General features: G+C 38.1%; 31 protein-coding genes across 47 annotated transcripts; 12 read left to right on the forward strand and 19 right to left on the reverse strand.

Annotated features, from left to right (window-relative positions):
- Positions 1-279: 279 nt before the first annotated feature.
- Positions 280-52,740, reverse strand: itsn2a (intersectin 2a). Of its 2 annotated transcripts, XM_056259871.1 has the most exons (40): positions 52,563-52,740; positions 37,453-37,513; positions 33,819-33,911; positions 33,182-33,245; positions 32,447-32,610; positions 31,426-31,617; positions 31,200-31,260; positions 28,906-29,048; positions 28,725-28,788; positions 27,949-28,086; positions 27,765-27,859; positions 26,333-26,632; positions 25,746-25,879; positions 25,474-25,614; positions 19,426-19,510; positions 19,170-19,309; positions 18,601-18,681; positions 17,542-17,678; positions 17,093-17,370; positions 14,104-14,225; positions 13,855-14,018; positions 12,219-12,291; positions 11,915-12,093; positions 11,154-11,209; positions 10,865-11,031; positions 10,534-10,567; positions 10,311-10,432; positions 9,552-9,648; positions 9,213-9,404; positions 7,380-7,501; positions 7,188-7,294; positions 5,616-5,799; positions 5,155-5,253; positions 4,822-4,989; positions 4,484-4,693; positions 4,259-4,380; positions 3,672-3,754; positions 3,509-3,592; positions 1,611-1,784; positions 280-1,529 (listed from the first exon to the last, which is right to left on the reverse strand). In XM_056259871.1, the coding sequence occupies exons 2-40, from the start codon at positions 37,457-37,459 to the stop codon at positions 1,372-1,374; spliced, it is 5,034 nt and encodes a 1,677-aa protein (XP_056115846.1). In that variant the 5' UTR covers positions 37,460-37,513; positions 52,563-52,740; the 3' UTR covers positions 280-1,371. The 2 variants fall into 2 exon arrangements, with proteins under 2 accessions (XP_056115846.1, XP_056115847.1); XM_056259872.1 differs by lacking the exon at positions 18,601-18,681 and having other exon boundaries at positions 52,563-52,739.
- Positions 52,741-53,709: 969 nt separating this feature from the next.
- On the reverse strand, positions 53,710-58,698 carry mrpl19 (mitochondrial ribosomal protein L19). The gene is made up of 6 exons (XM_056259875.1): positions 58,578-58,698; positions 58,225-58,342; positions 55,994-56,112; positions 55,773-55,907; positions 54,530-54,711; positions 53,710-54,407 (listed from the first exon to the last, which is right to left on the reverse strand). Exons 1-6 carry the CDS (start codon positions 58,651-58,653, stop codon positions 54,186-54,188), a joined length of 852 nt encoding a protein of 283 aa, XP_056115850.1. The 5' UTR covers positions 58,654-58,698; the 3' UTR covers positions 53,710-54,185.
- A 682-nt stretch (positions 58,699-59,380) lies between these two features.
- Positions 59,381-78,108, forward strand: pfas (phosphoribosylformylglycinamidine synthase). Its single transcript, XM_056259876.1, has 29 exons — positions 59,381-59,512; positions 60,387-60,514; positions 61,281-61,413; positions 61,508-61,613; positions 61,704-61,902; positions 63,354-63,459; positions 63,558-63,698; positions 63,775-63,899; positions 66,091-66,219; positions 66,368-66,499; positions 66,591-66,719; positions 68,363-68,436; positions 68,590-68,746; positions 68,832-68,893; positions 68,981-69,142; positions 69,233-69,337; positions 70,198-70,329; positions 70,670-70,900; positions 71,007-71,187; positions 72,004-72,087; positions 72,169-72,324; positions 72,549-72,668; positions 73,394-73,539; positions 73,680-73,887; positions 73,975-74,066; positions 74,651-74,765; positions 74,993-75,139; positions 75,442-75,582; positions 77,504-78,108. The coding sequence occupies exons 2-29, from the start codon at positions 60,391-60,393 to the stop codon at positions 77,809-77,811; spliced, it is 3,945 nt and encodes a 1,314-aa protein (XP_056115851.1). The 5' UTR covers positions 59,381-59,512; positions 60,387-60,390; the 3' UTR covers positions 77,812-78,108.
- Positions 78,109-78,286: 178 nt separating this feature from the next.
- si:dkey-183n20.15 (RING-HC_RNF170 domain-containing protein) lies at positions 78,287-83,687 on the reverse strand. The gene is made up of 6 exons (XM_056259877.1): positions 83,579-83,687; positions 82,454-82,520; positions 82,155-82,263; positions 79,498-79,571; positions 79,243-79,353; positions 78,287-78,808 (listed from the first exon to the last, which is right to left on the reverse strand). The coding sequence occupies exons 1-6, from the start codon at positions 83,605-83,607 to the stop codon at positions 78,503-78,505; spliced, it is 696 nt and encodes a 231-aa protein (XP_056115852.1). The 5' UTR covers positions 83,608-83,687; the 3' UTR covers positions 78,287-78,502.
- A 1,990-nt stretch (positions 83,688-85,677) lies between these two features.
- Positions 85,678-101,728, forward strand: hook1 (hook microtubule-tethering protein 1). The gene is made up of 22 exons (XM_056259879.1): positions 85,678-85,861; positions 87,959-88,044; positions 88,651-88,723; positions 88,823-88,873; positions 89,190-89,322; positions 90,217-90,284; positions 90,400-90,462; positions 90,569-90,652; positions 92,145-92,308; positions 92,533-92,673; positions 92,771-92,972; positions 93,545-93,655; positions 93,792-93,879; positions 94,247-94,313; positions 96,498-96,638; positions 96,881-96,968; positions 97,239-97,270; positions 97,371-97,453; positions 97,656-97,756; positions 98,076-98,177; positions 98,305-98,373; positions 100,231-101,728. Exons 1-22 carry the CDS (start codon positions 85,820-85,822, stop codon positions 100,384-100,386), a joined length of 2,145 nt encoding a protein of 714 aa, XP_056115854.1. The 5' UTR covers positions 85,678-85,819; the 3' UTR covers positions 100,387-101,728.
- Positions 101,729-103,693: 1,965 nt separating this feature from the next.
- On the reverse strand, positions 103,694-108,615 carry LOC130091791 (cytochrome P450 2J2). The gene is made up of 9 exons (XM_056259880.1): positions 108,287-108,615; positions 107,709-107,871; positions 106,948-107,100; positions 106,650-106,810; positions 105,769-105,945; positions 105,521-105,662; positions 105,248-105,435; positions 104,943-105,084; positions 103,694-103,931 (listed from the first exon to the last, which is right to left on the reverse strand). Exons 1-9 carry the CDS (start codon positions 108,476-108,478, stop codon positions 103,756-103,758), a joined length of 1,494 nt encoding a protein of 497 aa, XP_056115855.1. The 5' UTR covers positions 108,479-108,615; the 3' UTR covers positions 103,694-103,755.
- Positions 108,616-109,417: 802 nt separating this feature from the next.
- Positions 109,418-114,421, reverse strand: LOC130091792 (cytochrome P450 2J2). Its single transcript, XM_056259881.1, has 9 exons — positions 114,165-114,421; positions 113,797-113,959; positions 111,785-111,934; positions 111,167-111,327; positions 110,776-110,952; positions 110,528-110,669; positions 110,230-110,414; positions 110,009-110,150; positions 109,418-109,856 (listed from the first exon to the last, which is right to left on the reverse strand). The coding sequence occupies exons 1-9, from the start codon at positions 114,357-114,359 to the stop codon at positions 109,681-109,683; spliced, it is 1,491 nt and encodes a 496-aa protein (XP_056115856.1). The 5' UTR covers positions 114,360-114,421; the 3' UTR covers positions 109,418-109,680.
- Positions 114,422-116,009: 1,588 nt separating this feature from the next.
- LOC130091793 (cytochrome P450 2J2-like) lies at positions 116,010-120,391 on the reverse strand. Its single transcript, XM_056259882.1, has 9 exons — positions 120,137-120,391; positions 119,553-119,715; positions 119,294-119,443; positions 119,034-119,191; positions 118,750-118,926; positions 118,509-118,650; positions 118,234-118,421; positions 117,929-118,070; positions 116,010-116,192 (listed from the first exon to the last, which is right to left on the reverse strand). The coding sequence occupies exons 1-9, from the start codon at positions 120,317-120,319 to the stop codon at positions 116,017-116,019; spliced, it is 1,479 nt and encodes a 492-aa protein (XP_056115857.1). The 5' UTR covers positions 120,320-120,391; the 3' UTR covers positions 116,010-116,016.
- A 1,670-nt stretch (positions 120,392-122,061) lies between these two features.
- LOC130091795 (cytochrome P450 2J2) lies at positions 122,062-124,730 on the reverse strand. Its single transcript, XM_056259884.1, has 9 exons — positions 124,446-124,730; positions 124,081-124,243; positions 123,799-123,948; positions 123,546-123,703; positions 123,268-123,444; positions 122,919-123,060; positions 122,609-122,796; positions 122,391-122,532; positions 122,062-122,238 (listed from the first exon to the last, which is right to left on the reverse strand). The coding sequence occupies exons 1-9, from the start codon at positions 124,626-124,628 to the stop codon at positions 122,063-122,065; spliced, it is 1,479 nt and encodes a 492-aa protein (XP_056115859.1). The 5' UTR covers positions 124,629-124,730; the 3' UTR covers position 122,062.
- An 808-nt stretch (positions 124,731-125,538) lies between these two features.
- LOC130091796 (cytochrome P450 2J2) lies at positions 125,539-128,829 on the forward strand. The gene is made up of 9 exons (XM_056259885.1): positions 125,539-125,748; positions 125,901-126,063; positions 126,151-126,300; positions 126,934-127,094; positions 127,268-127,444; positions 127,586-127,727; positions 127,925-128,112; positions 128,339-128,480; positions 128,654-128,829. Exons 1-9 carry the CDS (start codon positions 125,539-125,541, stop codon positions 128,827-128,829), a joined length of 1,509 nt encoding a protein of 502 aa, XP_056115860.1.
- A 17,543-nt stretch (positions 128,830-146,372) lies between these two features.
- On the forward strand, positions 146,373-151,639 carry LOC130091794 (cytochrome P450 2J4-like). Its single transcript, XM_056259883.1, has 9 exons — positions 146,373-146,579; positions 149,639-149,801; positions 149,898-150,047; positions 150,135-150,295; positions 150,373-150,549; positions 150,657-150,798; positions 150,877-151,064; positions 151,180-151,321; positions 151,447-151,639. Exons 1-9 carry the CDS (start codon positions 146,388-146,390, stop codon positions 151,620-151,622), a joined length of 1,491 nt encoding a protein of 496 aa, XP_056115858.1. The 5' UTR covers positions 146,373-146,387; the 3' UTR covers positions 151,623-151,639.
- A 2,982-nt stretch (positions 151,640-154,621) lies between these two features.
- On the reverse strand, positions 154,622-164,904 carry paics (phosphoribosylaminoimidazole carboxylase, phosphoribosylaminoimidazole succinocarboxamide synthetase). The gene is made up of 15 exons (XM_056259886.1): positions 164,455-164,904; positions 163,373-163,762; positions 163,216-163,284; positions 162,395-163,135; positions 161,696-161,773; positions 161,178-161,353; positions 159,718-159,754; positions 158,943-159,140; positions 158,220-158,398; positions 157,911-158,090; positions 157,024-157,137; positions 156,697-156,780; positions 155,987-156,167; positions 155,578-155,736; positions 154,622-154,955 (listed from the first exon to the last, which is right to left on the reverse strand). The coding sequence occupies exons 1-15, from the start codon at positions 164,831-164,833 to the stop codon at positions 154,789-154,791; spliced, it is 3,132 nt and encodes a 1,043-aa protein (XP_056115861.1). The 5' UTR covers positions 164,834-164,904; the 3' UTR covers positions 154,622-154,788.
- Positions 160,118-171,619, forward strand: ppat (phosphoribosyl pyrophosphate amidotransferase). The gene is made up of 11 exons (XM_056259887.1): positions 160,118-160,512; positions 167,463-167,529; positions 167,706-167,912; positions 168,356-168,468; positions 168,618-168,763; positions 169,670-169,742; positions 169,962-170,113; positions 170,612-170,739; positions 170,829-171,050; positions 171,141-171,261; positions 171,375-171,619. Exons 1-11 carry the CDS (start codon positions 160,385-160,387, stop codon positions 171,542-171,544), a joined length of 1,527 nt encoding a protein of 508 aa, XP_056115862.1. The 5' UTR covers positions 160,118-160,384; the 3' UTR covers positions 171,545-171,619.
- Positions 171,620-172,136: 517 nt separating this feature from the next.
- si:dkeyp-117h8.4 (uncharacterized protein LOC572032 homolog) lies at positions 172,137-176,629 on the reverse strand. 2 transcript variants are annotated; one of them, XM_056259890.1, is made up of 10 exons: positions 176,438-176,629; positions 176,205-176,271; positions 176,021-176,073; positions 175,878-175,908; positions 175,761-175,786; positions 175,098-175,167; positions 173,335-174,902; positions 172,943-172,976; positions 172,750-172,801; positions 172,137-172,415 (listed from the first exon to the last, which is right to left on the reverse strand). In XM_056259890.1, exons 1-10 carry the CDS (start codon positions 176,519-176,521, stop codon positions 172,376-172,378), a joined length of 2,025 nt encoding a protein of 674 aa, XP_056115865.1. In that variant the 5' UTR covers positions 176,522-176,629; the 3' UTR covers positions 172,137-172,375. The 2 variants fall into 2 exon arrangements, with proteins under 2 accessions (XP_056115865.1, XP_056115863.1); XM_056259888.1 differs by having other exon boundaries at positions 172,750-172,804.
- A 301-nt stretch (positions 176,630-176,930) lies between these two features.
- aasdh (aminoadipate-semialdehyde dehydrogenase) lies at positions 176,931-187,096 on the forward strand. Its single transcript, XM_056259891.1, has 14 exons — positions 176,931-177,309; positions 177,421-177,541; positions 177,635-177,897; positions 178,239-178,431; positions 179,468-179,709; positions 181,025-181,131; positions 181,807-181,979; positions 182,098-182,419; positions 183,851-183,969; positions 184,119-184,986; positions 185,189-185,352; positions 185,833-185,958; positions 186,145-186,276; positions 186,589-187,096. Exons 1-14 carry the CDS (start codon positions 177,077-177,079, stop codon positions 187,030-187,032), a joined length of 3,507 nt encoding a protein of 1,168 aa, XP_056115866.1. The 5' UTR covers positions 176,931-177,076; the 3' UTR covers positions 187,033-187,096.
- Positions 187,097-188,685: 1,589 nt separating this feature from the next.
- cracd (capping protein inhibiting regulator of actin dynamics) lies at positions 188,686-211,626 on the reverse strand. 3 transcript variants are annotated; one of them, XM_056259892.1, is made up of 10 exons: positions 211,448-211,625; positions 201,913-202,026; positions 194,957-195,125; positions 194,622-194,751; positions 194,228-194,389; positions 193,288-193,494; positions 190,557-192,846; positions 189,980-190,170; positions 189,395-189,554; positions 188,686-189,051 (listed from the first exon to the last, which is right to left on the reverse strand). In XM_056259892.1, the coding sequence occupies exons 2-10, from the start codon at positions 201,971-201,973 to the stop codon at positions 188,891-188,893; spliced, it is 3,531 nt and encodes a 1,176-aa protein (XP_056115867.1). In that variant the 5' UTR covers positions 201,974-202,026; positions 211,448-211,625; the 3' UTR covers positions 188,686-188,890. The 3 variants fall into 3 exon arrangements, with proteins under 3 accessions (XP_056115867.1, XP_056115869.1, XP_056115868.1); XM_056259893.1 differs by having other exon boundaries at positions 188,928-189,051; positions 189,395-189,580; positions 211,448-211,626; XM_056259894.1 differs by lacking the exon at positions 201,913-202,026.
- Positions 211,627-217,006: 5,380 nt separating this feature from the next.
- cep135 (centrosomal protein 135) lies at positions 217,007-238,369 on the forward strand. 2 transcript variants are annotated; one of them, XM_056259896.1, is made up of 26 exons: positions 217,007-217,313; positions 217,798-217,939; positions 218,222-218,412; positions 218,498-218,665; positions 218,759-218,903; positions 219,251-219,335; positions 219,677-219,805; positions 220,661-220,876; positions 221,420-221,485; positions 222,120-222,270; positions 222,367-222,599; positions 223,020-223,172; positions 223,782-223,922; positions 224,149-224,226; positions 224,910-225,061; positions 225,166-225,281; positions 225,932-226,086; positions 226,215-226,270; positions 226,394-226,562; positions 227,236-227,346; positions 227,910-228,095; positions 228,489-228,698; positions 228,800-229,002; positions 230,351-230,455; positions 237,524-237,679; positions 237,783-238,369. In XM_056259896.1, exons 2-26 carry the CDS (start codon positions 217,821-217,823, stop codon positions 237,802-237,804), a joined length of 3,516 nt encoding a protein of 1,171 aa, XP_056115871.1. In that variant the 5' UTR covers positions 217,007-217,313; positions 217,798-217,820; the 3' UTR covers positions 237,805-238,369. The 2 variants fall into 2 exon arrangements, with proteins under 2 accessions (XP_056115871.1, XP_056115870.1); XM_056259895.1 differs by having other exon boundaries at positions 217,007-217,309.
- A 2,126-nt stretch (positions 238,370-240,495) lies between these two features.
- On the reverse strand, positions 240,496-249,387 carry chst14 (carbohydrate (N-acetylgalactosamine 4-0) sulfotransferase 14). The gene is made up of 2 exons (XM_056259897.1): positions 248,918-249,387; positions 240,496-241,399 (listed from the first exon to the last, which is right to left on the reverse strand). Exons 1-2 carry the CDS (start codon positions 249,188-249,190, stop codon positions 240,572-240,574), a joined length of 1,101 nt encoding a protein of 366 aa, XP_056115872.1. The 5' UTR covers positions 249,191-249,387; the 3' UTR covers positions 240,496-240,571.
- Positions 249,388-250,251: 864 nt separating this feature from the next.
- On the reverse strand, positions 250,252-267,256 carry exoc1 (exocyst complex component 1). Of its 7 annotated transcripts, none has more exons than XM_056259899.1 (21): positions 267,104-267,256; positions 266,356-266,487; positions 266,119-266,249; positions 265,223-265,382; positions 264,908-264,925; positions 263,963-264,150; positions 263,499-263,726; positions 262,783-262,915; positions 262,581-262,690; positions 262,288-262,356; positions 260,586-260,735; positions 259,109-259,217; positions 257,194-257,238; positions 256,519-256,682; positions 254,997-255,098; positions 252,958-253,031; positions 252,591-252,819; positions 252,316-252,499; positions 251,262-251,461; positions 250,874-251,068; positions 250,252-250,756 (listed from the first exon to the last, which is right to left on the reverse strand). In XM_056259899.1, exons 2-21 carry the CDS (start codon positions 266,477-266,479, stop codon positions 250,604-250,606), a joined length of 2,766 nt encoding a protein of 921 aa, XP_056115874.1. In that variant the 5' UTR covers positions 266,480-266,487; positions 267,104-267,256; the 3' UTR covers positions 250,252-250,603. The 7 variants fall into 7 exon arrangements, with proteins under 7 accessions (XP_056115874.1, XP_056115875.1, XP_056115876.1 ...); XM_056259900.1 differs by having other exon boundaries at positions 267,113-267,251; XM_056259901.1 differs by lacking the exon at positions 264,908-264,925.
- A 4,743-nt stretch (positions 267,257-271,999) lies between these two features.
- zgc:153896 (uncharacterized protein LOC569930 homolog) lies at positions 272,000-276,456 on the forward strand. Its single transcript, XM_056259910.1, has 5 exons — positions 272,000-272,276; positions 273,299-273,444; positions 273,990-274,616; positions 275,915-276,146; positions 276,277-276,456. Exons 1-5 carry the CDS (start codon positions 272,036-272,038, stop codon positions 276,348-276,350), a joined length of 1,320 nt encoding a protein of 439 aa, XP_056115885.1. The 5' UTR covers positions 272,000-272,035; the 3' UTR covers positions 276,351-276,456.
- Positions 276,457-276,649: 193 nt separating this feature from the next.
- Positions 276,650-290,117, reverse strand: mideasa (mitotic deacetylase associated SANT domain protein a). 4 transcript variants are annotated; one of them, XM_056259907.1, is made up of 14 exons: positions 290,105-290,117; positions 288,901-288,982; positions 287,392-288,756; positions 285,641-285,877; positions 284,601-284,913; positions 283,677-283,743; positions 283,454-283,596; positions 283,249-283,352; positions 282,908-282,983; positions 281,705-281,793; positions 281,453-281,575; positions 281,097-281,204; positions 280,723-280,934; positions 276,650-277,461 (listed from the first exon to the last, which is right to left on the reverse strand). In XM_056259907.1, the coding sequence occupies exons 3-14, from the start codon at positions 288,739-288,741 to the stop codon at positions 277,227-277,229; spliced, it is 3,057 nt and encodes a 1,018-aa protein (XP_056115882.1). In that variant the 5' UTR covers positions 288,742-288,756; positions 288,901-288,982; positions 290,105-290,117; the 3' UTR covers positions 276,650-277,226. The 4 variants fall into 4 exon arrangements, with proteins under 4 accessions (XP_056115882.1, XP_056115883.1, XP_056115881.1 ...); XM_056259908.1 differs by lacking the exon at positions 290,105-290,117 and adding an exon at positions 289,613-289,963 and having other exon boundaries at positions 280,723-280,931; XM_056259906.1 differs by lacking the exon at positions 290,105-290,117 and adding an exon at positions 289,613-289,961.
- Positions 290,118-292,198: 2,081 nt separating this feature from the next.
- slc35f6 (solute carrier family 35 member F6) lies at positions 292,199-296,317 on the forward strand. The gene is made up of 6 exons (XM_056259911.1): positions 292,199-292,386; positions 293,706-293,778; positions 294,034-294,205; positions 294,354-294,569; positions 294,750-294,860; positions 295,721-296,317. Exons 1-6 carry the CDS (start codon positions 292,310-292,312, stop codon positions 296,197-296,199), a joined length of 1,128 nt encoding a protein of 375 aa, XP_056115886.1. The 5' UTR covers positions 292,199-292,309; the 3' UTR covers positions 296,200-296,317.
- Positions 296,318-297,639: 1,322 nt separating this feature from the next.
- ttbk2b (tau tubulin kinase 2b) lies at positions 297,640-307,599 on the forward strand. Its single transcript, XM_056259913.1, has 15 exons — positions 297,640-297,838; positions 299,832-299,972; positions 300,942-301,089; positions 301,241-301,314; positions 301,436-301,576; positions 301,695-301,799; positions 302,526-302,591; positions 302,715-302,807; positions 302,882-303,007; positions 303,078-303,235; positions 303,324-303,519; positions 304,060-304,271; positions 304,363-304,816; positions 306,038-306,657; positions 306,952-307,599. Exons 2-15 carry the CDS (start codon positions 299,904-299,906, stop codon positions 307,268-307,270), a joined length of 2,781 nt encoding a protein of 926 aa, XP_056115888.1. The 5' UTR covers positions 297,640-297,838; positions 299,832-299,903; the 3' UTR covers positions 307,271-307,599.
- Positions 307,600-309,279: 1,680 nt separating this feature from the next.
- On the reverse strand, positions 309,280-317,346 carry churc1 (churchill domain containing 1). The gene is made up of 4 exons (XM_056259914.1): positions 317,266-317,346; positions 316,738-316,873; positions 315,377-315,447; positions 309,280-309,632 (listed from the first exon to the last, which is right to left on the reverse strand). The coding sequence occupies exons 1-4, from the start codon at positions 317,302-317,304 to the stop codon at positions 309,540-309,542; spliced, it is 339 nt and encodes a 112-aa protein (XP_056115889.1). The 5' UTR covers positions 317,305-317,346; the 3' UTR covers positions 309,280-309,539.
- An 805-nt stretch (positions 317,347-318,151) lies between these two features.
- Positions 318,152-326,329, forward strand: znf106b (zinc finger protein 106b). The gene is made up of 13 exons (XM_056259915.1): positions 318,152-318,228; positions 318,404-318,512; positions 320,550-320,611; positions 320,695-320,892; positions 321,047-321,104; positions 321,422-321,483; positions 321,875-322,072; positions 322,485-323,078; positions 323,291-323,543; positions 323,622-323,676; positions 323,977-324,125; positions 325,788-325,848; positions 326,003-326,329. Exons 2-13 carry the CDS (start codon positions 318,420-318,422, stop codon positions 326,044-326,046), a joined length of 1,827 nt encoding a protein of 608 aa, XP_056115890.1. The 5' UTR covers positions 318,152-318,228; positions 318,404-318,419; the 3' UTR covers positions 326,047-326,329.
- A 666-nt stretch (positions 326,330-326,995) lies between these two features.
- On the reverse strand, positions 326,996-340,979 carry capn3b (calpain 3b). The gene is made up of 21 exons (XM_056259916.1): positions 340,525-340,979; positions 339,140-339,209; positions 336,191-336,309; positions 335,935-336,068; positions 335,624-335,792; positions 334,138-334,221; positions 333,851-334,014; positions 333,545-333,705; positions 332,893-333,050; positions 332,752-332,763; positions 332,198-332,406; positions 331,544-331,577; positions 330,813-330,839; positions 330,263-330,334; positions 330,126-330,183; positions 329,968-330,032; positions 327,985-328,053; positions 327,793-327,871; positions 327,578-327,694; positions 327,392-327,450; positions 326,996-327,272 (listed from the first exon to the last, which is right to left on the reverse strand). Exons 1-21 carry the CDS (start codon positions 340,801-340,803, stop codon positions 327,246-327,248), a joined length of 2,166 nt encoding a protein of 721 aa, XP_056115891.1. The 5' UTR covers positions 340,804-340,979; the 3' UTR covers positions 326,996-327,245.
- Positions 340,980-344,539: 3,560 nt separating this feature from the next.
- On the forward strand, positions 344,540-361,086 carry nrbp1 (nuclear receptor binding protein 1). The gene is made up of 18 exons (XM_056259917.1): positions 344,540-345,191; positions 346,412-346,736; positions 346,960-347,082; positions 348,423-348,524; positions 348,617-348,706; positions 349,221-349,261; positions 350,455-350,549; positions 350,644-350,727; positions 350,835-350,893; positions 350,984-351,082; positions 353,512-353,644; positions 353,751-353,838; positions 353,970-354,020; positions 354,150-354,285; positions 354,490-354,543; positions 354,631-354,694; positions 356,834-356,889; positions 359,492-361,086. The coding sequence occupies exons 2-18, from the start codon at positions 346,497-346,499 to the stop codon at positions 359,585-359,587; spliced, it is 1,611 nt and encodes a 536-aa protein (XP_056115892.1). The 5' UTR covers positions 344,540-345,191; positions 346,412-346,496; the 3' UTR covers positions 359,588-361,086.
- A 662-nt stretch (positions 361,087-361,748) lies between these two features.
- On the reverse strand, positions 361,749-371,908 carry si:dkey-12h9.6 (macoilin). 2 transcript variants are annotated; one of them, XM_056259918.1, is made up of 11 exons: positions 371,654-371,908; positions 370,231-370,372; positions 369,906-370,032; positions 369,439-369,562; positions 369,164-369,333; positions 367,815-368,244; positions 367,535-367,693; positions 366,263-366,433; positions 365,910-366,048; positions 363,857-364,031; positions 361,749-362,529 (listed from the first exon to the last, which is right to left on the reverse strand). In XM_056259918.1, exons 1-11 carry the CDS (start codon positions 371,728-371,730, stop codon positions 362,342-362,344), a joined length of 1,902 nt encoding a protein of 633 aa, XP_056115893.1. In that variant the 5' UTR covers positions 371,731-371,908; the 3' UTR covers positions 361,749-362,341. The 2 variants fall into 2 exon arrangements, with proteins under 2 accessions (XP_056115893.1, XP_056115894.1); XM_056259919.1 differs by having other exon boundaries at positions 365,922-366,048; positions 371,654-371,907.
- Positions 371,909-373,738: 1,830 nt separating this feature from the next.
- On the reverse strand, positions 373,739-374,786 carry gtf2h5 (general transcription factor IIH, polypeptide 5). Its single transcript, XM_056259784.1, has 3 exons — positions 374,713-374,786; positions 374,526-374,615; positions 373,739-374,045 (listed from the first exon to the last, which is right to left on the reverse strand). Exons 2-3 carry the CDS (start codon positions 374,558-374,560, stop codon positions 373,865-373,867), a joined length of 216 nt encoding a protein of 71 aa, XP_056115759.1. The 5' UTR covers positions 374,561-374,615; positions 374,713-374,786; the 3' UTR covers positions 373,739-373,864.
- Positions 374,787-375,711: 925 nt separating this feature from the next.
- On the reverse strand, positions 375,712-403,722 carry serac1 (serine active site containing 1). 2 transcript variants are annotated; one of them, XM_056259925.1, is made up of 17 exons: positions 403,595-403,722; positions 403,068-403,289; positions 402,139-402,175; positions 401,811-401,953; positions 401,046-401,135; positions 399,109-399,240; positions 398,809-398,930; positions 398,596-398,724; positions 397,774-397,887; positions 395,343-395,505; positions 395,094-395,244; positions 394,467-394,608; positions 394,181-394,281; positions 393,946-394,043; positions 376,714-376,896; positions 375,963-376,106; positions 375,712-375,848 (listed from the first exon to the last, which is right to left on the reverse strand). In XM_056259925.1, exons 2-17 carry the CDS (start codon positions 403,159-403,161, stop codon positions 375,712-375,714), a joined length of 1,980 nt encoding a protein of 659 aa, XP_056115900.1. In that variant the 5' UTR covers positions 403,162-403,289; positions 403,595-403,722. The 2 variants fall into 2 exon arrangements, with proteins under 2 accessions (XP_056115900.1, XP_056115899.1); XM_056259924.1 differs by lacking the exon at positions 403,595-403,722 and having other exon boundaries at positions 403,068-403,489.
- A 1,114-nt stretch (positions 403,723-404,836) lies between these two features.
- On the reverse strand, positions 404,837-407,835 carry myct1a (myc target 1a). Its single transcript, XM_056259932.1, has 2 exons — positions 407,617-407,835; positions 404,837-405,718 (listed from the first exon to the last, which is right to left on the reverse strand). The coding sequence occupies exons 1-2, from the start codon at positions 407,669-407,671 to the stop codon at positions 405,132-405,134; spliced, it is 642 nt and encodes a 213-aa protein (XP_056115907.1). The 5' UTR covers positions 407,672-407,835; the 3' UTR covers positions 404,837-405,131.
- Positions 407,836-425,037: the final 17,202 nt, after the last annotated feature.

Here is a 425,037-nt window from a genome sequence, read left to right on the forward strand (position 1 = left end):
GCAATACAGCAATTGATTCCTATAGATGTTTATACAATTATGCATTAAACAAATAGTACACACAATCTTTCGACATCCAGCATCAACCCAAATGTACAACATCCAGACCCAGTCTGTTGTTCAGTTAGGCTTAGGCATAATCAATGGAAAACCATAATAACCATATTATACATTGTTAAAGCATTTATAAATAAAGCTTTCCTAAATTTATACAATTAAGAATTCAAAGAATAATTTGTGTTCCGTCACATATGTTCAGATAACAGTATATAATAAAACAGTGTTTCAGTAAAATGAAACATTCGCTGAGGAGCTTTAGGAATAAGTTCGGGAACCACCGGGGTAGCACAAGTGTGCTTGGCTTCATGGATTCTACAAATTACTGAATTAATGTTGGGCATTTCCTGAGTGCAAGCAATTTCAGTTGAACAAGCAGAGACACCTTTTTAATCTCTTTATTCATAGGAAGCTGCTGTGCATGGTGTTCAGTTTAAAGGCAATGAAGTAAAATAAAATCAATTAAAGGCTGCCAGTCACTCTTAAAGCAGAGCAGTGTATTTCACTCCATTATCCCAGCTAACAGGGAGAATTCTCAGAACTTTGGCTAATGTTCTTGAAAAGGTTCTCTCAAAGTTATGAACAAAAATTCTTCCAGTAACGTTTATTCAAAGCTATCTGGTCTTTAATAATGTTCTCAAAACATTAAAACAAAAATGCTTTTAAAGTATTGTTTAAACGTTTTGTTCTGAAATGCTATAGTTGGATATTTTTTTTTAAATGTTACTACTTGTTCCAGAATGTTCAGAGAACATTTAAAAGTAATGTTCCCAAAATGTTTGCAGAATGATAAAATGGAATGCTTCCAAAACGACTGCATGACCGAGGGGAAAAACTACTTTTTAAAACAAAGACCTAGACGTTTTGAACGTCCAGAGAACATTTAGAAAAACATGTTCATAACTCAAAGCGAACACTAGTAAAACATTTTGTTAGCTGGGATAGCAATCTTTGGCTTTTAAACAATGTAAGGCCAGAAAGAACACCTAATCAAAGTCAACTGTGGTCACACAGATTATGTTCAGATTATAAATGCAATTTAAAAAAAAAATCAAAATACAAACCAGTTCCTATCCCAACCAAATCATCACATTATTGCCCAGTGTTCCCCATCATACAACATCATCCTTAAGCGTGAGAGTAAATATGACACTACCAGCCTCTATTTTACAGCATGTAAACATCCGTTAAGTGGTTCACCTTTTCCATTTCAGGAGTGTTCAATTTTAAATTTGAACACTAATTAACAAACTTTGAAACTTTGTTTTAAGTGATCTGTTTAATGTTGTGGTGCTAATGAAGCAGATGTGGCGTTCACAGGTGAGGTGTTTGCTCATAGAGCTGCAAGTCAAGCCGCACCTTGACCTCTCCAGTTGGAACTTCGTGAAGCAGCAGACGCCGTTCCAATGGGCCTTTACCATCTTGATCCTTCTTTATTGTTGCTACAGGAACTTCAGTACGACCTAGAAAATCTGTATTGAAATCACGATCAGTTGAAAATATGTTTTTTGTGTGTGTATATTTTGTATGTGTGTTGCCGTGTAGAATCCCACCGTCAGGAGAAAACTGGTCCCTCTCAAAGATAGTGAGGCAGAGGACGTCCTGATACAGGTCTTTGATGAAGAAGTGGCAGTTAAAGTTCCATTTGGGGTTGAGCGTGTCGGGCTGATGGCGGGACGTGTAGCACTGAGCGCCCATTGTTAGCTCACAGTATGGGTTACTCTTCCCTGTAAACACACAACACATCACACACTGCAAAAATCATTTCCTAATTATATTTTTGTCTTGATCTACAGTATTAATATCTAAACATTCTTAAAACTAGATTAATTTACTGGAAGAGCAAAACAAAAGCATAGTACAAAAAGCTGAAAATGGGCTTAAAGTCACACTCAGATTCTTTATTTATTTCTTATTTACATCCAAAATGGAGGAAGGGTTTAAGGGACCAAAAATAATTGGGCAACTGACTCAAAATCTGTTTCATGGACAGGTGTGGGCTATTCCTTCATTATTTATTCATCAATTAAGCAGGTAAAAGTTCTGGAGTTGATTCTAAGTGTGGTATTTGCATTTGGAAGCTGCTGTAGCTGTGAACCCACATAATGCGTTTAAAGGAACTCTCCATGCAAGTTAAACAGGCTATCATTAGGCTTCAAAAACAAAACAAATCCATCAGAGAGATAGCAGGAACATTAGGAGTCGCCAAATCAACAGTTTGGTACATTCCGAGAAAAAAAAAAGCTTGCACTGGTGAGCTCAGCGACATAAAAGGCCTGGACGTCCACGGAAGACAACAGTGGTAGATGATCGCAGGATCCTCTCCATAGTAAAGAAAAACCCATTCACAACATTCAGCCAAGTAAAGAGCACTCTCCAGGAGGTAGGTGTGTCATTGTCAAAGTCTACAATCAAGAGAAGACTTCACAAGAGCAAATACAGAGGGTTCACCACAAAGGTTCAAGCCTCAAGAATAGAAAGATAAGATTAGACTTTATCAGAAAAAACATTTAAAAAAGCCTGACCAGTTCTGGAAAAACATTCTTTGGATGGATGGAACTAAGATCAACCTGTACCAGAATGACGGGAAGAAAAAAGTGGAGAAGGCTTGGAACAGCTCATGCACCAAAGCATCCAAATCATCTGTAAATCACCGTGAAGGCAGTGTGGTGGCATGGCTTCCAGTGGCATCGGGTCACTGGTGTTTATTGATGATGTAACAGAAGCAGCCGGATGAATTCTAAAGTGTATAGGGATATACTGTCTGTCCAGATTCAGCCAAATGCAGCAAAGTTGATTGGACAGCTCTTCACGGTACAGATGGACAATGACCCAAAACATACTGCAAATCCCCTGAGTTTTTGAAGGAAAATAAGTGGAATATACAGCAATGGCTGAGTCACCTGATCTCAACCCAATCGAGTATGCATTTCACTTGCTGAAGACAAAACTAAAGGCAGAAAGACCCACGAACAAACAACAACTGAAGACGGCTGCAGGCCTGGCAAAGCAACACAAAGGAGGAAACCTAGTCTTTGGTCCATGGGTTCCAGACTTCAGGCAGTCTGCAAAGGATTCTCAACAAAATATTAAAAATTTGTGATTTTTAAAAACATTTTGTGCATGATTATATTCATTTGTCCAATTAAATTTGAGCCCCTGAAAATGGGGGGAACTGTATAAAAAATGGTTGCAATTCCTAAACTTTTTTTCCCAACCAATTGAATTAAAGCTGAAACTACACTTCTAATTCATCTTGATTGTTTCAATTTAATTTTATTCTGGTGGCATACAAAGTTCTGAAAATTGAGCCTGTGTCCAAATATATACGGACTTAACTGTGTGTGTGTGTGTGTGTGTGTGTGTGTGTGTGTGTGTGTGTGTGTGTGTGTGTGTGTGTGTGTGTGTGTGTATATACAGTGTATATAGTGAGGTTTGTGTATGTTCGAACCGTTGGGTTTGCAGGGCTTCAACTCTATCGCCTCCAGGACCGTTACTAACAGTCTCCCGATTCCACTGTTCTTCTGAGAGCGAGCTAAACAACGTACACAGACTTTTATCAGTAATACCATCACATTGACTTTGACTCTTAATAGCCATCACTGAATCCCAACCTTGGTATGCCTTCTCTCTTTTGAGCTTCTCAGTCTCTATGAAGAGGTCAGAAGCTGTTTTGATCTTCTGCACCCATGCTGTCCTGATTTCAAATGAAAGTGATCAATAACGTTAGTAATTTATATACTGCAACAGACACTTACTGTAATAAATTAGTATTTTTGTATCACTACAGAATAATACTCTACTGAATGTTTTATAGACTTTATTTCCCTTTAGTTCAGTTCAGTGAATCTCTTCAAGTGTGTGTATGATTGCAGTTTTAACTTTTAAGGCCCATTCACACCAAGGAGGATGACGATAAAGTTTTAACAATCGTTAAATTCTATGAGAGTAGGGAAGTCTACACCACAACTATAACGATAACAATACAGAGGAACAATATCATTGGAATCACTTTTCAGAATGATTTTTTTCCAGCTGATGAATGATAAAAACATAGACAGCCAATCAGAATCCATCCTGCTTTAAAGAGTTTGAGCAAAAGGACATAACTGCAGTGCACGCTTATAATAATAAACATTATCATTGGTGGATGCATTTAGGGCATATCTCTAAGCATTTTAGTTTGAAAGTGTACGTGTACCTCTCATTAATGGTGTCAGTCTTGAGTGTGTACACACGGTCAATGTGCGAGATGTGAAAAACCGGATCGTCGCTAGAAGGGTCAGAGGGCATTTTGACCAAGACCTCATTCAGAAACACTGGCTAGAATAAAAAAAATGATATTTTTTTTACAAAATTTTACAAAACAATCTAATACAGCTAAGTACAAGCTCTGAAGGACATCTAACCAATTGTGTTGCTTTACCGTTTTATACATCTTGTACTGTGCATTTGAGTTGGGATTGAAGAGTTTGTCTGGTCCAGATGAGAACTGTTTGGAGGTGTAAGTGAGGAGCAGGAAGTCATTAAACAGGAATGCCCAGAGTTCTTTGCTGCTCTTGGTCTTATGTAGTTTGCCGCTGTGCAGCAGTTTTCGAGGGCCCAGGCAGTTGGTCAGAGAGTTAAAAACGAGGTGCTAAAACAAGAATATAACAAAAACATTTTCATAAATACCATAACACATAATAAAAGCTGTTGTTTTACACTTTAAGGTCATCATGTAGCGCAAAAAGGTCAACAGCAGCTCTCCTTCAGCTGTCTCACCTCAATGACTCCATCACACAGCACATGGTTCTGGATCCATTCCAGCCGATCAGAGTTTTCTTTCTCCCTCACGCCCTCGTTGACTTGTGAGCACAACTCCTCGGCCTGCTCGAGAGCCGCCTGCAGGTGTGCGTGATCTGCGTGAGCTGGAGGGGTGTTCTCCAGAATCTACACAAACATATTTCAGACACAACAAACAATGACTGGCTTAAATAAAAGTCATACAAATAATGCAGAATTAAAGAAATGTATTATGCTATTATATCTCTTATCGTTCTACTCTGTTCTTATCATTCTGTAAAAGTTTCCACAGTTGAGGACAGCTTCTCGTACGTTCTTGATCAGCAGTGGGTAGCGTGTGATTCTCTGCATGGGTTTCAGGAGGAAGCTGGACAGTGGCATTCCTTTACAACGGTAATTACTGGCAATTTTCTACAAAGAAGAGTGAAAAAACACAGAAGGAAGAGAAAGATAAGAGCCTAATTAATGTCCTATCGCTGCTACAGTGAAGTCATCCACACTAGCCCACGAGAGAGTAGTGTTTACAGCGCCATCTTGTGGACTACTGTGGAAAATGGACAACACAACTGGTTTTGCTTCAGGACACTGATCAAGCAGCGACCCAACAATAGACCAAAATTGTTTCTTGTGCAAAAGTACACAAAAGTGTCCACCAAAACGTATTAATATTGCCACTTTAATATTATTCACCGTTTAATATAGACCAGTGCTAACACTACATGTGAATGAGTGTGAACTGCAGTTTCCCTGTTATTAGAACTCCTGTTATTTACCTTCAGGAAGAGTTTGAAGTCAGGTGACTTGTCTGTTTTCTGTTGCAGCAGGGCTGCAGCATTGAGCTGGCAGCTGCAGAAGCGAATGTAGGCCGGCATGTGAGAGAGCTCCGAGGACAGGATATCACCCACCATCTGCACCGGCATCCTCTCTCCAGCCATCTTCTTACGGACACGCAAAGCTCTGAACACACACAAACATACACAAATACGGTATATTATACATTGTTTTGTTTTTTTTGTTTGTTTGCCTAGGAATCCAAATGTACTTGAAATACGAAATTGTCTATTAGTGTACCATTTTAGTGACCCCGCCACTTGTTTAAAGGTGTAGCCAACTAATAAAAATTATACACTAAATATTATTTCTACTGTATTGTTGTAGTTATTTTAATGTAATAATTTTTTACTCTATTGTAGTTATTTTTCCATCTATTCTTAGTTATTTGTAATGTGTTTTTACTCAATTGTAGTTATTTTCAATGTAATTTATACTGCTGTATTTATTTTTAATGTAATAATTTAACTCAATTGTAGTTATTTGTTATGTCATTTTTTACTCTAATATAGATATTTTTAATGTAATCTTTTACTCAATTGTAGTTATTTTTAATGTAATGTTTACTCTATTGTAGACATTTTTAATGTAATAATTGTTATTGTATATTTTTTACTCTGTTGTTGTAACTATTTTTAATATAAAATGTTTAAGTTTTAAAATATGTTTAAGTGTTTTTTTTTTTTATTCAAATGTATCATTCATCATTGTTGTATTGACTAGATGTCTGAAAACAAGGAATAAAATAAATGACTGGCATAAATCAAATAAACCAATCATAAAAATTTTGAAGAATTAAAAAAGGTTCCATCACTCGCATTCATATTGATAATAATTGCAATGACTTCATTGACTGATGTTAACCTGAACAAATTTGTTTAAAGTCCCCGTGAACCGGAAGTTGCAAACGACTTTTCTCCAGTGTTGTGACGTATTTCCGAGAGAAACGGAATACTAAATGAGGCAAAATGGTGGGCGTGGCTTTTTTCCCAACTAGCACCTGATTGGATCTAGAAAAGTAGGTGTTTTCATTCAGCCTGTCTACTGTCAGTTGGAGGGGCGTGATTACGGATGTTAAGAAGACCCCCAAACCGTGAAACCTACGTCATCAGGCAAGGTCCTCCAACGCAGAGGGGAGGGGAAATTTCAGATTTTGATTAAAGATTACGAAGCCAAAAAATTTTTTTGTGTGGATTGACTTGCATGGATGAATTGTTCACCACAAAACGATCAATTTAGGCAAACAAAGTAAATATGGTCAAATTTGAATTCATGGGGACTTTAAATATTTAATTTCTCTATTTTTTTTTTTTCTTTCATTTGCATCCATTGGTTGCTATTTGATAGTGTAAGGTAAATGGTTTCCTACAAAGCCTTTAACCATGTACTGTAAACATCATAAAGAACTGGAAAGTGAATTAATATTGGACTACACAAAAACAAACCATACCAAACCATCCACCACATGCCCTTGCAATTTCACAAACTGCCTCTAGCAGTCACTGTTGACTCACTTTAGGAGTTTGGTGCTGCACATGATCAGTTCCCGCCAGTTCACAAAGATCAGGCTCATCTCAGCCTCTGTCAGCCGCCCTGATTCTGTCATTGGCTTATAGAACACCTAAATATCCACACACACAGGAAATAATAATTACATAGCATAGATGTGTCATACATTTTGACTATTGAAATGACTATTGGTTTACCTCCCCTGCCAGTTCCAGGTCCTCCAGGTAGGACTCCTCCGTTTGAATTAGCTCATGGATGTAGCCTTGTCTCTTTCTTTCCTCAGTGCACATAGAGTCTAAACTGAGCAGATCAGCACACCCTACACACACGCACACGCATTCATCAGCGACCACATCACTACATGTCACAATTGAAAACTTTATTTGTGAAATTCTGCTTCATATAATTGTGAATACTTTCCATACAAAAATGCATCCAGAGCAAAGGTTACAGTATGACATTCAGAGTGAAGTCTAATGGTCTCTAAGGTCATGACTGTTAGCTGGCTGCATAGCTGGTCAAGTATGAGGGCAACACATGTTGCTGGTCATCAGTTCCTTTAACTACTTAATTGAACACATAGAGGCAGACTAACAATCCTGTGATCTACAAATATATGATTGTGCTGATGAACAGTACTTGCTTGTGTGAAAGGTAAGTTCACTTTTGACTAAAAGGGTCGTTCACTGGGGCCATGTCATATTTTTTATTATTATTAAAAATTTTACCCTGTGGTCCATCTATAATGTTAGTCAAGGTTCTTGTACCCAAACATTACTGTTTTAGTTGGTGCCAAACACCATTTTCAGATATTGATACAAGAAATAGAAATCTCTGGCACACTGGAATACACATTTGATAATGGGCTCAGTAAAGTTCAAATATATTTAAAAATAATAATAATAATGAAAAAAATTGATAATTAAAATGAAAAAGACCAAGGACCTAAGTGCATAAATGCATAAAAAAGAAAAAGTTTTTTTTTTTTTTTTTTTTACTGTTAAGAATATTCATATCTATCCTACATCCTCTTTATTGCCTCACCAGGAATGGACAGATCAAGTTACCGAACACTGAATAGGCAAATGTAGGTATAGGTACTACTAGGTTAATGTTTTCAGGTTTTAACTATGTCAGAAATCCAAGGATTTCATAATGAGCCATTCTTGCAGCTTAGTTCCTGTAAATGACCCTGTAAATGATGACTGGGAAGGAAGTTTAGAGTTGTGAAATTTACATAGTACAGAGAACTTTTATTTTAAAAAATATCAAGGAAAATATATGCTCAAGATACGGCCCCATTAATTTGTCACCTCTTAAAAGAAACAGAGAAAAGAAGCGAGTGATATCTAACATTTCCCAACTAAACAGAAAGAAAAAAAAGTGTCCTAAAGCCAGTGGGGTAAACTGATGTGATCGTTTGCTATTTAAGTAAAGTTTAAACAGAAATAGTTGAAGGGGAACTGTTAAATCCTGAAGGCGTGCTTGAGGCTGCTTCCTGGACCAGAGCAGTGTTCTGATTGGCCCAGAAAAGAGAGGAGGAAGAGGAAGGAGGGGCCAGAGCTAGCGTCCTACAATAAAACACAGATGAGGCATGGAAAAAAGGTGGAAGAAAGGAGATAAGGGCAGATGAGAGAATGAATAATGAAGGGATGAATGGAAAGTATATATTAGAACATGTTGATCAAAAAGAAAGAAAGAAAGAAAGAAAGAAAGAAAGAAAGAAAGAAAGAAAGAAAGAAAGAAAGAAAGAAAGAAAGAAAGAAAGAAAGAAAGAAAGAAAGAAAGAAAGAAAGGCTATGTGGCCAAAAAAATCTCTCTTACTTTCCTTTTCTGTAATCAAAATTAAAGAACATAGTTGGGTAAATATGTTTGTGTGCGTGAACATTGTCTCACTAACAGTCTTTTTAAAAGATTATTTCAAATTCAATTAATTTCAATGAATATTTTCTCTACCCTTTTCCAAAATGAACATCTCTGAACTCTGATGTGGAAACAGGAACGGATAAAGTAACGCTCATAGTACTCACATTGCTGGCTGGGATCACATTCTGTGGTCATCTTCACATAGTTGGTTGGAAACAGCCCTATGACCCCTGCAACCTCTCCTTTCCACCAGTCAGGGTTGTCCTTGTTGAGTACGATGATCAGCTGACCTTTTTGGAAGCTCATCTCATCCTTACTGGCTGCTTTGTAGTCATACATTGCAATAACCTGACACACTACAGGGGGAAGGGGAGAGAGACAGAGAGAATGGATGGATGTAGCAGAATGGGACAGAGGAGGGAAAACAACACACACACAACACCACATACAAAAGCTTGTGAATGAAAGAGTATGATGACAACGTGTGTGTGTGTGTGTCTCACATGGTTGAGGTGCAGGAGTTATTTTGCCGCTGTTTGCCTCCAGTAATCTGACATTAGAAGACTGGAACCAGCCCTTTTTACGCTTCTTACCCCGTGCCTACAAAAAGAAACATGTTTTTAGTTTGTTTTTTAAAAGCTGGTGATATTAAGCAGAACAACCAACATTGATAATAAATCAGCATATTAGAATGATTTCTGAAGGATTATGTGACACTAAAGACTGGAACAATGATGCTGAAAATTCAGCTTTCCATCATAGAAATAAATTATATTTTAAATGATGTTCAAATTGAAAACCATTATTTTAAACCGTAATAATATTTCACAATATTACTGTTTTTTTCTGTATTTTTGATCAAATAAATGCAGACTTGATGAGCATAAGAGGCTTCTTTCAAGAAAATAAAAAATAGTAATGTTTCCAAATTTTTGACCGGTACTGCATATATAAATATATATTATTTTTAGCCTTATAGCAGTAGTCGGTATTTAACTGTAAAGGTATATACTGTATGTACAGTATAACTATACACTTCTGGGTGTTGAGTCATATTTCTCTGTGGTTGTTTTGATTTTATTTTGTATTGTCTTTGTACTTTGGTATTAAATTGTATTATCTCTGTACAGCACATTGGGCAACTATGGTTGTATTAAATTGTGCTATATAAATACAACAAAGAAAGAAAGAACACTGTATTGCAGTATAATCAAATGATGTCCTTTGGTAAGGTGAAGTCTGGTTATGTAATATATACTAACCTGTAGTTCACCCAGCCACCAGCTGTTTGAGTTCTTATGCAGCACCACGATCAGCTGACCAGGTGTCAGACTCAATTGCTCTGGTGTTGTGGCAGCATTGGCCATAGTCACCTGAGCAATCTCTGAGGACCAATGAAGAGCACAATTTAATCATGTTTAAAATGTAAAACAGCCAGCCTTGATTTTTGCTTCTATGTTATGGTACTACTCTCTCAAATCTCACCTGGCTTTTTACTGGGAACTCCAGGATTGGTAGTCTAAAAAAAATAATACAGTGAGTACATCATTATGACAATACAACTTAAATATCTACAAATGCTTCATTTAAAACAGCAACATCTTATAAAACGCTTCTCTTCAAAAGAATGTAGTACTCAAATTAGTATCAAAGTATCAATACATAAATCAAATGCATATCAAATACATAAATAAATAATTTTTTGTATTAAATAAATCATCCGTATATGGTGTCTGTAAATTGATAAATAATTCATATTCATATGGTAAATATGAATACATAATATATATCTATACAATTATCTGAATATGCATACATCGGACTCTTTGGGTTTAACGTAGTTTGAAGGGAAGAGGCCAGACTGGTCCCCGATGCACCCTCTCCACCATTCTCCTTCCCTCTCTGTTACCAGAACAGCATCCTCCGCACAGAACGTCAGGTCACCTGACTCCGGACTCTCATAGGTGTACAGAGCCACATACTCTAATTAGGTGAAATCAAATACAAAGCGTGACAAAACCTCTGAAATGACAATTCAATTTCAACATAATATCTCATCTGAATGACCAGAGATGGTTCTATGAAAACATAAACAGACTCCTCACCCTCAGCCAGACCAGAATCTGAAACGTCAATCTCGTCCACAGTAGAATATAATGGCCTAGAAGAGAGAAGAAAAAGAACATAAAAGATTTAGCTTGGCATCAAATTGCGACTACTTTATATGTATTGGTTACTAAATAAATGCAATACATTTATTCCAAAATGACTGATAACATAAAAAAAATGACGATAATAACTTATAAAGATAATAAAGAAACAGAGTATATGTGGAAAATTTATATTTATCTGTCTGGAACAAAAAAAGTCTGACCTACTACATTATAATGATCTAAAATGGGTTAAATGCTGTTTAACAAAATATTGGAAAATTCTAATACTTATTATAGCTGATTCATCTGTGCACATCTTCCTTTTTTTTATTATTATTCATGTGCCCTCGTAATCTTTAATCAAAATAACTTCCCCTCCCACTTGCAACTATATTTCTTCTCTTCTCAGATGGCGGCAACCTGTCACTCACATGACATCACAGCAATAGCAAAACACAAAGATTCAACGATCCAATAAATTCCTGATGGACAAAAACAAGTCCCGCCCTACACTCAGATATGTCAAAATAGGGAAGAAAAAACGATTGCAATTTCCGTTTTATGCTGATTTTACATCAAATATAAAATTAAAAAAAATAATAATCAGCTGTCTTCAAATAGATACTTCAATTATTATTTAATGGAATTATTGCATCAATTATTGCATCACTAATTTGTTTGTGAGGTAAAGTAAGAGGTATCTCATCCCTTACTCGGTCTCTGTGTTATTGGTGGTAACCATGGAGACATATGAGCAAGGGAACCAGCCCCGGCTCTCGTTGAGCTCTCCGTACCACCAGTTCTCCTGCTTCTCTAGAACCGTGATGACGTCATCTTCAGTGAAGCCCAGGTGACTGTCAGTCTTAGCGCTCCACTCACACAGAGCGACAGCCTACAGCACAAACACACACATACTCTAACAAATGGCAATGATCAGAGTAATATTTCTCTCAATGATCAAATAAACAATGTTATATGTGAGATAGATGGGGTGTGTGTATGTTCACACATGCCAACCTGTGAGTGCTGTGTGTTTGTAGACATTGGTGTGTGTGTTGGTGTTGGTCCTTCTATGTCCACTCGAGGAATTCTAGGAAAAATTTGGCATTCATTTATTTATCTAAAATATATGTATGAAATAGTTTGTTTTTAAAAGACTAATAATACAACAAATTTAAATGTCAAAATTAAATAAAAAAACCGAAGTCTGTTTAGATCATGTCTTACCAGCTCAATAGCGGTCAAGGATGTCACACCTACCGAATGCTGCTGTATCTTACCCTCCTCTGACGGAGAGGTCTTTTTACAATAGTTGATTAATAATAGAAGACGGGTGACAGACTAAACAACTGCATCAGATTTTTGTTCCTGAATGTCTGACACATACCAAAACACCACATTTTGGCAGCTTATAAATGTGAAGCTCATCAAAACAGTATGTGTGTTGGCTGGCTGATAAATCGAATATTCATAGTCTATTTGTGTTGATTTTTTTGTCATTATATAAAAAAACTGTGAATATTGTAATTTTGCAAGTAATATCACCCTTTTCATTTGGCTATTAAGTTTCCTAAAGGTGATTAGACTAGTTTTACCATCCTTCTTTGTCTTTCAACCCTCGTGAGTAAGCACACGTATATATATATATATATATATATATATATATATATATACTGTATATATGCTGCATCATTATTAAAAAATGTTTGCAAAAGTGTAGGGTGACCATCTGTCCCTGCAATTGGGAGCTTTGTCCAGTGTCCCGCAAGACGTGCAGTGCACGAAAGCAGTGCTTTCAATAATGCCTGTATCATTTTATTTCTTCCCTGAAATTAAAATGCCACAATAAGAAAAATAATACAACAAAATGTGATTGCCGTTTAAAAATCCATTTGTACAGCCGTCATGTTGTATCTAGAGCGGGAAAATAAGCAACCAACGCATTTGTAGAAAGGGATTTTCCGACAAATAAAGTATTTTAATAAAAATATTTAATATAAAATGTTATCTTTACCAATACCTACTAACCTGTTACTCAGGTCATTATATTTAGCAGACTGAATAGGTCCTGTAGAGTAAATTACATTGTATCACTCGAACCTAGGGCAAATTAAGTAACAGTCACAGAGCCGGTCACAATTAACAAAGCTTATTGACGATTTAAAATGTTATCATCCAACGTGATGCAAAATAGGCTTTCCAACTAATGTAAATCAATATTTACACAGTATAATCGTAGTAAATTTAATTTATCTCTCCACACGGTTCACGCATTGTCACGCAAAATCACATCTACTGCTCTGACAGAGCAATATCCAGGTGGTCACCCTAGCTGTGTGTGACTTTTTTTTTTTATGCATTAGTGAAAACATTTTAATAAAAATATATTGCTGTTTATTGTTTTATTTGTGCATACCGCTGAAAATGAATAAATGTTATTCTTCCTTGCCTTCATGCATGTAACATTAATAAATTATTAATATTTGTTTATCTGCTAGGCTACAATGGCTGTTCGGTTGAAAGGATGTTTCATCTGATTTAAAAAAAAAAAAAAAAAAATTTAAACGTACTACTAGAAAGATTGAAAAGTGGAGTTTTTAAGCTAAATTGCACAGCCTAGTTAGTTAGTAATAGAGCAGTTTTAGTGCCATACCCAGGGTAGTTGGTAGAGGGCGCTGTGGAGTGTGTAACTGGTGCAGTCAGTTCAATCTGACTCTCTTTACAGCATCTCTCAGCATAACTCTCTGGAAACCAGCCACAGTTACCACGGTAACTCCCATACAGCCAGCCGGTCTCCCTAACTGTTGATTCATCTACCTGTGGATCCACAGGAAGCCAAATTGTATGTGTACTTGAATAAGTACATTTACAGCTGCATGAGTGAATGTTTGTTGACATGTACCTGGATCAGACAGTCTGCCTCCAGTGTAAGCTCGTCAGAGTTGCGTGCTGTGAAGGGGTAGAGAGCTCTGTAAGTGGTGAGGGGAGTACATGTGTCTTCAGTGGTCACCACTGGCTGCAAAACTGCAAAAAAAAAACACACATAATCGCCTTAGAAACAGATAACACATCTCACAACCATTCAGCAAAGGCAGCACATCTGCAAATGCATGTTTCAACATGTAAAAACAAATTCAAACAGAAATCCCACGGCAATCATCATCTTATATCTATAATCGATGTACTGATCTCTGCATTTTCTGCACTTAGTGTAAAACATTTTTTTATTTTGGGTGAACTAACCCTTTAATACTTCAATTTTATTATGTCTTATTATGTCTATTATAATGTTATTTAAAGGGATAGTTCACCCAAAATAAAAAAACTGTCATCACTTACTCACTCTTTTTCTTCCGTGAAACAAAACAAAAACAAAAACAAAGTACTGGTCGCTCTCTTCCATAAAGCTGTTTGTTTTCTGAGTCCTGTTTTGTGTGAGCAAAACATCATGACCTTTGCATCAAATAAAATCCCGATTTTTTTCAGGAAAATCACGATTCACGAATTTATCACAATTCTTTTTCATGTTGGTTTTACTATTTTGCCAGTGACTGAGCATTACAGCCAAACTAATGTCCCTATTTTTAAAACAAAGCCTTACAAGGCAACAAAATATAAAATAAAAAAGAATGGCAGACATTTAGGCCAAAGTGGCGAAGATAAAAATCTTATTAAAAGAACAAAGATACACATTACATATACATAACATATAATATACAAATGAAATAAACAGTGCTTTATTTTTTCATCTACAGTAAGTGTATTTAACAGAAGCATTCAAGAAAGTTATACATTGATACTTATTAAAGCTTCTATTAAAGTTCTCAGAGCAATAAGTGATTTTCTAAGAGCGTCACGGACACGGAGAGTGGCACGGACACAGGACACAGAGAGCGGCACGGACACAGGACACAGAGAGTGGCACGAACACAGGACACAGAGAGCGGCATGGAGACCGGCATGGAGACCAGCATTGACACCGGCACGGACACCGGCATGGACACCGGCACGGACACTGGCACGGACACAGAGAGCGGCACGGACACCAGACGTCACTGAGACCGGCATGGACACAGGCACGGACACGGAGACCGGCACAGAGATCGACATGGACACAGGTACGGACACCAGCATGGAGAGCGGCACGGACACCGGACGTCACTGAGACCGGCATGGACACAGGCACGGACACGGAGACCGGCACAGAGATCGACATGGACACAGGTACGGACACCAGCATGGAGAGCGGCACGGACACCGGACGTCACTGAGACCGGCATGGACACAGGCACGGACACGGAGACCGGCACAGAGATCGACATGGACACAGGTACGGACACCAGCATGGAGAGCGGCACGGACACCGGCACGGACACAGAGCCCGGCACGGACACGGAGAGTGGAACGGACACCGGACATCACTGGGACCGGCATGGACACAGCCACGGAGACTGGCACAGAGACCAGCACGGAGAGCGGCACGGGGACCGGCATGGACACAGGCAAGGACACCGGCACGGACACGGAGACTGGCACATACACCAGCATGGACATAGAGACTGGCACAAACACCGGCCCGGACACGGAGAGTGGCAAGGACACTGGCACGGACAAAGGACACGGGGAGCGGCACGGACACCTGCATGGACATGGAGGCCGGCACCGGCACGGACACGGAGAGTGGCACGGACACCGGCACGGACACCGGCACAGAGACAGACACGGACACGGGCATAGACACGGAGACCGGCACGGAGACCAGCATGGACACAGGCAAGGACACCGGCACGGAGACTGGCACGGACACCGGCACGGACACGGAGTGCGGCAAGGAAAAGCCGGCACGGAGAGCGGCACGAACACAGAGACCGCCATGGACACAGCCACAGACACTGGTACGGACACGGAGAGCGGGATGGACACCAGACACGAATACCCTCATGGACACCGGTATGGACACCGGCATGGACACAGAGAGCGGCATGGACACCTGGACGGACACCAGCACGGACACAGGCACGGACACAGAGACCGGCACGGACACTGACACCGGGAAGCACGGAGACCGGCAAGGACAAAGGCACAGACACCAGCACGGACACAGATACCGGCACGGACACCGCCACAGACACGGAGAGCGGCACGGACACCGGACACGGAGACCAGCACAGACACCGGACAGCATGGAGACCGACAAGGACAAGGCACAGACACCGAACATGGAGAGCAGCACGGACATGGAGAGCAGCACGGACATGGAGAGCAGCACGGACATGGAGAGCGGCACGGACATGGAGAACGGCACGGACATGGAGAGCAGCACGGACATGGAGAGCGGCACGGAGGCTGGCATGAATACCGTCACAGACACCGGCAAGGAGACCGGCATGGAAACCGGCACGGACACGGAGAGTATTTATTTTCCTACTATGGAAGTCAATGGGGACCAGCAACTGTTTGGTTAGCCAGATTCTTCAAAATATCTTCTTTTGTGTTCAGCACAAGAAATAAATTAATACAGGTTTGGAACAACATTAGAGTGAGTAAATAAGGACAGAATTTTCATTTTTGGGTGAACTATCCCTTTAAGGACAAATGGCAGCATGCTTACTATTAGGCTACTGTCACTTTAAGACACTCACATTCTAGTGGAGTCTGTTATAGTAACTCGGATAATTAATGGGAGGTAATTAAAGTGAATCATGAAGCTGTGAGAGTAATGACACCCATTACAATGAATAGAATGAAAACATCATATTCATGGCCAAGTGGATGAATTCTGTACTCACCCACACACAGACACAGACACACACACACACACACACACACACACACACACACACACACACACACACACACACACACACACACACACACTTAATTAAACTCACTTTTGTTCTCTGTGCTATTGTATGACATGGAGGGCTGAGTGTGCAGCACCAGTTCATTCCTTTCTCTCTCCTCTCTCTCCTTCTCCTCCCTCTCTCTCTCTCTCTCTTCTGCCCTCCTCTTCTCCTCTTTCTCCCGTGCCTGCTCCTGGGCCTCCTTAAGTCGGGCTTGGGCCTGCCGCTGCTGTTCTTCCCTGAGTTTGGCCTCTCGCTCCTGGGCAAGCTTCTTCTTACGCTCTGCTTCCTCCTGCTCCAGACGCTCCTGCTCCAGCATCGCCTGTCTACAGGCACATGAACAGAATGTTTCTGTGAGTCTGGCCTGAGTCTCAGCATTCATGAGTGGGTTCTACAAGTGGGGGCATATTTGCTGAAAAATGTCACAAGAGGAGAAATGTGTGTGTGTGTGTGTGTGTGTTAGTTAAATGTATGTTTGTCTGAGAGCACAATTTTACCTTGCTTCCTCCTCTCTCTTCCTCTTCCTCTCCTCCTCCTCTTTCCTGTGCCTCTGTATCTCTTTGAGTTTCTCAGATCTTACCCTCCTGAGCTGCTCTAGGACGTCCTGCTGCTGGCTCTGCCTCTGCCTCAACTCCTGCAACATTACCCACACAATCCTTCAACATTTAGTTCATGCTTATAACAAATCATAAAATGATTTGGTATGGTTTCAAATATAGAGTATATGGTATTGCATTGTGCTCAGCTTTACTGACTGCCCAAACTAATCAACTTGCCACTATTGAGTGGTACTGAGCAATTATAAGTGGCAAAACAAATAGTTCTAGATCTGTTCCATTTATGTTTTTTTCATAAATATAACACTACCGCTAAAAAGTTTGGGGTCAGTAAGATTTTTTAAAGTTTAGAAAGTGCTCAACAACGCTGTATTTGATCAACAATACAGTAAAACCGTAATACTGTGAAATACTATTACAAATTAAAATGTTTCCTATTTGAATATATTTTAAAATGTAATTTATTCCTGTGTTGGCAAAGCTCAATTTTCAGCAGCCATTACTCCAGTCTTCAGTGTCACATAATCCTTCAGAAATCATTCTGATATGCTGATTGCTGATTTAAACGTTAAAAAAAAAATTCTTCCAGTTTTTAAGCCCTGGTTATTAGCAACAAATAGCATCATATACGCCATGACTATGTTAAATGGTCTTTAATGCCTCATTTTTGTTTGTCAAGGGACATTTTGGACCCTGGCTCTAACTGTTCTACATACTGTAGCACAAACTGTTCCTTTTAGAAAAATAAATGTTTCTTTAAAAACAAAAATCCCACTACTTTTACTGTTGTTTGTTAGTTTTTAGGCAATGAGTAGAAAACATTGTGAAGTGATGAAAATGGCACAGACAGACACAAAGATGTATGAGGTCACGATGTCAGACATTAGAGCTCATTTCAGTACAATATGGGTAAAGTGAGACTTCTTTCATGAGAATAATTCGAGCAAAAGGTGAAATGAATGATGAGTCTGAGTAAAGAAACGATAAAGAGAGGTCAACCTTTATTAGAAGGAAGAGATTGGTTAAGCAGCCCAGCAAAGAGAGAAGTCCTTGAAGCACACAGTCATCCATATCTACAAACTATAAAGACAGCCGGAGTAAAGAGGAAGAGATGAAAGAGGAGAGATACAGCAGGGGTGGGGGGGGTTATAAAAATGGGCACAGAGAAAGAAAAAAAGAAAGGCTTGGAGCAGAAAACATTAGACGTATACTGAACAATAGCTGAGTGCTAATGCTCAGGTTTCCCATCCGACCAACCGGTGGAGGAAGTGAGTTAGTGATAGTGTGTTTTCTTTAGTGTTGTGAGCTGTGTGAATGTTAGTGTGTAATGAAGTGCTCAATCCTCTGCCTTCAGGCCTGGGAGTTGAGCTGTAGGTTTTAATCACAGGAACATGGAGTGAGTCCCTAGTGAGTAGTGAGCAACTAGTGAGTCCCTCACAGGGACATTAAGGTTTAAAATAATTTCCAAGATAGCAAGTCCCCAACCACACCCACATTAGCTTTAATCAAAACACGGCACTTTAAATGTTGTCGAGGTTTACACTGGGAATGTAAGAGAAGCCGATGACCTTGATTTCTCTGTTGTACTGCTCCATTTGTGAGAGTTTAGCAGTGGTCTCTCTCTCCAAAACATCCAGCTGCTCCTTCAGCTTCCGACAGCTCAGATCTTTCTCGCACACACTCTGTTTCACATCATTTATCAAAGGACCTTGAAAGGGGGAAAAGAAAGAGAGAATGTGTCGGGTTCAAGCGGGATGAAATGGACACAAATGAAATTAGTCGTAGTCTATTCATTGATTGCTTCAGGTCTATGTGAGTTCTCACTTGAGTTGTTTTGGGTTAGATGTAGAAGTCTGTCTGTCAGTTGCTGCTTCTCAGGACCAAAACGACTCAACTGCCTCTGAATTTCCTGTAAAAAAACAAATAAATTATTTAGGCTACTACTCAAAAGTTTGAGGTCAGTAAGATTTTTTAATGTTTTTGAAAGTCTCTTATGCTCACCACCTCAGCATTTATTTGATCAAAAATACAGTAAAAACGGCAATATTGTGAAAAGTTAAAATAATTATTTTCTATTTTATTTTCTTTCCACTTCCTGTTCAGCTACTGTTCGGACGCTCTTGCTTACTGCTCCGCGCTTTGCTCTATCGCTTTTATATTTTTTAATCGCTCTATTGCTTCTATATTTTTAAATTTTATCTCCTTTTATCACCTAATTTTAACTTCAACAAATCAGCACAGTGCTCAAACGCTTGATTACTACAAAAAAGCAGAATTCTTTTCTCCGACCAGCCTCCCACTGAAAGCTTACATTCCGGGGAAGGGAAAACACAACTGCAAAAGGATAAGAGAAAATGCCTCTTCTGGAATCTACTTGCTGCACTAACTGCCAGAGACTTTCACAAAAGATTGCAGTTCTTGAAACAAAGTTACTTGTGGGACCACCAAACCAGATGGAACACACAACAGAGCTTCGTCATGGACGCCCTCAGCATACAGCCGGTGAGTCCCATGAATCTAGTGCTCCAATACAGGGCATACTGAGTGTCGAGAAACAAGCCGATCGACTTACAAATCGATGGCACAAACAGGGCGCGAGACCCAAAGGCACTCGAGACATCAGATTGTCACGAGCATCACATATTGCTGCAGTAGCATCCTCTACCCCAGATACGGCTCTGACAAGGATTGCAAACACTGGTCTACTACCACCGCCTATTCATCTTGAGAACAGATTTGAAGTATTAATGAATGAGGAATCCCTGAATGTGATGAATGTGATCGAACACAGACTGACTCAGCCAGTTACCAACACTGCTAACTGGCGATCAAGGTCGAGCAGACAGCGGCACTCAGCTCAGAGCGCAGCCGAGCACAGGACTCTGATAGTGGGTGACTCCATAATCAGAAACATTATTAGCAGGGATACAACTACGTGCTGCCTTCCACAAGCAACGACTTCTGATGTAAATAGGGAACTTCAGAACATTCTGATGAAACATAAGACTGCAAATGGACTCATCATTCATGTGGGGAAAAATGATATTCATAAAGAGCAGTCAGAACTCCTTAAGAAGGATTTCAATGAACTTTTTGAAACACTTAAAAGACTGAAAGTTCAGCCATTCATCAGTGGACCACTCCCAGCAAGAGGAACAAACAGGTTTTCACGGTTGCTTGGGCTCAACACATGGCTGCAAAAAACCTGCAATATAAAAGGAGTGAACTTCATTGACAACTTCAATCTTTTCTGGAGTCAGAGGCAACTGTTTCAACAGGATGGGCTCCACCCAAACAAACTTGGTTCAAGAGTGCTAAAGGACAACATCTACTTCTCTCTCAATCATCCTTCTGCAGTGTGTGCCAATCCACTCAACCTGAATGGCACACACACACCTGGACACAGTATGAATGACCACAGGACTTCACTTCGGCACCTGAATGGACATGCGGTTGACATATCACACAAGGACAACGATAACACCATGCAGCCACAACAACTTCTGCTCACGGACACAATCTCAGCAGAGCCCCGCCCACAGAGCTCTCCACAGACAGACCGGGACATATCAGAACTGCTCCAAGATTCAGCTCCAAAGGACACTTTTCTGGAAAACAGCGAGGGAAACCAGGACAGCATATTACAGCAACAGCCCCTCTCCCCAGACACGTTATCCCTCTCTCCTGCATCTCCACTTCTGTGCTTCTCAGAGAAAATGGAAAAACTGGTGTATGCTGGAACCAAACTATCGCACTCTTTTGCTGCAAGTCCCCAGATGTCAACCAAAAAACGGCAGGCCCCACAACCACCAAAGCCTGCGGGCCCAGCTCGCCCTCCCCCTCCTCCTCCTCCTGTGAGAGCTCTTCGGCCTCTGCCACAGCGCCAGGGCTCACACCCTCCTCCAGCGGCTCGAGGTGAACCAAAAACAACTGATACCAGCTCTCAGTGATATGTGTCGGGTTCCCGCTATGAAAACAGTAACTTTCTTAAATGTTTACAAAACAAGCGGGAACCCAGTGTGCCTGAATCTTTCTCTATTGCCGTTCAATTACATGATAGAAAATCTAAGGCCTTCAAAAGCCGTACAGCAAACCCATCTAATCTGGTGCCTATCACACGCCAAACTAAGATTGCTGTGGGGACAAAAAGTAAGACTGTTAAGTTAGCACTTTTAAACATCCGCTCACTTAAAAATAAATCACTTCTAGTCAACGATTTAATAACCACATACAACCTGGACTTCATGTTTCTAAATGAAACTTGGTTAGAAGACAGTTGCAGTGCAACAGTCCTCAATGAAACATCCCCTCCTAACTTTACTTTTATGAGTGTCTGCAGAGCGGGTAAGAGAGGCGGGGGCTTAGCTGCTCTTTTTAAAGATGTCTATCAATGTAAGCAAATATCATTTGGGAATTACCCGTCTTTCGAATATCTGGGTATTGTGTTAAAAGGTGCTCCACGTATTTTACTTATCATTATTTACAGGCCTCCAAAATACTCCCCAGCCTTTGCTGAGGACTTTACAGAACTGCTATCAACAATTTCCTCACAGTTTGACTGTTTTGCCATTGCTGGAGATTTTAACATTCACATAGATAATGCAGAAAACAATTTGGCAAAAGAAATCAGAACTGTTTTAAAAACGTTTGATCTGACTCAGCATGTACATGGTCCCACACACAATCATGGACACACTCTAGATTTACTTATCAGTAAGGGTTTAAACATCTCATCGATTGTTATTAAGGATGTAGCACTGTCTGATCATTTCTGTATTTTCTTTGATATATTGATCTCTCCTGCCATTGAAGCTAGATCTGTGTCTGTCAAGAAGAGATGCTTAAATGAGAACACTAGTGTGCTATTTATGAAGGCCATATCTTTAAAACCAAGCATATCTGCTGACTCTGTTGATTTTCTCCTTGATTCTTTTAACTCAAAAGTTAAAAGTGCAATTGATGATATTGCTCCTGTGAAAGTCAGGAAGAATAGTGGTAGACAAAAAGCACCTTGGAGAAAGTCAACAGCGGTGCAAAATATGAAAAGACAATGCAGAAGAGCAGAGCGCATGTGGCGGAAGACAAAACTTGTAGTCCATTTTAACATCTACAAAGACAGCATCCATGCTTTTAATATTGAACTAGGCAAAGCTAGACAGACCTTCTTCTCGAATATTATAAACAGAAACTTAAACAACACACGCACACTTTTTGCTACTATAGAGAGACTGACAAACCCCCCAAGCCAGATTCCCAGTGAAATGCTCTCAGACGGCAAGTGCAGTGAGTTTGCTTCTTTCTTCTCTGAGAAAATCAATAATATCAGAAAGGTGATCAGCACATCCTTGAGTTGCGCTGGGGTCAGACAGATCAGACCACAACCTGAGAAAGTAGTTACTTTGTCTGTTTTCGAAGAAATTGAAGGCACAATTTTGGAAGAAACCGTACAGCACCTTAAAACATCAACCTGCGCCCTTGACGCACTTCCCACATCTTTTTTCAAAAGTGTGTTAAACAGCTTAGAAGCAGATCTCCTAGAAATGGTAAATGCCTCACTTCTCTCTGGGAGTTTTCCAAACTCCCTGAAAACTGCAGTTGTCAAGCCCCTCCTGAAAAAGAGCAATCTGGATAAGACCATCTTGAGCAATTATAGACCGATCTCAAATCTTCCTTTCATAGGCAAGATCATTGAAAAAGTTGTCTTCAATCAGCTGAACAAATTCTTAATCTCGAATGGATACTTCGACAATTTTCAATCTGGTTTCCGATCGCATCACAGCACAGAGACAGCTCTCATAAAGATAATAAACGATATTCGCTTAAATACTGATTCAGGCAAATTATCAGTGCTGGTACTACTCGACCTCAGTGCTGCATTTGACACTGTCGATCACAACATACTTCTTGACAGGCTGGAAAACTGGGTGGGGCTTTCTGGGATAGTCCTAAAATGGTTCAGGTCATACTTAGAAGGGAGAGGTTATTATGTGAGTATAGGAGACCATAAGTCTGAGTGGACATCCATGACTTGCGGAGTCCCTCAAGGCTCAATTCTTGCACCACTCCTGTTCAACCTATATATGCTCCCAATGAGCCAAATAATGAGAAAGAACAAAATTGCTTACCACAGCTATGCAGACGACACACAGCTCTACTTAGCCCTATCGCCTAACGACTACAGCCCCATTGACTCCCTGTGCCAATGCATTGATGAAGTCAACAGTTGGATGTGCCAAAACTTTCTTCAGTTAAACAAAGACAAAACTGAAGTTATTGCGTTTGGAAACAAAGATGAAGTTCTCAAGGTGAATGCATACCTTGACGCTAGGGGTCTAACAACTAAAAATCAAGTCAGGAATCTTGGTGTGTCTCTAGAGTCAGACCTTAGTTTCAGTAGTCATGTCAAAGCAATAACTAAATCAGCATACTATCATCTGAAAAATATTGCAAGAATTAGATGCTTTGTTTCCAATCAAGACTTAGAGAAACTTGTGCATGCTTTCATCACCAGCAGGGTGGATTATTGTAATGGACTCCTCACTGGCCTTCCTAAAAAGACCATAAGACAGTTGCAGCTCATACAGAACGCTGCTGCCAGGATTCTGAGCAGAACCAGAAAATATGACCATATCACACCAGTCCTCAGGTCTTTACACTGGCTCCCAGTTACATTTAGGATCGATTTTAAAGTATTATTACTGGTATATAAATCATTCAATGGGCTAGGACCTCAATATATTGCAGATATGCTCACTGAATATAAACCTAACAGATCACTCAGATCATTAGGATCACATCAGCTAGAAATACCAAGGGTTCGCTCTAAGCATGGAGAGTCTGCTTTTAGCTATTATGCCAGCCGCAGCTGGAACCAGCTTCCAGAGGAGATCAGATGTCCTCCTACAGTAGTCACTTTCAAATCCAGACTCAAACCACATCTGTTTAGCTATGCATTTACTGAATGAGCACAGTGCCACTGTCCGTCCGACTGTTTTTACTGTACTGGTTTTGTCTTTGTTTGTTTTCTAATTTCTAATTTATTTATTTACTTATTTTTATAATCTCTGGAAGAGATTTTGAAGGAGAGCGGGAGAGTCTTCACTCCGATGAGGCGAGTGAAGGAGTAAGTTATACTGCTGTATAAGAAGTCGCTGAGAGCGTCGTTAAGGGTAACGGCAGCAGACAGCGCACACGAAGCGTGCTCTGTGGGGGCCCCGCTGGGCATTACTGGTGTAGCACCACCCCAGCAGAGTACGTCCCTGGGCTAGAGGTCCAGTGGCACCGTAAACCGGCTCAATCTCTTCCATCTCAGATAGGGGTGGACCAGTACTACTTTATTTGATTTTTTATTCTAAACTGTTTTAATTATTCTTATTTGTTTTGATTATTTTAATTTCTTCTATGTAAAGCACTTTGAATTGCCATTGTGTATGAAATGTGCTATATAAATAAACTTGCCTTGCCTTGCCTTGCCTTTAATATATTTTAAAATGTAATTTATTCCTGTGATGGCAAAGCTGAATTTTCACCAGCCATTAGTCTTCAGTGTCACATGATCCTTCAGAAATCATTCTAATATGCTTATTTTCTGTTCAAGAAACAGTTATTATTATTATCAAAACAATTGTGCTGCTTTTTCAGCATTCAAAAGAACAGCATTTCTTTGAAATAGTAATCCTTTGTACCATTTTCAATGCCTTTACTGACACTTTTGATCAATATAATGCGTACTTCCTGAATAAAAATATTAATTTCTTTAAAATATATATATATATATTGTGAACAACAAGAGAACTCAAGGAGTTTTTCCCAGATGGACTTCCTTGCAATGCATGTACAGTATGACCTAAAAAAAAAAAAAACACAACATACCTCAAACTGTAACTGTAGGGAGTTGATATCCATAATACGGCTTTCTCTCTTCTGATTGATCAGGTCTAGCTCGGCCGTCTGGACCTGCCTCTTACTCTTGGCGTCCCGGAGCCGATCGGAGATCTGCTTATGCTTGTTACCCTAGGAGAAGAAAAGACTGAAATGTTTTTAATCTATAATATAATATAACCAACAATCCCACAGAGAAGAGACAGGATGGAGAACAGGTATATGGAATAAGAAAAAATAGAAAGAAGAAACAGCAATCTGACCACTGCCTCCAGCTCCATCTCGAGACTCCTCTTCCTGTCCTTAAGTCTCTGTATGTCGCTCTGCTCTTTTTCTCTCTGTGTCTGAAGCTCCACTCGTTTACTCTTCTCCCATTCCATTCGCCTCTGTCGCTCTGCTTCCTGAGAGAGCAATAAGAGAAGGAGACTATATATGAATATTCTACATAATTACACTCCCATTCCTTTTCCTAGGATGAGAATTGGGACACCATTCCACTGGTACACAGTGTTTATTAGGGTTAACTTATCACTTAATTAAATATATCTAATGCTAATTATTTTACACAATTACCCTATTTTGCTTGTGTAATGAAATGCAGCATTAGAGAAGCATTAAACTTTGCCATGAAATAGTGCATACAAGTAGAGTAATTCATAAATCAGAATTGCAAGCTTTAAGATTTGTAATAATAATTTAATATCATCATTTTTTAATGATTTAATAACTGACAGTCCAAGTTTGTAAACAATTTATTCATAAACCATGTATGCATGTGGAAAAACCGTAAGGCTTTTCAGTAATATTATTTTCAGTAATAACAACCTCTGTCTGCCCTTGTGTGTTCTACTTGCCTCATGTCGCTCTAATTCTTTCAGTCTTTCTTCTTCTCTCTGTCGTTCTAGCTCTCTCTGTCTCTCTATCCTCCTCTCCTCCTCCCTCTGTCTCCTCAGCTCCATCTCCCGGGTCTCTCTCTCCTTCCGTTCTCTCTCTTCCCTCTCCTTCTGCTGCCTCCTCTCCTCCTCTCGCCTCTCCTCTTCTCTCCTCCTCTCCTCCTCTCTCTTTTGTTCCTCCAGCAGAGCCAAACGTCTTTTTTCCAGCTCTGCATTTCCTCTCTGGAAATTTTCTCTCAGTTTATCCTCCAATGACACTGAGAGAGAGAGACAGAAAGGTGAGGTAAGAAGTGTCTAATTCAACACAATAAAAATATTTTAATATATATGTATATTCAAAAAAAGACTATATCATGAGGTAAATATAAAGCAGCATTTTATCTCAACACAAACTCAGAAGAGACTGTTTAGTTGTTTGTTCAGCTGAATCAGCTCTATTTAGAAGGATCATTTACAATACTGTGTAGAAATAAGGACAGTGTGTGTTTGTAATGGGAGCATGTATTTGTATAAGTGTGCTTATATATATTAGCACACACTACCATTCAAAGATTTGGGGTCAATAAGATTTTTTTTTTTTTTTTAAGTAATGAATACTTTTTTTCAGCAAGTATGCATTAAAGCGATATCAAAAGGATATTTTAATGGATTAATGGATTTAATGGATTTTAATAGATTTCTATTTCAAATCAATGCTGTTCTTATGAACTTTATATTCATTAAAGAAAAAATACATCACGGTTTCCACAAAAATATTAAGCAGCACAACTGGTTTCAACATTAATAATAAGAAATGTTTCTTGATCACAAAATTAGAATATTAAAATGATTTCTGAAGGATCATGTGACACTGAAGACTAGAGTAATGATGCTAAAAATTTAGCTTCACCATCACAGGAATTTAAAAAAAAAAATTATATATATATTTTAAAATAGAAAACAGTTCTTCTAAATTGTATTTAATCATATAATATTTCACAATAGTATTGTTTTTACTGCATTTTTTTATCAAATAAATGCAGCCTTTGTGCGCATAAGAGGTGTGTAAAGTTGTACTTGAACCTCACATTTGTTTTGTTTAAAAAAATGTTTAATTATGCATAAAACTAAAAAGGTTTAGAAGCGAAAATTCAGCTAAATGTCGTATTGACCTACCTGTAGTAAATTAAAAGCTTATAACTTATTATTAACTTTGCAATGTGAGCACCATGAACTAGATAAATACATTAACATGATACTAAATGCATGTTATTATAGACCAAGTTTAAAATGCAACACAATTTTTTAAATCTTTAATTACCTGTGTATATATACTGTATATAAGCAATATATTGAACCCCCATAATCTGTTGATCACTATTATGTACAGTATTATGTAGATGCAAATACCATAGCTCTTGCTTTTCTGTGGATTTTCTGGCTCAATCAGTTCTGTGTGAATCAGAGGAACAGGTCCGTTCAGCAGATCACATGACTTCGCTGTCCTGAAAAACAAACACACACTCACGTAATTAAACACTGTCTCCTTCATAACTTGCTCATTTCAGCGTGGGCGGGTCTGTGTGTGTCTTACCTCAGTGAAGGTGGCACAAGGTCAGGAGGTAGAGTCAGAGGTAAAGGCCGCCCAGTCTTGGCCATTTCAACCAGGTGCATTGCTAGAATAAACTCTTCTGCTCTCAACTGCCCATCCCGATCTACATCAGCAAGAGTCCTGAAGATAGAGATATATACTGTACATATAGCCATACACAAGCACACACATTTTTGATTAACCTGGAAGCATTTTAGATAATAAATAAATTCATTAAAATTTCTAATTTTCCAACTGGCACCTAAACAGCAGACGTAACACTGTGGAAGTGGGTGTTTAACACACCGCTTGAGCAATAAAATGTGATCCAGAGTTTAATGTGTGCAAGCGATTAATGCAGGGGTCTTCATCAAGTTTCTGGTATTTTTTCATTTTTTATCTCATACAATAAAAATAAAAATGCATTAAACAAAAATACAATAAGTCATCTTTAACCAAAACTAGCACTTGGACTTTTTTTGCACTTGGATGTAGTGTTTATAATATTATTTTTTATATTATATTATCATTATTGTAATAAATGCAAATCATCCTAATCAAACATTACATGTCTTTATTTATATATATATATATATATATATATATATATATATAATTCTTTTTTTTATCAAAATCCGTATAAATGAAAGGAATTGTGTTGTATAAATAACAATATACAAGTCATGCAAATAGGGGGAAGGAAGTGCATGCAAATTATGTCTACAAAGCAATGTCCTTCTTGAAATTTATATTGCGAGTGCAGTATTTTGTGAACTCACCATATGGTGGCAAGCTGTGTTTGCGTGAGGTTTGATGCTGTGAGGGCATTTCTGACCTGGGGACCTTCAAACATACACACTAAAGAGTTAACGCATAACACACATGCAGAGATGCTTACACACTATCATATGCAAACATTGCCATTCCCTCAGCTTCCTGACATCTACAACACACACTCACCTGACAGGTATCCGCTCATCAGCTTGTCTAGGCTGTTGAACTGCTGCCGGTATTTCAGACGGGACGATTGAGGCACCGCCCAATCAGATGCGCTCATTTTGGGGGAGTTACTCGCAAGGGAGGTGGTGGAGGAAGAGTTAGAACTGTGGGAAATTAGAAAAAAAAAGGGATAAATAAATTTGTAATGCTTTTAATTTCCAAATATATTTTCTCTAGTAAATAAAATGACTTATTAATACTCTAAATATTACTGTGTATTGCACCTAATTAATACATGTATGACATCCTTGAATGTGCTAACTAATGCTAAATATAGATCATATTGATTATCCAAATCATGCATGTGTTCAGATAATTCCTGACCGTTTTTATTTGTACAGCACTCTTTAATTCAGAAATTGCATTTGCATGCAGAATTATTTTCAAATGAGCTCCATTTAGCAGCTGCTCATTAACACTAATATAATCCTTTCATGAACCATGATAAAGTAGACAACTGGTCTCCGGCTAGCTGCAAGATCAGCTTTTCCTCCAGTGCTGTGAGATTCTGCTGTGACATCATACTTTTAATAATTTATATGTCTGAGCAAGGTTTGCTGAATCCTTGTTAGGGCCGTAATTACCACTACCGGGACCATTAAAAATCGTAATTAAAACTCATAATTATGAGCAATTCCGCAGTATTCCTATTCACTGCTGTCAGTTTACGGATTTTTAAATATTCTGAGATAACACTAATAGGATTCAGCTGCCTTCTGCAGTTTGGCATTGGCTGGAATGATAAAAAATAACAGGATGAGAGGGGGAGAGGGTGTGAGATATGACTTAAATAACATGTAGGTTATGTGAGTGAAATTATGATTCTGACGATTCTCTACATATATTTTCACTAAAACATTTTATTTATGTTCACACCAGTGAATTGTTGAGGCAAGTTTTGAAATGATTCATTGAAACTTTACGCCTAAAAAAAGTGCATTAAAATGATTGCGATATACAGTGCTGGTCAGAATTATTTGCCCCCTTGGTAAATATGATCAAAGATGGCTGTAAAAAATAAATCTGCATTGTTAATCCTTTTGATATTTTATTTAAAAAAAATAGCAAAAATCGAACCTTTCATTGAAGTAAGAGATGAAACAAAAAAATATAGCTTTTTGGCCGCAAACACTTAATATGGGTTTGGTTCATACAGGGATAAAAAAAAAAAAGTACCCCATGTGTAAAATGAAAAACTCTGCTGTATCTTTAATGCTGTGGGCCTAATTTTCTGCCAGAGGTCCTGGACATCTTGTTCAGATACATGGCGTCATGAATTTGATCAAATACCAACAGATAAAAAATCAAAACCTGACAGCCTGTGCTAGAAATCTTATAACGGGCCATGTTTAGATCTTCCAACAGGACAGTGATCCAAAAACAAACATCAAAATCAAAACAAAAATGGGTCATTGAGCACAAAACCAAGCGTCTGCAATGGCCATCCCAGTCCCCAGACCTGAACCCTATAGAAAATGAGTGGGCTGAACTGAAGGATCTGGAGAGATTCTGTACGGAGGAATGGTCTCTGATCTCTTGTCAGGTGTTCTCCAAACTCATCAGGCATTATAGGAGAAAACTCAGAGCTGTTATCTTGGAAAAAGGAGGTTGCAAAAAGTATAGAATAAAAGGGGGCAAATAATAATTGTTCCCAACGTGTTTTGGAGAAAAACATTTATTTCATAATATGATTTCCCCCCCACTTTCAATTATTCTACTTCAATGAAAGGTTAGATTTTTGCATTTTTTTTTAATAAAATATCAAAAGGATTAACGATGCAGATTTTTTTTTTACAGCCATCTTTGATCATATTTACCAAGGGGGCAAATAATTCTGACCAGCACTGTACATGATGTTGCTTAATTTTATATCACCAGGATAATCATCCCAAATACATTGTGTATATTCAATATATTGCCCAGCCTTAGACCCAAATTCATTTTTAAACAGGCACTGAGCCGGTATTAGTGGGTCTATTACATGCTTCTGTACCACCACATGGAGGTTGGATGGCTCTCGGAGGAACTCTAACAAGATCCAATTAAGATACAAGGAGACAGCTGTGCTATTCAAGGACTCTGACAGCAAACACACTCTTATTTACTACAAACTTCTAGTACTGGCGAAACAAGCCCAGTTCTTAGAAAATCACTGTCTTTTTTTAGCTCTGACTGAAACAAACACACTGTTGCATGCAACAGATATTACACCCAATTCCAATACAAACATGGGCGTTGAACTTTGGGGTTCACACCTGCTAGAGCCAAGGTCCAAGAGCGAGTGAGATTTACTCAAACCACTGGTGGCTGGGAATGCTGATAGGTAAAAAAAAACAAAAAAAAAAAAACAATTACTTTAAAGCACATGCAAACTTTGTAACTGAGTTGTAGATTATGCAGTTAATCAATGCATAAAGATTTCATAGTAACGGCATAATACTCGTCTGTGCAAAATGCTGCATGTGAATGAATTCAGGATACCTGGTGCTAGTGTGAGAAGAGTTGCACTGCCGTTAGGTAAAGCTGGCACACTGAGAGAGTTGGGCATCTGAGGCAGTGGTCCTGACATCAGGGTGGGCGCAGGGACCAAAGGGGTCAAGCCAGGGCCTGGGGGGATGGGCATTCGGATGGGCATCACTGACATGGCAGAGAGATTTGGCATGGAACCCATACCTATAATAAAACAGACAGAATTTCAAGACAGACACATTATCTGAGATCATTTCTAGTAGATTTAGTGGTACCATATGTTTTACAGATACTGCATATATAGAGTATATATCGGACTATATTGTGTAACGGTTCAGGCTTATTTCCAGTAGTTCTACATTTCTTTTACTTTTGTCGTCATCTAATGCTCACTTCAAGTTATCTTTAAAAACACTAATAATTTAATTACACTGTCAAATGTAATCTGTTGAAAATCTCATGTTAAATATCCATTTGTCAAATTCTACGTTCATATCTAACGTTCATATCTATTTTAGTGTTTTATGTTTAATTTATTTATTTATTATGTTTAGTTATTTTAGTATTATTTACATTCGATTATAGTATTTATTAATATTTTGAATTAGCTTTTATTTTAATATTTTCAGTTTTCTTTTAGTTTAAGTTTTAGTCATTGTTATGCGTTTTAGATTTTTTAGATTTCCACAAAGCTTTCGTTTATTTTATTTCAGTTTCAGTTTTAGTAATTTTAGTACTTCAACCTATTTCAGTTAGTTGCCAAGGCAGCATTTGTAATTTTATATATATTTTTTTTATTTCAATTACCAAAAACATTTTTAATAGTTTTAGTTAACAATAACAATAACAACACTGTTTTATATAGAGTGTTAATATTGACCATTTACACATTTCTGAGATTATATATGAAAAATATTAATATATGTCTTCATTTCAGCATAATCTTAGTCACAACCTGTAAAAGACTCAACAAACTTAACAACAAAGCAAACAAACCTCACCCGACATTACATAACCAGCTATCAACTCATACCAAAGCGTGATGATGATGTCATAACAGGGGTAGGCGTCTGCTTCATGATGATTGGCAGGCTGGATGGGAGGGGCTGACCCTGCAGCTGCAGTTTAATTAGTTTCATTGCAATGGAGAACTCCAATCTGTCCATCTTCCCATCCTTTCCTATATCCGCCAGTGCCCTGAAAGAAAGGAAGCAGCCATTCTCATCAAAAGAGCACTAATTGCTATTACAATCCCAACGGAGAAACTCAGTTGGTGCGTAATGACAGAGCAGCATTATTTTGGGTTCAGATTTTTGTTGTGCAAACATATTTATTTATGAACAAGAGCATTTTAGAACAAGCAAATGCTATAAACTCAAATCAAACTTTCTGTATCCTGCATCAGTAAATCTACATCCTGTTTGTGGATGGGCGACAGTGTTTACACCAGTAGACTAACCACAGACAGGAAGAGGTTACTTTTGGGAACCTCCACCCTCCGGAGAGGTATGTGGCTACAATTGTCCCACACACATTCATTTCACAACACTATTATGATAAATCCAGCCCTGCCATTGAAAAGACAACCATACAGACACATATACATGTGCAGTTTATTTGCACATAGATATACAGTGGAGTCAAAAGTCATACATGCTCTTCAAATTTAATATACCTTTATTGGGAGACAAATGGGAAGGGCAAGACAGAAGAACCGGATAACGCATGTATGTACATTAAGGGTGTGTGTACGTGCGTGTACTCTTACCAGATGTCTGCCAGGACTGCTGTGGGAAGACCAGACTGCAGGAAGAACTTTCGTGCTTGATCTCCTAAAATGAAATAAAACATAAAATGATGTGGATTGTATAAGAGCAGAATATACTGTATATACCATTCAAAATATTTGTTTTTGTTTTGAAAGTCTTACATATGCTCAGCAAAGCTGCATTTATTTGATCGAAACTACATTAAAAACAGTAATATTACAATTTAAAAGAACTGTTTACTATTTTTATATATTTTAAATGTGATCCTGTGATGGAAAACTGAATTTTAAGCAGCCATTACTCCAGTCTTCAGTGTTACATGATCTGTCAGAAATCATTCTGATATGCTGATCTGGTGCTCAAGCACTTCTTATTAGTATACGAGTTGAAAACGGTTGTGTTGCTTAATATTTTTGTGGAAATATTTTTTTCAAGAATCTGTGATGAACAGAAAGTTTAATAGTGCAGTACTTATTTTAAATAGTTTTTTTTTTTTTTATAAATGGCTCTACTGTCACTTTTAATTAATTTAATGTGTCCATGCTAAATTAAAGTACACATTTCTTTAACAAAAAAAAGAAAGCAAAAATTCTTACTGACACCAAACGTTTCAGTAGTGTATGTGTGTGGTCTTACCTGACAAATAGCCCAGAGTGGGAGCCAGAGAGTCAAACTGTTTGTCATGTTTTCCCCTTTCTTCTGAAGTTATAGCCCAGATAGTAAAACCACCTGTGAAAACGAGAGGGACAGAGAGAGTGAAAGAGATTTTAGATAATTATGTTCTGTCTTCACAAATCTCTTCCTAGATCAGCTGTTGTTTTTCTACTTTCTGGGTCTTGAAGTTCCTGCCAGTTCTCTGCGAGATGTTGTCTGTTGCTTTGACAAGGGCTGTAGGCTTGTGTGATCCAGGCATTAGAAATGTCTGTCTGACTGTAGGGAGGGAGTGAGGGAGGCTGCATATTTTGCACATTTTAATGGGATGACAGCCCCATAAATAATTGTGAAGTATTATTATTGTAAATGTATTTCAGAGGCAGCAGGTGAAGATCCATCTAAAATGCCAGTGCCCAATAACACATGTCTGCCACTTAACATGCTCAAAGTGGGTCAATCTCAACACAGCTTTCACACAGAGTGCTGAAGACAAGCCTTTTATCACCTGCTGGTGTTTTTGGCACTGCTCTTAATAGGTGCAGATAGCACTTGGTTTGAAAAATACAGCTAAATAGCAGCTCTGACAACATTGTTCGCTTCAAACAGATTTCAAAAACATGGTTTTCATACCTATGCACGTTATACACATTTATATAAACAAAAAAGTGCATATACTAACTATGTCACAATAATTGCTAATTAAATATCTTTCTATATTAATGAATGGATTGGGGGGGACAAATGTTAACACATGCACCCACTTACAGTATTTATTCTTTCTCAGTCTCTCTTTCTCTCTGGGGAGGACAAAAAGTACTTTCAGCTCAAGTTTCCTGCATTGTCAGCAGCGCTGAGATTCAGAAAAAGGCCATCATGATTAATTAAGTGCAGGTCTGAGAAATCATGTGATGTCTTTCTTTATGGAAATTTAGCCCATTCACCAAAAGATAAAAAAGATTTGACCATTTGAGATAAGCAGCCTTATCTTCAGGAAAATAGAACAACTTTTTATGACAAAAAAGAAGCAAGTAGTCCAACCTTGAACAAAGTAGGTGCATTCAGAAATTGAAATAATAAAAATATATATACATTTCTAAAGAAGTTAACAGTTCTTTCATATGTTTGAAATCACGTTCACTCGCATGACTCCATTCATATCAGTAGTCTAATAAAAGCCGTTTAATTTCATTTTTACATGAAGCGGGTCACCGTGTGACAATGTGTTGATGGTGCACCTTTAAATAAATGTTTTCTGAACAGCTTCAAAAATGATTGTACATTGTGATACAGATATATTGTAGGCTGATTTTCTAAAACAATTTGCAATAGCAAAGCAACAGCTTTCCTTCTCTGCAATGTCATCCTATTGTGAAGCACAGGCAGTTACAAGGACATTGAGGATGGTTCATTTTAAGTCATTGAGTCTAAAAGCTAAAATCAGGGAAAAATTTACATTTGCGGGGAATTGTTGGGACACAGCTCATGAGGCAGGGACTGTCCCGAGTAAAAAAATACAATTTAATATGGCTGAAATAACCTGGCTATATTAGTTTACATCAACAAAAAGAATTTGTCAGTACTTATTACTAAAACAACTATAATTTGTAATATGTTTATAACTTTTACAATATATTTAAAGACAATCAGGTCTCCTAACATTGAAACGTGGCAACGGAGTGTGTCAGTGTGGGAATCAGGGAGTCTGTGTGATGGTGTATTCAGGTGCTCCTTTGGGAAATTTAAATCTCTCCAGGCGACACAGTGAAACATGTAATCAAGCTTTATTACTTATTCAGGCCCATCCAGCAATTAAAGTAAGTGAAAGTGTTTCTCTGTTTTGAAGAAGTATCAGGTTTGCTTTTGTGCTTATTTAGCATTAGCACTTATACAGAAACAACTATGCAAATTTGAGATACCAACTGACACGTAATTCATTTACAGAAGCATAGAAAATGTCCTTGCATCCAAAAATACCAAACATTATAAACAAACGATATCTGTTTCTCTACAGTGCACTACACTTCCAAGTTAATTACACTGTGAAGAGGCGACTCTTTCCCAAAAGCGCTAATGGGATTAGCCACTACACACACAAATAAATGAATGAGTACAGAGACAAAATAAGCACCCCGGCACACACGGAACTTATTCCTAAAAATGCCCAAAATGTCCCTCACTGTGCTGACATTAGCATTTATTTGAGATGTGTTAGCTATTTAGCATCAAATATACACTAGCCATTACACAAATATGACTGATCTCAGAAACCAAACCAACTACTAGTGTTCAAACCTGCAGCCTCAGCTTCCCCACTGTTACCACCACCCTGATGCAGCATTTAACAAATAGACCTGAAAATCCCTCCTGGGATTTTCTAAAAGTGAGAAATTGTAGCTTAAATGGAAATGCTTAAATTTTGCGAAGGCTTACTTTAAAGTCACATTACAAAACACACCCAAGATATTAAACATAGCCTACTTTACTCACTTTGCTTGATCTCTTTCTCTAGCTTATCTTAAGATAAATATTTCAGTAAACCATCAGCGAGAGCTGACTTGAACCACAGCAAACTGGTTCTTCAGATTTCATTCACAAACAAGAAGGTACTACCAAGTTTTTGGACATTTACATTGACTGTACGCAATTTTGTTTGATGCTTTTATTCAAAGTGTCTTACAGTGCCTTCAAACTAATTTTATCCATTGTGCCACCAGAGTACATTTTAAAATTGTTGATTTAAATTGTACATTTTAAAAAGCTGTGATGGAGGCAGATTTAAATCACAGAATTAACTGAAATGCATTAGGTAATACAATGTTTTTTATTGTTTTTCTGAGGAAGTGTAGCAAATATTCAAAAACCTGTCAAAATCCTTCACGGAGTTTAGCAAATATTAGCATATCCCTATATAAATAGGGAAGCAGTCATTAGTAACTTTCAACTGGGTGTGTTCTATACAAACACTGTGCTGAATCTAAAAAATATTCTGTTATCAGAAGAACATTTTGATAACGACTTCATCACTAGGACTGTTAACTCTTTATATATATTTTTCTCATTTTTTCTCTGATATTTGGCGCAGTTCTGCTAAAGTTCTATGCTGTAGTGATTCAGCACACAAGCCAAATGCGTCTAAATTATTCTTTATAACCTCTTCATCCTTTTAAAGGGATTGTTCAGCTAAAATTGAAAATGCTGTCATCATTTACTCACCCTCATGTTATTCCAAACCCGTATAACATTCTTTTGCAGAACACAAAAGAAGATATTTAGTAGACTGTCTGAGTTGCTCGCTTCTAAATAATAAAACTGGATGTGGACCAGCAGTCAAGCTCCAATAAAAAGACAAAATGCATGAGAAACAGATCATGAAAGTGGTCCATATGACTATATTCCAAGAGGAGGCAATGTGATAGCTTTGTATGAGGAACAGGTTGAAATTTAAGTTATTTGGTCACCATTCACTTTAATTGTATGGAAATAAGCAGCTTGGACATTCTGCTAAACATCTCCTTTTGTGATCCACAGAAGAAAGTCAAATGAGTTTTAAAATACACAAGGGTTAATGGATTTAAAGAAATGGCATGCCCTTGACACAAAAGAGCTGTGTTCTTACCATTCATGACTGCAGGTGGGATGTGAGGGATCCTCTACTCGACCGGCTGGCTAATACTCATCTGGAGAAAGAGAGAGAGAGTGTGAGGAGGATTTTACATGCAGAAGAGCAACAGAGGACACACTATGATGGGAAGAGATAGAGGTGACCCAAGAGAGAGAGACAGTGAACAAGTGAAAATAATTAAATGGGAAGAAGGAAACAAGTAGAGAGTAATGAGAATGGAAAAGAGGGCTTTTAAAGATTGGACAAAGGGAGATGCATCTCTTCTCAGCTGCTTTTGAATATTTCTTCCATTGTTTCTATCCCTTTTCCTCTTTCGCTCAATCATGTTGTTTGCCATAACACACGTGCATACAACAATCCCCTGTGCACAATCACGCACTCACACACAAACAGGATATTGATTGTGCCAGAGAGTTTTCGCCTAATGCAAAGCGATTGTTCGTTTCTGTCTTCTCTCTAAAGCTCTTTCTGGGAAACTAGCCCTGCATCTCACAACTGAATCCTATTGGTGCTTCATGGGCAGATTGAACAAACACAAAACCCAAACACAAACTCCCAGAACAACTGAGGAACTCTGAGCCCATTTAAACAATTGCTGGAAAAATCTAGAAGTCCAGTAAGGGTGAGAGTTATGGTGCCCATGGCTACATTCACACAGCAGCAGATTGTCAGTCCTGTTCAGAGTGTTAAATATAGTACTATTTCTACACAATCTGGTTACAGAGCGACAACCGTGTTTTATAACCAAAATTAGTTGGTATGGGCTGTATAGATTAGAACAGCAATATGTGTGTTTTGTGGATTATTTTTTGTTAATCATTCACTAATGTTAGGGCTTTCAAAGTCTTCTGGATTGTAAAAAGAGGCAAAAATAGGTGTGTTGTTTATGAGAGAGTGAGACAAAAAATATTAATAAATCCTGAACTGGAACATTTTGAGAGATCTGAAAGGATAAAAACTGTAGGAGTGTGTGAAAATGCCAAACAATTTAGATTTAGTAATTAATCCTAACTGACACAAAACAATGTCTTGATATTAACAATAGTTACAATAAATACCATTAAAAAGTGTGGGGTCGGTAAGATTTTTGTAATGTTTTCTATTTTAATAGCCTATATTTTAAATGTATTCTTGTGATATCAAAGCTGAATTTTCAGAAGCCATTACTCCAGTCCAGTTTCACACGATACATTCTTTTCAGGATGCTTTGATAAACAGAAAGTTTAAAAAAAAAAAAGCGTTTATTTGAATTAAAAAATCTTTTGTAACATGACATGACATCAAAAAAAATCATACTGACCCCAAACAGCCATAACAGTCAATGCCAAACACTGCCTGCATGAATGTACTACATTAAATCTTTTTTATTTTGCCTAAGCTGAACTGTAAACCTGCTGAACGTGGATAGACATAGATTCTTCCTAGTTAAACTGTCGCCAGTGTGAGAAAGTTTCATGTGTACAAACACTAAAATAAGATGAGATGTATTTTAGTCAGGGACTTCACAGCCTAATATTTGTTTACAATAGAGCAGAGGGAAGCCAAACCCACTGTGAAATCGTATAGGCCACAAGATATCGCGATATTAAATCGTGACGATATTCTTCGTCAAGGTGAAATCAGCATGACTGAGTTGAGTTTGTGGCAAAACTTTTTAAAGGGCTTGCATTATATTGTTCTGTCTTTTACTGCATATGATAATTCCTACTCAGAAAGTAGAACTGACATTCATTACAAGATAATTATTATAGGTCTGTCACGATTCCTCGATTAAATTTGAGTGTTCGATTTTCTTTTTTAAATCCTCGAAGTGGCTCATTCTACATACGAGAATCCATGAACTGCATTATTAGATCGTTTACTAAGGCTGCACGATATAGGAATACAATTTTAAAACCTTAAAGTCCCCCTGTAGCCAATAATTGTATCCCTTAAACTCATCTTTGATCACCAAAATGACATATTTAAATGTTTTTTCCTGTGAAAATAAAATTATTCATGCCTTAAAATAGCTTGCATGTAACTCTCCACCCTTGCTTTATTTAGTATACGCAGATCCATGGATATGCAAATTAGCCCTGCCTCCACTCACTCACACCAGCTCAGAGATCCACTCGCTCAACTTTACTGAAGTAAACGCTGCACAATGGTATCTCTCTTTACAATGTCAGACACATAACTGTAATTAATATGATTAGCCTTTTGCTTGACTATGTTATTAAATAGCTAATAATGTGTTGCTAATGGCACACAAACCATGTTCCCATGCGCTTTGAACCACGAGAACATCAGTGGAGAAAGGCATATAGTTCATCATAATATACATCATAATTCACCTGCTATATTGCTAAATGTACCTGATTTTTCATATAAACTGAAAAATATACGGGTAGGCCTATAACCTGGCTTCTCTTGAGACTCCCCTGCATCACAGTTAATAATATGCTAAAGCCCGTCCGCACGTTGACGTGATTGGTTACAAGCACTGATTTGTAAAATGACATAATGCAGTTTGTGATGTAAAAAACACCGGCAATATCAAACTGCGTTTTAAGGAGAAATACTCAGAAATGGTATCCTGACTTATGAATTTATACATGGTTTGTCTTAAAGCACATTAAAACACCACATAGACATATAAACAACAATTAAAAAGCACCTGTATTTTTTTGTTCATTTTTTGACTTTCCGTCGAATAAAAGATTTTTAAATATAGTGTTGAAACTATATTTAAGATTTACTTAAATATAGTGTTACTTAAAAATATTGTCTTGACTCGTTCTAGTGAACCCAATATCATGTATTATCTCGTCTCGTGAGCTAAGTGTATCCTCACACCCCTAATAACAACTTCCTTTATGGTATTCCCAAATTAAAAAAACACTGTCACATCAGAAACACATTTTTTAACATCATTACTTTAGAGCCATTTTTACATACAAGTCCGAATTCTATGACTTATCTTGCAATATTAAATGGAAATTAAATGTTTTCAAATGGTTTGGCAGTGTTTCAACCGAGCTGCTGGTACGGGGGAGGCAGTAGGGGTGCAGTTTGGTTATTATCCTCAGAAGTGAGAGACAAAACATTACATCTTTCAGTAACTGCATCGTTATGCTAGAGTGCATTAGTATACAAATCAGCACCTCTCTGCACATTAGCTGTCAGCAAATATTTCAGCAGTATTAGGAGTGTTCGAATCTACTAATTAGACTTGCCTGCCAGTGACTCAGTAGTGCACGAACCTCCTCCTGCTCATTTGCTTTAATGCGTTTAGATCTGTCTGCTGCGTTTAAGACAGTAAAAATCTCATTATCGTTTGGTTGAGAACATGCTATGCACCACAAATACTCACTTCTGGTGTCCAACAGAGCTCTGTATTTATTAAAGTATTATTGCTAAAGCTCAGATTACTCATTGAGCCAAACAAATTTGAGGACCAGTGTTGTGCAGAATTTTAACTCCCTGCCAAATTGAGTTGAGGCTGCTACCTGGTTGCCTTCTCCTAACTCCACCCCCACCCCTAATCCTAAACCTACCTATACTTGGGGAGTCAGCAGGGTAAGTATCTGGCAGGGGTCAGAATTCGGCACAACAGAGGAACTAACTTTTACTATACATTCTAATAGAAATTAGTCAACTTAAAACATTCATACATCTACTAAATGAAAAGGTTAAATGAATAGAGGCCCAAATTGTGCAATCAATTCTCATTCATATACTTTGCAGTGTAAACTTAACATTTACTCTAATAACCCTGTTGGTTAGAAAGTTTGTCAAAGCCTAAAGTTTACTCTGCAACAAGTGCTTCGCTTTCACATCAGGAAGACTTTTGTATTTATTATTTAATAATGCTTTTCATGAATTTTTGTCCAGTTAGTACTAACAATGCCACAAACAGCTTAGCCAGTCCATACTTACAAAATAGCACTGCATTATTGCATTGTATATGTGTTGTGCTGCTTTTATGGCTCCCATGAGTCAGAGCTTTGACTATTGGATTATCTATGCTTTTATGCATAAATTAAATTTTAGATAGCTCATGATTTCACACTGTTACAATAGTATACCTATCTTTACCTCTTCAACAGCATGCTGCAATGCAATAACAGCAAGTTACTGTCAACTGACTGAATAAACAGAATAAACAAGGCAAAACAGAACAGCGCAAAACACATCTGATCTACCAATTCTGCTATTTTTTTTAATTCACACTCTCTTACTGCCTTAATAACAAGTGATCCAAGTTCAAGTCCCTGCTCGAGGTCATTGCCAAATCATGTTTCCCTCTCTCCTCTCCCATTACTTTGTCTAAACTTCATTGTCCTATCTAATTTATAATGCTAAAGGAGAGAGGCATCATCAGTTTTGCATTAACGAATACTGAGGCTTATGTGCTTAGAGCGATATATCTCGCTCATGTATATAAGATTCATGAACAGCACAGTATCATTCATTTCTGCAGACTACAGAGGTTAACAGTATCATTACAGTGTACAATGAGGGGATCAGATATTTACATTTAATCATTTAGCAGACGCTTTTATCCAAAGCTACTTACAAATAAGAGCAATAGAAGCAATCAAGCCAACAATAGGGTATATGCAAGTGCTGTGACTGGTCCCAAGTTAGTCAGTACACGTAGCAATTTTTAATATATTTTTTTATAGATATATAGAATAGTGTTAGTATTAATGGGTCAAGTGTTGGTGAAAAGATGCGTTTTCAGCCGTTTCTTGAAAATGGCTAAAGACTCAGTGCCTTAGGTTGAGTTAGGAATTAGATATTAGAAAAAACTGACATTGTAATATTTTGTTTTCTGCAATATATATTGCGTTATGAAAACAGTTCACCACATGAATAACTATCTGGAAAGAATTAAGTGAATCTGGATAGAAAATAATAAACAAACTACAAGCATAGAAAAATACAATAGAACAAAGATACAAATTAAATAAACAGTGCTTTAGCCTAAGTTTTTCAAGTAAGTCTAACAGTACTCAGGTACAGAAATTGAAAAATCAAACGTAAACTAACGCTGCATAGTCTTCACTGTATAAATTAAATATAATTAATCTTTGTTAAAACTAAAATTGATTTTCTATGTGTTTTGTTGTTTGATTAACATTAATGACTCATAATATAATGCAGACAGCAGCAGGTATATTAGGCTGCTGTCACTTTAAGAGCTAATGCACGGATCCAATAATAATCTGTTTTCTTTCTCAATTGTTTATGTTAAGCCATAAGCGATTGTGTTTATGAGGATGCTCGCCGAGACAGGCATTTTGACATAATTTTGCGCTTATGTGCCCATCCAAGCACAAATAGACGAGAAAGAGAGCGGAATTTGGTGTTTGCGTGCTGCCTTTGTGTGCATGCACAGAAAACGGCGCACGAGTTCTTAATTGAGTTCTCTTTCGCGTCTTTGTGCGCTCAAATGATTTAAAATTGCTTGAATGTTTAAACTGACAGGACCTAAAGTACGCGCAAATGATAAACTTTCACTCTATGATGGTTGAACTTTGCAATTAATCCGAGAATCACGTGCGTTTCGAACCATGGTGCCTGGTCCATACGGATCACGTATCAACTACTATCCACTTGACATCACACATCCTGCGATGTGACTATCGCGGATGTGCACATCGCGATATCGATGCTAAAACGATATATCCTGCAGTCCTATTGCTATGATTGCTAGAATTGTGTCACTCATTATGAAACATTCATAATTCATAATGCTTCATGGCATAATGCTTCATGGCATACCAAACTTAAAGTACTTTAGCAATAAAATTAGCAATAATAAATAATATAATATAAAATATTTAATTTTGTTGGCGTAGAGATTTCTTCAGACTGTGGAAATACTTAAAACCCTACTAAGTAAAAAAAAAAAGCTTCTTTGTATAGTGTTCAACTTACAGTAATATGCACTGACACTCTTGAGATTGCCATTTTAGGCAGAATAGAGGAGAGATGGAGATAATGAGAGTGAAGATGAGACCCAGGGTTCTCGTCCTCTACTAATCTACTGTGTGCAAATAAAGAGTCCATTACGGATCAATAAATGGAGGGTTAATAGACTGATGTGTAGATTAAAGAGCTGAAAGTTGAGGCAGACAGGATCTGTGGTTTGGGTTCTCACACATTCACACACACTGAAACTAAAAACCTCTATAGGCTGCTTTGATTGCTTTTACCATACACACACACACACACACACACACATCTATACAGACCACGTTTGCATCCCTCCGTACTCAAACAAACATTTTTCCTATTCAATTTAATCCCAATTATTTCATTCAGGCTCTAAATATAACATATGTTCTTCCAATGAACAATACAGGAGAATTCAAATGAATATAACTATTCCCATTTTTCATTCAAGTTAAATATCTTTATGAAACCAGAGAAAATTGTCAAAAACCGTTTTAATTTAATTTAAAATGCCAACCACTGGGTCAAATTTGCAGGAAAAAAATCCTGTACTGTATTAGAGAGAGTATAAGAGAGTATATTCCAATATGAACATGATGTTTGAATCTAAAGTGACCATTCAACTTTTCTGTCAAATATACAAAAACCATCCACAGACACAAAGCATGAAACAAAAGGTCAAAGAATCAAAACCCAAGTTATTCTCACACAATCATAGAATGCTTAGCTCATATATATGCACATAGCAAACCCTTGACATTTGCATGTCATTACTAGTTGAACAAGGGGCAAATTCTTATTCATTTCTAAATCAGCTTTAATCCACCACATAATTTGCATAAAGCCACACAGACAACTAAATGTTGTCTATTTAGTCACATTGTTCACCATATGTGTTTATGGGAACCAGGAAGGGAGTCTAAAATTTCTATAATTTAATTCAGAAATTCTGCCGCTTCACAGGGAGGATTTGTAAAACAATTTGTGCTCTAGAGAGGCTCGGGATGTGGATAAGAGGTTCAGAGGTGTAATGGACCCAGGATGAATTGCTTATTAAAAACTGCTCTCTAAATTCCATTCTCAATTTCACTTTTCTCATGTAGACTTACTATGAATATTAAATTGTGTGTCTCTCTCTCTGTCAAATGCAGCAGAGATGGTGCAAGAGAGAAGAGAGGACTTTGTACATCAGTGATCTTAGGACGGCTTGCAGATCCCTGTTTATAAGAGTAACTCTAATACACCGTTCTTCTCGCTTTTTCTGACCACGTACGCACTGCAGCTAAATACAATGTCACTCTTCTTCTGAATGCTTAATCCCATTCTGTAAGTGACAACCACACTCTATATCCACATTCACTCCTAAACAATAAGGTTCAATCAAATGTTACCACAAGTAATTACATGTTTCACGCCTTTCTTGGCAGCAGTTTTACTAAAAATTGGCCAGGGTCTGGTCACTACTTTGTTCAAAACTGGTCAAAAACAACAAAATATTGCAATCATTGCAATTTTGGGAGTGACTCTTGAATTCCATACACACAGAAGGATCATTTGAAGTGAATCGCCACATTGATCTATGCAATTTTCTCTGACTGGAGTAAAAGTCACTGTGTGTCTCACATTTTTGAGCAGTGAATTTAAGATGGACAGTTGCAACATTTACCCCCACACAAATATGTCTCCCCGGGACTGTGAGAAAACATTACATGGGATTCAGGCTGCACAGATACACAAACTGATCACTATAAAGACAGACACAGAGAGACACAGTAAAGTATTCAAAAAATTATAATATTCATATAGCTCAAAAAGTAGAGCATGTGCCATGGCACCACCAAGGTCATGGATTAGGAAGTAGGAACTGATGAAATGCGAATGATACCTTGGGATTTTAAAACTAAATGTACATAACTGAAATTGATTATTATTATAAAACTATGTATAATTAATAATTAATAATATATAGTTGTAATTTAAAACTGATATAAAAAGACACAAAAATCACTGATATAAAAATTGCTGTAAATATATATATATATAAACAAGTGTCATTTGTGTAATATATAAATATTTCGTATTTTATATGCACCAGTATATTTCCTTTTTTCCTTACATTATAGCTTGGCCAATTCAGAAAACAAAGCTAGTTGTTGAGCCTGTTTTTCACCCACAGTATTGATTGTTGGAAGTGTAATAATGTCTTAAAACGTGCTAAATAAGATACAGTATAAAATGAGTTCAAATGAACATTTCTTTGTTCTCTACAGGAGTATTGAGTCTTACTGATGGAGCTGTGCACGGGGTGCAAGAAAGCATTTAATTGTCATTTGTTATCTAATGCTTCCTCATTTGTGTCAATACAGACAATACAGCCATTATGCATGTAGTGTGAATGTGTGTTTGTGTATGTGTAAGCCAAGAGTTGGCGTTACATCTGCAAACAGAGTCTGAGCCTTCAAGTCATGGAACATGATATACAAGCTCTCCTTTAAACGCACAAACACAGTAACATGCCATCCCACCCAAAATCCTTCCATCAAAACCTCACATATAAGAACACTCATATAAAAAACAACAGGTGAGGCTAAATTCTACCAGTGTGAGTTCTTGTAAAAACCTTGCTCTCTCTTTCAATCTGCCTTCCTCTGTCTGCCCCATCCCTATCAATCTTTTACTTTGTCTCACACAGTCACATACAAATGCCCTTTGAACTATTAGAGATGGGCACCTGCAGCACTAGCGAATCAGCATTCAACATGTCACCCTCCTCACACAGCACATGTCTGTTCTGAGTGCGCTACCCAGCATGCTTTGTGCAGGGAAGGGGAATAAGGGCTCCTCTGTCCACACAGGAAACAAGCACATGAAACATGCCAGCAGAGACCACACTAGCCATTCAGAGAGTTGTACTGAATGATGCTGCAGAGGTGAACGTGAACACTAAAACACCACTACAAATTAAATATTATATCTGTATGATTAGCAGACTCATATTCATTCAAATAACCAGATGCTGGCAAAATAATCCACATCCAGCATATCCACAGATGAAAAGTGAGTCAGCTAAATGATCCTAATTGAATGCAATATTGAGAGTAAAAAACAAATGGTGTCGCCGATTACCACAGAAAATCATTTAGATTTAGATCATGCCTGCAGAAGCTAAAGGTAAGAAAAAGTTGTTGACTTAAGGGGTCTTTTCTGCTGGAAGCTCAGTGAATTGTACGGATAGGTATGTTTTTGGAGTTTTGCAAAAATGTAAGAGGCACATTTTTCTTGTACACATAAAAAATGCTAATCCTCATAGTTTTGTTCTTAAATTCTCCATTATCTGCAAAGAAAATAGCTGCCGAATAGTGTTACCAAGATGGATGCCACAATTAAAGGACTTAAAAGGACTTTGGCTAAACACGAGAGACGCAAGTACTCTACAAGTGCACTTCTGTACACAACTTTTTTATTAATCGTAATACAGTGAGAACTGCAGCACCAGATCTTATAACTCTCACCTTTTTTCACCAACACAAGCATATAGTTATAGTTCACAGCATTTTTGTCTGTATAAACAGTAGCACAGAGGGCAGGGGCCACGTTCTCTTGAAAGTGCACGTTCAAGGAGCCGCTTGTCTTCTCTACTGCACTTCGTTTCACTCGGGTCCACCATCCAAACTTGGGAACGTCTTTTATTAAGTTCAGAGAGGCACGTCTATCATTCTTATTCCATGCAGAATCTCTTTTCAGATCTCGACAGAGAAGTTTAGCTTAGAGAAACTTTTCTCTGCCTTTTAACATTTGAAGGTAAACAGGAACAGCAGAAGTTTTGTAGCTCCGTAACTCCATTGATATTCACAGTAAGATATTGTTGTGTACTGAATGACGCACAGGAAGAGAATTGAACTCTCACAGATTTGATTATATTAAACAGTGTTTTGAGGACACATAGTCACACTCACACCATTTCATTTTCAGCCTCCCTTTCTCTCCTCTTTACATCTCACTGGTAAACTCTCTCTCTCTCTCTCACACACACACACAACTATTGGTATTTAGGGCAGCCAACATCCTCTAGTAGGAAGCAATCCTCTCTGTGTGTGTGACATATAAGGCATATTTCTGGGGCACTCCACCCTGTTCCCACTGGGAAATATACGCACACACACCAGTACTCACACAGAACATGGTGCAAAATTTAGCGAGATATGAAACTCAAACAGAAAGCATGTCAAGTCAACCATACACTTTCTATTAGGCAACGAGAAAGATACTTTCTCGTTACTAATACTTTCTATTAGGCACTTTCTATTTATTTACTTCACTCTGTCCACAAATTACATCTCTCAGAGTTGATGTCTAATCATTATCAAGTCAAGCAATTCACAATGTTTAAATTCATTTTCATTAGTGCATTTTGGGATATCCGTATGTATATATACACTCACCTAAAGGATTATTAGGAACACTAATACTGTGTTTGACCCCCTTTAGCCGTCAGAACTGCCTTAATTATACGTGGCATTGATTCAACAAGGTGCTGAAAGGTTTCTTTAGAAATGTTGGCCCATATTGATAGGATAGCATCTTGCAGTTGATGGAGATTTGTGGGATGCACATACAGGGCACGAAGCTCCCGTTCCACCACATCCCAAAGATGCTCTATTGGGTTGAGATCTGGTGACTGTGGGGGGCATTTTAGTACAGTGAACTCATTGTCATGTTCAAGAAACCAATTTGAAATGATTCGAGCTTTGTGACATGGTGCATTATCCTGCTGGAAGTAGCCATCAGAGGATGGGTGCATGGTGGCCATAAAGGGATGGACATGGTTAGAAACAATGCTCCGGTAGGCCGTGGCATTTAAACGATGCCCAATTGGCACTAAGGGGCCTAAAGTGTGCCAAGAAAACATCCCCCACACCATTACACCACCACCACCAGCCTGCACAGTGGTAACATGGCATGATGGATCCATGTTCTCATTCTGTTTACGCCAAATTCTGACTCTACCATCTGAATGTCTCAACAGAAATCGAGACTCATCAGACCAGGCAACATTTTTCCAGTCTTCAACTGTCCAATTTGCAAATTGTAGCCTCTTTTTCCTATTTGTAGTGGAGATGAGTGGTACCCGGTGGGGTCTTCTGCTGTTGTAGCCCATCCGCCTCAAGGTTGTGCGTGTTGTGGCTTCACAAATGCTTTGCTGCATACCTCGGTTGTAACGAGTGGTTATTTCAGTCAAAGTTGCTCTTCTATCAGCTTGAATCAGTCGGCCCATTCTCCTCTGACCTCTAGCATCAACAAGGCATTTTCGCCCACAGGACTGCCGTTTTTCCCTTTTCACACCATTCTTTGTAAACCCTAGAAATGGTTGTGCATGAAAATCCCAGTAACTGAGCAGATTGTGAAATACTCAGACCGGCCCCTCTGGCACCAACAACCATGCCACGCTCAAAATTGCTTAAATCCCCTTTCTTTCCCATTCTGACATTCAGTTTGGAGATCAGGAGATTGTCTTGACCAGGACCACACCCCTCAATGCATTGAAGCAATTCTGAAGTTGCAACTTTTAATGCAACTTTTAATGCCTTCTGCAGTCTCAAAATTATTCAACCCCTTCACAGCAAGCATCTTTTGTACTTAGTAGAACACCCTTTTGTTGTTATGACCTCCTGCAAATGAGATGTATAACCAGACACCAGCTTCTGGCAGTGTTTCTGAGGAATCTTAGCCCATTCGTTAATGAGCAATGGCCTGCAGTTCAGTGATATTCTTGGGTTTGCGTGCTGCAACCACCTTCAAATCCCACCAGAGATTTTCTATGGGGTTCAAGTCAGGTGACTGTGATGGCCACAGTAGAATCTTCCAGAACTTCTTCTGCAACCAAGCCTTGGTGTAATTTGAGGTATGATTGGGATCATTGTCCTGTTGGAAGGTCCTCATGGAAGGTCCTTCAGCTTCCTCATGACGTTTTCTGCTAGGATTTCCTGATATTTCTATCTAGATACTTCAAAGACCACCAAGTCTTTCTGCAGGTCTTTTGCAACAGAAATCTGGTTGCAGCCGTTGATAGCTTTCTTTTTCTGCCCTGTCCAGGTAATGTAACCACTGTTCCTTTAACTTTGAACTTGCGATCTATGCTTCCAACAGTGTCTCTAGGAACATTTAGTACCTTCGCTATCTTATTGTATCCTGTTCCTTGTTTGTGAAGGGCAGTGATATCTTCTCTTAACTTTTTGGACCATTCTTTTGACTTAGCCATATTTCTAACATGCAGTCAAACGTGAAACTCAACAAACCTAGCCAGTTCAGATATTTCATGTGTTCAAGCTCAAGCACATCTGGTGCAACTAATGAAGCCCTTGATTAGTTGTATCAGGTGTGCTTGAGACAACTCCTGTTTTGCAGATTTGTGCTGTTGTGAGGGATTCTATTCAGACTGCAGAAGTCATTAAAAGTTGCAATTTCAGTTGAATTTGGCGAAACCACTTGAAATATCACTTGAAAGAGCTATTCCAATTTCTTTTGTTTGATTTGTTCATTGCAAACAGTTAAAAGTCTGTAAATTTTGCCAATAAACCTGATTTGCAATGAGTGTTTAATCATTTCGATTACAACTTATACGAACACACTATATACACCATTCAAACATTTGGGGTCAGTAAGTTATTTTATACTCATGAAGGCTTCACTTATTTGATCAAAAATACTGTAAACCCATTACAAATTTAACTGCTTTCTAATTGAATATATTTTATAATGTAATTTATACCTGTGAATGCAAAATTTTCAGCATCATTACTCCAGTCTTCAGTGTCATATAATGCTTCAGAAATTATTCTAATATTCTGAGCTGCTGCTAAAGAGGCATTTCTTATTATTATTATCTATGTTGAAAACAGTTGTTTGTGGAAACAATGATATATATATATATTTTTTTTTATCAGGCTTTTTTGATGAATACAAAGTTCAGAAGAACAGAATCCTTGCTGAATAGAAGTAAAACAAAAATCTTGCTGACCCCAAATGGTAGTGTATAGCAACACACCATCTTGTATACATGAATATTACCTCCAGGAAATTATGTCATCTGCACAGATTCTTTAGATAAAGACCTTGCCTCTATATGCGTGTAATAATAGAACAATTATGACTTGCAAAGGATTTAAATCTATCAAAGACATTCGCAATTCACAACTGGTGATCATTAAGGTTGCCGTTTTGACATATTTCAGAGAGGTGAGTTTATCACTGTGCCGATAAGAAAAAAGAGATGATGGTCAGCATATTTCTCCTGACCAGACTCATCCATTCATCACACAGGTTATTTACTACTGCAACTGGCCCATGCCCCACATACTGAGAAGATGCAAGAACCGAAACAGATTGTAGCCTCTGCGCTTTGATTAACAGCGTTAGCCTTGGAGGAAGAGAGTTATGAGAATATATGGCAGTTGGCACACACTACATAACCTACTTCTACAAGTCTGTGAATCTAAAAAACTTCAAAGGAAATAGCCTGGGCCACGCTTCACATTACAGTGTTCATGTTACAGTGTAATTTTATGAGTAAGTTCTGAGTAATATGAACAACATGATGAAACCAGTGTTGGTTGGTACATGCTTGTTTTGTGGGTCATAGGGTGTAACAAAGTTGTGTTTGCCCTCTTTATCCAAAATTAGATAGTTAACATGAACTAACAAAGACAAATATTTCTAGCATCTATTAATCTTAATGTTAATTTCAACATTTATTAATACCTTAAAATCAAAAGTATATCTGTTAATATTTAATGGACCTGAGATAACTAACGAAGATATATTTCTCATTGTTAGTTAATGCATTAACTAATGTTAACTATAACGGGACCTTATATTAAAATGTTACCCTAAAAACGTTGGTATTATCAGGACATTAAAAGGTCAAAACCTGTCGTGTTTTTTTTTTCTGTCAAAACAAAAGTTAACCAGCTAAAAAATATTTTAGTGAAATACATTTTAAAATACATCAATTAAATCATGGAGTTATAATTCGAATAGTTTGAATAGAAGATTCTGAAGCCTGTAATTTATTACAACGCCTGGCTTGACATCATTTACGTAAAGAGTGGGGGTGTTTGGCACTTTAATTTCAGGGTTGGCTGGGGTATGTATAAGAATAATTAACATTGAACTCCACATACATGCAGAAACACACATAAAACATATATAATAAATAATAAAGGGGGAAACAACCTATCCATTATTCATATTAAGGGGCAAACCATGTTGATTTTTCACTAATTCTTAATTTTAGAACCAAGCTAGTCCTGAATATCTGGATGAGACAAAAATCGTTAAAAAGAATGCATAAATAAATAAAATGTTAAATTATTTTTTAAAATGTTAAAGCAATTGGCTAAAATGGAAATGGCTAACTTTATCAAACAATTAATTTAGTCAAATTGATAAATCATCAAAAAAATTATGTTTGTTACACATCACTATTGCAATATAATACTATACAATATTATATTTTATACATTTTTAATACCATTCCAAACTAACCTCATAGCATAAGTAAGCAATAAAAATGTAATCCTGAATGAAAATGACTTGGTATGCCATCCCTGTAACAAGAACTGAACTGCAACAAGAACAAGAACTGTATAAAAAAAAACGTCAATTGAGGACACGAATGAGCCAGTGTTATCAAAACAAGTGCATTTCCTATATGCAATGAGGCTGGATGAGGGTCACTGTAGATGTACACAGGTATCCTGGAGGCAGGTGCACTAGTGGGACAGGTGTGTTGCATCTCTGACAACACTTTCAGCGGCCCGCTGGGAAACACTTACAATGATCCAGTTCTTATGTTTCGGATTATTATGCAGCTTAAAACGGATCGGGTTGCTGTACAAGTTCACAACCTGCACAACAAGTTTGTCCGTTATGTGATTGAAATCAATGCAGCGATTCCGCTCTTTCTCCAACACGTTACGGGCTTTTGTTCTGAAACTGCGCTTTTTCCTCAAACATAAAATGATTAAGCTTTAAAATTTTGCTCATTAATCATAAAATATATTGAAAAGCTATTTCTAAACATTAACGATAGACGACGACCTTATTGCAAGCATCACAATAGAGTAACCTACATGGAACCTCAAAATATAAATGCTTACCGTGCATATCGCGAAAGAGAAAGACAGTGTTATTTTGATTTCATAAAAACAGCGCCAGGGTAACCGGAAATCTCCTTGGATAACGGGCGATGTGTGGTTTTGGTATCCAGGTGAAGGATCGGCTGTACCTGCTCACTGCAGATCGCTGACTGACTGCGGCGTCGGTTCACTATCCACAAGTGATAGGGCTGACGTCACTCACAACAGCAGGATGGGCGGAGCTTCGCGCGCTCGCTCTACATCTTGCACAGATGTGCGCGAGGATTAGCGCGCGCGGCTCCGGATGAGCTCGGACAAAATACCATGTCTCTAAAATAATGGGACAAGTTCACGATGTGGATTACGCATATTCTAGCAGAGAGCTTGAATTGAAATACCACTCCTGGACATTAGAAGTCACTAATATGAAAATCTCTCCACCTTTGTTGGATGAGGACAGTTGCGAGACGTTCATTGAGGTGGTGTTTCAAAGACTGACTTTTACATTAAAACGCCTAGCTGAAAAACATACTAACCCAGCCAGCCTATATTAGTCTGCTCGTCTCCCGGACTTGGTTTTAGTTAGGCTGTGTAATAAGAAAAATGTTCAAAACCATATAGAATAAACGAGTATAATTCCTCTTACATAGACTCTAATATAAATAACTGGGTCATATTAACAGGCAGCTGTACTTATATAATCTAATTTAAGTCTCAGTCTCTCAATAAACATTAGGTGAATCCCATGTAGGAACGAATTACCAGTTTGCGGTTTTTAAAACGGCCCCTATCTTTTCTTTTGTTATACATAAAAGCTTGGGGAAGGAGAGAATTTTAAATGTTTTTGAAAGAAGTCTCTTATGCTTTAAGGCTGCCTTTATCTATTTAAAAAAAAAATAATAATAAATATGAATATGAATCTGAATCCTGTGATGGCAAACCTGAATTTTCAGCCGCCGCACGCTCCTTGAGAATTCATTATTTGGTGCTCAAGAAACCTTTCTTCTTTTTTCTGCATTATTTAATGAATAGAAAGGTCAAAAGAACAGAATTTGTTTGAAATAGAAAACTTTTGTAACTTTGTAAAGGTCTTTACTTTAAAATTAACGGATCAGTTTAATGCATCCATGCTAAATAAGTGTTTTTTTAAGCAATCTTACTGACCCCAAACATTTTAACGTATAATTTATTATAACTTATTTTCAGACTATGAGCAAATACAAAATTAGACTACATGAAACAACTCTGCACAATGTCATTAATTTAAGTATGGAATTAGGATATAATCTTTTAGGATTTTTTTTATTTACTATTCAGATATCAATTTACATTTATTTGAGTGTTCTCTGCTGTCCTCTATTGGTCAGAGGCAGCAGGATCACTGCATACAAAACTGCATTAGCACACGCACACACTGACTGCTGGCACAAAAGATAAATAGCAAAGAAATTGTTTCCATTAAAACAGACAAATGAAAAGTTCCAATGTTTTTTTCTCCCCAAATCATCTAAATGTATTTCCAGAAATGATTTTGGGGGGGCACCCCAGAACCAGTCCTTTCAGCATCTTAAGTTGTCACCTCAGCCTTATTTCCCATCACAAAGATTATCTCTGTCCAGGCTGGAGGTTGTCTCTATGCACTGCTTATTTGCTGAGATTTTCCTCTACCTCCTGGAAGATCTGCTTCTCTAGGCTGGATGTGTCATACTCCTTCAGCATATCGTACTCTCTCCACGGTTCTCTCCACTTCTGAGCATGCTCCATCATCTCTGGGGTCAAACATAGGTCAAAGCGGATTCCCTGAATGTTAAACTTGGGACGCTCCCAGCGTTTAGACCAAGGCTTTGGCTTCATTTTTACTTTCAACTAAAAGAGAAAGAGAAACAGATGTAAAACCTTCTAAATTTGGTGGTTAAACACAGCAGGTGTCCAATTTAACATTACAGAATGTTACAGGTAAAAGAATATCTTTTACTGGAATGTCTTACCTGATTGACTGGGACATCTCCTGTAAGCTCATAATGGACAGGTTGCATGTTGAAGTCAAAGGTGCTGTACTCAGATAGAGCGTCTCTCAAGTACATGAGATTGTCATCCAGTCTCTTCTCCAGCTTCAACACTTCAATCTTACGCATACGTGGACTGTACAACTCATAGCATATCTCCACACCTACAGAAAATAAAAACCTATTACTAATAAATTCATGACAAAATGGCAACAGAAGTCAAAAAGAATTTGATTCCACGATTAAAATGAAACCAGTACAAATCAGAATAGCAGGGCTGCAACCAACACTTCTTTTGATAATCGATTAATCTGTTGATTATATCTTTGATTATTTGACTAATCTGATTAAAAAGCTATATTGTCTTAGTTTTTTTTTTTTTTTTACATCCAGCCCCTGTTGTCCTCCAAACAGTGTGCAAGCAAACTGAAGAACTATTATATGCAGGCTAAATGCTATATATTATGTGCAAAAAAGGGTGTTAAAATATAAACATTACAATACAAACTTAAAGCACAATAAAGCAAAACAAAAGCACAGACTAATCACATTCTGGATATCGTAATTATATTACATTTATACACCTTTACAACAATCGTTTTACATTTACTGCTCTCATAAAAATACAACTACTTGTGTTAAATGTAGCATTTAAAACATTTTTAATGTCCAAAAAAGGCTTATTTAACATAGCAAAGTCAGAATTATTGCGCTCCTATTCTACTGCAGTCTGTCTGTTTGAGCTGCATGTGTGCACCGGCGTTCGTTCTGTTTAAAGTCTCGCTTTCTGCCAGGACCAGCCTTTATGCAAAATGTAAATACTTGTGTGACTTTCAAACATTTATAGATAAGAATATATCCGCAAAATTTAAGTTACACCCGTAAAAAAAGTTATGTGCTGGGGAAAACATGTATTAATGCTTTAAACAGCACATGCATCTGTCAAGCCGTGTTAAACTATAGGTTGTGTGTCCTGTAGCACCTCAATCTGTGTCCACTGATATTTTTCAGATGCGTTTTGTCCACAGAAATGTATTTTATTTAATTATGTAAAATACAGTGACAGGTGTATATTTTCTGACTAATTAATCAAACTTTATTATCTATTAAACATATTAGTTCTTGCAGCCCAACAGAACAGATAATGAAGCAAAACTAAAACAGAGTATGACAGGTTCAGTGGTTGGGTGGTAAAATGAATTGTTACAGGTTTTTGTTTTTTTACCCTGGCCCTCGACCACATTCCTAAGTATGAAAGTAGCACCCAATCCTTTTCCAGAGCGCTGAGTGCAGATTCCAACGAAGCGATTCAGGTTCCCGCTTGCGTGAGGATCAGACATGGTCACTGCTAAAATGCTGCCTACATGAAAGGGTAAAGAGAATATTTAAAGGATGTTTTTTCATCTGTAGATTATATCAAGCACACATCAACGTAACCTTTCTTACCAACATAAAACTCTGGAATGTTGAGAACTTTCCGTCTCTGTACCATGTCTTTCCGTTCTACGGAAAACTTCACAGGGTTTGTGCGCTGACGAGGAGGGATGAACTCTGGACTCAAAAACCTACAGACATTTAACATGTAAAGCAATTGAATCATGAAACATGTTGCTAACAATCAGGGGGTGCATTTCCCAAAGAACGACAACTCACTGCTTAACCTGCTGTAGTATGGTGCATCATTGGAGAAATTATCTAACAACTTCATAATAATATGAAACCAGAGACAGGCTTCGGCTCATCCCCATATTTTAGTCTGCGTTATTCAGCGTGTTCTTCAATCCATAGCAGTGCAGCATCAAAGGCAGAGGACAATGGGTCTCATTCATGAAACATTCATAAATATACGAGTAAATATGAGAGTGATTTGCGCGTAAAGAGACCTTCCCGAAAACTCATCTCCTGATTCACAAATACTTCGTAAATGTCAGATGTGATAGTGAAATGTGTGTGTGTGTTAATGAATTCCAATCAGTCTTAAATGGGACGCGCGTGCACGCTCATTCTCAATTACCATAAAGGATGTAAAGGATTTCAACATGTCTTCTCAAAAGCGAATGAAAAAGAAAAATTTCTCAGATGCAGAAATCGAAGTTTTATTATCAGAATTTCATTCAAAACACCACATTTTATTTTCAAGCGTAGGCTACATAGTGGTGTATCAGGTCCTAAAAAAAGCAAGCTTGGCAGCATATTACAGATGCAGTCAATGGAGTTTCATCTGTTAATCAAACAGTCCCAGAAGTAAAAAGACAAACTGTATGCAATTACTATACATAATATTTTTTCAAAATGCTGTGTAAATATGTACCCGATTAAGGTGAATTAAAATGCAGCCTTAGTTATTAATGAGCAAAACGTTCGGATGTTAAACTCACTATTTACGCGTGGCTGGGAGCAGGTGTAGATTTTTTTCGTACCAACTAACATTTGGAAAATACGAACATTTTAATGAATCCGAAAATTTACGCCAGAACCACTTTACACACGATTTACAAAAAAATTCGTTCTGCTTGTGTTTCATGAATGAGTCCCAATGTGTGTACATTTATTGATCGATTTTTATGATATCTAGATGTGTAGTAAATGATATCTGATATCTAGATGTGTAGTTCTTTCTCATAAATGCAATGTACATAATATGATGTGGGAGCAATTCAAGACATTTTCCCATCCACTATAAAATCTGGGCTTATTTATTTTATAAAATTCCATTCATCTAAATGGCATGAGACTTTGTGACTTTTCCTACTCTTGCTATGTTTCATAGCTCAGTGCAATAAAATTGCTAAAATGTGTTATAATATTCATTTTATAATAAATCCAAAAGCAAAACACTTGAAAAGAACTGTAAAAGGGTGTAGAAATGGCAAATGAGTGGTCCTCTGGTGCCATCTACTGGTCACATTTCTACTGGTCATTTTAATGTTAAAAGTGTGTTTGTTTGCACCAGGTGAAAAATATTATCCACTAAAGCATGGCAGGTTATCCATGTAATCCACAAGGGCTGGGCAAAACAATCAATTTTTAGATTAATCGTTTTTTAAAATGTGGTCAATTCAAAATAGATTCTTAAAGGCCACGAATCGATTTTTTTTCCATATTTATTTATCTATCACCCAAAAGCCAGTATTAAGTTTTCATACACTGTTCATAAGCTTGCAGCCTACATGTTACAGCTAATGATGTGAGATTTTGTTTGTGTTATCTTAAACATAAAATAACCTGATCCTGCGACTTTTCTGACATGTCCAATTTGCAGCATAAATTTTTCATCTTCCATCAAAATCCTGTCTATACATTGTATGCATTTGAAATATAGAGATGGGTTCTGTTTTAATGTACCCAAAAGTGTCCCTAAAATAAAAATAGTTTAATATACAGGTTTAGCTCTTAATTTTTTTTCTTGACAATCTAGACAATTACAGTACTATAAAGTGTGTCTTTATACTTAGTTAATATTAGCTGGTTAATTAAAATGGTTAGAAATTAATTCAGTATTCAGGGAATGACTTGATAGGTGTATAACCTAATGTATTGTTCATGCCAACTCTAGTATAAATATATATTTTTTAAATATATATATTTTAAAACATTGGGGGCTGAGCCCACCTAATATTGAAATCCCGTAAATCAAAACATAATCATATGCACTTATTCAACAACAATGAACATACCGTCGCAAAGACGCTTCTTTCAGTGTTTTGTCTATGATAACAGGTTTGGTCGGAGGGGTGAATTTTGGAGGTCCATCAGACGCCGCAGCATGCCTCATCACAGACGTCGACAAAAGTCCTAGAAATAAAAAGATGTATCGTGTATATGTACTAATAATTTTAGGTGTCAGAAATAGCTAACTATTCCATTAATTAAATAGTTTTGTAAACTCTTATAAACTACTGCAGATTTATTTACTTGAGCAGGTAACGGTTTTAATGATCAGATCGTCTCACTAGTACTCTCTTCTGTTATTAACTTACTCATCTAACATTGACTTTGGTAATTGGGAATATAAAACATAGTAACATACGTTCGTTATGAGTTAAATTTCTTAAAATTCGTAGCAAGCCCATCATTTCACTCGCCCTCCTTGTGCACGCCGCCATGTTCGACCTCTGACAGTCAGAGGAGTGTGTACAAGAAGCATTCTGATTGGCTGTCTAATATCAACAACGATTACTCTGACTGGCTAATGATATGAAAACTGAAAAATTATTATACAGTATTACTGAATTCGGAACCGCATACTAGCATACTACTGTTACTATTTTAGTTTTTTACTCTGACTATTTATGCAATAGAAATTTAAGATAAAAGTAGTACGTAGAGTATGCAGTTCCGAATACAGTAAATTAATTATTTTATGGCGATTTAAACATTAATTAAATAAATATAACTAATTTATACACACTAATAACACTGTGTGAATCTAAATAATATAATAAAAAATTACGATTGTCCCACAACGAACAATTTTAATATGCCCCAATAAAGAATAATCAAATGTTAGGGTAGTGTACTTGTATACTAAAACGAAAACACTGTCAGTGAAGTGTTTGTGCTCAATTTCCCACCCCTATAAATGACAAGTTATTATCCCGTATTTTATAAATATATTTTTTCATGGGTTTTAGTGCTCATTTATTAATATGCTCATTTATTGTTTCCATTCAGATGACATACTGTCCGTACTATTTCTATGGGTATAACCCGTAGACTGTAAAACAAAAAATATATAACCCGATCAAACCATATGCGATCAAACCATAGACTGTAAAAAATGGATCAAACCCATGCGGAAATGCGCATGCGCATGCGCATCGTTGTGGCGGAAGGTTCGTGTTTAACCCATGGTTTAACCACACGTGGGTCTGTGTGCTGTGCTTCTGCAGTGGTCAACATCAGAATCATCACGAGTCAATAACATTGACGAGTCTACAAGCGGATTTCTTGAGCAACCGAAAAGTAAGATACTTGTTCACCATTTTGAAGCAGAAAAGTAATAACAATAACACATTGTTTTGCTAAGTTACAATTACAATAACGTTACTTATTTTATCTGGCTGTGAGATATAATATATGCACCGAAAAGTTTGTAAATAATTACCAGGCTGTTAGTATGTCACAACAACTCTGTCTCACTGTTGAGTCAGTACTTAAGTTGCCTTTTTAAATCTAACCCATTAACATGTAAAGCACTTTTCTTTTAAGGTGACTCCTCTACTCTAGGTTGGAATTGCCTGCATTGTGAATGATGCAGCCCCCAAATGATCTGTTTGACCCCTGACTTCACCCCTTAATACTCATTCCACATAAAAGATCATTACTACATTACTAGCAGTCTAAAACTAAAACTTTTTTCATAAGTAATGTGCAATAAATGCACTCTTATTTGTTCATATTATCCATAATATGTTCATAACAGTAAATGTATATTCTAACTTAACCTGCATCTTTACACTTTTTCATATTTTTATTCTTTAATTTTGTTATTATGTGTCTTGTTGTTGTCTTTATATGTGTGCACTGTAAGCTTCATTACCAAGAAAAAAATCCTTTTGTGGAAGCACTCTTGGCAATAAAGCTTTTTCTGATCTTTTGATTTCTGACTGAGCAGAGATTTTTATTTTTTATTTTTTTGAATTGCTGATAAATTAAGTTAAAGGTAGATCAGGAAATGCTTCCCTAATGTGCCAGTGTCCCCCAGTATGCAGAGTGAAAATAGTTTGAAGCACATTCTTATGGATGCTCTCTCTCTCTCTCTCTCTCTCTCTCTCTCTCTCTCTCTCTCTCTCTCTCTCTCTCTCTCTCTCTCTCTCTCTCTCTCTCTTTCTGTCAGGATCATGCCAGTCGTGCGCTTCTACAGGAGAGAGGAGACCAGGGAGGGCCGGGTCCTAAGAAGGATCGCACAACTGCATCCTGATGTTACTATAACAACAGAGCTTTGCTACAATGTAGAGCTGGACGGTGAGAGAATACAGTATAAAATGGTGATGAGTTTGTGGCTCTTTGTCATGTAAATTTGCAATTATTTATACCAATACAATACAGATTGTTGTTCTTTAGTTATGAAGCAAATACAATTTCAGCTGTAAAGCAGCTCTAAAAAGACAAGGGTCATTATTCAGTTCAATTTAGTTCAATGACCGTGTCAGTGTTGCAAAGTTCATTAGTGGTAACACTTTACAATAAGATTCCATTTTTTAACATCATTTAACTATATTAGTTAACATCAACTAACAATGAAAAATACTTTTAAATAGCATGTTTTACTCTTAGTTTATGTTAATTTCAACATTTAATAATACATTATTCAATAAAAAAACCTGTTCATATTATTTAATGGACATGAGCTAACCTGAGCTAACAACGAACAAGTTAACAAAGATTAATAAATACTGTAACAAATGTCTTGCAAATTGTTAGTTGATGATAGTTAATGCATTAATTAATGTTAACTAATTGGACCTTATTGTATAGTGTTACCTCATTTTTATGAAGCAAACTAAATCCAGCTATGAACAGCTCTACAGAAGCCAATAGTGTCTTTATTCAGCTCAAGTCTGTTCAATGTTGATACAATTCAGTTCAATAACATGCCAATGTTGCAGAGTTCATAAATTATTAAACAAATTCGATTCAGCTATAAAGCAGCTAAATTATCCAGCACAATTTAGCTTAAGTTTTCTCTACATATTTGTCTTCTCTTCATCTGCATCTTTTTCTCTCTCAGGCTCTGACTCTTTAAACATGGAGCAGAAAGGTGTGTTGCGCTGGTTGTTTAGTCCCCCCTATTCTGTCTGTCTGTCAGAGGAACCCACTCTAAAACCAGCGGATGGGGCACGACTGGTGGAGATTGGACCCAGGTAACCTCTGCCACTGTTTCATCTTGATGGTATGGCATTGGTAACTTTGATACAACTTATATCACATCTTTCAATTATATCTTAACCGTTGTAGGTTGAACTTTTCCACTGCTTGGTCCACCAATGCCGTGTCCATCTGCCGAAGTGCGGGGCTGAACGAGGTGACGAGAGTGGAGCTCTCCCGCAGGCATCTCATCAAGGTCAGGAGAATAGCTTTAAATAGCTTTTCGTTTCAGTGAGTTCTTTTCACCCGTTTTGATTAAAAGCTCTCTTTTCTCATCCCCATCTAGCCCCAGGAAGGACATACTGGAGTAATGAAGGGCGGAGAGATGGAGAGACTGATTTGCTGCTTGTATGACAGTATGACCGAATGTGTTTACCCCCAGCCAATCACATCATTCGCCGTTGATATTCAGCCACAAGAAGTGTTTGAGGTGGACATTCTGGGAAAAGGTCGTGCTGCCTTGGAGAAGGCCAATGATGAACTTGGTAAGAGATGTGTTTGGAGTCTGTACCTCATTTCCACTAATATAAAAGTAACTTGATAATGATAATATCCTTGTTTTTTTTGTTCGTTTTTTGATATACTGTATATTCTTTGAAGTAGCTTAGAGTACCATGGTATTACCTAGTGAGAGGCAGATTAATCAGCCTATACTTGGCCTTTATGACATTAGTATCCGCTAATCAGCATCATCTAATTGGCCAGTTAACAGAAGAGAAAAATATGGGAAATTGAAATTCCCATATCAGTTAATTACTAATATAACCATTTAATGCCATCTACTTACCATTCCATCATTATAGTAAAAGTGCAAGGATATAAAACTAACTGGTATCATTACATGAAAATGAAAATAATGCATATAGAGTAAAGATACTGAGTATTTGAATAGGGATTCAATCAAATGCCTAAAAAGTGTGTGTGTTGTCAGTACTCAGTGATGAGATCAGCAACTCTTTCTTCTGTACATAATCATCCAGTATTTTAAGGTCACATGACACTTAACATGATTAGAGGAAGAGTAGATGTCACAAGATAAGGGGAGCCTAATTGATTACATCACGAGGTGTGTGAAGGGAAAGAATGTATGACTGTATGAGAGACAAAGTGAGCCGGTTGATTACAACAAAGCTCACTCTGTCTGTATCAGAGATTAGTGAAGGCCTACTGGGTTAGAAATAAAACAATCAGGTCAAATAGATTTTTTTAACGGTCACACTGTTATTTGAGTCTTTATTTATCTTTATTAAAAATGTATCACGCTTTCCACAAAAATATGAGGCAGCACAACTGTTTTCAACAATAATAAGAAATGTATACATTAATAAGAATTTGTTGAGCAGCAAATCAGTATATTAGAATGATTTCGGAAGGATCATGTGACACTGAAGACTTAAATTGTAATAATATTTCACAATATTACTGTTTTTAATGTATTGTTGATCAGATAAATGCAGCCTTGGTGAACATAAGAGACTTGTTTCATAAAACTTTGAAAACTCTAACCAACCCTAAACTTTTGAACAATAGTGTAAGTTTACCAACCATCTGTCTGTTCAAATCCAATTTTACTGATATTACCCAAAAATGTTTTAGAACTTATAATAGTCACTCATAATAGTGATAAATGTTACCCATGGTGTTTTTAAAGTTTTTTTTTTTTTATGTTATTAACTTCAATAGTAAGCGTTCATAGAACAAAAGTGAATAGGAGCAGTTTTGTTCACTTACACTAATGTTATGACTTGTGATTATGGTCCTATAGGACGTTCTGTAAAGCTTGCCTGAGTTAGCAACAGTAACCAAGGGATGCTTAGCAAAGGTTCAGTTTAGCAGGTTTTCTTTTGGTTTTGTATTTGTTTCTGATCATCTTTTTCTTCATTTCATATTTATCTGGTTGCTGTCTTTTTGTTTGTCTCGCTGCGTGTATGAACAGGGTTGGCGTTTGACTCTTGGGATCTGGACTACTACACTGCACTCTTCCAGAGAGTGAAAAGGAATCCCACCAGTGTAGAATGCTTTGATCTGGCTCAGTCCAACAGGTGTGTGTGGTCTCCAAAGAATAAACCCCAAAGGAAAGGGTGTCTTTTATCTGCAATAGCATGAACAATGACGCCTTCATGCCCTGTTTGTCCTGCAGTGAGCACAGCCGCCATTGGTTCTTCCGAGGGCGGATGATCATTGATGGAGAAGAGCAGAAGGAGACGCTCTTCAGCCTCATTATGGGCACTCAGCACCATAGCAACCAGAACAACGTCATCAAATTCTGTGACAACAGCAGGTTAGATGCTTCACTGTGAATGTCAACCCGTTTAAATGGCAGGAAGTCTCAATATGTGGTTCTTGTGTGTTTGTAGTGGTATTAAAGGCATGGAGCTGGAGTGCATGTATCCCACAAACCCTGCTCAGGCCAGTCCATATGAAGCCAGACATGCTACCAGACACGTCATCTTCACAGCAGAGACTCACAACTTCCCCACTGGTCTGATCCTATACACATTTAATCTGCTCGCTTTTTCACACGTGTAGAGGCCAACGTAAAATTCATTTTAATGGGAATTAAAATAGCTATTACTCAAAACATGATCAATAAGCAGCAGTAATGCTATATTTTAGTATTAGTATTATTTATATGCTATTACAGTATTTTTTTAATGTCTTAAATTAGCTTTTATTTTTGTATGTTCAGTTTTCATTTGGTGTTTATATATATATATATATATATATATTTCTATTTAGCTTTAATTTATTTTATTTCAGTATTGATAATAATAATGATCTAATTAATAATGTTACCGTAAGCTCCGCGCTTATAATGCAGGAAATAATAATAATTTGAAATCTGTAATTTCACTGACAGCCCAAGTAAATTAGCACTACCGCATCTCCCTCTCTTTCTCTCTCGGACACACGCAGTGAACCGTGTGTAAAGGAAGCATGTTCTTGCATATTTCTGAACAAGACCGCACAGTGAAAGCTAAAAAAAATTGTTAATTCGACATGGAAATTTGAGTGGTATGGTATGATGGCAAGCTAGCTGCACGCTGCAATGCAACAAAACGCAATTGGAATCAAAGAAGCTATCTACATAATGTCATATCTACATTGCCAGCGAGCTCGTTCATAATACAACACGATTGACAGACAATGGACAGCAGCAGCAGTAAAATGTGTCTAATGCAATGAGAGGGTGAAGAAAGATACTTATAACCATAGATGTGTATATGTAGATGCCACATTTGAACGCTCCAGACTCGGTGATTTTGGAACGGTCAACATTTCAGATGCTGTCGTCACTCACAGTAAAAATCAATACGTTTTTCCAAGATGCCATAACACACTGCACAGTCTCTACTTGTAAAAACCGCTGAGATTTTAATTCCCGAAGAAATGGGATAACCTTTCACAGGTGCGAGTGTGTTGTCGTTGTTTTTTTAATATGCATTAACACAACATTACCGGTTTTAACCTACGGTAGCTTTTTAATGCAGTGTTAGCTAATGTCTTCGTCTTATCAAACATTAATGATAAACTAAATCCATTGAAAATCATCTGCTGAAGTCTATTGCAGATATAGAGATCCATACATTCGTCTAAATATGGCTGCAGACTGTCAACTTGCTCTCAAGTGTTCACGGACCAACTTTGAGCATTCCAATGTGGCGGACAGCTTACGTATAGCGGCCCATAGAAACAGCCGGTAATGAGGATTCTATGTATATATCTATGCATTAAACAGCATGCATCATCATTACCTGATAGCGGTTATGCTCTTTTGAAATCAAACTGTCTTGTATTATTGTGTAGGTTATTTCACAATGAAAATAACCCCATAGCACCATCTAGCATCCAATTTGGAGGCATTTAAGTGTCTGTTAATTGCATATGTAAAGTATAGTATAGTATACAGTATTCAGTATAGTAAAGTAAAAAAAAATATATATATCTTGTCCGCATGAAATAATCCCCCAAACAGATTTCAATAACAAACAAAAATAATATATTATATGTGTATAATATATGCTGGTCTCTCCTCCTCAGATAAAGAAGAACCCTGAACATTCTTTATTTTGTTAACTATTGGACATTTAGCCATTTTTTTAAGACGTTTTCAAAATATCCACAATGGATTTGTTAATGTATATTTGTTTTTTATTTGTTGTGGCTCAGATGAGGGGTCATAAAAGAAATTATGAATGGAAGTGGATGTTTATGTTATTTTTGTGTTTTGTCTCAAAATAAGAAACACTTACAATGACCCCATGTTGGCTCTTCTACCTGTTCTTTACATAGCAGGTAGCCCAAATTGTGATATGTTGTCCCATTTAGAGCACTGGTAACCTTGAAAACTGTGTATCTGGATCAGGGTGATCCAGTCCAATGTTGCTTTGAAAAACCGGCATAAAAGTAAGACGGATTACCTGATCATGAATAGGAAAAAATGGGATTTACAAATCCGGATCATTTTGATGCAGATGAAATGTTTTGAACAACTGGCCCAAAATGTTTAAAATCAATAATGTCGCATTGTGGCTTAAGAATCGTGATAATATCGTATTGTGAGTCCTCTGGTGATTCTCACCCCTACAGGGCAATATTTTTTGTGGGTTTAGTTAACAATAACAATACTGTGGCTCATATTTGAGTCATAAAATGCTCTTTATTACATCCAGGTGTTGCTCCATTCAGCGGTGCTACCACAGGTACTGGTGGGCGAATCAGAGATGTGCAGAGCGCTGGAAAGGGTGGTCATGTGATCGCAGGCACTGCTGGGTACTGCTTTGGTAACCTGCACATCCCAGGTAAGCTATTAATCCATTTGTTCTGTTTCAAAAATGAACCTCTACCACTTATGTGAATAGTGCCCTTAAAACTCAGCTCACAATTCATTCTTTGCCATATTTGTTTTGTGAGCATACTTCCACATACCAGGATCTTCTCTCTTCTCAGGTTTTGTGCTCCCGTGGGAGGAGGAGGGGTGGGAGTACCCATCCAGCTTTGCTCCTCCACTCCAGGTGGCCATAGAGGCCAGTGATGGAGCCTCTGACTATGGCAATAAGTTTGGGGAGCCAGTTCTAGCAGGTGAAATCTAGCGGGACAGTAGTCATCTGTTTATTTGTGGTTATTGGCTTGGATTTACAGCTCTTAATTTGTTATTTTCTTTCCTATTAAGGCTTTGCTCGTTCCTTTGGAATGCGTTTGGCTAACGGCGAACGTCGGGAGTGGATCAAACCAATCATGTTCAGTGGTGGGCTGGGCTCTATTGAAGACAAGCACGTGGAGAAAGAACAAGCTGCACCAGGTACATAAGAAAAAGATACACATGATGCACCATTATATTTTTAAATCCTCCTACATTGGCATCTTTCTTTTTTCCCTCTTTCATAGTCAATTTCAACATATTTTATTAGCTTGGTTGTTAAACATAAAATATTGCCAAAGCATCAATGCACACAACAAAAGCAGTTTCAAAAAGAGAAAAGAAATATAACCATTATAATATAAACAATTGCTGTTGGATTTGAGGTGTAGCACATGACATGTATGTTTTCCTCAATAAAAACTTAAAGGGGTGCTTGATTATGATTTCACTTTTCTAACTTTAGTTAGTGTGTAATGTTGCTGTTTGAGCATAAACAACATCTGCAACGTTACAATGCTCAAAGTTCAAAGCAAAGGGAGATATTTGGTTTTAAAGAAATTGCTTTTTAAGGACTACAACAAACGGCTGGTAGGGACTACACGACATTCCTCCTGGGTTAGTGACATCATCAACCCTATAATTTACATAAATCCCGCCTCCTGAACACGATTTATAGATTATCAAGACAGAATATGCTAATCAATGACTAGAAGATAACTACACATAAGCTACATAAATTCATCAACTAACCATTCAGAAATGTCCTGTTGCATTCTACATGTTGTCACTTCTTGAGTCTCTCACCCTCATGTTGTTCCAACCTCGTAAGACTTTCGTTCATCTTCGGAACACAAATTAAGATATTTTTGATTAAATTTGAGAGCTGGATCACTCCTCCATAGGCTTCTTAAGGGATCGAAACTGGCCGGCCCAGAAAAGTGAAAGACATCGTTAAAATAGTCCGAGTGACTACAGTGGCTCAATCTTAAGTTTATCAAGCGACGAGAATACTTTTTGTGCGCAAAAAACAAACAAAAATAGCGACTTTATTCAACTATTCATTTCCTTCTCTGTGGGCCTCGAGATTTCACGTAGTGAAACTGCGCAAAGCTTCTGTGTTGCACATTACACGTAGGCTCACTATTGGCCGACGCTGGTCATGTGTGTGATGCCTGTGATGTACAACCTAGAAGCTTTGCGCAGTTTCACTACGTGAAATCTCGAGGCCCACAGAGAAGGAAATGAATAGTTGAATAAAGTCGCTATTTTTGTTTGTTTTTTGCGCACAAAAAGTATTCTCGTCGCTTGATAAACTTAAGATTGAGCCACTGCAGTCACTCGGACTATTTTAACGATGTCTTTCACTTTTCTGGGCCGGCCAGTTTCAATCCCTTAAGAAGCCTATGGAGGAGTGATCCAGCTCTCAGATTTAATCGAAAATATCTTAATTTGTGTTCCAAAGATGAAGGAAATCTTACGGGGTTGGAACAACATGAGGGTGAGTAATTACTGAACTAACCCTTTAATAGGGCTGTTTAATATTTTTGTGTAAAACATGATGCATTTTTTCCAGAATTGTTTGATGAATTCAAAATAACAGTGTTTATTTGAAATGGGAATCTTTTTGGACATGTTAAATGTCTTTACTGCCACTTTTGGTCAATGTAATGCGTTCATGCTGAATAGAAGTATTAAATTCTTTCAAAAAGTATTACTGACCCCAACCTTTTGAACATTACTGTATACAAATAGCTATTTTTTCTTTATTCGTTCCTCTCCTTTTTTTCTCTTGTCCTCGGCAGGTATGGAGGTGGTGAAAATGGGAGGTCCTGTGTACAGGATTGGTGTTGGCGGAGGTGCTGCCTCTTCTGTACAGGTACACCAAAATTTTAAATTAAATTAATTTACTAGCTGCTCTAAAATGCAGGTGTTTTCTTTGTGTTTACAGGGCATGCTTGTGTATTGCATCATTATTCATATTCTGTGCGATGATGCAACTTAATGTGTGCATGCGTGTGTATTATTGTAGGTTCAAGGTGATAACTCCAGTGCCAGGGATCTTGGAGCAGTTCAGAGAGGAGACGCTGAAATGGAGCAAAAGATGAACCGGGCTCTCAGGGCCTGCCTAGAGCGAATGGAAGGAAACCCCATCTGCAGCATTCATGACCAGGGTGCTGGAGGAAATGGTAGGGGTCAAAAAATAAGATGTGCTTAGCACAATGTGCTCTCTTCTGAAGCCTAGACTTCAAAAACACCATGTTATTTGTGTAGGTAACGTGTTAAAGGAGCTGAGTGAGCCTGCTGGTGCCATTATCTATACTAGCAAGTTTAAGGTGAGATTTTATCAAAACATCTGTATCTTGATTTTAATGTCAAAGTGTTTCATATCAATCACATACATATTTTGCCCTGATGCTCAGAGAGGTGACCCCACCCTCAGTGTTTTGGAGCTGTGGGGGGCGGAGTATCAGGAGAGTAATGCTCTGTTGCTCCGCCCCTCTGACCGGAGCTTCCTCGAGAGTGTGTGTCAGAGGGAGAAGTGTCCTGTTGACTTTGTTGGCAAGATAACTGGTGATGGCAAGGTGAGTCACACTGTTTGTGCATTTTTGTAGTTTTGGACACTTCTTGATACTTTCTGTACTTTCTGATTATGTGCATATATCGCTCTATAGATCGTGCTGGTGGATGACCTGTGTAAACAGGCCGATGGGCTTGACAGTGGACGGAGCCCTGTGGATCTGGAGCTGGATTGGGTCCTGGGAAAGATGCCACAGAAGGTGCAAAAACAATCTATTTTGTTGATTAATCTCTACTAGACATAGAGCCGCTTGTGTGCTTTTTACCTCCCCTTTAATTAATAGCTATGCTGAAAAAGAAGAAAAATAGAAATTGTGGTAGAGTGCACCCTCTCTTGGCTGATTTTTTAAATGCAGTGTCCAGACTTTGAAATCTGGATTCATTTCTGGATTTACAATTTTTATTTCTGGATTTATAATTGTTAGTCTTTATTTATCACCAGGAGCGTTTCTAGCATTTCAAAACTGGATATAGGGTATCACTTGTCTTGACCTATTCACAAGCTGCATGCACAGTTAAGATCTGCTTCATTGCTGACAAATGATGCAAGATTTCGTTTTGTTTCCTAAAATGTATTGTAGGTAAATATTCACCTCATCTGGCATTTTATAAAGTGTCCTGTTACTATTCAATGTCAGAAACCGCTGAAAACAATTCACGTGAATGAGTGAACTGTCCGATTGAATCAAACTGAATTGCAATCAAATACAGAACTTGTTGCAAAGCTGTTTGACAGATTACATCAAATGTGATTCATTCAGTAATCTGGCATCATCTGAATCTTAACAGTACATTGAAAACACACAACATGATTGCTGAAATATAGTCAGGGATAATGATTCTCAGGTCATTATACAGTAATCTCCATTGAAAGACAAGGATTTTTGAGTAATTAAACTGGGGTACAGCAGTATTTCAGTATTGCGGCTCGTGCCCTAGTAAAAAGGGTCCAGGGACAGCCTTGTTTTACACATTAAGCATGTTTGATTGTATGTAAAAGTCACTCACTGCTCAGTCAGTACAACATGTGTCAACGAGAGTTTAAACTGTCTCTTTTCAGGAGTTTATATTGGAGCACATGGCTGTGACTCTGCAGCCTCTCTCTCTTCCTGCGGGTCTCTCTGTTCTTCCTGCTCTACAGAGAGTTTTCCGACTGCCTGCTGTGGCCAGCAAGCGCTACCTCACCAACAAGGTATAATACTCCCTCTTTAGCACATGTATAATAATATATGACTTTTTCCAGGTTGTCTATTGCAGTGGTACTTATTTATATACTTCATGGTATATCCAGACATTTAGAATTTATTGTTATCTTGCCATCTTTAATGTAATTTATTTGTTTAATAATTACATTTAAATATATTCAGTAATTGAGAATTTAGTTAATTGTCTGATCTAATTTACAGGCATTTCAAAAGAATAAAAAGAATAATAATGCAACATGTCCATAAAGACCATAGCATTTATTGAAATGTCAGCATTTTTTAATTGACAAACAGGAATTAAAATGAAATAAAACTCCTCTGTTCCAGGTTGATCGATCTGTGACTGGTCTGATTGCTCAGCAACAGTGTGTCGGTCCTCTTCACACTCCACTGGCTGACGTAGCTGTTGTTGCCCTGTCTCCGTTCAGCCTCCAGGGTGCAGCCACAGCGATAGGCGAACAGCCAATCAAAGGGCTGGTGTCACCGGCAGCTGGGGCTCGAATGGCTGTGGGAGAAGCTCTCACTAACCTGGTGTTTGCAAGAGTGACTGCTCTCAAGGTGAATAAACTCATGTCCATTTTTAAACATGTTAAGTGACAGCATGTAATTTAAAACACACACACACAAACTTGTCATCCAAAAATATCTTTGCTTATCTTCACAGGATGTAAAGTGCAGTGGTAACTGGATGTGGGCTGCTAAGCTGCCAGGAGAGGGAGCGAGTCTTTGGGAGGCCTGCCAGGCCATGTGCGAGGTCATGGGTCAGCTGGGAGTGGCCGTGGATGGGGGAAAAGATTCACTTAGCATGGCTGCACGTGTCAGTGGAGAAACGGTTAAGGCCCCAGGTATCTGTCTTGTGCATGTCGCCATTTAAAATGCAATTACAACAGGTATGACCCGTACAGTATGTATTTTATATACACCATTTCAAATAAATAAATGTTAACATTGATCAAAGATGATCATGTGACACAGAAAACTACTGAAAATATATCTATTATCTATATAATAAATGAAATAAAATGTAATATATATATTGTATTATGACTCAAATAACCAAATATACCAGTAAGAACTCAAATATATTTAATTAAAATATTTTACTTGGATGCATCTGAAAGCACATGCCATCATCTCTCATCACATCGACGTCACACATCCACAGCGCCACCCTATGCATTCCGTGTTAACTGCGTGATTTAGGTGAGGGATTAAGTGAGAAAAGTATATTTCATTGTTGTGTACATTTACAAATACATTTACATAATTTAAGCTACTGTAGTTTTTACTAGCTGAGTTCACTGGTATATTATATTATATTATATATATATATAATATACCTATGGTTTATTATATACCTGTGGAAATCTATGGTTTGTGAATGTTTTTAAATAGTCTTATGAAATTGTCTGTAATGTAATGAATTGTTGTGATCTGTGCCGCTGTCTTGGCCAGGACTCCCTTGAAAAAGAGATTAGTAATCTCAACTGGATTTTCTTGGTTAAATAAAGGTAAAAAAAAAAAAAAAAATTAATGAATAGTATATTAAATACTCGACCAGACATTTACCTGTGCATAGTGATTACCTTTGTATAATGCTAGGTAAGATATTGCCTCTTTTTTTTAATGTCGCACAACAAACTACTCTCCTTGTGTTTTAGGCTCTTTGGTTATCTCAGTGTATGCTGTGTGTCCTGATATCACAGCTACTGTGACCCCTGACCTGGAAAACCCTGATGACAAAGGTTAGGACTTTGTGAATCTTTACAGACAAAAACAGATCACTATTGTGTACATTTTTCACTTACTCTCTCTTCTTTTCTCAGGTGTGCTTCTGTATGTGCCTGTGAGCTCAGGTAAATACAGGCTGGGCGGCTCTGCTTTAGCTCAGTGTTATGGGCAACTCGGAGACTGCAGTCCTGATCTGGATCAGCCAGACAAGCTCTCTGCTTGCTTCAACACCACACAGACATTGATTCAGGGTCAGCATGTGCTTTATATATAAGCTGATATTTTACTTCATCTTATATATTGATACATTAACAGCACCATTCTTCTTCTATAGATGCAGCTAAGCTGTTAAAAAACATCCATTAACTGATCTAGAAAAAGTGTTTACTGCTCCCAAACTCTGCTGCCTGTATTTGTTGATGTGCAGCAGCATCTTATCTATGTACAATCTGTTGATGTAAACTTTATATTGCAGATCGACTGCTGACTGCAGGACATGATGTCAGTGATGGAGGGCTTATTTCCTGTCTGCTGGAGATGGCCTTTGCAGGGAATCATGGGATGGAGGTGGACTTGCCTTTAGAAGGCGTTGACGGTTGGTAATAAAAATATGATTTATGTTTTGGAAAAAGCTCACGCTTTTTTGTTAAAGATACTTGTGCCATCCATCATAAGCTGTTTTACTTCCACATTTTTATTGCAGTCTGCATGGAAATACCAAATTGTGAATAAAACTTCCAAAATGCACAAGAAAATGTATACACTCACTCGTTTCTCTGGAAAAGTGTTATTTTAGTATTTATATACTGTTTAGTATTTATTAACATTTTCAATAAGCTTTTAGTTTACATTTATATAATTCCGTGTTTTTCTTGTGAAATAGTAAACATTTGTATGTGATTTTAATCCTTGGTAAGGCGTTGCATTAAAAAGAAAAAGAAATTAATATATCAACATTTGTATTTTAAAATTAGTTTGTTTTAGTAATTTTATTTAACTAGTTTCTTTTTAAAAATATGTCTGTTGAGCTTCAATTTCTTTCAGTTTTAGTCATTTTAATACTTCAGGTACATTTTTGGTCAAGTTTTTTAATGTATTATTTACATTTTATTTTATTTCAGCTATTTAATAGTTGTAGTTTATTTAAAAATAACAACACTTCTCCAAAAGTGATGGTTTTGTTCTCTTGAGCACACAGGGGAGTAGTGCTGCTTTATTCACAATTATTTTTTGCGATATTCATATTTTTCACAAGATTAAATTTGCCACTTGGATGAAAACGTGGCTATATACATATCTCTTCCCATTCCTCTCTTTCAGTGATGGAGGCTCTTTTTTCAGAGGAGCTTGGTTTGGTTTTGGAGGTGTGCGAGACCAATGCATCGAGTGTCTGTCAGAGATACACAGATGCTGGTCTCTTGTGTCACAGAATTGGCACGACTTCTGGTTTTGGACCTGATGCCAAGGTGAGCTGAGCTCTTTTTATCTAAAAGCATATGCATGGATTAATGGAGTCCAATGGGATATTATTATACTTCAATTATTAAGTGATGTGCAGGGAAAAATGATCAATAACTGCTGATTACGTTTTCATACTGTCTTGTAGGTCAGAGTGAGTCTGCGTGGACAGGAAGTGCTGAATGAGCGTCTACCCACACTTAGGGCGATATGGGAAAGCACTAGTTTTCAGCTGGAGCGACTGCAGGCTAATCCACTGTGTGTCCAAGCAGAAGAAGAAGGGCTTGCTTCTCGCACACAGCCATACCTCAAACTCACCTTTGACCCCTCCCAAACACCCATCTGTAAAGAGCTTGGTGAGAACATGGACCCATTTCACAATCATGTATCTTTCCTTTATTCATACTTGACCTGTATATTAAGATATTTGGATTGTGCTTTAGCTTCAGGGAAACCTTGCGTAGCTGTTGTGAGAGAGGAAGGCAGTAATGGAGACAGAGAGATGTCCGCTTCTCTGTTCATGGCTGGATTCGAGGTAAAGGTGCACATAAACACCAAAGAATGATAGTTATGTTGTTGAATAACTTTAACATTGATAATAAGAAATGTTTCTTGAGCACCAAATCAGCATATTAGAATGATTTCTGAAGGATCACGTGACACTAAAAATGATAGTAATGTTAGTAATAATGATGCAAAAAATTCAGCTTTGCCATCACAGGAATAAATTACATTTTAAAATACATTAAAATAGAAAACAGTTATTCTTGTAATATTGCTGTTTTTACTGTATTTTTGATAATTTTTTGTGAAAAAATATTTATAAAAATAAAAAATAACACGTATTATGATTTTCAGTTGCTTTGAAAAGTAAGCATCATGTGTGCAAGTATGTAAATACATTAACGTAGCCCTATACATGTTATTATATAGCGTATGCCTAAATACCACACTCTGTTTTATACAATTAACCACCAATTGTTCCTTGGATTTTACAATAAAATTAAGCTTTTGGCATTATGTTTGTTCACTAATACCACAAATGCTGCTTGTTTTCTTGCACAATGTTAACTGTTAACAAGACTGAATTTGATTTATTTTGACTTTTTCCGTTTGTAGGTGTGGGATGTCACAATGCAGGACCTGTGCTCAGGCTCCACGACCCTTGACCCCTTCCGAGCCGTGGTGTTTGTGGGTGGTTTCAGCTATGCAGATGTGCTGGGGTCAGCTAAAGGTGAAAATCACACTATTGCATGTTGCAGCACTCTTACATATCACTCCTGAACTGTATGATAGTTCTGCTATATAATAACAACCTGTGTCAATGGCCTTAGATTTGCGAAAACCGACTCGTAGGTCATTTCATACTGGCCTTGCCACTCTGCATACTGAAATTGAGTGTTTGTTGCCACTTGTTCTCCAGCTGAGGATCAGATGCTTTAACTTTTTCTTATTAATCAGGGTGGGCTGCAACAGTGACCTTTAACCCCAAGGCTCGTGAGGAGTTTGAGCGCTTCCGAAACCGTAAAGACACGTTGAGTCTAGGAGTGTGTAATGGGTGTCAGCTTCTGGCTTTGCTGGGCTGGGTGGGTGAAAGAGAGGATGGAGGTGAGAGAGAAAACTTTTAGTCTCATCCATATAATGTGTAAATGGCAATCACAGCCTCAAGAATTTCCTCACTTTCTTTTCTCTAACTACTTTCACTGTATTTAAAAAAATTTTATTATAAATTAAATGTATTTATTAGTTATTTATTTATTTTATATTTTTGTAATATATATATATATATATATATATATATATATATATATATATATATATATATATATATATATATAATTGTATAGTTTGTTTTATATTAGATTGTTTCATTTTATTTTATTTTATTTTTTTATTAATTTCAATTGCAGGTTCTGATGTTGCTCTGACCCATAACAAGTCTGGCCGGTTCGAATCAAGGTTTGTGAGTGTGGGCATCCTGCCCTCTCCGGCCATCATGCTCAAGGGAATGGAGGGCTCTGCTCTGGGTGTTTGGGTCGCTCATGGAGAAGGTTAGAAATCTGTCCATTGTAACACTGTACTTGACAGGTCCATTTACTTCTTCTGTTAGTGGACTCCAAAAGTCTGAGACCATTTAAAAAATGTTGGGAGGCATCATTTCTGCTTATAATATAGTCAGATCTCTCTGTTGACGTATTAAAGGATTAGTTCACCTCAAAATGAAAATTTCCTAATAATTTACTCACCCCAATGCCATCCAAGATATCCATGTCTTTCTTTCCTCAGTGGAAGAGAAAATAAGTTTTTTGAGGAAAACATTTCTGGATTTTTCTTAGAATAATGGACTTCAATGGACACCAACGTTTTGAAGTCCAAATCAATGCAGTTTCAAAGGTCTTTGAAGTGCTTCAACCAGCTGTGCACGATCACAGCTGAGGAAGAGGGTCTTATCTAGCGAAACGCAAAAAAAAATTCCACAAAAAAAAAAATATATATATATATACTTTTTAACTACAATTGTTCGGATTGAGCTGATCTGCAACGCGCCGGGAACTACGTCATCACGTTGAAAGGTCACGCTCGATGAGATTTAAAGGGATACTTCACCTCTGGAAAGATGAATGTGTATTAAAAATGGGTCATTTATGTAGAAGAAATGTGAAATTATTTTTGAATTTGGAGTTTTCTAGACTGAGAAAAGCCAGAAAATGTATTTTTGGCTTATGTGGAAGACAACAACTCCCAGAATGCACTTGCTTCGCTGCCCTAGGAGGCCACGCCTACCAGTAACAGAGCGCAGTAGTTAAACAACAAGTCTAGGCTACTAGTGAGTCTCCGTGATGAGTCTGCCCGAAAATGTGTTTCGAGGTCGCCCAAAATGTCCGGGATTCGGCTTTTGCGTTCTACAGTCGCCATTCATTATGTTTACTGTGGCGAGCAAGACGAGACTGAGGGCCGCGGGAGAACGGCGCGAGGGTGGTGGCGTGATTACCGATGAGCGACATCTGTGAGACGACCGGTCTCGTATCTCTCACGGAGGAGCGGGGATTTTCTTAGCAATGTTAAAACGCACATCAACCGATCACTTGTTTAGCGGTCATGTAAACACTACATTCAGATTCACCAATCGGAATGAATTCAGTTAGACTGAAACAAAAGATGTGGATGTAAACAATGAATGGCGACTGCAGAAAGCAAAAGCCGACCGACGGCCGGACATGTCCGGGGAAAAAGAGGATTGTTACCCCTACTACTCAGCATTCTCCACAGAACAAGAGCCTGCTAGCTTAGCTTCCAAAAAAAGATGGCTGACACTATGTGTACATTCTGTGAGTGAGATCCCATCCTCTATGGGCGGGTTGAGAACATGCGGGACAGCCCCTACTGACTGTAGTCTTTAGCCTCTGGCCAAAAAATCCAGACAAATTTTTGTCCAGATTTTGTCAGAAAATCCTAATTTTTCCAGACAAAAAATACATAAATCTCTCGTCTCAGGGGGATATGAGGGTGGAAAGCACGGTTATTCGAAAATACTACAGGTTTTCTACTAATACAAAGCTTAATGCTAAATCCTGAAGTATCCCTTTAAACACCCGGGATATGCACACGTAAGGACCATTTTAAACAATAATATGACACTAAGACATAAATATGTCATTCAACATACAATACAATTTGAACTATCCTCCTTCGCACGGTCGCTTTGTAAACAGTGGGGCGGTATTTCCGCCAGCGCCGGCGACATCGAGCGTGACCTTTCAACGTGATGTAGTTCCCTCAAAAGAAATTTTCCTCAAAAAACTTATTTTCTCTTCCACTGAGGAAAGAAAGACATGGATATCTTGGATGGCATCGGGGTGAGTAAATTATTAGGAAGTTTTCATTTTGAGGTGAACTAATCCTTTAACAAAGGCTAAAACTCTGTTGTTCCTGTTGTGTGATGTTTAAAAACACCTCTCTTTTGTTCCACAGGTCTGATGCAGTTTCGTTCTCCCGAGGCTCAGCAGAAGCTGACCAGCGCCTCTTTAGCTCCTCTGCGTTATGTGGATGACTCGGGCACACCTACTGAAATCTATCCCATGAACCCCAATGGTTCCGCACAAGGTGTGGCAGGCATCTGCTCTGCAGATGGCCGCCACCTGGCCATGATGCCCCATCCGGAGCGGGCCGTGCTGGGCTGGCAGTGGGCTTGGGCCCCTCGCCACCTCCGCAGATCACTGGAACCCTCACCGTGGCTTAGCATGTTCCGTAATGCAGCAGTCTGGTGTCAGAACTCATAGAAATATGCTACTGTACATTTGTGATAGACGATAAACAAATAGGCAGACTAGCCAACTTATTAATCCTCTTGATTTGGAGAGTTATTAGATAATTTTGAATGATCTTGGACTGACCTTTGGAAATCTTACATTCATACATATTTATAATTCAGATCTGGTTTATTGTATGTATGTACTTTGGTAGAATTAACATGCAGATTCCTGCTGAAAACTGGTGCCTCAACATATGCATGTCTAAATAAATACATAATGGGCTATTTGAATTGCATTAAGATATAATAAAAATGTAATGGCCAATTTTTTTATTTTAGAAATCCAAAATATACATTCCAGAAATGATTAACATTCCATTGAAAAAAAGCTATATTGAGGAAACACCACAAACTCTTTCAAAGTATTAAAACAATCTTGATTTAATGTTTCTGTGGTGTGTCTCGGTTTCCTTTGTGTGAAAGTTAAGCGATTAAACAAAAAATATATAAATAAGTATTTATTAGAAACTTTAATATTTACAAAAGCACTTTACATTTATTATGTACAATCTGTCTTTAATAAAACACCTTAAATTGCCTGGTTTTATAACATCAAAACTCCATGTTCAAAGTGCAGCAGGTCATAACACGGTTAACCTTTGCCAACAAGGTTGATTAGTGTAATTTCAACATGCTAGTAAGCACATTATCACTGTCCTCTACAAGGCGTCGGTCAGAACACCCTGCGTGACTGAGCGCGTTCCTGTCCTCTGTGGCCCCATCTGTTGGTTGATGTTAACAATAGAGATGAGCAGAAGGAAGACCACTACAAAATCATCCAGGGTGCCCAGCACACTGCTCAACGGCCCAGGAAGAGTCTCCAGAGGGGAGGCCAAGGACATGGCAGCACCAAATCCACACACAGCCACCCTCAAGAGAAACAGCCACACCAGGCCGCCCATGTTCCCCAGCCATCTCACCAGCAAGAGCAGAAAGAGAGGTGTATCACACAGGTAGTCCTTAACCTAGAAAGAAAAAGATGACAATCATATTGCAGCATATGACCTAGCACGTGTGATATCAGTCTGTGACGTGTATCTAAACAATAAAAACATATCCGTGAGTGTCATCCAACTGTAGGCAACAATGCCGTTCCTGGCCTGTGGTTTCACAACCTTTGAGGCATCAGGAAACGAAATAGGTGTGGTGATGTGATATAGTCCATAGCAAATAAAATGATAAACTCTGCTGAGAAGTAATAATGGTCACTGCATTGATTTACTGGGAGCGGCGCAAACTTGTCAACAAAAAAGAAAGCTTACGTTTTTTAAGTCAACTGTCACCTGTCTTTTACAGCATGCGCAGTACACACAACGCAGATGCTGACTGTAGGCCGTGCCGAGCTATTACAATCGCATTGTTTTTGTAGAGTGAAACGGAACATGCTCTAAGTATTTACCTGTCTTGGTGCTCCAGAGTAGCGCTTGTTATAGTCTCTGACATGTCTCAGCACTTCTCTCTCTTTACAGTCAGCTCTGTTCTCGCTGAAGAGACGGCACATCTTATTCACCTGAGTATAAAGATAACAAATAAATCAGAAAAAAAGATAACCCTTTCATTTTAGTGGTTGTCTATATAATAAAAGACACCAAATACGATGAGAGGTTTATCTATCTCATCTTTTTGAATCTCTTACCGAGACAGCATCTCTTACCGTCTGTCTGCACAAAGGACAGTTGATGGCATCTAACCAGGAGCAATGTTTCCAGTAAGATATCAGACATGGTGCTAGAGATGGAAAGAGACAGACGACAGATAAGCATTGGCCTCTCCTTTACTATGTGCCTATTCACTCAGAAAATGATTCAGGCCCTTTATACTCCAACTCAATTACATTGGCCCAAATTGAGTTGGGCCAACTCAATTAAATTGTCGTCTTTGATATAATAATATTTTTATTGTATACACAAGTTTACGCGCCAAATCATGGGCGCCGCCATAACTCTACTTAAATGCACTTCATTTCCGCCGGAAGAGGTTTGCACACAGCGTCTGCCGGTGTACACAGCGACGGTTCCACGACTGGAGATGGCGTTACTATCCCCCACCCGAATTCAGTGCAGAACACTAACATGACGACGTGGCCCAGCATAACGTACAGCGAGATTTGCTCCTACTTCGTGCAATCCATGGCAATAGATGGAAAAGCAATTGGACAATCTGAAAGCCGTCGAGGCATATCAATATCTGCACAGCAACAAAGTCGGTTGTGTCATGTCATACACAGCTAGATAAAACAGACATAACGTGCAAATAACTATCAGTTTATGTCCGTGGTAATAGCAAATGTATCTGTGTGTTACTTTAATGTTTCTTTTAACATAATAACAACAATTGTGGCTAAATAAGTGTTTGCAGTTTATAGCTTAATCAGGGAAGACATTTACATGATTATAGGAAATAAAAGAAGCATGTTGTTGCGGATGGAATACGTGTTTGTATTTGGAAAACGGACTGTAACCTATAACATGACTTACTGCTGAGCTATAAATAAAGACATGATCTCTTTTGCAATTATCCTTATGACTCTGCATTGTTTTACCTGCTGTGTACCAACCAACCATTTTACCGGTTAAAATACCTTTAAATGTCGAAACTAACCCCTTAAAATGCAGTAGCCTATTCTACTTACAACAAAACGATTGAAGCCTCTACTTATTGCAATAAATAATGCAATCACTTTTCGCCACCGTGCCGGATCTCCGGCGTGCGGCCGTGAGAAAAATATTTTCCCGATTCATTTTTGTCCAGCTTTAACGTGTTAAAATATTTAATGCAAACGCAACATCTGTTCTTTCTGTCATCCTTTTGCTAGGGTTATGACCATTCTCTTATTCACGCAAATGCTTTAACCACTCATGCGCGACAAGACAAAAGAGAACGCGCTGTCAGTGAATGTCCTCCTGACGATCCGAACTATATCATAGGCTTCTTAGCTAGAGTGCAAAGTGTGTGTGTGTGTGTGTGTGTGTGTGTGTGTGTGTGTGTGTGTGTGAGCCATGATGATAATAATTAGGCGATCGAACTGTGTGTGAGAGAGAGGCGCGGGCGCGATACTGTGTGAGTGTGTTTGTGTGTAAACAATGGAGCGCATGGACCTCTTCGTAGCTGGTTTGCGGTCGTAGAACTCTCTATCTAACCACTCGTTCAGGTGCTTTCTCGAGTGTTTACAACCAACTATCACACACATCGTTCCCGAACCACCTTTCTTCATGTTGTAATTGTTATGTCACTGCGATATCAGCGCTTTGTCGAAGCTAGCTAGCAAAACAAACCCAGACCGCCAGAACGGAAGTGGGTTGCATCGACGGGAGGAGTTTAGGATGTAGAGCGGAAACGGCTCATAAACTTGTGTATAGATGCCTTAGATTTCATTTTCCATAGCAATACATTGACTTTGGTGATTCAGAAATGTAATTTGGATTCCATTATTCACATCATGTTAAAATCATACAAAAATATGGTTTGTTGCCAAGCTATATTTATTTAATCCTTTTTTTGATTCAGGTAAATCTAGCAAGTAGATGGAATATTTTTTTCTCAAAGTTTTTATTTAACATAAATGAATTGTTCAGGTTCACTACTTTTTATATATTTAGTCAAATGTATATGACTAGAAGGAAGAATAATAAGAATAGATATTGGAACAATTGATTGAATCACTTGTGTATCACCACAAATCTATTTATTTTTATGACTCATTTTTATTGCTTGTATCTTTGCTGCTCTTTATTTCAGTCTCTTTATTGAGCTTATTTAAAGTGGTGCGAGAATTACAATGTGATGGTACAACGTTTTGAATTTTGTATAACCTTGTAGTTTGCTATTAACGTAAATCTAAAAATTGTCCCTCTCTGAGTGTATTCACGTGATCTAGGTCAGGTGAGAGGCACTGCTTTCGTAACTATGGTAACAGTATAATATTACACAACATACACAACACTCAAGAGTCACATGACCGGGTAGTAAATGCCCACCATCTGCTCTCTCACAGTTAGACAGGGGCCGGTTGGATAAACCGCTAAAACTAGTCTTACAAGTTAGTCATCCAATTTTTTTCTTTTAGACTGTTCATAACTTTTTGGAGTCGATTTACATAAAACCATAGATTGGTCTAATTTAGTAAGACTGACTTGACTAACTGCTAACATAATGGATTTGTTTATGCAACTGGTCCCAGTTACTACAGTCTAAACCTTAAGTGAACCAGCATGTTATGATTAACATTATGAAACTCTAACATCTGAGATCCAAATAATTGTTTAGTTGTTTTTTTTGCAATGATGTAGTTTGCAGTCGGTTGACACGCACCACAGAAAAGATGTCCACAGTTTGTCTCTACAGGATAACTGGCGCTCTGTAAACACACGGGGCAGTGGACATCCCTGTTGCCAGCTGGTAACCACATTTTAGGCAAATCCTGCAAGTATAAAATTAAGAGATTATACTCACAAAAAAAAAAAAAAACGGTAGGCTAATACATGTCATTTATTTCTAGGATTGTTTAATTTTGTAGTATTGTATTGAAACACACTGAAATGCACATTTCTAATCGGAAATGATGCATTTAATTAGAAAAATACTTAAAAGAGGAATACTGTACTATTCACCTCTCTGTTGTTCACGTGAGGATTGTGTGGCTGACCTTGACACCTTATCTTTGAGTGTAGAGAGGACCTGCAAAAGTGAGAGATGCCGTTATTGAAATGCAATACTGTGGAGTTTATGTTCACCCTTTCCTTCAAGACTTTAAACCAAAATGCAGGGCTAGTGTTTAAAAGGTAATACATTTTGTAACAAAAAGCAGGTTTTATCTTGAGATGAATAAATGTTTTTATTCTAATAAAGACTGTCCACCCATAATTTCAAAAGAAAATCAGCTGTAATGAATTGTCATTCAACTCATGATGCACATTTAATGATGATGACATTGCACGATTAGATATAGGCTGACGAAGTCTAGATGAGCACGTACAAAATCTAAATTTAGCTGTCTGACACACCTGTGTTTTACTCATACTTGATGACGCAATATCAGGCAGCCTTACAATACATCAGGATATGAAATATGCCACTACTGAACTAAAATTTGCTTTTGATATGAAAAGAACTTTATTTGAAGGTATTATATTATGATATATAGATATAGCAAAATTGTCTGTAAAACAACACAATGTGAGTTCAAATTATAACTGAAAAAAGTTTGACTGACATGTTGAAATCTGATATCATAGTGTTTAATGTGTGTGTGTGTGTGTGTGTGCGTGTGGAGCCTTTTATTGCCCCAACATACCATAACACAATTAACCTGCAGTCGCAGGACACAACACAAAATTCAAAATTCATTTATATATACATTTCTATGTCTAAATTATATATTTCTCTCTCTTTTAAAGAGATGCTGGATATGATTAAACTGTTTAAATATAACCTTATATCAAACAAAGTTATTAATTTGGGTAACACTTTCTTTTACAGTGTCCTTTTTACATGTTACACTTATAGTAATAAAAGTAAATTATGCATAATTACATGCTACTAACCCTATATTAAGGACATGTATTTTACTCAATACTTTACTGTATGTTACAAGGACACCTTAAAATAAAGTTTAACCATAATTTGCTTTGTTCATTTATGCAAGATATCATCATTTAAACACTCAATTTAGGATTACCAGGCACAGAAATGTGCATGAAATATATTAAAAAAAACAAATAGTTAGACTCTCTCACCTGTTGTGGAAGCTGCAGCTGGTGGGCATGTTTCTTGTTCGTAATTCAGTTGCTTTCTCTCGTGGAAGGCAGAGACTGGAATGCTTTCAACTGCTTCACACAGTACATTTGACTGACGGCTTAATCATTAGCCAGGGCTTTCAGTCCCACTTCAGTCCCTTTTTTGAAGATTAGATACACTGAGTTCCTGTTGGATTTTCGAAATTCAGGAAAGTTGCTTGCAATCTTACTGATCTCTGTAATATGTTCATCATCAATGTAAAAGTGTACTGATTGGCAATATTTGTGTTGATCAAAGCCATGGCCGTTCCTCGGTCTCAAGTGTTTTATTTTTGTCATGTGACCACTATCACAGGTTCAAAGACAGGTTGTAAATCTCCTCCTACTTTAAGAAGGTTAGTCGTCTGGTTAACCTGTCAATGGTTTACCGTAAGTTTACACAATATAATACACTGTCCCATATGGATGACCAAAGAAAGGCACTTCACTGGGATTGGATGCCAGTAACTGGGGCAATCCAGCAGGTTAAAATAAAGCTAAACCTACTTTAATACTATACCCCATATAGGCTCATTATATTAAATACATTGACCCTCCAATCTATGTACCTGTGTACAGTGTAGCTGGAGCATATTATGTGTGTGTGTTTTTATTAAATAAATATCTCGAAATTCTTTATTGACTTAGTTACCCACATTGGCTTCATACCATCGGTGCATTTGCCCTGGACCTTGTTACTAAAAATGTCTCAAGCTAATATTTATCTTTCCCATTTTTGCCTAAACTACAAGGTCATAGTGGCTGAAAATAGCAGGGGCAGTAAAGGCCCCTGGCCCAAATAAGAATCTGAAGGCTATCATGGTTTAAAGTCCAGTGTCATGTCAGTCAAGGATTGCTTCCACCAGGCTGTCCCATATACTGGTGCAACAGTTCCAACAGAAAATGTATTTTTGGCTTATTTCTTGAGCTCAAGTATGTGCTGTAATGTGATTAAATTATGTGGCTTTGTGGTGACATTATAAATGGAGTAAAGCATCATAATGTGTCATAATGTGTAAATAATGTGTCTCTTATTTTATATATAAACTTAGTATTCCCACATATGCTCATATACAAGGCGAATGTGACTTCACATCACAATCTTATCTTGTGTTTTTATTACAAAAAAGGTAATAAAAGCTTTGAGAGATATTAATGTTTAATGTTTAGCAACAGAAAACACAAATCTGTGTAAATCAGTAATTAGCATTCTTCCTTATTTCAACTCAATTTGACTATTTTAATTATACAATCATTTTGTTTTAACCCGGAGCCAGTAAGGCTCATTTGAAGATTTAAACTATATATTTTTAGAAGTGATCTGCCTTGTATAAGTGCCTCTGAAATAAAAGGCCAACTGTCATTGTAATCTGCCAAAAGTTTGCATGAAGCATTGATAAGTGTGTGATATGGAATAAATGCATAAGAATGTCCCTATATGCAGTGCTACGTGTAAAATAAGTCAAATAAAATACACATTGGACAAATTATGATATTTTAATTTAATGGTAGGCTATAATAAATATTTAAATCCAGGTTAAGCTGATGAATTTGTTTTGGAACAGATGGTCTGAGATGACAGTGAAATCTGGACATTCTGCATGGAATACAATCTATTTCATATTGACAACTCAGCATGTTTTGCCAGCTGGTTTGTTGCTGGTCCATGGTTTATTATCCTATATTTCTATAATGTGAGAGAAAATTTAAATCTTAAATCCTAATAGGCTAAATAAACATTAGACAAAAAAAAATTAAGTGCTTATTTAGGTGAATCTGGCTCATTTTAAGTTTGTGTTGATGAATTTGAATTGTATAACGCACTGTAGACTGTTTCACATTTATATTCTTTTAGAGTGTGGAAACCAAACTATTACACCAAACAATGTTCACTGCTCTGCCAATCTTCTCAGATCTCTATTTAGATTGGCTGCACGGTGTCCTGAACTCAACACGCCATTGGTGTTTTATTTCTTGCTGTTGCGCTCTTGATCCCATCAATCCCCAATCCTTATCAACGCATCACGCGCTGTATCAGCGGCGTGCATTCAGGAAGCCTTTACGTATCAATTTGTGCGTAGACGCAATTGACGTGAACGTAGCGCCGCTGGTGAGCGCTAGGCAAATACACTCGCAGGTGGGAAAGGGAAGCGCATTGTTGACAGGTGGACGGAGATATTTGCCCGATAGCACAGACGAGAGATGGATTTAAATAAAACGCTGTGCGAGAGCCTGATTGTTTGGGTAAGATCCTGTCTTTTAGTTTGGCTTAATGATCACCAGAACCATGTATCTGCGATCAGAGCCATGACGATAGCGTTAAGTTTCCTGTCGCAGGTAGTCGTTTATTTCTGGCTCCATGGTCCAAAATTACCGGAAATAAGACATTTCCACATACTCATGTAAACCAAATGGGGTCTGCGGTGCATCATTAAAACATTTACAAATGCGCTAATTTCTCCACGCGGCACCCGTCCAGCACGCGACAATAGCCTAGATATAAAATATAAAAGGCTAATAATCAAAACGACACTATTAGAACTAGACTCAGAATGCGGTTAAACATGTAAACAACACAAACAGTCACAGCACAGCCAACTCCTTCCTCATCCTATTTAGGTGTCTAATCTGGCTAGCAAGAGTATTTGTGGAATGTCTCTTATGCAATGAGATATTCCCAGTCTCAGTTTAATATGATGTCGCGTTGACTGTTGACTGCGGCTTGTGATCGCGTACGGCGCGTGCTTGCGATTCTCTATATTTGGCTCTGATCCATGACCATGGCTGTGTTTACATTGCGTCTGCGCCAGGGCCCCTCTGAATAGTTCTCAAAAAGACTATCTTTCCTAGATCCTAATCTCTAAACCTGTGGTGTCTCTGTATTTTCATTCATTCTGCTGCAATGAATGGCATGCCTGTGCTTATAATGTATGGCACATTTTAAATGCAATATTTGTATTAGTATCTCAGAATGACATTTATATAGTGTTCTCTATTGCTTTGGTCAGAACTGCACACCCACATTTGTCCAAATTATGTTTTTGTTCAGAAATCAGATTATATATTTGAGTCATGAACAATGTGTTTTAAATAAGTTTCAGTGCTTAAATAACCTGTTTAATATAATTTTTTGACTTTGTGGTACAACCAAATAGTTGTATGTATATACTGTAGTTGTACCACCTGACATGGCAAGTGTGCCAACCTACCCATACTTGAAATTAGTTTTTACCAGTATTTGAGAGAGATCTACAAACCTTTTCACTCTACCACAAGGATCAGTTGGGGTCCTCTGGATGATGCATTATTATGTTTACTTTTATTACCTTGTCAATTTATAATAAAACAGCCATGTTTGCAGTTGTGCCACCCTGACATAATTTGCTGGACAAAAGTTTTTGAATCATCTCAACAGCTTTAAAACTATTGATATTTATCAAATTTGTTTATATGAAAGGTTTCAAACATAAAATATTGCCATAGTATTTCGTTTTTAATTTTTTTATTGGACACCATTTAAAACAAATCATAGTCTGTTCATTTGTTCGGACAGTTGCACCATTTGTTCGGACAGTTGCACCACCTGAAATGTTTAATATTTACTGTTTAAGATAACAAAACATAAAATGATAGGTATTATTTAAATTTACTAAAAACGAATTCAAACTAAATAGGTTTTATTGAATAAAGTGATATACTGAATGAATTTGAATTTATGAATAACATGAATCAAATTATTGTAAAAGGAAATAATGTACTTGGACACAAATATGCATGTCATGTCATTGACCCAAATATAAACTTTAACAACATGATTGAGCATTTTGTAAATGTTTACTCCATTGTATTCTTTTAGTGGGAGTACTATATGTGGCATTTATTAACCTTTGTCAATGTTAGTTATTAAAAATATGATTGTTCATGTTAGTTCACAGTGCCAAGTAAATTTGAACAGATACAATTTTGATTTTAATAATGAATTAGTAAATGTAGAATTTAACATTAACTAATATTGTTTATTGTTAGTTCATGTTAACTAATGTAGTTAACTAATGTTAACAAACACTTTACTGTAAAGTGTTACCATCAAAATATATTAATGGGGCTGCACAATTATTTGATATAAAACTGAAATCTATAATAATAGTTATAATGAAATCTTAATTATTATTATGCATATTATTATGAATATTAACATACAATCTCAGGGGGTACATCAAGTAAATATTTTACATAAAAGGGGTTCAGCTGACAAAAAAGTTGACATACTCACTGTATTCTTTCATTGTTTATTCTAGTACTCTATACCCATGTTTCTTTTCTTTGTATGTGTGGCCTCAGCTGCAGACCTTCAAAACTGCAGCCCCCTGTAAGACCGTGGACGATCTGACCTCAGGGTCAGCCATGTCTCAGGCTCTGCATCAGATGTGAGTGTGTTTACATTTACTTGACATTAATTCATTGGCAGATACTTTTGTCCAAAGCAACTTATATTGCTTTCATTCTGTGTATTTGATTGGTGTGAGTGTTCCTTGGTAATTGAGCCCATGACTTTGACGTTGCTAGCGCCATGTACTACCAGTTGAGCTGCAGTGTTTCCCTGACTCATTCATTTAATTCATACTTGACTGTGTTTTACACTTTTCAGTTGCCTCCCACCTTCCTTTCCCCTTCTTGCTCTACTAAATCAAATTAATTCTTTCCAGGTCAGCATTACTGATTTATATCTCAGCTTGTCAGTGTTTGAATATTTTATGACTTGTATTGGGTTGTTGGTAGTCCTCAGAGTCATATTACCTGGGTTTTGATGTATATATTTTTTGTTGAATAAACATTGATTCAAGTAGGCTATAGTGAAATTTAGCATATATTGTTCTTAGAGATTGTGATTTAACTCCGATTGCATTAAAGCAGGATAGGATGGGAACAAAACATATTTGATTTGATTTTACCGACTGATCTGAATGAAAGCATCTGAAAGTGTCTGAATTAGAATAGACTGAACTGCACTGATCAATATGTTTCAATTCCAGAGATCCTTCATGGTTCAGTGAGAGCTGGCTGTCTCGCATTAAAGAGGATGTTGGAGATAATGTAAGACTCAAGGTACATTCATTTTCCTTCCAGACCTTAGTGCTTAAATCTACTTTTGAGAAAATGTCAAGTATAATGTGTTAAAGTCTTTGTTTCACTCCGTTTTTACAGCTGAACAACCTCAAAAAGGTCCTGCAGATGATTGTTGATTATTATAATGAGGTAAATTACACAGAGGTTTGGTTAATTAAAATGCTTGTTTCTGCTGTAACATGGCATTAGTCAGACTTTGAAATGACAACAAGGAATTAACCTTTAATCTAACAATTTACACATGCCGACGACAGTCACATGAATGTGTGTAATTGTTGGGTGGTTTAATTATAGCACATTCTGTATGAGCAACAGATATTTTAATGCCTGCAGTTTTATTTCAATTTTAGCAAAGGCACAATGACCATACAATCAGATTCATTCTAATAAAGAATCCATGCTTGTGTGTGTAATTCTGTATGTGTTATGATCCCTTTGTGTTCAGGTTTTAGCTCAGCAGATCACGGATTTTCCTCTGCCTGACCTGGTGCGTGTGATAGAGCAGTCGGATCAAGTAGAGCTGGGACGCCTCCTACAGCTCATCCTAGGGTGTGCAGTCAAATGTGACAGGAAACAAGGTAGTAAAAGGGATAGTTCAACGAAAACCTTCAGGGCTGTTTAACTTCACTTTTTGACATACAATCAAAAACTTCCCCTCGGGGGAATCCCCATCGCCATTTTGAAGTGTGTTCGTCAAGTGGACCAGGGAAGTTCATTAGGACAGACCCTTGAACCCTCAGTTTTGACTGAGAGAGCGAGTCTACTCATCAACACTATTGTGACGTCACAATAGCAACTCGCAGTGCTCGCACTTAATTTACCCACAAGTGATCCGAGGGCTTATAGTGTTCCATTTAAACCCATTGCAAGGGTTCCACCAGTAGTGGGCACTCGTGCAACGGAAGTAATGACGTACATCCAGGTGAACGAGATAGAGGGAAGTTAGCGAGGGAAGGGCCTTAAAAAATTGGACTTGAAACTGAAGTTACGATAAACGTTTCTTCTCTATTGTGACGTACATATCTGAGAATATATACCTATATTCTCAAACAATAAGAAATGTTGAGTGGGACTTGATTTTGTCTTTCGGGAATTGATTGTTGTTGTTTACTATTGCTGTGATCAGATTGTCCCGCCCATGCCGAAAAACACAGAAGAGAAGAGATGTAGTTGCAAGAGGGAAGGAAAGTTATTTTGACTAAAGTTTGGGAGGGAATAATGCATCAGCTCCTTGAATAAAAAAAAAAATCTAAATAGTGTTGTGCACATCATTTGTACTAAATACTGCAATATACCTTAAAAAACAAGAACTGTTTGATTTCATGGTGAATTTAACATTTTGTCATTATTTACTCTCCCTTATGCTGTTTCAAATTTGTATTGTATTTGTATCTCCATATGCTGCTATTTTTCTTGTGATCTATCTGTATTTCTTAATTTTTAATTGTTAAAAATTGTTGTTGTTTGTCCAGAGTATATCCAGATAATCATGACCTTGGAGGAATCTGTACAGCATGTGGTGATGACTGCCATTCAAGAGGTGAGAGGCCATTCGTTTTATTCAGATATTTTTATGTGGCCATAAATTCACCTTAATAAAGAAAGAATGAAAAGGAATTCTTATGTGTTTTTTTTTATTTTATTTTTTATTACAGCTAATGAGCAAGGAGAATATGTCTCAGTTAGGAACAGAACCTCTTGGAGATGTTGAACACCAGGTAACAAATACAAACAATATAACAACATCATACCATCCGAGAACTGTGTTGATATTGTTATTAAATATAGTATCTTGTTATATTGTTCAATTATGTTTTTTGGTAGTTAAAGAAAGCCTTGGAGGATCTGACTGAGGTCATAGCAGAGAAAGAAGAGTTGGCACAGCGATGTCAGGAGCTCGACATGCAGGTGAGATACCAGTTTCACTAAAACTATTGTCAAAGCATTTGCATCTATGAAGAAACAATAATATTAGGGATGTTAAGTCAAGTCACATTTATTTACATAGTGCTTTATACAATACATATTGCATAACAGAATACTGCAATGTGCTTGCAGACTGTAAGTGTTAGCTCAGTGAACAGCATTGCTGCTGTTCTGTTTGTTCACTTTCATGGATGAACTGATTTAGCATTTGAGTGCAAGTATTTTTGGTTTGTCTGTGCAGAGGCTGATGTGTTTTTAGCTTTTACAAAGAGGTGAAATAATCTACAATGTACAGCATTTTCATTAAATGTTTAGGTATGTATTTCCTTTTGGGAATTTGTGGTAAATATAAATATATATATACATTTAAAGGAACATATTGTTGCAGGATTTGTACTGCCATGTTAACTTTCCTGCGCCCATAAATGGGTTAGAAATTCATGTGTTGCTGATTCTTGACAGATTGAGTTAAAAGTATCCATGACCAATGAGAGGTAAGTCTAAACAAATGCATGGCAACCTAGCCTAACTAAAACTAACCAATCTAACCACTGGCAAACGTGTGCGTGTGTGTGTGTGTGTGTGTGTGTGTGTGTGTGTGTGTGTGTGTGTGTGTGTGTGTGTGTGTGTGTGTGTGTGCGCGTCTGTGTCTGTGTCTGTGTCTGTGTCTGTCTGTCTGTCTGTCTGTCTGTCAAAAAGAGCTCATGGGTTCAGTGCTAAAATTATTGGGTTATCAGTTTGCTGTGGTTTTTATATTTGTGAAACTCTAAAACAAGAAGAATAAAAGCCATTTAACATGCCTAACATTAACAGTGGATTTGTTTTATTTTCTGAATTAATTGTTTTGCAAATACAATTTGAAACTGCATCAATTTGGAGTTTATGTAAAAGGGATATAATAATAGAAATCATTACTTCATGGTCTACATATACACTGCTATTTGAAAGTTTTTTTTGGACGGGGGGGGGGGCATTAAATTGATAAAAAGTAGTAAATACATTTATAATGTAAAAATGTATAATGTTTTCTACCAAAAAATATTATGATAATAGCAAAAGGATTGTTGCTCCAAATCAGCATATTAGAATGATTTCTGAAGGATCATATGACATCGAAAACTGGCGTAATGATGCTGAAATTTCAGCATTGCCATCACGGAATTAGATAACGGTTTATCTAATATTTAAATAATATGTATAATATTTAAAGTTATTACTGTTTGTACTATATTATATGTATTGGTCAAATAAATGCAGCCTTGATGAGCATAAGCGATGTTTTTCTTTCAAAAACATTAAAAGATCTTACCGACCCCAAACTTTTGAACAGTAGTGCAGTACATCATAATGTACAACTGTAAATGCAATCCTACATTCAAATATCCCATGTATGTAAGTCATTCATGCCTTGATATTAAATAACATCAGGTTTCCAAGAAAGGCCTGGTATTTGACCCTTTTGCCCTTTGATCAGGTGACAATGCTGCAGGAGGAAAGGAACAGCCTCCTGGCTGAAAATGACCTCTTGACTGATCGAGCCAATCAGCTTGATACTTTTGATGACCCCAGCACTCCATCAGGGAGGAAGCACAGCCAGCTACAAATACAGTTTGAGCAGCTTCAGGAGGAGACCTTCAGGTACAGCCTCATCTAACTAACTACACATCTCACACTCTCGCAAATCCAAACTAACTGGCCAAATATTGTCTGAAAAACGTACTTGATATTAACCTGCTGCTGTTCTGAATATAGTCGTTGTTGCATAAGTAGACAAACATTGAAATAATGAACCAAGCGTGGGTCGAATGTCTCCTTTTGAAATAGCTTGCAGTGTGAATAATAAATGTGTATGTAATATCCAGACTGGAGGCAGCTAAAGATGATTACCGCATCCACTGTGAAGAACTGGAGAAACAACTAGTGGAGCTTCAGCATCGTAATGATGAACTGACAAGCTTGGCTGAGGAGTCAAGATCGCTTAAAGATGAATTAGACATATTAAGGTGTGTGCTGGGTCATACGTGTTTCCATATGTAGTCTTTGCCAGTATTCTGTTTGGCTGTTTTGGGAAGTCTTTATGATTCATTTGTGTTTGTTTAGGAGCTGCTCTGACCGGGCAGTGAAGCTGGAGGCCTCCGTTGAGACGTACAGGAAGAAGTTAGAAGATCTAAGTGACCTCAGACGGCAAGTGAAAGTTCTGGAGGAGAAGAATATGACCTACATGCACAACACGGTCAGCCTTGAAGAGGAGCTGCGCAAGGCCAATGCTGCTAGAGCTCAGTTAGAGACTTACAAGAGACAGGTACCGTTTAAACGTGTTACCAGTTTTATTTTAGTGTTTTGTTTTTTTACTCAGCCATTAAATAGTTGTCAGGATATACACTGTTCAGAAGGTTATTTTATTTATTTTTTATAAATTAAAACTTTTAATCCGCAAGGATGCATTAAACTGACCATCAGCACAACAGTTTTGAACATTGATGATAATAAGAAATGTTTCTTGAGCATCAAATCAGCATTTTAGAATGATTTCTGAAGGATCATGTGACACTGAAGACTGGAGTAATGATGCTGAAAATTCAGCTTTGCCATCACAGGAATAAATTACATTTCGATATGTTAAATTCGAAAACAATTATTTTAATTTGTAATAATTTTTCACAATATAACTGTTTGTTCTGTATTTTTTTTAAGTAAGTCTTGGTGAGCATAAGAGACTTTCAAAAACATTAATCTCATAAAATAATCTTACCGACCCAAACTTTTGAACAGTAGCGTAGAAATGGTGACCACAATCATGTTAGCCATAGAGGTCACACACAACTTCAGACTTGAAAGTAATATATCAACATTACATTGTTTCTGTAACTTTAGGGTCAGGAGCTCCACAAGAAACTGTCTGATGAGTCCCGTAGGGCTGATAACCTGGCCTTTGAGATGAAGAAATTTCAGGAGAAATATGATGCTGTACTGAAGGAGAAAGAGGTAGACAGACACATTCACATGCAAATACTCAGACAACTAACACTGTACATTAGATGATTTAATGCTAACGTGTGTCATTTCTGTGCCACTAGCGGCACCAGACATAAAAAACTCTGTGATATCTGTGTTTCATCAGAGGATCAGCATTGAGCGGGACACTCTCAGAGAGACCAATGAAGAACTGCGATGCACACAGGCCCAACAGGACCAGCTATTACTAGCAGGTACAGTATGACTGCAGATACCACACCTGAAAGTGTTGCAATGTCCCTCTAGAAAAGGATTCCATTTGAATGAAGACGGTCACTCACAGACATGAATTGCTACAGACAGGCTCTGCCGAGTGCGATAACAATTCTTCCACTCCTTCAGGGAGGGATTTGTTTGGCATAGGCAATTTAAATTCAACCAAATCAGCTAGTTCAGAGGCAGTACAACCTGTTACATTTATATTCTGACCACAGTGCAGCCTTGAACCCAGCTATTTCAGTGATCTGTCTGGGTCACTTCACAGCTCAGTAAACACAAACTGAAAATGTAGTTTTGCAGATGGTATGAAATTTGAACTTGTTCTTATTTCACACTTCACAGCAAAGTATCAAACAGGAAGTCCAAGCCATGATAACCTAGCAGCTGAGATGTTGCCCATTGAGTTCAGGTATGATGCATGTATGAGGTAAATCATCGCACATAACTGTTTTCTATTTGAATACATTTTAAAATGAATTTTTTTTCCTGTGATGGCAAAGCTGAATTTTCAGCATCATAACTCCAGTCTTCAGTGTCACATGATCCTTCAGAAATCATTCTAATATTTGGTGTTTTTAAGAAACATTTCTTCTTATTATCAATGTTGAAAACAGTTGTGCTGCTATTTTTGTGGAAGCCATTGTGCATTGTTTTTTAAAGGGTTAGTTCACCCAAAAATGAAAATTCTGTCAGTATTTACTCACCCTCATGTTGTTCCAACCCCGTAAGACCTTCGTTCATCTTCGGAACACGAATTAAGATATTTTTGATGAAATCTGACAGCTGGATCACTCCTCCATACTAGTCCATAGCCTTTTTCAGGGATTGAACTTGCCGGCCTCGAAAAGTTATTAAAGGCATCGTTAAAATAGTCCGAGTGACTACAGTGGCTCAATCTTAAGTTTTCAAGCGACGAGAATACTATTTGTGCGCAAAAACAAACAAAAATAACGACTTTATTTCAACTATTCATGTCCTTCTCTTTGGGCCTCTAGTCAGTTAACGTAGTGTGATTCCGTAGAGCTACGTCACACGTAGGCTCACTATTGGCCGACGCTGGTCATGTGCGTGATGCGCAGGGGCGTAGCCAGTATTGGGCCAGGGCGGCACTGGCCCGCCCACATTACTCACTGGCCCGCCCAGGCAAGTTTGATAAAAATACATTTTTAGTTTATTTTTATTCAAATGTATTTAAGAAAATATATTAATATATACCTGATTTATTGTTGACTGCTGTGTGTGTTTAATTCGTTTTCCGAATAAAATGAAACTGTCGAAGCAAGTTGTAGAAAGCCTCTCTCCGGAACGTTATTGGTTGCTATGGTTGCTGGGGGTTCCGACAGGAAAACTCACAAGCGTCGTCGGCGCCACAATAATGGCTAAACAACTTTCTTTAATGTGCTATTTGAAAAAAGCAAGAGTTGAGGAAGAAGACACGCCACTGCCTTCATCTACCGAGTCCACACAGCCCAGTTCTTCAAACTCATTAACCCAGAAGGCTAGTCAGGTGCTGGTGGCGGCTGCTTTTTGCTCCCTCTCTCCGTCAGCCTGACGCGGGTTTAGCCGCCGATCTAACTGCGATATTATTATTTTAGCTTACTTTATTTTCGGGTAAACTGTCTTTGGACTGCTGACTAGCCTGAATAAAATAGACAGGTTATTGTCTACACTGGTTTGTCCAGCCTTTATTAAGCTCTGTTGGTTGAACATGATGATTTGCCGAATATAAAGGTGTAACTGTTTTTGCAGTTTGTCTATTAATTTTTCTACTCTCTAAGGTTAATTATTACTGAAGTCATTTTTTTTCTATGAAAAACTATAGGCCCACTCACATTTTCACTGGCCCACCCAAAATACAATTTCTGCCTACGCCACTGGTGATGCGTGTGACGTACAACAACAGAAGCTTACGCTATTACACTAGTGAACTGACTCGAGGCCCAAGGAGATGGACATGAATAGTTGAAATAAAGTCGTTATTTTTGTTTGTTTTTGCGCACAAAAATTATTCTCGTCGCTTGATAAACTTAAGATTGAGCCACTGTAGTCACTTGGACTATTTTAACAATGTCTTTAATAACTTTTCGAGGCCGGCAAGTTCAATCCCTGAAGAAGCCTATGGAGGAGTGATCCAGCTCTCAGATTTCATCAAAAATATCTTAATTCGTGTTCCGAAGATGAACGAAGGTCTTACCGGGTTGGAACAACATGAGGGTGAGTAATTACTGACAGAATTTTAATTTTTGGGTGAACTAACCCTTTAAGGATTCTTTTGATGACTAGAAAGGTCAAAAGAGCATAATTCAATTCACGTTTATTTGAATAGAGCTTTTCACAAAACATATTGTTTCAAAGCAGCGATTTTGGTTTATTTTAACTTAATTTTGTGCAAGAATCAAATAAAGAGTGAAGAGAAAGAATTTTAAATGGCTGTTATTACTACTGTTTATAACATCACACTGGAAACAAGGCCATTAGGAAGATTAGTATGGCACTTGTCTTTGTGATTCACATACATCTTTTATGCATTAAAAATTTGGGACACCTAAATATTTTGTATATGTTAATGTGTATACTGTATCTGCTTCTCCAGGGAGAAGTTCATCCGTCTGCAGCATGAGAACAAGATGTTGCGGCTGCAGAAGGAGGAGTCTGAGAACGGGCGCATAACTGAACTGCAGGAGCAGCTGGAGGAGGCCCGGCGTGGACGGAGCCAACTGGACACTGAGAAAAGGTACAGATTGACATAATGCATCAAATAGAAACTATACTGTACATTCAGAATGCATTTTTAAAAGTTGTACCATTTTTAACTTGACACGTTGTGTTAAAAACTAGTGCCACTGTGCCTTAGTTTTAAATAGCAAGCTTAATTGATTTGATGGATTTGACACTATTGATTTAATGGGTATATTTTCATTTAGTCAGTTTCAGTCAATCTGTAAAAGCCTTGTGTATTGTTTTATGTGTATTAAGGTTAAACAGTGAAAGAATCAGCGAGCTGCAGCAGCAGGTAGAGGATCTGCAGAAGGCCTTGCAGACACAGGGAGCCAAACCTGACGATGTAAGTGTGTGTTTAGGCCTCTTGATGGTGCTGTTTTGACACATTTTTGGTCAGTGCTACATAAACATGCACTTTGCTAAATGATATGGGCTGTGTTTCTCAAAAGCATAGAGAGCTAAGTTGATCGTAGAGACCATTGGTTTTTCATTCTACTTGGGCTTACGATGCTTTTGGGAAACCTGGTCTTTCATTTGTTTTATGTGCAGAATGCTTTTACATTTATAGTGGTAGTGACTTATCAGTCACATTGCTTGCTTCTTTTTTATACAGTCTCATCTGAAGAGGAAGCTGGATGCTCATATGTAAGTTTAGACATTTGCTCAGATTTTTTATTTGATTTGAGCATCTTTTGCACCTTCTGAAGCTGATGGTCCTAATGTTTGTTTTTTTGTTTTTTACCAGGGTGCAACTGAATGAGGCGCAAGATGAAATCATGAAGAAGAAAGAGCTCTTGGAGGACCTTCAGCCAGACGCTACTCAAACCAGTTAGCTTCCAAATTTTGATCTGACCCTATATTTTACACCAAATTGCCCCTCATGACTTCATAGACAAGAATGAGTCACACTCACTCACTTAAACCGTAAACTTTGATGTCCAGAGTGACGTTATGATCCTCTTTGAGTCAGACAGAAAATCTTTTCAACTTTAAAATACCTCTCAGTTATAGAGATAAATGTCACTTTCAGGTGTGAAAATGGACGAGCTGGCAGCTGCGCTGAAGAAGAAAGATGAGGACATGAGGGCGATGGAGGATCGATACAAGATGTACCTGGAGAAAGCGCGTGATGTAGTTACATTAATTTCAGCTCTCAAATACGTAGCCTATTTTGCTACTGAATGACTTGTGCTCTTGCATGTTACAATTTTGTAGTCATTTTGAAGTCCTCAATATTTTCATGTTATTGAATTATGTACAATTAGGAGGAACCAATCAAAATGTATTTGACATTGTCATTTTTTTTGCACATTAATTAACTACAATTTTAATCGGACAATATAGTATGTTTTCTTGGATAATTTTAAGTTTTTTTGAAAAAAAAGAGTGGTTTTACATCTTCCAATGGTTAAATACATCATATTGTGCTTTTTTTTTTTTTTTTTTTTAGGTGATTCGAGCTCTGGATCCCAAGCTAAACCCAGCCTCAGCTGAGATCCAGTTACTGAAAGCGCAGCTCTCTGAGAAAGACAAGAGGATGAATGTGCTGGAGGTAGAGAGGTCATCTCTTCTTAAAAAATGCTTTGTTATTCATGTCCAGCAATTTGCAACTCGCAATGTCATTCTTTCCAGTTTGTTGTTCCTTTACTCATGTCTGTTCTTGTGCAATATTTACCCAGCGGGAGTGTGAACAGGCCAAACTGAGGGAATATGAGGAGAAGTTAGTTGTGACAGCTTGGTATAATAAGGTATGTTTAAAGTGCCAATTAGCAATGCTGTAGGCTATTTATTTAAATGAAATATGCTGTAAGACATTTATATATTTCTGTAAATTAAATGCTGTAAGGTATTGCAATACATTTGGATTTTATTTTCAATTTAACCCGTTAAAAATATTTAACGCAATTAATGCTGCATTGATTTTTTTTTCTGTCGTCCTTTGGCTGTGCTACAGTATATGATCACGCTATCATTCATTCGAGTGCTCTTAAACCATTCAAGCGCCATAAGATGCAAAAGAGAACTCAAATCTTTACTGGCGCACAGAAAACCGCATTGATTTCTCTTTCACGCTTGAACGGACAAAAACACAAAATTATGCCAAAATTCCTGTTTTGTCAAGTATCCTCATAAGCACAGTCTTAAATGAGTTAAAGAGTGTTAAATGAACGCAAAGAGTTGTGAGAAAATAGGATGTGTCAGATCCGTGTCATGTGCATCAGGTCTTAAAGTGACAGTAGCCTAATAAACCCACTGCTGTATGGGATTAATGTTAATCAAAGATTTATCAATCAAAATCACTGTGCTTTAATAAGAATTAGCCTATATTTAACTCATAATTTCTGCAGTTAAGACTGTGATTGTGTTTGATATCTATTACATTTCTATATGAATCCTACCTGTTAGACCTACCTGAAAATCTTAAAGCACTGTTTACAAGGTTACATGAGTCAAAAACAACGAAAACAATAACTTTTTTGTGCATTTTAGCAGGGATGGTAAAACTCTGAACCGTCCCGCCTGGGAAAAAAAACCTTAGTGTTGAACCCTGATATATTAAAGGCACATCTAAATTACTATTACAATGGGTTTATGTGAAGATTGTTTTAAGGTCACTTAGATTACATTTTATTATATATTTTTTAAGCCTATTAAATGTTAAAGTTTATAGCTGTCTTTATGTTGTTTCTACATTATTTTGGAGATTACATGTGAAAGTATTACAACATAAAAATATATTAAAAACTTTAATGTTAGGTGCAATTAATCGCGAGTTATTACAGAAAAATGTGCGATTAATTAGTTAATTTTTTTTAGCGATTGACAGCACTAATATAATTATATTTATAGGAAAATCACTGTAAAAATATCCCTATTACCTGATATTTAAAACTAAAATATGTCTTAAAATATATATCTCTGTGACCGCTGTAGATTCTGTAAACTTCAATAAAAAATTAAAAACATTTAGCTAAACAGAAGAAGGACTTTCTGTCTGGGTGCACACTGTGCAAATTTGACCTCAGCTGAAATTCTGCCAGTGTCCGAAGTTTTTTGAGGGGCAGTCCTGCAGTGTGGCTTCTCCTAAAACGACCGTCAAATCAAAAAACACCACTTGCTCCACACTCCATAAGCAGTCTTAATTTTATTTTTTATTTTTTATTTTCAAGACAAGCCATGATCAAAATTAACGCTAGAGATTGTTTTTGTTTTCTTGCCACCATTTCAATCCCACATGTGAACGCAGCTCACCGTCACAGAACGTGTCACAGAATAATGATGTGAAACTCCGGACGAGTCTTCTTGCATGCGTCCGTTTTTAAAGAGTCTTGACTGTCGTACAGTCTGACATTACTGACATCTGAGATCTTACAGTGTGGCATGGCTTTAAACTGTGATCATGTTTGTAAAGTCTGACAAGTAACAATCGGGAAGGACTATTATATATCGTACAATGTATACCCGGCTTTCGATATTTTGCTCATTCACACAACACCTTTAAGCATTTTATTGGTTTGTTGAAAAATCAATCAGCAATGATTTGCCTTGTGTTCAGTGTTTTTTTGTTGTTGTTGTTGTTGTTTTGTCTTGTGCAAAACATACAGAGTCTGAACTTCCAGAAGATGGCAATCGAGTCACGTCTTAGTGGGCGATCCAACTCTCTATTGCCGCCCGGCCAGTCCTTCCTGGCTCAGCAACGTCAGGTGACCAACGCACGGCACACCATGCCCATCAACGTGCCTGCCACTTCTTCCAAGTAACCTTGTCCTCGGTACTTCCCCAACTTCCTGCTCTTCTCCTCCTTTCTCTCACGTTCACACTCAAGTGACCTTAAGTACACTTCTGAACAAGGGGACAAGCATGCCATGATGAACAATAGCATGTCCCCTCACTCTCTACACAGTTACACATGTATGTATAATAATGTACATAAGGGGTTGAACTCTGAAGAAGGTTACTCAATCAGCACACAATGATATACAGTAGCAGTCTTTTTCACTTTCAGTACTAAACAAACACCTGTAACAGTCTGCAGCAGGGCCACTTCTGAACCAGCATCGATACTAAAGGTCACAGGTCAATCTTTTGTCATGCTCACTCAGATTGTGCGGGAAGAAATGCATCCGATGCATCAACAGGTCCTGTAATGGTAGCATGCATGCTTTTGCTAGGAATGACTTCCAATGATACTCTATGCAGCCGTGGAATATATTTGTAATCGTGCAAGTACAACATGCAGTATAAAACATTGAAAGTGTATGCAGACTTCACAATTTGCCCTAACCAATCAAAATGCTTAGATCAGGAGGAAGATGTATTTGGTGCTGGACACCAGATTCCTTAGTTTGTTTCTTCCTATTACAATGACTTTCTCAGACAACAAAACTACATTAAAAAAGACATGCATATAATCACTCTAATTGATTCAATCTTAAATCCAGGTGCTTTATTCAGCCAGTCATAGTATTTTATATTCAGTTGACTGTGATAGGACTCTTGCATGCTCTTTTAACAAGCAGAAGGGCCTTTTTATCCACTTAACGTTTCCTGTCTGTGTGAATTATCAGGATTTGAACACCAGCACAGAATTATAACAGGCCATAGAAAACTGCTGTGACGGCTTTGAATGTGTTGTACGCCACTCTCAAAGAATACATGCGTGACTAGTGAAACATAGCTGCATTGTGAAATGGCTTTTGCTGTGTTGTGAAAATCTGCCCCTGCTTCGGTTGATTTGACTGAGCTATCTGCTAATAGACTAGCTGTTGCGTTTTGAATAATTATGCTATCAATTCTGTTTTAAAGGGTAAGCTCAATCATTGCAATTCTGATTTGTCTTTTCCGGTGTTTTATTCAGCTAGGCTTTTTGGCCTGTGATGGGTAAATGCGTATGTATTTTGAAATGCTAATATTTATGTATGATGTGTTCCAAGGAAGAAATCTTAAATTTGTGAACTCAATTTTATGAGCACTGTCATTGTTTGTGAGAGATTTTGAATAAAAAGATTGGACTCATATGGTATTAGAGTAATATTTGGAGTTAAAGAGCACAGGCAGCCTTCATTTACACGTGATGAATAAACTGAAGTCTGTTTTGCAATACCTTCTTGCCTTTTTAATGATCCCAGTGTTGAAGTCTTTACTCGCCTCTCACTCCGAAATGAAATATTTCCTAATTATTAGTGGGTGCTTGCCAAAGGGTATTGTTATTGCTCATACTTATTATTATTATTCTTCCACTTTTTTTTCGGCACGCTACTCCTCCCGCAGTTTTTGTCACAGACCCATGAATGAGGTGTAAAAACGTGCGGCCTATGGAGGAGAGGTGTGCTCTGAGGTTTATAAGCGATCAGGGGTACGGTGTTCGCCCCAGGGGTGAAAAAGCGGCCAAAAAAACGCATAGACTTAACATTGCGAAAAACTTTGACGACTCATAGCTCTGAGTGAGGATTTCGTAGAAAGGTGTAATTTACCACATTTGAAGAGGCTGGCAGGCTCTGTAAGAACATACCTCACAATGGGGTAAAAGTTGTACCCCTGGGGGGCAAGAGGCGCCCAAAGTTGCCCCATTGACTTACTATGGCGAAGGTCGGCCCATGAAACGCATTTGTTTTTCCTACTATGGTAAATTGCATAGGGATTTTGTATTGATCATAACTCTGGTTATGATATACAAGGGGGCGGGCTCATTTTACTCAGATGACCAATCAGTCTCTCAGGATCATTGTGAAGCTAACAAGCCACGCCCTAGCAACCATTTAGAGCACCATTGCCACAAGTTCCATAGACTTCCATTGAAAGAGATCAAAGGGATATCTCTGGATAGAAGTGTCATAGAAACATGAGGGTGGTCTCGTTTGACTCGGGGCAGCAAACAGCCAATCATGAATCACCTCAACACTTCCTAGCCCTGCCCTAGGAACCATTGTCGAGCACCTTGGCAACCAAAAAACAAAGAGGGATGTCTTCCATTCAGAATGTCACAGAGGCATGGGAGTTGGTTTATATCATTCATACTGACAAGCAGCCTTTGGATCATTGGCAGCTCCCAAGCAACTCCATAGCAACCAAACAGAGTACCCTAGCAACCGTTTAGCAAGACCCATATCTCTGCATCAGAACATGGTATAGAGATGGGGGTTGGCTCTTTTGACTAAATAACGTGGTAAATCATACTAGAAACATGGTAAATCATACTACAGTGTGGTAAATCATGGTAAATCATACCAGAAACATGGTAAATCATTCTAGAACGTGGTATATCATAGTAAATCATACTAGAACAGAGTAATCATGCTAGCATGATGCTAGCAACATGCTAATCACGCTAGCTAATTGTGTTAGCAACATGCTTATTGTGTTAGTATCTTGCTACATTCTAGTTATTTTTGCAATCCCACTATGTGACACTTGTAGTGCTAAAAGTACAGACAATTCTTCAAAATTTGCGGATCTAATTTAACTTGAATAGAAATTATGAACATTAAAAATATTATATATTATATTATAATATACTGTGTTACACAAACACACACTGAAGTGCTTGTTTTTAATGATCTGAAATCTGAAATAGAGCCTATACAAGGAAATATACAAGGAAATAGTTCCTCAGTCTTAAAATGGCACAGCATATAAACATATTGTGACATGAGATTATGGATTTCGGATTATTTATTATCATGACAAAACCTTGCTTTTTTGTTGACTAATACCTCTCTCTATGCATTATCTGTTTAAAAACTTGAACTTCATTCCCTCACCCCACAATCTGAAATGTGCCAACGGGTAGATGATTCTGTAATGTGTAACTTGACCTTTTCTCTCTTTTTTTTTCACCTGGAACTAGGACAATGTTCATCCAGCCCTTTAGTCTAGTAGTTTTTGTAGACTAGGCATTACTAAGCATGTTTATGCATGTTTCATATATGGGAGCTTAAGCTGTTTTCTCTCACACCCTTTAAACAAACAAGAACGGCTGAACTTTTGCATTTAAGCGAGTTAGCAAAAAGGGCCGTAAACTCTATTTGCTTTCTCAAAGATTTAAAATGTTAAGTGAAACGTGTAATATAATTGTTTATAATATTGTTTATTTATCGTATAATAGTATTCCCAAAGTGAATATGATTTGTTCAGCGTGCCGTTGCATGGATCTTGTAGGGGTGCGGGCTGCGTGTTACTCCTATCACTCCATCGAGGTTGAGTTTCTCACCCTCTGCAGCTGAAAATCGAAATTTTCTAAACAAACTGACAAAGAATAAGAAGAGTTCCAGTCTAGCAAGCTGCTCCCCCAAACAGACCCTCTTTCCTGTGAGAGATAGAGTGGGGAGACGTTAATGTAAATAAGCATTCATTCAAATAAGTTCATAATACACAGACTGTCGGTTTGACTTTCATTTGCATTACTGTTCAAAAGTTTGGGGTCTGTAAGATTTGTAAATACTTTTTTAAATGTTTCTTGTGCTCTTTATGGCTACATTTATTTGCTCAAAATACAGTGAAACAGCAATATTGTGAAATATTATTAGAATATAAAATACCTGTTTATATTCTATTTGAATATATTTTAATTTATTCCTGTGATGGCACTGATGAAAGCTGAATTTTCATTACTCCAGTCTTCAGTCACATGATCCTTCAGTGCTATTTTTTAGGATTGTTTGATGAATAGAAAGTAGAATAGTGTCACGAACTGCTCTGAGACACAAAGGTTAAGGATCCAAATGCAGTTTATTTGAGTAATCTAGAATCGTAATCAAACACAGGCAAAGGGTCAAGCACAGGAAGGCAGTCCAAATAAACAAACAAACAAGCAGGGGTCAGAGGCAAAAAGGGAATCCAACAAACAGGCAAAAATCCCAAACCAAGAGACAATGAAACCAGGGAGAATCCTCGGAAATGCAGTACAAACACTAAACAAGACTTCGCCGATAATGAATGAGAAAACCAGGCTTATATGGGGTGAGCTAAACTGAGACACAGGTGAATGTGATAATGGATGAAGAGTCCGGGCAGTGAGTTATGGGGGATGTAGTTTGTGAGGGAATGACAATAGTCTGATGTGGAGTGCCAAGGGCACAAAATTACAAATAGAAAGAACAGCATTTATTTGAAAAAGTTACTTTTTGTAACATTATGTCTTTACTGTCACTTTTGATCAATTTAATGCATCCTTGCTGAATAATGTCAGCAAATAAAATAAAATAAAAATTGCTCTTATGTCCTTTAAAAAAATCTTTCTGACCCCAAACTTTTAACCAGTATTGTGAATGATTCCTAGTGAAGTCCTTTTCTGTGTGTGTTTCTTCTCTCACTTTACCTGCAGAAAAGGGCATGAACGCATCCCGCCGCACAAACTTGCCCTCTTTGTCTAGAAAGTGCCCAGGATTGAACTTGTAGGGTGTCTCCCATTCATTCTCATCAAAGAGAACAGAGTGCAGTATGGGTAAAATTGCTGTACCCTGGTTGAAACAATGAATCAGAAAGAGTCGGACTTCATGTTTTGAGTTTGACAAATGATAAAATTGACATTTCAAAGTGAAACATTGTTAAATAGCCACATTACACTCTGTGTGATAATGATATAATAATATTTTCAAAAAGAAGGTATAAAATATCACTCACCTTTGGGATGAAGCACTCTCCAAGGGTTGTGTCTTTATTAGCCACTCGTAAGCCATTCATTGGTACAGTATCTCCAAATCTCAGAATCTCATGGATGACAGCTTCAGTGAAGGGCATGTTGGCCTTATCGGCTATACTAGGCTCCCGTGAGCGTCCAATCACTCTGTCTATCTCCTCCTGGACCTTTTCTACAAATAACACCATATATTCAAATGTCAGTTCTGTATGTATTATTACTGAATAGATTGTTTAAAGAATGGATTTTTTTTTTACCTTGTACTTCTGGGTAAGTGATGAGGTATATGAGACCCCAACATAGTGTGGTGGATGTAGTTTCAGTCCCGGCCAGAAACAGGTCTAGAACACATGGAACGAGGTTCTGTTCATCAAAACCGTCTGCTGTTTCATGTGGCTTCTGCTCAGTGATGGAAGAAGTAAAATAAGTTGTTGTATTCATACAAATACATTCAAGTTAAACAGGCTAGTTTGTAGTCATCCTGTCGTTTTAATAGTTGTATTACCTCCATCATCTCTATAAGGAAGCTGTCGATGTAGTCCCGAGGTTCCGAGGGGTCTAGTTCGGCCTTGTGTTTGATAACAACCTCTCTTACGAAGGCATATAATAGTTTGTAGTTACTGAACATGTCATTGTGCTTCCCTGGAAGGTGCTTCATAATGCCTGGAAATGCTTCATAGAGCTGAAAGAAAGAAAAAATGTTTTATCATGGGTCTGCACTAGTGCTGCATGACCACAATTAAAGATCGATGGATGGATAGATTTATCAAAGGCCATTTTGTTGGTTTTTAGGGTCTTCTTGGACACTTTGACTAAAGATTAGAAAAAGGACAAATTTTAGGATAAAGTAGTAAAATTAAAAAATTATAATAAAAACAGTAAATTAAATTTAAAAAACGGTTCTGAATTCTGAGAAAAAGTCAGGATTGTGAGAAATAAACACGAGATATAAAGTTTATATCAAAATTCTGACTTTATAACTCACAATTCTGAATTATTTTATTCTGACTTTACATGCAATTCAAAATTTTACTGAGACCCTAAAGGGACATAGTGATGGAAAGTTTAGCTTTTTCATTAGAAACGTTACATTCGCACGCAAAACCTCTGTTCCCTCTCCATTTTTTGCATTCCCCCGCAAAGAAAACTGGCAAAACTTTGAAGAAAAAAAACCTTAGAAATGTTGTTCCCCTCCCATCTCATATTTTTTACATGACCATGTCCCTTTAGGGCCTCCATAGAATTTATATCTAAACTCAAAATTGCATGAAAAAAGTCAAAATTGTGAGATATAAATTCGGAATTGTGAGAAAAAAAGTCTGAATAGAGAGAAACGAGCTTCCATACATAAAGGACAATCATCAGAAAGAAAAATGATTAATTTACCTGCCCCCAAATGGAGCCCTCTAATTGAATGCTTTTAGAAATATATTTTAGCATTGTCCTGAACTGGTGGTCAGTATAATCAAATCTCTGACCGAACACCATTTGGCAGATGATATTGGAAACAGCATTGTTGAACAGGATTGTTGGGTCAAAGGCAGCTCCTGAGAATAACAAAAATAAAATGAGTTCTCATTATTTACCTTGAACAGATGCTGATATGCAAACTTGTACTCGCCATAGTATACCATCCTTTATTCCTTTGTTTACATTCGTATGCATGCAAATTAGGTTTGTGTACCTTTCTGTCTGTCCATCTCGTCCAGCAGGAAGCGGCTCTCTTCGCAGATGGCCAGCTCCATTGTTTTCTTTCCCAAACCAAAGTTCCTCAGCGTTGACAGAGCAAAACGTCGTTGCTTCTTCCACATCTCGCCATTACTGAAGAAGAGTCCAGCTGTAGGAACGCGAATAATCAACATTTAATTATATTCCAAAATTGAAAATTATTGATTGTCAGCCCTGGGGGTCGGTCTAAATATTGTTTAGGCTGTGTTGTTTTCTATTCATTTTGTGTGAGACTTTATGATCGTTTTTTTTTCTACCCTGTTACCAAGCTTTGGGACATGTTTAGAAACTGTTTAAAATACTAATTTTAATAATATAAATAAACATTGAATAACATCAAAATAATTAAATAGACAAAATTATCAAATTAAACTAAATAATTACACTAGAATGGGTTACAGGGGTTCAAATTTAGGAGTTTGGGATCATATGTTGGGTTTTAGTTATTGCAAAGCTTTTGTTTCCTATAAATTAAAGAACATTTTTAATTATATGAGTAACAGGGTTGAGTGGTTGAGCTTAATGAATGCAGGCAATCCTACAATTTAGGGGGAAGATTTAATACAAAATGGTTCCAAATTATGTAACTTTTTGGGTTTCACAATTTTAAGGAATGTCACTTTTTCTTTTACAAGACAACAACAAGAGTTGTCCAATATAACAATCAACAATGCTTTTTCCTGAACTCTTGTGATAGGTCACAGCCATTTAACCTACCATTGCCCGAATAGACTCGTTTTAGCACTGGACTGTAGGGCCGGTCCACAAAGTTTTCAGCTTGAGTCACCAGGGCCTCCTTCGCCATTTTATAACCAGTAATGAAGACCACTTTGTCTCTCCCTAATCGCAGACTGAAGATATTGTTGTAGGCATGGCCTAGCTGTAAGTAAAACAATGTTTCAGAAGCTTGAGGCATGTGACTGGAACTAATGCAAATCATTTGGTTCATAAAAGGTTTTTTTCAGCAAACTGCAAGCATGGGCTAGAAGACATGAACCATATTAATCAGTGTTATAGGATTATAGAATTACACCTTTTTTTATAAATCCATTTATTTTATGTACACTTAATTTGAGTTTTGCATGTTGCTGAGGCTTGTTTGCGTGGGTTAATTTTTATATTTTCTTAATAATTGCTTATCTACTATCAGTAAACATATCCACTGTCAAATAATCTCTTCATACAGGCATTAGTCCATAATGCAAAGTATCAATAAACAATTTGTTATGCTTTTCTAAATATAATAAACACTTTTTCCTGTGCTATCAACCCAGAAGTGGCAATTGTCTGCTCACCTTTGTCAGATATATATGTGGCTCTTTAGAGTCAACGTTGAAGACGTTTCCTAGGAGTGGAAGAGAGAAAGGGCTTGGTGGGTAATTCGGTGGGTTTCTGTTCTTCAAGTAGTCTGCCACCAAAAGAAAAGCCACTACGAAGAGCAATAGTCCCTTAAAATCAAGATACTCGAGAATCGCTGTTAACGCCATGGCAGGCAAAGAAGTCAAATGTGAGGTTAGCGGAATATGTTGAACAGGCAGTCTTTGTCCATCTGTTCAGCCTACCACTCCCCTGACATTTGGCTCAATAGCTGTAATGTTTTGAACAAAGACCGGACTCAAAGTTACACAAGATCTTGATGGATTACACCACACCTGTTGCGAGAGATGTGTGAAGGTCAAATGTATGTCGGCTATATGTTCATACATCCTCAGATTGAGTTATTATCTGCAGCATGAATGAGACTACCAATGAGGTGGACTGTTGGACTGTATGCCTTGCAGGTTCATTTTTAACCAAGGTTGACTTTTGCCATATAGTGCTGATGATTGAGTCCTCCCCACACGCACACATTCATCCAGTGCTATTTGCTCTTTTTGTTTATCCAGTGTAAAGAGGGGACACAAGTTGTCAGTGTAAAACACATGATGGTTTTGACAGTAAATTTAGGAGCTCATGTTCATTGCTCTTTATTTTACAGATACTCAATATGTATAAAGGTGAATTTATAGTTTTTATAATAGCTTTACTGGTTTTCAGAAACCTTGTATAGGCTTATTTGAATGAGGGACGAGATCAGTATAACCTGATAAGCCCAATGACTCAGCACGTTCCATAGATTGAATTAATGTTTTATTGCTTGTAAATCAATCAATAAAGTACACTAATGGTCACTCAGGCAAAGGTTACATGTCTAGGCTTGAGAAGAAGATAAAAGTATAGCAAAATCACAAAGATACACACCGCCTCAGTACTTCAATACAGGTAGTTGGGTAAGCTAAATATAATGCATCCTTACTGAATAAAAGTATTAATTATTTTATATAAAAATTTAATGAGATGCATAAGTAATGAGAAGGATGGCAAGCACATATTCATATTGATTTAAAATATGTAGGAGAGAAATTAATAATGCGTAAAGTAAAGATTTGACCAAATGTGGCTGTTTTCGGTCAGAACCAATTCTTTACATGTGTAGACTGGAGGTAAGTTTTTAAGGCCGGAGCACATTTCTTGCATTTATGCAGATTATAATTGGTTTTAGGCATCATACTATACTTTAAATGACCTTGTACATTCCATTAGTTTATACGTGTAAAAGTCCCAGAGTGTAACCATAAATAAAAGGAAGCTGTGGGTGATATTTCTTGCAGATAAGTTGCCATACTGCATACACTCCATCCCCACTCCTTCATTTCGTGTGAGCGCAGAGCTTGTATGGCAGAGGTGCTTGTGTGAAGCCCACCTGGCTCTCCAGACTGGGCTCCTCACCAGAAGGAGGGCTGAAACTGAAGGTCTGAAGGAGGACAGTGAGGAAGATGAACAGCTCCATGTGTGCTAGGTACTCTCCTGGACACCGCCTTTTGCCTGTTAATGTTTATCACATGTGAATTAATGCATCAAGGTTACATGGCTGAATTACACTTTTTACAGTCTTGTTACATTTTTTGCAGTCCAAAAATATGTTTTAAAAGACAGTTGCGTTTGACTAAGATACAGCAGAAACCGATGAACCGTACCTGCTGAGAAGGCGAAAAAGGCATTTCTTTTGCAGAACTGGCCCTCGGAGTCTAGAAAGTGTCCAGGTTTAAAGGTGTCTGGTGTTTCCCATTCATGTTTGTCATACAGCACTGATGTCAGATTAGTGATCACCACAGTCCCCTTAATTCAGTACATAAAGGTTAAAGATATAGTATATAAATATTTAAACATTAAAAATAACACAATAATCTGCTTTTACCTTTGGTATCAAGTAGCCACCAAGAGTTGTGTCCTTTCCCGCAATTCTAGCAATATTAAGAGGCACAAGTTTTGCTTTCCTGAGAACCTCATGAATGAAAGCGTTGGTGTAAGGCATGTTTGGCTTATCAGACATAGTAGGTGGACGGGAGCCAATCACCTGCTCGATCTCTGCTCTGACCTTCTCTAGTTAAGGAAACATTTTAAGAACATTATTGAGAAATAACAATGCACATCAAGTAGCAAGGCTGTTTCTGTCCATTATTACTGTTCATGTTAAGAATATTATATTATTGTACTTTGAATGTCAGGGTACTTGATCAGGAAAAGCAGAACCCATCGGAGTGTGTTGGTTGTTGTTTCAGTTCCACCCTCAAACAAGTCCACCATGCTCCACACCAGACTGCCAATATTAAACCCTGCCTCGCTGTCATTCTTCCTCTATGGCACAAATGAAGCACAAGAACATGAATAAGCAGTGATTTGCTTAGCAATGAAATTGATTCAAGAACATAATGGGTACATCACCCATTACTGCAGAACAAACCTTCTCAGTTTCTGTCAGGTAGGTATCAATATAATCTCTAGGATTGTCGCTGTCCCAGTCTGGTCTGTGTTGCTCGACCTTTTCTTTCAGGAAGTTTGATAACTCCTGATAGTTTGAGATTATTGTCTGATGAGGTCCTGGCAACCACTTCATTATACCCGGGAAGGCATCATACAGCTAAAGAAAAACATGACATCTTGTTAAAATGATGAGTAATTAACATCCATGGTGATGTTGTATTTTAAGCTTTGATGTTTTGTACCCCTATATTTTAACAAAATATTTCCCTAAATATGATTGTTTTAATATGCTTTAAGTGCTCATTTAAATGCATACAGTATCAAAAAGTTGTATTTTTTTATAGATAAGCTGTATTTTCAACAGACTCTACCTGGTTCCACACAGATCCTGTAAGAAACACTGACTCTGCACTCATTTGTAGACGCTTCTGGAAATCAACATCATCATACTCATATCGATGGCCGAACACCAGGTTACCGATAACATTGGCCACTGCATTGTTTATTTTAACCAGGGGGTCAAAGGGGCAGCCTGTGTGTCAGAGTAAAGACATTGATAGAATGATACATATTTATTGAATATTTTGGTAACTTCTGTAAAATTTCACTTTTTATATGCAAGGCCCATGGTTTGAAAGTTACTATCTTACCTGAGCTAATTTTTGTTCTTAATAAATGAAATGCATGTCAGTGCAACTCTAATTGCCCTGAAAACTGTTATTCTACATATTAAAAATAAAGGTTCCAGAAGGGGTATTTACAGTATAGTGATGCCATACAATTTAGGATTCCCCAAAGAACCTTTAGGTGGACAGTTATTAGAAGAACCATGTTTTTCTTAGCGTAAAAAACAACAACATTTTAATAGTCAAAATAACCTTTTTCCATCTTTTGTGCAATGGTAAAATTCCATGGATGTTAAAGGTTCTTCATGAAACCAGGATGCCAATAAATGACCTTTATATTTAAGAGTGTATATGAGCACTTACCCTGCTCTTCTTTAAAGGCTCCACACAGGAAGTAGCACTCTCGTTGAATATGTTCTTCTAGAGTCTTCCTCCCCTCTCCAAAGTTTTTCAGGTGACTCATGGCACACTGCTGTTGTTTCCTCCATGAGTAGCCATTGTTAAAGGAGATCCCTTTCTCAGTCAGGAGTCAGCGTCAAAGACAATAGAGGGAAATTGTGTTTAGGCCTGGTGTACAAGCTAGTTTTCAAACAAAAACACTTTGCTAATCTGCAATAAAAACGGTATAACTTGAATGACAATAATCATCTATATTGCTACTTTGATTCCATATATACTGCAGATGTACAGGTCCTTCTCAAAAAAATAGCATATTGTGATAAAGTTCATTATTTTCCATAATGTAATGATAAAAATTAAACTTTCGTATATTTTAGATTCATTGCACACCAACTGAAATATTTCAGGTCTTTTATTGTTTTAATACTGATGATTTTGGCATACAGCTCATGAAAACCCAAAATTCCTGTCTCAAAAAATTAGCATATCATGAAAAGGGTCTCTAAACGAGCTATTAACCTAATCATCTGAATCAACTAATTAACTCTAAACACCTGCAAAAGATTCCTGAGGTTTTTAAAAACTCCCAGCCTGTTTCATTACTCAAAACCGCAAGCATGGGTAAGACTGCCGACCTGACTGCTGTCCAGAAGGCCATCATTGACACCCTCAAGCAAGAGGGTAAGACACAGAAAGAAATTTCTGAACAAATAGGCTGTTCCCAGAGTGCTGTATCAAGGCACCTCAGTGGGAAGTCTGTGGGAAGGAAAAAGTGTGGCAAAAAACGCTGCGCAACGAGAAGAGGTGACCGGACCCTGAGGAAGATTGTGGAGAAGGACTGATTCCAGACCTTGGGGGACCTGCGGAAGCAGTGGACTGAGTCTGGAGTAGAAACATCCAGAGCCACCGTGCACAGGCGTGTGCAGGAAATGGGCTACAGGTGCCGCATTCCCCAGGTCAAGCCACTTTTGAACCAGAAACAGCGGCAGAAGCGCCTGACCTGGGCTACAGAGAAGCAGCACTGGACTGTTGCTCAGTTTTGCATGTCATTCGGAAATCAAGGTGTCAGAGTCTGGAGGAAGACTGGGGAGAAGGAAATGCCAAAATGCCTGAAGTCCAGTGTCAAGTACCCACAGTCAGTGATGGTCTGGGGTGCCATGTCAGCTGCTGGTGTTGGTGCACTGTGTTTTATCAAGGGCAGGGTCAATGCAGCTAGCTATCAGGAGATTTTGGAGCACTTCATGCTTCCATCTGCTGAAAAGCTTTATGGAGATGAAGATTTCATTTTTCAGCACGACCTGGCACCTGCTCACAGTGCCAAAACCACTGGTAAATGGTTTACTGACCATGGTATTACTGTGCTCAATTGGCCTGCCAACTCTCCTGACCTGAACCCCATAGAGAATCTGTGGGATATTGTGAAGAGAAAGTTGAGAGACGCAAGACCCAACACTCTGGATGAGCTTAAGGCCGCTATCGAAGCATCCTGGGCCTCCATAACACCTCAGCAGTGCCACAGGCTGATTGCCTCCATGCCACGCCGCATTGAAGCAGTCATTTCTGCAAAAGGATTCCCGACCAAGTATTGACTATTGAGTGCATAACTGAACATAATTATTTGAAGGTTGACTTTTTTTTTTTTTGTATTAAAAACACTTCTTTTATTGGTCGGATGAAATATGCTAATTTTTTGAGACAGGAATATGGGGTTTTCATGAGCTGTATGCCAAAATCATCTGTATTAAAACAATAAAAGACCTGCAATATTTCAGTTGGTGTGCAATGAATCTAAAATATATGAAAGTTTAATTTTTATCATTACATTATGGAAAATAATTAACTTTATCACAATATGCTAATTTTTTGAGAAGGACCTGTATTATAAACAGGCACTTTGTGTTTCCTTTCTTTAAAAAAAAACCATTGGTCTGCTTATTGGTATTGTTAGATTACTAAGAATAGATGCATACACCTACCTCTGCCTTTATAAAGTGTGTCAAATAAAGGTGAAATAGGGCGGTCGATGAAGTTTTCCCCTTGAGTGATCAAAACCTCCTTAACTGTTTTAAACCCAGACACATACACAATTTTATCATATCCATTTCTGAGGCTGAAGATGTTCCCATACTTCTCAATTAGCTGGAAAAGTAATTGGATTACTTTAAACAAGTAGCACATGTGAAAATACAAATATCATGGCAATCTGTATTTACTTGGTTTTAAAAAAAATAATATTTAAATATAGTTTAACTATATATATATATCATATATTACATTTATTATTACATTATTAAATCTAAATGTTATTCAATTATTTCAGTGTCTTAATCCAAGAGTGCCTCACCTGGTCCACAGTTTTATAGTTAACATCAGTGAAGACATTTCCTAGGATGGGTATTGGCCAGGGTCCTGGTGGAAAATTAGCTGGATTTTTATTTCTGATCATATCTATAAGCAGCAGCAGTAAACAAATAAAAAACAAGCTGATTTTAAAATCTAGGCTCTCGTATAAGGAGTGTAAAATCATGGCTGAGTTCATGGACAGCAAACTCTTCTGAAGTAAACTTATTTCAGCCTGAGTGTTGTAAAAGGGTGTGTGTGTGTGTGTGTGTGTGTGTGTGTGAGAGAGAGAGAGAGAGAGAGAGAGAGAGAGAGAGAGTTCACATGCACTTTTTATCTGGAAAAAAAAGTTAACGTGGGTCTCAGTCAGCAGCAAGGGGGCATACGAACAGTTTGAGTGCCATTATGTAACTATGTTGTGTATTGAATGCCTAAGTTTATACTATAGTTTCCAACAATAACACACCCCCAATCCAACCTCTGTATGAACTAGTACTCTGCATTCCAAAAGAATCTTTACCAGGAACAAGTCATGAATAATGACTGAATTATACAGTTGAACTACAGACTGAAGAGATAAGCCACACATGCATGCTGACAGCAGATATGAGCATCTGTGCAATCGTTACAGTGTTAGTGTTTTAGTTTGACAGAATGGTTCTTGATGCATAATAGCAGTTTATTTACATAAAATTACAACTAAAACATAATATGTGTAATGTACCATATGAATGCTCATGAGTACTTGCATCTGGAGCCTTTGTTTCTGAACGATTAAGTAGTCGAGAGGGTTGGGAGAGGTAATAAGACACCCTTGTTTTGCTCTTTCCCTCTTATTCTCTGCAGAAACGTTGTGAGATGTACTGTAGGCCTAATATGTGCTGCTCCATTTTCAAAATCTAAGAGGTTTTTAAATGTAAACTTTACTTATCACACTTTTTTAACATTGCATAAAATTAATACAATCCATTAAATTCAGTTGATTGAACAAACAACCCCATTAAAATGCATGGGACAAAAGAATGTGGACCTCCTGCACACTAGAGAGGGACATTTATCCGACCTAAATAAACAAGCACACACACTGAATCTAAAATGGAGTTTGTCCCTGCTATGTGCAGTCTGTACACTCAAAATGTTTCAGGGTTCAAGAGGAAGAGGCCTCTCATGGGTCTGGGGCCCCAATGTTACGTAATACCTCAGCTGTTGTTTAGTAATGAGTCTGTGACTGAAAGATTCCTTCACTGGGTTATAGTTAAAGTAACTAAAAGAATATTTTTTTGTGTGCAACAATTCTATTCATCTATATCTTTTTGTATGAAACAGAGATATATTTTTATGTGACAAACGTTAAACTCAGGTGTAATTTATTTCCATGACAAATAGCACTTCAGTAAATCATTTACAAAGTGCATTAAGACACATATGGATACATGAACATGTATACATAAAAAAACAAGGCTACAATACAACAGTTGACATTTATGTATTTGGCAGATGCTTTTATCTAAAGCGATTAATGTAGCCCCGCCCCTTTTCATTGCTGCGCTTGTTGTGTTCTGTCTTCCGGTTTGTATTTCCACAGCATGAAGGGAAGATCTTTCAGATTTAAGGTTTATACACTTTATCAGTTCATACATTCCCTGGGAATTGAACCCATGACCTTGGCATTGCTAGTGCTATGCTCTTGTTTGCTCTACAGGAATTCTAGCTCTTGTAATGATGAAGATTATAATGAAAATGCATTTTGAAAAATGTGAAGATTATGGTAACATAAACTATAACTTGTGGTGTAGTTACGGTTGATGTTCAGCCAGAAACACATATCAGAAAACATCCTTTATGTTTGTTTTGTTCTAACGCGAGGACACACAAATGCGGAAGGGAGCAGGAGCATATGTGAACCATATCTCGCCCTCCAAACTGGGTTCCTCTCCTGGACATTTGGAGATGGTGAATTGCTGCAGCAGGGAGGCGAAGAACAGGAAGAGCACATTACGAGCCAGCTGCTCTCCCAAACACACTCTCTTACCTGTAAGCAAATGCCATACGGGAAAATTACACTTCATATTGTAGCATTGACAAGAAAACTAACTAGAAGTATGGGTAACGCTTTAGATTACAGCCCGGAAAGTACTGCGTAATTAAAGCAATTTTACAGCGTAACCTTCGGTAATTATAGTGTACCTATATTGTACTTACAATATAAGTATAAGAGAACAATATTTTAAGTTTGGGGAATAAAGGGGTAACAACCAGGAGAATTAAAAAAATATTTATACTGTAAGTATTAAGGGTAACTTATTCTACTATTATGATATAACAATCTTACATTTGGGATCAATTTAGCAAGAACATATACTGCGTACCTTTTTGAAATAATGGTGAACCAGTACAGTATACTTTATAAATGCATAGATGTACTCTGTAATTTTTAAAATGTAATCTTTTTAACAAAATTGCACTGAAAACGAACACTATTGCAACTTTTGCTTAAATATTGTGGAAAGATACTCTTGTTTCATGTAGCTTGTTACCCCCTTGTTCGATGTAGTTACAGGGTAAGTGTGACATTGCGGGCTGTAAATTAAAGTGGTGCTTTTTACCCCCTTGTTCCATGTAGTTACAGGGTAACAATAAAAATGTATACACACAATCTTATATCACTGACTCGGAAACCTTTATTTATTATAGAAGCACCGCTTACCCTGTAACCACATGAAACAAGACATATTTCCCAGTATTTAAAAAAAATCGCAATAGTCTTAGCTTTTCTTGCCTTGAAACATGTTAGCCCAACTTAAACATCTGCACTTTTACTATCATAAAATAAATAAATAAAAGTATAAATGCATAGATATGTACCTTGTAATTTAAAAAAAGCCTATACAGTATGTATTGGTATACAATTATTACAAAAAGGTAAGCAATGTGTATGTTCTCGCTAAATTGCTCCCAAATGTAAGATTGTTGTACCATAATAGTAGAATAAGTTACCCTTAGTTCTATAATACTTACAGTATAAATATTTTTTTAATTCTCCTGGTTGTTACCCCTTTATTCCCCAAACTTTACATATTGTTCCCTTATACTTACATGCAAGTACTTTATAGGTACACTATAATTACTGAAAGTTACTCTGTAAATTCCTCTTAATTACACAGTACTTTCCAGGCTGTAATCTAAAGTGTTACCGAAGTATGACATCACTACTAACCTAGGACAAATTTTCACTATGGTCACTAGCGTGACTGTTACTGCAGCTTTTCCAGCAACAAGCTTTGATGAGTATACAATTATAACGATAAGCACAAACACTGTTTTAATGTCTGACAATTGCTCACTAAAACGCTCAACTCTCACTGTATGTACCATTGTAAGACTTGAGCGTTCATCCTAATGAATCAGTTCATCCTAAACGTCCTCTCTCACATTAAGCGTTGTAACGTCAAACAAAAATAACTGACCAATTCGATTCCTTATTCACTATATTTTGGACTTGGCTCTGTAAATGTATTGTGTTTGTTGCATAACAGCTTGAGAGTTCATTCATTCATTGTGCCAGAAAAACTACTTTGGCTACTAAATTATACATCATAACATCGGTTAGTTTATAAAAGCATATTGCCCTCTTAATTCACTTCAATATAGATACATCAAGTTTAATTAGTGTGTGCTTGTCTTCCTCTTTAATACCAGAAGTTAAAGAAATAAATACAGATCACTTTTTGAGAAGTCATATCAGGTGGTGTGTTTACAAAATATTACCGGCTGAAAACGGTATGAAGGCATCTCTCTTCCGAAACTGGCCATTTTCATCCAGGAAGTGTCCTGGGTTAAAGGTGTCTGGGGTTTCCCATTCATTTGGATCATGCAGGACTGAAGACATGTTTGTTGTCATAGAGGTGCCCTAATAAAGACAGAATGAAAACTATTGCATTTATGCAGCATCCAGTACAGAAACAATGACTGGTTGTCTTAAGAATTTTATGCCAACATTAGATTGTTTTCTATTAAAATACCTATCTAGTATCTATATTTCAACCAAGAATAGAATAGAATAGAATAAATACCTTAGGAATGAAGTACCCCCCTAGTGTTGTGTCTTTAGCAACTTGTTTAGGGAATCCCAGTGGAACAATATCCCCGAATCTTTGAATCTCATGGATAACAGCATCAGTGTATGGCATATTAACTCTGTCAGCCAAGCAAAGTTGACGTGACTGTCCAATCTCCCTGTCGATCTCTGCCTGGACTTTTTCTGAATGGGAAATACAAGTTGGGACAAGTGGGGACATTTATGTACAATATTCTGTAACCAGTAAATAAAAACTGAAACCACACTAACCCTGTATTTCTGGAAATTTGATCATAAAAAGTAGACCCCAGCGTAATGTAGTAGCAGAGGTCTCTGTCCCGGCCTCAATCACGTCTAGGCATGATATCACTAACCCTTCTATGTTAAAACCAGCCTCAGGATCACTCTTTTTCTTGATGGGGGGGAGGGGGGTAGAGTATTGAATTATTCAAACGGGTGGGAGTATTGAATTTTTCAAACTTTTAATTAAAAAAAATCCCACTTTAGTTACCCTTTCCATCTCGACCAGGTAGTTGTCTATAAAGTCACGTGGGTTTGAAGGGTCCCAGTCCTCTCTGTGTTTGATGATCTCTCCTCTCAGGAAGTCTGTGATCTTCTTATAGTTGGAAAAAATGGTCTGGTGGGGGCCAGGTAAATATTCCAAGAGCCGAGGACACACATTATACAGCTGTAAGAGATGATATAGTGGGTGATGAAAATAGATTTTTTAATTATAATTAACTAGGAAGTTAGAATATTAAAGTAGTGTCTAAAGATGCTGTCATGAATCAGTACCTGTGCTCTAAAAGAGCCTGCTAACTGAACACATTCATTGTCAAGACGCAGAATTCTTTGGTAACATTCATCATGATAGTCAAACCGTTGTCCAAATGTCAAACAGGCAACGATATTTGAGACAGCACTGTTTAAGGTGGCCATAGGGTTGAAAGGTCCTGTTTGGGAGAAAGCATGAATATTTATCAAATTGGAAAATTGTTTTCATCCTTATTTGCCCCAATGAATAAAAATTCTCCAGTTGATTACATTTAGTCTACCTTTTTCTGCCTTAAAAGCATCACAAAGGTAGACACACTCTTGCTGGATGCTGAGCTCAAGGACTTTCTTCCCCTCTCCGAAAGTCCGCAAATGGAAGGCAGCAAACTTCCTATGCATCCGCCACAGGTATCCATTACTCATTGTTAAACCTACATAATGACATGTAAAGATGAAAGTTGGATTATCATTAAGAAATCACCAAGTCCATTTCAGAATAAAAATTGGTTTAGTTTTAAGCATTATAGTCAGTTTACTTACCAAGTCCTTTAAAAGTTTTATGAAACAGTGGGACATTTGGACGGTCAACGAAACTGTCAATCTGAGTAATGAGGGCCTCCTTTACCGTTTTATATCCAGACACGATTATCATTTTATCACTGCCCACTCTTAGGCTGAACACCTTCCCGTAGACATCAGCCAACTAAAATTAAAAAAATAAAATAAAATAATTATAGGCTCTATCACCTATTGCCTCAATGGTGTACAGTGTCCGGTTTGGGCGGCTTGCTGAGGCAACAGCCATTTTAAGATTGTTTGTAATTTGGTCTTAGGAGTCCTCTTGACTACTCCTAACTAAAATGCTTTGTGAAATACTCTTAGAGCAAAAATTTAGGAGTGCTAAAATTAGGAACAACACGGCCATTCATTTTAAGACTTTCTCCTAAATAGGCAAGTTAGGAGCTACTTTTAGCCTTAAGATTTTTTGTGAATACGGCCCCAGGAATATTAATGTAGTCTAAACATTTTAAAGTACAGAAACAAGAAAATAAATGAAATCAACGCTAAAAACAAATGTAAATTGAATGACATGCAAATTAAAAACATATGAATTTAGCTCCTACCTTATGCATGGTCCTAAAATCCATCTTAGTGAAGACAGTTCCCAGGAATGGCAGAGGCCAAGGTCCTGGGGGGAAATTGGAAGGATTCTTATTTTTGATAATATCAGCAATGAGCAGAAATACAAAAAATAAAATGATCCAGCTTTTAAAATCAAAGATGTCAAATAAGAAGTGTAAGAACATGGTGGTAGGGGAAATGGCAGGTTCCCTTTGTCTTGTTTGAAATCTGTGATCTGTAAAGTACTTATGTACAGGACTGGGAAATGTAAACACTGGAGGGGAGGAGAGGGATATTACACAACATCTGGAGGGACACTCCAGATTCCAGGAAGGATAATGAGACCCCTATGATCACAAATTTATCAAGAGTAAAAGTTAAAAATGTAAAGGTATGAACATGAGATAATATAAACACACGGGCAATATATATATATATATATATATACTGTACATATTATATACCTTGTATGTAAATGTTTTTTTCTGTACATATAATTGCACATGCATAGTAATATAATTTGGCTATTCTTTATCTTTTCCCACTCTTTCATATTCTTTGGTACATTTTAGCTTGCACAATCATCACATGTTCATTGCAGAATTCAATGGTAAATCTGAACAATTATTAACCTGAAACTGGTCACATGCATGTGCATACTTATGAGCCAGTCTGGGCCCAGTGGGCCTGCCTATCTCTCTGTCTATCTGTTCTGCATGTAGCAGAGATATTTGTGACAATGGTTTGCAAATGAGAAATGCTAGTTGTGATATAAACATGTGATATATATATAAACATCAAAATAACACTAAATCATTAACACAGGTGGCTATACTTTTTTATTAATACAAGATAGATATGTTGATCTATTACATACATTTATACATCAGAACCATGATCAGAACAAATAGCTATTTGCATTAAAACATTGTGAATATATTGGTAAGATATTACATTGGTAATATGTTGGTAACCGTTATTAGTAACAAATAATAACTTACATGTTGGTAGATAGAGGTGCGTCGGTGGGGGGGGGTTACACTAAAAAGTTTTTTTAATTCAATATATGCTCGTGTTAAAATTCTACACTGAATAAAGTCTTTTTCTTGAGTATGTAGCATTTATATAATTATCATGCAACTGAGTAGATATTCTACCATAAAAGATACTTGTAAACATACTTCGTTGTTTCTTGTTCAAATACGTATAGCATATGTAGGCTGTGCTTGGAAAATAATCAGGGTGGGAAAACACTCAAAAACCGAACCTGACAAATCCACTTCTGGCCATTTTTGGGATGACCGTTGACGTTAACCTTTCAGTAACGGTTCAAAAGGCTCTAGCCTTTACTACTTTACTAGCCAGACCGTCTCATACTTTTGAAGTGGAAACATGCCTCACCCCCTTCTTTTGATACATGGCTGAAAGAAGTGTTCACTTGCATTAAATTGGAAAAGATCAGACTGTCACAGACTGGTTCTTTAAGGACCTTTGATAAACTGTGGTGCCCCTTTTTAGATTATTTACTGGCTAACTCTCAAGACACTTAAGCTGAGCACCCCCCCAAAAAATGCAAAATGCTTTGTTTAAGATATCAATATTGTGTTGTTGTTGTTTTTTTTCTTCTTATTGGAAGCTGTAGGTTATTTTTTTGAGGGAGGGTCTTATTGGGGTATTAACCATGTGGAATGATAATTTCATAAATTCAGTGTTATTATCTGTTGACTTGATGTTCCAAGCAGAAAAACTAATAAAGAAATTTGAAATATTAAATAAATAAAACGAACCTGTCCTGAAGTCATAATGCAAATATGAAAAATAGAGTATTATTTGATACATTGCTTTTCTATTCATCAATGCATTCAAACATATATAATGGTAAAAAAGTTTTTTTTTTAAAGATTTGACATAAGAAACATATATACACTCTAACGTGAGGACACACAAATGCGGAAGGGAGCAGGAGCATATGTGAACCATATCTCGCCCTCCAAACTGGGTTCCTCTCCTGGACATTTGGAGATGGTGAATTGCTGCAGCAGGGAGGTGAAGTATAAGAAGAGCTCCTGACGAGCCAGCTGCTCTCCCAAACACGCTCTCTTACCTGTAAGCAAATGTCATCAGCTGAAGTTAAAATTCATAATGTAGCAGGGACAAAATAGATTTAATATTGACCCAAAGTCAATGAAAAGGACTAAATACAAGCATATCACTTTTTGAGAAGTCATATCAGGTGGTGTGTTTACAAAATTTTACCGGCTGAAAACGGTATGAAGGCATCTCTCTTCCGAAACTGGCCATTTTCATCCAGGAAGTGTCCTGGGTTAAAGGTGTCTGGGGTTTCCCATTCATTTGGATCATGCAGGACTGAAGACAGGTTTGTTGTTATAGAGGTGCCCTAATAAAGAGAGAATGAAAACTTTACCATTCTAGACACGACTAGACCCCAAAATTGAATAGAATAGAATAAATACCTTAGGAATGAAGTACCCCCCTAGTATTGTGTCTTTAACAGCTTGTTTAGGGAATCCCAGGGGAACAACATTCCCAAATCTTTGAATCTCATGGATAACAGCATCAGTGTATGGCATATTATCTCTGTCAGCCAAGCAAGGTTGACGTGACTGTCCAATCTCCATGTCGATCTCTGCCTGGACCTTTTCTGAATGGGAAATATAAGTGTATATTGTGTGTTTTCAGACAAACTTATTCATGGAAGCTTCTGGACCTGATGCATTCCCAAGCTAATTACTCCCGCTCTGAAAATCAGAAAAGTACACTCACCTTGTATTTCTGGGAACTTGATAACAAAAAGCAGACCCCAGCGCAATGTTGTAGTTGCGGTTTCTGTCCCGGCTTCAATTAGGTCTAGAGAAGTCACCACTAACCCTTCTATGTTAAAACCAGCCTCAGGGTCACTCTTTTTCTGGAAAGAGTAGGAATCAACACAAAACATGTGCAAGAAAATATGCATACACATTAGTTCTTCACAGGCACGGCACTCTCTTTTTAAAAAAGTGTCTCAGGCTGATCAAATGGCAATATCAAAACAAATGCTTGCAAAAAATGTTTCCTCTTTACTCGAAGTATTTCAAGAGAATGATAAAAGAAAATCCTATTTTAGTTACTGTACCTTTTCCATCTCAGTCAGGTAGTTGTCTATAAAGTCACGTGGGTTTGAAGGGTCCCAGTCCTCTCTGTGTTTGATGATCTCTCCTCTCAGGAAGTCTGTGATCTTCTTATAGTTGGAAAAAATAGTCTGGTGGGGGCCAGGTAAATATTCCAAGAGCCGAGGACACACATTATACAGCTGTAAGAGATAATATAGTGGGTGATGATTTTTTTTTTAAATTATAATTAATTAAAAGGAAGTTAGAATATTAAAGTGTGGATGCTGTCATGAATCAGTACCTGTGCTCTAGGAGAGCCTGCTAACTGAATGCATTCGGTGTCAAGACGCAGAATTCTTTGGTAACATTCATCATGATAATCAAAACGTTGTCCAAATATCAAGCACGAGATGATATTTGAAACAGCACTGTTTAAGGTGACCATGGGGTTGAAAGGAGCTATTTGAGAGAAAACACAGTTATGCATATGTATGCATAAGGATATGTCATTATTTGGCAAGTTCTTCCAAATTCATTTAGAATTCAGATGATACCCTTTTCTGCCCTAAACGCATCGCAAAGGTAGACACACTCTTGTTGGATACTGAGCTCAAGACTTTTCTTCCCCTCTCCAAAGGTCCGCAAATGGGAGACAGCAAACTTCCTATGCATCCGCCACAGGTATCCATTACTCAGTATTGTACCTTCATAATATGAATGAATGAAAGAATTTCAATAACTAAACAGGTACTGTTTATTAGCAAATAACGTTATGAATATTGACTAGTTTATAGTGTTGCCTTTTTAAGCAAAAAAGTCATGACCGGTGTACTTACCAAGTCCCTTAAATGTTTTATGAAACAGTGGGACATTTGGACGGTCAACGAAACTGTCAATCTGAGTAATGAGGGCCTCCTTTACCATTTTATATCCAGACACGATTATCATTTTATCACTGCCCACTCTTAGGCTGAACACCTTCCCGTAGACATCAGCCAACTAAAATTAAAAAAATTAAAGTATCATAATAATAACAATTATATATATATATATATATATACAGTAGCTTATATATAGTACAGTCAACTTGCTAACCTCCACCATTCTTTTAATCAAGAAATAGGGGACTATAAAAGAAATCTCGTCTAAAATGAATGTTAATCGACATTTATGCATTTAATTTAAAATAATTTGCTCCTACCTTATCCATGTTCTTAAAATCTATCTCAGTGAAGACATTTCCCAGGAATGGTAAAGGCCAGGGTCCTGGGGGGAACCTGGAAGGATTCCTATATTTGATAATATCTGCAAGAAGCAGTAAAACAAAACTTAAAATGATCCAGCTTTTAAAATCAAAGCACTGATATATAAAGTTCAGGATCATGATGTTAAAAAATGGCACGTTCCCTTTGTCAGAAAATATGAAAGCACTGGAGTTGTCAGTAGCAGTCTGGTAGTCTAGAAACAGGGCCGTCGTTTAAGCGAGCAACTGGTGGTGGCCGGTGGGACCGCACCAGGCCCCTCCCTTTTAGACGGCCATTTCACAACCCTGTCGATGCCGATGCTGGGACGGCCCTGAGAGTGGAGAGAGATTACAAAAGTCCCACCAGATTCCAGAAAGCTGGGCAACTGATATTATTAATTAACTAATTCCTCTGAACACATTGCCAAGAGAATCTGAACAACATGAGATACAGATTAGCATATTTATAACATTGTCTTGACTTGTATTTTATTATAAAATAGACAAAATAATAATAATAATTAAGACAAAATAATAATAATTAAAACGATAATAGACAATCTGATGAGGTATATAAAATTTTTATATACCTCATCAGATTGTCTATTATCGTTTTTATTATTATTATTTTGTCTTTCTAGGCATGACTTCACTTCTATCGAGCTAGTAATTCATTTCATGTCTCTTGGCTTGCAGCCTCATTAGTGAAAAGGGCGTGTGTTAGTTCAATAGATCGAGCCAGTAAAAATGCTCATTTGCAGCTCGCGCTAGAATGCTATTCGCTCGCGCTAGTGTCAGTCACTCTTCTAAAAAGATATTTGACTTATTTATTTATTTATTTTTTTAAAGTGCGTGGCTGTGTAATTAATTTTTCTTAAATCAAATTTTCGATTCGTTCGTTCACGAACAGGTTTGCACTCTCGGAATGTTTATTTCAGACCATGTTTTTGTACGAAAGGACAAACGAAAGTAAACCAGGAAGTAAACAACTAAGCGTAAAACAGTGCAATCACGTTTCATAGTGCAGCATAAAGGAGATAAAAGCGTGAAAATGGTTTTGGAGAACATTTTGTTTTCTTTAGCCGCAGTGCGTTGGACAGATGCAGGGACTGTGCTACTGTTGTTCATCCTTTTTCTTCTGATCTTAGACCTGCTGAGAAACAGGAAGCCAAGAAACTATCCCCCCGGACCCACACCTCTTCCATTTGTTGGGAATGTATTCCACCTGGATGCTACACAACCTCATATTCATTTAACTAAGGTAATTTATGTCCCCTTAATGTTGTGATTTCGTAGTCTGACTGTATAATGTCTGTATTTCAAATATGGCCTGATATTTTAAGCCTTGTTGTAACCCTTTTTATTTTGTATATTCTTCCAATTTTGTTTATTATATTAACTGTTTCCCCACAGTTGTCAGACCATTATGGCAACATTTTCAGCTTGCGTCTGGGAAACTTAAACACTGTTGTTGTGAATACCTACAGCATGGTCAAGAAAGCTCTTATTGATCAAGCAAACATTTTCTCAGGCCGCCCAACCAGTGATGTGCTCAAAAAAATAATCAAGTGCCAAGGTATACATAAATGTTGGGGAGAAGACATCAAATGACATTCTAACTCTCTCTAAATATCACATCTTTCATATTGTGTAATGTCAACAGGTGTAACCTTCAATAATGGCTACAGCTGGAAGCAACAGAGGCGTTTCACTCTTAGTACTCTTAAATACTTTGGTGTGGGAAAGAGGAGCCTGGAATTCATCATCATGGAAGAGTACACATTTCTGCACAAGACCATCATGGATACCGATGGTAAAGAACAGTAGCAGCATTGCTGAGATAATAAGAGTCATAACTTGGCTTATATTTAGGTTTACCAGGCATGTTTGTAATTATCAGAATTTTGCATCACATTTGTATTGTTTATATTTATGAACTAAGTCACTGTTAAGTATTTCTAAACCGTTTATATTGTAAACCTCTAACCATGAGTATTACACACAGCCCTCTGGTGGTTTAAATTTTTGAATGGTACGATGAAGGTGACTTTATGGCACTTTATGGTCATTATTTCGTTTTTATAGAAAAAATGCTGCATTATTTTGACGTGAATATTGTATCGTACCATGAAACCCCCTCAAAATACAAAATATTAGAGAATAAATATTATTTAAACAAAATATAGTTCATTCATTTAAGATTAAAATGTTTTCTTTGGTCTGTTGTGACTGCTGAAGTTCACAAGTTTGACCCTTAAGTGAGGAATACTAGAGGGTAAAGGACACAAGATTTAAGGAGTACTAAAATATCATAGAGACTTCCAGGTGGACTCTTTTGACAAGCATGCAACAAATTAGTATTTGCATAGCAACACACTAAAAACTAAAGTTTAAAAGTTAAAAAAAAAACCTGAAACCAGCTTCACCTGTCGTTGTATTTTCTTAGGACTGCCATTCGATCCTCATTACTTTATTAACAATGCTGTCTCCAACATCATCTGCTCCATGGTTTTTGGCAGGAGGTTTGAGTACACTGACCAGAGTTTTCTGAACCTGCTTAGACTGATGTCTAAAGCCCTTAAGCTACAAACTTCCGTCTGGATACAGGTACTACAATGATCATTCCGACGATGAGATGAAAAGATGTGGTGGAGATATGGGGGTCTGTCATTGGCACTTCTGAATTGCCACTAAATGTAGCAATAAAGTGCACTAGTTGAAAACTAAATGAATGAAATAAAGGTGCCCACCCAAGTTGACCTGCTGCTTGTCCATTATAGCTTTACAGTGTTTTCCCTTCTCTTATGGACCTCATCCCAGGACCTCATAAAGACCTGTTTTCCTGCTTCCATCAAGTTTGTGCTTTTATTAGAGAAGAGGTGGACAAGCATTATGCAGACTGGGACCCCTCTTCACCCAGAGATTTCATAGACTGCTATCTTGCTGAGATCCAGAAGGTACTATGAAAATATGACTTTATTGTGTTTAACAAACAGCATATTTGGTAAACGTGCAGAAATATTCCACTTTTTTTGTTAGAGTTTGCATTATCTGTCATGTCTACCCTGTGCTGGTTGTAATGTCTCTGTTCTTCATAGAGGAAAGATGATCTGGAAGCAGGATTTCATGAAGAGGGCCTGCAATACGCTGTACTTGATTTGTTTGTGGCTGGAACTGAGACCACATCTACCACTTTACTGTGGGCCTTTGTATACATGATGAAATACCCAGAAGTCCAAGGTAAAATGATCCAGATTACAAGTCAACTGTAAATTCAGTTTTGTCCATGCTTGGGGGAAAATGCCAAATACAAACGCATCATAAGACGGATAAGGATCATGTGCTAATTAGACTAAAATAATTTACCTCTTTAGTTAAATATGTTAGATGCATGTTATGGAATTTTGGCATCAAATGTCATATATTCATACGTTCAGAAAAGGTCCAGGCTGAAATAGAAAGAGTAATTGGACAGTCGCGCCGACCCAACTTAGATGACCGACCCAGCATGCCGTACACTGATGCTGTTATCCATGAGGTCCAGAGAATGAGCAATGTTGTGCCCCTTAGTGTGCCAAGAATGACTAATGAAGACACAATATTGGGAGGATATTTCATTCCAAAGGTGAGATGAATGACAAAACTAAGTAAACTTTTATAACATTGACACCGTTTTTTATTTATTTTTAAGTTAGTTCTTGCCAATGAGAATAGACATTTAATAGAGAATAGGCATTAAAATTTTAACTACCTACCTAGCAAATCCGACTGTTTAATTAATATGCATCATGGAATAGTTCATGTTGGTCCTTAGATGATGTTAATTTGTCTTTTTTTTATTCTACATTAAGGGTACACAGATCATTCCTAACCTGACCACAGTACTGTTTGATCAGACCAAGTGGAAGACTCCACATTCATTTGATCCACAGAATTTTCTGAACACTCTGGGCGAGTTTGAAAAACCTGAAGCCTTTATTCCTTTCTCAATAGGTAGGCAGGTTTTTTTTTTTTTTTTATAAAAACGTTTATACATAAGATGTACATAGAATGTTTCACAATTTTGCATACACATGTTAATTCATTGATTTGAGATTTATTTTTCACAATAGCAACCCACCGTCTGTACAGTATAAACATATCTGTCTTTATTTCATCCTTTCAAGGAAAACGATCGTGTCCAGGAGAATCGCTTGCCCGTATGGAGCTCTTTCTCTTCTTCACATCCTTTCTACAATCCTTTACTCTGTCTCCTCCAGAGGGAACTCAAACAAGCTTGGACTTTAAATTTGGAATGACACTTTCCCCAAAGCCATTTAGAACAAGTTTCACTCCTCGTTGATTGATATACATTTTACATCACCATATTATTATTTATTTCCCAAAGTAGAATTATATGGTTTCTTCATCTGAGATTGTTTAAAATGATCTATAACCAAATAAAACTGCAGCTTCATGTAGACAAATAAAGCTGGTAACCTTTTTAAAATGTCAATCAAAAGATTAAACAACAATAAGAAGCAATAAGAAAATAAGAAATATAATAAAAAAATGAATAAATGATTATTGAACTGTAAAAATTAGTATTATAAAATGAATATATTCTAAGGCCTGTGGACTAGACTCCTCCTCAGCTCTGGTGTTTTATTTTTTTATCTGTTCTGATTTTTCACAAATGTGTAGTGTATTTCAGCCTTTACTGGGAATGCAGTCTTGTTTTTAAGAAGCAGTCAAATTCTGACAAAGGTCACCATGATCCTGGAGATGGCCACCTCTTGTATCTATCATCGTTATCAAGAATATTTTATTTTCGCTTGTGTTTTTAATACTGAGTGATTATTTCAGAAATAAAGCACCGAAAAACTTTCCTTCTGGACCATTGACTTTGCCCATTGTAGGAGACCTTCATCATATCGTTCACAAGAAGATTCATCTTCATTTGGAAAAGGTCATATCTAGGCCTAATTGTATTTTTATTTAAAAAAAAATTATCAGGGAAAAAACACGACGACTAATATAAATGTTCATCAGCTTTGGGATGATGTGTAAATGTACTTTATCTGAAATCATGTATTTAGGGCTTTTAAAACTATTTCAAAGTTGTGTATATGTTAAATTTCGCACATTTCAGTTTGCAGAAAAATTCCTAAATATTTTAAGCTTTCGAATTCTCGGACCAAGAATTTTTGTTTTAATCGGCCACAAAACAGTGAAAGAGGTGTATACACAAGGCGAAAACCTCACTGATCGGCCCATGTTACCTATCTTTTATGACATTTTTGGAGACAAAGGTCAGTCAATCCAAATATGTGGTTAACTTGTCAGTCAGTCACATTACAAATCTGAGCATTACAATACTAGGAATAATCCCCCTTTGAAGAACAAATTAGAACCATGTGAATGTTGCTGTAGAAGAGGATTGCTTTCCCACTGAGACTAATGTATTTATATTCTGTTGAACAGTTTAAGGTTAAATTGCTTGGTAAGTTACATGGAAACATCTCAAAACCCATGAGTGTGAGAAAAGGGAGAGTAATTTAAATCTTTTTGACAAGGCTATGAAATGATGTTTTATTAACAAAGTTCGGGAGAAGCACGTTCAGATAATTAACACGGGTGGAGAGCACTCAGCAATCATGATTAAAATGTTTCATTAACAAAGTTCGGGAGAAGCACGTTCAGATAATTAACACGGGTGGAGAGCACTCAGCAATCATGATTAAAATGTGTACATATAGACTCAGCAGTCTCACCTCATTTCTCTGACAGTTTAGCAGCGTTTGGCACGCAGTACCTTCCTAACACGTCCGAATCGAGCTTCGTGTTCGATAAAGAATCTTTGCTGCAAACCTCTGGTATTATCTCATGGGCGTCAAGCCAAACAAACGGGTCCTCGCAACCGCGGGCGAAACATTCCCAATCTACTTCTACGTATTTCTTTAAACCGGACCATTTAAAATTCCTGCCATAGAGAAATGGACACGGCAATGCTGCCCTCTTAACGCAAAGGAACGGGCCTTCCCGTCAGGCCGCCGCAACAGGCCCTAAGTAAGCCGCGCTGCAGATTCAGTCCCGGCCAGTCCACACTCTCAACATCTGCCGGGTCAACTCCGTGAGTGCTTAGCTCAAAACCTTTTCGTTTTCTGTCCCTGATTTGAACTTCGCATCGCTTCAGTTGTTGAATCATGAGCAAGTCATGCTATCTGGATACACATTTTGACCGGTGGAACACGTGTATTAAATAGTTTCTGTACAAAGGATCTGCTGTTCATTAACGCAATACTTCTGGTAAACTCACATGTAAACAGTAGGTCTCATATTACGTGCAGATTGCACACAGAATCATTAAGAACCTCTTGTTGACTGTCCTGCAATTTATTTACAAAATCGCTTAGAAACTTAGTTATTGCATAAATGTATTTTTTATTTTTAAGTAGGTAATTTTAAACTTTTAAATTTTAAATTGTATTGTGTTTTCTGATTCAGAACAAATCAGCATGGAATATAATATGACCCATTAAAAATGATGAAAATAAACAGAGAAATAAGAACATTTTCAAAATGTTTAATTATCGATCCCTCAGCCCCGCACAGTTCTGCTGAGTTCGGCATTCCAATTGCACAGGTAAAACCATGGGTTCAGCCACGTCCATTTGAATTTTGGGCATTAACTTGGATACAGGTGATTTCCAGGCTACACTGCACAAAGCTCATCCACCTTCCAAGACCGTCTAAACTGTTCCAAACGCGAACTGCCATCTTCGCAATTTGTCCAGGTAATTTTCTCCACTGCCACAGCAGTGATGTCTCCTCTGCTCCCGCAGAAGCTCTGTTTTTCTGGCTAATTTTCTCCACTGCCACAGCAGTGATGTTTCCTCTGCTTCCACAGGAGCTCTTTTTCTCTGGGTAATTTTCTCCACTGCCACAGCAGTGATGTCTCCTCTGCTTCCACAGGAGCTCTTTTTCTCTGGCTAATTTTCTGCACTGCCACAGCAGTGATGTCTCCTCTGCTTCCACAGAAGCTCTGTCTCTCTTGCTAATTTTCTCCACTGCCACAGCAGTGATTGTCTCCTCTGCTTCCACAGAAGCTCTGTCTCTCTTGCTAATTTTCTCCACTGCCACAGCAGTGATTGTCTCCTCTGCTTCCACAGGAGCTCTTTTTCTCTGGGTAATTTTCTCCACTGCCACAGCAGTGATGTCTCCTCTGCTTCCACAGAAGCTCTGTCTCTCTTGCTAATTTTCTCCACTGCCACAGCAGTGATTGTCTCCTCTGCTTCCACAGGAGCTCTTTTTCTCTGGGTAATTTTCTCCACTGCCACAGCAGTGATTGTCTCCTCTGCTTCCACAGGAGCTCTTTTTCTCTGGGTAATTTTCTCCACTGCCACAGCAGTGATTGTCTCCTCTGCTTCCACAGGAGCTCTTTTTCTCTGGGTAATTTTCTCCACTGCCACAGCAGTGATGTCTCCTCTGCTTCCACAGGAGCTCTTTTTCTCTGGCTAATTTTCTGCACTGCCACAGCAGTGATGTCTCCTCTGCTTCCACAGGAGCTCTTTTTCTCTGGGTAATTTTCTCCACTGCCACAGCAGTGATGTCTCCTCTGCTTCCACAGAAGCTCTGTCTCTCTTGCTAATTTTCTCCACTGCCACAGCAGTGATTGTCTCCTCTGCTTCCACAGGAGCTCTTTTTCTCTGGGTAATTTTCTCCACTGCCACAGCAGTGATGTCTCCTCTGCTTCCACAGGAGCTCTTTTTCTCTGGGTAATTTTCTCCACTGCCACAGCAGTGATGTCTCCTCTGCTTCCACAGAAGCTCTGTCTCTCTTGCTAATTTTCTCCACTGCCACAGCAGTGATTGTCTCCTCTGCTTCCACAGGAGCTCTTTTTCTCTGGGTAATTTTCTCCACTGCCACAGCAGTGATTGTCTCCTCTGCTTCCACAGGAGCTCTTTTTCTCTGGGTAATTTTCTCCACTGCCACAGCAGTGATTGTCTCCTCTGCTTCCACAGGAGCTCTTTTTCTCTGGGTAATTTTCTCCACTGCCACAGCAGTGATGTCTCCTCTGCTTCCACAGAAGCTCTGTCTCTCTTGCTAATTTTCTCCTCTGCCACAGCAGTGATGTCTCCTCTGCTTCCACAGAAGCTCTGTCTCTCTTGCTAATTTTCTCCACTGCCACAGCAGTGATGTCTCCTCTGCTTCCACAGAAGCTCTGTTTCTCTTGCTAAATTTTCTGCACTGCCACAGCAGTGATGTCTACTCTGCTCCGCAGAAGCTCTGTTTCTCTGGCTAATTTTCTGCACTGCCACAGCAGTGATGTCTACTCTGCTCCGCAGAAGCTCTTTTTCTCTGGCTAATTTTCTGCACTGCCACAGCAGTGATGTCTCCTCTGCTTCCACAGAAGCTCTGTTTCTCTTGCTAAATTTTCTCCTCTGCCACAGCAGTGATTTCTCCTCTGCTCCCGCAGAAGCTCTGCTTCTCTAGCCAATTTTCTCTACCGCAGCACTGATGTTTCCTCTCGTCCAGCAGGAGCTCTGTTTCTCTGGTTTCTTCTTTCTCTGTCCAACGAGCATTGGTCTCCCAGCGGACATAGCATGCATGTTTCCTCCTTCTCCATCCAGTGAGCATGGTCTCCCAGCAGATGTTGCATGCATCTATCTCTCCTCTTTTTCCATCCAGCGAGCATTGGTCTCCCAGTGGATGTTCTATGTACTTATGCTGCGTTCTATTATTTATGCGTGTCGGAGTCCGACTAAAAAGACAGACGTTGCCTAGCAACACACCCCCTTCCTTGGATTTCCCAGCTCGAAAGTCAGACAAACGTGAGGACACAGAGCCAGAATTCTGATACGGAATCGAAGTTGGCCGTGCCCTTTGACTCGCATAATTTGTTTTCGGACCGCTTCAGTTGTTTAATCGACGTTTTTTATTTATTTATTTATTTTTTATCACTCATATTACTGCAATACCTTACTGCGTCCGTGGGTATAGTAATTGGCCTATGTTTTCTCTTTCGTCCAGCGACGCAGTGTGAGAAAATCCCCTGGCCAAGTACCCATTTTTTCCTTTCCTGTTTTCTCTTTCTGCCCAGCAGGCTTTGGTCCTACAGCGGATGCAGTGAGAACTCTTCCGGTAGAGCACTTATGTTTTCTCTTTCGTCCAGCGACGCAGTGTGAGAAAATCTCCCGGTTGAGTACTAATTTTCCTCTTTCCAGTTTCCTCTTTCTGCCCAGCGGCTTCAGTCCCACAGAGGACGCAGTGAGAACTTGTCCGGTAGAGCACTTATGTTTTCTCTTTCGTCCAGCGACGCAGTGTGAGAATCTCCCGGATGAGTAATCATTTTTCTCTTTCCAGTTTACTCTTTCTGCCCAGCAGGCTTCAGTCCCACAGCGGACGCAGTGAAAACTTGTCCGGTAGAGCACTTATGTTTTCTCTTTCGTCCAGCGACGCAGTGTGAGAAAATCTCCCGGATGAGTAATCATTTTTCTCTTTCCAATTTCCTCTTTCTGCCCAGCGGGCTTCAGTCCCACAGCGGACGCAGTGAGAACTCTTCCGGTAGAGCACTTATGTTTTCTCTTTCGTCCAGCGACGCAGTGTGAGAAAATCTCCCGGTTGAGTACTCATTTTTCTCTTTCCAATTTCTTCTTCTGCCCAGCGGGCTTCAGTCCCACAGCGGACGCAGTGAGAACTCTTCCGGTAGAGCACTTATGTTTTCTCTTTCGTCCAGCGACGCAGTGTGAGAAAATCTCCCGGTTGAGTACTCATTTTTCTCTTTCCAATTTCTTCTTCTGCCCAGCGGGCTTTAGTCCCACAGCGGACGCAGTGAGAACTCTTCCGGTAGAGCACTTATGTTTTCTCTTTCGTCCAGCGACGCAGTGTGAGAAAATCTCCCGGTAGAGTACTCATTTTTCTCTTTCCCGTTTCCTCTTTTCCAGCAAGCATTTTCGTCGCAGCGCACGCAGCGAAACTTTCTCGTAAACTTAGATCGGAAGGGCCACTCCAAGCTACATGGGCCTCTCGGTCTATCGTCCGTGATTTGCGCGAACAGCACCCATCAAGAAGGCACAACTCTCCTAATTTGCCATTACAATTACAATTTCTCCCTATCCTCAGGTCAGCAGGGCCCGTCAGTCCAGCGCAGTGAGCCGCCACCACGGGCCCTCCCGGCCAAGCGCCCAGACCTTTCACGAGATGCCAGCCCGCCAATCTCGGCACTCATTTGGGGGGGGTCTTTAGTCCGGCGGCTGTCCTCTGCTCTCTAGCCTTTTGGGGGGAGTACTCTGGGTTCGGGCCGAATTCCGAGCTCGGAGCCCTCCCCCCGGACAGCACGCCAAATACGCATTATACTTTATTCCCCTTAATTGTATGTAAGTGTGAACTCGTGAAATGATGTTTTATTAACAAAGTTCGGGAGAAGCACGTTCAGATAATTAACACGGGTGGAGAGCACTCAGCAATCATGATTAAAATGTTTCATTAACAAAGTTCGGGAGAAGCACGTTCAGATAATTAACACGGGTGGAGAGCACTCAGCAATCATGATTAAAATGTGTACATATAGACTCAGCAGTCTCACCTCATTTCTCTGACAGTTTAGCAGCGTCCCTCCACCACCCCTTCTCCACTCTTCTAGTCCTAAACCACTTACATACGGGGGGGAGTACTCTGGGTTCGGGCCGAATTCCGAGCTCGGAGCCCTCCCCCCGGACAGCACGCCAAATACGCATTATACTTTATTCCCCTTAATTGTATGTAAGTGTGAACTCGTGAAAGGAAAGGTGAATGCACACAGAGGGGATTATGATCGATCAAATCCACGGGACTACATTGACTGCTTTCTTGCTGAGATGGAGAAAGTAACACCTTTTTTTCTGAGGGGGGCGTCAGTAAGTGAGCTGGTACGGGAATGCTCTACCATGCATTTTAAAATACCTATACATAATTAAACTGATACTGCTGCTGTACTGGGGTTTCCTCTACATGATGAAATATCCTGAGATGAGCAAGGAGGAGGAAAAGTGCCATGTAGATCTGAGTCTATACTTCACATTTCTATGAGGAGACGCCACCTGAGGCTTCCCATTTCCAGGACCCAGATTCATCACTGGACCGTAGTGAAGGGTTTACTTTTATTTGTGTAAACTCACAATAAAAACAAAACGTGCTTTTGTAAAATAAAGAAAACAAACAGGAGGCGCTTTCTGCCATCTCGGTTTCCTTTCCGCTAAGTTTTTGGAGAGCGTAAACAAATTATTGAAACTTAGTGTTTAGGCTACTACTTGTCACAGTTTTCACAGTTTTTTCTTTCATTTTGTTCATCTGTATTTAAGTGAAATATATTTCCCTTATATTTATTCCCTTTCTGTTCTGTTTTTCTCCATTCACAGAAGCACTGCAGGTGCTTGATATATGACTGTATGAATCCTCATGTTCTGTTGTTTATGCTTGTATTTGCGCGTGTAAAACAGAAGAATTTTTTTTTTTTGGTATTTTAACGGGTCACAGACACTTATCCATTCTATTAAAATTTAACATAATTTTGTCGGTTAATGATTAGCGTTGGTTGTTGGTCAGGACATTTTTTTAAATGAACATCCTTAAAATGCCCCACCCCTCTCTCTGTTTAAGATGTGACCCCCAAAAAATGTAATTTGGCTATATGCCACTTTGCTCACAATCTCTACTTTGTATCTACAGCCATAGTTCAGGAGGAGATTGATCATGTTGTGGGTGGGTCACAGTCGGCAGCCATCTTTATCAGACAAAGACAACATGCCCGTCCTACACCAATGCTGTCATTCATGAGATACAGAGGATTGGAAATATTATAGCAATTTTGGGGGTAGTAGTTTTTAATAATGTCTAAATATGTATCCAAATGCAAAACCTGCTTTCCTTGCATTGTAAATTCAAGTACCTTTCCTCTGTTTTAACCTAAAGCACTATGTTAATTGGAAACAATATTAAGTATTTTGTTTAGAATAAAATACAAAATACTAAAGAAATATTATTTAAACAAAATATAGTACATTATTTTAGTATGTTTAAAACTAGTTTTAAAAAAGGTTACGCTTAATTTCTTTGGTCTGTTTTGACCAAAGAGGATCACAAGTGTGACCCCAAAGTGAAGAATACCAGAGGATTAAACATTTCATTTTCACATTCTTTGAAAAACTTACATTTAAACATGGATATTTAGTCTTGATTGACAGTTTGACATCAGTGCTGTTTGATTAGTCCAAGTGGGAGATTACTCGCTTTTTTTAACCCCGGTCACTTCCTGGATGCTGAGGGCAAATTCAGGAGAAGAGATGCCTTTTTACCTTTTTGCAAGAAAAAAAAAATTCTAGTAATCTATATTTATATGATGATTGCTGGGCTGCAAAAAGTGAACCTTAATATGCCTTGCTCATATAAAAAGGAATCCATTATGAGTGATTGTAAAGTGAACAAACTTTCTAACAGTGATTTAAACTGTTAGAATAGGTGTTTTTATTTTTTAATGGAGAAAGATTGTTTTTGTTTGATTTTCAGGAAAGAGAGTGTGTCTTGGAGAGCAACTGGCACACTCTAAAAAATGCAGGGTTAAAAAATAACCCAACCTTAACCACGCCGCTGGGTCACTATAGGACAGAACACGCGCTGGGTTGGTTTGACCCAAGTGCTGGGTTTTTCCATTTAACCCATATGGTTGGGTCATTAATTTGACCCAACCAGTGGGTGAAATTGACCATCTCGCTGGGTTAAGTCTTACTCATGTGCTGGGTTATTTCCTGTATCATTGCCTTATTAAAATTAGTAACAAATATTTTTTATATTACTAATGTAAAATAATGATTGTCTCTGTAATACAATAAACCAGAGAGGCCACTGTATATGTGATTTAAATTTTTTTTTTATTTTTTTTTTTACAATTTTAATACATCTTTAATATTTTTTTGTAAACAATTATTACAATTATACAATGTATACTCATTCTAAGATAAAAAAAATAACATAACAGTTCATTAAGTAAGGTCTTTATACACCACTGAAAACATAGTTATGTATATGATATTGTATTTCTGTTAACAGATCCTCCTAAATACAGTATTACACAATGCACCTTTAAAAGTCAATAAGCAACTCATTTGAACTCTTATACGATTTTATTTATTAAGATGTGTTGATTTATTAAGAATAGCTACAAACATTTACAATGCGACTAAATATCACAGAGTTTTCCTCAAATTTGACAGAGGACGATTCTTTTCCATTAATTTGATACACTGCTTCGTGTATTTAACATGAAAAACAAAATAAAACTTTGAAACCAAGATCACCAGCCTCCAGCAAAGACTCGGTCTCGATGACGTGGCCTGGAACAATGGCAACGGTCTGACGTGTCCCCCTCGTCGCATCCCTGATGCTCCAGTCATTTTGTAAATATTCATCCATGTTGGTCCCCAACTGTTGATTAGACACAATCACTTAGAGTGTTGCAATATAACTGACATGCAAGTTTTTTGTGAAAGTATTTATATTTTTTTATTGCAAACATTACCAAATATGGCCAAATGTGAAAAACAAACAAAATGTATATTTACACATCTAAATAGACATTTAGCAGTCTAATGGGATTCAGGATAAGACAAAAACACGATTTGGAAAATGGATTCATGATGTACTCGCTCATTATAAACATTTTGTAAATTTTGAACACAAAAAAAGTTATGGACTGCAGCTTTAAAAATTAACAAAAATCTATTTAAAAAAAAATGCTATTTTATGTTGCAAACAGATATTGCACCTTTACATATTCTAAACCTAAATTAATTTCATAGTTATCAAGCATATCAAACGTCTACCCTTATTGAAGTAGAAACACTAAAGCAACTTACAGGTTGCATGTCAAGGACCTCTGAGCCTCTGTGGTGGGTCTGAAGCCCTCTCCTCCTCTCCTGTAACGTTAGATGGATGGAGGAAGCAGAGTTTGCAGGACCTTTAAAGCCAGCACCTAAACAATATGAGCATAATACATAAAGTTGCATTAATATTTAAATAGTATGCTGTATATAACAATTCATATTTCTAAAGTAGCATTTCTGACTTTTCTGCCCTGGTGTTTAAAATGGCGCTGTTGTGACAATAGCAAAAACTATTTATTGGCCTCAAACATCGCGCACACTTGATCCATGACCACTGTCTTAGTAGTAACGTTACTAAACTATTCTTAGTAGGCCTAGGTCCTAACAACTTGTAATGGGTTCAGGGCGAGAACATGCTTAATATGAAATCGATTTATTTCTCATTACCTCAGTCGCCGTTTGTAAAGATTGCACGTCAGACGTCATACAATTATTATTTTATTTTTTTGGTAAAAACGATCCTGGTTCCGACATAGACATTACAGAAGAAACACGCAGACTGTGCTGGAACTTACCCCCGTCGCTTCCTCTGACGAGAATTTCTTAAATGTGCCAGCAGACTTTCCACACAGACTAGACTTTTTTCCCGCAGTTTTTACGTACGAGCCCTAGGGACATAAACGGACATAAACATAATGCGCGTGCACGGGTTCATTCAAAACGCTTTCCTCGCTTTTAATTACTAAACGTCCACAATAAATACGATATTTACGTAATGAAATTACAATTTAAACTGCATATTTCATTAAGGCTGCTGATATAGCTGGTTTACAACGTGGCATTTTGTCAAAAAATCTAACCGGCTAGCTGTTACTAATGTTTTACAGAATAAATACGTTATACCCCTCACACTTCCATATCAAAGACTGTATGCTGAACAGTGAAATTATTATTGTTAAAAATATTGGTAAACATATTAACTTACCATAAAACACTGCCTGCTCCGACCTCCGAGTGAAAGTCCTCCTCGAGTCAGAAGTGAAGAATCCAGAAAGTTCCGCAAAGAATAAACCGGTTGCTGGGTCAAAATAACCCAACCAGCTGTTTATTTGTGAATTACCCCCTTACAACTCATTTGACCCAGCATGAGCAACCCAATAATGTGTTTACAGTGCCCCAAACAACCCAGCATTTTGACCCAGCACAATCAACCCAACAATTTGTTTACAGAAACAACCCAGCATTTTTTTGAGTGCACGGATGGAGCTCAACTTCATTTTAATGGGAACCCCCAACCATACAAATTATGTGCAGTGTCACGTTAAGCAAGCAACACACACAAATATGTGATTATGGAGTGTGTGTGTGTGTGTGTTTAGGGAGATAATGTATCCATTTATTTTTGTGAAATTGTGGAAATGGTCATTTAGAGTGTTCATTGGGTTAAATGTAAGGGTGGAGTGGCAGTGAGTAAAGATCTGGGCTGGTAACATAGAGGTTTCTTTTTATTATTTTTTATTATTCAAACTGTATGTAGGGATTTGTGCCTTTAAAAACAGGTTACTCCAGGACGGTTGTATAAGTTTAGTAAAATTGTAAATTGGATAAAAAAGTATTTTATAAATTTGTGATGCGGTGTAGGCTATAATACTTTTATATTTGAAATACAATGTATATTTTGATGTATGAAATAATTCCTGTATTAAGTTCAGCACATTTTCAGGGTTTCCACTCTTTGCTTTGACCAATGGATTTTCCTGACCCTCTCAATCATTGTAATTACTGGATAAGGACTTTTATCAATTAATTTTAGACATAAAGCGTAGCTAAAATCAAAATTATGCACAGACTCTGTCATTTTATGTTTCTTTTATGTAGGCTATAGTTGTTGAAGACAAAACTTAAACGAATGATTTTGACTCAGAAAGTTCCATCTTTCATTCCCTGTCTTATGATGCTGTAAAAAGATGAACACATATGCTATAGTAAATAAAATGGCAGATTATAATTTAATAGCTGATATCTTGTTTAAAACACCCAAGCGAGAAAGAAGGGGCGCAGCACCATGGGGGGGCACCAAAGTGATGGTAAAAAAAAAAATATATATATATATTGTATTTTCTATATGTAGCTGCTGTTGTGCGTTTCTTAATCATTTCTGCATTTCCTCAATATTATATAAAATTTTAGAGGACTAACAGGCTAGAGTAGGCGCCCTCATGGAGAAGGGGGGCGGGGTAATATCGCGCGAGCGCTTTGAGCGCTGAGCGAGCAGGAGGAGTTGGCCGTCGAAAAAGAGGGATAAAACAAAATGCTCGGGGGCTAAAAATAGAAAAAGAAAGAGGGAAAAGGAGATGGCATGTCGATTAATGCGACAGCAGCTAAATAAGTGCATGGTGAAAGCTAACAGGTAGGATTTAAAGTGCGACATCCTCCAGGCATGCAGGCTATCTATCTGGCCATTGTGACTACCGGGAGATTCCCGGTGGGCAGACGTGCTTTTTCGGCCGATACATCTCATACTTTTTTTCTTTTTTTTTGTCTTAACGGCCCATAAAACTCGTACATCGGCGGCCCATTCGTTTTTTCTTTCTTTTTTAGCGGCGCTGGGTTAGTGCCGGTGTAATGCATTGGTCAAATAAAGTCAGCGTTATTTTTTTTTCTTTCTGACCTGCCCATGAAACATGTCATCATGTGCTTATCTCTTTCAAATATAGACATTAGTACAACACTAATTATGAAAGTTTCCTTCATTTTTTAGTGCATTTGTTTTATATAGCCTATGGCTATTACTATAATGGGATTAATATTATAACTATCTTAACTATTTTTACACTGGTATTGCTGTTCCAATGGAGCTTATAGCTTTTTTTTAGGGGGGTTCATCACTGTGTAGTAGTGAAATGTAGACAGACACTGTAACTAAAAGAGGTTTGAATTTTTCTGTTTAATTTTGCACCCTGAATATGGGTTGGAGCTTTTAATTTTGAACTCTCAAAGTGCACCAGACTGATGAATTTAACATTAAAGAACACAAAATTTTCTTACGGGGGGCATGCCCCCGAACCCCCCTCTGAGGGACAGAGGTCAGCCTACCACAATTTTACCTAAAATCCTGTGAGAAACACTGGTATTGCTGTTCCAATGGAGCTTATAGCTTTTTTTAGGGGGGTTCATCACTGTGGAGTATAGTTCAGTTGGATTAATAAATGACAATTTTGTACTTATATTTTTATCTGTTAGCTCTCACTCGTTCCTACTCACTTATTACATGGCACACTTATTTATTTATTTGATTTGGAGGGTTTTTGTGGGGGGGGGGCGCAAAAAATTATTGCTGCATACCCCTCTGACACTGGGTAGTTGCGCCCCTGGCTAGGCCAAATGGAAGCACTGTAAATTCGTTAAATACGCCTTGGAAGGCGAAACGAAGAAACTTCCTATGTGGCGAATAAATGCTTATGTGGAAAAAAGCATCTTTCAGATCGATCGATGTGAACCAATCGTTCTGTTTTATTGCACGATAGAGAACGTTGTGGGTTAACATTCTGAAATTGTATTTCCTTAAATGTTTGTTCAACACTCTGAGATCCAGAATAGGACGAAGTGAACCGTCCTTCTTTGGAATCAGGAAAATACTGGGAGTAAGAACCCTGTTGGCATTGATGCGGAGGTACCGCTCGCACCGCCCCCTTCTCGAGAAGAGATCTCGTCTTTCAGAATGTGCGCGGAGCTCTCTTCTGTGTGAGAAAAGATAACTCCGCTGAAACGTGGAGGTTTTCTGGCAAACTGAAGTCTGTAGCCCTTCATTATATTATGGTGAGAATCACCCATTCTGGAGCCGACACAGACTGCCAGGCTGTCACGTGTGACGTGAGAGAGCCCACACTCACCGGCGAGTTGCCTAGGGCTGGCAATACAACCGGATCTGTAGGATTTCTGAGGAACAACAGCACTTGGCAGAGCTTTCGCTCTCAGTGTTTGATATTTTTTGTTTTTTGTTGTTTTTATATTTGAAACACACACAGGGAAATGAAACTTTATTGAATGTGTGTGAGGTGGTTTGTGCAAACTGTGAAGAGACTGTGGTTGAGCACTTTTCAAAAGCTGTGGGGCACTCTTGGACAGTGAATTTCCCCCCAGTTCTGAAACTGGAAGCTGGGAGGGGAAATTTTTTATGGACCACACCTGAACTTGTGACATGTCCATATTGAACTGGGGTTGGGCACCCGAACGAGGGAAAAGGGGCCCTCGAGTTGAGAACTTCCTCTTCTTGGGTAAAGGGGGGGGAAAAACTCAAACTTGTGTCCAATGGGCTGGTCGCCTGAAAACCTGGACCGAGAAGCCCCTGGAGCTGAGCATCAGGTAGGCCTCTTCCTCTTCCCGTCCGACGGGGTAGAGTGGGTGGGCTTTTTCGCTGCGGCCGCAGCGAAGGATGTCTTACCCCAGGGCTTAGGAGGATGGTTGGGCTGCTGGCTAGGCTGCTGGCTGGGTGGCCTGCTGCGAGCCTTAGGCCTGGCTGTGTTATGGTACGGCCGTCCTGTGGCCGGGGCCTGAGGGGGCCGTGCGGGGGGCTGGTGTGGATTGGCCTTTCTAGGCAGGCACAGTTTAAATGCCTCATCCACCTTCTTATCATCGCACCGCTGTTGCATAAGTGCAACAGCAGGGCCAAAAAGAGCCTGGCCTGGTTCCACTGGGGCTCCTGCTATGCGTCTTTTCTCGCTGTCGGGCAGACCAGAGAGATTGAGCCAGAGGGTGCGTTCCTCCACAACACATAGGGCCATAGAATGTCCGCCGGCTTGGACGGCCTGGCGGGCGTTGCGAAGGACCAGGTCGTTCACGCCTTTCTCCAAATGAGAACTCATATTCTCCAACAGCTCAGCCTGGTAGGCCGAGAGGAGGGAGGAAACATTTAGAGCCCGTACCACGAGAGCCGAGGCCTTGTACGAGGCCTGGAAGACAGATGCTGAGAAGCGGTCCATCTTATTAGGGAGAACTGGCTTAGGAGGGGCCAGTAACCCTACCTGCGAGGGGTTAAGGTGTCTGGCAATCGAGGGGTCGATGGTGGGAGGGTCGCCCATGCCACACGCTGCCATATCCTTAACCTCCAGACCCGCTAAGCCGTGCTTAAGATCTAGCGGGTCCTTCCAATAGTGTCGTATGTGCTTAGCGCACGCAGGGAGTACAGGCATGAGCTGCTTCCTAGGACCGGGAGGGGGACCTAGGAGTTTGCCGTCATACACATCCCTCTCTTGGTCGGCGGCGTTCTGGAGGGCCGGCCATTCCATGCCGAGACGAGCGGCCGATCGCTCGAGAAGGACCGTGTGCGGCAGTGTAGCCGAGCCGCTAACCGGGGGAGCTTGGGCGGACGGGATGGTTTCCTCGTTGTCCGAGCCATCAAGTATAGCGGGGTCCTCGTCGAGTGAGGAAATATCGGGAAGGATTTCCTCGAGTAGGCCCTCGTTAGACTGGTCAGCCCAACTGAGAGCAGGCATGCTCCGGGAAGTCCCCGGAGCTGCAACGCTTTCACCTACTCCAGCGTCCGAGTCGTACTGTTCGTCCATGCTTTGGGTGGATGCAACCTTGAGTCTACGTCGAAGAAGCTTCCTCGGCAGGGCGAAGCAATGGGTGCAGTTCTCAGGAAGTGAAAGCGCTTCTTCCGCGTGCTTTAATCCCATGCATACCACGCAAAAGGGATGGGCATCCCTCGCGGCAATGAGTGAACCGCAGGCGGCAGGGCATGCACGCGACTGCAACAGGCGGGCAGCCTGAGCAAATCCAGGTAGTGAGCGTGGGTGGCTTGCAACCAGAAATAAATCGCAACTCCGCTTGGCGGAGGCTGATCGAATAGATGTTTCCTCCTGTTGACTGTGGTGAAGTAGATCGGACACTAGGTACCGATAGATTGTCTGGAGGAGTTGTGTTCTTTCCGTTTCCAAATCCGAAAACACACAACGTGAGCGGTGCCTACAATGGATAAAACAGTGTGGGCGGCCCCACTCCCAGTTAAATGTGTCGAACATGGTTAACTCGCGTGCAGCGTGCGTGAGACTGAGACACTAAGATTAGACAAAGAAACATGCAGAAACCAGATCAAGAGGATCCACAAAGGAATTACGTGTTCTAAAGGGTTGTTGTTAACATGATATTCTCAGGGGAAAATGAGCAGCAGTGAAGCACCCGTAGACTAACGTTACAGTTTAGAGGAGTGCACGTTCGCAACGGGGAAAGCATGAAGCTTACTTGACAACATCAGTTCATATATCAATATCGTAACGAATAGAAATAACCTTAAGTAATATAACGTTATGGTTATCTGCATCTTTCCGTCTCTTATGTATAGTTACTTTTTAAACACGAAAATCGCATTCAGCATGACACGCAAGTGGTTGCCGTGGTAATGAACAACCTGCTTGTTAAAGCTAACGTGTTAATCCTGTATCTGAGGCAAAATTACTAAATATGCAGCGCAAGTTAAATATTTCTAACTCCAAACATTAGCCACTGAACCAGCTTCTAAAATCTTCTTCAAGGCTGTGCTGGTTGCATTTGAGTTACAGGTCATGGGGTTTCTCAGATTTCGCTTGAGACCGGTAACGTTATAAGCATTAGCCTCGATAGTAGTCGTGTGTCTCCTTCATTGCGTATTTTTATGTTTTGAATATATCCCTCCGCTGCATACTGTAACGCCTTTTGCCTCGATCTGGAGGATATCGCTGAGGTATTGCTCCAAAAAAGGTCACTGACACGCACGGGTATACCTCTTCCCGTCATGGCAATCTGTCGAGCTGGTCGTGTTTGACCATTTGTTTGACGGGCGTAGCAACAATAACTAGGGGGCGTGGCTTTTGAGAACGGTCAATTGGTTGGATCTGAACGAATATGCACATCACTGGCCGCTGTTTTGAATCTGAACGAGAGAGCGATCTCGTTCATGAACGAATAGGCTATATGCACGCATAAGTTCCGCATTTGACGCAAGGCTGCTCTTCAGTTTCCGGTTGGGGAGATTTAAAGCGGAGGAAAACAGAGGAAAACGGGATTATGGCAGAGTCTTCAAAATTTACTGTCCTCTTGTCTTTGAAACGAAACTTTAATACGTTTAGATGTAATTTTATATATAGTTATGTTAATTTAATATAATAAACAAAGAAGCATAAACAAAATAAGGGGTGTCTGTTTTGTCTGTTTTTGTGACTAACGTTTCTTTAGTATAGCAATAGAGTATAAAAACCAATATAAATTCTCGGTATAGCATTGGACTCTACGATCGGCGGAAGTAATCCAGCATCCTTAGACCTTCACCGGAAATACCCCCGTGCATAGAGCCCATTGAACGAACTGGTACATTTCGTTCGTGAATAAAATGAATGAGAGTAGGCTACCGGGTATATCGGTCATTTAGCATGTGATTCAATCTCACCAGAGAATGTCTGATCTCATTCAGCAATCAGCAGAAAGCGGAAGCAAAGCGCAGTGTGGACATACGATTTTGTATTCATATTTAGGCTAACATACAGAACATAACTCAACGTTTAATATAATTCCCAGATTTATGAATGTGTAGATTTCTGACCAAACAATTAAAATGTTAATTATGCAAGACAACCTTGTGCTTTGGTCATCTGAACCACTTATTTAGACTTATTTAATTAATTTAATGAGTAATTAGGCACACATTTTAACAAAGCCAAATCAGTTTTTTTGTAACAAGTAACGTTCCTTGACTTAAGACACAGCACAAAAGGAACTCTTTTTCGCCACCTGTTGGCGCATTTATGTAATATGAAGAAATTGTCACTGAACAAATCTGAACGAATCATTTTGGTGAACGAACTGAAAATGAACAAATCTCTGGAAAGAATCAAAATTTCCACCACTAGGGGGAAGTCTACAGTATGGGGAAGACCCACCCACATTATTTTGCTTCCGATGCGCATGGATTCGACCCTCCGGTTAAAGATTTGTTTTTGTTTTTGCACCGTTTAAACAAAGCCCGTCTACGGATTAGACATTCTCTGGTTTAAACTTGCACACAACAATCCAGTAAGTGTCAGTCGTCATGGACCTGTTGCAGCTTTACGAGTGGATCGATATCAAAAGTATTTTGATATTTTCGTGTGTGTTTTTATTGCTGAGTGACTATACCAGAAATAAAGCGCCGAAGAACTTTCCTCCTGGACCATGGTCTTTGCCGATTATAGGAGACCTTCATCATATAGATATTAGCAAGGTTCATCTTCAGTTTGCAGAGGTAAATAAAATTCTTGTTGGGTAAATCGATGTTTCGATAGTAGGCGATCACGCTTTATCTGAACTGCTCATTCTGCGTTCCAGACGAGTTTGGACGTTGGAATATCAAAATTTAAATGTCACACTTCAGACCTCAGGTCCATTGGAATCAGATGTCACGTTCACATGTTGACCACATGATGTCGCCACGAGAGGAGCATATTGTGTGTGTGTGTGTGTGTGTGTGTTTGATCAATTATGGAAAAAAACAGAATGAAAACAACATAAAATCGCTTTGAAAACAGCCGACGAAAAGCAAAAACGAAGGTATTATTACATGAAATTAGTGTCTAATGTTAATGTTCGTTTTTACATTTATTTATTTGTTTTTATTGAAATAACAATAAAAGGCGAATACAACGTAATACAAAAGCACTGAATCTATAAAACAATAAAATCTTAATTCTGCATCTTATATAAAAAATCAATCATACATTAATACATTATCCTTTTCAACAGGTGAGATGTCTTAACAGCTTTATGATGTTCTGTATTGAAGTTAGAGAGTCATAAAAAACCTTTAAGTCAGTGGAAAATAGTAACATTTGGTTTAGGCTATGTATATGATATTTCCCAAATAACTTAAGAATTTTAATTACAACTTCCATTTCCAATAAACTGGTATCACAATCCATAAACAAGACCATTATATCAGTTATTGTGACAAACTTATAAAAAAAATCAAAAAGAAACATGGGACCAAAATAGTTTGGTATAATTACAACTGAAAAGTAAATGTAAGATTGTTTCTGTTTCCTCTTTACAAAAACAGCATAATGGTGAAAATCCTTCTTTAAACTTAGCTACCAATAAAATCATTGCATAATAGTCTTGGTTTTGATAATATATATTGATTATTCCAAATAACACAGGAATGGGAAGAAATTTTTGTTTTTGTTGACCAATTTCCATGCATCCAAAGCTTAATTAATTTAAAGGTCCAGTGTGTGATTTTTAGCACATCTAGCGGTTCGGTTGCGAGTTTACACTAAGGGCTCAGCCCACCGCTCACCCCTCCCTTTCGAAGAAGCTACGGTGGCTAAAACGGGACAAACATCGTCGTCTGAGACAGTAGAGAATAGCCAGCGTAAACCAAGTTTCTGTATCACAGTCCATTATAAACCACATCATGGATAAAGTTTCAGGTGAGGATCAAGGGTCTTAATACATAATATAATAATAGTAATCAGCTGATTGTCTCACGAACGTAACCAGCACATTCTCCCCACATAGCAAACCCATAATACAGCGAGGGAGAAGAACCACATGAAACTATGCAACTATATATTTTTTCTAACAGGGTAGTAAAAGTTTAGCTGGCTAATATGAGCTGTTACTGTGGCTGAGCTGGTTAAAGCGCCTTGTTTAAACTCGACGCGTCCGCATGAGCCCAAAGGTGCGCGCAGCAAAAATGACGTGATTGTAACAGCGCGCGCGCCTCCGCATCCCCTAGACACACTTACTACACACACAATAGGCTTTTTTCTCTGATTTTGGAAACTCGATCGACTTTAAATGCTTCCAAGATCGACGGGTTGGTGATTCCTGTAACTGTTTTACGGTCAATGACAAGAGTAGCCTACTAATTAGCTGTCTCACGAACTTAACCAGCACATTTATCCCCACATAGCAAAGCCATAACACAGCGAGAGAGAAGAATTAAGTTACATGAAACAATCCAACTGCATATTTACACCACTGACAAGGGAAAAGTCACTACTCACGGTGTCTATGACTAGCTTCTTCTAGCTTCCTGCAGCTTCTCTTTCAAGGTAGTGACGAAACGCGCTCTGTAGCGTTGTTTGTTCGCGTTCGGCTACTGTAGAAACATGACGTCACAATATGGCGACCTTCATAGAAGGGGATTCCCGCGCCTATGTAGATATAAATGCCTCATTCTAAGGTAATAAAAACATTACGGTTTATTAAGTAAGTTCTTTATACACCACTGAACACATAGTTATGGATGTCATATTGCATTTCTGTTAATACTCAAAAATGTTACACACTGCACCTTTAATTGGGAGTTTGGTGCATTTAAAATCACAGGCAAGTAAAAAATTAAGACCGCCACATTTTGTAAAGATTAGATTAGATTATTCTCACAAAGACAGTGCTTGATCCAGTTAATTTGAAATATATTATTAATAGTGTATTTTTACGTTTATGCTCATTGGAAGCAGGACTTGCCGACATCTTGGAAGTGACATCAAATGATTCATCTTGCTGAGGTTGGGGTGGATCGACCCTGAGTTCACAGGTCGAATATCCGACTTTGAGTGGCGTTCCAGAGGTTATTTCCAAGAACGAAGTGGGAAAATTCTAAATTCCGAGCTGTCTGGAATGCAGCATTACAAATAATGGACACATGACAAAGGGTTCTGTTCACATGGTCAGGGTTTGGGTGCTCCTGCCAAAACAATGAGCTACGTAATGGAATATCCAAAACATGATAAAGTTATAACAGCATGAATGCATGAAGATGAAGTATTTCTAAATAGTATATAATACTTATTATTTCAGGAGCTCAAGTTCTGACAACTTTATATTTCCAGCTGGTCAGACTGGGAATGTTAAACAGTCCAGCTAAAACTAGTTAAACCAGCTAGCCAATTAAACTAATAAACATGTCTGAATTAATTCATGTTTAGATTTTTTTCAGAATGTTGGAAAATGTGGCTTAAGTTTGGTCTATTATAGCTTGTCACATGTTCAATTAATCTTCAATTAATGTTATTTTCATGACAAAAATTACATAATTGTAGTCAGAGTAAATAGGCTAAAATTAACGAACTATTGAAACCTATGATTATTTCTAAGATATGTTGATACGTTGGCGTTTTCATAATTTGTTATCTTAATTTATCTTCAATCGATGTTATTTTCGTTCACATAAATTACATGTAATTTAATTTTAGTCAGTGTAAATGGACTAAAATTAATGAAGGTGACATTAAAAACTACTGAAACCTACTATTATTTCTAAGATACATATGTTGATTTTGAAATCATATTTTACAGTTTGCAGAAAAATACGGCAAGATTTTCAGCCTTAGAATTTTTGGACCAAGAATTGTTGTGTTGGATGGATATAAACTAGTAAAGGAGGTCTATACAGAACAGGGTGATAACCTTTCTGATCGTCCCATATTACCTTTATTCATTGACATCATTGGAGACAAAGGTCAGTTTAATATCATAATGTTAAATTGGTGGTTTAGCATTTCACCATAAATTGTCAGTAATCTATTAACTGTAAAGGTTTTTTTTTTGCAAGCAGGTTTAATAGTTGGCAATGGGTATAAATGGAAGCATCAGAGGAGATTCGCACTCTCAACTCTTCGAAACTTTGGATTAGGAAAGAAAAGTTTAGAGCCATCCATCAGTCTTGAGTGTTGCTTTCTGAATGAAGCCATTTCAAATGAACAAGGTATTGACTGAGGTTTGTTGACTAAAAATAATTGACAATTGCATTTGAAATTTTAAGCAGTGTGATTTACATGAACAACTTTTCCAGGTCGACCATTTGACCCTCGCTTACTGCTGAACAACGCTGTCTCAAATGTGATCTGTGTGCTTGTGTTTGGGAATCGATTTGAGTACAGTGACCATGACTTCCAGTCTCTGTTGAAGAACATTAATGAAGCCATTTATCTGGAAGGAGGCATCTGGGCTCAAGTAAACATTTTCTAATTCTAACAAGTAAACTTTGCTTTCGTTCACTGCTCATCTACTTTTTGTTTTGATTTCTTTAGCTTTATAACATGGTCCCATGGCTCATGCGGCGACTGCCTGGACCGCACAAGAAAATTTTTGCTCTGTGGAAAGAAGTGATTGACTTTGTTAAAGAGAAGGTGAATGCACACAGAGCGGATTATGATCCATCATATCCACGGGACTACATTGACTGCTTCCTTGCTGAAATGGAAAAAGTAAGACCCTTTCTGAGGTGGTAGTGAAGTGAGCTGGTATGGGAAAGCTCTGGTAATAAAAAACGTATGGTTATTGAATTGAAATGCCTCTCATTTGTGTTGTTTAGCTTAAAGACGACACATCCGCTGGGTTTGATGTGGAGAACTTGTGCGTCTGTACTCTGGATCTGTTTGTGGCGGGAACTGAGACCACCTCCACCACTCTGTACTGGGGTCTCCTTTACATGATGAAATATCCTGAGATACAGGGTGAGAGCTTACTGTGAAAAATGGCATTCATATGCACATAAAAAGTAATCACACTATCTCTAATTTTGGTTTCTTTAGCCAAAGTTCAGGAGGAGATTGATCGTGTTGTGGGAGGGTCACGACAGCCGACTTTATCAGACAAGGACAACATGCCCTACACCAATGCTGTCATTCATGAAATACAGAGGATAGGAAATATTCTTCCATTAAATTTGGCCCGAGCTACAGTGGAAGATACTCAGATAGGAAAATACTCTATCCCAAAGGTGGGCCTAGTGATGTTTAAAATAAGAATGTGAACTTAAGCAGAGCCTATTAGTTAAAGCACAGTATAGTAGTGTGTATAATTTTATTCTTGTTAAGCCTCTTGTGGTTCTGTAGGGCACAATGGTGACCGGCAGTTTGACATCAGTGCTGTTTGATGAGTCGGAGTGGGAGACGCCTCACTCTTTTAATCCAGGTCACTTCCTGGATGCTGAGGGCAATTTCAGAAGGAGAGATGCCTTTTTACCTTTTTCTCTAGGTATAGGGAAACTCTGTTTCCTCTAAAGTAATCCAAATATATACATTGACAATGCTGAACCCCATAAATGATCCCCCATAAAAAGACACCCTTTATGATTACCCTTTATTTTCTCTGATTTTCAGGAAAGAGAGTTTGTCTTGGAGAGCAACTGGCACGGATGGAGCTGTTCCTGTTTTTCTCTTCTCTGCTGCAGCGCTTCACTTTCTCTTCACCAGCGGGTGTGGAGCCCAGTTTGGATTTTAAACTGGGGGCCACTCACTGTCCCCATCCATATGAATTATGTGCAGTGCCACGCTAAAAAAGCACAACATTTCATTAATTTTTAATCAAATTAATTCAAGGTTCTGTCTGTGCACATCAAATGTCAACTTTTCTCAGGGTCCCTGCAGGTCCTTAAATAGTCCTAAATTCAGTTGTATCAAATTTAAGGTCGTGAAAATTATTAAATATCTTAAATGGTATAACAAAGGTTTTGATTATCATTTCAAGAGGACTTAAAGGACAACTCCGGCGCAAAATGAACCTCGGGTGTAATAACACATTGGTACAGACTAAATCGTTCCCTGAGATTTGTTTTCATGATAATCGAATATAAAGAGTTTTATCTCTAAAAACAGTTTAGCTTATAACGCTAGTATATTGGGCATCGAGTAAGCAAAAAGAGATCGCTAGTTAATACCATTAACAAGGCTCAAATTAGCCCCACACTAACACGGCAGCATAATGAGTGTCCTTACATGCAAACCGAAGCATTGAGAACTTTGTAAGTGTATAGACAGTTTAATAAGAAGATACTTTACACAGACAGTACAGTTAGCGCATACAGACAGCAGCCATCTTGGAAAACAGTCTCGATCAATAGAACCACGAAGGTGAGCGAACAGTACGTGTAGATATTGAAGATAAGATAAATTATATTTATTTTTTTATTTTCTCTGTTGCGTTCAGTGCTTCTCTTATGCGCTCAGTGCTTTCTTCCGGAAACAACGGACCATATGAGATTCCAAGTCACAGTTCAGCTCACGTATCACCGTGTTCGTGGTTTGACTAATCGAGACTGTTTTCCAAGATGGGTCCTGTCTGTATGCGCTAACTGTACTGTCTGTGTAAAGTATCTTCTTATTAAACTGTCTATACACTTACAAAGTTCTCAATGCTTCGGTTTGCATGTAAGGACACTCATTATGCTGCCGTGTTAGTGTGGGGCTAATTTGAGCCTTGTTAATGGTATTAACTAGCGATCTCTTTTTGCTTACTCGATGCCCAATATACTAGCGTTATAAGCTAAACTGTTTTTAGAGATAAAACTCTTTACATTCGATTATCATGAAAACAAATCTCAGGGAACGATTTAGTCTGTACCAATGTGTTATTACACCCGAGGTTCATTTTGCACCGGAGTTGTCCTTTAAAGCTGCAGTAGGGAGTTTTGAGAAAACGTTGAAAATTTGAACAAGCACAACTTACAGGTCCCACCCCCTTGCTCTCTGCTGCGCTACAGCCCTCCCTCCAGCTCGTCCTCCACAGCGGAGCCTGTCGTGAACGCGCAGGCTAGTAAACAGGGCCACCCATAACGGCGGATAAAAAGTTATATGGCACATTCACTAATAGGGACTAAACGTCAATAATATGCTTTACATTGACTATGGCCTGCCCATACTTTGACTACAAACTTGGTCCTCAAATCATTATGTATTTTCCAATAGCCTACATGTAACTTTATAACGTTGCACTCTTTCTATAAGTTATAAATAGCTAGTAAGATAACGTTAAGATAAAGGTAACTAACGTTACAGTATGTAAGTAATTATTCTAGCGATATATAATGCTAGATAAGGTGTGCTAGTACATTATTTCAGCAACATGACAAGCCAGTGAATTAGCAGGTTTCAATTGTTGCTTAGCAGAGTGAGTGCGTGACATTTTATCTACATGTTATTATCGTCATCAGTCTTTTTCCTTTTACCTCTTTGTTTTATGAGCAGGTGTCACTCGAGAATTGGCAGTTTAGGTTGTTTCTCCGTCATAAGCACAGCTGCAGCACGTCGGCAATCTTGAGTTTGAACCGGTTTGAACAACGGCTCGCGCTCCGGCGCTCGCGCTGTGCAAGAGAGGGGTGTGATCAGCGCGTACACGAGCGTGACTGACACTGCTAAGACACTCCTCTCGGCTCTGATTGGTTGTTTCTGACCGGGAGCGTGTATTTCTTGCAAATGGCAATAGGACCACTGGGAGGAGCCAGAGGAGCTTGATTTTTACACAGATTATCTGTCTCATATTCTACTGTCAGGACATAATGACAGTTTTAGCAAATACATGTTTTCAAAAGTTACCTACAGGAGCTTTAAATTTGGGGATGGAAAAAAAATACATCACAATGTGGCCTACTGGAATTATTAAACTTAAAAATAATATCAATTAATTAAAAAAATGTGAGAAGTGAAGTGTGGAATAATTCTTTGTGTAGGAATAACTAATTTTAGTAACTCATTGTAAGACAGCTGGTTGTCTGTGATCTGAGCTATACGGTGACATTACCATTCTTAAAGAATCTAAGAGTATTTCTAGTTTACGTCTTACTAGGGTCCTCATGTGTGAAGTGGTTAAAACAGAACTTCATTTAGTGGAATGTTTTGCTAAATTAAGAACATATAGTGAATTTGAATCAATCATTGGTGTTTAGACCTGAATCTTCAGAGATTGAAAAATCTATCATTTGACAGATATGGTAATTCATTTTTACGGTTAAACTTATAAAAACCGATATGGACGTATTTGAGTTTAGAAGTGTTATTCAGACTAGGTGGCGCACAAACTAAGTGGTAGTAGTAGCCAGGGGCGTGGTAGCGGGGGGGAAAAGGGTACCGAGTACCCAGGGCCCAAGGCAGGGGGGGGCCCCTTAGAAGTCGCCGAGCTCAAGTCAAAAGTCCGTCGCGGGGGGCCCAGCAATATGGTTTGTACCTAGGGCCCAAAATTTGGTACTACACCCCTGGTAGTAGCACTTGTGGCAGGCAGTAGTGCACTACGGATGCAATACGTTTTTGGCCACACGTAGATTTCATGGCGCTGTTCAGTTCAGCCTTGCAAGAATTTGTAGCGCACATTAGTCAACCATTCCCTGTGAAGATGAGAGAAAGATGTTTTTTTTTTTAAACAAAAAGTTAAACTTCTGTTTTGAAGAACAGACACTTACAGTGAAATTACCTCAGATTTATAAACTAAATTATTGCATAATCCTTATATACACACTTTTTCTCTTTTTTTTTGCTGAGAAGAACAAAATCACCAAGACAAATGTAACAGAGGAATGTTTATTGATGTAATGTACACCTGAAATGGTATTATTGCAAATAAGCTCTAGGTCAGCATTTCACATAGGCTTGTTTATAGGCAATGACTGGTGTGTACACAAAAATGTAAGCGAAATGAACAATGTGTTTGGAGGGAATGAAAATGCTGATCTATTACAGGCTGCACTCTTGCAGCTTCTTGTCAGCTTGTTTCAGGGAGACCCAGGTGTTCAGCATGGATGCCCGAAGTCTGGCCCAGATCAAATGGTTATTTAGACCTAGGATCTGAGCTGCAAACTGAGCAGCAGCTTCAGGAGAAAGAACAGTGGAGCAGCCCAGACCTGAAAGAGTGAGAATGAGAAAATGTTTAGCATTGCATACAATTCAGCAGCACAGTTGTTTAACTACCATTACTACCACAACTACCAAAGTTTGGGGTCAGTAAGATTTTTAAGAAACAAATACTTTTATTCGGCATTAAAAGTGCCAGTTAAGACATTTATAATGTAATAAAAGATTTATTTTCAAATAAATGCTGTTCTTTTGAACTTTTGTCATCAAATAATCCTTAAAAATCCACAAAATTAAGCAACACAATTGTTTTCAACATTTATAATAAATGCTCCTTGAGCAGCAAATCAGCATATTAGAAGGATATCTGAAGGATCATGTGACACTATAGACTGGAGTAATGATGCTGAAAATTTAGCTTTGCCATCACAGGAGTAAATTACATTTTAAAGAGATATTAAATTAGAAAAGTTATTTTAAATTGTTATAAATGTTTTACAATATTGCTGTTTTTACTGTATCTTGCTCAAATAAGAGAAACCTTGGTGAGTATAAGAGACACTTAAAAAAAAAAAAAAAAAAAGATTCAGACCCCATGCATGTCTGTAGTAGTAGTGTCCACTCACCAATTACAATACAATACAGAATAATTAATGACATTTAAATCGGTACCGCTAGGCATGCGAAGAGATGACCAGATGTCCTGAGCACCCCAGTCAGGGCTAATTGGAGGACAGTTAATAACTGGATAGGCAGTGTTTCCTGACATCACGGGACCCAAGCCATTACTTCTGCCTGCCACTGCTACAAAGATGGTGGGAACTCCATCACCTGAGGAGAAAAACATTGATCAATTAAATTAGTTATTATATTAAGCAATAACCTCACTATTACTAAAGTGTTCTGGATTAAAATATTGGGTTTAAAACATGTTATCTACTGAAAACAATTTCAAATAGTTTTAAATATACATTTTACATCATTTTGGCAATGAAAAAAGCCATGAGAAAAAAAGTCTGCAGAAAGGGCATGCTTGTTCTGTTCTTAATAGATCAGATGACAATGTTGTGTTCGGCCATACCCTCATATTCAGCTTTGATGCGGAGTGTCTCATCAGGGCCTTTATGGGCAGAGGTGACTCTAAGGTGGCAGGGAATGCCATATGAACCACAAGCCTTTCGGATCTTCTCACAGTGAGCCACATCTGAGGTAGAGCCCATCAGAACTACTACTCTTCCTCTCGCCTGTGACTCCAGGAGCAGCTAGATGCACACACAGAATCAGATTCCCATTAGTCACTAATGCTTCAGTTAGAATACTCAAAACATTATCTCCCGGTCATTTAGATGTTGTGAAAGACTTTTATTGGAGGAAGAGGGAAGTCAAGAGGGATGACAGCCTGAACTAGGGGAACTAACTAAATAGCCAAAGGTCACAGAGCTCATTGTTAGCGTTTAGCTTCTTGATGCAGTAAAAGAAATTGAGCGTAATTGATTGAGCGTAACAAATTATTAAAAGAAAACGATTAGGGTTGGACTTGGTTCAAAGCATTGGTTGTTGATTGGATTTTCAGATGTGGGCATTGCACTTAAAAATTGAGGCCGATGAATGCAAGCTTGAGGGGGTGGGGAAGGACTAAATGGACTATATGATTGGAGAAATCCAGCATGTCACCAGAGAGAATTATGGCATTTTTACCCTAGATCCAGTTATATTTTGATTTAAAGATTACAAGGTAAACAAACACATCAAAAACCTTTTTTTTTTTTTTTTTTTTTTAAATAATAGTACCTTGACTCGCTCTGCGACCCACTCAAAGTTCCTCTTCACCATCTGCATGGCCTCAGGAGTCACTTCTTTCAGGTCACGGTAAACCTACACAGAGAACAGTGTTTATCTGACAGTCATACTTATATAGGTCTTGCCACAGGTTAGTTAGTTCTTTCAGGAAAGATCATGATCATCATAGCAGAAGGACATTTGCTTCACTGGATTAATACTAAACTCTTAGTGGCTTCTAGTTTTACTCTAATATAATACTCTGGTAAAGAAGTAGCATAAATTAATTTCATGCCTGAGGTACAGTTTTTAAACACATCATGATGCTTGGCTATTTACCTGTTTGTCTTTCTGCTGGCTGCGATCCCCAGCTGGCCAGAGCCTCCATGAGTCGTTGTCAATCACATCAGCCAGCACAATCTCTTTAGTGGTCACATTTACACCGAACTCTATCTAAAACGACAGATTATGGGCATTAAACCTCTACTGCAAGTAGCAATTGCCACAATAATAAGGAGCCTGTTCAAACCAAGGACAATTCTATAAAGATAGCTACAACAATAACTATGTCAGCATCCACACCAACGGATGATAATGTTCTGTTTATTATAAGCATGCACTGCAATTCTGTCAGGACCACCATCGTCAAATACGATTGACAATTAGCATATAGTGTGGCTTGGCGGTATGGTTGTTCTGGGCAAGAACTCCCTGCGCATCTATGCAGCCTAGCATGGATAAGAGCAGCAATAACCCCCCCTTAGGGTAAACAGAACAGAACCAACATGAATGTATTGCAGATATAATGAATTCAAGATTTTAAGTACAACAGAATTCGATTTATTCTGATTCAAGGGGAATCAGAAGGCCATACTGACTGATGAGAGGAGGAGCTGGGGATGGAGGGTCATTAGCTCCTGATTGCTGCTGATAATACTGAAGCTTATATATGAATACAGTGATAGGCGTCGTATTCCTATAGGTAGACGTGGGTCAACTGAGAGTCAGCTGATGTGAGCTTGACTAACGTGACCAACCAGAACTAACGCTAAGCTTGATTTATGGTGTCTGCTGCCTTAAACACTTAAGCTATTTAAAGTAGGATGGATTCTTATTGGCCTTTCGTTCATCAGATGGAAAAAATCATTCTAAGAGTAATTTCAACAGTATCGTTCTTCTGAGTCGTTAGAGTTGTAGTGTGGACTTCTCTACACCAGATTTCATACTTTCATATCCACCAGCGTGCAGTCCTGTGTGGCCCAAGCCTTCTCAAGGACTTCAAAAATGGCCACCGTGGTTTTGCTCATGATGTCCACCTCACAGCGACCAATAGTCAGACCTGCCAGCTCAAACCCAGTCGCCAACAACTGCTCTTCTGACCACTGAGGGTCATTATTGGCGTCATCCTGAATGAAGAATAATGGAAGTAAACGGGTGATCAATATGTGGAAAAAATTTGAAATTGCATGACATTACATTTAAATGTGATCGATTAAAAGCCTTCTTAACTTTATTTCTGATTAACAGAACCTCACCTTAAAGAACATTTCCATTTTTAGAGGAGTGAAGCGGTAGCCCTCTTTGACCCCAGGGTTGCGTTTGAGGAAGGAGCCTGTGGCTATGCGCCTGCAGACCCACTCAATGGGTATCATCTCACATCGGGAGGCCACAAACGCAGTCTCAGAATGCTGCCTGACAAATGCCGTCTTAAGCCCTGATAGAAAGTGATTCACGATTCGCATTACTGTGTGCATCCTTTTAGAAATGGCAAACGGATTGGTCTAGTACATTAACAGCATTTTCAAACAGAGTGCAGTGATATACTGACACAGACTCTGCAGAGAAGATGCATGACTGACAAAGGACGCGTGCTTTCACACTGTGAAACTGGGACAGCAGTCTTAATAGCCTAAACACAGCATGCATATTGTAATGGAGAATAATTAAAGGAAGCATGGCTGTCACGAGGCAGTCATTTCCCCACAGTAAAACCATCAAAAGCTGCACATGGTGCACAACAACTTTAATTCACTAAAATTGCTGAGGTTGTGGGAACTATTTTAAAAGTAAATTACTTCAAGAGACCTCTGGCAACTTTGAAATTGGGGGTACCACATGAAGATCTTCAACTAAATTTTTTTTAATGAATATTGTTAGTATTATATTATATTGTGATAATATTAATAAATTAACCAGGTTGCCAAATGTTGTCTGTAATTAGTTTTCATTTAATCAAGTCAACAGAAAGGAAATCTCACCAGCATCCTGTAAAAGTTTGAACACACAGCTGGTGGTCTTGTTGGCAATGGCGGCTTTTCCCTCCATCTGATCCTTCCGAACCGCATTGCCCGCTGTGATCTGGTCTTTAGACTGGACCAGAACATGACCTGGCTCACCCACAAGCTCAAAGATCTGCTTGGTCTTACCCTCGTTCAGTTTTTGACCTAGTTTCAGTTCTAAACATAAAAAACCAAGGCAACAATTCACATTAATTGATTCCAATGTATGTGACTTCAAGACAATAATCATATAATCAAGATAATTTTTGTTAAGGAGAAATGGATAAACCTTAAGAAAACTTCTTGATTTATAATGACCCAAATCATATTTTATTTAAAAAAGGGTTTGCTCTGGGAATTTTAATTTAAAGTATTTTAATTTATTTAATAATTGTTTTTTGATGGTTATACTAATGTTATTTTACAGTAATTACATAATTTTTGTAGATTAAAAAAATACATTTTTAAGAAATGGACATGTTTTAAACTAGATTAAAAAAAATCAACTTTATACAGACTTGTCATTGACTCATAGTCTGATTTATCTTGGCTGAAAATACTTATACTACCATATTTCCTCATCTAGTAGTGTTACTGATTCGTATTAATAACATTTCAGAAAACAAAAGAACTTTTATGTCTATTGCGTAATGCCATGTGGGTAAATTTGTATTCACTGCGCATGTAACTGCACAGCGGTAAAAACATGGTGAACACCAGAACTCTTCGAGCAGACGAATGATTCCAAACTTACCTGCTGTGTTCGACATTGTTGTTGAGCGTCGTTTTTCCTGCAAAAAATGATTAGAAACTTGATTATTCTGTGTCGGTGGGTTTCAGGCAAAAGTTTTAATAACTACCTGGACTTCAGAGGAAGGGTGATGTAAAGTATGGCGAAGAGGAGCGAGACTCAACTCATTTATTTTCACGTGAGCAACGCGTTACGACACTCTGGCGATTCATAAAAACCAATCAGAGTAATGCCATCCTCACCACGTGGGCACAATCTTAATCTGCATACTTTGAAAGACAAAAGAAAAGACGTATCCATTGATATTGTTTAGGAGCAAAGATTTGTTCTGATGCAAGATATCTTTGCAAACTACATTGAAGTTTGAGCGCGTTACGCAAGGTATTGAGCGCATTTTTTCTACAATTGATCTCCACGACTTTGAACATTTTATTGATTTGACTAAACATGCTTTGCTAAACTTTTTATTTTCCATTTGCACTAACTTTGGACTTCAAATCTTGTGTTTTTGTTCATTTGAGCATTTGTGTTGCCAAATCCTCTGCCTTGCCGCATGTTCCGCTGTGTGTGAGGAAACAAACACGTGGTTTGAGAGACTCCATCCAGCAAGCGTGGAAATACATGCTAGCCATCAGTACAAACCCAGCCAGCTCTATTCAGAGAGGAGGACATGGAGTTTGAGGAGTCGGGCATTGGAGAGGAATGCGGGGTGTTCGGCTGTGTGGCAGCGGGGGAATGGCCAACGCAACTGGAGGTCGCGCAGATTTTGACACTTGGACTTGTTGCTTTACAGCACAGGTAAGTGTGCTGCTGTTTATTGGCTGCTCCCTGTTTATGCGACTTGGGGTATTTTACTCTTACTAGGGAACAAAATATGAAGATAATTCCTGCTGATATTACATAATCCAGCCTATAGATGCTCCCAATCTTGCCAGGCTGTTGCATTTTAAAGGGGGTTTGGGTGGATGGGAAAACCAGCTTAGACCAGGAAATCATCTAAAACTGATATGCTTTCTTCTTCTTCTTTTAAATAAAGCATATAAAGTATCATATAATATGCAGGAATTTGCCTGTGGTTCCCAGGTTGAAAACACTGGATGAAATGAATGTCTTGTTTCACATATAATATACAAACTACAATAGTCAACAATTGAAGTGGATCAAAACCTTGCATCAAAGTTATAGCCTACATGAATTTTGAACAATACCCGTTCTTGTCTTAGGACAACTTTGATGAACTTTTTTGATCCAGTTCAAATGTTGACCACTGTAATTTAGTGCACTTTGTCATGCAGATGCATAATTTACCAAGGGGCAACTTTTGCAATTGCCTGATCTTGTTTTCTTACTGATATAATGATTTATAAATGCTGATATAGCTCAGTCAACATGACGATTTGCAATTACCTGCAGCTATGCAGTAAAATCACAGATCAATAGACTTCTATTGTCCTGCATCTCACCGATTGTTCAGATGTGATTGCATTGGATGCCATTGAACACACAGAGGTTATCTCCATGATCGGAATGTATTGATCCTCCTCTTCTTTGCATTGGAAGTCTATATTCTCCGACCAGTCTGTGCTGCTTTCTCCATCATCAGTGCTCTGATGAAACTGTTTACAAAGCAAACGATCCCCTAAACACACATAAGATACTGTTAACACTGTTACATGGGTCAAAGAACATGTTTGTTCACTGACCTTTTCTTAATATGCTACTTTTGTCAAAGAAAGTGATAATACTGATGAATTTCGTGATTAATATATTTCCAGTAATAAATATATATTAATTTATTATAATTATGTTATGCAAAGTTCAGGATTTGTTATGAAATGCTTTTCATGTATCCTTATCAGTGCGCTCTAATTCCCAATCTTGATTCTATTAGTCAAGCTGAAGTCACAAGATTGACTCACACCTATCTCTACTCATTGCTCACAACTTTGAGAATGTCTGTGAGGAGAATATAATGAAAAACCTTCGTCTGCAGCTTTCCTCTTTTTCCCTTTGGTAGCCGACACATGCTCTCCTCTTGTGTATGATGGGTCGCTGCTGTCTACATTGCAAATATATGCACACATATTGAGAAAATGCAAATGAAAGTAACATTATGTGCACATGATAATTTGCAATGAAGTATTTTGTGTAGTATAATTCAGTGGTTCTCAACTGGTGAGCCGTGACCAAACAATTGTCTGATTGGGTTTCTAACAGCAGGAAAAGAAATTGGCATAGCAAAAAAAAGAAAAAGGCTTAAAATGAGGCAAATGCTTCCCATATCCTTTGTTGTTGACATTGAAGGCTTTGTGTTCGATCAAACTGTGTCAAACACAAACCCCGTGGTACAAATTCATCTGTCACTTGGCAGAAAATGCAGAAGTGCCAACATGGACCGATTGGATCATCCTCAAATATCCCCTTATTTTCAAAAAACATGAACAAAACTTTGCCAGGTAAAATAAAATTTTACTCAGACTACATTAAATATGTGTTCAAGAAGGATAATTGTGTTTGTGGAGTGAATTATTGTCTTAAAAATCTAAAATATGTATTTTTCTTTATTTTGTTTCAATTAGTTTCCTCTTATACGATATACCAATTTGGTCGTGCTTATGGTCGTCACATGATATCTAATGCAAAACCAGTTGAGAACCACTGGTATAATTTGTTTTAATACCTGGGATCCTTCTGTAATTACGACTGTCGTCATAAATAACAGCAGAGATGGAGTCAGATGAGAGATGCTGTTCATATTCTATTGGAGGGCTGCCAGTAGGCCTTACTATTGTGGAATTCATTTCAGGTATCTCAAATTCAACATTTGACACTTCCTCTGGTCTTGTTAAAATGCCTTCAGTCTCAGTCTGGTTTTGAAAGGCTCTTGCAGAAATGGCAGGAGATCTCAATGTGGCCTCATCAATGGACGGCTGGTCATATCTAACTGCAACAATGTCATTGTTCTCATGTGGAAGTCCACCCATGGAGTGTTCCTCAAATGTTGGAGGAGTAAACATCCTAGAGTTCCTCAGTAAATGATTTGTGTCGGAAAACTCAGCGTAATTCAGTCGACTTCTAGGAGGCTTGGACAAAAGGGAATCCAACTGTTCGTAAAACCTCATGACACGGCGAGGATCTCCAATGTCGGCTTTTCCTCTCTGCAGAGAACGGTAGAGGTATTTCAGGTTTTTGTACTTAGTGCGACACTGTTTCCAGTCCCTTTCCACACCCTGCTGAAGAAGCCTGCGTGAAATCTGCACAAATATGTCTTTGTTTCTGGTTGAACCCTGTAGCTGTCGCTGAATCCCTTCTTCGGCCCAGATTTGAAGGAGTGCGGCCACCTCTTCTTCACTCCAGTTTCTGCCTGAATCATGCACTGTTATTATGTTCATCTCGTTTACTGCTGCTGCTGTTGTCGTCGCTGAAAAAGAAATGAGAGGTTTTTGAGAGATTTATGATGTTGAAACAGCATTTAGCATTTCAGTTTTTGTCAGAACTCACTTGTCTCTCTTGCCATCAGTGGATGAGTGGCGGCATTCATTATTGTTTGCATCTCTGCCAGACTTTCATCTAAAAGAAGGGCATAAAGATGGAAAACGTCAACTTCTAGATGGAGAACCTGAACTATTTTGTAGCAATTAATTAAAACAAATCTTACCATCATCAATCTTGATAACCTGTTCTTCGACAGATTCTCGCCTCATGGCCACCTGGTCCCTGTCTAGTATGTTCCTTGGTGACTCGTCCTCCTCAAATCTACCCTCAATGTTTTTGCCCTGCATTATAGCATCAAGCTCAGCGAAGAACCTTATTGGCCGGCCTTGACTCTTGCTGACTTTGTAGTCATATTTCATGTTCTTGTATTTAGTGCGGCACTGTCTCCAGTCACGCACCACGCTGTGTTGGCACTCCAGCCGATGCGCCATCTCCTGGAAAATGGCCTTGTTTCTGTGGGAACGTTGAAGCTGCTTGTGAACCTCCTTGTCGGACCAAACCGTAAGAAGAGCCCGAACCTCCTTGTCAGACCAGTGTCTACCTCCTTCCAGCCCTAGAAGTAAATTGGCTCCCACTTAACAACAGGTTTGGCGACATTAGGCAAAGGAATATTTAGTATAAACAATGTAGCTGAATGGAGCCACCAGGTGGGTTTCCACCAGGTTTTTAAATAAATTAGCTCGTGCAAGTATTAGCTAACAGGCTTTCAGATTAAAGGTTTTACAGCAGGCATTCTCAAACCATTTGCTTCCAAGGCCCCCCATTTTTCACAACTATATTTGGCCCCATGACTTTTCCAGTTTTAACCTTAACCCTTTACTGGATAAGGGTTTTAAAAAATATTTCTTACTCACAATTTCTAACCAAATAAACCCAACAAAGCTAGAAATCACACTATTAGGCTACTATATATATTTAGGTTTTTCAAGACAGCGGGAACCTGGGTTCTTCAAAGAAGTTGAGATGGATAAAAATAAGTATTAATTTATTTATTAGTTGCTTTGTCTTATTTAAAATTATTTTAAGTCATCTTGAGGATTAGAAGTTTCCTTAGGCCCCCTAGTTGTAACCACTGTCTTAATGGAAATTAAAAAGTGTTGTAGAATGTATTTTATTTTATTAATATATTATTTAAAATTAACTATATATATATATATATAAGCAAATATTCAATTCTAACCCGAGTGTTTTAGGCAAAAATATTGTAGTTTCAGGATTTTGGTTTTGTTATTGTTTGAGAATTACCTTCCTGGAGACCTGTCAGTGAAGCAGGCTCCTCTCTTCTGGCAGCAGTCGGCTCTTCATCTGCCGCGTAAGGCCTTTGGGTCTGCGGCCTGCTATCTGCAGAAGAGCGTTTGTAGACCGTCTGCGTAGGCCTCCAGTCTGGAAGAGCCATGCTCCTACTCTGGGTCTTACATTCAAGCCAGTCTCTACACACCCCAAGCTCTCTCAGACGGCTTGAGATGGCCTCATACTTGGCCCTGCTCTCTTCCTCTTCCCAGGCTTGTCTCTCCCTCCACACTGAAAGCAGAGTTTTCACTTCATCCCCTCTCCAGTGTCCAGCTGTGTCCCTCTGCCTCTTGTCCTCCCCAGTATGTCTTTGTTGGTCTGTTTCAGGCTCCATGTTTCTAAGCTTGCCTAGAAATGGCTTCTGTTTGTTCGCCTCTGCCTTTATCCTCTCTGCTCCCCCTCCCTGTTGACTTTAAGCTCAGTGTCCAAGGCAACCAGACGACTGAGCCAGTTAGGAACGGCCACGTGACCGAGTACAGCCTCATGACTGGCTTAAGCTGTGTGTGGTGGGGGAGGGCCGGGGAGGAAATGTGAGAAGTGGCTTGGCGAACGAGTTGCACTTTCTGTGTCGATCTTCCTCAAAAAGACACGTGGAAAAGGCTCAAAGGCGTTTGGTTGCACGCCTGATTTAAATGTCGTTTATGGTTATTCGGTCACATCTTTGGGATAAACTGTCTATGCTTTCCCCTCATGCTTTCAGTCTCTCTTTCTCTCTTACTCTCTCTCATTCCCCCCTTCCCCTCCCCCTCCCCTCTCTCCCCTCCCCTCTCCTTCCCCTCTTTCTCATTCTCTGGCTAACCGTTTCACATAAACCAGTTTTATCTGCTTTAGTTACACACACTGTGCAGTCATTCAATCTTAAAAACAGATTTGGCTTGAGTTTGATTTGATTTAGGAAGAATGGGTGGGACACATTCTCTCTTCAGACTAGTCTTGCAAAGACATGTTTTTTAATGGTTCACTGCATGCAATATCACTTTAACAAATACCATCAGTTTGTCACTATATCTACACTTTCTTTATATTAAAGTACATTTCCTTATTTAAAAATGTTTAGCGCCTAAATAACTAACTAGTATTTTTACAAATGTTTAAAATTATACTAGAGCTAGGCAAAAAAAAATAGATTAATAGTTGTTTTTTTTTAAATGTGGTCGATTCGAAATGATTCTCAAAAGCCACGAATCGATCTTTTTTTCCTATGTACTTCCGCAAAAATTTAACATGAAATCTGATTGACGTTAATCTTACCAGTCTTCTCCACTAGATGCCATCCTCTTTACCTAGTGCGTTGTTACAGCGGGCATCCTGTCATTCATTCAGTGCTGTACATGCAGGAGCGGCTTTCAGCTTGAAATACGTTTCGGACAGTTGAATGAACTGTCCCGATCGGGCCAGTGCTTCATGGTCATGAAAGGTTATTATTTGCACACGTTTTCAAGCCTGGCTAATTTAAGCATTAAAGCGCAAGAGAACTCGTGAGACACAGCTGCTCCAGACAACGTGTAAATAATAAAATGAATTCTCTTTCAAGTTTCCCTGTGCTTAAACCGGCTTAAACAGACAAATTCACACAGACTTATGTCAAAATGCCCGCCTTTACGAGTATACAGGTATACGGTTGGTTATGGCTTAAGTAAACAGTAGAGAAAGAAAGCGCATGTGCTAATTCCTGATGCTGTCTGAATTGTTCATCAAACAACAAAAGACAGAGAAATCACTCCCTGCTCTTCACTGAATAACATTTAGTTACTTTAATAAGGAACCTTTAATGAATATGTACAGTGAACTGAGAAATGTTAGACCTACCTGAAAAACCTGAAAAGCACAGAATATTTCATTTGTATCGTTGTTCTCTTGTGTTTTTTAAATTTTTTATTAATGACTGTTTACTTGTTTTTAAATAATCTTTGAAATTGATATTAGTAGTTTTGGCTGTGGTGTTGAAATTGGAATCGAGAATTGTTAAATTTCACTGTTATCTAAAATTTAGGGTGTCATAACCTAATTTATTACAAGGATACATGGGCCAAAAAAACAACAATTTTATTCATTTAATAGTGGAATCATTGAAATCATTTAATCAAATTGAGAATCAATCGAGAATCAAATCGAATTGAGATCTTGTGAATCGGAATCGAATCGGGACTTCTGAATTGATGCCCAGCCCTAATATTCACATGAGATGAAGACAGTCATGTTGGAAGCCTAATACAAGTGTTTTTATTTCACATGGGGTGGGACTCCTCATGGAGGCTGCCATGTTGAGATCACATGACCAGTCGCTGCCCACTTAACTTTGGTAATCTCTCTATCATCCAACACTTTCACTCGTTGATAAAATGAATCATGATAGTGAATGGGCTCCTCTTATAATGTTATTGATGTCAGTATACACTACCGGTCAAAAGTTTGAGATTGGTAAGATTTTTTTTTTATGTTTACGAAAAAGCCTTTTATGCTCTGCAAAGGATGCATTTATTTGATAAAAAATAGTTAAAACTGTATTATATATTATGGATCATTAATTTTATTTAGATTTTCAATTTTATTGTAATTTCTACTATATTGTATTTTAATATAGCCTATTGTTTTTTTTTTACCTGTGATGTTCCCAAACTGAATTTTCATCATTCTAATGTGGATTTGGTATTCAAGAAACATTATTAAACATTAGAAAAAAACATTATTTAATATTATTAATGTTGAAAACAGTTTTGCTGCTTAACATATTTGTGGAAACATTTCTCATATTCACATTTCAGGATTCTTTTGAGTAGAAAGTTCAATTGAATAGCATTTATTTAAATATAAATCTTTTGTTACATTATAAATGTAAATTATAAATTTTAATAATTTTAATGTGTCCTTGCTGTGTAAGACAGTTGCTAAATCTGCATAATTTCTTTTAGATCATTAATGTGAAAATAACTGAATGTTTTACAATACGCTTTGTTAAATAGGGGCCAGGAGAGTGCTGGAATTGTCACGAGTACTGGAGCAAACCCACCAACATACACCACCCTGAAGGTAGCGTAAAAATAACACAGCATTTCGATGTGTACAACATCAACTGATCACTTAAAACATGATTTCTTCCTCATCCATGGGCCAACACATATCAACATACAGCAGTGAATGCAAGATTAGACTTGCCTGACATAATTGCTTCTCTCTCTCTCTCTCTCTCTCTCTCTCTCTCACAGGGCATGGGCTTAGTGAATACAGCTTTTAAACCAGAGGATTTGCTGAAACTGCGCAATGTTAACCTAGGCATCGGACACACACGTTACTCCACCACGGGCATCTCAGAGCTGCAGAATTGCCAGCCTTTTGTGGTAGACACGCTGCATGGCAAGATTGCAGTGGCACACAATGGAGAACTGGTCAATGCCTCCGCGCTGCGCAAGAAGGTGGGCTTTGATTCTTAAGCGGCGGTCACACTAGACTTTGAGCACGCAAAAATTCTTAGGATACCGCAATGGCGTCACATATGACATCACATACTGTGGCGTCTTTTGTAAAAAATATTATTCGACAATTTATTAAATCCAAAATGTAAAAATGTGCAATCTACTCCACTTTACTGCAATCCTTCAGATTTAAAGTTTAGATTCTTTTAACTCCGGTCACAACATGATATTAGGGCAGTTTTTCAAACTTTGGAAAGCAGAAAAATTTGCATGAGCTTGTGTTTCCTGTCTCCCGCATTCACATGCGTATGAATGGAAGCCAATGGAACAAAAAGTGTAGTGTGTCCCTTTTGTATCCCTTTAGGTGGAATTTCAGTGGAAGGGTGGGGTTGTTATTTTTTTTTCTTTTCTATTTTTTAATACAAGGTGTTTGTGTGATGTAGGTTATGCGCCATGGTGTTGGTCTATCCACCAGCTCAGACAGTGAACTAATCACCCAGCTCCTTGCTTTGACTCCACCCATGGAGGAGCTTGACACTCCTGATTGGGTTGCTCGGTAAGTTACACAAGTCCATCCTCATCACTGCAACATCTGATTGGGTCACTGTTTGTTAAACCCTGTCTGTCTTACTAATTGCAAAATGAAGTCCTTTTCTGTAGACTTTTGTTAAAATGTATTTTTGAATGTTTGTTTGTGTTTGTCAGTATAAAGAACCTGATGACAGAGACACCTACTTCATACTCACTGCTAGTGATGTATAAAGATGTGATCTATGCTGTGAGAGACCCCTATGGAAATAGGCCTCTTTCTATTGGACGTCTAGTGCCCATATCCAAACTGCACAGCTCAGGTGTGTGCGGACCAAAAGAGTTATTCTCAGTAAAGGAAAGGGTTGGAGGTGAAGACATCTCTGTATCTGCTTTGAATTTGGGTTGCATATTATGCATTTGGGAATGTAACATGCGCCAACAATCTTCCCATACTCGGAATGAGAAGTGCTTATAAACTGGTTGTTGTTAAAGGGTTCCTTTTAAGGGCCATGAATAGTAGTATTGAAATTTTACAGTTAAACTAGTCAAATAAAATTATTGCATTTTTCTTAAATACATTTTTTTCCCCAAATCGCGCAGCTCTAGAAGACACTATAAAAGGACAACTTTATTTAAGTCTTAGTCTGTAAATAGATGTACACACTCAACTATAACAGGTAAAACATGCTACAAATGGTAATCAACTTATGAAACCAACATGAACAGATTCAAACTGCAACAGATGCAAAGGGATGATTATATATTGTCACAACTATCAGTATAGATATAATGTAATGTTATTTTGGAGTGACTAAGCTCTCATGATTAATAATTGTCCGTCAAATTATCAATTAGTATGCAAAATGTAATGGCTTAAAGGAATAGTTCACTTAAAAATGAAAATTCTGTCATCATTTACTCACCCTCAAGTTGTTTCAAACCTGTATGAATTTCTTTCTTCTGCTGAACACAAAGGAAGATATTTTGATGAATGTCCGTAACCAGACAGTTGATGGACCCCATTGACTTCCATAGTATTTTGTTTTTCCTACTGTGGAAGTCAATGGGGTCCATCAGCTGTCTGGTTACCGACATTATTCAAAATATCCTCCTTTGTGCTTTTGGTGGCCAATTATAAGTGTGTATTTATAACGTGGCATGTCACTGGCTGCAATATAAAGGCTTATGGCATGTGGCCTGCTAAACTCGTTTTTTATTTTCTTTAGGTGCTGGAGAAGCAGACACAGAAGGCTGGGTGGTCTCATCTGAGTCCTGTAGCTTCCAGTCCATTGGAGCAAAGTATGTTCACATCATTCTAAAAGAAGCACCCTGTTTGATTTGATTTCTGCTTTTGGTGTAATTAAAATAGGGGAAAGTGTTTTTTTTTTTTTACTTTGGCTTTTGATTATCTATACAATTTCTTTAAAGGGGTTTCCATCCCTAAGCCCACATAGCTACTGCATATTTTATCAGTTTGTTTGTTTGTTTGTGTACAGTTTTCCATTTTTCTGTTGTCAGGTATTATCGTGAAGTACAGCCTGGAGAGATTGTCCAGATCTCTAAAAATGGATTAAAGACCTTGAGTGTTGTCCCGCGACCTGAAGGAGACCCTCCTGCTTTCTGTATATTTGAGTATGTCTACTTTGCAAGGCCAGACTCCATATTTGAAGGCAAGTTCATAATGTTTACAATCGTTCTTATGTTTTAAGTGATAGGTAGGATTGAGATATAACAGTAATATGTGGTAAAAACTACTGTTCAAAAGTTTGGGATCAGAGGACAAATTAAAGGGCAAGTTCACGCATTCTCAACCAGCATTCTATTGTTATAATGCCGGAAGTATATGTAAATGAACAGTGTACTCTTTCTCCATGTTACCTGGACCCAGATCTCCTGATTTATTTGTAAGCTAATGTCCACCATATGACAAAAATGCTTTTGATAAAACAAAATATCCTACTTGCGCATTTTTGTATTCCCGCTCACGGACAGTCAGATTGAGCACAGAGCATTATGGGTTTTGAAGGGTTTTTTAAATCAAATAAATGCAGCCTTGGTGAGCATAAGAGATTTATTTAAAAAACATCCAAAGAAATCATACCTACTCCAACCTTTTAAGCGGTAGTATATAGCACTAGGTGAAATGAGCACTTTTTTTGGTGTAACAGGTCAGATGGTATATACAGTGAGGCAGCGCTGTGGACGGGAGTTGGCCATTGAGGCGCCCACTGATGCTGATGTAGTCAGCACTGTTCCAGAATCAGCCACACCTGCAGCATTAGGATACGCACAGCAAGTGAGTAATGAGGAGCTGTACACATGTTTTAATGCTTTATTGGTTCACCCAGGGACAATATAAAGTTTTACATTCTGTCTCTCTATAAGTCTGGCCTTCCGTATGTAGAGGTGCTGTGTAAGAACCGCTACGTAGGCAGAACGTTCATTCAACCGAACACTCGCCTGCGTCAACTTGGAGTGGCCAAGAAGTTTGGGGCATTGACTGACAACTTTTCTGGCAAACGAGTGGTGCTTGTCGATGATTCCATTGTGAGGGGCAACACCATCTCCCCTATTATTAAACTGCTGAAGGAAGCAGGCGCAACAGAGGTAAAATGTTTTTGAATTAGTACTGCATGTTTGCTGCTGTTTTTTGTTTTTTTTACCGACATAATGTGTTTGTTACATGACACCTTACAGGTCCACATTCGTGTTGCATCACCTCCAATCCGGTTCCCATGCTACATGGGCATCAACATTCCTACCAAAGAGGAGCTAATTGCTAACAAACCAGAGTTTGAAGACATAGCAAGTTATATTGGTAAGTCAGGGTGCAGAGATTTACTTAATTGCTAAGGTTTTGTATACAAGTACACACACTTTCCAATCTCAAATTTCTTTTTTATAATTATGTGCTTTAATTGCTTTGAACAGGTGCTACAAGTGTCCGTTACCTGTCAGTTGAGGGCCTGGTATCTGCTGTTCAAAGTGGGATAGAGTCACATGGGAAAGATGAGAGGATCAGCTCAAGCACTAAGACTACTAGATATGGCCACTGCACAGCCTGTCTCACAGGAAAATACCCTGTGGAGCTAGAGTGGTGAATTTCAGCTCTCTGAACTGTACTTCACATAAATGTTGTTGTTTTGTTTTTTTTTGTATGGAAAAGTGCCGCCTTAACATTTGTAAATGTCATAAAGGTAGGCCAATACTGTATTAGAACTAAAATAAAACATTTATTTTCAATTCTCAAACGCTGACCAAGTTTTGAATTAATGTAAGCTTTAGCAGTCCTGCTTCTTAAAGAAACAGATTATCCTGCTTCTCTGTTGGTCCTCAAGACGGGCACACAATGAAACTCTGTATGTGAAAACCACATATTTGTTTATTAAAAAGTTTGAACAAAACATTTGAATTATTTATAGACCAACATAGCATTTCTCAATGCACATGTAATTGGCTTTATGCCACAGCTTCACTACTTCCTGAACTTCAGCCAGCCCTTTGTTTCCTGTCTGTCATTATTGGACAAACTGATTAATCCAGGTGCGCCTGGCCTCAGTAACAATAATCAGGCACACCTGGATTAATCAGTTTGTCCAATAATGACAGACAGGAAACAAAGGGCTGGCTGAAATTCAGGAAGTAGTGAAGCTGTGCATAAAGCCTATTGGACAATATTATTAAAAAAAAGAAAAAAAAGAAGCTGTTTTCAATTAAAATTGTTAATGAAACAAGGGTCTTTCAAAGTGATAGAAAGATATTTACACAACAACAATATTACAAACAGGGTTTACAATATATATATATTTAAAACAGGACTGTTGAATTTCAAGCAGTGTCTACAATGTGACTTCATGTCATCCCCTGCTTTCTTCACGTTGCTTATCCCACAAGGGGAAATGCAGTTTGTGGGATGCGCACAGTAAGGGTCATCACTGCTGAAGTCCATACTGCAGTCGCCTCCTAGAGAGACTGAAGAAAACATTCTTAATCACTGTTCTCTGATCTTTTTCTCAGAAAACAAAACAAAATCTGCATATTTCAGAAATAACGAAGAAAATGTTGCACAATATTGTAACCATATTGTTATCAGCCAGTACTGAGATTCTTTTAATCTATTTGATGTGTAATTGTACATGCTCATTGCCTTTATTTTAATCTCAAAGCTACTTATTTTTTAAAACACTGATAACATTGTTAGATGAAATATTTATCAAATTCCAAATTTTTTTCTTCAAATTGCACATTATAATGTTGTAATTCCTAAATTGATATTATTTCTTGGATGTGATTGTGCTGGAATTACCTTGGAGAGAGTGGGGCGGTACCCTGATTAAATGGTCTCATAGGTGACACAGCTGCTGAAGCAAAGTAAAGGATGATTTAACGGGTGAACAATTTGTTGTGATATCTATAAGAAAGCCATAATGATGATCAACCATAATGGCCATAATGATGCGGAGCAAGTATTTGTAAGACATGAAAATATGGCTACAAACCCTCCACTGGATGGATATCGCTTGGGGAATCTCTCTGCAAAGGAAGTGGAAAAATCTGTGTTTTACACCATTAATAAATTATAAATATTTTCAGCAGCCATTACTCCAGTTTTCAGTGTCACATGATCCTTCAGAAATCATTACAATATGCTGATGTGGCATTCATGAATAATTTCTTATCAAGGTTGATCATTTAATTTGTTATTTGAAATATTAAAATAAATAAAATTTAGAAATGTTGCCTTGAATGCCAACTAACTGAAATAAAGCTAAATAGACATGTGACATGTCTAAAAATAATATTTAAAAAAAGGTAATTCAAACATAACTTATTAATATATGTGTGTGTAAACAAATTATATAAATAATAGTCACAGCAATAATGCTCTTACCCAAGACAAAGCACGTTGGTTTATTTGCATTCTTAATTTAGCCTCCCTGATTCTTCTGAGGTTTCCAGTGCCTCTGAGGAACTGCGGACTGGGGCACTGCAGCAGGACGGCTCTATCCCAGGTAAGTTTGTCTTTAGTAAGCTCTGACATGGCAGAGTTCACACATCTGCCTGTCAGCTGGAGATGCTTAAGTGGGGAACGACTCTCTCGGAAGCGTTTGAATCTGAGTGACTCTTCCACCTCGGGGTGACGCTGCCGTTTCTTGAGCTTGGCCCTCAGAGGTGTCAATGCGAGAGCAGACATGCTGGAGGAGGAAAAGCTGGGGCTTTGGAATGTCTCCTTCGAGTGTCTCTCACAGAGGTGACAGTGGGAGGAAGGGTACGGTGATGAAGTCCCACGACAGATGAAGTGGTGATACAGCTTTCTGAACTCAGCATCAATCTGCTGTTCATTGAATGAGTATGTGGACTGAGGGCCAGAAAGAGAGCGTTGGCGTTTGGATGGTGTAAAATGGAACGGTTTCTCCGCCTTACATAAACTTCGGTCAGCACGGTCGTAAACGTGCTGTCGGGGTGACGACAACGCCACATGTTTGGCACCATAAGGAGATCTGAGGGCCTCAGTATGGGCTAGATGGTGGACAGGAGATCTTTGCTTTGGACTTGCTGTTGAGTTTAATTGTTTTTCCATGTTCAGCACACTGGGTCTGAAGCTACTTTTCCCCCTAGAAGATAAAACACCAATGAGACCACGCTGCGGGGAGGAGACAGGAGAGTGTAGGCAGTCCCTGAAGCAGTCTTTGTCCAATGAGGAGGGCTGGGAGATAACTGACATTCCTCTCTGGTCAATAATAGACAGACCTGCTTTGCTTTGTCGTGGAGAAGTAAAGACATATGAGGCTGGAACAGCATGAGATGTTGGTCCAACATCATAGGTTTGGTCCAGATTTGGAGATTGGTCACTAAATGAGGGTGAAGCAGAATATGGGGGTGTGGAGAAGTCAATCACACGAGCAGTAATCTGCTCTGGCTTCCTGGTTAAATGCAAATCAGTCCATGGAGACTCATCCGTCACACCGCTCACATCTGCACTGTTCCTCCTGGGCGAGTAAAAACAGGCACTGGCCTGATAGGATGGATTTTTGAGAGGTGAAGACTTTAGTTTGTTCTTGAGCAAGTTTTGAAGTTTGTCACTGCCCTTGAAACAGTTGCTTATGTTTCTTTGAACTGGACTTTGATTGGTAAATGAGATATTTGTTGTTTTGTTTAGAGTGCAGTTGTGTCTGTTCCTAAAGGATGAGTTGTGGTGCGTCGGGCCGGCTGGCCGGTGTTTGCGGCGATACTTCTGCACCACAGCCCTCGCCGTATCGGTCACATGCTGTCGCCGATATGCTTCGCCGATCTGGTTGAGCATGCTGGGATAGACATCCAGGAGGGTACTGCCATGGCTGCTCAGCGTTTTCTCCAGTTCTTCATCCTCCTCCTTAGGCTGAGACAGCTCGTCCCATAGAGAACCATAAGATGTGTTATTCAGACTCATAGAGAGCTGGAATGATCCACCTCCGTGCCCTAGAAGATAATCATTGAGACATGATTTTGATATCAGATAAGAACTACTCTTACATTCATTTATTGAAGAAATAAATAGTGTAGTTTATACTGTAAATATTTTATAGCACAGAAATACTAACTGAAATGTTTACTTTGCACTAAATTGTAGGGTTAAGCCTATTGTGTCTTAAGTGTTATATACTAATTTCTTACACAGGTTTTCGCTGTTCTCCTTTTGACCAGAGCCATTAAGATCATCCCCAGTGACCCCTGACACATCCATCTGAAATAAAAAAAACTTAAAGTTATATCACACCAGACTGCTGGTCTGTGTTCAGATTGTACAAGCTTCAAAAAATGTAGGGGTGTAGTGATACATCGATAAGGATTGATGCATTGATCAAATTACTAACAATATTATGTATTGAAAGACTTTCTTGTCCGTTTTCATTGTTTATCTCATTGCACAAGCCAATGAGGAGCTGTCATCAGATGATTGATGATGCCATGTGCAAATTGATTATTAGAAAACCTAGTGTATTTTTTTTGTGAATGTCCAAATTTGGTTATAGACCACAGTTTGTTCAAGTTATAATTTGGTTGCATTTGTAAAAATTTAACTGGTTGTGTAAAATAGGCACATCATATTGTAATATTATTTATATATAAACCATAGACATCCAAAATCTAAATCCAATCAAATCACAAGTGTATGGCAACAGGTTTTGAGGTACTGGTAGATATAATATCGTTGGAGGGAATCGATTTGTATTGTGATGAAATGCATGATATACATCCCTAATAAAATGATACAACATTTAGCAATAAGAAGCCATTTTTGAGCTTTTATAGAATCTATAATTTTCTAATTACTACCTGATCATTGTCGTGGTCCTCGAACTCTATAAAATACAACATGATGAAACGATTAAACATGAAAATTGAGGATAAATGGCATTATACTATATTTTTTTTTTTTTATCTGTTTCTTACCCCTCGTGGAATAGTCTGCTTTAACTCGAGTCTGAATAATAGAAAAGAAACGTAACGTTATCCTAATGGAACCATGGTTCAAATCTAGAGACATCTGGGCTAAATAATAATAATAAACTCATATTTACGATATCGACTCTTACTTTTAATTCTTCAAACTCACGTTCTCCCTCTGCACTGTCAATGGGCACAGGACCTGTAGATATATTTCACAAACTCAGAAACAAATTTGAAAGTTCAGGTAAAAAGACAACAACATTTGTGATTATAACTTTATAATCATCTAGTGAGGAGAAACAACATCAGTTTTTATTTTCGATATTTTACCTCTTGCAGTCCTGCAGGTCATTGTTTTCAGACAGACGTCTATTCCAGGATCATTTAGACTGGAATACTAGAAAGGACGTAATAAACATGTTATTTTAAGGAAAACGTTGCTTCATATAAGTCGCTACAGATGTTATTAATTTTTTTAAAGACATATGCCAATACATGCAACGTTACTTTATCTTACACATTCGTTTGAATTAACACTAACGTTAACGTTACCTAACTGTTACCTTCTGAAAAATAGCTTCCATCGTGTATCTGAACTCATCGTCATTTCTCTTAAATTGATCTGCATATAAAGGTTTTGCAGACATGTTGCATCAACTAAATGTATTGCAAACTAAATTTATTTGACCAACATAAACTAGTATTTTGCCCCGCCAGTCGCCAGTACTTTCAAATTTCTCGCCGAGTAAAACATTCGAGCAGTGATTGGACGTTATTTCAAGCAACACTAAAACGTCATTTTAAAGCGCGAGTTTGTCAAGTGGGCTGTCCGAGTCATCTCCACGAATCGGTTCTTTCAAAGAGTTCATTTCAAAAAGCACAAACTAGATTTTTACGCCATAAATCCTTTACATCCCACTATGATAGTTTAAAACCTAAATATACTTTTGTGCATTTACATCAAACAATATAAAATTATATTGTCTAAAAACAATCGTTTTTTTTTTGTTTAATGAGATGATTGAGAACGCGATTGGTGAACGATCCGTTCAGACTTACCGGTTCAACGAGCATGATTCGACTCAAAAGATTCACGAATTGGTTATGACTAGTTTGCAAAACAGGAGCTCATATAAACAGACGGGAATATAATGTAGGGCGCAATTTCTCAAATTATGACTTAACATAAGTTTCGCTCAGATATGACAGCGAAATTCCTTCATGAGTTGGTGCACGTGGCGGCGCTTGAACATGGCGATAAAACAGCTGTCGCGTTCGACAGCAGCATCGCAGCGCGCGTCTCTTTGACATATGATGAAGTTATGTCACTCGCAAATGATTTAACTGGACACTTGCGTGTCTCTGTTCAGAAACATGATGGTATGATAGGGGTATTCTGCCATGCTGATGTCCTCCTTCCTGTCTGGATTATTGGGTACGATTTATTGTTGTTATAGACAGTGGTCATTCTAGTTGCTAATTAATTAAGCTAACAAATGTTTTATAGTTAAATGTATATAATTGAAATGTACCCGTCTCTGAACAGTATTCTGCAGTTTCCTGCTGCATATGTACCTCTTGATCCTGCATCACCACCTCTGTGCACCATGAGAATGATGAACAAGTGCAGACTGAACTTCTGCTTGATACAAAATGAACTGCTTAATGTGAGTTTATTATTGTGTTATATTATATTAGTTATATTATTTATTAATAATGATATATTGTTTTTTATTAATGGTAAGTTTCATAACCAACAGCAATTCCAGAGTGCATTTTCCGGCCTGCTTTCCCTGGAAATATGTGCAACATTGCCCTCACATAGGCTCACTTTAATAAAAATACAAAGTGAGCAGGACGCAAACATTCACATGTCCGATCAGCCTACCAGCTCTTCTATAACCAAAAACATCCAGCAGAGGGAGCCTTTGGCTTATGTTTTGCACACATCCGGAACGACAGGGCTTCCAAAAATAGTGAGGGTCCCACACAGGTGTATAATGCCTAATATTATACATCTACGGTAAGAACACTTTGGACTTTTGTTTAAAATCTACCTTCATTGTATAGTAGATTGTTACCTGAATGTGGTCAGTATGGTTTTAATATGTTCACTTGTTTACCTGTCAGCTATAGCAAAAAAATTACTTTAGAGAATATAATTTATATAAAATAAAATAAAAGTTTTGAACTATAGGTGTTTGAAACCAACATGCAAAACCAGTGCTAGAGAAAAAGCACATTTGTGCAAATGGAGTTTTGACTAAAAACCTTAGTTACTGAGATATAGCCTTTGTTACAACTAGCCCAAGTGTTCATATAAAGGATGTGAGATAATGGATGGTTTATATACTTTTTCAATAGATCGGTCTTTAAGATGACTGCAGAAGATGTTGTGTTCCTGTCCTCACCGTTAACCTTTGACCCCTCTGTGGTGGAGATGTTTTTGGCCCTGTCTACCGGAGCATGTCTCTTAATTGTCCCCTCCGCTGTTAAAAAGATGCCACGCAGACTTGCTCATGTGCTGTTTAAACGAAACCCAACAACAGTCTTACAGGCAAGTGACTTTATTCTTCACTGAACTATCAGTCATGAGTTTCTGTTTTTGACAGCCTTTAATTAGAGATTTTAATAATCAAATCACTTTATCTCTCCATTTATCTTCTCATGAATGTGCATATGCTGTGAGGTTGAGACTATGGTGCTGAAATAGACATTGGTAGTGGAAGAAGTCAGCTGAAATTTGTGCATTATGCAGATTATAGAGATAATGAGTGTGTTCTTTTGAGATTTGCTCATTTTTCATGCCCCAATAATTTGTTTTCAGTATTTTTTTAACATGTTTTGCATTCCTCAGAAGAATTTTAATTTACACTCCAGTGCTTAAAGGGTTTCAGTTGTTTTTTTACTCATGAAATAGTTTTTATACTCAAAATGTTATTTAAAGTCACCATGATATCAAATTTGACAATTCATATTTTTTATGTAATGATTTATCCATGCACATCTTTTTTTTATTTTTTTTATTCATGTGCCCTCGTAAACTTTCGTAAACAAAGTAACTTCCCTCCCTCTTGCCAAAATATTTCTGATGAAGTGTTTACTGGCATGAGGGCGGGACAACCTGTCACTCACATGACATCACAGCAATAGCAAACCACAACAATCCAATCAATTCCCACCCCACATTTTTTCTTGCTCTAGAAGCCGTGCCACTTGAATATACATGCTATGATAGAAAAGATTATTGCAACTTTCGTTACATGCTGACTTTAAGTGTTTAAAACATGTAGTGTTTTTACATGTAGTGGGTCTCCTTATGGGTGTGGCCATGTTGAAATCACATGACTTCCAATACTACTCACTTTATTTCGGTAACCCCTTTGTTTGTTATTGGACCATTTAAGTAGTAGAATAAATGAATCATGGCTGACTATGAATAACTTTTTTTTATATATATACTAGCATTAGAAACCAAAAACGTTTATGCCATACTGCCTCCACACCACTAGGTGTCATTATAAGTCCAAGTTGACATACTAAAGTTTCAAGTTTCAATACTAAAGTAATAATTGATTTTACTAATTTTTCAGGCTACTCCCACTCTTGTGAGGCGCTTTGGAAGGCGTGTCCTTCAGGAGGAGGTGCTTAGTGCAAATTCATCCCTGAGGTTATTGGCTTTTGGAGGAGAGCCATTTCCATCTCTAAATCTTCTCAAAAGCTGGAGGCAGGCAGGCAATGGCACACACATCTGTAATCTTTACGGCACTACAGAAGTTTCTTGCTGGGCAAGTTGGTACAAAGTCCCAGACGAACACCTGTGCTTGGAGAACACGTGAGTGCCACAAAGCCTTCAGCCATACATTGATAATGCTAAACTGGAGCTAGCAATGCATGTTCAGTAGTTTACCATTATATCTTCAGTTTGTTTGCAAGCGTACAAATTGTTTACCTAGAAATAGCAAACTATAAGTAAAATCCGTCATTTGCATTTTGCGGCGTCTACACTGAATATTGCATCAACACTATTAATTAAATAATTGAGGAAGTCTGATAAAAACTATAGCGATCTTCTGTTTTTTTGTGATAATATGTATAGTAAAACAGGGTTATTATCATAAACTTAAACTATTAAAAACAATTTTGTTCTTTGAAATAAAGCTGAAGTGTATATACTGTATATATTAGATGGAAAACTTAAACTAAACGAGGATTAAAAATTTTGCCTTGCCTTGAAGCCTTAAAATTACTAACTTAAAATTAATAATAAATAAAATGAACACTGAAATAAGACAAATTAAACCTAAATAGTACAATTTAAAAAGAGAAAAATAATAAAAATGACAAGCACATAATAACATTTCTAAATAGTACAATACTAGCCTGGTTAAAACCAGACCATTCTCAGTTGTAACTGAGTTATGGTCTGGCAAAGCTTCATAGACAAATAATTTCCAAAGGTGCGTCACCAACGGACGTAGCTCAAATGCCTCTGGGCGCAATTGGATAGGCCTAAAACCAATCAGAGCGACGTTCGTCTGTTATAGAACAACTAGATCTCCAAGATTTCTCTTCTTGTGAGGGGGTGCACAGACCTCTCCCGAATCATCTCCAGCAGTAGCAGCCTCCGAAGCACCACTAACTCCGCCTCCGTTTCCCTCGTAAGCTGATATTAGTATTTAAACATTCTCTATGATAAAAAATGTTTGTGAAAAAAATATTTTTTTTATAACATGGTTTTGGCGGTTATAGAGTTCTAATGACGGTGTTCAACTATAACTGTCACACCCCTAGTTCCACGGCGGCATCCATCTTTGCAAATGTACAAAATCTGCTTCACCGTCGCTGTGCTGTCGTCATCGTGTAAAGCCCGACCCAACGTTTCTGATTGGTGCCGCGATTTCGACGGAGTAGAAATGGGCTTGAATGAGCTCTTTGCCAGACTAACTTGCAGAGCAAATCTAAATTTGCCAGAAGTTGTCTGGGTTTTCGGGTTTTCCCAGGCTACTATAAATAATACTAAAATGACACTGTAGTAAATATACATCAGCCACTGCTTTATCCTTAAGTGATGTAATAGTAAATATTATTAGTATTAAACAATTTCTTGTGATGCATTGTCTGTTTACATATCATGTTTTATTTGACAGAACTGATCTATCTGTGCCTCTTGGAGAACCGATGTTGGATACCATAATGGAGGTCAGAGATGAAACAGGACGTCTCGTCACTGAAGGAGATGGACATTTATTCATTGGTATGATAGTTATTTAAAATCCTATTCACTAGAATAATGAAGGCCTTGAAATGCTCTTTAAAATAATGTAAAGTTGATTAACATGCTATCAGAAACATGCTTTCTACTGTTCAAATCTTTGGGGTTGGTAAGATTTTTGAATGTTTTTGAAAGAAGTTTCTTTTGCTCACCCAGGCTGAATTATTTATTTTTAATACAGTAAAAACAGTAATACTGTGAAATAATATTATTTTTCCTGTTTTAATATATTTTAAAATGTAATTTATTCATGTGAAAAGCTGCAAAAGCTGAATTTTTGAAAGCTGAAAGTTTTCAGTGTCACATGATCCTTCAGAAATCCTTCTAATGTTGATTTGGTGCTTATTACTATCAATGTTGAAAACAGTCATGCGGTTTATTTATATATTTATTTTTGTTAACTGTGGTACATTTTTTTTTCAGGATTCTTTGGTGAGTAGGACATTCAAAAGAACATTTATTTGCAATAGTTTTTTTTTTTTAACTATAAATATATTTATTGTCAGTCTAATCAATTTAATGCATCCTTGCTCTATAAAACTATTAATTTCTTTCAAAAAGAAAATATTACTGACCCTGTATGGTAGTGTACATTCTTTCACATTCATATTAGTTGTTTTTGTATTTGTAAAGTGAAATTTGGTTTCTTTTATTTAGGTGGTCAGGAGAGGGTGTGTCTTCTTGATGATGAAGAAACTGTAGTCAAGGGAACAATGCGTGCTACTGGTGACTGGGTGCTGGTGCGCGATTCCCGTCTGTATTTCCAGGGCAGGAAGGATCGGCTCGTCAAACGGTTTGGTCAGCGGGTACACCTAGATGCCTTGCAGCGGGTAGGCTCTATGTGACCCATGTGTCATTTTATGACTTTAACATCTCTAATAAAATCTGAGAAGATTGAAAGGTACATATAACATTTTATATCATGAATTTATTTATTTCTGTCCTCAGGTCATTGAGAATTTGCCTCAGGTTGAGGCGTGTGCAGTGAGCCTGAGTAAGGGTGACAGGCTGGTGGCATTTATAGTGCTCGCATCGGGTCAACCAGGAGCCCTTTCATCCTTTTCCTTGGAAATTCATCACGAAGAAACTTTCCAACATTCTACACAATCCTCTGAAGACCTCACTGCTGAAGAAGTATCTAGAAATGCCACCTCCCTCTCGCTGAGAGTTATTGAAGGAGAGATTCGCCATAGGTTATCACAGCTTTTGGTCGGTCACTGCATTCCTGACTTGATATTATTCATCCCTGCTCTTCCACTCACCTCTCATGGCAAGTGAGCACTATCCTCTAAGGCAGGGTTTTCCAAACTTTGAGGTGGTCCTCACTGCAGAACATGAAATCCAGGGGGAGGAGTTGGATCCAGATCCAACTCCTCCCACCTTACATATACCTAAACCTACCCATCTCCGCCCCCTGATCCTAACCCCACCCCTAATCCTACCCATCTCCACCCCCTGATCCCTAACCCCACCCCTAATCCTACCCATCTCCACCCCCTGATCCCTAACCCCACCCCTAATCCTACCCATCTCCACCCCCTGATCCCTAACCCCACCCCTAATCCTACCCATCTCCACCCCCTGATCCCTAACCCCACCCCTAATCCTACCCATCTCCACCCCCTGATCCCTAACCCCACCCCTAATCCTACCCATCTCCACCCCCTGATCCCTAACCCCACCCCTAATCCTACCCATCTCCACCCCTTAGATCTGGATCCAACTCCGCCCCCTGGAACTCATGTCCTGCAATGAGGTGCTACTGCAAGCTTTTATATCAGCTGTGCCCCCTGGCGCATTAACACACAGGCTTCCATGGGCCTACACTGGGGAGGGGCTGCTGGCTGCATGAAAATAATATATTTTTTAATGATTATTTTTATAAATGGGAGATTACAACAGTGACAACTGCATTTTATAATTGAACTCACACCCGTACATTTTCAGGAATCAATACCACATTTTTGGCAAACATCCTGTGTGTCATCGCCATATGATTTGATATTACTTAGTCACTGTCACTATAGTTGCAGTTGATAGATCCCATTGCTCTTTCATACAGACAGTATTCGAGAAGTTAAGTGGTGGTGTGACCGTATGAACGGATCCCAACACTCAAATTCTCAAAACTGGCCTTGATTAAAAAAAAAACTGTCTATCCAGACGAGAGTGGCATTCACTAAAAATGTAATTGGACTTTTCAGCAAGAAAAACAAGGAAGAAAAGTTATGCCAGTTGAATTTATTCATAGTAGAGCACAAATTGAAATGTCTATATTGACTAATGGCCTAGTGACATTTTTATTCAGGGTAGGGGGGTCTACTGTAATCATCTAGCCCAGGGGCCTCTTGTTGTCTAGAGGCGTCTCTGCCCCCATGACCTAAATTATGTACTTGAAGTACCCCGATAAATTGATGTTATTACCTATCCAAATAGAATTTAAATTAAATTGAAATGCTTATTATTATTAGACATATATCTAATATTAAAAAACCCTGAAATGTTCTGTAAATGAAATTACATTTAGTAAAATATATATGAAAAGTATAAGTATATAAAAGTCTTACCAACACACACACACACATGCTATTAAAAGCTTAAACTTCACAATCACTTAGCATATCTATTTAATCAGATGTGAACATGTTTTTTCATTGTGGTCATTGTTTTCATAGTCACTTTTACATTCCTGTTGTTTTAGGTAAAATAGCCATTGACGAGTTGATGAGAATGTGTGACACTCAAAGACAAGACATAAATAAACAAACTGAATGGAAAGACATTGAATCTGTGAGACTGAAGTTACAGACCCTGTGGAAGGTATAAATAATATTTCTCCTCTATTTATTTTGCACAAAAAGTACTAGTTCTAATTCTTTGAGACGTTGAGGTATTTCTTGAATATTGAAACATCTTTCCCTTTGCCTGCTGAGTGAATCTGCTATTGTGTTTTTGTCCGTGTGTATTAGGAGTGTCTTGGCCTGCCAAATGACGTGGTGGTTGAGGAAGATGCACACTTCATGTTAAGTGGAGGAGACTCCCTTCAGGCCCTGCGTCTCTGTGATGAGATCACTGTTGCCATGGGGACAACCTCTGTGGGCCTGCTGGAGGTCATATTAGATGGCTCTTTCTCAGATGTGCTTAGCCACGTCATGACAGAAACACATAATGCAATCCAACCATCAAAGAAAAGAATGCTAGATTATTCAGACTCTGTAGTTTCATCTAAAAGACAACTAAAGAAAATGGCCACAGGGAATGCTACGGAAAGCGCAAAAGGTTCTGTAGTTCCCTCAGTGAGGAGGACTATGGGATTTGTAGTTGTGAGACGAGCTGGTGAGGTTATCCATTGGGGTTGTTTTCAGAAAATGCGAGAGGGAAACTTCTCAGATGCACCGGAGACAAACGAAAGCAAACTTACTGTGACAAATACTTCTGAAGACAATCACTTGGGGTTTTTATCTAATTCGTCACATGAAAGTTATAAGACATGTCAGAAAAATTCTGCTATTCAAAAGGTCACAGAGCACCATGAAGTTACTGAGTCGTTGCCCGTCACTGAGAGCGCAGTTTTAGGTGAGGGCTCCAGAAAAGACTCTTTAGATGTCCTGCCGCTTGGCCTGCGAATCCTCTGGAGCTCAGACACAGGCAGATGTGTGGATGCCTCTCCAGTGCTGCTGCTGGGTCCTGATAAGTCCACTGTGTTCATTGGCTCTCACTCGCACAGATTGCAGGCTCTTGACCTGTTCAACGGAGAGGTCATTTGGGAGCGTATCCTTGGAGATCGGTTAGAGTCTTCTGCTGCCATCTCAAAATGTGGAAGCCTTGTAGCAGTAGGTTTGTACTTGATCTTATAGGAATGTTTAATTGAATTAAAAGAACTAACATAGTTGTAATAAAGTTGTTACTACTTTAGCTTGAATATGGAGTTTTTTTCTTCTTTTTTTAAAAAGTAGATCTTTGAGATTTCAGGGTTAAATTTATAAATCAGTTTATTTGTCATCCACATTTTTAACTTGTGTTTAACGCTTTTCCATAGGCTGCTATGACAGACAAGTGTATTTCCTGGATGTTTCCTGTGGGGTCACAGTGTGGACATTTGAGACGGGGGATGTGGTGAAAAGTTCCCCTACTGTAGACCCTAAAACTGGGCTGATTTTCGCAGGGTCCCATGATGGCTATATTTATGCATTAGACCCACTGGTAATATACAGGAGAAATACTTCTTAGTTTTGTTTATTTGTATTTCTGTAGTGCTCAGTATTCATATTTATTTTTATTATATTACTATATTTATTTTTAGTTACATTTATACTATTACTATTGTGTTTATTTTTATATTTAGTATTATATTCATTTAATGTTTTTATTTTTATATTTTAGTTTGAGTTTTAGTATTTTTGTAATTTGCTTTTGTCATTTTTTTTAGTTTAGTAACTTAATTTATTTTAGTTAGTCTAATTTTAAGGTTACCTTTTTCATCTAATATTTATATTTCATGTTAGTTCAACTTTATTTCAATTAACAAAAAGGATTTTTAATAGTTTTAGCTTTAGTTAACAATAACAACACTGGGGCTAAAACTAAATGTATATTATATTAGCTGTACTTTGTTTTTTGTAAATGTGTTCTTGCAGACAATGTCCCCTTGATATTTCACACACTTGTCTCTATTTCTCCCAGGCTAAGACTTGTAAATGGCAGTACTATTGTGGCGGCGGTGCAGTGTTTTCATCCCCTTGTGTCCAGTTGTCTCCTAGACAGTTATACTGTAGTACTCTGGGTGGGAATCTCCACTGTCTTAATCCAGTAAGTAAATGTTCCTTCTTCACTGGAGTACATGCACAAAAAGCCATACCAGTATTGAGTATTGAAGTTTGAAAGTGTATTAGCCAACTTCTCTGATACAAAAGATCTTGGGAATGAAGTAGGGGTCAGAGGTCATGTTTGAAAGCTAACGTTTGTCTTGTAATTCTCCATTTATTGTCTGTCCAGGACAGTGGAAAGGTCTTGTGGACGTATTCCGGCACTGTCCCGTTTTTCTCATCTCCTCACTGCTCTGATTCCTCTGTCTTCATTGGTTCAGTAAATGGCCATATTATTGGAATAAGCCATTTTGGAGATACGGTGAGAGGAAAATGGAAAAGTACTGAATATATGTGACTTTAACCACGATTTTAAATCTTATTTTTCAAATTATGGTCATTACCACTAGAGCAGTGAACACTAAACGACAACAATGCTCTTTTATTCTAATATGTATATTGCACTCGTTTTTCAAACCTCAGTAATGTTTGTAGTAATATTTTTTTACTTCTCAGATTTCATCCAGTAGACTTTAATTGCCGTTTAGAGAAGATTATGAGAATGTCTACACTGATTTTGAGTTATTTGACCGCATTCTGTGCACCAGTTTGATTTTGTTACATTATTTTGCAGTTATGGGACTTCTCCACTAAAGGACCAATCTTCTCATCGCCATGCATTTCTTCCTTGACATTTTTGACTAATCAGACAATTTCTACAACACCCAGCAGGAGCACATCACCATCACCCAATCACACAGTCACATGTGGGTCACATGACGCTCATGTATACTGTTTAAATGGCAATGATGGATCATTATTGTGGCAGTTCCAGACCACAGGCAAGGTGTTCTCTACTCCATTTGTATTTGACGGCACTCCGTGGGGTTTGAGAACACTAGCTGCTGTGTGCTCCACTGATGGAAAGGTGTGGGTTTTAGATGGAGAAACCGGCACATTGATGGCAACCTTGTCTTTGCCAGGCGAGCTTTTCTCCTCTCCTGTCGTATGGGGGCATAACTTGGTTGTTGGATGTCGTAATGATTATGTTTATTGTCTAGAACTGACCAAAAGGTGATTAATCATAATAATCCATGTCCAGTTGAATAACTAAATTTTTTTGGGTGACTCCCAAAAGTGCTTATTAGACAAAATTATATGGTTATAATCTGCATGCATTGTGTATATATATATATATATATATATATATATATATATATATATATATATATATATATATATATGTGTGTGTGTATATGTATATCCTACAAAATACATTAATGTTTTTAGCATTAATGTTCATGTTTGTTTTTGTGCAAAAAGAGGAATTTTAGTCTGCCGAGTTCAAACAGCTTTCTTTTATTTTCTCTACATATTTCATAACATTTGCGTCACTTTTTCGTTAATGGATTTTTCTAAAGTGAACAAAATAAGTGCAATATCAACAAACCTTTTGTTTCATATCACATACAACACTGTTTGCGCTATGCTATTGCACACGACCAATGTAAAAACAAAGTGACGTGACTGCAGTTCAGGAGATCTCCAAAGGAATACAGTCCGTTTCATTTCACCTCTATACATACATACATACATACAACATTACATTAGATAGTGGAGTCAATGGCTCTGCTGAGAGATCAAGGTTTCCATTTAATATCTTCCATCATTTAGCAAACGCTTTCTATCCAGAACGACTTACAGTTCACCTACAAGGACAATCCCCCCTGGAGTGATCTGGGGTTAGCTGCCTTATTCAAGGACGTAGAGGTGATGCCAGTATAGTCTGTTCGTTCACTCACTGGAAATGTTCCCCTTTTTTTGTTAGGGGCAATTTCATTGGCTAGACCTCTTTTTCTTAATCCCCCCTGGGACATTGCATTTGAAACACTGATCTCCCATCACTTAGTCGTGTCGCGGGTTTTGTTAATTAGCTGTAAAGGTGATGCTAGCACACGCTACGCAAGGATAGCATTGTTATGATACAGCAAGCAGGCAGTTCTACAGAAACAGACGGGTATGGACACTGCAAGAAGTTTTTTCATCAACTGACAACATGGCTCAAGTGCATATATCCTATATTGTCATGGAAACTTGAAGGAAAACTTCAATGTTAGTTAATAACATGAGTAAACAGTGCTGACGTGTCATTATAATGATATTTTTTAAGCAATAGTTAAAATGACAGTACTCACAGTTGTCACGGACACAGTGAAGATCGTTTTACTTTGCCAAGATATCAAATATAATAAGTTAAGAAATTAAAAAAATGACCACGTCTGTCCAGCGGCAATGTCTAACTCATTTTAGTGTACATGAAAAAAAAAAATCCCACCAAATTACAAAACCGTTTCTCCACTTTACATGCTTGTAGGTGGGAGGAGAGAGATTTGTGATGGTTTCAACAACTGTTATTATTGTTAGCCCTTGAAATACTTACCAAAATGGTCACCAAAGTAATAACTGTCTTGTCTTATTTGAAAAAAATTTTACATTTGTACTGAATATGAACCGCTCATATTGTTTTAGTAATATTTAGTATCAACAGTTTGACATGCATTGTACACAGTTAACAGGACCACTGGCGACTACAAAGATATAAAGGGCTGCAACTTCTTGATGAAGATTCTAGGGCTTGTTTGATTGGCTGCAACACAAAATTAAATAAACATACCATTGATGCATGTTATTGCAATAATCCTATGTTGAAAACTGTCATCAACTGATCTGTAGCCAGTCTGAATACTAGTACAATATTTTGTCTTTGTGGAAAAAAATTTTTTTAAACTTAAAAAACAATTATTCGTAAATGTCTGATTGCTTATTATGGACTTTTTATTCAGAGCCAGATGTGAGCTGGAGTGCAGTGATGGTTGACTGATGTGGATGAAGGAGAAAAGACTTATTTGCTTTTTCACTGGGTCAGTAGTAATGTATCACTTGATGATCTGTGGGCAGTCGCTCCAGGCTTTGGCCTTACGCTTGGCTAGGGCAAGCCAGGCTGGCTCGGTAGAAACCTGGGTAGTGTCACCAGGAGGTAAGCGCTTTGTCACATCCTTTGTTGCTGGCGGAGATGGTGTAGAGTCTGTTATTTCAACTTTTAAAAAGAATGAAAAAAAATATGGTTCAGCTGTGATTTCCACATTTTTTGCTTTCATTGTTTACAAATGGATGAACAATTTTAGAGATTGCTCTGTTCTGCATTTTTGTGGTTAGATGTCTCAGTTTTAAAAACATTGAACCATGTTTAAATCCCACTCCCATTCGTACTTTTTTTGTCAGTTCCAATTCAGCTAGGGGTATGTATATGTAATAAATAAATAATCAAAAACCTTCATTACAACTGAGCATAAGACCCAAAGTTACCAAAAATAACCCCAGTATAAAGCTTCTGACAGGAAATATAATCAATTTTCAAATGTTTTTTTTTTTTTTTTTACCTGTGACTGAGCTGGGCAAGGTATTGGCTTTCTTCAAGTTGTCGCGTCGTTCAAAACGGGCCAGGAGTGTGTCTGGTCTTTTATTCTCATCTGCTGTTTGAGGTTTGGGTGGGCTGGAACTTCCATTACCTTTATCCTCTGTGGGACTGACCATTTCAGCCTTTCAGAGACAAATAACACCGATTGCTATTAATACAGAGAAGTTTATTTAGTATAACATTATACCATGCCCAAACCAGGTGCAAGTGGTTTGGGCGACAAGTTTACAACAAGCAAAACTCTCAGCCAATCAGAAGATTGTACTGTGATATTGTTATATTGTAGTTATATGCAGCAGGATTTTGGACCAACGCAATTTCCAAAAGGACAGTGCTACCCAGCACAATATCACAAAAATAGAAACCAAGTGATCAACAAAATGTAATTTGTCGTGGCTGGTAAGATATGTGTAAGAGGTTTTATTGATTGTTGCATTATTACATTGCATCTGGTTAAGACACTGTTAGTACAACTTTACATATAGTACCAGCGGAGTAGCTAGTTATGATAATAGACTCTATGGCTATATTTATGATGTATACATACGCTTTCTCTGTCCCTAGCTTGTTTCTCAGCCAGCTTAGCCTCTCTCTGGCTTCTCCTATCCTCGCGGTTTTGTTGCTGTTCTCTGAAGCCTTTCTGTTTTTGCAGTGCCAGAGTGATCCAAAGTGGTCCTGCCTCTTTCTCCTGTGTCCGTGAGCTGTCCAGAGAGTGCCTGGCCTGCAGAGAGGGTTTTTCTGTGAAGGAGAATAAATTTACGCGTCAAATTGACAAGCGAGACTAGAACCCTCTTTAGAGTCTTCTACTCATCTGTTGTACTCTTTCCCAGGAGAGTAAATATCTTAATTTTCTGAAGGAAATACCAATACTCGTAAGGTATGACAAGAATATTGCTAAATATGGCTATATGATTAAATAGATGCAAAAAAAAAGAAAATACATCACAATTTAGTATGCAGATATTATGACTCCAAATGTTAGAATGGAGAGTGCAAGCGATTCAGATTGAATTCATTGTAAAAAGTTTAATATAGAAGTTTAAGAAATATCAATACAGTGCTGCTTTGCAAGCATTGTAATGAGGTGAAGATCATACAGTTTTAGCTCTACAAGGATTTCCAACCTTTTTTAATGAGTTCTGTCCTGCGATCTGTTTTTTCTCTCCATGGGATGCTGATGGATGGAAAAAATGACTTCTTTTCTTTAAACTCCTCTCCTTGTCCATTTTTCTGGGATACAGATACTGCAACTTTATGATCACTGCTCTTCTCAGTAGATATCTGTTCTGTTTCCCCTGTCCTTTGTGAAATCATGTCTCCTGAAGTCCTTCTGCCAGGTTTTGGGAGAGGAGAGGGTGGAGGAGTGGCACCTTCAGATGGCTTAGGGGAAGTAGCTGGTTTTTGGTAAAGTGGAAGTTTGGGGGCAAAGTTATCGCCTTCAGTACGTACCAAAGGGAGAGTACTTTTGCTAAACTTGCTTCGAAATTCTTTATTGGATGCTACAGAGGTACGAAATTCAATAATCTCTTGTTGTGGAGAAACAGGGCTAGACTTTTCCAAGACTGTAGAAGTATCAGGGTCTTGGTCAATGGAGGTGAGGGGCACTGGGACACCTTCAAAACTGTCTCCTGCACTGTACCTTTTCTTTCTCTTCTCTGCTGATTGTTCATTGTGAAAGCGAAGAGAGTAGTTGGTTCTTCTCAACTTAATTCCAAATGGTGAGGGCTGCTCATCACCACCATGATCCTTCTGATCGCCTTCATCCTTTGTGTCCGAATCTTCTGATTCTGCCTGACTTGGGGACCCAGTCTCGGATCTCTGTGACTTGGGAGATCCATGTGGCGGACTGGGAACGAGAAAGGAGGGGAGGTCTTTGGCAAACATGCATTCTTCAGCACTATCTGCGATGCGAACAACCTTGCTTCCCCTGCTCTGGATCTTGGTACCTAAAGACAGCAATTCTACTTTTTGGACAAAGGGAGTTTCCATAGATGCCGATTCTACTCTCACATCTTCTTCCTGACCAAAAAATTCTGAGTTCCTGTTGGAATCAGGAAATTTCTTCCTGGCTGGTGTGATGGAAAACTTAGCACTCGCTGACATGGTTTTCCTGAGGTTGGTGTGAGAAAATGGCACTGTATTTAGATCCTCACTTATCGGCCTGCGACTCTGATCTGGGTATTCGGGATATTTTCCCTCTTCAGCACCTTTAAAAATTTTGGATCGGATACTTGCCCATTCTGCCAGGACAGCAGCGTTGGATTGGTCTGCAGATAAGGAAGACTCATAAAAGGATTTGGTTTTCCCAGATTTATCGTCTGGAGATGTCTTGATCTTGGTTGGAGGAGTGCCCATGGCTTTTTTGCCCTCCGAAAGGCCAAGAAGTGACTTGCAGGCTGTGTCCTTGATTTGATCGAGATTGACTGCAGTTCCACAAAGTTGGGCTCCTGTCACAAGAATTGCAGTATGTGGGACGTAAAGAGATGAAGACCGAGTTGGTGAATCTGTGCATCCTGGTGAAGAAGCTTTTGCTCCCTCCCTGGTTTCAGCTATTGTTTCGCCCTGTTGGCCAGTTGTTGGAGTAACAGGAGTGAGGTTAACCTTCTGGAAGAGTATCTGCTTCTCGCCCGAGGAGACCTTAAAAGTGAAGGGTCTCTGTCTCTCCTCCATCTCTCTCCATCTCAGTTCCTCTGCTTTTCTTTTCCATTCTGGGTCAGGAGCTCCAGCTGTCTCTTCTTGCTGTTGACTCTTTTTTTCCTCCTCTTCCTGTAGTCTTTTCCTCTCAGCCTCCTCATGGACACGTTCCTCTTCCTCTCTCTGCCGTTTCTCCTCTAACTCTTCAATCCTACGTTGTTCTGCCTCCTCCTCTTTTCTTCTTCTCTCCTCCTGCTCACTTTTTCTTTCCTCTTCTATACGGAGACGCTCCACCTCAAGTTCCTGCTGCCTTCTCTCTTCTGCTCTTCTTTCCTCTTGCTCTTTCTGCATTCTTTTCTCTTCCTCTTGCCTCTTTCGCTCTTCTTCACATCTTAATCTTTGCTCTTCCTCTTCTCTCCTCCTTTTTTCCTCTTCCCTTTTTTTCCTCTCATCTTCTTCTCGCTGCTTCCTCTCCTCTTCCTCCCTTTGCAGTCTTTCCTCTTCCTGTCTACGCCACTTTTCTTGTTCTAGCCTCTGCTCCTCGATTCTCCTTTGTTGTTCCTCCATCTTTCTTTCTTCCTCTTGTTCCCTCCTCTGAAGCTCAAGGCGTTCTAACTCCTCCTCATGAAACTGTCGCCTCACCGATTTCTCAGTAGGTTCATAATCTCCTTTGCTGCTATGGATAATGTTATACTCCTCTCTTGACAAATCAAACACTTCTTCGTCTTTTTGTGTTTCACATTCCTCTTGCATTTCAGAAAGATCCTCCTCTTGAAACTCCTGAAATATATTTAAAGTTGCAGAACTTAATGTTTTGGAGTTATTTTCTCATAAGCAATGGTTCACCCAGAAATTAAAATTTAGTCATGATTTACTCATCCTCATCTCATTCCAAACCTGTATGACTTACTTTCTTCTGCAGACCACAAAGTAAAATATTTTGGAAAATGTCTGTTTTATTTGTTTGTTTTGTTCATACAATCAAAGTTGTCTTGGACCCCATTGACTTGTATGCACAAATACAGTTAAAATATTCTTCAAAATGCCATTTGTGTTTCACAGAAGAAAGAAAGTCATATGTTTGTAACAACATGAGGGTGAGTAAATGATGGGTAAATTGTGCTTTTCATTTTGGGTAAACTATCACTTTTACTATCCCTTTTACATTAAAGATATCCTAATAGACGCTGTTCACATTTTGAAGAACACCTTTCCCTTTACCTGTGTAAACCTTCTGTGTTTGCGAGATACCCTCTGGTTCTTCGGTTTGACAGAGAGTTTGTGTTTGGCAGCAGTATTGTCCAAGCGTGGGACAGACTGAGGGACAGCATCTAGATTGATGGACTCAATTGTGCCAGGGGGAGGTGGGCGCTTAGAGCGTGGGGATTTGACTGGAGTTCTGTGCTGGACCTTGTCATGGCTGACAGCCTAATTGTAAAGCAAAAACACAAACAACCTTGAGTTTGTGACTATGGGAGAGCAGGGTTCTGAAGCATGTTATATGTCTATGGAATCAATAGCCACTTTTCCACTGTCCAACCAAACTGTTCTCGTTGCTTAAATTGTATGAGATGTAAATAACGACCACGTTATGGAGGATTCTTTCAATTTGATCATTAACTTCTGTTTACTTCTCTCAAATAGCACACTTGCACAGCTGCAGTGAAACTGGTAGCCAGATAACAGACAAGAGACCAATTACCCACATTATACCAGCATGGTTAGCCATCCGTGCTGAAAATTCCAGGCCGAGAACGGATTGTAATAGTGCCATGGCGAACCAAGTTCAAGTGGAAATATAACTGGAACTGTTCCTTACCATTCTTAGAACGTTCAGCCCGGCGGTGGAAACGTGGCTAATGTATTGATAGTCTCATGATATTACAATTTTTTGCAACTTTGCAACTAGAGCATGGCATTAGCAACAGCAAGTTACTGATAAAGTGTATACCATGAATGCATTTTTAATTGATTTCAATAATTGTGCCTTCCAAGTGCATAAATGTTCATTTGGCAAGTGACGGAAGCTTTCTTAGAACATTACTTGCTAAAACAGAGCAGTGATCTTTAACCGTGCTTTCTAGTATATAAAGTGTGACTGACATAGCAATACTATGTTACTATATGTAAGTAGTGGAAAATAATTTGGAGATTAACTTACTATTTCCTTGGCTTCAGTCTCCTGTGGTTCATTCTCCACCTGAGCAAGAACCCTCAACGGACTTTGTGGTACCTCTTCCTCATCTGAGCTACCTTCATCTCCCTCACTCTTTCTAAGTGATGCGGGTCTCTGACCAAATTTGATATTATGTCCAATTTGCTTCTGCCAACAAAAGCATAGAGAGTAAAAGAATGGACAAATGTTGTTTAGCCCTAAACATTTAGACCTAAAGTTACCAGTATTTCTTGACCTTGATGGTAACAAAAATATCTAAAATAAAAAAATTCAATCTGGTGTAATGCTAATATCAAAATTAGTGTTAGAAAAGTCTGGTGCATGGCTTGACTGTGTGCATATGGACATTTTTAATGATGCTATTTGTGTAGAGTTTCACCTGAATGTTCTTGACTTTGTCTGAAACGTTTTCCTGGGACATTGTCTGTCCTGGATGTGTCTTCTCTGACTCCTCAGGGATAAATACACTCTCATGTGAAAAAGCTCGGGACCCTAGGGTGTTTAACTCCCTGTGAATGCAGATATAAACACTTTTTAAATATAGCACATCTGTGAATGTTTTCAATACACAATTCAACAAATAAACAACTTTGACAGCATCTAAAATAAAGTACTTTAGCTGGGTCTGGAATTCATAATCAATGCATAATTATTATGCATTGATTATGAATTCCAGACCCAGCTATAGTGGTTCTAAATACATAAGAGAATTACCTTAGATACTGATTGTTCTCTTCATTAACTGTGGCCACCCCATTGCAGACATTATCAGTGGAATGGCTAGGTTTAAGTTCAGATCCCTCAAACCCACGTTCTGCTTCCCTTCTTTTCTTCTTACCAAATAGACGCCTGAATGGCTGGAATTTGCCGTGCCGTCGCCGCTCTGGTAAAAAGTGGGGGCAAAGAATGGTGATAAATAGTCAACAAATAGTAAAAGGCTAGTGCTAGTGCTGTCCATATTTAAAAATAAGCATACAGTATTTTTTACACTAGGTACAGTAGATGTACATTATGTGAGCATTTTTAATTAATGTTAATGAAATGGAGGACCAGAACAGATCAGACGCTATAGAATCAGGTTATATCATGTGAAAGCCTTGTATGATTATGGTGACCAGATGTTCCATTTAAACATCAGTTTGAGAAGAGAGAGGAGTCATGACGGGCTTTACTTAAAACTCTTTGGGAGTATTTACTGAAGGAAAAATCCCTCCAAGATGCATTTAAGATTGATACCAATCCAGCCAATCAAATGCATACAAAATGCGAGTTGATCAAGTGTAAATTTCATCATGTTGTTCAAGCTACGTTCTGTATGTAGACATTACTCTTGAAAATGTTTTTGCGTCAGGATGAGCCCCGCAATCCACATGTGACTAGCAATCATGTATGAGACATACGGATGTAGCAACTGCAAAACTTTTTACTTCAATAGATGACTCAAATAATCCTTTAGACTACCAGAACACTGAGCATCACGTATTGTGCAGATTTTTAATAAATTCAGGAGTGGTATTACAGGTGGATGTTCCTCCCAATCTATCTAAACATCACAGCTTGCTCACTGGTGGTTTTGTAAGGCACTATTCTTTTTAAAGCTGCTTGGATGGATAAAAAGTGCTATACAAATAATTGAAACTCAACTGGATTTGTAGCTTATATTTAATGCTAAATAAACTACTTTGTTTTCCATCCGTTACTTATGTTGACAACATACCAATTGAGAATTAAATCTGAGCTTCATTACCAACAATCAAGCACGAAAGTATGAACAACTAATTCCTAACATGTACAAAAACAATCTTTAGAGAATAATTTACAGAATAATTCACAACCTACCAAATAAAGTGGAAATCTGCAGGTGGAAAGTGTATCTGACTGACTGAATCACACAGTTCCCATGTAATGACATTAAACCAATGATAAGACAAAGGACCTTTGGTTTGTATGGAGAGCTCTACAGACGCACCATTTCCTGAGACTAGAAAGTTATTAGGAATCATAAACGCTACGGAGATAAGACTAGCTCAAAAAGCACTGTTTATGAATAAAATTACATATAAAATAAAATATTATTTCTGTTTAATAGTTTGGGCTCTGAAAGATTTTTTCATGACGATTTGTTTTCATGATAGAAGTCTCTTATGCTCACCAAGGCAGGATTTATTTGATCAAAAATACAGCAAAAACAGTAATATTGAGAAATATTATTTCAATTTTATTTGAATACATTTTAAAATGTAATCATTCGAATATGCTGATTTAATGAATCCCTTCTGAATAAAAGTATTAATTTCTTTCAAAAAAATCTCACTACAAATTTTAAATTGTAGTGTACAAGTTTCCCTTTTTGATAGTCCGCTACCTTAATTGTTCAGTTCCTTCCTGTTATGTATATGTACTTGTATGTGTGATTTTTGTCTTACAGCCTGTAGGTCACTTCTTGGGTCTTTCTGAAGGTATAAAAGCCATAAGCACTCTACCAAGCAAGAGCAAAACATATCCAGGCCGTCGTTTCTGTTTCTGAGTACGTGTTTGTGTGCATTTCTAAGGCTCATCAGTGTGCGACTGTATCTCTGTGTTGTAGGAGCTCCAAGTGAAATGGCTGGAGTGACAGGGCCACTCTACACCACAGAGTAGATCAGTGTGGATCTGTTACAGGCTAAAATTGGAAAGTAGTGTGGAGTTACACAGTAAGTGTGTTGCTGCTCAAAACACAATGGCACAATAACAAAGAAAGTATAAGACGTTTGGTACCTGCCGTCAGTGGCCACTTCTGTTGTTCCTTAAGTTATTATCGTTCCTGAGTTTACTGCTTTACGAGCGCATATGACAGGTGGATTTTATGATTTCTCTTATTTTGTCTCATCATTTCCCCCTCAAAGCCTCGTCCAAGTCACAGTCTGTTCCCAGCTGCAACTACTCCATTTCTCTGGCCCACAATGCAGTGCTGCAGGCATCCTCAATCACTGAGGCATATGATGTGAGTGGACACCACTCAGCCAGAGAAACAGCCCTCGATGTGTCTCCCTTGTACTCCTCCATACTACAACCACTATACACTCAAATACGGCCTTCCTGCTCCTATGAGTGTCAGTACTGCTAAATAAATTCACTCAGACCTGACTGTTCCTCTCACTTCTTTACAAAAGCTTAAACACACTTAACAACATAGGAATGCTCAACCCTGCTCCTCATACACTTGTTGTACAATATTTCTCACTAGTGCAGCAAAGCCAATAACCCATTTTCTTTTCTGTCCCACTGCATGTGCTACAACTGAACCTGACTGTTCCTCTCACACTCCAAATCTTGGCATTATTAATTGATACATTTATCATACATCTTTTCTCAGCAGTATATTTGTTTTCCTATGGCACACATTCGTAAAAACATTTAGAATCGAGCTCAAACTAAAACATGCCACACGTCAACCATGCTGAGAAAGAATGAAACAAGTCACACGTGGGATATTAATAGTTAAACATGGTTATAAAGTTTGAGGGCAGAAGGTTCACACGGAAAGGTGTGTAAAGCAACAATAACACGCGATTATGTCATATTTAAATGACTTATAATTCACACAGAAATGAAAATCATTTACTCATGCTCATGTCGTTCCAAAAAGGAGAAACTTTGGAGAATGTGATGGTCACTCTACTCCATGCAATTACAATGAATGAGGAGTGGAGATTTCAAACGTTATACAGGACACAAAAGCACCATAAAAGTGGTTAATGTGACTAACAGTCACTATTAACAGCTAACAGATCAAAATTTAAGGTGAAATTTAGGCATCCAGCTGCATGGATGAGAGAATTAGCAATAAAAGCTTCAGTCTTCCCAATCATTGCAATTGCATGGAAGAGAACATTAAAGAAAATCTTTCAAATAAAACCTTCATATTGGTTTTTAAAGACATGAGGGTGCGTAAATATTGACATAATTGTCATTTTTGAGGCACGCAGACAGCACACAACTCTTGATGTTTTTTGTCACTCATGAAACACCAAACAGTTCTTAAAGAGACAGTGCTGGTAATCTTTAGTGCATTTAGTGTGCTGCACTGCCACTTTAAGAGCAGGCCACTCGCAAAGATCCTCACTCTGTTTTTGTTTACCTGGGCCTTCAGATACTGTTACCTCTACCCGCTCATCAAGCTTAGCCTCCTTACTGTCCGTCGCCATGGTTATGACGGGCTTTGTCTGCATCAAGGGTAGAGGGGGGGATAAACGTGAACACAGAGGTATTTTTCTCTAATTGATGTGTTCATGTGTGCAAGTCTAAAAAGAAAATTGAAAGAGGAGATGACAATAATAGGAGATCACTTTCCCTTTCTTTTCTTATGGGCTCCTAAACTCCTAAACTCTTTCATAAAACCATATTTATTCAATGCTTCATCTGTTTTTAATATCATCATAATCTCATAGCTCATAGACAGTCTTCCTTTGGTCCTAGGTTTATTTCTTGCCATCACTTTTTTGCAAATAACAGGACCATCTATTTCTCTGTGTTGGGAATTGGATAAGAATTGAGGAATACAATTCCCATCTTGCAGATCAAACCCTTATACATTAATGGGACTGTACTCGGGTACGCATAAGTCTGGATATATGCCCAGTTATAATGCTCTTCAGTCATAATTTAATAATGTACTGCTGCCATGATAAAAGAAAATGTACACAAACATCTCATTTTGTTGTTTGCTGTATAACTGACAGCTCATATATAACTGTGCTTTCTCTGACGACTACAAGTAACTATTGCAATATAAATCAATATAATATATAAATATTCATTATTTCTTGTCATTTTTTTATTTAAGTATCTGTGTAATAATGTACAATGGGCTAATGTACAATCATCTGGTCATTATTGCAAAACAACCCTGTTGGGATTTATTTTTTTGTGATGATGATCAGCTGACTGTATGTCATTCCTTACAAAAAAAATGGAATGTAAGGAGTATATATGTACACAATAATTAAAATTTGTATAGAATTCTTATTTATCTAGAAAAAAAATCACTGATGATTTACAACATTGTAAAAAAAATGTTTAAATATTAGATTAAAAAACTTTAAAAACTTGCCTTGGCAACTAACTGAAATAAATATGTTTAAGTTAAAATACTAAAATGACTAAAACTAAAAATTATTTTTTTTTTAAAGAAAAGAAGAAAAAAAGAAAAAAATACTGTAATACAGTACTAATAACACTGGATTGTGGATGGATAGTGAATACGTTTTTGTGATGAAATTGCATAAAATAGGCACAATTGTTTAGTGAAGTGTGTGTACACACATGCTAGGGAGTGTTAGTATTAGTGTGTAATTGCAGAGTATCGTGTCTGTGGAGAACATCACAGTTATTTGTAGTGTGTAGTGTAGTGCACCTCCAGAGAGTGCATTATCACATCATATTTATGCCTGGTCAGCAATCTGTGCAAAATCTAAATGAATGGCTATTTAGAAAGCACTTTTTCTATCTTATGTTAATGGAACCCCCATAGGGCGTACTGTACAATGGAGCAAGATACAGCATATAGAAAAAGCAAAAATGTAATTTTTTACCACAGAATCAACTCAAATTCTCATGCACAATGTGCGCCTAATGTAATTTATATCAGTCAGTCCTAAAATAAAGCAAATGGTGTTTTTCCAAATTGCTTCTGGGATTCTACATACGCTCATTCAGAATGCCAGGACAGAAAATGCCAAGATTTAAAATGTCACTATTGTTGTTAGTTAATCAAAACTCATTGCCTCAAAACCTGCATGCCTTTTGGCAGATTAAAACCTTTTGCCAGCACAGCATTGCACTAACTGTTAAACACAGCAAACTGTAAATGATTACAGTCTTACGTCATCCTTAAGTCGTTTCTCTTTGTATGAGTAGACAGTGTCCTCTAACGGCTCCCAGGGTCATCCTAAAAGTTTCACTGTCTAAACAGACTCAGCTGCTGCTTGAATGGATCAATGTGTCTTTGTCTGTTTGTGATGCTAGTCCAGATGTGTTTGTGTTTGTGCACATGCACCTGCGGTACAAGTGTAAACGTGGTCCAAACCGCATGCGTATTCGTCATGTTCTGGCCCATGTTAACGAATGATCTTGCTTGTGTTGTGCGCATTAAAGAAGCTCCAGACAAAATGACGATGGCAAATGCACAAATCGCAGCCACATGCACTGCAGCAGGACACTGAAAACACCCCAGACAAACAGAAAAGGCTGCAGCAGAGCTACAGTGGGTTAGCGGCTAAGTTAGCTCTAGCTGCTACAGTGCTAATTTAACCCACTTGCTGAAGTTTAATGGTACAGACTGACCTCACTCACCAAGAACAGCTCTAACCATCATTATAAACATTTCTAGCACAGGCCTGCCTCTATTTGACCAAACCAGTGGGCTATAAAATGGGCTATAAGTGGATTCCTGGAATGGTGCCCCTGTGACTCCTGAACCTAAAAGCTACATGACTCATTATTAGCCGTCATACGATATCCCATAATGCCCATCATAAAGAGATTGAAATATTTAAAATAAATACATGGAAGATGAAAATGCGCTAGTGATCTGCTGCAGTGGCTAAAGTTTGTAACTCAGGCCACGTACACTACTGATCCAAAGTTTGGGATCAGTAAGATTGACATTGAAGACATTAAACTGATCAAAAGTGATAGATATTTATGTTACATGAGATGGTTTATGTAATGGTTTCTAAAAACCATGCTCAACTGTTTTCCACATTGATAATACCGTAATAAGATTTTTTTCTTGAGCACCAAATCAGCATATTAGAATGATATGGAATAATGAGGCTGAAAATTCAGCTTTGATATCACAGGAAAAACTTACATTTTAAAACATATTAAAATAGAAAACAGTTATTTAAAAAAATACTCATAAGAGACAAAAACATGAAAAAAATCTTACCGACCCCAAACTTTTGAATGATTGTAATGAATTATTTTTGCTATAGCTTTGTTAAAGAAAGCTTTACAGAATGCCAAACTTTCCAGATGCTATCTTAGAAGAATTACCATTGATTAAGTAATCTTTCCACTCAAAGGAGGCATAGAAGCTTCATTTGAAGCAGCATACAAACTACAAATGTTTGTAATGTGGCCTAGAGGCAACATAAATGCATTTACACTGGAATCACAATCTTACAAAATTGCTCACGGCCATTTTTTTAGCATAATGTTGCCTTCTGTGTTGATTCTCATGCACAGCTAATAGAAAACAACATGTGTGCTTATTGCTATGACAACAGCAACATTTAAGGCGGTTCTGATGTTGTATTTTATCTACACAGAACTAAAGGCTCATCAGATACTAGGGGAAGATGCAGGTCAGTGCCGCCGTATTTTTGTAAAGATGACCTACGTCACCATTATTTTAGCCAAAATATGCGACAGGGCTCGGAGCTGTCAGTAATGCCTGCACATTAAGCAAATCACACTTAATGCATTATGTATCAGAGGTGAAATGATCTTGCCTTGCACAAAGGCCCATATATTATTATGATAGCAAGCTAGCTTCACTCGTACAATGGGGCGGCTTGAATGTACAGCTAGAAATCACTGAAGCAAAATGGGATGGCTGACTGCGCAGCGTATAGCAAAGCTGGTCTAGTTGCCTGTGCTTACTGAGCACAAAAGCACACTTTTACCTAATTCAGCCGCACAGCTGGAAAGAGCTGCATACCACTGAAGGAAAACCTTAGGGAACATGGATTCAACCTTCTGCACCTTGATTTACAAAGCTCGGTTGCTGCTCCTTGGTGCTTTAGGAAAAAAATATAACAAAACCATTGAATCACAACTTATAGATCTCTAGTAATAGCATGCCTTATCTTAAGAGTGTTTATTGAAGTATGAAGGCTAATATTTCTAATTGTGTTGGTTCTGGATGAATGATGGTTATGGAGATCAAATGAACACAAATCTGTCATCAATAGCCCAAGACCTCAATGGATGTCAGGGTTGCCTTTCAAAGCTTGACTTCAGCATTATTAAACCAGGCAATTCTGATTCAAACATAACTCTTATGAAATCTGTGGCAGTGTAACTTGCAGTAGAATAAATTGAGGGGCCTGGGGCTAGTTGTCACAACTTTTACTTTGTGTGTTGGTGGATTTTTGGAAGTCAGTTTCTGCATACCCACCTTGTACACTATTGCCTAAAAGATAATGCCACAGTTTATGGGTTAAGCTGCCACGTTGGAACCAACATTTTAAACAATAAAAACTGTAAATATATGAAATTATAACATTACAATATATAAAACATGTAACAACTTGCCCCAACATATAATTTCTTAAAACTGTATGAAAATGTCAGAACACAGATCAACTTGGTTAAAATCTATAGTTGACTTTTCTCTGAATGTATGATAGTGTAGTTTTATTTTTGTGCACTTTTTACAAAAATATGATAATACTGACATTTTTGTTTGGTGGACAGAATTCATACAAATTGATCTAATTTCAGAGTTTGAAACCAACAGACAAACAACTGCAAACAAACAAGCTTTCGTACAAATGAATCTTTGACTCAAAACCTCATACGTAGTTACTTGGATATATGGCCCTTGTGACAACTTCCTCATGTAACTACAAGTCCTGGTCTCCCTATATAATATAACATATAAGTATACAATATAAATGGCAAATAATGATGAATTTGGATTTAAAATGTTTTTAAATATGTTCAACACTACTCCACTTAGATTCCAGATTCTCCAAACAGGCATTTTACGCAACTCCCTGTAGCTGTATTTTCACTCAGTATTTAGTCTGCAGTCAGCATGAGCAAGCTCTGTAGTCAGCCCTTGTCTTTTTTTAAGCTTGATGACGCCCTGAATAAGTGTGGAATTATGGGAGTTGTCATCTTCCCATCCACAGCCGATGGAAAGCAATCTGACGGGACTCAGGCAAAAATCATGTTCATGGATTAGCTTATATGTATTAAAGTTTTATTAACATAACTGTGGTTTGAAGCAGGGCAGGGCCGAGAGCCTAGGACATTTAACATTGCTGTTTTTATTATGCTTATATGCCGCAATTGGACACGGGCACTCTTTTTGTTGTTTATGTTTATTTTACGATTAAAGTTTACGTTTAACGTTCGCTTCCTTCCCTGAACTTGAACTTTCTTACAGTTACGCTTGATCACTTTAATTCACATTATTTTATTTTATTCTAATGAAACAGCCGCAAATGCTGAATTACTCATGTCTCTTTATTTGACAAATTAAAATTGTGGGGTAACGCAGTGCTGTTTTACTTGGTCAAAACAATCATACTAAAAACAAATTTGATTTGAGTGTGTTGAAAGTTATGTTATAACGTTACTCCGTGCATTCGCTCGGTGGCTGGAATGAGACACTTGTTGCACATGCTGTGAACTATCGATATTAGTAGTATATCATATTAATAAAAGCTGGATGAGTTGTGTTGCTAAATGGCATGAAATTCATTTTTTTTATTCTCTTATGATTTATAAATCATTATAACTGTTAGCCAATTGACAAAATAGTGTTGTCTGATATACGTTTTGGGTACGAACATATCACTGTAAATCAAGAAAACAAGACATTCAAACAATAAGACTAACCGTGTTGAGCTATATAATAATTAAGTTTTCTGTCCATAAAGGTATCCAAACAGTTGCTCACCTGTCTAATAAAACACATAGGCCTGGTTTCACAGGATTAGGCCTTAGTGCAATTTAAGTAGCTTTAATTAACATGCACGAGAAAAACAACATTACTGGTTTACATCTTCAGACATAACAATGGCACTGACATATTTTAAGATATGTCAGTGCAAGTTGCTTTCATTTAAAACAGATCAAACATGCACTTTAGTCTGGGACTAGGCTTAAGCCTCATCTGCGAAACCGGGGGATACTATTAAAGCATCTTCAATGGTGTTTCAATGGTTTCTAAGGAAGTAAAACTGAAATAGAGGGTAACACTGATATGAAATCATTGACAGGCGACATAATGACACGGGATGTTACACTGGTTAAAATGTCTGATTTCTTGTTGGGAACAATAACATTGCTAGTGGTTTTTGGATGTTTTAATCCAAAAATCTTACATATTGTGTCTTTAAATGGTATAATTTAATATAATAACTGTAAAAGAAGGAAAATGCAGGCCAGGAGTTCATCATGTGATACAGTTCACAGATGTGTACCCACACACGCAAACTATGGGACATTTCTGCCATTAACAAGTATTCAAATAAAACTTATAATAAAGATTATAACAAAAATAAATTAGGAACAAAAAACATACTCTAATACACATAAATTATATTTGACATATTCTTTGAAAATAAACAACGCACTGTTATCATTGACTATATATTTATACATCTATTTTCATTACAATGCATACGATAAGAAAGGCACAATGGGTCTTTGAGGATATGGGGCTGGCGAGAGATAATGGCAGTTTCATGAACAGAGGCCTATTGTGTTTAACAATATCTTGCCACATGCATTACACAGAAAAACGCTTGATCGCATATATGGTCGAAGGAGTACACAAGAATAAAGGCTTACCTGGTTGTCGATTTATCTGGGTAAGAGTCTAGTATGTATGCGTTTATGCATGTGTGGCTGTTCCACCTGCCTGCTGTTACTGTGGAGCTGCGCTATTACCTAGAGTCAGGTGTCACATTGCACAGGTGCAAAGAGAACTCAAGAATGCTTATAGCTGTGTGTTGTTGTGCGCACATGAGGACAAATATATCTGTTCCTTCATACGCCGTTTTGATGGTTAACAAATTATGAATTCACAAACATCTCCGTTATTGAATACAGTGTGAAAAAAGATGGTGTGCATATTCACACTCCCATAAAGTTCTCACAATGTATGTTTTTGTGTTCTTAGTGGGACGTTTGCATGATTTCCTATGTGAGATCTTAGTCGCCTGTGCCCAAGATACATTCACACATGTGACTGAAAACAATCCTAGAATGTGTCCGAGAGAAGAGAAAAGTGGGTGATGATGGTGAGGTAGTGTGCTGGTTCATACTGCTGTCTCTGTTGCTACTCACAGAATGCCACTTTGTTCATTGGCCAGCTTACCAGGGGCAGGAAGAACAGACATGCATTGATGATTTTAAACTGCCCAACACACACAAAGACTGTGACTGTAAGCTTGTTTGTTAGCATATGTGAGGATGCGTGTGTGTATTGTGTTAAAACTATTTCAAAGAACAAGGGCCTCCATTAACTGAACAAAGACGTGTGCCGGATCAATAACGGCACAAACTGCTACCTGTCTCCAGTGTCAGAAATCAACTGTATTATTAAGGGGCAATTTCAAGTAGCCTGCTTTTATGTGGGCATACTTATATTCAAACCATATAAAAACATGCCATGTGATACATTTCAGTTGAATCTATTACTTGATTAATATTCTCAATCAGAACATTCAGGCTGTTATGAAGTCATATCAACATCAAATACAAAAGTTGCTGTAATGCACATTATTACAGTACATGGCCCCACTTTATATTAGGTGTCTTTAACTTCTATGTATTTGTGTCAAAAAATTCATTGTTAAATACAATGCGTTGAGTTACTGAGTTCTTGTTTTATTGTTTGCTGCTTTTGAGGTGGGACATGGGTATGTGACAGTTAGGTTTAGTGGTATGGTTCGGTTAAGGGAGGGGTAAGGGGTCAACAGTGCATTATATTTTATTGTTACGCAAGTAGGTGTCGGCAAGTGACTGTCTTTATGAATCATTCATTCAAACGATTCGTTCAAAAACGCTGATTCATTCAGGAACAAAATAAGTGAATGTCTTTACGAATGAGTCATGGAATCATTCATTCAACCAATTTGTTCAAACATGTGAATACTTCCCTACTATATAGAAAGCAAAAAACAGTACGCCAAAAGAGTAGTGTGTCCAAATACATAGTATTCGAAAAACAGTAGGCGAAAAGTACCAGGATGACCTGTTACTTCCACTGAGATACTGAAGTGTGCATTTGATGGATTTACTATCCCATGAGGCCACTAGAGAGGATTTATGAACAGCAGTGAAGCAAATGACGCTGGTAGGTCACGTGACAGACAACATGGTGGATGTTGTACATTCATACCACCCATATTCATACTATATAGAACAAAAAATTTGAACAGTCTCGAAGTAAATTAAAATTCCAGTGTAGTACTTACAGTATGGGATTTCAGAAGCACCCCAAGTGTCTGTTGTTATGAGAGAGTCATTGATTCATTCACTCTACTGATTCGTTCAAAAATATTGATTCATTCAGCAACAAAACACCAGTTGTTTTGCTGTGTTTGCAACTTCAAAACAGGCAAAACAGACCAGTAATGGGCATATTGTGCAAAATGGAAGCTACTCAATATTGAATTCTTGTTTATTGAACTGCTGTTTAAAAACAATATTGCACACACATGTCCAAATATCAGCATAGTAGAGGCTACTAAAGTATAGGTATGCACTGTGGAGGAAATTGTTGCCCCCGCATTTTCAATATTTGGGGCATTTTTTCACCTTAATTTCAGACCTTGTCTGTCCATCATGTTGCACACATTCAAAATACACTGATCAAAATTGTTCCTTGGGTACTGTAAAGCAATTAGAGATCTCATAGTGTAATATGCCGACTCAAAGGACAAGAACACTTAGCAGTTAGCATAAACAATTAAACCTGTCATTTCTGCTGTCCTCAGCACTACAGAAGGGCATGTTCACTGAGTTTTAACATGATGGACTATATTTAGTCTATATTTAATAGACTATGAACATGCAATGCTTTCCAAAAGTATTCAGCCCCTATAAGCTGATCTGTGCAGTTTTCTTGATGTTAAAATAATGTCTCTTGTCTCTGTTTAATGTGCAGAGACATCTGTTGGTAAACCACTTGCAAACTAGACAATTAGTCCATGATGTCAGAGTGTGGCTCGCTCAACCAATTGGTGCGAGTTTGGAGCAGGACTACTTATTTGGACAATGAGAGATGGGGGCAGGTCAAAATGTGTAGTCGGCATGTTTGAGAAACCTATTGCATTATCAGTGGTGCGGGAATTATCCACTGCAGCTTCAACAAAGCTATTTTCAATTGTTTGGTTTCTGCTCTAAAAATAAATGCATTATAATGCTGGTGCTTATAGTAATTGTTAACATGAGATTCAAAATCTTCTGCACTGGAAGGCTGAGTCTTTCTTGCATGTGTTAAACTTCAGAGAATGTATAATGACTCACGCTGGCAGTGAATATTGGCGTTTAATAAAAACTCCCACAAAACAGACAGAAGGGAATCATCAAGGAATCAGATTCAATCTGAAAACATTACCTTTCAAGATCTGTAGAAGAACAGGCCAAGACAAGCAGCCCACTCTAATAAAGCACATGGCCCCCAGTGACCTTTAACTACAGAATATAAATCCACAGAGAACACATTTCTATCTAAATTTCTATCTACAAAAATCTATCTGTATTTGTCTATGTATCTGTCTATATCTATGTATGTATCTATGTATCTATGTATGTATCTATGTATCTATGTCTCTATGTATCTATCTATCTATCTATCTATCTATCTATCTATCTATCTATCTATCCATCTATCCATCCATCCATCCATTCAACGTATTTCATAAGTATAGTAATGAATAATAACTGTAGGGAATTGTTGATGGCAATATACTGACCAATCTTTGACAAACAAATTTTAGATGCTGGTGTGATGTGTTCCCACCAGGCTTTCTAACAAGCAACATTTCCATGGCCAACAGCTTCAGCAGAAAGACTATTACTCGTTGTGCTGATAAAGAGCCTAGGACCAGCACTAACTAGTCTGGACCAGCAAAATCAAAGTCTTGCTTCAGCGTTGTCATTGTAGGTCAAAGTTTTGTGTACTCAAGGCCTGACCTGTGTTCCGATAAGGTATTTTCTGTATAACATGACTTGCGGTTTGGGTGAAATTAGAGATGCTTTATTATTGTGGAAATTATTGCTGTGGAGCAGCAGCTATTGTATAATAGTGCACAGTTATAGCAGATTGAGAACTCAAGCTAAAACTTATATATTACTTACAGCATATAGTTGCTGATTAAAATGAGAGGAGGAACTGGGCTGAACCATAATGTAATTACAGAGCGTTCCCAGACAGACACACATTTCCTAACTGTGCTGTGTCCTCCTGTCGCAGTCTCTCTATCAAACACACACACACATACAGACACTCTTTTATTCTAAGAACAAACAGTTGTAAATAAAGGCATCTGCATGTTAGAACATTGCACTCATAAGAATTGGATAAATCTGTCCTTTGTTTTGTCATTCTGTCTTTCTAACCCCTCCATTCTTGCGTCTAGATCTTAAAATATCCCTTTTTGTACAGGAACTTGTGCAGTGTCATTGTTAACTGTGGTCTGTACTGATTGTGTTCGGCTACTTGAGATTTCTATCAATAGTTTTGTGTTCACGCTTCCTGCTCCACCTCACCACACAAGTCTTAGTCAAAGCAACAACCCTTCATATGAATTATTAAATGAGAATTCATTATTAATTATGAAATTATTCACATAGGATCTGAGGGTTTGGTGGAAAAACTTCAATATAAAAGTATAAGCAAGTTAAATATGCATGAAATGGACACATAATCATCGTGTTTACACTAATTAGGACAGAAAACCAACTGAACTCTGAAGCGTTCAACCTCAAATGCATGTGAATCGCCACTTGCCCCGACTAATTGACTGACCTACATGTCAGCAATAGTGTGTTCTAGTGTCTAGGCAACATTTGCCTGTTTCCATACATGCATTCAATTATATTGCTACTGTAATATGGCTATGAAAAACATATGAACACTTACTTCATGTGATGTTTTAAGTGTATCTCTGCTCAAGATCATGTTCTAATGATACTAAAGTGCAGATTGTGTTCCATTATATCTGAGAGGGTCACGTTACTCTATAAGTGCCTATTTAGACACTGTTTGGTAGTGTAATAGGGCAATATGAATTCCTCTTGGGATCAATGGTTAGCTCTATATTAATATTGTCTATCTGTGTTGTACTACACTAGAGGGCAATGTTATACCACATAATGTTTTGGGGCCAATGTCTCTCACGTCGAATTTGTGAGCCTACTAAAGTGGGTTTAATTAGGTCATATTGTTATGGAAAATAACATAACATCCTATAAAGTCATGTATAAGGCATACCCACTGCCGACTAAAGATGTGTAACCTTATTCAGATTATGCTGTGGGATCGCCTGTCACACAAACAAAAGCACAGACACTCCGGTCAAACACACATGGCCTTTCCTCTTCACTGGTCAACTTGTATTGATGCAGTACTTTTTATGGATTAATATTAATTGGCCTTTTCATTAATTATTTATAGTGGGAGGAAGCCTCGGGAGCAGTTTCTCTGGTTTCCTCTACTTGAACGCACAAATCTCCAAGATGTTTAAGGGGAACATGCCCCTGAACCGAGGTCAGCAGTGGGAACTTTTGAGGCCGTTTCCTGTCTTATAAATGGAAATAGTTTTGCCTTCAAATGGCAGGCCTAAGAATGTACAACTGACAAAGGAGTAAGGTATAGCTTGTGTGTCTAGTTGTGTATTTTGTGTATTTAAAGAACATTTCTTTCTCCTTGTTTTATCTTTTTTTTTTTATGTAACTTTATAATATAATATTTTGTCACAATGTAAACATTTTCAGTGAGGATTCATGATTTTTATTAAATTATGATTTATAATACTCAATTATTTCAGGCAAAATAAAATAATTGGGAGCTAAAAAGTAATGTATTTGACCCCGTGTCAACTTTTGTTTTTTAGCCAGATAAGAATGCACAATATTCGTTTTGATATTCGTTTGATATTACCAATTAACAACCCAATTAATTTAATTTTTCATGCTCATTTCCTCTATCTTTTACAATTACCATAATCTAACACTCACTTATTGTTAAAAATAAATAATTGAATAATAACACTGTGAAAATGGAATCTGTAGCAAATTCCAAATTGAATCATTTTTTCATTAATTCATTATAATTTAGCAATGTCTAAATTCACTTGCTATAGCATTTAAAACTATTTATTTTAGTTTTATGTTTAATCATTTCTGAGACGAACTAGTATAAAAAATACTTATGGGCATATCAGCCATTATTAGAAGCATGTGATCCAAGCAATTCAGAGAGAAATTACTGTGATTTAATTTCATTTCCGTACAAGAAAACAGTTAAAGATTACAGTTAAGATTGCTAAACCTCATCATCTGTGTCTGTACACTAAAAATCCATCCATCCATTTATGAGTTATAAGAAGTGTACAGTGGGAAGAAATCACAACCTTATTTAGTATGTGAAATGTTTATGTGTATGTTATTGATTTTATCACCCTCACATCACTGAGCCTTTAACAATAAGATCAGTGCTAGATATACGCTATAAACAACTCATGCATTAACACAACAACACGGGGTGTTTTGTGGACCTGGTAGCAAATACAAACAAAGAAACAAAACTGAAATTCAATTTAGAGTTCAGCATTACATCATCGTTACGTCATGATAAAAGAAGAAAAATTAGGCCAGACACTGTCTATTAAAAAAAGGTATTATGGGCATAGACGCCTTTCTTGCATTAATGAATGGCAATAAAACGTATCAGTGATGTATATTTGGCTTATCTAAATGAGTAACCATCCATGTTTTTTAGGAACGGGCAAAGCTATCGATGGCATTTTTTGCCACAAAAGCATGCATTGTGGCAGGTATATGCATCGTGAGAAAAAACGACACTACAGCTCAGGGAACCATCAATTGCCTGCACCAGTAAGCATATTATGAATGACTGACGACTCATAATTCAAATATTCAATGTTTGGCGAACATTTCATAAGCACCACTTAATCAAAAGGACTGTCATTCATAAATAAGCTAATAAAAGGCAACCTATGAAGGGGCCAGATGGATGTGATGATGCAAACGTATCGACGGTGTTTTCTACAAAATGACAGATTTCTTTATCATGCATTTCAACGCGAAATGCAGCTCGAGACATGTCCATGCCTCCCCAGCTGCGCACACATCTGTAAAGAATGGTGGATTTTGGAAGATGGGCTAAATGACAAGGTCAGTATCACCGACAAAGCTATGCAGTTTAACAAATGTTTGATAATCTCCTACCTCTCCCGCGTGTGACACGGCACAGCGATCAGTCCCTATGCTTCCTTTATTGTGTCTCGCGGCACTCGGTTATCTTCCATTCAAGTCGCAGCACGCGAGATGACCTCTTTGTGTATGTGTGTATGTGAATGTGTGTGTTGCTGATGCTGCGAGTGCTCGCCCTCCTCCTCGAGACAGTTCCGTACGCATTCAGTGCGCGCGCCGCGGAGGCGCTGCTTCTCTCACAGCTGCACGTGAAACAGGAGGGTGTGGCAGAGGCCGTTCACACAATAAAAACAGACCATTCTGACTAAATATTGCAGCTTCTACATATACACCCTTTTGATTTAATGAATGCGTAAGCAATGCATCTAAATGCAGGTCACAATCTTAAATAATTACAGAGATTGAAATTGTCCTCGGTGTCTGTTTATACAATTGTACACCGTTGTTGAGAATGGTCATTAAAATAATATACTTCACACGAGATATTAATAAACATATCTGCCTTTTAGGCCCGTTCACACTAAGAACGATCCACACCAAAACATACATTTTCTATGTCGTCTGGCACTTTAAATGCTCTAATTGATTCTGATTGGCTGGAAAAAATCGCTCTTATTAAAATGATTCAAACGAGATCTGAGACGGACTTCAGTCTCAATTATACATTCTATTATTATAATTATACATTGTAGCTACCTACCTAACGTGCTCAGTCGAGTAATTTCGTTTTTGGTTCTCAGAATGTCTTTAACTGCTCTTTTTTTTCTTTCTTTTTTTTTGGTTAGCCAGGAAAGTTTTCTTAACGTAAATAGAACGTTAGTGTTTGGTTCCCAGAACGTTATGAACGTTGCTTTAACTGTCCCCTAACGTTATTTTAACTTTGCTTTAACGTTATTCTAACGTTCCCAGAACGTTCCCCTAACCGGTAACACTTTAGAATACGGTTCCTTCGTTAATGAATAACTACACAGGAACAAATAAGTAACACAATATTAACAATCTAGTAACTACTATTAACTAACAAGAAATTCTGATTAACAAATTAGTAAGTAACAGCGCATATATGAAAGTGGTAGTTCACTATTAAATAATCGGTAACACTTTAGAATACGGTTCCTTCGTTAATGAATAACTACACAGGAACAAATGAGTAACACAATATTAACAATCTAGTAACTACTATTAACTAACAAGAAATTCTGATTAACGAATTAGTAAGTAACAGCGCACAGATGAAAGTGGTAGTTCACAATTAACTAATTGATAACTACTATTTTTTTATGCTTCCCAGAGAACTACTGAAGAATATTAATAGTTTATGCAAAACTAATCAATAACTAATGCAGGACAAATGACTAGCACTACATTAACATTAATAACTGCTGTAAACAAATACACACGGTTTATCAATATGTAATAGCATAGCAGACTTATGATTTGGGAAATAATTAGCCTATGCTCTCTCCTAGAGAACTATTTATCAACTGAATAATTTTAAAGGGGTCATATAATGGTACATGCACTTTTACAAGTTGATTGTACTGAAATGTGTGTTGGCAGTGCCTGTACACAACCATCATATAATGATAAAAATCCATCCAGTGTTTTTGTTTTAATCTCCTTATATGTTTTCCCCTGCCTCAAATTGAGCCGTTCGTTTTTGTGACGTCAATAAAACGGACGCCCCTCCCGCGATTGTTGATTGACAGCAGTGATTCAACACAGACCCGCCCTCGCTCGTCCTGTCAATCATAGTCCGCGCGGATCGGCGCGGTCATTGTTGATATGCTGGAGCACTGTCTATGAGCAGAATGGCGTCCAAGCGATTGTGGTGTTCTGTTCTTGGGTGCAATAACGAACACAGCAGTCATTTTAATGTTCCTAAATCTGAACCGCTGAAGACGCAGTGGCTGAGTTTGTTTTCGAAGGGAATATTCCCCACGAGCAACGTCAATGCTCTCATGTTTGCCGAATCATTTCTCAGTGGACTGCTTTATAAACGAGGATCAGTGTAAAGCTGGTTTTGCTGAGAAGCTGCACCTGAATAAAGGATCGGAACCTATTCGTGTTCCTGCTGAACCTTCAGAAGAACTAAAGTGAGTGTAACGTTTTATTAATCTTTATATTAATATTTATATTAATCTTTGCAAATCGCCAGCTGCACGCTTCACGATGAATGCGTCGGTTTACACTCAGGGTACATTACAGCATGTTTTCTATGTACAACGTTCTCAATATAATTCATAATCCCACGTTTATAATGAACAACGCGTTATGGTTATTGTGTTATTGTATTACAAACGGTGTATGCGCAGAACAGAGAGGCGGGGTGAGCAAAGCTCATTATCATTTAAAGTCATATGCACTGAAATGGCGTGCTGAAAACAGAGCTGTTTTTGACCAGGTAAAATAAGTGGTTTCTTACAATACTAATGAGAATTTTTAATTAAAGTATATTACAAACTTTTAATTTAGACCCTAAAGAATCATATTAGCTTGTACAAAAATGGCATTATATGACCCCTTTAAAGAAATGGCTTTTTAAATGCAGTCGTCGGGACCTTACTTGTCCTGTAGTGATTCAATGCCAGTCCAGAGGAATGCCAGAAAATTGGCCAGAGTCACGGTGACGGCTGGAACATATTGAGTTATCGGCCATCCAAATACCATATACAGTGATTTTATTATTTAACCTATACCTCGCAAAAAAAAAAAAAAGATTTTATTAATGTCTCCTACCTCATACGTGCGTGCAAATATCTTGTGAGGGATTAGAAGATTCTACACTTTAGGATTGGCTTTTCATGTAATAATCATGATAACTAACTAGTAATGACTCAAGTGTTACTACATACTTCTAAAGGAATGACTAATTATTTGGATCCGTATTCTAAAGTGAAGATCATGGTAACTAACTAGTAATTACTCAAGTGTTACTACATACTTCTAAAGGAATTACTAATTATTTGGATCCGTATTCTAAAGTGAAGATCATGGTAACTAACTAGTAATTACTCAAGTGTTACTACATACTTCTATGGGAATTACTATCTAAAACTTCACCAAAAACCTCAAAAGCTTAAAAGAATTAGTAATTCCTTTAGAAGTATGTAGTAACACTTGAGTAATTACTAGTTAGTTACCGTGATCTTCACTTTAGAATACGGATCCAAATAATTAGTCATTCCTTTAGAAGTATGTAGTAACACTTGAGTCATTACTAGTTAGTTACCATGATTCTTACAGTAGTTCTCTGGGAAGCATTAAAAAAAGTAGTTATTGATTATTTGGTAACACTTTAGAATACGGTTAACCTCTTTCAGTAATCATCCAGCTCCAGCACACCCCGCGACCCATTAGTCTACCCTATAGCCTAGTATGGGTATGGATGATGTATGGACGTCTATAATCAGTATTATACAAAACACTTGTTTTTATTTATTGTTTAATTAAAAAAAAAATAACCCGAGCACATTAACCATATTGAAGATTAAATCAGATAATTAGATTAATTCAGCTCCATTTACTTTTATTTAAAAATAACCACCATGCAACGTTCTGGAATGGTTGCAAAAAATAGAACATTAGAAGGCAACTATTATTGGTTCTCAAAAACAAAAACGGGAACCAAATACGTTAGGGGGACGTTCTGTGTTTGCTGGGTTACTACGTGCTGCTACTGGTTAAAATGTCAGCTTTTCACAGGCAAGCACTTTTGGCTTGGAAGTTAATTTACAAGCATTTTTTTTTTTTACCACATTCACCACAACAGTATTATATCTGGAATAATTGTACTATTTTGTAAGTTGCTTTCTTCCTTAAATGTGAGGTCTATATTATCACATTATCATACTATTTGAGCGATAAAAGCTTCATGTATCAAATATGATACAAAATATTTGTGGGTCCTGATAATGCCAAATGTCTGATGTTAAAGGGATAGTTCACCCCAAAACTCTGTCAGTAATTACTCTCCCTCATGTTGTTCCAACCCCGTAAGACTTTCGTTCATCTTCAGAACACAAATTAAGATATTTTTGATTGAATCTGAGAACTGGATCACTCCTCCATAGGCTTCATTTCCTTCTAACAGCGCAGCGCTTCTGTGTTGTATGTCACACGTAGGCTCACTATTGGCCGACGCTGGTCATGTGTGTGACGTACAACACAGAAGCGCTGGGCTGTTACACTATGTGAACTCACTCGGGGCCCACAGAGAAGGAAATGAATAGTTGAATAAAGTCATTATTTTTGTTTGTTTTTTGCACACAAAAAGTATTCTCGTCGTTTGCTAAACTTAAGATTGAGCCACTGTAGTCACTTGGACTATTTTAATGATGTCTTTAATAACTTTTGGGCCGGCGAGTTTCGATCCCTTAAGAAGCCTATGGAGAAGTGATCCAGCTCTCAGATTTAATAAAAAATATCTTAATTTGTGTTTCGAAGATGAACGAAAGTCTTACTGGGCTGGAACAACATGAGGGAGAGTAATTACTGACAGAGTTTACATTTTGGGGTGAACTATCCCTTTAACTGTAAAGTAAAGTATGTGGCCTACATTATTTGGCCATCATACATATATAGTCAGTGAAAGAGTGCAAGCATATTCGTCTTAAATAATTCTGTTTTCAGCTTCAGAATCATGAATATTGTTATTCTGGCGTCTCTATTGTCCTGTGCTTTGGGTTTCCAGCACAGAGTCCAAACCTATTCATTTACACACACAATGTAATATCAAATTTAACATTTTAATCAACAATACTTTTTTTGTTAACCTTTTTATCATATGTCTTGGAGTATCTCAATAATATCGTATCGTGAGTTCAGTATCGTGATATGTATCGAATCGTAAGATGAGGGTATCGTTACACCCCTACTTAAAAAGCATTGGACTACCTGCAAAAAAAAAAAAGCTTCAACAGACTTAGAAATTCAGTTTTTGCTGTTGTATTAAAACTGATATTGAGAATTGTGAAACCATGATGTATATTGTTACTGTGAAGTCAGATTTTGGGTCATATTCTTTGCTAGAAAGCAGAAAAGGTTCCCACAGTTTTACATGCAGTATGAATTTTTTAATAGTGTTCACAAGTAATCGACTACATTGTAACCTGGTCAGAAATAAGTATATAAATGGCTGCTATTTTGTACAAGTTTATTTGTAATGGCCAGCAATTAGGCCTATGTCGTTTCTTCATTCACTGTGACCTATGCCTGCACTTTATGGCCAATTTCACATGTATTTTGTGTATTTTCAAAATACAAAATACTGTATTTGTATTTAAATACATTTTTTCACACAGTATTTTGTATTTGTATTTAAATACATTTTTCCACACAGTATTTTGTATTTGTATTTTAAATACATTTCCATGTATTTATGCCCATCTCTGCTTGAGGGTAAGGGGAATTTTCATTTTTGGGTGAACTATCCCTTTAATACTGACCACTTTTTTATCGCTATTGCCACTCAGTGTCCACTAGATGGCGCTGTTTCAAAGACTCCAGTTTGATGGGAATGAGCAGGACTGGTGTCTTCCCTTCTCCTCGGCGCCATTTTCAAACAGTGTTTCCGCCACCGGAAGAGCGTTCACCGTGGGGAGGGGAGGAAATCTGCAGTAGACACTGATGATAAGCTAACCTCAAACAGCTTTACAAAATGAAAGCGCTGAGGCGAAATACCCAAACAACAAACAGAAAGCAGACTTTGGAGGGTTAATTGTTGCATCGTTTATTGCGTTGCCCCTGAGGAGAAAAGCTTTAACTTACGTTACTTCCATGTGCCAGATATGCTGCAGAATGAAGACTGAAGCTAATACAGCCAACTGCCCTCTGAAGACAGACTGACAGTTTACGTAAACAACATCAAGCGTCGGAGTAAGTATGTATTGTGAAAATTGATTGAATTTTTGTATTTATTTTAAGTAATGCTAAATTGTTCATTGTATCTTTATGGTCGTGTTTTTAAAACCTAGTGAGCTGCCTAACTTACCTAGACAGTTCGCAACACACACAAAAGTGCTGTCTAGATTGGCATTTGGCAGCCGACAAAATAAAGTCTGTTTTGGGGTTTTATAGTCTTGTACCCACAGAGCGGTTTGTTGTCTTGACTGGTTTAAAGCTCTTAGTGGTTCTGAAAAGCCACTAACGTTAATTATAATCTGGCAGTTTTTACTAGCATTTGAACCTTACTAAATCATAAAAGTTCAACAATAGATCAAATGTTTCAATTTTCCATTCTTTATGAAGGTCAAATAAAGATATTAAATCAACTGGTGCTTTGACTGTTTTCATATGTCATACAGTGTCTGTAATATCAGTGCTGGCTGGCTCGGTTGTTGTCATGTGAATTGTTGTGTGTGTAGAGCGGAGCGTGTATTTGTGTTGAATGACCATGACGACCAGCGCAGAGCGGAAGTTCGTCAGTCTGCGGAAGCGTTTAGATCAGCTGGGCTACAGACAACCTCTGGCCATTGAGAGTCTGCCACTGGTTGAGAAGCTCTTCAGGTGAATTCTCTCTACAGTATGCAGTATTATACTATCCACCAACAAAGTTTTTTTTTTTCTTCTGAGCCGGTCGTTCAGAATTACTCTTGCCCTGCCATTATTATTTTCACTAGTTCTGGCACAATTTATTTTTGCCAGCATATCTGGCATGACACATGTTAACTTTAGTTAATTGCTGGAAATAGTCTTCATGATAATAAAACATGATACATTTTGTAAATGTATATATGTGAAACATGATCTGACAGAAGCATAATCAATCTGTTTTCATTTATTGCTCAGTGACCTGGTCCACACCACTGAAAGTCTCAGGAATGCCAAGCTTGCTGCAGGAAAAACAGAAAAGGAGAGTCGGAATGTGGATGCTCTTCTGGAGCCGTATAAAGCTGAAAATGCCCGGATAGTCAGAGAAAACAACGAGTTGCACCTTGGGCTTTTGAAACTAAGAGAGGAGAAGGATCGGATCAGCAGGGGTACAGATTGGGTTTAATGCCTCAAATTTGATCTTTTTTTAATCACATGGAATGGTTATTTGTAACCATTATTGTTTGTCAACAGAGCTGAAGGTGTACATCAGGAAACTGGACCATGAAACATCAGATCTGAAATTCCTCAATAATCAGTATGTGCACAAAGTTCGGTCCCTTGAGAAGGACTGCAAAGCCAAGACGGAGCGTATCCTACAGCTCCAGGAGAAGAACATGCAAGCTGTTGTTCAGACACCAGGTTGGTTGATATGTTTTATTTAACGTTGCAGCTATGGTATTCACCTTTGTCTGTTATTAGAACATTTTCTGGTCAATGACTACATTTAAATAGGAGGGAAGAAGCGATCAATCCCATTTAGACGCCAGCGGATGCAAATAGATGAACTCCTCCCACCCTCCGGTGGCCTCATCCCTCCATCTCTGGCACTACCAGATGATCCCTATATCGCTGACCTTCTTCAGGTGGCTGATGACAGGTGTGGGGAAGAAAACAAAACAGAATCACAATAAATCATTTATTTTGTAATTAATGCATTTGTAGGTAACACATTTGGTCTTTTTTTAAAGAAAAGAAAAAAGCATAATATTTATATTATATATTTATTAGCAACATTTAAAACAATTAATTGCTTGAGTTAACAATCATTTTGACAGCCTTCCCCAGTTATAACACATTAACATGACATAGACATTTAAAAATTAATATACTTCTGTTTGTTCAAATAATAACAGAATTTATAAATATAAATAACATTAGTTAAAAATAATTCTTACAGTTTTTATAATAATAAACAAAACAAAAACATTGAATCTTTGTGTTTAGAATCCAGGAGCTCCAAAAGGAAGTGGCACAGCTCAAGCTTGACCTGGAGAGAGCGCATGCCGGAATCAAGCATCTCAACACACAGGTAAGTGTGCTGTGCACACACCTACATTTCACAAATTAATTACCGTGTATAGTCTGATTACTTTTTCTTAGGCGCTGTTTTAATATTTCAGGGAGCAAATGGTTTTGCTTAAGCCACTACTTGATTGTTTAGGGAGAATGACAGAGTGTCAGTGATTATAGTTAAAGTAGAACTGAGAGTCCTTTTTATATGAGACCTCCTTCAAGAGCCCACATATATGTGCACTAATGAGAGGTTGTTACTAAAAATAATATTATCTCTGTTATTTATTTATCATATATTAACAGTGTAAATGTATTCATAACATTAACCCTTACAAATGTACTTTGTGCTCTGGACAGGTGGAAGAGCGAGATAAAGAGATTGAGCGTCTGAATCGAGCTCTGGATGGTGGTCGACCTAATGATGTCATCTCTCTGGAGGCTCAAAACATCAGCAATGAAAAACTAATTGCTCATTTGAACCTACAGGTAAACTGGATATCCATCTGATAATTTTGTTTATTTTATCTTGTTAGGCATGTTACCTGACTGAGACACCCAATCTAACTCTATTTTAACCCGAGGTGGACATCCCTCCCCCACCCTAGCTACGGCCCTGGGTACCAATTATCAATACAATTTTGCAGTTCTTGGTACCAGTTTTGGTACCAGAGCAAAAACTGTTGAAATAAGTACTTCATAAAATGTTGTACCGTTTTGTCACGTCCATTGGTTATCACTGTCATCCCAGTTTCTAATTCAATTGCGAATTTAAATAGAGTCCACAATCCAGAAACTGTACTGTACTTAGCAGCATGAAAAACTAAACTTGTATTCAGATTGTGAATGGGTAATAAACAGAAAGCAAGAGAAAAGCCCTCCCTTTATAATCACTAATGCTATCAATCTCTAAAACGCAAGCTCACTGAATTCTGCACTCTAGCAAAAAACCACCATTATAATAAAAAAGCTGTCTTAATTGTACAATGAATCTCTTATTTACATCATGTTTACACTTTGTTGATTATTATATTGAAAGCATTTGCGGGCATGCGGCTAAAACCTTGGGCAGTTCAAGTGTGTTAAGCGGATTCTGACAAACTGACTAACACCTGATAGGCTATTGCGTTCACACTCTGTGCAACCGGTACTGCAGAAATGCTGAAACGGTCAACCTTTTTTTTTTTTTTTTTTTTTTTTTTATGTACAGACTGGGACCGGTAGTAGCAGTACGCTTGACAACCCTAATTGCGACCCGTCCATAACCTCCTTCTGTTTGCAGGTGTTTATTTCCGGGTTGACGTTAACCCCGCCCCTCTGATAACAACTCATTTTCTTTTTCAGATAGAGTATCTGCAGGAGACCAACAGATCCCTGGAGCAGAGAATTGACGGACTGCAGCAGAGGAAGAAGACTGTGTCTAGTGAGGTGGCGGACCTGAGCGCTCGAAATCAAGAGCTTTGTCAGGAGCTCACTCAAATAGACGAGCTCGCCCAGCAACTAGAGAAAGACAAAGAGATGGTTCTGGAGACTGCTGACATGGAGCTGCAAGAGGCCAAGGTGATCTCAGCAGGGTCTATACTTGTAAAATAAAAATTGAAGTAAATAAATTAAGCCTCAGTGTTACTCTTAATGTGTGAGTTGGAATGAAACTGTATGGATTAGCAAACTGTGTTTTTGCATAGTATATTGATATATAATGTTCATTTTTAGCTGTTTTTCTATTAATTTTTTTGTTTTATTTTATTGCGTAAAGAGCCTAGGGCTGCCTTTCCCAAATTGATCATGGAGACCATTGCCACCAATGTTCTCTACGATCAACTTAGCTCACGATGCTTTTGGTAAACCAAGCCTTGGGCAGTCACAGAGACTGTGATATCTTATTTATGTATGGTATCTTATTTTTATTTGATATCTATATTTTATATGTGGGGGGAAAAACATTTGCAGCATATATGAATTATAATATTTTAATTCTAGTCGTTTTTATTTATATTAATAATAATATTTGGTCTTAATGTGTTCATTCTTGGATTTTTAAATGTTTAAATATTTAAAATATTTTGCTTTATGTAGTAATACTGACTCTATCTCTGTCTCTAGAAAGAGATTCAGCGTCAACAGCGGGAGCTAGAGGACCTGGAGGAGGTCATCTCTACATTGAGACGGGTATGTGCATGCATGGGTCCACTGTCCACAAAGCAGCATGTGAAATGAGCTGTTAAATTAGCCATCTGCCTCAGAACAGCACATTTATCCTGTCTGGCCTGACATGACATGGATGGTTTAAATATTTCTGACTGTCAGGAATGTCTTTCTGTTGGAGTGCGTGTTTATTATCCTTTCAGATATCCCACTCTTTATTACTGGCATTTCAAGTAATTTTGCAGTTGAATAATCTTAACACACATCTGAAAATGTCTATCTGAAAATTAAAATTTAGTTATACAAAGATGACATGACATGTAAATAACATCAGTATTTTGTTTTTAAAATCGAGCAATAATAATACAATTAACAAATAATGACAAAACAACAATAATAAACTATATTTATTATTGTTACAAAAAAGAAAGAAAAGAATGACCAATTAAAAAACATTTGCATCACCTGGAGCTTACATGGAACATCCGTCATAACTGATTTAAGTGAGAGATTCAATGACAAAATTATATTACATCATTTTCCTACAGCAGACTAAGTTTTTGCTCGCAGATTACTCATGCCAATATCTAGTGGTAATGCGTTGTTATGGTTCATTAGACTCAGTCAAGCGTCTAAAGCTTGCAATGATTTGTTGCAGGGTATGGCAGATGGAGATCACGTGAAAGACCGTCTGAGGGATCAACTACTTGATCTTCAAGAACAGAATGACAAGATGGAGGGACTGATAAACTTTCAGGAGGAAGACAAAAAGAGACTTCAGGACAAAGTAGAAGCAATGACACAGGCTGGTGAGATGTAACACTCCTCTTTATGTATTAGTTGCGGGTAAAGTGATATATGGTTTGTCATTCACCTGTTTAATTTTAGTGCTGTATTTGTTTCAGATAAGGAGATGATTCTAGAATTAGAGCGAATGCGTGCAAGGCATGGGATGTGTGGCAAGGATCACTCTCCATCCCGTCTAGATGCCTTTGTGAAAAGTTTAGAGGAGGAAAGGAATTATTATAAACAGGAAGTGGAGCGGTACCGTCTGGTTAGGGGCAGGACAGACAAAACCCTCACCCCTAGTCCAGGCAGGGGGAGGAGCCCCAGAGGAAGAGGCAGCTGGCATGAAAAGGTAGGAGCTGACAATTACTTCTGTAATTACAATGATGATACATGGTTTAAGCAGGGCCTGATTCTGAATTTCAGATTGTACAGTTTTAATAATTCCTGCAATATCTGCACTCATAATTCATATTTAAATACGAAAATGTAAAATATATTACAATTAATTATAATTACAATTATTTTAATAAACATTATACAAATATTTACATTTATACATTTGTATGCAATATGCATACATTATTTACTTATTACCTTTTTGAATGATTTTGCAACAAGGCTGCAGATTTCTTTTCCTGTGGCCATTTTATGGATTATTGACTTTATTTAAGACACTTATTTAAATGATTAAAATTAGTTACCAAAATAACAATATTGCACATGATTGGGTCAAACCTTGCTGGGAAACTGACTATTTTTGTATTTCTAGAGAGATGGTGATGCAGAGCTCTCACGTGTAGTGAAGGAGAGGGATGAGCTACAGTCAGTGCTGCTGGGCTTTGAGAAACACATAGAGGACATCCAGACCAGAGTTAAACTAATGACTGCAGAGAGAGACCAGCTCAGCTCACAGTACCAGCAGGTGAGAGACCACCTGCTACCTACAAAGGTTTTCATCTGTTTGCTGTCTGAAACCAGGATGTCAGAAGCTTCTTGTTTTACTCCACCCAAAAATTAAAATTATTTCATAATTTACTGTCTCTTGGTTCCAGCCACCTGTCATACGCTCATTCTGGAGTTCAAGCTTGACGTAAACATCAGCATGTCTGAAGCTCCACTTTTTGTGTGAGCTTCACAACGTGCTGACATTTTACTTTAAGTGTAAACTCATGAATAACTTGACTGGAATTTTTGATCATTTAAAGTTTAAAAAGTTTGCTTTAGAAGACATCAATTCATCCACTGGGGTCGTATCAATTACTGTTGTGCTTTTTGCCTGGTTTTTGGAGTGTCAAGTTATGCACATAATGAAACCTATCCACTTGCATTATATGGACTCACAGATGGATTATTTTTCTAAAAATCTGTTTTTGTTCATCTGAAGAAAGTAAGTCAAACATGTTTGGAACAGGATGAGCATGAGTAAATGATAAGAGATATTAATTTTTTTTGGTTAAGTATCCCTTTAAGTTAATATACACATCTAACTGTTTTCTTTGGGAATATTTGTGTTTATGTGTTTTAAATATAGACTCAGGAGGTGCTGAGACGTGTCCAAGGGGAGCTTGAGTCCTCTAAACTCCAGCACAGGTTCAGAGACGACAGGGAACAGACTGAAGCTGAACTCCAGAGAGTTACTACTGAGAGAGACATGCTTAGAGACAGACTCAAGGTATGTGTGTGTTTGCAATTTTTTTTTTTTTTTTTTTTTTTTTTTTTTAGAAGACCATTGCTGCCAATTATGGACAAGCAATTTTCTGTGGTTGGAGTTGTGACTTTGAAATTCCGCAAAGCACTTCTAAACTGTACAGCACTTGTTGGGTGAGTGGTATAGCTGTGTGTTAAGGGGAGAGTTGCCAAGATAAAGCTGCCAGTGTTTTTTTTTTCTCTCTTTGCAGGTTGCCCAAAGCTCATCTCTAACAGACCGAGAACAGGAGCAGATCAGGATTCTCGACCTGGAGAACACCATTGAGATGGTACAACACTAATAGTGCATGAACTGTTTATAGTTTCACAAACATTACCAGTGTGTTTAGTCATGTCAGCTCCAAATGCCGTTTTTGTGCCCTTAAAGGGCACTGCAGGAAAGAGACACTTCTTGTAGGATTGTTCCAAATGAATGTGAGCATCTAAATACCCCTTTATGTTCCTTCTAAAAGACACTTTGTGAACTGTACATTTAAAGGTCACTACAAGGAAATAATTTGCCGTTTATGATCATGTGATACTGGATGACAAGTTCTTCTGATTCATTTCGAGACCCGAGGATTTTAAAACTTTCAATTGCTCTCATGCACCCAAGCAGATTATTAGGGTTTTCATGTTTTTTGCTTGCTTTTCTCGAACGGCACACAAAAAAAGCGAGTTGAAATAAACTTGGATTAAAGACGATATTTGACACAAAAGTTTAATTTGCAACAATCTTAAGAGCTATAAACATTAATTTTGATGCAACGTTACATTCAGACAGTAATATATACATTCATCTAGGGTGTAAAAAATGCACATGCATCCTTCAAAGTGGTCTGTCTCTTTGTGGATTGGGCAAAGTAATGCTCACTTATGAATTTGCCCTAAATGTCTAAATGTGAGGTTAGTTTTAGGTGGCATAAACCCATCTAAATATATCATAATATGATGCATTACTGTGTGTGTGTAGCTGGAGAGAGAGAAGGCTGATCTGCGCACTCAGGTTGCTGTGCTGAAGGAGTGTCGTGTTGCTGTTGAGAAGGAGCTGAAGACTCAGTCAGCAGTGCTGGTGCAGAACGTAGAGGAGGCCACACATCACAGAGTCGAGAGCAGTGCGCTCAGGTCCGTGTGTGTTTGTGTACCACTGCTGGAGACGGACATTTCTGCCTGTCGTGCTTGTGCTTAAATATGTGCCACCCAGAATGTGTTTGTGTGTATGCGTTTAGGCTTCTGCAGGAGCAGATGGAGCAGTCTCTCTCAGATGTTCAGCACAGATTATCTGTGAAGACCAATGAACTGCAGGCAGCTCACCAACAGATCGACAAACTAGAAGAGAAAATCAGTGCGTGTATTTTTAAGTGTTGCACTCTTCTAATTTATTCAAATGCACATCTTTATGCAAATAGGCTATTCTGTCTCTTCTTTCCTGTTTATTCTCATGCATATCTGTATTAGGGGTGTCAGAAGTAACGTTACTTCAGTGCTAAGCCAATACTAATTTAGGTTACACATTATTTACTTCATTAGTGTCCTTGTTACAGTGTAATTATATAAATAAGCACTGAGCAATATTAATTAACAACTTGTACTACTTATACAGGTTTATACAAGTTATACTACTTATACAAGTTGCTTGTAATTATGCATAATTTACTGTTGTTATTATTATAGGAAGTACATGTAACGTGTAACAAGTAGACTGTAAAATAGTGTTACCCTAATATTTTTTCCTGTTATTACATGGTGTTTATCTAAATAATTGAAAAGGTAAACGCAATGTTTGCATAACTAAGAAATGCTCGAAGGCAACATGCCATTGTTTAAATTGAATACTTATTTAAATTCAATAATTAATTTTTAAATATTGTCATGATAATGAAAATTGTGAAATTTCACTGGTTCTGGTGTGAAATCATGCAACATTTTACTGTATAGATGACGTAAAATTTGTTATGTAGAAAGAAGATTCTAAATGCTGTGTTTATTGTGCAGCTGATCTGAGTAGACATGGATCATCTCAGAAAGATGAGGTTGCGACTCTGCAGAGAACAATAGCATCTCTAGACCGAGAGAAAGACTCCCTGCAGGACGATGTGGACCAGAAGACTGAGAGTGTGGTGCTGCTACAGGAGGAGATCCACAGGAAGGTACTGCTGATACTCAGCACACATCTTATTACAGCCCTGTTCTCAATACAGAATGTTTGGTAATATTTGAGAAAAAATTCTTGAACATTTTTGTTGTACTGCTTTAAAAAGTTAGTTTTGATCTACAGGAAAAGACACTGTTGGAAGTCCGGATAACAGTCACAGAGTTGGAGAACTCTTTGGAGTAAGTGTCCGTTTTTTGTTTTGTTTTGAGTAATAAAATGTATGTTCTCAGAATGATGGGATGTTTCTGCATTTTTGTAAAGGAATAGAAGGCCTTCAAAGTCTTGTTTGACATGTATTTCAGTCATCTGAAGGGGGCGTTGAGCAGTCGAGAGAGGGAAATCGCTAGCCTGCGCAGACAGCTGGACCAATCACAAGAGGAACTCTCAGTGGTTAGTCGAGACAGAGAGGTCGCGCTGAGAGAGAACCGCAGGTTACAGGATGATCTGGCCACCATGACCAGAGAAAACCAGGTACACACCAGTAGACCTCTGCTTCGCATTTTTATGGATTCAAGCGTGTAGTGCTGAAACCCAATTGTAATTGTTAAAATTTCATAGGATCAGCATTCTTCACTAAAAGTGATCAGGTAGACCAAACCTTAAGTCGTAGAGACTTGAAACTTTGAGGGCTGGAAGTACTCACACCGTCTACATTGTCACCAAGGCTCGGCCCGATCAGCCTGACGGAAAGTGCGAAATCGTTCATAACTCCTAAACCGTTAGGCGTATGCTCAAGTGTCTTATATCGTTGGAATCCTTAAAAAGATTTATAAAATGTAAAGACGGAATGTATAGCACCTTCCCGGTTTGACCTTTGCTCTTTGTGTAGCTATAACAGTGCCATTTAGAAAATGTGCGTGGCCAAGTGCACGCAAAAGCCTATTACCCCTAAACGAAAACTCAGAACTTCACTAAAATAGGTGAGTAAATGCGACGTATGATTCTAAACAAGCATTCAAACTTTTATGAAGATCGGACCATAGGTGGCGCTATAACAGTTAAAAAGCTGCTCACAGCTATATTTTTTCTTTGTTTTTCTTCTTCCCAACCTTCCAGATGGTAAAAGTGAACCCACTCCTGTTGACGTGACATCTGTGACCAGTAAACGTCACACATGCTCACATTCTTGTGTCCCTTTCTCCAGGCTGTGCACGCAGAGATGCAGGAAGCTCTGAACGAGAGGGATGAATTGAAGCTCAGAGTTCACTCGTACATCTCTGAGGTGGCGCGGATAGAAAGCCTGATGGCTGCCAAGGTGAGAGATGGAAGGAAAAAACACTCCAGCAAATTGAAAAGACAGAAATCATGTCAATATTCCCTTTTTACGTGATACAATTATTATGATTAAAATATATATATATATATATATATATATATATCAAACGAATATGTTAATGATCCATAAAAGGTGCATTATAGTCATTTTCTCAGAGTTAAACTTAAAATATGTTTCTTAAAACCTCCTTACCCATGGTAGAATAATTTTAGTACACAGAATTAAGTGGCTTATTGTTTTTATAAAACATTGGCAAAAGCAATTTGATTAAAGGTGCCATTGTTCAATCAAGGGTTAAACTGTTTAGGGATCTTCAACGGGGGTCCATGGTGGCCACCAATTGTTTGATCCCAAGCTTATTTTCATGGAAAAATGTATATAAGTAAAAGTACTAATTGGAAAAAAAGCTAAAGTTCAGCTAAATGCAGAATTAAATTAAATTCAATATCAATGCAGATCAAATGCATATGTAGTCATTTAGCAACTACTTTAATGTGCAGTTTATTTTTGCACTGACACTGTTTTATCCATGTTATGTATAGGAACAGGAGAACAGGGACATGCTGGAGCGTTTTCGAACCATCCACACTGATTCAGAGGATAGAGAGCTGAAGCTGCAGCAGGCTGAAGGGCTAAACAACTCTATTAGACTGGAGCTGCTCTCATCCGACACAGAGCGCAGACACCTCAGAGAGAGAGTCTCACTGCAGGACAGAGAGATACAGGAGGTACAAGTGACTGAGCATGAGGACTACACCATTTTCAACTAAAAACTGAAAATGTTTTATGCGTTTTGGCCGTTCATTTACACGACAGTGGCGTTTTGGAGGCCTGAATAACGTGAAAATGGGTTTCAAAGTGCAAGTTTGTCAAAACGATACTTTTTATTGTGAATGCGAATTTGTGAAAACTGACACGTCATGCATATTACGTGTTTAGTCTATAGGCACCCCCATCAGGGGGTTTGTGACAACGTTGATCCGTGTGAATGGGGATCGTTTTGACAAAGTTGTCGTCTGTATGTGAAAAAGGGAAAAACTTTTCCATTTTTTAGTACATCGTTGTCATGTAAACGTACGCTAAATGTTTTCCATTGCTTCATCACCTGTGTTTTCTCTCAGCACTTGAACGCTGTGCAAGCATACGAAGCTCAGGTGTCATCGCTGGCACGAGCAATGTCTCGTTTGGAAGAGGAGGTCCAGGCAGCTCGAGCCGAGAAAGACTCCGTGTTGGCAGATCTGGCCTCTGTCAGAGAACTGTGCGTTAAGCTCGACTCCAGCAAAGAGCTCACCATTCGCCAGCTGACGGCTAAGAGCATGGAGCTGGAAAGAGTAAGACTCACACGCACACCATTCTCTGTCAACTACGTCTTTAGAAAGGGTTTAAAAATGAGCGAATGTACAACTAACTAACCTTTTAACACCAAACTCAGGTGACGGGGGAACTGGAGGATGTGCGCTCTGAGACAGAGCTTCTGAAAAAGCAGCTGGCCAGTGAGCATCTGACGGTACGCAATCTTGAGACTCTGCTCACCACCAATCGACAGAAGGAGTTTCAGACGCACCTGAGTGCCAGCGAGAAAGAGTCTGAGCTCAAAGTGCTGAAGGACCGCCTCGTTCTCGCTGACAGCAAAACGTAAGTGGAAAAACAATGTGCAAAAGAGCCATTTATAAATAAAATTGTTTCTATTACACTACCGTTGAAAAGTTAGTTGGTAAGATTTTTTTTAATGAAATCTCTTATTCTCACCAAAGCTGAATTTAATTGATTAAAAACAGTCATATTTTTACATATTTCAAATAGTTATTTTGAATTTCAATATATTTTAAAATATAACGATGCAATGAATTTTCAGCATCATCACTCCAGTCTTCAGTATCTCATGATCCTTCAGAAATCATTCTGATATGCTGATTTGGTGCTCAAGAAACATATTTATTATAGTCAATGTTAAAAACAGTTGTGCTGCTTAATATTTTTGTGGAAACCACGATACATTTAAGATTCTTTGATAAATAGAAAGTTCAACAGAACTTTCAAAAGAAAAGTTCAAAAGAACAGAATTTATATGAAATAAAATAACATTTTTTTTAACATTATAAATGTCTTTACTGTCAATTTAGGTTTATTTAATGCATTCTTGCTGAATAAAAGTAATATCTTATTCAAAAAGAAATAAAAAAATCTTAGTGACACCAAACTTTTGAATGGTGGTGTAAATGGAGAATAATAATAACATATCAAAAAATAGATCAAACTACATCATTGGTTTGTGTTTTAAAGAGGACAACATGTAATAAAATCCTTTACAAATAGGAAGAATATATATAAATACGCCTATATAAATGCAGTCCATTTACTATATAAAGTAATAATCGAATTTCATTAGGCACGGAGACCCTCGGTCAGTGATGTCACTTTACAGTCGTGCAAAATGCATTTGAAAAATAGAGACCACGGAGCTTCTGTACACAAGTTGTCCAGAGAACTGAATGAGGGATTATTGGGAAAAAGAACAGATGGAGGCAAACAAGCCGCACCCGGTCATTTAGAGTGGAGCAAACTTTGTTTTTAACTGACAGCGCTCTAAAATATCCGGGGGCTATAAATGTGTGTGTATAAATAAATTATACAATGTGTATTGTAATTCTGCCTATGTATATGTCATTTTTTATTGTTTCCTGTAAGAATCTTTTCTACAAGGTAACCGTGCAAAGCATTTGTTTATGGGATACACTGAGGACTGTGTCCTCTTAAAGGCTGCATAAAGAGTCCATTGAATGTTGCTTTCCTCCAAACAAGCAGTTTCTCAATAGTGTTGCCTAGTGCAAGTGTGCAGTTGCCATGGTGATCACTGATAGCAGCACGTGAAACAAACAGACATCAATCAGATAAAGATGTCTAAATGCTCTCCAGCACAGTTAAAAAGCAATACTAGTTATAACAATGTATTTGTTGAAATAAAATGTGTGTGTATTCGTAGGGTTGGTCATGCCAGAGAGGTTTCTCAGCTGCGTGGAAAAGTGTCTCAGCTACAGACAGAAATGGACATCCTCAAGAGACAGCTAACCACTGAGCGCTTTGAAAGGTGAGACCCACCTAGGCTTTATTACTAAAACTACTGAACTTTCTTACCATCATCGGACCATTTGGAATAGTCTACATGGTAGAGCTGTACGGTTAATCTTTAAAAGAACGCAATCTCGATTCAAACACCCACACAATGTCATTCCTAAATGACAACAATTCTGTGTCTATTAAACCTTTGACAAAAATCACACCGGACCATTCAAATCTGCGTGAGCCAGAGAGAGCAGTTGTCATGTATAAGTATAAAACGTACTCGGTTACTAACGTAACCTCGGTTCTCTCTAGAGAGGGAACGAGTACTGCGTAATAGCTTACGCTAGGGGAAAACCTCTTTTCCACGAGATATTGAAGCCAAAAATTATCCTTAATTTTTTATTAATGTAAAACGCTTTGCAGCAGCAAGCAGACACAGGCGAAACAGCTCGCGCGCCTATTGGCTGCTCTTGCGGCAAATGCAGCAGCCTATCGAGAGAAACTCTGCGTGACGTAATGACCAATGGGGGCAACTCGCGCCCATATCATCACGTCCCGCCAGAAAGGGCGTGGTCTCACTCTATAAATATGCTCGTTAGGCTGGTACAAGCTGGTTTTCATCGCCGAAGCGAACCAGAGCGTATTCCAAGCACGGCAAGATACGCAGTACTCGTTCCCTCTCTAGAGAGAACCGAGGTTACGTTAGTAACCGAGTACGTTCTCTTACGAGAGTATCTCTCGTACTGCGTAATAGCTTACGCTAGGGGAACACAATGCAACACGCCGTGCGTACAGGGATCCAACACCAAAGTCCCAGGGGCCGAAGCCCAGGGCTCATATAGTGTATAATCACCATAAACTCACATAGAGTGGAGGAAGAGAGGCTGGAAGCGTCATTCCTTATAAAATAGCACCCAGCGGGGCTATCATATGACAATAAAACGCGCAGCCAGGGTGAAAGCTTTCAGCCTGATCTGGGTGGCCATACGTGTGTCAACACTCATGGGGCTGCAGTAAACTCAGTATCTGGGCCGCACAGCGGGGCAGATAGCACTGAATTTTAGACCGCCAAAAGCTTAGCTTGTAAGGCGGGTACCTCCAGGTTATAGTATTTTATAAATGTAGACGGCGAGGCCCAGCCCGCGGCTGTACAGATATCTTGCAGGGAAACCCCGCTAGACCATGCCCACGAAGAGGCCACGCCTCTCGTGGAGTGCGCTCTGACACCCAAGGGGCACTGCAGGCCCTTTGCAGTGTAAGCGAGCGCAATGGCATCCACTATCCATCTGGATAGGCTCTGTTTTGAGGCGGCAAGTCCCTTGGAGCGCCCGCCAAACAAAACGAAAAGCTGCTCAGTCTGTCTGAAAACAGACGTGCGCGACACATAAGCTCTTAATGCCCTGACGGGGCAAAGGAGACTCTCGTCCTCATTGAGAACCGGAAGGGCGGACAGGGAAATTACCTGGGCCCTAAACGGTGTATTGAGGGATTTCGGCACATACCCGTGCTTAGGTTTGAGAAGGGCCCAAACTCCATACATGACGCGCTTACTGAAAGCGCCTGCAAGTCCCCTATGCGCTTCACTAAAGCGAGAGCCAGAGAAACACTGTTTTGAACGACAGGTGTTTCATGTCCACCAGCTGGATTGGCTCGAACGGGGCGCCTTTCATGGCCTCCAGGACCGTGGAAAGGTCCCACGTCGGAACTGAAGGGGGCCTGGGAGGGTTTAGCCTCCGAGCTCCCCTAAGAAACGCACGACTAAGTCGTTCTTCCCCAGCGACTGGCCAGACACCGGTTTTGCAAACGTTGCTATGGCCACCACATATACTTTGAGCGTGGATGGGGTCCTGCCCTTATCCAGTAGCTCTTGAAGGAAGGAAAGCACTTCCGAAACCCCGCATTCCACAGGTGAAAAGCTCTGGGCTTGACACCATGCAGAGAAAACAGACCATTTCGAGGAGTAGAGCCGCCTGGTAGACGGAGCTCTAGCCTGCGCGATCGTGTTTAACACTCCTTCTGGGAGGCTAGCGGGTACCCGTTGATGGCCCATGCGTGCAGGGACCACAGCTCCGGGCGAGGGTGCCAAATCGAGCCCTCCGCCTGAGAGAGGAGGTCTCTCCTCAATGGTACAGGACATGGGGCAGTGCTGGTCAGCTGCATCAGGGCAGGGAACCACGTCTGGTTTGTCCAGAGCGGAGCTACGAGCAGCACTGGGCATCCGTTTTCCCTGATTCGTTCCAACACCTGAGGCAGGAGCGAGACAGGAGGAAAAGCATATAGGGGGCAGCGGGGCCAAACATGAGCCAGCGCGTCCTTGCTTTTCGAGAAAAACTTCGGGCAATGAGCGTTTTCGTGGGACGCGAATAGGTCCACCTGTGCTCTGCCGAACGTTTTCCACAGCAGCTGGACCGTCTGCGTGTGCAGCGACCACTCCCCTGCTGGAACATTGTTCCTGGACAGTCTGTCTGGTCCCACATTCAGGTGACCAGGCACGTGCGCTGCTCTCAGTGAGAGCAGGTTGTGCTGAGCCCAGACCAGGAGGCGTTCCGTCAGCCTGTGAAGGTTTCGTGACCTGACGCCGCCCTGGCAATTTATGTATGCCACCACTGACATGTTGTCCGACCGGACCAAGACGTGGTGGCCTGTTACCTGGGGACAAAAACGCCGTAGCGCTTTGTCGACTGCTATCATCTCCAAGCAGTTTATGTGAAGGAGCTTTTCCCGTTCTGACCACAGGCCAGCTAGCGGTCTGCCCTTGAGCAGCGCTCCCCACCCCGAGGTGGAGGCGTCCGTAGACACCACCTTCACACTCGAAGCGGTCCCCAGACTCACACCTGACTGATACCAGTTGGTTATTTTCCAAGGATCCAGAGCTGAAACACACTGTAGGTCGACCCTGAGGCGAAACAGACCCGCTGTCCATGCCCTGGGTGGAACCCGCGCTTTCAGCCACATCTGCAGTGGGCGCATGCGAAGCAAGCCCAACTGGAGTACAGAGGCCGCTGAGGCCATCAGCCCCAGCATTTTCTGAAACCTTTTGAGCGGAACTTGCGCGCCGTCATGGATAGCGAGTCTAACACTGTTCCCAGAAAGGAAATTTTCTGACTGGGAGACAGTGAGCTCCTCGCCCAATTGACTGTGAGGCCCAGCTCCTCGAGGTGCTCGAGTAATGCGGCCCTGTGTTCTATGAGCTCCGATCGTGATCGAGCTAGAATCAGCCAATCGTCCAAGTAGTTCAGGACTCGCATGCCCTGAAGTCTCAGGGGTGCGAGCGCCGCGTCCATGCACTTCGTGAATGTACGAGGTGCTAGGGACAGGCCGAACGGCAGGACTGGGTATTGATATGCCTGGCCCTCGAAAGCGAATCTCAAGAATCGCCTGTGATGGGACGCTATTTGTATTTGGAAATAGGCGTCTTTCAGATCTATTGACATAAACCAGTCCCCGTGGCGCACTTGCGCGAGGATTTTCCTGGTCGTAAGCATTCTGAACTGGCATTCACAAGCGCTCTGTTCAGCTGTCGCAGATCTAAAATGGGTCTGAGACCTCCATCTTTTTTAGGTACCAGAAAATATCTGCTGTGTAGGCCCCCTTTGCTCTGAGCTTGAGATAAAGGTTCTATAGTACCTTTGCTCAGTAGTTTCGCTATCTCGGCTCGAAGTAGATGAGATACTTCGTTTTTCACCGTCGTCTCGACGCGCGCCGTATAACGGCGGGGACGTCGAGCGAACTGTAGCGAATAGCCTCTTTTTATAGTGTTCAGCACCCATTCTGATACCCCAGGAAGCTGTGCCCACACTTTCGCGTGAATAGCTAGGGGTAGAATGAGATCTGGGCTCTGGCCGAGACATAGTGACGGCAAGGGAGCTCCGGCGTGCTGTAACGCAGACACTGTGTTTACAGTGTGTGAGGCGGGGGGCGCGCCGATCGCGGCGGGCAGCCTGGCCGCGCTCAAAACCCTTATAGCAGTTTGCTGAGAGAGAGAGAGCGGGGCGAGCCCCGTGGGGCTTAACATGTCTGTGAGTGAATGTGGGCGCAGGACAGCGGGCACATTTACTGCACTGAAAAACACCGTCGGCCTGAGCTGACTGAATGCGTGTTGGTTTCGTTTTTACAGAACCCGTGGGACATGTGGTGTGTAGTGTTTGTGGGCACTGAGACGTAGGCACATTCACTACATTTAGTGCACAATCGACATGAGGCGATTTTGTTTGTGCGAGCCCTGCATTTTTGCGGGCTGTGTTTGTGTGTAGAAATGAGCCCTGGGTTGTGGGCATTTTCAATACACTCATAACACCATCGGCTGTGGCCGGAATACCAGAAAATACACCGTTTATGTGATTTATCTGGGTCGCCGTGGGAACAGCATTTGTGTGCAGGCAAGCGGGCATGGTACTGGCTTGCTTACTGCAAAATACACTGGAACAGTCAAATTTTCTGGAACTGAACGAGCAAAAATTTCAGTGGAAGTCTGGCCACGGCGAGACTGAAACACCGTCGATTTCCTAGGAGGCTAGGAAGACTTGTGTTGGTTTCGTTTTACAGAAACCGTGGTAGTGTTTGTGGGCACTGGGTTGTGGGCACATTCACTACATTTAATGCACAATTGACATGTGTCGATTTCATTTGTGCGAGCCCTGTACCGTGGCGGGCTGTGTTTGAGTGTAGAAATGAACACTGGGCTGTGAGCATTTTATTACACTTATAACACCATCGGCTGTGGCCGGAAAACCAGAAATACAATGATTACATGATTTTTCTGGGTCGCCGTGGAAACGGCCTTTATGTGCAGGCAAGCGGGCCGTGGTACCAGCTTGTTTACTCCAAAATACACTAGAACAATCGCATTTTCTGGAACTGAACGAGCGAAAAGTTTCGGTGGAAGTCTGGCCGCGGCGAGACTAAATTTATATCTGCTGCGAGAGCCGGGATCGAACACGGGTCTCTCGCGCGAAGGCTTCGGGTTCCGCCACTGGGCCACAGGGAGAACTACATTAGCGCAAGCAGATAAGAGAGCGTCATCACAGTTTTGTGTGTGTCGGCGTTTGTATGCAGGTGTGCGTGTTATACAACAGGCTCATTGCTGCAATAATGACATTTTCAGCCGCTCAAACTAGGAGCTGAGAAATGTTTGAGAAATGGAGATTAGTCCGGCCTCGGCGGGGACTAAAACACACTCTTTTCTCATTTGCCGGTGACGCACGCCCATGGGGGGCGGGGTAGATTTCTTATAACGTAAAGAAAGCTAGCCGCGGTTTTAGGGCTCGCGGTGGCCCGTTTCCCTGACGACTCGCACGGTGGTTGCGCGGGCGCCTCCCAGTCGAGGCCGATGCTTTCCACGGCCTGAGAGAGCAGACGCATCAGCTCAGTCTCAATGCCGGCTCTCTTACCAGTGGTTTGGCGGGAAACGCTAGCGGAGGGGAGGTCCACGGAGCTCGCCCAATCCTCGCTATCAGATGCCAGAAGAGAACACGCCTCGGTGGGTTCGTCGAACTCGTGGACGGACGCGGCGGCAGGCGGCGGCCGTTGTCCGTCAGTGAGCGACTCGAGCGAAGCCGGCGAAGCTGGCGGGCGAACCGGCGAGCTTTGGCGGGCTGGAGAAAGCTCGGGAGCGCGCTGGGCGCGGCGCTTCTTGCGGCGCGGCACCACGGCGGGCTGTGGTGAAGGCTCGGAGAATGATGCCAGGCGAGTCCTCAGAGTCACCATAGGCAAAAGCTCGCAATGAGGGCATCCGCCGTCAGCGAGCGCGATGTCCGCGTGATCCTCACCCAGGCAGGACACACAGATGACGTGACGGTCCCCGTCGCTGAGTGGGGCGCGGCACGAGCCACAGGATGGCATCTTTAAAAAGATGCAGCTCTTTTGTGATGAGAAGTGTGAGTCGCGTCAAGTAAGCGAGCAAACACTCTCAGCAGAGTAAGGATACAAAGTGATATAAAAGGATATAGAACGCCGGAAAGCGCAGCAGGTACGGCAGTTGAAGGCGGCGAGGCCAGCGACTCCAGAGTTCGTCCCGCTGAAAGGCTTGCTTCGACGGCGCGGCTTCTCACTCCGGATCCAGCGATGCGTGTGCTTCGCTGAAGAGATGAAAATCAGCTTGTACCAGCCTAACGAGCATATTTATAGAGTGAGACCACGCCCTTTCTGGCGGGACGTGACGATATGGGCGCGAGTTGCCCCCATTGGTCATTACGTCACGCAGAGTCTCTCTCGATAGGCTGCTGCATTTGCCGCAAGAGCAGCCAATAGGCGTGCGAGCTGTATCGCCTGTGTTTGCTTGCTGCTGCAAAGCGTTTTACATTAATAAAAAATTAAGGATAATTTTTGGCTTCAATATCTCGTGGAAAAGAGGTTTTCCCCTAGCGTAAGCTATTACGCAGTACGAGAGATACTCTCGTAAGAGAACAGCTTCAGTGTTTTCAACCACACAGTATCATTATTTCTGTTACAAATATTCATATTATCACAAAAGACCTGTGATAAAAGTGTATAGCTCTATAAACCCTGATGTCTACGGACATGATCAAATTAGAGTGGTGTCGATTACATCGTTACGCCACCAGGTGCTGCTAAAAGATTTATTTGTCATTTAATCATTCAAAAGATTCATCAAAAAAAAAAAAAGAAGCTGATTCATCCAGTAAAGAAGCAATGAAGTATTTATGAGCTAGTCATTGAAACATTCATTCAAACCAAATTTTTTTTTGTATTCAGATTCATCAAACATTTTAAATAGACTGCAAATGTTATTTTTTGTTTAGTTGTCTGTTCAGAATCGTTTTGAAAGCAAAAAATTGTGATTCTCAATTTATCCAGAATCTACTACTACATAGTCTTCCATGAACATAGACAAATAAAAGATGAGCATGTTGTTAAAGGCACAATACCCTAATAAGCATCAGTCTGAATGAGGCAAATAATAGGTTAAAATAAAAACATTTTAATGACACTCAATTTTTTTAGTAAATACGTTTCAGTATTGAAAGAACTTCAAATGTATTTAGAGTTTTTTTTTGTGTATGTGCCTGCTATGATCTTGCTATGTTGGTTTGTGAAATGTTGATTAATGCGTGCAAGTGTTTTTCCGTGGTAGGGAGAGAGCTGTGCAGGAAATGCGCAGACAGGGCTTATCTTTCTCTTCACTGCGAAGCTCTTCTCCTCTCAGCACCTCTCTCAGTCCCCGGCCTGCTTCTCCTGAGCGCTCCATCCTCCGCACACCAGAGCGCTCCGTAGACAAGACGTCAGAAAAGTGAGGATTGCCTTGGGAAACTGCAGCAGACATCATTTCTTGTGTGATCTTCATAACCATGCTTGTATGATTTAAAATAACCTTGTTTAACTTCACATTTCAGAAGTGTGAGCTTTAAGGAGTAGCGGCGAAGGAAATGGTTCACGCAGCCTGTCACATTTGCGCTGACATAAAACAGGGATGTCGCGTGAAAGATTCTTGTTTAATCAATTCTGAAGAAACTTTGTGTTGAGTCAGAAATGTCTCTGAGATTAGTCCAGAAGATATTTTCTTGGGCTTCTAAAAGCGAAGTACTTGTACATTTATTTAAGGTCAAAGGTAAAATTATGCCACCAAAGCCAATGTGTAGAGCAGTGTTGATGATATACATTTTGTAACATGAAATGATTTTTTTATTGCAGTAGTCGTAGTGTCATTATTGTTCTTAATAGTTTTGGACTTATGAGGCAGCTTGTCATCTTTACATGGCAGACCTTTTTATATCAAGTTAAACTAAAGATTAAAACTGTTCTAAAATATGCCTGAAGTGAAATATAAAAGTGACCAAAGAGGTCTTCAGAAAGTGGATTTTGCCATGTTACTCAGGACTGTGTTAATATCACACTACCACTCCAACCTGTTTTATGTTTATGTATGTATAATAGAATTTATGTTGACTGGTTAACTTATTAATAAACATGCATAGTTTTTTAATATAATCTGTCATTGTCTGCTCTGTGTACTGTTTCATGGAATTCTTTTTTCTGCCTCTGGATATCAGAGTGAAATTCTATAAATCAATCACTGTTCTTTTTCTTTTATTATAATAGGAGAGAAAAAAATCCATCCAAGTAAATTTATTCAACATGCCTTCTTGAATTGTAGTTATATCTTTTAGCTTTTATTTGATCTTGATAACAGCATGTGAACCCTGTAAACTTAACAAGATAGATGTGCTGAACATTTCCCCCCATTTTGAATGTTTCATCTTATTTTGATATTTAATAGTGGTGCTTGCTAAGCCATGCTATGGCTCATAAACACCAAGTATAAACTAATTCTGGACCATTTGCTACAGACTAGAATGACACTTCAAATCACGCGGTTTGTTGAAAAGTATGCTATGTGAAATGATCAAACTTTTCTTAAGGGCTAGCAATAAAACAATCCCAGCCTTAAGAGGAATGAATCAACCAGTATGTCATTGAGTCTTGAGGTCTCGGCTCTTGACTTGAATTAAGCATCTAATGACATCTGAATGTCACACAGAATGTGTTTTTGCATCAGTTTACGCAGTGGAATGAGAGAAAACATGGTCTCAATCTGTTTTTATTCGGGGTTTTTTTTTTTTTTTTTTTTTTTAGTTAAACTTTAAAGAAATCTTTAGCACTGCGTTTTTAGAATGGCGTCATGCACGAGACGCTAGTTGAATACATCCGTCTAGACGTGACATGGAAATCAATGAAAATGCAATCACATTTTCTGTGTGGATGGCCTCTAACCACTCCTTGGCAATGCACTAAAAACTACTCGCATAGGTCTGGGGAACCAAACAATAATATTTCAGGAACTTTGTTGGTTATTTTGTTACAAAAACTAATATTCCCAGAACATTCTGGAAACCAAAAACTGTTGGCTACTCTGACAACCACTCATAACATCCTAGCATCGCATGGAGTCCATGGACAAACAAACATCATTATAAAGGCCCGTTCACACAGCAAGAACTATAGCTATGTTAGCATCAATACCAACCGATGATAATGTTCTGTTATTGTGAGCACACACTGCAAGTATGTCGTCTGCCCCTTTAAATGCTCGAGCTCTTCAAAGCCAGATGGATTCTGATTGGCTGTCAATATTTTTATTGTTCCATCAGCTGAAATATAAAGCTTTCCAACAACATTGTTGATATAGTTGTGGTTTAGATTGTGCTATTCTTTGACGACTTTTAAAAATGTGTTTATTGTTATAGCTCTTGGCATGAACGGCGCTTAAATTTACATTTAGTATACTCGTGTATTTTTCCAGAATACATTTTCTATGTTAAGGCCTTTGGGTGTGAACTGAGCTTTCACTTACTGCTTTCATTAGATTTTTTTTTATTTTGCCTGTGGGATTCAAAACACAATTAGCTTGTTATTAGCTGTTCTGTTACAATAAATATTATGCTCCGTCCAAGAAAAGAAAAAAACAGAATCCCAGCCTTTGGATTTCAAAGATTTTTTTTTATTTCCTTATTGTACAGTACTTCTGCTTTTGGATGTGAAACTGCATTCTTTAGAACCTCTTAAGGGATTCACTCAGAGCCTCATCTTTTCAGAGGAAGCAGCAGATGGAAAGGGTTCAAGTTTGTGGTCAGAAATATTTGTTTTGGTCGTATGAAACAACACACTTCACTCGCATAACAATTAACTACATACAAACAGGAATTGCCTCACAACAAATTTTCTCGATTTGAGCATCACATTTCATTTTTGTAAAAGGATTAAACACATCAACTAAGAAAACGTCTTAAAATATGGGTGACAGCAGAAGTAACAATGATTATCTAAGTACATAAAGGAAAATAGAATATTGAATTGACAAGTGAAAATGGTGGAAGCATATCTGCTTACTGATATAAAACACATAATAGTCTTGCGCACAGCACAATGTTATTCATTTTATGCCCATTAATATGGACATATTACTGCATCTCATTATTTAAAAAAAATCTCTTTGAGCTTTTCCAGTTTTAAATAGTGGTTTGAACTTAAATAGCTCTCAAAAACTCTGTACTGAGGGTTTTATTCAAATATATTTTAAATTATGTACAGGTAAAAAAAAAAAAAAAGATTTTTTTTTTTTAAATATTAACATATTGAAAGATTATAGACAGTCTTATAAAGCAGGTATAAACCAATGTCTTTGTTAATGCCTACAGTACTCAGTGGTTGTGTTGGGTAAAGGATAGCCGAACAGAGAAAAGTCCAGAATATATTTGGGCAGAAGATCTTTGAGGAACTTCTGTGGCACAGTGCAAAGGTAATAATGTAGCGTTTCTTTGGTGACGGGTTTGTACCACGTCTGTCGTTCAGGAAAACCTATGTGTTGCGGTGCTCCGACACGTTCCAGAACGTAAGCCGCATCGCTCTCCAGCCTTTCGTACGAGCCAATGAAGTCATATTCTATGGCACAGGGTTGGCACAGGTTGTAGATGGGCATCCAGTGTTCATTCATCCTCTCTGGGTCTTCGTCAAGTAAATAACGTACAAACTCTGTGAATGTCACGTCATTTCCCGCTATTTTTTTATCCTTTGCGTAGCCTTTTCTATAGCGCCGTATAATCTCTGCACCATATTTACGCTGATATGCCTCGATTTCGCCAAACTTGTTCCGATAGGCAGAAAGCAAGCGGGCCATCGGCTCCCGCACAAACATGAATTTAAAATAATGCCGTAATCGATGACGAATCTCTTCTGGCGAAAAGTCAGACAGGAAGAGTAAATCAGCACGATGATCCATCTTCACTTTGACGTCCACGTTGGCTAGAGCGCCACTCAGTACTTTCAGCACTCGTTTCCAGTTGGAACAGGCCACTTTGGGGACGTAGCAGTACAGGAAATGATGCTCGTCGTTCACCAGTATGTGCTGGAGGAGAGTCTTCCTCTGCAGTGGACTGAGAGACCACACACTGTGAGCCGTGTTCTTCTGACCGCACATCGATCTTATGGTGCGATTACGGATCTCCTGTACAATCTGGGGGAAAGAGGCACATATAACTTTAGCATATAATAAAGACATAAAAACTTGAATGCACAAAGTGTCAAATTTTCAATCTGTAATAATTATACAAATTTTTTAAAATACTATTCCAATTTTGCTGTGGAGGATATTTAGTTTCACCCTCCTCTGAGAGAGAACAGATGCTGTTTCGAGGGGGAGGGAAGGTTAAATTTGTTTTGTGATGTTGTGTATAGTATACCAACATGTTCTTTTACAAAATTACATTTACTCTGGACATTCCACTGGATGGCCTGACATCATCATTAGATCATATCCTGCACTGAAAGGCTTATTCAGGAATCATTTTTTAGGATATAAGCACAAGTAAACATTAAAAATCTTGCTAAATATATGAATGAGTGTGTTCACTTTCAATGTTCAAAAAATCAACATTAAAATTATTATAAGCATTGAATACCATGTATATTAATTTTACAATATCTTCCGATTACTCTAATCAACATCACAATCTAATAGTCTGGATTTCATATCAGTGCTTGAGGAGATTAGAGAAGGTAACTGAAATGTCATGTGATTGTACGCTTCTGTCAAGTGCACAGCAGGAATCTTAACTTCAAAGAATTGGCCAAAGTTTCCATTTCATATCTTGGCTTGAAGGTAAGCAGTTGTTTAATATTTTCTGGAACGAAATATGGAGTTTCTTCGTACCATCAAAGATGCTTTCCACATGCTACCCAGCTAACATGAGTCCAGCGGTCCAGTGGTGGACCACCGGTGGCAAAGTCGGCGGCCCACTGGCGGACGCCGCCGGCGGATCACTGGCGTTTTGCTCATCGTTATTCTAGCGGACCTCCAGCGGCAGACGCCGCTTTCCCGACGGTGGTCCGCTATCGTGCCGCTGGTTTATAATAAGTGTTTTCTGGCGGACCACGGTCGGTCCATGGTTTATAATCAGTTACTCATGCTAACCAAAATGCCCTTACACTATAATGGATAAAAAAAAATAAGCAATGTACACCAGTCTCAATAGCAGTTGCAAATATATTTTTATTAGATTAATTTTCAGTGGACAGATTAAATTAACAACACATTTATATTTATCAGATTATTTTACTCAACGTGACTATTAGTCAAGTACATTATAGGATAATTTAAGTATATTTGTAGTACCCATATGAAAATTAACCATATGGTTTTACCACAGCATTTGCAGCATTTTCACAACAACCAAGGTTTAAAAACCTATGGTTATAGTCATGATTACCATAATTTTACAGCAATTATTACAGCAATATTACTAGTTGAACCATGGTTTTGAAAAAAAATAACATGGTTGGTAGTTTTACCATAGTAAAACCATATAGTGCTCTTCACAACACAAATCGTTTCAAAGAAGCTTTACAGAAAATGCATGTTCATGGTTACAATCACAAAATATAATTTAATCAGCCAGAGGCGACTGCTACTCACTGGAGAGCATCTTCTGGCAACAAAGTAAAGTCCATAAGATACAAGTCATGAGTTTAAAGTCATGTTCAGTTAAGCCTGGAACACACCAAGCCGACGGTCGGCCGTCGGGCAGTTATTGTGCGTCGTCCGACTGAGTTTCCTCTGTGTGTTCCGCACGGTTCCGTGCCGTCGGCTGAAATTGGTCCTCGTCGGCTTTGTTTCGGCCGATTCGACATGTTGAATCGGCGTCGGGCCGTCGGTGAAAGAGGGAACTCTGATTGGCTGTTCAGCTTAGTGAAAGAGTCAATGCACGAGAATAATAGCAAAACAGCGAGCAAAGAAGTCAAAACTTCTTTGAATATTTCAATATTAACACGAGCGGAGTGGAATAAAGAAAGTGTTTAGCAGGATTGATATTTAAAACGGTAAGCACGCACTGCTTTGTTTATGGTTTGTGTATCTGCAGCCGACAGCGTCGGTTTCCCTTTTTGAATGACGAATATAGAGAATATATCTGCAGAAATAGACAGTTAATTGTCTCATTTACACGCAGGCGCAGAACGCGCATTCTAGCTGACAGTCGGCTGTAGTTCTCTCGGTGTGTTCAAGTGCAGCTTTTTACCCCGACGAGAGGCGACAACACAGTCGGCTTTCATCGGCGCTAGTTCGTCAGCGTCGGCTTGGTGTGTTCCAGGCTTTAAACAGACATATTTTTGCTATCCTTCAACATTTCAAAAGGGCAAGTTTGCAGATTGTCTGTGAAACCGGGCCATTGCAATATAAGGTTAATATCTGGCAGTTTTTTATGTCCATCTATAGTTGTCATCATCTGAAGTCTTCAAGAGTGTTGGTGTCATTAGAAGTCTTCACAAGTGAGGCTGGATCCAAACTGGAGCTGCTGTAATATCTAGTAAACTTGCCGAGCATCCTGAGATAGAAACAGGGAAACAACAGGAGAAAGATTAGCATAGCTGCTGTAATATTTCAGGCAAAAGATGATCATGTGCACTTTTTACTATTTTATAGTCTTATAGTGCAAGATTATGAGATGTGTTAATTGAATGCTTGGATAAAGAGATGCGTCTTTAATCTAGATTTAAATTAGGATTGTGTTTCTGGGCCCCAAACATTATCAGGAAGGTTATTCTAGAGTTATTCCCTCACATTCAATTGAATTAATAGGAACTTGTCTGATTTTAATGAGAAAACATGACTAACGAGTCAGCATTTTTATATTTGAACACCATACATTATTACAATGCAAACGTCCTAAACATTTCTGAGTATTATCAATGTTAAAAACAGTTGTGCTGATTAATATTTTTGTGTAAACCAGTGTAACAATTTATTCCATTTTCTTTTTTCTCTCTCCAGAATTAATTGTTAAATAGACCCAACATATGTAAATGGTAGTTTATACTACTGTTCAAAAGTTTGGGTTCAATAGAATTAAAAAAATTAAATAAATTCATATTTTTATTCAGCAAGGATGCATTAAATTGACCAGAAGAGAGAGTAAAGATTTCTGTTTCAAATAAATGCTGCTTTTTTCCTTTCTATTCATCAAATAATCCTGAAAAACACAAAAATATGAAGCAGCACTGTTGTGAATTAATTCGAATAGAAATGTTTAATTAAATATCTTTAATAATAACAGAAACAGTGTTGTCATTTACAAGGTTGTTCAGCTTTAAGAAAAGTCTACCCAAAATGCATAGAGGGCGAGAGCGCGCAGATAGAATAGAGAGAAGAGTGATGAGATTGACATCCATGTGTGTGCGCTGTATTCATTTGTAATCCTGTTTGTAAACTTCAGTAAACAGTTCGTTTTATGTAATTCAAGTCGTCAGTGGTCATTACTGCTTAAGGAAGAAAAGATATGACAAGCACAACTGATTTCAACACTGATAATAATCATAAATGTTTCATCAAATTATAATATTAGAATGATTTCTGAAGGATAATTTGATGCTTCTCCATAGAAAACAATTATTTAAATGTTTTAATATTATTTCACAATATTATTGTTTTTACTGTATTTTTAATTAAATAAATGCAGTCTTGGTGAGCATAAGAGACTTCTTTCAAAACATAAAAAAATTGTACCAACAACATTAGTGTGTTTAACATTAGTGTATGTTTGAAGTTTTAGTTTAGTTCCTTTGTCCACAAGTGGAAATTTGTCTTTGGTTTAGTTTTACTTACTAGTCATGTATGGTTGATGGTGCCTTAGAGATGATGATCAGCTCAACTCTGCTACGGTGCAGGGCATCAGCATGGAAGATCTAGGAACACAACAAACCATTTGTTACAGAGCCAACAATATTATACAATAACAGGTTTATTAAAAGGAAAGAAGCTACAGCAGAAGTGAATCGCAGAAAAGAGAAAGAATATACAGAAAATGATTTCTTAATTAGGATAACAGAATTTATGTTTTTAGGTTTACTTATCCATTATGTTGTGTTCAAACCCCTATAACACTTCCTGGTAAAAAATGACCGGCCTTTAAAGAAATAGCTTATAAATCACTTGTTATGCATATTATCACCCAATATTGGATTCAATCTTTTTGTCAACTTGTTCTCTTTTAATTAGTACTGGTTTTATAATTCTGTTTGCATCTGATTAATCATAGGCCTCATTTATCTAAGAGTAGGCATCTCATTTTCTTTGTAAAAAAAGCATTATTTATAAATAATTTTGAAAATATTAAATACAATATGAACATCTGCATGTACACATATGTACATGTGTGCTTGCAAACATTGAGCCCTTGGATCTGTGCATGTGTCGATACATGCAAATGCGCTTCCCAAACAAACACACACATTAAAACACACAAACTATTTTGAGTATTACACATTCTTTTCCACAGAAAGCAACTTGATCCTACCCTGAACTGCATCTAATATCCATTCATCCATCTGACATACACTCTCACACTCACACACACACACACACACACACACACACACACACACACACACACACACACACGCAAACTGGCTTTAGTCTGCAGTGACCCTGTTTCAAAAGAATCTTTCATGTTCTTTGTTTCATCACAGTTTTCAGACTAAATATTATGACATTGTGTTTTGGGACTAGATGTTCTCACACAGAAAAAGATGAAAATTTACAGATATAGATGTTATAGCACAGACACATATAAATGATTCACAGTATCTTGCTTGTCATTTATTTTGTAGCAGCACAATGGCGAAGAAGCTCTCTGTGCATGATGTTCTTCATCAGATCATTGATCGAGATTCTAGTGAGGATGAATCTCAGAAGAAAAACTACCTTGCCTCGTGGGGATGAAGACCAGGACAAACTTACATCTTTCGACCAGAATGTAACCGTAGCATCAGCTGGCCCTCATCATCAGAAGATGCTGCTCATCAGTGGTTTCAAGGTCTGTAGCTCAGTGGTGGCTTCTTCTAAAACATCTTTCTAATGCTCCTTCACTGCAAGATTCATCCTGCATCGCCTCCTCCTCACTGGTGTCTCGATCAATGATCTGATGAAGAACATCATGCACAGAGAGCTTCTTCGCCATTGTGCTGCTACAAAATGAATGCCAAGCAAGACACTGTGAAGCATTTATATGTGTCTGTGCTATAACATCTATATTTTTACATTTTAGTCCCAAAACACAATGTCATAATATTTTGTCTGAAAACTGTGATGAAACTAAGAACATGAAAGAAAGATTTTTTTGAAACAGGGTCACTGCGGACTAAAACCAGTTTGTGCATAGATATATAACTTAATTATATCCTTTGTGAACAAAGTCACCAAGTTTCAGTCCAATGCGATGACATTAACTAGTATTTTAGGGAAAAATACAATCTTCTCTGGGTCAAAATGACCCAAACACAAAATGAGGGTTAATATTGGTCAAACAGTGTCACTTACATTTGGATGTCAAAACCTTAAAATAAATTAAATTTAAAAAATGAGAACAGATGCATGGTGATATAGGTGAAAAATATAGTGAAAAAATTGATATGAGATTATTTAAAGAGCTTCCTCACTTCACCTGTGTTTCCCACTTCTCCAGCAGCAGCTTTCTTCAGAAATGTTGAAGTAGTGGAACTTTTCCTCTGTTGTAGAGGGATTATTTTGTTGCTGCTGAAATCACAGAACAATTTTTATCAATATTTATTAACCATTGAGCTAGTGTCAGTCGTGTAAGTGACGTCATCGATTAACAGCACTTTTATGTTAAATACATACGTTTATGTTAAATAAATTAGCTCACTTCCAAGCAAAATCTTTACAAAACTATCAAAACCTCTCATCTACACATAAGATGTGATTAAAAGCCCAAACCTTCATAAACAAAAGCAAGCTATAACGTTAGCCTAACAACGTTAGCACTAACGTTACCTCTTCTGAAAACGGTTGAGATGCTAACGGACTTTCTCGAAGACAGTAAACCATTTCTATAAAGTAAATATTCAACAGAAGCGTGTCAATTACAAGTAAGAGAAGTGTCAAGAACAGTTGTGTGTATTATGTGTGTGATTTTAGAGACTAAACTCACCTGAAAGCAGTGAAATCAACAGCGAGAGTCGGAGTTTTGCTGCTTGTCTGTTGCACTGGTGACGCGTCCTGCGCCGTTTCCATGGTAACTCATCTCTGCTCCAGTGTTTGAAGGCGACTCGAATATTCACGCGCACGTCCATTAAAACGCGTCAAAGTCACGCAGCATTTACAAACATATACATCTAGAATTAGAACCTTACTTGAATAAAAATCTCATTATTAAATCATGAATTTAAAACTTATTTTGAAGTTATATGCCCCGTTCATAGGTGCAAATTACCACTCCAGCACGTGATAGTGGGACAATTGTGGCACTTTTATAATATCAGATTTTTTTATTATTGTTTTTACGAACACTCAAGCCATTTCATTTGAACGCGTGCTAAAAATGCTTATAGGCAGTATTTTTTATACCACCAACACTTTGCTTTTGATATAGCTACTTGCCAGTTTCACATTTTTTTTATTCAGTGCTTTCAGATTCTTTTTAACTGTAAAAAATAAATTAAAAATAAATATACATTTATAAATTAAAGATGTTCTGTAAGTGCTCAGCAACACTGGACCGACTATCGGCTTGCCACTGGTGTGCCGACGTTGGCCCAGCCGCGGAAAGCCGCCGGTGGCGTGCCACCCAAAAAACGCTGGCGGACCGACCGCATTTTCAGATTGGTCGTTTTGCCAATGGTGTGCCGCCGGAGGTCCGACCGTGTCAAGCCGCTGACTTTGTGCCGCCCAAAAAACGCTGGTGGACCGCCAGGTCATTGTTAGCTGGGTAAGTTTAACCAAATCCATCTTATCCACCAGATGAGTAATAATAGGACAGAATAATAGGATTAATCGAATATAAATAGTATTAATCGGACTTTACGCATTAGAATTACTACTTTTACTCTACTGTCTTGTTACAGAAGAAACTGCTATAATGCCAGAGGAAAAGATGTTGAGAAATTTTCCTCTGAAAAAAGCAAAAAATGGCTCGAGAGGATTACACATTGACTAGTGTCTGAATGTTTTTATTCCCCTTGAATTGCAACTTTTCTATCTAGTTACTCGAGAATAGTGCACTAGCTGGGCTGGGCAAATAAAGAACATTTTAGGATCAATTGGGGTTTTAACAGGTAAACTAACTAACATCAAATGAAACCTAACAAACTTCAAACTCGACTGAAAAGTGTGTTTGTGCGTTATTTCTTTTAAATGCTCACTTTGTCGTACATTTATAGTTTTGTAAAGCAAATATATTCATACTTTGTGTGGGTAAAGGGTCAAAGTAATATTTTTTGACACCGTATATGACCTGTCTCAAAACTGCCATCCCCCAATGTCTAGGTATGCAGCTCATTAGGTTTTGACTTTTGAGACGCAGCCGGAGTTAACGTGAAAATTCCTTGATGTCCAGACTCGCGAAACTCAAAGAAAGTCTGATTATTACATGCAAACATACAAAAATGTTGATGAATTTCACAAAACACGTCGCTGTGTTCATTCACATTCTAACGAACTTGCGTCTCTGTTCGTCTACATTACCTGAGACTCCACGTCCACAGCTGCGTCGCTACTCCTCATTCGGTACTCCACTTTCTTCCCGTTGGCTCGTGGCGGCGGAGTCTGCACGCTGTTCAACATTCCCTTCTCTATCATGAGCAACAGGCCTCCGGATGCCACGATCACGGCGAACGTTAGCACCGAAGGCACGACGGCAGAGTGTCTTCGCACGGTGGTCGCGCTCACGGACGGTCTGAAGTGGATAAGGGATCCGCTCGCTCGTTTAATCCCGTACTCCTTCTTGCGAGGAGGCATAGTGAATCACATGCATTAAAGAGTCCGTCCGTTTGTCGAGGCTCGGTGACTCAAAATACAGAAATAGATCAACACACATCCATCGCTTCAGTGAAGCAACCAACTCATCTGACTTCAGATGGAAGAAGAAAAAGCTGCGCTATGGGGGTTGGGTAGCAGATTTCGGGGGAAACTAGTCATAACTTCCCACTAGTGGTGGAGCTCTTGAAATTAGACTTCTTAAAGGGACAGTTTACCCAAAAATGAAAACTCTTTATTAATTACTCGCCCTTATGTCGTTCCAAACCCGTAAGACTTTCGTCAATATTCGGAACACAAATGAAGAGCTTTTGATGAAATTTGAGATTTCTGTCCCTCCATTGATGACTGTACTCTACCAATGTGACGCTTCAAAAAGTTCACAAAACTTATCCATATATGAATTGAGAGGTTTGGTCCAAATTTTCTGAAGAAACTCGATCGCCTTACATGATCAGCAAACATAAACAGAGCCTCAACTGAACCTGCTTGATGCGCGAGAACAAACCTCATTGGTTCTTGTGGAAGCTCAAACGTGCTTGTAACACAGGAGAATGAACCTCATTGGTTCTTGGACATTAAGTGAACATGCTTGAGCTTGCCTACCACAACTGATGTGAGTTAATGAATGTTTATATGTGAATAAAAGCCTAAATTCAATCATATACAGTGACCGTGTCTCTTCAGAAAATTTGGACTAAACCGCTCAATTTATGGATGTTTTAAGATCTCCTTTTGAACTTTTTGAAGCGACAAAGTGGTAGTTGCGTAGCTGTCAATGGACGGACAGAAACCTCTCATATCTCAGTCCACATCACAACTATGACGTCGATAACAACACAGAAGACCAACATTATTGTAATCACTTAAGATTCAGGTTGATTCTTTTATGAACAATAGAAACATCAATCAGAATCAGACAACAGAACAGCATGCCATGGTCTGGACACTAATATTGCTATTGTAATTGGCATGAAGTGAACAGACAACTATCTGCTTTATAATCAACAATCAATTACAATAATAACGAAATAAAGAAAATGTACTTTCAAAAGTATGCTTTATTTACTTTCATATGACTCCAGGCCGTTTATTTTGTGATTTTCTTTACAGAATATTTTGATACTCATCAGCATTCAAGTGCATGAAAGATCAGCCACACACATTTTTAGTGTTGAGTGTAATAATAAAAAAAAAGTTCAGTCATTTGCGATTCACTAAACTAAAGTTATATGAAGAATTGTTGGTTTTCAACAAAACTCATGGAATCAGTAACAACAGAATCTCAAGTTACAAACAGGGTTTCAGTGTTAGTTCCCTTAAATGCACTGTAATATATGTACAAATTAAGCACTCATTCTCTCCATCTCTCTCACTATGATTCAGCTTCCTGTTTTAGTGGGACTGAGCGATACTGGAGAAGTACTCCAGCATGTCTTGAATGGTGAACTCCATGGTGATTCCAGACCCCGGGTAGCAGCGGTTTATCAAGCCCTCAAAGTGCTTGTATTGCCGAATGAACTCATCCTGCATGGAGTGCCAAACAACCTAATGGACAGAACAAAGTTCACATTTAAACTGACATTCTCAAGAATCTCAAAAGATTATAAATGCTACCATATTCAATTTAGCCATTTAGGGTTTCATTATTTGACTCTTGTTCACCTGTAACAGACTCTCCTCCTCACACAGGTGCTTATCCACCTTCCTGTAGAGGTTGTCCAGGCCCTTTTTCACCTCTTTGCCAGGGTATTCTTTAATAACCTTACGCAATTCCTGTTTATTGAAGGCCAGCTGGTAGCTCACTTCTTCTTCTCGCACACCCTGGGCTACACGAGCCTCTACACCCTCAAAGAAGTGCTGCAAGATGTGAAGACAATTAACCAGGACACTTATTACACTCTAATGCAAAGATGAAGACAGCATAAACAAAGGCGGAAAATCCAATTACATTAATAATCCAAACACATTTTAGTTTTGTTATTAAATTCCTCATTTACACAGATGTACTGGAAAACTGCTCAATCCAGGTTTCCATAAAGATTTGTCTCACATTTAGTTTCTCCAGCGGTTGACCCAGTGAGTTGATGACGTAGGACTGCAGGTGTTCGGTGTATTTCTGCTTGGCCTCCTTCCTCTCTGCCTCCAGACAGGAGATCTTGAGGCTGGACAGAGTTGAGAAGATATGGTGGAAGTTCTCCATCATCACCACATCACGTGGAGTCTTCTGGCTTTCATTGGCCACTTTCTCCACTATGGATACACAAACAGACAAGAGTGTGGAAAACAAACGATATAGCAGAACCGCAAATATTAAAAATCTAAACCTGATTGTGTATAGTATATAAAGACATGTTTTTCTTAAATATTTTCCATAACTCTAATACAGTCACAATGTTTCTTTAAGTACCATTAGTCTGTTGCATCAGACCTCTGCTTCAACTACCCACCTTCTATACTGCCTGTAAATAATGTTGTTTTTGTTTCTGTTATTGTTTCTGTTTGTATTCCAATTGTAATGCGATACGCAACTGCAATCACTCATTTCTTGGACTGGGCAAATGTCTATTGTCCATCTATGTATGAACTGATTGTTTGTTCTTTCTTTATTGTGAAGCATCCTTGAACTTGGGAAAGGCTCTATATAAATTAAACGTATTATTATTTTATTATTATTATAGTGGTTTGCCGCCCATAATTTAATTGTGTTTATGCTCATGATGTACATGAAGAATAATAATAGTCACATTTTCAATTAATGGACCAGCACCCTTGAGTCTTAAATGCTTCTCAAAAGTGTTGTTATTGTTAATTAAAGCTAAAACTATTAATCATTAATCATTGCCGGTAATTGAAATAATAAATAAATATTAGATGAAAAACTTCAACTTCAACTTAAAAAACTAATACTAAAACTACATAAAAAAAAACTAAAACTACACTGGTTCTCAATGCCTCACTTCCCATGTTATCATGTTTTCTTTTCTTTATATTTCAAAAAATGTCTGAAGCGTAGCAATTCAAGTGATTTAGAGCTTCTCCTGTATTCTCACATCTATTCAAGATTTAATAAATGTATGAAAGGTCTGGTTGGTTATGACCCTCACCGTTATGGAACACGGCTCTGATGAGTTTGATGTAGGCTTTATCCAGATCACCCCGTCGCTCTGCGTTTCGGAAAATAGCCTCAGCCAGCTTAGCAAACTCCTCAAAGCCAGTGACAAACGGCAGGATGCCCACTTTACTCTTCTTTGAAATCTTCACTTCCTCCATCTGACGAATCTGGCCCGACTGAAAGAGCAACAGAAACATCAGAAGATTCAGATGCTTGTCTCAACATCAATACATAGATAAAAAGATGCTTATCATGAGCTCAACTTACGATGCATTTATCAAAGTTTCTCTTGACAGTGACCAGCACATTGCCCAGTGTTGTGCTGAGATATGAGGCGGGATCGACATTTTCGGCTGTCCAGACGTGGTGACTCATCTTCACCAGCATGTAGAGAGAGTTGAAGCTGTCTATCTTATCACCTAAAGCTATCAGACTGTTCAGCTCCGTCTCGATGCTCTGAAAGATCTTATTCATCATCATCCGAACCATGTCCTTACTGCAAGAGAAATGGATGTACGATAATTCTTTGCATTTGAAGGCTTTTTTAATCTGCTTAAAAACAGATTTGACTCTTAAATGGATGACTGACAGAAAGAAATGAATGAACTAAGAGCTCAAGAGAACTGTGACTCACTCAGATATTGAATATCTATGTTCACTGGTGGGTCTGGAGTGCACTGTTCCATCGGTGTCATCCACATTCTCTGCCTAATGAGGCATTTAGAACATCATTAAAGGTGACATATTATGCCCCTTTTCACAAGATGTAATATAAATCTATGGTGTCCCCACAGAATGTGTCTGTGAAATTTCAGCTCAAAATACCCTCCAGATCATTTATTATAGCTTGTCACATTCACCCCTTTTTGGGTGTGAGCAAAAACGCTCAGTTTTTGTGTGTGTCCCTTTAAATGCAAATGAGCTGCTGCTCCCCGCCCACATTCAGAAGAATACAATAACAAAACACACGAATAATCTCACTCATCCAAAATCTCAGAAATAACCAGAAGCAGAGTGCAGCCTTACAGAGAGACTCAGGAAGAGGTTGCAACTTTTAGATGCACCTGGACGTATCTGAATGGTTAGTGATACATTTATGTAGTTTTTGTGGAGTTACATTGATTCATCTGTTTCTGGGGGATTTACGTTGAAAATAAAATGAATCAACTGCTCTTTTATCTCATCTGAGTCCGGGACTCTAAATAGTGTTCTGTGTTCGTCTGTGCAGCCAACGACAGAACAGTTTGCATGCTTTGCACGAACTTTTGCCATTGTGATAGAACTGGTTACACTGTTGTCACTTGCGAAAACCAAATGGCGGCGCCGTGGGTGGAAACGTGCAGATTAAGGGGCGGTAATATTATAATAAGATCCCCTTCCTATGTCAGAAGGGGAGTGAAATCTGATTGGCTTATTTTTTGACATGCTTGGGGAGAAAGTCTTACCAAAACAAAGTTACTGGGTTGGTAGATGCACCGGGGACCCAATTATAGCACTTAAAAAGTCAGATTTTTATGATATGTCCCCTTTAAAGGTGCTGTATGTAATTTTTGACTGTACTAAAGCATAAAAATACCATAATATGTTGTCAGTTTTAGGTAACATGCTAAGTTTAAATACCCGTTTCTCCAAAAAACAAAGCTACCGCCAGTTATTCTACTTTGAAATGTGCGTTCCGTGTCGGAATGTCTGTTTATGTTTTGGTCTGTGTGATCCCGGCCACTGCCAATTTTCCTAATAGTGTTTCCACACCCCGGGTTGCCAGCAGAAAACACAGGTTATTGCAGTCATGGAAACCAGCCAACAAACAGGTTCAGAGACCCCGTTCAGATGCATTTAGTGTAAGGCTTGTTCCAGCGCTTTCCATTGTCAATTGCGCTCGTTTCTGTTGCATATCTGGCAACCCGCGTGTGCCTTGAGTCCAAGGCTAAATGCGAAATCGCCCCTATGGTGATTCACTATGGTTTCGGACACCACTACAAATGGCTGTATAGGGGGCGATTTCGGATTCAGCCCAAGTGTGCCAAGTGTGAAAAGTCCTGAAAAGCGACGCCAAAGCATTTCGATCGCCCCCTGGTGGCTGGCTGCAGTATAGGTCTTAAACCCCACCCTCTCCATGTAATCGAATGGGACGTGAGCCAAACTAAAAAATCCAATTACACTCCAAATAATCTTTTTCCAAAGATAGTTTTTGTCATTTTATGTAGATCTCATCATGCAGACGTATGTTCTAGTGTTCGCTTGCCCAATAAGTTTGGTTTTAGTTAGTTATTCGATGCTATAAAAATGGGGTGTAACATCATGATTGACAGCTGTGCTATCGAATGAGTCTGCGAGTGTGGGCGGGACCTTGATGCGGGACCCACCTCAGGATCACTACTGCGCAGACTCGGGCTCTGAACGACATAGTCGACAACGACCTTTACTGGGATATTTTGCCTTCATTTTGCTACAGTGGATGGAAGCAGAGCTGTCCATCTTTTTTACAGTCTATGGTTGAGTCTGAGGATGAGGGGGTTAGGGGAAACAACTCTCTCCAATATTTTTAATTTGGACTGCAGTACCCATTTTAACTGCTAGCAGTCAATATTACATACTGCACCTTTAAAAACACCATCACACACAAATACAATACACGCACATATCTGAACCAGTACAGTGTCTGATACTCACCTGAGCTAGTGTAGGATTTTGCTGCAGCTTGAAGAACTTGCTGATAAAGTCCTGTTCAGCCAGACACAGCGGCTCCAGCTCACTCAAAACCTGCTCAAAGATCTAGAAAACAGCACACAGAAAGGACCACAAATCCTTAATGGACATATGTACACTATCGTTCTAAGGTTTTGGGTTCGTACAGTTTTTTTCTTGTTGAATATTTTATTTTTGCTTTGTACTGTTATACATCAGACAATCCAAGACAAAGAAAAAGACAACAGGACTGGACTTTAGCTTTTCTGAAGGTATACATTTATTAACCTCCGAAAACCACAGACTAATTGTAATAACAGTATCTGATTTCCACTTCATTGCAATACACTTCTTGGCAATGAATACGTTTGAGATAGGCTTTGCTTGAGGTTGAAATTGGTGAAGTTACCCAATAAACATGTATCTGGGTCTACTGGGAAGGTGAATCCATGTATAACAGATATAATACTGCAATTTTTTTGCCAGAACACATAAACTAAAGGGCAGGACCATGTGGAGCGTAAAACAGTTTCCTCGTCTATACCACATCTAAAGCATAGAGGTGAGAATTTTTAGAGGTGAGAACTTATGCAGAGTCTAGATGGAGTGAAATAAACTTGGTGAAGAAAATTAAATCAGTCATAGAGTCAGTCTATATCTAGAGTTCAAATAAGATGTGATTCCTTCCTTGCATAGTACACTCCAAACTTCTCTATCTGTGCTAATGCCTAAATCATGTTCCCATCTAATTTTAGATTTGTCTAAATCAGGTTGAGGTTTATTTGTCATCAGGGAATTATATATTCTAGAGATTATTTCTTCAAATAAAAGAGTTTCTCCAACTGTTAAACTACTTCAGTTGGGTTGGTAGGATTTTATAATATTTTTAAAAGAAGTCTCTAATGCTCCCCAAGTCTGCATTTATTTGATCAAAACTACAGTACAAACATTAATATTGTGAAATATTACAAAAAATAACTGTTTTCTATTTCAATGTATTATAAATGCTATTTATTCCTGTGATGGCAAAGCTGAATTTTCAGAATCATTACTCCAGTCTTCAGTGTCACATGATCCTTCAGAAAACAATCTAATATGCTGATTTGGTCCTCAAGAAATATTTCTTATGATTATCAAATGTTGAATACAGTTGTGCTGCATTATATTTTTGTAGAAAGCATGATACATTTTTTACGTTTCTATAGTGAACATAAAGATAAAAAATAGCATTTTTTAAAACTAGAACTCTTGTAACATTATAAAGGTCATTTACTGTCATTTTTGATCAATTTAATATGTCCTTGCTCAATAAAAGTAGGCCTTTTCATTTATTTTAAACAATAATAATAATCTTACTGACCCCAAACTTTTGAATGGTAGTGTAAGATTTAAAACATATTTTGCACAACAAATATCAATATTTAACTTCATTTGAAGTGGAAATTCAGAACCAATCAGCATCTTTAAATTGGGCCAGTACAATCCACAAGTCTTTGTGGCTCCGTACCTTATCAAACCTAGTTCTGTCTGCTACGTCCAGGTCAGAGGCGGACATGTTGCCCATATCAAGCAGAGAAGACGACTGAGAGCGCCTGCTGTTGGAGCTGCTCACAGCGAGTTTATTCAGACTTGAGGTGGAGCCTGTAAGCTTCCCAGAACTCCCATGCAGGCCTGAGAGAGACCATTAGAGGAGAAACCATTAGAGCATGAACTGGATATTAAATATACCACCCAGATGTACTTAATTCATATACAACTCACTTTTCTATATGGGTTATTAAACTTACCTTGGCGAGCACGTTGATCTGAATGCAATGCAATGCATGCAATTCCAACTACCAATAATCTCATATAGATCATAGAGGATTTATTGTATGATAAAAAAAAAAAAACCTTTTCCCTTTAACCCCTGATGCATTAACATTAAACATTTTAAAATTTGATATCATTGGACACGTTTGAGGTTAGGTTTGTTCAAGAAAAAAGTGAATAAGGTAAGATGAAATCCATAAAACGGTGCATGTAACTCAAGCTTAGAAAAGATTGTAAATATGTTTTGCATACACATGAAACATTGAAACTGAAGATAATGGTTTACTGTGTTTGTGTGGCAGATATGCCTTTTGACTAAGAGGAAGCAAGGCATTATGGCATAGGCATGGGATGTAGCACTGATACTTACTCTCCGTCTCCTGTTTGAGAGCACTCTCTTTCCGCGGAAGCGTGGCTGGAAGCCGGTTAGAAAGGCAGGCATCAGAGACAGAGACACGTTAGGCTTACAACATGCAGCATGGTGCCAGAGTTAGGGGTTAAAGGTCAAAGTTTTCAAATATGACATGCACTGCAGTGGCTGAATTTAGGCTAAGTAGAATTAGGGCTCAGTGGCCATTTGGAAACAAAAAGCTGCTTTTCTTTCATCATGTGGAGGAAAAAGCTGAGACTGAGACTAATGAAAGCTGGTAAAAAAAAAGCTGGTAAAAAAAACAAAAAAACAAGAGGAACATCTTATTTACACCTGGAAGTTTCCCATCATGAGCAGGGAAAATAGGGATATAATTAATTTGTGCATCAAATTAACTTGAATTTAACGCACAACGTAATGACGGCAATTGATGCCTCTCGCGGTTCAAACAGGGCTGGGCAGTCGCGTTCGTCATTACGTTGTGCGTCAAGTTTAAGGGTTACTCTTTTGGCGTATATCGATGCGTACGGCCGTCTGCTGGAAGCTAGTTATTTTAGTCGATAAAGTTTTCAATATGGATATTTTTCTTACACGAACGCATCGCTTCACTTCAGATGGCCTTTATTAACCCCCAGAGATGCGTGGAGCTCTTTAATAATGAATGGATGCACTTTGATGGACTTCCAAAGACATACAGCCATTCACTCCCATTATCAAGCTTGGAAGAGCCAGGACATTTTTTAATATAACTCCGGTTGTATTTGTCTGAAAGAAGAATTTCATATACACCGTATATGACATATGTCATATACCACATATATGAGTAAATGTATATGAGCTTCAGGGTGAGTAAATCATGGCCTAATTTTCATTTTTGGGTGAACTATCCCTTTAATGTGACAAAAAAACAGCAAAATGCCAATCCATAGTTTACAAAAAAGATATATAATATAATTATACCCTTTCTATACATCTTTAATATATCTAAATACTGAATAAAAAGTAACATTTGTCCTAAAACATTTGAGTTCAAAAGTTTGGGGTCAATATTTATTTTTTAAAAAGTGACAGTAAAGACATTTATAAGGTTACACAACATTTTATTTCAAATAAATGCTGTTCTTTCAAAATCTATATTTATCAAAGAAAAAAATGTATCATGGTTTCCGTTATCGATATTGAGAAGAAGAAATGTTTCTTGAGCTGCAAATCAGCATATCAGAATGATTTCTGAAGACTGGAGTAATGATGCTGAAAATTCAGCTTCACCCTCACAGGAATACATTATTTTAAAACATATTAACATGGAAAAAAATACTTTAAATTGTAATAATATTTCACAATATTTTACTGTATTTTTGATCAAATAAATGCAGCCTCTGCTTAAAAAAAACGTTTTTAATTTTTTACCAACCCCAAACATTTGCACAGTAGTGTAAATAGTACTAAATAATTCCCTTTTTAATAATTCATTTCTAAACATCCTGGTATCTCATGTATTCAGGTTTTTCCCCACAAAACAATGTGAGTGTCATGCCTCTAGTACACATGTAATGGCATACTGGCATGTGTAACAGTACACACACTGTGGGCCATGCAGCACATGTCAGGACATTACTATGAAAACATGACGTAACACCATCATATCAGAGACAAGCGATGACTGACACCTCAATGATTTCACTAGAGAATTAAGTCAGATAGTTAAAATTCAACTCTAAACTGTGTGTTTGTCATGTGGTGTAACATGAAAGAAAAAACACAAGTAGATTACAAACAGCACACACACTATGACAAACACACAACATAGCAAACACAAGACGCACACTGACTAAAGATATAGCATGGACAAAAATCCCGTTCCAAGAGTTTCTAGATAAACAAACAAAATAATTTGTTTTTATTGTGGTCTTACCAAATTTTCCTTTCCCATCCTTACTAGTGCCCGCCATTTTGATCTTTGCAACTTCAAAAAAGTCCTTAATTTCCCGCTCATAGAGTCGAGTCATGTAATCCACGTAAGTCTGTAAAAAACATAAGGGAGGATCAGAAATTTGACCAAATTCCAATTTTTTTTATTTCTCAGCATTTTTCTCATTTAGAAGAAGGTAAAAAGAACATAGTAAATAATGAGGAGAGAGACAGAGGGAACAAGTGACGAACTGGACACAAATCCAATCTGTCAGAGTACACACAGCAACATCCAGGCCACGTCTGTTATCTCATTCGGATTTTAAAGATTAATAATAGAGGATACAGACAAATACATCTAAAACATTTGGGAATCAATTTGGAACTCAGTGATGATCAGAAATAGAATAGTTACTCCAACTAAACCCTTAAATATGGCTTTGCCCTTGAGTTTATTGGGTTTAACGTCTGTTGAATTACATTAACAGTACTATTAAGTCTGAGCAGAGCTGAGCTTTTCCTCCACTTATGCTGCCATTTCAAAAGGAAAACCACCGGCTCTCAGAGGACATCGGGATAAGACATTGCAGTGTTATTATGATGGCATTTTAATGGTTACTGTAAGTGATGGTCATAAATGATAATAGACTTTATCAGGGTTTTTTTTTTTTTTTTTACCTGTGATTACTGTTGGTGATGTAATTGTTTTAAACATATAATCATTTTACAGTAAAACATCAGTAATGGCACTGAGTGTCTTATTAAAATAAAGTCCCAATTATGATCTTAATTAAGGGATAAATTAAAATGGGCCTACTTACTTTCTTAATGCAAGTTTTGGGTATGTACACCGTTGAACAATTCATATTCATAAGTGAATGATTCGTCAGTGCATGTTATTTCAGAGAAAAAAATATATATATTTTTGTAATTTTCAACCTCTAAAAACAACCTTCCCGCTCTGCTGATGTCACTTAGGCTGTGCATACTATTGGATATTGTTAACTTAAGTTAGCCAAATAGCTGTTGAGACATTGTTTTTAGCATATTCACATTCATTCTGATATATTTGTAACACATACTTTCTCACCATCTAAATAAATTCACAATGAATAAAATAAAGTTCCATCCAACATTTTTCTCACTGAATAACCTGTTTCACTCTGAAATACAACACATTACAGTGTATGTCAGTAAAACTGGTCACAAACAGCATTTCACTATGACTTTATTGACGATCTTATTGTGATGCTGTAATGGTAATAATCTGCAGTGCTACGAAAAGTAAGAATGTTATAGGATTTGATAATGTTTTTGTCCTTGACTTTTGCCACATGCTTCACCGATTAGAGTTTCCATACACTTTAATGACTATCAAGACGGAACAATTTGTATAAACGTGACAGAATGCTTCCAAACCTCAATGTTGCCTGATATCAGTCATGATAATCACGGCAGTGATGGAAGTGATAAACACTCACCCTGGAGAGGCCCTCATATTTCTCTCTCTGGGTGTTCTTCAGCCACTCCATCAGTTTGGCATATCTGAGCAGGTCTCTGTGCAGAGGGCTGTGTTTGGGTAGTGTCAGGTCAGCTGTGTGCTGGGACAGTGTGGAGCTCTGATCATGTCCCTACACACACAAACACACAGACAGAATCAGTGAGTGGAAACACTTTCCAAGCAAGTTAATATTAAGGAAGACACACAAACTCTCACTCCCACACAGGGCTGGGTAAAAATACAGATTTTCTGATTAATCGTGATCTTTATTTGACCAATTTCAATATCGAAGTCCCATATTTGAAAACATATTTTACAAAATCTGCTGACACTGCCATGGACATGAGGATAAGACATTGTAGCAATATTATATTATGATAGCATTTTAATGGTTACTGTTACTGATGATAATGGTACAGTGTGAGTGGTTACAAATGATAATGGACTTTATCAGGGTCATAACAAAACATATAATGCAACATATAATGCTTACACATTAAAACATACATCTTTATTTGAACAATTTCATTATAAATTCAATAAGTCCCAACATTCACTGTTTGCTCTATGACTATTTTCAGTGGCTGTGTAAAACATATTTTAAAAATCAGATTTCTGAACATACATTCGCAGTCTGTATTGAATGTGATTTAATAAATGACTTGTTTACAGAAAATTAATGGTAAAATAACGGTCTTTCTATTGAGTACTTGTGGGCTGCAAGCAAAAACAAATTCGAGAAAAAGAAAAAAGTCCTGAAGGCACCAGTTCCTTTTCAGTGAATCAAAAACATACAGCATGACCAGTCTGATTTATGAATAAATTACTATTATGAACAGGTTATTTTTAGTGAATCAAAAACATAAAGTGTGACCAGTGCAGTTTAATTTATGAACTGGTTCTTTTCACTTAATTAAAAACATACTGTACAACCAGAGTTGCCCTATTAAAAAAAGTATCTGTTCTTTTAATAAATAGTTAAAAAATACAAGTTACTTATTGAATCAGTCTAAAACACTGCCCTACACAGCAGCAGAAGAGAGAGAATATCTTCCCTAGAGAAAATGGACATTATGATGGAATCAAATCGAGAGTTTGTGTATTGGTGTTAAAACAAATATCGAAATCTGTATAAACACCCAGCCCTACTACCACACAAAAGATTGCTGTTATATTACAGTGACACTGAGTTCAAACCGTAATTAGTTGGGTAACAACCACCAAGCGTCACAAATCCATGAACACTGCCACAAAACCGACAGTCACTGCCACAAAAAATTCTCACAGTCAATCAGTTCCTTCTCAATGCATCTATAAAACATCCACATCATAAAGGCAAACACTACAGGAACTGCATGCTGACTAGGCCATATCTTCTCACGAGCATCCCATAATTCCATCGGAGAGTGAGCAAAACAAGGCAATGAAGACCCCTTCACATCTTCAGGGGACAAAATCAACAACTACGAACACAAGTATGATGTTGGCTAGGAGGAGTTTATGGGGAGATCATCTTAGAAGCCTAAGATGAGAACGTCTGGATTACATCACCATGAACATGCTTAAATGAAATGTTTCCATGGAGAGAGAAGCATTGATGAGACAGTTAGGTCTAAGAAAGAGGAGTTGCGTGACTGTTAGAGTGGGCGGGTCAAACAGGATGCTGGAGTGGGCGTACTCACAGGGAGTGACAGACAGGACGACCTATAGAACTGAGGGATGGTCATTTTGAAGTGACTGAAGTGGTTGAACTGACAGAGGAACAGAAAGCACAGTGTAGTAAAGTGATATAGAGAGACACGACTGGTGGCCAAACAGGAACACAGGAGAAAGAATCAATCACAGACAGAGGTAGATAAAAGACTCATAGGAAGAGGAAAGAAAGCCTAAAACTCCTCAGCAATGACACACATTGCCATTCATTTAAGATGTGCATGTACTTTACCTGTGTACTACTACATGTGTAATATGTTACCTGGTGCACAAACACGTTGTTGAGGTGGTTGGTGAGACGGCGGGCAAAAGCATCTCTGAGCTCAGAAAAAAGATGCTGCTGCTGCTTGACTGCCATCAGCTTATCGTGACCTGAACATCATGCAAACATTAGCAATAATGCTCATGCACACCTGAAAGTGCTGTTATCACAAAATGAGTGATGTACAGTATGAGAGCAGTACCTGGTTTGAGCGCTACATTCATGCACTGGGACAGAGCCTCAGAAGCGTTGATGCAGGCCTCGATACCCTTAGGAGAAGACAAATCTCCTTCTTGCAAAGCCTTGATGTGCCCTTTTGATAGATCCATGTAGTTCTACCACGATAAAACCAAGACAAAAAAGTTAAAGCGATAATAACAGACAAATTCTAATCATACCAATAATCTTTTATTGGAGTTTTGTTTTAATATTAAAACATAAGCAGTACAGAAGCACACTCCATCTAGAACTTTGCTTACCATGGTATTTTAAATAAATAAATAAGTTAATAAACAAACATACAGAAGTTTATATAAAATATGTGGCATGCAGCTCTCTTTTGCGAGACACGAGTGCAACGGTCAAAGGTGACCGTCTAGAAAACGTGTTCTGTGTGAACGGCTCGGTTGCGGTTTTGACATAACCTAGATATTCTCCACATTGAGCTTCTCTATTTCTGCAATGTTTTGAATGTTTTAAATTAGTTAAACTGGATAGGCTAACAAAAACATTAAAATGCAACAACGACTCTTACATATCGTCGCATCTTGAGCATCACTGATAAGGCTGCCTGACGCACGCCTAAAATTCGAATGCTCCGTTTTTGCATTCGAATCTGGATTTTTATTTTCAATTCTATGAATATTCAAGATTCAAATTTTTATTTGACAGCCCTACTGTGCTCTATCTATAACATACCACGAGGAACTGGATCTCATCCAGTAGTTTGCCGTTGTTGGTGTTGCTAATCTGAATGAGACGGTTGCTCTGGGAGATCTGGTCCATCTGCTCCTTCACGCTCTGCAGCATCTCCTCGTAACTGAGCAACTTGCCTTCGATGTTATCCACCTCGGACAGAGCCTGATCCAGCAGCTGCATCAGGATGTTCACCTGCTTCTCAGAGGCCATGATGGACTGGATGTTAGCCTGAGGAGAAAAGAAGAAATATTATCTTTCACGAACACCAAAAATAAACCCAGTTTCATTTTGATATGGGACTATCCACTATTCCCTAATCAGACAAACTTAAAGAACATTTACCTCAACATTTAGATAATTATTGCACGCTCAATATAGATAATGGTTATAATGAAATCCCAATGAACTACTTCTTTTGTTAACACACCAGTGTTTTACAGTTTGAAAAGCTTTAACAAACTCACCCCATCTAGGACCTGTAGCTCACTGGACAGTTTCTCAGCAAAGGCCTCTGCATTGGAAATGGCGTACTCGCAGACCTCCATCATGCTCTCAATGTCCTGCTCCTCACGGGCGTTCAGCTCCTGGTAATCGTCCAGAGCATCCTCATCTCCCCCGGCAACACTCTGACTCTCTCCGCTCGGGACCGACTCTGGGGGAAAGGAATGAGACAGTGAGCATTACAATAGTACTCATATAGCCCTCAAATGTATGTCATATACTACCGTTTAAAAGTTGGTGGTCAGTATTGTTTGTTTAAAAAAAAAGAAAGAAATTATTACTTTTATTCAGCAAGGGTGCATTAAATTAATCAAAAGTGAACTGTTCTTTTGAACTATTCATCAAAGAATCCTGAAAAAAAAAGTCCACAAAACCTTTTGATAATAGTAAGAAATGTTACCTGAGCAGCAAATCAGTATATTAGAATGATTTCTGAAGGATCATGTGACACTGAAGACTGGAGTAATGATGCTGAAAATTCAGCTTTGCCATCACAGGAATGAATGAGATTTAAAATATATATTAAAATAGAAAAAAGTTCAAGTAGAAAAAATGACTGGTTTTACCGTTTTTCTTTCAAGTAAATCAAATAAATGCAGCCTTGGTAAGCATAAGAGACTTAAAAATCATTTATAAAATCGTACCGATCCCAAGCTTTTGAACAGTATGTATGCATGTGAGTATATGAACTAAACTACTCCATAAATATAATGTAAGTAACACTCATTAAAATAAACACATGCACACAAACAAATCTAAAGAGTGAGCATTGTGCAAATGTTCCCTGATAACTGCATATGTGGTTTAACAAATTAATTAATGGAAGGAAAGAATGACCATTAATGAGGGGAACTGGAGAAGGGAAATGGAGGAGGATGGAAAAATGGAAGAAAAAACAGCGTACAAACCTTCAGCTTTAGGAAGCTCTGGCCAGTGAGAGATTTAAAGAGAATAGCACAGATCAGGTTAAAGCATTAAGGGACACTCAAATAGACATTGCAGAGACCCAAAGAGCTCAGAAAAAGTGAAAGAGAGAGAACACTAGCTGCAGGAAAACAGAAACTAGTTTGAGTTCCTACCACTGCAAATGTAATAGTTCTATGTATAAGCTTTAAGAATTGTTTCTATCAAAGGGCTAAGGTAATTACATATTAGAACCACACTGGTAGTTTAACAACATGCTATTACTTCCCCGCACCACCAGGAGCAGTAGTGAGCCATACCTTCCAGCAGCTGAGGACTGACGTTTACAAACTCCACTTTCTTGCGAAGGTAGCGCTGGTTCAGTTTCCAGATACATGAGATGAATGAATTCTTCTCTGCAGTGCTGCTCGCCACCCACCGATAAACCTTCTCAAAATGGAGGTCAAACTCTGGATTCTCCTGAAGAATGGAAGAAATGAAAAAAGTAAAAGATTTTCTCAGTAAATTCAGGTCAATACCAAATCGATAATTATTTTGTCTAATATGTTATGGCCAATAACCATATTAACAACATTTGTCTAAATAATTCAAATATAAAACACTTTTAGTGCTACAAATTGATAAAAATTGATATTCACTTTGAGATTTAAATGATTAGTGTTTTTAAAGATTAACTTTAAGTGAGCATTAGGTGATGACAAGGGTAATCTAAAGTTTAAAATAAATTATTTAAGAAGAAATAAAATCCAATCAGTGTTGGTATTGTTAACTAAAACAAAAATCGTTTTCGTTCATTTTAAATCAAGCTGAAATAAAATTTAATATAAATATTAGATGAAAAAGAAAAAAAAGAAATAAAATAAGTATACATTGAAGTAGCCTACTGATATTAAAAATAGCTCATTCCAAATATTAATATATAAATAATACTAAAATAACACTGTATCCAGTATCATCCAATAACCAATCTGGGCTGCATTTCTCAAAAGCATTGTGAACTAAGATGACCATAGAGACCATTGGTGGCAATAGCTCAATGCTCTACTTAGGCTTACAATGCTTTTGGAAAACGCAGCCCTGGACAGTACAGATATATCATGCATCTAATATAATATTTAACTAATAGATATTTTATTACTGATCTTTACTTCATGTCTGAATTGATATTGATAAAATTCCGCATATGACCTCTGACCTTAGTGGCATCTTTGGCATCAACCTCTGTCAGGTCCCGTAGTTCCCAGGCCATCTGTCTCTTATAGAAATCTCCTTTATCTGACTTCTTCACTTTCACCACCTTCACCTGCACTGGACGCTCTGTAGTCACTAAGGATAATAAACAGAATTGATAGAGGTAAAATAATCATTAAATAAACGTTTACTGATGTGATCTGACATGGATATGCGGGATCAGACTGTGTCTGTGTTCTACCTGTGGCACACAGGAAACAGTTCTTCTTCTTTTTCCCTGCCTTGCAGACATTGACGATGCTCAGCAGACGCTCGTCATTGGGGGTGAAAATATCCCTCTGAAGGGCGTGCTTGATGGCAGTCATGTTTATTCCTGAAATTAAAAGCACAATTGGGTCTTGGGAATCAGCAAACAATAGGCTACTTCCACTAAACATGTACATAAACATTATGGGCCTTCTGCTGGTTGATGCTATACTTATTATACTGATGGTCATTCAAAAGTATTATTTCGCATGCAACATATTTTAAAAAAAAAATACTCATCTGTTAGCTGTAAGTGTGCAACAATACTGCAAATGTACAAGTAAAACAGTACATACTAAGAAACATTACAGACATGCAGTTAAAAAGAGGTGTTTTCTAAAAAATAAAAATACCACATTCATACAAATTTCATTTTATTCATGTAGGTAACATGTCCATTATTCACAAATATATACTAGAAAGTACCATCCATGTAACATAAATTACCACAATATATGAATATTGTAATTATTGTATGATAAACATTAGAATATTACGTTACACCATACGTAGCACTATACCGCCACTTTACTTTTTTAAAGGCAGAGTTCGTGACGTTTTATTTAATCTGTCTTAATTGTCATAATAACAGTTGTTTCATATAAAAAGGTCAGCTGACACAATAAACAGCGCATGGGCCTTTTTGAGAAGCTAATAAACTGCGACTAACAGTCGAATCTTACCTTACTTACATCCAATGGAGTGGCGAGAATGCTTTCTTTAACGCTTTGACTTGTATTTGTTTAAAATAAAAGCTTTTTTCCTGAATATCACATCAGCTGTCAGGGACCCAGCCCTGAAAGCAGTGTGAACAAGAAAACTGTAATGAGCAAAACAAAAAAAAACAAAAAAACTTCCTACTTCCGGTAGTATTTCTACAATAAAAGTCCCTTACGTGCATTATCATTATAATGGAACAAACGTAGATGCTGTGATTTATGTTGACAATTATTTTCATTCTGTAGCCTAGTTCTTGTCTTTATATAAAGATAATATTAACTGATGATCAACAATATAGATCTCTAATCATCCTTAACAGTTTATGAGCTCCACCCTTAATGTATGAGCTCCAACTTCCAACCTATTGCTCCAACCTTATGTTAAAAATGCAAACTGTGAAAAGGGTAACAATAATTGAAATAATAAATTAAAACAAGACCTATTCTACTTTACAGTAAGGCAAGGCAAGGCAAGTTTATTTATATAGCACATTTCAAACACTATGGCAATTCACAGAGAGGAAATAATCACAAAATAAAAGCAAGGACAATTCAAACAGTTATTCAAAAGCTTTACATAGAAAGGAATTATAGTAACCACACTATAGCAATTCATAGAGCTTTGCATAGAAAATAGACACAAAATAAAAGCAGGGGGAATTAAAGCAGTTATAAAAGGAATTAAAGGAGATAAATGAGTAGGAAAAGCATATATAATACATTTCAAATTTAAGATCTATCAATTGTTCACTCAGTGAAAGTATGATAGAAGAGTATACACTTTACAATAATAGTACATGAATAATCATGTACTAATACCTGAATTAATAATTACTTTACCAAACTAATGATGAGTTAAGACATGTACTAATGAGGAACTAACCTTAACTACGACATGAGTCATGAAGTCCTGCATGAATATACCATCTTATACACGTTAGTACATGCTTGTTAATTAATGCATTAATTAACATTTCCGGGTAAACTAAATCAAACATGTTCTAGATCAGAAGAAAGATGTACTAAAAGGGCACAATGTTAAATTGTTCATAAATTTACACCTGCAACTGTCACAAACATCAGTGAATGACACAATGTCTTGCAATGTTTACATTTAACCTTACTCATTGAACACATGATGCATGCATCATTAAAAACAATTTAATCTCATTCTGCTTTAAATGATTATGTGCTGCCATCAAGAGTGAAATACACTAACATATTCATTAACAGATGCAATTTTCAATATAAAAATCAGTGTTTAATAGCACAGATGATGGTTATTTATGTGGTTTATGGATTGGTTTACTGTCTTTATATCATAATCATAGACAGTATAAGAAGATCATAATACAGTTGGATCAGGGCCGGTGTTCTGACGATTTGTGCTGCCTTGTCGAAAAATGCTACCGTAACGCGAATCGATCACAGAATGTCGATTCATATTATATGAAATACAATTATAATACAATTCTAAGTTATGAGTAGCTACTGTATACTGTAGACTACTGTTTTTATTTTTAAAACGGTGTGAAAATGAAAAATTATCATCAAATATTCATCTTTGACTTGTCAAAGCACACTTTTCCTTAGTAACTGAAACTTTCAGTTATTATTGTTCAGCTGGCAGACCGTACACATATTCATATGCTAGTTAGCATTTTTAAAGGGAAATTACAATATAACACATGAAAATGTACCTTTTGTTAAAAAAAACTGTGCGTCTGCACATGCGCATAACCATTAAGTAGCAAATTCGATGGGTAGCATGGCCCTGTCCCAATACCCGCACTTGCGCCCTTGTGCCCCTCAATGCGCGTTCTCGCTAAGGGGTGCAAGACCGTAGGGTGTCCCGATCCTCTAATAGTGTTCTCCAGGGGTGATCATAAGGGCACTTAATGCACCCCTTTCGCAAGTGCGCATCAGACCTCACTTTGCTGTGGGATATTACCCAGAATCCTTGTAGTGTTGTGACGTTTCGAACAGCTAACCAATGGGGGAGAATGGTTGCTATGGTGCTGTTCGGGAGCGGAAACTCCGAAGATAAAGGAAGCCGGTATGGTGAAGTGTTTTTCAAGGCCGCGAAATTTAAAAATATTAGTGTTATCGTGTCACGAAATGTAGTTTTAGGAGTTTTTCAGTCGAGAATATAGTTGTTTAAAGCTCAAATCTGTGGTTTGTTTATAAAGATAGCGCCTATTTAAAATTTTGATCTGACTTTTTCGGAGTTCCAGGGATCAGCGGGCGCACAGCGCTCATGTACCCCGCCTGGAACAGCCTTACCTCGGCTAGTCATTCTGACGTTTCCCGCGGGCTCTGTGTCTAGTGGTTAAACATGAGCTATAAATCGGCTTGTGTATATCTAACAGGCGATCTTTGGTCTCATTAATCTATGATTTGTTCCCTGGCAAATCGTTTTGGCTGAGGGCAAAGTGAAGTTTCATAACTTTATATATTTATGCTATTTAACTGTAATGTTGTAACGTTAGCCTGTTGACTTATGTTTGACTGAATCTTTTAACTTGCTTTATTTCTTGACTTATATAGCTTCTTATACTTTTTAGGCTACTTATAATTTAATAATGGCTATTATTGATCAATAAAACTGAAATTTAACAAAAAGAGACAGGGTTGTGTCATTTTATTTCATATAGCCTATGTAAGACTTTTAATATAGCCTTAGCCTATATATAATATATCACCAACACGTCATGTATTTTTTTCATGTATGGGATGGGAAGAATTTCATATATCAATTTCCATAATAACATAATTAAAATTGCATTTCGAATCGCTGTGAATACGGTAAGGCAGTATAAGCTCAGGTAAACCCCAATCACAATTTATCTTAGCCAAAAACTGTTTTAATATTAATAACATTAACAGAAAGGTTGGTAGCTAAGAGTAAAAAAAGATATTATTTTTTTCATTCAAAGGATTGTGTCATGTTACAGCTATTATAAGCAGCACACACATTAGCCAAATGAATGGTGTTTGCTCTCCTGATCACAACAGAAGTGACGTGTGCAAAACTGTCCCAATTCTGCTCTTCACAGCTTTGGGCCCTTGCGCACTTACTCCGCTAAGTGCACTTTCAACAAGTGTCCACTTCCAGGAAGGCCTTAGGGCTCAAGTGAGAATTGGGACTGGGCCCATGAATTGTCAGAACACCGGCGCTCCGCACACGCACATCACGCACTGCGCGTAGGGCACCAAGTGCTTGGGGGGGCACCAAAAAATCGGGTCGTGAAAAATCATCACAATAGGCTACTAGTATAAATAACAAATAAAATATGTCTGAAGCATGTTAATATACAAAAGCAATACAAAAGTAATATAGGCCTAGACCAAATTAGTCGAGAAAAAGGTAAATCTCCTGTGCCAGTCTCCCTGTGGTGCCCCCCCTTCCCCACCTCCCAGTGGTCTGTTCGATTATGCCTCAATCAATGTCAAATTTGGCAGACACCGACCTCAGGGCCTCGAAAAGGCACCAAGAGTCGGGGGCGGAAAAAAGGGAAAAGAATAGACAGCGGGATGATACTCGCGCGTCGCTTGCAGGTAAGACAATGTTTTAAATAAAAATGTTAGTTTTGTAGCGCGGGCGCCCTTGCGTCGTGAATGCATGTCCAGGGGGCGTCGCTAGTAGTGCAAATGATCCGGGGCTTTTTTAGCCCTGCATGTTGAATCTTTTATTTTAACGGGGGTTCGGGGGTTTCTCGAATTTTGAAACTTGGGCTGTTTAAGATGCAGTTAGTTTGTTTGAGAAGAAAAGGAAGACCGCTTAGATACGTTTTTTCGTTGTTGTTCTATGCGGATAATTTTCAAGAGGTTCATAGGCCAAGGCCCAAGGGCGACATCTGTTGGTGAAACTGCAATTAGAAAAAAAAACCCCACAATCTCAGTGTTTGTATATTTTCATATTCAGAGTTGTCAAATTATTAGGGCTGGGAAAAGATTAATCGCATCCAAAATAAAAGTTTGTGTCTACATGATATATGTGTGTGTACTGTGTATAATTATTTTGTATATATAAATACACACACATATGCATGTCTATATTTAAGAAATATTTGCATGTATATAATTATATATAATCTATATTATATATAAATTTAAATATTTTATATATAAATAACAAATATTTCTTTAATACATACATACAAATGTGTATTTATATATATACAAAATAATTATACACAGTACAGACATTTCATTCATGTTCCAAATCTGTGTTTTTAGTAATTGTGGTGGTTTTTGGTATTTATAATTTTAACCTTTATATTATTGATTTATTTTCATATTTGGTGCCATTGTTAATGTAAAATAATTTATTTGCAGCAGTTATTTTGGAAGTAAAGAGAATCTAACTAAGAAATTCTGAATGCTTGTTATTCCATGGGTGGGGGGGAGTGGGGGGGAGTGGGGGGGCACCACCAAGCATTTGTGCTTAGGGCACCCAAATGGCTAGCGCCGGCCCTGGGATGTTAGTCAGTTAGGGTTCTTGCTCTTCTTTTGGGCCACAAAATGTGTCCATTTTCTAGAGCAAGTTTGATTTAGTTTACCCCGAAATGTTAAATAATACATTAATTAACAAGCATGTACTAACGTGTAGTTAAGATGGTATATTCATGCAGGAATTCATATGACTCATGCCGTAAGGTTAGTTCCTCATTAGTACATTTCTTAACTCATCATTAGTTCATAAAGTAATTATTAATTCAGGTATTAGTACATGATTATTCATGTACTATTATTGTAAAGTGTTACCCAACAAACTGACTTAAGAACTACAGAAAATATAGACTATAGATTGTCTTATCAGTCCCCTGATAACGCCTGGTAATAACACCAAGATCAGCTTTTGCTGATTTTCATTCTGCTTAACAGTCTCTCAAGATGAAGTCAGAACTTCTGCTGGTGTTGGCTTTGTCTCTCTGTGTGAGCAGTAAACCCCTGTCCGAAAGGAAGACGTATAATAAGTTGTTGCTGATCTCTTTTGATGGTTTCAGGTGGGATTACGACCAAGATGCGGACACACCAAATCTGGACAAGCTTGTTAAAGAGGGAGTGAAGGCAAAGTACATTAATCCCCCAGCGATCACCATGACATCTCCATCACACTTTACAACTATTACTGGTAAGGCTCAACACTCTGGTTATATCTAATTAATGTTTGTGTAGAATACACCCTTTACAGAAGGGATACCACAAAAAGAGCAGAACAGAAGCTCTGACATTCAAAGGCCCAATTCATCCAAACACTGAATTGGTATAGCTTTTGTAATGCATACTTAAATCAGCGGTTGTTTAAACCCGTTGCATAGGATTTGATTGGTCAGAGAAATTAGTTTCATTTTGAGTCACTAAATAGCCACTGATTAACAACTCAAACTTGAGATTAATAAATAAATAAATATATATATTTATACATATACATACTGTATATATATATATATATATATATGTGTGTGTGTGTGTGTGTGTGTGTGTGTGTGTGTGTGTGTGAATAAGTTTTAAATTAAAAACATAAATGTTAATACTGTACATTATTAATTATTAATAAATTAATGATTAATATTAATAATTATATATAGAATATTAATTTTATAGCCTATTAATGAAATTGAAAATTGTTTAATATAATTTTGCAGAAATAAGTGCAAATATTCATGCTTCTGATTCACACAGATGTGTTGTGTGTGCCAACATAGCTTACTGTGTTAGTGTTCATATCCTTGTCCAGTCTGCATTATCATGATGTTCAAAGTCTTAAACTGTGTATTGAGAGCTGCTGAGCACACTTAATTGGCCAATAACCTCAACCTCATTAAATGGCACTGTGCAAAGTTAGCATGAACTCCAACTTTAAGGTTGTTTACATAAGCAGTGTTCCAAGTTCATAAACCTTGTTCAATGGCCGATTTACAGTTCTTGAGTATTGAGTTAAAAAAAAAAGAAAAAAAAAGAAATGTGGGTCTACATGCACACTGTGCTCACAATTAATCTTAGTTCATTTGAATCCACTATTTGACCACAGAGACCGATTGGTTGATATGACTGAATACAATTTTCAACATTATGTATAGTGACAATTAATACTGACTATATATCTGTAAAGCACGGTATAACAATATGATTGTATCTTAATCTTTCATTTAGGAAGATGGATAGAGGATCATGGTGTGGTCCATAACCTGATGTTCAATGTTACAACTGGGTTGAGACTTACCCATAAGGCAACGCTTAAAAAATCAGAATGGTGGGATAATGGTGCTTTGCCCCTGTGGATAACAGCCCAGAATCAGGTGAACTTGCTCCTCTGACAAGCTTTTTGTGAGCAGATTGTAAGGACGAAATACAAAAGAAAATATATATATAAATTATTATATATATATACAAGTCAAAGGTTTAGAATTATTAAGATATTTTAATTGATTTTGAAATATGTCTCTTAAGCTCACCAGGGCTGCATTTATTAAATCAAAAAGCTAGTCCCAGACTAAAGTGCATGTTTGAGATATTTTAAATGAAAGCAACTTGCACAGACATATCTTAAAATATAGCAGTGCCATTGTTTTTTCTCAAGATGCACACCAGTAATGTTTTTTTCTAAGGCACATTTATAAAAAGCCACTTAAATGCCCCAATTGAACTAAGGTCTAATCCTGGCTTAGTCTAAGCCCTGTTTGTGAAACTGGGCCTTTCAAAACCATTATTTAAAAAGAAAAAAAATTATTCTAAACTTTTGACCAGTAGTTTAAATATGTCCTGTAAAATCATCCATCATTGTAAATTAATTGACACATACCATACTGGTCTTCCCCAGTAACTTCTCCTATATATTTCAAAGGGTCTGAAAACAGCATCTTTTTTCTATCCTGGTGGAGGAGCAAAATACAGTGGGCAAGCTGTGGATCGTTCCCTGGTGGAAGATCATGGTCAACCTGATGACAATGAGACAAATTGGCGGCAGAACATAGACACTGTTATGGGATGGTTCACCAAAGAGGACTTTGACTTTGTTACTCTGTACTATGGAGAACCAGACAATGTGGGTCATACTGAAGGCCCCGAAACTCCAGCGAGAAGAAAGATCATTGAACAGATCGACCGCACTATTGGCTACCTCAGGGAGGCAATTCACAAGAACGGTTTGACTGATCATCTTAACATCATCCTGACCTCAGATCATGGCATGACCACTATTAAAAAGGCCACTGAGGTTAATGAGATAAAACTTACCAATTACATGAGTTTATTCAATCTATCCCGCTTTGACCTGCTCGACTATGGTGGGTTTGGGATGATCACACCTAAGGAGGGCAAAGAACAGGAAGTTTATAATGCCCTGAAGAATGTGCATCCCAATCTGACGGTCTTTATGAAAGAAGAGATTCCAGAACACTTTCACATAAGCAAACATGAGAGAATTCAACCTATAGTCCTTCTGGCAGACCTGGGGTTCAATATCAACTCTGTAAGTGGCTTTGGAAATAAATGTAAAAAATCATTTTACCCAATGGACCCTTTTCACATTTCCGGGGTTCTCAGAAGCAGAATTCGTCAAGTTGTGTAAACTTCTATAGCGGTGAATGGGAGATGACAGCAAATATAATTTTTGTATTTCCATTTGCTCCAGTTTCAAAAGAAAAAATCCACGAAGTTTCCACGACTGAGGGAAAAATATAGAGAGACTGAATGCATTGGCCATGAGAGAGAAAGATGAAAAATTTGCCATCACTTCCTCAGCCGTTGTATTTGAAACTGGAAACACTGGAAATAAAAGCTAGATTTAATTGGCGTAGTAGTATATACACTTTAATTCAACTTAACTCAAATGAAAACTTCAGAACACGGGTAGCAGAACAACTAGGTAGCAGAAATACCAAAGGCAAACAAAGGAAACTGAATGAAAACCAGGTGAACATAATCAAACAATCAATGGGAACTATGGAAACAAACTAGTGGCGGGAAAACAGGAACAAAGGAAACTTACACAAAACACAAGAATACAGAGCATAACCCTGACAGCAGCAGCGTTAATTCGTTTTTTTTTTTTTTGTCGTTTACTGACAAGGTAATAACACAATATCCTATAGCGTTAAATATTATTTTTTTTAAATGAAAATTTGAAAAACTTTACTATTTGCGATGTTGATAACTGTGGAAATGTGTCATCACAGTCTGTGAAAAGGGTCTATTTACTTAGTACAATCTGACAATATATTTAGCCAAACATGGTAATTATGCCGTACAAGCTCCACATTATTTAGCTAGTTTTTATCATTTATCAGTAACATATCAATAAAAATAAGATTTTATTTATTTGTTTTTTACAAAGAAATGTCTTAATGCTCACCAAAGCAGCATTTATTTGTTATAAAAACACTCTAGTATGCTGATTTGGCGCTCAAGAAAAATCTATTATTATCAATGTTGAAAAGAGTTGTGCTGCTGAATATTTTTGTTGTTCTTTGATAAATAGAAAGTTCAAAAGAACAGCATTTATTTAAAATAGAAATCTTGTGTAATATTACAAATGTCTACTTTCACTTTTGATCAATTTAATTCATCCTTGCTGAAAAAAATTAAGATGAATTTCTTTCCAAAAAACAAATAAATAAAATCTGCCGTCCAAACAGTAGTGTAAATAGTAAATACTACTTGAAGCACCTTTAAGCTACATGTTTTGAGGTAGGGTCAATTTATGTAAACAGCCTACCTGAAGTAATCATACTGATTTCTATTCTAACAATCTGTTTTCTGTTTGTGCAGAGGATCCTTTTGCATATCAACAAAGGAGATCATGGATTCAGTAATGAGGAAATGGATATGAAAATGATCTTTCGAGCCTTTGGACCAGACTTTAGGAATAATTTCTTGGCTGAGCCTTTTGACAGTGTCAGCATCTATCCGTTGATGTGTAAGCTTTTGGGTGTAGTTCCAGAAGCAAACAATGGAAGTCTCAGTGACACCAAAGGCATGCTAGTGGATAACTTTGACGTTGGTAAGCATTTGATTTGACTCTCAGAAGAGTTTTCTGTCAGTCTAACAAATTATTTGAACCATTTTGTTTTTACTACCCGTGTGGATTTTAGAAATATTTAGTAACCAATTAATGCCATTCTTATTTGCAGGTGGTAGCAGTGGAAAAATCCAGGTGTCTTTTACTCTTCTGATACTAATGATAGTTATTTTAACCTTCATTTGAAGAGATTGACCAAACTACTTGTTTATAGCAACCAGCAAACGCTGAATGCATTTAAACAGTGTAATCACCTAAATGACTATTAAAGAGTATTGTCTTCTTCTTTCAATACCGAATGTGATGATGATAATTGAACTTTTTCCTTTTATATTTATTATATCAAGACAAATAATACAAGTTTACCGAAAGTTTGTTTTTATTGTGCACACATTTATGAAAAATAGCAAATATTAAGCGTGGTCACATTAGTCAGCAAAGTGTGAAAAATGTGATCAATATGTCAAATATGTATTTTTTTGTGATTTGCATTTACATGTGAGTTTTATTTTAAAAAATCCCTTAATCCCAATACTCCACTCCCCTTTAAGTGCATCGAAAACATAAAAATACACATTCTTTTAAGTTTAGAGTCCTGGAAAAAACACACAACAGGATCAATATTGTACACAATATAATACAAAGAGATTCTTTATGCATTATATACATTTCATGCACAAGAAATATTTAATTGAAAATATAGAAGGTAGAAGGAAGGGGATTTTAGTCTGTGTTCTTGATTACATATGTATATTACATAAACACATAAAAAAATACAATCTCACTGAATGCATACAAAACTTGTTCGGGTACTATCTAGAAAAGTTTAACGCTCATATTCATTCGATTTCATATCAAGCTCATTCATCGTGAATGATGCAAAATTGCCAGACATCTGGATTTTTTAAAAATATATACCAAAGGAAAGTTCTTATAAAATTTTGGTAAAAATAAAAAGACAAAAGGCATATCATCCACTGTTATCATTTCAAAAATCCCAACTGCCCCATTTTTGGTACCAACTGGTACTACAGAAGACTACTAAAGGAGTCATCTAGTTCCTCAATGCCAGTCCTCATCCAGCTCATCATCTGGCTCTGCTGAGCTGTCCTCAGCTCCACTACTCTCTTCTTTCTTTCCTTCTTGTGCCTCCTTCCTCTTTGCTGCCTCTAGCATCTCCTGCTTTGCCTTAGCCACTCGCTCTTCCTCTTCTCTTTGGCGCAGTGCTGCTGCCTTCTTCTCCTGCTCGGAGTGACTCTTCATGTGAGCACTCCTGCTCTTCACTTTATAGAACACCCTATACATACACACACACACACAAGGACGTCAAAATAAGTACAAGGACTGCTTAAAATAAGAAACTACTTTATATTTGTGTGTATATATATATATACACACACACCTAAAACCATTGGCTAGCTGTGTGAATGTTATGAATATATAGGGATTTATAAAAGCATAAGCAGACAATGAGAAAAAAAGAGTGTAAAAAGCAATTTGCCCTTAAAGGGATAGTTCACCCAAAAATATAAATACTGTCATCATTTACTCATGTCGTTCCAAACCCGTAAGACTTCCATTCATCTTCGAAACACAAATGAAGATATTTTAATGTAATCTGAGAGATTTCTGTCCCTCCATTGACAGCCTATGCAACTACCATTTTAAAGCTTCAAAAAGGTTATGAAGAGATCGTAAAAATAATCCATATGAGAAATTTTCTGAAGAGACAAGATCGCTTTATATGATGAACCGATTGAATTTAGGCTTTAATTCACATATAAACCAACTCGGACATCTGTTATGATAAGCGGAAACTCAAGCATGTTCACTTGATGTGCAAGAACCAATGAGGTTTATTCTCCTGTGTTACGCAGCATGTTTGAGCTTCCGCAAAAACCAATGAGGTTTGTTCTGTACGAGTTTGCAAGTACAGTTGAGCTTCTGTTTATCTTCGCTGATAAAAGCATAAATTCAATCTGTTCATCATATAAAGCGATCTTGTATCTTCAGAAAATTTGGACTAAACCTCTCAATTCATATGGATTAGTTTTACAATCTCTTTGTTAACTTTTTGAAGCGTGAAAAAGTGGTTGTTGCGTAGCTGTCAGTGGAGGGACAGAAATCTCTCAGATTTAATTTAAATATCTTCATGTGTGTTTCAAAGATTAACGAAAATCGTATGGTTTGGAACGACATGAGGGTGAGTAACAATCTAAATCTTCAATGATACTTTTAAACATAAGTTAAATCATTTCCCTCTGCTTTAGAGAATAAAATTGCTGAGTTATTATGTGGCCTCAGACCAATGACATATTATTATTAATACAATTATTATCATCATAATATCTCTGGTTAAGAGTACTCTACTAACCTTGCAGGACACATATATAAAATTAGTTAATAAATGATATTGAAATATTTATATATTAAATAATTTGGAAAATATCCATCTAGATGTAATATTATTGGAATATTACCATTACATTTAATATTGCAAAATTATATTTTAATATTTAATATGTTGATACATTTATTATGATAATAACATTAATATTGAAAGTAATATATTCAGTGTCTGAATATCAAATACCCAGATAAACTGGTCTGAAGACCAGAGATAAAGAGTTCAGTGGGCAGAATTCTCACTCTTATTCTACTTAGATAAGATGTACAGTACAAGAGTAAGATTAGCAGTTTATTTTACAGTCCTGTTCCCCATGTACATACTATGCATTTATTATATTAATTGGAATATCTGGGTTATAACTAGGTACTAAGTACACTTAAGTGCACATACTGTAAAATAAAGTGCAACCAGAGTAAGAGTAAAAATACAATACAGTGTAAACCCTCATATAGGTGCAACTAGTTTAAGAAAGCTCCGGAAAAAAACTGTTCTCAACTGTCCTTTGAGGTAAATGCAACTAAGACAAACTTGCTTAATTCAGTTTGGGGTCATATAATGCCATTTTTGTACAAGCTAATATGATTCTTAAGGGTCTAAATTAAAAGTTTGTAATATACTTTAATTAAAAATTCTCATTAGTATTGTAAGAAAACACTTATTTTACCTGGTCAAAAACAGCTCTGTTTTCAGCACGCCGTTTCAGTGCATATGCCTTTAAATGATCATGAGCTTTGCTCACCCCGCCCCTCTGTTCTGTGCATACACCGTTTGTAACACAATAACACAATAGCCATAACGCGTTGTTCAGTATAAGGGCCCTTACATAGTCAACGCATCGGTACGCATACGCGTGCGCAAGGCTACACATCGCTACGCTTCGGCCGCCATTATGCGTCGATGCGTAGCCAAATGTGTCGTCCTAGTTTTTGATACGCGACGCGCCGATGCACGCAATACTATGCGTTGTCGGTGGGGGCGACATTGCAAGTAATGTACATAAAAAGGTATATTATTATGTTTACAGAAGAAGAAGATTTGAATACAATGGCGGGCGAAGAGGAAAAGTTATGCGAGCTTGTTCGTATACATCCTTTGTTGCCGCCGATGTAAAATCAGCAATATGCACTCCTCTTCAGTTGCCATTTTGATCTGAATTTTACGTGACCCGACTCTAAACTCTACTACCCCCTGCTGCGCAATCGGTGTATTGCATTTCACGCATCGCCGGTGACGCTTGTGTACTATGAAAAGGAGCGCGTAGCTCGCGTTGCTTGCTCGCGTTGCTTGCTCGCGTTGCTTGCTCGCGTTGACTATGTAACGGCCCTAAACGTGGAATTATGAATTATATTGAGAACGTCATACATAGAAAACATGCCGTAATGTACCCTGAGTGTAAACCTTAGACGCATTCATTGTGAAGCGCGCAGCTAGCGATTTGCAAAGATTAATATATTAATATAAAGTTTAATAAAACGTTTCACTCACTTCCGTTCTTCTGGAGGTTCAGCAGGAACACGAATATCTGGTACCGATCCTTTTTAGCAAAGCTTCTTAGCAAATCCAGCTTTATACTGACCCTCGTTTATAAAGCAGTCTGGTGTGTGAAATGATTCGCGCAAACATGAGAGCATTGACGTTGCTCGTGGGGAATATTCCCTTCGAAACCCAAACTCAGCCACTGCGTCTTCAGCGGTTCGGATTTAGGAACATTAAAATGACTGTGTTCGTTATTACACCCAAGAACAGAACACCACAATCGCTTAGACGCCATTCTGCTCATAGACAGCTCCAGCATATCAACAATGACCGCGCCGGTCCGGTCCGCGCCGCGCAGACTATGATTGACAGCTACCTCATGTGCGAGGGCGGGTCTGTGTTGAAACGCTCCCGTCAATCAACAATCGTGGGAGGGGCGTCCGTTTTATTGACGTCACAAAAACGAACGGCTCGATTTGAGGCAGGGGAAAACATATAAGGAGATTAAAACAAAACCACTGGATGGATTTTTATCATTATATGATGTTTGTGTACAGGCACTGCCAACACACATTTCAGTACAATCAACTTGTAAAAGTGCATGTACCATTATATGACCCCTTTAATTTTCAGAGTCAAAATTCATAGACCAGCATATACAAACTGACTAACCTACTGCACTTCTTGCAAGGGAAAATGCCCTCTGGCTCTCCCTGACTTTTGTTGACAGTTGAAGCCCTGTTTTTCTTCCCGGTATTGTCGGAGCGAGGCTTCGGAGGTGCAGGCGAAGGAGTTTTGAAGGAGGGTTGAGTTGCTGGCATCAGGCCAGAAGACTCTTTTGCAGAGCCATTCTTTTGGTCCTCATGAGCCACGTCTGCCCTCTTCTGGATGAGCCAGTAAATACAACCGTGCAAATAGAATGAGCTACTCATTTGGCTATAACAAGACATTTAATATTCCAACCCAGAGAAACATGACAAAGTCTTTATGGTGTATTTACTATATTTATATACAAAGAGGAGTATGCTTTCACTCCAAATACTCACATTCTCATTGTCCTGAAGTGTCTTGGTCACATCTTGAAGACGCTCATCCACATGATCTTGTGTTCCCTCCTGGTGTTTACTATCATTTTCTTCCTCTTTCACATTCATCTATGTTGGAGATGAATGAACAGACTGATGATATGAAAATGAAAAGTCTCACAGAGGCAAATATTACCAGCATGCATGCATCAAATTGTACAGATTTATTGTAGCACAGATTTTATAAGTGTACAAATTTTGTTTATATTTAAATTATGAATGATTTTTTAGTCTGGTCTCACACTTTTGGATCCCACTGTACATGTGCTAAAAAGTCAAAGACAATGACAATGTCTAACAGCAGTAACAGCCTTTACCACAGGGAGGCTTTCCTCTGGGTCTGAAGGTCCATATGTAAAAGTCCCATTACGACCAACCTTTGCTTGTTTCTTATAAGTGTAGTAGAACTCCACACACTGTGCCACTGTTTTAGTCCTCACCTGCCAAAACAGACAGATTAACAAAAACACAATGTCACCTTAAAAAGGTATTTTTTTAAAAACATATTTATTTACTTAATATGGATCAATATATGACCAATATATTAGAACCAAAAGAAGACTGCATACTAGTTTTTGCACTAAGAAGAAATCTTTCCTGTAAGCAGAAATTCCCTTGTTGAAGAATCGTTTTTCATCCACAGTCCAGCAATCTGATCCTGTCAATATTTAAGGAACATTACTCTCTTGTTATCCACCATAAAACATTACAGATAATCTGCTGGATTGCAATTGCAATAATTTAAATATCCATTTACAGTGACAGCATGTTAGGGCTGTCAAAAATAACACATTCATTTCTGCGATTGATATTTTCTGTTTAACGCGTTTAACAGTTAATGTAGCATCCCTACCTGGCATCTTTGGCTAGCGTCACAGTATGTGGTGTAGAGCAAAAATGTGTAAATATTGCAATACTGACTTGTATCACAAGGACTGATCCTCACTTAAAAATAGTGATGCCAAATGTTTTAACTTTTTTTAAATGAATGTGGAAAATAAACTTAGGGGGAAAAAAACCTGACAGCTCTTCTTCAAGCAGAGATAGCTGGTATTGTCAGAGACATAAACATTATATTACTATATACACTATATACAACACACTATATTAAAGGCACAGCTAAATGTGTGACATTTATTATAATGGGTTTATATGAAGATTAGGCCTGTCATGATTATTAAATAACCATCTGGTGGCTGTTATTTGATGTAACCACAGATATTTCAGACAACCACTCTTTTAGAAGTCACAATGTAAAGACATAGACCAAAAGACAGTTTCTTCAAAAACAGCAATGCCTCCACCTTGTTGCTGAGAAATATAATGCAGCTTAAAGAGACTAATTAATCGTCATAATCAAAATTGTTTCTTAGACAAACAAAGACAGCCCTAGTGAAGTTTGTTTTAAGTTCATTTAAATTAAAGGTTGTTGCAATATTATACTGTAATGTTGAAAGGGTATTAATTATTTCATCCCGAGAAATTGATTAAAAAAAATCGAATTAATAGAGACACCATTAGCAATATTTGGTATCACTGATGCCTTTATTAATAGTACTTAGTAAAAAGATGTCATTAAACAAAGATTTAAAATGTCTTTAAATATCTTTAGTTTTTTCTGCATTAATTTCGAGATTCAGTGTGAAAATATGCATTGCAATATAAAATATATATAAAAAGATTTTAACGTTAGGTGCGATTAATTTCAGAAAAATGTGTGATTAATTAGTTTTTTTTTGCCCACAACTATGTTTCTGTAAATGAGTTTCTACCTGCATAGTGGTAGTTTGCCAGATGGTGGTTCCTGGAGAAGATGGGATTCTTCATCATCATCATTTCCAGAGCTTGCTACAGAGTCAAAACAACATTTATTGTTTCTCCAGAAAACATATTTATGCATCAAATACAGTGGCTCCAATAAGTATTTGGACACTTTTAGACACACAACCGTTCAAATGTTTGGGGCCAGCAAAATCAATTTTTTTAATAGAATTAATAATTTTCTTCAGCAAACACGCATTAAATTTCACATTTTCTGCTTAACTATTAAACAGCACAACTCATTTCAAATAAGAATGAAGAGAAACAACTGTGCATTGAGGACTGTGCTCACCATGACATCGCCTTTGCACTCGTGCAGGCAGTGCATTGCTAGCTCTGGGTTGGTTCCTCCTCCACACATGACACTGGAGCAGACCAGGTTCATAAGGTCATCAACTGGAAAATAATAAGGATTGGAATGGAAATATGTGTGTATGTCTGTGTTATATGTATTTGGAGAACATTCGCTATATCAATGCTGTCTAAAGACAAGTTACATCTTGTATCCTGGGAGGCCGTAGAATCAGCCTCTGAATTAGGGAGCCAGACCAAAGTTGCTTTATGCTGGTCCTTTAGGGCCAAAGTCTGATCCCATAGTTCTGGAATCTCTGCCTGATACTGAGAGCCGATGTTTATGCGCCTAAACATGCAAGAGAGGGAAAATAGATTAGATGAATGGACAGTGATTGTGATGAATAGCTTTTTTTAATAAGTGCTCACGGTTCTAGGCTGACAGGCGTTGCTTCTCCAAACAGTGGGAGTGCAGGAGGACTGATATCAGAACTGCCTGAAAAGCAGAAAATAAAGTCAGCAAGAGAGAGATTAATCATGTCAATATGATGAACTACACAGTTCATCTACACTTGGAATTAATAAGTAAGAATAAACATGAATAAACAAATAGTGAAAAAGGGTTGACATTTTACATTAAGGCTGTGTAAGTTAACATTAGTTAGCACAATAGTTAACGTGAACTAACAACTAGTACAATAACACTACTTTTTTTTTTTTTTACAAAAACGTTTGTTAACATTATTAGTTCATGATACCCAATGCATTAACTAATGGACAAAACAATTACAGCTTTTATCCATCTAGGTTAAGTTTTATTTTTACATATACTAATAGATTTTTAACATTTCGTTAATTAACATTAGTTAATGAATTATAAACTAACAATGTAAATTAACATTAATTAAGAAGATTAATAAATGCAGTAAGAATGTCCAGTTTATTGATACTTATTAATAGATGAATTAGAAGTTATTATTAATTAGGTATTATTAAGTATGAATAAACAATCAAATACTGACGGTAAAAATGAGACACTTTACAATAAGGTTACATACGTTAACATTAGTTAGCACAATTACCATGTTAATAATAAAAGTATTTTTCATTATTAGTTCATTTATTATTATTTATACCATTAAAAGTTGTACGTTAACATTAATTAATGACAACTATCAATGAACAATAGTGTGTTTATACTGTAAATTAACATTAACGTAAATGAAAAAATGCTGTAAGAAACTATTGTTCATTTGTAGTTTACTATAACTACAGCATTAGTAAATGTTAATGCTTAGAACACTGTTGTACATTTTTCCTAATAAAAATACAAAAATGCAAGGTGGAACGTACTTGTGCGCAGCAAGCTTCGTGTGTTGCTTCGGGGTGTGGATGGGGGTGGCAGGATCTGGCTGCCTGCTGACATAGAAGAGAGGAACAGAACAGAGTACAGCCCAGAGCCTTCACGCACAGGTGAAAGAATGGGCGGAGGGGTGTACGGCGGGATGATGCTGGCATGGTCTGGCAGGCGCACTGGGGAACGCAGATTGCTCTGGTAGGGGGTGATGCTGGAGTAGACAGAAGGGGCGATGAAAGTGCATGGCTGAGGTATGACCAGAGGCTCAGGTCGTGGGCGGCGCCTGGATTTGTCCTCTTGCCCGGTACCCTGATAGAAACATAAATGGTAGAAACAGATGAAAATCCTGTCATCATATACTCACCCTCAAGTTGTTTCAGACATGTATGTTTTTCTTTCTTCTGCTGAACACAGAAGAAGATCATTTTAAGAATGTGGGTAACCAAACAGGTGACAGTAGCCATTGACTTACATGGTATTTTTTTTCCCCCCATACTGTGAAAGTCAATGACAACAGTCAACTGTTTGACCCTTCAGAATATCTTATTCTGTGTTCGGCAGAAGAAAGAAAAACATTTTAAAAGCTCAAGTACACTTTTAGTGTGCAAAAGCATGTAAATTATTTGAGAACCATTTGAGTTCGTTGCCACTGTCACCTTTGGCTTGCTTAGTCGGGGACACTTAATATTCAGCAATATTATTGATTTGATTGCACTGACACTATTGGATGAGAAATGAACTGGGCTGGTTGACGGCATCACTGTTTTCTGCAGAGCTGCTTTATGGCTGAATTGAACTCATTTTATAATGTATTAACCTTACACAGTTACTGAACCAAACTGAACCACACTGAACTGACTTAAGCTGAATAGTGACACTATTGTCTTTTTTAGTGATTCTTTCCAGCATAATTGAATTCTGTTTGCATCATTGATCATTATTTTCCTGTTTATCACTGTAAAGATACTTTGAAATAATCTGTGCTGTATAAAGCACTATTTAAATAAAGCTGACTTGACTTGACAATAACCTGTACCTGGAAGAAGCTCTCGGATGCGGAGTTCTTTAATGAGTGCCGGCGTGCTACAATAACAGAGGGTTTGCGATCAGGCTGGTTCTGTTGATGTGAAACCTCTGAGGGATTCCGAACATTATCCGTCTGTGCCCAGCTGCCCTGCACTTCCATTTTGGTTTGACATCTTCGAACTGGGACCGAGACTGGGATGACTAGAGGGGCCATACCAGCTGGTCTACCAGGGGTAATGTCCTCACACTATTAAGAGAAGATTAAAAAGACAGAAGTAAATATAAATGGAGAAAAAAAAAATCAAGGGATAAAGAGGCACAAATAAAGTTAATTATGTGTAAGCAACCTGCAGCGTTTAAGTGAGTCACACAACTAGATGGTTTTATGCGATCTTAAAAACACAGTTACAGTCCATGTTTTTAATACATGTCTATTTCCTGTTACATAGAAGTATCTGAAGACAGTCCATTATATTTAAAGAATAAATTTATACCATAAGCTTCTTGTTTTGTGAAGTTTGGATTGGATAAATGTTAGCAAATAGTGCTTGGTGAATCGGCCACTCCCAAATTCAACAAAGGATTTTGAGAGAGAGTGGAATGTGAAGGTGTGCAGACATGCAGCTGCTCACCAGACTGCTTCACAATGCTCACTAACTCCATAAACTTTACTGCACATTATACTGTGTGTATATGACTGGTGAAGCTCGGTAGCAAACACTACTATGAGCCAAATTTGTACTGTAATATTTACTTTATAGCTTGATTAGTAATAAAGCGTAATAAAGCGAGTCAGCAGTGGAAAATTTTAAGGTTTTGAATAAGCCAATTCATAAGCTTGTTTAAACAACAAAAGCAACTTAGTAGACCATCAGCAAAACATCCCATAATAATTTTAAATATTTAAGGCATACAATACTGTTCAAAAGCTTGTGGTCAGTAAGATATTATTTACAGAAAAAACAAACAGATTTAATAATTCAGCAATGATCAATTAAATCGGTCAAACGTGACAGAAAATAATTTATTACATTACAAAAGATTTCTATTTCAAATAAATGCTGTTCTTTTGAACTTTCTACTTAAAGATTCTTGAAAAAAAAAAACGCATCACGGTTTTCAAAAACATATTTAGCATAGAATGATTCCTCAAGGATCATGTGGCACTGAAGACTGGAGAAATGATGCTGAAAATTCAGCTTTGCCTTTACAGGAATAAATTACATTTAAAAATATATTATCATAGAAAATAATTATTTGAAATTGTAATCAAATTTCACAAATAAATTATTATATTTTCAACAATAAATGCAGCCTGTTGAGAATAATAAACTTATTTTAAAAATATTAAAAATCTTACCAACACCAAACTTTTGAATGGTTTAATTGGCCAATAGATTTCCTAAGAAAGTTTAAACATTGTGGCGTTATTAAAAATGACTGTTTATTTGAGCAACCTGCAACTGCAACAGTGGCACAACCAATGGAATGGATTTTGGGGGGGGGGGGGGGTTGGGGGGGGGGGGGGGGTCAAGACTATCAGTTTGTTGGACCAATGGCAGTAAGGGCGTGTACTCAAGAAACCTTTTTGAAAACAATTAATATATTTGCAATTTCGTTTGGCGACGCTAGTGGCACTCACAAAATGTATTTAAGGACATATCTAGCCCAGTATGTTCCATTTAATATTAGAACATATTTCTACTATTCCACTGTTGTAAAATTAGGCTTAAAATGGATTTCCAAATGAACTGGGCTCACCTTGGCTGGCAGAAATTCCATCTCTGAGGCCTTTTGAGCAAGAGTCTCAAGGTTGATCTCCTTAGAGGCCCTCCGCCGTCTCTGAGTGCTTTGAATGACCCCCACTGTGGGTCCTTGGACTCCACCAACTCCTCCATTCTGAGAAGAAACCTTGTCCTTGGAGGGCTGGTCGCCTTGAGGAGAGATGCCATCTTTAGAGAGTCGCCGAGAGCGGCGAGGGAGGACCTGTCGTTTGGTTTGGGTTTCTTGGAGGTCTGGAGTGGGCTCTGCGGGGCCAGATTCCTGGTAATTTGATTCCTGAGGAACAAGATGTTGTGGTTGAGGGACAGTGAGCTGGGTCTGACTCAATTCGATTTTCACCTGAGCGCTGGGAAGATCCTGTGACTCAATCTCTTGTTTGGCTCGCTGCTTTTCTATAGAATCTAGGTGTTGAAAACCTTGTCCATGCTGCTGCAGTTGCAGTTGCTGCTGCTGCATCTGTTCCTGCCTTTTCTTCTGCTGGTGGTACTGCTGTTGCATCTGATGCAGCCGTTGCTGCTGCTGGATTTGATTCTGTTGCTGCTGCTGCTGCTGCAACTGACGCATTTGCTGCAACTGTTGCATCTGGTGTTGACGATGCAGCTGTTGCTGTTGCAACTGCAAGAGTTGCTGTTGTGATTTCGGCTTCTCGTTGTAATTCATATTTAAAGATGCATTATTGCCTTGGAAGACTTGTTGGAAACCAGTTGCCTGCGGCTGCTTGGTAGGTCCAAACGCCAACTGGAAGGGTTGCAGAGTGGAATCAGTCATATCGTGATTCATGCCCTGAGGCTGATATTGGAGGTCTGCAGGTATGTGACCTTGTTGGAGAGCCTGGAATTGAGCATGATGCATGACTGCCATCGTGTGATGGTCCCAATCCGCCCCAGGAACGTGAGATGTGTCTGTGTAGGACTGCGAGGAACCTGGCGAAAGCTTTTCCAACTTCATAGCCTCCATCTCATGACTTTTGTGAAAGGCCCTTGGGTCATCTATAGCACTAAGAGAAGGGCCAAAGTTCTGTGACCACTTCATGTTCGGGAGGCCCTGAAACCAAGTCGAGGTCTGCACTGGGTCCTGATGCACCCACTTCACTGGTCCCGACTGCTGAAAATGCCCTCGGACCGGATATCCTTTATCAGATTTGAAAGCGCCCTGGACTTCAGGACTAGAATCCACCAAACCCTCTGGACTGCTGTGAGTTTGCTCCAAGGAAGGAGCTCCCACGTTGTAGAAGAGATCTCCTGAATGCTGCATTGTTTCACCAATGGCTTCAACATTCTGCTTACTAATACTGTTTATGGTTCCTCTCTGGTGTGGAGAAAGACTCATGGCAGTTGTGTAAAACTAGAAGACAAGCAAAAACCCAGGGCATTCAGCTCTTCAGTTTTAAATAACCCTGATTAGGTTTGAACAAGGCCGAAGTTAAATAATAATAATGTTTTACAGAGCAGAGTGCATGCAGGATTATGTGGGGTCTAGGAGCCTCACCTCCCCACTTGCTTCTAAACGGCAGTATAAAGGTGGTGTAAATATTTAAAACCTCAGTCATTCCTCAGTCAAGGGAAACGTTCTAAAAAGGAGAGAAAGACAAAAAGTTAGGTTTTGAAATCAGTCACAATAGGAGTATAATGTCGTATGCATTCTACACAAAATAAAAGGACAAAAAAAGTCAAATAGGTCAATGCCATGACACTCATTTAATTTTGTCCAGATTCATTACATTATTAAAAAATATATACATTAAAATGCTATTCATACAAACAATAACTTGCACACACCTCTTCTATGATCTAAGTGAGTGTGAGCAAACGCAACACTTTTTTGGGAGAGAACACAAAGTTTCTCAGGGATACGCAAACCTTTTGCAAACAAATGCAAAATCATTGAAATGTTTCCTCCCATCTCATATTTTTTCCATTATCTTAGGGACTCACTAATAATAAGCATGTATTTAGTTTTTAAATTAAAATTCATTTTAATATTTTTTAAGGGGACATTTTTTTAAAATGTCAGGGTGAAACGAATCCTTATATCATAATGGGAAAAAAAAAGATCTTATTATAAAATACAAAAAAGTTTACCCAAATGTCAGTGTTGGCCCCCGAATAAACATATCAAATCTCTACAGAAACAATAAATAGAATGATTTGTCAAGCAAACTTCAGATCACCAATTACCTAACCAACCATAACATACTCACGATTGACAGGACACCAAATTTGCAAATATTTCCGTATGCATACCATTAATTAATGGCTATTTGGCAAGACTTGTGCGTAGAGAAGGAACATAGTGGTCAAAAACCAGGAAACCTGAAAAAACACAAATGCAGAAGGCAACAGCAGACAGGCACGGGAGGGGCATTAAAATTGCAATGCAAGACAACAAGAATTACAGGAAGTGAAGAGGGAAAGGGAGAGAGAGAGATATGGAGAGTATACAGGAGAGAGAGAACAAGCAGAACTACTTTTCAAACCATTGACGACCTCTCCCAACCCAGAAACCACGATGAAAACATTTGTTATAACAAAATATAAGTATTAGTAATGCTGCACAGCAAAGCAAACTGTCCTACATACTTCCCTGTAAGACTGCAAAGTTTCAGTATTTGTGCATTTTGCTCCTTGGTGTTTCTTGACTTATTCAACGAAATGTCGTGTATGAAAGCAGATAAGAACTGTAGCGTACTTACACTGTTGCAACATTGACGTCCTCCTTCCTTCCTTACTTTTCAAGTTCGGATGACAGCGCCTTACAAAAACAGTTCAAGCCCTGGGCAAAGTCAACAGCGTGCGTGCATGGCCATAAACACATACTACAATGCAGTCTGTCGTAAACGCCTAGACGTAAGTGCGCACATCTGATGATACGCTAAAATACCGTGTCATAATGCATCGAGAGGCCTTTCTAACTAGTAGGCTGCCAAACCTAACAACTTTTTGTATCCGAACACGTTTGAACACCTCGGTAGTCACCAAACCTGTTTTCCTGTTTACATTCTGCCGTATAAGCGCAATTTTACCAATAGCCTACTGTTAGCAGGATGCGTAGAGTTCGGGGTCGGATCCTCTTACAATAATCAATCCATCAAAATTATTTATCAACAAAACAGTTCGCACCCACGCAACCAATCAGCGTGTTTCGGATTAAAGGCGAGGCGACACAAGGCGCAAAAGCGCACACTGTGATTGGACGGAAGGAACTTCTCGCACAGAATGGAATGTCATATTTTATTACTGAGATCAACATTTATATTTATATCTCTTTAACTTTTACTGACATCGAGATATACAACAGGTTGTGTTGAAAGTGTCGGCATTTATGTTAAAAAGAAAAGAAAAGGAAAAGAAAAAATCTCAGTGCTGTATATAATTTTAAACAGCCTGTAATTGTAACTTTGTCATATGCTCCTTACCACAAAAATGTAAGGATGTAACAAACCCAAAGCAACAAGAAGGCAAGTTCTAAATACTAGTTCTAATTTTTTTATTTATTTTAGTTCTGTTTATAACTAGTAAATTATAATTCAATACTAGTAGTCACTATTGGAATAAGTACTAATAAATAAGAACCATCTAATAATAAACAGGTAGGCTACAGTTTCTAATTGAACAGTAACTCAATTTTTTTTAGCAAAAAGTACTAGAGCATAAAAAGTACAAATAGCACAAAAATAGCATGTTGCCATATTTTGTTACTCAATCAACAGATCAGTGTTTTTGAAAATTCTTTAAATGAATGAATCATTTTGGTTCACTTTTCTTTCACTGAAGTCTCCAGTGAAGCGTGACTGTGTACTGAGGTGGTGAGCTAGATACATAGACTGTAAAAAAAATAGGCTAGATATAATTTGTTGGACCTCCTGGACGAATACAACTTTCGTCACTGTCTAGACTGACTCCGAGCGAATGAGAGTAACACAAATCTGCTGACAGCCTGAACAAGACAAAAAATGACAACTTTTTTACGAATCGGAGTGGAAGATTAAACGACTCTTACTCTTACAACAAACACTTGTCGCCATCTACTGGCGTGAATCTGAAATAATATTTTTGATCAACGGTTTCAAAGGAATCGAGTCCCCAAATTCCCATCATTTGAGAAACAAAGAAACTTTTTTTATAAGAATTCATCAAATAATATCGTATCTTGAGTTAAATAAAGTTTTCTAGTTCAAAAGCCACTCATCTAATACTTTTGAGTAAAATATTAATTTGTTAATTATTATTTAAAATTATTATTATTTTGCCAACAGGTCAGGGAACAGTACGTCGTGTTGTCTCACACACTGTAGTTTGTCATCATTATTATTCACAAATTATTGTTGCTCCTTATATTTGATTCATATGTCATATTAAAACAGAAGATGTGCACTCTTTTTTTACTGTAAAACACACCTTTTTAGATGTAATTTAATTATTCTTTTTTTATGGGGGGGAGGGGGGGCTGAGGACATTCAATAAACATAAAATAAAAATAAATTAATAAAACTACAAAAATTGCAATACACATTTTATAGCTTTCTTATTTTAACATAATAATTATCTTTAGGTATGAACCTCTGACTTTAAAAACATAGACTTATATTTATGAATACTGAATTTAGCTAATTTAGCTATAATAGCAGGACTGGAGAGAATATCACTTTGAAACGAACGTAACGATTATCATTCGTAAATGTGGCAAGATTACTGTCTATGGGCAAGATCTGCGCACTCGTCTGCGGAAATAAAGCGTCAGCTGGTGTGTCACATGATCGCCGTCATGTGATTTGCATTTTGCATACAGTGGAACGACCTGTTCAAGTAGCTAGTCATCACCAGCAATAGACAAATCTCAAGACAGTGTGTCTTGAGTGTCTGATGTTCACGGTCACTCACTCAGTCCCACACTCACCATGGCTTGGACAAAATATCAGCTCTTTCTCGCCGGTCTGATGCTCACCACAGGCTCTATTAACACACTATCCGCAAAGTAAGTAACGTTAGCACGCACGCGCTAGATGGTGATTGTTTACATGTTATTTCTGCTTACTTTTATTAGTTGCCCCACATCTTTTACTCTATTAATAGAGCAGACAAGGATGTTTTCTCATCGTCTTTCACAAAACTGTACATCGTGTCCTCATTGTTTGTGAATACATGTAATTGTATTGTCTAAATTAATTTTAAATGAATGTTAACACAAACAAGTTTAAAGAAAGATGAACCTTTTTGATTGAACTTTTTAGTAACATTGTATGAATTCAACATTCACCTATAAAGTTGAAAATGGCACTTTTTGGAACAAGATGATTACATGACTCGCGTGCAGTAATGATCCGCTGTTTCGTGACATGTTGATGCTGCAAAATCAGCAATTCTGCCACCAAAACACTTGTGACTATTAGTCAATAGTGCAACCGCAGCATTAAATAACTTGCAGTCGGATTTAAGTTGTCAAGAACGAAGCTGTCTGCCACAAATACTGTTAAGTAACTTGATACAGCTTTGTGTCTAAAACAGATGCTTGATGTTTCCAGGCAGACGATATTTGATACAGTTTCGCTCCATTTCTGCTGAAAAACTGACACTGATGGTGTTGATGCATCTGGGTTTTACAGTTTCTAAAATAGTCTTGCTAAATCAGTTTAACCGAATTGTTAAATCTAGTCTTTTCTTTGTCGTGAGGTCATGAATGAATTGTCATTTCATGGTTGTAAAAGTGATTTAGTGTATCATGTGCATAGTTACTTATTAAACTTACAGTGACTGGCAGGTGAAAGATAGATGTGTGGTATGGAAATGCTCATTATTACTAATAATCATAATTATAAATTATAACATTATACCAAATTAAGTGAAAGAGGCTTCTAGCATTCATATTTTTAAAAGGCAGGTTAAGACATATTTTTAAAGTTGCTTATTGGTATATTGATATTGTGTGAAATTGTGAAAGTTTGTCTTTATTTTACCTTGTGAACCTTTTATAGTTGCTTTTGAGTATTTTTAATTTTATATTGTGTGAAATTGTATTGCCGATATTTGTTTTTATGCTTGTGAAGCACTTTGAGCTGCATTTCATGTATGAAAAATGTTTATTATTATTATTAAAAAAATATAACAGGTTTCCTAAACAAGCTGCATTTCCACCATTGTTTGGACAAACAGATCCAAAATCTTAGCCATTGTTGAGCTAATGTTTGCCATAAGTGCCTTATTTATAGTTATACTGCATATTAAGTTAGGGAATTTTAATATGGAAAAACGACACTCATCATCACCTTTAATGAGATGAATCTGTTAATCGTCTAGATGGGCTGATATGTTCTCTGCACCTGGATGTTATGGTACCCAAGATCATACCTTCTCCCACCCTTTTGTACAGGTAATGAAATTCAATTACCCTCACTAAGATGCACGACACGCTATTCACATCAACATTCCCCTTAGAGCACATTTTTTCAGTAGATCAGCAGAGAACTGAAGTATTATCTTATGTTTTAACAGAGTGAGAACTGGTTTCGACTCTATTTCCTTTTCTTCGTAGAACTTTTCCCCTTCTCTGTCTCTTTTCCTGCATGCACCCTAATAATACATGACTACTTCCTTCATCGCACCTCTCCTCCTCTCACCCTTCCAGGCTGTGGGAATGTTTTTGGGAGAGCTGTCCTGCCTGGTGGTGTTCCACATTCTCCTTTGCTATGATCGGCGCAAACCCGAGCCCACCATGGAACCAGGCCAGAGTTTCAACCCCCTTCTTTTCCTCCCCCCTGCCCTTTGTGACATGTTGGGAACGTCCATCATGTATATTGGTGAGTGTCAATAGTCTTTTTACTTCAATTTGAGTTGGACAGTGTGCAGAGATCTACTTTAAAACTATATAAGTAAGTTTATTTATATTATCTAAAAACATCCATTTAGTTTTAAGAAGATTTCCTTCCTCTTTCTTCATATCTCTAGCACTGAACATGACCAGCGCCTCCAGTTTCCAGATGCTGCGAGGAGCTGTGATCATCTTCACCGGACTGCTGTCTGTAGCGTTCTTAGGACGGCGTCTGCAGCCCAGCCAGTGGATTGGGATCCTAGTCACCATCCTTGGTCTGGTGGTGGTTGGACTTTCTGACTTTCTAAACGGCCATGGGAATGACTCCCATAAGCTCAGTGAGGTTATCACAGGTAATTCTAGTGCTGCCAAATGCTTTTAATCATACAGAATGATGTACTTTGTCTTTGTCTACAAGTCGGAAAATCCTCTCATGAGCTGTTTATCAGGATATTTTCCTTTTACCTGATTGTATCTTGCATCTTTAGATGATTGTATTGTATCACTGATTATCCATTGGTTTTGTTATATAGGGGACCTTTTGATCATCATGGCACAGATTATTGTTTCAGTCCAGATGGTCTTGGAGGAGAAGTTTGTTTACAAGCACAATGTGCATCCACTGAAGGCTGTTGGGACTGAAGGTAAAGATTTATTCATTTTTAATCAATTCCCATATATAGCTGATGACTAGTTTGAGCAAAGTATTTTGATGCTACTTAATACTAATGTTGTCATAATGCTTATAGTCTCACTTCATCCAATACAGTTCAAAGGTTTGGGTTCAGGAAGATTAAAAAAAAAAAAAAAAAGTTATAGAAAGAAATAAAAAATACAGTAATATTGTGACATTTTATTACAATTTAAAAATAACTGTTTTCTATCAGTTACGATCATGTGTCTTCAGCCTTACATGATCCTTCAGAAATCATACTAATATGCTAATGTAGTGCTCAAGAAACATTTATGATCCTTGTTGAAAATAGTTATAGTAGGATTTTTTTGATGAGTAGAATGTTTAAAATAACAGCATTTTTAAAAATGCTGTAAAAGTTTTTGTAAAAGTTTTTACTGTCATTTGATCAAATCAACTTGTCCTTGCTGGAAAAAGCTAACTGTTAAGAATGATTACATCAGCAATAAAAGGTAGTAAAGATAAAAGAAGCTATGTTGATCATACAACCAAATGTTTTCAATACCAAATGTGTTGCTGGACCCTATTTAGGGGAGCTTGAGACCTCTGTCTTTCATCTTAAAGCCCCCCTAAAAGTCTGTGATTAACTTATCTGTCAGCACCCTTACAGATGAGTAATATTATTTGACTTTCAGTCCTCCCCTTTCCTTTGAAATCAGGAAAAATGCAATCCAATATGCCTTTGTTACTAATGAACATCTACTGACAAACAGATGCATTTTTAATGTTTATTTAAAAAAAAGTTGTCAGTTAAGCAAGACTTACTTCTTTCCAAGTGTCTTAGTTGTCTTCTCTCTGTGTGTTTCTCAGGTTTTTTTGGATTTGTCATCCTCTCTCTCCTCCTCATCCCGATGTTCTACATCCATGTGGGCAGTTTTGCAGATAACCCACGGCAGGTCCTTGAAGACGCCCTGGACGCCTTCTGTCAGATTGGCCATAAACCTCTCATTATCCTGGCACTGCTGGGGAACACTGTGAGCATCGCCTTCTTTAACTTCGCTGGCATCAGCGTCACCAAAGAGATAAGTGCCACCACTCGCATGGTGCTGGACAGTCTGCGTACTCTAGTCATCTGGGCGGTGAGTCTGGCGCTGGGTTGGGAGAAATTTCAGGGCCTACAGATTCTGGGCTTCATCATCCTACTCGTGGGTACAGCGCTGTACAATGGACTCCACAAACCCTTGATGGACAAACTGCCCTGCTGCCCTAGAGAGCAGAGAGCAGAGGAGGGAGACACTCCTGAAAGAGAGAGACTGCTTGGTGGAGGAAAAGCCACCCAGGAGAGCTAATTTTGGACGCTGAACAAAATGCTGTCCACAAAGAATTTTCTTAGTTTTAACAGTTGTTTCCATTTTAAGAGAGAATCACATTTTAGTGTTGTTTTAGAAGTCTGAATCAATATTTGAGAACCATATTGCTTAATTCCACTGTTTGTGGGCATTTCTCAACTAAAAAAAAATAATAAAAAAGGGAAAGTAATGCTTAGATTTTTAAAATGGTTTTGTATGCAGACTATCACTTTATGAAAGGGATGGAAACAAATATTTTTTACATGATTTTAATGCCAAAAATCTTAGAATACTGGTAATATTTTAATGTTTTTAATTCTGTGTTTTATAGGTTTCAAAACAAATTATTGTTTTTTTTTTTTTGTTACATGATGTGCTGTTGTTGGGAGCACATTATTTCTCTAATCATTTTATTTGAGGAATATTATTAATTATCTGTGAAACGGGTATTATGTACTGACAAGAAAATCTTATTTTAGTCCATGGTAGTTTCTTGGTTAAAAAAGAAAAAGAAAAAAAAGAAAAGTAGCTCTCAGCAAGGTTTTTTCATAGTGAGGTGCAAGGAACCATAATCTCAAAAACAGTGTCATTTTGACTAAATGTATAAAGCATTGATATCTTCTGTGTTCCATTTGATTGACTGCAGTTCCCTCTGCATGAATGTATAAATTCCCTCTCACATTATTGTAAGAAACATTTTTTACGTTGTGGATCCATCTGTTTGTGGTACGTGAAATTAACATGAAGAGGACAGACCTGTTTCACTCAGTGACTTGGAAATGACATTAGATCAATTACATCTACTGCATGTGTAACCAACCTATTGCCAGTTTCTGGGAACATTAAAAAAAACTAATATTGATCTACTAAATGGGTTAATGCTACAATGAAAATGCTGTATGAAACCAAGATTGTGATAATTTTGTCATTTTTAATGGACATTTTTCACTTACATATATGTACACTATTCCACAACATATTTTTAGTGTGTGAGCACAATATCCCAATGCAAAGTTTAAAACAATGCCTATCAATACAAATGATTGCAGAAACGGTAACACTTTAAAATAAAGTGTCATTAGTTAATACATTAATGAGCAATACAGTTGTTACAGTATGTAATGTATTAACCTTTGTTAATGTTAGTTAATATGAAATACAACTGTTCATTGTTCGTGTTAGCTCAGGTTCATTAAATAATACTAACAGATGCAACTTATGATTTAAATAATGTATTAGTAAATGTTGAAATTAATATTAATTAAAATTAATAAATGCATACGTATTTTTTAACTGTTAGTTCATGTTAACTCATGTAACTATATATATATATAATGTGTGTGTGTGTGTGTGTGTGTGTGTGTGTGTGTGTTTGTTTTTATGTGTTATTGTTCTAAACGATGTTTGGGATCAAACCCAATCTACCAGATGTGACGTCACATCGGTACGCTCGCGCTCAGTCATCGAGCGGGCACTGCTGAGAGAAGTGAAGCAGAAAACGTGAACTTCAGTCGTTATTTTGTGTTTTTAAACGTTATGGGATTATTATGTCTAACATTTCACATCATCATGGTCTATAGAACAAAAGAAGATGTTCTGAGGTCTAGGGAAACATCTTGGTCCGCTGCTGCATACAGGGGTAATGTAACGTTACACACCGGGTTACCTGAATGAGCGCGTGCTTAGCGAGCTAGTCCGCAGTATTAACGGGATTACAGCTGTCACAACATTGTGTTGCCAATGTGTAACCTGGCAACCGTATGTTCAATAATAGCTGTATGTTGAGGCGCAGATGTACAGTTTGGCTAATTAGCTAGCGCGGTACCGTTTCATTGCGCTGTTTTGTACAGTGATTTGGCTCTGGCTGATGCTTTAGCTTTAGCTAGCCTTGTCCTACGTCTCCTTCTATTATCACTGGATGCGGTAAGGACAGAGAAAGACTCAACCAACATCTACAAGACAGCGGCAGATTTCAACGTTGCTTGTGGATGTTAGCATAAGCTAAAATGCTCACAATTCATTAACACATCCAGCTAATAAAGACACGTATCAGGCCAGCTGCAGCCACCCTTAAGATGATCCTTATTAAAACAGTAACGTTACTGCATGCAAACTCATCCATCAGTTCTGACTGGTGGGGGAAACATTATAGTATTGATTGTTAAGTACAGATTTAATGGCTAAATCCTCAGTAAAAGCCTTTTAATAGAATTGTGTCAATTATAATGTTATATTTTAAACTACAGTGAACATTTTTGTTGTTGTTTTTTTCTTCAAATTTGTATATTACATTTTTAAACGTACACATCAATTTAGTCATACTTATGATATGATAACAAAAAAAAAAAACCACACTTGCCAATGCCTTACAGAACAGTTTTGTGTGGGGTGGGACTTGACTATTTACATATATTTTGCATTTGGCCTGTGACAAATCAAATCACTTTATTGTCACTACACCATATGACTAGTGGAACAATAGAAAGTAGTGGGTGACGTTTAAGGCCTATATTAATTCACCATTCACCAACACTGCAGGCAATTATTGACAGTATAATACTATGCATAGTTAATATAATATATTAAGCTTTGAAAGCTTCAGTGATTTATGTTTTTTTAAATTAATTTTCAAGTGTATTAATAATTTAGCACCCGAGCCACTTAGTAAATTTATTCAAATACAAAACAGCAAAAGAGTTACCAGAAGCATCACAAATCATAACTGTAAAATACCATACTGTAGGACAAGCTTCGCACAGACAGCCTTTTCTGTTAAGAGCTCTAGACTCTAGAATTCGTTACCATTTGACATTAAGGTCATATCTGACTTGAAAAAAGTTCGCTTTCAGGATTAAGTTGTGGCTAAAGGCAAACCAAAAATGTAACCATTTTTAACCATTGTTATTTTTCTGGTTGTGTGTGTGTTTGAAGAAATGTGAATGTTTTCTATTTGTATGTATCTATTTATAATGTACTTAGACATGCCCAACCAGGGACAGGAGTTGAAAATTAGCATTAGCTACAAACTCTATATGCTGCGCATCAGTTACAGGCTTTGTATTGTGACTATGTTTGACTGTATGGTCCCTGTTAAATAAAAAAAAAAAAAAAAAATAGTATACATGCATAATATACAAAAAATAATACATATTATTATTCAAGATAATGCACATTATCTACAAGTCTTAGGATGGTAAATAAGTTGTAGAATGTTTCTCAATATGCATTTAGGCTCTTAAAGTCTTGCCGATTTTATTCTTGTTTCAGGCCTACAGTAAGCCTGTTCCTCAAGGATTTGACTGTATTTAGCTCCATCAGTTTTGCTCTGCACCCTAGCAGTGACAGTCAAAGAACCAGGGCAGCTTCTTTTACAGATCTTGTCTTCTGTTTAAAAGACAACCTTAGGACAGGTCAGATTCATGTAGTTTAGAGTGCCTTTACAGAAGGCCTGCCTAATGGATGCAGCCAATAAAATGCATTTTTCATTATTTTTGTCACCTCTACAGCCATCGTAGGCAAATTAATCTCTCTTATGTCTGCAAACTTCTCTGGAGACTTTAATTTCTGCCTGAACCCTGCAGTTCCAACTGAACGAAGCCTTGATGTTTTTCTGATCTTACTGTGATTTTCAGTGAGGACCCGAGCTCACTGATGTGAGGTGTAGAGCTTCTCTGAGTGTGCTCAGTCCACTCTTGAGCATCAGGATGAGTGGAACAGTGGAGCAGACTGATATCTTGGCTGTCGGGAGCATGGTCCGGGAGCGATGGAGAGTGGTGAGTTCTTTTGAAGGAGCTGTATTTAGGAGGACAAGGCTTCAGGACTATTCAGATACTCACTGTTAGTTCCGTAGAGATGTTCTGATAGCTGTCAGATTCCTTTATGTAAACTTCTGCACAGACAAGGGGATTTTTTCCCTTTTGAGCCCAGTCAAACGATACACTGCAGGTGTGTTGAGCAGTGCTGACATCAGCACGGAAAACTGTACAACATGCTGACAAATAGGCCTAGTCACGAGACACAGCATTTTATTTCATGACAAAATTGTTGTTTTGCTAGGACATTTTATTTCATGCCTGACCAGAACTGTCATGTAACATCTGTACTCCAACACAAGTTTGAAAGCTGTCGACTCAATTATAGAATGAAAAAAGATTTATACGGTACGCTGCCTAAGTTTAGGGTACCTCTTTTCCCTTTTTTGGAAAAAATATATTTTTTATTCAGCAAGGATGCATTCAATTTATCAAAAGTGACAGTAAAGACATTATTTTTTTATTTCAAATAAATGCTGTTCTTTTGAACGTTCTATGCATAAAAGAATTCTGAAAAACAAAATATATCAAATTTTTCACACAAATATTAAGCAGTACAACTGTTTTCAACATTGATAATAAGAAATGTTTCTTGAGCAGCAAATCATCATATTAGAATGAATGCTGAAGGATCATGTGACACTGAAGACTGGAGTAATGATGCTGAAAATACAGCTTTGCCATCACAGGAATAAATTACATTTTTAAATGTATTAAAAAATAGAAAACCTTATAATTAAATGATAATATTTCTCAATGTTACTATATTTCTTATCAAATAAGTGCAGTCTTGGTGAGCAATGAGCATAAGAGCTTTCCAAAAACAATTAAAAATCTTACCAACCACACATTTTTGAACAATAGTGTATTTTGTTTTGTTTGTTTCTGGATTTCTCTGTCATTCATTCCAAGTTTTCCTTTCCTGTTTAGTCAAAGAAGATTGGTGGGGGTGGTTTTGGCGAGATCTATGAAGTCCTGGACCAGGTGAACCAGATCAATGTGGCTCTGAAAGTGGAGTCTGCCCAGCAACCCAAACAGGTCCTGAAGATGGAAGTAGCAGTTTTGAAAAGACTTCAGGGTAAAGATGAAGACAGACGTTTAAGATGAAAGAAACTCTGTGTGCTACAGTGCTACTCTATTATGGGCAAAAACAGTATTACATTTAAAAAAAAACAAGCAAATGGATTTGTATAACATTCTCTATTTTTTTATTTTGAACCATTTTGTAGGTAAAGACCACATTTGTCGTTTTGTTGGCTGTGGACGCAATGACCGCTTCAACTATGTGGTTATGGAGCTTCAGGTAGGGCGTCAGATGATTTATTCTTGTGTCTGAATTGATGGACGTTATCTCACACAAGTCATAGTAACTCAACAACCCTGACTTCAGTCACCTGAAGTGATGTTTGTCCATTGAACTGCAGGGAAGGAACTTGGCAGACCTTAGACGCAACATGAGCCATGGCACATTCAGTGTCTCCACCACACTCAGGCTGGGCCGACAAATCTTGGAAGCCATCGAGAGCATCCACTCTGTGGGCTTTCTGCATAGAGACATCAAACCCGTACGTCTGCTCTCTCACAGATAGTCCTGGGCATAAAAGCACTTTTAATATTGACTATAATTTATTTTGTCTTTTAGATTATATAAACTAATCATCAAACCTTTTCTTTTTCAAATAGTCCAACTTTGCAATGGGCCAACTTTCCAGTACGTGCCGAACCTGTTATATGCTTGATTTTGGGTTGGCACGCCAGTTCACAAACTCATGTCAAGAAGTCCGTCCAGTGAGTAATCCGATATATTTTAAAGCTTATGTTTATGAAACATCACTCTGTCTTTTTAAGGATGCTATTGTCATATATTAGTGTTGCTTAAAGGGATAGTTCACCCCAAAATGAAAATTCAGTTATAATTTTTTCACATTCATGTTGTTCCAAACGTGTATGACTAATACTTATATTACAGACTTCTGAAGTCATAAGAAAGATTTGGATGAGAAATAACCCAAATTTAAGTCAGAATTCAGAGCTCATGAGAGAAGTTGGGATATATGATTTGTGAGTCTTTCGAGTATGATTTCTTTTCTTTTTTTTCAATGAATCAGTTGATCTGGTTCACAAAACTGGTCTAAATAATCCTTTTATGAATCAGAATCATACTCAAACTCTCATAAATAAACCAAAAAGAGGTAGAGGTGGATGTGAAGTTTTGTAAGTGTAGCCTACATTGACTTAAATTTCAATGTCATCATTTTGACCGAATTTTCATCTTTGACTGAACTGAAGCTTCTGAGGTTGTATTTTTAATACTAATTTATTGTGTGTTGTATTGTTTTATTGTTATGTGTGTTTGAATAATTGGGCCGCCTATCTTGGCCAGGACACTCCTGTAAAAGAGATTTTATTCTCAGTGAGGTTCTCTCCTGGTTAAAAAACAAAACAAAAATACTTTACCTGTAATGTGTTTCTATATATTTTCTTATGACTGCACATTCTCTTTATTGTCCAAAGCCACGACTAGTGGCAGGATTCAGAGGGACCGTCCGTTATGCCTCAATTAATGCTCACAAGAATAAGGTAACTCCTCTCTTTTTGCACACATTCTCAAGCCAATGGCAGATGCCGATCAGGTGTCCTTTACACAGCAGGTCATATTACTTGTTCATATTTCACTAAAATGCACATCCTTCATTTTCAAAGGAAATGAGTCGACATGATGACCTCTGGTCATTATTTTATATGCTTGTGGAGTTCATGGTGGGTCAGCTACCCTGGAGGAAAATCAAAGACAAAGTAAGTTCTGCTCAAATTGTAATTTTCCATTGATAAAAGATCTGCTGGTATTCTTAATCCTGCTATCAATATAGGAACAGGTCGGAAATATGAAGGAGACGTACAACCATCGCCTCATGCTCAAGCACCTCCCAAATGAGTTTAACATTTTCCTCGACCATATCTCCAATCTGGACTACTACACTAAACCGGATTATCAGGTCCAGAGCCATTCTTTAGCAGAGATTTTTGTAAGCGTACCCATTCACTAACATACTCATTGTGTTGTAGCTCCTGATGTCAGTCTTTGACAACAGTATGAAAAGCTGCAATGTGGTGGAAAATGACCTGTATGACTGGGAGAGAACGGATTCAGAGGACACGCTTAATGTTGGAACCCTGACAACCACAGCCCAGCAGTTGACCCGCCTCACACCTGCATATTTGGGGTAGATATCCTGCATCAAATAATTCAATGGTGTATTGAGTCTATATATAAACTGAGGTCTACATTGTCAAATGAATTTTTCCTCCTAGCATGGCCAATGCCTCTGTGATCCCGGGTGATCTGCAGCGTGAGAACACAGAGGACGTCCTTCAGGCTGAGCGCCTCAGCGAGGCTGATAATTGCACCCCCATCCCAACACAGCCTGCGCAGGGTGCGGATGTCTGGGAGGATGTGGAGCGTAGTCGCGACCGAAACCTCAACCACGTTCAGCCGCTAATCAGAAAGGTACTATTCAGATGGGAGGACTGCTAATCACTCTGTTACTTACATACCTGTAAACCTGTCGCCTTTTGGTTAAATTTGCCATTCTGTCATTGAAATAAACCTTTCACGTGATCCAAGGGGGGGGGGGGGGGGGGGGGTATATGAATGTATATCTGAAGGGAACTGACTGTCTCAGTGCCATTTTCTTTTCCATTTTCCGCATCTTATGATTGTGGTAACTACTGTATTTCTGCTTTTCTGTATCTCATTTCATTTCATTTGTCAAGACCAATTATATAACATCCATAATCATTTATTAGGCTGGAATGTGAGGTTTATCGTTTTATAAAAACTTTAATTTTTGCCAAAACTTGTATTATTTGAACTTTTACAGTTTACATTTGACATTTTAGGATGTTACCATATTCATTAGAAGAATTCATTAGAAGAATTTAAAGAGTAGGCCTAATGTTACTTATACCCTCCCCATCATCTTTTTCGCCGGTCCAAATAGTATGTATTGAAGTCGGAGGTAGTCATGAGCTTGTTTTTCTGATTCAGGTGGCTAGTGAGGAGGAGCGAAGCAAAGAGGGCAACCAGAGCCCCAACAGTGGCTCCATCCAGGGCTCTCCCAGACGTGTGCGCTCAGAGACCTTGCTCATCGACCGTGTGGCTCCTTTGCTGAGAAGGATACGCCATAGTCAGAGCATGGGGCTAGACAAGAGACTGACTCCCGAACCCAAACCCACCATTGAACGCTTCCTTGAGGCCTAGTCCGTAAACAAAGTCTTCATTAATTTCCTTATAAATGTGAATTTGGTCCCTAGAGACATCATAACCACTTCTCCTTCTTCATCTCATTAGTTTAGGCAAGCAGCGGCCAGGTGTGTCCCAAGACAGGTCTGTCTGTCGGGTCGAGCAGGGCTCTTTGGAGGACGAGGAGGGGGCAGCCAGTAGCGGTTACGTTGCCGTCAACCTCAGCCCCGTCCCTCAAGAGGGTGACTCACAGGAGTGGGTCCTAGTTGAGCTTGAAGGCGCTAGTGGTTCAGCTGGCTCTAAACCAGATGAGGAGGAACGCTCAGGACTCTCGCCACGCTCCTCCAGCCCCCTCGCCCTCCCTCGCACCTGGTCCGACCCCTTGCCTCAGCGTGCTAGCAGCCTGGCCTCAGCAGAATTCCACACCGGTGTCTGCCACACTGGACCTCCATTCGCCAGACTTCCGGGTTTGTCTGGTGTAATAGGCCTGTCTGGATTAAGAAGACTTCCCACAATACAGCCTGCGTCAATGGTCCACCTCAGCAGGTCACATCTTGAGCAGGTAAATATCTCATGCTACATTCTGAGTAGAAGAATTTGCATTCCTAAACAAAAGTCCACATTGTGAGATATCAAGTCACAATTATACAACTGTTAAAAAGTTTGGGGTCAGTAAGATTTGTAATATTTTTGAAAGAAGTGTCTTATGGGGGCGATACGGTGGCTCAGTGGGTAGGCACAGCAAGAAGGTCCCTGGTTCGAGCCAGGAGTCCTCTCTGTGGAGTTTGCATGTTCTCCCTGTGTCAAAGGGTGTTCCGGTTTCCCCCAAAGACATGCAGGTTAGGTGCATTGGATATGCCAAATTGTTGGAGTGCTGGGTTGTGTCAGGAAGGGCATTCGTAAAACCTGTGTCAAATGTGTGTGTGATGTGGAGCCTGCAAATGAGTTGGAATAACAGTAGGATTATGATGATGAAAGAAGTCTCTTACTGTGGGTTCACACCGCCGCCGGCTAGAGCGTCAAAATTCGCTCTGGCCGCCCTGCCAACAACGCTGTAGAAAGGTGGATGCTCTCACGTAGATCGAATGCTTAGTCTTGTAAACTTTATTTAAAGGGACCGCAAAGCAAACAAGCATGTTGTTGATCGGTATTTGTGGAGACTGACCACAAGTAACGTTTAAGTTAACCTCATGAAATCTTTTAAATGTGAAAGAAAGAAATTGATCAATGGAAAGAACTCAATTATAGTTACATGTTTGCTAACGAAATTATTATCATTGTAAAAATCATCTGTGCTGCTTAATATTTTTATTAACATTTTTTTTTAAGATTCTTTGATGAATAGAAAGTTTTATAGAACAGCATTGATTTAAAATAGAAATCTTTTGGAGTATTATAAATGTATTTACTGTCAAAAATCCTAAACCCCCGAACAATAGTGTACCTGTAATGTTAAATATTAAAGACAGGAAATGACAATTCGTTTCCATAATGTTTCATTGTGTAAGGGAAACTGTAGCAGTGTGTAGTGAAAGTTTATGGGTGCATTGCAGTAGTTTCACTGCAACATCGTCTCGGATTTTGGCCAGCAACTTGGATTTACCCATTACTGTATATCAAAAACATCAGATCAAAAGTGAAGCAAGCTCAGAAAATCTCACCAGAGCTCATATTTTGGCCAAGCAAAGGATGGTACATTAAGAAAAAAGCACATTTGTAAGAGTATTATCTCTGCAGGGCTCCATAAATAATGTCTTGTCTCTTAATGCTATTCTTTTCACAGTCATCCAGTGCAGTGCTACAGCCCATTCAGCCTCAGCAGAAGACAGGAGACAACTCTCAGCCTGACAATCCATCAGGCCCTGCGGAAAAAGAGCACGACCACGTGTCAGCTATTTCACCCTCTAAAAGCCCTAAGAAGCCAGATGAAAACATTATCTCTGTCAAGGCCTCTGACAAGGATGTGGAGAGTGACTCGGGCTGTCCTGACGGTGGGACTCCTTCAACCCCTAACCAGGGTGAGACAACTGCACACAGTGTTGATGCAGCCCCGGCATCACCTCGTGAACTCTCCCCCCGAACCAGTCGCATCCCGGTCCGTGACCCGGACTCTCCGACTCGCAGGGGTTTTCCAGCTCCGCTTTCCCCATCTCTGTCGCTGTCATGTGAGCACTTCCCCTCAGCGTTGCTGCGTGACAAGTTCACCTTTCCCACCGGTTCTCGAGGGTCAGACTGGCAGGTGGAGGAGCCGCTCTCTCTGTCTTCCTCTTCTGGACCTCTGTCAGGCAAGAGTAAAATACCAAGACCCATAAGCCCCACACTAGGACCGGATCAGCTGTCTGCTCGATTTATTCCTCGGCCGCCACCAGGCAAACCGCCCCTTCGCACAGGTGGCGAGAACAGGTGAGAGAAGCAAGAATTTCAAAATTAGTATTTTTTTTATAATGTAGCAAGTTAGTAGCTTCCTTGTTTCACTGTATTGAGTTGTCCTCATTGGCTGCACGCAAAAACCACACATGCAATGATACCAGTGTAGTCCATGAAAACTATTATGTGCTGGTTCTTTTTAGATAATCAAAAACATACAGCGTGACCAATGTAGTCCAAGTGATGGTCCAGTTTGATTCCTGAACAAATGACTCGAATATTAGTTTGAATCAGTCTGAAATCTGATATTTAATGTTATTGTCCTTTCAGACGCAGACGCTACCGCATTCGCGCTAGCAGCACCGGTGACACGGACCTCTTGGACAACCTCTCTCAGCTCATGCATGAGCGAGGTGGGATGGGCGTCAGCTCCAGTCGTTACCAGCGCACCACCACCTCCTCTCTGCAGCGCTCGCTAAGCTCCTCCCCTTCCCGTTTCGAGGGGGGTCACAGCCAGTCGCCAAGTAGCTGCTCAGCCTCCCCGCCTCCTCGAATCAGTGACTTAAGAGTAAATCACGGGTCAGGGTTCTGCACCAGAGTCAGAGCAGGAAGTCCTGAGAGCAAAACCACAACCAAAACGGGCAAATAAAGTGAAAAGCTTGTAATCGATGGCGTGAGTTGTCAGTAATTTGACAACCGGTTTCAAAAGTAGCTTTTAACATCACATGATGAAGCCTGGTGAACTGTAGCCTTTTTACAAGTGATGTTTTGATAAGTAAAGTGATAAACGACTGGATATTTGCCGGTTGGTTGTGACTACTTGAAAGCATCATGTTTTTGACATTTTAGGAAAACATGAAATATCAACATGCTGAACTTTCCAGTGACGCTGTGTAACTTTGTCCTAAAAACTTGCCCATTGCTTTTCATCGCAATTATTTTTATTTATTTATTTTACACTATATAGTTTGTGCCATATACTTTTTTGTTACATTTAAATCACCTTTTTCATGTTTTTTTTTGTTGTTGCACATGTCAGATTTTAAACACTTTCTATTTGCCACTATCAGTGAGATTGTTTGAAATGTGAAAACAATGGGGCTGCACTTAGTAACTCATTGTATTCTGTCAAACAGTATGTTTCAAGTTTTGTTGGCACTCCAGATACTCTAACCTTACATTTTCTATCTTTTTTTGTTTGTTTGTTTTTTTAATCATTGGTCAAAGCGTTTAATCTTAAATGCTCATTTCAACCCACAGCCATCTATACAATGTGATATCATTCACGTATAGATACATCTGGTCCAAGCAAGCATGTGTATATATGTATTTCAGGGAATGTATGTACTGTAAACTGTATCATCTATAGAATGTATTTATTTATTTATTGTATGTGGTTACGTACCTGACAATGTAGCTTTATTACTTGCTACTGGGTGAATTCGCCATCACATTAAGGGTCAGCAACCTTGCAATTGCCAAGTATAATCTCTTCCATGCCTGCAATATCATACTAACAGTCCCTGTAAATAGTTATAACATCAGTAAGAAACTTGCCGATATATTGCAGTGAAACACTAGACCCTTAAAGGAACTCTTGATTCAAACACTATAGTCCCATTACCATATTACTTGAATACATCAGCAAGAACAGTATGATAAATTGGCTGCTTATGCCAAGATGCTTCTGTGGATTTTGGGATTGAATTCTCTGTCATGGCATTTATTGAAAGTTGTCTTAAGAGTGAGAGACCCTTGCGGATGTACAAAGAAAGGTATTGTAACTACCGAGTCATTACCACGACTCCATTTTGTGCTGTGCATCTAGAATAGTTGTTCTGTTCTGAATCGTCTGTTTTGTCCTCGGAAAGTACTTTTACTTTAAAAGCATCAGTATAAGCCCACAACTGCGGAATGGAGGATGGTCTATTATCATACGAATTGTACATAATCTGAACTGTATATAGATATAAATATATTAAGAAAAAGAAATTCCACCTCATGCTTCATGTACTGTATTTTGCTAACAAACAAATTTCAATCAGGCAAAAAAGTTACCATGTTGGAATGTATATGTATTCATATTAATGGAATAAATAAGTACTCAAGTACCAAATGCTTGATTTTGTGATGACATTATGCTGTCATTATTTTAATAAACGAAATGCATTGTTTCATAGTTTTAGACAAAGCATACAAAATATTTTGTTGTATTAACACTAGAAATACAGTATGACATCATATAGACTGAAATGTAAGTATTTATTAGTAATAAGCAGGAATCTGATTTTTTATTTTGTGTGTACCATTTAAAACATTTCATCTAACTAAATCAATCATGTTCTATGTAAGTGTTGCATAGTAACAAAAATCCTGTCTGCGATTAACATTTGCAAATCCACTTAAACCTAACCTTTCTTGCAAATCAGATATTCCCACTGCAGACTCATTTAATTGGCGACAGAACAACACTGCATATGAAAGCCCAATTCACAGTCACCAGATTACAGCACGCCACTTCTCCGACATTCTTCCAATTCAGCATGTTCAATCGGCGAAACAACAAGCTCCGACAAAACCCAATGAAGTGTACGTTGCCGTCTGTCGTTGCTGTGTGAATTGGCCTTAAGATGGGATAGAAGCATTTTAACATTGGGAAACAATACACACTTTCCTTTTCATAGAGTGAGCAAATCAAACATGATGAACACAAGCATAAGGAACCATGGCTCATAATTAGGTATAATATTTGTAAATGACTCTCAAACTCATGTCTTTATGAGTCGGAACCATACTGTGAACCTCTTGAAGCAGTAGAAACAAAGAACACGATGCATTCTGCAATATATCCTATTGGATTAATCGTGACAGTGTGTCTACATTGCATATTTCATGGCTCCCTCCATCGTGCAAATACTCTAGAACAGAGGAGCTGTTTGTCTGGGATCGTCTGGCAGAACACTGATGGAATCCTCTGCTTTTCCACACAGCATACACAACATTGTGTACTCCTGAAAAAAAGAATAATACATCATAAAATAAAAATCCCCTTTAAAAACCTAAACAAACTAAGCAAATCCTATTAATTCGTCCAACATTTTAATATCCATGTTCTGTACTATTTACATAAACTTAAAAGTATGGCTCAGAAGAATTTTATTTATTTATATATTTTGTCATTTTTTATCAGAATTTGTCAAATTTATCTTAAGAGATGGGCCAATGTTGTCGTCATGACTGATTTAATAAAATTATTGTTTTAATGTTTAACTGGTATTCAGCAAAGATTAGTAACTATTGTTACTTCTGCTTTTTGAGACAATAACTAAATAATTATTAGACTACAATAGTAATAAGCGACTTGTTTATCCTTTTAATCGTTCATTCAAAAAATTGGCCTTACATTGAAGCAAAAGAATTGAGAGTGGTGGGTAAATCACATTATGCAATAAATGCTTTTCTACAAAACACGTTGGCCATAATTATTGGCACCCTTTTATTAAATACTTTTTGCAACCTCCTTTTGCCAAGATAACAGCTCTGAGTTTCGAGATCAGTCTATGTTTGATCTCTATGTTCGAGATAACGAGATCAGAGACCATTCCTCCATACAGAATCTCTCCAGATCCTTCAGATTCCCAGTGCTTCTCCTCTTCAGTTCAGCCCACTCATTTTCTATAGGGTTCAGGTCTGGAGAGTGGGACGGTCATGGCAGACGCTTCATTTTGTGCTCAGTGACACATTTTTGTGTTGATTTTGATGTTTGTTTTAGGTCGTTGTCCTGATGGAAGATCCAGCCACGGCCCATTATAAGATTTCTAGCAGATGCCATCAGGTTTCGATTTTTTTTTTATCTGTTGGTATTTACTCTATAATCCATGATCCCAGGGATCTGAACAAGATGTCCAGGACCTCCAGCAAAAAAATAGGCCCACAACATTAAAGATCCACCAGTATATTTAACCGTGGGTATTGGGTACTTTTTATTCCTGTTTGCTCTGGTGGAGTTGCTGCCAAAAAGCTTCTTTTTTTTTTTTCATCTGACCATAAATCCAGTCCCTTTTGAAGTTTCAGTTTTACTCCTTGTAATGGATGATTAAGGGAATTTGGCCTTTGTGTTTCCTCATATTTTTTCTCCTGTTAAAGGGGTGGTTGATTATGATTTCACTTTTCTAACTTTAGTTAGTGTGTATTGTTGCTGTTAACAACATAAACAACATCTGCAAAGTCACAATGCTCAAAGTTCAAAGCAAAGGGAGACATTTTCTTTTAAAGAAATAGCATTTTAAGGACTACAACAAACGGCTGGTAGGGACTACACGACATTCCTCCCGGGTTAGTGACATCACTAACCCTAAAAATGACATAAACCCCGCCCCCGGGAACGCGATTTATCGGTCGGTTTGGAGTGGGGAAGAAGGAGGATAAGGTATGTCATTGGAGTCATCAGGTGGGCACCCTGCTTCATCGACGTTTCGTTGATTGAAGCCCACAACGTCTCCATAAGGCTCAACAGTGTACCCAGCATCCCAGGTACACCCCCCTCCATGCCATACCCTCCATATCCCTGATGGGCTCTGCATGGCAGGGGCGTCCTTCTCCCTGAGTCGGGCCTAAGCCTGACCGCATACCATCTGTCTCTACCTTGCTGCCCAGTTGGAGTCCTTACGCTTGATCCAGAGCCAGATACTGCTTTTCTCGGCAGCACTTGAGATGGACTTGATGGCCTGTTGGAGACAGCGACCCTTCACCCCTATCTTTCTCAGCAAACTGGTGGTAGATGTATCAACAAATCCCCTGCATCCTACCTCTACTGGGAAGATACTGGTCTTCCAGCCATTCTGGGATGCTTCAGCTGCTAGGTCGGAATATTTATTCTTTTTCCTCTCATAAGCCTATTCAACTCCCTCTTCCCATGGTACTGTTAATTCCACAACATATACTAGTTTTGTTGTTGGAGACCACAGGACCATGTCTGGTCGGCGTGTTGTAGCCAATATTTCTGGGGGAAATACAAGCTTCTTATCAAGGTCCACTTCCAACTTCCAATCCCGCGCTGACTGCAAGAAGCTTGTATCCTTAGGTGCTGTACTCTGTTTCTGATTTTGGCCAGCTGGTACGAAATTTGTTAAGTTGACCTGTACTGCCGATGTTTGTAGGAGATTGTTTGTGGTGGTTCGCTTCTGTTCCATTATTGATGCCAGTTCTCTGAGTACTTGGTTATGCCGCCAAGTATAGCGCCCTTGTGTGAGACTTGTAGTACACCCCGATAGAATGTGCCTTAGGGATGCAGGTACTTGACACAGGGAACAGGCAGGATCTTCTCCATTCCACACTTTCAGATTTTGGGGGCAGGGTAGCAGGTCGTATGTGGCCCTGATGACAAAACTCAGCTGAGCTCCCTCCATTTGCCAGATGTCACGCCAGCTGAGCTTTTTTTTCTCCAGGCCCTCCCAGTTGGTCCATCTCCCTTGCTTGGCCATTGATACGGCTTTGGCATGTCGTTCTCCATCCTCCTGTCTCCTAACCTCCTCTACCACTAGCTGTCTCTTCTGCACTGATGTTGCTTTATGCCACAGAGGAGTTTTGGGGATGAGTCCGAACCCTGCCCTTCCATGCTGTACTTGTCCAACCACATCTCTGAAATGAAGCGCAGACTTTGCACTCTGAACAGCTTCTGATGGAGTCCATTTTCTTCCTGCTACCACCCGGGGGGCTGCTGTTCGAATGACTGCATCCTCAGATTCAGATAAGGTCATGACAAGCCTTGCTTTGGTGCATTTGAACTCTTCAACGAGCCTTGTGATTGGTAATTCCAACTTGCCATGTCCATAAAGTCCAACAGAACTTAAACAACGTGGAATTCCAACATGAAATCTTTGATCTGTAACTTGGCCTTTCATGATGGAGATGCTTCTGCACTTATTGGGCTTTAACTTCATCCTCGCCCATGTAATATTTTGATGAAGTTTCTCCAGCAATCTTTTGGTGCAGGGGACAGTTGTTGTGAGTGTTGTTGGATCGTCCATATAGGCCCGAATTGGTGGTAACCTCTGATTACTTTGTAGTCGTTCTCCTCCCACGACCCATTTCGAGGCTCTAATAATGATCTCCATTGCCATCGTGAAGGCCAATGGGGAGATGGTACATCCCGCCATGATACCTACTTCCAACAGTTGCCAATTTGTGGTGAAGTCTGACGTTGTAAGGCAAAACTGTAGATCCTGGAAGTAGTGTTTCACTAGATTTGTGATTGTAGTCAGAACCTGGAAGAAATCAAAGGCAGCCCACAGAACTGGATGAGGAACTGAACCATAGGCATTGGCCAGATCAAGGAACAAGACGTGAAAATCTTTCCCTTCTTTCTTTGCAGTCTAGATTTGATGCCATATAATGCTGTTATGTTCCAGGCATCCTGAAAAGCCTGCGATGCCAGCCTTTTGAATTGACGTGTCAATGAAGTGGTTTTGTTTTAAATACTGTGTCAGTCGTTGTGCCAATACACTGAAAAAGATCTTGCCTTCAATGTTCAGCAGGTTTATCTGGCGGAACTGTTCAATGGTGGTCGAATTCTTTTCTTTTGGGATAAACACCCCTCCCGCTCTTCGCCAGGCTTTCGGAATAATTTGCTTGACCCACGCCACCTTCATGTTCTTCCACAGAATTTTTAAAACATCTGGAGCGTTCTTATAGACACTATACGGTACGGCGTTAGGGCCTGGTGCAGATGCCGTTCTTGCCTTTTTCACTGCCTGCTTCACCTCGCTCAGCTTGGGAGGGCTGATATCAAACTGATGTTGTGGTGATGATATTGGAGGGATGTCAGTGGGGACAACAATTGGTTCATCTTTTTTCCCATCTGTATAGATGGTTCTCAGATGCTCTTCAACCTGGTCTTTTGATATTTTCAGGGATCCACTCTTCTCCTTTGTGAATATGCCTTTCACAAATTTAAATGGGTCTTTATAGAAATCAGTTCTGGCTTTTTCTTTCTTGTTCCGGCGCATCCGTAAGCTTTCTGCTCGGCGGAGTTTTGAGAGCCTGTGCTTTAGGTCCTCTTGAAGTACGTTGATGCCTTCCCTTTCTTCCACTGTCGCCTTTCTCCACAACTTTCTTAGCCGTCGCCTCTCTTTTACAAGTTGTTGGATTTCTTGCAGCCGACGGGACTTGGGGGTGGGAAGCATGCGTTTCTTTTTGACTTGTTCCTTTACTCCACATTTCTCCTCTCCGTAGCTGTAAATAAGGTCGCCCATCTTCTCCAGCTTTTTCTCGGCTGACCCTTTGATGTTATTTAGGATAAGGCTTAAGTCTGCGTTGATGGTTTCCCGCTCCTTGCTGTTAGATTTTGGCCATTTCACCAACGGCTTACGTCCTTGCATGTTTTCTTTTTTGCGGTGGGCTGGTTGTTGTCTTGGACTGGTGGTTCTGCCTGAAGCTTCCTACTCATTCCCTGGGGTGCTGATTCTCTGCGGACTGTGGGGTTCTTCCTGCCGCTGATTCTCACCCGACTGATTTAACCTTCTTCTTGACAGAATCTGGTCAATGCGGGGCCCTGGGTTGGTGGTTTTCAGGCATTTCTTCCGTCCTTGATGTACCTTAAGACCATGGGTTAATGTTACTTTCGCCCATCCACACACGCAAATCTGAAGAACATGTCCAACTGCTGGTTTCTCAAGAGTCTTGCTACATTTTCCATTCAAGTCATGTTCATTGCAAGGGTCATTACCGGGAGGTCAGTCTGTGAGTCTTCTTCCGCCCCTGCTCTCGCAGACTCTAGGGGTATACTTCTTATTGAACTTTTAGTAGCCAGTATAAGATAAGATAAATACACATAAGCTTCATAAATTCATCAAATAACCATTTAGAAAAGTTGTCTACATGTTGTCACTTCTTCTTGAGTCTCTCCATCTTTGTCTGACTCCGGTTTGAACATAAATTAGGCTAAAAGTTTTTGAAATTTTCAGGACACAAGCTGTTGAAGCTCTGCCCTCTGTGCTGGGAGCAGCAGCTCATTTCCATTTAAAGGGACAGACAAAAAAACGGTGCATTTTTGCTTTCCCTCAAAAAGTGACAATTTTAAGATGCTATATAAAAATATCTGTGGGGTATTTTGAGCTAAAAATTCACATACACAGTCTGGGGACATCAGAGACTTATTTTACATATTGAGAAAAGGGGATTAAACAAGAAGTCATAGCTAGACAATTTCATGTTTCTAGTCACCCTGGTGTGCTAATTTTTTTAAATATTGACAGGAATAAACTTCCGAGATATTTTACTCATAAAAAATTCTAGAGGTGCCAATAATTGTGGCCAACGTGTTATGGAGAAAAACATGTATTTCATAATGTGAGTTTCATCCCACTTTCAAAACTTTTACTTAAATGAAATGTTAGATTTTTGTGATTTTTATTTTATTTTATGAAAGATCAAAAGGATAAACAATACAGATTTATTTTTACAGCCATCTTTGATCATATTGGATCTAGATGGAAGGATTTCGGGATGGTTGGTGAGTGGCCACCACGTTCCAACAAGACTGCGACGTCAGCAGCAGGTGACGATTTGAGCTGAAATATTGGGAAGTCAGATGGAATATATATAGCTGTATATTATATACATATATATGTGTGTGTGTGTGTGTGTGTGAGAGAGAGTGTGTGTGATTAAACCGTATTGGTCTGTTTATAATTGTACAACTATCTCTAATAAACTCCTAGCATCTTATTTCTAAACATTTAGAAACACGGCTCACCTGATAGTCATCCACCACAGTGAAGGTGTACTCATGTCTGGCTATGACATGATCACAGTTCTTGCACATATCTGAGGAAAAGCAAATACTGATGACGTCAGTCTGAGACATTTAGGGAATATCAGAGCCATAGAGAGAAAGAGTTGCGACACGCTTTGATGTCGCCGCGACGGCTGTCACGTGGTTCATGTAAGCCCCATTAGTTCCAAAACATACGCGGGCTGTCATGTTCTTCTATGGACAGACAGCAGCGATTGGATTATTAAACGGTAAATATAAAATAAAACACACACCCAAGTACTTTTTAAGCTGTTATTGCATTTTGTTAATGTCAGTTTTGCATTTGGAGAGGCAGGGTGACAACTTAGATAAGTTTTAGGCTATTTTTTTGGAGGGAAAAGCATAGTGTTCATGTTCGCATGGGTAGTACGTTAGCACTGGCTTTAGCGGCTCTAACTTAACTTTTCCATGTCATTCATCTGATGATGGACGTCTCATGATATTTATTTTAGCACAACTGGGCTGTATTAGGCTATTGATTCCCGTGATCTTGCTTATAAATTCCGATTCAGCCATTAGCCTACCTTCGTGATCACGCAAAGAGGTCTGCAGTCCGTTCAGAATTCCAACCAACACAAAATATAAACGCTGTGCATGTACAAATGAATGATTTAGGAGGGAAATAGACTGCTCCCATAACGTAGAAAGCAACGACTATACAGCAATGTTCGGTAAATATTCAACCGAAAAATATTCTTCATAAAATTAAACCGGAGAGATAGTTAATGAGTGAATTAACTATGTTCCTAAATACATATAAGCACATGCATAACCCTCCCTAACCCATTTAAATAAATGAATTGTGTGTGTGTGTATATAATATTATATATAGGTTATATATATATATATACATATAAAATATTATTAAAAATATTATATATTATATACATCAGGTTACCAGTTAGCTAACGTTAGTGAAGTGTTGGTCACGTAAGCTATCGCTGCAATTAACCTATTATCTTCCAATAAACATTTACTAAAACTGGCTACATTAAATATAACTACAGACTAGATTCACGAGAGGTCGGCTAATGTGTGTAAAAGTAAAAAAATACAGTAATTTCATTAATTTACCAGCGAACGTACTTCTGAAGCACTGAAAATGAATGGGGTTCAATGGAGAAACTATCAGTGTTTGGAACTATTGGCTGCTCCACGACACGCGTTACTTCCGCATTCCAAAGTTCCTATGGCGGTGGAACCCCTTTCTTATACTGTCTATGGTCGCAAGACTCGCAACTCTCTCTCTCTATGGCTCTGGGGAATATGTTCATGTAATGATGTGACGTCACGTGACTCACGCAGGTAAGTGACAATCTCCTCCTCATCTTCATTCACGATCGTCCTGTCACTGATCAGCACAAAGTCCCGCTGGTGACAGTTGGCGCATCCGAGAAAATTCATGAGATATGAACCATTCTCGAGACAGGTATTACCCTATTGCACATAACAGATTAAGTAAACACCTGAAATACAGTTTCTAGCAAAAATATTAAGAGACTAACACTGTCAATAAATGTAAATAAATAAATCATGCCCGCTTGAACCCAGTGCACAAATAAACAAAACAAGTTAAACTATTAAATAGTGCTATTAAATATTAAGTCTCAAGAATTAATGGGAAAAGCTAAATGCCTAATGCTAGTAGATAGTTTGGCTATCTACTAAGCACAAAACTTTTCAGGAAACATAAGTGCAGTGATGCTCATCTTTGACTGGAAACCAACAACCCGCGCTGCATCTGCCTCTTTGAACTTTAATGGCATCAAAGGAACATATAGCAGCAGGATTCGCGCGAGGTGTGCCATTCACAATTATCATAAACTCACCCTGTCGGGATATTGTTTCTGCATACATCCAGTACACATTTCGGATCAGTCAGTTAAGAAAACTAATAGCACAGATCAAACATAGACAGTAAAAGAGATCAAAGCACCATGCAAAGCACCGAGACGCTTCCGTGTTCGTCTTCTTCTGTGTATTCTCTGTAGGATTGGTGAGTATAGCGCCCCCAGCGGTGCGTTCATGCGTTCATCATATCTGCGATTGAAAGAAAGGATTGTTGTCTTTTTCGTTTAAAAATGTGACGTTTCCATGACCTGTATATATATAAAAATCCGTGACTGTACAGATTTATTTGTAAACAAACATTGAATTGTATACATTTTGTGCGTGTTGTGTGTGCAGTATGCTAGTAATAAAGTTTGTTGACAATTGAATGCAATAAACATTAGATACATCCAGACATTGGTCCTCAAATTGTTTCTCCAAAGCCCCACATCACCATTGTATAGGTCAATATTCGAAACCCTACAGCATCTGACTTTGCCTAATTTTCTGCTATGTGTCAGTTAATTGTTTTGCAGTAGGAATTATAATTTTTTTGAGCAGACTTGACTTTAGAACAGTTTAATAATAAGACAATAATTTACTAGTTTGAGAACCACTACACTAGGGGGAGCACCCTGTTTGTTCAGACTGTAAATCCTTACATCAGTGTGGCCATCATGACAAGTGAAATATCTAGGCACCGATAAATTTATAAAGTAAAAATTAGCGAGTTGTGTTTTTTAGTCCTATTTCATTCATATAGACAGTCCATCAAATCTCAAAAACAGGTGATTGCTAATTTTGTTTAGGAAAGTCGCCTAGGCTCGTTTTAACTGCTTGTTTGTTTTGCGATATCTGGCAACAATGTTTTACAGTCAACATGGTCGTGGATGGATAACGCAGCATACTGACAACAACTACTAAAAAATGTGTTTTGGGTAGATTAATATAGGCTATAATTGGTACGTAATCTCTATCATAACACAACGTTACCATTCACGACAAGAGTCTTCCAGCTAACTGCTCTGAATGTCTAGAATGATTTAAATGTTCTAACTCCGCCTAAAAACATTTTGCTTTGCGTTTTTTTTCGTATACTACAGTAAATATTTACGTTTTTTTTTTTGTTTACTACAGTAAATAACAGGCAGCCATGAAATCCAGAAAGAAGGGGAAAAGGTCCGGGAAACCCCAAACCTTCATATACACGAAATGTTTGATCTGTGGCGAACAGTACGGAGATAAGGTTTGTCTGTTCGTTTGTTTACAGTTTCATAATTTCACAAATAAAATAGTTGATTTTATTTGATGCTTTATGTATTATTGTGATTTGTTGTTTTTTTAAATGTAATTTAAACATTGCTATTGACATTTAATCACATATGCCACAGGCTTCAAGAAATCTTAAGTTTTCTGTTGACTTATTTTCTATGTTTATTTATTTATTTTGGGGCGGGAGATGTCAAGATGAAAAAAAAAGCCGATAGTTATGTGTTTGCTACATGATAGTTCGTTGGGACTCTCTTCCTGAAAAGTATTTGATTGGACAAAATGAGTGCGTGCAGAATGAGTCATCAATATTTTTGTCCGTTTTCAAGGAAGAGAAAATATTTCTTTTAAATTTATAAACATTGAAGCACAAACATTTAAAGGGGTCATATAATGCCATTTTTGTACAAGCTAGTATGATTATTTAGGGTCTAAATTAAAAGTTTGTAATATACTTTAATTAAAAATTCTCATTAGTATTGTAAGAAAACACTTATTTTACTTGGTCAAAAACAGCTCTGTTTTCAGCACGCCGTTTCAGTTTATATGACTTTAAATGATAATGAGCTTTGCTCACCCCGCCTCTCTGTTCTGTGCGTACATCGTTTGTAACACAGTAACACAATAACCATAATGCGTTGTTCAGTATAAACGTGGGATTATGAATTATATTGAGAACATCATACATAGAAAACATGCCTTAATGTACCCTAAGTGTAAACCTTAGACGCATTCATTGTGAAGCGTGCAGCTAGCGATTTGCAAAGATTAATATAAATATTAATATAAAGTTTAATAAAACTTTACACTCACTTCAGTTGTTCTAGAGGTTCAGCAGGAACACGAATAGCTGGTACCGATCCTTTTTTCATGAGCAGCTTCTTAGCAAAACCAGCTCATACTGACCCTCGTTTATAAAGCAGTCTGCTGAGAAATGATTCGCGCAAACATGAAAGCATTGACGTTGCTTGTGGGGAATATTCCCTTCGAAAACAAACTCAGCCACTGCGTCTTCAGCGGTTCGGATTCAGGAACATTAAAATGACTGCTGTGTTCCTTATTGCACCCAAGAACAGAACACCAATCGCTTAGACGCCATTCTGCTCATAGACAGTGCTCCAGCATATCAATAATGACCCCGCCGGTCCGCGCAGACTATGATTGACAGCTCGCTCACGAGCGAGGGCGGGTCTGTGTTGAAACGATGCTGTCAATCAACAATCGTGGGAGGGGCTTCCGAGCGTGTGACGTCACAAAATCGAACAGCTCAATTTGAGGCATGGGAAAACATATAAGGAGATTAAAACAAAAACACTAGATGGATTTTTATCATTTTATGATGGTTGTGTACAGACACTGCCAACACACATTTCAGTACAATCAACTTGTAAAAGTGCATGTACCATTATATGACCCCTTTAAGGCATACTTCAACAATCATTCATATAAACATATGTTTTTATGTATACAGAATTTAGAAACACAAAACACACAAAAAGAAAAGCGAAATCTTAATCTAGTGACAGAAAAAGCTGTAAGACGTTTTCAGGGCATTTCTGTCCGTCATCCAGTCATGAGATTTTGCAAATAGCTTAAAATAAATCTTCCATCTGTTGAAAATGGGGTTTAATCTTTAAATATTTGTGGATAAAGTGTTTACCTAAAACAATAAGGTTATTTATCAAAAATTATAAGTACTTATCATCCATTATACATTATACATTATACATTAGTACATTATATTCCAACTTTAATTGAGATCACATTCAAAGGGTGTAGCGATATATTTTTAGATTGTATCCAACTTTGAAATGAAAGCCAAAATTCATATACAAGAATATATTTTCTACTGTTTCAATTTCTCTCTCACAAAATCAATATGAATTGTTCTCCCAATTAAATGTCATGTAAAAAGCAATTTGATGGACAAATGGCGTTCGATATTTAAAATGTCACTTATTTGGCCTTATTAGTAAAAGATTGGGTAAGATAACTATCACTTCCTTTTTTACAGAATTTGGACACTCATATGCATTCTTATGTCCACCATGAGGCAGTTGAGCATCTCAAGGGCAGGTATGGAATTACAGAGAACTGATTATAAAGTCCTTCTCAGGTATAAAAATAATAATAATAATAATGCACTTTTGATATTACAGTGAACAGTTGCATAAGTGTTTGGCATGTGATGTGTCTGTGCTGGGACTAGAGCTGTACAAGGAGCATATTGCCACCCGCAAACACACATACAGTCTGTACAAACTTCACAACAGAAGAAGAAAAGAACAAAAATATATGAACTACCATATAGACCTGACTGATGAGGAGTTTTTAGCCCTTCAAATAGAGCGAAAAAAGTAAGTTTACCTCATATACATTCAACTGTATAATACAAGTTTATGATTTAAAAAATGGTTGATAAATTGCCTTTTAAAATAAATTGGCCTGTTATTTTTTCAATATAAATATTAATATGGATCAAAGATGTAAAAGTTATTTTCATCCATTTAGGAAGATACAAAAATGTACGGAGACTTGTTTTGTCTGCTGTCAGATTTTCCCTATACAGGTTAGCAACTTTCTGTAACTTTTTTTTAATGCCCTGTATTTCCTTTGAGAGTGACAACCTTATAGATAAAGGCTAAAATAACCAGCTTTAACATTTTTCATTGAATTAAAGACATAACAAAGAAAAAAATCTATAAGAAAGTAAATATTTAGATGTAATGACAGGACTGTGTTTTTGTCTGATGATTTAACTCATTGGCCTTTTCATTCCCAAATTGAATGTTTTATGGTTATTTTTATGCTGTAAGCACATTATGGCTTAGGATGTATGTCTTAGATCTGTTCTTTTTATAATTACCTTGATCTTTGCTGTCACAGGATTTGGATGCACATATGCACAGTATTGTCCACCATCAGGCAATTGAGGAACTGAAGGGCAGGTATGGGACTAAAATACATTGATTGATACATCTTTTAGGGCTGGTTCACACAAAACGCGTTATTGCTTTGAAAAAACGCATGACGCGGACAGTGGAATGGGGGGAAATCATACGGTCATAACTTATTTTAAACTTGAGCATCGTGTTTTTAGAACGCCAAAGACGTGAGCGCAACGGTCAAACACGTCTGTCTACCCTAGCGTGTGTTTTTATATAGATGGAAAAGTAGCGCAGTGGAATGGAAAAATGTGTTCTGTGTGAACGGCCCCTTACTCATGCACATGTTGTTTCAAACCAGTGTGACATTAGTTGTTCTGTATTATGAAAGAATTTTAATATTAAACTATTAATAATAAAAAGTGAAAATAAATGTATGCTCTTCTTCCTACAGTCCACAGGTTCATAAGTGTTGGGCCTGTGACATGACTAAAACAGGAATGGCACAGTTTAAGGTGCATATTCGCACTCTTTATCACAAATACATGTTGTTTGAACTCCAAAAGATTACAGCAGATGGAAAAACAGTGGACTACAGTGCTGAAATTGATGATGAGCTTAGAGCCTTTTGTTACCAAAGAGATCAACAAATGTAAGCTTGCCAGCTCATACGTTATGTGTGTAATTGTGTGTGTTTTGAATGAATGATGGTTGAGTGACTGAACAGTGTGGAACATTACTGAATGACCTTTAAAAAAAATGTTTGTATCAATAGTCCTAAGGCACAAGTGTTTTGCATCCCACCTTGCAGCTTTTGTTACAATTTTTCTACTTTCTCAATTACTATCCGAGCATATGCTCAACATTGTCAAGGTTAAGAACTTATTCATGTGTGTGATTCATATGTTGTGAATTGTTTCATGATAAGTTCTCCTGTGTGTACAAATAAGAAAAATCTATTTTATTTTAAACACAAGAACGTGTTCTATGTGAATGGTCCCTTGACAATCAGTTTTCTTTATTGTACTTGTTTCTTTATTCTTACTTGTTTTCTTTTGTGTAAGGCAAGAGAAAAAGAGAGAGAAAACAAAGAAGTGGAAACAAGCAAAATTGAAGAGGGCACAGTTGTTAAAATCGAAAGAAAACACAAGTGAAATTGGGCATTCAACAATACCTGTCATAGACAATGAGGAGTTCACAAATGGCCAGTTGCCGCAATCATGCCGTCTCTTCGTCTCTTGGGAAAATCAAAATGACCTCCCAGCATCTTTCCAGCTTAACCAAAACCTGCCTAAACAGAGACAGGAGAGCATACTTGATATGGACAGATCAAACGGGCCACTTGTGAAAAAGCCTCGTCTTGAGAACCCATCAGATAATCTTCCTCAAGAAATGTCTGCTCATGGCACACCGACTCCAGAAATTGAAGATGGTACATCTGCTGGGCCTACATGTGCGCCCGGACTGGTCCAAAGCAGGATGGAGGCCAACAAACCCAACTTGACAGCAACGAAAGGAACTTGTTCAGCACAGAAGGCAACGACCAAGAATGAAGCTGTCATTCCCAAACCTCCACTACAAAAACGCAGTCGTTCCAAAAAGTCTATGAGGAAAGTTAACAAAGCAGAATCACAGAGTAATAAACAGGGCACAACCAGGTGAATAAATCATGCTTTTTACTTTTTGCTTCCCCTTTGAGACTCATTCTTTCATATTCTCTTTAGTGTTAACATTTTTAAAAATCACATATGTTTCATAAAATTGGATCCACAAGCATGTTTCTGACTTAAAAGCCTTCAGATTCTTAGATGAAGATCTGTTGTCTCTGACATTTAAACTGTGATCTCCTTAATATCTCTTTTTTTCTTAGAGAAGGTATGAATGGGCAAGAGCCACACGTTGATTCTCTTCCATCTGGAACTTCACTGAATGAAATGTTTGAAAGCCAGACTTCAGGAAATGACTGCCAGGCAGTAGAGGTTGTTGAAAACGTTCGGCCTCAGACTGTGCATGTTAAGAAAAAGAAATCAAATGCGTGTGACACAGAACAGGGAGAAACATCACTGGTGAACAGCTTTGAAACCAACTCCTGCAACGTCCAGAAAAACAAGAAAAAAAAACAAGTATGAGAGTTTGAGTGAAGTTGTAACAAGAAATCTATAGAAATGCTTGTTAATATTTATGTATGTATTTTTTTAAAGGACATTTCACATAACAATCTGAATCCCAAGACAAATGACAAAACATCTAGAAAAAGTGAGTATTAAATTTTATTGTAGCTTTGATTAGCATTTGTTGTTTAAATTGATTCTTAATAAAAAAATATATATATTTGATATTATTTATTTTATTTTATTATTATTAATGCAAGGAAATGCAAATTTGAGTGTTGATTTTTTTTATTAGGTCAAATGTCCTTTTACAATTTAGTCATGAGTTATTTGCCAGATGTTAAACCTCAAAACCTCAATAATGTCTCTCTACCATCATAATCTAATTGACCAGTAATATACTTGTACATATCATAAAGTTTATCTGTGTGTATATGATTCTTAGGGAAAGTGAAGAAGTTGTTGACGCTGTCTTCGAAAGAAGATAAGTTGACTAGCTCTTTGGAGGATGTAGGTGACGAGTTGTTCCTGGCGTACTCTACCATGCAGAGCGCTTACACAGAAGTTCAGCGTCTACTAGCTGTTAAACAACAGGTACGTGGCTGCTCCATTAATCACCATCGCAAGCTTCTATTGAAAACTGCATTTTAAAGTTGCAGAAAGCATTTGAACTAGTTCAGCGTAACCTTTTTTCTTTAAAATTAGTCCTAAATGATAAGAAAACAAAATACATGGTCTTTTCTAGGAAACATAAGACTGATTCTTCTCCACCGCCTATTTACACTTTGCAGGGTAACTCTATAGAACTGGTCTCCTCTTACAAATATCTAGGGTTTGTGCTGGAAGAGGACTTATCATTCAAGTTACATGTTAAACAACTGCTGTCTAAGTTAAGGTTACAGCTGGGGTTTTATTTTCGGAATAGTGCATGTTTCTCACAGTCAGCCAAGAGAAAGTTGGTGGAATCTACCTTCTTACCTATCTTAGATTATGGAGATGTTTTTTACAGAAATACCACTAAAGCTCTCTTACAATCAGTAGATTCTGTTTATCACTCTGCTCTAAGATTTATAACTTGCACAAAATATCACACTCATCACTGTGCACTGTATGAAATGGTAGGTTGGCCTTCACTTCACATAAGAAGGTACAAACACTGGCTCATACTTGTATACAAGGCATTAGTCGGCCAGCTTCCTCAATACATGAATAGCTTAATAACTTTTAATAGTCAAGGGTATAATCTACGTTTATACCCTTTTATTTATAGCGCATCAGCTGCTTGGAATGAGATCCAAAGTTCATTGAAACTTGAAGTACTTATTTCAATAAATAAGTTTAAGTTACATTTACAAATTATTCAAATCTGTCTGCACTTGCTCTTAACGTTTAATTTTGTTTTACTGTCATTTTATTGTTGTATATGTGTGTGTTGTGTAATTTGTTTTATGTAGTTATGTATATCGTGTGCTGCTACCTTGGCCAGGGCTCACTTGTAAATGAGATATTTATCTCAATGTGATTATTTCCCTGGTTAAATAAAGGTAAAAAAAAAAAAAAAAACTCTTTAGTTTTCTCCCTTTAATATTTTAGAAGTCTACAATTTCTTTTTAGATTAAGTCTGCACAAAAAGGAAGCTGTGATAGTCTTTTCTTCCCTGTTGTGACGTATATCTGAGAGAAATGGCTTCTGGAATAAAGAAAAAATGAAGGATGGGATTTGATTTTGTCCATTAGGAATTGATTGGATTATTTGTGGTTTTCCATTGCTGTGATCTCATGTGAGTGACAGGTTGTCCCGCCCTCACGCCGTAAACACTTCATCAGAAAAGAGAAGAGATGAAACGTAGTTGCAAGAGGAAGGGAAGTTATTTTGATTAAAGATTACGAGGGAACATGCATTTTTAAAATTGATGTGCGTGGATAAATCATTTATAATAAATACTGCAATATTTATTGCAATTTAATATTTAATTATACTGTAATTGGCACAATACCAATTCTATATATTTATATGTGTTTTTTTTTTTTAGATTAAGGTCCAATTCTCACTATTAACCTCAATAATCTCCTAATTACTGCGCATTAATAATTTGTAAGGTAGTTGTTAAATTTAAGTATTGGGTAGGATTAAGGGATGTAGAATATAGTCAAGCAGAATAATGCATTAAAATATATTTATAAGTAATAATAAACAGCCAAAATCCTTGTATGTGTATAATATATACACACACAATATCAATTCTTCTGTTGTCAGGTAACCTCAGAGATGGCCTCGCTCAGGACGAAGCGCATAAAGATTCTGCAGGATATGAAGAGTAAGAGCTCCTTTATCATCTCATATATTTTTATCAGTTCAACTCATGGACTAACTAACTATTCCTGCTTAAGAAATGTAGTTTTTTTTTGTTTCAAATATGAGATTAATATGTAATATATTACATGTAATGATTGTTTATGATGTTTTGTCAGATCCCACTCATTCAGACCAGCAGGTGGGGCTAAATGCCTCCTGACAGCTGTGTGAACCTCTGAGGAAGGATCCCTCCCCTAGCCATCCCAGGGAGCCTCACGGAGCAGCTGCACCATAGGACTCACTCCCAGGTTTATCTGATTCTGGACCTAACTCTCAGTGAACACAAATGACCTCTGTGAGCATGTATCTCATCTGAGAGCACAGACTGCATCATTGTAACAGACTTTAATGCAGTTTTATAATTGTTTTATTGCAGTTCACATTGGATTATGCTCTAACTTGATCAGATCGGTGCGGATTATTTCTAAAGAAAAAAGCAATCGTTTTTTAAAATCTGATTCTGGCATGATAAAAATGTAATTTCTATCTTGAAATGTAAAATTGCATAAAAAAGGTAACCTACAATTTTGAAAAATCAATAATTTCTTTTTAGTCAAGATTGTGTGAGGCACTTTGTCAAGCTACAAGGACATGAAAGGAGATGTCACAGACTACGATCTGAAGATTCAGGTATATTAAAAGATTTTCATAATAGCATCAGCAGAATATGGACATTCACTGCCTAATACAATAAATAGTGTAGTAATATGGATTTATCAGTTCAAATAATATTGCTTACAAGACAACATATTAGGATATTCATTCAGACTCACTCTGGAAGGGTTGTAGTTATTTTACTTACAGGAATCTGAATAATATTTTAAAATGTTGAAAATATTTTGTTGTTTTTATCATCCGTGTTCTTGCTACTCCAGCAGAAGTTTGTTCATCCTCAAGGTTAACCATGTGTTTATCCGTTGTCTGCAGTCATGAACGCACAATAGTTGTACTATTTTGTGCTGTTTGTTTATTCTCTGCAAATCATGGCTACGACAACAAGTGGATTAAAACAGTGCAAAGTACTTTATTTAGTTGAATTATTTACAGTTGCACAGTAGCACACACATTTTACAAGGGTGGGTTCAAATGTGTGTAATCTATGGTACATTTAATATGACAACATTTTGCTGAATGACAACAAAATGTCCTCTGAAAGGGATAGTCTACTAAGTAATTGTTTAACAAGATCTAAATGGGCTTTTATGATTAATCCAGTTTGTTCTAGACCAGCACTGGCTGAAGAAAAAAGCCACAATGGTGTACAGTATAATTGATACGAATGCAGATCTTTCTGTAATGTTCCACTTAATGGAGGTTGAAAGTGTCACCAGGTCGCCTTCTGTATCTGTGTTTGTGTCTTTAGGCATACATGGTCAGTTGAAGCCACTGTGTATATAATATAGAAAACAGGAACTCGTCAGAGTGAACCATAGCAGTGCAAATATGATTAAAATTCTCCTGTCTTAATCCTTGAATATAATATTCAATATACAGACTAAGCTCACCTCAAAAACATTGAGCTTGATAAGACCATCTCCATCCTTGTCAAAGGCTCTAAATGTCCCTGTAGGAGAGTCATTTTTACAACAACTATCCAATAGCTGCACCTTAAAATCCTGGTGGCAATGTCTGTACGAACTTCAAGGTACTTTAGAAAAATAATAGAAAAAAATCATCACATGTACACTTACTGAACATTGCCTCGAGTCGCACTAAACAGCTAATGTAGCTGTCGAAATCCAGCTCCATGTGTTCGTTGGCATATCGCATGCAAATAATGTCATACAGCTGATTGTTGAGTTGAAAACCTGAGGTACAGTGAAATATCTTATCTTAATATCATATTAACCTATACATTTTTTATATCATTAAATGAGAAGTTAAAAAAGACAACTGACTGCCCAACCTGCTTCAGTAAGAGCGTTCCTCATCTCAAAACTGCTGATTGTACTGGATTTGTCTGTGTCGAAACGTGTGAACACCAGCTGAAAATAGTGTAGAGAGAAACAGCATGTCTGGCTTTAACATATGTTGTAATACAGTGTAGTACAAAAGAACATGATTTGACATGCTTTATAAAGGTGAAAATATTGCATACCTTCCACTGTTTAATTTTATTCCATAAGTGTTTGAACTCTTGCAGGTTTAGGTGGCCTGTTCCATCAGTCTAAGGTGTTGTGGTTAAGATGACATTTTCAAAACCTTTGTGCCATTTTGCATGTGACAAATTTTGAACTTGAAATAACAACTATTTGGGACAAGTCCAGACCACAAGGGGGCACCATAGCGTGGTGCAGTTATGACCAACCGGCAGTTAGCATCACACTGGTTGCCTGGACAAAAACCCAATAGGATTTTTCTACAGGCTTTTGGATTATCACAAAAACAAGCTCTGTGATCAACAAAAGTTTGACACTTACACGTTTTGTCCATCAAGAGAATTTTCACAGATGAACACAACTTTTATGAATTTTGAAGTCTAAATGCAGTTGCCAGAAGTAAAAAGCGAACTACACCACGGTCCCAGGACTTCAACGTCACCATCACTAAGCTTCCACTAACTCTTTCAGTTTTTATCTAAAAACATTTTCACTGAAAGTTTGAGTTATAATAGCACAATTATAAGCATAATGAGGCTGTAAAAGCGAACGGAGTTTACCTGTTTGGTGTGATGACGTTTAATCTCATCGACAGCCTCATTTAGCCTTGTTAGCAACTGCCTTTTCAAGACACGTAACACGTAAAAATCACGAATGGTGTAATACTGATGTATTTTGTGTTGTGGAATAAAACAAAGTGTCTTGAGCTTGTGTTCACCGTAGACCTTATTTTAGCCATTTAACCAAAATCACATTAAAAAAATCCATCGACTTCTGGACGATGGAACCGGAGGTGCTAAAATGCTAACTCGTTTTGGCGTACAAAGTGATGTCATACCTGCACCATTCAAAATACTCCATTGGAGTTTTTTTCTACTAAAATCTCCTTTAAAAAGATGTTTTGTCAGCTGGCATGTTGTTAAACTACAGTACAAATCCATAGAACACACTGTAGTTCAATCCCTCAGAGCCTCGTTTTCATTCCTGTCAAAAATGCGCAACCCTAACTAAGGTCTATTATTAAGTTGGTTGTATGTAAAATCAGCCCCCGTATCCTTATTGACTATTTCCTACTAATATAGTTCCACTAATATAGTTCACTTAATGGAGTGAATGAAAAAGAGTGAGCTAGCTGTTAGCTGTCTTTTATTTTAACGGTAAAAGACCATAGTAAAAATGCTACGATGAAAAACTGTTAATTGGTTTTAACAAAGTTTCCGTACTACATACAGTGAATAACTGATAGATCTAACAGTACATTTAAAATACTGTTAAATTTACCGTTTTTGGAAGTGAAAAAGAACAAGTCATTGTATAATTTACAGTAAAAAAAACGTAAATTGACATTCCCACAAATCCATGGGTGTCACTTCACATTTTATGTATTTTTGTTGAACATTAAGTTTCTTCATAGTTTTTTCTAATCAGTTATGTACATTAGGGTTTTATGTTACACTTAATGTTGTTCAATTAATGTTTATTGCAATGACACTGTGCAGCTTCTATATATTAATATTAACTTTCTAATGGAAAAGCAGCTTGTGATGAGCTTTGATTCATCATGTGACATCACCACTGTGATTGGTGGTTGTCAGTGTACTACAATGGTTCAAAACAGATATTAGTACTTAAATAGGTCAGTAAATTAACATTATTTCAGATAATGAAATACGTTTTTTTACTGTAAATTTAAGTTAGTCTGTTAAACCTAAAATGTTGCTACCTTATTTTGTATGGTAAATTTCTGGCAATCACATATGCCAGTTTTTTTTACTGTAAATTTACCAGATTTTTTTTGCAGTGCCAGTCTGAACATGAGTGACAATCTGCATGGGGAAAGTTTTTGGCAAACTCACGATCACGATAGACTGACTGGATTTCACCTGCGAAATTTCTCACTGAGCAACGGTACCTTTACACAAGGTGCATATTTATGCACACATTATTTGCCCATAATGCACTGCAAACCTAATGAAGGATACATCCATGAGTGCAATCATACTTCTGCAGCTCTCCAGACTGAAACCCTCTGTTTTTAGCTCTTTATCTGAGGAAAGGGAGGAATAGATCCTAAATACCCTACAGACAGAGACATACAGTATATTAGAGAATTAGTAGTAGAAAATAAGATTTCGCTCACGTCTGGCAATCGCTCTATTAAGGACAGTCCTGAGTTCATTGGCATTAATCTGCATGTCCTGCAAGGAGCGAACGTGATTCAGTCACAATTATAGTTTGAAGTAAATATGAATTTCAAACATGCATTTTTGCTCTTACGTCTCCAGCTATCTGCTGAAAGATGGCCCTGAACTGTTTTTCCTCTTCAGTCTCCTCCTCCTCCTCAAGTGGCTGAACATGAGAAATTAGAAATACTGAACGTACAACATACTAAATTAGTGAGCATACAGTAAATGTGTATGAGTGTGCCTTTAAATAGTTTAAATATTGTGCCAATATATATATATATAGTATTTCATTTTTTTTTCGTTTTCACAAAAAAGCAAGTCCATTTAATAAATGGTCTTAGAACTCAGAGAAACATTCTCCAAGACTGTTTAAAAACTGGCACAAGGCAGTTTTGTGTTGTTATGATTCTGACTGTCATTATGAATTACAGTTTTGACATATTGTACATTTGCATGCTGTTTTCATGCTGTTAGTCATTACTGAACCACAACTGAAGATGTCTGTCTGCAGCAGTGCAACTAATTAACGGAGCATTTTCCCATCTTTCTCATCCTTTTTATCATCTGACGTGGGCTGACAGAATATTGCACAGAAAAGGAAGGAAATTGATGGAACATCTCAATCTCATTTCCATATTTACCTTGATTTTCTTCTTGACATCATCCGTCTGTTGGTATAAGAAAGTGAAATGATAGATATAAACATGCTTTTTAGTCTCTTTGGTGTTTATAAAGTGAAAAGGCTACTGAATATGAGATTTACTTTATTTTGTTTGGTTGTACTAACACTTGACATAGTGATTCATTGATTTGGACAAGTAGAGAGGCAGGATGAAATGTGAGCTGCGTCCCAATTCAGAGGCTGTATCCTTCTAAGGCCGATTGCGTCACAGAGGTGCGACGAATGCTGTCCCAATTGGAAGGTTCCTTTAAATGCAGTCTCGAAATGCATGACAACAGAGTTTTTTTTTGAGAGAAATTGCTGGATTACACTTTTAAATGTAAATATTGGGTTTCAAATTACTCAAATCTAATACTAACATATCTTACTAAGATGAGATTTTAGTTTATACTCTTTATTATGTACAGTAATAGACCATGGTGAACATATTTAGACAGGTTGTAAACTCTGTTTTGTTTTCAGAAAGTTGAAAAAGTCCAGTTTACTGCTGCTCGTCAATGGCAGCTGTCAGTTGCTAGGCGACAAGAACAATCCTCTGTACGCCAGACCGTCTCATTTAACAACACTTCACTGCTTTCGTAGGCGTGGCCTTTGAGGTCCGCGTCCTTTGAAGGGTGCAGCCTCTGAATTGGGACACAGCTATTATGAGCTGCCACAGAACATGACAGACAGAGACAGGTGTTGACTCACCACAGGCTCTGACTCAATCTCTGCATCTATAACCCTGAGAGAAAACGTGCAGCTGTCAGCCAAATGCACAGGAGCATTTACAGGTCAAAAGGTTCTTTAAAAACATATTCGACTGTAAGTAAAGGGCTTAAATATGAAATGAGTTCATTGAAAAGTCAGTATATAATGCTTAACAGATAAGTACTGCATATACATTCATATATGAAAATTAATGAATTTGTGAAGCATGCGTTTTAGGGGTCAGTATGATTTTTTGTGTGAAAGAATTGAACGCTTTTATTCAGCAAGGATGCATTAAGGTAATCAAAAGCGACAGCAAAGACATTTAATGTTACTATTCTTGTAGTGTTTGATGGTTTCTACAAAAATATTAAGAATCAGCTGTTTTAAACTGATAATAATAAGAAATGTTTCCTGAGCACCAAATCAGCATATTATAATTATTTCTGAAGGATCATGTGACACTGAAGACTGGAGTAATGGCTTCTATTAATCTTCATATTAATATAATGATAATATAAAAAATTATATATAGGCCTATATAATTTTTATGACAACATCATGATAATATATGTTAACATATTAGTTAATGCTATTATAATGACAACTGATTTGACATTCATAATCAGACAGAAATTCAGTGTTAGGACTCACTCTGAGGTGCTCTTGTTCTCAGAGAAGACTCTGAGCAGAAACTCGCTCTCCTTGTGGGGATCAAAGGTGGACGGAATGATGACATACTCGCCCGGTTTCAGGCAGAAACGTTCTGTCACCTCACGTATGTTGACATAAGACTTGCTGCGAGCTATGGAAGCATTATAAAGGAAGAAATCCTTTTGCAGCTGTTGTTGGCTACCCTTCATCTAAAATGAAGACAGCAGATAGAACATTTCAAGACAAAGATTTTTTTTTTGTGGTGTATAACTTTAGACAAGCTACAATTATGTCTTATGCTTAAATAAATGTTTTGTGGAATATGGAAAATTTAGGGTTGTTTTAAACTAATAATCTAGTTGTTCATTATTATTTCTAGCCCAGCCTATATTTCAGATTTAAGCTAAAATCTACATTCTTTTTAGAATTTTCCATGAGTTTTCCTGATCTTAAAATCACAATTTTCAAAATTCCCTGATATTTACAGGTTTTCTTTGAACAATTACATCATGATATGATATCATCAGTGTGGTCTCTTCATGATATAGTCATACCTCCTTAGGAACCTGTAAAAGACAATGGATAAAATGATTATTAAACTACTAATAAATATACGGTTTAGCCATCCACATTGATTACATGTACCATGCTGAAATGTTCCTATTAATACCGAAAGAGTAGTTGTTTGAGCGCACCTCATATATGGCAAACCCAATGTTGTGTAGGCCGGCACCTGCGCAGCGCTCTTTTCTTCTGCCCTTCTGCATTAGTGCCACCACCACAGTACAGGTCTTCTCTTTAACGTCCGCGTCCACAAGAACCAGGCGGAACTGAGGGTTTGTCCAGTATGTGTCTGTAACAAAATAGACAGAAATATCTTTTTATTAGTGATGTAGGGATGTTTTGACATGGTTAAAAGGTCAGTTTTTACACTTATATTTGTTATAGTTTGAAAACTTGTTCATCTGTAAGAAAATGGCTTAAATACGAAACACAATTTTCATGGAAAAGCCAATCACAGTCTTTAATGCTCAACAGATAAGTACTGCATGTACATTCATATATGAATATATAAGCATAAATTCCAACTTTTGGGGACAGTAAGATTGTTTTTTGAAAGAAATTGATTCTTTTATTCAGCAAAGACGCCTTAAATTAACGACAAGTGACAGCAAAGACATTTACAATGTTACCATTATCTAATGTATAACATAAAAAAAGTAATCATCCCTAACTATTAAGCTATATATTCATCAGCAATAGCAATATTGTTAATGTAAGTGGCTGTTAAAACCATCTTAGACTTTTAATCATGATTGAAAATGAGGTTACAATGATTATAAATACCAGGAAAGTTTCTGCAGCCTCCGGCAGAGCAGCCTTTCACCCATCGGCCCTCATGTATGTACACACTCCACTTTAACATACAGTCGTCCTCAAGTGTGTCTGGGGTCAGATTACAGATCTCCAGTTTGGTGAAGTTCTTCTGAAACTCCTCAAAGCACATCCTTGCATAAAGACAAATAAGCAAAATTATAAAAGAGACCGGCTTCCATTTATGAGTATTAAATGAAGCATAATTCTGTTTGAAGCATAAACTGTTTGAGACTTTCTGGAAGCCTAATGGTCTCATGAAGCTGTGAAGGTACTAACCAGAACTCCCCTTGCTCTGTAGGCCGGAGTCTCTCCTTGTCTTGCTCAGATGTGGCTAGTGCAGCCCAGTCATTGGACTTACAGGCGGGAGGGGGGGCAACCCCCCAGGGGTCTCGTACACGAACCAGACGAATCAATAGGTCTTTACCATCCTTACGTTTACCCTGTGAATGAGGTTTTAGCTATTGCATTGAAATATGTTGCTGGTATATGCCAAGACTGTACTTATGCAATGTCATGTATTAGGATGTGACAGATACAAATGCTCAAGTAAATGACAAACCCACATGCTCAACTCCAGTGACTGAATACGCATGGCCTCTCACGAGTCCAGATGCAGTTTTAGTCCTTTGAGCAGTTGGGACCAAATTCTGTGCAGGAGAAACAAAATATAATGACACATTACGTTTATGTCACAGATACAGCCATTTTTATTCAAATGTTTTATTATACTGTGACAAGCAGGGCGGGGCCGAGAGCTGTGGGACCGGTGCTCTGTGGCTCTCGGCCCCGCCCTGCTTGTCACAGTATAATAAAACTTCTTGTCACATATACTTTCATTATTAATATCAAACCAGCAAGAGGATTGTGATTGTGTGTAATAGTTCAATAATTGTAGACACAATACTGCCCGTGTATATCTGTCAACGAAAATAGTTTTCATTTACGAATATACCATAGAGTTTAGTTCCTGAATGAATCATTGTATTTGAATGAATTATTGAATGAATGATTCAGTGACTCACCCATAAAGATAGTGGCTGCATCAGAAATTGCATACTTATTATACAGTATTTCCGAATTCAAGGTCATAAAACAGTAGTGGACACTTTACTATCCCATGAGGCCACAAGAGAGGAAAGTCAGTAGCAAAGCCAGTTGAAGGCAAGCCTGCAACCTTATAGCTGAAAAAAAGGTTTAATGCCTGCTAATGGTCTTAAACATTCATTTTGGATTATTCTATTTTTAGAGTTTACACCAAAAAAATGCTGTTTTATAAGAGAAGTCACAGCACAACTCTGAACAGAATTTAATGACGTCAAGGCTGTAATGTGATTGGTTATCAAGTCACACGTGATCCCAGTTAGCCGTTTCGCTTTCTCCAATGTTAAAGCCACGGACCCTCGTATCTTCCAATAATAGACCATCTCTGGTATTTGAATGGCAGTGAAGCAACACAACCAACGCTGGTAGGTCACATGACAATGACAACATGACTGATGTAGTACGTCTGGATTTCATTCATACTACAAACGTTCTTACAATATAGAACATAGTTTTTAATAGCCGTACCTACTAAGAGAGTATGCAATTTCGGACACAGTCAGTTTTTTTGTTTCCTTTTTTTGTTCGACCTGGTCCAGCTCCACCTTACTGGGCCTAATGGGTGGAGCTTGACCGAATTAGGTTAGGGTTAGGCTGTGGCTGAACCTTTAAGCTCCACCCATTATGTCCAAAGAGGGGAGCTCCACATCAACATCAAGCTCTACCTATTGGCTCTGCAGTAAGCAATCTCACCTGAAATGCGCAAACACATGTGGAATTCAGAACTGCATTAGCATACAACTAATATTTCCGCCATAATAAGATATGGTAAAAGTAGTAAGAGTATTATACTAGTATGCGGTTCCGCATAAGTGGAGTGTGTACAAGAAGCTTAATAGTTAGTACATTTTAGACAGCACACACAAAGAAGTGTCAGCTATATTTACTGTATCAGCTGTTTTTTAACCCTAACAGCATCTAATACGTTTGGAATAGAAGGAAGCCTACATCTATGGCACAGCCCATGAGGGACCCTCTCTTCAGAGCCTTCCTCATGATGTTGTACAACTCCTTCGGGGCCTCTGTAATCTCATATAACTCAGTTACTCCTCCAGTGAAGTCCTCCATGGCCTCCAGTGAGTTTCCGCCCTTTAAAGCTTCATAAGAGCCATGTAACCTGGGAAACAGAAGTCAAACCAACACATTCAGTATTTTTGACAGAAGAAAAGGATATTTAGCTTATATATCATCATGGCAAAGTATTATTCTGTTACTTACTGATGAAAAAAGAAATCAATAAATTAAGATTTTTAACTTACTTTGCATATGCCTTCTCCAGAAGAGCACTCCAAAATTCATTCTTCTGTCCAGACCTGGTGAACACCAACTGGTTTTTGTATGTGGGAAGTCGATCATCCACAATCACATCCACCCACTCACCATAGCGCCAGAACTAGAAGAATAAAGACAGGGTGTTATAAATATTTGAGCTTGTGCCTTATTCATCGGAGAGAAATGTTTATATATCAGAAACTATATCTGGAATACAGAACAGTCCAATGTTGATGTCCATACCTGGAAATGAAAAATGCCAGCATAGTTTTCAGTGAAGCTCTGGTCATGGGGAACCACCCTCTTCAGGATTATATCATTCAGGGTCAGGCAAGCTATAGCAGCCAGCAGCCAGCAGTCTCCTGCAGGTGTTAATGGATCAATCTAAAACCCACTAAAATCTTCTATTAAAAAATATGTGAAATATATATATATATGCTGTGCATTTAACAATTTGAAAAATGCTAGTTTTAGAATGCGTTCAGCATATCACACCTCAGGACATTTCAAGCTATCAGGATATTTTGCCACATTGTTTCATTTACTGTTTAATTTCGGTTCGATATTTTACAATATACAAAATATTTTATGCTTGTAATATAATGCATAAGTCGTATAGACCACTTTTTTGTCATTGTCATTTGCGCATTCACTTTCATTATTTTAAAAACAGCGGCTTCACCTTTTTGTTCCGCAGACAAAAAAAAAGAAAGAAAATTAATGAAATAATGCAGTATTGCTCATGGAAAATTCAAAGGATTTAAGTTTAAACAAAAACTGCACTGAAAAACCTTTGCGTGTATGAAACTGTACACTGTACAGGTGCAGAAATGAACGCCTTTGCTCTATGCGCCTCATGCATTCACGGGATGCCTCTGTGGAATACAGCACCGCAACATGGATACCGCAGCGGACACTTTATTAATTTCTTCAAGCCTTCTGTGTCACGCAACCAATCTATTTTTCAACAGTGTTTGGATACGTTGAGAGGTGAGGAAATGGGTGGCATTTCCATATGCAGACCACAAGCAAAGGCTATCTTTGTTGACTCTGCCACGCTTTGAACAGGAAATGTGCAACTTTGGATCTCATTAAAATCAGGATCGCAAACCCCGAGTTTCTTGCCCTGTCCCAAATGGAATCCTAAGGCCCAGTCCCAAATGGCACACTTCATGTTCATTTGATGTCTTGTGGACTTACAATGGGCGCCGCATGCTCTATGTCCCTTAAGTCCACAAGAGTGTCCTATTTGTCATTTTAGGTTTCAGTGGGCCCTGGTGATCCTCCTCTGAGTCCACATTTTCGTGACATAATGTCACTTTAGTAGAAGTCTTCTGCGGAGCTCGCGGGCTCTGCAAAAGTGCACATCGAAGGTGCAAAGGGGCGTTTGCAAGCACCCTTTTTAAACCTAAAATGACAAATGGACTCCCTACTCTGTCTATAGGGCCACTGCCCTGCAGAGTTTAGTTCCTCTGCAGGGCAGAAGGGCTTGTTTAGTAGAACAAGCTAATTAAGTTCCAATTCTTCAGTGCCTTGGCTTTATGTTTTTATGAGTCGCATTTTCCCTACATCCAAAGAGCACCGGGATATGGATTTTTACACCCCGTGCAGCGCTTTTTTTGCACTCATTGTCTTCATTGCACTCATTAAGCTAAATAAGCTCTTCAGAGACCTTGGTTTACCAGGGCTGGATTTCAGGAACCCTGCTCTACATCCAAAAGACAAGTGCACATGTGTGCCATTTGGGACAGGGCCTCCTTCTTCAACACAGACCACTTCAGCTGTGTACCTCCATCATGGTGTCTCCCTTTTTAATAACAGTAAGCCAGATACAGTTTGTCTGTGTATCTCGGACGTCTGAACCTCAGTGACTTTTGACCCTGATCGCCAGGGCAAGAGAACAGCTTGAGGTAACACAATATATATTGGTACTATTTTGGTTATAGGCTAATATTATAGAGAGCTTTTAACTATCTGTATTGTCGATATTATTAAATTGTTCTCGGTAATTTCCCATATTTTACATTTACTTTTGCCATCATCTAATGGTTAAAGGTGCTCTATGTAACTTTTAGCGGCCTCTAGTGGTGATGTTTCAGATTGCAACCAAATTTTACAAGAGCGCTCGTGCTCGAACTCATAGACAATACCGTCTATTACGCAAATATCTCGGCGAATACTTGACGGACTCGGCGAGCACCGAGCTCGTTGGGACCATCTAGTCGAGCTGAAAAGAACCATATAAGTTCCATAGTTTTTGGTGGTGTTTTCGCGGAGATATTAGCAGAAAACCATCGGGCGCGCTGCAAAATTGCGGACGCCGGTGACGTCACGATCTCAGAAGATAATCGCTCGTATCTCTGGAACGCAAAGACCCAGAGAGCTCAAATTCGGGGGAGGAGGTCCCAGGGGAACCCTTGCCCGAACGCTAGAGTGGCGGGCCTCGGGGATGCCCCCTACCGGATCGCCGTTCGCTGGGACCCCCGATTTCGAACGGCTATAACTCGGGGAGCCGGGCGAGTTGGAGCTCGGGGGTGGGCTCGTTCGAAAGGCCCCGTCCAGCACCACAAACGATTAGAGTCTTGGGAATATTGATCAAAGATTGACTGAGATATAAGCCGAAAAACGTGCGCCTTTAACCGGACGTAACTCCCTGACCGTCTACAATAGACTGTATATAAGGAGAGAGGCTCGGGAGCGCGCATGCACGTCATATCCGTTGGATTTCGCGGTAAATCCGACCCGGAGACTTCACATAGAAATAGGAATACTGGCCTTCAGAGGTAATAGCAAAACTCGACAAGTGGATCATTTTAATGTGTGATTACAACCCCTTCACACACAGGCAATAAAAAAAGGATTCATTTTAGTAGAAAAGTTACATATTGAATTTATGTTTTTCATATTTACATTTTTGAATTTCCAATTTTGAAATGTGTGGGCCTATCAGTTTTTCAAAAGGCAGGCTACATAATGTTGTGATGCCTAAATTTACGTAGCATTTAAAATCTATTTTAGTTTTTTAATTATTTATAGATTCATTTTAATTTTAATATTGCTCATTTATCAGTTATCAGCCATGACAAATAATTATCTGCTTATCGGCATCCTTCTGAATTTTAATATTGGTGAATCCCCATGTATTTTATGATATTTTTATAGATAGAATGTCATATATTGACACTTTCGTACCCAGGTCTCCTTGGCAGATATCTGTCCTGTTGGCTCCCCCAAGAATGAACTGTGGATTGCTACAAATTTCCTGTTTAGGGAAGATAGAAACTTATTCATTTCATTTCATTTCATTTTCATTTTATTGTCCACGATGTGGAAATTTGCCTTCGGTCTCATAAAAACAACAATCAAACCAACAACAACAAAAACAACAACAACAACAGGACTAACACACAGACATCTTCAGGGCAAAATGCAGTACAGCAGTAGCAATTACGTTACCTTACAGTTATTATAATAATTTTTTTATCATATTGTATTGTTAGAGCTCTGCTGGCTTCACAAAAAAATATGGCTATATATGTGAAGATCTCAGCACCACCACAGAAATACAGCAGCTGTCCTGGGTCATAAAGTTTGCTTACAGGAACTTCGCTTCAAGGCACATGGACATCAAGGCAGGATAATGTACAGTATGTAAGTCCAGGGAGACACATACTCATTATTTTTAAAGTGTCAGTCTGAAACGGCATGATTGTCTTTTTGAAGCAACCTTCCAAAAATTGTTTTAACGACTTAGCACATAGCAAAGACCTCTTCCAGTAACCTGATTCTCTGAAGCAGTAGGCTATCATCAGGCAAAACTAGTTAATGTATGTCACGCATCAATCAAAACAGTAACGTTTTTATAAGTAACATGAGATGGACTAGCAAAAAACACTGCATATATCCAGTGAAGACTCTAGCAGATGCTCTTCTCAAGTCTACATAAACAAGTCTATTATCAGGTAGAGCTCTGCTTTATGAAGCATTGGAAAGTCAGCTGGTTGAGAACACACACTACATGAGCACTGCCACATTCTCATGGCATGCCTGCAAGAAATATTGTATCTCATGCCCCAGTGTATTCAGATGGAGACTGAAAACAAATGTAACGTCCTTTTTTCAGTGAAACCAAGTGAAAAATGAATAGGCCTACACTGCAATTAAGCAATAGTCAGTAAATACATTCATTTTATGAAGGTATTATAGGCAGGTAAGGAGGAAGTTAATGGAGATTGTAATTGAGGAAATAAAGAAATTCCTACTTATTTAAGCAGGTCACAAACCAAAGGCAAAAATAAAATAATTTGTAATAAATAATATATATATAAAAAATACAAATTAATAAAAAAATATTTAAATTAAATTACATACAAAAAAAAGGAAAAAATTAAATAAATGTTGTACAATAATATTTAAAAAATATTGAATTAAATTGAAAATAAATTTCGTTTTAATAAGCAAAAAAGAAAATACATATTCTGGAAATGCAGAAATTTTATTATCCAAACATCTCTGTACTAGACATGCGCAATGCAGCTGATCTCATGCACACTGCCACCTTACGGTAAGCCACTCACCGATGGGCGCTTCCATTCAAGCTTTAGTGGGAACTTTTCACTGTAAAAGAGAGACGAGTCCTGGGCCGGGAACAGGGGATCTTCAAAGATGACTTTTTTGCGTACATATTTGTCTTTGAGCTCCTGAAATTCCTTGAGCCGCCTGGCATCTTTAACAGCCTCATTACGGCTCAGAATGGCTGAATAAATATTTCCAGGGGCAGTAAACCTGTCCACAGTCTGTGGAGCAGCTTCAGTCAGCTGGACAGATGTTTCTGAAAACTTCTGTTCTTCTGCCATATTGTTCTTTGAAGACAGATGCCAAAGGAGCGATGAGTGAATATGAAGCTTAGTATCAGAATCTGAGGTGGCTCAGTTTTCTCAGCTTAATTCACTCCTCAGTTCCTTTATATTCTGGAGGAGTCACTCCCCTGTCCATGTACACAAATAAACAGTCACGTTAAGGCAAATGTTTCACACCGGTTCCGCACATGCTCACATTATGCTTGCACACATACACCCACCCAACATTTCCCCGTTCCTCTTAGAAGCTAACTCTATTTATAGGCCTCCTACAGGGACGTGATGGTTTCTCTCTTTCTGCCTGTCTAATGGGGGCATGATTCCCAACTGGTGACCTCAGACATTTCCAATGCTGATAATGGGAATAACAGAGGTCCAGTCAAATATTTGAAAATTAAAACCCTGGAACATTGTAACACAAAGCATCCAAATTCATATTTCTACAAATATTTACAGATGAACACTATTTTCTAGGAATTTCTAGATCTATTTTCCTTCATAGATATTTAAACTTACTTAAACATATATTTACTTCCAATACACTTCTAAATTTTATATATTCAGACATAATTTATTTATATTAATAAATAACCCTTGACCCCCACCGAGGATAAGTACTTTGGAGAATGGATGAAATAAATAAATAAAAATTGTGAGTGACGGTACAGAAAGTTAAACTAAAATGTATTTAGAGGTAGGCCTATTCTCTGTACATTCGTATCAGAATTCCATGTGGGGTAAGTGTAAGCTAGGCAAATATATAGCCTAATTCATAATATATATGTAATATGAATGCATCATATATAATAATGTCTATATATAGTGCAATTATATTAGAAGAATAAATGTGTATATTTTTCTCCCCATAGGTCACTAAGGGTTAAATCATGAGCAGCGAAGGTGGCAGAATCTTGCAAGTGTTGCTCCTGCAGAGCCAAATGACATGCATCTCCAACTCTGTGGATCTAATGGGTGGAGCCGTGGAGGGATATAGTTATTATGGGTAGGGCAGCCCTGTTTATGAGCAGCTGAGTGTGCAGCGCCGTTGTTTTATCCATTAAGCACTGCACAAATAAAAGCCTGACAACGCTAAATGTTCAGTTTTTCAATATTAAAGTGTGGCAATAGATTAAATGTAACAATTATATTAATACTAATTATAAAAATACCAACAGAGTTGCTTGATGCAATAAATGTTGGTCTAATTATTTTATGGGTTCTATGCTGTTTATGTGTCAGAATATATAATCATGTAACATAGACTATAGGCTTATTTATAAAAAATAAAAAAAAATTGGTAAATGGACTTAAACTTCCAAAAACCTGTAGAGTTAGTGGTCTCGGTTCAAACATTCTGACATGCAAAGTGAAGCATTCACTTGACTGGAAAGAAAGTGAGGCTTCGTTTTTCGTTGATCACATGTTTCTCTGAAAACAATACGCGCTCCAGCACGGAGCTTCATGAGAAATTGCGCTGCGTAGCCTACTCGATACGCGCTTTGAAGCTTCAGTGTCAAATGTAACATCACTAGTAGGTAGGGGTGTAGTTGTATGGCAAGCCGTTTTAGCTTAAATTGTACCCAGCCTTACTTGTTGTAATTTCATTTTTACTAGTAAAAATTTAATTAGAGAACTTTACAATTCAATTCGTACTAGTAGCAATTACAATTAGAGAGCTCTCTAATTCAATTCTTACTAGTAACAATTGCGATTAGAGAGCTCTCTAATTCGATTCTTACTAGTAAGAATGTAATTGCAGAGCTCTTTAATTGAATTAAAGAGCTCTGCAATTGCATTCTTACTAGTAACAATTAAATTAGAGAGCTCTCTAAATCAGTTTTTACTAGTAAGAATTACATTAGGAGAGCTCTTTAATGCAATTATTACTAGTAAAAACTGATTTAGAGAGCTCTCTAATTCAGTTCTTACTAGTAAGAATGCAATTGCAGAGCTCTTTAATTCAATTAGAGAGCTCTTTAATGCAATTCTTACTAGTAGGAATTCAATTAGAGAGCTCTACAATTCAATTCTTACTAGTAGCAATTACAATTAGAGAGCTCTCTAATTCAGTTATTACTAGTAACAATTACAATTGCAGAGCTCTCTAATTCAATTCTTACTAGTAACAATTCCAATTAGAGAGCTCTACAAATGAATTCTTACTAGTCATATGTCTCCATTGACTTCCATTCATTTTTAATTACAGAGCTCTTTAATTGAATTGTTACTAGTAAGAATTACAATTAGAGAGCTCTACAATTGAATTGTTACTAGTAAGAATTACCATTAGAGAGCTCTCTAATTCAATTGTTACTAGTAACAATTACAATTAGAGAGCTCTCTAATTCAATTCTTACTAGTAACAATTTAATTGTAGAGCTCTCTAATTGAATTGTTACTAGTAACAATTACAATTGAAGAGCTCTGTAATTTAATTATAGAGCTCTCTAATTGCATTCTTACTAGTAACAATTCAATTAGAGAGCTCTCTAATGCAATTGTTACTAGTAAGAACTACAATTAGAGAGCTCTCTAATTCAATTCTTACTAGTAACAACTCAATTGCAGAGCTCTTTAATTCAATTAGAGAGCTCTCTATTTCAATTGTTACTAGTAAGAATGCAATTGTAGAGCTCTCTAATTGAATTATTACTAGTAAGAATTCCAATTAGAGAGCTCTCTAATCCAATTATTACTAGTAACAATTATAATTAGAGAGTTCTTTAATTCAGTTGTTACTAGTAAGAATGCAATTGCAGAGCTCTCTAATTCAATTACAGAGCTCTCCAATTATACATATCTTTAATTCGTTTTTTTACTAGTAAAATTTCAATTAGAGAGCTCTGTAATTGCATTCTTACTAGTAAGAATTGAATTAGAGAGCTCTCTAATTGTAATTGTTACTAGTAATAATTGGATTAGAGAGCTCTCTAATTGTAATTCTTACTAGTAATAATTGAATTAGAGAGCTCTGCAATTGCATTCTTACTAGTAAGAATTGAATTAGAGAGCTCTCTAATTGTAATTGTTACTAGTAAGAATTGAATTAGAGAGCTCTCTAATTGTAATTGTTACTAGTAAGAATTGGATTAGAGAGCTCTCTAATTGTAATTCTTACTAGTAATAATTGAATTAGAGAGCTCTCTAATTGTAATTCTTACTAGTAACAATTCAATTATAGAGCTCTCTAATTAAAAATGAATGGAAGTCAATGGAGACATATGACTAGTAAAAATTCATTTGTAGAGCTCTCTAATTGCAATTGTTACTAGTAAGAATTGAATTAGAGAGCTCTGTAATTGTAATTCTTACTAGTAATAATTGAATTAGAGAGCTCTCTAATAATAATTGTTACTAGTAAGAATTGAATTAGAGAGCTCTCTAATTGTAATTCTTACTAGTAAGAATTGAATTAGAGAGCTTTCTAATTGTAATTGTTACTAGTAATAATTGAATTAGAGAGCTCTCTAATTGTAATTGTTACTAGTAATAATCGAATTAGAGAGCTCTCTAATTGTAATTGTTACTAGTAAGAATTGAATTGTAGAGCTCTCTAATTGAATTATTACTAGTAAAAATGTAATTACGACGCGTAAGGCTGGGTACAATTAAAGCTAAAACGGCTTGCCATAGTAGTTGGACCTTCTAGCTCCACCCATTACACCCAAATGACACCCAGAGAGGTGGAGCTGGACTTCACGCTCCACCCATGGCTCTCAAATCATGTCATCCAGTAGATGCCGCTGTGTGAACTTAGTCCTGATTCATGCAGTAATAAGCAACGCCGTACCACAAAAACTCGGAGCTGTCGTCATTTACGTGTAGCTTTTTCAGCGGTATCGCTGTTTAAATAACCTGAGTCCGTTCGTGTCGGAATATTTAAGTGTTTCGGGGAGAAACGAATCGTTCTGTGAAGACGTGTTTGAAGAACTCGAATATCCTGGAGTTTAACTTAGCATCCGCAGCTATCTGACAAAACGCATCAAACCTGACAGACAGTAATATTTGTATTTTTAGTTTGAGCTCATTTTACTGGACGACAGTTTTGATCTTTTGATTAGTGTATTTAATATTGACCATATCGCCCAAGGAAATCTATTTTGCCGATATATATTCGCGAAGGCTCCGGAGGCCGCGGAGCTGCGCTGCTAGCTTCTCTCTCACTTTGCTAAGGGGGAATTGAACCGTCATTTCATATCTTGGTATTTCTGTGGAACTCTAACTCTACAAACGAGAGCTGAACCCCTACACGGACCCATTTCATTTAAGAATTTATCGTTTTTTTTTCTTATTGTCTGAGGATTTTCCTCCTCCGTGTCCTCAGCTACCGACGTTTATCTGCTTCCGGCGAGCTGGCGACGCCGCTCATCCCAGGATAAATTAAAGTAAGATATGTTTATATGGTGGGGTGGGGGTAGTATGCTGTATTTGTTACGTCTGTTTCTTATCAATGATGTGGGACAGTCAATTTTGAATGCGCTAACATAAACTGTGTCCTGGGTTGAACTGAGGCCAGGACTAAGGAGAGAGTAATAATGTAAACATCACTAAAGCGTGTATCTGCTCACACCTCAGCAGCTGCTACAGTCTTGTCTAGGTTTTTATTTATTTATTTTGAGGTAGAATTTGCCTTACACTATGAACAGTGTTTCAGCTTAAACTGACTCGGTGACACAAAGTTGTTACTTAAAAGCTGGTAATTTAAGTTCCTACTGCTATTAGTTTAAGTTTTGTTTGTGTGTGTGTGGGCGTGTGTGCGCTTTAGAGTTAGTGTTTTGAGGGTTCCTCTTTTGAGATTTGGGCAGATTCAAAATTCATAATTTTTAATTTGCTATATTCAGAGATAGAGAGAGAGAAAGTATAATTTACATGGGACACCAAATAACAATCTGAAAATTGTTTACTTTCTATTTACATGGTTTTTACTTGCATGGAAAATCAACCACATTAAAAAGTCATGTCTTTTATATTGTTTATATAATTTATATTTAAATTATATAGTGAATAAATATTATAACAGATAGTTGTACTTTATATTAGCAGTCTATCCAAAGTATTTTCAACTTCAAAGGTCATGGGGCAATCACAATTGGTCGAAAGTTGTGAAGAACCATGAAAGAAAATAACTTTTAACTGTTTTAAATTTCGAAACTAATGATATCTCATCTGTAGATATTATTAAAGAAAAATATGAAAAATTATGTAATATTGATAGCACTTTACAATAAGGTTTAATTAGTTAACATTAGTTAACTATATTAAATTACATCAATTTACAATACTTCTTCACCATTTATTAATATTAGTTCATGTTAATCTCAACATTTATGAATATAAGTTGTATTTGTTAATATTAGTTAATGCAGTGTGAACTAACATGAAGTTGAATATTTTTCTTATATTGTTTTTTTTTTAACTAACATTAACAAAGATTTATAAATGCTTTATAAATTGTTAGTTCATGTTAGTTAATGCATTAACTAACGTTAACAAATGAGACCTTATTGTAACATGCTACCTTAATAATATTTGTCTGTAAAACATGTCTATACTGTTTATGATTCGTGTTTATATTCTTTGTGATGAATGACTCCTGATTTTACAGCTCTCTGCCTCCTGCCCTCGAGGTGTGAGTCAGCCAGACTTCTTTTCTTGTGGCGGTTCCGGACAGGGCTGTCACTTATCAGTCAATGATGTCAGAAGAAGGAAAGCAGAGCGCCACACCTGCCCCTGCGTCCAATATGGACACGAAGTCTGAGTCCACAGCCTCGCCACCTACCGGCCAGGGGGTTCAATCGGTGTCTCCCCCAGTGTCCACAGTAACACAGCCTGCACCACCTGCAACTGAGGATGAGGAAGAGGAGAGTGAAGATGAATCTGAGATTCTGGAGGAAAGCCCCTGTGGACGCTGGCAGAAACGGAGAGAGGAGGTATATTTCAAGTCTTTCAATAGCTTTGTATGTAGAATGGATCAAAATTTAAGTCGTTATTCACTGATAATATTCTCATCTGCTAAATGATGATAACCTTCATTTTAGGGTATTTTGTCTTAATATCACTTTAATTTGAGAGGATTTTATATAATTTCTTTGCAAAATCTTGGAAACCTGATGAGTTTTTACTTTTAAATTAAAAATCCCCTCCACCCCACAGGTTAACCAGCGCAACGTCCCAGGGATCGACAATGCTTACCTTGCCATGGACACCGAGGAGGGTGTGGAGGTCGTGTGGAATGAGGTCATGTTTTCTGAGCGGAAGAACTTCAAACTACAAGAGGTAAAACTTGTGTTGTTGTCAAGTCTACTGATTTCTGTCTGAAATTTCAATGAGAAAATGTTCAGTAAAGAAAAGTGGCACTAAGACATTTCTAATGTTACAAAAGATTTCAATTTTTTTTAAGGAATGCTGTGCTTTTGAATTTTTTATTCATCAAAGAATCCTGAAATAAAATTATCACGGTTTCCACAAAAATATTAAGCAGCTCATCTGTTTTTTTAAACTGATAACAAGAAGAAATGTTTCTTGAGCAGCAAATCAGCATATTAGAATGATTTCTGGAGGATCATGTGACACTGAAGACTGGAGTAATGATGCTGAAAATTCAGCTTTGCCATCACAGGAATAAAGGACATTTTAAAATATATATATTTAATTGTAGTATTTAACAATATTAGTGTTTTTACTGTATTTTGATCAAGTATGCAGCCTTTGTGAGCATGCGACTTCTTTCAAAAACATTTGATATGAATGAACTGATGATTTGCTGTTAGTTACACAAAACACATAATTTCAAACATCCAGCTGAACTTTCATTTGAACTTCTGAAGTAAGCATAATATGTCAGTGTGCCGGTATGAAAGTTCGCTGTTGATTATTATCTCTCTTCTTGGCCACAGATTTAACTGTATTACTTTGTGTTCTTGCTTACTAACATGTCAAGCTGTGAATTAGCGATACCAATGATTATTGAACTATTATGAGTGTTAGGACAGCTTGATTGCTTCACAGAATGAGTGTGCTTGCCTTAATTTCTGGATGTAAGCTCCTTACACAAAGTGGTCTGACCTGTATGGTTTTTGCTGCCAAGCTTTTATTGAAAAATATTTAAGAAAAGCATTCTCTGTAGTTATGTAACTCTTATTTCTTGAATGTTGGAATAATAAAAAGGTCTGCTGTTTTTAATATAGCATACTTTACTTTTTCATTGCCTTTGAGCACTTCTAATCAAACTCGATTCATTAATGCTTGGCATAGAGTCGTGGACAGCCATCTGTTTGGCCCATCCAAATACTGTGCTCCGCTCTGCTTGGCAGACGCTCATCATGGAATTCAATAAGTAATTTTAGAGGTTGCGTTTTGACAGGCTTTGCCATCTACATTGCTGATTGCCTTTCCCATAAGCACATCTGACACATCTGAGTCCAGCCATAAAAAGCAATGAAACTTTTTTTTTTTTTTTTTTTTACCCTGATCTGTTACAGGATTTGTTATTATATAATAAAGTAAGAGTTCAGTTTTATATTATAGAATCCTCTTCCTCTAGAATTTAGGATGTTGTGTTACATACAGGAAGGTTTCCTGGTAAATTAATCTACTTTTCTGTTTCTATTTCTCAGGAAAAAGTGAAAGCAGTGTTTGATAACCTCATCCAGCTGGAACATCTGAATATAGTGAAGTTTCACAAGTACTGGGCTGATGTGAAGGAGAACAGAGCCAGGGTAAGAAATGTAACAACAGCAACAACAAAATGAAGTCATTTTTGGATTTATTTATTTTTTCAATCATAAGATTTTTTTGTTACCCCCTTCAGGTTATTTTCATCACAGAGTACATGTCTTCTGGGAGCCTGAAGCAGTTTCTAAAGAAGACAAAGAAGAATCATAAGACCATGAATGAAAAGGTATGATTGCTGCTCTTTATCTATTCAGACAAATTGACAAAAGAGCTGTTGAGACATAATGTACTGCAGACTGAAATGTATCTTTTGTCTTCAATTTCTTGCTTGAATGTTAGTCATTGTTGACTTTGCTTACAGGTGTGACCCATAACAGATTTGTTTAAAACTTTTTTTAGAGAGAGAGTACTAGAACAAATTCTTGCTTTTTGGTACGAGAATAATAATATTAAATACCAGGACAGTACTTAATCCCCAAGGTCATCATAAAAACAAAATGCATTATTTTCTTCATACATTGAGTGGGTCATCATACCAGTTATCTTCATTTGTTTTACACTTTTCATTTGTTTTACACTTTAGATTGGTGCATTCCTAGATATTAGTAATACTATTAGTCATGTTTTGGTTTCATTGAGTGAAGTTTTAGTTGGAATTAATTAAATATTCTGACATGGTATAATATCAGCTGCGGCCTTGTTTTCCTGGATACCATTAACTTTTTGTGGGACTTTTTTAGGCATGGAAACGCTGGTGTACGCAGATATTATCTGCCTTAAGGTTTGTGTACCTTTCTCTTTTTTCTTTCACTTAATTCAAATACTGTTGTTTACCAATAATGTAGAGATATTTTTAAAGATGTTGGACAGAATTCCTCACTAGCACCTGAAATGTTGTCTGTGACTGTCATAGCTGTAGCCTAGAAATCTAGACGCACCCTAGCGGCAGCAAAAATCATTTCGCTGCCAGTGTGGTCTAGCAACTCTCCATAGACGTTTTAGCTGGAAAAACCAAAAACTGGTCAGTCCAATCACATCGTGTATAGAGTTGGTGGGCGGGCTTAACACAATGACGGCAGAGTTGCGACGGTCAGAGCAAGCTCGGACATATTCGGTCCGGTTTGAAGTCATTCATCCTCGGATGCGGCGCCGCGCGCGCTGTTACAAAAAAAGCTGTGGCGAAACGATCAACTTGTCATTTTTGCCGCACTCGTGCGGACGCGTCGAGTATAAAGGCTTCATTTACTCCGTGTCAGCGCGCGCTCTGATCGGTAAAGGACCTCCGAATCATCTCCAGCACTCCGAAGCATACTACTCCGCCTCCGTTTCCCTCGTAAGCTGATATTAGTATTTCAACATTCTCTATGATATTATTATTTTACTGACAAAAAATGTTTTAATGACTCTCTCACACACACACACACACACACACACACACACACACACACACACACACACACACACACACACACACACACACACACACACACACACACACACATACTGTCTCTTTCTCTCTCACACATAGGCTAGTTATAAACTCTTTAGACTTTTAATGATTAGTGTTTTATTTTTAAAGTTTGTGGGTCGTGTAAAAAACAAAAAAAAATCCCTTATTTTGGGGATGGATTCCTGGAAATCTCCCTTATTTTCAATGTTCAATGTTGACAGCTATGGACTGGATACGGTAAAAGTTTAATATATCAACTTGTTCCGCTGACTACGTCCCCTTCTTCGTTGCTCTGATTGGTTGTAGCGCTATCCAATTGCGTGCTGAGAGAATTTGAAAGACAACCGTTTATCCCGCCCATCAGATTGAGCCCTGTCAATGATGAGTTCCCAGACCTAACATCTTGATGTAGGTCTGGCATGCCAGGCTATCATAGCTGAGCATTTCTTCTTGTTTTGGTGTTCCATTATATGTCTTGTGGAGAGCTCCTGTTACACTCACGTTTCTCACCATTCTTCCTTCAGCTATCTGCATTCATGTGAACCTCCCATTATCCACGGGAACCTGACCTGTGACACCATTTTCATACAGCACAATGGACTCATCAAAATCGGATCAGGTGGGCTAAAGCACAGTGTCTTAATTATGAAATGTTATAGATTTTATTATTTTTGCTGACATTTCTGGGGTTTTTTTGTTTTGTTTTTTTGTAGTGGCCCCAGACACCATTAATAACCATGTAAAAACATGTCGGGAAGAGCAGAAGAGTTTGCACTTCTTTGCTCCAGAGTATGGAGGTAAAACTAGGTTTTAAACTGCATTCAAACTCATTCTAGAGTCATTTCAGTGCACTTGTTATGTAAAAATGACAGTACAATTTGTCCTCTTCCTTCATCCACTTCAGCTGTTGCCAGTGTCACTACAGCTGTGGACATCTATTCCTTTGGAATGTGCGCCTTAGAGGTGAGTGCTGTTTGTTTTGAGCTGCAGATTATTCATCAGTGTATCGGATTGACCAGACCAGAGATTCAGGTTTTTCTCCCACTGTTGTAGATGGCTGTGCTGGAAATCCAAAGTAATGGAGAGTCCTCATATGTGTCACAAGAAGCCATTAATAGTGCCATCCAGTCTCTGGAGGACCCACTGCAGAGAGTAAGTATAGAGTGTTTTTTTATTTTTATTTTTTTTATGTCTCTCATCAAGGCTGAATTAATTTGATCAAAGCCATTTTATATTAATATATATTCCTGTGATGGCAAAGCTGAATTTCCAGAAATCATTATAATATGCTGATTTGGTGCTCGAGAAATATTAATCAGTGTTGAAAACAGTTGTTCTGTTTAATAATTTTGTGGAAATCATGGTAATTCTTTTAGGATTCTTTGTTGAATAGAAAGTCCAAAAGAACAGCATTTATTTGAAAATTTGAAATAAAAATCTTGTGTAACATTATAAATGTCTTTGACATTTTTGATCGAATTAATGCATCCTTGCTGAATAAAATCATTAATTTCTCCCCCCAACCCCCCCAAAAATCTTACTGACCCCAAATCTTTGAATGTTAGTGTAAGTTGTACTGTTGTTTTCTGTTCTTTAGTTACAATTGTGTAATTGGATAAATATTCCAGATGTGTGTGAAATCTGAGCATGCGAATCTCCAGTAGGCTTTTCAGATTGCAAGTAAAATAAATAATAAATTCAGTCTGTTTGGATTGTTTCCTTCACACTAGTATATGATGCTTTGGAAATCTGCATGTACCCGACTGAATTGAAAGAAATCTCGATCATGACGAGTTATTTTGATTTCGAGTATAGCTGACACATGATGAATTATACTTATAGTAGCACTAGAACACAATACATGACAACATGAAATGGTTGGAATTTCCAAAAAAAAAAAAACATTAAAATAACCCACACAAACTTTTTTAGTCAGATGTATTGGATAATTCTTTCTTTTTTTTATCACTGTAAGATTTAATTGGGAGCTTTTGGTAACCGTTAATTGTTCCCCCCATGGGTGAGCGGAGCCTTTTTTTTTTTTCTTTTTTTTTTTAACAAAATACTAATAATGTAATCTTATAGACCTTATGTAGCCCCGCCCCTTTTCAGCACTGCACTCGTTGTCTTTTGTCTTCCGGTCTGTATTTTCACAGCGAGCCTGCCTATTTATGAATGAATGGCTCGTTTTAAAATCTTCCCGGTCTACTGATATTTGTTAAGACATCTGCTTTAAACATTACAATCCTCATGATAACTTTCGTTAACTTTACATTAAGTAAATCCACTTCAAAAGTAGGGGTGTACGATACACAAACCTGACGGTTCGGTTCGTCCCACGGTTTTGAGGTCTCGGTTCGGTTCATTTCGGTGGGGTGGGGGGGTTTAGAAAGCTAAAATTGCTTTTATTTTTTATTAAGCAGTGCTTTAATGAACAAATTGTGTCCTTGTCTTTAAATTAATTAAATTACAAGTAAACGTTTCTCAAGGATAACAAAATTATCTGCTAATGCTGTAAACTACAGCCCTTACTTGCACATTACTATAACATTAAAGCTTAACAAGCCTAGACTTTTAGCCTAAATGATATAATAATAATCAACACTCAAATAACAAATTGTATGAAAACATGTAAACTGCACATAAGGCAATTTTTGCATTAACATGTTTTTACTCTAATTTGTTATTTTTATATAATAATTTATACAATTGCTGTTATTTTCATGACAACTATTTTAAACATACATTAAATAATCAAGATATCATAAACAGGTTAAGTAAAATATAATATATAGGCTAATATATAGCATTTATTTAGTGAAAGAGTTAGCAAACCAGCAAGCTGTGGACACTGAATGACTTGCCTGAGGTAAATATAAAGCTATGTGAAAAACTAAGCGTTTTATTGACGTATTTCCGCTGTTGAAACACTGATTGAGTGTTTACACGAGTTATGATGCCTTTCAGTAAGTATACTGTATCTTTCAACATACCTTCGGGTGTCCACTCATGTTTATTCTGTAACTGAGGAAGAGATGATCGCGCTCCGCGCTGCCGCATGCATACAGTGATATTTGTCACGCCACATCTAAGAGCGCCAAAACGGCATTTATTGTTTACATTTCGTGATCAAATAGACATAATTTGAAAGATTACACCTTGCTTATTATCAAAAGTAACAAAACACTGAGCTTATTGCGATTATATGTGGTTAATGGTGGTTAGGCAACAGCCCTGTATTCGTTGTGAACACATAACACATGAGGTGCAATGAGCCGGGGCTGGGCGGGGCAGCAGGGGGCGGGGCGTGTTCGGTTCGCCATGAGAGTATCGCGATACGTATCGTGGGTGGTGTATCGCGGTTTTTCGGTTCGGATCAAATATCGTTACACCCCTATTCAAAAGCTAATTACTCCTGGACAGCAATGCCATAGAGATATATAGAGCGACCGCAAAAACGGAAGTTCAAAGACAATATTCTAAAGATGGTGGTGCCCTTGTTTCTCTAGTGCATGAGGTCTATACTAATCATATATACTAATCATTGTGAATTCTCATGTTTCTCTGTGTGTTTGCTGTAGGAGTTTATTCAGAAGTGTCTGGAGGTGGACCCCAGTAAGAGGCCCACAGCCAGAGAGCTGCTTTTCCATCAAGCTCTGTTTGAAGTGCCTCTTTTGAAACTACTGGCTGCACACTGTATCGTCAGTCACCAGCGTGAGTCATGAGCTAATCTCATTACCATTCAGACATTTCATCTCACCTTCATGAATAAGATTTACTGATGCTAAACACATTGAAACCATTTGCTTTTGCCTACTAGACTTGATCGCAGAAAATGCTTTAGAGGAAATTACCAAGAACATGGACCCCAACCAGGTCATTATGGAAAGGAAAGAGGTCCAACTAAAGTGAGCCTCCTTCTTTGATTCATTGGTTTTACTTTGAAATAGCTTGTTTAGGATGAGGATAAACCTGAGGATCAAATAAGCTGTCATGCCACCTTAAACGGCTTCTGTAATCCTGTCTCTTTTCCCTTCAGACTCTCACAGTTTCCTGCCTTGGAGCTTGACAAGTTCCTTGAGGATGTGAGGTGAGAAAAATAGAATTTCCCAATTTGGGGAGAGGGAATAAGAAATGAGATGGGCCCACATTCAAATGTCAAGAAAGAAGTCAAAAAACAAGCACAAACGTAATGATGTTCGCTGCTCTTGTGATGTAGGAATGGGATCTATCCACTGACTGCCTTCGGCATGCCCTGCCCACAGCAGCCTCAGCAAGAGACTGTCAAGTCCCCCATCGTGCCACCCTCTGTCAAATCGCCTACGCCTGAGCCTGCAGAGCTGGAGACCAGGAAGGTGAGAAATGGACTGATTTAAGGAGATGGTGATCAAATATCAATGATTAAGAATAAATCTTTTTTTTCACCTTCCCCGTCTCTCCGTGTGGCGTATTACTACTTTCCACTCAAACAAGTCTAGATGTGTGGTTACAGTCAGTCAACAGGATTAGCAGTATTTTAGCATCGTATGTTAGTGTTAAAGATAATCTCTCTCTTTAAGGTCGTACAGATGCAGTGCAACATCGAGCCTGTGGAGGAAGGAGCGAAACATCATGTAAGCCCTTTTTCCGCGTTCATTGCTGGAGTTATGCAAGTTAGATGTTTATTCTGTGTCCATAACTCCTCACTGCTCTTTTTCTAGCTGACCTTACTGCTAAAACTGGAAGATAAGCTCAACCGACACTTGAGTTGTGATTTGGCGCCAAGTGAGTACTTTATCAGGCCCCAAACACACTATACACAAGTATGTAAATGCTTGCAGCTACACGGCTGGATTTAACATGCCATTGTGTTCTGAATGTGTCAGAATGCGGCACAAGTATGTGATGCATTCTCAGCTGCAAGAGACACTATAATGGGCATCAGCACAGTCGGTTTCATCTTTCAAGTCAGCTTACTCAGAATCAAGAAGCTTTGCTGAGTTAGCTAAGCTGTCAACATGTTTATAGCTAGCTACCTGAATTCACATGTGGTTTAATCCAACAGTGATGTTTGGTACTGCCACAATAAGGAAAGAATCAGTTAAGAAGAATTAAGTAATTAGGGGCCAATCGCTAAAATCGTTGGCGTTCTTATTATTATTCCGTTTCTTCTTCTTCTTCCGCTCTGGAAGTCTATGGCAGCCCATAGAATCGCTTGCAGGAAAGTTAAGAAATTTGGCACACTGATAGAGGACAGTCTGAACTGTCACCATAGCAATTTTGGAGTCTCCAACTCAATCCCTCTAGTGCCAAATTTTCCAAAGTTGTCCAAAGCGGCAACTGTCCAAAGTTGCACTAGTTTCCACTAGCGCAAACGAATTTTACGTAACGCTTGCGAAAACAGACTTAAGGCTGTATCTCCGCAGCGCCTTATCGTATTCAGACCAAATTTGGTACATTTCATCACAAATGACCTGAGGCGACATGCCACCTACTGGTCCGGAGATACGAAAAATGACTATTTTTACTTAACTTCTGAACGGTTTGTCCAAAAATCATAAAAGTGGTTTCGTTAGATTTGGGGCATCATGCTGAGTCGAATGATATCCCATTTCCCCATATCGGCCATTTTGGCCATCTGACATTTTTAATTTTGTACTAAAATGCTGTATTTTATGAAAGCATGAACGTATCGTTACAAAACTTGATATGGGTCATCGGCACGATGCCCTGAAAGAATCTGAGAAGTTTCGGACCAGCGCCGATGTAAATAATAAAAATTATTTACATGCTTATAACTTTAGATGTGAGTGACTTTTTTTCACGGGAGTCATTAGTCCTTAGATTCCTGAATCCTTGCTGAGTCCAACTATACCAAACATGCTAGGTTTTGCCTTACAGTTAGTGCAACGTTGTGATTTAGCGCTTAAAAAACTTTTGCGAATATCTTCGAAACCGCTAGTCTGATTGAGATGAAACCACCGTAGGAAATTCGGAAACATAGGTCGCTGACAATACATTAATGCCAAAACAAAATGTTTCAGGAAGTTATAATGAAATTTCCAAAAACATTTTTAATAAATTAGCCTATTGCAATGAAACTGGTCTTAATAGATCTCTTGGGTCACGCCAAGAACATGGATTCCAATTTTGCCATATTTGGCCGAACTTCCTGTCCGCCATCTTGATTTTCATTCATACCTACTTTTTCAAACTCCTCCTAGACCGTTTGTCTAATTTTCACCAAAATCGAATCGAATCATCTCCGGACTGTGCCGACCAAAAGATATGGATTTCGTGTCGATAGATGTAACCGTTTTTGTATACCGTAGCGACAAAGTTGAGGCATGATGCCAAAATGACTCTGGGGCTGTATCTCTGCAACTCCTTGACATATTGACACCAAACTTTGTATGTGTCATTTTCACCTCACTCTGACCCCACCACATCAATTTCATAATTGCGCCACCTATTGGTCGAAAGTGATAAACCATTAAATCATATTATTAGTGACTGTATATATATAATTCTTCAACCATTTTGCCTAAAATCATATTAAAATGTCTTTAATTGCTCCTTGCTGCAGTTGGTCTGACACTCCCAGCCAAGTTGGCCTGTCTTATTGTCTTTTTTGCGCTTGGCCCCGATAATTGCTGCTTGCAGCTATATTTTACAATGGAACTGTTTAGTTGCATTCAAATTTGTGTACTTGCATGGTGTGTTTTTGGTCTGATTTTTTTATTATTATTTTTTATTATTTGTGCATTATGAAATAATTGTCACAAAAACAAGAGTTCTGCAGATATGCGGAAGTGGATCAGAATTTTGACCAAAAAATTTATAGAAAAGTGAACTGTTATAATACAGCACTTTTCTGTTGGCTTATTGCTGAAACTCAAGAATGGTGTTCTCTGTGTGTGTTAGATGAGAATGTACAGGAGTTGGCTGTGGAACTGGTCCAGCTTGGCTTCATTAGTGAGGTAAGAACTTTCCCTCAAGATGTTATGTTCACTCCCGTCCAAAAGTTTGGGCTCCCTAACTTGCATTATGAAGTAACGTGATCAAAAGGGACAGTAAAGACATTTGTTTATAACAAAAGATTTCTATTTCAAATAAATGCTGTTCTAAACTTTCTATTCATCAAAGAATCCTGAAAAAAGTATCAAGGCTTCCACAAACTGATGATAATAAGAAATGTTTTTTGAGCAGCAAATCAGCATATTAATATAATTTCTGATGGATCATGTGACACTGAAGACTGGTGTAAATGGCTGCTAAAAATTCAGCTTTTCCATCACAGGAATAAACATTTGAATATATTCGAACAGAAAAGTTATTTTAAATTGTAATAAAATTGCACATTTATTTTATACAGTATTTTGATCAAATCAATGCTGCTTTGGTGAGCATAAGAGTCTTTTTTCAAAAACAAAAAAAAATCTTAGACTCCAAACTTTTGAATGGTAGTGTACTTTTAATATGTGCTGAATGATCAGATGTCCTTCTGACATCTGTATTTCATTTAGATGAGTTCTTGTGTTGATCATTTTTAAGGCAGAATGTTAGCGGTGTCATTTTTTCAAACTACTTATGTAATTCATTATTTCTTTGCCCAAGATGACGACATTGCACTTTTTGTATGGGCACTTGTCAAAATCACGTCTCTTAGACTGAATCTGAATATAGTTGAGGCAAACTCGTCAGTCACAGGACAATGACGTGTGAGAAATTATGTCAATCAAAAAAACTTTCACGTGATTTTTCTCAGTGTTGGTATGGTTACTGTGTTTATTCAGTATTGTGAGATCACTCAATGTTCTGGCCATTTTTAAAACATTTGTCACCAGGTTCAAATTTACAAGGTGTTTTTTTCCCCAAAGTACTAGTGCCAACATTTAGAAATAAAATGTTTCCAATCAATAATTCAGTTGCTTGAGGAAATGTTTTGATCAGCCGTGGCTGATTCCTGGAAGGGTGATATAAGAGAAAAGACAAACGCTGTGAGCTAATCAGAAAAACAGCACACAAAGTAGAGTCCATGGTTTAGCTGTACCCAAAAAACAGACATGAAAAGTTTCTCCGTTAATGCACAAACCAGAGCCAGACCTCTCCCAGAGAATACCACAATAGGGCTTGGCATTCTAGCGCTAGTGAAAATTAGCATACAGCAGCTTAACCATCTGTACTACCATGACTTTTTGTTAGGTAGTACTATTAAAACTGTGGCCATTGGCCATTCGTTTACACGACAATGGCTTTTTGGGGGCCTGAAAATGGAAAACTTTTTAAAACTGGTTTCAAAGCGCACGTTTTTGAACATTATACCGCTATCGTCTCTGTGCAAACTACAAAACGCGAATTTGTGAACGGTGATGTCATGCGCAATTGCGCATGCGTATTATGTGTTCAGTCTATAGGTGCGTAGTGTTTCTTTACAAAGTGACATCGCCAGTTACTGGCCTGGTATGGAGCTAGAAATGTGTCTTTATTACATGCGAGAAAATAAATGATCTGAGAGAAGAAAAAAGTTTGAGAGAAAAAGTTATCACACTGATAGCAAAAAAGCATTTCATGAGAGAAAAAAGAATATTTGAGAGAAAGTTTTCATACCAATAGCAAAAAATAATATTTGAGACTAAAAAAAGTTTTGAGAGAAAGTATTTTCTCATAGAACATAAAATATAAATTTGAATTTTTTAAAATTATTTCTGAGAAAAAAATCTCTCTCAAAATACTTTGAAAAAAATCTCAAATATATATTTTTTGCTATCAGTGTGAAAACATTTTCTCTCTAAAAAAAAAGTGTTTCTCTCAAAACGCTTTTCTTTGCTCTCGTGTCAGGATTTTGCTTTAGCTGTGAAAATTGTCATGGGCGGGTATGAGAACTTTTTCTCTCAAATATTCTTTTTTCTCTCATGAAATGCTTTTTTTGCTATCAGTGTGATAACTTTTTCTCTCAAACTTTTTTTTTTTTTTTTTTTTTTCAGATCATTTATTTTCTCGCATGTAATAGACACATTTCTAGCTCCATACCTGGCAGCATAAAACAGCGGTTTTAGTTGTTTTCGGGATCCATGTGAATGAGGATCGTTTTGACAGCGTTGTCGCCTGTACGTGAAAAACGCAAAGGAAAAACGTTTTCCGTTTTAGTACATCGTTGTTGTGTAAACGTACACTCAATGAGCAGTCATTGCTCTTTCTTGACTATAAGGGAATTTTCTCAGTTCATCTCAACGATATTGTCATCTGCCACTTATGCAAGGGATGTTGCTGTACCATCTGTGTAACTCCAACAGATTTTATTCTTTCATCTGTCTCTGCCTTTAATACAATACCTGACACTGCACAATAGATAATTTAGCTTTTTGTTCTTTTATAACAGGGATTCCCAGGGATATATGAGATTTCAGTTGTGCCTGCAACTTAATCAGTGTTTGGAAAACAACAAAAAAATACTTTTTTAAAATTGTAATTTTTTTAAAATATATATTACGTTCATTTTATTATATTTAACTATTGCTTTTTTTATCTTTTTTTTTAAATCTTTTGGTTAATTAATTTTTTTTTGGTCTGTCTCTCAAGGGGGATCAGCCACGTCTCACTACCGTGCTGGAGGAGGCCTTCTCTAGATTCTACAGCCGTAACGGCTCTCTCAATCCTGTGACCGTTTCCTCATAGCGGAGGGCCGAATCTGCCAGCTCCTCTCCACCATCCTTTACCTTCATGCACGGGACGGGACTCTAGCGCTTCATCACTCAGAGGATTGTATGCAAGCTTTGTGGGGAGGGATCAGAACGCCTCGAACTGAGCCTCAAAAAGAAAACGACCCCCGCGCTCTGTGCTTCACACCGCTTTAGGTGTTGGCTGATGGTTCCCGTCTACATCTATTCTGTCAGTGTAGCAGTCTGCTTCTCTGTTTTAAAAGAAGAAAAAAATGACTCGGTTATTATTTAAATCAGTATTACGAGCTGTATTTTGGAACATTTTTGCTTACAGTATGTGTGGGATCGGTTACTTCTGGTTTGCACTTTAGCAAATCCTTTTTGTCGTCTTTTTGGGCACATCACATGCATATTTCATGGTCTTTTCACCCTTTCAATCATTCATTTATTCTTTTTTATTGTAAGGGGAATGTGTTATTGTGTTATTTTGTAATTACCAAATAACACTGTCTTTATTGTTGTACCTTTTAAGGCACACATTAATTGTGGTTAACTTTGGTCTGCAATGCAAGATCTACGACGACTGTGAAAAGAAAGGGGTTCTCGATGCATTGAAAAAGTAAACAGATTATTTATCTATATGCATATGGTCCATCTTGAAGCGTGTTTCACTTTCATCATTGTGGCGGCTGTTTCCCCCCCCCCTCCCCCCTTTATTACCTGTGAATGTATGCTGTAAGTTTTTATTTTAATGGTTTCTAAGCAAAGGGCACTTGATTTGACTTGTCTTTTCCCCCTGTATGTGACACAGTTATGAGTTTCATTATAAAGAAATTATCTACAGTGCACCAAACGTGTTCAAATGTGCCTTCAACAGAGACACAATCAATCCATGTTCAGAAGACCCATAGACTGACAAACATATTATATTATTCCTTTTTTTTTGTCATTGTGCAGATCCTTTAGTGTTGTTTCTTTCTTAACTGGTCTGTATGCAAATATACTGTATTTTCTGGCATATTTGCAGTATATTAAAACTCCTGGGGTTTTGTTTGGCAGCATCATTTCAGTCCAAACAAGCAGTTTGCACTGATTCATTTTATGGTGATGGCAATAAATTTCATATTCACCTCTATGATACATCAACATCTGTCTGTTACAAGCAGCCCATTCGAGATTATGCATGAAATACAGTTTAACAACTGAAAAATTCTATGGGAAAGTTTGATTCCTTTTCTTTTCAGTTATAAAATTGGTCCAAATTGCTTCCGATATTGGATAGTGGAGTGGAAATTATGCCTGAAAAGCACACCACATCAATGCTTTTTTTAATGCAGACCAGCTATGACAAATTATTAAATAATAATGGATGATTCATTCTGTAGTTGTTTTGAAAGAAACAGGCTTTGTCTCGCACAAAACATTCAGAAACTCATAACTGCTTTTACTCTTAACTTCTATCTTTTCAAAGTTGCACCATTTCTTGATATAAAGATGAGATACGGGGTACTTCTATTCTTTGTCTGTCGTATTTTGTGTCATTTGAAAATATTAGGATTTTATTTCATCTCCCAAGTACAATATTAAAAGGAGAGTTCACCCAAAAATGTCATTCAAAACCTGAATGACTGACTTTCTCCTGCAGAATACAAACAATCTATATATTTTGAAGAATGTTTTAACTGTTTTTGTCCATGCAATAAAAATCAATGGTGTCCAAAGCAACACTGAAACCCATTGACTTTCATTATGTGTTCCATAGAAGAAATAAATTCACACAGGATTGGAACAACCTTGAAAGTGAATGACAGAATTTTCCATTTTTAAACCACTTCCATCAGAAAATCTTATGTAGAAGAAGACACGATTATCATTTAAAATTACTTTATTACTGCTCCCAGAATTATTGGAAGAAAACAGCCCTTGCACAAATGCACAATTAGACATCAAAATATTTTTCTTTTTTTTTTCTTTTTTTTGTCCAAAACAATCATTTTACATAAATTGGCATGCAGACCAACAAGAAGAATTACAAAATAAAACCATTATCTCATTTTGGTTTAGGAAAAAAACAACAAAAAAACATGTCAGGCCAGAAAAATAAACTTCTCATAAAAAACATCCCATTGATACATTAAAAAAGGCAACGATTCCAGAAACATGAAAACCTACAAACGTTTTTTTTTCGGGGGGTGTTGGTCACTTCTGTATAATGTGTGTAATGTAAAAAGAATACAAAACAGTACAAAGCACTCGAATATTCACATACTGACTTACATTTGATATTGGCTTGTTATATAAATTGAATTCACATACATAATGAGGCACAGAATGACCAAGTGAGGCATTGGCCTGTTATTGTCATGGCTGAAGAAGAGCCTCTTCGTTTTACACTCAACACAGGATATACGTCCTCATGATGAACTGCGCTCCTCATCAAGTTCACACAATTTTTTCATACTGATATCTTGCTGTCCATGCAGCTCGCAGCGGTTGGCTCAGCATTCGATTCGTCATCCGCTGGTCAACAATGTATTTACAGTCCACTTTGATTTCATCTGGAATGAATCTTGGTTCAAAGCAAGGTCAACTATAACCAGCCTCAGTGTCTCCGCTGAAATCAGTAAACACGGCCGTAGACTCACTAGAGGCTGTTGGCATTGTCAAAAGGCAAAGTTTTCAGGCAAACCTTGAAGCAAAGATGCCCCCGTGTTTGGAATGTCGAATCAAAACAATCCTTCAAAAGCCATCCGATTTGTCCTCGCCGGTCTTATTTCTTAAGACACTGGTACATGAGTGCTCTGGGATTCAGCATGTAGCGCTCAGAGTTGAAGAACTTGAGATACTGAGGCATAGAGGACCTCGGGGTCATGTACGACACACCTGGAGCCACGGCCATCGCTTCAGCAAGCTTCTGCTTCATTTCTTTAACCTCGTGGTCTTGTTTCAAAATTTTAACTGTAGGGAAAGACATTAAAACAGATGTTAATATTGTGGCCGATACCGACAAGCCAATAATCATTTTATATTCATTTATTGATTTATATTATATTATTATTATACTAAAATTCTATACAGTTTTGTCTGTAACAGAAACATTTGTTAGCATGAACTAATAATTAACAATATTTCTATAGCATTTATTAATCTGAGTTCATTTCTAAATTTACTCATTTTTAGGGGCCAAGCATCAGCCCATAGAACCGTATGGTAAAAAGTTGTGAAATTTGGCACACTGATAGAGGACAGTCCAAACGTTCACCACAGCAAACTTGGAATCTCTAACTCAATCTCTCTAGCACCACCAACTGTCCAAATTTTCACTTATGTTTATGTTAATAACTTTTGAACCGTAAGGGCTAGAAAGAAAAATATGTTTTCCTCTGATCCCTTGGCATCAAGCCGTAATTTCCCCAAAACAACTCCTAGATGGTTTGTCCGATTTTCACGAAAATCGAATCGGATTATTTTCAGACCATGCTGGCAAAAAGTTATCAAAAGATTTTTGATAAACCCAAACGTTCTCGAATAACGCGCAAACAAATTCGACGAAGAGCACGCCAAATTGGATGCAAGGCTGTATCTCCGCAGCGCTTTAGCGTATTCAGACCAAACTTGGTACATGTCAATGTCATCACAAGTATGATCTGAGGCAACATGCAGCATTTCCGCACAGCACCACCTACTGGTCCGGAGATATAAAAAAATATTTTTGCTTAAAACTTCTGAAAGGTTTGCCCAAAAATCATTGGTCTCATTAGATTCGTTCCTACATGCCGAGTTGCATATCGGCCATATTGGACATATGTTATTTTGAATTTTGTAGTAAAATCCTGTATTTTATGAACGCATTAGCGTCATTACGAAACTTGGTATGGGTCATCGGCGGCCATGCTCTGAACGAACATTGGCTTTGCCTTACAGAAGATGGTGAGGGATTTAAAATGTTGTAAATGCGTAATAGCATTTTTTTTACTTAACAGGAAAGGTATTTATTAAACAGATAAAAGTAGCTCAAGCATTCACTATTGTGAAGGGTCAAATTCATCCGCAGTCATGCAGAGCTGAAGTACAACCAAAATGCAGTTTTTGTTTTTTAACCTCTAACGTTAGATGGCCAAAAGTTACATAGTATGCCTTTACATATCCGAGGTTGACTGATGAAGATGTTTAGAAGATCTCTAAAAACTGCCCTTATGGCATTGATATATCATGTATTCTTAGAAACAATAGTAGCATTGTGAGTCTTGGATGGATAACTGGCATAATGTGAAATGTGATGAACCTTGTGCTATTTCGAGCTGTCTGCGTGCGTCTCCCAGCGCAGAGAAGAGGTCTAGTTTGAGACGGGTTTCTGCACTCAGGTTGTACTCTAGATGATGAGCCTTGTCTTGCAAGGAGGACAGAGCTGAGAGCAAAGCGTCCGCCTCCTGCTCGCTGCATCTGTTCCTCTGGAGGGTCTGGGGAGGAGCATGAGAATATTGCACAGATGAGACGGTAACAGAACAGTACAGGATGTAATAATGGTGATATAAAAGATTTGATGAACAATTGAATTTTATTTGTCTAGTTTCAAATAAACTTCCAGTGGAAAAGGCTGAAGTGTGTAATTGCTTTCTGATTTTAAAATAGTACTTTCAACTTTCAGACTATGCACTGAATTTGGTGAAGAGCATTCTTTAAGTACGGACCCAGATGATGAACGTGATTTCACCAAGTACAACGTGTTCCTGGATCAATATCTTTGTTGATCCTGGAACAACATTCCAATCAACCAATCAGATTTGAGGGACAAGTTTACAGTTTATGCCAAGTTTAGGTTTACAACCAGGATTAGGAGCTTTTACATCAGTGTTTTTCACCAATCATTTTCCTCTGAGTTTAGAGATAAGTTATAGGGAGGGTTAGGTTTAAGGGTAGGGATAGGGTTAGGACAACATTTTCGGATAGGAATGATGTTCCAGTATCAACAAAATAAGTCCACCGTGCCATAAAAATTAAAGCCCCGGACAACAACCAGAGCAGCAGGACGTCTTACGTCACTGCAAAGTTCCAACTGGCGGTGCGGATGCAACCAGGAAAATGGCCCTAGAGGAACATTTAGTTCTCAGGGAACTGCCCTGGTGGCTGGTTCCAATAACTATAACTACCCTGTACGAAAGCCCTTAATGTTGATCCAGGAACATGTCTTACTTGGCAAAATCACAGTGACTGCAGACATTCTACTAACATACTACATGCTACGTTCTGAAGAATGTTGTCTGCCAATTTTAAGCTTCAGCTCCAGTGTTATTATCAAGGGATAGTTTCCACTGGCTGCTCACTTAATAATCTCTGTGAAGGCAGTATGTTAATCAGGCAAATTTCTCCCACTGGACATAAATACTGGACATTTGTGCAATGATGTATGGGAAATATGGGAAATATGCAGAAGCAGGGAATTATTAAGAATGATTTTTGTCATTCCTTTGGTTGCCACTAGAGGTACATAATTACACACTTCACTTTTACATGTTTGTCTTCAGCTTAAAAGGAGTATATAGTGTTGTAGATCATACATTTTTGGATGGTCAGCTATTAAAAAAAAAAGTTTACAAATTTTAAAAGCAAATTATTATCATTATATAGCATTAATTTGTTGATTTAACTAATTACAGAAAATATTGTGCATTTTTTTGTATGTATACATTCAAATGTTGCATACAGACATTAAGTTTAATAAATACCTTGCAGACTTGCATTACTGTTTCAATTCCAAAAAAAAAAAAAAAAAAAAATTGGAAATGCTTTCCAATTAAAGAGAAAAAACATTAAAAAGATTGAATTAAATTCATAATACAAAAATTCTCAGGATGCACAATAGTTTCTGAAAGACGTGGTTTCTGTCTTGGCATGGTTTATACAACAGATGGCACTAACAGCATTTAAACGTGGCAAGGAACAAGAAATAATGACAAAAAACAAAAAAAAACAAAGCAACCCTGCTGAAAAAGTCCAGCACAAACCAGCATAAATTCCATGGTGGTCCAGGCTGGTTTCTGCTGGTTAGAGATGGTATCTTGCTGGTCTTGCAGGGAACCAACAAACATGCTGTTCCCACACTTCCCAGCATGCAAAACATACCTGATGCTGGTGACCAGCAATGCAGGATTTTTCAGAGGGGAAAAACACAGAATCAGCATTCCAAACCATAAAAAAAAAAAGATCCACGGACTGAACACCACAGAAAGCAAGCTACCGGATCCACATAACATGAAGAACACAGAAATATGAACCACAAATATCCATTACATCACAACTATTCAATGCAGTACATGTAACTGAACAGATCTACGAACCGCGTCCTTTACCTCCACTTCATTCTCTAGAGCTATCATTCGATTTTCTTTCTCCTGATATTCCAGCTGTAGTTGTTTGTACTCTGAGTCTAGATCTTTAGCTTTTTTCCTCAACATTTGAGTTTCACTGTGTTCTTGCCTACAGTGGATGGAAAAATACAACAATTTACAGGTTTATTTTTGCCATTGCTATTTTGAATTGAGGGTTCTTCTGCCAATTATAACCATAATTGAAAAGCAGGCCATTTAGACCTTGTCTCAAAGACACAGATTAAGCATCATTCAACATCACACAAACATGATTAATACGCATATAAATGCTTCTTGCACTCTTGCTTTATAAATACAATTACCTATGTGATGCGCTCCGGAGTAACATTGTTGCTTCATCAAATTTTTGGGCTCTGACTTCTGCAGTTTGTTTTTCTACTGCAACTCGACCCTCTGTTTCCCCTCTGATTTTCTTTTCCAGCAAGGAACAGTTTTGTTTGTCCTTCTGTCTGGATTTTGTGAGACACTGAATCCTGCACAGCAACGCACCAAAGAATTTAAAGGAACAGCGTTAGATTTGGTCAAGTTACACATACTCTTACAATAAAAAAAAGCATGAGCTTTCATAGTTATCTTTGTGGCACATCATTCATTTTTAATGTATACACTACTGTTCAAGTGATTTTAATTTTTTTTTTTTAAAGACGTCTCATGCTCAGCAAGGCTGCTTTCATTTGACCAAAAATACAGTAAAACAGTAATATTGTGAAATATTGTTACAATTTAAAATAATAATATTTTATTTGAATATATTTTTAAAATGTAATTTATTCCTGTGATGGGAAAGCTGAATTTTCAGCATCATTACTCCAGTCTTCAGTGTCACATTATCCTGCAGAAATCATTCTAATATGCTGATTTGCTGCTCAGGAAACATTTAATTTATTATCAATACTGAAACCGAGATTCATTTTCAAGGATTCTTTGATGAATGGGAAGTTAAAAATATCAGCATTTATTTAAAATAGATTTTTTTTATACAACACTTGATGTATAAAAGTATTAATTCCTGTATAAAAAAAAAATGAAATTAGAAATGGAACGGTAGTGTAAGTGTTTCAGAGCTAGCATTTTATGTATTCTGAATACAAACAAATTATATTTGTACACTTTTTTTTGCTAGTGGTATTTTGTATCTTTTTTTCTTTTCCTTTTCATCTCTTGGTAACACTTATTTATAGGGGGGGGAACATTACTGGGACAAAGATTTGGTGATTGCGATGGAAATGGCGCCACAGTTGTGGGAAGGTAGTAAATGAATAATTTCCGCATAATAAATAATGAAATGCGTAATTTAGTCTTTGTTTAGATTACCATAGTTTTTAAAAGTAAATTTTTTTTTTTTATAATGATTTTTCATAGTTTGTTTAAAAGTCTGAGACGAGAGTAATACAATCTATACATAAAGTCATGGTAAAAAACGATTCACATTTGAATGTTATATAATATAAAAAAAGAAACCCCATTTGTTTGATGTATAAACACAAATCAAGCAGTCAATCTTCAATCAGTGTGACCGAACATCAACCAGAGCACTAATGCCAAGACCAACAGGAAGAGATCAGAGGACTCACTTGTTCTGCAGCAGTTCATTTGCATGTCTGAGCAGAGAGACTTCAGGGCGCAGACTGTGTTCACTGTTGGTAAGATTACAAATGTGACTGCGCAGCTCCTGCTCACTCTGTCTGCTCGCCTGCAGCTCTCCCTTCAGCTTCCTCATTTCTTGTTCCAGCCTGTGGAACAGACAGATACAGATCACTGTGTAAATGTACTCAAAATCCATTAACCATCTGCAAACCTATATGAATTTTGAGCTGAATCAGTACATATAGAAATGAAATAACACAAACATACCTCAACATCTGGTCGGCATGTGGGTTTGGAGGACTTGGTGAGATGTTCGACGAGCACCTTTCGGCAGAGTCCCCTATCGAGTTGATTGCTTTGGGGGCTTTCTGCCTTTTCTCCCCTTTGCTATTAGGGATATTCACTGAACCTCGATGCACTTTAGGCAGGGAGCTCTTGGAGGGTCTTTGAGCTTTGCTGCTCTGGTCCTCCTGAGGTAGGTTTTCAGTCGTTTCTAACATGGATGTAGAGTCCAAATGAAGTTCACCTCCACGATGCTTGGGACCCGGAGTTTGTGGATTTGTGTCTCTTTCGGGTCTCGCAGGAAGTCTGTGGATTTGAAGGCAGTCTTCCATGTTTTGTTTGTCCTCTGAGGTGACGGCATCAGATGGACACTGGTATTGCGTCGGCCTGGATTTGGCCACCTTATATTTGGGATCTGTACAAAGACGTGTCACAATTTTAATGAAATTGTTTTTGATTACTAAATTGAATTGCAAACTATGTCATCATTCAAATAGATTTTCTGAGCAATATTAAAGTATTTTGATATTATGTGATATTATGAAAAATGTCTGCAAAGGTCTTACAAAGCAGAAATTCCACTCGGCCCATCCACACCAAGAACGATAACTATATTAGCGTCCACACCAGAGGAGGATATAATTCTGTTTATTTTAAGCATGTGCTGCAGTTTTGTCGTCGCCATTTTAAATGCTTAAGCTCTGAAAGCATGGTTTCTGATTGGCTTTGATTTTTTTGTTGTTGAAATAAATCATTCTAAAAGTGATTTCAGTGATATTGTTTCTCTGTGCCATTATCGTTATGTTGTGGTGTGGAGTGGAGTGTACTCCTTGGTGTGAACAGCCCTGTACTGTTTCTAAACCCCCTGAAAAGCCTCGATTGTAGTCTTGAGTTTTGTTCTGTGAATGTACATGTCACACATGTATCATATATCACTATATCATTTAAATAATTTTCGCCCGACACATCCACACAAAAAAAGAAAAGAAAAAAAAAGTGGGACAAGGCCTGGTTGAATTGCGTTATAGTGTGTAGAAACACATGGTTATAAAGGGGCGTGACTTTTCCAAAACACAATCAAAGTGGTTGACCAATCACAACGCACTGGCCCAGCTGACCAATCAGCAAATTACGATGTAAAATATGGGGAAAATGTTTTTTTTTTAACATTTAAGCATGAAAACATATTCTAGTAGACCCCAAAAACAACATTTAGACTTTGTAAAAGGGTATAATGCTCTCTTTAAACAATATCAAACTATTGAACATTTTAGAAAGACTTTTGGAAATATGTCTCTTATTATATGGTATACCGTTAAAGAAATTTCACGTACCTTCCAACACCAATTTTGGGTACAGGTGCATATAAGGAGGTAGGGATTGTTGCAGGAGATCCATGTGGAGGTCACTGTCACTCTGAACAGATTTCTGAGTACGCAGCTTAAACATACCGGAGAAGTAGCAGGTTGCATCAAATCCCATATACACTAGTGGATAACCAATGCTGGAAGAAATAATTATTGTACAGTATGAAACACAGCTGGTGAAGTTGTAGTTCATTTAAAACCCCAAATAACATTTTGCTCTAAAATGGACAATTAGGACCTACCAGTGTGCAGCAAATAGATGGGACAGATTTGCATGAGGGCTTTTCAGGTCCCTCAACCGTAGAGAGGCCTCCATATACACTAAGAGTATCCATAATGTCACAGTTGACATACAGATGCCCTTCTCTGCAAGTAAGTACGTGAGTAAGTAAGTAAATACATACATAAGTTTATAGACAGTCTGTAATACTTTCAGGTGCATCACTGTAAAAAAATATTTTCATGATTTGTTATCACAACAATTTTCTTTTGTCAAATCAATTTATGTGGTTCAGATAACATAATATTTTGAATTTCTGCTGATTTAACCAATCATTATATTAACTCAAGTTTTTAATTTCAATAAACTTAAAAATGTAAGACAACCAGGTTACTTACTTTTTTAATTTAAACCAACAATCATTTTATACAGACTCTATCTGTGCGTGTTAAAGAAATGGCAACTTCATTAGAAGCGTTTAAGGCTTACCTGTATGCCACATATAGTTGAGTAAGACATATGTGCTGGCTGCAAAAAACAACCAGTGTAAGGGTACAAAAATTAAACAGAATAAGTCCAGGGTAAATGCTGCACACACAAAAACCACACAGATGGCCTGTAAAAGAAAAGCAGAGGTTATTTTCTTTAAGTCTGTTTTTTATGTCATTTGAAATGCACAAAGGCAGCAGAACATAAAATTGATATCATATATTAGATAGGAAATAAAAATGGAACAAGAAAATATATTTTTTTTACCATAGAAAAGGTTTTGTTATTATTCTAAAAATAAACAATACAATTGCATGCTGCCTACCAGTCCATGACAGTGGAAGGTGGTGTAGACGGTCCCTAGAAAGAGCCAGCAAGGCCACAGGTACTCCAGTCTGAACTCCAGAACAAAGTCAGCTAACAGCACCAGCATCCAGACAATCATGAACTTCAGAACAGAGTAAGCGCTGAAAACAGGACATAGAATTACGATTTTAGTCTATTCCCCCCAACAAAGAATCGTAATTTTGCAGTGTTATTTGAGTTATTGACCAATAACAGACAATTGTTTTATGTGAATTATTTTTTATTAATAAAAAAATAAATATGTTTGACGTTTAACTAAAGTCGAAACAGAAGTCAGAACTACGCGTTCTACAGAAACGCGGGTTCTGTTTATACTTTTTTTTTTTTTGCTTCCTATTGACTCAAAAACAAACAATCCTGTTCTGTATTTCAAAAGAAATATGAGTCAGAATATACGTTAGATGTTAAGGCCCAAAGTAAGTTCTTGAAGACGTTACAATCCATGTTTTGGTCGCACAGTCCATTGTGCTCCATTCCTTTGTTCGGGCTTTCTGCTCTCCACATCCTTTTGTGTTTGGTAACCATGGCAACATTTCATCTTCTGCATCAGCACCTAAACGTCGAATCTACAGTGTTGCCATGTCTATTTAAAGAACCGCTTCAGGAGAAATCTGCGCACGTTCATTTCACTATGAAGCGTAGCTATAAACACAGGAGGCTAATTGTCCAGATGACTTACACTATAAGAGACGGCGTCAGTTCAGACTACACTGTTGTGTGTTAACCTCACTAGGAACAATAGTCTGAAATCAGCAAACCTGATCGAATAAAAACGCACCCAACAACTTATAAACACAGCTCTATTAAAGTCAGGCTATATTAATTTATAGATATGCATAATTCACGGCACATTATACAGCTCAGAAACAAAATAATCTCTGAGAAAAAATATATTACATAGACGACATTCCTACGCGCATATTGTCTAGTCAGAGGCCCTTGTCAGTTTGTCTGTGTTTTCAGACATCGTATTGTCATGAAGAAATAACAAGACTACTTGGATGACACTGCATCAAACAACATAATAACTAGGCTCAATAATATCAGAGCTTTAAATAAATGAAATACCATAACATTTCTTAATATGCAATGCTAATGTTAAGTGGCGGATATTTTTATTTATTTAAATATTTTGTTAGCAGCGTGGCCCGCTGCACTGTTTCCACACGAAATATTATAGATTCGGCCCTGCGTTCATCCATTAAATCACAGCGAGCTTTCGCTCTGAATTAAACCCCGATTTCTTATCATAACAGCAGATGCTGTTTGTTTGTTGTTTGCGTCAATCCGTTGAGCGCGCTATGAATAGCCAAGCGCGAGCCATTCAGGTGACGACGAATAAGAGCAATAACAAAACAACAAAGCAGCGCGCGCTGTCATACCTTTCGGAAATCTTCTCCGTGAGCTTAATCTTTTTCATTTTCCGTAGCCTGCCTATATCCATGTAGCGTTTCTTCATATTATGGCTTCTGGTCCTGCTGGCTATTTTAGTCCATTAAACAGGTAATTGTAGTAAGACTGGAGGTCTCATTTACAGTAACCTGAGCAGAAGCGCTTTGTGCGTGAGTGAGTGGAGGTGGATGTGCGCACGCTCGAGAACTTCACACAGAACCGAGCGCCACATCTGCGCTGTCTGGAGAACAAGGGCTCAGAAATGCGTTGCAAATACAGTGTGTGACTAACACAGATGCGGTATGAACGCGTAAACATTTAAAGTGACTGAGTTCACAAACCAAAATCAACATAGTTTATTTAATATTTATTTTTAAAATAGATTTTTAAAAAGGTTATAGAGGCTATCAAATTCATAATATTTTAAGTAGGCTACCATTTGAAATAAACAACTACAGATTTACTATTTGCTTCGCTCTGATTGGACTCAGAATAGAATAGATAAATAGATAGATAGACAAACACAGACAGACAGACAGGCAGATTGATACAGACAGACAGACAGACAGACAGAAAGATAGACAGACAAATAGACACAGACGGATAGACAGAAAGATAAATAGACACAGACACAGATAGATCGATAGACAAGCAGATAGACAGACAAACGACCGACAGACAGATAGATAGAAAGAAAGACAGATCGATCGCTAGACAGACAGGCAGATATAGATAGACAGACAGACGGATAGACACAGACAAACAGGCAGATAGACAGACATAGACAGATAGACATAGATAGATGAAACAGATTGATATGGTATGGCAGCTGCTCCACACTGGAAAGGAAAGCCCTACAAAGGGTTGTTAAGACAGCTCAGAAAATAATTGGCACACAACTACCAGCAGCTGAGGACATCTATTACATGCTGTCTCAAGAAGGCAAGTTTCTACCCCAATGCCATAAGACTGCTCTACATCTCAACTAATGTTTAACTAACACTAATGTTTATCACTTGTGTTAGTGTTAGGTAAGAATACTGGAGACTTTATAATGTCAAAAATGTCACTTTATTGTCATTTCTTCACTGATTATCTTGTCAATTATTTTGTCAATTATTTTGTCATTTCTGTACATGTATATTTTTTGTTTATATAGCAGTGATATTTGTTGTATTTTGTCTGTCTGTGGAGTACCATTCAAGTATTTTTTTCAGAGAGATGATAGATGAAACGGTTAGATGGACAGACAGACAGCTAGCTGTTAGGTACCTGATAACAAAATAACCTGGATCTAACACTGCAAAGCTCTTGGTCTAACCCAAAATAACACTTCCTCTTATTTCCACACAAAGGTCTTCGTTGGAAACAAAAATAAAGGAAATAGCACCTTATTGTGGTGTTGTATAGCCAGTGAGTATAACATTTTAGGTAAACTCCTAAGTTATTCCAAGAGTATACTGCACCACTTTCCCTTCCAAGAAGTACATTTTGGAAATGTAATGCCATTGACTCTGGCTATCTGATTTTGCTGTTTTTCACCTCACACTACAAGATAAAATCTTTCACCAGTTTCCCGACCACATACACATCTCAATTGTCTAAATACCCTATAATATCCTTCTGCCAGTGGCTTGATCTGGTGTTTCAATAGAAATCTGTTGAGAAAACACTGGGAGCCTGAAACTGTAGTCTGGTACCTGTCAGTATCTAGCAGTCGGCAATGCATCCAGAAAACAAATTAAGGAGATACTAAGAACACTTGTTATATTGTCTTTACTTTTTTTTAATTGATGCTTGTATTATGAATGTTTATAAATATCACTGCCTTCAACCATCTGCTTTCAGTAGTATGTTGTACTTTTTAAACAACTTTGAAATGTTGAAAAAAATAATTGATATACAATTAGTTGTTTCTTTCTGCAGCCAATGTGATTTTCAACTCAAAATAATTCATTAATAATACTTTGAGAACACAGAAAAGATTCAAGAAACTGTCTTTGAAACATGGGCAACTTAAAGCACATAATTATAATTCTCTCAGAAGAAGAACTTATGCCACACAGTCAAATAGGCATCATTCTGGTGGGCAGTCATCTATATATTTCAGTTGCGCAATTGTGTTTGTGCAATTGTGCTGGAAGAATCTCCACATCCATCTGCTCTCACATACTGTAGGGTCTGCTGTCAGATGCAGGCGTTTATTTCTGGGTGATGGGAAATGAATTCTGGTCCATCAGTTCTCCTACTCGCTCCTGGAGAATCTGCACAACTTCAGCTAGGATGAAAACATGCGTGTCATCCAAATCCTGGATGATGAATTTCTTCCCCAACGCTGACGTCTCATCCAGATATAGAAGAAATTGCTTCATAGCTGGGTCACTGTTTCATATTTTAAAAGAAGAACCACAAATGAAGGTGCAATGACGCATAACTTTTATTTTTAAGGTGCACTCAGAATGTTATTGTTTGTTAGGCATCGACTGGATAAGATGGGTCAAGGATGTAGCCACATGCAAAAGCAAAGGTTTTCAGTTAGAGATGACATTGAAGTAATACTCTAGTCACTGTCAGCAATGATTATTTATACCACAAGCAAATATTAAATAACTGGTTACAGTCAATGGTGTTTTGCTGGGCACGCAATGTTACCAATGGCATGTGGTGACTCGCTCCATGTAAAATAAAACGGATTTAGGCTACTGATCTGACTGGAGTATAATTTAATTTAAGTGAACATGATTTCAAACATACATATTTTTTAAAGTCACAGTTGAAATCTTTTTTTTTTTTTTAATTTTTAAATGTGAGATAATTTACTGTATGCACCTTTAAATCGTTTTTGTGACTTGTAAAACTTACCATTCAACGAGAACTCCTTTTAAGACGTTAACCATTTTTGACGGGATGTGATAACACTGCTGTTCCTTCAGTTAAAGCGTCTGTTTCTATCTGAGGACAAAAGGCAAAGTTGTTTCGAACATTAGAAATAAAAAAAAGTTAGCAGTACATCATGAATGTTTGTAATCGTTACAAACGTTTGACATACTGTGCGTCTCTCCAAACGCATACGCCTATCTTGTGAATTTACAAACCAAAATTTTCAGGAAAATAACAAAATGATCTAGTCGCAATAGTCTTCCTCTACTAACTGACTAGCATTCGGTTTGTGAGCTTTACTGCCCCCTGTTGGCCAGGAGCACAGTTCTGAGAAGAAAAAGCTGCTCATAAAAAGTGATATAATCCCATTTAGTGTAGAAATAGTAATTCAGAAATACCCATTCAGTGTAAAAAAAGTAGTAAAAGTATATGATTTAAGTGGAATATAAAGTTAGGATACACAGCTTTATTCAGCGTGATAAAGATGTCACAATTATTGTGTCTTGCACAGTCACCATCAAAATCAAAGTAGTAGGGTCCCATGCAAGTATTACAATTAATACATTAGTGAAAAAATACTGGAAAATTACCGCCAAGATCACAACCAACCTGTAACTGAGGTAGGGATACAAAGAAGGCTGGTGAGTTAAGAAAATAAGGCTAGTTTTTTAGTCTGTGTTATTAAATATGTATTTTTCTTCCAAGAATAAATAAAACGGACTTTCTATAAATGAGTTTTAAAAATGTGACGTGATATAGTAAACAATAAACTTGATCCTCATTTCTTTTTGTTATAGCTTAAAGGTAAAATAAATGCTGAAAAGTTCTCACTTAAAATAATTTAAGCAAAATACAGTACAAGGCAATGGTGAAGAGGGCAAAACATGAAAAGGTAAACCCAGATGTTTTGACAAAGCATATTCATATTGGCAAGAATTTAAAAATGAAAAGAAAAAATAAATAAAACTGAAAGGTCAGTGGTGTTTCCATCTCACAAATTAATGGACATGAAATGGTTAAAGGATCATGAAAAAAAGGTTCAGTTGCGATTTTAGTACTTCCTTTCAGTAGAGGTCAAATTATAATTTTTTTTATGTAATGGTTGAATCCTCAAGAGGCAATGACATGGCAAGAGATTGGTTTTGGACTGTGGACTTCCTTTCAGAGTTTACTTCATTCTCTGTCCTCCAAGAGCATCCTGAATAAATTGTAAAGTACGTTTATAGAGAAAAGTGTCCTTTTTTTCTGGCTTGCAGATGTTGAGGTGATCTACATCCACCTGGATGAGGTCCCCAATACCCAGATCTGAATGAAAAAAAGGAGAAATTTGGAGATGTCAGATACCTAAAACTGACAATTATCTAAGAATGATGATGAGAAAGAACTGCTGCTGTTTGTTGTTCAATTGCTCTGACCTACCTGCCGACTGGGGTGGAACTACCAAAATTTTGAGCATTGGCCCAATGGATGTAGGCAACGTTTCTGCAAAGCTAAGGACCTTGTACTCTTGATCCTTTGCAATGCTGCGAAAATGTTCATGTAAGTCCCGCAAAGCTGGAGAGTCTGAGTAGAAATAAATGAAAAGAAAAATGATGTGTAACTGAGACATATACTGTAGGATCTTAATCGTATCAGGATGAATTAAAGGGTCAGTAAGCAATTTCTGAGAAACGCTGTTGAAAGTGGATCCGATCGAGAACCACAACACACTTGTGGGAAATCCTGAAAACTGACACAGAGGTTGCGATATTTCTGCTCCATACGTGAGTAACATTGTTTTTGCTGTTTTACAGATCCAAGATATGCAGTTGTTGTAATGTTAGCTATAGTAACAGGACAGTTTTGAGTGTCATTGTTTGTCTGGAGCTGGTGTGCTGCTGGCGACTAACAACCAACTCATGCTTGTATACCTGTATGTTCATTTTTTTTCTTCCTCGTTGTTTGTTCATCATATTCGCTTTATTTTTTTGAGAAGCATTATTTTGCTTTGCTTCAGCAATGATAAAAAGACATCCACTCTTGCATTGAGTTTTTGTACATTTTGTGGGCGGAGCAATGAAGGGAGGGGTGTGTTTGTGATTTCAAATATCAACAGTGATTCTCAGAAATTGATTACGGCACCTTTGACATTATATTAAAACTTAGAGAACAAAAATAAGTCACATCATACCTCTACATAGTTCTTTTACTTCAATGGAAGGAAACAGGAGGTATCGGACATTTACAGAATACCCAGCCATGAATGTGCCGTGATGAGGAACACTGTAGAACAAAATTCCCTTCGTGTTCTTGATCAGTGCACTGAGATCAGGATCTTTCGAGGCATCTAAGAGGATCTTTTTCACAAGTAAACCTATGAATCAAATTATGATACAGAGTTAATCAACAGACCCCATATTACAAATGGCTTTTTGTAAACCACAAAAACGAATATTAAAAAATAAAGTCCCTGTTGAAAATGTCAGATTAGTCTTAATATATTTTAGTCTAACATATATATATACACTCACCAGCCACTTTATTAGGTACACCTGTCCAACTGCTCGTTAACACTTAATTTCTAAGCAGCCAATCACATGGCGGCAACTCAGTGCATTTAGGCATGTAGACATGGTCAAGACAATCTCCTGCAGTTCAAACCGAGCATCAGTATGGGGAAGAAAGGTGATTTGAGTGACTTTGAACGTGGCATGATTGTTGGTGCCAGAAGGGCTGGTCTGAGTATTTCAGAAACTGCTAATCTACTGGGATTTTCACGCACAACCATCTCTGGGGTTTACAGAGAATGGTCCGAAAAAGAAAAAACATCCAGTGAGCGGCAGTTCTGTGGGCGGAAATGCCTTGTTGATGCCAGAGGTCAGAGGAGAATGGCCAGACTGGTTCGAGCTGATAGAAGGGCAACAGTGACTGAAATAACCACTCGTTACAACCGAGGTATGCAGCAAAGCATTTGTGAAGCCACAACACGCACAACCTTGAGGCGGATGGGCTACAACAGCAGAAGACTCCACCGGGTACCACTCATCTCCACTACAAATAGGAAAAAGAGGCTACAATTTGCAAGAGCTCACCAAAATTGAACAGTTGAAGACTGGAAAAATGTTGCCTGGTCTGATGAGTCTCGATTTCTGTTGAGACATTCAGATGTTAGAGTCAGAATTTGGCGTAAACAGAATGAGAACATGGAACCATCATGCCTTGTTACCACTGTGCAGGCTGGTGGTGGTGGTGTAATGGTGTGGGGGATGTTTTCCTGGCACACTTTAGGCCCCTTAGTGCCAATTGGGCATCGTTTAAATGCCACGGCCTACCTGAGCATTGTTTCTGACCATGTCCATCCCTTTATGGCCACCATGTACCCATCCTCTGATGGCTACTTCCACCATGTCACAAAGCTCTAATCATTTCAAATTGGTTTCTTGAACATGACAATGTGTTCACTGTACTAAAATGGCCTCCACAGTCACCAGATCTCAACCCAATAGAGCATCTTTGGGATGTGGTGGAACGGGAGATTCGCATCATGGATGTGCAGCCGACAAATCTGTGGCAACTGTGTGATGCCATCATGTCAATATGGACCAAACTCCCTGAGGAATGCTTCCAGCACCTTGTTGAATCTATGCCACGAAGAATTGAGGCAGTTCTGAAGGCAAAAGGGGGTCCAACCCGTTACTAGCATGGGGTACCTAATAAAGTGGCCGGTGAGTGTATATATATATATATATATCTGTGTGTGTGTGTGTGTGTGTGTGTGTATACACAGTTGTAATCAAAATAATTAAACCCCCATTGCAAATCAGGTTCATTGGCAAAATTTACAGACTTTCAGCTGTTTGCAATGAACAAATCAAACAAAAGTAACTGAAATAGCTCAACACAACCAATGTTTCAAGTGGTTTCCCCAAATTCAACTGAAAATGCAACTGTTAATGACTTCTGTAGTCTCAAAATTATTCAACCCCCTGAATAGAATCCCTCACAGCAGCACAAATCTGCAAAACAGGAGTTGTCTCAAGCACACCTGATGTAACTAATCAAGGGCTTCATTAGTTGTACCAGGTGTGCTTGAGCTAGAACACATGAAATAGCTGAACTGTCTAGGTTTGTTGAGTGTCACGCTTGACTGCATGTTAGAAATATGGCTTAGTCAAAAGAATGGTCCAAAAAGAGAAGATATCATCACCCTTCCCAAACAAGGAACAGGATACAAAAAGATAGCAAAGGCACTAAGGGGCTGTTTACACCTGGCCACTTCATGTGTTTTCTCAGATCGGATAGCTATCTGATTTATCAAAACGATTCCATTTACACCTGGTCACAAAAATGTGTTTTCGCAAAACGGATATAAATCTGATCTTTAATTCCCGCGCTATATGCAGATTTAATGGAGTGCACGTCACCGAAAGCAACAGATATGAGCTGCATTTTATTGATCATCAGCTAAAATCTAAATCAAAGACCGCAATAAGAGAGAGCGGCAACAGCACTGGTGAGATCATTTCGTTTCTTTACTTTTAATGAAGATGATTGTGTGTTAAGCGTCTGCGACTTACTTTCACTTTGATTTGCGATAGTTTGCTTGTTGGCTTGATGAATAGATGCTCAGCTGCTCATCTGCGGTAATGCGTGTTGCAGTAGCGCCGTCATATCTGGCTATAACATTACATATAGCCTATAACATGCTCTCACACGTTTATTTTTTAGCATTTTTGGGAGGAGTAAAATTGACATATGTGGTATCAACAACCAGATGCATTTACACTTGTCCAGTTTCGTCTGGAATGCGGCCCAGACCACCTCCAGTGGCCAGGTGTAAACAGCCCCTTAATGTTCTTAGAGACACCGTTGGAAGCATAGTTTGCAAGTTAAAAGTTAAAGGAACTATGGTTACACTACCAGGATGTGTTAGAAAAAGGAAGCTATTAATGGCTGCAACCAGATTTCTGGGAAGGCAGGTTCAGAAACCCCCCCCCCCCCCCCCCCCCCCCGAGTGACTGTGTGGTGGAAATTTTAAACTATATATATTAAACTAACCAGGTTAGACTAACATCTAACCTTATTTAACATCTAACATTTGAACAGAATGTACTGTACGAAACCAAGGGAAAACATTTGACTTTGAGTGTGTGTGTTTGTGTGTATAAATAACAAATATGGGAAATGAAACTAGACAGGTGTCTAAACTCGAAACCAAAAACAGAGTTTGGTTACCTAGTAACAAGAGGGCTTGTCTATGAAGAACCAATCAAATTAAGTAATGTTTCATGTCATTTTTTGCCATACCTCCTTATTCTATAAAACTGTTGTATTTGTGTTTTACTGGTGGGATTCTCAATGGAATGTGTCTGAGATCCACCGGCCATGCTTATTGCTTCTTTTTGGGAGATTTCCTGAGAACTGCTCGGAAAGATCTCCCGGCCGTAACATTTGCTGAGGTCTGTCTGTTATTACTGCTGCGCAGCAGGTCAGTTTAGGGAAGCAAGTAAGTTAGTAAGCAAGTAAGTTTGAGTATAGGTAGGGAACTCATCTGTAGTCGATTGTAGACTCGCTGGAGTAGACTTAGCCGACGTTGATGAGTAGACGCGCTAGAGTATAGGTAGCACCCAGCCGACGTCGATGAGTAGACGCGCTAGAGTATAGGTAGCACCCAGCCGACGTCAATGAGTAGACGCGCTAGAGTATAGGTAGCACCCAGCCGACGTCGATGAGTAGACACACTAGGGTATAGGTAGCACCCAGCCGACGTCGATGAGTAGACGCGCTAGGGTATAGGTAGTTTAGCACGCAGCCGACATTGATGAGTAGACGCGCTAGGGTATAGGGTTAGACTCGGCCGACGTCGACGAGGAGACGCGCCAGAGTATAAGATTGGTAGGTAGTTAGGTTTAGGGAAAAAATCTACGACAACTGCAAAAAACCTGCAGCAAGACTTAACAGGCACTGAGGTTTCAGCTCCACAGTAAGGCGCGTACTAAACTAATGTGGTTTTCATGCCAGAACTCCAAGACGTACACCATTACTGACCCAAAAGCACAAGAAAAATTCTCAAAATCATATAAATGGGGGTGCTGTTGAGCGAAACATGGAGTAAGATCTGTTTTTCAGAGCTCCTGCTGAATCTGTAAAGATTTTATCTTACAACAGGCCGAAAGTCGCTGCAAAGATATTAAACAACACCTGTTCTGACTATTTAAGTAGTCATTTAATTTTGGGTTACTTTAATTGGTTAAGATGCATCATGTGACTTAGGTTAGAGGTCATGGTGGCCATCTTAGTTTTCACTTCACAACAGCAGTGATGCAGCAGCAGATGTCTCTCTGATAAAAGCTATATTCTTCTGTTATTTCATTCCAAAGAGGCCATCGTCTGTAAGTTTGTTTATTTAATATCATTTATGTTAAAAAAGGAGAATTTCATATGATCTAAGAAAGATTTGCTGTACATTTTCAAAGAAGATAGTTTTCTCTATTTCATATATTAACACTAGATTGTTTTCAATCTTAAAATGTACTTTTATTCATACTTAATACTTAATGTACATTTTCTGTTTGTATTGTAGTTTCACAAATAATTACGTTGTGGGTAGGGGTGGGGGAAAAAATCGATTCTTAGATGCATCGCGATGCGGACGTGGACGATTCTGAATCGATTCACAATTGTCAAAAATCGATTTTCAAAAAAAAAAAAACTTTTTTAGATATATATTTATAATAACGTAATATTGACGGAACGCGAAAGACGGAACTCTGAAGCGCGGAAGTGCAGTGGCCGGACCGTCTGTGGCGTGCACATAACAGACGCGGACGCGATGGCTGAGCGCCAAATCCAAACACCCTCCTCGTTAAAAGCTGACGTGTGGAAATATTTTGGCTTCTGAAGTTGAAGGGGGAAAGGAGCTGGACAAGAGCCACACTAGTTGTAAGCTTTGTAGAGTAAAACTAAAATATTTCGAAAACAAGACACATGAAGCCAAATGACACGTTTCCAGCCAGAGGAGGAAAAACACTCGGCTGTAACGTTACCGGTCGTTGTTATATTATTAATTTACTACAAATATGCTGCTGCTAGTTCAGACACACATGTATTTTCCTGTTGGTTCTTTGCAATGTTAATAAAATATATTGTACGTTAATTCTTTATGGGTCATTACTTTGTACTTTTAAAGCAAAGTATTTATAGTCACACACACACAAAAAAAAGATTCTGATAATCGATTTAGCATCGAATCGCAGCCCTCTGAATCGTAATCGAATCGAATCGTGAGGTGCCTAGAGATTCCCACCCCTAGTTGTGGGACTGAAGATTTCAAAGTAAAACACCGAAAAAGAACTTCTTTGGTTTCGACTTTTTCTTCAACCCTCATCCTGTTTAACTATCTGTTGAAGTGCAACCTACTTGCATCAGGGACAGAATAGTGAAAAGACGGAGCTTCAATCCAATGGAAAGACGGAATCTCTTCATTCAAGCTACAGAGTCTGCTCTCAAGTGAATGATCTCCTCATATCTCATTTCTTCTGCATCATTTCAGTCTTGAACTGCGAGGTAATATCTATGCATTATATGTCATGGAGGGTGAGAGAAAATCAGAGACTGAGGAGATACTGAAAACTAGATCTGTTGTTACACGTTCGACAACGTCATCTAAAAGGTCTAGTAGGACATCAGCTAGCATGGCTGCGGCTAAAGCACGAGCTAGAGCTGAGGCAGAGCGTACACGTGCATATTATGTCAAGAAAGAAACTGAAATGAAAGTAGAAAAAGTTCGCATGGAAGGCAGTCTTTCAGCGTTAGAACATGAAAAGGAGGCTGCTGCCGCTATGGCCGAGGCAAGAATATTAGAGGAGGCTGTAGAGAGCATGGAGGAAGGCAGTTATCGTTTACATAGCCCGATCGCTCCTGCTGCAGACCCTGTGCAGCGCACCAGTGATTATGTGGAGCAGCACTCAAATCACTCCATTGTTGTTCCTCCTGAGGAAATAAGTTTAGCCACTCCACCTGTTGATTTCATAAACATTTACGAAAGTGAAAACAACCAGTTAACGGAAAGTTCTCAAAGGAGTGTGCCACCTGATTTTGTTGAACAGGTCAATGATTCAGTCTCAAAGCCTAACGCTATCAAGATTGAAAAGCCTCAGTCTGCCACGTACAGTCCAGTCAATTACTGGCCCCTTCCACAGACATACAATGCCGGCGCTCCTATGCAGTCTCCTTCCCACGGAGAAGTTGAAATGAGTGATTTAGCAAGGTTTCTCGCCCGTCGTGAGATCATTAGTTCCGGGCTCACAAAATTTGACGATCACCCAGAAAACTACTGGGCTTGGAAATCTTCTTTCTCAAATGCCACCAGTGGGCTCAAACTCACTTCCAGTGAACAGTTGGACTTATTGATTAAGTGGTTAGGCAGTCGCTCATCAGAATATGTGAGACGCATCAGGTCAGTGAATATAAGGTATCCTGACGCAGGGCTTAAAATGGCTTGGGATCGTTTAGAGGAGATGTTTGGATCCCCTGAGGTGGTTGAGAAAGCACTTTTTGACAAAATTGAGAAATTTCCAAAAATCAATAAACAAGATCCTCTGAAATTACAAGAGCTCGGAGATCTGCTACGCGAGATTCAGTCTGCTAAAGCTGAAGGGTACTTGACAGGACTTTCTTATCTGGACACCTCCAGAGGAGTCAATCCCATCGTGGAGAAGCTGCCTTACCACCTTCAAGAAAAATGGATTTATCAGGGTTCTGAGTACAAAAGGAAGTACAATGTTACCTTCCCTCCATTCTCCTTTCTTACTAACTTTGTCTGTCAGGAAGCACGTTCTCGAAACGATCCTAGCTTTAGCATTAGTGCAGTCAGTACAACCCAGATCAAAGCAGAGCCGTTGGTTAAAAGACAATTGCAAAGAAGGATGGCTGTGTCTACCCACAAGACGGGTGTAACATCGTCAATCGGATTTCTTTCGACAAGAAATTCCGATAATGAACCTATTGATGTAGAAAAGCAGTGTCCTATACATAAAAACAAACCTCATCCTCTGAGACGTTGCCGTGGTTTTAGAGCAAAGACTCTAGAAGAAAGGCAAACCCTGCTAAGAGAAAATGGTGTGTGCTACAGGTGCTGTGCTTCGACGGTTCACTTGGCAAAGAACTGCAAGGCAGTAATCAAATGCAATGAATGTGAGAGCGACCGACATGTGTCCGCACTACATCCTGGTCCTCCACCGTGGGCCATCAAAGACCCCTCATCAGATCATGGCGGGGAGGAGGATAAAAGCCCTTCTCCTAATGTAACTTCACAATGCACAGAGATTTGTGGAGACAGTCCAATACCCAAATCATGCTCTAAGATATGCCTGATAGGAGTATATCCTGAGGATCATCCAGAAATTATGGTGAAGGTGTACGCAGTGCTCGATGAGCAAAGCAATAGATCTCTAGCTAGACCTGAGTTTTTTGATCTATTCAAAATAAAAGGAACAGAGCATCCTTACACTCTTCGAACTTGTGCTGGGGTAACAGAAACTTCAGGAAGGAGAGCCACTGGGTTTCAAGCTGTATCTATGGATGGAAAGACACACGTGTCACTCCCAACACTTATCGAGTGTACTTATATGCCTGACGACCATTCTGAGATCCCATCTCCCACCGTTGCACACCAGTTCCCTCACTTGAAATCTATTGCTCACGAAATACCAGAGATAGATCCATGTGCTAAGATACTGCTTCTCTTAGGCAGAGACATCATCCAAGTCCACAAAGTGAGGAAACAGCTCAATGGTTTGAACAATTCACCGTACGCCCAAAAACTCGACTTTGGCTGGGTGATAGTGGGAAATGTCTGCTTGGGGTCAGCACATAAACCTAGCACAGTTGACGTGTTCCGCACAAACATACTTTTCAATGGACGTCCAAGCATATGTGAGCCTTGTCCTAATCAGATACAGGTGAAAGAGAAGCTAAGCAGTAAAGATCATGCCATCTCTTTACATGGCTGTCATTTTTACCCATCCACCTGCCCTGAGTACTTGCTGGGAAACACGATTTTCGAACAGACACAAGACGACGAAAAGATAGCCCCTTCCATTGAAGACCGAACATTCATGAAACTGATGGACAAGGAAATGTTCATTGACAGCTTTAACAGCTGGGTGGCACCTCTTCCTTTCCGAATTCCGCGCCAACAGCTACCCAACAATAGGGACCTGAGTTTGAAACGTCTCTTGTCACTCCATCAGACACTAAGGAAAAAGCCTCAAATGCAGGAACATTTCATCACATTCATGCAAAGGATTTTCGATGCAGGTCATGCAGAATTAGCTCCACCTGTGAAGGAAAATGAGGAAGTGTGGTACTTGCCTATATTCGGTGTCTATCACCCTCGCAAGCCAGGACAGATCAGAGTTGTTTTTGACTCTAGTGCACAGTACAAAGGCCTTTCTTTGAATCAAGTGCTTCTCTCAGGACCTGACCTGAATAACACCCTGCTGGGTGTTTTGCTGCGTTTCCGTAAAGAAGCAGTCGCATTTACTGCTGACATTGCACAGATGTTCCATAGCTTTGTGGTGAGAGAGGATCACCGCAACTTTCTCCGCTTCTTGTGGTTTGAGGACAATGACCTCTCTAAAGATGTCACGGAGTATAGGACGAAGGTCCATGTTTTTGGGAATAGTCCCTCTCCTGCGGTAGCAATCTATGGACTTCATCGTGCAGCTCAACATGGAGAACTTGAGTTTGGGAAAGACGCAAGAGCCTTTGTGGGGCGTAATTTTTATGTGGATGATGGCCTGAAATCAGTTCCCACAGCCGAGGAAGCAGTTGATCTGTTGAAAAGAACTCAGGAGATGCTAGCAAGTTCCAACCTGAGGCTTCATAAAATAGCATCTAACAGTCCTGCTGTAATGAATGCCTTTCCTGTGGAAGATCATGTGAAAGACCTCAAGGATCTCGATCTGGAAAAGGACACTCCACCTATTCAGAGGAGCCTTGGTCTGAGCTGGAATCTTAAAACAGACACTTTCACTTTTCGTGTTGATGCAGAGGAGAAGCCTTTTACACGTAGAGGTGTCTTAGCAACTGTCAACAGCGTTTTTGACCCTCTTGGATTGGCAGCACCTGTTACAATACAAGGAAAGTTCCTTCTTCGTGACCTGACAGCAGACACCAAAGACTGGGATGCCCCTCTACCAACAGACAGAGAAGCTGAATGGGAGGCTTGGAAACACTCTTTGCAGGATTTGGCTCAATTTGAAATACCCAGAGTGTACTCAAAGGTTTCGCTATCTTCAGCACAAAGGAGAGAAATTCATGTTTTCTCAGATGCTTCGACAAAGGCAATTGCAGCAGTAGCCTACCTGAGAGTGATGAATGACAATGGATCATGTACTGTAGGGTTTGTGCTAGGCAAGGCTAAGCTTGCTCCACTGTCTGCTAATACTGTACCTCGATTAGAGCTTGGAGCAGCAGTCCTGGCAGTAGAAGTAGCAGAACTCATTCAAGATGAGATAGATATTACTCCAAACGCTGTAGAATTCTATTCCGACAGTAAAGTAGTGTTGGGGTATATTCAGAACCAAACCAGACGGTTTTACGTATACGTGAGTAATAGAGTCCAGCGGATTAGGAAATCTACAAGGCCAGAACAGTGGCATTACATTTCCACAAGTCAAAACCCAGCTGATCATGCAACCCGCTCAGTGCCCGCCTCAGACTTGAAAGATTCCGCATGGCTTTCTGGGCCTGTGTTTCTTTCTCATCCTGATTCAGAGCGTCTTGAAGACAATCCATCATACAATCTGATTGACCCTGATTCAGATGTGGAAGTATGCTCTAATCGTACAGATCTTACACCCCATGACTTTCCTGTCAAACTTGGCTCACATCGCTTTGAGCGCTTTTCGAGCTGGAAATGTCTCCTACAAGCTATATCCAACTTAATTCACATCATACATTCATTCAGACCTGAAACTGAGTTAGCAAGTACCTGTACAAAATGGCATCTTTGTGACAAAGCACTCCCAGAGGAACTTTCACAGGCAAAAGTTGTGATATTGCAATGTATCCAACGGGAGAGCTACTGTGTTGAGTTTGTTCGTCTTTCTGAAGGAAAGGAAATCCAAAAAACCAGTGGACTGAGAACACTGAACCCCTTCATTGACCAAGATGGGTTACTGAGAGTAGGTGGCAGACTCAAGCATGCTCCTGTAGAACAAAGAGAAAAGCATCCTGTTATCATTCCTGGGAAAAGCCACATAGCCCTTCTCATCACGAGACACTTTCATGAGCGGGTCAGACACCAAGGTCGCCTGTTTACTGAAGGTGCAATCAGAAATGCAGGATTCTGGATCGTCGGGGCGAGAAAACGCATTCATAGTGTGATTCATAAATGCATCATCTGTCAGAAACTCAGAGGACGAGTCGTTGAACAGAAGATGGCAGATCTTCCTCCGGAATCGACTTGCCACTGATCCACCTTTCACTTATGTCGGTCTTGACGTCTTTGGGCCCTGGATGGTCACCTCTCGCCGCACTCGGGGTGGCTTGGCAAACAGCAAAAGATGGGTACTCATTTTTACCTGTTTGAGTATTCGAGCAGTGCACTTTGAGTTGATTGATTCTCTTGATGCATCCACCTTTATCAACGCCCTCCGACGCTTCTTTGCCATAAGGGGTCCAGCAAAACAAATCAGATCAGACTGTGGCACAAATTTCAAGGGGGCTTGTAAGGAGCTGGGAATGCTTGCAGAGGAGCCTAGTTTTAGGAGCTACTTGAATGAGGAAGGGTGTCGTTGGATCTTTAATCCCCCTCATGCATCCCATATGGGAGGAGCTTGGGAGCGACTTATCGGAGTTGCACGTCGCATACTAGACTCCATGCTGCTTCAAAACAGTCACTCTCATCTCACTCATGAAATGCTGGCAACATTCTTGGCAGAAGTTTCTGCAATTATGAATGCAAGACCTCTCGCACCAATCTCAAGTGACCCAAATTCACCCGCCCTGTTGACTCCAGCCACTCTTTTGACTCAGAAACTTGGTGTTTTGTCTCCTCCTCCAGGGGACTTTGAAAATGATCTTTGCCGCCAGAAATGGAAGCAAGTTCAACAACTTGCCAGCAACTTCTGGGAAAGGTGGCGACGTGAGTACCTAGTCCATCTTCAAAGTCGCCGCAAATGGCACACCAACCAGCCTAACATCAGGGAAGGAGATATTGTACTTATGAAAGATGCTCAAGTGAAGAGGAATGACTGGCCGATGGCTCTTGTCACTAAGGTCTTTCCAGGCGATGATGAAAAGGTCAGAAAAATTGAAATCAAGGTCACCAAGGATGGGAAGTGTAAAACTTATCTGAGACCTGTGTCCCAAGTGATTCTTCTTCTGTCATCAGAAGAACAGAAGGAATAATGTTCTACAGAACTGTTGCATTGTTAGTAGTGGTATTTTTGTAATACCAGACGGGGAGTGTTCTGACTATTTAAGTAGTCATTTAATTTTGGGTTAATTTAATTGGTTAAGATGCATCATGTGACTTAGGTTAGAGGTCATGGTGGCCATCTTAGTTTTCACTTCACAACAGCAGTGATGCAGCAGCAGATGTCTCTCTGATAAAAGCTATATTCTTCTGTTATTTCATTCCAAAGAGGCCATCGTCTGTAAGTTTGTTTATTTAATATCATTTATGTTAAAAAAGGAGAATTTCATATGATCTAAGAAAGATTTGCTGTACATTTTCAAAGAAGATAGTTTTCTCTATTTCATATATTAACACTAGATTGTTTTCAATCTTAAAATGTACTTTTATTCATACTTAATACTTAATGTACATTTTCTGTTTGTATTGTAGTTTCACAAATAATTACGTTTTGGGACTGAAGATTTCAAAGTAAAACACCGAAAAAGAACTTCTTTGGTTTCGACTTTTTCTTCAACCCTCATCCTGTTTAACTATCTGTTGAAGTGCAACCTACTTGCATCAGGGACAGAATAACACCAGTCTGATATTATAGTTGCGGATGGCAGCGAATCTCCGTAAATATAAGTACTCTGGCTCTACTAGCACAAGGCCTGAAGCCTCGGGACAAAGCGCCTCCAATCGATCTGCTATAGACATGAATATGGACTTTGAGGTAATAAAAGCGGACATTCTCTCCTCTCCAAGGTCAGATATATCATCTGTAATAAAGCAAGAGTTGAAGGCGGCACTGGCTGAAGATTTTCACGCGTTCTGAAATCGAGCAAATGAAAGAGAACATTAAGGACGTCGAGGAGGGGTTCTCCACCTGGTCAGATGAGATGGTTACTCTTCAGGTAGTCTAGCGTAGCCAGACCTTCAGACTGACGGCTGAAGGTCTGGAATTCATAGCAGCTTTCTTTGGCCAAGGCCCGCACATAAGGCCGTTTGACCGACATGTCAAACAACCAATTACAGTTCGTTTCGTTCAGCGTCACGTTTCGGGGCGTGGAAATGTCCCCACAACAACAGACCGGCGTGCAACAAGTCAGTCAGCATAGAAAATCAAAGAAGGAGAAGAAAACTTCAAGAGTCTATGCCGTGAACCTCGCATACTTTTGAAAATCCTACGTTTAGCTGATCTTGATAAATGCTCATTGTCACTCATGTAAACACAACAGTTTTTCTTTCGCAATCACACGTTTGCTCGACACTCGCGCCCCCCGGAAATCCGATAAAATTCAACCAATCAGATGACGACTTCGACATTCCTGAAGTGTTTCCAGTTAAGAGTACCATATGCATCAGACATTTAGCCAACGTTCCGTGGGCGTGACGTCTGAGGCTGAGACTACTCTTCAGGCCACAGTAACCAAACTTAAAGGCCAAGTCGACGACTTGAAAGAAAAGTGTGAAGATATGGAAGGGCGGATGCGGAGAGGGAATATTTGCATCACGGGAGTTTCCGAGCAACCTGGTTCGAGTTCACCGGCTGCCGTATCCAAACTTCTGAAAAAGATCCTGGAAATGGACAGAGATGTAAAGATTGACCGTTCGGATCGCAGTCTCGTCCCAAGGAAACCTCGCACCATCATTGCAAAGTTACATTATGATGGAGATTGCATGGAGATCTTCCGAAAAGCCAGAGAACGTTTTATGAACGTTCTAATGGCTAAGCTATCCGCACAGTTAGAGGTCTACTATTATTTACAATGCTGTTGTAATAATACTTTTGACTGAGATTTATTGGTTCTGTAGGAGCCTGTGTGATGGTATATTCATGGCCCCTTTGTTAATTTCTTGATTTTATGCACAGGTAATTGCTGGCACATAAAGAAGTTTAATTATTTCATACTGAGATATGTTTGGTTTGTGGCTGCAGACAAGGATGTCCATTGTCGCCCCTGCTGTTTGCTATCAGCATCGAACCCCTTGCTCAACTCATTCCGGAAGAATTAAGGGAATTAAGGCAATTAAGGGAATTGTAATTGGAGGAGAGGAACATAAGTTGTCGTTATACGCCGATGATGTCCAACTTTTCCTAACAGAACCTGAGACAACAATTCCATATTTAAAGAAGCTAATTCTCAAGTATGGGTACTACTCTGGATATAAAGTGAATATGGATAAAACTGAGGCCATAGATGTTAATGGTCAAATTCCGAAATAAATCCAAATTAAAAGTAGGTTCAAATGGCCCAAGAATGGGTTTAAATACACTGTAGTTGCAGCCGTCGTGTGTGCTGATGCGCCAAGTACACTGCAGTCGTTAACGCCGGACAGAAGGGGAGTCTCACAACCATATGGAAAGAAGCGTACATGGGTGAAGCATAGTTTACTGTAAAGCTACGTCTTAGTGTTGCTTATCTTGGCGAAAGCCGAGTACAAATCAGCATGAAGTTTTAACATCTACTCTCGTGTAATGGAAATCTTATTCCCTACTCTTTGGACCAGTTATACGACACAAACTATAAAAAAGTGATTAAAAATATTGAAGATTTAAATCGTTGGACAGCTCTTCCTCTCTCTCTGATTGGCCGTGTTGAATCTATTCGTATGAATGTCCTGCCGAGATTACTCTATTTGTTTCAGATGTTACCTATAGAAGTGCCAAAATCTATATTTGATTTGCTGAATAAAATAATTTCTAAATTTGTTTGGCAAGGAAAACAGCCAAGAATAAGGCTTAAAATAATACAATAGCCTAAAACAAATGGTTGGCAAGGACTCCCAAACTTTAGGTTTTACTTTTAGGCAGCTCAATTGAGGCCCCTGGTTTCATGGATGAGAGAAGACGCACAAACCCAGTGGATCAATATTGAAAAGAGCCTCTGTTCCATGCCCCTTAAAAAAGTACCCTTTTCCAGTGTACCATTAAAAAATGCCTCCATGGGTGAATCGACCAAAGTTACTTTAAAAAGTTGGAGAACTATACAAAGATAATTTGGTTTGTCTAAGAAAATCTCATCTGCAGCAAGCATTGGCTATCTTAATGACTTTGCACCATCTCGTACAGATGTGGGTTTCAAAAAGTGGTCACAATATGGACTTGATTATCTGCACCAATTATTTCATAATGACACACTTAAATAATTTGAACAAATAAGAAATTTACACTCCAAAGGTCTGATTTTTTTTTTTAGATATTTACAACTGAGACATTTCCTCACAACCCATAAGGAACTAGAATTTTTTTTTTTAAACTCCCCTAAAGAAGGTTATTTTAAAGAAATACAAATTGGACATGCGGTTAAAAAAAACTATTTTTAAAGGATATCTGTTATTTTTGTCTAAGAATTCAAAGAACATATTACAGATCAAGGAAAAATGGGAGGCCGAAATGAATGAAACAGTTCCTCTTGAAACTTGGGAGGAAGCTTGTGGAGAGGTACATCTTGTGACCAACTCTAATATCTGGAGGGAATTCAAATGGAAGATAATAATAACCAGATTTTTTCGAACTCCACAGATAATTGCAAAATGGAATCCATCCTGCTCAGACAAGTGCTAGAGAAATTGTGGCCAGCATGTTGGTAACCACACCCATATTTTGTGGTCATGTCCAAAATTAAGAAATTACTGGAAAGATATATTTGATGCTCTTAAAGAAATCATCAATTATGAAATCCCTGAAGACCCCATAATAGCCCTTCTACGTGTGCGTCAGAGGGCCTTGAGGGTAGAGCTAAAATATATTTACTACAAATTTTACTCGCTGCAGCCATGAAGTGTATTACATGCAGATGGTTAAAACCTGCCCCTCCATCATACAACGTTTGGATTCAAAAAGTATGGGAGTTGTACGAAATGGAACAAATCACATTTGCATTACGACTTCAGAGAGAGGTGGGCTCCTGTAATGCCATTAATACTCCAGTGAACATGAGTTATACTATCATATCCACCTTGTGTTCATCTCTGCCTTTCTCCATTATTTTTTTATTTAAATTTTTTTTCTTCCTCTCCCCTTCCTCCCCCTGTACTAGGTGTATTTGTTTTCATTCTCTGTATAATGTGTACGGTATAATTAAGTTTGAACAATTGTCAATATTGTGGGAACATGTTAAAACCCAATGCCATACTGTGCTGTTTGTATGCTGTGGTTCTAAATAAAAATATAGTATATATTCTAAGTAAAAGGGTTCTAAGTAAAAAAATAACAATAAAATCATAAATAAGCCACAGAAGTTTTGGGATTCTGTTCTGTGGAGCGATGAAACAAAACTGGAACTTTTCAGCCCTCTGGATCAGCGGTATGTCTGGAGGAAGAAGAATGAAGCATTTCCTGAAAAGAACACTCTGTCTACAGTTAAGCACGGTGGTGCTTGGTGATGCTCTGGGGCTGCTTTGGATCCTCTGGCACTGGAAACATGCAGTGTGTGGAAGGCAAGATGAATTCATTCAAGTATCAGGAAATCCTAGAAGAAAACGTCATGCCGTCAGTGATGAAGCTGAAGCCTGGGCGTCATTGGACCTTCCAACAGGACAATGATGCCAAGCATACCTCAATTTCCACCAACAAGCTTGGTTGCAGAAGTAGTTCAAGAAGATTCTACAGTGGCCATTACAGTCACCTGACTTGAACCCCAAAGAAAATCTCTGGTGGGATTTGAAGGTGGTTGCAGCACGCAAACCCAAGAATATCACTGAACTGCAGGCCAATGCTCATAAAGGATTGGCTAATATTCCTCAGAAACGCTGCCAGAAGCTGGTGTCTGGTAGCCTCGTGAGACCATCCTGATCTCGCGAGCTTTCAAGGTTTCACTCGCAGATCAGTCTGGATACTTTCCGTTAAAGAAAATTTGGGAGCAGTTCACCAAACGAACGTCCAATCAGCGTTGGCTTTGAGGCGGGTTGAGGTGTGACGCAACGAGAAGCGCGTCAGTTCAGTCTAAAGAACATGTCGGCTTCAGCGGATGAAACTAGCATCAGCGTGGCTATCGAGCAAGTTTTATCGGAATTACAGAGTATTTCTTCACTGAAAGAAGAGCAAAACACTGCTCTGGAGGCTTTTCTCAGAGGAAAAGATACGCTCTGTTAGTACGTCATATGCTTCGTTGATCTGATTGGTTGATTTGGCCTTTCTATCACCAACATAGGCCAATCAGCTAACCAGTATTTTCGCCCCTTACCAAAACTACTTCAACGGAAGGTTTCCAGATGGATATGCGGAGCAAATCCATCTGGCGGAGTCAGGTTAGGTGTCTGGTTATACATCTCATTTGCAGGAGGTCATGACAGCAAAAGGGTGTTCTACTAAGCACTGAAGATGGTTGCCATGAAGGGGTTGAATAATTTTGAGACTGCAGAAGTCATTAAAAGTTGCAATTTCAGTTAAATTTGGGGAAACAACTTGAAAAATTTGTTGTGTTGAGATATTTCAACTATTTCATACATCATACAGCAGGGTACACCGTGAACTCCAAAAAAAAACGCTACGCACTACTACAAATGATGGCCGTGAATAAAATATAATATTCAGAAATAAACAGTAATGTTTAGGTGACAGAGTGTTTATGTCAGAATGTTTATTTTTAAACCACAACCCTCTAATGTCAGAATATTTATTTTTAAACCACAACCTTCTAAGTGCTTCTTTTACCGATATATTTACCGATATCTTTTGCATTTCTAATCCAAACAACATCAAACTTGGCACTGCACTTACTCGTGCCCGTAGCAAGACACATGGCAAGTTTGAAATCCATCAGACTAACGGTTCGTGAGATATGCAAATAACAGTCACACAGACAGACAGACAGAAGTTCCTGTAATTTATAGATAGATATATAAGTAGTGGCAGTATTAAATGCAGTTTAAACTGGAATTGCAATAGGATTTTTTTTTTGTTATTTTGTAAAAAGCTATTCTATCGCAAATAAATGTAACGGGAAGATTTGGAAGTTACTCTCATATTCAGGTGCTGGTTATTGTAAGACCCACCATGGACTAACTAACCTCCCATACTGTGGGCTACCCAGACCACAGGCCTGTCCCCTACACCTGCATCCTTCAACTTCCTCAGCAGTTCCTGACTCCTGTAGGCCAAGGACTTCCTGTATAGCACAAAAGGTATAAAAAAAAAACCCCACTAAAAAAACCTAAACAAACATTGACATCATGTATGGTACATTGAGTTAATCAGATAATTTATTGATGTAGATCATTGAATATTCACACCATGACTGTTTACCTTTGGTTTTCAGCAGGACACTTAGCCTTCCAGTCACTTAAATGGGTGTCATACTCCACAGACAGGATCCTGAGGTTTGGACAGTCTTCAGCCAACCAAGACTGTGTAAAATACAAAATAAGATTTGAATTCCTGACTTTGGACTTTGGTCTGACTTTCAAAATACCTCTGAAGCTCTGTAATCACCTTCATTTATAAAGCGCTTTTAACAGTATGCCATTATACCGCAAATAGTATTTTGGTAACTGAGATTTTACCCATATGTTTCTTCAAGAAAATATCTGACCTTGGGCCAGCATTCAGTGTAGTCCTCTCGGACCCCTTCCACCTTGTCATCATCCGTCACGTCACGGTCCTTTTGACGCCATGTTTTAAAAGCTGCTCCCAAGAGGCCATGCACGAAGAGAACATCAGCTTTGATTGGCTGGCTGAATAAATAGGATGGAAAACATATATATTAGTGAAAAAAAAAAACATCTACACTACCCTTCAAAAGTTTGGAGACAATCAGATTTTTTAAAAAGAAATTATAACTTTTATTCAGCAAGTATGCATTCAATTAATCGTGTGACAGTAAAGACTTTTAGAATGATACAGGAGATTTCTATTTCAAATGAATGCTGTTCTTTTGAACTGTCCACTATTTTCAACATTGATAATAATAAGAAATGTTTCTTGAGCACTAAATCAGCACAATAGAATGATTTCTGAGGAATCATGTGACACTGAAGACTGGAGTAATGATGCTGAAAATTCAGCTCGGCCATCACAGGAATAAATTACATTTTAAAATATATTAAAACAGAGAATAGTTATTTAAATTGTATTAATTGTACTATTTTTATTGTATTATTGATCAAATAAATGCTGCCTTGGTGAGCATAAGGCAGTCCAAATAAGCTAGCATGCTTACTTTGTGCGGCATTGTGGGTGCAAAATGTAAACACCATCCTGGTACTTCTGCCTTACTGCATCTCTGTCCAAATTGGCTAAAGCGCGGGCAGCATAAGATGCCTGCATGATGTGTGGTGACTGGATCATCTTAGCCAGGACAGACATCCAACCTTAAGGACAACCAAAAAAATAAAATAAAATAAAATAAATACTCTATTCAACATTAAATCTAACTCATAAATCAGTAATACTAAAATACAAGGCTAACCTGACTGCACTATGGCTGTGTGCGCACTCTCATTCAGGGCGAGATTTCCAATAATTCGCACAATGTTGCACTGAATTTTTGGAGAGTCTCTGCGAAGCTGGTAGACTCTTTGCAAGAGCTGCAGTCCTCCATTAGCAACAATGTGGTCACAATGACTGCGGACCTGTGAACAAAGAACAACCCAATTGGAAATTTGAATTTATGTTTATTAAAACAAACAATGATTTGCTCAAGTCAAATTGGGCTTAAAGGGGTCCTATTATGCCCTTTTACGAAGTCTTGACTTTGTTTTTGGGGTGTACTAGAATATATTTTCATGCTTGATTGTTCAAAAAACACTTTTTTTTTTTTTTTACATTATTACAGCTCCTCTCTCCCCAGTCTGGCCCTGAACCCGCTGATTTCGATGAAGCCCCTCGCGTGTTCGGGAAATGTCCCAACCCTCCATAACTGCGAGTTCTTCTCTAGTGTAAAAACTGAGGATGGCGTCAATTTCAAACAAATTCGAGCCCGATTCAGACCCTGACAATGTTAACGAACAATGTGTCTCTTTGACAACGAAAACACTAGCTGTGTCCCAAATGCTATGCACTTATACACTATGTAATTATGCACTATGTACTCAACCGTGTAGTGTATGAACTTTATAAGTTTATTTTGTCTTTCAACATCGGAGTCTGATAGCCTCTCCCCCTCCGCTACGTAATTAAAGCTGCGGCAGTTGAGTGCAAGAAGTGTCCAACGTTCCACACTTCGTTTTTTCGGTTAAAGCTCCAGTCCGTAACTTTTTTAAGTTAAAAATAATCCAAAATAATTATATTAAAAAAAACTTATTCTGCCAGTGGTCAAAACTATCTGCTTGCCATAGCTAGATTCAAAACGGTTAGCTTGTAATAATGATTTTAATTCCAGTGGTACTGGTGGGTTTCCGCGGGAAATTTGAGCATGTCTTTGCGTCATGACGTCACACCCGTACACATAAAGAAGGAGTTTCGGCTCCTTCGGCTATACTGCGCGTGACGAGATGTTTAGATGTATAGGCTTTTCTCGCAGCACTTTACATAATTAAACTTATGGCATCCAGAAAGATCAAAACAACAATCATCAGTGTCAACTGGAGATTCAGCAGTTATAAAACCCAAAAGACTTCGTACTTCGGATTTAAGGTGGCTAGAGAAAGAGAAAGAAACCGTCTCATGCGAACACAAGGATTAAACATCGGCGGGGCTTTTGAAAAGTGCGTGAACTCCGTGTTTTGAAGGGGTTCAAAACGGAAAAAGAGACGGCTTTTTTCTGCTGAACAAGTAAGACATTTCAATAGTTCAATCGTGTAACAGTACGTTTTCTTAATTCACACAGTTATGGAGTTTCCTTTGTTGTGCCTTTCTCGTTTTGCTATTATGGAGAATATGAATTCTGAACTACACAGGTAACCATAAAACACATTAAGTTTAACATTAGTCACGCTATGCTGATGTGATGTTGTTAACATGAATTTGAGAACAAAGTAGGCTATAATTTGCACGGTTGCTGTAAATCGCGTTGATTAAATCTAACGAAGCTTATCATGTCGAATGCCTTTTCCCCCTTAGTTGGTCAGAACAAAAATGGATGTTACTTACTTGTTCAGAAGACATTTTCTTATGAAAATTCTTATGTTGGTCAAACTTTCAAAAAGTGAATCTGTGATTCTGTATGACAGTATCCACACAGCGCGGTGACTGACAGCAGCACTCGCCTCAAAGCACTGTGTTCATCCGCGCTGTTTCATGCCGATTTACAACCCACGCAAAGATAATAATTCCGCGAATCACTGCAGTTACAGATTTCGAACAGACAGATGGCAACAAAGAGGAAAAGTTACGGACTGGAGCTTTAAATAAGTGCATCATCCGGGTACTTAAAGTCCCCTCTTTTTTTAAATTTTCAGTGTGAACGCACTACTCGCACTATTTATACTACAAAATGGCATAGAATAGTGCACAAGTACGCGATTTGGGATGCACCTACTGTCTTCTCTAATGCAGCTCAGCCAGGCCGTGCCGACCTTTTTTGCATATTCCGTGGGTGGGAATTATTTAAATGAGTACCATTGTGACTTCATAAGATCCGGAAAAAACACGGTGTAGTCCAAATGAGCCGTTCGTTATAGTTCTTGAAAAAAGTGGATTCTGTTAAATAAAATATCTCCCTGTGGAGTAGACTTTGAGCTTTGTATTTTTTATGCTCAAACAGCAACATTACACACTAATTAAAGTTGAAAAAGTGGAAAAGCATTATAGGAACATTTAAACTTAATTAAACTGAAGGTACACATCCAGAATATCTACAAAAGATCACTCATAATACACAAGCATCCTGTTTTCTTTGATTATCGGCTACTTCCTTGTTGCAAAATACATGTAATTTAGCAGGGTTTGTAAATCTTCACCTTTGAGTGCTGGACCAGGGCCTGCAGGCAGAATGTCTCCACCTTCTCAGAGGGGGTAGAAGTGAGACTTTGGGCGTAGGGCAACCCATTTCCACCAAAACACCACAGCCCTCCCTATAACCACAGACCAACATGCACAGCTAATGGATTGTCTCTTTTTTCTGGAAATAAATTCGACCAAATGGAGTGCAACAGTGCTTGCTCACTTTTTCAGCACCCTTGGTTCTGGAAGTGTTTTTCCCATTCATATTTCCCATGGGGATTTAAAAATCAATAAGAATTTTAAGCAATGAACCAAACCTACAGCTATGAAGTGAATCACAACATTACAAACTTTGATTTGAAGTAAAAAAATATTTGAAAATTGAACAAATAGACTAAGGTACAAGACGGTGTTTAGTCAGGGAAAGAACTACAATTCCATGAAACATTGTAAACGACTTAATTGAAAAAAAAAAAAAATGTATTTAAAGATGCTCATTAAACAATATATTTCTATGTTCATTGCAAAATATGCACATTTATACAAATATTTAAGTAGTTTGAGAGTGTAGGGTGATTGACTGTTACATTCACAGTGTTTCATGGGAGTGGCCGGCCGGTTTTGATTTTCTGATTGGTTTATCACCTGGAATTCCATTGTTAAACAATTATGTAAGACATAAGTTGCCATATACAGCAATATCAAAGAACAACCTTGTAGCTCACAAAAGTTTATAAGCTATTGTTAAAAATCAGTTCCCCTACTGAGAAAATGAATGGGATCTTTATTTGCAGATGCTGGCTGTTGCACTCTATAGCTTGAGTGTGTTTATGTCTCACCCGTTGAGAGGCTAGTGATTGGCTGCTCTCTCGAAGTGCCAGGGAAGTAAAGTACTGCACACACTGATCCACCTCCGACTGGGGCAGAGATCCCAGTAACTGTCTAAGTTCCTCTTCTATTGATATATCCTATACATGCACCAAACATTAGCACTAGTAGCTGACATCAAACAGCAGTTCATTTTGTCTTTTGTCTGAATGATAGCTACCCACATCATCAGTGTGTGGCAGTAGAGGAGGAGGGAGAAAGAAGCGCAGGTCCACGTTAGGTATGCGGGCGAGAGCCACAGATGTGCGCTGGTCTACCACCTGTGCTGCAGTCCGGTATTGATAATCTGTGATGGATAAGACAAAAGATCAATCAGAGCTCATAGAATATATAGTGATGTGTTTTTTTCTCTGGTGGGCAAAGGGTTACGCCCCGTAGAAATAGTTTTTTTCTCAGCAAGAACATTAATGGCAATAAATCTTGACATTTTCTAATCATGAGATTGAAGTGCTGCTGTCTCTCACCCTGCCAGTGGTGATTTTGGGCCAGTTCCTGCACAGCCTGCTGTCTCACGGCCCGGTCAGCAGAGAAGGTTCTTTTCAGCAGCATCCATAGCGCACATTCATTAGGATCTGCGTCTAGATGACTGAGACGCTCTAATTTAAAAAACAAAATAAACACATGCTCATTTCACATAACTACAAATACAATGACACGCTAGAAATTATGTTAAAATCATGATTTAATATGAAATTAATGATTTTAGCAAAAGTCAAATGGAAACAGATGCCTTCAGTTAAACATAGAGTACAGTAAAGTTTTCTATAGTCTATCACTCTACTAGTCTACTACTTTGGCACACTTTGCTAAACTGTTTTGTGCTAAACATACACTACCATTCAAAAGTTTAGGGTCAATAATATATTTTGTTGAAAGAATGTTTTGTTTTTGAAAGAAGCCTCCTAAGTATGGAAGCTTGTTTCCGCCACTGAATAAAACAAATTAAAAAAATAATTGCGACTTTTTATCACACAATTGCGAGATAAGAAGTCAGAATTCTGAGAAATAAAGTCGCAATTGCGAGATATAAAGTCGCAATTATGAGAAATAAAGTCGCAATTGCAAGAAAAAAATACATAATTGTGACTTTTTATCTCACAATTCTGACTTTTTTTCTCACAATAATTCTGACTTTATAACATATATTTGCGTGTTTATATCTCGAAATTCTGACATCTTTTCTCAGAATTGTGAGATATAAACTCGCAATTGCGAGTTATCAGGCCAATTCTAAGGGGGGAAAAAAAGACTAACTTTTTTCCCCTCAGAATAGTTTATATCTCACAATTCTGACTTTACAACACGCAATTTCGACTTTATATCACGCAATTCTGACTTTATAACACGCAATTGCGACTTTATATCAATCAATTCTGACTTTATATCTCGCAATTCTGACTTTATAACACGCAATTGCGACTTTATTTCACACAATTCTGACTTTACAACACGCAATTGCGACTTTATATCATGCAATTCTGACTTTATCACCTGCAATTGCGACTTTATATCAATAAATTCTGACTTTATATCTCGCAATTCTGACTTTATAACATGCAATTGCGATTTTATATCACGCAATTCTGACTTTATATCTCGCAATTCTGAGAAATAAAGTCAGAATTGCGAGATGTAAACTCGCAATTGTGAGAAAAAAAGTCAGAATTGTGAGATAAAAAGTCGCAATTACCTTTTTTATTTTTCATTCTGTAGCGGAAAACTTGTTCATTAAGGCTGCATTAATTTGATACAAATCTTATGTATTACTTTTACTACTTAAAATTACTGTTTTCTATTTTAATACATTTTTAAATGCAATTTATTCCTGTGATGGCAAAGCTGTATTTTCAGCCCCATTACTCCAGACTTCAGTGTCACATGATCCTTCAGAAATCATTCTAATGTGCTGATTTGGTGCTAAAGAAACATTTCTTATTATAAACAGAAGTATTATCAAGCAGTTGTGCTGCTTAATGTTTTTTGGAAATTTTGATATTAAAATAGCATTTATTTGAAATGGAAACATTTTGTAACAAATGTATTTACTGTCATTTTTTATCAATTTAATGCAAAGCATAATTGCTGAATAATGGTATTCATTTCTTTAAAAAAATCTTACTGACCCTAAACTTTTGAACAGTAGTGTATATTATAAACTACCCTTCAGTCTCAAACCTGATGCCAAGTATGCTGCGAAAAAAAAAAAAAAAAAGTTAAAGCAGTGTATTAGATTCCATATTATGCAGAAGAACAGAGATACCTTTCCCATTTAAAACAGAACAATATTTCATGTCAATTCCTCTCTGTGTAACTACAGGTGACATCTAGTTAAAAATATTTTAAAAGCATTAACAGGCTCCATGACTTGTCATTGCCATCAAACAGAGATGAAACTACTCACCGTCCAGTGGGTGACGAAGAACTCTTGATGTAATTTCAAGAAACTTTCTAGCTGCTTTATGAAGCTCCTTCCTGGTCTTGATAGCGAGGCCTGAAAAAGGAATATTGTCTGTTGAGGGCAATTAATAAATTCCAACAGGTAAATCAACTGTTATACAGGAATGGCCTGTTTTAATGTCTAGTTGTACAAAATATAGAACAATACATTTATAATACAACAATACAATATATTTTGAACAATACAAAATATAGAACAATACATTTACTATCAAAAAAATGTAATCTAATTGGAGACTATGATGCCCCTCCAAAAACTTAATTTATGTACTGTACTGTACTTTGTCTGTCAAGCCAAAGAACTCTTGAAGCAAAAATACTGGTCTGTTGTGTTGACTACTATTTTGAAAAGAAAGCCTGAATTGTTGTGTAATGACATAATGTGTGTGAGAACGGAGGTGGAGGAGTAAAAAAAAAGAGGGATAAAGTTCGCTACTCGGGTCTCGGGTGCTTCATTGTTTTATAACTCCAGAAAAATACCACAAATTGTTTGTTCAAAGCGTCTCATTTTCATCACTAGCAAGTACTTTCTTCAGCAAATCAGGACCAATGAGGCACATTCGTTTGCAGTAGTGGTGTAGTATTTCCTCATTTGCAAGTTGCTTTTGAGGAGTAAATGTAAATGTAAATGCAAATTAATCTTTCAGCTCACTGATATTTACACACTCTCTCAAGCACAAAAACACACAAGCGTGAAAACTGAATGTACCAGAAGCAAGGCTCTCTTGTTCCCTATTAGTGGCGTGAGTCAGGTAGATGTAGGACTTGTGCTTCTCCTGTAGTATTGCACTGGTGTCAATAGTGAGGGCCTGGTTGAGAGTAACCACCTCATATGTGATGAAAACACAGCCTCTGTGTAAGCAAACTTGATAAAGTCACAATGTGTTTCAGAGAGGGATAACAAATCTGGCTCAGAAGATATATTACTTTTAACATCTGCTTCCTCTGACATTCTCTGTAAAATTGTATGATATTATTTTATTGATGGATTGTCGAATACATGCACAAAATATTAAAATAAGAATCTACAAACCTACCCCAATACTATTGCTCCAGTCACTTTTGCTATTTTTCCTAGAGACAAGGAAGAGATGAAGACCAGCATTCAGTATTATTCAGTTAAGCATTCAGAATAAATCTGTCAAATTTATCAAAGCAATAAATAAAGCATGCAGGGACTATCATGCAGGACTGATAGGAATGTAGCAGCCACAAACAAAATGCATTTTTTTATGGGAAATATAGACTACCATTCAAAGATTTGGGGTCGTATTATTTTCTAAAATGTTTTTGTAATAAGTCTCTTATACTGAACTAAGCAGCATTTATTTGATCAAAATAACTGTCAAACAGTAATATTGGGAAATTGTATTACAAATTAAAATAACTATTTTCTATTTGAATATAAAAATTGTTGAATATAAAATGTCATTTTTTCCCGAAGGCAAAGTTGAATTGTCAGCAGTCATTGCTCCAGTCTTCGGTGTCACATGATCCTTCAGAAATTATTCTAATATGATAATTTGGTGATCAAGAAAGATTTTATTATTAACAATCTTAATGAATGGATCTTTAATGAATAAAGTTTCAAAGAACAGTGTTTATGTAAAATATAAATCTTTTGTGACACAGTGTAACAGCAATTGTAACATAAATGTCTTTACTGACATATTATGCCATAAACTTTTGAACGGTAGTGTAAATTATTTAACAACAAATAGTATTTGTTTATCTTTAGAAAAAATTGAAATAAGGGTTTTAAAATGTATGTAGAGATGTCCCAAAGTCACAAACAACACATTTAACAATATCAGGCCCTGTTTTATTTGGTAGGTATCTTGGAAAGTGCCAGATACATTAAGGCTGTGTCTCAAATTCAAGTGAGCTGCATTCCTAGACAACCTTCTTTTTATTTGGCATCATGAATGCAGTGAAGGTGGGCATGTCAGTAAGTTCAGGCTCTTACTAAGATCTCTCCATGGCAGTGCTCTCTTCACAGCAGGTGCAGTGCTGCTGCTCAACCTCCGGACGCGGATCAGTCGCAGGGCGGACACAGACATTAGCTTCCCTCGCAGATATCAGACGATTGCACACACCAATTCTTGGCCAGAGGGCCGGTGAGACATATATAGGCTACCAGCTGTTTATGATTGCTGGTGATCTTCTCACGTCGATTATAACCTGGATGCTAAAGGTTAAAGAAGAGGTGGTGGAGTCATGACATGCCAGAGGAGTCACTGTCAGTTGTTTTCATTCTCTCTGTTCAGTTTTGGAAACACTCAACACACTTCTTTAGTTATAGAGACTGCTGATATCAGGCTAACTGCTTACTAAACATATTACTTGGATGATAATTTGTCATTTGACGAGTTTAAATAACCAGTCGGGTTGTAAGTTACATGAAAAAAGTCGAATAGTTGGGAGGCATTCTAACGAAATTCATTGCGTGCGTGCGTACGTACAAAATGAAACTACGTGAAATGTGCAATTTACCTATAAAACTGAAGTTCCTTCCGATAAAGGCGGCATTGAAAAAAATCACGCTTGACAGCAAATGTAAACAGGAACTGTTTTCAAGACTGAACGCGCTTGACGTAGAGCGCCATTACCGTAAGTACCACAAAGTCAGTGTCTCGCGTCGAAAATTTCCTACCGTAATGCTTACTTCTATTGTTCAATGTTTTCACGCCTGCCTGGAATAGTCCTTCCTTGTCCAGAATGCGTTGCTAGAATATTGACGGTATGAAACTAACACCAAACAAAGGGAACCTATTGCAGTTGGCACAGTCAGTATGATATCAAATTTTTATTTGTTAGCATACATTTAAACCTGTTGAGACAATTCCTTCCTCTTGTCAGGGCTTCCGTGTATGGTCACTTAAAGGATGCCAGGTCACTTCCAGGATGTGTGTGCTCTAACCCTCTTGAAAACACCTTAACATTCGTCCTTGTTCTGTTCATTCATGTTTAACACTCTAAAACGGACACATTAAATGGATAGTTCACCCAAAAATAAAAATTCTGTTTTCATTTAGCCTATGTTGTTTCAAACCTGTAAGCCTTTCTTCCTTCTGTGGAACACAAAGATATTTTGAAGAACACCAGGGTTCAAACAACATTGGATTTTTTTTTTTATTTTTTTTTAATGTCCTCTTTTGTGTTTCACAGAAGAAAGTAAGTGATGGTCACATGAGGGTGGGTAAATCTTGACAGAAAGTTCATTTTTGGCTGACCTATCTCTTTTATGATAAGTGTATAATGCTTTCTATGAAGGCATTTGGTTCAGTTAAAACATGCAGATGTTTTAGACAAAAAGCTATTGCAAAATGCATTGTGTCTGTTTATTTTTACAAGTAGGCCTACAGTTGCAATGAGAAATATTTACAATGATTCCAAAAGACTAGAGTTCCCAGAAAACAAGCCAATAAATACACAATTTAATGAGTTTGTTGCAAAACTATTTTAAATTAGTGTTTGCAATAACTGTCTGTCTTGGAATTTGCAATAGAGATCAGAATAAAGGTCTCAGAGATTTGTCCTCATGCTTATTGCAACCTTCAACATTTCATGTTCTCTCTCTCTCTCTCTCTCTCTCTCTCTATCTCTATCTCTATCTCTATCTCTATCTCTATCTCTATCTCTCTCTCTCTCTCTCTCTCTCTCTCTCTCTCTCTCTCTCTCTCTCTCTCTCTCTCTCTCTCTCTCTCTCTCTCTCTCTCTCTCTCTCTGTTTTACACAAACATATACTGTAGACATTACAGTCTTTTGGCTTTTTTGAATCAACCTCTAGAAACAAAAAACTCATCTCACTCTCTCTTTCAAACACTTTCTGATATTTCCGATTGACTTTCCACACTTATGAACAAATAGAAATATGCACATATACACAAATGAACACATACAAGTTTTAAAAAACTGGCCATGTCAGTTTAAGTTCCATCAATATTGCTTTCAGTTGTCCAATATTCCAGTCCAAGTCTATATTAATGCATGTATATCTTCTCCCATAACTGTAGTATGTCCCCTTCCTTCACGTGGTCGTCTCCTGATAGGCTCGTATGATGCTCTCGTAGGCAGGTGGTGGAGTCTGGCCAGCATGGAAGCCCCTTAGATTGTTGTTGCCCCAGAAGGAATCCGGTCGGGTTCTGGCCCGGGGTGGGGTGACCATAGAACAGACAGTGCTGGTTGATCCAGCCGCCCCAGGGCTGGTAGTGAGAGTGGGGGTTCGTGGCAGGCTACCCTGGGCACCTTCCTCTGCCTCGCGAGCAATCTGGCTACACTGAAGAAGAGGATGAAAGGTAGAGGCCCGGAAGCTTGATTTGCGGCCCGGTGAGTCACCATAGTCTATCGGTGAGGACGAGGTTTGCCGATGGAAGGAGAAGGCAGCGCTGGCCAGACTGTTATTGCTGCGTCGGTCGAAGCCACTGCTGTGCCGACTGTAGCCTGGCCGAGAGCGTGGTGAGGATGAACGGGTGGTGGAGCGGGACTGGTGGATGGATACACGCGTGATGGTGGCTGATGCCTGTCGGCGAGACATCCAGGTCAAGATCATATAGACCACAGCTCCCAGCAGAAGACCAACAACCATAGAAAGACAGAAGGCCAAAATCACATCCCCTGGAGAAAGGTAAAAAGAAAAAAACAAGTTTGTGACAGTTTGAGTCAACACTAGTTGCCAATAGTCTGAGCCGGTCTGCAGGTTTTGGGCAGTCGGAGTTGACAGATTTCACAGAAAATCATGCAGTGTGTGATGGGCACAGACTTTTTTTAACTTCACATGATTCCATTCAGTCAGAGGATATCAGACATGTTTGATACTTTAAGCCGATTTTAAAACACATACGCTGTGTCGGAAAATATGCCTACTTCCACATTATATAGTAAGTGAAAAATCAGCATGTGAGCTGAGTAGTATGTTCGAATTCATAAAACGGTAGGCGAAAAATTACCTGGATGACCTACTAGTTCTGGCAAGATTCTGAAGCGCACATTTAATGGATACGGAAGAGGATTTATGAATGGGAGTGAAGCGACGCAATTGATGCCGTGGGTCACATGACAACATGGCGGATGTAATAGGCTACCTCCAAACACATTCATACTATATAGAACATACTTTTTTTAATGGTCATGAAGTAAGGATGCATCTCAAATGGAGGGCTGCGTCGTTCCTTGACCAGTCCTTCTGAAGCTTCTAGGGCGGCTATCCTCCTACTCATCAGCATTGAACGCTAGATTGAGATGGTCTATTAAGTCCGCATGGCTACATCACAAATTTAGTTCTGCCCCCACAATCACGGCACGAAAATACTATTAAAACTTAATTTTGGAAACATACTTTGTATTAAAAATCATTATATTTACTGGCTTTTTGTTAATACAATACAGCGAGGGCTTACATTATTGGCAGTTTAGTGTTAAGTGATTCATTTCCATAATTTGGGACAAGTGTTGCAAATTAGCTTTAGCTACAAGCACTATGATACATGCATTGGATGGCTGTTTTCACATTTTTATCTACGTTTATTGTTTCTGTCCCTATACAAATAAAACATTAAATTTACACCAAAACAAAATATAACATCTATGCAAAACAGTGTTTTGTCTTACATTTCATAATGAACTCAGACAAGCTCTGCGCCGACTCGTTTTCCGTCAGTTATTTTTGTGAATTGGAATGTGTGCAAATGATTCTGTGCGTGATTGAAGGATATGAAGGATGCACTTGATGCGTCCTTCAAAATGAGCTGAATAATTCATTATTCATTGAATAATTCGCTTATTGTTTCTTTTCCTTGATGGAAATGTCGCTGAGGATTGGGCCAAATTCAACAATAGAAGGCACACCCAATGTTTTCTTATCCTTTGCAGCTAAAGTGAATTAAATAGTTTGTATTTTAGGAAGCTTCCTGTTATGGCATTCCATTGTCTAGAGAAATACCAATTTCATTAGCACACAGGACTTTTATCTGGTACAGGTCCTTTTGAAACTGACAACACTTTTGAGCAATTGGGTTAAAAAGCATAGGATAGGACCCATGTGTTCTTCTAGTGTTATATTTCAATGAAACAGACAAATTATAGCCATTTTTTAACCACAGCACATAACAATTCTATGTATTATTATAAGAAAACGACATCAAAAACTCTTTAGAGACTTGTGTTTAAAATAAAATGGATATTTAAATGCAATTTTCTCCATGGGTGAAAGGAATCACAGTCCAGAGTGAAGGATCATCTGGAAATGACATTTGGAGAGACCGAATGGAAAAAAACTGCACATTGGCGGTGTTGTTTTTTATGGACTGTTTTTGCCAATATCTTTTACTGCTAGTTACTACTGTCTGCATTTCTGTTGAAAAATTAGTTCTCCTAAAAGACTCGACACAGCATTTTCTACACTCTCCAGATTTTTTAAAGAAGTACAAAGTTGACAATGTAACATTGTAAGTTCATTTCCATGTATGTGAAAGAGAACCCTATATCAAGTGTGTAAAGATGGCAAAGTATCTTACTCAGTTCGAAGGACTCCAGTATGTCCACAATGGGATGAGTGCTGTTATCCGCCATAGCTCCCTCCAGAGATACAGGGGAGACGAGAGGGGATACAGTCTCTCCCCTCCAATTCTTCCTCTCACTCTTCGTTTTAACTTTTTCTTGTGTCTCTCTCTGTGTCTATCCAACTCCCCAGTTCTAGGGACCCTCCTCTCTCTCTTTCTCTCTGTCTGCGTCTCTTTTTCAGCCCCAGACTGCTCAGCACTGTGGTACACAGGATCCTCTCCAAGGCCAGGGTCGCTACTCTGTTTGTGGAAAAGTAAAGTCTTCACTTCACATTTCCTGCCTTTCCTGCTTAAAATTAGCAGCAGGCTGTCCTTATCTCCGCAGACCAGGGTTCCTGTGGGATGGAGAGGAAAGGGAGGAGTGTACAGAGAGGAGGAGAATCAAGGTGTGTGTGAAATCCATTTCTCCTCCTGTCATTTGTCATCTTTCCCTTGGCCAAAATTTATCATATTTTACTCTTCCCTATTTTCCTTTCTCTTCCAGTCACTTGGCATGAACAATGACGTATACAATGAACAATACCATTGTGTCACCATGATGGCACTTTGCCAGTTTGCGGTTTAAATCTATTTTAAAATGTAATTTATGTGATTGTAAAGCTTTCTTTACTGTCACTTGTTTTTTAAATTAATATAATTGATCTTTGATGAATAGAAGTATACATTTACTTCACAGTACTGACCCAAAATTAAATGGTTGTGTGTATACAGTAAAAAAATAGCATGAAAAATATGATTTAATTTAATATTTTTATTTTATTTTTAATATGGCCATTCAAATTATTAGAGTAGAGGGATGTGGACACATTCGTTAATGTTTACAATGTCTTTTCCACAAATAACCAATGTAAAAATTAACATAGAAATGGCAGCTGACAAAAGCACAGTATAAAATCAAAACCAAACAGATGAAACCCTAGCATTTTTCGATGTATTTCATAACAAAAGATCTCATAACACCATTCTCAAGATTTTTTAGCTTTAACTGTTCCACTCTTCCACTTGTAGTCTTGCTGGTCATCACAACGCTTCAGATTTTCCATGTAGAGTGCCAACTTTGTGCTGGGTTATCCTGGCGAGGCTAGCTTTTGTAAAAACAAAACCCTGATAAGATCCCTGCAGAGAAAGCAGGATTTTGCCCTGAAGCAGACCACTTTCACCTCAGTGTGCTTTCCTTTCGTAGTGTTCATTAAGGGTATCTGGAGGTTAGTGATTAAGAACAGTAGATAGCATGGGGTTTTAGGACAGAGCCGCTGGCCTGGGAGGAACGGGACAGGCCCTATACTGACATTTCCTCTCATTGTTGCTTTGGAGTGCAGATATCAGCGATTGCCTTACAGTTCTGAAGTATACATTACACTTCATTTTCAGCCTCTTACGTGTTTTTGCATTAAAAAGCCCACAAGAACATGGCCAATTCATGTTTGTGACCTCTTGGCCATAATTTATGAGAGAGAGTTTATTTATTTATTTTTGTAATTGAAGACATTCATTATATAACCTGAAATAAGACAAAAAACAAAAAGACATTTAGAAATATTTATAAAATAAAAATTATTGTAAGGCTTTCACTGAAGTCACAAGTAATATATCAGAAATAAAAGCCAAACTTCTTATTTCATCCTAAAAATAGTCTACATAACACATGGACCATGAACATCTTTTTGTAAAACTATTTATATTGTTCTACAATATCTGTGTTTTTTTTTGCACATTGTATAATACATTTGATTGTTTTTTTTCTCTCACTAAATTATGTTTAGTATTGTATTAAATAAATGTATTAATAAATAAAATAAATGTTATCGTAAGGCTTTGGCTGAAGTCATTCTAATTTATCAGAAATGAAAGCCAAACTTGTTATTCCATCCTTAACAGTCTATAGAATACATGAATCATGAAAATCTTTTTTTGTGGTATAATAGTTGCAAAAATCTTTCTTTTCATGTTATATAATATAATATATTTCATCAGATTTTTTCCTGTATATTTTGCTTGGCATCTTATTGTGTTATTTATTTGTATTATTTATGGCTGCTGTAACTCTATCCCATCCCGTCCTGTCCTATCCTATCCTGTCCTATACTATCCTCCTATCCTATCCTATCCTGTCCTGTCCTATCCTGTCCTATCCTATCCTATCCTGTCCTGTCCTGTCCTATCCTGTCCTATCCTATCCTATCCTGTCCTGTCCTGTCCTATCCTATCCTATCCTATCCTATCCCTACCCTGTCCTGTCCTGTCCTGTCCTGTCCTGTCCTATCCTGTCCTATCCTACCCTGTCCTGTCCTGTCCTGTCCTATCCTACCCTATCCTGTCCTGTCCTATCCTATCCTATCCTATCCTGTCCTATCCTATCCTATCCTATCCTATCCTATCCTATCCTATCCTATCCTATCCTATCCTATCCTATCCTGTCCTGTCCTGTCCTATCCTACCCTGTCCTGTCCTGTCCTGTCCTACCCTATCCTATCCTATCCTGTCCTGTCCTGTCCTGTCCTGTCCTATCCTATCCTACCCTATCCCTACCCTATCCCTTCCTATCCTGTCTATCCTGTCCTATAATATCAGTCTTCTCTTGGTGGACAGCAGATGGCTCTGTTACTCTTTAGAGAACATGTTGCAGCTAATCATCATTCCAGGCTGAACTCTGATTTTTTATCTGATTTGCATTTCAAATAATTCCCTGGACATCACCATTCTTGATCTTGTTTGCTAATTAGTTTGTTTATTTGCTCGACAGTGTTAAACTCTCTTTCTTTGTATTCTATTTCTGGAAAACATTTGAAAACAATGTTGCACATATGTGGTTCTAAACAGTTTGTCACCTTATGGGCTCTTCAGAATGATGGAGGATACAGAGGCTTCATGGAGAAGGTAAGTGAATGTGAATGGCATAAGATCGTCTGCGCACAAGGACTTACAGTATGGCAGTAACTTCTTTGCTGTGCTCTCTCTCTCTCTCTCTCTCTCTCTCTCTCTCTCTCTCTCTCACACATCCATCTGCAGTGACCGTGTAGAGGTCATTGCTAAGCACTGCTGTTTGAAAACCAGCAGACTCAGCAGAGCGGTCTCTGAATCCTGAGCTTAACGCTCCAGTCAGGCATTTCACTTTGCTTTTTTCCTATAACACGCGTGCGTGTGTGATTGAACTGGTAATGGAATTGAAAAGCATAACAGTGTGTCTCTGGTACACATGGGAGTTTTTTCCCGCCCCTCTCGAATTTCACTTAATGGAGTCACATGCTTGAGATATGCCATATTCCAGCATCTTTTTTCATTTTCCGTGAGCAGAAGCTCAGACATGTAACATTTTAATCGAAACACTTAGTGTAATGTTGTCTGGCATTGCTAAAGTAACACACAGGACTCGATTCGGGCCTCACTATTGGTCAACAGACTGCACTCGAGACCTGCACTCTGATTGGACAGCAGGTGGCAGTGAAAACTAATGCTGATGCCTACAGTAGAGTCTGAGAGGCAGAAAGAGAGCGAGACTGCAAAGGGAAGAGGCTGCTTCCTGCAGAAAGCACAGAACTTCAAAGGGAGGAAAGAAACCGTATGTTTGCATGGCATGCACTGATTTAAAACATTTACGCTTTTCATATAGGGTAGATCCAGCTGATCCTAGATCATTGGAGAAGTCTCGGTTGGAGCTGCATCCGCTGCCCAGCATCAGCACCACTGACTTGGAATCAGTGGAATGGCATCTGCTCAGCGCTATGGCCGTTCAGACAGGGAGATTGCCAATGAGATGCAGAGGCTGCAGGGTAGGTGCTTACGCATGCTTTCTCTTAAAGGTGACCTCGCCACTGTGTAGGATGACACAGCATATATACGCAAGATGTCATGTCGACTTTTGAATAACTTGAATGTATTCTAACTTGAGTTGTGATGTTTTAGCATGTTTTGTTTGATGACTGCACCTATGATGTCTCTGCTAATGTTATTTGGCTATTTGAGTTCAGTACGTCTCTCTGCAGCTGTGTGTTGTGAGACGTGTGATCCAATTCCCAGGATCGTCACAGCCACATGCAAAGTTTACGGTTGGTTTACAATTGATGCTTTGCGGTGCTTATGACGTCTCCAGTTACAAAATCATCCTTGGGGAGAATTTCTGTCCTGGCACTTGAGGAGAGTTTGTTTGTGTTCATGAGGATACACATTCAGTTACACAATCCCCTTTTTCATAAGTTTAAATGGTTTTAAAGTATGCTCTTTGAATTAAGCACTGAAAACTGGTGTAGAGTTGCTTTGGTCAGTTTCACATTGACCTGGATTGTATTGCTTGTGTGCCCTTCGTGTGGACCACTTTTAAGATTGAATCAGAGGCAGAGAAGAGAGAGTGAATGAATGGAGAAATGAGATTAGGGTGAAAGATTGCCCAGAGAGAGACAGCGGAATGAAAAAAGAGAGGGTTTAAGAGCAGAAGAGCTGACTCTGGATGTGTGTAGTTCTGCAATAAACAAGGTACAGTACAGTGTGTCACCTCTACAGTAAATTATGAAATGCTCTTTCTGCATTGCTCGTCTTCATAGAGTTAGGTAATACTATTTTTTTTTAAGTAATAGTTTATTACCCCCCCCCAAATATCATTGTTTACTCACCCTCATGTTGTTTAGAACCCATACAACTTTTTTTTTTCTGTGGAAAACACTAGGAGAAATTTTAGATGCAATTACAAATTTTACATGCAAGTACAATAAACAGGGACTGGAGATTTCAATAAAAAAAAAAAACACTATTTCTGTCAGGACCACCATCGTCAAATACGATTGACCATTAGCATATGATTTGGATTGGCGGTATGGTTGTTCTGGCCAAGAACTCCCAGCGCATCAATGCAGCCTAGCATGGATAAGAGCAGCAATACCCCCCCCTTAGGGTAAACAGAACCAACATTATTGCAGATAACATTAATTCAAGATTTTAAGTACAACATAATTCGAGAATTTATTCTGATTCAAAGGGCACTCATTAGGCTAAATACTGACTGCACGAGAGGAGGAGCTGGGGATGGAGGAGGGTCATTAGCTCCTGAGAAACGTGATCTGCTGATGATAATACTGAAGGAGCTTATATATGTAAACAGTGATAGGCGTCATATATAGGTAGACGTGGATCAGCTGAGAGTCAGCTGATGCGAGCTTGACTAACGTGACCTGCCAGAACTTATGATCCATATCTTCTGAAGTCATTAGACCACTTTATGTGAGTAGAAAACAGAAAGTTATGTTATTCATTCAAACAAACATTTTGTTTGTTTGTTTGTTTGTTTTAGTCTGATCTTTTCAATGAATCGGTTGATCTGGTTCACAAAACTGAATAACCAGTTCCGTGTAGGGATGCACCGAAATTAAAATTCTGGGCTGAAAGGGAAACCAAAAATTCTGAATGCACTTGGCCGAAAACTGAAACCAAAAATAGATAAGTTAATAATCAATTAATTTAACAAACTTATTTTATAATCAATGCTCAAATATCTAAAACTGAGTTGTTCAAACATTTAAATTGCACATAAGGCAGTTTTGTATCAACTTTTTTAGTAACAGAGTTGTTTCTACTCCAGTTTATTGGTGAAATATAAACATTTAAACAACAATAAACTGTAGGCTAATAACTGGTTTTCATGATAGATTTATTCAAACATAGTCTAAATTAAAAAATGAAGACATCACTAACAGGTTAAGTAAAAATATAATGAATGTATGTAATACAGTGCATATATTTATGAAGACTTTTGTTTTTCTACAGTTTCCCCCAGTCCATTTAAAGAGTTTCAGCCATTTATAAGAGCTATTCCAAATGGGTTGAAACATTGAAAAATCACCTCACTTTCGGAAGTCACCTCACTTTTCTCTTTACTTCCGAAAGTGAGGTGATTTTTCGTTACTTCCGAAAGTGAGGTGATTTTTGATACCATCAACTATCAGCACAGGAATTCCTGTGCTAATAGTTGATGGTATCAAACTATTTTCTAATTCATGTAATAATAAAAATATTAGATTAATGTTTCAGTCCAATTATAAAATCTCTCCTAGAGGGATTTTTTTAGTTGGAATTCACAGATCGCTGTTATTCATTGGAAAGAGGCATGGTTAAATAAACTCTGTATGTTAAACAAAGTTAAAGAGATACACTTTAACATTCTTCACAAAATCTACCCATGTAAAGCTTCCTTATCAAAATTCATGGATGTTGACAACAAATGCACTTTTTTGTACTGTACACGAGGAATACTTAGCTTATTTGTTTTACAACTGTAATTTATCATTAATCTTTTGGTCTGATGTTAGTTATTTTCTATTTGCCCCAAGAAATGTTGATTATAATTTATCTCGAAAAGATGCTAAGGCCTGGTTAGACAGGGCTTAGATTAAGCCATGATTTGGCCTTAGTTCAATTAGGACATTTAAGTACCTTTTATAAACCTGCCTTTTTATAAACCTGCCTAAAAAATTACTGTGTGGCAAGTTGCTTTCAGTTAAAACAGCTCAAACATGCATTTTAGTCTGGGACTAGCTTAAGCCTTGTCTGTAAAACTAGGGTATGTTCTTACACACACACACACACACACACACACACAAGCAAAATGTTTGAATATGTTGTTACATGCATAAACAAATATTTGGAAAAAAGCATTCCTAAATGTAATTTATTCTTAATAGAGATTTTATCCTTCATAATGTTTGTGGCTATATAATATCTATCATTTGAATCATTCTTTCTTGACTGAATGTTGAAGCCTGCTATATAATAAGACTCAGTTGGTTCAATAAAAAAAAGTATTGTTCCAACCCGATCTCAATTCGTACGAATTTTACGAGGAGGCTAATTAGTACGAATTCATACCACCTCACTCATACGAATTAGTACGATTTTTGCTAAATGTACATATTTTACGTTTTGCCCAATTCGTATGAATTCGTACGAACGTTTCAACGGCTCTGGAATGACCTACCCATGACACCGCCCCTAAACCTAACCATCACGTCACGTGGGTTTAGACAAATCATACGAATTCGTACGAATTAGCCACCTTTTAATCGTTCGGTTGAGCTTCTATTTATTTTCGCTGATCAAAACCCTTACGCAGTATGGCGTTATTTATGGCGTTATTATCCTGGCAAATGTCGAGAGCGCATTATTGTAGCGCGAAAGTACATTAATATAATGCGCGAGCGTGAATCTCTCTGCTCGCGCGCGGAATATGATGTGCCGAGCGTGAATCTCTCTGCTCGCGCGCGGAATATGATGTGCCGAGCGCGAATCTCTCTGCTCGCGCGCCATAACGCTGTGGATAAAACCCTTAATTCAATCTGTTCATTATATAAAGCAAGGTGTGTTTTTAGAAAATGTGGGATAACCCGTTCAAATTCTATGCATTAGTTTTCACGATCTCTCAACTTTTTGAAGTGTCAAAGTGGTAGAAGTAGCGTCGCTGTCGGAGGGACACAAAGCTCGCAGATTTCGTTTAAAATATTTTAATGTGTATTTTGAAGATGAAAGAAAGTCTTACAGGTTTGGAACGACATGAAGGTGAGGAATTGATGACAGAATTTTCATTTTTGGTTGAACCTAACGTTATCCCTTTGATTGTTAGCCTACTACAAGCTGTTTTATTGACGTCTTTCAGTTGAAACACTTGAGCGATTACATGAAAACAGGATTAATTTCGGTAAATTGTAATGTATATTTAAACATAGGCTACCTTTTGGTGTTCACCCATCTTATTTTCGTGCTGTAGTAAAGAGGAGATGAGATCATAGATGAGATCAGGTTCACGACACGTGCGTTGATTCTTGTTGCAGGTTCAACTGAGGCGGCTACAGCGATCAGTCACGCGCCAAGACGACATATAGCCTATTGAAAACTAAAATACTACATAAACTACATAGGACAGTTTTGTTCAGGCTGTGAATCAGTAGCACACACTAAAATATTTTAGATTTAAGATATCATTACCAGTTAAAATCAAGAAATTAATATTGTCAATCGTCCATAGGAGAAGCACTAATTAAACGTCTGAATCGGTCACACTGATTTCGGCCCTCCAAAACCATTTCTCCCCGAAACCGAAAATAGCTGTTTCAATGATTCAGTGGTTAACAGCTCAAAATGTCTTTTTTTTGTGCTCCACAGAAGAAAAAAGTTTGGAATGAAACGAGGGTGAGTAAATGATGAAGTTCTGAATTAAAATATTTGGGTGAACTGTCCCTTTAAGGAATCTCTGTTCCTAGAGCTCGACGAGGTAAATTTTCATATTATGTATAATAGTTTGCCAACTTATGTACTACATAATATGGTGGTCTTCACCATCATATTCAATGTGAAAAGACTGATAAATTCCTGTACCCACTATTACTCTGACTATGATCATGATATGATCATCTGCAATTTAAACTGTTGCACAGACTCACACTATATGTTAGGTAATATGTTGGAGGATTGGGCTTTGGTCGCCCTAGAAACTAGAAGTAGATCAGTATGTTGAGTGTCAGGCCAGATTGATGGTGTGTAAAGAAATGCTTGTGGGGGGAATGAATCATGTGATGCTAAGTATGTTATTCAGCCATTGCTTTCTTACACCTCATTGGTTGCAAAATTAAGGCAGAGCAGAAAACATAATGACATGCTTATGTGTGCGCTCATGCTTAATATGAAAGAACAGTGGTAAAGTTTTCACATCATGATCCTGCTTAATGAAAAAATGGTCATCTCTAACGTAGCTGTATTATTTTGGAGAGTCAATCATATAATTGTCATATTAGGATACTGCAAGTTCTAGAAATATAGTGAAATATCAGCTACTTCGGATGTGTCTTGTATGTGTGAAGATTAGGTTGTCTTGCGTCAAAGAGGTGGAATACATTTTTTTCTTTAAAAAAAGAAAAGCTGAAATCAAATCTAATGCATACATAACCATTTTCGTGTCTTGTCTCGTATTTTAGTGCAAACATGTATCATTCCACGTTCATTTTGCACTTGAGTTGAGTTTTCTCTCTCCTCTCGAATGAGCAGATTAGAGTTGCTAATCAGACCAATTTGATCCCCTGCTTTGATCAGATTACCATTTCTGTATGAGATTCCCTTCCTGCCTTAAATAAAGAGCTCATTAGAAGAAATATTCAGGGGGATCAAAACATTTTAAATCATCGTTTAAATTTCCTGTTTTATTTTTGAAAACAGAAGGAAAGTCTTGCTAATGAGCACCTGTTTCATAATGGGAGAGCATGCAGGCAATGAACGCTCACACAGGCCACATTAGATATCCTTGAGATCTTGTTTATTCCTGTTGATTATGGCACGGCATGAATTTAGTTAGATTTGGGCGTACTGACAAAGAATGCAGGTGATAAAAGAGACTATTAATTAATTGATTGATTGATTGATTGATCTAAAATGTATTATCACATGGATTTATTGCCAGTCTAAAAAAGTAATATAAGAAATATAATAATATATCAATATAATATAAAAATATATATTTATAAATATATATTAACATTTATATTAGTCATTTATTTATAATTAATGTAAAATAATATATGATTGATTATTAAATAATGTTATGACTTTTATAAATTACTATTATTTATGTGCTACGATATATGTTGTAAATATTGTAAATCATTTAGACATTTGCATTAACTTTGAATGAGCTCATATAACAGTAGCAGGCACAAACAATGTCTATATGCCTTCCTTTGTCCTCTTTTTTTGGGTACAGTAACTGACATCCAAACAGTGGCAGGTTGTTAAAAAAAACAGCAATTAGTGGCGCCATATGGCAGAAAACGGCAAGTCTGCTTTGAAGCCCTCCCAGGCTAAACATCTTTCCATATGCTGAGGAATTTTGCTATTTATTATCTCTCGTTATCCAGACAGAAACGCCTCTTTTCTGAATATGTCCTATATTTTAGTGTTTTTCAGTGGTCATCGATGTAGACTTCTCCACCTACAGTCTAGTAGGCTGGGAATGTTCCTCAAATGAGCCACACAAACGCCTGGGGAACGCGTCTCGCTATCCTGCACCTGCTTTTTTCTCTTTGTTTGATGTGTTCGCTGCTGGGGAAGTTAGTTTGGAACTGTTTTTTGTCAAACTACAAGTTACTGATAAATTAAAAGTAGTTTAACTACAGTCAAGGGCCCTTAAAAGATGTAGTTAGCACTAGCTTGGAATAATTTTAGAACTGGAAAATCCACAAGCTGTCATGCTTCTGATTAATGTAGTCAAATTGATTGATGAACTTTTAAAACTTTATTATTAATCTCCAGGGGGAAATTTACATGTCACAGCAGCACAACAATAAAATGACTAAATAGAAAACTTAAACAACATTCACAAAAGCAACAAGACTTATTCTCCAGTATCAATTTCGCAAAGCATTATGATTATATATACAACCAAGTAATCCTAGAATATACTAGAATATAGTCTATCATCTTGTATAACGTAAAACGCTCCTTGTAACAGCGGGGATGAATTAATATTGAGCTATGAGTACTCACAAGAGCTTGAACTGTTTCATTAAAGGGTTAGTTCACCCAAAAATGAAAATTCTGTCAGTAATTACTCACCCTCATGTTGTTCCAACCCCGTAAGACTTTCGTTCATCTTCGGAACACAAATTAAGATATGTTTGATTAAATCTGAGAGCTGGATCACTCCTCCATAGGCTTATATTGTAATTGAATCCTGCCAGCCCAGAAAGTTCGTAAAAATATCGTTAAAATTGTCCAAGTGACTACAGTGGTTCAACCTTAAGTTTATCAAGCGACGAGAATACTTTTTGTGCGCAACCCCCCCCCCCCAAAATAACGACTTTATTCAACTATTCGTTTTGTTCTATGTGGGCCTCTGAGTGAGTTCACGTAGTGTAACAGCGCAGCGCTACGTCAGACCATAGGCTCACTATTGGCCAGCATCACACTCATGACCAGCGTCTGCCAATAGTGAGCCTACGTTCTGACGTAGCGCTGAAAATTAGTAGAGATGACAGGTAAAGTAATTGCTGAAAATTTCTGGAGATGACAGGATTTAGAGTTATACTGAAAGTCTGATGTATAAAAAGTGAATAAAAATGGAGCTAAAACCGTTCCTTGAGGCACTCCAGTGCTGCACTTCACTACTTGAGACACACAGTCCTGCATCCTCACACACTGTGGTCTATTAGAGAGATAATCAGTTATCCAATTGCCAATACTCTGATGTACTCCAACATTTTCCATCTTACTTAGTAGTAGTGAAGGCTGAATAGTATTAAATGCACTAGAGAAGACAAAGAATGTAATTCTGACTGTGCTGTCCGGGGTCTCTAAATGACTTAAAGATTTATGCAAGAGATACATAAGTGCATCATCTACCCCAACCCCAGTTTTATAAGCAGTTTTTACTGTAGTTTATCCTCAGCACCACACAATACTGACTTTAAATGGTTTAAAACCAGTCTCTCAAAAACCTTCATTAACTGTGCTGTTGAAGCAATTGGTCTATAGTGCGAGAACTCCATGGGATTTGTTAACTTCAGTACGGGTACTACACATGATGTCTTCCATAAAACGGGTACTCTTTCCAAACGCAAACTCAAATTAAAAATATAATGAACCAGCGCACAGATCTGATCAGCACAGGCCTTAAGGACTCTAGGATTAATACCATCAGGACCTGGAGATTTCTTCATCTTAATTGTCCTTAACCCACTTCTTACTTGTTCAACTGACATAGAAAAACCAGGAACATACTCACAAGTGGGAGAAAAGGATGAGCTTAAAGCTGAAGGTGGATGTGATGAAGAGCTCTGTGGTATTCTACCTAGCGAAGAATGTTCAAAATCATTACAACCACCATCAAATCTATTAAAAAATACATTTAATTCATCTACCCACGTCTGACCACCAGGGGCAGTATATCGCCTTACTAGTTATTGTATGACTTAACATCTAAAATGCAGATGTTTCAAAAATCAAAGTTCAGTCTTATTCTCTCTAGAGGTGCTACTGTAATTATTTCCTTTTTTGCATGTTTGTGTGTATGTGAATCTGTGAGTACTGGTAAATGCAAAGGTAGTCAGGTGTGTTTGCATATTATTATTTAAAAGAAAGGTTTACACAAACTTTTACACCCTCCTTCCCTCCCTTCTTCCTCCCTCCTCCCTCCCTCCCTTCTTCCTCCCTCCCTGCCTTCTTCCTCCTCCCTCCTCCCTCCCTCCCTTCTTCCTCCCTCCCTGCCTTCTTCCTCCCTCCCTCCCTTCTTCCTCCCTCCCTCCCTTCTTTCTCCCTCCTCCCTCCTCCCTCCCTCCCTCCCTCCCTCCCTCCCTTCTTCCTCCCTCCATCCCTTCTTCCTCCCTCCCTCCATCCCTTCTTCCTCCCTCCCTCCCTCCCTTCTTCCTCCCTCCCTCCCTTCTTTCTCCCTCCCTCCCTTCTTTCTCCCTCCCTCCCTTCTTTCTCCCTCCTCCCTCCCTCCCTCCCTTCTTCCTCCCTCCCTCCATCCCTTCTTCCTCCCTCCCTCCCTCCCTTCTTCCTCCCTCCCTCCCTTCTTTCTCCCTCCCTCCCTTCTTTCTCCCTCCTCCCTCCCTCCCTCCCTCCCTTCTTCCTCCCTCACTCCTTCCTTCCTTCCTTCCTTCCTTCCTTCCTTCCTTCCTTCCTTCCTTCCTTCCTTCCTTCCTTCCTTCCTTCCTTCCTTCCTTCCTTCCTTCCTTCCTTCCTTCCAGTTTACAAAACTGGTCTAAATTATTTGGATTGATTTGCTTTACTAAACACACTGACTCAATAGCTGCGTTTACATGGACCCTAAAAATCAGTTTGTAATCGTACTAGTTGCACAGTCGGAATAAAAAAGTCACATGTAACCACCACATAAATTGGAATTTCATTTGGATTGTAAGGGGTGTTTTAAACCTTTTCTAATCCTTTCGATAGAGCATGTAAACACTTCATCTGATTAAAACTCAAACTGTGCAATGACGTAGAAATTGCGTAATGACGAATGACGCACTCATCGTCTATGAAGTGGATGGTTATTGCGTCGGACTCTCATCCACAAAAGGCTTGTTTTGGGCTCAGGAAGGGCCATTTTTACTGCTTGATGAACATAACCAGCATGGCACAAAGCTTCATGGGCTTATTGTCTCCCAATTAGGACCCAAAATAGATAAATACAAAGCCTGTTTTTTAAAATGAAGAAAAGAGTATGGTAGAGTAAAGAAAAGAGTATGTGGTAGGAGTATGGTTATGCGCCAACAGCTGTACGTATGTCAAAAGAACAAATTTGCTTTGAAGCTTGTGACATGAACGTGCACCACAACCTGATCACTTATTTGGCGTTCATGTAAACACTATGTTTGGAGTCATCAATCAGAATGATTTCATTCTGATTGATTTCATTCTGATTGAAACAAAAAGTGTCCATGTAAACATAGCTAATGATCTGGTCACACTTCAGTTCGTTTGTTACACAGTTATTGTATGACTTATATTGCATTCTCCACATGCTCAGAGAAAGACATAAAGAGGCACATGGAAGTCATCCTGTCCAGCCAGCGCTCTCTCTATTTAAGGCCACTTACAGCAATACTGGCACAATGCCACACAGAAATAGAGCAGGACTGAGAGAGGGAGAGAAATGGGTCAGTTCTGGCACTCTGCCACAATAGCCGTGTAATGATGTGCCAGATATGGCAGAGAACGGCCCATTCTCTACTGACCAACACGAGTACAGACGGTCACCTTGAACGCTTTGGAGCTGTGAGCTCCTGTGGATGCGGTCCTCCTCCATCAGTGTCTCCCTCATCTCTCGCTCTCTCCATTCCTCCACACAGACTCAGCATTCTGTTTCAGCTCTGAGCTGCACAAAGACGTAATACAATAGAGGTGCAAACACAAAACAAGGTGCCGTATATCAGTAAAAAGAACAAAACAGTTGTAGTGTGCAATAAAATTAAAGGGATAGTTCACCCAAAAAATGTAATTCTGTTATTATTTACATTCCAAAACCCTATGACTTTCTTTCTTCTGTGAAATGCACACAGAAGGAGAAATTTTGAGGATTGAACCAGTAGCTATTTTTCATGTAATCGCAATGAAAGTGGACTGTAGCTTTAAGGAAAGTGGTCATTTAAAAACAAGCTATGAGTGTGTTTGTGCAAAGCACATTAACACAAGTTAATAATATGGCCTTTTTTAAAAAACAATGACATGAATGATATATCGAGATTTTCAGGCTTTTAGGTCCCACACATGTCTTTTCCTGGGCTCACAGGAAGCTGTCGCTACTCATGACATTGTAATCTTGACTCATTGCCAGTCAAAGTGATGGATCACAATCACTGGGCCAGCACCCACACAATACAGGGGGAGTGTCTATTAGACATGATCTCTGATTTGCTAAATGAAAGAAAGCCTTACTGGAGCCAGAGCCTCTTATGGTCAAGTGTGCATTAACATCTGTTTGAGAACGGGGGAAAGTGAGGTGACCTGATCCAGTCATTTCAAAGGGAAGTGTGTGTGTTTCAGTTGTACAACAGACAAAATATCTCAAAACATCTGTCCAAAGCACTTGATGTGCAGACTACCGTTCAAAGGTTTGGACTGGAGTCAGTTTTTTATTATTATTTTGAAAGAAAGTAATACTTTTATTGAGCTTGGACAAATTACATTGTTCAAAAGTTACAGTAAATACATTTATAATATTAGGAACTATTTCAAATAAATACTGTTCTTTTGAACTTTATTTTCCTCGAAGAATTCTGAAAATCACAACAACAACAAAATCTAAGAATATTTTCAAATCTTTTTAATATAGACAATTCTTGAGCAGCATATTAGAATGATTTGTAAATAATGTTATGAGAATAGAAAACATTATAGAAGAATAGAAATATTTCACAATATTACTACTCTTTGTACTGAGGTGAGCATCAGAGACTTCTCTCAAAAACCAAAAAAATCTTACAACCCCAGACTTTTGAACGTTAACATAAACAAAAGACTATTAAATGAAGATAGTACCTTTGACATTTCCCGGCCTGTTTTCCTGTTTCAATAGGAAATACTATTAACAAGTTAATTAAGCATGGGGCATCCCATTTGTTTTAGGCTTGAGAAGGGCATTTTGCAGCTGCGATGGACTATTGCCGTAATGAGACGAGGGACTGATTGATTGGCAGTGACGGTGATATTGAATTGGCTCTTGTGTGACCGACACACACATTAACTGTTGTTAGATTGTGCTGAACTCCCATTTAGTCAGCAGAAACAGCCGTGACGCTTACAATGGCCTGCAGACAGAGCAAGAATCCTCATAATACGTTATCTTTCAACAGCAGGTTGACCTTTACTTTACCTTTTACTTGCCTCTAGCAAGCTGTGTCAAATACTGAAGGTCAGTTAGGCACCAGTTCACCTTCTGAAGTAGATAAGATCTGCATTATTGCCTGATGTGTGCCGTGTGAGTGCACCTTTGATTTCTTCAGTGAAGTCTAGGACAGAATGTTGGCTCTTTTGATAACCCGAGTATGCAAATCCCGAGCCACTATACTTAATCAGTGTGTCTACGATTTATTAGAATGCAGACCTTGTACAATAAGACAGATAGAGTGATTCTTTTCTTTCAGATTATGTGAGTAGGCTATGTGGGCATGGTTCAGAATTTCTCAAAGTGGATGAAAAGCTTAGCCTGTCTGACCTACTTCTGCCCTGGTCCTGACCACAACATCATTTCATTACACAAGCCAACAGGAGATCTTTTAACACTCTTCAGATAGCATGATTGGCATCTGCTGAGAGCTAGTGCTCACTCTATTACACTGTCTCTTTCTTTCTTTCTTTCTTTCTTTCTTTCTTTCTTTCTTTCTTTCTTTCTTTCTTTCTTTCTTTCTTTCTTTCTTTCTTTCTTTCTTTCTTTCTTTCTTTTTATACATTTTTTTGTAACTTTATTTTATTTTTTCGTACTTTTTTTATTGATTTATTTGTATGTATTTTTTTATTTTATTTTTTTATTGTTGTTCTGTCTGGATAAAAGCTCTTGATCTAACATCAAAATAAAATAAATTAAAGTCTATATTAAAATAAATGTTCAAACAAATATATAAATACATGTTATGAACCCAAATAAACTAAAACTGCTAAGATATGATTAAGTGATTAACTGATTTTTCTTTCTTTTTTTTAAATGTCTTTTTTTTTTTCTGAATTATGTCTAGACAGTGTAGACACTGTCCAAATTTGAGGTGTATTGTGTACACATCTGTCCTGTTAAGAGCATAAATCTTCTGAAACCACAGGAGGAAGTTACCATTGTTGTAATCATCTTGAGTTATTCATAAAATAATTTGTGTCTTTGGAATGTAATTAGTGGTAATTTGGCAGCATTATGGATTGGTGCCGATGCAGAATTAGTCCCATTTGAAAGGTTCACTTGTGTAAATGGAAAAGTGCTCAAGGCTTCCGTTATCAGTGAGGGTAAAGTGCTAATAGCCACACTCTCTGGACAGAGATATAAATAATGGTTATAAAGAAAAACATTGCATTCCAAGTGACAAGGTCTCCCTCCTAATTCAAACGTTTTGTTTATTTAAATGGAATTCACAAAATACTGAAAGTGGAATTTACAGAAATTCAGCATGTTCTAAAAATGTCCCTAAAGTTCATTTATTAAATCTAATGATATATAAAATAATGACAAATTCAATATATCTGTATCTATCTGTTTACCACTAGGTGGTGTACTGCCCTCTTTCTTTCTCTTTCTTTCTCTTTCTTTCTTTCTTTCTTTCTTTCTTTCTTTCTTTCTTTCTTTCTTTCTTTCTTTCTTTCTTTCTTTCTTTCTTTCTTTCTTTCTTTCTTTCTTTCTTTCTTTCTTTCTTTCTTTCTTTCTTTCTTTCTTCTGTAAGTGGAGTACTGCCTTTTTTGAGCACTAGAGTGAGACCCATGAGGTTAGTTGATAGCCTTAGGTATTAGGATACACTAACCCCGCATGTTTGTACTCTAACCTCTGCAGATCTCTAGTCCAGAATAGCCCTCAGCCTTTATACCGTAACTCCCATGTTGAGAATGAAGGCTTTTCCAAAATGCTGTCTTTTTTTTTCTTTTGTCTTTCTCATGTGGATTTTTCTTTAGCCCGAAGGAGCTCTTACAGTATATATATATACACACACAAAACTAAAACAGACTCGCCTGTATAGACAGTAATATAGATCAAGTCAAGTCACCTTTATTTATATAGTTCTTTATATAATACAGATTGTTTCAAAGCAGCTTTTTGGCACCATTTTGGCTGTTGTTCAGCTGAAGTCAGTTCAGTGTTGATTCAGTTACGTTGTAAAGATTGTCAACTATTAAATTAGTTAATTTCATCTATAAAGCAGTTCTGCAAAA

Source organism: Rhinichthys klamathensis, unplaced genomic scaffold, assembly GCF_029890125.1.
Source record: "Rhinichthys klamathensis goyatoka isolate OS25496 unplaced genomic scaffold, OSU_Roscu_1.1 h1tg000170l_1, whole genome shotgun sequence".
In the NCBI taxonomy this organism is placed as follows: Eukaryota; Metazoa; Chordata; class Actinopteri; order Cypriniformes; family Leuciscidae; genus Rhinichthys; species Rhinichthys klamathensis.

Excerpts from the sequence above, each read along its gene's own strand:
- itsn2a (XM_056259871.1), bottom strand. Across the intron at positions 11,210-11,914 it reads ACCAATAACACAGAGACCGA|GCCATTATATTCTACTGTGG; the intron begins GTAAGGGATGAG and ends TCTCTCTTCTAG. Across the intron at positions 5,800-7,187 it reads TGCAGCACCAAACTCCTAAA|AGCTTTGCGTGTCCGTAAGA; the intron begins GTGAGTCAACAG and ends GTGTGTGTTCAG.
- mrpl19 (XM_056259875.1), bottom strand. The coding sequence starts at position 58,653 with ATGGCGGCGTGCACAAGGAGGGCGAGTGAAATGATGGGCTTGCTACGA. Across the intron at positions 58,343-58,577 it reads AAATTTAACTCATAACGAAC|GACTTTTGTCGACGTCTGTG; the intron begins GTATGTTACTAT and ends TTTTATTTCTAG. Across the intron at positions 54,712-55,772 it reads GAATGTGGTCGAGGGCCAGG|GTGTGGAGATATGCTATGAG; the intron begins GTAAAAAAACAA and ends TATTTTCTGTAG.
- pfas (XM_056259876.1), top strand. The coding sequence starts at position 60,391 with ATGCCAGTCGTGCGCTTCTACAGGAGAGAGGAGACCAGGGAGGGCCGG. Across the intron at positions 69,338-70,197 it reads TGGGAAAGATGCCACAGAAG|GAGTTTATATTGGAGCACAT; the intron begins GTGCAAAAACAA and ends GTCTCTTTTCAG. Across the intron at positions 73,888-73,974 it reads ACCCATCTGTAAAGAGCTTG|CTTCAGGGAAACCTTGCGTA; the intron begins GTGAGAACATGG and ends ATTGTGCTTTAG.
- si:dkey-183n20.15 (XM_056259877.1), bottom strand. The coding sequence starts at position 83,607 with ATGCCCACCAGCTGCAGCTTCCACAACAG. Across the intron at positions 82,521-83,578 it reads AGCTGCAGCTTCCACAACAG|GTCCTCTCTACACTCAAAGA; the intron begins GTGAGAGAGTCT and ends TCACTTTTGCAG. Across the intron at positions 79,572-82,154 it reads CTGTGGACATCTTTTCTGTG|CACCATGTCTGATATCTTAC; the intron begins GTGCGTGTCAAC and ends TTCCATCTCTAG.
- hook1 (XM_056259879.1), top strand. The coding sequence starts at position 85,820 with ATGGATTTAAATAAAACGCTGTGCGAGAGCCTGATTGTTTGG. Across the intron at positions 88,724-88,822 it reads GAGATAATGTAAGACTCAAG|CTGAACAACCTCAAAAAGGT; the intron begins GTACATTCATTT and ends CCGTTTTTACAG. Across the intron at positions 94,314-96,497 it reads ATGTTGCCCATTGAGTTCAG|GGAGAAGTTCATCCGTCTGC; the intron begins GTATGATGCATG and ends CTGCTTCTCCAG.
- LOC130091791 (XM_056259880.1), bottom strand. The coding sequence starts at position 108,478 with ATGGCGTTAACAGCGATTCTCGAGTATCTTGATTTTAAGGGACTATTG. Across the intron at positions 106,811-106,947 it reads CGAGATGGACAGACAGAAAG|GAGCTGCCTTTGACCCAACA; the intron begins GTACACAAACCT and ends TGTTATTCTCAG. Across the intron at positions 105,663-105,768 it reads TCCTTATAGAGATGATGGAG|AAGCCACATGAAACAGCAGA; the intron begins GTAATACAACTA and ends ATCACTGAGCAG.
- LOC130091792 (XM_056259881.1), bottom strand. The coding sequence starts at position 114,359 with ATGAACTCAGCCATGATTTTACACTCCTTATACGAGAGCCTAGATTTT. Across the intron at positions 110,415-110,527 it reads CAAGTACCCTGACATTCAAA|AGAAGGTCAGAGCAGAGATC; the intron begins GTACAATAATAT and ends TTCCTTAACTAG. Across the intron at positions 110,151-110,229 it reads GTGGCTACTTGATACCAAAG|GGGACTGTGGTGATCACTAA; the intron begins GTAAAAGCAGAT and ends TACTGAATTAAG.
- LOC130091793 (XM_056259882.1), bottom strand. The coding sequence starts at position 120,319 with ATGTTCTTACACTTCTTATTTGACATCTTTGATTTTAAAAGCTGGATC. Across the intron at positions 118,651-118,749 it reads ACCTGGTCGAGATGGAAAGG|AAAAAGAGTGATCCTGAGGC; the intron begins GTAACTAAAGTG and ends CCCCCCATCAAG. Across the intron at positions 118,071-118,233 it reads GGGGGTACTTCATTCCTAAG|GGCACCTCTATGACAACAAA; the intron begins GTATTTATTCTA and ends TGTCTTTATTAG.
- LOC130091795 (XM_056259884.1), bottom strand. The coding sequence starts at position 124,628 with ATGATCCTGAACTTTATATATCAGTGCTTTGATTTTAAAAGCTGGATC. Across the intron at positions 123,949-124,080 it reads TAAAACATTTAAGGGACTTG|GTACAATACTGAGTAATGGA; the intron begins GTAAGTACACCG and ends CATATTATGAAG. Across the intron at positions 123,445-123,545 it reads CAGGCTCTCCTAGAGCACAG|CTGTATAATGTGTGTCCTCG; the intron begins GTACTGATTCAT and ends TATCTCTTACAG.
- LOC130091796 (XM_056259885.1), top strand. The coding sequence starts at position 125,539 with ATGGTTTTGGAGAACATTTTGTTTTCTTTAGCCGCAGTGCGTTGGACA. Across the intron at positions 126,064-126,150 it reads AAAAATAATCAAGTGCCAAG|GTGTAACCTTCAATAATGGC; the intron begins GTATACATAAAT and ends TAATGTCAACAG. Across the intron at positions 127,728-127,924 it reads GAAATACCCAGAAGTCCAAG|AAAAGGTCCAGGCTGAAATA; the intron begins GTAAAATGATCC and ends TCATACGTTCAG.
- LOC130091794 (XM_056259883.1), top strand. The coding sequence starts at position 146,388 with ATGGACCTGTTGCAGCTTTACGAGTGGATCGATATCAAAAGTATTTTG. Across the intron at positions 150,550-150,656 it reads TCCTTGCTGAAATGGAAAAA|CTTAAAGACGACACATCCGC; the intron begins GTAAGACCCTTT and ends TGTGTTGTTTAG. Across the intron at positions 151,065-151,179 it reads GAAAATACTCTATCCCAAAG|GGCACAATGGTGACCGGCAG; the intron begins GTGGGCCTAGTG and ends GTGGTTCTGTAG.
- ppat (XM_056259887.1), top strand. The coding sequence starts at position 160,385 with ATGGAGTTTGAGGAGTCGGGCATTGGAGAGGAATGCGGGGTGTTCGGC. Across the intron at positions 160,513-167,462 it reads CTTGTTGCTTTACAGCACAG|GGGCCAGGAGAGTGCTGGAA; the intron begins GTAAGTGTGCTG and ends TTTGTTAAATAG. Across the intron at positions 167,530-167,705 it reads CAACATACACCACCCTGAAG|GGCATGGGCTTAGTGAATAC; the intron begins GTAGCGTAAAAA and ends TCTCTCTCACAG.
- paics (XM_056259886.1), bottom strand. The coding sequence starts at position 164,833 with ATGGAGCCTGAAACAGACCAACAAAGACATACTGGGGAGGACAAGAGG. Across the intron at positions 163,136-163,215 it reads ACTGATGGCAAGAGAGACAA|CGACGACAACAGCAGCAGCA; the intron begins GTGAGTTCTGAC and ends TTTCTTTTTCAG. Across the intron at positions 159,141-159,717 it reads AACAATGTCGAACACAGCAG|AACTGAAACTAGGTCAAAAA; the intron begins GTAAGTTTGGAA and ends TTTTATGTTTAG.
- si:dkeyp-117h8.4 (XM_056259888.1), bottom strand. The coding sequence starts at position 176,521 with ATGTCTGCAAAACCTTTATATGCAGATCAATTTAAGAGAAATGACGAT. Across the intron at positions 175,168-175,760 it reads AGGACCACGACAATGATCAG|ATGGATGTGTCAGGGGTCAC; the intron begins GTAGTAATTAGA and ends TTTTTATTTCAG. Across the intron at positions 172,977-173,334 it reads ACCAACGTGCTTTGTCTTGG|AGAGATTCCCCAAGCGATAT; the intron begins GTAAGAGCATTA and ends CTTCCTTTGCAG.
- aasdh (XM_056259891.1), top strand. The coding sequence starts at position 177,077 with ATGACAGCGAAATTCCTTCATGAGTTGGTGCACGTGGCGGCGCTTGAA. Across the intron at positions 181,132-181,806 it reads AGATGGACATTTATTCATTG|GTGGTCAGGAGAGGGTGTGT; the intron begins GTATGATAGTTA and ends TCTTTTATTTAG. Across the intron at positions 185,959-186,144 it reads ATCTCCACTGTCTTAATCCA|GACAGTGGAAAGGTCTTGTG; the intron begins GTAAGTAAATGT and ends TTGTCTGTCCAG.
- cracd (XM_056259892.1), bottom strand. The coding sequence starts at position 201,973 with ATGTTCCCTAAGGTTTTCCTTCAGTGGTATGCAGCTCTTTCCAGCTGT. Across the intron at positions 192,847-193,287 it reads AACACAGAAGGTTTACACAG|GAGTTTCAAGAGGAGGATCT; the intron begins GTAAAGGGAAAG and ends AATATATTTCAG. Across the intron at positions 189,052-189,394 it reads CTTGCCCAGCTCAGTCACAG|TTGAAATAACAGACTCTACA; the intron begins GTAAAAAAAAAA and ends TCTTTTTAAAAG.
- cep135 (XM_056259896.1), top strand. The coding sequence starts at position 217,821 with ATGACCATGACGACCAGCGCAGAGCGGAAGTTCGTCAGTCTGCGGAAG. Across the intron at positions 218,666-218,758 it reads AGCTGTTGTTCAGACACCAG|GAGGGAAGAAGCGATCAATC; the intron begins GTTGGTTGATAT and ends ACATTTAAATAG. Across the intron at positions 237,680-237,782 it reads GTAGACAAGACGTCAGAAAA|AAGTGTGAGCTTTAAGGAGT; the intron begins GTGAGGATTGCC and ends TTCACATTTCAG.
- chst14 (XM_056259897.1), bottom strand. The coding sequence starts at position 249,190 with ATGCCTCCTCGCAAGAAGGAGTACGGGATTAAACGAGCGAGCGGATCC. Across the intron at positions 241,400-248,917 it reads CTGTGGACGTGGAGTCTCAG|ATTGTACAGGAGATCCGTAA; the intron begins GTAATGTAGACG and ends TCTTTCCCCCAG.
- exoc1 (XM_056259899.1), bottom strand. The coding sequence starts at position 266,479 with ATGACTGCCATCAAGCACGCCCTTCAGAGGGATATTTTCACCCCCAAT. Across the intron at positions 256,683-257,193 it reads TCTCAAACAGGAGACGGAGA|GCCTGCATGGGAGTTCTGGG; the intron begins GTAAGTATCAGT and ends GGTCTCTCTCAG. Across the intron at positions 251,462-252,315 it reads CAGAGCCGTGTTCCATAACG|TGGAGAAAGTGGCCAATGAA; the intron begins GTGAGGGTCATA and ends GTGTATCCATAG.
- zgc:153896 (XM_056259910.1), top strand. The coding sequence starts at position 272,036 with ATGAAGTCAGAACTTCTGCTGGTGTTGGCTTTGTCTCTCTGTGTGAGC. Across the intron at positions 272,277-273,298 it reads ACACTTTACAACTATTACTG|GAAGATGGATAGAGGATCAT; the intron begins GTAAGGCTCAAC and ends TCTTTCATTTAG. Across the intron at positions 273,445-273,989 it reads GGATAACAGCCCAGAATCAG|GGTCTGAAAACAGCATCTTT; the intron begins GTGAACTTGCTC and ends TATATTTCAAAG.
- mideasa (XM_056259907.1), bottom strand. The coding sequence starts at position 288,741 with ATGAGTCTTTCTCCACACCAGAGAGGAACCATAAACAGTATTAGTAAG. Across the intron at positions 283,597-283,676 it reads ACGCCTGTCAGCCTAGAACC|GCGCATAAACATCGGCTCTC; the intron begins GTGAGCACTTAT and ends TTGCATGTTTAG. Across the intron at positions 282,984-283,248 it reads AGTGCAAAGGCGATGTCATG|CAAGCTCTGGAAATGATGAT; the intron begins GTGAGCACAGTC and ends TTGACTCTGTAG.
- slc35f6 (XM_056259911.1), top strand. The coding sequence starts at position 292,310 with ATGGCTTGGACAAAATATCAGCTCTTTCTCGCCGGTCTGATGCTCACC. Across the intron at positions 292,387-293,705 it reads ATTAACACACTATCCGCAAA|ATGGGCTGATATGTTCTCTG; the intron begins GTAAGTAACGTT and ends TTAATCGTCTAG. Across the intron at positions 293,779-294,033 it reads TCTCCCACCCTTTTGTACAG|GCTGTGGGAATGTTTTTGGG; the intron begins GTAATGAAATTC and ends TCACCCTTCCAG.
- ttbk2b (XM_056259913.1), top strand. The coding sequence starts at position 299,904 with ATGAGTGGAACAGTGGAGCAGACTGATATCTTGGCTGTCGGGAGCATG. Across the intron at positions 301,577-301,694 it reads TGCATAGAGACATCAAACCC|TCCAACTTTGCAATGGGCCA; the intron begins GTACGTCTGCTC and ends TTTTTCAAATAG. Across the intron at positions 302,592-302,714 it reads TTAATGCTCACAAGAATAAG|GAAATGAGTCGACATGATGA; the intron begins GTAACTCCTCTC and ends TCATTTTCAAAG.
- churc1 (XM_056259914.1), bottom strand. The coding sequence starts at position 317,304 with ATGTGTACTGGATGTATGCAGAAACAATATCCCGACAGG. Across the intron at positions 315,448-316,737 it reads GGAGATTGTCACTTACCTGC|ATATGTGCAAGAACTGTGAT; the intron begins GTGAGTCACGTG and ends GCTTTTCCTCAG. Across the intron at positions 309,633-315,376 it reads CTGTGGTGGATGACTATCAG|GAGTACACAATGTTGTGTAT; the intron begins GTGAGCCGTGTT and ends TCTTTTTTTCAG.
- znf106b (XM_056259915.1), top strand. The coding sequence starts at position 318,420 with ATGAAATCCAGAAAGAAGGGGAAAAGGTCCGGGAAACCCCAAACCTTC. Across the intron at positions 324,126-325,787 it reads TACTAGCTGTTAAACAACAG|GTAACCTCAGAGATGGCCTC; the intron begins GTACGTGGCTGC and ends TTCTGTTGTCAG. Across the intron at positions 325,849-326,002 it reads GATTCTGCAGGATATGAAGA|ATCCCACTCATTCAGACCAG; the intron begins GTAAGAGCTCCT and ends ATGTTTTGTCAG.
- capn3b (XM_056259916.1), bottom strand. The coding sequence starts at position 340,803 with ATGGCAGAAGAACAGAAGTTTTCAGAAACATCTGTCCAGCTGACTGAA. Across the intron at positions 330,184-330,262 it reads TTCAGCAGATAGCTGGAGAC|GACATGCAGATTAATGCCAA; the intron begins GTAAGAGCAAAA and ends CGCTCCTTGCAG. Across the intron at positions 330,033-330,125 it reads TAATAGAGCGATTGCCAGAC|ATAAAGAGCTAAAAACAGAG; the intron begins GTGAGCGAAATC and ends CCCTTTCCTCAG.
- nrbp1 (XM_056259917.1), top strand. The coding sequence starts at position 346,497 with ATGATGTCAGAAGAAGGAAAGCAGAGCGCCACACCTGCCCCTGCGTCC. Across the intron at positions 351,083-353,511 it reads TGGAGGACCCACTGCAGAGA|GAGTTTATTCAGAAGTGTCT; the intron begins GTAAGTATAGAG and ends TGTTTGCTGTAG. Across the intron at positions 353,645-353,750 it reads CTGTATCGTCAGTCACCAGC|ACTTGATCGCAGAAAATGCT; the intron begins GTGAGTCATGAG and ends TTTGCCTACTAG.
- si:dkey-12h9.6 (XM_056259918.1), bottom strand. The coding sequence starts at position 371,730 with ATGAAGAAACGCTACATGGATATAGGCAGGCTACGGAAAATGAAAAAG. Across the intron at positions 369,563-369,905 it reads CAACTATATGTGGCATACAG|AGAAGGGCATCTGTATGTCA; the intron begins GTAAGCCTTAAA and ends ACTTACTTGCAG. Across the intron at positions 368,245-369,163 it reads CCCAAAATTGGTGTTGGAAG|ATCCCAAATATAAGGTGGCC; the intron begins GTACGTGAAATT and ends GTCTTTGTACAG.
- gtf2h5 (XM_056259784.1), bottom strand. The coding sequence starts at position 374,560 with ATGGTTAACGTCTTAAAAGGAGTTCTCGTTGAATG. Across the intron at positions 374,046-374,525 it reads AAAGGAGTTCTCGTTGAATG|TGACCCAGCTATGAAGCAAT; the intron begins GTAAGTTTTACA and ends AATATGAAACAG.
- serac1 (XM_056259925.1), bottom strand. The coding sequence starts at position 403,161 with ATGTCTGTGTCCGCCCTGCGACTGATCCGCGTCCGGAGGTTGAGCAGC. Across the intron at positions 399,241-401,045 it reads TCTTCGTCACCCACTGGACG|AGCGTCTCAGTCATCTAGAC; the intron begins GTGAGTAGTTTC and ends TTTTTAAATTAG. Across the intron at positions 375,849-375,962 it reads AGTTCCACCCCAGTCGGCAG|ATCTGGGTATTGGGGACCTC; the intron begins GTAGGTCAGAGC and ends TTTTTCATTCAG.
- myct1a (XM_056259932.1), bottom strand. The coding sequence starts at position 407,671 with ATGGCGGATAACAGCACTCATCCCATTGTGGACATACTGGAGTCCTTC. Across the intron at positions 405,719-407,616 it reads ACTGGAGTCCTTCGAACTGA|GGGATGTGATTTTGGCCTTC; the intron begins GTAAGATACTTT and ends ACCTTTCTCCAG.